At 31.2% G+C, this 535,659-nt stretch overlaps 25 protein-coding genes and 2 long non-coding RNA genes across 47 annotated transcripts; 15 read left to right on the forward strand and 12 right to left on the reverse strand.

Annotated features, from left to right (window-relative positions):
- Positions 1-73,030: 73,030 nt before the first annotated feature.
- On the reverse strand, positions 73,031-76,806 carry LOC130452899 (transcription factor Sox-3). The gene has a single exon (XM_056792403.1). It carries the CDS (start codon positions 76,697-76,699, stop codon positions 75,611-75,613), a length of 1,089 nt encoding a protein of 362 aa, XP_056648381.1. The 5' UTR covers positions 76,700-76,806; the 3' UTR covers positions 73,031-75,610.
- Positions 76,807-222,547: 145,741 nt separating this feature from the next.
- Positions 222,548-228,205, forward strand: LOC130453271 (uncharacterized). The gene is made up of 3 exons (XM_056792910.1): positions 222,548-222,813; positions 224,776-225,239; positions 226,145-228,205. The coding sequence occupies exons 2-3, from the start codon at positions 224,781-224,783 to the stop codon at positions 226,400-226,402; spliced, it is 717 nt and encodes a 238-aa protein (XP_056648888.1). The 5' UTR covers positions 222,548-222,813; positions 224,776-224,780; the 3' UTR covers positions 226,403-228,205.
- Positions 228,206-229,657: 1,452 nt separating this feature from the next.
- On the reverse strand, positions 229,658-248,635 carry LOC130440681 (SUN domain-containing ossification factor). Its single transcript, XM_056773946.1, has 7 exons — positions 248,384-248,635; positions 247,823-248,074; positions 246,983-247,317; positions 243,841-244,293; positions 237,998-238,299; positions 237,253-237,936; positions 229,658-230,479 (listed from the first exon to the last, which is right to left on the reverse strand). The coding sequence occupies exons 1-7, from the start codon at positions 248,440-248,442 to the stop codon at positions 229,751-229,753; spliced, it is 2,814 nt and encodes a 937-aa protein (XP_056629924.1). The 5' UTR covers positions 248,443-248,635; the 3' UTR covers positions 229,658-229,750.
- A 225-nt stretch (positions 248,636-248,860) lies between these two features.
- On the forward strand, positions 248,861-258,119 carry LOC130440682 (eukaryotic translation initiation factor 4E-binding protein Mextli). 6 transcript variants are annotated; one of them, XM_056773949.1, is made up of 11 exons: positions 248,864-248,992; positions 249,119-249,254; positions 249,312-249,424; positions 250,003-250,215; positions 250,279-250,468; positions 250,701-250,772; positions 251,406-251,466; positions 251,607-251,883; positions 253,119-253,299; positions 254,410-254,636; positions 257,252-258,119. In XM_056773949.1, exons 2-11 carry the CDS (start codon positions 249,137-249,139, stop codon positions 257,354-257,356), a joined length of 1,557 nt encoding a protein of 518 aa, XP_056629927.1. In that variant the 5' UTR covers positions 248,864-248,992; positions 249,119-249,136; the 3' UTR covers positions 257,357-258,119. The 6 variants fall into 6 exon arrangements, with proteins under 6 accessions (XP_056629930.1, XP_056629927.1, XP_056629928.1 ...); XM_056773950.1 differs by having other exon boundaries at positions 248,871-248,992; positions 249,125-249,254; XM_056773952.1 differs by lacking the exon at positions 250,701-250,772 and having other exon boundaries at positions 248,861-248,992.
- A 1,428-nt stretch (positions 258,120-259,547) lies between these two features.
- Positions 259,548-277,855, reverse strand: LOC130453085 (Golgi apparatus protein 1). Its single transcript, XM_056792677.1, has 9 exons — positions 277,030-277,855; positions 276,638-276,971; positions 275,873-276,017; positions 273,603-274,655; positions 262,031-262,219; positions 261,665-261,967; positions 260,152-260,395; positions 259,984-260,093; positions 259,548-259,821 (listed from the first exon to the last, which is right to left on the reverse strand). Exons 1-9 carry the CDS (start codon positions 277,730-277,732, stop codon positions 259,654-259,656), a joined length of 3,249 nt encoding a protein of 1,082 aa, XP_056648655.1. The 5' UTR covers positions 277,733-277,855; the 3' UTR covers positions 259,548-259,653.
- Positions 277,856-278,255: 400 nt separating this feature from the next.
- Positions 278,256-286,728, forward strand: LOC130452848 (carboxy-terminal domain RNA polymerase II polypeptide A small phosphatase 1). Its single transcript, XM_056792326.1, has 4 exons — positions 278,256-278,507; positions 280,025-280,311; positions 280,865-281,200; positions 281,260-286,728. The coding sequence occupies exons 1-4, from the start codon at positions 278,435-278,437 to the stop codon at positions 281,476-281,478; spliced, it is 915 nt and encodes a 304-aa protein (XP_056648304.1). The 5' UTR covers positions 278,256-278,434; the 3' UTR covers positions 281,479-286,728.
- A 574-nt stretch (positions 286,729-287,302) lies between these two features.
- Positions 287,303-293,176, reverse strand: LOC130453369 (myotubularin-related protein 9). Of its 2 annotated transcripts, XR_008911044.1 has the most exons (7): positions 292,748-293,136; positions 292,149-292,585; positions 291,808-292,094; positions 290,125-290,568; positions 289,871-290,066; positions 288,042-289,177; positions 287,308-287,549 (listed from the first exon to the last, which is right to left on the reverse strand). XR_008911044.1 is itself a non-coding variant. In XM_056793076.1 (6 exons), exons 1-6 carry the CDS (start codon positions 292,892-292,894, stop codon positions 289,012-289,014), a joined length of 1,677 nt encoding a protein of 558 aa, XP_056649054.1. In that variant the 5' UTR covers positions 292,895-293,176; the 3' UTR covers positions 287,303-289,011. The 2 variants fall into 2 exon arrangements, 1 of the variants encoding a protein (XP_056649054.1); XM_056793076.1 differs by having other exon boundaries at positions 287,303-289,177; positions 292,748-293,176.
- A 540-nt stretch (positions 293,177-293,716) lies between these two features.
- LOC130453052 (protein nessun dorma) lies at positions 293,717-296,145 on the forward strand. The gene is made up of 2 exons (XM_056792645.1): positions 293,717-295,278; positions 295,847-296,145. The coding sequence occupies exons 1-2, from the start codon at positions 293,801-293,803 to the stop codon at positions 296,007-296,009; spliced, it is 1,641 nt and encodes a 546-aa protein (XP_056648623.1). The 5' UTR covers positions 293,717-293,800; the 3' UTR covers positions 296,010-296,145.
- Positions 296,146-296,461: 316 nt separating this feature from the next.
- LOC130453054 (uncharacterized) lies at positions 296,462-300,047 on the forward strand. The gene is made up of 2 exons (XR_008911018.1): positions 296,462-298,660; positions 299,253-300,047. It is a non-coding gene; the product is annotated as an uncharacterized LOC130453054 (long non-coding RNA).
- On the reverse strand, positions 297,451-326,430 carry LOC130453053 (GTPase-activating protein). Its single transcript, XM_056792646.1, has 13 exons — positions 326,110-326,430; positions 319,761-319,881; positions 312,879-313,143; positions 312,480-312,808; positions 308,599-308,791; positions 308,389-308,534; positions 308,049-308,250; positions 304,448-304,666; positions 304,145-304,383; positions 301,772-301,878; positions 301,443-301,686; positions 301,071-301,370; positions 297,451-299,363 (listed from the first exon to the last, which is right to left on the reverse strand). Exons 1-13 carry the CDS (start codon positions 326,204-326,206, stop codon positions 299,258-299,260), a joined length of 2,568 nt encoding a protein of 855 aa, XP_056648624.1. The 5' UTR covers positions 326,207-326,430; the 3' UTR covers positions 297,451-299,257.
- Positions 326,431-328,079: 1,649 nt separating this feature from the next.
- LOC130453266 (protein slowmo) lies at positions 328,080-332,606 on the forward strand. Its single transcript, XM_056792905.1, has 3 exons — positions 328,080-328,342; positions 328,409-328,574; positions 329,945-332,606. Exons 1-3 carry the CDS (start codon positions 328,311-328,313, stop codon positions 330,401-330,403), a joined length of 657 nt encoding a protein of 218 aa, XP_056648883.1. The 5' UTR covers positions 328,080-328,310; the 3' UTR covers positions 330,404-332,606.
- A 345-nt stretch (positions 332,607-332,951) lies between these two features.
- LOC130453267 (protein-S-isoprenylcysteine O-methyltransferase) lies at positions 332,952-334,978 on the forward strand. Its single transcript, XM_056792906.1, has 5 exons — positions 332,952-333,463; positions 333,522-333,783; positions 333,837-333,946; positions 334,005-334,112; positions 334,174-334,978. Exons 1-5 carry the CDS (start codon positions 333,272-333,274, stop codon positions 334,348-334,350), a joined length of 849 nt encoding a protein of 282 aa, XP_056648884.1. The 5' UTR covers positions 332,952-333,271; the 3' UTR covers positions 334,351-334,978.
- Positions 334,979-335,549: 571 nt separating this feature from the next.
- LOC130440755 (uncharacterized) lies at positions 335,550-362,424 on the reverse strand. The gene is made up of 8 exons (XM_056774072.1): positions 362,309-362,424; positions 353,744-353,873; positions 341,347-341,461; positions 341,131-341,291; positions 339,632-339,780; positions 338,795-339,053; positions 338,260-338,586; positions 335,550-337,776 (listed from the first exon to the last, which is right to left on the reverse strand). The coding sequence occupies exons 1-8, from the start codon at positions 362,378-362,380 to the stop codon at positions 336,806-336,808; spliced, it is 2,184 nt and encodes a 727-aa protein (XP_056630050.1). The 5' UTR covers positions 362,381-362,424; the 3' UTR covers positions 335,550-336,805.
- Positions 341,688-387,298, forward strand: LOC130440756 (monocarboxylate transporter 12). 4 transcript variants are annotated; one of them, XM_056774076.1, is made up of 9 exons: positions 341,688-341,852; positions 372,201-372,330; positions 376,063-376,182; positions 376,237-376,746; positions 377,226-377,508; positions 379,293-379,413; positions 379,478-379,754; positions 379,810-380,010; positions 386,367-387,298. In XM_056774076.1, the coding sequence occupies exons 2-9, from the start codon at positions 372,213-372,215 to the stop codon at positions 386,519-386,521; spliced, it is 1,785 nt and encodes a 594-aa protein (XP_056630054.1). In that variant the 5' UTR covers positions 341,688-341,852; positions 372,201-372,212; the 3' UTR covers positions 386,522-387,298. The 4 variants fall into 4 exon arrangements, with proteins under 4 accessions (XP_056630054.1, XP_056630051.1, XP_056630053.1 ...); XM_056774073.1 differs by lacking the exon at positions 341,688-341,852 and adding an exon at positions 365,716-365,915; XM_056774075.1 differs by lacking the exon at positions 341,688-341,852 and adding an exon at positions 365,740-365,915 and having other exon boundaries at positions 376,237-376,728.
- LOC130440753 (nuclear valosin-containing protein-like) lies at positions 382,289-386,005 on the reverse strand. Of its 3 annotated transcripts, none has more exons than XM_056774069.1 (8): positions 385,888-386,005; positions 385,440-385,543; positions 384,831-385,359; positions 384,618-384,779; positions 384,251-384,567; positions 383,701-384,198; positions 383,137-383,635; positions 382,289-383,074 (listed from the first exon to the last, which is right to left on the reverse strand). In XM_056774069.1, exons 1-8 carry the CDS (start codon positions 385,988-385,990, stop codon positions 382,758-382,760), a joined length of 2,529 nt encoding a protein of 842 aa, XP_056630047.1. In that variant the 5' UTR covers positions 385,991-386,005; the 3' UTR covers positions 382,289-382,757. The 3 variants fall into 3 exon arrangements, with proteins under 3 accessions (XP_056630047.1, XP_056630049.1, XP_056630048.1); XM_056774070.1 differs by having other exon boundaries at positions 382,290-383,074; positions 385,787-385,983; XM_056774071.1 differs by lacking the exon at positions 385,888-386,005 and having other exon boundaries at positions 385,440-385,749.
- A 112-nt stretch (positions 387,299-387,410) lies between the features above and the next one.
- On the reverse strand, positions 387,411-392,645 carry LOC130440752 (fl(2)d-associated complex component-like). The gene is made up of 10 exons (XM_056774068.1): positions 392,294-392,645; positions 391,819-392,114; positions 391,534-391,765; positions 390,881-391,436; positions 390,546-390,814; positions 389,754-390,482; positions 389,399-389,688; positions 388,932-389,340; positions 388,477-388,717; positions 387,411-387,698 (listed from the first exon to the last, which is right to left on the reverse strand). Exons 1-10 carry the CDS (start codon positions 392,406-392,408, stop codon positions 387,503-387,505), a joined length of 3,333 nt encoding a protein of 1,110 aa, XP_056630046.1. The 5' UTR covers positions 392,409-392,645; the 3' UTR covers positions 387,411-387,502.
- A 586-nt stretch (positions 392,646-393,231) lies between these two features.
- Positions 393,232-400,063, forward strand: LOC130440770 (sodium-dependent phosphate transporter 1-A). Of its 2 annotated transcripts, XM_056774092.1 has the most exons (10): positions 393,232-393,312; positions 394,414-394,587; positions 394,644-394,769; positions 395,719-395,961; positions 396,037-396,396; positions 396,467-396,793; positions 396,848-396,980; positions 397,037-397,222; positions 398,419-398,571; positions 398,642-400,063. In XM_056774092.1, the coding sequence occupies exons 2-10, from the start codon at positions 394,518-394,520 to the stop codon at positions 398,742-398,744; spliced, it is 1,701 nt and encodes a 566-aa protein (XP_056630070.1). In that variant the 5' UTR covers positions 393,232-393,312; positions 394,414-394,517; the 3' UTR covers positions 398,745-400,063. The 2 variants fall into 2 exon arrangements, with proteins under 2 accessions (XP_056630070.1, XP_056630071.1); XM_056774093.1 differs by lacking the exons at positions 393,232-393,312; positions 394,414-394,587; positions 394,644-394,769 and adding exons at positions 395,120-395,363; positions 395,428-395,506.
- Positions 400,064-401,061: 998 nt separating this feature from the next.
- LOC130440772 (diacylglycerol O-acyltransferase 1) lies at positions 401,062-416,316 on the forward strand. Of its 4 annotated transcripts, none has more exons than XM_056774098.1 (9): positions 405,420-405,588; positions 413,637-413,748; positions 413,893-414,021; positions 414,075-414,169; positions 414,227-414,279; positions 414,334-414,439; positions 414,494-414,649; positions 414,701-415,002; positions 415,584-416,316. In XM_056774098.1, the coding sequence occupies exons 2-9, from the start codon at positions 413,642-413,644 to the stop codon at positions 416,088-416,090; spliced, it is 1,455 nt and encodes a 484-aa protein (XP_056630076.1). In that variant the 5' UTR covers positions 405,420-405,588; positions 413,637-413,641; the 3' UTR covers positions 416,091-416,316. The 4 variants fall into 4 exon arrangements, 3 of the variants coding, with proteins under 3 accessions (XP_056630076.1, XP_056630075.1, XP_056630077.1); XM_056774097.1 differs by lacking the exon at positions 405,420-405,588 and adding an exon at positions 412,904-413,038; XM_056774099.1 differs by lacking the exon at positions 405,420-405,588 and adding an exon at positions 413,235-413,462.
- LOC130440771 (cyclic nucleotide-gated cation channel beta-1) lies at positions 405,717-412,810 on the reverse strand. Of its 2 annotated transcripts, XM_056774096.1 has the most exons (11): positions 412,597-412,810; positions 412,139-412,393; positions 411,662-411,840; positions 411,357-411,607; positions 410,601-410,884; positions 410,213-410,537; positions 409,893-410,147; positions 408,100-408,329; positions 407,917-408,029; positions 406,581-406,794; positions 405,717-406,094 (listed from the first exon to the last, which is right to left on the reverse strand). In XM_056774096.1, exons 2-11 carry the CDS (start codon positions 412,163-412,165, stop codon positions 405,912-405,914), a joined length of 2,061 nt encoding a protein of 686 aa, XP_056630074.1. In that variant the 5' UTR covers positions 412,166-412,393; positions 412,597-412,810; the 3' UTR covers positions 405,717-405,911. The 2 variants fall into 2 exon arrangements, with proteins under 2 accessions (XP_056630074.1, XP_056630073.1); XM_056774095.1 differs by lacking the exon at positions 412,597-412,810 and having other exon boundaries at positions 405,719-406,094; positions 412,139-412,399.
- Positions 416,317-417,361: 1,045 nt separating the features above from the next.
- LOC130452843 (alpha-aspartyl dipeptidase) lies at positions 417,362-419,280 on the reverse strand. Its single transcript, XM_056792319.1, has 5 exons — positions 418,869-419,280; positions 418,304-418,395; positions 418,062-418,244; positions 417,576-417,861; positions 417,362-417,515 (listed from the first exon to the last, which is right to left on the reverse strand). The coding sequence occupies exons 1-5, from the start codon at positions 418,964-418,966 to the stop codon at positions 417,452-417,454; spliced, it is 723 nt and encodes a 240-aa protein (XP_056648297.1). The 5' UTR covers positions 418,967-419,280; the 3' UTR covers positions 417,362-417,451.
- A 1,045-nt stretch (positions 419,281-420,325) lies between these two features.
- LOC130453048 (mitoguardin) lies at positions 420,326-452,511 on the reverse strand. The gene is made up of 8 exons (XM_056792640.1): positions 452,177-452,511; positions 451,970-452,126; positions 451,720-451,914; positions 422,326-422,621; positions 421,923-422,226; positions 421,664-421,860; positions 421,232-421,423; positions 420,326-421,050 (listed from the first exon to the last, which is right to left on the reverse strand). The coding sequence occupies exons 1-8, from the start codon at positions 452,270-452,272 to the stop codon at positions 420,913-420,915; spliced, it is 1,575 nt and encodes a 524-aa protein (XP_056648618.1). The 5' UTR covers positions 452,273-452,511; the 3' UTR covers positions 420,326-420,912.
- Positions 428,821-448,247, forward strand: LOC130453049 (protein unzipped). The gene is made up of 6 exons (XM_056792641.1): positions 428,821-429,057; positions 443,616-443,812; positions 446,469-446,801; positions 446,882-447,290; positions 447,350-447,635; positions 447,700-448,247. The coding sequence occupies exons 2-6, from the start codon at positions 443,623-443,625 to the stop codon at positions 447,901-447,903; spliced, it is 1,422 nt and encodes a 473-aa protein (XP_056648619.1). The 5' UTR covers positions 428,821-429,057; positions 443,616-443,622; the 3' UTR covers positions 447,904-448,247.
- Positions 452,512-452,566: 55 nt separating the features above from the next.
- On the forward strand, positions 452,567-456,311 carry LOC130452617 (pre-mRNA-splicing factor syf1 homolog). The gene is made up of 11 exons (XM_056791964.1): positions 452,567-452,723; positions 452,801-453,261; positions 453,400-453,653; positions 453,711-454,052; positions 454,107-454,374; positions 454,442-454,684; positions 454,744-454,980; positions 455,031-455,212; positions 455,643-455,818; positions 455,876-456,073; positions 456,137-456,311. The coding sequence occupies exons 1-11, from the start codon at positions 452,676-452,678 to the stop codon at positions 456,278-456,280; spliced, it is 2,553 nt and encodes an 850-aa protein (XP_056647942.1). The 5' UTR covers positions 452,567-452,675; the 3' UTR covers positions 456,281-456,311.
- Positions 456,312-456,709: 398 nt separating this feature from the next.
- Positions 456,710-460,073, reverse strand: LOC130452618 (homeobox protein caupolican-like). Of its 2 annotated transcripts, none has more exons than XM_056791965.1 (7): positions 459,980-460,073; positions 459,487-459,594; positions 459,064-459,376; positions 458,383-458,679; positions 458,131-458,284; positions 457,692-458,072; positions 456,710-457,630 (listed from the first exon to the last, which is right to left on the reverse strand). In XM_056791965.1, exons 2-7 carry the CDS (start codon positions 459,521-459,523, stop codon positions 457,487-457,489), a joined length of 1,326 nt encoding a protein of 441 aa, XP_056647943.1. In that variant the 5' UTR covers positions 459,524-459,594; positions 459,980-460,073; the 3' UTR covers positions 456,710-457,486. The 2 variants fall into 2 exon arrangements, with proteins under 2 accessions (XP_056647943.1, XP_056647944.1); XM_056791966.1 differs by having other exon boundaries at positions 456,718-457,630; positions 458,131-458,281.
- Positions 460,074-461,055: 982 nt separating this feature from the next.
- On the forward strand, positions 461,056-465,271 carry LOC130452620 (MFS-type transporter SLC18B1-like). Its single transcript, XM_056791970.1, has 8 exons — positions 461,056-461,204; positions 461,386-461,555; positions 461,616-461,763; positions 462,183-462,369; positions 462,430-462,739; positions 462,799-462,894; positions 464,683-464,991; positions 465,057-465,271. Exons 1-8 carry the CDS (start codon positions 461,097-461,099, stop codon positions 465,178-465,180), a joined length of 1,452 nt encoding a protein of 483 aa, XP_056647948.1. The 5' UTR covers positions 461,056-461,096; the 3' UTR covers positions 465,181-465,271.
- A 338-nt stretch (positions 465,272-465,609) lies between these two features.
- On the forward strand, positions 465,610-485,373 carry LOC130452619 (uncharacterized). Of its 3 annotated transcripts, none has more exons than XM_056791968.1 (23): positions 465,610-465,876; positions 475,288-475,530; positions 475,675-475,909; positions 475,973-476,189; positions 476,544-476,665; positions 476,776-476,970; positions 477,071-477,260; positions 477,361-478,040; positions 478,104-478,289; positions 478,362-478,595; positions 478,654-478,995; positions 479,203-479,439; positions 479,499-480,241; positions 480,300-480,542; positions 480,653-480,991; positions 481,058-481,142; positions 481,245-481,487; positions 481,601-481,770; positions 481,856-482,111; positions 482,175-482,467; positions 482,574-482,736; positions 482,790-482,935; positions 483,009-485,373. In XM_056791968.1, exons 2-23 carry the CDS (start codon positions 475,291-475,293, stop codon positions 483,195-483,197), a joined length of 5,748 nt encoding a protein of 1,915 aa, XP_056647946.1. In that variant the 5' UTR covers positions 465,610-465,876; positions 475,288-475,290; the 3' UTR covers positions 483,198-485,373. The 3 variants fall into 3 exon arrangements, with proteins under 3 accessions (XP_056647946.1, XP_056647945.1, XP_056647947.1); XM_056791967.1 differs by having other exon boundaries at positions 465,616-468,125; XM_056791969.1 differs by lacking the exon at positions 465,610-465,876 and adding an exon at positions 475,144-475,201.
- Positions 485,374-497,845: 12,472 nt separating this feature from the next.
- On the forward strand, positions 497,846-506,630 carry LOC130453357 (uncharacterized). 2 transcript variants are annotated; one of them, XR_008911040.1, is made up of 3 exons: positions 497,846-498,128; positions 498,433-498,603; positions 505,717-506,630. It is a non-coding gene; the product is annotated as an uncharacterized LOC130453357 (long non-coding RNA). The 2 variants fall into 2 exon arrangements; XR_008911039.1 differs by having other exon boundaries at positions 497,846-498,000.
- The last annotated feature ends 29,029 nt before the right edge of the window (positions 506,631-535,659 follow it).

Below are 535,659 nucleotides of genomic sequence, written 5' to 3' on the forward strand. Positions count from 1 at the left end.
GACAAATATCCGTCGAAGGTTTGAAAATTTCTAGGATTATAACAAAAATTACTTCTAGATGTAAGTAAATGAAAATTTTGATTATTTTTCATGATAAATTCCGTATAAAAATGAAAAATTTACTTTATATAGACGTCTGATACTTTTAGACGCCCCCCTGTAATGTTAAATATCCAAAATTTTTGCGATAACAACGCCAAATGTTTCACAAAGCAAATAAATGAATATTAGAATGATTTTCAAGTAGATTAATCAATAAAAATGAAAAAAATGTTATAAAGTACGTTTAGACGAACCCCCGTAAGACAAATATCCGTCGAAGGTTTGAAAATTTCTAGGATTATAACAAAAATTACTTCTAGATGTAAGTAAATGAAAATTTTGATTATTTTTCATGATAAATTCCGTATAAAAATGAAAAATTTACTTTATATAGACGTCTGATACTTTTAGACGCCCCCCTGTAATGTTAAATATCCAAAATTTTTGCGATAACAACGACGAATGTTTCACAAAGCAAATAAATGAATATTAGAATGATTTTCAAGTAGATTAATCAATAAAAATGAAAAAAATGTTATAAAGTACGTTTAGACGAACCCCCGTAAGACAAATATCCGTCGAAGGTTTGAAAATTTCTAGGATTATAACAAAAATTACTTCTAGATGTAAGTAAATGAAAATTTTGATTATTTTTCATGATAAATTCCGTATAAAAATGAAAAATTTACTTTATATAGACGTCTGATACTTTTAGACGCCCCCCTGTAATGTTAAATATCCAAAATTTTTGCGATAACAACGCCAAATGTTTCACAAAGCAAATAAATGAATATTAGAATGATTTTCAAGTAGATTAATCAATAAAAATGAAAAAAATGTTATAAAGTACGTTTAGACGAACCCCCGTAAGACAAATATCCGTCGAAGGTTTGAAAATTTCTAGGATTATAACAAAAATTACTTCTAGATGTAAGTAAATGAAAATTTTGATTATTTTTCATGATAAATTCCGTATAAAAATGAAAAATTTACTTTATATAGACGTCTGATACTTTTAGACGCCCCCCTGTAATGTTAAATATCCAAAATTTTTGCGATAACAACGACAAATGTTTCACAAAGCAAATAAATGAATATTATGATATTTTTCAAGTAGATTTTGAAATCAAAATGGAGAATTCTCATTTTTGAATTAAAATGAATTTAAAAATACGTTTGAACGATCCCCTGTAACATTAACAGTCGTCCAAAGTTTGAATATTTCTAAAACTATAAATAGAATCACTTCTAGATGTAAATAAATGTGTATTTTGATGGTTTTTATGGTGATTTTATTATAAAAATGAAAAAATTTACATTTTGCAACGAAATGATACTTTTAAACGTCCCCTTGTAATGTTAATTTTTATACAAATATCCAAAATTTTTAAAATAACATCGACGAATGTTTTAAAAAGCAAATAAATGTTTATTAGAATGGTTTTCAAGTAGATTAATCAACAAAAATGCAAAAAAAGTTACAGAGTACGTTTGGACGAACCCCTGTAACACAAATATCCGTCGAGGGTTTGAAAATTTCTAGAATTATAATAAAAATTATTCCTAAATGTAAATAAATGCAAAAAAATTATTTTTTTCAATTTACATATAATTCTAATCGTGGGGTGAATTAATAAACACTATTTCTCACGTTCCTAATTTATTAACACACTTAACTTACACTAATTTATTTATTTACAAATATCATAATGAATAATTTCTGTTATTTTTACTAATTTATTATTTTTACAACGACTATTTATTTAAAACAAATCGTTTACATACTTAAATAAAATTCTATAAAGTTCTAGAAAAAAAATTAGATTTTTCTAGATATTTTTATTAAAAGAAATACTATAAATAAACCGCCTATTACTAAAAAAATTATATGCAAATAAACATCGAACGAATTTATAAAGACGCCGTTCGAAAAGCGCCGCGCGAATTCGCCCACTTTTCAAAATCCATCGTAGCTGGACAGAACCGGAGTAAGGACCCGTTTTTTGATCTTGTCAGCAACATTACGTGTTATTCATACTTTGTTCGATATAATTTCACCTCGACTCAAAAATCGCTTCCCAAAATTAACGAAAATTATGCGAGATGACTTATTATCATTTAATACAAGTTACCAACGTTGTCAGACTGGTCCTACCGGAATCCAAGATCGTAGATACGAATTTTTAAAGTATTTATTACACAATTATGAAGAATTAATTGAGCTGTCTCCTATTTTAATTGTTTGAATTAATTTGAAAGGCTTCTGTATACGACACGACTCGGTTTGGGCTAATTGGGTTCACGTTTTTTTTATATATACACGTATATATATTCGAATGAATTATTTTTGCGCAAATCTTTCGAAAACAGCGGCGATTCTTTATACAAAATGTCGCGTTTCGTGGAAATCTTTCTTAAATTGCTGTTTATATAGGACATACATCTCAATATTCAGTAAATAGACTACGAATTCATCAAGATTTTAGCTGTTTATTCAAGTTGTACTGACTGTGTGTTTATAGTTAGTTGTAGATCCGAATGTCTCAAACGTTTTAAAGAAATTTGGATTTTTAACAATGTTTTAAGCGTGTCCAAACCAGGTAACCAGGTTTCTGCATTTTGGTATGCTCGAAAATAAGTAATGAAAATATTTGTAGAGATTTTATCGCTTTGTTTCGAAAGTTAATTTATCTATCGTTAAGAATCGAGTTGAAAAAATGATAGAATTAAAAAGAAGAAGACTGAAAAGGAAGTAGAAGAAGTACCGCTCGTTGACCGAGGACCGGTCAATGATTAGCGAGTGTGTTGATGAGCGATGTGTGTATGGTCATCAACTCCATTTTGACAGTTACAAATCACTAAAATGCCATACCGTGTATATACATTTCGATGAATTTATATATAATCAACTATAGATGACAGAAACTGTTTTTTACATACGTGAAAGCGTACTAAACATTAACGGATTATAATTCACCATAATTTAATTATTATAAATGAAATTTGAATCGAAATATATAATTTTAATAAAGTTATTTGTGTAAAATTTGTACGCACGACACTGTACGTCTTATGTCATTATTGGGAAACATCGATCTATAAAAAAGAAGAATCAGAATTTTTATTTGACATTCACAAACTACGAAGCAATTACTAAAAGTTATGTATACGTACAAGGTGTACCAATAATACATTAAATGTCATTTTGTATATAGTCATCAACTCTATTTTGATAGTTACAAATCACTAAAATGCCATACCGTGTATATACATTTCGATGAATTTATATATAATCAACTATAGATGACAGAAACTGTTTTTTACATACGTGAAAGCGTACTAAACATTAACGGATTATAATTCACCATAATTTAATTATTATAAATGAAATTTGAATCGAAATATATAATTTTAATAAAGTTATTTGTGTAAAATTTGTACGCACGACACTGTACGTCTTATGTCATTATTGGGAAACATCGATCTATAAAAAAGAAGAATCAGATTTTTCATTTGACATTTACAGACTACGAAGCAGCCACTAAAAGTTATTTATACATACAAGGTGTACCAATATTACGATAAATGTCACTTTATATATAGTCATCAACTCCATTTTGATAGTTACAAATCACTAAAATACCGTACCGTGTGTATAAATTTCGCTGAATTTATATATAATCAACTATAGATGACAGAAACTGTTTTTTACATACGTGAAAACTTATTACACATTAAAGGATTATGTTTTATCATAATTTAATTATATTTTACCATAGTTTAATTAATATAAATGAAATTTGAATCGAAATACATAATTTTAATAAAGTTATTTGTGAAAAATTTGTACGCACGACACTGTACGTCTTATGTCATTATTGGGAAACATCGATCTATAAAAAAGAAGAATCAGATTTTTCATTTGACATTCACAAACTACGAAGCAATTACTAAAAATTATTTATACGTACAAGGTGTACCAATATTACGATAAATGTCACTTTATATATAGTCATCAACTCCATTTTGATAGTTACAAATCACTAAAATACCGTACCGTGTGTATAAATTTCGATGAATTTATATATAATCAACTATAGATGACAGAAACTGTTTTTTACATACGTGAAAGCGTACTAAACATTAACGGATTATAATTCACCATAATTTAATTATATTTTACCATAATTTAATTAATATAAATGAAATTTGAATCGAAATACATAATTTTAATAAAGTTATTTGTGAAAAATTTGTACGCACGACACTGTACGTCTTATGTCATTATTGGGAAACATCGATCTATAAAAAAGAAGAATCAGAATTTCTATTTGACATTCACAAACTATGAAGCAATTACTAAAAATTATGTATACGTACAAGGTGTACCAATAATACGTTAAATGTCATTTTGTATATAGTCATCAACTCTATTTTGATAGTTACAAATCACTAAAATGCCATACCGTGTATATACATTTCGATGAATTTATATATAATCAACTATAGATGACAGAAACTGTTTTTTACATACGTGAAAGCGTACTAAACATTAACGGATTATAATTCACCATAATTTAATTATTATAAATGAAATTTGAATCGAAATATATAATTTTAATAAAGTTATTTGTGTAAAATTTGTACGCACGACACTGTACGTCTTATGTCATTATTGGGAAACATCGATCTATAAAAAAGAAGAATCAGATTTTTCATTTGACATTTACAGACTACGAAGCAGCCACTAAAAGTTATTTATACATACAAGGTGTACCAATATTACGATAAATGTCACTACATGTCGAAAGTTAACATAACCTCAGTTTTTTTGGTTGGAAATGCATAAATAAGCTATCATATCACGAAATTAATCCCGTTTAAGGTATTTTCTACTTCTTATCACAATATTAATGCGTTACGGCTTGTTTGGATTCGAATTAAACTTCTATGACTTGGTTGTGATTAAAAACTATGTTTTCGAATCTTCTTTTTGAATTCTATGATTCATATCTATTAAGGATATTGATACGATGATAATGGGGAATGCGTAAAATAAAAATAAAGTCCATTCAATAGATCAAAAGTTTTGTCTGAGTAATATTGGCGTCCATTTGGAGCTTTAAGACTAATTCTAGTTCCATCAAAGAACAGAACCCGTTTCTAATCATTGATAAATCAAATTCTGATGTAGTTTTGCAAAAGTTAATCTCCAAACTTCGTTTTTGGACGGTTTTTTGGTAAGTTTTAGCTTCTTAGCTGATGATTCTTCTGTTTTTGAGGTTAAGTTGTCTCGGAAAGCGATCATCAATTCGATTAGTGCACGTTTTCGCCCCCTTGGTACCGACAAATTTCTTTGGGGGTTAATTTTTTTATTTGATATACTAATAAATTCGAACTACTATTCAAAACATGTTTATTCGTTTCTTATTGACCTTTTCACTTATTTGAAATTGCGTCTTTACATGCGTGGATATAAAAAAAAGTCACACGAGGCCACGTCTGGCGATTGGGGTGTAACTTTGTTAAAAACTGTAGAACCGAAAGGGCTGTTTGTGCGGGGGTATTTCCATGACAAAATATCGCCATTTTTAAACCATCAACGGTCTTGAATTTCTTCCGTAGCATCATAAAAATAAACTGCTATAAATTCCTCGATATAGGAAACCATAATTGTGAGATATAGTCCCATCTATCGGTGACGAATCGCAGGTAGATAAGCTTGTGATAATTTCCTGTGATTATCGTTGGTAATTAGAACACGGGAGGGGCCGAGATTTTGACCATGGAGACCGGAAATTGGGGGAAAACCACGTCGTTCGACTTCCCACCAGGAAGCGATGAGAAGTCGATTATCGCCAGTCGACTGTTTTCGATACAGGGCGAACTATTAAACCGAAAACTTATAATTCAACTACACATTTATCGACACGTATTTAAATACGGTGTTTCCGTTGACTAATACACTGAAAAATGTATTAAAAAGTATAGTTTTCACAAAAATTACTTGGTAAATTTGACTAAAAAATAGTTTTTCCTTAACAATATACTGTGATAGAAAACTGTTGTTAGTTTTTCATTAAAATAATGATAAATTTAATCATTTCCTGCGAGGTAGATGACCCAAATAACAAGCTTTACTTCTTGTCATTAGTTTACGTTTATTATATATTAATCACAACTTTTGGACTGTATTCTGTATAAATCGATATAGTTTTCACAAAAATTACTTCGTAAATTTGACTTAAAAACACTTTTTTTTCAACAATATACTGCGATAGAAAACTGTTGTTAGTTTTTCATTAAAATAATGATAAATTTAATCATTTCCTGCGAGGTAGATGACCCAAATAACAAGCTTTACTTCTTGTCATTAGTTTACGTTTATTATATATTAATCACAACTTTTGGACTGTATTCTGTATAAATCGATATAGTTTTCACAAAAATTACTTCGTAAATTTGACTTAAAAACACTTTTTTTTCAACAATATACTGCGATAGAAAACTGTTGTTAGTTTTTCATTAAAATAATGATAAATTTAATCATTTCCTGCGAGGTAGATGACCCAAATAACAAGCTTTACTTCTTGTCATTAGTTTACGTTTATTATATATTAATCACAACTTTTGGACTGTATTCTGTATAAATCGATATAGTTTTCACAAAAATTACTTCGTAAATTTGACTTAAAAACACTTTTTTTTCAACAATATACTGCGATAGAAAACTGTTGTTAGTTTTTCATTAAAATAATGATAAATTTAATCATTTCCTGCGAGGTAGATGACCCAAATAACAAGCTTTACTTCTTGTCATTAGCTTACGTTTATTAGATATTAATCACAACTTTTGTACCGTATTCTGTATAAATCGATATAGTTTTCACAAAAATTACTTCTCAAATTTGACTTAAAAACACTTTTTTTCAACAATATACTGCGATATAAAACTGTTGTTAGTTTTTCATTAAAATAATGATAAATTTAATCATTTCCTGCGAGGTAGATGACCCAAATAACAAGCTTCAGTACTTGTCATTAGTTTGCGTTTATTAGAAACTAAGTTTGTAGTAAACATTCGTAATTTATACAATAAATAAATAAAAATTTGTTAATACTTAAATAAAAAGTATGAATAGAGCCGCCTATGTATTAATTGTATAATTTCTATATATAATAAGTGATGGTTCTGATCTGAACATCGAATCTCGAATGAAGACGTCATTTGTCAATTAGAACTCGGTCTTTTTTATAATTACGTAACAGCGCATCGGTTAACGCACCTTGAAATTGGTAAATATGTTACGCTAAGTATCGATATGTAATATATACGAGGTAAAACGAAAATATTTAATAAAATATGATGATCATTAACAACTGTATGGGCCCTTAAGGTTATTTAAATGTGTTAAGGCGTTGCGTGTTCGTGCATTAACAACTTTGAAGATTGACGATTTGTGCTCGGTCGCCGGTGACTGATGACGACGTTAAAAAATATCTTTTCGAGAATCCGAAGCAACAACCGACCGTCACACAAGTCACTTTATTATAGAAACAAATAAAACTCTTAATGTATGTATAGACATTAAGTAAACTCGACTCGGGACCGTGTTGGCACACATCGTTTGAAATATTTTTTATGGTATTGAAAATATACAGGGGGATGACGAAATTATTTTTAAATTTTTAACCAAATTTCCGATCAACGGATACTATAAGATAAGAAAAATGAAAATAGGAGTCCAAAAATGTTATTATGCAATAAAAAACAGAAAATAAAAGATGGAAGAATAGATTTAAAACAAAATAAGATCGGAAACAAGAGACTAAAAGATAGAAGATGAAAAAGAAGAAAAAAAAATAATAAGATAAGAGATAGAAGAAACAAAATGAGACCGTAATCGTGAAATAAAAGATAAAAAAACAGATTAGAAGTAAAAAATAAAAAATACAAGCATCGAAATGGGAAACAAACCAAAAGATATAAGAATAAAATAAGAAAAGAGAAATGAAAACGAAACCAACGAGATAGAAGAGCAGAATAAAGACAGAAAACAAGAAGATGTAAGAAAAGAATGAGACCAAAATCGAGAAGATAAGAAAAATGAACAAAAAACAAACAATAGAAACAAAAAAAAGGAAACAGAAACCATGAAATGGAAGAGTAGGATGATAACGGATATAAAAGATAAAAGAAATGAAAACAGGAACCAAAAGATAGAATAAAAACGTGAAAATAGAAATAATAAGATAAAAGAAATTGAAATAAAAGATCAAAAGATAGAGAAACGAAATAAAGACAGAAATTTAAAGATAAACACCAAGAAGATGAGGAAAATGAACAAAAAACAAAAGATAGAGGCAAAAAGAAGGAAACAGAATCAAAGATATAGAATAAAAGTACGAAAACAGAAATAATAAGATGAAAGAAATAGAAATGAGAAATCGAAAGATAGGGAAACAAAATAGAGACAGAAATTTAGAGATAGAAATACAAAATAAAGACAGAATCCAAAAGAAATAAAAATAGAATGAGACAAAAACCAAGAAGACAAGGAAAATGAACAAAAAACAGAAGATAAAGACAAAAAATTGAGAACAGAAACAAATAGTTGGAAGAATTGATGAAAACAGATAAAAAAGATGGGAAAAATCAGAAGGGAAACCAAAAAATAGAACGACAGCACGAAAACAGAACGAGAGATGGAAATAAGAGTACAAAATATAGAAAAACAAATTAAAAACAGAAACAAGAAGATAGAAGAACAAAATAAAGACAGAAACCAAAAGAAATAAAAATAGAATGAGACAAACACCAAGAAGATAAAAAAAAAATAAGCAAAATAATGAGAACAGACATAAAATATGAAAGAATAGACATAATTGATAGATGAATTGAAAACAGAAACGAAAAAATAAAATGACAACATAAAAACAAGAAATAACAAGACAAGAGACATGGAAATAGACGAAAGAAGAATAGAGAGACAAAACGAAGACACAAATCAAAAGATATAAGAATAGAATGATAACAAAAGCGAGAAGATAAGAATAAAAAACAAAAGATAAAAGCAAAAAAGAAGGAAACAGAATCAAAGAATAGAATAAAAGCACGAAAACAGAAATAATAAGATGAAAGAAATAGAAATGAGAAAACGAAAGATAGGGAAACAAAATAGAGACTGAAATTTGGAGATAGAAATACAAAATAAAGACAGAAACCAAAAGAAATAAAAATAGAATGAGACAAACACCAAGAAGATAAAAAAAATAAGCAAAATAATGAAAACAGACATAAAATATGAAAGAATAGAACGAAAACAGACATAATTGATAGATGAATTGAAAACAGAAACGAAAAAATAAAATGACAACATAAAAACAAGAAATAACAAGACAAGAGACATGGAAATAGACGAAAGAAGAATAGAGAGACAAAACGAAGACAAAAATCAAAAGATAGAGGCAACAAGAAGGAAACAGAATCAAAGAATAGAATAAAAGCACGAAAACAGAAATAATAAGATGAAAGAAAAAGAAATGAGAAAACGAAAGATAGGGAAACAAAATAGAGACTGAAATTTGGAGATAGAAACACAAAAAAAAGACAGAAACCAAAAAAACAAAATGACAACATAAAAACAAGAAATAACAAGACAAGAGACATGGAAATAGACGAAAGAAGAATAAAGAGACAAAACGAAGACAAAAATCAAAAGATATAAGAATAGAATGATAACAAAAGCGAGAAGATAAGACCAACAAACAAAGGATAGAGGCAAAAAAGTGGAAAGAGAAACAAACCGATAGAAAAACGAAATGAAAACAGAAACGAGAAAATAGAATAATCAAATCAGAGATGTATAAACAGATGGTCGAGTTAAAAAAATAAAACGGGGATATACAGAGTGATTCGCGAACAACGTAGCTTCATTTGAAATATTGAACTAGAACGTAAAAATTTAACACATTAAATAAAATCGCACTGTGTGTGTATATGATAGCTTGGTTACCCTATAGAAATAGAATATTTATTTGCGTTTCTCTTTGATACAGGAAGTCGAGTTATTTTTCCCACCTCCCTTTTCTTTTGTACCCAAAGGTCCAGTTCGAATCCTGTTTTGGATTTTTTATCACCTATAGAAATTCGCAGCCCTGAACTTTGTACTATAGACGAAAAAACAAGTCTGATCGATAATTAAACACAAGTAAAAACAGGTTTCCCATATCTAAATATATACAACGTGATGTTTATTTAGTTGCCAATGATTTAATTTATAATTTATTAAAAAAGATTAACTGGTTTTAGTGTTGTAAAACAAAATTTGAGTACCTCAGGTACGGTTTAATAACTTTTTCTTTGAACATATCTTAGTACCGAATTCTGCTGAAATACTTGGTAAAATTCGTTATCTAGGATCTTTATCTTTAGGATTATTGACGTTATTTTTGAATTCTACGTAAATTCTTAGTCCTAGAATCGTTTAATCCTTAGTTTGAAAACGGTAAATTCGACAGGTTGTAAAAGGGGTTAGAAAATAGGAATGATTCTAAGGTAGACCTAAGATATTTGTGAAATGGGGAAGTAATTTTTCGAAATATTAATTCTGTTTGCTTTTTAATTTGTTTTTGTAGTATAAATGTCATTATATACGAAGAAAGTTAATTCGAAATAATTCGAAAATTTAAACCTACCCCGTATATTTATTTTTAGAAAAAACGGGAAACTAAGTTTTTTTCAACGAAAGAAACAACATCCAATTCTGTTCGAGAAAAAAATTTTATTAAAAAACAAATAACGGATATTTAATAATTATTTGAATTCACCTCGTATAATTAATTTCCTTCAGAAAAAGTTTGTGGGAATTTCTCCAATGAATAGAATGACGTTTTTCCTCATTTAAAATACGAAAATTTCAAATATTCATTATGTACGAGGAACGTTAATTTAAAAATTGGAAAAACGATACAAATATCATTTAAACCTACCCCGTATGTTTATTTTTTGAAAAATCGGGAAAGTAAGTTTTTTCAACGAAAGAAACAACATCCAATTCTGTTCGAGAAAAAAATTAGAAACGAAAATTTTATATAAATACAAATAACTGATATTTAATTATTATTTGAATTCACCTCGTATAATAAATTTCCTTCAGAAAAAGTTTGTGGGAATTTCTCCAATGAATAGAATGACGTTTTTCCTCATTTAAAATACGAAAATTTCAAATATTCATTATGTACGAGGAACGTTAATTTAAAAATTGGAAAAACGATACAAATATCATTTAAACCTACCCCGTATGTTTATTTTTAGAAAAAACGGGAAAATAAATGTTTTCAACGAAAGAAACAACATCCAATTCTGTTCGAGAAAAAAATTAGAAACGAAAATTTTATATAAATACAAATAACTGATATTTAATAATTATTTGAATTCACCTCGTATAATAAATTTCCTTCAGAAAAAGTTTGTGGGAATTTCTCCAATGAATAGAATGACGTTTTTCCTCATTTAAAATACGAAAATTTCAAATATTCATTATGTACGAGGAACGTTAATTTAAAAATTGGAAAAACGATACAAGTATCATTTAAACCTACCCTGTATGTTTATTTTTTGAAAAATCGGGAAAGTAAGTTTTTTCAACGAAAGAAACAACATCCAATTCTGTTCGAGAAAAAAATTTTATTAAAAAACAAATAACGGATATTTAATAATTATTTGAATTCACCTCGTATAATTAATTTCCTTCAGAAAAAGTTTGTGGGAATTTCTCCAATGAATAGAATGACGTTTTTCCTCATTTAAAATACGAAAATTTCAAATATTCATTATGTACGAGGAACGTTAATTTAAAAATTGGAAAAACGATACAAATATCATTTAAACCTACCCCGTATGTTTATTTTTTGAAAAATCGGGAAAGTAAGTTTTTTCAACGAAAGAAACAACATCCAATTCTGTTCGAGAAAAAAATTAGAAACGAAAATTTTATATAAATACAAATAACTGATATTTAATTATTATTTGAATTCACCTCGTATAATAAATTTCCTTCAGAAAAAGTTTGTGGGAATTTCTCCAATGAATATAATGACGTTTTTCCTCATTTAAAATACGAAAATTTCAAATATTCATTATGTACGAGGAACGTTAATTTAAAAATTGGAAAAACGATACAAATATCATTTAAACCTACCCCGTATGTTTATTTTTAGAAAAAACGGGAAAATAAATGTTTTCAACGAAAGAAACAACATCCAATTCTGTTCGAGAAAAAAATTAGAAACGAAAATTTTATATAAATACAAATAACTGATATTTAATAATTATTTGAATTCACCTCGTATAATTAATTTCCTTCAGAAAAAGTTTGTGGGAATTTCTCCAATGAATAGAATGACGTTTTTCCTCATTTAAAATACGAAAATTTCAAATATTCATTATGTACGAGGAACGTTAATTTAAAAATTGGAAAAACGATACAAATATCATTTAAACCTACCCCGTATGTTTATTTTTTGAAAAATCGGGAAAGTAAGTTTTTTCAACGAAAGAAACAACATCCAATTCTGTTCGAGAAAAAAATTAGAAACGAAAATTTTATATAAATACAAATAACTGATATTTAATTATTATTTGAATTCACCTCGTATAATAAATTTCCTTCAGAAAAAGTTTGTGGGAATTTCTCCAATGAATATAATGACGTTTTTCCTCATTTAAAATACGAAAATTTCAAATATTCATTATGTACGAGGAACGTTAATTTAAAAATTGGAAAAACGATACAAATATCATTTAAACCTACCCCGTATGTTTATTTTTAGAAAAAACGGGAAAATAAATGTTTTCAACGAAAGAAACAACATCCAATTCTGTTCGAGAAAAAAATTAGAAACGAAAATTTTATATAAATACAAATAACTGATATTTAATAATTATTTGAATTCACCTCGTATAATTAATTTCCTTCAGAAAAAGTTTGTGGGAATTTCTCCAATGAATAGAATGACGTTTTTCCTCATTTAAAATACGAAAATTTCAAATATTCATTATGTACGAGGAACGTTAATTTAAAAATTGGAAAAACGATACAAATATCATTTAAACCTACCCCGTATGTTTATTTTTTGAAAAATCGGGAAAGTAAGTTTTTTCAACGAAAGAAACAACATCCAATTCTGTTCGAGAAAAAAATTAGAAACGAAAATTTTATATAAATACAAATAACTGATATTTAATTATTATTTGAATTCACCTCGTATAATAAATTTCCTTCAGAAAAAGTTTGTGGGAATTTCTCCAATGAATATAATGACGTTTTTCCTCATTTAAAATACGAAAATTTCAAATATTCATTATGTACGAGGAACGTTAATTTAAAAATTGGAAAAACGATACAAATATCATTTAAACCTACCCCGTATGTTTATTTTTAGAAAAAACGGGAAAATAAATGTTTTCAACGAAAGAAACAACATCCAATTCTGTTCGAGAAAAAAATTAGAAACGAAAATTTTATATAAATACAAATAACTGATATTTAATAATTATTTGAATTCACCTCGTATAATAAATTTCCTTCAGAAAAAGTTTGTGGGAATTTCTCCAATGAATAGAATGACGTTTTTCCTCATTTAAAATACGAAAATTTCAAATATTCATTATGTACGAGGAACGTTAATTTAAAAATTGGAAAAACGATACAAGTATCATTTAAACCTACCCTGTATGTTTATTTTTTGAAAAATCGGGAAAGTAAGTTTTTTCAACGAAAGAAACAACATCCAATTCTGTTCGAGAAAAAAATTAGAAACGAAAATTTTATATTAATACAAATAACTGATATTTAATTATTATTTGAATTCACCTCGTATAATAAATTTCCTTCAGAAAAAGTTTGTGGGAATTTCTCCAATGAATAGAATGACGTTTTTCCTCATTTAAAATACGAAAATTTCAAATATTCATTATGTACGAGGAACGTTAATTTAAAAATTGGAAAAACGATACAAGTATCATTTAAACCTACCCTGTATGTTTATTTTTTGAAAAATCGGGAAAGTAAGTTTTTTCAACGAAAGAAACAACATCCAATTCTGTTCGAGAAAAAAATTAGAAACGAAAATTTTATATAAATACAAATAACTGATATTTAATTATTATTTGAATTCACCTCGTATAATAAATTTCCTTTAGGAAAAGTTTGTGGGAATTTCTCCAATGAATAGAATGACGTTTTTCCTCATTTAAAATACGAAAATTTCAAATATTCATTATGTACGAGGAACGTTAATTTAAAAATTGGAAAAACGATACAAATATCATTTAAACCTACCCCGTATGTTTATTTTTAGAAAAAAAACGGGAAAATAAGTTTTTTCAACGAAAGAAACAACATCCAATTCTGTTCGAGAAAAAAATTAGAAACGAAAATTTTATATAAATACAAATAACTGATATTTAATTATTATTTGAATTCACCTCGTATAATAAATTTCCTTCAGAAAAAGTTTGTGGGAATTTCTCCAATGAATAGAATGACGTTTTTCCTCATTTAAAATACGAAAATTTCAAATATTCATTATGTACGAGGAACGTTAATTTAAAAATTGGAAAAACGATACAAATATCATTTAAACCTACCCCGTATGTTTATTTTTAGAAAAAACGGGAAAGTAAGTTTTTTCAACGAAAGAAACAACATCCAATTCTGTTCGAGAAAAAAATTAGAAACGAAAATTTTATATAAATACAAATAACTGATATTTAATTATTATTTGAATTCACCTCGTATAATAAATTTCCTTTAGGAAAAGTTTGTGGGAATTTCTCCAATGAATAGAATGACGTTTTTCCTCATTTAAAATACGAAAATTTCAAATATTCATTATGTACGAGGAACGTTAATTTAAAAATTGGAAAAACGATACAAATATCATTTAAACCTACCCCGTATGTTTATTTTTAGAAAAAAAACGGGAAAATAAGTTTTTTCAACGAAAGAAACAACATCCAATTCTGTTCGAGAAAAAAATTAGAAACGAAAATTTTATATAAATACAAATAACTGATATTTAATTATTATTTGAATTCACCTCGTATAATAAATTTCCTTCAGAAAAAGTTTGTGGGAATTTCTCCAATGAATAGAATGACGTTTTTCCTCATTTAAAATACGAAAATTTCAAATATTCATTATGTACGAGGAACGTTAATTTAAAAATTGGAAAAACGATACAAATATCATTTAAACCTACCCCGTATGTTTATTTTTAGAAAAAACGGGAAAGTAAGTTTTTTCAACGAAAGAAACAACATCCAATTCTGTTCGAGAAAAAAATTAGAAACGAAAATTTTATATAAATACAAATAACTGATATTTAATAATTATTTGAATTCACCTCGTATAATTAATTTCCTTCAGAAAAAGTTTGTGGGAATTTCTCCAATGAATAGAATGACGTTTTTCCTCATTTAAAATACGAAAATTTCAAATATTCATTATGTACGAGGAACGTTAATTTAAAAATTGGAAAAACGATACAAATATCATTTAAACCTACCCCGTATGTTTATTTTTAGAAAAAACGGGAAAGTAAGTTTTTTCAACGAAAGAAACAACATCCAATTCTGTTCGAGAAAAAAATTAGAAACGAAAATTTTATATAAATACAAATAACTGATATTTAATTATTATTTGAATTCACCTCGTATAATAAATTTCCTTTAGGAAAAGTTTGTGGGAATTTCTCCAATGAATAGAATGACGTTTTTCCTCATTTAAAATACGAAAATTTCAAATATTCATTATGTACGAGGAACGTTAATTTAAAAATTGGAAAAACGATACAAATATCATTTAAACCTACCCCGTATGTTTATTTTTAGAAAAAACGGGAAAGTAAGTTTTTTCAACGAAAGAAATAACATTCACTTTTGTTCGAGAAAAAAATTAGAAACAAAAAGTGGTTTCTTTACTTTTTTTTTTTGGAAAACTCTTAAGCTTTCTGAATCGGTTCTAAATTTCCAAAATTTGATATTTATGAGTTTTTCATTACAAACTTTACAAAAATTCTACTGATTTCTATAAAAAATCAATACGTTTTTCCACGAGAAAAATATTAAAAATAAAGGAGAAAATCGAGAAATTTTTGAAACGTCCTCGTACTTTTCAAAATAACAATGTTAATTCTCTTTGAAAAAATCACTTCATATTTTGGAATCGGAAAATAAACGAATCTGTATTTTTTTTAATAAAAAAATATATTTTTATTGTAAAAAACATAGAAAATTCGAGAAAAATTCTATTCTGTGAAAAGAAAAAATTGATTTTTCAATTAAATTTAATACAAAAATCGCGTACAGTACATCAATAAATACAATAAATCCATGTGTCGCCTGTTGGTTCACGACCCCAACAATAATTTCCAAAAACACTGAACCGTGGTACCACTTATTTTGACATTTGTGTGCCAAATCACAACGAACCACCGCAATCAAGTGAACCAGATTAATTTTACGAAATTAAAGCAACAATCGAATATTAGTAGACCAGTTCAGGGTTCTCCGCACCATCGAGCAAGCGTAGTTCCCCGAACCAACAACCCACGCGTGCGGCACGGGGCGCGGGAACCAGGGGGCACCTGCCCGGAAACGGAAGCCGGGCCTGGTATTCTCGATTTCATCTCGCATTACCATGAGAAAAAACTCCGATATTCGCTAAAACTACTCAAATTCACTAACTACCCTACTAAAAAATTATTTCTAAATTACGTATTTACAGGGCAAACCAAATTTAACGTCGTACAATTCATTTGACAAACCGCATATTAACTTTCCCCCATATTATTTTGTATTGTGTGCTAATTTCATCTTTCCCATAAAAAAAAACTAAAAAATCATCGATTAAAGATTATATATATACACTACCACTCAAAAAAATCTACTTTAATTACCAAAAATCATCCATACGCTTCCAGGTGTAATGTTTCAGGTATTTATTGAATCTAGGGTGTCCCAGAAGAGTCTTCGTCCGTCTCAGCCCTTCTGGGTCTTCCTAATTATTAGTTTTGCTCATATCTACCTCCTTCTCCGATGCTCCTTCTATTGCTTTGTAGCTGATACCAGGAATCAGATCCCACGAAGAATATCTTAGCAAAAAACACCTCCAGGTCTAGAATCTCTAGGTATAAAGAGCAGAAGGAATATGTGGCTCTAAAATGTCTCTAATATATCCCTTCTACCCTTCTACGAAATTCTCCATTCTGAAGAGTACCCCAATTTTGAGTCTTTCAATAGTTAATTGAGGAACAAACCCTTTGGTGCCCTTAATTGAGCCTTAGCTAACTCTAATTTCTTGTTACGAGTCTCTATTATCTGCAGGTGCAGTTGAGGATTCAGAACTGATCTTCAATCATATCTTCTGGTCTCCAGAAGTCTTCCGGCCACTTGTTTTTGTATCTGCTAACGTTTTGGGTTGCTTCCAAGTCTCGGTGGACAAAGATGCAGCAAATGGTGGCGATGAAATGATTGTAGTTCAAAGAAGAATCTGATACTTAAATAGAGGACGACTCATAGCTCTAAACTAACTTTTGAAATGGTTGAACACAGTTCTTAACACTGGCGACGATTAGGGAAAAATAAGGATTCATCTTTGAAGGTAGAATCCATTCACGAGGTAGTCCAGATGGCCGTGGTTATGTCCATAGATATGAAGAAGAGTTCCAAAAGTTTTCTACGCTCCCAACTTCCAATTCAAGTAGTAGGAGGAGACGTTCATCCCGATTATGATTCACCAAGAGTCTAATTTTGTTAGATACATTGATTGAGATCATTTGGTCACGATTTGGAGCTGACTGCTTCGACGAAGATCAACAACAGTTTGTAAAGAAGCAAATTTTGTTGTGAGTTACGTATTTGATTTGGAAAATGATACTTTAGTCTTTGAAATTGATGTATTTTCAAAATTGAAACTTGATTCGTGATTTAAAACGAATTGATGTAATCCTTAATTTTTTTTTGACTATCCCAGTGACCGCTGCAACAGCAGAACGATCTTTCGGTGTCTTGAAGGAATTCCATGCTTCAATTTTTGGGAACCAACACCATCTAGCGTTGTTTTGAAGTAATTAGAAGACATGCATCATGTAAGATTAGATTACAAACACCAGTAGATGCAAAAACTATGAAATTTCAATGCCATCTTCAGTTAAAACCACAAAAAACTAGATAAACGCTTGGCAATAACCTGAAGAAGTAGAAAAAACGGGTTCAGTTCACGTCTGGTATCCTGTTTAAACCAAACGCCTTCACATACAGTTACGTTTTACTCGTCTATTTACGTTTTATAATTTATTATTCAAGTTAACGTGGTATAAATGATAAATTTATAAAATAAGATGTCTACGGCTATGATAGATCGAACAAAATCGTCGATAAGGGTTTTTTATGATCTGCAATTGATATTGGGTTGCGTAAAACAAACCGGAAGAGGTTTAAATATTTAGAAATGTAATTACACTAAACTTTCCCACAGATTTCTATGGAAAAAAGTCAGTTCCCATTTAATTACAAGTGTATGTGACGAAAAAATAAATCCCACATATTGGACATAACCTCAAAATATATTATTAACTTTGAGACCGCAAAATTGTATATCCTGTATAATATTTGAGTGTGTATTTACCATGTAAAACAATCTCGTCGAATATTTTCACACAGATTACGTGAAAATAATGTTTTTAATAGAGTTGGAAAACAATAATTGGAACTGTTATTTTTTTTTTTGGAATAACGATATAATATGTTGTGGAATTTCAAATTTTCTGGTTACTTTCGTTGTTTCGAAATAACCACCCATCTCATACTTTTCTACAGGTGTACGAATTCGCTTTCCCACGGTAAAATCACTACAGCGTTACCTACCCTCGGTGATTTAAGGGGGAAAACCTCCCCCTTGTTGTATAGTACGTAATTACCATATGCCATGTACCAAATCGCGGCTGCAAGACTTTTACGACCACTCGATGTGAGAAATCTGTACTATTTGAAATTTTTATAATTTCTGTATGTGAAGGATCGCGTGAGATATAATGGGGTTAAAATAAAAAAAAAAATAAATTGGGTTCATTATATTAGTTGTTCGGTCGATTTAGACATTCGAAGTTATATAAATTCCTATGCAAGCTGAAAATCGATAAAATTGTTTAAAATACAACTGAAAATAAGATTTTAATGTTCCACGAAATTTTATTCAAGGTCAAAAGTCAAAAAAATGAGTTTTTCGTCATTATTAGTTAAACGGTGAGTTTTATCATGAAAATACCTCAGACAAAAATTGTAGATCATGAAATTATCTACAAAAAACGTATTAATACTTTTTTTCCTACGAGTCATCCTTTCTGAGATATAACGATTCAAAAAAATGTAAGAGTTATAGTCCGGTCAATTTAGATATTCAAACTTATATAAATTCGAATCAAGCTGAAAATCAGTAAAATTGTTTAAAATACAATTGAACATAGAATTTGAATGTTTTCCATCATTTCCGTGTATGGAAAAATTTTTATTCAAGGTCAAAAGTCAAAAAAATGAGTTTTTCGCAATTTTCAGCGTAACGGTGAGTTTTATCATAAAAATACCTCAGACAATAATTGTAGATCATAAAATTATCTACAAAAAACGTATTTATACTTTTTTTCGTACGACCCATCGTTTCTGAGATATAACGGTTCAAAAAATTGTAAGAGTTATAGTCCGGTCAATTTAGACATTAGACATTAGTGACTTAAATTCCCATAAAGTTAAAAATCATTAAAATTGTTTAAAATACAATTGAAAATAAAATTTGAATGTTCTACATCATTTCTGTGTATGGAAAAAATTTTATTCAAGGTCAAAGGTAAAAAAATGAGTTTTTCGCGATTATTAGCAAAACGGTGAGTTTTATCATGAAAATACCTCAGAGAAAAATTGTGGACCATAAAATTATCTATAAAAAACGTATCTATAATTTTTTTCATCCAAGCCACGGTTTCTGAGATATAATGATTCAAAAAGTTGCAAAAGTTATAAACCGGTCAATTTAGACATTCGAGGTTTTCGAGGTTATATAAATTCGAATCAAGCTGAAAATCAATAAAATTGTTTAAAATATAATTGAACATAAAATTTGAATAATTTCCATCATTTCTGTGATTGGAAAAAATTTTATTCAAGAGGTCATAGGTCAAAAAAATGAGTTTTTCCCAATTTTCAGCGTAACGGTGAGTTTTATCGTAAAAATACTCTGAACAAAAATTGTAGATCATAGAAGTATCTACAAAAAACGTATCAATAATTGTTTTTCTACGAGCCACCGTTTCTGAGATATAACGATTCAAAAAGTTGTAAAAGTTATAATCCGGTCAATTTAGACATTAGACATTAGTGACTTGAATTTCGATCAAGTTAAAAATCACTTAAATTGTTTAAAACTCAATTGAACATAAAACGGTGGCTCGTAAATAAAAAAGTATCGATACATTTTTTGTAGGTAATTTTATGATCTACAATTTTTGTTTAAGGTATTTTCATGATAAATCTGACCGTTTCGCTGATAATCGCAAAAAACCAATTTTTTTGACCTTTGACCTTGAATAAAATTTTTGTCCACACACGGAAATGATGGGGGAACATTCAAATTCTATGTTCAATTGTACATTAAATAATTTTACTGATTTCCAGCTTGATGAGAATTTAAGTAGCTTTACTCTTTTTTTTTTGGTCTAATTTGACCGGACTAAAATGTTATTTTGAATTTATCTAAGAAAATTCTGATGAATATTCAAAAAAAGAAAAAAAAGACGATATCCATCCAGACGATTTTCGCTGGGTAAACATATTCAACGTAGTCCGGAACTACGTAAGCGCGCAGTACCAGACTTAAGAAATCAAGATGCAACCATCAACACATCCATAAATATTAAAAATGCGTTTAAAACACCATTGAATTAAAAAGCAAAGAATTAAATAATGGAAAACGCGATTTTAGAGTTAATTAATCTAAAATTTGCGAGATAATTTATAGTTTACATAAAATATAGAGAGTACATTACATTTCTAAATATTTAAACCTTTTCCGGTTTATTAATACACTTCCTTTTTGGACAACCCATTAAGCTTTCAATCAAAATGATTAAAACTATCAAAGAAACCCTCTAAATATGAAAATATGTCTATGGCGATAAGATATAATCCATCCAATATCAATTGCAGATCATAAAAACTAGTTCGAAACGCTATAAAAAAATTATACCTCGTTAACTTGCTACAACTGAATATTGAATTATAAAACGTAAATAGACGAGTAAAATCTGTCTGTAAGGGCGTTTGGTTTAAACAAGATACCAGACGTGACCTGATCATTGAATATTTTCCTTTTATAAATATTCGAATATATTTAAAACAACTTGCTGTGTTTGTATATATAAATATTTATTATTATATGTTATATATTATAAAAACGTCATATTTCAAATTATTTAAAGAAATTTATGAATTAAATGAATCTCACCAAGCGCCTGCCACTGCTTATCGCAGACTGTTTCGAAGAAATTGTGTACATACGCCTTCCGACAGCTTCGGCCAATAGAAACTCATTTATATTCACGATTCGATGTATTTATTGGTAAATAGTGAAGATGATAAGTCCGCGTGGACTGACGGTTTATATTTCTAGCCAATTGACCTATAGATTTTGACAGCTAGAATTTTAATAAATTCAATAGTTTCTTGATCTTTATAGCGTTTCCATATTCTGTTTTAATTAAAGTTTTTTATTGTTAATTTAGTCGGAAATTATTGACGTAAGCATAACGCATCTCCACCCAGGTAAACATTGCGCTGAAGCGTTTCAAAATAGCAAAAAAAAGAACCGTATTTATAATCTCTATCCTTCTCAAAGTTGAATCGACTTCTGAGAAAAGTCCATCCGCATTTTTCTGAAATGTGCTAGACATGGCGGCGCGTCCCTTCTCACTTTTAAAGTCTCTTTGCCCAGAAGTAATTCGGATAAACAGGTGTGCCAACTCGAAGAGCCGTTTTCTACTTCTCGGAAAGTGCAGTGACGGCGATTAAGATTATGACGTGGAAGAAAATTCAAAAATATATAATTCAATTGTAATTTTGACGTATGATATTCGATTAAAAAGTAGTTTAGTTATAATTAATATATATATGTATGGAAAAAATTTTATTCAAGGTCAAAAGTCAAAAAAATGAGTTTTTCGTCATTATTAGTTAAACCGTGAGTTTTATCATGAAAATACCTCAGACAAAAATTGTAGATCATAAAATTATCTACAAAAAACGTATTAATACTTTTTTCCCTACGTGTCATCGTTTCTGAGATATAACGATTCAAAAAATTGTAAGAGTTATAGTCCGGTTAATTTAGACATTCGATGTTATATAAATTCGAATCAAGTTGAAAATCAGTATAATTGTTTAAAATATTATTGAACATATAATTTGAATGTTCCCCATTGTTTCCGTGTATGGACAAAAATTTATTCAAGGTCAAAGGTCAAAAAATTGAGTTTTCCGCGATTATCAGCAAAACGGTAGGTTCTATCATAAAAATACACAGGACAAAAATTGTAGATCATAAAATTATCTACAAAAATGTACTGATACTTTTTTTCCTACGAGCCACCGTTTCTGAGATATAATGATTCGAAAAATTGTAAGAGTTATAGTCCGGTCAATTTAGATATTCAAAGTTATATAAACTCGAATCAAGCTGAAAATCAGTAAAATTGCTTAAAATACAATTGAACATAGAATTTGAATGTTTTCCATCATTTCCGTGTATGGAAAAAATTTTATTCAAGGTCAAAAGTCAAAAAAAATGAGTTTTTCGCAATTTTCAGCGTAACGGTGAATTTTATCATAAAAATACCTCAGACGAAAATTGTAGATCATAAAATTATCTACAAAAAACGTACGTACACTTTTTTTCTACGACCCATCGTTTCTGAGATATAATGATTCAAAAAGTTGTAAAAGTTATAATCCGGTCAATTTAGACATTAGACATTAGTGACTCAAATTCCCATCAAGCTAAAACTCAGTAAAATTGTTTAAAACACAATCAAAAATAAAATTTGAATGTTCAATATCATTTCCGTGAATTGAAAAAATTTTATTCAAGGTCAAACGTCATAAAAATGAGTTTTTCGTGATTATCAGCAAAACGGTGAGTTTTATCATAAAAATACCTCAGACAAAAATTGTAGACCATAAAATTATCTACAAAAAACGTACGTACACTTTTTTTCTACGACCCATCGTTTCTGAGATATAATGATTCAAAAAGTTGTAAAAGTTATAATCCGGTCAATTTATACATTAGACATTAGTGACTCAAATTCCCATCAAGTTAAAACTCAGTAAAATTGTTTAAAACACAATCAAAAATAAAATTTGAATGTTCAATATCATTTCCGTGTATTGAAAAAATTTTATTCAAGGTCAAACGTCATAAAAATGAGTTTTTCGTGATTATCAGCAAAACGGCGAGTTTTATCATAAAAATACCTCAGACAAAAATTGTAGACCATAAAATTATCTACAAAAAACGTGTTAATACTTTTTTTCCTACGAGCCACCGTTTCTGAGATATAACGATTCAAAAAGCTGTAAAATTCGTCATATTCAATTATTTCATCAATAACTTCTCTTACAACATTGAAATGAATCGAGACTTGTTGTTAGTATTTGTAAGAAATTTCTGTTGACTGGTAGAACACAAAAAACCGTCGTAATTTACCGGGATTCACCGTAAACCACCCCCATTCTGTTTTTTATAACTTAATTTGAGGCATGTCTCAAAACAAATTGCCTTATCTGCTCTAGCTGCTTGTCTTCTACGTCTCCATAACTGGTTTTGTCAATTCCATCCATCCAATGGGTTCTACTGATGATGATAATTGTCCAATATTATCTTCTGGTTGGACTGAGTTGTTGTTGCCACTCCAAAGGTCGGAAAAAAGGATTGAGGGGCTAGATTTAGCAGTCTGCCCCTAATAATTAGCTCAAAGTACTGGTAAAAGGCTTCGGATATGGACTAGATTGAGGGGTATTTTTAATAAGAAAGTTTTTCAAGTACGCCGCTGCTTTTTTAAGTACATAGAGAGATCCATTAAATGGAGGTACGATTTTAGCGAATCATCCTTTTGCTTTTCTGGAAAACGTAAAGTTCGGCATGCATCTATCTCTTTTTATTCCTTACCTGTCGAATATTCAGGTAAACATATTTGTTTTACTTCAATTAACACGAAAATTCTTCAGGTATTTTACATGGAAACGTAAAAATTTTTAGTATCAACAATATTATTAATTTTGTTATTATACAGTTATTTTTGTTCGTCCTTTTTAATCAACGTACTTCATACATTCAATAAACGGTTTAAAATATTCGATTTCACTAAATATTTAACGTACAGGGTGGACAACTTTACAACAATCAACGGTCAATTACTTACTCACTTTCGTAAGTGCTTATTTGGAAAATTTGCCCAATTAAGTGGAATTTTTTATAAGATAATCAAATTCTTCTATAAATTTTACGCATTTTTTATTCTAAAAGTTTTAATCTATCTCTTCAAATAAGAGCTAGGGGAGAGCGGGAATCTTTCCTACAGTAAAAATTTGGTGTTGTTCGTAAAAGCTTTTGTTTATAATACAAAATATGTGAATTTTGGAACTACATCAAACGGCTTGTATCATGAATCGTTTGTAAAACTATTCAGAAATATATATTTGAAATTTCAAGTCTAAATTCTTATTTGTTAAAAAGTTATAAACGATTTAGTAGGTTCGCGGTACAGCTGGTGCAAACCATTCAAAACATCCGAAACCTCCGCATCCCGACGTTCAAAAACAGATCAAATCTACGAGAATTTGTGCTAAAAAAAGTTTTGATTCAACTATTTAGCGCGTGGCTCTAAAATATTTGCATCGCGGTTTAAAAACCATAGAAATGAAAACGGTTCAAATATTTTATTAGTTATATACGACTGATCGATATATTCGGACCCCAGATGTTTATATCACGTCGGGGTCATCAATTATGGGTGCTAATCTTTCAAAATTAAGTGATAGATATTCGGTTTTAGTCCTATGTCATGCTGGGTTTTACCACTGGTACATTTCTAAACACCACAAGGACGAAAACGATGTTTTAAATTTTTTTTTTAATTCAGGAGTCTAGTTTCGTCTTTAGTTGAGAATCGTAGCGATAATTTTTGGTAAATCTTTATTCTAATACCATTTTGGTCCAACTTGAACCAACGAGGCACCCAATATACCGATAACTTCGTCAGTTAGTGTGTGGTCGGCCATTTCGTGATCTTGATGTATATATTGGAATTTAACATCAAGTTTAAGGCTTTTACTGCTTTGATTTATTTTTATTTTATGTTGAATTTTTGTAAATTCGATTATTTTCGTTCGTTTTTGACGTGAAAAAGCGACCAGAACGTGATTAATCTTGAACCAATCAAAAAAAAACGTGGACTGGACAAATTTTCGTCGTCATACACTTGTTTTGATAAATTTAAAGTTTCAGTTGCAGTTTTTATAAGTTTCATATGACGTTTTTGAAGTATCAACTGTCAAAAGTCTATGTGTCAAATGTCATGACATTTCGATAAGTCAGAATAAAGTGACAGCCGTTTAAGTGAAGTACTTTTGTTATTTTCAAAACAATTTAGAGAAATCATTATCTGAGTGGACTGCAGCGAACCACGTCTTCATTATACGTTAATTTCGTGTATTTACCTACTCCAGATCATAAATAATTGAGAAGCCACAATATATTGAGTCCTTTTTGACTCCTGGATATCGGAGAAACGTCCTACTATGACTATAATATCTAATGACTGTTTGAAACAATTTGGAATGACTTGTAACTAATAATTACTCAATAATTCGTGTCAAATGTCAAATCCATATGATGTTTTTGAAGTACCAACTGTCAAAAGTCTATGTGTCAAATGTCATGACATTTCGATAAGTCAGAATAAAGTGACAGCCGTTTAAGTGAAGCTACTTTTGTTATTTTCAAAACAATTTAGAGAAATCATTATCTGAGTGGACTGCAGCGAACCACGTCTTCATTATACGTTAATTTCGTGTATTTACCTACTCCAGATCATAAATAATTGAGAAGCCACAATATATTGAGTCCTTTTTGACTCCTGGATATCGGAGAAACGTCCTACTATGACTATAATATCTAATGACTGTTTGAAACAATTTGGAATGACTTGTAACTAATAATTACTCAATAATTCGTGTCAAATGTCAAATCCATATGATGTTTTTGAAGTACCAACTGTCAAAAGTCTATGTGTCAAATGTCATGACATTTCGATAAGTCAGAATAAAGTGACAGCCGTTTAAGTGAAGCTACTTTTGTTATTTTCAAAACAATTTAGAGAAATCATTATCTGAGTGGACTGCAGCGAACCACGTCTTCATTATACGTTAATTTCGTGTATTTACCTACTCCAGATCATAAATAATTGAGAAGCCACAATATATTGAGTCCTTTTTGACTCCTGGATATCGGAGAAACGTCCTACTATGACTATAATATCTAATGACTGTTTGAAACAATTTGGAATGACTTGTAACTAATAATTACTCAATAAGTCGTGTCATAAATGTCAAATCCATATGACGTTTATGAAGTACCAACTGTCAAAAGTCTATGTGTCAAATTTCATGACATTTCGATAAGTCAAAATAAAGTGACAGCCGTTTAAGTGAAGCTACTTTTGTTATTTTCAAAACAATTTAGAGAAATCATCATCTGAGTGGACTGCAGCGAACCACGTCCTTATTATACGTTAATTTCGTGTATTTACCTACTCAGGATCATAAATAATTGAGAAGCCACAATATATTGAGTCCTTTTTGACTCCTGGATATCGGAGAAACGTCCTGCTATGACTATAATATCGAATGACTGTTTGAAACAATTTAGAATGACTTGTAACTAATAATTACTCAATAAGTCGTGTCATAAATGTCAAATCCATATGACGTTTATGAAGTACCAACTGTCAAAAGTCTATGTGTCAAATTTCATGACATTTCGATAAGTCAAAATAAAGTGACAGCCGTTTAAGTGAAGCTACTTTTGTTATTTTCAAAACAATTTACAGAAATCATCATCTGAGTGGACTGCAGCGAACCACGTCCTTATTATACGTTAATTTCGTGTATTTACCTACTCCAGATCATAAATAATTTAGAATCCACAATATATTAAGGCCAGAAGCTGTAATTTCGATTATTTTCTTTCGTTTTTGACGTGATTAATCTTCAACATCATTTCGGCCATCTTGAAAACGCTTAAACCAATCAAAAACACGTGAACGCGACAAATTTTCGTCGTCATACCCTTTTCTTTTGATAAATTCAAAGTTTCGGTTGCAGTTTTTTAAATCTTAGTGTGAAAATTTTTACTGCAAAACAAAATAAAATTGTCCTTATTAAAACGAAGGTCGCAGCTACACTGGTTTGTCTACAGGCGCGGTAGATATCGCATTCGAAGCTAATTAATTAATTTTCTCGAAATAATTGTACAAAATGTAGTATATACAGGGTAGACAACATAATAAATTCAACTTTATATTTATAATTTTGAACACGTCGTATATTTTTTTATTTTATGTAAAATATCACGTGGTAATCATTGGGTTTGAAGGTTTTTTCTTTTTCTTTCTAAATAATCATTCGTTTAATATAAATATACCGTGTGGTATTGAAACACCTCTTCATTTATAATCGGTCGCAGTTGAAATCGACCCCAATTTTAATCTGGGTCCTACCATATGGCGTATTTTTCTCAACGGAATGTCGAATTATTGTCCTGGTATATTCTATGATCGTCGTATGTCAAATGATCGTTCTGTTGCGTAATTCACGCAGTGATTGTTTTGCTCGGGGGACTTAAATGGTGATTTAATAAGAGGGCGATTCGATAGCTACGAATTAAACCACCATTTAATCAACAAAAATTGATAATGGTCCATTTTCAACTGCGTTGTTTTTGAAAATGTATATTCGATTCAAAATAGGATCGTTTTTATATTTTGTGGCTTTAGTTGGTTTTATCCGGAACTTGCTGGACGTTTATAAAGCGATTCGTCGACCAAGAGTGTCCCGTATCCCAATTAACCTAACCAAACTTAATTAAACTAACGGGACTTGAACTAGAAGTAAGTTGGGTGTCCACCAAGAAATAATCCGATTATAATCAGTTGTTATTTGTATCTGGAGCTCAAAATATGGTTGTTGAAGACATCGAAGACGATATCCAACATTTTGGCTGATTGAACCGTTCAACGTAGACCAAATAGTGGGAATTCGACGAAGAACCTTCTTCCAAGACCACAGCACCACAATTTAATGGATAAACTTGTTTAAAGGTTACTACAATTAAAGATTTGGTCTTGGATTAGTTGATGGGAATATTTGAATATTGATTTTGTAAACAATAACTTTCTCTGCTACATTTACAATATTGAAAAGCTTTATTTCACATTTACTCTGTATAAAATCAGTCAAAAAGCATATGAAGTTTCTTCAAGTCCAAAATCTTTTCTTTAGTTTCTTTTTTCGCATCCCCATCATCAATTTCTTCTACAAGATCAAGGAATGCAATTTGGAATGACTTCTAACCAATAATCACTCAATAAGTCGTATCAGAAATGTCAAATCCATATGACGTTTATGAAGTACCAACTGTCAAAAGTCTATGTGTCAAATTTCATGACATTTCGATAAGTCAAAATAAAGTGACAGCCATTTAAGTGAAGTACTTTTGTTGTTTTCAAAACAATTTAGAGAAATCATCATCTGAGTGGACTGCAGCGAATCACGTCCTTATTATACGTTAATTTCGTGTATTTACCTACTCGGGATCATAAATAATTAAGAATCCACAATATATTGAGTCCTTTTTGACTCCTGGATATCGGAGAAATGTCCTGCTATGACTATAATATCTAATGACTGTTTGAAACAATTTGGAATGACTTGTAACTAATAATTACTCAATAAGTCGTGTCATAAATGTCAAATCCATATGACGTTTATGAAGTATCAACTGTCAAAAGTCTATGTGTCAAATGTCATGACATTTTGATAAGTCAGAATAAAGTGACAGCCGTTTAAGTGAAGTACTTTTGTTATTTTCAAAACAATTTAGAGAAATCATCATCTGAGTGGACTGCAGCGAATCACGTCCTTATTATACGTTAATTTCGTGTATTTACCTACTCGGGATCATAAATAATTAAGAATCCACAATATATTGAGTCCTTTTTGACTCCTGGATATCGGAGAAATGTCCTGCTATGACTATAATATCTAATGACTGTTTGAAACAATTTGGAATGACTTGTAACTAATAATTACTCAATAAGTCGTGTCATAAATGTCAAATCCATATGACGTTTATGAAGTATCAACTGTCAAAAGTCTATGTGTCAAATGTCATGACATTTTGATAAGTCAGAATAAAGTGACAGCCGTTTAAGTGAAGTACTTTTGTTATTTTCAAAACAATTTAGAGAAATCATCATCTGAGTGGACTGCAGCGAATCACGTCCTTATTATACGTTAATTTCGTGTATTTACCTACTCGGGATCATAAATAATTAAGAATCCACAATATATTGAGTCCTTTTTGACTCCTGGATATCGGAGAAATGTCCTGCTATGACTATAATATCTAATGACTGTTTGAAACAATTTGGAATGACTTGTAACTAATAATTACTCAATAAGTCGTGTCATAAATGTCAAATCCATATGACGTTTATGAAGTATCAACTGTCAAAAGTCTATGTGTCAAATGTCATGACATTTTGATAAGTCAGAATAAAGTGACAGCCATTTAAGTGAAGTACTTTTGTTGTTTTCAAAACAATTTAGAGAAATCATCATCTGAGTGGATTGCAGCGAACCACGTCTTCATTATACGGTAATTTTGAGTATTTACCTACTCCAGATCATAAATAATTGAGAAGCCACAATATATTGAGTCCTTTTTGACTCCTGGATATCGGAGAAACGTCCTGCTATGACTATAATATCTAATGACTGTTTGAAACAATTTGGAATGACTTGTAACTAATAATTACTCAATAAGTCGTGTCATAAATGTCAAATCCATATGACGTTTATGAAGTACCAACTGTCAAAAGTCTATGTGTCAAATTTCATGACATTTCGATAAGTCAAAATAAAGTGACAGCCGTTTAAGTGAAGCTACTTTTGTTATTTTCAAAACAATTTAGAGAAATCATCATCTGAGTGGACTGCAGCGAATCACGTCCTTATTATACGTTAATTTCGTGTATTTACCTACTCGGGATCATAAATAATTAAGAATCCACAATATATTGAGTCCTTTTTGACTCCTGGATATCGGAGAAATGTCCTGCTATGACTATAATATCTAATGACTGTTTGAAACAATTTAGAATGACTTGTAACTAATAATTACTCAATAAGTCGTGTCATAAATGTCAAATCCATATGACGTTTATGAAGTATCAACTGTCAAAAGTCTATGTGTCAAATGTCATGACATTTTGATAAGTCTGAATAAAGTGACAGCCATTTAAGTGAAGTACTTTTGTTGTTTTCAAAACAATTTAGAGAAATCATCATCTGAGTGGACTGCAGCGAACCACGTCCTTATTATACGTTAATTTCGTGTATTTACCTACTCAGGATCATAAATAATTGAGAAGCCACAATATATTGAGTCCTTTTTGACTCCTGGATATCGGAGAAACGTCCTGCTATGACTATAATATCTAATGACTGTTTGAAACAATTTGGAATGACTTGTAACTAATAATTACTCAATAAGTCGTGTCATAAATGTCAAATCCATATGACGTTTATGAAGTACCAACTGTCAAAAGTCATAACATTCCGATTAATCAGAAAAAAGTGACAGCCATTCGAATAAAGTTAATTTTGTTATTTTCAAAACAATTTAGAGATTAAAGAAATTGTTTGAATAAATAATTAAAATCTCAGTTTGTTTTATCATATTTTCGATATTGAAAAGAGAAAATTTTCTTGATCTAGTAGCTATTTTTCAATGGTAAATAGGAAAGGGTTAGTTGTTGGTTGGATTGGTCGTCCTTGTCCACCGAAGAGCAATTGCGGTATCTTTTTATGTTTCCGGTCAACCGGAAGTTCCGCTCGGATTCGGCTACCGGCAGAATATCCTCGTTCTATACAATATAGTCAAGTCAAATTTGGCACTAAATACATTTTTATTTAAAATATATTTCGTTTATACTAAAATAATTACTCGTATATGGGTTTTTCCTATAACAAAATTTTCCTAACCTCAATTTTTTTTCGAGATATCGACTGAATTTGAGATTTTCATTATTTCAATTTTTCAATACATTATACGGGGGTGACTTAACTGGAAAGTCTGTTATGCAAAATCTTTTCCTTATCGAATAGAAAATGTTTCTCCTGGACGATGTCGCCAACGATTGGTGGAGATTTGGAGAAAGACAGGCCATTTTGTATAGGGTTCCATTTGGGATACTCGTAAACGTAAAACTTTGACAGTTGACATCGTCAAAATGGCCGAAACTGTCTATAAAATCATCGTAGCGAAATCGTTTTTTTCTGTGTTCGTAATTTGACTGTACTAATTTATATATATAAACAAACTCATCTCATCTATATATCTACGTGCAATTGCAGATTAACTTCCTGTTTCCGGTGCCGACATCCATGTTTTAATGATAATAACTTTTTTGTGACCGTGTCAGGATACGGTTTTATTTTTTTTTTTTTTTTATTATTTGTAGATAAATACGAAAGGACTATTTTCCGATCTATTGGAGTGAAATTGAGTCTAGTTTTTCTTCGTTCTTTTCTAACCTCTACTATATATATCTTAACCGTAACCATAGACAAATAACAAAAAGAAACGGTCAGTTAACACAAAACAAATTAATAATTTCGAATATTTTCAATAGTAATGGAAATTTCCTAGCGGGAATTTCCATTAGTACGTCGCCACGTCTCCAAGTTAGGTCCGTCAACAATTATGTCATTTTCGTGTAATGTTGAGTGACTTGATAAGAATCGACGAGATGGAAAAGCTTCGATAAGTCACGAATCGTTCCACGTGTGAAAACACATGTTGCAACAGCGCTAATTCATTACGTGCGTGACAGATTCGAGAAGCGATAGCTACAGAGGGCGCTGCTTCTATCTATAACAAAGTGCTGACATCTGATTAACATCAAATATATAAGATATGTATCCAATTTTCTTATTAGTATAAGTACGATCGAAAAAATACCTGAAATAATTCCGAAAATATATTCTGTCGTTCTTCGATAGGGAAAACAACTACTTTCCTGGCTAATGCCTCGACGAATATTGAATTACAACAGTTACAAGTATGAGTTTGTTAGTACTGACTAGTTTCGACGTTATTACGTCTCATCAGAGCGGTTTAACAATCCTCATCAAGGCACTTTTAAATTAATATTGATTCTTGTGAAAAATCTTATAATCACTGATTTTAAAATTCAATATGACGTTTTATATAAATATTTATTGATTAAAGTTAGTTTAGAAATCGTTTTTTATTAGTTAGGTTATGAATGACGTTGAATTTTTAATTATTAGTTAGATAAAGTTAAGTTGTAGCGAATGATGTTGAATATCGATTAATTACTTTATAAATGACAATAAATTTTGTAGGTTAGGTTTTTATACGTGAAATTGAACATAGGTTAGGTTGTTAATGACGTTAATTTTTACAGAATTTGGTTTTTCGAAATCTAAAAGATAAGATTACAGATTATTTAAATCAATTTTCTTCTTAACGTATTTCTCAAAATATATAGTTTTTCTCAGTTGTCAAAACTTTGACAGATTCGTAATTCATATTATGTCATTCATTGTTGACATGTGTCACTTTTGCGAGAGGTTATCCGACTAGATAATAAAGAAGTTTTATTATAAATCAATTTTCTGTCAAAACAACTTTGACAGATTCGTAATTCATATTATGTCATTCATTGTTGACATGTGTCACTTTTGCGAGAGGTTATCCGACTAGATAATAAAGAAGTTTTATTATAAATCATTTTTCTGTCAAAACAACTTTGACAGATTCGTAATTCATATTATGTCATTCATTGTTGACATGTGTCACTTTTGCGAGAGGTTATCCGACTAGATAATAAAGAAGTTTTATTATAAATCAATTTTCTGTCAAAACAACTTTGACAGATTCGTAATTCATATTATGTCATTCATTGTTGACATGTGTCACTTTTGCGAGAGGTTATCCGACTAGATAATAAAGAAGTTTTATTATAAATCAATTTTCTGTCAAAACAACTTTGACAGATTCGTAATTCATATTATGTCATTCATTGTTGACATGTGTCACTTTTGCGAGAGGTTATCCGACTAGATAATAAAGAAGTTTTATTATAAATCAATTTTCTGTCAAAACTTTGACAGATTCGTAATTCATATTATATCATTCATTGTTGACATGTGTCACTTTTGCGAGAGGTTATCCGACTAGATAATAAAGAAGTTTTATTATAAATCAATTTTATGTCAAAACAACTTTGACAGATTCGTAATTCATATTATGTCATTCATTGTTGACATGTGTCACTTTTGCGAGAGGTTATCCGACTAGATAATAAAGAAGTTTTATTATAAATCCATTTTCTGTCAAAACTTTGACAGATTCGTAATTCATATTATATCATTCATTGTTGACATGTGTCACTTTTGCGAGAGGTTATCCGACTAGATAATAAAGAAGTTTTATTATAAATCAATTTTCTGTCAAAACAACTTTGACAGATTCGTAATTCATATTATGTCATTCATTGTTGACATGTGTCACTTTTGCGAGAGGTTATCCGACTAGATAATAAAGAAGTTTTATTATAAATCAATTTTCTGTCAAAACTTTGACAGATTCGTAATTCATATTATATCATTCATTGTTGACATGTGTCACTTTTGCGAGAGGTTATCCGACTAGATAATAAAGAAGTTTTATTATAAATCAATTTTCTGTCAAAACAACTTTGACAGATTCGTAATTCATATTATGTCATTCATTGTTGACATGTGTCACTTTTGCGAGAGGTTATCCGACTAGATAATAAAGAAGTTTTATTATAAATCAATTTTCTGTCAAAACAACTTTGACAGATTCGTAATTCATATTATGTCATTCATTATTGACATGTGTCACTTTTCATGTGTCACTTTTGCGAGAGGTTATCCGACTAGATAATAAAGAAGTTTTATTATAAATCCATTTTCTGTCAAAACTTTGACATATTCGTAATTCATATTATATCATTCATTGTTGACATGTGTCACTTTTGCGAGAGGTTATCCGACTAGATAATAAAGAAGTTTTATTATGAATCAATTTTCTGTCAAAACAACTTTGACAGATTCGTAATTCATATTATGTCATTCATTGTTGACATGTGTCACTTTTGCGAGAGGTTATCCGACTAGATAATAAAGAAGTTTTATTATAAATCAATTTTCTGTCAAAATAACTTTGACAGATTCGAAATTCATATTATGTCATTCATTGTTGACATGTGTCACTTTTCATGTGTCACTTTTGCGAGAGGTTATCCGACTAGATAATAAAGAAGTTTTATTATAAATCAATTTTCTGTCAAAATAACTTTGACAGATTCGAAATTCATATTATGTCATTCATTGTTGACATGTGTCACTTTTCATGTGTCACTTTTGCGAGAGGTTATCCGACTAGATAATAAAGAAGTTTTATTATAAATCAATTTTCTGTCAAAACTTTGACATATTCGTAATTCATATTATATCATTCATTGTTGACATGTGTCACTTTTGCGAGAGGTTATCCGACTAGATAATAAAGAAGTTTTATTATAAATCAATTTTCTGTCAAAACTTTGACATATTCGTAATTCATATTATATCATTCATTGTTGACATGTGTCACTTTTGCGAGAGGTTATCCGACTAGATAATAAAGAAGTTTTATTATAAATCAATTTTCTGTCAAAATAACTTTGACAGATTCGAAATTCATATTATGTCATTCATTGTTGACATGTGTCACTTTTCATGTGTCACTTTTGCGAGAGGTTATCCGACTAGATAATAAAGAAGTTTTATTATAAATCAATTTTCTGTCAAAACTTTGACATATTCGTAATTCATATTATATCATTCATTGTTGACATGTGTCACTTTTGCGAGAGGTTATCCGACTAGATAATAAAGAAGTTTTATTATAAATCAATTTTCTGTCAAAACTTTGACATATTCGTAATTCATATTATATCATTCATTGTTGACATGTGTCACTTTTGCGAGAGGTTATCCGACTAGATAATAAAGAAGTTTTATTATAAATCAATTTTCTGTCAAAACAACTTTGACAGATTCGTAATTCATATTATGTCATTCATTGTTGACATGTGTCACTTTTGCGAGAGGTTATCCGACTAGATAATAAAGAAGTTTTATTATAAATCAATTTTCTGTCAAAACAACTTTGACAGATTCGTAATTCATATTATGTCATTCATTGTTGACATGTGTCACTTTTCATGTGTCACTTTTGCGAGAGGTTATCCGACTAGATAATAAAGAAGTTTTATTATAAATCCATTTTCTGTCAAAACTTTGACATATTCGTAATTCATATTATATCATTCATTGTTGACATGTGTCACTTTTGCGAGAGGTTATCCGACTAGATAATAAAGAAGTTTTATTATAAATCAATTTTCTGTCAAAACAACTTTGACAGATTCGTAATTCATATTATGTCATTCATTGTTGACATGTGTCACTTTTGCGAGAGGTTATCCGACTAGATAATAAAGAAGTTTTATTATAAATCAATTTTCTGTCAAAATAACTTTGACAGATTCGAAATTCATATTATGTCATTCATTGTTGACATGTGTCACTTTTCATGTGTCACTTTTGCGAGAGGTTATCCGACTAGATAATAAAGAAGTTTTATTATAAATCAATTTTCTGTCAAAACAACTTTGACAGATTCGTAATTCATATTATGTCATTCATTGTTGACATGTGTCACTTTTCATGTGTCACTTTTGCGAGAGGTTATCCGACTAGATAATAAAGAAGTTTTATTATCCGAAAAATATGTGAAAATAAATTGAAAATATATCGAAAAATCTCATTTTTTTTTATTTATGACATTTCCGTGTTATGCAACATTTTGTGGTTAGAACGAGTTGAAACTTGTTAAAGAATTATAAAATGTCATTTATTGGGCGACACACCTCGTACGTCATGGTATAACCTAATTAGAAGCGAGTTAACACGCGACCCAACAACTATTTTATCGATTCAAAGATTTTTATCGTTTAACACGATTTTGATGAGTTTCGTTTCGTTTCGTTTCAATTCCGTTCGTTTATTTTTTCCATATTTGGTTTTGTTTGATTTTATCTATGGCCCGAATCGCTTAATAGACGATTTCAGATAATCGGAATTACGGATAAATTTACCATCGAACTAATTTTACAAATACAATGGCGGCTATTCGATTTTGGGGAATCGATTTTCGCGAATCGATTTTATATTGATAATAGTTAGATATAAGGAATATGTCAGTAGAATTATTGGGGGACCGTCCCTGGAAACGGCGGCTAGTGATGTGCTCCTGTTGGCGGTAGTAGTAGAGGCGGTAAAAGAGGTAGACAAACGGGAGGTGAAAAGAGGAAAGGGAAATGCATTAATCGTTCGTTTCTCTGTCATGATTTACAACAAACGATGCTACGAGCATTAACCACAGAGTCGGACTCTAATATTTAGAGCCCTACATACTGTAATTTGTTTTTCGAAAGGTACTGGTACTTAATTGGGTTCGAAATACACCTGTAAAGGTGAATCAAACTTAGAAAGGCAATTTTGTTCAAAATAAATTTAAAAAAGCCAATTTAAGATTAGGAAAATTTATTTTTTTGTCCAAATTGAATAGAGAAAAAAAGTTTTCGTTCAAATGAACTTCAGCACGGCCATTTTTAGTCCAAATTGTATTTGAAAAAGCGATTTTCAGACCAAATTAATTTTGTAAACATAATTTTCCACCATAAGATTAATTGGGAAAAGCCTTTTTGACAAAATTAAACGTGAAAAATCGCTGGTGTCCAATTTAAAGTGGAGAAAATTTATTTTGAGTCCAAATTAAACAAAAAAACGCTAAAAACGTCTAAATTGATTTTGGAAAATCAATTTTTGTATGAATTTGAATTTGACAAAACATTTTTGTAGCAGAAAAATCTGAAAAAGCCAATTTAAGATTGAGAAAAATAATTTTTTCGTCCAAATTAACTTCAACACGGCCATTTTTAGTCCAAATTATTTTGTAAACATAATTTTCCACCAAAAGATCAATTTGGAAAAGCCTTCTTGACAAAATTAAACGTGAAAAATCGCTGGTGTTCAATTTAAAGTGGAGAAAATTTATTTTGAGTCCAAATTAAACAAAAAAAAACACTAAAAACGTCAAAATTGATTTTGGAAAATCAATTTTTGGATGAATTTGAATTTGACAAAACATTTTTGTAGCAAAAAAATTTGAAAAAACCAACTTAAGCCTGAGAAAATTCGTTTTTTTTTTCCAAATTGGATGAGAAAAAGAAACTTTTGTCCAAATTAATTTCAACACGGCCATTTTTAGTCCAAATTATATTTGAAAAACCGAATTAGTTCTGCAAAAGCCGATTTTCACAAATCTAAACACAGACTTGCCCTTTTTTTTTCGATTTAAAATTTAGTTTTATGTACAATTTTTTTTTTATTTTTGGGGACGATATACTTTTTGTCCAAATTAGGTTTAGCAAGCCCTTTTTGGTTCAAATTGTATTAAATAAGCAATTTTCTGTCTAAATTTAATACAAAAATTTATTTTTCGTACAAATTAGTTTTGGAAAAACAAAATTCCTCGAAATCAAAATTCGGAAAGTCAATGTTGTAGAAAAAAACATGAATTATCCATTTTTGGTATTTTTATCAATTAAAAAATTGGAAAGATTCCATTTTTTTGTTCAAATAAAGCTGAGAAATGTCATTTTAGTCCAAATTGTATTCAAAAATGCAACTGTATATTCAAATTAATTTTGCAAAAGCATTTTTCGACTGAATCGTATTTTAGAAAGGTACTTGGTCAAAAAATAAATTTTAAAAAGCCTTTTTACAAAATTAAACATGTAATAATGGATTTTGTTCAATTTTCGAATGTTCCAAATTTTTATTTGTCCAACTGTTTCTGTCCAATTTTTTTGTCCAAATTAATTTTGGAAAAATGATTATTTACAGCAAACTATTTTTGTTCAATTCAAAATTTGTCTTTTCACTAAATTAAATTGAGAAAAGCCTTTTGAGTTGAAATTTTATTTAAAAAAAAATCAATTTTTGTCCACATTAAATACGTAAAATACATTTTTTGTCCAAATTAATTTTGGAAAAATGATTTTTTACAGAAAATTATTTTTGTTCAATTCAAAATTTGTCTTTTCACTAAATTAAATTGAGAAAAGCCTTTTGAGTTGAAATTTTATTTAAAAAAAAATCAATTTTTGTCCACATTAAATACGTAAAATACATTTTTTGTCCAAATTAATTTTGGAAAAATGATTTTTTACAGAAAATTATTTTTGTTCAATTCAAAATTTGTCTTTTCACTAAATTGAATTGAGAAAAGCCTTTTGAGTTGAAATTTTATTTAAAAAAAAATCAATTTTTGTCCACATTAAATACGTAAAATACATTTTTTGTCCAAATTAATTTTGGAAAAATGATTTTTTACAGAAAATTATTTTTGCTCAATTCAAAATTTGTCTTTTCACTAAATTAAATTGAGAAAAGCCTTTTCAGTTGAAATTTTATTTAAAAAAAAATCAATTTTTGTCCACATTAAATACGTAAAATACATTTTTTGTCCAAATTGATTTTGGAAAAATGATTTTTTACAGAAAACTATTTTTGTTCAATTCAAAATTTGTCTTTTCACTAAATTAAATTGAGAAAAGCCTTTTGAGTTGAAATTTTATTTAAAAAAAAATCAATTTTTGTCCACATTAAATACGTAAAATACATTTTTTGTCCAAATTAATTTTGGAAAAATGATTTTTTACAGAAAACTATTTTTGTTCAATTCAAAATTTGTCTTTTCACTAAATTAAATTGAGAAAAGCCTTTTAAGTTGAAATTTTATTTAAAAAAAATCAATTTTTGTCCACATTAAATACGTAAAATACATTTTTTGTCCAAATTAATTTTGGAAAAATGATTTTTTACAGAAAACTATTTTTGTTCAATTCAAAATTTGTCTTTTCACTAAATTAAATTGAGAAAAGCCTTTTGAGTTGAAATTTTATTTAAAAAAAAATCAATTTTTGTTCCATATTAAATACGTAAAATACATTTTTTGTCCAAATTAATTTTGGAAAAATGATTTTTTACAGAAAATTATTTTTGTTCAATTCAAAATTTGTCTTTTCACTAAATTAAATTGAGAAAAGCCTTTTGAGTTGAAATTTTATTTAAAAAAAAATCAATTTTTGTTCCATATTAAATACGTAAAATACATTGTTTGTCCAAATTAATTTTGGAAAAATGATTTTTTACAAAAAACTATTTTTGTTCAATTCAAAATTTGTCTTTTCACTAAATTAAATTGAGAAAAGCCTTTTGAGTTGAAATTTTATTTAAAAAAAAATCAATTTTTGTCCACATTAAATACGTAAAATACATTTTTTGTCCAAATTGATTTTGGAAAAATGATTTTTTACAGAAAACTATTTTTGTTCAATTCAAAATTTGTCTTTTCACTAAATTAAATTGAGAAAAGCCTTTTGAGTTGAAATTTTATTTAAAAAAAAATCAATTTTTGTTCCATATTAAATACGTAAAATACATTTTTTGTCCAAATTAATTTTGGAAAAATGATTTTTTACAGAAAATTATTTTTGTTCAATTCAAAATTTGTCTTTTCACTAAATTAAATTGAGAAAAGCCTTTTGAGTTGAAATTTTATTTAAAAAAAAATCAATTTTTGTTCCATATTAAATACGTAAAATACATTTTTTGTCCAAATTAATTTTGGAAAAATGATTTTTTACAGAAAATTATTTTTGTTCAATTCAAAATTTGTCTTTTCACTAAATTAAATTGAGAAAAGCCTTTTGAGTTGAAATTTTATTTAAAAAAAAATCAATTTTTGTTCCATATTAAATACGTAAAATACATTTTTTGTCCAAATTAATTTTGGAAAAATGATTTTTTACAGAAAATTATTTTTGTTCAATTCAAAATTTGTCTTTTCACTAAATTAAATTGAGAAAAGCCTTTTGAGTTGAAATTTTATTTAAAAAAAAATCAATTTTTGTTCCATATTAAATACGTAAAATACATTTTTTGTCCAAATTAATTTTGGAAAAATGATTTTTTACAGAAAATTATTTTTGTTCAATTCAAAATTTGTCTTTTCACTAAATTAAATTGAGAAAAGCCTTTTGAGTTGAAATTTTATTTAAAAAAAAATCAATTTTTGTTCCATATTAAATACGTAAAATACATTTTTTGTCCAAATTAATTTTGGAAAAATGATTTTTTACAGCAAACTATTTTTGTTCAATTCAAAATTTGTCTTTTCACTAAATTAAATTGAGAAAAGCCTTTTGAGTTGAAATTTTATTTAAAAAAAAATCAATTTTTGTTCCATATTAAATACGTAAAATACATTTTTTGTCCAAATTAATTTTGGAAAAATGATTTTTTACAAAAAACTATTTTTGTTCAATTCAAAATTTGTCTTTTCACTAAATTAAATTGAGAAAAGCCTTTTAAGTTGAAATTTTATTTAAAAAAAATCAATTTTTGTCCACATTAAATACGTAAAATACATTTTTTGTCCAAATTAATTTTGGAAAAATGATTTTTTACAGAAAACTATTTTTGTTCAATTCAAAATTTGTCTTTTCACTAAATTAAATTGAGAAAAGCCTTTTGAGTTGAAATTTTATTTAAAAAAAAATCAATTTTTGTCCACATTAAATACGTAAAATACATTTTTTGTCCAAATTAATTTTGGAAAAATGATTTTTTACAGAAAACTATTTTTGTTCAATTCAAAATTTGTCTTTTCACTAAATTAAATTGAGAAAAGCCTTTTAAGTTGAAATTTTATTTAAAAAAAATCAATTTTTGTCCACATTAAATACGTAAAATACATTTTTTGTCCAAATTAATTTTGGAAAAATGATTTTTTACAGAAAATTATTTTTGTTCAATTCAAAATTTGTCTTCTTACTAAATTAAGTTTAGAAACGCCATTTTAACACAGATTTTCTCTAAAAAAAAACAATTTTCTGTGTAGTTTAATATGAGAAATACATTTTTTATACAAAACAATTCGTAAAAGTCTTTTGGACACAATTAAATACAGATTAATGGACATTGTCCCTTTTTAAAATTTGTGTTTTGTCCAAATTAAATACTGAAAAAGCAATTTTTTCCCAAAGTAGCCACAAATAATGACATTATTTAAATTCAAATCGTCCTGAATCCGTTTCTGTGCTAACCGAACTCTATTTGTATCGCTCGTGACAGTCCAATCTCGACCCGAGACCTCCATCACCCTCAAGATTAATAATTCTAGTTGTTTTTGTAATATTTCACGTGTTAATTACCTACGTTGAAAAATTACGTGCCCGCTACGGCGGTTCTATAGCCACGACATTTGAATACAGATAACTTTGTTCTAATGTGTCTCACATTAGGAAAAACCGACCAAAAAACGAGGTATTCCTTAATAGACTTCTTCATCAGATTTAAAAAAAATTCTAACAAACTAAACAAGAAATTAATCAGCTATAATATCGTTTTATAGAAACGTCTATATAAAAAGTTATCTGTCTATTCTATAGTCTATTTTTATTAATGAGAGAGTAATAAAATGATAAAGTATTCGTTATATATAAGCGTAGTACTTCTAATTTTAACAAATCTTATAATACGTTTATGTAAACTTTAATAATTTAATATATAGTGTTTTCGGCCAGTCCAGACCTGCTTCTATTATTATATATTGCAATAAAATATCGGAAACTTTTATAATATTAACCATATCGAAGTTTTTGTATTAGAAATTAGTTTCTAGTATACAGAAACCTTTTTTAAAACTCACTGTATAGCGAATTACTTAAAAACTCATCATTTTTCCAAACATTCCGTATATATTTAGTTGAATATTATAAATTTATATCTTTCAAATGGATTTTTTAATTGCTTTTAGGTTATAATAGGTTAGGTTTTTCATTGAATTAATCACAATCGACGTTTATCAAATTAAAATCTGATTTCAGGTACTGCAGAATAATATAAAACGATGTCCTATCTTACGAAAACAATTTGTAGAATAAAGAAAAGTAATTTTATTTATATTATATACGAAAGATAAAGAATAAAACATCTAAAACTTGGAATTTATTTGTATTTTTCGACGTATACGCGATCTGTGTCGTTAATCGGAAGTTTGAGGTTAAGTAGCAGTGATTGACGTGATTTCTAAACTGCGATTTTCATAATATCGATCATATTTGTCATCGTAGAAAATAATGTTGAAGAAATAGATGGATGTCCGAGAGTAGGTTTCGAAATTTTATACGAAATATTAAATTACTCGTAAAACGATATTAAACGACAAAAAAAATTCACCGGACAGACACCGCCGCACAGGTGATACGCTCAAGTTAATTTGTCAAACGCCGCGGGTATGCAACCAACAACAAACACGTTTAATATATATACGAGGATGGTCTGAACAACGTTCGATAAGTTCGTTACCCTTTTTAAGATAAGAATCTTTGACTACCGACTCTGGGAACAGAAAATAATGCGAAGGGGACTAAATCTGGCGAATAAGGTGTATGAAGTAGCGATTCAAACTTTGATTAATCAATTTTGACTATTGAAATAACGATTTTCTAAGCTGGTGCATCCCAAAAAATTGACACCACGACCTTGCCTGCTTGTGGAACGATTTTTGGAGTTGTTTCTCCCTGTTCGGTCCATTATTTTGATTATTTTTTTGTTTCTGGTGTGAATTGATGAACCAACGTTTCGTACGTGGTTGTGGAATCGTTTTATATCTGTCAAACATTGTCAGAAAACGGTCTAAACAACATGGCGATTCCAAACTTTCAACTTGTGCTGTGTAGATGTTTGAAGCATCTACCGCCATCTGTAGGTGAGGCTCCAAACGTACTTACGAAGTACCACGAGTGAAAAAATATTAAGTAATTTATCAATATGTCAAGTATATAATTTAGATTTCGTAGCATTATTTCAAGAATTTATAAATGTAAATGATTAGACAAAAAATGTGGTTAGTTTGTTTGGTTTGTGAAAAAAATAATTTTACTGATGATTTAGCCCACCTTGCGACCCGGTCTGAACCACATTGATTCGCTTTTAAAAATAGGAGACGTGTAGACAGAATAATGAAGGAGTTTCTTTAGAGAAGGTAATTTTGAGATATAGAGCGTAGTATTTGTGGTAATAATGGAAATATTCACTCTATATTTGACGGAAGTTCTCAAAAAAGATTGATATACGAGGAAAAAAATCAAGAACTCACTAAAAACATTTATTTCCGAGATATAGAGAGTTAAAGTGAAGATACTTGAAATCAAAACTCGAAAATGAAGACCAACTTTGAGGTTATGTAACTTTGATAATATTAGGCATAAAGTAATGAAACTTTGCTTGTTTATAGACCATTTCTTTCTAAATCGATGGATATTTTGTAAAAGTTCTTATCAGTGATGGTTCGAGAAATATAAAACAAAGTATTCAGACGTGTTCAAAAAAAACATACTTTTATTTATAAAATGACATATCTCGAAATAATGGAAATTTTTGGTTCATATTTGGAAAAAATACTCAGAAAGGATCAATACATGAGAATAAAAAATAAGAATTTCCAAAAAACAAGTATTTCCGAGATATAGAGAATTAAAGTGAAGGTACTTGAAATCAAAACTCGAAAATGAAAACCAGCTTTGAGGATATGTAACGTTGTTAATATTAAGCATAAAGCAATGAAATTTTCCTTGTTTATAGACAAATTCTTTCTAAATCGAAGGATATTTTGTAAAAATTCTTATCACTGATGGTTCGGAAAATATAAAACAAAGTATTGAAACGTGTCCGAAAAAAACATACTTTTATTTATAAAATGATATATCTCGAAATAAGGAAAATTTTTGGTTCATATTTGGAAAAAAAACTCAAAAAGGGTCAATACATGAGAGAAGAAAAAAACAATTTTCAAAACACAAGTAATTGCGAGATATAGAAAGTTAAAGTGACGATACTTGAAATCAAAACTCGAAAATTAAGACCAACTTTAAGGTTATGTAACTTTGATAATATTAGAAATAATATAATGAAATTATGTTGGTTTATGGACGAATTCTTTCTAAATCGATGGATATTTTGTAAAAATTTTTATCATTGATGGTTCGAGAAATATAAAACAAAGTATTGAGGTATGTTCGAAAAAAACATACTTTTATTTATAAAATGACATATCTCGAAATAATGGAAATTTTTGGTTCATATTTGGAAAAAATACTCAGAAAGGATCAATACATGAGAATAAAAAATAAGAATTTCCAAAAAAACAAGTATTTCCGAGATATAGAGAATTAAAGTGAAGGTACTTGAAATTAAAAGCCGAAAATGAAGACCAACTTTGAGGTTATGTAACTTTGATAATATTAGGCATAAAGTAATGAAACTTTGCTTGTTTACAGACCATTTCTTTCTAAATCGATGGATATTTTGTAAAAATTCTTATCACTGATGGTTCGGAAAATATAAAACAAAGTATTGAAACGTGTCCGAAAAAAACATACTTTTATTTATAAAATGATATATCTCGAAATAAGGAAAATTTTTGGTTCATATTTGGAAAAAAAACTCAAAAAGGGTCAATACATGAGAGAAGAAAAAAACAATTTCCAAAACACAAGTAATTGCGAGATATAGAAAGTTAAAGTGACGATACTTGAAATCAAAACTCGAAAATTAAGACCAACTTTAAGGTTATGTAACTTTGATAATATTAGAAATAATATAATGAAATTATGTTGGTTTATGGACGAATTCTTTCTAAATCGATGGATATTTTGTAAAAATTTTTATCATTGATGGTTCGAGAAATATAAAACAAAGTATTGAGGCATGTTCGAAAAAAACATACTTTTATTTATAAAATGACATATCTCGAAATAATGGAAATTTTTGGTTCATATTTGGAAAAAATACTCAGAAAGGATCAATACATGAGAATAAAAAATAAGAATTTCCAAAAAAACAAGTATTTCCGAGATATAGAGAATTAAAGTGAAGGTACTTGAAATTAAAAGCCGAAAATGAAGACCAACTTTGAGGTTATGTAACTTTGATAATATTGGAAATAATATAATGAAATTTTGTTGGTTTATAGACCAATTCTTTCTAAATCGATGGATATTTTGTAAAAATTCTTATCACTGATGGTTCGAGAAATATAAAACAAAGTATTGAGGCATGTTCGAAAAAACATACTTTTATTTATAAAATGATATATCTCGAAATAAGGGGAATTTTTGGTTCATATTTGGAAAAAAGACTCAGAAATAGATCAATAGATGAGAGGAAAAAACAACAATTTCCAAAACACAAGTATTTCCGAGATAAAGAGAGTTAAAGTGAAGATTCTTGAAATCAAAAGTCAAAAATGAAGACCAGCTTTGAGGTTATGTAACTAAATATGTCCCAATCATTATTTTGAAATAATCAATAAATAATTTGATAACATCAATTGTTAAAATCGAAAGTTTCGTTATCTCTTTATTATATTATATTTTTGAAAGTCATAGATCTCGAGTCGGAAAAGAAGGAAACGTCATTTTCTATATCCTTTTGGATGTTGATTTTTTGGGGCATTAGTGCAATTGCGTGTGGAGCGAAAAGACATTAAATTTTCAGGATGATGAGCCGGGGGAAATGACGTGTGCCGCGGATCGCCCAAATTCACTTTTCCCTTGTCAAGCAACGAAACACCAACTAATAGATTTATTTATCATTTCTCTATGGTCTTTATCGTTAACAACGATTCATATTTAACAAAAACAAACTCGAATCGAATGTACCTCGCAATTTATTTCAGATAATTCTCTCATTCTTATTATTATTAATGTTTAGAGATGATAACCAGAAACGGAAAGGGCCCCGAAAGAAGACATTCTTGGAGATCCAACAGGAACTAGTAAAATAAAACTGGAACCAAATGAAAGAAAGATTCTAGCGATAAATAACGATTTATGGAAAGAAATAAGTCAAAGGAACCCAATAGACTACAGATCATATCTCCAGAGGGTTCTCCAAAGGCTAACAGAAACCTTTGGAGAAGCTACGATAGATCCAACAAAAACTGAAGAAGGAAAACTCAAACGACTGAAAATTGCAGAATTCTGCTGAATTGGGGAAATGTTGAATGAGTAGGTCACAAAAAACAAACGGAAAATACTACCAAAATCTTCCAAAATCTCGAATATTCTTCTAAAGAATTGAAAATCAAACGTTGAATTCTGTTTTTCGATGCTCGAGGTGAATTCGTATCTTTAGCATCTTTAAAATACTACCAAAACGTGTATTGGAGCTCCATGGTGCATAAAAAATTGAAGATCTTCGCTTTTTTGGCGTCAAATCTTCCAAAATCTCGAATAATCTTCTAAAGAATTGAAAATCAAACGTTGAATTCTGTTTTTCGATGCTCGAGGTGAATTCGTATCTTTAGCATCTTTAAAATACTACCAAAACGTGTATTGGAGCTCTATGGTGCATAAAAAATTGAAGATCTTCGCTTTTTTGGCGTCAAATCTTCCAAAATCTCGAATAATCTTCTAAAGAATTGAAAATCAAACGTTGAATTCTGTTTTTCGATGCTCGAGGCGAATTCGTATCTTTAGCATCTTTAAAATACTACCAAAACGTGTATTGGAGCTCTATGGTGCATAAAAAATTGAAGATCTTCGCTTTTTTGGCGTCAAATCTTCCAAAATCTCGAATATTCTTCTAAACAATTGAAAATCAAACGTTGAATTCTGTTTTTCGATGCTCGAGGCGAATTCGTATCTTTAGCATCTTTAAAATACTACCAAAACGTGTATTGGAGCTCTATGGTGCATAAAAAATTGAAGATCTTCGCTTTTTTGGCGTCAAATCTTCCAAAATCTCGAATAATCTTCTAAAGAATTGAAAATCAAACGTTGAATTCTGTTTTTCGATGCTCGAGGTGAATTCGTATCTTTAGCATCTTTAAAATACTACCAAAACGTGTATTGGAGCTCTATGGTGCATAAAAAATTGAAGATCTTCGCTTTTTTGGCGTCAAATCTTCCAAAATCTCGAATAATCTTCTAAAGAATTGAAAATCAAACGTTGAATTCTGTTTTTCGATGCTCGAGGTGAATTCGTATCTTTAGCATCTTTAAAATACTACCAAAACGTGTATTGGAGCTCTATGGTGCATAAAAAATTGAAGATCTTCGCTTTTTTGGCGTCAAATCTTCCAAAATCTCGAATAATCTTCTAAAGAATTGAAAATCAAACGTTGAATTCTGTTTTTCGATGCTCGAGGCGAATTCGTATCTTTAGCATCTTTAAAATACTACCAAAACGTGTATTGGAGCTCTATGGTGCATAAAAAATTGAAGATCTTCGCTTTTTTGGCGTCAAATCTTCCAAAATCTCGAATATTCTTCTAAACAATTGAAAATCAAACGTTGAATTCTGTTTTTCGATGCTCGAGGCGAATTCGTATCTTTAGCATCTTTAAAATACTACCAAAACGTGTATTGGAGCTCTATGGTGCATAAAAAATTGAAGATCTTCGCTTTTTTGGCGTCAAATCTTCCAAAATCTCGAATAATCTTCTAAAGAATTGAAAATCAAACGTTGAATTCGGTTTTTCGATGCTCGAGGCGAATTCGTATCTTCAGCATCTTTAAAATACTACCAAAACGTGTATTGGAGCTCTATGGTGCATAAAAAATTGAAGATCTTCGCTTTTTTGGCGTTAAATCTTCCAAAATCTCGAATAATCTTCTAAAGAATTGAAAATCAAACGTTGAATTCTGTTTTTCGATGCTCGAGGTGAATTCGTATCTTTAGTATCTTTAAAATACTACCAAAACGTGTATTGGAGCTCCATGGTGCATAAAAAATTGAAGATCTTCGCTTTTTTGGCGTTAAATCTTCCAAAATCTCGAATAATCTTCTAAAGAATTGAAAATCAAACGTTGAATTCTGTTTTTCGATGCTCGAGGTGAATTCGTATCTTTAGTATCTTTAAAATACTACCAAAACGTGTATTGGAGCTCCATGGTGCATAAAAAATTGAAGATCTTCGCTTTTTTGGCGTCAAATCTTCCAAAATCTCGAATAATCTTCTAAAGAATTGAAAATCAAACGTTGAATTCTGTCTTTCGATGCTCGAGGTGAATTCGTATCTTTAGCATCTTTAAAATACTACCAAAACGTGTATTGGAGCTCCATGGTGCATAAAAAATTGAAGATCTTCGCTTTTTTGGCGTTAAATCTTCCAAAATCTCGAATAATCTTCTAAAGAATTGAAAATCAAACGTTGAATTCTGTTTTTCGATGCTCGAGGTGAATTCGTATCTTTAGTATCTTTAAAATACTACCAAAACGTGTATTGGAGCTCCATGGTGCATAAAAAATTGAAGATCTTCGCTTTTTTGGCGTCAAATCTTCCAAAATCTCGAATAATCTTCTAAAGAATTGAAAATCAAACGTTGAATTCTGTCTTTCGATGCTCGAGGTGAATTCGTATCTTTAGCATCTTTAAAATACTACCAAAACGTGTATTGGAGCTCCATGGTGCATAAAAAATTGAAGATCTTCGCTTTTTTGGCGTTAAATCTTCCAAAATCTCGAATAATCTTCTAAAGAATTGAAAATCAAACGTTGAATTCTGTTTTTCGATGCTCGAGGTGAATTCGTATCTTTAGTATCTTTAAAATACTACCAAAACGTGTATTGGAGCTCCATGGTGCATAAAAAATTGAAGATCTTCGCTTTTTTGGCGTTAAATCTTCCAAAATCTCGAATAATCTTCTAAAGAATTGAAAATCAAACGTTGAATTCTGTCTTTCGATGCTCGAGGTGAATTCGTATCTTTAAATTACTACCAAACGTGCAGTGGAGCTCCACGGAACATAAAAAATTGAATCCAGGTACATACACCATTTAAATTTCCAGGTAGAATGTGATAAAATATCAATTAAACTTAAATTATAATAATAATTAATAACTTTATACTTTTCTATCTATCCTAGAAACGAGATTACCTTTTTTTTAAACACCCTTTATATTTATATGTGTATAAAGTCGAATACTACGTTTTTTTTTTTTCCGATCATATTTATATGAAACGAAATTCCCTCGTATAAGTAAGTAGGTTGAAAATATAGACCATTTTTCTTTTAGGGGAAAAGCCCGCTTTTCCGATTGAGGAAAGCAGTAAAATCGCGAAAAAATTTATATAACAGAGAGGAAAGCAAATCACCATAATGCGACAATAAAGCGACTTTAGTATTTATTAGTATTTCCTCATTTTTATTGCAAATATTTGGATTTTTCGCAAGAATTACGTCACAAATATAATTCATGATAATAAATGATGATAAAATAGAAGAAATAATATACTAAGTTCAGTAGAAAATACAATACGTCATATTCCCTAGAAAATCCAGGACGCTACACCTGGAAATTCATAAAAAGGAAGACAAGGATCATCAGCTGCAACCTGCCCAATAATGTAGGAGCGATCGACCGCGCGGAGCCGATTGAAAAACACCGCATCGACATCGATTTGTTACAAAAGGTTCTCTAAAAGTACCAACTGTAAACGAGGAAAACTGAGAAGAAGTTTGTTTTAATGGATTTCGTGCAAAAATCGGATTTGGTACGTAGAAACATCCAATTTAGCCCCTTCTGAATACTCGAAATGTCAAATATTGCTTCGGGGGGTACTTGGGGGGGATATAGAAGTACGTAGCAATATTATTAACAGTAAAAACGACGTCGGAAGAAATGCGTCTGGTTTCAGGAAGAGTATTTCGAAAAGGGGCTCTAATTTGATATTTTCATATAAAGGTAAATGTTTTACGTCCCTCGTAATAACAAAATTCATTAATCTAGCCAAATTTTATGCATATTAGAAATTTTCTCACACATCAAGCGTCGAACTATCATCATCGGACCAATCAAAATATGCATCGTCAAAATGATTAATTTTTCCTAGAACAATGAACTCTTCGGATAAATTTCTACCTGTAGGGCTTTCGGCTATCGTGGTACCGGGAACCATTAATATTTCTCTAATCTTTGAGAAAATTAAAGATCATTACGGTAGGTGTTGAGTGTGGCTAATGGCGATTCACATTCTTAATTTTCGAAGAGATTAATGGCCGTACGGAATCCGCTCAAACACCTGTGTTTCTCTCTACCCAAATGATGTACCGATACTAAATTTTATTTTTTTGTTATTACGAAATTTCGAAGGGTCGAATTTGACGTTGCGCCACAATCGAAACTCCGATAAACTTTCCCTTGGGGCCGTTCGGGGTGCGATTCCGGGGGGTAAATAGAGAAAATATTTGTGCCGAATGGAAAGTGGGTGTGGTACTTCCCGATCCGATTATTTCGCAATTTTTTATTCGTTTGAAAAATCAAAAATTTTCGCAGTTTCTTGGACGTCGTAATTTTCGTGAAAATATTTGACACGCCCAAACAAAAAGTCTTGTATTTACTGGAAACTGTTTTTTTTTTGGGCGAATATTGTAGAATGCTTATTCGGTCATGTTTATTAGACAAAGTTTTGGTGTACCATTTGTTCAAACCATCAACCCATTGGTATCGATGTCGTTTAATTAGAATATCTATCGGTTTTCTGATCTAGATCATTCCAAGTCGCTTTTTGACTATTCTCCTGAATAAAAAAACTTCGAACGACGTGATGTACAACATAAAATTGTAGTGGAACCATTAATGGGATTATCAGTTTGATGAAACAGTCACCGTTGGTACTTTTAACTCGTTTTCATCGCTTTACTCACTTTCACTAAGCACTAATTTATTATTTTAGCCTCGATGGACATAATTTACGCTGTTTGATGAAAATTTTACAAAAATACTGTCAAACTTCAGACAAAGGCGTTTTAATTCATCATAAACACTGTTTCGAAGCTCGAAATGAGCTGACACAGACAAAAACGTCTAATTTCATCGAATTAATCACAATTTTCCAAACTGTACTTTAAGGAATGATCATTAAAGTCATTTTCATTTGTACCTTCACTCTAATAACTTCCACTAAACACTAATTTATTATTTTCGTCTAAAAAAGCAAACATTTACGCTGTTGGATCAACATTTTACAAAATTACAGCCAAACTTTTTATAATACAAACTGTTTAGAGGCTCGAAATGAGCTGACACAGTCAAAGGCGTTTTAATTCATCATAAACACTGTTTGGAGGCTCGAAATGAACTGACACAGACAAAAACGTGTAATTTTATCGAATTATTCACAATTTTCCAAATTCTACTCTCAGGAATGATCATTAAAATCATTTTCATTTGTACCTTCACTCTAATAACTTCCACTAAACACTAATTTATTATTTTCGTCTTAAATTGCAAACATTTACGCTGTTGGATGAACATTTCACAAAATTACAGCCAAACTTTTTATAATACAAACTGTTTCATGGTTCGAAATGAGCTGACACAGACAAAAACGTGTAATTTTATCGAATTATTCACAATTTTCCAAATTGTACTCTTAGAAATGGTCATTAAAGTCATTTTCATTTGTACCTTCACTCTAATAACTTCCACTAAACACTAATTTATTATTTTCGTCTAAAAAAGCAAACATTCACGCTGTTGGATCAACATTTTACAAAATTACAGCCAAACTTTTTATAATACAAACTGTTTCATGGTTCGAAATGAGCTGACACAGACAAAGGCGTTTTAATTCATCGTAAACACTGTTTCGAAGCTCGAAATGAGCTGACACAGACAAAAACGTGTAATTTCATCGAATTATTCACAATTTTCCAAACTGTACTTTAAGGAATGATCATTAAAGTCATTTTCATTTGTACCTTCACTCTAATAACTTCCACTAAACACTAATTTATTATTTTCGTCTAAAAAAGCAAACATTCACGCTGTTGGATCAACATTTTACAAAATTACAGCCAAACTTTTTATAATACAAACTGTTTCATGGTTCGAAATGAGCTGACACAGACAAAGGCGTTTTAATTCATCGTAAACACTGTTTCGAAGCTCGAAATGAGCTGACACAGACAAAAACGTGTAATTTTATCGAATTATTCACAATTTTCCAAATTCTACTCTCAGGAATGATCATTAAAATCATTTTCATTTGTACCTTCACTCTAATAACTTCCACTAAACACTAATTTATTATTTTCGTCTTAAATTGCAAACATTTACGCTGTTGGATGAACATTTCACAAAATTACAGCCAAACTTTTTATAATACAAACTGTTTCATGGTTCGAAATGAGCTGACACAGACAAAAACGTGTAATTTTATCGAATTATTCACAATTTTCCAAATTGTACTCTTAGAAATGGTCATTAAAGTCATTTTCATTTGTACCTTCACTCTAATAACTTCCACTAAACACTAATTTATTATTTTCGTCTAAAAAAGCAAACATTCACGCTGTTGGATCAACATTTTACAAAATTACAGCCAAACTTTTTATAATACAAACTGTTTCATGGTTCGAAATGAGCTGACACAGACAAAGGCGTTTTAATTCATCGTAAACACTGTTTCGAAGCTCGAAATGAGCTGACACAGACAAAAACGTGTAATTTCATCGAATTATTCACAATTTTCCAAACTGTACTTTAAGGAATGATCATTAAAGTCATTTTCATTTGTACCTTCACTCTAATAACTTCCACTAAACACTAATTTATTATTTTCGTCCAAAAAAGCAAACATTTACGCTGTTGGATGAACATTTCACAAAATTACAGCCAAACTTTTTATAATACAAACTGTTTCATGGTTCGAAATGAGCTGACACAGACAAAGGCGTTTTAATTCATCGTAAACACTGTTTCGAAGCTCGAAATGAGCTGACACAGACAAAAACGTGTAATTTTATCGAATTATTCACAATTTTCCAAATTGTACTCTTAGAAATGTTCGTTGAAATCATTTTCATTTGTACCCTCGCTCTAATAACTTCCACTAAACACTAATTTATTATTTTCGTCCAAAAAACCAAACATTTACGCTGTTGGATGAACATTTTACAAAATTACAGCCAAACTTTTTATAATACAAGCTGTTTCATGGTTCGAAATAAGCTGACACAGTCAAAGGCGTTTTAATTCATCATAAACACTATTTCGAGGCTCGAAATGAACTGACACAGACAAAAACGTCTAATTTTATCATAAACGATGTTTCAAAGTTCGAAATGAACTGACACAGACTGTAAGATAGAGTCAGGTATAAATATAAGTGTTTTTTTTGTAACCCGGAGAACTAGTTCAGGAATCAAACGACCGATAATAGGAATTAACGCAGTCGCAGTTATAGACATGCACCAACTACACACTTACCTGGTAAATATTGAACAAAAAACAAAAAATAAAAAGAAAAAAATCACAAATGTTGAAAGAATTGTTTTTATATTACAATTTCGAGCTTCTTCTTTATATTTTTTCGACCCGCAGCAGCGCAGAGGATAAATCCTACATCGGGGTCGAATCCAATGAATCCTTACTACGAAAAAATTTCCTGATCCCACACAAAATGGATTCTTTTCAAATTCTATCACATTTGAAGGCTTAAATGTACGAAATTGTCTTTTGAGAAAGTATCTAATATGAATGATTATCCTTTGTTTTTTATATTGTCGCAGTTTATTATCCTTTAATCCTTAAAAAATTGAATTTTTTATTAAATACAATGTTTTACGTAGCGGGGTAGTTTATTTAAAAACGCTGTTCAACACTTATATCTCCGTTTAAATCGAAGAAACTGTTTTAACTTTCTATATAATTATTTGTCGAACCGTTTATTTTTGTTCGACGAGGTATGTAACACAAAAAGACATCCTTAACCTTACGGTTTATCGTACACGACCATCTGTGACCACAGTGAAGTAAAAACAAAAATGTTTATTCAGTTAAGACTCGAAGTCCTCGAAAAAATTCACCGCGTTCTGCATAATTCATTTCATTTTTTTCTCCGCACGAATCCTCATTTAAATTTCAAAATTTTCAACTCCGAACGAAAATCAAATATTTACCTGGATACCGAAAAAAAATTTCGGAGAATTCCAGTTGGATAGTAATAATCGGATGACACATCGAACCTTTCATCCCTTCATTGTCCTTTCGGAGGTTAGGGGTGCAGAAGGAACAGGATCTCGCACCTGGGCCGTTCTACAGCTGCACTTTCTGATCTCCGTCCCCCTCTAGCTCCGACGGACCGAAATCAAGGTATAAACGCCCTTAAGTTAACAAAACAGAAGGGCGTACCAATAAATCACCGAATTTTTTACGACGCGGTACCGTATAGGGCGTACGTCGACGATTTTATAAGGACGCGCAATTCATATTTATATCCCGAAGGATAATTCACCCCTTTTCTCGTATTCGGGATTGAAATAACAGGAAACGGGGCGACGGTAATCAAATTTCCCAAATTTTGGGGGTCCCGACGCCCCAATAACTCCCCTAATTTGTTAAAATTACTAAAAGGGCCATTACGCGCGCGTTTCCCTTCTGTCCCTACGATGATGAACTTCATGTAAGATTTCTAATTACTCCGAAGGGCGTCGAGAATCGCCTAATGCGCCGTTCGCGTGGAAAGAAACCTTCGGACCCTTCGCGAGGCACAAACAAACTTTTTGTGTGTTTTTCAAATAGGAATTATTCGTAGATACGAAGCGGCGATGCCAAATATACTTAAATATCCGGTAAACTGTGTTTGTGATTGTAGTTTAGTCCTGCGATGTATAAAACACGATGTGGGCTCGGTGGGGGCTTGGGGAGGTTTTGTAGTAAGGGTAAAATCGTGAAAATATATTAAAATATGATTTGGTAAGCGTTTAATCAAAAAAAAAGGATCCCAAGTATTTAAAACCGTGCGAAGATTATTTGAAAGAATTTGGAAAGGGTTGTATTGAAATTAATGATTTTACCGCCACCACAACCCCGTTTAGTTGTTGATAGTTCGATTTAAACATTCGAACTACTCGGAATATCTTGGAATAGAACTAAATAGACGATGTCTATGTTTGAGACATCCTGTATAACTAGAAATAAATAATAATGATATATATATATATATATATACAGAGTGTTTCTAAATTCGACATAATTCATCATAAACATTGTTTGGAGGCTCGAAATGAACTGACACAGACAAAAACGTGTAATTTTATCGAATTATTCACAATTTTCCAAATTTTACTCTCAGGAATGGTCGTTGAAATCATTTTCATTTGTACCCTCACTCTAATAACTTCTACTAAACACTAATTTATTATTTTCGCTTCAAAACACAAATATTCACGCTGTTTGATGAACAATTTACAAAAATACTGTCAAACTTTTTATAATACAAACTGTTTATAGGCTCGAAATGAGCTGACACAGTCAAAGGCGTTTTAATTCATCATAAACACTGTTTGGAGGCTCGAAATGAACTGACACAGACAAAAACGTGTAATTTTATCGAATTATTCACAATTTTCCAAATTTTACTCTCAGGAATGGTCGTTGAAATCATTTTCATTTGTACCCTCACTCTAATAACTTCTACTAAACACTAATTTATTATTTTCGCTTCAAAACACAAATATTCACGCTGTTTGATGAACAATTTACAAAAATACTGTCAAACTTTTTATAATACAAACTGTTTATAGGCTCGAAATGAGCTGACACAGTCAAAGGCGTTTTAATTCATCATAAACACTGTTTGGAGGCTCGAAATGAACTGACACAGACAAAAACGTGTAATTTTATCGAATTATTCACAATTTTCCAAATTTTACTCTCAGGAATGGTCGTTGAAATCATTTTCATTTGTACCCTCACTCTAATAACTTCTACTAAACACTAATTTATTATTTTCGCTTCAAAACACAAATATTCACGCTGTTTGATGAACAATTTACAAAAATACTGTCAAACTTTTTATAATACAAACTGTTTAGAGGCTCGAAATGAGCTGACACAGTCAAAGGCGTTTTAATTCATCATAAACACTGTTTGGAGGCTCGAAATGAACTGACACAGACAAAAACGTGTAATTTTATCGAATTATTCACAATTTTCCAAATTTTACTCTCAGGAATGGTCGTTGAAATCATTTTCATTTGTACCCTCACTCTAATAACTTCTACTAAACACTAATTTATTATTTTCGCTTCAAAACACAAATATTCACGCTGTTTGATGAACAATTTACAAAAATACTGTCAAACTTTTTATAATACAAACTGTTTAGAGGCTCGAAATGAGCTGACACAGTCAAAGGCGTTTTAATTCATCATAAACACTGTTTGGAGGCTCGAAATGAACTGACACAGACAAAAACGTGTAATTTTATCGAATTATTCACAATTTTCCAAATTTTACTCTCAGGAATGGTCGTTGAAATCATTTTCATTTGTACCCTCACTCTAATAACTTCTACTAAACACTAATTTATTATTTTCGCTTCAAAACACAAATATTCACGCTGTTTGATGAACAATTTACAAAAATACTGTCAAACTTTTTATAATACAAACTGTTTATAGGCTCGAAATGAGCTGACACAGTCAAAGGCGTTTTAATTCATCATAAACACTGTTTGGAGGCTCGAAATGAACTGACACAGACAAAAACGTGTAATTTTATCGAATTATTCACAATTTTCCAAATTTTACTCTCAGGAATGGTCGTTGAAATCATTTTCATTTGTACCCTCACTCTAATAACTTCTACTAAACACTAATTTATTATTTTCGCTTCAAAACACAAATATTCACGCTGTTTGATGAACAATTTACAAAAATACTGTCAAACTTTTTATAATACAAACTGTTTAGAGGCTCGAAATGAGCTGACACAGTCAAAGGCGTTTTAATTCATCATAAACACTGTTTGGAGGCTCGAAATGAACTGACACAGACAAAAACGTGTAATTTTATCGAATTATTCACAATTTTCCAAATTTTACTCTCAGGAATGGTCGTTGAAATCATTTTCATTTGTACCCTCACTCTAATAACTTCTACTAAACACTAATTTATTATTTTCGCTTCAAAACACAAATATTCACGCTGTTTGATGAACAATTTACAAAAATACTGTCAAACTTTTTATAATACAAACTGTTTAGAGGCTCGAAATGAGCTGACACAGTCAAAGGCGTTTTAATTCATCATAAACACTGTTTGGAGGCTCGAAATGAACTGACACAGACAAAAACGTGTAATTTTATCGAATTATTCACAATTTTCCAAATTTTACTCTCAGGAATGGTCGTTGAAATCATTTTCATTTGTACCCTCACTCTAATAACTTCTACTAAACACTAATTTATTATTTTCGCTTCAAAACACAAATATTCACGCTGTTTGATGAACAATTTACAAAAATACTGTCAAACTTTTTATAATACAAACTGTTTATAGGCTCGAAATGAGCTGACACAGTCAAAGGCGTTTTAATTCATCATAAACACTGTTTGGAGGCTCGAAATGAACTGACACAGACAAAAACGTGTAATTTTATCGAATTATTCACAATTTTCCAAATTTTACTCTCAGGAATGGTCGTTGAAATCATTTTCATTTGTACCCTCACTCTAATAACTTCTACTAAACACTAATTTATTATTTTCGCTTCAAAACACAAATATTCACGCTGTTTGATGAACAATTTACAAAAATACTGTCAAACTTTTTATAATACAAACTGTTTAGAGGCTCGAAATGAGCTGACACAGTCAAAGGCGTTTTAATTCATCATAAACACTGTTTGGAGGCTCGAAATGAACTGACACAGACAAAAACGTGTAATTTTATCGAATTATTCACAATTTTCCAAATTTTACTCTCAGGAATGGTCGTTGAAATCATTTTCATTTGTACCCTCACTCTAATAACTTCCACTAAACACTAATTTATTATTTTTGTCTCAACGAGCAAACATTTACGTTGTTTGATGAATATTTTACAAAAATACTGTCTAAGTTTTGATGTGAAATGAAGCGGGGGTTGTTAATTTCATATAATGTAACGAAAATATTAGTTAATGCACGAAAATTACAGAATTTTAAATTTCTAGCAGAACCGAAAATATGAAAACTCAATTTCAATCACCAATTTTTCGAGGGTAATATTTCGGAAAGGGGTGGGCTAGGGAAATGCTTATTCTTAGGGTAGTAGAAACGTAGGACCGCAGCTTTTCGATGTTTCCCAAACAAAAGTTTCCAGCTTTGGTTTTATTCGATGATATTTCAAAATTCGTTCGGCCGAATCGCGACATTTCCGAATCAACGAATCGATATTTATGTCTACAATTTCGTCATTATTTTTCCCTTTATAACTTTCGCTGACCATTAAACATTATTTCACGTGACAGAATATATTAAACAGGATGTCGCATCGGTCGAAATTAATTTTCTTGTATTTTCAATTGATACAAGAAAAAATCATAGAAAATCCGTACAAGGAGTTTGTATGAATATTAAAAAATCGTTTTTTTCCGTCACATACATCAAATTTTTTCATTCCCAATGATTGGAGTATACACTACACTCAATAAATCGTGTGACTGACTCAAAAATAACTTTTCGAAAATTGGGGATATCAAAATTTATTTCTTTATAAACAAAAATATTCGTCGACAAAAAAATCGCGATTTACTATTAAAAAAACTGCTCGTTTCTTGATGAAAAATACTATAAAAGCTCAATAATAATTTCCAAAGTATTATTCAAACTCTAATACATCGAAAAAGAAAAAAATTTTTTGATATTAAACGTGGTCTGTATGGACAACGATGATGATGAACGTTTTGGTTGTCCAATTGAAGCGGTTACTGCAAAAAACCTCAAAAAACTCCACGAATTATTCATATCTAATAGAAAATTGAAACTGCGTGAGATAGTTGATGTCATAAAGATATAAAAAGCAACGTTTTCATAATTAAACACGAATATTCAACCACGAAAAAGCTTTTTCCAAAAATAGATGCAGCGTTTACTTGCAGTCGATCAAAAGCGGCACGTTGATGATTCGGAGCAGTTTTTGACCATGTTTACAAGTAATAAATCAAATTTTCCGCATCGATATATGTTAATAGATCCATCACTTCATTTCGGAAAACAAAACAATCAAGATCTGAGTGGATTGCAGCTGGGAAACCACGTCCAGAATGTCCAATGGTACAAAAGTCAGTTATTATTTCAGTATTTTCGGTTACGCACTGTATATAATGCATCGACGATCTCCAAAAAGGAGATACAATCAATAAGGAATGTTACATAGAGTTTTGGATCGTTTAAATACGAAAATCAAGTAAAATCAGTCTCATAAATCGAAGTATAAATCAAGATTCATAAATCGATGGTTAAACTGAACGAATTACATTTCTACTCGATTCCAATCCACCGTATAATCCAGATCTCGCTCCTAGCTATTTGTTTATTTCAAAAACAACGTTCCCCGGTAAGGAATTTATCTCAAATGAAGAAGAAATTGTTAAAACTGAAGTTTATTTCGAAGAATAGACAAATCCTTCTACAAGTACGGTTTTAGAGATTAGAGAAGCGTTGGAACGATTTTTTGATAGAAAAATTGGTTCTTACGACTTATTGAATGATTGTTAACTCGACCAGGCAATTCCGTAACCAGCTTGGGACTTAATACATCACTTTAATCGTAGTTGTACTAACTGACAAGTAAATAATTTTCTATAAAGATCGAAATCTCTAAATTGAAAGAAAAAATGATGATAAACGAAATAAAAGTGCTGAAAAAGCGATGGTATATCATATGGGGGCATAATTTTGGAATTTATTTATGTATCATAACTTATATTTCTTTCTGGTTGTATCTACGACAATTATTTCAACTTTAGTACCAAAAAAACTTGTTTTTTTACGATATCTAAGTCAAAAATCAATTTTTCACTTTTTATAAAAAACCTTAGAACTGTATTTCGTTAAATATTTGACAAATTTCGTGGTCAAGTCGTAGAAATTCAAGTTTACTTCGCAAATATATACAAATTTCTTAAAAACGACATACCACCAAATTCTACGGGTACAAAATAGTAAAAATTTGAAATTTATGATCCACCCTCGTAATTTAAAAATCGAATAACCGTACAAAACCGAATGGAATGTTCTCGCAGTGTGTTTACATTGAAAAAACTCCAGAATGTTGTCGGGGATTATAATCAGGAGCGGATTAAGCTAGCGGCTTATGAGGGGCTATAGCCCCGGGCCCCAGGTCCAAGAGGGCCCCATCATTCTGTATTTTTTTATGTGTTGATACCACAAATCTAACGTATTGATATTATTTTGTGAATTTTTCCGGGCCCCGTCATTACTTCAGCCCCGGGCCTTATAAATCTTAATCCGGCCCTGATTATAATTATGGAAACACCTACTCGAATTGGTCAGCTGGTCTTCAACGTCCAGTAGCCCGTTATGAAGAGTCGTATCCAAACACTTCTTCCTTTACTCAACTCAACTACTGTGCAAATATTTTTCTTTTTTTTTTTTCGACTTCAACAAGTTTCGAAATCTCTTTCGTTTATTTGGAATTTTGGTTCAAATATAATTTCGGTCGGACGAAAATCGTTTTTTTTTTTTGTGCGTAAACCGAATCTCAAATAATCTGCATTTAGAACTATGTATTGTATGTACAGGGTGATGCAAAAGTTGTTTAATAAACGGTAAAACGAATAGGTTTGCATTTTAGAACAAAATGAAAGTGAAATGGTTGTTTTTGTTCAAAATAAAAACGTCAATCGAAAAATCTTGTCGCTAACTGAAGAAAATATAGTTTTTTATCAAAAAAAAAATCCTTGAAGCTGTCCTTGTAGAAGGATTTATTTATTCTTCGAAATAAATTTCAGTTTTAACAATTTCTTCTTCATTTGAGATAAATTCCTTACCGGGGAACGTTGTTTTTGAGGTAAACAAATAGCGAGGGTCGAGATCTGGGTTATACGGTGGATTGGAATCGATTAGAAATTTAATTCGTTCAATTTCACCATCGATTTATGAGACTGATTTTACTTGATTTTCGCATTTAAACGATTCAAAACTCTATGTAACATTCTTTATTGATTATATCTCCTTTTCGGAGATCGTCGATGTATTATATACAGTGCGTAACCGAAAATACTGAAATAATAACTGACTTTTGTACCATTGGACATTCTGGACGTGGTTTCCCAGCTGCAATCCACTCAGATCTTGATTGTTTTGTTTTCCGAAATGAAGTGATGGATCTATTAACATATATCGATGCGGAAAATTTGATTTATTACTTGTAAACATGGTCAAAAACTGCTCCGAATCATCAACGTGCCGCTTTTGATCGACTGCAAGTAAACGCTGCATCTATTTTTGGAAAAAGCTTTTTCGTGGTTGAATATTCGTGTTTAATTATGAAAACGTTGCTTTTTATATCTTTATGACATCAACTATCTCACGCAGTTTCAATTTTCTATTAGATATGAATAATTCGTGGAGTTTTTTGAGGTTTTTTGCAGTAACCGCTTCAATTGGACAACCAAAACGTTCATCATCATCGTTGTCCATACAGACCACGTTTAATATTAAATTTTTTTTTTCTTTTTCGATGTATTAGAGTCTGAATAATACTTTGAAAATTATTATTGAGCTTTTAGAGTATTTTTCATCAAGCAACGAGCAGTTTTTTTAATAGTAAATCGCGATTTTTTTGTCGACGTATATTTTTGTTTATAAAGAAATAAATTTTGATATCCCCAATTTTCGAAAAGTTATTTTTGTGTCAGTCACACGATTTATTGAGTGTAGTGTATACTCCAATCATTGGGAATGAAAAAATTTGATGTATGTGACGGAAAAAAACGATTTTTTAATATTCATACAAACTCCTTGTACGGATTTTCTATAATTTTTTCTTGTATCAATTGCACGTCACCTGAATCGATTTTTTCGACAATTTTTTAAAAAAAAAAACGAGTTTTAGTTGATGTTCTCAATTTTCGAAAAGCATGATCACAAATTTTTAAAAACTTTAAAAACGCGTGAAAATTTCCCTATAATCCCATAGTTTCGGAATTATATGGGAAAAACCGGAGAAAAAAACTCAATTTCTGTGAAATCTAATAAAGGAAAGGTAAATGAAAATACTTTCGAAACTTGTCAATTTCATATATTCACAATTTTCGTTCCACTGACTAATAACTTTTTATTAACACACTGTACATTCGAAAAAACGTAAAATTATATTTACAAAGCAGTGATATTTTTTGTTTTTATATTAAAAATTTTTGTTTTCTCCACATCACAGTTCAATCTGATTTTTAAACAAATCCGTTTACGCAAACGAACAACAAGTAAATCAACAAAAAAAAAACTTTTTTTTAGCGCAGATTTGTTTGAAAAACGATCCGTTTAAGAGAAATTTTCGAAATCATATAAAAAAATATTTTCATTGAGAACCAACAAATACTTTTCTCCGTCTAGATCAAAATTATAACCGAAACAATCCAAAAGTCCAAAAATTTTTACAAAATTTAACAAATTTGAATCGTTACGTAAAATACGAGGGAAGTTACTAAAGTTTTGAATCAAATACTATCAATAATCAAACTGCACGCAATTAGTTGTATTTTTACTAAAAAAAATCGCCATTATTCTCAGAAATTTAATGAAAAATAAAACCTTGATCCGTCCACGTCAGACTGACCGATATCTGACCCGAGAAATTCCAAATAACCTTCTCAATGTATGGTTATCATGACTTTGGAAAAACCCAGAAACCTTCTATCTGCTTTTTGGAAACGTCTCTATCTAAATTAAGTATTTTTGAGTATGTAGTATTTCGAAAGCCGTTTCTAGAGATTCGGCGCGCGCATTTAGGTTCTTTCGGGGACAGAAACGGTCAAAATAGTTGGGGAAAGACCGTCGAAAATAGTATGGATGAAAATTTGAGCATATCGTTGTCGTTATGCCCCAGATTTGGACACGAGTGATTATTTTTTTTATCTCAATTGTCGAAGCTTGAAGAAAGTATGGAAAGTTCGAGGAATATTTAATTTATTAAACAAAAAACGTTTATTGATGTATTTTTTTGATGTTTAATGATTCGTAAATCAATTTTTTTTTATCTAGAGGGTGGAAAGTACTTAATATCGTCCCCAATTCATTGCAAATGTGAATTAGATAGTCAAATAATACTTTAAAGTGTAATTTTCAGATATTTTTTGTGTTTTTTTCCGATAAATCAATAAATATATGCTTTTTTTTTAAATATACGTACAAAAAAATGTGTTAATCCGTATAAAAAAAAATTAAAATTGAGATTGAGACGACAGTCAACCTTCCCTATATACATATGTACAATTTTTTTTTCAATTATTTGGTACAACCGTTTTAATCAGGTATCTTTTCATTTATTTTTTGTTTTTGAGAGAAAAAATTTTAAATATATTGTGATTTGATACAGATTCACGAAAAAAATCGAATACTGGAGGGTTGATAACGCGTATTTATATACATTTATGATTTTTGAAAGGTACAGAGAGAATTTGAAGGTAATAAAATGTTTGTTTGACATGACAGAAACTTTTCGTTTTCATTTCGTAAGATCAGTAAAAATTCCTGGGAAAATAAGTTGAAAATACTTGGAAAAAGGGAGGAAAATTATATGAAAATGCACCAAAATGAAGAAAAACCATCAAAATTTCGTTCCAGATTGATCTGGTGATAATTCTAGTCGAAAAAATGATTCATTAGAGACTTTACGAAAGCTTTTGACTTTGTATCTGTGGAATTGACGTAAATTTATAAAGAAAAATGATAAAAAATCAAAATATGATGAAAATACTGACCAAAAGTGATGAAAATTATATGAAAATGAAGAAAAACCATCAAAATTTCGTTCCAGATTGATCTGGTGATAATTCTAGTCGAAAAAATGATTCATTAGAGACTTTACGAAAGCTTTTGACTTTGTATCTGTGGAATTGACGTAAATTTATAAAGAAAAATGATAAAAAATCAAAATATGATGAAAATACTGACCAAAAGTGATGAAAATTATATGAAAATGAAGAAAAACCATCAAAATTTCGTTCCAGATTGATCTGGTGATAATTCTAGTCGAAAAAATGATTCATTAGAGACTTTACGAAAGCTTTTGACTTTGTATCTGTGGAATTGACGTAAATTTATAAAGAAAAATGATGAAAAATCAAAATATGATGAAAATACTGACGAAAAAAGATGAAAATTATATGAAAATGCACCAAAATGAAGAAAAACCATCAAAATTTCGTTCCAAATTGATCTGGTGATAATTCTAGTCGAAAAAATGATTCATTAGAGACTTTACGAAAGCTTTTGACTTTGTATCTGTGGAATTGACGTAAATTTATAAAGAAAAATGATGAAAAATCAAAATATGATGAAAATACTGACCAAAAGTGATGAAAATTATATGAAAATGCACCAAAATGAAGAAAAACCATCAAAATTTCGTTCCAAATTGATCTGGTGATAATTCTAGTCGAAAAAATGATTTATTAGAGACTTTACGAAAGCTTTTGACTTTGTATCTGTGGAATTGACGTAAATTTATAAAGAAAAATGATGAAAAATCAAAATATGATGAAAATACTGACGAAAAAAGATGAAAATTATATGAAAATGCACCAAAATGAAGAAAAACCATCAAAATTTCGTTCCAAATTGATCTGGTGATAATTCTAGTCGAAAAAATGATTCATTAGAGACTTTACGAAAGCTTTTGACTTTGTATCTGTGGAATTGACGTAAATTTATAAAGAAAAATGATAAAAAATCAAAATATGATGAAAATACTGACCAAAAGTGATGAAAATTATATGAAAATGCACCAAAATGAAGAAAAACCATCAAAATTTCGTTCCAAATTGATCTGGTGATAATTCTAGTCGAAAAAATGATTCATTAGAGACTTTACGAAAGCTTTTGACTTTGTATCTGTGGAATTGACGTAAATTTATAAAGAAAAATGATAAAAAATCAAAATATGATGAAAATACTGACGAAAAAAGATGAAAATTATATGAAAATGCACCAAAATGAAGAAAAACCATCAAAATTTCGTTCCAAATTGATCTGGTGATAATTCTAGTCGAAAAAATGATTCATTAGAGACTTTACGAAAGCTTTTGACTTTGTATCTGTGGAATTGACGTAAATTTATAAAGAAAAATGATAAAAAATCAAAATATGATGAAAATACTGACCAAAAGTGATGAAAATTATATGAAAATTCACCAAAATGAAGAAAAACCATCAAAATTTCGTTCCAAATTGATCTGGTGATAATTCTAGTCGAAAAAATGATTCATTAGAGACTTTACGAAAGCTTTTGACTTTGTATCTGTGGAATTGACGTAAATTTATAAAGAAAAATGATAAAAAATCAAAATATGATGAAAATACTGACGAAAAAAGATGAAAATTATATGAAAATGCACCAAAATGAAGAAAAACCATCAAAATTTCGTTCCAAATTGATCTGGTGATAATTCTAGTCGAAAAAATGATTCATTAGAGACTTTACGAAAGCTTTTGACTTTGTATCTGTGGAATTGACGTAAATTTATAAAGAAAAATGATAAAAAATCAAAATATGATGAAAATACTGACGAAAAAAGATGAAAATTATATGAAAATGCACCAAAATGAAGAAAAACCATCAAAATTTCGTTCCAAATTGATCTGGTGATAATTCTAGTCGAAAAAATGATTCATTAGAGACTTTACGAAAGCTTTTGACTTTGTATCTGTGGAATTGACGTAAATTTATAAAGAAAAATGATAAAAAATCAAAATATGATGAAAATACTGACGAAAAAAGATGAAAATTATATGAAAATGCACCAAAATGAAGAAAAACCATCAAAATTTCGTTCCAAATTGATCTGGTGATAATTCTAGTCGAAAAAATGATTCATTAGAGACTTTACGAAAGCTTTTGACTTTGTATCTGTGGAATTGACGTAAATTTATAAAGAAAAATGATAAAAAATCAAAATATGATGAAAATACTGACGAAAAAAGATGAAAATTATATGAAAATGCACCAAAATGAAGAAAAACCATCAAAATTTCGTTCCAAATTGATCTGGTGATAATTCTAGTCGAAAAAATGATTCATTAGAGACTTTACGAAAGCTTTTGACTTTGTATCTGTGGAATTGACGTAAATTTATAAAGAAAAATGATAAAAAATCAAAATATGATGAAAATACTGACGAAAAAAGATGAAAATTATATGAAAATGCACCAAAATGAAGAAAAACCATCAAAATTTCGTTCCAAATTGATCTGGTGATAATTCTAGTCGAAAAAATGATTTATTAGAGACTTTACGAAAGCTTTTGACTTTGTATCTGTGGAATTGACGTGAATTTATAAAGAAAAATGATAAAACATCAGAATATGTGGAAATTTGGGAGGAATTATGTGAAAATTCCTCAAAACTATGAAAAATTAGAATAATTGCAACCGAAATTGATTAAGAAACAATTCTTAATCTTATAAGGGATTTTAATTTCATTTTTTGAAAATAATTGTTGTAGAAACCAAAGTCCAAAGCAAATTTTTCCATCAAAATCTTTTTACTGAAACTACATTATTCACGAAAGTTTCTGACTATATTTCCAAACAATCCGTTACGATATCAAAAGAAAATTCAAAACAACGAACCCAAATTTAAATTTCTAAAATTTCTAATGAAAATTGATGAAAAATATTTATAAAATCATATGTAAAACATTATCCGACCTCCAGTACGTTTTGATTTTATTTTATTTTCGTTTTTCGTGAACCCGCAAATTAAAATTTCGTAAATTATTTAGCGACAAGCTTTTTATAACAGATTTCCAAGAAAAAAATTAAAAAACCGAGGTTTCTATATAAAAATTATTCGCCGATAGAAGGTAACAAAAAAAAATACAGAATACAGAATTTAAATGGTTGTTTTCTTTCGAAATAATCCAGTTTCTGGTACTTCCGTATATACGGAGGGTATCAACTCGATATTCTTTAAAAGAATTCAAATTCAAACACGTAGAAATCGGCAAAAGGAATAATTAATTCAAGTATATATCCATTAAAACTCTGTATCCAAGTTATCACATTCGTTGGTTTCGCTACATGTTTAAAACAACCGACTATTAAGGATTTTTTCGTTACCAATCGGGAACCAATTTTGAAAAATTCAACTTCGTCAAAAACAAAGATTGTTGTTAACAACAAACGGTATGAAAAAAGTATAAACAAATACATTCGAATCGAAATTATTTCAGTTCGTTTTTCGGATCTAAGTTTTTAGCTCAAACTTTCAAAAATACGAAAATTTTTTTCAATAAAATCCCGTGAAAAACGTTGAATTTTCTACGTGGGTGTGTGTCGAATTTGAAATTATTTGCAGATTTATCTGTATTTGAGATAGTTTTGTAGCAAAAACTCAAATTTGAAAAAGAAACCTTGGAAATATATAACACTTAACTCTGGTCAAAAAACAGAGTAAGAAGTAGGCTTTTCTTAGCATAACAGGTATCACAAGTTGATTTAAACGAAAATATTTTAACGTATTCATGTTTATACACCTTTTTTAAATAAATATTTTTGATTAAAAAACCAATTTTTAGGTTATTAGTCCTCGATACATAATGAAAGTCGTGCGACTGACATATGTCATTGTCAAATCGATATGACGTTTATCAAATACCAACTATCACAAAACTAAATGTCAAATGTCATAACATTCCGATTAATCGTAAAAAAGTGACAGTCATTCGAATGAAGTTAATTTTGTTATTTTCGAAACGATTGATACAAAATTTGTTTTAACAAAAGACGGTTGGCAAATAATTATAAATATTTTAATTGTTTTCGAATAAATTGAATGCATAAACAATGTTTGAAGATGTTTCTTTTCATATTTTAATTTGTTTTTATTACAAATATATTCTAACTTGATATTTTTCAAAAAAATTAGCAAAATGGAAGCAGAAAATTGATTAATTGTGTGGAAATGATATTGAAATGAGTTAAATTACTATAATATCATCAAAAACTAGATTATAAAGAACTTTTTTTTCGAAAAAATGATGATTAAAGTTGTAATAAATGCTTATGATATATTTTTAAAAAAAAATTGTATCAATATTTAAAAATTTACTGAAAATAGAGGATAAAGTGATTAATAATTAGTAAAAATTGTTTAAAAACACGGAAACACCACTAGGAATTAATCTAGTGACGATATAATTAAAAAAATGATATATTAGGGGATTTGGAAGAGCTTTTGACATTGTCTCTTTCAAATAAATACAAAATTTTTGTTGGAGAATGTCTATTGTAATGTCTACGAAAATATAACGGCGTCTTATTGACTCGAAAAACAGAAAATCAAAATTGATTAATAATTTGTAGAAATACTTTTAAAATGCTCTAAAAATAGAAGAATTGATGTTAATAACAGGAAAAATCAGTATAGTGGAAATTTTTTCCAAAAAAATTGCCTGTAAGAGAATTTGAGAACGCTTTTGATATCAATAACGACTCAAAATATTGAAAATAGTACTTATACCAATTAAGAGATCCTTCAAAGGCTTCAGATTAATGTCAAAGGACGAAACATACAAAAAAGTGAGGTTAACGTATCAATATTTGAATGTAGAGGCTAAAATTGATTGATAATGTGTAAAAGTTGAGATAAAATGCTTCAAAAATGAGATAATTCCAATTTAGAGATCTTACAAAGGATTCAGAGTAATGTCAAAGGACGAAACATACAAAAAAAGTGAGGTTAACGTATCAATATTTGAATGTAGAGGCTAAAATTGATTGATAATGTGTAAAAGTTGAGATAAAATGCTTCAAAAATGAGATAATTCCAATTTAGAGATCTTACAAAGGATTCAGAGTAATGTCAAAGGACGAAACATACAAAAAAAGTGAGGTTAACGTATCAATATTTGAATGTAGAGGCTAAAATTAATTGATAATGTGTAAAAATTGAGATAAAATGCTTCAAAAATGAGATAATTCCAATTTAGAGATCTTACAAAGGATTCAGACTAATGTCAAAGGACGAAACATACAAAAAAAGTGAGGTTAACGTATCAATATTTGAATGTAGAGGCTAAAATTAATTGATAATGTGTAAAAATTGAGATAAAATGCTTCAAAAATGAGATAATTTCAATTTAGAGATCTTACAAAGGATTCAGAGTAATGTCAAAGGACGAAACATACAAAAAAAGTGAGGTTAACGTATCAATATTTGAATGTAGAGACTAAAATTAATTGATAATGTGTAAAAATTGAGATAAAATGCTTCAAAAATGAGATAATTCCAATTTAGAGATCTTACAAAGGATTCAGACTAATGTCAAAGGACGAAACATACAAAAAAGTGAGGTTAACGTATCAATATTTGAATGTAGAGGCTAAAATTAATTGATAATGTGTAAAAATTGAGATAAAATGCTTCAAAAATGAGATAATTCCAATTTAGAGATCTTACAAAGGATTCAGACTAATGTCAAAGGACGAAACATACAAAAAAGTGAGGTTAACGTATCAATATTTGAATGTAGAGGCTAAAATTAATTGATAATGTGTAAAAATTGAGATAAAATGCTTCAAAAATGAGATAATTCCAATTTAGAGATCTTACAAAGGATTCAGACTAATGTCAAAGGACGAAACATACAAAAAAGTGAGGTTAACGTATCAATATTTGAATGTAGAGGCTAAAATTAATTGATAATGTGTAAAAATTGAGATAAAATGCTTCAAAAATGAGATAATTCCAATTTAGAGATCTTACAAAGGATTCAGACTAATGTCAAAGGACGAAACATATAAAAAAGTGAGGTTAACGTATCAATATTTGAATGTAGACGCTAAAATTAATTGATAATGTATATAAATTGAATCATAATGCCTCAAAATCGAGATAATTGACAATAATTTAATCAGAAATTAGTCTGGTGGAAAGTTTATCATTGAAAATGATACTAATTACAATTTAGAGACGCTACAAAGGATTCAGACTAATGTCAAAGGACGAAACTACAAAAAAAGTGAGGTTAACATATCAATATTTGAATGTAGAGACAAAAATTAATTGATAATGTGTAAAAATTGAATCAAAATGCTTCAAAATCGAAATAATTGACAATAATTTAATCAGGAATTAGTCTGTTGGAAAGTTTATCATGAAAAAGAGATAATTCCATTTTAGAGACGCTACAAAGGCTTCCTACTAATGTCATAGAACGAAAATACAAAAAAAAATGAAGATAGAGATTAAAATTGATTAATAATTGAGTCAAAATGCTTCAAAAACGAAATAATTTCTATTTAGAGATCCTTCGAAGGCTTCAGATTAATGTCAAAGGACGAAACTACAAAAAAAGTGAGGTTAACGTATCAATATTCGAAAATAGAGACAAAAATTGATTGATAATGTATATAAATTTAATCAGAAATTAGTCTGGTGGAAAGTTTATCATTGAAAATGATACCAATTACAATTTAGAGACGCTACAAAGGATTCAGACTAATGTCAAAGGACGAAACATACAAAAAAGTGAGGTTAACATATCAATATTTGAATGTAGAGACAAAAATTGATTGATAATGTGTAGAAATTGAATCATAATGCCTCAAAATCGAGATAATTGACAATAATTTAATCAGAAATTAGTCTGGTGGAAAGTTTATCATTGAAAATGATACTAATTACAATTTAGAGACGCTACAAAGGATTCAGACTAAAGTTAAAGAACGAAACTACAAAAAAGTGAGGTTAGAGACTAAAATTGATTAATAATCTGTAGTAATTGAGTCAAAATGCTTCAAAAACGAGATAATTGTTTAGTAAAAATTCTTTACGAAGAAATTTATGAATTTGGTATCATAAAATTCCACCAAAAAAACGGTTTATCACGTAATTTGCAAAAACTTTCGACTTAATTTTCGTAATAAATAGCAACGATATTAAAAAATGAATTCAAAAACATAGATGGCCCCTAAATATCTCCGTTATTATGTTGGAAAACATTAACATCATATACAAGATGTCCCAAAATGCAATTTCCAAATCATATTTGTAAAAATGAAATTTGTCTACTCAAAATTTCAACTAATAAAATCATTCTAATTAAAAAATACACCGAAACTATATATTATGATCAGAGACGGACATAAATAGTGCTGTTTATGTCCCGCAAACAATAATTTTATGATTTATTCTTAGAAATAATCATCCGAAGTATTTACAACTTTCTAAAATATGTCTATAACGGTAGAAGGTCATAACAATGGGTAAAGACACTGTAAATCAATCCAAAGTGACGTTAGTGTGTCTGAAAATTTGAGTATTAGATCCCCGGGTCATTGTTCGAATGAACCCTTACATAAATCGGATATTTCGAACTACAGATTTGATTATTAAGTTTTTTTAAATTGATTATTCATTGTAGAAATACGGAAAATGGTGAAAAAAAGAAAATCGTGAAGTTATTTTAGGTTAGGAATCGATAAATTATCAAATCCTCGAAGGATTTAGAAAAAACGAAAGGAATACCAAATCAAATCCTGATTGTATTATTTGACTTTGTATTTTCGATGTTTTTGGCGACGAAATTATAGAATGTGTAATAAAAACTGAAAAATTGTTGACAGAAGTTACGTATACTGGAAAGGGGGGAAAATTTTAACGAATATGAAGTTTAGAAGTACGTGTTTTGAGAAATTTGGAAAAACTAAGAAATGATAAATATTATATTGGACAATCAAGTTTCATAGATTGTTTTTTGATGTAAATATGATGATTTTATGACCTTGAAAGTTATTTAGTTAGTTAAATATCCAAATAAATACGAGAAATTAGTTATTTTGGGGTTGTTTTATCGTTTATTATGCTTCTGATTGAAACATTTGTAATCATTGTACGTGAAAGTGAATTAATATTAATATTTTTTCGATTTTGTGAATAATCTTAATAAATTTGAATTGATTCATACCATTTTTAGGTTATGTTATAGTCCTGTAGTTCTAAGAATCGCTAACTAAGGGACTAGTGCTGATTTTTTTAATCTACATTCCATGCTACATTATTTGATAAAAAAATTGGAGAAATTTTTGAATTCCAGAAGAAAAAATGTCAATTTCTAGGCCATCGAACTATAATAAATTCAAACTACGATTTGATTCGAAAGATTTACAAATTTGATTTGTAAATTTACTTTTTTATATCTGATAACAAGGAAGATCGATTTTTAGAGGATTTAATGAATCATATTGCTGATAATAAAGCCCACAAAAACCTCATTGATATACAAAAATATCCCGTTAGATTAAATACAGTCACCTAAAGTTTTTTTCTTTTTTTTTTAGATTTTTGAGATTTGTGAGTTAATTATGATACCTACAGACGCCATTTTATGCTTAAATTGAAGACATTTTCATTAGCTACAACATTTTAAGTTATAATTTTTCTCATAAAACGATTATTTTCATGGAAATCAGCGTCGAAAGTTTATTTTTGTTTTAAAAAATTGTTTAGTTTTGATGTACCGTATCTCGGAAAGTATATAGTAGAAAAGGCTGATTTTGTAACATAATTACACCGATTTCAGTATCTTTTAGGAACGAAACTTTCAATGTACATAGTTTTTCTTTGAAAACTAACAAACTATTATGAATTAAGCAATATTTTTTCTTTTTTGTTTTTTAGATTTTCGAGATTTGGTAATTAACTATAAGGCCTACAGACGCCATTTTATGCTTAAATTGAAGACATTTTCATTAGCTACAAGTTTCTATCTCATATTTTTTTTCATAAAACGATTATTTTCATGAAAATCGCTATCGAAAGTTTATTTTTCTATTAAAAAATTGTTTAATTTTGATGTACCGTATCTCGGAAAGTATATAGTAAAAAAAGCTAATTTTATAACAGAATTACAACGATTTCAGTATCTTTTAGTAACTTTTAATGTACACAGTTTTTTTCAAAGACCAACAAACGATTATGAAAATTTCATTAATCAATTTTTTTGTTTTTTAGATTTTTGAACTTTGTGAGTTAACTATGAGGTTTAAAGGCGCCATTTTATACTTAAATTGAAGACATTTTCATTAGCTACAACATTTTAAGTTATAATTTTTCTCATAAAACGATTATTTTCATGGAAATCAGCGTCGAAAGTTTATTTTTGTTTCAAAAAATTGTTTAGTTTTGATGTACTGTATCTCGGAAAGTATATAGTAGAAAAGGCTGATTTTATAACAAAATTACACCGATTTCTGTATTCTTTGGGAGCTTGGGACCAACAAAAAATTATGAAATTTTATTTGACCAAAATTTTTTGTTTTTTTGATTTTCGAGATTTGGTAATTAACTATAAGGCCTACAGACGCCATTTTATGCTTAAATTGAAGACATTTTCATTAGCTACAAGTTTCTATCTCATATTTTTTCTCATAAAACGATTATTTTCATAGAAATTAGCGTCGAAAGTTTATTTTTCTATAAAAAAATTGTTTAATTTTGATGTACCGTATCTCGGAAAGTATATAGTAAAAAAAGCTAATTTTATAACAGAATTACAACGATTTCAGTATCTTTTAGTAACTTTTAATGTACACAGTTTTTTTCAAAGACCAACAAACGATTATGAAAGTTTAATTAATCAATTTTTTTTTTGTTTTTTTAGATTTTTGAAGTTTGTGAGTTAACTATAAGGCCTACAGACGCCATTTTATGCTTAAATTGAAGACATTTTCATTAGCTACAAGTTTCTATCTCATATTTTTTCTCATAAAACGATTATTTTCATAGAAATCGCTATCGAAAGTTTATTTTTCTATAAAAAAATTGTTTAATTTTGATGGGCTGTATCTCAGAAAGTACATAGTGAAAAAATTGATTTTAAAGCAAAAGTATACCGATTCCAGTATCTTTTAGGAACTTCCAATGTAAATCGTTCTTTAAAGACTAACAAACGATTATAAAATTTCAATTTTTGTATTTTACATTTTTGAGATTTGGTAATTAACTATAAGGCCTACAGACGCCATTTTATACTTGAATTGAAGACATTTTATCTTATAATTTTTTTCTTAAAACGATTATTTCTATGGAAATGAATGTCGAAAGTTTTCCGTTCTCTCGGAAAATTTTTTAATTTTGATAGACTGTATTTCGATAATCATAGAACTGAAAAAGCTGAATCCGGTGCAAAATATAGAGATTTCAGTATATTCTGAAAACTTGTAATGCATATAATTCTATAAAACTATTAAACTTTTGCGCAAATTTGATATTGAACATTTTTTTTTCATATTACAGAGATTTAAGATTTTTGAATCAACTTTAAAGCTTAAATTGAAGCTATTCCCATTTCCTACAATATTTTTTTTATAAATTTCCGTCTTGAAACGATTAATTTCATTAAAACGGAAGTTGAAAATATTTTTTTAGCGTCGAAAAATCGTCTAGTTTCGACAAGACCGCCACCTGGTAATTATTGAAGTTCGAAAGATGATTCTGATGTAAAATTGAAAAATAAACTCCGAAAATTTCAATTATTTGAAGAATACGAACTTAGTTTATTATTTCGAAGGTTTCAATTAGCGATTTCTAAGCTCGAAATTACCAGAAAAAACAAAGGTGTATAAACGAACGCGTTTTACGAACGCGGATATTCCAAAATATACTTTTTGATGAAAAAGAAAAAATAGAAAAAAATAAAAATAAAATATAAAAAAATCATCGTGTCATACCTGGATATCAGCCGAGAAACTTAATAACTGATACATTATAGTAAATAGTAGTTATCTATATAGTTTTATGTACACACATAAAGAGAAAAAAGAAATGAAAAAAGGACGAAAAAGAAAAAAAAAAAAGGAAAAATTCACAGTTGCGGCACATCAATGTCCTGCGCCACAAATAGCGGTTCTCACATGTGCGTCAGCGGAGCCAAAGGTCCTTGCACCATCGGATCCGGCGAGCCGCTATATTGGTGTTGCATGTGTTGGACACCTCCGTCGGTAGGCAGGTACATCGATATCATTTGGCGGAGATCCCCCTGTTGCGGTTGTCCCGAATATTCCCTTTTGATGCCGGCCGGCGTCGGCGTATGCAAACCCGAACTGGGACTCACCGGTTCCGATTTGATACTAGAACCCGATGGACTGTGCGACGATCCCGCCTGGTGCATCCCGTACGGCGAACCCGCACTATTCGGCACCGTGGTCGTGTACGAACCGTAACCGCCGTTCATGTAATTGTGCTGCATCTGCCCCATATCGTACCTGGGGTAGTTCGCGGTGGTGTATTGTTGTTGGTAGGCGGTCGGATCGTGCATCATGTACCCGTTCGGCATGTACCCGTTGGGCATTTGGTACATTTCGCGCGCCGCCGCTACTTGTTGTTGTACGGATGCGGGAGCGGTTCTACTCGGATCCGAATTCGATAATAATCCCGAACCGCCCAAAGGGTATTTGTCTTTTTTCAATAGGGTTTTTGTTTTGCGTCTCGGTCGGTATTTGTAATCGGGATGTTCCTTCATATGGACAGCTCGCAATCGTTTGGCCTCGTCTATGAACGGTCGTTTTTCCGATTCGCTCAATAATTTCCATTCGGCGCCCAATCTTTTCGATATTTCCGAATTGTGCATTTTCGGATTTTCCTGCGCCATTTTCCTCCTTTGTCCTCTCGACCACACCATAAAAGCGTTCATAGGTCTTTTCACTCTTTCCATATTTTGAGCTTTCGACGAATTATTATTATTATTTTGTGTCGGCTGTTGTTGTTGCTGTTGTTGTTGTTGTTGTTGTTGATGATGATGATTTTGCGTTTGGTGTTGATGTTGATGATGTATTTGCGGTCCTTGCGGTTGATGGTGTATCTGATGGGGGTGTTGGGTTAAACCGTGCATCGGAGCTTGACTTAAAGCACTCAAAGAACCGTAATTTTGTAACGAATGATGCGGGGGAATGTTCCCGTGCAAACTGCCTCCTTTGAGGTCCGTTTCCATCGTCAACATATCTTCCGTTGGCGCAAACAGTTTGCTGGTTGTCACTAAACACTTTTTTCAAACACACGAAAAACTCCGAAACGATCGCTCCGCACACGACAGCGGCACACTCTATTCTGAATGGCCAATGTGCTGCTGCGTATCCGCGTCCCCACCTAATCGCTTGATTGACAGAACCGCCTGCCATGTTTTGCGTGCGCCAATGATGCGCAAGTCCGCCCGATAGACACGCCTCCGAAGCGCTCCCACCGCCCGCTACGACTACCGCGCAACTGTCCAACTAATTACCGGCTATCGCTAATTATACCTAGAGGGTATTTTTACTGTAAGGAGTAATAATAATTAATTAATACGTTGCGCGCATCATTTCGAAATTCTCTAATTAATCGAGGTAACGGTGGATACGTACGAAAAGAAATTTAACTATTTCGTTTCTTTTTTCGATTATTTCAACGTTGAATTTAATTGGGGCGTGTTAATATTTATACAATAACCTACTAGATCTGAAATATCGCGACTATTTAACTCCGTATTAAAGAATTTACTACAACTAATCGTAATATAAACGTTACCAATACAATAAATTACGTATTAGAATTAATTTCGAATAATTATATACAGGGTGATGGTTGTTTAAAATGTAACGATCGTGTTGTTTGTCCCGCATGCGAGTTGTATATATGATTAGATCGAGTGGAGTCGCCAATTAGGGTGATCGCGGCGTGGAAAAGTGAAATTCCAGTTTATTTTCTTTTCGAGTAGATGGCATAAATGCGGAAAGGCGGCGTAGCGAATCGGTGAGTGCATATAAGCTCGGTGACAAGTCGACAAGTGGTAAGATAATGACCTACACGTGGGCAACCATCGTGAAAAAATCAAATGCTCTTCGCTTTACACACACGTACAAAAAAAAAAAAAATAAAGTCGAGATAGAGATACGGTTATATATACGACGACACGAAACGTTACGCCTTTTTGAACATATTTCTGGTAAAAAATCGCTTCAAGGATGTCGCCGTGATTAATTGCGACGTGACGTCAATTATCTACCCAACTTACCTATTAGTTTCGTCATCAATATTCGACAGAGCGTATATACGATGTCGATCAGAAATATCGCCTTTTCGAAATTGACGAAATAATAAAAATTAATTTTTCAAGATTTTGTTGGAATTTTCCTCGCCAGAGCTTTGTTTTGTTTAGATAAGATTATCCTCGAAAAGGATTTTTACCTTTACAAAACTCCCCCGATTCCCTTAGAAGTAGTAATAATTTGATTATATGATATTTCTTCGAAAATATTGAATTTGGAGAAAAAAGTTTCAAATAAAAATTGTAGATCTTAAAAAATACTACAACAAATATTTCATACATTTTTAACATAAAACTATTTTTTAAAGTGTTATCAGCTATTATATCTCGACAGGGGTTGAATTTATTAACCTAAATTAACCTAATATACTGGGTAGTTAATGATTTATGTGTATCAACATATTTTACATTTCGTCCTGTATAATCCTCCTAACCCAGCCTCATCTTCTACAAGTGTGCGAAAGGGCATTAAAGATCCCCCCACCGCCACTCTCCACGAAAAATTTTTTTTTGTCTTTTGTATCGGATTATTTTATGTCATAACAGCCGGAAAAACAAATTTACGTGAAAAACGTTAATGAACTTATTTGAAGATCTTTTCAAGAGCTTCAATTTTTATTTGAAACTTTTTTTTGTAAAATTGATATTTTCGAAGATATTTAGTTAAATTCGTACAACTACAAGTGGCGGAAATCTTTCCAGGAATTATCTTTCCCAATAAAAGACAAAAATTACAGCAAAATCGTCTGTGATGACAATTAGAAAGTTGTTATAATAATTTTCTGAGATCTAGGGATAAAATACGACATCTGTCAACGCAGCTTTTTATATTTTAGTTTATATTAACGCGGCATGTCCTGTGTTTTATGCCATAACAGCCGAAAAATCAAATTTACGTAAAAAACGTTGATATCCTTATTTGAAGACCTTTTCAAGAGCTTCATTTTTTATTTGAAACTTTTTTTTCTAAAATTAATATTTTCGAAGATATTTAGTAAAATTATTTTTTTTTGTTTTTTATATCGGATTATTTTATGCCATAACAGCCTAAAACATGAATTTACGTAAAAAACGTTATAAATCTTATTTGAAGATCTTTTTAAGAGCTTCATTTTTTATTTGAAACTTTTTTTTCTAAAATTAATATTTTCGAAGATATTTAGTAAAATTATTTTTTTTTGTTTTTTATATCGGATTATTTTATGCCATAACAGCCTAAAACATGAATTTACGTAAAAAACGTTATAAATCTTATTTGAAGATCTTTTTAAGAGCTTCAATTTTTATTTGAAACTTTTTTTTCTAAAATTAATATTTTCGAAGATATTTAGTAAAATTATTTTTTTTTGTTTTTTATATCGGATTATTTTATGCCATAACAGCCTAAAACATGAATTTACGTAAAAAACGTTATAAATCTTATTTGAAGATCTTTTTAAGAGCTTCAATTTTTATTTGAAACTTTTTTTTCTAAAATTAATATTTTCGAAGATATTTAGTAAAATTATTTTTTTTTGTTTTTTATATCGGATTATTTTATGCCATAACAGCCTAAAACATGAATTTACGTAAAGAACGTTGAAAATATTATTTGAAGATCTTTTTAAGAGCTTCATTTTTTATTTGAAACTTTTTTTTCTAAAATTAATATTTTCGAAGATATTTAGTAAAATTATTTTTTTTTGTTTTTTATATCGGATTATTTTATGCCATAACAGCCTAAAAAATGAATTTTCGTAAAAAACGTTATAAATCTTATTTGAAGATCTTTTCAAGAGCTTCAATTTTTATTTGAAACTTTTTTTTGTAAAATTGATATTTTCGAAGATATTCAGTTAAATTCGTACAACTTTAAATAGTGAAAATCTTTCCAGGAATTATTTTTCCCAATAAAAGACAAAAATTTCAGCAAAATCGTCTGTAATGACAATTAGACAGTTTTTTAATAATTTTCTGAGATCTAGGGATAAAATACGATATCTGTCAACGCGGCTTTTTATATTTTAGTTTGTATTAACGCGGCATGTTTTAGAAATTTGCATTGGGTTCAAAATATAGTAAATCCCTCGTATATATTTGCGTAGATGTGATTGAGCAAAATGTTTTTTCGCATAAAACTTCCTGAGGTATTTGTTTAATAAATGCAATACCTATAATCAGTTCCAACTGACAATTATCTTCAGGATCTTATTTTTTTTGGTAAATTAGATCAAAAAGTTATTTTCGTGTCCTGTATTTTATACTATAACAGCCGAAAAATCAAATTTACGTAAAAAACTTCAATAACCTTATTTGAAGATCTTTTCAAGAGCTTCATTTTTTATTTGAAACTTTTTTTTCTAAAATTAATATTTTCGAAGATATTTAGTAAAATTATTTTTTTTTGTTTTTTATATCGGATTATTTTATGCCATAACAGCCTAAAAAATGAATTTACGTAAAAAACGTTGAAAATCTTATTTGAAGACCTTTTTAAGAGCTTCATTTTTTATATGAAACTTTTTTTTCTAAAATTGATATTTTCGAAGATATTTAGTTAAATTCGTACAACTTTAAATAGTGAAAATCTTTCCAGGAAATATTTTTCCCAATAAATGACAAAAATTTCAGCAAAATCGTCTGTGATGACAATTAAAAAGTTATTTCAATAATTTTCTGAGATCTAGGGATAAAATACGATATCTGTCCACGCAGCTTTTTATATTTTAGTTTGTACTAACGCGGCATGTTTGGGTTAAAAATATAGCAAATCCCCCGTATATATACGCGTAGTTGGGGGTTCATTTTATTTCTAACAAATTACGTCCAATTTTACTTTATATTGAGTTTGATATTTCTCAGAATTACCAAAAACGTTTCCTCAAATTCCACAATATCTTTCGCTTGTCAAATTTCGACGTCCTTGACATATAAATATTTACAACGGGATTAAGACCTTTTTTCTGTTATTAGTTACCTGATTCGAAAATTACAAATCCCAAAAACTTTCTCTTTTCTATTTCAAAATAAACTTTTATCGAACAAAAATTACCAAAAACTATTCGATTATACGGTTTCAAATTACAAACTTTTCCGCCGATTTTATCTCGAAATAAAACGGATTTCGAATCAATTTCGGATCGGAATCCTGTCTCTTTCACTCTCCCCGACTAGCCAGGATAATATCGGTAGATAATCGGTCTTAATGCCACTTGATTACCTACTTTATCTCGGGGGAGACCAAACAGATTCTTACATGTGTTTCTAATCGTTAGAATGATCCACCTAAACCACTGATTTTTCCACGCCACATCCCGCAATCGCCACCTATTTTGTTTTAAGATAATTTTCCAGGTTTGGAGTTAACCTAGAAGCATTTTTCAACTTAAACAATAGTTGTTTCCTTAATTAAAAGATAATGGGTAAAAAAACTTCGTTTTCGACCGAAAACTAGCCTCTACGTTCACCAGATTTGACGCTATGTCATCTCTAACTTTGGAATTTCATCGGGGATCATTTTTAAGTTGGAAAACGTAAGAAAAAAAAATCATTTTTACAGTTTATCGTTTGTTACGGTTACTTTTGTTATTATTTACTATTCTTTTCAATTCCTGTAGTTTATCCTCGAGTTATCTTCCTTTATTTTCCTTCCTCTTTCTTCTTGGAATCCATTGAGTTATTTTTTTGATCATTTCTTCTCTGTCTTTCCTTTTGTATCTTCCTTTTTGTCGATTTCTGTTGTTACGTAATTACTGATCTATTTTTTTTTGGTTATGTTTTCGGTTCTTCCCTTTTATGCCAATTTTTTGACGATATTTTCTTTTTTTTATTTCGTCGACTGTTAGAATATTTGTATTAACAACGACTATGTACGTAACTTCTGTCGTTTCCGAAATTTACAAACGAGTACACGAGATGTTTACCTTCGGGGCCTACTTTGTTCCTTCTTTGTATTCTCGGAGAAATAAGAAGTGGAGTAGTTGTCGGTTTTACCTGGTTAAAACCGGACAGAGTCGTCGGGGTGCTCGGAAAAATAAATCGAAGCGACTACTCCGGACTTATCTGTGGACGCTACTGCGTTTCGAAAAATATTTCGAGTCGGCCGTGGGAGCGAACTCATTTTCGTAATTTTTTTTTTGTGCGTTTCATTTTTGTTTGCACGACGTATTAAGCGCTAGATCGGTTTTTTGATAAATTCGATGCGACAGAACGACGATTTTGAAATGGGATCTTTCTTTGTACCGTCTTTATATCGATTTTGGTTTGGTTTTTCCGTAATAATTACAGAAAATATGGAGATAGATGCAGAAATTGTTTACGACTCTATAATTTGGACTCACGGAATGCCGCAGCGATAAAAAACTGAAGGAATAGCTAAAGAATCGGACGAAGTTTTGCTGGACAAACTCTTCAGACCTAAGACAATCCAAAAGATTCAAAAATTCATTAGCTAACTTCTCGTGTTGACCGGAAACTGGAAGTCGATGTTCTGGTGGATCAAATACCATTTTAAGACGTTGAACTCGGCAAGAAACGACAGATTTTCCGGAAAAACCAAGGGAAATGCAAGGAATCTTCTTTACGAACGTCCTGTCCCTTTGGTTCGAAGATTTTAGTACTTTGAACACGCCACAAATGAAAAATTAGATGAAGAAACACTTCAAGCTTAAGATAAACCAAAAAAATCGAAACTACATTAACTAAAAAGTCTGAATAACTTCTCGTGTTGACCAGAAACTGGTAGTTGATATCCTGGTGGATCAAACACCATTTTAAGACGATGAATTCGGCAAGAAACGACAGATTTTCCGGAAAAACCAAGGGAAATGCAAGGAATCTTCTTTACGAACGTCCTGTCCCTTTGGTTCGAAGATTTTAGTACTTTGAACACGCCACAAATGAAAAATTAGATGAAGAAACACTTCAAGCTTAAGATAAACCAAAAAAATCGAAACCACATTAACTAAAAAGTCTGAATAACTTCTCGTGTTGACCAGAAACTGGTAGTTGATATCCTGGTGGATCAAACACCATTTTAAGACGATGAATTCGGCAAGAAACGACAGATTTTCAGGAAAAACCAAGGGAAATGCAAGGAATCTTCTTTACGAACGTCCTGTCCCTTTGGTTCGAAGATTTTAGTACTTTGAACACGCCACAAATGAAAAATTAGATGAAGAAACACTTCAAGCTTAAGATAAACCAAAAAAATCGAAACCACATTAACTAAAAAGTCTGAATAACTTCTCGTGTTGACCAGAAACTGGTAGTTGATATCCTGGTGGATCAAACACCATTTTAAGACGATGAATTCGGCAAGAAACGACAGATTTTCCGGGAAAACCAAGGGAAATGCAAGGAATCTTCTTTACGAACGTCCTGTCCCTTTGGTTCGAAGATTTTAGTACTTTGAACACGCCACAAATGAAAAATTAGATGAAGAAACACTTCAAGCTTAAGATAAACCAAAAAAATCGAAACCACATTAACTAAAAAGTCTGAATAACTTCTCGTGTTGACCAGAAACTGGTAGTCGATGTTCTGTTGGATCAAACACCATTTTAAGACGATGAATTCGGCAAGAAACGACAGATTTTCCGGGAAAACCAAGGGAAATGCAAGGAATCTTCTTTACGAACGTCCTGTCCCTTTGGTTCGAAGATTTTAGTACTTTGAACACGCCACAAATGAAAAATTAGATGAAGAAACACTTCAAGCTTAAGATAAACCAAAAAAATCGAAACCACATTAACTAAAAAGTCTGAATAACTTCTCGTGTTGACCAGAAACTGGTAGTCGATGTTCTGTTGGATCAAACACCATTTTAAGACGATGAATTCGGCAAGAAACGACAGATTTTCCGGAAAAACCAAGGGAAATGCAAGGAATCTTCTTTACGAACGTCCTGTCCCTTTGGTTCGAAGATTTTAGTACTTTGAACACGCCACAAATGAAAAATTAGATGAAGAAACACTTCAAGCTTGAAATAAACCAAAAGAATCGAAACCACATTAACTAAAAAGTCTGAATAACTTCTCGTGTTGACCAGAAACTGGTAGTTGATGTCCTGGTGGATCAAACACCATTTTAAAACGATGAATTCGGCAAGAAACGACAGATTTTCCGGAAAAACCAAGGGAAATCCAAAGAATCATCTTTACGAATGTCCTGTCCCTTTGGTTCGAAGATTTTAGTACTTTGAACACGCCACAAATGAAAAATCAGATGAAGAAACACTTCAGGCTTGAAATAAACCAAAAGAATCGAAACCACATTAACTAAAAAGTCTGAATAACTTCTCGTGTTGACCAGAAACTGGTAGTTGATGTCCTGGTGGATCAAACACCATTTTAAAACGATGAATTCGGCAAGAAACGACAGATTTTCCGGAAAAACCAAGGGAAATCCAAAGAATCTTCTTTACGAATGTCCTGTCCCTTTGGTTCGAAGATTTTAGTACTTTGAACACGCCACAAATGAAAAATCAGATGAAGAAACACTTCAGGCTTGAAATAAACCAAAAGAATCGAAACCACATTAACTAAAAAGTCTGAATAACTTCTCGTGTTGACCAGAAACTGGTAGTTGATGTCCTGGTGGATCAAACACCATTTTAAAACGATGAATTCGGCAAGAAACGACAGATTTTCCGGAAAAACCAAGGGAAATCCAGAGAATCTTCTTTACGAATGTCCTGTCCCTTTGGTTCGAAGATTTTAGTACTTTGAACACGCCACAAATGAAAAATCAGATGAAGAAACACTTCAGGCTTGAAATAAACCAAAAGAATCGAAACCACATTAACTAAAAAGTCTGAATAACTTCTCGTGTTGACCAGAAACTGGTAGTTGATGTCCTGGTGGATCAAACACCATTTTAAAACGATGAATTCGGCAAGAAACGACAGATTTTCCGGAAAAACCAAGGGAAATCCAAAGAATCTTCTTTACGAATGTCCTGTCCCTTTGGTTCGAAGATTTTAGTACTTTGAACACGCCACAAATGAAAAATCAGATGAAGAAACACTTCAGGCTTGAAATAAACCAAAAGAATCGAAACCACATTAACTAAAAAGTCTGAATAACTTCTCGTGTTGACCAGAAATTGGTAGTCGATGTTCTGGTGGATCAAATAACACCAAAACAATAAGATGTAGCGTTTTTTTGTATCATTTTATTAAATGAACGGTTGGGCTGATAAATTTTTCGTTTTTCTCCTTCTTATTTTCTATTATTGTACCACGGAAACGAAATAAAAAGTATACAACGTCTTTTTCACGATCCTAGTGGCTTATCTAGACAAACTAAGTGAAGTTGACAGCTTCATAGATGAAAAAAGTGGTTGAATTTCATTTTCTACTAGTTTTCAATCTGAATTTCGTTGCAAATTTGGTTTCTACAGCTAGATAGTAAAATAATAAAAGAAGAATATAACGCGACGTTAATTGATAAAAAATTACGAAAAATAAGAAGCTTTTTATAACATACCTCGTATTTACATGTCTTAATAACATTTCATTTTGTTTAAATCGAAATTCCATCCGACGAAAATGAAATACAAACTTTTCGCTCGACACCCGTATACTATTACATTATTTTGTACCCAATCGGATTCACAATCGGTGGATTGTGAAAAAAAGAGAAGAAGAGATAGATAAGATCACGAAAACAGAAGGGGTTTAGACCAATTACTCGAGATTGTATCCGGCTGATCCATAAATATAATAAAACAATAGAAGACGTCGACCCCCGCGGCCTCTTTCCGATCAGGTAGTTCGGCCACACTTTTTGTTTGTTCTACTATAGAAAATGGACGCGTGTGTCGATGATTTTGTGTGTAAAAAAGAAGAATTTGAATAAAAACGTATCGATGGAATTATTTTATTAATGATTATTATCGTTTTAAAATTAAATTAATAGTGATTATAAACGAAAAAAATATTAAAAGTTTGTGTATAAATTATTCTCGTATTTTGAGGTTAGTTTACGTACGAACCGGTAAAGTTCGGCCGTTAACCGGCCTCAGGTTAGTCAAACAATCCCCTCGTTCTGGGGCCTCTCGACGGAGCGCCCGCTTTAAAACTATGTCAACACGGCAAATTGTGCATGTGCCCTCATTGTTGGAGGGCTCATCAAAGTTGCATGGGCCCCAGGGCTTCGCTAGATTACTGCTGTTCGCTACGCCGTGTTTGATTTTAATACATTTTCAATGAGGGCGTCAAAGTACTTTTTTTTTTCGTATACATACTACGTATGTACATTCGCTGCACATGGCGCGGTTCTAGCAGGATCTCGTAAAATTTCGATTTTTCCGAAAGAAATTCCAGTTTAGACGGTTAGAGGTCGCTCGCAAGTCTAAGAAAAGTTCATTTTTGACGATTTGTGATAAAAAAGTTCGGTATTCATCAGGATATCCTTTTTCTTTTCTTCGTCCTCGAGTTCTCGCGATACTTTCGGACGAAACGTTTACAGGATATCTGGCGGAGCAGCTTCGAAAAATTCGCAATAAACATAAAACGCGATACATCTACACTGAGAAACTTGTTTAGTGGCCAAATTCAATCCCGTCTGTTTTGGTATTGAGCATCCACGTAGCGCACCAATCGTAGACGGTTTTCCTACAGACACCATCTTCATACCTTGGAGGTAACTCGACTAGAAGATTTAGTTTTGTTGGGGATCAGTTCCAAGACGATTCCTGACAATATCTTGGACATTGGGACTTTGTATAAGACATGGATTGATTCCTGATGAATCGGAGTAATATTAGTTTGTCTTTTTCAAACAGGAAACTGTCAACGTCGACGTTTTTCTATTTAAAGTGTATTTTCGTAAAGAAGAATTGCTTTTTTCGCGTGTAGATTTATGGGGTCACAAGTATGGAATACAATGAAGTTCGCGAGATAACGTCATATCCGGGGTCGAACTGTCAAAGTCAGGAAATAGTCCGGGTTGACGGCGTGGCTCTACCGGCACTTTACTGGCCCGATAAAAAATACAATGGGGCCCGACACACAACCAAACGATATATATAAAGTGATGTACGTGTGTAAGTTGAAGGTTTTGGAGGTCCAGAAGTTTCTATTTAAAGACATTTATAGATTAGATACGAAAAATTCTTAAAAATATGCATTTGAAAATAAAATTATGCATTAATATATTCGTCGGAGTTTCCTGGTAGCTAGTAAACGGTTTTTACGAGGTCCTAGTGGTGGACGAGTCCACAAATGTTAAAAATCCACGAAATTATTTTGAATGATCCTCGACACACTTATTAGACGTTCCAAAAAGTGCATATCAACTAAAAATTTGAACATGAGAAGCCACGGTCCATGACTACACACCCTAAGCAAAAAAAAACAATCGAAACAATGGATTTAGAAGAAGAAATCGGCTCCAAAGAAGACAAAACTGTTCCAACTACAGTTCCAACAACTTATTCCAAAGTTCGAACGAAGAAATCAAGCAATTTGGCTGAGAAGAATACACCAGTTCAAATAAACGTTATTTCAACGGCCAAAATTAATGAATTACTGTCTTATATACCTTTATTCGCCAGATTTAACCCTCTCGGATTATTTTCAGTTCCTAGGATTAAAAATGAATCGTCGATCAGAGATTTTCCAACAAAGAAATAGGTTATGTTATTAGAAAAACTGTCAAATTCTTTCTTGGGATAAATTGATGTGTTACCTCTCAAAATTCCCTTTCTAGAGCGCGAAATTCGAATTAAAACATAAAACTCATAAAACTGTAGCGAAAAGGAGATTCCGTTCCAAAATTTTTGTGTTTGGTCGAGGTACTTGTGGAACTCTCCTCGTAGTTTGTCCTCGCGGATTGTTTAATCGTTAAATTTAAATAACAATGGATGATTTTGTGGCCACGATCCTCAACGGTAAATACTGAGCTTCTGCACAAAAAAGAAGAAGATTCAAATCAATCAATTTACCACCGACGACTCAAAAGGTTTAAAGATTCGATTTTTGTTGGAATTAAATCAAAAATACCATCGAAAGACAATTAAATCCACGGATAATTATGGACACAGTGTCCTGAATATATGTATTCTAACCTTAAATTCAAATGAGTGATTGATTGAGGTTAGGATCTGAATATTCGTGATCATTATCACGTCAACTGTCATTTGTTTACTAAACGAAACGATTTTTATTCCAATAAACTTAATTACCTTTATATATTAATGATTTTTTTGGTTTCCAATACAAAAATAGCTGATTGGTATAAAAGTTTAGTGTTTCTTCTTCTTTACCTTATCTAGTTAGTTGTATTTCGTCAGCACAACAAAATTATGTCTTTTAATGTATTTTATTTTATTTCTTTTTGTCTTTTTTTATTGAATTTCGATAATTCTACGTTGGTAAAAAGGAATACGAAATATTATGAAGATTTTCAGTTATTTACAACGTCAATTTAAGCAAGACGCCAGTCTGTGAAGAATATTTAGAAAACATTAAAAAGTAGTACCATTTTTGTCCCGCTGAGTACCTTTCCACGAACCTAGACCATCATATTACAATCGTCAATTCCAAGTTGTAAACTTCGACCATAAATCTTTGTTTATTTTTGACAATTGACAGTTTTATTATTGGTCTGTTCTAATCGTAAAATTCGGATTTTCGAGAAATGTCGTTACGTACAGATTTTACCTAAATTAAAATAATTTAGTAGACCAGGTGGTGAAAAATATATTTTATAACCACAACAAATAAATGAACTCAAAATAAAACCAATTTTATCTAGTATTGACAGGAAATCATAATGAATAATATCCTACATTAGAAATTGTAGAAATCTGCATATACCGGGGTCGACAGATACATAAATATCGATCACTGGTATAAGAAATTAGAATGTATACGGAGGAAATTCATTAATATTCTAGCCTAGACTGGCACTTCATCTAAAGAAAAGTCCCTTTAGCAATCGGAAGGATATTTGGGAAAACTTTTGAACGGAATTTACAAAACCAAATGAGTGATATGAATGAATTGGTGTCATATTTTTTTGTAGAAAACACCCGATTGGTTTTATCTGTTTAAACAAAAAAGAAGAAGCAATTTTATAGTTGAAATCGCGAAATGGCATCAGTTTTTTCAACTAGAAACCGATTTTAACTACCATTTCGTGGTTTATATGGAAACCAAGCTGTTTACTAATATTCAGTTAATGGTTTTTTTCTCATTGTGCCTTGATGAAAGACCCTTCTTCTTCTTTTTCATCGTATAGGTCTGAGTTTGCTCCTGGTAGTCAAATTACGTCTTTCTGGTACCCTGATATTAATGACGCTATTTTTATTTGAGCTTTACAGGTCCGATTTTGCTCCTGGTAGTCAAATTACGTCTTTCTGGTACCCTGATATTAAAGTCGCTATTTTTATTTGAGCTTTACAGGTCTGATTTTGCTCCTGGTAGTCAAATTACGTCTTTCTGGTACCCTGATATTAAAGACGCTATTTCTATTTGAGCTTTACACATCTGATTTTGCTCCTGGTAGTCAAATTACATCTTTCTGGTACCCTGATATTAAAGTTGCTATTTTTATTTCAGCTTTACAGGTCCGATTTTGCTCCTGGTAGTCGAATTACGTCTTTCTGGTACACTGATATTAAAGACGCTATTTCTATTTGAGCTTTACACATCTGATTTTGCTCCTGGTAGTCAAATTACATCTTTCTGGTACCCTGATATTAAAGTCGCTATTTTTATTTCAGCTTTACAGATCCAATTTTGCTCCTGGTAGTCAAATTACATCTTTCTGGTACCCTGATATCAATGACGCTATTTCTATTTGAGCTTTACAGATCTGATTTTGCTCCTGGTGGTCAAATTACGTCTTTCTAGTACCCTGATATCAATGACGCTATTTTTATTTGAGATTTCACTTCGTTCTTTGTTATATATCTTCTCCCATAGTCCCTTCGGATTAGACAAGTTCCACAGATGACATAATACACAGAGATCGATTAAGAAATGACAACCCAGAGCTAAAATGAGGAAGATATCGATGAAAAACAAGAGATAGATGAATGGATATTACGGAAAAAAAGAAGAAGATTATTACCTTATCTGATATATGTCAAAACGTCATACAGTGTTTGTTTGTGGCACCAAATGCTTCTGAAGAAGCGTTCAAATCTCATTTTTTTGGAAATACCTTAATCAGAATGTTTCCACAATTAGTTTTTTCAAAATTACAGAGACTTTTCATACATAGAAAACCAAGAAATTTATTAATGATGAACTACTAAGATTCAAAATTTAAAACAAAACGTATGATTCAAAATATTATCCACGATATTAATTTTTTATTTAATTATGTACATTAAGTACATTAAATTAAACTCCTGCTTGTTTGTCCGATATAACCAAGATTGAAAATTTACTTTTGTATAACGTTTATAGGTAGAGTTTGTTTAATATGTAGACGGCGAGGTTCGGTACGGCTGGTTTGCTTACGTTTCCGGTAAATGGCGGCGGCGCTTTATCGGAATTTCAACGGGCACCGGAAGAAACGTCCGGAACAAGACGACACACGCCATTTCCGAAAGTGTCACTCCGTGGACGTAGTTACAACAACTACAACCGATAACAGCGTACATCACCTTTAAAACACCCGCCAATAGGGAGACAGATTATCGAAGTACACTAATAAAATTGTGTTTTTTAGGTTATGAATTTTTTTTGTTATTTAGATAATATAATATCGTGGCGAATGCGTGTGAACGTGGTTATTTAAAGATGTCGGTAACAGGAAGCCGATCCTCAGGTGAACCCACCCTTCGGATCCCTTACTACATCCTTTCGCCCTACCCGACTCTATCCAACGGGCTCTCGAGAGGAATTCCAAGGGCTCTCAAGTTATGAGTTATTAGCCGGGTTCGCACGTCGAAAAATTATCGAAATTTTATTTTTTTTTATTTCGTCTAAATACACACAGGAGGATTGATAAGACGTTTCAGCCGGAAAAATTAACTACGAGGGTTGTACGATAAATTTTCCATCTAAAATCTATCACCTGTAAAGGAAAATATCGCCGAAGGTTAAATCTGGTGAATACGATGGATGATTAGATTAATTCGTGAAAGCGATCCATTTTCCTAATGGAAAAGTACTTTTCTATACAGTTTTCACCTTAAACGTATCAAGGAATGATCACTTTATAAAGTCGGTACCACAGCAGAAGGATTTTCCTGCAGAGGACGACGCACCACCTCAACGACAGCAGCTGTAAGAACTTCGGCGTTCAAAGCGATTTTTCGTGAATAGTCATCACTGGAAAGAACTACTCCACGCACCCTCGTATTTAAAAAAACTTGATACAAGTATCCAGCAATTCAAAACTATCTTTTTTTTTGTCCAAAATCAATTTTATTACCAGGTAGGAAGAAACAATAAAAACCAAGGCAGTTATTTTCTGTTACAGGACAACGTAGCTACGCTGCTCTCAGAGATTCAGCACGCGCGACTTTATATATCCCTCGAATACAATTCGAATAATCCCATTCATAAAATTTTAAAAAAAAAAAATCAACCACCAAAAGTCAATGAAAACACTTTTCGATAAATAAAATAGAGTAAAACCCATTGTGACAAAACTGTCTTTAAACGCGAAATGTCAAAGTATATGAACGACGGTCCTTAATAGGGGGCGGGGCGATACACGTAGGAAATTTAAAACTGCTCAGAAATATCTTGTTCGCATACAATGGGACAACTAAAAAAAAAAAAAATAGCTCCAGTTCGTTCATTCAAGTCCTTTGAGTAAAAACTAGAAGCTTGACCCCCTACGGATCTTTTGTCGCAAAGGTGATGCACAGTGACGTAGACGACGTTTTGCTTAAACATTTCGAATATTTTTTTGTTCTAATTTTCGAGTTTTTGTTATTATATTCGAGATATTGGATAAAATCTCGGAATGTATTCTGAATCGTCCTCTAACTATTTAAAATTTAAATCAAAGTAAAATCCAACTATCAGAATAGAAATCCAACAGCTGGGAATCCAATTGGGGGGCTGTGACAGTTTTATTTTTAATATTTGAATAAATTCGTTTAATTTAATATTAATTGTTCGCCCCATATGAATACCAGTTTTAATTTGAAGCCGAATATCATTTTATAAGGCAGTTTCTTGTCGAGAAATTTAAGGTTATGTATAAAAGGAATTATTAGTTTTTTTTTTTTTTTAAATAAATATTACATTTTGAATATTCTTTATTTCATGTTCTACGATTCTTTATATTTATTTGTGTTAATTTTCGATTTTTTGAACAAATTAATCTGTTATCGACCTTCTACTATATTCGATAAAATCTCGGAATGTATTCTGAATCGTCCTCTAACTATCTAAAATTTAAATCAAAGTAAAATCCAACTATCAGAATAGAAATCCAACAGCTGGGAATCCAATTGGGGGGCTGTGACAGTTTTATTTTTAATATTTGAATAAATTCGTTTAATTTAATATTAATTGTTCGCCCCATATGAATACCAGTTTTAATTTGAAGCCGAATATCATTTTATAAGGCAGTTTCTTGTCGAGAAATTTAAGGTTATGTATAAAAGGAATTATTAGTTTTTTTTTTTTTTAAATAAATATTACATTTTGAATATTCTTTATTTCATGTTCTACGATTCTTTATATTTATTTGTGTTAATTTTCGATTTTTTGAACAAATTAATCTGTTATCGACCTTCTACTATATTCGATAAAATCTCGGAATGTATTCTGAATCGTCCTCTAACTATTTAAAATCTAAATCAAAGCGAATTTTGGTAAATTCGTGGTGATTTTTATTATTTATATTCTAAATATAAAATATCCAACTATCAGAATAGAAAATCCAACAAATGAGAATCCAATTGGGGGCTGCAACCATCCCGAATATCCATTTTTTGTCGAGGAGTTTAAAATTATATATAAAATGAATGATTAGATACTTTTAAATAAATAATATATTAAAAATAATAAAATATCATTAACCAAAAAATAAATTTCGTACAATCAATAGATAAAATCATTCAAAACATTATTTTTTTGGCTTCTTTATCGAAAATTTCGAGCGAAAAATAATTTTTTTATGTTAAAAGTATCCCTAGAAACATCTCATCCCATATTTCTCCCCCTAAATTTAAGGAAAAAAACCAAGTTTTCAACCCCGACAGTACTAGCGAGAAAATTTTTTAGTACGCCAATGGGGTACTTCTTTCTCACCAATCGTGAAGTATATCATTTCAGGTACGGATTTTTTAATGTGTGGTATGTGTGTGTGTAAGAGAATTTTTCCCATTTTGAAGGTATTTCAACCCCCTATTATGTGGAATTCAATATATATATATACATATATAGATCCCTGTTAATCCAGGTAGACACCCGCACCCTTATAGGCCGTTTCTACCCACTCTACAAAGGGATAATTGTTTTTCTAGGAACTCATATTTTTTTTTTCTATTTGTATGTGTGTGAATGTGTGCGAAAAAATTTATTTTTCGACTTAATCGATTGTACAATTGCAAGGTCGCACCAATAGAGGAAATACAGAATGGAAAAAAGATTTTAACATTCCGATTGCTCAATATCTTCAAGGCAACAGGCAACATAACCTAACTTAACTTAACCTAACCTAACTTAACCTAACCTAACCTAAATTAATCAACTAAAGTTTGCACTCAATTGAAGACGTTTTCAAATCAATTAATCTCTTGCTTTTCCCAAATTATTTCTTCTTACGGGGTTGTTTTTAAATGGTAATAAACTAAAAACTTTTTAATTTTGGATAATTTTCCGAAATTCTAAGAGCCAGGTGTTAGAAATCGGTTATAACCTCAAAATTCTAAACCAAATCCGTATTGCACACCTTATTTTATAGACGACCCTCGTAGTTTATCGGTTTGGGAGAAAGTAAAACAACTTTATATAAGTGAAAGCAATAAAAATAAGTTTGGTTCGACTTTTAAAACTTTAGATGTACCCCAAAAATGATAAATAAACGTTATAGTTTCGTTTTTGCAATTCAATAACTAACAAATTTTTATTTATTGGGTTTAATCGATTTTCGAGAAATTAAACTCAAGTCTAAGTACATCTTTTTCTCGATATTTTCCCTGAACAAAAACAAATTAGCGATTTCCGAATTTTTTTTTCCCGCAGTTTGATATATATATTTACTTTTTTCGAAACAAAATGTCGAGTTGTCGACGTACAAATCTCTCCCATTTCGTATGATGGATATGCGTATTTTTGCATAATAAACTACCACGGAGATATATATTCATCCCTCGACAAGAATAGCAAATTTACCGCCAACTGAAACATTTATATCTACACGACTTTTACCTTTATAACACTGATATCTATATATATATATATATATGTTTTTCTGAGACGTAAATACCTCTTTAGAAGGATCTTTCTAAAAGAACAAGTTTCAGTTATACGAGGGAATATCTTCGAAATCGAGTATCTACGTTTTTGAGTACTTAGTACACCAATTTATTTAGAAAATCGTATACCATCCAATTTTCGCCAATAACATTGTCATTTATAAATTTTATGACTCATTTCCATCAATAACATTGTCATTTAGACACTCTATGACCAATTTTCGCTTATAATATTGTCTTTTATAAACTTTGTGACCAATTTTTAACAATATTATTGTCATTTATCAACTTTATAACCCATTTCTATCAATAACATTGTCACTTAGACACTTTATGACCAATTTTCGCCAATAACATTGTCATTTATAAATTTTATGACTCATTTCCATCAATAACATTGTCATTTAGACACTCTATGACCAATTTTCGCTTATAACATTGTCTTTTATAAACTTTGTGACCAATTTTTAACAATATTATTGTCATTTATCAACTTTATAACCCATTTCTATCAATAACATTGTCACTTAGACACTTTATGACCAATTTTCGCCAATAACATTGTCATTTATAAATTTTATGACTCATTTCCATCAATAACATTGTCACTTAGACACTTTATGACCAATTTTCGCTTATAACATTGTCTTTTATAAACTTTGTGACCAATTTTTAACAATATTATTGTCATTTATCAACTTTATAACCCATTTCTATCAATAACATTGTCACTTAGACACTTTATGACCAATTTTCGCCAATAACATTGTCATTTATAAATTTTATGACTCATTTCCATCAATAACATTGTCATTTAGACACTCTATGACCAATTTTCGCTTATAACATTGTCTTTTATAAACTTTGTGACCAATTTTTAACAATATTATTGTCATTTATCAACTTTATAAACCATTTCCATCAATAATATTGTCACTTAGACACTTTATGACCAATTTTCGCCAATAACATTGTCATTTATAAATTGTATGACTCATTTCCATCAATAACATTGTCATTTAGACACTCTATGATCAATTTTCGCTTATAACATTGTCTTTTATAAACTTTGTGACCAATTTTTAACAATATTATTGTCATTTATCAACTTTATAACCCATTTCTATCAATAACATTGTCACTTAGACACTTTATGACCAATTTTCGCCAATAACATTGTCATTTATAAATTTTATGACTCATTTCCATCAATAACATTGTCATTTAGACACTCTATGACCAATTTTCGCTTATAATATTGTCTTTTATAAACTTTGTGACCAATTTTTAACAATATTATTGTCATTTATCAACTTTATAACCCATTTCTATCAATAACATTGTCACTTAGACACTTTATGACCAATTTTCGCCAATAACATTGTCATTTATAAATTTTATGACTCATTTCCATCAATAACATTGTCATTTAGACACTCTATGACCAATTTTCGCTTATAACATTGTCTTTTATAAACTTTGTGACCAATTTTTAACAATATTATTGTCATTTATCAACTTTATAAACCATTTCCATCAATAATATTGTCACTTAGACACTTTATGACCAATTTTCGCCAATAACATTGTCATTTATAAATTTTATGACTCATTTCCATCAATAACATTGTCATTTAGACACTCTATGACCAATTTTCGCTTATAATATTGTCTTTTATAAACTTTGTGACCAATTTTTAACAATATTATTGTCATTTATCAACTTTATAACCCATTTCTATCAATAACATTGTCACTTAGACACTTTATGACCAATTTTCGCCAATAACATGGTCATTTATAAATTTTATGACTCATTTCCATCAATAACATTGTCATTTAGACACTCTATGACCAATTTTCGCTTATAACATTGTCTTTTATAAACTTTGTGACCAATTTTTAACAATATTATTGTCATTTATCAACTTTATAAACCATTTCCATCAATAATATTGTCACTTAGACACTTTATGACCAATTTTCGCCAATAACATTGTCATTTATAAATTTTATGACTCATTTCCATCAATAACATTGTCATTTAGACACTCTATGACCAATTTTCGCTTATAATATTGTCTTTTATAAACTTTGTGACCAATTTTTAACAATATTATTGTCATTTATCAACTTTATAACCCATTTCTATCAATAACATTGTCACTTAGACACTTTATGACCAATTTTCGCCAATAACATGGTCATTTATAAATTTTATGACTCATTTCCATCAATAACATTGTCATTTAGACACTCTATGACCAATTTTCGCTTATAACATTGTCTTTTATAAACTTTGTGACCAATTTTTAACAATATTATTGTCATTTATCAACTTTATAAACCATTTCCATCAATAATATTGTCACTTAGACACTTTATGACCAATTTTCGCCAATAACATTGTCATTTATAAATTTTATGACTCATTTCCATCAATAACATTGTCATTTAGACACTCTATGACCAATTTTCGCTTATAATATTGTCTTTTATAAACTTTGTGACCAATTTTTAACAATATTATTGTCATTTATCAACTTTATAACCCATTTCTATCAATAACATTGTCACTTAGACACTTTATGACCAATTTTCGCCAATAACATGGTCATTTATAAATTTTATGACTCATTTCCATCAATAACATTGTCATTTAGACACTCTATGACCAATTTTCGCTTATAATATTGTCTTTTATAAACTTTGTGACCAATTTTTAACAATATTATTGTCATTTATTAACTTTATAACCCATTTCTATCAATAACATTGTCACTTAGACACTTTATGACCAATTTTCGCCAATAACATTGTCATTTATAAATTTTATGACTCATTTCCATCAATAACATTGTCATTTAGACACTCTATGACCAATTTTCGCTTATAATATTGTCTTTTATAAACTTTGTGACCAATTTTTAACAATATTATTGTCATTTATCAACTTTATAACCCATTTTTATCAATAATATTGTCACTTAGACACTTTATGACCAATTTTCGCCAATAACATTGTCATTTATAAATTTTATGACTCATTTCCATCAATAACATTGTCATTTAGACACTCTATGACCAATTTTCGCTTATAACATTGTCTTTTATAAACTTTGTGACCAATTTTTAACAATATTATTGTCATTTATCAACTTTATAACCCATTTTTATCAATAATATTGTCACTTAGACACTTTATGACCAATTTTTAATAATATTATTGTCATTTATCAACTTTATAACCCATTTCTATCAATAACATTGTCACTTAGACACTTTATGACCAATTTTCGCCAATAACATTGTCATTTATAAATTTTATGACTCATTTCCATCAATAACATTGTCATTTAGACAGTCTATGACCAATTTTCGCTTATAATATTGTCTTTTATAAACTTTGTGACCAATTTTAAGTATCTTTAAATAGCACTCGTTCTTAGTACGTTTACGATTAAAAATGTCAAATGTCAAATGTCAAATGTCAGATTTACATTTTCGCATATGCTAAAATAACAAAATAAGAATCGTAATTTCGATGAGAGACAGGGACGTTATGGGTTTCTAGTCGATCATGAGTTAGTTTTATATATAATATGTGCTATAAATTAAACGATTTATCAATTAACAACCGTTTCGTATATTATTAGTGAAGATCGCTTCGTCATCGACGTATGGAAGGTGGTGGTTATACATATAGAAAAGACAAGATTGCCAATATATATAAGAATCATTTATCATTCGATTCACCACGATAAGTTTGACGCGTACATTACAGCCAGGTCATTCAGTACGATGAGAAATCTAACGACCATTATTAGGTGTACATTCGAGATTTGTGATTTTTGATTTCTTTCGACTGGTCGAGACTGATGGAGGTAGAAAGAACCACCTCTTCCTTTCCATATCGATTTAACAATACTAATTTTTCTTACGCGTTAATTGCAGTCGGTGGTGGTTTACCGTAATTGAATTTATCCTTTTTTTTTTTTCATTCGTCAATCGTCAGAAATATTTTATCGTAGGTGTGTAGCTACCATATAATATCGAAGATACAGGATACATTCGGAAGTTTTAATAGGGAATTTTTAGAAATTACCAGATGTGTTGAAATGGGTTGAAATAATCTTTCGATTTAATATAGGGATACATAATTTTTTTATGTGAAAAACAAACGATTTTGCCGTATTATTCAAGGAACAAAGGGTTTTAATTTGACAGTAGTATTGTCCTTTGTAAACTTTATGACTCATTTCTATCAATAACATTGTCATTTATAAACTTTATGATCTATTTTTATCAATAACATTGTAATTTATTAAGTTTATGACTAATTTTCGTCACTAACATCGTCATTTATAAACTTTATGACTTATTATTATCAATATCAATGTCATTTATCAACTTTATGAACAATTTCTGTCAATAAAATTGTCATTTATAAACTTTAGGACCAAATTTGATCAATAACGTTGTCAATTATAAACTTTATGATCCATTTTTATCAATATTATTGTCATTTATAAACTTTATAACTAATTTTAGACACTAACATCGTCATTTATAAACTTTATAACTAATTTTAGACACTAAAATCGTCATTTATAAACTTTATAACTAATTTTAGACACTAACATCGTCATTTATAAATTTTATAACTAATTTTAGACACTAAAATCGTCACTTATAAACTTTATAACTAATTTTAGACGCTAACATCGTCATTTATAAATTTTATAACTAATTTTAGACACTAAAATCGTCATTTATAAACTTTATAACTAATTTTAGACGCTAACATCGTCATTTATAAATTTTATAACTAATTTTAGACACTAACATCGTCATTTATAAACTTTATAACTAATTTTAGACACTAAAATCGTCATTTATAAACTTTATAACTAATTTTAGACACTAAAATCGTCATTTATAAACTTTATAACTAATTTTAGACGCTAACATCGTCATTTATAAACTTTATAACTAATTTTAGACACTAAAATCGTCATTTATAAACTTTATAACTAATTTTAGACGCTAACATCGTCATTTATAAATTTTATAACTAATTTTAGACACTAAAATCGTCATTTATAAACTTTATAACTAATTTTAGACACTAAAATAGTCATTTATAAACTTTATAACTAATTTTAGACACTAAAATCGTCATTTATAAATTTTATAACTAATTTTAGACACTAACATCGTCATTTATAAACTTTATAACTAATTTTAGACACTAAAATCGTCATTTATAAACTTTATAACTAATTTTAGACACTAAAATCGTCATTTATAAACTTTATAACTAATTTTAGACACTAACATCGTCATTTATAAATTTTATAACTAATTTTAGACACTAAAATCGTCATTTATAAACTTTATAACTAATTTTAGACGCTAACATCGTCATTTATAAATTTTATAACTAATTTTAGACACTAAAATCGTCATTTATAAACTTTATTACATTACTTTTTTATGTGACAAAATTTTGTTAACCAATGTATATATGATAATTGGATACGCCTTTATTTTTTATTCAAAATATCAATAAAAAGAAATCATCGGGTGCCAAACGGCGGATGACCCCTTAATTCGATGTTTCCATTATTCGAGAACGTTTTTGTTTGAAATTGAAATTATGTATCTTGTAGCGAAGTATGACCTCGGTTGAATTCGGAAAACTCGATGAATATTTCAAGTATCTCTGAATAGCATTCGTATGACAGAACGTTCGCGATTAAAAATGTCAAATGTCAATGTCAGATTTGACATATTCACATCTAAAAACGTCATCATATTGAGTAGGTTTTACAGATACTGCTCTAATAAGTGATGGTATCTATAAAACAGACTATGTTTTTCTAAATACTCAATACAAATCGATTACCAAAACACTTTTTGGTTATTTTCCTTCTTTTTCTATAGTTTCGATTATATTTTTGTTTGTACGATAAGAATTTTAATCTATTCTATTGCAATAAGAAAAGAATTTTTAATTCGAACGATTTTTTGATCAGCATTAAGTATTCCCGGCACCTAATCTTTATATATATAAATCTGTTACTTAGTCACTACTAGTTTTTAATTTATCTTATCTTGATTAATAAACGGAACCTAACCTCAAACTTGTTGAAATGTTAATGATTTTTTAAAAAAAAATCACCCAGGCTAAAATAATTTGAATATCGAGCTGAAATAATAGAAAGTTGTTTTTGAAAGTTAGTTGTTTGTTGAAAAAATTCAAGATGATGGTAGGCATCACGGTATTGGGAATACGATGCTTTTAATTTGTCCAACAATCGAATATTTTATGTTTTTTTAATGATGGTAATTTGATTATCCCCGTATGGTAACTCAAATTCTTCTGCACTTCTAAAGTTTCCCCCTGAGGGTAAATCCTAAGCCCCGCGCCCATTCCTCTACCCCCTCGAATATTCCTTACCTATACGTAAGTACAAAAGAAGCAGAAATTTTAGGTCTGTCAAAGACTCGCCGAACTGTCAATCACAGTGCCACCCCGCTGTCTAATATCGCCCTTTTTCCCCCTTCCCTCTCTGGCAGCTTACCGGAGTAGTTTTTGAACACCTGGACGTTGTATATCGGCATGGGCACAGACGTATGGGATATAATTTTCATGGGCGAGAACAGGACAGGCCTCGAACGACATATTTTCAGTTTAAGACAATAAAATACCAAAAAAACTGCTCCTCGCATCGTTAATACATCGATTATTATATAAAAACTTCCAATGGCAAAAATTCATTTAAAATAATCAATTCTGTAATTTTTTTTTGTTTGTATCTTTTCTCGCAGTGTTCATGCCGAAAATAAAACTCCAATTATCATTGAAGATTTATAATTATGTAAATTTCAACTGTCATGTGTCATTTGTCAAAATAATTTCACCCGAATCAAGCTAAGACATGAGTTTAATTGCGATCAGATTCGAGATTGAAACTTCCAATGGCAAAAATTCATTTAAAATAATCAATTTTGTAATTTTTTTTTTGTTTGTATCTTTTCTCGCAGTGTTCATGCCGAAAATAAAACTCCAATTATCATTGAAGATTTATAATCATGTAAATTTCAACTGTCATGTGTCATTTGTCAAAATAATTTCACCCGAATCAAGCTAAGACATGAGTTTAATTACGATCAGATTCGAGATTGAAACTTCCAATGGCAAAAATTCATTTAAAATAATCAATTCTGTAAATTTTTTTGGTTTGTATCTTTTCTCGCAGTGTTCATGCCGAAAATAAAACTCCAATTATCATTGAAGATTTATAATTATGTAAATTTCAACTGTCATGTGTCATTTGTCAAAATAATTTCACCCGAATCAAGCTAAGACATGAGTTTAATTACGATCAGATTCGAGATTGAAACTTCCAATGGCAAAAATTCATTTAAAATAATCAATTCTGTAATTTTTTTTTGTTTGTATCTTTTCTCGCAGTGTTCATGCCGAAAATAAAACTCCAATTATCATTGAAGATTTATAATTATGTAAATTTCAACTGTCATGTGTCATTTGTCAAAATAATTTCACCCGAATCAAGCTAAGACATGAGTTTAATTGCGATCAGATTCGAGATTGAAACTTCCAATGGCAAAAATTCATTTAAAATAATCAATTTTGTAATTTTTTTTTTGTTTGTATCTTTTCTCGCAGTGTTCATGCCGAAAATAAAACTCCAATTATCATTGAAGATTTATAATCATGTAAATTTCAACTGTCATGTGTCATTTGTCAAAATAATTTCACCCGAATCAAGCTAAGACATGAGTTTAATTACGATCAGATTCGAGATTGAAACTTCCAATGGCAAAAATTCATTTAAAATAATCAATTCTGTAAATTTTTTTGGTTTGTATCTTTTCTCGCAGTGTTCATGCCGAAAATAAAACTCCAATTATCATTGAAGATTTATAATTATGTAAATTTCAACTGTCATGTGTCATTTGTCAAAATAATTTCACCCGAATCAAGCTAAGACATGAGTTTAATTACGATCAGATTCGAGATTGAAACTTCCAATGGCAAAAATTCATTTAAAATAATCAATTCTGTAATTTTTTTTTGTTTGTATCTTTTCTCGCAGTGTTCATGCCGAAAATAAAACTCCAATTATCATTGAAGATTTATAATTATGTAAATTTCAACTGTCATGTGTCATTTGTCAAAATAATTTCACCCGAATCAAGCTAAGACATGAGTTTAATTGCGATCAGATTCGAGATTGAAACTTCCAATGGCAAAAATTCATTTAAAATAATCAATTTTGTAATTTTTTTTTTGTTTGTATCTTTTCTCGCAGTGTTCATGCCGAAAATAAAACTCCAATTATCATTGAAGATTTATAATCATGTAAATTTCAACTGTCATGTGTCATTTGTCAAAATAATTTCACCCGAATCAAGCTAAGACATGAGTTTAATTACGATCAGATTCGAGATTGAAACTTCCAATGGCAAAAATTCATTTAAAATAATCAATTCTGTAAATTTTTTTGGTTTGTATCTTTTCTCGCAGTGTTCATGCCGAAAATAAAACTCCAATTATCATTGAAGATTTATAATTATGTAAATTTCAACTGTCATGTGTCATTTGTCAAAATAATTTCACCCGAATCAAGCTAAGACATGAGTTTAATTACGATCAGATTCGAGATTGAAACTTCCAATGGCAAAAATTCATTTAAAATAATCAATTCTGTAATTTTTTTTTGTTTGTATCTTTTCTCGCAGTGTTCATGCCGAAAATAAAACTCCAATTATCATTGAAGATTTATAATTATGTAAATTTCAACTGTCATGTGTCATTTGTCAAAATAATTTCACCCGAATCAAGCTAAGACATGAGTTTAATTGCGATCAGATTCGAGATTGAAACTTCCAATGGCAAAAATTCATTTAAAATAATCAATTTTGTAATTTTTTTTTTGTTTGTATCTTTTCTCGCAGTGTTCATGCCGAAAATAAAACTCCAATTATCATTGAAGATTTATAATTATGTAAATTTCAACTGTCATGTGTCATTTGTCAAAATAATTTCACCCGAATCAAGCTAAGACATGAGTTTAATTACGATTAGATTCAAGATTTAAACTTCCAACGGTTCTTTTATAAGTAAATTGACAGATTTTAACACATCAACACTCGTACTTATTGTTTTCCAACAATCATTTCAGTGTTTACTATGTTAAATTTTCAGCATGCGAATTTTTTGGTTTACTACACGTAATCTGCAGTTTTCATCATTTCATTCAAGCGATAATTCTTTTTATTTAGAACACACATCACATGGAAGCGTTCGTATTCATTTTGACAATTGACATTGACGGTAATGACATATTTTCATCGTACTAACGCCACGATCGGTAAACTAAATTTGTGTTAGCGAAATTTACAAACAACTTTACCTTGGCTACGTCTTTTCTGCTTGTTAGTTTCATGAATGATTTTAGTGTTGAAAAGTACGTTGCTAGTACATAGATGACGCTACTAGGATTAAATGTTTAGTTAGTCCTAACCTTCAAAAGATACGTGTATAAATTTGACAGCTGTCATACTGTTAGTTTGGAGGTTATATCATTTTTAGTTAAGTAGCTTGTGTTAGTACTAAAAAAAGAGAGAAATTAGGAATTTCGTGTACTATTGAAGCGATGATTGGACTTGATAAACATTTATTCGGACTCTACGAACAAGAAATGGTTTAAACGAGACGAATCAAGTATCAAATCCACTGGAAACTACTGAAGGAAACATTAAAAAGTCCATAAAATACGTAGATGACGCTACTAGGATTGAATCTGTATGATTTTTAGTTATTTCTAACCTTCAAAAGATACGTGTATAAATTTGACAGCTGTCATACTGTTAGTTTGGAGGTTATATCATTTTTAGTTAAGTAGCTTGTGTTAGTACTAAAAAAAAAGAGAAATTAGGAATTTCGTGTACTATTGAAGCGATGATTGGACTTGATAAACATTTATTCGGACTCTACGAACAAGAAATGGTTTAAACGAGACGAATCAAGTATCAAATCCACTGGAAACTACTGAAGGAAACATTAAAAAGTCCATAAAATACGTAGATGACGCTACTAGGATTGAATCTGTATGATTTTTAGTTATTTCTAACCTTCAAAAGATACATGTATAAATTTGACAGCTGTCATACTGTTAGTTTGGAGGTTATATCATTTTTAGTTAAGTAGCTTGTGTTAGTACTAAAAAAAGAGAGAAATTAGGAATTTCGTGTACTATTGAAGCGATGATTGGACTTGATAAACATTTATTCGGACTCTACGAACAAGAAATGGTTTAAACGAGACGAATCAAGTATCAAATCCACTGGAAACTACTGAAGGAAACATTAAAAAGTCCATAAAATACGTAGATGACGCTACTAGGATTGAATCTGTATGATTTTTAGTTATTTCTAACCTTCAAAAGATACATGTATAAATTTGACAGCTGTCATACTGTTAGTTTGGAGGTTATATCATTTTTAGTTAAGTAGCTTGTGTTAGTACTAAAAAAAGAGAGAAATTAGGAATTTCGTGTACTATTGAAGCGATGATTGGACTTGATAAACATTTATTCGGACTCTACGAACAAGAAATGGTTTAAACGAGACGAATCAAGTATCAAATCCACTGGAAACTACTGAAGGAAACATTAAAAAGTCCATAAAATACGTAGATGACGCTACTAGGATTGAATCTGTATGATTTTTAGTTATTTCTAACCTTCAAAAGATACATGTATAAATTTGACAGCTGTCATACTGTTAGTTTGGAGGTTATATCATTTTTAGTTAAGTAGCTTGTGTTAGTACTAAAAAAAGAGAGAAATTAGGAATTTCGTGTACTATTGAAGCGATGATTGGACTTGATAAACATTTATTCGGACTCTACGAACAAGAAATGGTTTAAACGAGACGAATCAAGTATCAAATCCATTGGAAACCACTGAAGGAAACCTAAAATCCGTATACTAATTTCGAATGACACATTTTTATCACACTAGCGCCACGTTTTGGTAAGTGACAGAACTAAAAGTTGTGTTGCCGAAATTTACATGCAAATTAACATTGTTATTGGTTATGTTTTGGTGGTGATAACCTACAAATAATAATTTTTGCTTCATTTTTATATAAAAGAAACGTTTCGTTATTAACCCCAGTAAGGTAAAAATCACCTGAAACTTGAACAAATCGTCAGCACGCGTCAGTTTACAATGATAATATCTCACAATGGGGTTTTTCTTATTGAACAAAACGTCGATTTTCACACTTAATACATCGAAAGAAAAAAAAAACGCCATTGAATTAAAATCTGTATAAAAGAAACCAAAATACACTAACACCTTACATTATTCATTGTGATAATGGGTCTTTCTATACCTACCTGTACAAAAAGTTTCGTACCCAACTTTGGATCAAGTGTACAATCCCTGGACAATAACATTTAAACATCATCATTATTATATCCAGAATATATTGGGGTTCCATTATTATCATTACCCTGTGCGTCATATACAAAAATTTCCACGTACATTAATACAGGATGTCCCAATTGTTTTTTCTTATTTATAGGTTATGTCAAAACGTTTATCGCTTAATAATTACGCGAATCGAATTGAAAAATGTTATATTTCGATTATAATTCAATAAAATATTGAATATAATACAGGGAGTAACGAAAATTACTATATTTTATTACAAATTCAATCGGAATCTAAATCAAACGATATTATAGTCCAATTAACATATTTTCTGGTCTTCTTCTTCATCTTTAATAGTATTATTAACTATATTTTGGTTTATCAAACTTAATTCCACGTAAAAACTTTTAATTAATCCGTAACGAGTTGTATTATATACTCAGAATACCTTTTCATTTACCTGAAATAATATAAGATCTTGTTTTTATTTGTCGTAGATCGATTTTTCAAATATAAAAACGGTGTACCTCAAGAATGTATATTAGGGGGTGTATTTCACCTTTGATATTCATAATTTTGTATAAAAAATAGTAAAAAATATCGAAATAAATTAAATTAATATTGATAACACCCTTATAACAAACAATATCCGGAAGCGAGTCAAAAATTGCCTGTTTAAAGCGTCGAGTCAAAGGGGTTTTTCGTAAACCGCCCGCTGGGGGCAGTCAGCCGCGGTGGTACGGGGGTGGCATTACGATGATGGATGTGAGGGATTTTGCCGGATGAGGGAGATGGACCAAGACTAGATCTAGCTGTCATCGAATGATGTACGACCTATCTCGTTTTACATTGCAAATGTCTGATGATCATCGTAGTGGAGCTGACGGTTTTTTTTTTTTCATCTCTAACCGCGCGATTTAACGAAAATAATACAAATAATAAATATTTCATTATAATAAAAAGATATATTCGAATATTAATACAAAATAAAATGAAGAATAGTTTTTAATCAATTATATATTTTCTCTTTTTGCTCAATCACCTTTCGCCGTCTTCATCAGCAAATAACTGAGCCAGGTCATTTGTGGAAGTTTGACCATGCAATTAACTCTGCAAACTTCGAAATAAATGATAATCAGATGGTGTCGGATTGGGGATGTGGCATCACTTCTGATCCGAGCTCCAATAGAGTCCAACGAGTTCCCGAAGATGTTTAAGGCCTTGTATTATCATTAAACTTTTCCGGTTTGATCATTCTGGTCATTTTTAATTGATTGCTTCATCTAGTTTCGTTAATGTTGATAGTAAACATCAGAATTGAACGTTTGGTTCATTGGAAGCAGCTCAAAAACCCACCAAACTGACACCATGAGCTTTTTTGTTATATTTTAGCTTTCAATGTGGTTTGTATTGGTTCCTAGTGGTTGCTCTATGATCTTTTTCGAACTATGGTACTGTCCAAGACCAATTTTTGATCACCAGTGATGATTCTTTTCAAAAAAAGGTCCTCATTAGTAAAAAACTGAACCAGGTTCCTTGGAAACAGCTCGAGAACCCACTAAACTGACACCATGGGCTTTTTTGTTATTTTTCTGCTTTCAATGTGGTTTGTACTGGTTCCTACTGGTTGCTCCTTGATCTTTTTCGAACTATGGTACTGTCCAAGACCAATTTTTGATCACCAGTGACGATTCTTTTCAAGAAATGGTCAATTTCATTTTGTTTAAGGTGCATATCGCAAATATTGAATCTTTGAGTTGAGTGAATTTTTTTTCCTTGAAGAATTTAGTATAAACTAAAGTTTGTTTAATATAATTCATTCAAAGTTGAAATCTATTAATATAATCGCTTCAAAATAACCAGACATCTCAATTTTTTTTTCGATGTTCTCGATTAAAAAATTTCATCTCCCAAATATTGAAAGAGGGGGAAAATATTTTCAAACTGTAAATTTTCAGCTTAAGAATGAAAATCGAGGTACATAAAAACGATAAAAATGATTTTATTCCATACAAATTGACCGTATCGTATATTCGAGCTTGTTTAGCAGCTAAAGTTAGTTTATAATAAAAAGTCGTGGTAAATATCACGAAATAAAAAAGTAAACGATAAAATTGAATAAATTATGAAAGTGTTGAATAGTTAATTATATTATTTAAATAATAATAATTCACCCCACCGTTGTAAAACAGCTTAAAACAATCTTTTTTATACTCCAAATTATTATAGTCATAAAATATTGTAATGAAATATATAAACGACTCAAAAATGTCATTAAATGACACTCTTCTAATAGAATATCGATTACAGCGACATAACAATGTGTCACACGATTTTATTTCTCATTTAAAATTTTCGAGGGGGTATTTATAATTCAGAATGGGTACTGTAGAGGGGGAAAATATTTTCAAACTGTAAATTTCCAGCTTAAGAATGAAAATCGAGGTACATAAAAACGATAAAAATGATTTTATTCCATTAAAATGGACCGTATCGTATATTCGAGCTTGTTTAGCAGCGAAAGTTAGTTTATAATAAAAAGTCGTGGTAAATATAACGAAATAAAAAAGTAAACGATGAATTTGAATAAATTATGAAAGTGTTGAATAGTTAATTATATTATTTAAATAATAATAATTCACCCCACCGTTGTAAAACAGTTTAAAACAATCTTTTTCATACTCCAAATTATAATAGTCATAAAATATTGTAATGAAATATATAAACGACCCAAAAATGTCATTAAATGGCACTCTTCTAATAGAATATCGATTACAGCGACATAACAATTTGTCACACGATTTTATTTCTCATTTAAAATTTTCGAGGGGGTATTTATAATTCAGAATGGGTACTGTAGAGGGGGAAAATATTTTCAAACTGTAAATTTTCAGCTTAAGAATGAAAATCGAGGTACATAAAAACGATAAAAATGATTTTATTCCATTAAAATGGACCGTATCGTATATTCGAGCTTGTTTAGCAGCGAAAGTTAGTTTATAATAAAAAGTCGTGGTAAATATAACGAAATAAAAAAGTAAACGATGAATTTGAATAAATTATGAAAGTGTTGAATAGTTAATTATATTATTTAAATAATAATAATTCACCCCACCGTTGTAAAACAGTTTAAAACAATCTTTTTCATACTCCAAATTATTATAGTCATAAAATATTGTAATGAAATATATAAACGACTCAAAAATGTCATTAAATGACACTCTTCTAATAGAATATCGATTACAGCGACATAACAATGTGTCACACGATTTTATTTCTCATTTAAAATTTTCGAGGGGGTATTTATAATTCAGAATGGGTACTGTAGAGGGGGAAAATATTTTCAAACTGTAAATTTCCAGCTTAAGAATGAAAATCGAGGTACATAAAAACGATAAAAATGATTTTATTCCATTAAAATGGACCGTATCGTATATTCGAGCTTGTTTAGCAGCGAAAGTTAGTTTATAATAAAAAGTCGTGGTAGATATAACGAAATAAAAAAGTAAACGATGAATTTGAATAAATAATAATAGTTAATTATTTATTTAAATAATAATAATTCACCCCACCGTTGTAAAACAGCTTAAAACAATCTTTTTCATACTCCAAATTATTATAGTCATAAAATATTGTAATGAAATATATAAACGACTCAAAAATGTCATTAAATGACACTCTTCTAATAGAATATCGATTACAGCGACATAACAATGTGTCACACGATTTTATTTCTCATTTAAAATTTTCGAGGGGGTATTTATAATTCAGAATGGGTACTGTAGAGGGGGAAAATATTTTCAAACTGTAAATTTCCAGCTTAAGAATGAAAATCGAGGTACATAAAAACGATAAAAATGATTTTATTCCATACAAATTGACCGTATCGTATATTCGAGCTTGTTTAGCAGCTAAAGTTAGTTTATAATAAAAAGTCGTGGTAAATATAACGAAATAAAAAAGTAAACGATGAATTTGAATAAATAATAATAGTTAATTATATTATTTAAATAATAATAATTCACCCCACCGTTGTAAAACAGTTTAAAACAATCTTTTTCATACTCCAAATTATTATAGTCATAATATATTGTAATGAAATATATAAACGACCCAAAAATGTCATTAAATGACACTCTTCTAATAGAATATCGATTACAGCGACATAACAATTTGTCACACGATTTTATTTCTCATTTAAAATTTTCGAGGGGGTATTTATAATTCAGAATGGGTACTGTAGAGGGGGAAAATATTTTCAAACTGTAAATTTTCAGCTTAAGAATGAAAATCGAGGTACATAAAAACGATAAAAATGATTTTATTCCATTAAAATGGACCGTATCGTATATTCGAGCTTGTTTAGCAGCGAAAGTTAGTTTATAATAAAAAGTCGTGGTAGATATAACGAAATAAAAGAGTAAACGATGAATTTGAATAAATAATAATAGTTAATTATTTATTTAAATAATAATAATTCACCCCACCGTTGTAAAACAGCTTAAAACAATCTTTTTTATACTCCAAATTATTATAGTCATAAAATATTGTAATGAAATATATAAACGACCCAAAAATGTCATTAAATGACACTCTTCTAATAGAATATCGATTACAGCGACATAACAATGTGTCACACGATTTTATTTCTCATTTAAAATTTTCGAGGGGGTATTTATAATTCAGAATGGGTACTGTAGAGGGGGAAAATATTTTCAAACTGTAAATTTCCAGCTTAAGAATGAAAATCGAGGTACATAAAAACGATAAAAATGATTTTATTCCATTAAAATGGACCGTATCGTATATTCGAGCTTGTTTAGCAGCGAAAGTTAGTTTATAATAAAAAGTCGTGGTAAATATAACGAAATAAAAAAGTAAACGATGAATTTGAATAAATTATGAAAGTGTTGAATAGTTAATTATATTATTTAAATAATAATAATTCACCCCACCGTTGTAAAACAGTTTAAAACAATCTTTTTCATACTCCAAATTATAATAGTCATAAAATATTGTAATGAAATATATAAACGACCCAAAAATGTCATTAAATGGCACTCTTCTAATAGAATATCGATTACAGCGACATAACAATTTGTCACACGATTTTATTTCTCATTTAAAATTTTCGAGGGGGTATTTATAATTCAGAATGGGTACTGTAGAGGGGGAAAATATTTTCAAACTGTAAATTTCCAGCTTAAGAATGAAAATCGAGGTACATAAAAACGATAAAAATGATTTTATTCCATACAAATTGACCGTATCGTATATTCGAGCTTGTTTAGCAGCTAAAGTTAGTTTATAATAAAAAGTCGTGGTAAATATCACGAAATAAAAAAGTAAACGATGAATTTGAATAAATAATAATAGTTAATTATATTATTTAAATAATAATAATTCACCCCACCGTTGTAAAACAGTTTAAAACAATCTTTTTCATACTCCAAATTATAATAGTCATAAAATGTTGTAATGAAATATATGAATGACCCAAAAATGTCATTAAATGACACTCTTCTAATAGAGTATCGATTACACCGACACTTGACTAGTGTTGGAAAAACAAACAAGCATCTCGTAACCTGTCAGCTTTCAACAGAAACAAAGACAAATGTCTCGTATTGACAATGTAACAGTAAACCATAAGCGTGTCGATGCCCTTCTAACTTATTAGGGTGGGAATTGACCCAAAAACACTCCCAGGAGTTCACGTAAATAAATCCCTTTTCGATGTTTGTTTTCGGAATATCCTATTTCCTAGAAAGAGGTCCTTTTCAACGACATATACGGTTAACTAATCATTATGATGATTCTGTTAAACGAAAACCTTTTTTTTTTTTTTTTCATTAAAATATTTGTCGTTTCGCGTCGAGAGATTCGTTCTCGTCATCTTTCATTTCTGCCCGTGTCCTCGCGTCGTATCCTGCGATCCTGTAAAGATAATTGAATTCTATGTTCATTGCTCACTATTGTACAAGCAAGAATACATTCTAATGATGCGGCCCCTAATGAGATCTACAAATATGATTTTTACCCAAACCTTATTAAACCCACGGACGCTCCGCCGACGGGTCCTTAAAGGCCGAACGTTATTTCATCATCGCCAACAGGAACGGCCCCGCATCAACGCTCAAATATAACAATCGATTTTTTAACGTCACTTGTCAACGTCAATTGTCAAAATCGGTTCGAAACACAATTAAATGTCGTCCATTCGGGATATTTTGACTTCCTTGTCGAAGTTTTCAAAGACAGATCCCTAGATTTAAATTTGCTACTTGTTTTGTGGGTTTTCTAACGTTTTATCCCATTACCAAACATCCCGGTAGGTACTATTTTGATTTTGACCAAACTAGTACGAGGTTCAACCGATAATTTTTGACTTTTACGCAAACGTAATTCAAATAAAGATTTGGTTGGTTTTTTGTGTATTAAAGGTTTAGATGGGACTAAACTACAATCATAATCGGACTTTTAACCGGTCGTTTATCGAATTTATACATTTCGATATGCTAAAGCCGTTTCTGTACTATTTTTTCCTTCTTCTCCTAATGACGTTATTAAATCATGTGTACCAAGACTCGAGATGCACTCCAATGAACGTTTGTGTATCTCTTTTGGCGAGAAGAAGAGAATGACTCTCTTTATAAATACGCAAATAACATTTGCGTATGTCATTAGGTCGGATTTCGAGCCCATTAGGTGTGTGTGTGTTTTTTTTTTGTTTCGTCGTATATTTTTTTATGTTTTGAATTCGTTGTGAGACGCGAAACATTTTAATTGAGCTTGATTTCAACACAAAATGAACGTCATTAGAAGTTTCGGTATTATCAATTAACAGAGTCGACGATTTCATATTTTTTTTTGTTTATATACGATCTCAAAACGACTTGAAAAACAATCTAACAACCAGGTTTGACATAGTTGAGTTTGTATAAAAGCTAAACTAGATTTTAATATTGGGTAGTAGTGTTCGAAAGAAGCCGTACGATTTGCAAGGACCGGCATCGCAGTGGTGGACGAGTCCAGAAATACTAAAAATCCACGAAATAATTTTGAATAATCGTCGATTGGAAGTGCGTCGGCTACTAGACGTAGTAGACGTTTCATATTAACTGAAAATTTAGTTTTGAGAAAACTGTGTACAAAATGGATGCCGAATTTGTTCATAGTGGAGTAAAAACATCGTTTCCATCGAGTGACGATGTTTTACGTGGATCCATGATACCGAAAAACAATCAAAACGATGGACTGATGAGGGAGGACCTGGTTTCGAAGATCGTTCCATCTGTAGGCGTGAATTTTTTGGGGTAATTTTCTAAAAACCGCATAATTCGGCTAAAAATAAAGCTTATAATACGTAGGATCTTTAAATTAATAAAAAAAAATCGTTTAAATCCATTAAAGTGACAAGTACAAGGCAAAAATGATGGATTCTTAAGCTCCAGTAGTGAAAATGATCGAAGCTCCTTTCCCTTGGATGTTAATATAACAAACGATAGTTTGATGTAGTAAATGATGTAAGGGTGAGACAATGACGATATCTCGGAAGAATGATGACAAGTAAGATCGCGATAGGAACGACGACGACAGGAGCGCCCAGCGTCGCGCCGAAAAAATTTTTTCCAAAAATGACGGACCCCCGCGGCACGTACAAATGATCGCCCTGTATACGTCGTTGATATAGTTATTGTGGGCAGGGTCGAATGCATATACATAACGGACCGCATCGTGGAACAACAAGAGCTTGTCAACGACAGAACAGTGGCGGGGGGTGGTCGCCCGCCAAGAGGTGAATATTAAATCAGACGTTGATTGCTGGCACGGACCCGCCCCACTGATTACGTCATGTGTGTGTGTGTGTGTGTGTCGGTGACAGCGACATAACAATGAAGGCGATGATTGAGAACGGGAGATACGGGTTAGTATCTAACATAACCTCACTTTGTTGGCCCGTCAGAGGTAGACTTGTCTTATTTCCTTCTCGGACGATAACGACGCGTTTCGTATTTCACTAAATAATATCGATAAATACGCCAAGGAATTTATATTTGATTTCAATACGAATTTACTACATTTATATGTCGAAATTTATCCGATTCAATAATGTAATGTTCTTGTTGCGATAAACGGGGAAAGTACGATTTCCGCCGTGACGAGATTTAGCTTAATTAGGTCGAAATAAATCGAAAATGAAGAATAAAATTTTTCGATATCTCGCTTCGTTTACGAGATATCGATACTCGAAGTTGTAATCAAAAATTAATTTTAAAATTTTCTTTATTCAATAGATGGCGTTCGGTATTTCGTTTCAAATGAATATTTAGTCACTTTAAATTCAATAAACAAAAGATTTTTCATCTAATTTTCATATTATTCAACCTAATAATCGAAAGCCCCCCACAAGAAAAAAAAATAAAAATAAAATAATCATCACACGAAAAAAAATTTTTTTGGATGTAAAAAATTCACGATTTTTTAAATTTTTACACTCAAAGTGCACCACGGGAAGGTTAGGTTAGGTTAGGTTAGGTTAGGTTAATTTAGGTTAGCTTAGGTTAGTTTAGGTTAGGTTAAGTTAAAGTTAGGTTAGGTTAGGTTAGGTTAGGTTAGGTTAAAGTTAGGTTAGGTTAGGTTAGGTTAGGTTAAAGTTAGGTTAGCTTAGGTTAGTTTAGGTTAGGTTAGGTTAAAGTTAGGTTAGCTTAGGGTAGTTTAGGTTAGGTTAGGTTAAAGTTAGGTTAGCTTAGGTTAGTTTAGGTTAGGTTAGGTTAAAGTTAGGTTAGGTTAGGTTAGTTTAGGTTAGGTTAGGTTAAAGTTAGGTTAGGTTAGGTTAGGTTAGGTTAGGTTAAAGTTAGGTTAGGTTAGGTTAGGTTAGGTTAAAGTTAGGTTAGCTTAGGTTAGTTTAGGTTAGGTTAGGTTAAAGTTAGGTTAGCTTAGGTTAGTTTAGGTTAGGTTAGGTTAAAGTTAGGTTAGGTTAGGTTAGTTTAGGTTAGGTTAGGTTAAAGTTAGGTTAGCTTAGGTTAGTTTAGGTTAGGTTAGGTTAAAGTTAGGTTAGCTTAGGTTAGTTTAGGTTAGGTTAGGTTAAAGTTAGGTTAGGTTAGGTTAGTTTAGGTTAGGTTAGGTTAAAGTTAGGTTAGGTTAGGTTAGGTTAGGTTAGGTTAAAGTTAGGTTAGGTTAGGTTAGGTTAGGTTAAAGTTAGGTTAGCTTAGGTTAGTTTAGGTTAGGTTAGGTTAAAGTTAGGTTAGGTTAGGTTAGGTTAGGTTAAAGTTAGGTTAGGTTAGGTTAGGTTAGGTTAAAGTTAGGTTAGCCTAGGTTAGTTTAGGTTAGGTTAGGTTAAAGTTAGGTTAGCCTAGGTTAGTTTAGGTTAGGTTAGGTTAAAGTTAGGTTAAGTTAGGTTAGGTTAGGTTAAAGTTAGGTTAGGTTAGGTTAGGTTAGGTTAGGTTAGGTTAGGTTAGGTTAAGTTAAGTTAGGTTAGGTTAGGTTAGGTTAGGTTAGATTAGGTTAGATCAGGTTAGGTTAAGTTAGGTTAGGTTAGGCTATGTTAAGTTAGGTTAGGTTAAGTTGATATATAAAAATATTAATTAAAAAATTTTTTTCCAACTTCAAGTATCGATATCTCGAAAACGAAGCGAGATATCGAAAAATTTTATTCTTCATTTTCGATTTATTTTGGGTCAATTTACAGAATAGCATAGTCAAATCGTAGTCGTACCCAATAAATTTGTTAATACGAGTAAAAAGCTTTTGCCCACGCCATAATCCAATTCATTGATAAAAAAATTAAAAACTTTTCGTTTATATTGTCAAACAATGTCTTACTAACCAAAAATAATAGTAAATACGAGTTAAAACTTTTACTTTAACTGTAAATTATTCCTTCGGTGTTTATGATTATAGTTTAGTCCTGGAACGTGCCGTGATTTATATTTTATGGACCGAAACATGTTCAACGGTGAAAAATAGATTGAACGAAGCCTTTTTAGTAAGGTGGTGGTGAAGAAGTTGTTTTTAAGACGTCAAAATGACATTGAGATGTTGCAGTGCGTCAAAATAAAATTAATACGAATTCAAATTGGTAAACGGTTTGATTTTGGAGGAAGTTCGTGATTCTTTTGGGGTGAAATTACTTTAGAAGCAAATATATATATATGTATGAGTAACCGGTGAGAAATTATAACCTCAATCTTCTGGAATTTCTATGTGATTAGGTTGACAGAAACTTTTCACATGCAGGGTGTTCCAAGACGAGTTAAAAATATCTGTATATGGCAAAATATCTATAGTAAAATCATGAAAATTTGTACATTTGGGTTTTCGAATACGATCTTTCTAACTAGTATATTTTCAAAGATGGCCGACTTCCGGTTCTACCGGAAATCGATTATAACTTTGTTATTTTAAATAGAACACCCTGTATATTAATACATTTTTGAAATTTGCGTAAAATTTTAGTGATTTTTTGTCTGAAAATTTCTCTTGCAAAATGTATACTTTTTGAGTTTTTTGTAAAAATTTGATCGTTGCAGAACCTTATAAATTATTTTTTTACGACGATACCCTTGAAGATACGAAAATGATTTCTGCTCGGTTATTTTTAGCATAGTCGGGCGTATTTGAATCTATGTCGAAAAATTTTTCGTTTTATACAGGGTGTAGTATAAAAACTGTTCAAAATTTAATTTCATATATATCAATTTTTTTATTTTTTTAAATAGAACCACCCGGTTTTTTTATGTTTTAATGCATCCAGGGGTAAAAAATAAGGCAAATTCATGTATACTTTCCTATATCTGAAGCGTTATCCAGATATTAAATGGTTTTTGTAAATTTTTAGAGATGTTACAGAAGTTAAACTTTGAACATTTTTTATACCACACCCTGTATAAAATGAAAAAGTTTTCAACATAGATTCAAATACGTCTAACCTTGTTTAAATCAACTCAATAGAAATCATTCTCATATCTTTAAGGATATTCTTATAAAAAAATAATTTATAAGGGTCGGTAAGGGAAAATTTTTTTACAAAAAACTCAATAACTCAAAAAGTATGCATTTTTGGAAAAAAGTTTTCAGACAAAAGTTTACTCAAATTTTACGTAAATTTCAAAAATGTATTAATATATAGGGTGATATATTTAAAATAACAAAGTTATAGTCTATTTCCGGTAGTACCGGAAGTCGGCCATCTTTGAAAATATTTTAGTTAAAAATATCGTGTCCGAAAACCCAAAAGTACAAATTTTCATGATTCTACTATAAGTATTTTGCCATATACAGACATTTTTAACTCGTCGAACTTTCAAACCCTCAAAACCAAATAAAAAGAGGAATTCCTACAACCGAATTCCCTCCAAATTAACACGATAAGGTTTCTGAAGATATTAACTCAAATTATAAAACGTCAACTTCAAAAGAACGCCACTTATTGTACGTGATACTCACCTTTGTTAACCAGCGCCAAATTTTTCGTCCAACCCTCGTAATACAACCGAATATAATTAAAGATAAACGTCGTATTCGTTGGTATATCGTATAAAAACGAACGTTTAGAAAAAATAGAATGAATATAGTAGTTAAAATATTAGGTTATGTCCATATCAAAAAATTTCGTTACAGAACGTTTATATATATATATATATATATATATATATATATATATATATATATATATATATATATATATATATATATATATATATATATCCGAAGCATTGATGACGTGTTCAAAATATTAAACGTCGGATTTTCGTTTCGTCCAACGCCTTTTGTTCATTTGATAGAAGAAAAAAAAAATTATCATCTTCCCAACTAATAATAATCTGATCGAGAGCGCCGGCACGTTATTACGACGGTACAGTGAATCGAGTAGGCTTGTTCCCGTCTTGCGAAGTGAGTCTCGTCCTTTTCGAGAGTGTTTCCGGTAACAGATGTTTTATTCCCACACGCGAACAAAAGACGGTCGCCGTTCTACGCCGTCCGCGACCCTCCAAATCAAATTATCTAATTCAATATATTATTGGGCAGTCGCGGTCTACTCCATACCTTCTTCCCAAGGATTTGTTTAATAGACCGCGCGTATATATACACACAAGACTCTACTATGTCTCATTCGTTATTAGATTAATTCTTATACAGTGTCGTTTGATATTAAGTCATTTACATATTTAATTATCTCTTAATCTAGTTTTTATCGTCTTTATAAGGATTCCTAATCCACCATTTTCTATTTATTCACTCAAATGTAGCTGTCAATTTACGACGATGATTCCTGAACTAATCTAGAGATGGCGTTAGTCACTGTAAATTTAAAAACATCGTAATGGTCGATCAAATGACGTGAAAACACCGGAAATATTGTAGAAAATCCACTGGATGATCGTCATAGATATACCAGGCATTCCAAAAACTACAGTATTTCGGATATTATTTGAAAATGTAGATATAAGAAAGGTGTGCGCGAAATGGATGCCGTGTTTGCTTACAATGAATCAAAACTATGGTTGTGAAAAGTATTTCGTAGAAAAAAACAATACATAAAGCTTGGATCTATTATTTTACACCTAAAACAAATGAAAACAATCAAAATAATGGACTGGAAAAGAGAAAAAATGCGAAAATTTTTGGCATCTGTTTGCAAAGTCATGCCGTAGGTTTTTTGAGATACGCGCGGTGTAATTTCCATTGATTATCTTAAAAAAAAAGGAAAAACTATCAATTTGAGCGAAAAAATCAAGCAAAAACTGCTATTTTGGCTAAGAAGATCATATTGGTTGTTGTACAAGTCAAAATTAATGAATTGAAGGTTGAATCGCTACCTCATTCGCCAGATTTAATCCCCTCTGATTATTTTCTATTCCCAGACCAGAAAATATGGTTCGGACGTCAAAAAGTTATCTATCTTCCACTAAAAATTACTCTGGAAGGTTAATATTTAAAAAAAACAAACTTTATTTTATCAATTTCGTTAGAAATATCATTAATTTCGTCAAAATTATCTTCTACGTTATTTCCTTCGTTGTTTTCTTCATCAGAATCATCGCCAATTCGTTTTTAAATATAGAATCTTGCACCGCTTGGTTTGATAATCATGGGACAAGGACCTAAAGGTTTCCGATAAAATATTTCGTGTCTTATACCGAAAGCAAAACGAAACGAGGTGGTTAATTTATGACGTACGCCTCTGGATGTTTAATCATACTCGACCAGTAAGAAGGTTGATTCGATAGCCGCCGGGCTGTTATCGAATCAAGAAGATTTCTTTTTAGAACTTGATGATCTAATTGGATGATTGCCGTTCGTTATTGTTTGTGTATCGTCGCTTTTAAGACGACCCCGTGTATCTGTGGGAATTTTTATACAGGTCCAAGACGTAAATTTTCGTCTGGTACCGCGAATTCGCCATGGCGGCTTCTTCAGGTGAACAAATCTTCTGGTACGCAGGATGATTCGTCGATTCCATGTTTTGATTGTTCAAAAACATTTTTTTTAACTTATATGCGAAAGCTCGATGTTTTTTGGAACCAAAGGGGCTAAACCAGGGGATCGGGTCGAAAGAAACTCACCCTTGAGAAAAAATATCGAGCTTAGAAAGAAAAATATTGTTCAAGGTAATGGATATTTATGGTTTAGGTATCAAATCAAATCGTTTACGAAGTAGAAAACACTTTCCAGTAAATAAAATAACGATTTTATTTCAATCGGCCAATGATTGTGCATTTTTTTGCATTGTAAAGTATCGAGCCGTTAACTAATTTTGAACGTGGAGCGTTTTTAAGTGGATAAACGTCTTTACGAATTAGACAAACGGATTCGAAGATGAATTAGGAATAAAGAGACAGAATTTTTAATCTTTTAAGCCCCTAAAGTGACATCTACAATTCTTATCAATATTTACGGTTCTTGGAGAGTCCTGGCTTGGAAAAAAAGTTGAAGGAACCCAATTTTGTAAACAATTCATCGGTATTTCGTCGACTTTGGGTACTTCCTTCGTTTCTTTTTTTGTCGATCAGATATATCGGATTCATTTTCTCGACCGGTCAACGCGTTATTTTCCATCTAATGGCTTTCTGATTGCCAGCGGGAGATTTCTCTTAATGTTCCGTTTTGATGAAAAATCTCGTAGCTAAACTACAATATCCATGAAGCTTTCCGATCGACAATAATATGGTAATTTTCAATACGTAAAATGTTTCGTCACTTTTGATTATTTCTTCTTCCGTTATCACGAGAATGTACCTGGTCTGACCTAGAGATGGCGGTAGTTGCTGTATTATAAAGTACATAACCTATATATTTCAAGTTAGAAGAAGAATATTTGATTGACAGCCATCAAAAGTTGAAGTTTACATTGAAATTGTAAACGTGGGTCGTCGTTGTGTGATAAAATACTTTTATTTGGCCAAACCAATGTAGAATTTGTACTAGATTTTACACTGGGTGAAACTGCTTCTTCGTTATCGACTGTAAGATAATTTAGACGAGACCGTACTATCTACGAAGACCAAAAAGAGTGGTCAAACAAAAACAACGTCTTGAAGTTGTTTCCATCGAGTGTTTTGCGATGTTTCAAAGAAATAAAGCTGTTCAGAGCTATGGACGAAGCTTGGATCCATCACTTTACAGTGAGGACTTAAAAGGGAGGACCTGGAACCTGGAACTGCGAGTATTATACAACGTTTCAGCGAAGAAATCAAAAAGAAAATGTTGTTTCGACAAAACAATGCACCAGTCCACAAAATCGTCATTGTAATAACCAAAATTAACGATATGAAGTTTGAATCGCTACCTCATTCGCCAGATTTAATCCCCTTTGATTATTTTCTATTCCCAGACTTAAAAAAGTGGCAGTTAATGACTATTTTGTGTAACTAAGGTGGAAAAACAGATTTTAATAGTCCGATAATTTTTCATCATCACTTCCTTATTTTTTTTTTTTAAACCAAGTCGTTTTTCCACGATTTTTTTTTCATAAAACGTTGTATAATAATCGACGTTCATTGTTTTAATTTAGTAATTTAGCGTATACGATAATATCGATGCTATAACTTAACCTAACCTAACTTTTACTATTTTCAACGCTCTGAAGTTAGTTAGTCACGTGTGTGTCTCATATAGACGCGAAAATTCGGGTTTGGTACGTTTAAACGGATCAAAACATAGCTCGGAATAATCACTTCATCATTAAGGCGCATTTCCGAGTATTTTACTGCCTCTTTGGGGCGTCCACTGCGTGCTGATACCATTTCTCAACAGTTGATTTTTGTAGGTTATGAATTCAATACTAGTATTGCCACCTATGTGTTAGAATACGAACTTTTGAGATTGTGGACCGAAATATTGAGATTTTATTATATTAAATCTGTTAATTTTAATCAATATTATGATATGCCAAAAATGACACATTTCCCAGTGACACTAGCGACTATTTACTTGTGTAACGACGACCTAACCACACGACCGTTGACGGATTTTTGTTATTTATTTCTTGTAGCATCATTTATACAAAACTAGCTGCCTCGTACTGCCTCCATCGATGAATAAATAAAATAAACTAAAAACAAACAAAAAAAAATATTTTTTTTAATTAAAACAATTAAAAAAATGCTTGATTACACTTAGAAAACAAAATTTTACTGTAATACTCCAAGTTGATTCTTCGATTAACCAACGACTAGCCTTGCGATTTATTTATGGTCATCGCAAAGTCCAGACGAACCGGAAATTGTAAACGCTTAAAATCGAGTGGCGGAATCATCGATATACGCGTAATTAAGACATCTTTAAACAAAATTGTTGCCTTAATGATATTATTCATCAACCAGTCTTGTTACATTACACAGTTGAGTTTGATAATGGCAACTTTTAATTACAAATTTCGAGGTTATATCTAGAAAATTCCGGTTTATAACGATGGCGATTGATTTGAAGGATTTTGAGTTTGTGATGTTAGCCAAATCGGCCCAGCCGTTCTCGAGTTTTTTAACTAGATTAACGTACAGAAATTCGTATATATATATATAGATAAAATTATGGGAAAAAAAATCCGCTATCACGCAATTTTTCGGTGCTACCACGTATTTCGTTATATTGTACAGAGATTAGAGACGAGAAAATCAGAATGCGATGTCCTATATCATCCATAACAGCCTCCCTGTGTGGCACGACAACATCACGTGTTCTCTCTCATATTAATCGAAATGATATCAAAAGTTGTACATTCGCATTCAAAAGTTCGGAATTTATATCTTCGCGAATGAATATCACGTCAACAAACATATTTTACGCGTTCTTCAAATATTAAAACGACATTCCTTTAGACTGATCATAATTAACAAAACCAGAACGCAAAAAATACAGTTTTTCGAAATATTTTTCATTTAGAACTTTTTTCGACCAATCGAAACGTCAACTATAGACTTTTGACAGTTGATACTTCATAAACGTCATATGGATTTGACAATGACAGCGTCATAGATACGTCAGTCACTTATTAATTTATTTTTATTAATTATAAAAGTTTTTAGCATCAAAACCAAGCGATTCCAATTTTTTTTTTGTTATTTTTTAATGTAATTACATTAGTATATAACCTCAAATTGTAGTTTTTCTGTTGTTTCATATTAAAAGTGACGTAAAATAATTTTTGACGTATTAAATTTATGGTTAGGTTCGGTATTTTTGATGTTGATTGTATTTCGAGCGGATTGCGTGTTTATATCAAGTCTGGTAGTATATTACGTAATTAATTCTAGGAGTATATCATATTAAATGATCGTTTGTTATTTGGCGTTAATGTTCATCGAAAATAAACACAGGGTATCATTTTTCCGTTGAATTATGGCGTTTCATGCACGCCAATGATGTGAATGGTAAAATCGGTTGGAACCGGACTCGATTTACAAAACATCGTCGCTAGTTTATTACAATTTAATAGCAATTTAGTTTAAGTGATACTTGAAATTCATTCACATCGGTATATGAATTTATTAAATTAGAAAAAATTTCATTGGTGTAATTTTCGAAATATCGTAAAATTTGTATGCTTTTCAGAGGTTTTTATATCAAATTTTGATAATTAGCTATACCGAATGCAGTTCATCAATTCACCATGAAGTATATTTCAAATAATATCAATTGCAGATTATAAAAACTAGTTCGAAACCTTCTTTCGACCATTTTGTTTGATCTACCATAGACGTAGATACCACATCATATAAATGATATCTTACAAGTGATTATTGAATCATAAAACGTAAATAGACGAGTAAAATGTAACTATATGTGAAGGCGTTTGGTTAAAACGGGATACCAGACGTTAACTGACCCCGTTTTGTACTCTATTCGTTTTTTTTTGTAGAAAACGATCGCGGAGACGTAGTTAGTCATTTAAACGATTATTTTTTCCAATTTTTTCTTTCATTATTTTTTTTTATAACCAACTAATGTCAATTTATCTTCTTTAACCCTGTTATTACAGACTTTATGAAGCAAAACATCAAAATAACGAAAAACTGTTCATATAAGATCGAAACAAAAGCGCGATTGGACGTTTTGAAGGTCACTGCTTCTCCCAATATCAATTGCAGATTATAAAAACTAGTTCGAAACCTTTTTTCGACCATTTTGTTTGATCTACCATAGACGTAGATACTACATCATATAAATGATATCTTACAACTGATTATTGAATCATAAAACGTAAATAGACGAGTCAAATGTAACTATATGTGAAGGCGTTTGGTTAAAACGGGATACCAGACGTTAACTGACCCCGTTTTGTACTCTATTCGTTTTTTTTTTGTAGAAAACGATCGCGGAGACGTAGTTAGTCATTTAAACGATTATTTTTTCCAATTTTTTCTTTCATTATTTTTTTTTATAACCAACTAATGTCAATTTATCTTCTTTAACCCTGTTATTACAGACTTTATGAAGCAAAACATCAAAATAACGAAAAACTGTTCATATAAGATCGAAACAAAAGCGCGATTGGACGTTTTGAAGGTCACTGCTTCTCCCAATATCAATTGCAGATTATAAAAACTAGTTCGAAACCTTTTTTCGACCATTTTGTTTGATCTACCATAGACGTAGATACTACATCATATAAATGATATCTTACAACTGATTATTGAATCATAAAACGTAAATAGACGAGTCAAATGTAACTATATGTGAAGGCGTTTGGTTAAAACGGGATACCAGACGTTAACTGACCCCGTTTTGTACTCTATTCGTTTTTTTTTGTAGAAAACGATCGCGGAGACGTAGTTAGTCATTTAAACGATTATTTTTTCCAATTTTTTCTTTCATTATTTTTTTTTATAACCAACTAATGTCAATTTATCTTCTTTAACCCTATTATTACAGACTTTAAGAAGCAAAACATCAAAATAACAAAAAACTGTTCATATAAGATCGAAACAAAAGCGCGATTGGACGTTTTAAAGGTCGCTACTTCTCCCAATATCAATTGCAGATCATAAAAACTAGTTCGAAACCTTTTTTCGACCATTTTGTTTGATCTACCATAGACGTAGATACCACATCATATAAATGATATCTTACAAGTGATTATTGAATCATAAAACGTAAATAGACGAGTCAAATGTAACTATATGTGAAGGCGTTTGGTTAAAACGGGATACCAGACGTTAACTGACCCCGTTTTGTACTCTATTCGTTTTTTTTTGTAGAAAACGATCGCGGAGACGTAGTTAGTCATTTAAACGATTATTTTTTCCAATTTTTTCTTTCATTATTTTTTTTTATAACCAACTAATGTCAATTTATCTTCTTTAACCCTATTATTACAGACTTTAAGAAGCAAAACATCAAAATAACAAAAAACTGTTCATATAAGATCGAAACAAAAGCGCGATTAGACGTTTTAAAGGTCGCTACTTCTCCCAATATCAATTGCAGATTATAAAAACTAGTTCGAAACCTTTTTTCGACCATTTTGTTTGATCTACCATAGACGTAGATACTACATCATATAAATGATATCTTACAACTGATTATTGAATCATAAAACGTAAATAGACGAGTAAAATGTAACTATATGTGAAGGCGTTTGGTTAAAACGGGATACCAGACGTTAACTGACCCCGTTTTGTACTCTATTCGTTTTTTTTTTGTAGAAAACGATCGCGGAGACGTAGTTAGTCATTTAAACGATTATTTTTTCCAATTTTTTCTTTCATTATTCTTTTTTATAACCAACTAATGTCAATTTATCTTCTTTAACCCTATTATTACAGACTTTAAGAAGCAAAACATCAAAATAACAAAAAACTGTTCATATAAGATCGAAACAAAAGCGCGATTAGACGTTTTAAAGGTCGCTACTTCTCCCAATATCAATTGCAGATCATAAAAACTGGTTCGAAACCTTTTTTCGACCATTTCGTTTGATCTACCATAGGCGTAGATACCACATCATATAAATGATATCTTACAACTGATTATTGAATCATAAAACGTGAATAGACGAGTCAAATGTAGCTGTGTTTGAAGGCGTTTGGTTAAAACGGGATACCAGACGCGAAATAAGCCCTACACGTTTTTTATTTTCTGTAAAACGAAATTTCAAATAAAAAAGCGAATGAAACAAAAGAAAAAAGAAACATTTCAATTCCAAAGTATCTTTACAAATAATAATGGTAGTTAAAATCGTCAGATATTGTGTACATACGCCTTCCGATAGCTTCGACTAATAGAAACGCATTTATATTTACGTAAACAATGAAGATGATAAGTCCGCGTGGACTGACGTTTTGTTTTTAAATAGCAATTTGATTTTAAATAGTACTTTCGTGAAAATCTTTATCGGTGACAAGTTTTAACAAGTTTCACATTTACTGCTTTGATCTATTTCATATTTTTCTTATTAAAATCTAATTCTGAACAATGTATTTGTTTCTGTGGATATTCTAGTTAATACAGAGGATCTAAATGAATCGAATTGATCCTTTCGGGATTAATTTGTTGATTTAATTCGATTTATCGATCATATCAACCGGAATCGTCCTTATTTTCATTTTTCGACGTCATTTCATTTTCCTAGTTCTCGAAAATGTGTCAACGCGATAGATTACCGCTCTTGTACAAATCGTTTCTTCTCCTTTTAATATGCCAACTGTAGCGGCTTTATAATTACTTTCTTTATCTCCCCCGTCGTCGCCGACTACCTCTCGTTCCTCCCATTTCCTCTTTTCCTTATCCCCAATCACCAGGGAGATTGTTGCTTTGCTCGGCTTTGCTTTTCTTAGTCCCGAACGTTTCCTGCCAGCCCCATTCCACCGAGGGTCGATCTAGAGAAAAGGTTAAGACACAACATCACCTCCATTTTGTCTACAAACAGAAGGATTCCGATCGATCCTGTCCACAAAATTGAGTGCTGAAACTATTGATCATCCTCATTCCATCCGTCGAACCAGAAAATTCCGCGACGGAAATCAAAACTCGATGCGTTTCGACGTTCGTCCGGAACGCGGCGCGTCGACAACAGAGCCCGTTTTCAAGAATTTTCTATACAATCGTATCGATTGTTTATTCTAAAATGTATCGACGAAAAAAATGTTTGACAAGCAACTTGTGACGGAATTAATGGTTGTCTTAACCTCGAATTCGCGCGAACCTCGTTGCGTCTTGGCGAATGCGCGAAAGACGAGAAATCTCGGAACACAGAAGTTATCGAGCACAGAACACGCATATCTGATAACCGGTTGTGTTCTATGGAGGGAAGCAATTAACGGTAACGCTCTTCCTCTGGCCCCACAAATCACGGGGCCAACGCGGCCCGGATCCGACATTCGTTATATTTAGACAAATTATAAGTAATTTTCACCGCCCCCGATATACTTTCACGGCACATTTGAGCGGCGGTATCTAGTACCGTTCCCCGTTTCGGCTTCGAGTTGATAGAAATTTCTATTGGACGTGGTTAATTGCCTGTACAGCGATATGTCGTTTTATAAAATTTATTTACTTAAAGGTAAATAATCGCCTTTTTTTTTTTTAAATGAATCACACGAAATTTCTATCGAGAATATTAACATATTTAATCATATGTATGTAAAATGTTAAACAACAAAACGTCAAACTTCACTTGCTAATATGACAGCTGTCAACAATAATTAATGTACCATGTCAACTAACTACGTATTGTATATTTTTCAATGAGAAATCAGTGCTTTACGCAGTTTTCTTTAAAATAAATAAAAAAAAAGTGTAACAAGATGTTAAATTTATTATATACGATGTCACAAAATAAATGCAAGATATAAATTTACCGCCATTTGTGCAATAAAATATAGACAACACCGCCAAACGAATTGACAGTTGACAGATCAGGAATAGAACAACGTACCTCCATTATTGAAGAATATTTTTTAAATAATGGCGGCGGCGGTTCGAAAATTTCATAAAATTTGATCGGGATGAGATTTTTAATCGCCGAAATTGCCTGTTTTGACGTTCCGAGAAACTACAAATGCGTCCACAACATGTCACATGACTGGAAGTACAATTAGATGCTTTTTTTCAAAATTGGCCTCCTATATCGTGTGATTTAACACCATTAGACTTTTTTTTATTGAATATACATTAAAAAGGAATTTGTTGTAGAAAGTTTCGATTTCAAAAGATTTGTTATACCATAAATAACAATTTTCTATGTACTCGATGATTCAATAGAAAAATTAAAATTATTTAATTCAAATTATGTGTTAATATTAAATACATTCAAGTTTTACGTTCAATCTAATAATCAGCTTCTCTGCTGTATTGTCATATGTCAACAGATATCTCGTTCTGTGTCAGCTGTCATTGTGAATAAGAATTGTCAAAATTGTCAATAAACAAACGGTTTTTTTAATATGTTTTTGTATAGTTTTCGTTATTTTTCGAAATTTTATTTCAAAAATGACTTTCGGAAACGTGGATTTGTCGTTTTTCCCTACTATACAGTGGAGAAAAATGACATATAGTCCGAAACGCAAATATTTTGGAAATTAGCATTATTCTAACTAAAGCTTTCTTTATCTATTAATATGACCTTCAAAAATACTAATTTATGTTTGAAAAACTACCCCAATTCCCTTAATTTGTTCACAAAATAAATACAAGTGTACTAAATTTTGCAAATTGTTCGTACGGTATACTTGCGCGAAAAAACTCAGTTTCAGCTGTATTATTTCTTCTAAAACACGTTTAGAAAGTATTATCTGAGCTTCATAAATCGTAAAAACAATACAAAACAACTTTCATCATCGGAAAAACAACCAAAAAAAAACGATACATACAAGAAAATCGATTGTTTATCCCACGTCCGCCATTATGACGTATAACGGTGCAAGGTTAATAGAGAATAGGTTACCTAAAACTAAATCTGTCAAAATATCTTCTGACGTCACAAATACAAACATAAAAATACTTATTTTAGTTATTTCTCTCGGATTTTCTTTAGAAAACAATTACATCCATTTTTCAATTCTACGATTGTTATGCCGTTTCAATAAGCGAGTTTCCCGTCCCTGAAATTTACCAATTTTCGAAATGGAACGACGTCCAGAGCCGCGACCCTCCATTCGACGAAGATCAAACGTCGTGACTAAAAAATATCGCAGCACAAAAAGAGAAAAATAATTTAGAAAAGTGAATCGGGCATTTGAATATTCAAAACTATTACAATTTCGCGGTTATGTTTCCAAAATCGATAAGCAACACAAAATTAATTCATTTATAGGTTATAATATTTCCAAAACGAATTAACACGATACTACGAGGTATCAGAAACTTGAAAAAACAAAATGAATGATTGAAATGTTTGTTGAATTGTCTCGGACCGATTTTCTTCTTCTTTTTTAGTACTAAAAGTCCAAATAATCTTCGATCACACCTCGTACCCTCTAATAAGTTTATCATGAGATTTTTTTCCGAGCATACGTCCCCGATGACGTCGTATGAGGGGGTAGTACACAAAGAGGGTGCTCAATTAACTTTCGTCAGATAAACCGTTCGCGTTTGTCGCTTGCCCGCTTCGAAGGAATGGCGATTATTTCGCGATTAGGGGAAAATATAAAGACACTTCGATCGATTCGTTCGAAAAATTAAAATTGATAACGTTAAATATGTAAAGTAAATTAATCGAAGTGCACCTGTACGTCGACGAAAAACCGTTCAGTCATCGCGAAATGTTGTAATTAATTATTACCCCGACGCCGGGTGTCGTTGCTACGTGAACGCCCTCTTTGTATCGCATAATGTAACTACTACACGGTGTTAATGATTCAAAACGGCAAAACGGAAAAATTTCGTTCGAATTTGCTGAAAATTCAGTCGGTGAAAAGTTTCTGATTAACCTCAAATATGACAAAACTTCTGATCCATCTGATGGCTTATTTATACTTTCTTTCAAATCATCTGGTGGGAAAAACTACAGAATCTTAGTTAGTTGTGTCCGGACGGACCCGTTGAATCAAGACTTTTGGTCAAAGGTCAGATTTTTCGGTACCAACTTTTGTCGTGTCTAATTCCTCTTGTAAAATTTTAACAGTTTCTTTATCGGTGTTTATATCATCGGCAATTATTCGATGAACTGCACGCACAATTTCGTTGATTTTGGTCACTGTTTTCGGAGCTGAAACAGTTACGGGGCAACCTGGGTGCTGGTCATCTTCAGCGGTCTCAAAAACACGCGCACAAGATAGAGAATTGTCCCAATAGGTTTCCGTCGAAAAAAAGAAACTTTTGTACCAAGAAAAACTAAATTCCAATCGTTTAATTTATCTATAAATAGTTTTTGTTTTGAATTTGAAGATATCTAGATACCCAACGCGTCTAGGACGCCCCGTAGACGCGCAGTCTCGTTATTTAATGACCAGACCTCGTATACGGATATCCATGTACCGACAACTTTTTGTTTGTGGCTAAGAATACGGTGATCAAAGACTAGAAGCTTTCGAAATGTGGAAAACTCCAAATTTTATAATTCGGGAAAAACGTTTTTAAAAAATGGAATCGTAGCGTATTGGAGACGACAAGTATTTACCATTACGTTTTTTTTTTTCGACACTAAGAATACGAAAAAAGCCCATACATCAACATCCGAACGTTTTTGCAGTGTTCTCGAGGTTTTTCTAATCAATCACTGGACTAGTTGATGAAAGTCCATTGAAAAGTGGCCAACCGAGTGGCGTGTATGGATGCGGAGATTCGATCCGGCCACCTCCTAGAACGGGAAGAAGAAAAAAATGTCCGAAGGCGATTAAAAACCGATTAGAGATTAAGGATAGTGACGAATTTCTTTTTCCTGTCATAAGATGACGTATTATGGTAATTTATGTTGAAAAAAACGTTTTTCCATCCGGAATAGCTCAATATTTTTAATAATTTCTCTTTCTAACGATCTTTTCATCAAAATTTGTCGACTTGTCACGCCACCAATCGCACCCGAAATCCTCCAAGGTACTTCAAGACCATTTTCGTATTTATACGTTACTAAAAATTAGACCTACCCCTGTATTTTAATCCCGTTAAGTTAGGTTATGTTTTGATCATGAAATTTCCCTCCATAGAAACGCATTAACTTTCCTGTAATAGTTGTAAACTTCGTCTTAATACAGCTGCAGGAAAACTAGTAAATTCCTGTTCAAAATTCAAAAATCTCGAGACCCGTTGGGTTTCCAAATTTATTTTTCGGTCTTTTCGAAAAGTGCAAACATTTTAGTACTTGAGTACTTCTCTCTCGCGGCTATAAACACACTAAAAAGTGAGGTTATGCGGTTCCGGATGTTCTCTAAGCTGACACGTCAATCTAATATCCGGTACAGTCTACGACAGTTAATTTTTCGCGCGTTTATTTAATTTAACTTTCCGGAAATAGTTGTAAACTTCATTTTCATCTACTGCTGCTGGAAAACTAGTAAATTCCTGTTCAAAATTCAAAAATCTCGAGACCCGTTGGGTTTCCAAATTTATTTTTCGGTCTTTTCGAAAAGTGCAAACATTTTAGTACTTGAGTACTTCTCTCTCGCGGCTATAAACACACTAAAAAGTGAGGTTATGCGGTTCCGGATGTTCTCTAAGCTGACAGGTCAATCTAATATCCGGTACAGTCTACGACAGTTAATTTTTCGCGCGTTTATTTAATTTAACTTTCCGGAAATGGTTGTAAACTTCATTTTCATCTACTGCTGCTGGAAAACTAGTAAATTCCTGTTCAAAATTCAAAAATCTCGAGACCCGTTGGGTTTCCAAATTTATTTTTCGGTCTTTTCGAAAAGTGCAAATATTTTAGTACTTGAGTACTTCTCTCTCGCGGCTATAAACACACTAAAAAGTGAGGTTATGCGGTTCCGGATGTTCTCTAAGCTGACACCGTCAATCTAATATCCGGTACAGTCTACGACAGTTAATTTTTCGCGCGTTTATTTAATTTAACTTTCCGGAAATGGTTGTAAACTTCATTTTCATCTACTGCTGCTGGAAAACTAGTAAATTCCTGTTCAAAATTCAAAAATCTCGAGACCCGTTGGGTTTCCAAATTTATTTTTCGGTCTTTTCGAAAAGTGCAAACATTTTAGTACCTGAGTACTTCTCTCTCACGGCTATAAACACACTAAAAGTGAGGTTATGCGGTTCCGGATGTTCTCTAAGCTGACACCGTCAATCTAATATCCGGTTCAGTCTACGACAGTTAATTTTTCGCGCGTTTATTTAATTTAACTTTCCGGAAATGGTTGTAAACTTCATTTTCATCTACTGCTGCTGGAAAACTAGTAAATTCCTGTTCAAAATTCAAAAATCTCGAGACCCGTTGGGTTTCCAAATTTATTTTTCGGTCTTTTCGAAAACTGCAAACATTTTAGTACTTGAGTACTTCTCTCTCACGGCTATAAACACACTAAAAAGTGAGGTTATGCGGTTCCGGATGTTCTCTAAGCTGACACCGTCAATCTAATATCCGGTTCAGTCTACGACAGTTAATTTTTCGCGCGTTTATTTAATTTAACTTTCCGGAAATGGTTGTAAACTTCATTTTCATCTACTGCTGCTGGAAAACTAGTAAATTCCTGTTCAAAATTCAAAAATCTCGAGACCCGTTGGGTTTCCAAATTTATTTTTCGGTCTTTTCGAAAAGTGCAAACATTTTAGTACCTGAGTACTTCTCTCTCACGGCTATAAACACACTAAAAAGTGAGGTTATGCGGTTTCGGATGTTCTCTAAGCTGACACGTCAATCTAATATCCGGTACAGTCTACGACAGTTAATTTTTCGCGCGTTTATTTAATTTAACTTTCCGGAAATGGTTGTAAACTTCATTTTCATCTACTGCTGCTGGAAAACTAGTAAATTCCTGTTCAAAATTCAAAAATCTCGAGACCCGTTGGGTTTCCAAATTTATTTTTCGGTCTTTTCGAAAACTGCAAACATTTTAGTACCTGAGTACTTCTCTCTCACGGCTATAAACACACTAAAAAGTGAGGTTATGCGGTTTCGGATGTTCTCTAAGCTGACACGTCAATCTAATATCCGGTTCAGTCTACGACAGTTAATTTTTCGCGCGTTTATTTAATTTAACTTTCCGGAAATGGTTGTAAACTTCATTTTCATCTACTGCTGCTGGAAAACTAGTAAATTCCTGTTCAAAATTCAAAAATCTCGAGACCCGTTGGGTTTCCAAATTTATTTTTCGGTCTTTTCGAAAACTGCAAACATTTTAGTACCTGAGTACTTCTCTCTCACGGCTATAAACACACTAAAAAGTGAGGTTATGCGGTTTCGGATGTTCTCTAAGCTGACACGTCAATCTAATATCCGGTACAGTCTACGACAGTTAATTTTTCGCGCGTTTATTTAATTTAACTTTCCGGAAATAGTTGTAAACTTCATTTTCATCTACTGCTGCTGGAAAACTAGTAAATTCCTGCTAAAAATTCAAACTTTTAAGCGTGACGGTTATAAATACACTAAAAAGTGAGGTTATGCAATACCGGATGTTCTTTACGGTAACACGTCAATCTAATATCCGGTACGGCTATTAAATTTTTCGCGCGTTTATTTGAAAAAAATTTGCGATTTATAATCGATCGTCGTCGTTCATTTTGTACGATTTATATTTTAATAAAGCCGTACAAAGATTGGAAAGAAAAGTGACAGATGTGGTTTACTTTGAAAGTAATAAAGCGGAATAGTAAAGTTTCTAATACAAAAGTGGACGTTGATAATCCGTAAATTACACACATGGCCCTTATTTTACTACAAATTACTCTCGTATCGGTGTAGTATACGAGGACTGGTTAATAATTAACAACATTAACCAATATTTTATCATATTTCATTTTAATGGTTTTTAATTCACTTAGGGTTATGGACTACCTTATTAAGTCTTCCAACAAATGTTTTTAGTCTTATAGAAATGATACATTGAAAGAAAAACGATTGGGAAGCAAGGTTTCAACTTTCCACGTTTCTATAACCGAATTATCGTCTTCGGAGACTGAAAATAAAATAAAAAATCATAAAAAAATTCAATACAATCCCTTCTAGATCACATATTCGTTAGTAGTGTACTTAATTTTGGTCGAATTATACAACAATCTGCGATACGAGTATTTAACTTCGAATCTTAGTCAAGAGATGATATTATTGGAATTCCTGGACCAGCATTTCTCTCACGCAATAATTAAATGTCACCCTCCAAGGGCCTACTACTGTGTGTTTGGATCCCCCGGAGCGCCTCGAAGCAGGATCGGTCTAGGGGAGGAGAAGTTCGGTGTGTTTTGGGTGTTAGCGACCTGCCGAGTGTCACATGCCATGTGATATATTGTGATGTATGAACTACGTAGGCCGGTATTTAAAACCTAAACGATAAACGTGTCAATTCGACCGTTTCTCGCTAAAAATCGACGCCGTGGCAGTTGAAACAGTCTTCGGATACTTCGTACCTGGTCCTCCCTCATCAGTCCATCGTTTTAATTGTTATTTTGATTCGTCTACTAGCTAGCGCGCTTCCAAAAACGACGATCATCCAGTGGATTTTTGGAATCGTCACATCATTTGGTCGACCACTGCGATGCCGGTCCTTGCAGGTCGTACAACCCAGATAATTTAGTTTCATTCAACTTAAGACGCCATCTCTCGGTCCATCTTAGTCAACGAACGTTTGTCTGATTATTATCTGGAGGTATTTAAATGCAAATTTGACGTCTTAAAATCGTTTATCTTCGGTTAATGATATCATATGTCAGCTAAATCAAAAAATTGATAATTTCTTATTTATGTTCAGCTCCTGGCCTATATTTCTATGTGCCAGTATTCGTTTTTGGTTCTGGTGTTTACTTCTGACGTTCTGTCGATGCTGCAGGATGTCAAATATCATTTTTATAGTCGTAAATAAATCCTGTATCCCGATTTCTAATAATCCGTACAAGTGTACGTCCGATTGGTTATTTATACAGCACCAACACCATTTATTGTTGTTCTAACACGTAAATTTCTTCGATCAAATCTGCCGATTTCAATTCTATCGTCAAATTTCGCCGGTTTCGGTTATCAAAAACGTTTTTTTATTTATTTTTTTTTTTTTTTCGTATGTATGTGTTAAAAAATAATCGATAGACCGTATCGAATCATCACTTTCGATACGGTGCGGCGGCGAATCGTGACGTGCTCCTCCGATATTATTCATGCATCATAACATACATCATAGTTGTCGGATCATGTTCATCAATTATAAATGTCCGAGGGGATTCAAAAGTTTACTATTAATTGATTAAATACGCGAGGGCTATCGCCAGACACTGAATTCTAGCATATTTCGTTTCGATAATTAACAATAAATCGATTTATTTATATCGGAAACTTTTTGACAGGTGACGTCGATAGATAAACTAAAACGATAGAGGTAAAACATATTCGATTAACGTGAAGTATGGTACAAAATAGATAAGAAGCAACGATTGTTGATATTATATTTAGTTTTAAATGGTGATTAGATAACTTCTAGGGCTTTATCAAAAACCGTAGGACGGTTAAGGATAAAAAGCATCAAAGATCATAAATCACCCGAAGTTAGTCCATTGCCGTTGCTCCCTTTCACTGTACTGATCGCTAATTAAGGATACAGGATGTTGACCTTCGTTGTTCTACAACGTAAAAAGTCCTGTATGAGTTATTAAGAGTTTATAATATACCGAAAGGATTTTATTGGTGAACTTGTGTTCACAGTTTCATGTTTCTTTGGTAACGAGACAAGGAATTAGTAAATGATTATTTTGTTTGATAATTAACGGTGATATTAATCGTCTTTAAATTAGAAATTAATAATTTTCCATTAAAGTAGATTTATAATACAAGACTCGCACGGTCGAGTAGCCACTCTCATTGTTTATTTTATTTTTTTAGTCTTCTTCTCTTTTTCTTTCTTTCTTTGTTGAGATGTCAAAATCGGTTCATTTGGCAAATTCGATGAATTTATTTGTGGCATGGGGTAAATTGTCTGTTTCAAATGGTGTTAAAATACGAAAAGAAGAAGAAAAAAGAAGACAATTTACATAAAAAGAATATATACACCCATTTGGAATGAATTAAAATCGACAATTGATTTTTATTGGTTGAGTTTTGTTATTGTAATTATCGTTATGTATCATAATTACGAGGACTATACGAAAAGTAAATTTACGAATAATAATTTAGTATATAGACTATTTTCAAAGTACTAGTGGAAGACTTCTTGTCGAAAAAAAAATAGAGACTATGTTGAAAGATACACAACATTGTGAGTTTCTTAACGATATATGAATAAATACAATGAAACAATTTAAAACATAAAAAAATGGTACAATCGTCGTATAACCTAACTTTGAAGACTTGATTTTGATCTGTCAACAATGTCAACGTCAAACGCCGTCTTAGAAACATGGACAAACGCAATAAAAGATCAAGATAATTGTGGATGGTTGAGAAAACTATTAAAATTATGGTTATATTTAGAAATATCAAAAAATTTTTGTTAATTTTTTGTAAGTTTCTCAATTATGTATGAATAAATACAATAAGACAATTTAAAACATGAAAAATATGGTATAATCGTCATATAACCTAACTTTGAAGACTTGATTTTGATCTGTCAACAATGTCAACGTCAAACGCCGTCTTGGAAACATAGACAAACGCAATAAAAGATCAAGATAATTGTGGATGGTTGAGAAAACTATTAAAATTATGGTTATATTTAGAAATATCAAAAAATTTTTGTTAATTTTTTGTAAGTTTCTCAATTATGTATGAATAAATACAATAAGACAATTTAAAACATGAAAAATATGGTATAATCGTCATATAACCTAACTTTGAAGACTTGATTTTGATCTGTCAACAATGTCAACGTCAAACGCCGTCTTGGAAACATAGACAAACGCAATAAAAGATCAAGATAATTGTGGATGGTTGAGAAAACTATTAAAATTATGGTTATATTTAGAAATATCAAAAAATTTTTGTTAATTTTTTGTAAGTTTCTCAATTATGTATGAATAAATACAATAAGACAATTTAAAACATGAAAAATATGGTATAATCGTCATATAACCTAACTTTGAAGACTTGATTTTGATCTGTCAACAATGTCAACGTCAAACGCCGTCTTGGAAACATAGACAAACGCAATAAAAGATCAAGATAATTGTGGATGGTTGAGAAAACTATTAAAATTATGGTTATATTTAGAAATATCAAAAAATTTTTGTTAATTTTTTGTAAGTTTCTCAATTATGTATGAATAAATACAATAAGACAATTTAAAACATGAAAAATATGGTATAATCGTCATATAACCTAACTTTGAAGACTTGATTTTGATCTGTCAACAATGTCAACGTCAAACGCCGTCTTAGAAACATAGACAAACGCAATAAAAGATCAAGATAATTGTGGATGGTTGAGAAAACTATTAAAATTATGGTTATATTTAGAAATATCAAAAACTTTTTGTTAATTTTTTGTAAGTTTCTCAATTATGTATGAATAAATACAATAAGACAATTTAAAACATAAAAAAATGGTACAATCGTCGTATAACCTAACTTTGAAGACTTGATTTTGATCTGTCAACAATGTCAACGTCAAACGCCGTCTTAGAAACATAAACAAACGCAATAAAAGATCAAGATAATTGTGGATGGTTGAGAAAACTATTAAAATTATGGTTATATTTAGAAATATCAAAAACTTTTTGTTAATTTTTTGTAAGTTTCTCAATTATGTATGAATAAATACAATAAGACAATTTAAAACATAAAAAAATGGTACAATCGTCGTATAACCTAACTTTGAAGACTTGATTTTGATCTGTCAACAATGTCAACGTCAAACGCCGTCTTAGAAACATAGACAAACGCAATAAAAGATCAAGATAATTGTGGATGGTTGAGAAAACTATTAAAATTATGGTTATATTTAGAAATATCAAAAAATTTTTGTTAATTTTTTGTAAGTTTCTCAATTATGTATGAATAAATACAATAAGACAATTTAAAACATAAAAAAATGGTACAATCGTCGTATAACCTAACTTTGAAGACTTGATTTTGATCTGTCAACAATGTCAACGTCAAACGCCGTCTTAGAAACATGGACAAACGCAATAAAAGATCAAGATAATTGTGGATGGTTGAGAAAACTATTAAAATTATGGTTATATTTAGAAATATCAAAAAATTTTTGTTAATTTTTTGTAAGTTTCTCAATTATGTATGAATAAATACAATAAGACAATTTAAAACATGAAAAATATGGTATAATCGTCATATAACCTAACTTTGAAGACTTGATTTTGATCTGTCAACAATGTCAACGTCAAACGCCGTCTTGGAAACATAGACAAACGCAATAAAAGATCAAGATAATTGTGGATGGTTGAGAAAACTATTAAAATTATGGTTATATTTAGAAATATCAAAAAATTTTTGTTAATTTTTTGTAAGTTTCTCAATTATGTATGAATAAATACAATAAGACAATTTAAAACATGAAAAATATGGTATAATCGTCATATAACCTAACTTTGAAGACTTGATTTTGATCTGTCAACAATGTCAACGTCAAACGCCGTCTTGGAAACATAGACAAACGCAATAAAAGATCAAGATAATTGTGGATGGTTGAGAAAACTATTAAAATTATGGTTATATTTAGAAATATCAAAAAATTTTTGTTAATTTTTTGTAAGTTTCTCAATTATGTATGAATAAATACAATAAGACAATTTAAAACATGAAAAATATGGTATAATCGTCATATAACCTAACTTTGAAGACTTGATTTTGATCTGTCAACAATGTCAACGTCAAACGCCGTCTTAGAAACATAGACAAACGCAATAAAAGATCAAGATAATTGTGGATGGTTGAGAAAACTATTAAAATTATGGTTATATTTAGAAATATCAAAAACTTTTTGTTAATTTTTTGTAAGTTTCTCAATTATGTATGAATAAATACAATAAGACAATTTAAAACATAAAAAAATGGTACAATCGTCGTATAACCTAACTTTGAAGACTTGATTTTGATCTGTCAACAATGTCAACGTCAAACGCCGTCTTAGAAACATGGACAAACGCAATAAAAGATCAAGATAATTGTGGATGGTTGAGAAAACTATTAAAATTATGGTTATATTTAGAAATATCAAAAAATTTTTGTTAATTTTTTGTAAGTTTCTCAATTATGTATGAATAAATACAATAAGACAATTTAAAACATGAAAAATATGGTATAATCGTCATATAACCTAACTTTGAAGACTTGATTTTGATCTGTCAACAATGTCAACGTCAAACGCCGTCTTGGAAACATAGACAAACGCAATAAAAGATCAAGATAATTGTGGATGGTTGAGAAAACTATTAAAATTATGGTTATATTTAGAAATATCAAAAAATTTTTGTTAATTTTTTGTAAGTTTCTCAATTATGTATGAATAAATACAATAAGACAATTTAAAACATGAAAAATATGGTATAATCGTCATATAACCTAACTTTGAAGACTTGATTTTGATCTGTCAACAATGTCAACGTCAAACGCCGTCTTGGAAACATAGACAAACGCAATAAAAGATCAAGATAATTGTGGATGGTTGAGAAAACTATTAAAATTATGGTTATATTTAGAAATATCAAAAAATTTTTGTTAATTTTTTGTAAGTTTCTCAATTATGTATGAATAAATACAATAAGACAATTTAAAACATGAAAAATATGGTATAATCGTCATATAACCTAACTTTGAAGACTTGATTTTGATCTGTCAACAATGTCAACGTCAAACGCCGTCTTGGAAACATAGACAAACGCAATAAAAGATCAAGATAATTGTGGATGGTTGAGAAAACTATTAAAATTATGGTTATATTTAGAAATATCAAAAAATTTTTGTTAATTTTTTGTAAGTTTCTCAATTATGTATGAATAAATACAATAAGACAATTTAAAACATGAAAAATATGGTATAATCGTCATATAACCTAACTTTGAAGACTTGATTTTGATCTGTCAACAATGTCAACGTCAAACGCCGTCTTAGAAACATAGACAAACGCAATAAAAGATCAAGATAATTGTGGATGGTTGAGAAAACTATTAAAATTATGGTTATATTTAGAAATATCAAAAACTTTTTGTTAATTTTTTGTAAGTTTCTCAATTATGTATGAATAAATACAATAAGACAATTTAAAACATAAAAAAATGGTACAATCGTCGTATAACCTAACTTTGAAGACTTGATTTTGATCTGTCAACAATGTCAACGTCAAACGCCGTCTTAGAAACATAAACAAACGCAATAAAAGATCAAGATAATTGTGGATGGTTGAGAAAACTATTAAAATTATGGTTATATTTAGAAATATCAAAAACTTTTTGTTAATTTTTTGTAAGTTTCTCAATTATGTATGAATAAATACAATAAGACAATTTAAAACATAAAAAAATGGTACAATCGTCGTATAACCTAACTTTGAAGACTTGATTTTGATCTGTCAACAATGTCAACGTCAAACGCCGTCTTAGAAACATAGACAAACGCAATAAAAGATCAAGATAATTGTGGATGGTTGAGAAAACTATTAAAATTATGGTTATATTTAGAAATATCAAAAAATTTTTGTTAATTTTTTGTAAGTTTCTCAATTATGTATGAATAAATACAATAAGACAATTTAAAACATAAAAAAATGGTACAATCGTCGTATAACCTAACTTTGAAGACTTGATTTTGATCTGTCAACAATGTCAACGTCAAACGCCGTCTTAGAAACATAGACAAACGCAATAAAAGATCAAGATAATTGTGGATGGTTGAGAAAACTATTAAAATTATGGTTATATTTAGAAATATCAAAAAACTTTTGTTAATTTTTTGTAAGTTTCTCAATTATGTATGAATAAATACAATAAGACAATTTAAAACATAAAAAAATGGTACAATCGTCGTATAACCTAACTTTGAAGACTTGATTTTGATCTGTCAACAATGTCAACGTCAAACGCCGTCTTAGAAACATAGACAAACGCAATAAAAGATCAAGATAATTGTGGATGGTTGAGAAAACTATTAAAATTATGGTTATATTTAGAAATATCAAAAAATTTTTGTTAATTTTTTGTAAGTTTCTCAATTATGTATGAATAAATACAATAAGACAATTTAAAACATGAAAAAATGGTACAATCGTCGTATAACCTAACTTTGAAGACTTGATTTTGATCTGTCAACAATGTCAACGTCAAACGCCGTCTTAGAAACATAGACAAACGCAATAAAAGATCAAGATAATTGTGGATGGTTGAGAAAACTATTAAAATTATGGTTATATTTAGAAATATCAAAAAATTTTTGTTAATTTTTTGTAAGTTTCTCAATTATGTATGAATAAATACAATAAGACAATTTAAAACATGAAAAAATGGTACAATCGTCGTATAACCTAACTTTGAAGACTTGATTTTGATCTGTCAACAATGTCAACGTCAAACGCCGTCTTAGAAACATAGACAAACGCAATAAAAGATCAAGATAATTGTGGATGGTTGAGAAAACTATTAAAATTATGGTTATATTTAGAAATATCAAAAAACTTTTGTTAATTTTTTGTAAGTTTCTCAATTATGTATGAATAAATACAATAAGACAATTTAAAACATGAAAAATATGGTATAATCGTCGTATAACCTAACTTTGAAGACTTGATTTTGATCTGTCAACAATGTCAACTTCAAACGCCGTCTTAGAAACATAGACAAACGCAATAAAAGATCAAGATAATTGTGGATGGTTGAGAAAACTATTAAAATTATGGTTATATTTAGAAATATCAAAAAACTTTTGTTAATTTTTTGTAAGTTTCTCAATTATGTATGAATAAATACAATAAGACAATTTAAAACATGAAAAATATGGTATAATCGTCGTATAACCTAACTTTGAAGACTTGATTTTGATCTGTCAACAATGTCAACTTCAAACGCCGTCTTAGAAACATAGACAAACGCAATAAAAGATCAAGATAATTGTGGATGGTTGAGAAAACTATTAAAATTATGGTTATATTTAGAAATATCAAAAACTTTTTGTTAATTTTTTGTAAGTTTCTCAATTATGTATGAATAAATACAATAAGACAATTTAAAACATAAAAAAATGGTACAATCGTCGTATAACCTAACTTTGAAGACTTGATTTTGATCTGTCAACAATGTCAACTTCAAACGCCGTCTTAGAAACATAGACAAACGCAATAAAAGATCAAGATAATTGTGGATGGTTGAGAAAACTATTAAAATTATGGTTATATTTAGAAATATCAAAAACTTTTTGTTAATTTTTTGTAAGTTTCTCAATTATGTATGAATAAATACAATAAGACAATTTAAAACATAAAAAAATGGTACAATCGTCGTATAACCTAACTTTGAAGACTTGATTTTGATCTGTCAACAATGTCAACGTCAAACGCCGTCTTAGAAACATAGACAAACGCAATAAAAGATCAAGATAATTGTGGATGGTTGAGAAAACTATTAAAATTATGGTTATATTTAGAAATATCAAAAAATTTTTGTTAATTTTTTGTAAGTTTCTCAATTATGTATGAATAAATACAATAAGACAATTTAAAACATAAAAAAATGGTACAATCGTCGTATAACCTAACTTTGAAGACTTGATTTTGATCTGTCAACAATGTCAACTTCAAACGCCGTCTTAGAAACATAGACAAACGCAATAAAAGATCAAGATAATTGTGGATGGTTGAGAAAACTATTAAAATTATGGTTATATTTAGAAATATCAAAAAATTTTTGTTAATTTTTTGTAAGTTTCTCAATTATGTATGAATAAATACAATAAGACAATTTAAAACATAAAAAAATGGTACAATCGTCGTATAACCTAACTTTGAAGACTTGATTTTGATCTGTCAACAATGTCAACGTCAAACGCCGTCTTAGAAACATAGACAAACGCAATAAAAGATCAAGATAATTGTGGATGGTTGAGAAAACTATTAAAATTATGGTTATATTTAGAAATATCAAAAAATTTTTGTTAATTTTTTGTAAGTTTCTCAATTATGTATGAATAAATACAATAAGACAATTTAAAACATAAAAAAATGGTACAATCGTCGTATAACCTAACTTTGAAGACTTGATTTTGATCTGTCAACAATGTCAACGTCAAACGCCGTCTTAGAAACATAGACAAACGCAATAAAAGATCAAGATAATTGTGGATGGTTGAGAAAACTATTAAAATTATGGTTATATTTAGAAATATCAAAAAATTTTTGTTAATTTTTTGTAAGTTTCTCAATTATGTATGAATAAATACAATAAGACAATTTAAAACATGAAAAAATGGTACAATCGTCGTATAACCTAACTTTGAAGACTTGATTTTGATCTGTCAACAATGTCAACGTCAAACGCCGTCTTAGAAACATGGACAAACGCAATAAAAGATCAAGATAATTGTGGATGGTTGAGAAAACTATTAAAATTATGGTTATATTTAGAAATATCAAAAAATTTTTGTTAATTTTTTGTAAGTTTCTCAATTATGTATGAATAAATACAATAAGACAATTTAAAACATGAAAAAATGGTACAATCGTCGTATAACCTAACTTTGAAGACTTGATTTTGATCTGTCAACAATGTCAACGTCAAACGCCGTCTTAGAAACATAGACAAACGCAATAAAAGATCAAGATAATTGTGGATGGTTGAGAAAACTATTAAAATTATGGTTATATTTAGAAATATCAAAAAACTTTTGTTAATTTTTTGTAAGTTTCTCAATTATGTATGAATAAATACAATAAGACAATTTAAAACATGAAAAAATGGTACAATCGTCGTATAACCTAACTTTGAAGACTTGATTTTGATCTGTCAACAATGTCAACGTCAAACGCCGTCTTAGAAACATAGACAAACGCAATAAAAGATCAAGATAATTGTGGATGGTTGAGAAAACTATTAAAATTATGGTTATATTTAGAAATATCAAAAACTTTTTGTTAATTTTTTGTAAGTTTCTCAATTATGTATGAATAAATACAATAAGACAATTTAAAACATAAAAAAATGGTACAATCGTCGTATAACCTAACTTTGAAGACTTGATTTTGATCTGTCAACAATGTCAACGTCAAACGCCGTCTTAGAAACATAGACAAACGCAATAAAAGATCAAGATAATTGTGGATGGTTGAGAAAACTATTAAAATTATGGTTATATTTAGAAATATCAAAAAATTTTTGTTAATTTTTTGTAAGTTTCTCAATTATGTATGAATAAATACAATAAGACAATTTAAAACATAAAAAAATGGTACAATCGTCGTATAACCTAACTTTGAAGACTTGATTTTGATCTGTCAACAATGTCAACGTCAAACGCCGTCTTAGAAACATAGACAAACGCAATAAAAGATCAAGATAATTGTGGATGGTTGAGAAAACTATTAAAATTATGGTTATATTTAGAAATATCAAAAAATTTTTGTTAATTTTTTGTAAGTTTCTCAATTATGTATGAATAAATACAATAAGACAATTTAAAACATGAAAAAATGGTACAATCGTCGTATAACCTAACTTTGAAGACTTGATTTTGATCTGTCAACAATGTCAACGTCAAACGCCGTCTTAGAAACATAGACAAACGCAATAAAAGATCAAGATAATTGTGGATGGTTGAGAAAACTATTAAAATTATGGTTATATTTAGAAATATCAAAAAATTTTTGTTAATTTTTTGTAAGTTTCTCAATTATGTATGAATAAATACAATAAGACAATTTAAAACATGAAAAAATGGTACAATCGTCGTATAACCTAACTTTGAAGACTTGATTTTGATCTGTCAACAATGTCAACGTCAAACGCCGTCTTAGAAACATAGACAAACGCAATAAAAGATCAAGATAATTGTGGATGGTTGAGAAAACTATTAAAATTATGGTTATATTTAGAAATATCAAAAAATTTTTGTTAATTTTTTGTAAGTTTCTCAATTATGTATGAATAAATACAATAAGACAATTTAAAACATAAAAAAATGGTACAATCGTCGTATAACCTAACTTTGAAGACTTGATTTTGATCTGTCAACAATGTCAACTTCAAACGCCGTCTTAGAAACATAGACAAACGCAATAAAAGATCAAGATAATTGTGGATGGTTGAGAAAACTATTAAAATTATGGTTATATTTAGAAATATCAAAAAATTTTTGTTAATTTTTTGTAAGTTTCTCAATTATGTATGAATAAATACAATAAGACAATTTAAAACATAAAAAAATGGTACAATCGTCGTATAACCTAACTTTGAAGACTTGATTTTGATCTGTCAACAATGTCAACGTCAAACGCCGTCTTAGAAACATAGACAAACGCAATAAAAGATCAAGATAATTGTGGATGGTTGAGAAAACTATTAAAATTATGGTTATATTTAGAAATATCAAAAAATTTTTGTTAATTTTTTGTAAGTTTCTCAATTATGTATGAATAAATACAATAAGACAATTTAAAACATGAAAAAATGGTACAATCGTCGTATAACCTAACTTTGAAGACTTGATTTTGATCTGTCAACAATGTCAACGTCAAACGCCGTCTTAGAAACATGGACAAACGCAATAAAAGATCAAGATAATTGTGGATGGTTGAGAAAACTATTAAAATTATGGTTATATTTAGAAATATCAAAAAATTTTTGTTAATTTTTTGTAAGTTTCTCAATTATGTATGAATAAATACAATAAGACAATTTAAAACATGAAAAAATGGTACAATCGTCGTATAACCTAACTTTGAAGACTTGATTTTGATCTGTCAACAATGTCAACGTCAAACGCCGTCTTAGAAACATAGACAAACGCAATAAAAGATCAAGATAATTGTGGATGGTTGAGAAAACTATTAAAATTATGGTTATATTTAGAAATATCAAAAAACTTTTGTTAATTTTTTGTAAGTTTCTCAATTATGTATGAATAAATACAATAAGACAATTTAAAACATGAAAAATATGGTATAATCGTCGTATAACCTAACTTTGAAGACTTGATTTTGATCTGTCAACAATGTCAACTTCAAACGCCGTCTTAGAAACATAGACAAACGCAATAAAAGATCAAGATAATTGTGGATGGTTGAGAAAACTATTAAAATTATGGTTATATTTAGAAATATCAAAAAACTTTTGTTAATTTTTTGTAAGTTTCTCAATTATGTATGAATAAATACAATAAGACAATTTAAAACATGAAAAATATGGTATAATCGTCGTATAACCTAACTTTGAAGACTTGATTTTGATCTGTCAACAATGTCAACGTCAAACGCCGTCTTAGAAACATAGACAAACGCAATAAAAGATCAAGATAATTGTGGATGGTTGAGAAAACTATTAAAATTATGGTTATATTTAGAAATATCAAAAAACTTTTGTTAATTTTTTGTAAGTTTCTCAATTATGTATGAATAAATACAATAAGACAATTTAAAACATGAAAAATATGGTATAATCGTCGTATAACCTAACTTTGAAGACTTGATTTTGATCTGTCAACAATGTCAACTTCAAACGCCGTCTTAGAAACATAGACAAACGCAATAAAAGATCAAGATAATTGTGGATGGTTGAGAAAACTATTAAAATTATGGTTATATTTAGAAATATCAAAAACTTTTTGTTAATTTTTTGTAAGTTTCTCAATTATGTATGAATAAATACAATAAGACAATTTAAAACATAAAAAAATGGTACAATCGTCGTATAACCTAACTTTGAAGACTTGATTTTGATCTGTCAACAATGTCAACGTCAAACGCCGTCTTAGAAACATAGACAAACGCAATAAAAGATCAAGATAATTGTGGATGGTTGAGAAAACTATTAAAATTATGGTTATATTTAGAAATATCAAAAAATTTTTGTTAATTTTTTGTAAGTTTCTCAATTATGTATGAATAAATACAATAAGACAATTTAAAACATAAAAAAATGGTACAATCGTCGTATAACCTAACTTTGAAGACTTGATTTTGATCTGTCAACAATGTCAACGTCAAACGCCGTCTTAGAAACATAGACAAACGCAATAAAAGATCAAGATAATTGTGGATGGTTGAGAAAACTATTAAAATTATGGTTATATTTAGAAATATCAAAAAACTTTTGTTAATTTTTTGTAAGTTTCTCAATTATGTATGAATAAATACAATAAGACAATTTAAAACATGAAAAATATGGTATAATCGTCGTATAACCTAACTTTGAAGACTTGATTTTGATCTGTCAACAATGTCAACGTCAAACGCCGTCTTAGAAACATAGACAAACGCAATAAAAGATCAAGATAATTGTGGATGGTTGAGAAAACTATTAAAATTATGGTTATATTTAGAAATATCAAAAAACTTTTGTTAATTTTTTGTAAGTTTCTCAATTATGTATGAATAAATACAATAAGACAATTTAAAACATGAAAAATATGGTATAATCGTCGTATAACCTAACTTTGAAGACTTGATTTTGATCTGTCAACAATGTCAACTTCAAACGCCGTCTTAGAAACATAGACAAACGCAATAAAAGATCAAGATAATTGTGGATGGTTGAGAAAACTATTAAAATTATGGTTATATTTAGAAATATCAAAAACTTTTTGTTAATTTTTTGTAAGTTTCTCAATTATGTATGAATAAATACAATAAGACAATTTAAAACATAAAAAAATGGTACAATCGTCGTATAACCTAACTTTGAAGACTTGATTTTGATCTGTCAACAATGTCAACGTCAAACGCCGTCTTAGAAACATAGACAAACGCAATAAAAGATCAAGATAATTGTGGATGGTTGAGAAAACTATTAAAATTATGGTTATATTTAGAAATATCAAAAAATTTTTGTTAATTTTTTGTAAGTTTCTCAATTATGTATGAATAAATACAATAAGACAATTTAAAACATAAAAAAATGGTACAATCGTCGTATAACCTAACTTTGAAGACTTGATTTTGATCTGTCAACAATGTCAACGTCAAACGCCGTCTTAGAAACATAGACAAACGCAATAAAAGATCAAGATAATTGTGGATGGTTGAGAAAACTATTAAAATTATGGTTATATTTAGAAATATCAAAAAACTTTTGTTAATTTTTTGTAAGTTTCTCAATTATGTATGAATAAATACAATAAGACAATTTAAAACATGAAAAATATGGTATAATCGTCGTATAACCTAACTTTGAAGACTTGATTTTGATCTGTCAACAATGTCAACGTCAAACGCCGTCTTAGAAACATAGACAAACGCAATAAAAGATCAAGATAATTGTGGATGGTTGAGAAAACTATTAAAATTATGGTTATATTTAGAAATATCAAAAAACTTTTGTTAATTTTTTGTAAGTTTCTCAATTATGTATGAATAAATACAATAAGACAATTTAAAACATGAAAAATATGGTATAATCGTCGTATAACCTAACTTTGAAGACTTGATTTTGATCTGTCAACAATGTCAACTTCAAACGCCGTCTTAGAAACATAGACAAACGCAATAAAAGATCAAGATAATTGTGGATGGTTGAGAAAACTATTAAAATTATGGTTATATTTAGAAATATCAAAAACTTTTTGTTAATTTTTTGTAAGTTTCTCAATTATGTATGAATAAATACAATAAGACAATTTAAAACATAAAAAAATGGTACAATCGTCGTATAACCTAACTTTGAAGACTTGATTTTGATCTGTCAACAATGTCAACGTCAAACGCCGTCTTAGAAACATAGACAAACGCAATAAAAGATCAAGATAATTGTGGATGGTTGAGAAAACTATTAAAATTATGGTTATATTTAGAAATATCAAAAAACTTTTGTTAATTTTTTGTAAGTTTCTCAATTATGTATGAATAAATACAATAAGACAATTTAAAACATAAAAAAATGGTACAATCGTCGTATAACCTAACTTTGAAGACTTGATTTTGATCTGTCAACAATGTCAACGTCAAACGCCGTCTTAGAAACATAGACAAACGCAATAAAAGATCAAGATAATTGTGGATGGTTGAGAAAACTATTAAAATTATGGTTATATTTAGAAATATCAAAAAATTTTTGTTAATTTTTTGTAAGTTTCTCAATTATGTATGAATAAATACAATAAGACAATTTAAAACATAAAAAAATGGTACAATCGTCATATAACCTAACTTTGAAGACTTGATTTTGATCTGTCAACAATGTCAACGTCAAAAGCAATAGAAGATTAAGTTAATTGTGGATTTGTAGAATGTTAATATTTAGAAATATCAAAAAAACTTGTGTTAGATTTCAACGTCGCCAATATCTAATAAAAATATATGAAGCATTACTTATTAACAAATTTCTTTAAAGTATAACGTTGTATTGGCGCATAGAAATATCGGAAGGGTTGAGTTTCCCCCAAGCAGGTCGTTGAAAGGGGTGTCGGGGAACATTGGGGAGCAAAGTGTAACCGATACAAAGCGGGCGCTAGATGGCTGTACTAGCGGTGGCTTGACAGGTGAGCAGCGAAGACAAATGATAGTGCCCCTGCGTTGCCGCCTTCGATGTGAAAAGAACTAGATGATAAATTGTGCTTTAGCCAATCTACTACCAACTTACGAATAGAGATGGGAAAAACTCCACGTTAAATTTCCTCAATACTAACGCAATTTTCGGTAATTTTCAGGTTATTTCGCATATCAAAAGTCGCAATAAACAATTTATTAAAAACTTAACCTTAAAATTCAAATTTACGTAACCTAACCTAACTAAAATGATTAAAATACTAAATAATTATAACCAGAATTGTAAATAGAAACATTCGGAATCCACATACGGTAAATAAACTTTAAAATACGCTACGTTGCCAATAATAAATTGTTCGAATGGATTTTGTAGCTACCAAGTGAATTAATAACTTATTATGAGGCTTTAGACCGTCTGAGATTAAAATCTACCCAAAAACAAAGTTGGTTTAGACCATAAACTTAATTTTCGATTTTACCACGACGACTAAATAATTAAAGACAACCAACATAAAAAAATTTATTAATCAAAATTGTTAAATGAAAAAGTTCAAACCTTGATTATGACAAAAGTTTTATAGATTTTTATCATCATCATTACCTCGTCAAGAACTAATGGAGGAGCTCATCAATGATGTAGTACAACGACTCTATAAAGGCACCATGAGCTCAATTTCGAGCAAAGTTTTTCGACGCTAATCACTCCAGGTGTCTTCTAAATAGTGGAGAAAAACAACCAAGTTCATTCTGAGACCCACGAGGAAGGCTCTACGTTCAAAATAAACGCTGGATACTTCTCTAATCTTCTAACATACGTGGAGCTTGCTTATAGATCGAAATGGAGAAGCATTTTATTTGCTTTTATTTTAAAACCAGATTCGAACCAAGTTTGGGAAACTCAGCCTTGGTACAACGATAATGGTCCAAACTTGGTTAAAGTCTGGGTAATCTGACCTCGGTCATCTTGGTAGAACAGTTTTGAGGTTATCTAGATCACCAAGAATGGTCCAGATTTGCAAAACAAGTGAGGGGCATCCCAGTTATCATTCCAGAGACGATATTCAAGATTCCTCATGTAGGAGTCCCCAGATTCGAACCAAGTTTGGGAAACTCAGCCTTGGTACAACGATAATGGTCCAAACTTGGTTAAAGTCTGGGTAATCCGACCTCGGCCATCTTGGTAGAACAGTTTTGAGGTTATCTAGACAACCGGGAATGGTCCAGATTTGCAAAACAAGCGAAGGGCGTCCCAGTTATCATTCCAGAGACGATATTCAAGATTCCTCATGTAGGAAGTCCCCAGATTCGAACCAAATTTGGGAAACTCAGCCTTGGTACAACGACAATGGTCCAAACTTGGTTAAAATCTGGGTAATCCGACCTCGGTCGTCTTGGTAGAACAGTTTTGAGGTTATCTAGACAACCGGGAATGGTCCAGATTTGCAAAACAAGCGAAGGGCGTCCCAGTTATCATTCCAGAGACGATATTCAAGATTCCTCATGTAGGAAGTCCCCAGATTCGAACCAAGTTTGGGAAACTCAGCCTTGGTACAACGACAATGGTCCAAACTTGGTTAAAATCTGGGTAATCCGACCTCGGTCGTCTTGGTAGAACAGTTTTGAGGTTATCTAGACAACCAAGAATGGTCCAGATTTGCAAAACAAGCGAAGGGCGTCCCAGTTATCATTCCAGAGTTCCACCAAGTATGAGCTAATAACTGATTCCAAGCTAGGGCCAGAGTTGTACATATTTGGGCCTACACCTATTTGAAACGTTTCGTATTTTGCGAAAATAACGCGCTTCCATCTCTATTCTACCGGACATAGCCGTATACTTTTCCCGAACAGTTTTCCGTGGAAAATTCGCTGCGGTGGAAAATTAGGCCGTGCCTGGTCGCCGGTGTCACCGAATTAATTCGTTTTTCTGAAATCTAATTTGCATTTTGTTAGTTACTTTTTGCTTTGGTGTTACCAGCTCATTTATAACATGACGCTGCCCGTCAAAAAGAGTGTCGGCGCTTTTTTTTTGTTAAAATAACCTCAATTTCGATTTTCTAATTTATTAAAAGTTAGATTCGCTTCGGGTTGTTTTTAGTTACCTAAATATTTATTTATTTCGTGAAAATAGGTCAAATTTCATCGTAAATCATTATTCGTATATAAAAATCAAGTTTAGAATAATTTGACGCGATAGAAATGAATTGTATACCCCTCGTATGCGAGTTAATTCGTTTATTTTAGTACGTCGTCGTACATAATGTACAAGGATAAACAAATAAAACTAAAAATACACATAAACATTTAATAGGAACGTCTCGTTGGAGATGTTGAGATATTTATTCTCAAATTTCGTAGTTGGCGAATAAGAAGCTGGTTGGTCGACACTCCCAAAACAAAAGGCGGTCGGCCACTTCCGTTTTCGTCTCTATCTTTTTAACGTTTTATCTCAGTCTTACGCACGCACTACTCGGTTAATTCAATAAACCTCTCATCAATCACGTTGGCTGTGTTCCACATCTTAGATGTGTACCCCCTCTCACTTGGGCTTCTCTCTTCTTCTTATCCTTCTTTACTAAGGGTTAAGTGTGTTTTTGTGTACAGGACGTCGTTAAGATGGCGGATATAAATTAATTATTCCAAAATTATTTATTTAAAAAAATATTTTTCCCTAGTTAACAAAACCATTAACCGATACCGATAAAATTCAAATATTATTATACGAGGAGCCGTTTTATTTCGATTAGACGCAATAATCATTTTTTAAATATTGATAAGTAAATTTCTTACGTCATCTGTCATAAATTTGACAGATATTTAAATCTGTGGGCGCTAATATTAATCGAGGATGAACAATGAGAAGGTAGAGGAATGTAGTTATATAGGTTTTTCCTAAAACGAGTAATTTACCGAATTTACTTGGAATTCACTGAAAGAAGGTAATTTGGAATTCCCTAGGTATAAATTTACCCTTTTTGACACGAGACTCAAGCTATTTATCGACCAATCGGCATTAACGCGCATAATTTCTCTTGTCATCTGTCATAAATTTGACAGATATCTAAATCTATGGGCGCTAATATTAATCGAGGATGGAACAATGGGAAGGTAGAAGAATGTAGTTATATAGGTTTTTCCTAAAACGAGTAATTTACCGAATTTACTTGGAATTCACTGAAAGAAGGTAATTTGAAATTCCCTAGATATAAATTTACCCTTTTAGACACGAGACTCAAGCTATTTATCGACCAATCGGCATTAACGCGCATAATTTCTCTTGTCATCTGTCATAAATTTGACAGATATCTAAATCTATGGGCGCTAATATTAATCGAGGATGGAACAATGGGAAGGTAGAGGAATGTAGTTATATAGGTTTTTCCTAAAACGAGTAATTTACCGAATTTACTTGGAATTCACTGAAAGAAGGTAATTTGGAATTCCCTAGGTATAAATTTACCCTTTTTGACACGAGACTCAAGCTATTTATCGACCAATCGGCATTAACGCGCATAATTTCTCTTGTCATCTGTCATAAATTTGACAGATATCTAAATCTATGGGCGCTAATATTAATCGAGGATGGAACAATGGGAAGGTAGAAGAATGTAGTTATATAGATTTTTCCTAAAACGTGTAATTTACAGAATTCACTTGGAATTCCCTAAAAGAAGGTAATTTGGAATTCCCTAGGTATAAATTTACCCTTTTTGACACGAGACTCAAGCTATTTATCGACCAATCGGCATTAACGCGCATAATTTCTCTTGTCATCTGTCATAAATTTGACAGATATTTAAATCTATAGGCGCTAATATTAATCGAGGATGGAACAATGGGAAGGTAGAAGAATGTAGTTATATAGGTTTTTCCTAAAACGTGTAATTTACAGAATTCACTTGGAATTCACTGAAAGAAGGTAATTTGGAATTCCCTAGGTATAAATTTACCCTTTTTGACACGAGACTCAAGCTATTTATCGACCAATCGGCATTAACGCGCATAATTTCTCTTGTCATCTGTCATAAATTTGACAGATATCTAAATCTATGGGCGCTAATATTAATCGAGGATGGAACAATGGGAAGGTAGAAGAATGTAGTTATATAGATTTTTCCTAAAACGTGTAATTTACAGAATTCACTTGGAATTCCCTAAAAGAAGGTAATTTGGAATTCCCTAGGTATAAATTTACCCTTTTTGACACGAGACTCAAGCTATTTATCGACCAATCGGCATTAACGCGCATAATTTCTCTTGTCATCTGTCATAAATTTGACAGATATTTAAATCTATAGGCGCTAATATTAATCGAGGATGGAACAATGGGAAGGTAGAAGAATGTAGTTATATAGGTTTTTCCTAAAACGTGTAATTTACAGAATTCACTTGGAATTCACTGAAAGAAGGTAATTTGGAATTCCCTAGGTATAAATTTACCCTTTTTGACACGAGACTCAAGCTATTTATCGACCAATCGGCATTAACGCGCATAATTTCTCTTGTCATCTGTCATAAATTTGACAGATATCTAAATCTATGGGCGCTAATATTAATCGAGGATGGAACAATGGGAAGGTAGAAGAATGTAGTTATATAGATTTTTCCTAAAACGTGTAATTTACAGAATTCACTTGGAATTCCCTAAAAGAAGGTAATTTGGAATTCCCTAGGTATAAATTTACCCTTTTTGACACGAGACTCAAGCTATTTATCGACCAATCGGCATTAACGCGCATAATTTCTCTTGTCATCTGTCATAAATTTGACAGATATTTAAATCTATAGGCGCTAATATTAATCGAGGATGGAACAATGGGAAGGTAGAAGAATGTAGTTATATAGGTTTTTCCTAAAACGTGTAATTTACAGAATTCACTTGGAATTCACTGAAAGAAGGTAATTTGGAATTCCCTAGGTATAAATTTACCCTTTTTGACACGAGACTCAAGCTATTTATCGACCAATCGGCATTAACGCGCATAATTTTTCTTGTCATCTGTCATAAATTTGACAGATATCTAAATCTATGGGCGCTAATATTAATCGAGGATGGAACAATGGGAAGGTAGAAGAATGTAGTTATATAGGTTTTTCCTAAAACGTGTAATTTACTTTGAATTCACTAAAAGGAGGTAATTTGGAATTTCCTGGGTCTAAATTTACCCCTTTTTGACACGAGACAGAACCAATAGGCATTAATGTTTCAATTTATTACCGATTTCGATAAAAAAAAACTAATTTCGAGTGTTAATCATATCGAATCATGTCTGTTTTCAATAGTTATCATTTCTAAAATATAAAAAACTTAAATACTAAACGCTGCCCTTGTATAATTGACTGATCAGTGTCCGGTGGTGTTGGAACACCCCTACGCAGATCAAAGTATTATCTAATATTTCGTTTGCAATCACTAGGAGATTAGCAGGGGTGTTCACTACTCCCTTATCGTCGACTATCTCCCCCGGGGAATCCCACTGTTACCCTATGTCGATCCTTATAATGCAAACGACACTGTCTTACAGGAGGTACCATATTTTACAAAAATGCGATAATAACGTGCTAAAATATATGGAATTTGAAGGTTATGTGAATTGTCGTGGAAAAAACTTTGTTTTTATCAAATTAGGTCGCTTCTTGGAAAGAGACAGAACTTTACCAAACATATTCTACTGACTGTTGTAAAAAAACTTGTTTTTTTAAGACAGTGATTAAATTTCAAGTCGAATCTCCAAAATATCGTCGAGAATTAGTAGTTTGGGGTCGGATATATCTTAAACAACCCTCGTATGTAGATTTTATTCATAAGAAACAGAAAATAATGCGAGGGGACTAAATCTGGCGAATATGATGCACGAAGTAGCGATTCAAACTTTAATTAATTGATTTTGGTTATTGAAATAACGATTTTGTAAGCTGGTGTGTATTTCAATACCTTCCTCGTAGCCAAATTCTTAATTTCTACGTTCAAACGTTGCGTAATACTCGTCGTTGATTGTTTTACCTGTTTCAAGGTAGTTAATGAAAAATTATACCACGTGCATCCCAAAAAATCGACACCAGCTGGTGGAACCAGGTCCTCCCTCGTCAGTCCATCGTTTTGATTGTTTTTTTTTTGGTTTCGAATGTAAAGTGTGTGAAACACTCGATGGAACGGATATATGGAGTTTGATTGTATGATTACGCGTATTTAGTATTGAAATCCCATGGAGAGAATCCATAAAAATAAAAGTGTAATTTCGTTTCCCCTTCGCCCTTTGCGATTCTCTAATGAATCTCTAATCCCTCGTTTCGGATTGAATACTAGTGCTTGATGATTCAAATTATGCAATTTTCAATATTGGCCACCCACTCCGTGGCACGTGTCCGCCCACGCACGTGTGTTTGACTCATTGCGGACCGCAAATTCACTCTAGTTAAGTTCAACATCTCGCCTCGATTATATACGATTTTTTTCTCGTCGTTTCTTCTTCTCTGCGCTTTTCGATTACTTTTTCTGAAGGCTTATGTCAAAAATTATACGATTTTATATTTAATATTGTTATACGAGGGCGTTTCATCTTGTTTTGAACGGTTCAAACAAAGTCCGGATTAAAGAGAGGATGTTTCAGTATCCAGTCCTAGTTTTGATCTAACGCGAAACGCGCTGCACTAGCTGTCGACGGTTCTCGATACTCACACTCAGATTTCGTAAATTTCGAAGCATTTTGACGCGCCATCTACAGCGTATAATAAAATTTTTCGTATTATTAAAACAAAACGCTTCCGATGAGTTCAACGACCCTCCGATGTATGTTGTGATTGAAAGAAACTTTTTTATTTTGTTTTTTAAGCGACCGTCATCTACAGGAACATATATATTGTCGTTTTTTTTTTCAATGACTCCTCGACACACCCCTTCAATTTCTTACCCTCGCTCCTCCTGCCCATGGGACTGTCATTATCAACATCCTTATTTTTCAAAGTCCAGACGCAGGCTGCCGATTTACAATGGGCCTAAACTTTAAAATAATACCCCCCAGTCTAATGTTTGATACTTATCGATACAAATACACTGTAAAAATTATTTGTATCGCTCAATTATTTGAATTCGAAGTGAAATTTGAGTGCGCTGAATCATATTGTATTGAGTATCTCAATATTTTGGAGGTTTTTGAGCGTCGATAAAGTCAATTTGATTGAGGTGATTAGTTATAGTTGCGAATTCGTTTGAATTTTATTGATTCGCTAAATATTTATTGCGCGAAAAGTTGAATGCGCTACGTAGTTTTAGTATAGTAAAGTCTTGGATTAAATGATTGATCCAACTCACAAACATTTGCTAGTATTTCGAAAACTCAAAATAATCTAAAAATAATACGCACATATATCCAAAGTTGAATGCGCTAATTTTAATATTTTAATGACTCAAACTGGTTCCAATACGCTCGTATATTGGAAATCACGTTCAATTAACAAATCTTTCGAACAATTTTGCAAATACAGAGTTGAAAGCGTTATAATAATAAAATTTGAATGCGCTAAATCATATTGAATGGAGTATCTCAATATTTTGGAGGTTTTTGAGCGTCGATATGGTCAATTTGATTGAGGTGATTAGTTATAGTTGCGAATTCGTTTGAATTTTATTGATTCGCTAAATATTTATTGCGCGAAAAGTTGAATGCGCTATGTAGTTTTAGTATCGTAGAGTCTTGAATTATATGATTGATCCAACTCACAAACATTTGCTAGTATTTCGAAAACTCAAAATAATCTAAAAATAATACGCACATATATCCAAAGTTGAATGCGCTAATTTTAATATTTTAATGACTCAAACTAGTTCCAATACGCTCGTATATTGGAAATCACGTTCAATTAACAAATCTTTCGAACAATTTTGCAAATACAGAGTTGAAAGCGTTATAATAATAAAATTTGAATGCGCTAAATCATATTGAATGGAGTATCTCAATATTTTGGAGGTTTTTGAGCGTCGATATGGTCAATTTGATTGAGGTGATTAGTTCTAATTGCGAATTCGTTTGAATTTTATTGATTCGCTAAATATTTATTGCGCGAAAAGTTGAATGCGCTACGTAGTTTTAGTATAGTAAAGTCTTGGATTAAATGATTGATCCAACTCACAAACATTTGCTAGTATTTCGAAAACTCAAAATAATCTAAAAATAATACGCACATATATCCAAAGTTGAATGCGCTAATTTTAATATTTTAATGACTCAAACTGGTTCCAATACGCTCGTATATTGGAAATCACGTTCAATTAACAAATCTTTCGAACAATTTTGCAAATACAGAGTTGAAAGCGTTATAATAATAAAATTTGAATGCGCTAAATCATATTGAATGGAGTACCTCAATATTTTGGAGGTTTTTGAGCGTCGATATGGTCAATTTGATTGAGGTGATTAGTTATAGTTGCGAATTCGTTTGAATTTTATTGATTCGCTAAATATTTATTGCGCGAAAAGTTGAATGCGCTATGTAGTTTTAGTATCGTAGAGTCTTGAATTATATGATTGATCCAACTCACAAACATTTGCTAGTATTTCGAAAACTCAAAATAATCTAAAAATAATACGCACATATATCCAAAGTTGAATGCGCTAATTTTAATATTTTAATGACTCAAACTGGTTCCAATACGCTCGTATATTGGAAATCCCGTTCAATTAACAAATATTTTGAACAATTTTGCAAATACAGAGCTGGAAGCGTTTTAATAATAAAATTTGAATGCGCTAAATCATATTGAATGGAGTATCTCAATATTTTGGAGGTTTTTGAGCGTCGATATGGTCAATTTAATTGAGGTGATTAGTTCTAATTGCGAATTCGTTTGAATTTTATTGATTCGCTAAATATTTATTGCGCGAAAAGTTGAATGCGCTACGTAGTTTTAGTATAGTAAAGTCTTGGATTAAATGATTGATCCAACTCACAAACATTTGCTAGTATTTCGAAAACTCAAAATAATCTAAAAATAATACGCACATATATCCAAAGTTGAATGCGCTAATTTTAATATTTTAATGACTCAAACTGGTTCCAATACGCTCGTATATTGGAAATCACGTTCAATTAACAAATCTTTCGAACAATTTTGCAAATACAGAGTTGAAAGCGTTATAATAATAAAATTTGAATGCGCTAAATCATATTGAATGGAGTACCTCAATATTTTGGAGGTTTTTGAGCGTCGATATGGTCAATTTGATTGAGGTGATTAGTTATAGTTGCGAATTCGTTTGAATTTTATTGATTCGCTAAATATTTATTGCGCGAAAAGTTGAATGCGCTATGTAGTTTTAGTATCGTAGAGTCTTGAATTATATGATTGATCCAACTCACAAACATTTGCTAGTATTTCGAAAACTCAAAATAATCTAAAAATAATACGCACATATATCCAAAGTTGAATGCGCTAATTTTAATATTTTAATGACTCAAACTGGTTCCAATACGCTCGTATATTGGAAATCCCGTTCAATTAACAAATATTTTGAACAATTTTGCAAATACAGAGCTGGAAGCGTTTTAATAATAAAATTTGAATGCGCTAAATCATATTGAATGGAGTATCTCAATATTTTGGAGGTTTTTGAGTGTCGATAAGGTCAATTTGAGTGAGATGATAGGTTATAATTGAATTTTATTGATTCGCTAAATAGTTATTGCACGAAAAGCTGAATGCGCTAGGTAGTTTTAGTATCGTAGATTCTTGAAATATATGATTGGTCTAACTCACAAATATTTCAATTAATGTCGAGAATTTGCTAATAATTTGAAAGCGAACCCTAACCAAAGTTGAATGCGCTAATTTCAATATTTTATTGACTCAAATTGGTTCCATTACGTTCATATATTAAAAAATGAATGCAAACAATTCAATAATCTAATTTAGCATAATTTGTAGACGTTCAATTATATTATATTATAATATATTATATTATATTATATTATATTATATTATATTATATTATATTATATTATATTATATCGATATTCGATTGCGCTTAGTCGTATTTTGATGCGCAAAATATATTAAAACGCTGAATTACATGTCAACTTACGAAATCACAATTCAATGCGCTACTAGACCAAATTTTAAGTGCGCTTGATTGTATTCCAATGCGCAAAATACATTAAAATGCGATAAATGACATTTGAACGTACATTATTACATTTTCATGCGCCAATTTATAATTTATACTGAAATATGATTGCGCTGAATCACATTTTAATGCGGAAAATACATTTTAATGCGCTGATTTACATGTTCACTTACAAAATTACAATTTAATGAGCTACTAGACCAAATTGTAAATGCGCTCAATCGTATTCCAATGCGCAAAATACATTAAAATGCAATAAATGACAGTTGAACGTACTATATCACATTTTCATGCGCTAATTTATAATTTATACTGAAATATGATTGCGCTGAATCGCATTTTAATGCGGAAAATACATGTTAATGCGCTGAATTACATGTTAACTTACACAATTACAATTTAATGAGCTACTAGACCAAATTGTAAATGCGCTTAATCGTATTCCAATGCGCAAAATACATTAAAATTCGATAAATGGCATTTGAACGTACATTATTACATTTTCATGCGCTAATTTATAATTTATACCGAAATGTGATTGCGCTGAATCGCATTTTAATGCGCAAAATACATTTTAATACGTCGATTCACGTCTTAACGTACTAAACTACATTTTTATGAGCTGTAATACAAAAATTCAATCCCAAATATTTCGATTACCGCCTTTGAACGAAAAATATTTTGAATTTTGTATTTAGCAAAAACCGAATACGACAACGCATAAAAATTTGGCGCCAAATCTATTCCGATTAAAAAAAAAATAATTTTGCGCAAATTAGGAAACGTTGAACGCGTCAATAAACATTTTAACGGTGTACATTCCACGTGTATATAATATGCGTACACGGGGAGATGGTTGGACGATAAGAAAACGCTGAGATGAAAAGAAAAAAAAAACACCGAGAGGAAGGCCATACCGAGGGTCCGTACCCTTGATCATACATACCACCACCGTTCCTTTATAGTTTACACTTTGGATTTACAACTGATTTATATGTATATCGATTATTCAGGATTATTTTCGGATCAAATTGTTTGTTTTTCGTATTAAAACTTCTTTTTTTTATATATATATATATATATATATATATATATATATAAAGTTTGACGTACGACACGCGGCGCGGGAAATATTTAATATTCAACTTAACTCGAACTTAACCTCAATTTTATCAAAATCTATCGATCGATACTTGAATTGAATCGTCGTTCAAATTGGCAACAAAATCAGAGTTAAGTATGCGCAAATTGATTGGGTATATCCCCGCAGGACAGATCACTGAGTCGGAGATAGCGAGAGAGCTCCGCGGAACCGCCCGCCGACTGATCGGGCGAGAGAGCATATGCTATTTAATATAATTGAATTCACAATGATGCGTGGGGTGGCAAATTCGATAAAGGGATTACTGTCAAATCGAATCGCATTAAAATGAAGTGCAATCTCGGTCGGCGTTTGTGCAACATTAGATCATACTCTATCTCTCTATATGTGAGAGAATAGAGTCTAATCCACGCTACACGCGGTCTATTACAGATATGCGGATTGTTTTCTTTCTCCAAATTGACGGGGATGAACTGATTTCAATATATACTCTGGAAAAAAAAACATTTTATTCAGAAACGAAGAAAAATTAATAACCAAACCTGGTACATTCGAGGCAAACTTCGCCTCGATAATAAACTGTGAAAATAAACGGAAAAAAAGATAAAATCGTCTTTTCCGAATGGTCTAGCTGCCATTAGAGCTCTAAGCTTCGATATCTTAGAATCCAAAATTTCAAAAGCGGAATCGTCGATGAAAAACCGCTACTAAATAATAACCAAACCTGGTACATCAGAGGCAAACTTCGCCTCGATAATAAACTGTAAAAATAAACGGAAAAAAAGATGAAATCTTATTTTCCGAATGGTCTAGCTGCCATTAGAGCTCTAAGCTTCGATATCTTAGAATCCAAAATTTCAAAAGCGGAATCGTCGATGAAAAACCGCTACTAAATAATAACCAAACCCTGTACATTCGAGGCAAACTTCGCCTCGATAATAAACTGTAAAAATAAACGGAAAAATAGATAAAATCGTCTTTTCCGAATGGTCTAGCTGCCATTAGAGCTCTAAGCTTCGATATCTTAGAATCCAAAATTTCAAAAGCGGAATCGTCGATGAAAAACCGCTACTAAATAATAACCAAACCCTGTACATTCGAGGCAAACTTCGCCTCGATAATAAACTGTAAAAATAAACGGAAAAATAGATAAAATCGTCTTTTCCGAATGGTCTAGCTGCCATTAGAGCTCTAAGCTTCGATATCTTAGAATCCAAAATTTCAAAAGCGGAATCGTCGATGAAAAACCGCTACTAAATAATAACCAAACCTGGTACATCAGAGGCAAACTTCGCCTCGATAATAAACTGTAAAAATAAACGGAAAAAAAGATAAAATCATATTTTCCGAATGGTCTAGCTGCCATTAGAGCTCTAAGCTTCGATATCTTAGAATCCAAAATTTCAAAATCGGAATCGTCGATGAAAAACCGCTACTAAATAATAACCAAACCTGGTACATCAGAGGCAAACTTCGCCTCGATAATAAACTGTAAAAATAAACGGAAAAATAGATAAAATCGTCTTTTCCGAATGGTCTAGCTGCCATTAGAGCTCTAAGCTTCGATATCTTAGAATCCAAAATTTCAAAAGCGGAATCGTCAATGAAAAACCGCTACTAAATCATAACCAAACCTGGTTCATCAGAGGCAAACTTCGCCTCGATAATAAACTTTAAAAATAAACGGAAAAATAGATAAAATCGTCTTTTCCGAATGGTCTAGCTGCCATTAGAGCTCTAAGCTTCGATATCTTAGAATCCAAAATTTCAAAAGCGGAATCGTCGATGAAAAACCGCTACTAAATAATAACCAAACCTGGTACATCAGAGGCAAACTTCGCCTCGATAATAAACTGTAAAAATAAACGGAAAAAAAGATGAAATCGTCTTTTCCGAATGGTCTAGCTGCCATTAGAGCTCTAAGCTTCGATATCTTAGAATCCAAAATTTCAAAATCGGAATCGTCGATGAAAAACCGCTACTAAATAATAACCAAACCCTGTACATTCGAGGCAAACTTCGCCTCGATAATAAACTGTAAAAATAAACGGAAAAATAGATAAAATCGTCTTTTCCGAATGGTCTAGCTGCCATTAGAGCTCTAAGCTTCGATATCTTAGAATCCAAAATTTCAAAATCGGAATCGTCGATGAAAAACCGCTACTAAATAATAACCAAACCTGGTACATCAGAGGCAAACTTCGCCTCGATAATAAACTGTAAAAATAAACGGAAAAATAGATAAAATCGTCTTTTCCGAATGGTCTAGCTGCCATTAGAGCTCTAAGCTTCGATATCTTAGAATCCAAACTTGCCTAGAAGAATTAAACCAGTTAGAAACCAGAAGCTTTATTTGGTGTCAACTCTAGAGCAATAGATAAAGCTTTGGATAAGAAAGGACGATCTAGAGGTGCTAGGACCCTTCTTGGAAACTATTTTGTTTTGTTTGAACTCACCTGGAATCTTATGAAATGGAAATGGAAGATCTCTGGTAAGTATCGTGGACTACAACGTGCAAATTAAACATCCACTAGGAGTTTTGGGATAGAAAAAACGTTTTAGGAGGTCTCACGGATCCAGATATAGCAGCTCAGCTCAATGATTAAGAGAAACTCGCTTTTTTGGTAAAATGGCAGTGAAAAAACTTATTCTAAGACTTCAAAATATAAATAAGAAGTTGTATTGGACTAAATAACCTAAAAATTAGATTAATGAAGAGTTTTTTTGGAATTATGAGTTGAAATTTGAGGTTTTTGGATCTGAGAAATAATAATAGGAAGTTTGGTGATGGTTTGGGAATGTCTTAGAATAAGAACTACCGAATAATAAGTGAAAATTGAAGGGATTTTAAAAAAAGATTGGCTTCTGGTCTGCGCTTGGACGGCAGAAGATTTATCTAACATTTTGACAACAAAGAACGTATTGAAAGTATCGATTCGGCAGCCAGATTCGCCCGATAGGAAAATCAAACTACGTCGCGCGTGCTGAATCTCTAGAAACGACGTAGATTCGATGATTTTTATGTCTACCACTACAGTTTGTTCAATATGAACATAACCAAAACGATTTCTGATATTCCAACTCAATTTTAAGTGAAAAAAAGTCCCATCTTCACTCAAAATTGGAGTAAAATTGTCTGTTTAAACGAGACTGTACGATCCGCGGAGTCCAGCAACCCATTGATCGACCAAATATTGAAGAAAATCGGTACTGGATGATCTGAACTGGAAGAGCGCCAACTAACAGACTTAGTAGACTCAAAATTTGTCTGTATTCGAGATTTATCGATTACGATTTTTCTAAATCCATCGACAACCAATATAAAAGCTCAACTAGATTTTACTCTGGATGAAACTGCTCTTCGTTAGCAACACTAAATATTGGGTAGCAAAGTTTAGACGAGACTGTACGATCTGCGGAGTCCAGCAACCCAATGATCGACCAAATATTGAAGAAAATCGGTAATGGATGATCTGAATTGAAAAAGCGTGAACTAACAGACTTAGTAGACTCAAAATTTGTCTGTATTCGAGATTTATCGATTACGATTTTTCTAAATCCATCGACAACCAATATAAAAGCTCAACTAGATTTTACTCCGGATGAAACTGCTCTTCGTTAGCAACACTAAATATTGGGTAGCAAAGTTTAGGCGAGACTGTACGATCCGCGGAGTCCAGCAACCCATTGATCGACCAAATATTGAAGAAAATCGGTACTGGATGATCTGAATTGAAAAAGCGTGAACTAACAGACTTAGTAGACTCAAAATTTGTCTGTATTCGAGATTTATCGATCACGATTTTTCTAAAACCATCGACAACCAATATAAAAGCTCAACTAGATTTTACTCTGGATGAAACTGCTCTTCGTTAGCAACACTAAATATTGGGTAGCAAAGTTTAGACGAGACTGTACGATCCGCGGAGTCCAGCAACCCATTGATCGACCAAATATTGAAGAAAATCGGTAATGGATGATCTGAATTGAAAAAGCATGAACTAACAGACTTAATAGACTCAAAATTGGTCTGTATTCGAGATTTATCGATTACGATTTTTCTAAAACCATCGACAACCAATATAAAAGCTCAACTAGATTTTACTTTGGATGAAACTGCTCTTCGTTAGCAACACTAAATATTGGGTAGCAAAGTTTAGACGAGACTGTACGATCCGCGGAGTCCAGCAACCCAATGATCGACCAAATATTGAAGAAAATCGGTAATGGATGATCTGAATTGAAAAAGCATGAACTAACAGACTTAATAGACTCAAAATTGGTCTGTATTCGAGATTTATCGATTACGATTTTTCTAAAACCATCGACAACCAATATAAAAGCTCAACTAGATTTTACTTTGGATGAAACTGCTCTTCGTTAGCAACACTAAATATTGGGTAGCAAAGTTTAGACGAGACTGTACGATCTGCGGAGTCTAGCAACCTAATGACCGACCAAATGTTGAAGGAAATCAATACTGGATGATCTGAACTGGAAGAGCACGAGCAAGCAGACTTAGTAGACTCAAAACAAGAGCCGATGCATAATTATACGCGAATTAAACGTAGTGAATGCAAACCAAGAACGAATTGAAATGGAGATGTAGCAAAAAATTAAACAAGAAACATCTATTTCAAAAGATATTGCGAATAATTTTGTTCATTCCTATTCTGAGTACAAATTGAGGGTTCAAAATTTCAATTTTTGACAAATCACTATTTATGTTTCTACCAATTTATGTAAAGTGGATTCCCTCGTTTGAATTCGGTTAAATTCATCAAGTAAGCGACATCCATAGAGAAACTGACTGAACAGGACGAAAGGGCAATGGGCAAGAGCGCGAATTGTCCGGGAAGCTCCCTCCTTCCACTTCGATGCATACATAGATATATATTCTCGTATGTACGTTGTCTATGACGTAGCGTATACATCATATCCGGAAGTGAACACGTTATTACACGCAAAAACCGAATTTTTCACTCGATTCTCGATTCGATCTACAAAATCAAAAAACCGACGCATTTCCATCACACATTGGACACTGTTGGACACACTCTAAAATCCCTCGAGTTCTACGGATCTATATAAATGAAAAAACTACCCCAAATGGTCTACAGATCTCTCCAATCGTCTTTCTAGGAAGATGACTGGAAACCACAAACTTAAACCCTCTTCAAAAGTACCTCCAAGGTACCGGAAGATTCCGGATCAAAAGATATCAGCTGATCATCGTTAGACATTGACATACGTCAAAATATTTGACAACTGACATCACTTAAGATAATCAATGACCAAGACGCAGATATTAAGAGGAATTTCCACGTTATTGTTCAATATATTTGTAGGATAAATTGGATATTTCTTCTTTTTATTTGGGGGTCTACAAACCAAGACTTTTGGACTGTAAACTTTCTAGAATGCATCTCAGAGTTGTATCCCATCGATTCAAGTCTCAATCTTTAGTAAATACGTTTGTTGTCCAGCTAAATCTACGATATGCGGTTTTTCCCTGGAGATGACATCCAGGTTAATTTGAAAAGCTCCAGATGCTGCATTTGGGTCTTGGTGGGCAGCGTCATGTCGCAGTAGATACAGAATTGATCCCAGTACGATTCCTCGTGGCCCAACTGAGATCACCACTGGTTTCGTAAATAAGAAAAGCCTTTGGAGGTTTTTTTTTTGATCTTCTATAGTTAAACATCATGTCAGACCACGTGCAAGGTTTCAAGCTTCTCCAATAGTAATTTTTCTGGTAGTTTGGGTTATAATAATTAAAAACTGATATGACTTCACTTGGATATTGGATTCCTGGTCGTGTCCAGGTGATTTTTTGGGTTTATCTTCGTTCTAATTGAGTTGTGGAGTTGTTTATCTTACCAGAATTACCAGAATATCCTTAAAATCTGCTTCAATTTCAAAATTAGTCACGGATAAATGAAGTTTGAAGATATCTGAGAGTTTATTAACTTTTTTCTCTTTCCTTTAACAGATTTCTTTAGTTTTGTGGTTGTCAAATAGATTTTTGAGCTATTTCGTTGTTTAAATCTAGTTTTATCCGGAAATTTAGTTCGAGTTTGATTCTTAAGTGTATCAGCTTCATGGATAGACGTTCGACAGTGTTGTCGACGTCAAATACGTTGCGGAACGCGTTCCAGTTAGTAAATTTGATATGTAAAGTTGGTACGATTGTTAATTCCCTAAAAAATTTTGACATATTCGGTCTGTTCTTTTTGTCGGTTTGAACCGAACGACTTTTTTTGAGTGTATTTCGTAGTAGCTGCACCACGTTCGGAAGTGAGCGTATGTATATGCATGAGAGTTGTGTTCCACTCCATCGGAGGCCGTGCGCTACCGGAAGTCCGTCTAATGCATCCGCAACAGAATGTCGAACTTGACGCCCGACGTCGCTATTCGCCATTGATTCAAAATGCATAGGGACGCCGATCGCTTTCATCTAACGTCACGACAATTTTTTTTCACGGTCGTCGTTGAAATTGACCGAAAAATCCCGTTCGAAATACTAACATAACAATGAATATTTATCGCTGGCACTACAAGAAAATCCAGGTGATGAAAACGACAAGGTAAATTCAACTACTAATTACTCAATTAGTTTGGAATATCCCGAGTTATTTGAGGGAGTTTAAGCAACGGCGCTAACGTAGCCCTTAAATATTTAATTATTTCCTCGGTTAAGTTAATTACTCGTAGATGGAAGCACTTTATATTTATTTCTAAAGTTGAACGTATTATCTTAAGCCTTATTGACTTCTCAAGATCTTTGAAATCGTTGTTATAACACGCTCGATTAGGGGAAAGGGAGTTTCTACTACAATGTGCGAAGAAAAAACTGAATCAAGATACATTCTTATGATTAACAATATTAATCAAAATCTCGCAATTGCACCATCCCTCTGGGTGGTTTGAGGCTCAAAATCTTTCGTAGTAACCTCGAAATCAGATTGAACTTGATTATAAAGTCATCAAAAATCTTTTCCGCCAACGCGGAGCCTATTTCAAACCATCGAGACATCAAAATGTCGAGGTAAATCCAAACTTTCTGGTGGAGCTTGAAGTCACATCTTTTTATCATCTCTCTGGGTGGTTTGAGGCTCAAAATCTTTCGTAGTAACTTCGAAACCAGATTGAACTTGATTATAAAGTCATCAAAAATCTTTTCCACCAACGCGCAGCTTGTTTCAGACCATCGAGACATCAAACTGTCGAGGTAACTCCAAACTTTCTGGTGGAGCTTGAAGTCGCATCTTTTTATCATCCCTCTGGGTGGTTTGAGGCTCAAAATCTTTCGTAGTAACTTCGAAACCAGATTGAATTTGATTATGGAGTCATCAAAAATCTTTTCCGCCAACGCGGAGCCTGTTTCAAACCATCGAGACATCAAAATGTCGAGGTAAATCCAAACTTTCTGGTGGAGCTTGAAGTCGCATCTTTTTATCATCTCTCTGGGTGGTTTGAGGCTCAAAATCTTTCGCAGTAACCTCGAAATCAGATCAAACTTGACTATGGAGTCATCAAAAATCTTTTCCGCCAACGCGGAGCCTGTTTCAGACCATCGAGACATCAAACTGTCGAGGTAACTCCAAACTTTCTGGTGGAGCTTGAAGTCGCATCTTTTTATCATCCCTCTGGGTGGTTTGAGGCTCAAAATCTTTCGTAGTAACTTCGAAACCAGATTGAATTTGATTATGGAGTCATCAAAAATCTTTTCCGCCAACACTGAGCCTGTTTCAGACCATCGAGACATCAAATTGTCGAGGTAAATCCAAACTTTCTGGTGGAGCTTGATGTCGCATCTTCGTACCATCTCTCTGGGTGGTTTGAGGCTCAAAATCTTTCGTAGTAACCTCGAAATCAGATTGAACTTGATTATAAAGTCATCAAAAATCTTTTCCGCCAACGCGGAGCCTGTTTCAAACCATCGAGACATCAAAATGTCGAGGTAAATCCAAACTTACTGGTGGAGCTTGATGTCACATCTTTTTATCATCTCTCTGGGTGGTTTGAGGCTCAAAATCTTTCGTAGTAACCTCGAAATCAGATCAAACTTGACTATGGAGTCATCAAAAATCTTTTCCGCCAACGCGGAGCCTGTTTCAGACCATCGAGACATCAAACTGTCGAGGTAAATCCAAACTTTCTGGTGGAGCTTGAAGTCGCATCTTTTTATCATCTCTCTGGGTGGTTTGAGACTCAAAATCTTTCGTAGTAACTTCGAAACCAGATTGAATTTGATTATGGAGTCATCAAAAATCTTTTCCGCCAACACTGAGCCTGTTTCAGACCATCGAGACATCAAATTGTCGAGGTAAATCCAAACTTTCTGGTGGAGCTTGATGTCGCATCTTCGTACCATCTCTCTGGGTGGTTTGAGGCTCAAAATCTTTCGTAGTAACCTCGAAATCAGATTGAACTTGATTATAAAGTCATCAAAAATCTTTTCCGCCAACGCGGAGCCTGTTTCAAACCATCGAGACATCAAAATGTCGAGGTAAATCCAAACTTACTGGTGGAGCTTGATGTCACATCTTTTTATCATCTCTCTGGGTGGTTTGAGGCTCAAAATCTTTCGTAGTAACCTCGAAATCAGATCAAACTTGACTATGGAGTCATCAAAAATCTTTTCCGCCAACGCGGAGCCTGTTTCAGACCATCGAGACATCAAACTGTCGAGGTAACTCCAAACTTTCTGGTGGAGCTTGAAGTCGCATCTTTTTATCATCCCTCTGGGTGGTTTGAGGCTCAAAATCTTTCGTAGTAACTTCGAAACCAGATTGAATTTGATTATGGAGTCATCAAAAATCTTTTCCGCCAACACTGAGCCTGTTTCAGACCATCGAGACATCAAATTGTCGAGGTAAATCCAAACTTTCTGGTGGAGCTTGATGTCGCATCTTCGTACCATCTCTCTGGGTGGTTTGAGGCTCAAAATCTTTCGTAGTAACCTCGAAACCAGATTGAACTTGATTATAAAGTCATCAAAAATCTTTTCCGCCAACGCGGAGCCTGTTTCAGACCATCGAGACATCAAACTGTCGAGGTAAATCCAAACTTTCTGGTGGAGCTTGAAGTCGCATCTTTTTATCATCTCTCTGGGTGGTTTGAGGCTCAAAATCTTTCGTAGTAACCTCGAAATCAGATTGAACTTGATTATAAAGTCATCAAAAATCTTTTCCGCCAACGCGGAGCCTGTTTCAAACCATCGAGACATCAAAATGTCGAGGTAAATCCAAACTTACTGGTGGAGCTTGATGTCACATCTTTTTATCATCTCTCTGGGTGGTTTGAGGCTCAAAATCTTTCGTAGTAACCTCGAAATCAGATTGAACTTGATTATAAAGTCATCAAAAATCTTTTCCGCCAACACTGAGCCTGTTTCAGACCATCGAGACATCAAAATGTCGAGGTAAATCCAAACTTACTGGTGGAGCTTGATGTCACATCTTTTTATCATCTCTCTGGGTGGTTTGAGGCTCAAAATCTTTCGTAGTAACTTCGAAATCAGATCAAACTTGACTATGGAGTCATCAAAAATCTTTTCCGCCAACGCGGAGCCTGTTTCAGACCATCGAGACATCAAACTGTCGAGGTAAATCCAAACTTTCTGGTGGAGCTTGAAGTCGCATCTTTTTATCATCTCTCTGGGTGGTTTGAGACTCAAAATCTTTCGTAGTAACTTCGAAACCAGATTGAATTTGATTATGGAGTCATCAAAAATCTTTTCCGCCAACGCGGAGCCTGTTTCAGACCATCGAGACATCAAACTGTCGAGGTAAATCCAAACTTTCTGGTGGAGCTTGAAGTCGCATCTTTTTATCATCTCTCTGGGTGGTTTGAGGCTCAAAATCTTTCGTAGTAACCTCGAAATCAGATTGAACTTGATTATAAAGTCATCAAAAATCTTTTCCGCCAACGCGGAGCCTGTTTCAAACCATCGAGACATCAAAATGTCGAGGTAAATCCAAACTTACTGGTGGAGCTTGATGTCACATCTTTTTATCATCTCTCTGGGTGGTTTGAGGCTCAAAATCTTTCGTAGTAACCTCGAAATCAGATCAAACTTGACTATGGAGTCATCAAAAATCTTTTCCGCCAACGCGGAGCCTGTTTCAGACCATCGAGACATCAAACTGTCGAGGTAAATCCAAACTTTCTGGTGGAGCTTGAAGTCGCATCTTTTTATCATCTCTCTGGGTGGTTTGAGGCTCAAAATCTTTCGTAGTAACCTCGAAATCAGATTGAACTTGATTATAAAGTCATCAAAAATCTTTTCCGCCAACGCGGAGCCTGTTTCAAACCATCGAGACATCAAAATGTCGAGGTAAATCCAAACTTTCTGGTGGAGCTTGAAGTCACATCTTTTTATCATCTCTCTGGGTGGTTTGAGGCTCAAAATCTTTCGTAGTAACTTCGAAACCAGATTGAATTTGATTATGGAGTCATCAAAAATCTTTTCCGCCAACGCGGAGCCTGTTTCAAACCATCGAGACATCAAAATGTCGAGGTAAATCCAAACTTTCTGGTGGAGCTTGAAGTCACATCTTTTTATCATCTCTCTGGGTGGTTTGAGGCTCAAAATCTTTCGTAGTAACTTCGAAACCAGATTGAACTTGATTATAAAGTCATCAAAAATCTTTTCCACCAACGCGGAGCCTGTTTCAAACCATCGAGACATCAAAATGTCGAGGTAAATCCAAACTTACTGGTGGAGCTTGATGTCACATCTTTTTATCATCTCTCTGGGTGGTTTGAGGCTCAAAATCTTTCGTAGTAACTTCGAAATCAGATCAAACTTGACTATGGAGTCATCAAAAATCTTTTCCGCCAACGCGGAGCCTGTTTCAGACCATCGAGACATCAAACTGTCGAGGTAAATCCAAACTTTCTGGTGGAGCTTGAAGTCGCATCTTTTTATCATCTCTCTGGGTGGTTTGAGACTCAAAATCTTTCGTAGTAACTTCGAAACCAGATTGAATTTGATTATGGAGTCATCAAAAATCTTTTCCGCCAACGCGGAGCCTGTTTCAGACCATCGAGACATCAAACTGTCGAGGTAAATCCAAACTTTCTGGTGGAGCTTGAAGTCGCATCTTTTTATCATCTCTCTGGGTGGTTTGAGGCTCAAAATCTTTCGTAGTAACCTCGAAATCAGATTGAACTTGATTATAAAGTCATCAAAAATCTTTTCCGCCAACGCGGAGCCTGTTTCAAACCATCGAGACATCAAAATGTCGAGGTAAATCCAAACTTACTGGTGGAGCTTGATGTCACATCTTTTTATCATCTCTCTGGGTGGTTTGAGGCTCAAAATCTTTCGTAGTAACCTCGAAATCAGATCAAACTTGACTATGGAGTCATCAAAAATCTTTTCCGCCAACGCGGAGCCTGTTTCAGACCATCGAGACATCAAACTGTCGAGGTAAATCCAAACTTTCTGGTGGAGCTTGAAGTCGCATCTTTTTATCATCTCTCTGGGTGGTTTGAGGCTCAAAATCTTTCGTAGTAACCTCGAAATCAGATTGAACTTGATTATAAAGTCATCAAAAATCTTTTCCGCCAACGCGGAGCCTGTTTCAAACCATCGAGACATCAAAATGTCGAGGTAAATCCAAACTTTCTGGTGGAGCTTGAAGTCACATCTTTTTATCATCTCTCTGGGTGGTTTGAGGCTCAAAATCTTTCGTAGTAACTTCGAAATCAGATCAAACTTGACTATGGAGTCATCAAAAATCTTTTCCGCCAACGCGGAGCCTGTTTCAGACCATCGAGACATCAAACTGTCGAAGAAACTTCCTCTCAACAAATTCTTTCAACAATTTTGATTATTATAGCTTCAAGTGGAGATTTTAGCTTCAATTGGAGCTTCCAGATGAAACCTCAGGCTTCTTTCTGGTATCTTCGATCTTTCCACGGTCAATTTTCTGCATCTTTTAGTGGTTTTGATATCAAAACTGATGGGCGCTGCCCTCTGTAGGTTGAAATGATAAATTTTCTATTGAATTTCCATAATTTATCTTTCAATAAATAATGAGAAATGGGATAACTCATCATCATCATCATCATCAAGTAGGGATTCGAATACGAATATAGCATATTCTCGTTTTTTCGTTATTGTTTTTCAAAAACAATGACGAATTCACGTGAGAAAATAAGCGTGAAAGCGAAACAAACGAAACGGCTGACAAATATTAGCCAGAGCGAGTCAAAATTAGCTTCGTCTAGGTACGTGACGAAGCTACGAGATTTCTAATTCGAATCTCGCATTTTCTTCGTCAACTTTTATTCATGTTTAGCAAGCCGATGATTTCCGTAAAAGCACAAAAGACTTTATTTGCAAGTCACACTCCTTTTCAACGATGTGCCCCGATGTAGGCCAGAATTTAAACGAAATTTATCAAAAAACGACCAAATATTCGAGTTTATCTTAATTTTAGCAACTGATTGGAATATTACACACTTTGGGGTCAAACTTATAGACGCAAGAGTCCCCCAAGGCAGTATCCATAGACCAAATCATACATCTGTGGATGTGTGGACAAAATTCACCAGATTTAACCCCATCGGATTATTTTCTATTCCCAGATATTGAAAAAAATAGTTCGATGATCAAAGATCGATCAAATATGTCGAATGTTTTGATTAACTTGACGATTTCTGTTGTAAAATCGGTGTCAAACTGTTTGAACATCGCTGGAAAAAATAAATGGATTTTTTACCAAATTTTTTTGTATTTCTGGATCAATTCTCGTTTACACTAATCGCTATGTAGCTTTCTATAGATATTTTCATATGAATGACACATTAAAAGAGTCCATTAGACGCAAATTGACATAACCACTTATGGAGACAAGTTATTAGAGCAAAAACAAGGCCAGAAACATGAAAAACGAAAAAACTCTTGAAGATTACAGAAATAAATGGATGCGATGGTTCTAATTACCGGAGATCTTCGTCTTCTATTTTATTCTACCCGAGGTGTAGTGCTCTGGAGCTCACACTTCGAGAGAATGTGGTCCTGTGCACAACAGAATGTGCACGTTGCATCGGGACGACTGATTATACACCTTCCCAGGTGTGTATATTCTTGTCTCGACCACGGAGATTGTCCCGATAACTGGGTTAATCCTATCTACTCCATTTTCTAATGTTTTCTCTATAGATTTGTAGCTGTTTTTTGAGATTTCCAGTTCTATATTAGATTTTGGATAATAGACATTTTGAATCTAGAGATTTTTGAACTGTTTTTGTTGATTTTTCTGCAAGCTTTTGATGGCTAAAACCTTGAGGTGGGTTTGTCAGCTTATTTGTTTATTTCTGGCTCATTATTGTTAGTATATCCCACCACTTTATAGTAAAAAACACGTTTTTAACCATATCGAACTAAAAATGTTTTCTCTGTAACTTCGGTAGCTGTTTTTTGAGATTTCCAGTTCTATATGAGATTTTGGATGATAGACATTTTGAATCTAGCGATTTTTGGACTGTTTTTGTTGATTTTTCTACAAGCTTTTGATGGCTAAAACCTTGAGGTGGGTTTGTCAGCTTATTTGTTTATTTCTGGCTCATTATTGTTAGTATATCCCACCACTTTAAAGTAAAAAACACGTTTTTAACCATATCGAACTAAAAATGTTTTCTCTGTAACTTCGGTAGCTGTTTTTTGAGATTTCCAGTTCTATATGAGATTTTGGATGATAGACATTTTGAATCTAGCGATTTTTGGACTGTTTTTGTCGATTTTTCTACAAGTTTTTGATGGCTAAAACCTTGAGGTGGGTTTGTGAGCTTATTTCTTAATTTCTGGGTCATAACTGTTAGTATATCCCACCACTTTAAAGTAAAAAACACGTTTTTAACCATATCGAACTAAAAATGTTTTCTCTGTAACTTCGGTAGCTGTTTTTTGAGATTTCCAGTTCTATATGAGATTTTGGATGATAGACATTTTGAATCTAGCGATTTTTGAACTGGTTTTGTTGATTTTTCTGCAAGCTTTTGATGGCTAAAACCTTGAGGTGGGTTTGTCAGCTTATTTGTTTATTTCTGGCTCATTATTGTTAGTATATCCCACCACTTTATAGTAAAAAACACGTTTTTAACCATATCGAACTAAAAATGTTTTCTCTGTAACTTCGGTAGCTGTTTTTTGAGATTTCCAGTTCTATATGAGATTTTGGATGATAGACATTTTGAATCTAGCGATTTTTGGACTGTTTTTGTCGATTTTTCTACAAGTTTTTGATGGCTAAAACCTTGAGGTGGGTTTGTCAGCTTATTTGTTTATTTCTGGCTCATTATTGTTAGTATATCCCACCACTTTATAGTAAAAAACACGTTTTTAACCATATCGGACTAAAAATGTTTTCTATGTAGCTTCGATAGCTGTTTTTTGAGATTTCCAGTTCTACATTAGGTTTTGGATAATAGACATTTTGAATTTATCGATTTTTGAACTGTTTTTGTTGATTTTTCAACAAACTTTTGATGGCTAAAACCTTGAGGTGGGTTTGTCAGCTTATTTGTTTATTTCTGGGTCATTACAGTTAGTATATCCCATCACTTTAATCTAAAAAACACCTCAAACTAAAAAACTAGAAATAATTTTTTTACAAGCGTGTTTTTTAAACTATATTTATCGTCTCTGGTCTGCAAATTCTTTTCGAATTCAATATTATATACATGAAACATGAGGTTTATAGGTAAGGTAGAATTCCAGACCACTAAACTTGGATGCGTTTGAAGTAGAAGAAGATTTTTGGTAATTGAAGCCATCCCACACTTCGCTATCGATTGATCAGCTGTAAAAACTGGGTGGTTCTCGAAGTCGAAGTCGAAATACCGAAATGGAAGGTGCATCGAACCGAGTTGAGACGCCAAAAATACGCGAATAGTTTATATATAACCGGAAAACAGCTATTGACAACGATATGACGAGATTCAAACGATGATTTAGACTAATTAAAAGTACTTAGCACCGTCGATACCTCGGTCTACAGAACGCGCGAATTTCTGTGCTTTTCCAAAATCGTATCCGACCGCGATGTAGCCGAAGCCGCGGCTCCAAGTCTATAATATGTATGCTGCATTCGCTGTAGTCGACGTTTCCAAGTAGTGGAGTGTTGTCAGGGAAACGACAGAAAAACCGTTGCTCGGCAACCGAAAATCGGCAGTTGAGAGAAAACGGGACGAAAGAGTATCTAATAGTCTGCGGGCCGAATCGCCACAAATTTCCTAAATGACGTAAGCGGAAATGCGTCTAAATAAACTAACATAACCTAAAATAACCTAAAAATAACCACGCGACATCTTTAAACGTATTCGTTGTTGTCTGTTGAAGTGTTGCAAGTGTAAATTTGAGGTTAGGAAACAGGAAAAAGTCGCCGGGGACTTGATCCGGTAAATAAAATGAGTAGTTACACAATTCGACGTTTTGGTGGTTCTAAATTTTATCTTCGATAAATATTTGATCGTGAAATTATTTATATTAACGTCTCCAGACCTTCTTATATAATTTTTTGATTAAAAGTCTTCATTTTCCACCTTTTTTATCAAATTAAAAAAAAATTGATATTAAAAATTCATATAATTAGAAATATTAGAAATAATAATAATTGATTTTTATAGTCGAATTAATTTTTTTTATCGTATTGATGAACTTTAAATCTATTTTCTGAATAGTGCGACGTCTGCCCAACGTAAACAGCGTCACAATCATCACGAAGCACTCGGATTTTGGGTGATTATTGATATTTATTGATCTATACACGGTAAAAATAATTTTTTTCGCGTCGGCTCATTTATCATTTTGTAATAAACCTGTGAAAACTGCGAATTTCGGAGAAATTAGTTGATGAGTTGCTTTTGAAAGAAAGGAGCCGGGTTGCAAATGAGTTACTGCTCATTCAATACCCGCCCTCGGCCGCCCGCGCCCGCCGGGTCGCCCTTCTAAACATCTCTCGCCCAAAACGCGCCAACCCAATTTCTCACTCAAGAAAAATCAATCTCGAAGACGTCGCATTCCCAAATTTTATTAATCAACTCCCACGTTGGAAATTCCTCGAGAAAAGGGCTTAATTTCGATCCGTACATATACAGGAATCACAAGAAATGAAGATTTCCTCGAAATATAACCTTCGAGACTCGTAATTTATCTTCTGAAAGATTACTGAAATGCTGAATCTTCGCTCTGTTGTTTTGGGGGTAAATCCTGTACCCTAAACGAAGAAACGGGCAAAAAATTGTAAAATATTTGATTCCTGAACCTTCCCTTAACTATTTTGCATCGTTGCTGATAGATTACTACGATGAAGGCCAGTATTAAAAAGAAGAAGATTTCCTATTGTTTTGGGAACAGTTTTATATGTGGACGTTAGTAAAAACAGACTAAACTTCCTTACAAGATTTGTTCCAGTTGAAATAACAAGCCGTTATACAATTATTTATACTAAATATCGTTATATTTGTCATTTAATCATTGAATCCAAAGTTTTTTGGGTGAGTGTATAACAGATTTCAACCTCCATTATCTTCTGTAAACCTGCGACTACGTCAAACGACGGTTGTTTCCTATTTCAACCGGAAGATGTCATGATTATAAATTGGGAAACGTGTTTACGCATGCGTTGAGATATTATTACTGAAATTTCAGCCATTTTGAACGTTTATTTTCTATTTGACAAGCTTTTTTCTGGAAATATCATCGAAAAATATTATCGAAGAGTATTAGACAATTGTCAGATTGAGGAGGTTATGTATATATATCAAAAGAACGCACTAATGATTGAAGTTAAGCTAACCGGATGTTGAGTGTCGCATTTTGAAACCAATATGGCGTCCGGAAATCTAGTTAAAAGCCTCCGCGTCAGAATAGGGTTCATGGGATGTTATGTAGGGTCAATACTCTTGTATGGAGCGGAAATTTGGACCTTGAAAGTTCAATTGATCAAAAAAACTTGAGAAATTCGAGATGTGAGTCCATAGAAGCATCCTGAAAAGACCCTGCACTTCCAGAATCACCAAGGACGAAGTAGTGAGACGCATTGGTCGAAAAAAAAGTTGTTGACAATTATTAAACAGGAATCTAAGCCTCCGCGTCAAAATAGGGTTCATGGGATGTTATGTAGGGTCAATACTCTTGTATGGAGCGGAAATTTGGACCTTGAAAGTTCAATTGATCAAAAAAACTTGAGAAATTCGAGATGTAGGTCCATAGAAGCATCCTGAAGATACCATGGACTTCCAGAATCACCAAGGACGAAGTACTGAGACGCATTGGTCGAAAAAAAAGTTGTTGACAATTATTAAACAGGAATCTAAGCCTCCGCGTCAAAATAGGGTTCATGGGATGTTATGTAGGGTCAATACTCTTGTATGGAGCGGAAATTTGGACCTTGAAAGCTCAATTGATCAAAAAAACTTGAGGAATTCGAGATATGAGTCCATAGATGCATCCTGAAGAGACCCTGGACTTCCAGAATCACCAAGGACGAAGTACTGAGACGCATTGGTCGAAAAAAAAGTTGTTGACAATTTTTAAACAGAAATCTAAGTGTCCACGTCAGAATAGGGTTCATGGGATGTTATGTGGGGTCAATACTCTTGTATGGAGCGGAAATTTGGACCTTGAAAGTTCAATTGATCAAAAAAACTTGAGGAATTCGAGATGTGAGTCCATAGATGCATCCTGAAGAGACCCTGGACTTCCAGAATCACCAAGGATGAAGTACTAAGACGGATTGGTGGCATAAGAAGAGATTGGACAAATCTCAGCATCTGAGAATTGTTTTATGTCACAAAAAGTATTTAAAACCGTTGTTGATAACGCGGCATTTACTTTCAGGACGTAAAGTCTTTTTCTACGAAGCCCAACTACTTGGTGATGTCTAAGGAGAAGCTTTCAGGTAGTTTTGTACAAACCCTCGTATATTAACTTTGTATTAGTTTATGTTTGTCGCGGAACCGTAAATAATTCGCCAGTAAAAACTTTTCGAAATGAGAACAAGCCTGCTGGCGGAGTCAGTTTTAAGCAAAACCGAAATTTCGGAAGTTGTTAAACTCTGCACAAACTCCCAACAGACGTTTAGCCGTTCGAGACGTACGTACAAACGGCCGTAGCGAGCTAGCGGGAGTTTTGTTTGCGAAGTTGTCGTTGTCGCTAATTGACAAAGTGCTGCTGTTTATTCTAAGGGCTAAGGGCCGAGTTCTGAAGGGCTACACATGCACTTTCAATCTACTTCGAGTGTGTTTACATCTGCAAGTGCCACGACGAAAATCCGTCGACGATTCATAATAAAAATATCAATGTTTAAATCGAGTTTAATCGTTCGAATAACCAATAAGCGAACGAACGTATAATTTCCAAAGTTTTATTTTGTAAAATAGAAAATGTCGAAGTAAAAACGGGGGAAAAGCAAGAAATTCTCTGTCGGTGTGAGATAGGGCTCCGCCATGCAGGATTTTCGCGAAAGCCGGGGCCGATTTCAAAAGACTCAAAATTACTTTCGGGATAAGAGGGATTAAGCCCCGAACGGTCGCTTGTCGCTTGTTTCTACGGGGACTTAACTCAGGGACGGTACCAGAAAGGAAAACTTCCATTTAAATACATTACATAAAATGTTGGCAAAGAAATCGATACCAAGAGGAAATTTTAAGAAAAAAAATCTTTGTTTGTTGATAAAAAGTTATCTACCTTACCCGCCACACTATAAGTTAGCCTCGAAACTGTGAAACAGCTATTGCATCGACGACAGCATAAATAACAAGTTACGAGAAGAAAAAGATTAAAATTAGTTATTTGAGTGAAATCTCATGTCGATTTCTGGTCGAAATAAACACGTGAGACAAGTTAAAGCTGAAAACTCAATTAACGGACCGAATAAATAAACTTCGTACTTGTAAAAATCAGTATTTAACCTAAAAATTGTGTATCTTTCAGTATCAGACTCACTGGCACAAAAAATTATCGTTTAGACAAGACTAGAGACAGCGAGAAGTGTCTGCTGTTTCCAGGACCTTCCCGCAGTTAGAAAAAAACTTAAAGCAGTTAACGTGGTGCTAAAAAAAAGCTAAATTAACCCCGAGCAATCCGTCTACGATTTACCAGAGAAGTTAATTGGATTCATCAACAATTTACCTCTCAAACGAAAGCAGATTGTGGCTGCTGCATGGTCTGGATGGAAGAGGACGAATTTACGGAAGATTTAAACGCGGGGAGTTGTATTTGGATGATATGGGAAGGTATTTTGATGGAAATAAAAACCTGGTTGGTTTTTAAACGAGGCCGTACGATCTCCGAAGACATCAGCATCGCAGTGGTCGACCAAATGAGATGACGACTCCAAAATTGTTGAAGAAAATCAACTGGATGATCGTCGATCGGAACTGCACAAGATTTAGTATCAAATCGAATCGCGTATTAATTGAAAATTTGGATACGAGAAAGCTGGTGTACAAGATGGATGCCACGTTTGCTTCTAGAAGATGTTTCCATCGATTTTACGTGGATCCGTGAAACCGAAGAACAATTAAAACGATGTTGTTGGTTTTTATTCGGGTGGATTAACTGCGAACGGATACATAGAAAGTATCAAAACTCATTGGTGTTCAGCATCAACGAGAAATAGTCTTGAGACACTCCAAAAGGTCCCAAATTGATCCTAGCTTCTTGATCGACCAGAAAATATTTCAAAACGTGCTTCGAAGAAGACAAAGATCGTTCCGTTTAAAGGAAAGATCGTGGGGTCAATTTTTCGGGATAATTTATTTCAAAAATGGAAAAACTATCAACGACAAGTTTTATGTAAACTTATTGCAACGTTTTAGTGAATAAATGGAATGGAATTAAAGTTTGAATCGCTACATCGTACGAAATTGAACTACTACGGATTATTTTCCGTTTCTAGATTTGAAAAAATATGTTGGTGGTCAAAGATTTTCCAACAAAGAAGAGGTTATGTCGAATGTTTTGATTAACTCGACGATTCTTATAAATAAAAATTGTATCGAACGCTGGTAGGAGTAACTGGGAGATAATAATTAGAATTTTTATCAAAAATTTTCGTGTTTTCTTTGTTTGGACTGTCATAGTACAAATGAAAACCGCGTTTCAAAAATGGAAATGATTTTCTGTTAAGAAATACGCAAATACAGAATAAACCGCTGAGTCCAAATTTGTCCCGAAACTTTTGATTCCTAACCAGTAAAAAAAAAAACAAATTGCAAGGATCGTAGATCAAAATTCGAAAAGTTAATTCAAAAATAAAGATCGTGGTTACGATTTTTGAAAACTTTTAGACAATTGTAGTATTTTGAAGATAATTTTCAGGCTTAGTTAGTAAGTTAGAAACCAAAACCAAAATTCTTTATTATCCTTTTTAATCGCTTCTAATTTTGGTCCTTATTACTTCTAATATATACAGGGTCATTAATGGGAACCGGATGTTTCTCAAAAAAATTTTATCGGTACAGAAAAACTTATTTACTTACGACAAATCATGTCCGGTAAGTAAAGTCCATTTTGTTGGATGGAAACTCGCCTCAATTCTTTGCAGTACACCAGACAGTCACCTTCGGACTATGAAGAAGTCACTCCGAAACCAATCAGATGAAAATGGGCTGCGTTACTCACTAACAATATAAGATTTTCACTTTCTACAAAATTGGTAAACATCCGTCGACTAAATCGTAATCGCTGCCGGGAATAGAGCGGCTCCTCTAACTCGTTCAATGCTCTAACAGTTTCCTCAATATTTAATCCACTTGTTCGAAGGTTATTTCGCCCAAAACCGTCGAGCGTCCACGGCTCCATCTCGATGACTGTAAAGTAAACTTCGAAAACATCCGGTTTCCGTGATCGACCCTGTAACTTGACGCCACTGTAGTTTCTCCATCGGCTTTTTAGGATTACTCCGCGGCCACGGAACGTACTACATAGAGCCCTTGATTCGATCAACTTTTTTTCTCTATTCTACGGGTTAATACTCGACTAAAATCGAGAGAAAATCAGGTGTTTCTATTCCGAAACAGAAAAACAAATTATTTGGTAAAGAAAACGCGATTTCGAATCAATTTTTCACACTCATACCGCGCGAATTGTGTCAATATCGGGAGGAAATTCGAACCGAAGACAATTTCGGTGTTTGTTCTTTTACAGAAACGCGATACGTCCATTATTTGTTAGGAATTAACAGTATCGAATGTGGACAAATATTATTTTTCAAAATATTGGATTACAATAAATTGATTTCAAAAGTAAATAGAACGTCGAGACGTTTCGTTCGTCGGCACGCTTTCGCGCAAAAAATCGGTTCGATTTAGTTTTTATTTTCTATTTTATAGTGAAATAAATAATATCGAACGAAGAAAACACTGCGCGAAGCTTCCTCCGGGTCTTCACCAGTCCACAAAACGTCTTCTATGATTGATCGGTAAGCTGGGATTAATTTGGGAGATTTTAGGGTTAAAATTAGGTGCTTCGAGGGTTTTTTTGACTGTCTTGCATTGATGTTGAACGCCAATAAGTGCTGACACTTTCTATGTATCTGTACCCATTAAAATTTTTAAAAAACATCCGGTTCCAAGCCTGAAAATTATCTTCAAAATACTACAATTGTCTAAAAGTTTTCAAAAATCGTAACCACGATCTTTATTTTTGAATTGACTTTTCGAATTTTGATCTACGATCCTTGCAATTTGTTTTTTTTTACTGGTTAGGAATCAAAAGTTTCGGGACAAATTTGGACTCAGCGGTTTATTCTGTGTTTGCGTATTTCTTAACAGAATCATTTCCATTTTTGAAACGCGGTTTTCATTTGTACTATGACAGTCCAAACAAAGAAAACACGAAAATTTTTGATAAAAATTCTAATTATTATCTCCCAGTTACTCCTACCAGCGTTCGATACAATTTTTATTTATAAGAATCGTCGAGTTAATCAAAACATTCGACATAACCTCTTCTTTGTTGGAAAATCTTTGACCACCAACATATTTTTTCAAATCTAGAAACGGAAAATAATCCGTAGTAGTTCAATTTCGTACGATGTAGCGATTCAAACTTTAATTCCATTCCATTTATTCACTAAAACGTTGCAATAAGTTTACATAAAACTTGTCGTTGATAGTTTTTCCATTTTTGAAATAAATTATCCCGAAAAATTGACCCCACGATCTTTCCTTTAAACGGAACGATCTTTGTCTTCTTCGAAGCACGTTTTGAAATATTTTCTGGTCGATCAAGAAGCTAGGATCAATTTGGGACCTTTTGGAGTGTCTCAAGACTATTTCTCGTTGATGCTGAACACCAATGAGTTTTGATACTTTCTATGTATCCGTTCGCAGTTAATCCACCCGAATAAAAACCAACAACATCGTTTTAATTGTTCTTCGGTTTCACGGATCCACGTAAAATCGATGGAAACATCTTCTAGAAGCAAACGTGGCATCCATCTTGTACACCAGCTTTCTCGTATCCAAATTTTCAATTAATACGCGATTCGATTTGATACTAAATCTTGTGCAGTTCCGATCGACGATCATCCAGTTGATTTTCTTCAACAATTTTGGAGTCGTCATCTCATTTGGTCGACCACTGCGATGCTGATGTCTTCGGAGATCGTACGGCCTCGTTTAAAAACCAACCAGGTTTTTATTTCCATCAAAATACCTTCCCATATCATCCAAATACAACTCCCCGCGTTTAAATCTTCCGTAAATTCGTCCTCTTCCATCCAGACCATGCAGCAGCCACAATCTGCTTTCGTTTGAGAGGTAAATTGTTGATGAATCCAATTAACTTCTCTGGTAAATCGTAGACGGATTGCTCGGGGTTAATTTAGCTTTTTTTTAGCACCACGTTAACTGCTTTAAGTTTTTTTCTAACTGCGGGAAGGTCCTGGAAACAGCAGACACTTCTCGCTGTCTCCAGTCTTGTCTAAACGATAACTTTTTGTGCCAGTGAGTCTGATGATACTGAAAGATACACATTTTTTAGGTTAAATACTGATTTTTACAAGTACGAAGTTTATTTATTCGGTCCGTTAATTGAGTTTTCAGCTTTAACTTGTCTCACGTGTTTATTTCGATCAGAAATCGACATGAGATTTCACTCAAATAACTAATTTAAATCTTTTTCTTCTCGTAACTTGTTATTTATGCTGTCGTCGATGCAATAGCTGTTTTGGTCATGTCTAGGACGCCCTCTGGACTCACAGTCTCGTTAATTAATAACCAGACCTCGTACAGCAATTTTTAACCCACAACAGTCAGATACGTGAACTGGAATTATAGTAAAAAATGTATTATAAACGATATAAATGTTTATATACTATACACTAATATTATATTTTGTTTTTTTTAGAAATTTATTCAGTTTTATAGACTTTCTGTTCATCAATTTTTGTAATGTTTCTCCATATTGTATTCTAATTATTTCATCGAATCATTTTGTCTGTTTTGCTACCGTCCTGTCGTCATATTCAGCGGAGCAACTGGTTGCTAATAAAATTATATGAAGAGTCTCATAAATCAATAATAATTTCGCTTAAAATTGAGTCTCCATTTTCTAAAACATCGACGTATTTCTACGTTCATTAGTACAGTCAAATATCGACAAATCAAAATAACTACTCGATATTTAGGTAAATGAACGCAGTTTTAATACTCGACCTTGAGAACGCAACTATAAAAACTGCTCTACAAAACGCTCATAACCTATTACACCACTTGAGATTGTAAAAAAACGTCACGATAATTTGGAACGTCAAATAGTGTTTATTTAAAATAATATACAACTTTAAACAATCAATTACCTAACAAAAATAAATACTTAATGTGAGGTGCAGCCACAGAACACATCCTGTCAACCAACATATGTCAAAAATGACGATTGACATTGACAGTAATGACAGATTGACCTTATTATTGTGTAAGTTTCATGGAAACTGTCATCTTTAAATATATATGTCTTCTAGGCTACGTCATTTGTGTTTATTAGTTTTATATAATTTTATATCATCGTTTTTTTGTTGAATTAGAATTAAATCCTCATGATTTTCTGTATGATGTATTATTGCATCCTAATGATCTTGATTTTAGGTCTGTTCCGTTTCAAAATTAGTTTTTTCAATAATATATTTGGAAGAAATATAAAATTTGACGTTTCGATTTTTTATAAAGACTTAAGGAAAAGTCGAAGCGTCAATTTTTCATCAATCTCTTAAAAATTATTAAGAAAACTAATTTTAAAACATAACAGACCTAAAATCAAGAACATTTGGATGTATCCATATGATTTTTAGTTAATCCTAACCTTCAAAAGATACGTATATAAATTTGACAGCTGTCAAACTGTTAGTTTGGAGGTTATATCATTTTTAGTTAAGTAGCTTGTGTTAGTACTAAAAAAAGAGAAAAATTAGGAATTTCGTGTACTATTGAAGCGATGATTGGACTTGATAAACATTTATTCGGACTCTACGAACAAGAAATGGTTTAAACGAGACGAATCAAGTATCAAATCCACTGGAAACTACTGAAGGAAACATTAAAAAGTCCATAAAATACGTAGATGACGCTACTAGGATTGAATCAATGTGATTTTTAGTTATTTCTAACCTTCAAAAGATACGTGTATAAATTTGACAGCTGTCATACTGTTAGTTTGGAGGTTATATCATTTTTAGTTAAGTAGCTTGTGTTATTACTAAAAAAAGAGAAAAATTAGGAATTTCGTGTACTATTGAAGCGATGATTGGACTTGATAAACATTTATTCGGACTCTACGAACAAGAAATGGTTTAAACGAGACGAATCAAGTATCAAATCCACTGGAAACTACTGAAGGAAACATTAAAAAGTCCATAAAATACGTAGATGACGCTACTAGGATTGAATCAATGTGATTTTTAGTTATTTCTAACCTTCAAAAGATACGTGTATAAATTTGACAGCTGTCATACTGTTAGTTTGGAGGTTATATCATTTTTAGTTAAGTAGCTTGTGTTATTACTAAAAAAAGAGAAAAATTAGGAATTTCGTGTACTATTGAAGCGATGATTGGACTTGATAAACATTTATTCGGACTCTACGAACAAGAAATGGTTTAAACGAGACGAATCAAGTATCAAATCCACTGGAAACTACTGAAGGAAACATTAAAAAGTCCATAAAATACGTAGATGACGCTACTAGGATTGAATCAATGTGATTTTTAGTTATTTCTAACCTTCAAAAGATACGTGTATAAATTTGACAGCTGTCATACTGTTAGTTTGGAGGTTATATCATTTTTAGTTAAGTAGCTTGTGTTATTACTAAAAAAAGAGAAAAATTAGGAATTTCGTGTACTATTGAAGCGATGATTGGACTTGATAAACATTTATTCGGACTCTACGAACAAGAAATGGTTTAAACGAGACGAATCAAGTATCAAATCCACTGGAAACTACTGAAGGAAACATTAAAAAGTCCATAAAATACGTAGATGACGCTACTAGGATTGAATCAATGTGATTTTTAGTTATTTCTAACCTTCAAAAGATACGTGTATAAATTTGACAGCTGTCATACTGTTAGTTTGGAGGTTATATCATTTTTAGTTAAGTAGCTTGTGTTATTACTAAAAAAAGAGAAAAATTAGGAATTTCGTGTACTATTGAAGCGATGATTGGACTTGATAAACATTTATTCGGACTCTACGAACAAGAAATGGTTTAAACGAGACGAATCAAGTATCAAATCCACTGGAAACTACTGAAGGAAACATTAAAAAGTCCATAAAATACGTAGATGACGCTACTAGGATTGAATCCATGTGATTTTTAGTTATTTCTAACCTTCAAAAGATACGTGTATAAATTTGACAGCTGTCATACTGTTAGTTTGGAGGTTATATCATTTTTAGTTAAGTAGCTTGTGTTAGTACTAAAAAAAGAGAAAAATTAGGAATTTCGTGTACTATTGAAGCGATGATTGGACTTGATAAACATTTATTCGGATTCTACGGAAACAAAACGTTAAAAAAGGGTTTAAACGAGGCGAATCAAGTTTCAAATCCACTGGAAACTACTGAAGGAAACATTAAAAAGTCCATAAAGTACGTAGATGACGCTACTAGGATTGAATCCATGTGATTTTTAGTTATTCCTAACCTTCAAAAGATACGTGTATAAATTTGACAGCTGTCATACTGTTGATTTGGAGGTTATATCATTTTTAGTTGAGCAGGAGAGACTCTAGGAGAAAGAAATAGTTTAAACGAGACGAATCAAGTATCAAATCCACTGAGGGTATAAATTTGACAGCTGTCATACTGTTAGTTTGGAGGTTATAGCAGTTTTACTTAAGTACCTTGAGTTAGTATGAAAAAAAAATGTAAAACAGGAATTTTGCGTACTATTAAAGCGATGGTTGGACTTGATAAACATTTATTCGGATTCTACGGAAACAAAACGTTAAAAAAATGGTTTAAACGAGGCGAATCAAGTATCAAAGTCACTGAAGGTATAAATTTGACAGCTGTCATACTGTTAGTTTGGAGGTTATAGTAATTTTAGTTAAGCAACTTTTGTTAGTGTGAAAAAAGTGGGAAAAATGGAATTTCCCGTAGCATTAAAGCTTGATAAACATTATTTGGACTCTGGAATCCAAGTGGGACGTTTTCCCCTATTTTTTTGGTTCAATAAAGTTGAATAGACTTACCATTATATGTTTTAAGATATTTTTCATGTTGTTTCCCAATTACTTAGAAAATTTAGTCAAAATATACGGAAAATAAGCGATTTTTGATTAATTCTAAACAGGTTCACAATTTTACTTTACTATAAGCCCGTTTCGACGTGCTCTTCTTCTTTTTTTCTCCAACGAATGATATCTCGCATCTTTATGCAAAGCAGTTTCCGATAATGACTCGCAAATATCGTCACAGACATTTTTTTTTTTTTTTTATTATTTATGACGCGCCATCGAAAATCGAAAACGATAATTTTACGATTCATTACTTTCAGCGGAATTGATAAGTCGTTTGATTTTTCCTTATTGAGTGTTTCCAAACCCCCGAAATCGCGGATTTCAAATTGAAAAACAGACGGAGATTAAGTGGTGTGTTTTTAGGGGTTGTTCTAGACGACATTATGTTGATTAGTTATTTGAATTTGCAACCGAAAATCTGCAATTTAGGATAATGATTAATAAAAAAAATATATTTCGATTTTGGTATATTTATATTTTGTATTATTACATATTTTAATGTTTGATTCATCGATTTTGACGTTCTCTGTACTAATTTCGTCTAATAATCGACCCCAAAAATGTTAAATTGGAAATAGGACCAATTTTTCATCGATCAAAATTTCGTTTTTTTTTTCATGACAATCTTTCTTCAAAATCCCTTCAATTTCAACCAGATTTCCAGTCGTTTTTCCTTCAAGACATCCTGCAAAGTATAACAGAACCTTCGGCATGTTTTCAATCGAGTTTTCAGATCCAAAAACCTCGAATTTTCCATAAAACTCTTTCCCATTTTCCGTGCGTCTAATTTTTTTCTTCTGATATCCGTTTCGACAAAAACTCTTGGTGGAAACGAATTTTCTTCACCTCGAGACATTAGGTTACTCAGGAAGTTCGTTTAAAAGATGTCTTGGTACAAAAAATATGAATCACAGGACGTTTTACAGGACTAAACTACGATCATAAACGCCATAACAGTTTTAGATAAAATATTGGTTCGCCCTCGTATATAAATAGTAAAAAAAATGATTGATAATATTATTTTTTATTTGAAATATACAGTTTCGACGGTCTATGGACCGTATTCGCTTTTATAGGTAGTATAAATAAAAAACAAACCTCGCAAATCGAAGTTTTTGAAATTCGCTCCGTATAAATGAGTAGTGGGTTAAATCGTTCGATTATAAAGTAAACAAATAATAAAAGTGGATATTCCCTGTTTTGCCCAAAACATATTAACCCTCTCTAACAATAAACCGCGTGTTTAAATTGATGTTTTGAAAAGGGTCCATCAACGCGCGACAATTGCATTGCGACCATGACGACCGAAATAAGAAGGGATTAATTAACCCCTTCGACCACCCCCTAGCCTATATGCTTATTAAAAGTTACACGCAAATGACTATGACTCATTTAACTATATCTCAAGTGGTTTTTTTTCCTCCTCCTCCTCCTTTATATAATGGAAGGGGACTTTCCACTCTGGAGGACCCAAGTTTTTATTGATGAGAATTATGAATATATTAAAGGGTGGATTTCAATATGTTACGGGCTGTAATTGCAACTGATGCATTTTCATTCGGCTCGAAGGACCAATTATTGGGGTTACATATTTTAAAAGTAAAAGAAAGAAAAAAATCGACAGTTTTGAGTCCGCGTCGATGTTATTTGTGTTGGAAAACTTATTAAAAGGTAAAAGTTGAAATTTTGTTTTATATTAAACACCAATTGAGATATTAAGTGATTAGACTTTTACATGGACAACCTGTACAATCTAAAGATAACAAAAATGACTTTTTCAATCGATTTTTTAACAAAAAATTACTGTTTGTTTAACGAGATGAAAGTTATGGTTGTACATTTCAAGAAAACCGTTCGCCGTAAAGAAACATCCTGAAAAAAATTGACATAAATTGTGATTATTTATTGGAAATACTTACAGGAGATATAATATAACCGATTTATGGAAAATTCTGTATTTCTGTACTATATAGACTAAATAGACATACGAATCAACCATTAAAAATTCATAATATTCGAATGTGTAATCTAGAAAATATATTTAAATATGAATTCAGATTTCGCAACTTTGAATGCCTATAACTCAGAAACGGAGTGTCGTATGACAATTTTTTCTATATCACAGCATAATTTACACTCTCGATTTTAGTTTTTCATCAAATACCGGAATTAACTTTATTATAATCCGGTCAATAATGAGCAATTCAATTTTAACCTAATATAATACATTTCGCAACTTTAATTACCTATAACTCAAAAACGAGATGTCGTATAAGAATTTTTTCCATGTCACAGCATTATTTAGACTCCAGATTTTAGTTTTTTATCAAATACCGGAATAAATTTCATTACAATCCGGTCAATAATGAGCAATTCAATTCTAACTTAATCTAATAGATTTCGCAACTTTGATTACCTATAACTCAGAAACTAGATGTCGTATAAGAATTTTTTCCATGTCACAGCATTATTTAGACTCCAGATTTTAGTTTTTCATCAAATACCGGAATAAATTTCATTACAATCCGGTCAATAATGAGCAATTCAATTCTAACTTAATCTAATAGATTTCGCAACTTTGATTACCTATAACTCAGAAACTAGATGTCGTATAAGAATTTTTTCCATGTCACAGCATTATTTAGACTCCAGATTTTAGTTTTTCATCAAATACCGGAATAAATTTCATTACAATCCGGTCAATAATGAGCAATTCAATTCTAACTTAATCTAATAGATTTCGCAACTTTGATTACCTATAACTCAGAAACGAGATGTCGTACGGGAATTTTTCTTATATCACAGCATTATTTACACTCTCTATTTTAGTTTTTCATCAAATACCAGAATAAATTTCATTACAGTCCGGTCAATAATGAGCAATTCAATTCTAACTTAATCTAATAGATTTCGCAACTTTGATTACCTATAACTCAGAAACTAGATGTCGTATAAGAATTTTTTCCATGTCACAGCATTATTTAGACTCCAGATTTTAGTTTTTTATCAAATACCGGAATAAATTTCATTACAATCCGGTCAATAATGAGCAATTCAATTCTAACTTAATCTAATAGATTTCGCAACTTTGATTACCTATAACTCAGAAACTAGATGTCGTATAAGAATTTTTTCCATGTCACAGCATTATTTAGACTCCAGATTTTAGTTTTTTATCAAATACCGGAATAAATTTCATTACAATCCGGTCAATAATGAGCAATTCAATTTTAACTTAATCTAATAGATGTCACAACTTTGATTACCTATAACTCAGAAACGAGATGTCGTACGGGAATTTTTCTTATATCACAGCATTATTTACACTCTCTATTTTAGTTTTTCATCAAATACCAGAATAAATTTCATTACAGTCCGGTCAATAATGAGCAATTCAATTCTAACTTAATCTAATAGATTTCGCAACTTTGATTACCTTTAATTCAGAAACGAGATGTCGTATGAGAATTTTTTTCTTGTCACAGCATAATTTACACTCCCGAATTTTGTTGTTCATCAAATACCGGAATGAATTCCATTACAATCCGGTCAATAATGAGCAATTCAATTCTAACTTAATCTAATAGATTTCGCAACTTTGATTACCTATAACTCAGAAACGAGATGTCGTACGGGAATTTTTCCTATATCACAGCATTATTTACACTCTCTATTTTAGTTTTTCATCAAATACCGGAATAAATTTCATTACAGTCCGGTCAATAATGAGCAATTCAATTCTAACTTAATCTAATAGATTTCGCAACTTTGATTACCTATAACTCAGAAACGAGATGTCGTATAAGAATTTTTTCCATGTCACAGCATAATTTACACTCCCGGTTTTAGTTTTTCATCAAATACCGGAATAAATTTCATTACAATCCGGTCAATAATGAGCAATTCAATTCTAACTTAATCTAATAGATTTCGCAACTTTGATTACCTATAACTCAGAAACTAGATGTCGTATAAGAATTTTTTCCATGTCACAGCATTATTTAGACTCCAGATTTTAGTTTTTTATCAAATACCGGAATAAATTTCATTACAATCCGGTCAATAATGAGCAATTCAATTTTAACTTAATCTAATAGATTTCGCAACTTTGATTACCTATAACTCAGAAACGAGATGTCGTATAAGAATTTTTTCCATGTCACAGCATAATTTACACTCCCGGTTTTAGTTTTTCATCAAATACCGGAATAAATTTCATTACAATCCGGTCAATAATGAGCAATTCAATTTAACTTAATCTAATTTCGAAATTTGAAACTTCCCTTAGTTTCTGTAAAAGAAATTGCACTAAAATTCAACGTGCAAATACAAGTTTTGCTTTTACATTCCAAACACTAAACTAACTCAAAAGGTTTGATTGTCTTCAGTCTTCCTCCTAGCCCAGTACCGTCAAAGATAGCCGCGATATTGACATAAGGATCGAATTAATCTTCTCGAATCTTCACCAATTTCTTAATGGCGATGTCTACAATGTACCAAAGGGCATTTACCATGTCCCTCGATGTTTTTTCTTAGAATCTTTGATCAATTGCTTTGGAGCTTGCTTATACTTGGATACCAGCAAGCTTTTGAAGCACAAACTTATGATGTAGTGCACCTAGTGGAGCTTCTTCAATCCAAGTTCTTCTTTTTTCTTCCCCATCGATCCTACGTGCGGTACAAAAGTTAATCGGGATCAAAGGTCAAAGTATTCTTCAACGTGTACCAATTACCAAGGTCAATATTGCTCTAATATCCAATTGAGAACAACGCAAGAAGATTTCTGTGATTTTAATGAAGTGACTGCAGATTCAACCACATTTAAACAATTTATGAACTTGCAGCAAGAAGAAAAAGAAGAAGAAATAGAAGAAGAGACGTGACTGTTGAAGTTGACTTTCAAATGATTTAATTATCTAAAGGAATTAAAACAATAGTTAATACAATAATCAATAACAATATCAATATCCAGAACTAAAGTGATTCTTAAAATCGCGATATCTCAAAAATGGTAACTCTTAGGAATAAAATTATATAAATCATTTTTGTAGAGAATTTTAAGATCTACAACTTTAGTTTGAAGTTTTTTTCGATAAAACTTACCGTTTTTGAGAAAAATCCAAAAAACCTCATGTTTCATGGGAATTGTTAAACCTTTTTTGGTAATGGTAAATTCCAATATTGGACTCTTCGGGAATTATTGTTATTTGACGCAATTAGCGCAAATATACTTGAATAAACAGGTTTTCATGTTAAAAACCAGTTTTAATAACGGATACACTTTTGCCGGCTGTTATTTCTGAAGAGATGTTAATATTTTGTGTTTTTATCATCGTAAGTGATAATTTCATCGTTAAACTCGACATCTTGTATCCAAAATAATGCAAATCGCGAATATAAATTGAATTAAAAAAAAAATTAAAGTTTTATTAATCGATCCCTCCGTAGTATCCCTTCAAAATATTATGTACAAACCCCGCGGGATTGAAATAAGTCAAATACAGATTCGGGATAAGTTTTCCCCAAGGAATCCCCTTCTAATAAATGCAAGTTTAATAGTGTAAATTGAATTGAAAATCAAGGCTGTGACTTGATGATGAGAATCGACAGTACTGACCTCAAATCCCTGCTAAGAGCCGTCGAGCAGTGGTGACTGTTTCCCCCTTCATTTTGCACCCTCCGTAAAGAGCATAGAGAGAAAGAGAGACGGAGAGAGAGAGAGAGAATAGCGAACGGGCGACGGTTGAATGCTGAAACTCTCCTTAGGGATACGATAATACCAGTGACGGTCTTAAAACATTTCTTTTTATATATATAAAACTTTCTCCTCCATAGATTTTCCTAATCGAATTTTCATTTTTAATACACAAACAGTCGTGTCTGTATAATGATAACCCGCCGTCACTTAATCCTTCGAAATTTGAGAAGACGTACCGGGAATTCTTAAAAACGGGCTCGGTCGTCGACGCGCCGCGATCTGGACGAACGGTATCGGTGAAAACTAACGAAAATATGGAAAAACTGACAGTTGAGCAGCCGAATCGATCTGTAGTGGAGCTTAACCTCACGAAAATGTTCTGGATCGCAAATTGGAATGCAGCAATCTATTTTGTAATCAAATGGAACAATCCTCAACCTGAACGGTACGGTCTGCATCTACTGGAACGACCAGAATCCTCCAGTCTTGATTGAAGAACTATTAAACATGTTTAAAGTGTGTTCGAGCAGATTTAGTGGATCCGTGGTTGTTTGAGAATCACGTGGCGGGCTCTGTTGTCGACGCGCTGCGTTTTGAACGATCGCTATCTGTAAAAATGAACGAAAATATAGAAAAATTGACGCTGGAGTTAATTGAGCAGCCGAATCGATCTGTAGTGGAGCTAAACCTCACGAAAATGTTATGGATCGCAGATTCGAATGTAGCGATCCATTTTATAATGGTATAGAGCAATCTTAAAGCTAAACTGTACGGTCTGCATCTACTGGAACGACCAGAATCCTCCAGTCTTGATTGAAGAACTATTAAACATGTTTAAAGTGTGTTCGCGCAGATTTAGTGGATCCGTAGTTGTTTGAGAATCACGTGGCGGGCTCTGTTGTCGACGCGCTGCGTTTTGAACGATCGCTATCTGTAAAAATGAACGAAAATATAGAAAAATTGACGCTGGAGTTAATTGAGCAGCCGAATCGATCTGTAGTGGAGCTAAACCTCACGAAAATGTTATGGATCGCAGATTCGAATGTAGCGATCCATTTTATAATGGTATAGAGCAATCTTGAAACTAAACTGTACGGTCTGCATCTACTGGAACGACCAGAATCCTCCAGTCTTGATTGAAGAACTATTAAACATGTTTAAAGTGTGTTCGAGCAGGTTTAGTGGATCCGTAGTTGTTTGAGAATCACGTGGCGGGCTCTGTTGTCGACGCGCTGCGTTTTGAACGGTCGCTATCTGTAAAAATGAACGAAAATATAGAAAAATTGACGCTGGAGTTAATTGAGCAGCCGAATCGATCTGTAGTGGAGCTAAACCTCTCGAAAATGTTATGGATCGCAGATTCGAATGTAGCGATCCATTTTATAATGGTATAGAGCAATCTTAAAGCTAAACTGTACGGTCTGCATCTACTGGAACGACCAGAATCCTCCAGTCTTGATTGAAGAACTATTAAACATGTTTAAAGTGTGTTCGCGCAGATTTAGTGGATCCGTGGTTGTTTGAGAATCACGTGGCGGGCTCTGTTGTCGACGCGCTGCGTTTTGAACGATCGCTATCTGTAAAAATGAACGAAAATATAGAAAAATTGACGCTGGAGTTAATTGAGCAGCCGAATCGATCTGTAGTGGAGCTAAACCTCACGAAAATGTTATGGATCGCAGATTCGAATGTAGCGATCCATTTTATAATGGTATAGAGCAATCTTGAAGCTAAACTGTACGGTCTGCATTTACTGGAACGACCAAAATCCTCCAGTCTTGATTGAAGAAGTATTAAACATGTTTAAAGTGTGTTCGAGCAGATTTAGTGGATCCGTGGTTGTTTGAGAATCACGTGGCGGGCTCTGTTGTCGACGCGCTGCGTTTTGAACGATCGCTATCTGTAAAAATGAACGAAAATATAGAAAAATTGACGCTGGAGTTAATTGAGCAGCCGAATCGATCTGTAGTGGAGCTAAACCTCTCGAAAATGTTATGGATCGCAGATTCGAATGTAGCGATCCATTTTATAATGGTATAGAGCAATCTTAAAGCTAAACTGTACGGTCTGCATCTACTGGAACGACCAGAATCCTCCAGTCTTGATTGAAGAACTATTAAACATGTTTAAAGTGTGTTCGCGCAGATTTAGTGGATCCGTGGTTGTTTGAGAATCACGTGGCGGGCTCTGTTGTCGACGCGCTGCGTTTTGAACGATCGCTATCTGTAAAAATGAACGAAAATATAGAAAAATTGACGCTGGAGTTAATTGAGCAGCCGAATCGATCTGTAGTGGAGCTAAACCTCACGAAAATGTTATGGATCGCAGATTCGAATGTAGCGATCCATTTTATAATGGTATAGAGCAATCTTAAAGCTAAACTGTACGGTCTGCATTTACTGGAACGACCAAAATCCTCCAGTCTTGATTGAAGAAGTATTAAACATGTTTAAAGTGTGTTCGAGCAGGTTTAGTGGATCCGTAGTTGTTTGAGAATCACGTGGCGGGCTCTGTTGTCGACGCGCTGCGTTTTGAACGATCGCTATCTGTAAAAATGAACGAAAATATAGAAAAATTGACGCTGGAGTTAATTGAGCAGCCGAATCGATCTGTAGTGGAGCTAAACCTCACGAAAATGTTATGGATCGCAGATTCGAATGTAGCGATCCATTTTATAATGGTATAGAGCAATCTTAAAGCTAAACTGTACGGTCTGCATCTACTGGAACGACCAAAATCCTCCAGTCTTGATTGAAGAACTATTAAACATGTTTAAATTGTGTTCGAGCAGATTTAGTGGATCCGTGGTTGTTTGAGAATCACGTGGCGGGCTCTGTTGTCGACGCGCTGCGTTTTGAACGATCGCTATCTGTAAAAATGAACGAAAATATAGAAAAATTGACGCTGGAGTTAATTGAGCAGCCGAATCGATCTGTAGTGGAGCTAAACCTCACGAAAATGTTATGGATCGCAGATTCGAATGTAGCGATCCATTTTATAATGGTATAGAGCAATCTTAAAGCTAAACTGTACGGTCTGCATCTACTGGAACGACCAGAATCCTCCAGTCTTGATTGAAGAACTATTAAACATGTTTAAAGTGTGTTCGCGCAGATTTAGTGGATCCGTAGTTGTTTGAGAATCACGTGGCGGGCTCTGTTGTCGACGCGCTGCGTTTTGAACGATCGCTATCTGTAAAAATGAACGAAAATATAGAAAAATTGACGCTGGAGTTAATTGAGCAGCCGAATCGATCTGTAGTGGAGCTAAACCTCACGAAAATGTTATGGATCGCAGATTCGAATGTAGCGATCCATTTTATAATGGTATAGAGCAATCTTGAAACTAAACTGTACGGTCTGCATCTACTGGAACGACCAGAATCCTCCAGTCTTGATTGAAGAACTATTAAACATGTTTAAAGTGTGTTCGAGCAGGTTTAGTGGATCCGTAGTTGTTTGAGAATCACGTGGCGGGCTCTGTTGTCGACGCGCTGCGTTTTGAACGGTCGCTATCTGTAAAAATGAACGAAAATATAGAAAAATTGACGCTGGAGTTAATTGAGCAGCCGAATCGATCTGTAGTGGAGCTAAACCTCACGAAAATGTTATGGATCGCAGATTCGAATGTAGCGATCCATTTTATAATGGTATAGAGCAATCTTAAAGCTAAATTGTACGGTCTGCATCTACTGGAACGACCAGAATCCTCCAGTCTTGATTGAAGAACTATTAAACATGTTTAAAGTGTGTTCGAGCAGATTTAGTGGATCCGTGGTTGTTTGAGAATCACGTGGCGGGCTCTGTTGTCGACGCGCTGCGTTTTGAACGACCGGTATCGGTAACAACTAACGAAAATATGCTAAAATCAACGCTATAGTCACAAGAATTAAAATCCCCTTCCAAACGACTTGATAATTGAAAACAATCCTGAAACCAACCCTGCCGATAGTCTCTCCCTCAGGATAGTAAGTTGAGTTCCATAGCCAACGCCGATGTTTACAATCGAATGGAATATTTATAACTCGACAGTTGACGAGCGTTGCAATATGGTGGTGATATTTAGGTGCTAGGCGTCCGAGTACGGTTTAGACAAGACCGGAGACCGTTCGTTCGTTCGTTAGTTAGTTAGTTGGAGGGCAAAACGACAATATTGATTCGATTAAAACTAATATTTGCGGGGGTAATCTTGTAAGTAATTTGAAAAGCAAATATGATCAGGAAGGCGCTACATCCATCCGTAATGCGGTTCATTACCGTGATTGTTTTTAAATAGATCATGATGGGGAACGGAATAAGAATCGTTGGGTAAATACCGGATATTGTTTGCTGTATAATTTAATCGAGTAGATAATTATATTTGTTCTACGACTACAAAATATTAATACAGTATCATTTGAACAGTCTTAATAATGTTTTAAATAAGAAATATTACGATGTAAAATTAGTTCGTCGATAATTTCCTTGGTGAGGAATCATTCCTGGCCACCGCGACGCTGAATCTGAGTCCAATTCCTCAGGGGACGAGTTTACTGGAAGAACCGAGCGGAATCAAATGCTTTGGTTGGAGATTTCAACGAGGAATCTTAAATTCTAAGAAATCACAAAGTTTCTTAGCACAAGGTACATTATTTTCGTGGTATATGATGGTGTTTTGTTGTTACGAAATATGCGGATCCTATTGGGGAAGATGCGGAGCACCCATTGGCGATTTGGAAGCCTCCAGCTTTTGTAATTGGATGAATAAAGCTCTGAATATAAAAATGGTGTCCAGAACGACGAGATTTTCGTACCTGGTATGAAAAATATCGTGTAAGAGAAGTGGATTGACCCTATGAAGAAGGCGTCTGCTCCAGGTATCAAAATCTAAACGGAGAATGACAAATGTTTGTATGTATTGATGGTGTAATCATTAAAATCGTTAATGCTATAATTTATTATCGAAAATTAAGTAGATAATTGAAGAAAAATATTTTTTTTAGCCCCCGAGGAACGTAAATTAATAAAAATTAGTCCAAAAAAGATACTTCCTGTTCCTCCCGTCGTTAACAATCAAATAAATCCCACATTAAGAAAAAATCTTTGTATTTCGATTTGGGGTAATTTTTTTTGTATATTTGATGAATGGTGAGTGTCGCCGTTTTGTCGTTTGTCATCCCCTATTAAATTCCTCAATCCCGTATTGTCATTTTATACCGATCGGGGCTTATTCGTGCCCGAGGTCAATTACATGTTTTCTTTTTTTTTTCGAAACGAAATAATTCAAATTACAAACGACAAACCCAAATAATTATTGACGAGGCTGCAGGATTGATTTAAACTTCTGTTAACGAAGATAACAACAGAAAAATTATTAAATGGTGTCTTCCAAAAGATAATAGAGCCTCTAAAATGTGGTAGGATTGAGTAGAACCAAAGAAAACCAATTTAAATCTTGTAGAATATTATCTTTTTCTTTTTTTAAGATATTTTGAAGTTGCTCTATCTAAATGAGCCACTTAACTATGTAAAAACATCTTCAAGCTCAATATCTAAGAAACGACATCCAAACAGGATCAAATCCTTCGTTGTATTGAGTAGAATCAAATATAAACCAATTTAAATCTTGTAGAAAGTTAAAAACTGTTGAAAAGTCAATATCGTTTTGTTTTTTTGAGATATTTTGAAGTTGCTCTATCTAAATGAGCCACTTAACTATGTCTGGACATCTTCAAGCTCAATATCTAATAAACGACATCCAAACAGGATCAAATCCTTCGCTTTATTGAGTAGAATCAAATATAAACCAATTTAAATCTTGTAGAAAGTTAAAAACTGTTGAAAAGTCAATATCGTTTTGTTTTTTTGAGATATTTTGAAGTTGCTCTATCTAAATGAGCCACTTAACTATGTCTGGACATCTTCAAGCTCAATATCTAATAAACGACATCCAAACAGGATCAAATCCTTCGCTGTATTAAGTAGAATCAAATATAAACCAATTTAAATCTTGTAGAAAGTTAAAAACTGTTGAAAAGTCAATATCGTTTTGTTTTTTTGAGATATTTTGAAGTTGCTCTATCTAAATGAGCCACTTAACTATGTCTGGACATCTTCAAGCTCAATATCTAATAAACGACATCCAAACAGGATCAAATCCTTCGCTTTATTGAGTAGAATCAAATATAAACCAATTTAAATCTTGTAGAAAGTTAAAAACTGTTGAAAAGTCAATATCTTTTTGTTTTTTTGACATATTTTGAAGTTGCTCTATCTAAATGAGCCACTTAACTATGTCTGGACATCTTCAAGCTCAATATCTAAGAAACGACATCCAAACAGGATCAAATCCTTCGTTGTATTGAGTAGAATCAAATATAAACCAATTTAAATCTTGTAGAAAGTTAAAAACTGTTGAAAAGTCAATATCTTTTTGTTTTTTTGAGATATTTTGAAGTTGCTCTATCTAAATGAGCCACTTAACTATGTCTGGACATCTTCAAGCTCAATATCTAAGAAACGACATCCAAACAGGATCAAATCCTTCGCTGTATTAAGTAGAATCAAATATAAACCAATTTAAATCTTGTAGAAAGTTAAAAACTGTTGAAAAGTCAATATCGTTTTGTTTTTTTGAGATATTTTGAAGTTGCTCTATCTAAATGAGCCACTTAACTATGTAAAAACATTTTCAAGCTCAATATCTAATAAACGACATCCAAACAGGATCAAATCCTTCGCTGTATTGAGTAGAATCAAATATAAACCAATTTAAATCTTGTAGAAAGTTAAAAACTGTTGAAAAGTCAATATCTTTTTGTTTTTTTGACATATTTTGAAGTTGCTCTATCTAAATGAGCCACTTAACTATGTCTGGACATCTTCAAGCTCAATATCTAAGAAACGACATCCAAACAGGATCAAATCCTTCGTTGTATTGAGTAGAATCAAATATAAACCAATTTAAATCTTGTAGAAAGTTAAAAACTGTTGAAAAGTCAATATCTTTTTGTTTTTTTGAGATATTTTGAAGTTGCTCTATCTAAATGAGCCACTTAACTATGTCTGGACATCTTCAAGCTCAATATCTAAGAAACGACATCCAAACAGGATCAAATCCTTCGTTGTATTGAGTAGAATCAAATATAAACCAATTTAAGTCTTGTAGAAAGTTAAAAACTGTTGAAAAGTCAATATCGTTTTGTTTTTTTGAGATATTTTGAAGTTGCTCTATCTAAATGAGCCACTTAACTATGTAAAAACATCTTCAAGCTCAATATCTAATAAACGACATCCAAACAGGATCAAATCCTTCGCTGTATTGAGTAGAATCAAATATAAACCAATTTAAATCTTGTAGAAAGTTAAAAACTGTTGAAAAGTCAATATCGTTTTGTTTTTTTGAGATATTTTGAAGTTGCTCTATCTAAATGAGCCACTTAACTATGTAAAAACATCTTCAAGCTCAATATCTAAGAAACGACATCCAAACAGGATCAAATCCTTCGTTGTATTGAGTAGAATCAAATATAAACCAATTTAAATCTTGTAGAAAGTTAAAAACTGTTGAAAAGTCAATATCTTTTTGTTTTTTTGAGATATTTTGAAGTTGCTCTATCTAAATGAGCCACTTAACTATGTCTGGACATCTTCAAGCTCAATATCTAAGAAACGACATCCAAACAGGATCAAATCCTTCGTTGTATTGAGTAGAATCAAATATAAACCAATTTAAGTCTTGTAGAAAGTTAAAAACTGTTGAAAAGTCAATATCGTTTTGTTTTTTTGAGATATTTTGAAGTTGCTCTATCTAAATGAGCCACTTAACTATGTAAAAACATCTTCAAGCTCAATATCTAATAAACGACATCCAAACAGGATCAAATCCTTCGCTGTATTGAGTAGAATCAAATATAAACCAATTTAAATCTTGTAGAAAGTTAAAAACTGTTGAAAAGTCAATATCGTTTTGTTTTTTTGAGATATTTTGAAGTTGCTCTATCTAAATGAGCCACTTAACTATGTAAAAACATCTTCAAGCTCAATATCTAATAAACGACATCCAAACAGGATCAAATCCTTCGCTGTATTGAGTAGAATCAAATATAAACCAATTTAAATCTTGTAGAAAGTTAAAAACTGTTGAAAAGTCAATATCTTTTTGTTTTTTTGACATATTTTGAAGTTGCTCTATCTAAATGAGCCACTTAACTATGTCTGGACATCTTCAGGCTCAATATCTAAGAAACGACATTCAAACAGGATCAAATCCTTCGCTGTATTGAGTAGAATCAAATATAAACCAATTTAAATCTTGTAGAAAGTTAAAAACTGTTGAAAAGTCAATATCTTTTTGTTTTTTTGAGATATTTTGAAGTTGCTCTATCTAAATGAGCCACTTAACTATGTCTGGACATCTTCAAGCTCAATATCTAATAAACGACATCCAAACAGGATCAAATCCTTCGCTGTATTGAGTAGAATCAAATATAAACCAATTTAAATCTTGTAGAAAGTTAAAAACTGTTGAAAAGTCAATATCTTTTTGTTTTTTTGAGATATTTTGAAGTTGCTCTATCTAAATGAGCCACTTAACTATGTCTGGACATCTTCAGGCTCAATATCTAAGAAACGACATCCAAACAGGATCAAATCCTTCGCTGTATTGAGTAGAATCAAATATAAACCAATTTAAATCTTGTAGAAAGTTAAAAACTGTTGAAAAGTCAATATCTTTTTGTTTTTTTGAGATATTTTGAAGTTGCTCTATCTAAATGAGCCACTTAACTATGTCTGGACATCTTCAAGCTCAATATCTAATAAACGACATCCAAACAGGATCAAATCCTTCGCTGTATTGAGTAGAATCAAATATAAACCAATTTAAATCTTGTAGAAAGTTAAAAACTGTTGAAAAGTCAATATCTTTTTGTTTTTTTGAGATATTTTGAAGTTGCTCTATCTAAATGAGTCACTTAACTATGTCTGGACATCTTCAAGCTCAATATCTAATAAACGACATCCAAACAGGATCAAATCCTTCGCTGTATTGAGTAGAATCAAATATAAACCAATTTAAATCTTGTAGAAAGTTAAAAACTGTTGAAAAGTCAATATCTTTTTGTTTTTTTGAGATATTTTCAAGCTGCTTTATCTAAATGATCCACTTAACTATGTCTGGACATCTTCAGGCTCAATATCTAAGAAACGACATCCAAACAGGATCAAATCCTTCGCTGTATTGAGTAGAATCAAATATAAACCAATTTAAATCTTGTAGAAAGTTAAAAACTGTTGAAAAGTCAATATCTTTTTGTTTTTTTGAGATATTTTGAAGTTGCTCTATCTAAATGAGCCACTTAACTATGTCTGGACATCTTCAAGCTCAATATCTAATAAACGACATCCAAACAGGATCAAATCCTTCGCTGTATTGAGTAGAATCAAATATAAACCAATTTAAATCTTGTAGAAAGTTAAAAACTGTTGAAAAGTCAATATCTTTTTGTTTTTTTGAGATATTTTCAAGCTGCTTTATCTAAATGATCCACTTAACTATGTCTGGACATCTTCAGGCTCAATATCTAAGAAACGACATCCAAACAGGATCAAATCCTTCGCTGTATTGAGTAGAATCAAATATAAACCAATTTAAATCTTGTAGAAAGTTAAAAACTGTTGAAAAGTCAATATCTTTTTGTTTTTTTGAGATATTTTGAAGTTGCTCTATCTAAATGAGCCACTTAACTATGTCTGGACATCTTCAAGCTCAATATCTAATAAACGACATCCAAACAGGATCAAATCCTTCGCTGTATTGAGTAGAATCAAATATAAACCAATTTAAGTCTTGTAGAAAGTTAAAAACTGTTGAAAAGTCAATATCTTTTTGTTTTTTTGAGATATTTTGAAGTTGCTCTATCTAAATGAGCCACTTAACTATGTCTGGACATCTTCAAGCTCAATATCTAATAAACGACATCCAAACAGGATCAAATCCTTCGTTGTATTGAGTAGAATCAAATATAAACCAATTTAAATCTTGTAGAAAGTTAAAAACTGTTGAAAAGTCAATATCGTTTTGTTTTTTTGAGATATTTTGAAGTTGCTCTATCTAAATGAGCCACTTAACTATGTCTGGACATCTTCAGGCTCAATATCTAAGAAACGACATCCAAACAGGATCAAATCCTTCGCTGTATTGAGTAGAATCAAATATAAACCAATTTAAGTCTTGTAGAAAGTTAAAAACTGTTGAAAAGTCAATATCTTTTTGTTTTTTTGAGATATTTTGAAGTTGCTCTATCTAAATGAGCTACTTAACTATGTAAAAACATCTTCAAGCTCAATATCTAAGAAACGACATCCAAACAGGATCAAATCCTTCGTTGTATTGAGTAGAATCAAATATAAACCAATTTAAATCTTGTAGAAAGTTAAAAACTGTTGAAAAGTCAATATCTTTTTGTTTTTTTGAGATATTTTGAAGTTGCTCTATCTAAATGAGCCACTTAACTATGTCTGGACATCTTCAAGCTCAATATCTAAGAAACGACATCCAAACAGGATCAAATCCTTCGTTGTATTGAGTAGAATCAAATATAAACCAATTTAAGTCTTGTAGAAAGTTAAAAACTGTTGAAAAGTCAATATCGTTTTGTTTTTTTGAGATATTTTGAAGTTGCTCTATCTAAATGAGCCACTTAACTATGTAAAAACATCTTCAAGCTCAATATCTAATAAACGACATCCAAACAGGATCAAATCCTTCGCTGTATTGAGTAGAATCAAATATAAACCAATTTAAATCTTGTAGAAAGTTAAAAACTGTTGAAAAGTCAATATCTTTTTGTTTTTTTGAGATATTTTCAAGCTGCTTTATCTAAATGAGCCACTTAACTATGTCTGGACATCTTCAAGCTCAATATCTAATAAACGACATCCAAACAGGATCAAATCCTTCGTTGTATTGAGTAGAATCAAATATAAACCAATTTAAATCTTGTAGAAAGTTAAAAACTGTTGAAAAGTCAATATCGTTTTGTTTTTTTGAGATATTTTGAAGTTGCTCTATCTAAATGAGCCACTTAACTATGTCTGGACATCTTCAGGCTCAATATCTAAGAAACGACATCCAAACAGGATCAAATCCTTCGCTGTATTGAGTAGAATCAAATATAAACCAATTTAAGTCTTGTAGAAAGTTAAAAACTGTTGAAAAGTCAATATCTTTTTGTTTTTTTGAGATATTTTGAAGTTGCTCTATCTAAATGAGCTACTTAACTATGTAAAAACATCTTCAAGCTCAATATCTAAGAAACGACATCCAAACAGGATCAAATCCTTCGTTGTATTGAGTAGAATCAAATATAAACCAATTTAAATCTTGTAGAAAGTTAAAAACTGTTGAAAAGTCAATATCTTTTTGTTTTTTTGAGATATTTTGAAGTTGCTCTATCTAAATGAGCCACTTAACTATGTCTGGACATCTTCAAGCTCAATATCTAAGAAACGACATCCAAACAGGATCAAATCCTTCGTTGTATTGAGTAGAATCAAATATAAACCAATTTAAGTTTTGTAGAAAGTTAAAAACTGTTGAAAAGTCAATATCGTTTTGTTTTTTTGAGATATTTTGAAGTTGCTCTATCTAAATGAGCCACTTAACTATGTAAAAACATCTTCAAGCTCAATATCTAATAAACGACATCCAAACAGGATCAAATCCTTCGCTGTATTGAGTAGAATCAAATATAAACCAATTTAAATCTTGTAGAAAGTTAAAAACTGTTGAAAAGTCAATATCTTTTTGTTTTTTTGACATATTTTGAAGTTGCTCTATCTAAATGAGCCACTTAACTATGTCTGGACATCTTCAGGCTCAATATCTAAGAAACGACATTCAAACAGGATCAAATCCTTCGCTGTATTGAGTAGAATCAAATATAAACCAATTTAAATCTTGTAGAAAGTTAAAAACTGTTGAAAAGTCAATATCTTTTTGTTTTTTTGAGATATTTTCAAGCTGCTTTATCTAAATGAGCCACTTAACTATGTCTGGACATCTTCAAGCTCAATATCTAATAAACGACATCCAAACAGGATCAAATCCTTCGTTGTATTGAGTAGAATCAAATATAAACCAATTTAAATCTTGTAGAAAGTTAAAAACTGTTGAAAAGTCAATATCGTTTTGTTTTTTTGAGATATTTTGAAGTTGCTCTATCTAAATGAGCTACTTAACTATGTCTGGACATCTTCAGGCTCAATATCTAAGAAACGACATCCAAACAGGATCAAATCCTTCGCTGTATTGAGTAGAATCAAATATAAACCAATTTAAGTCTTGTAGAAAGTTAAAAACTGTTGAAAAGTCAATATCGTTTTGTTTTTTTGAGATATTTTCAAGCTGCTTTATCTAAATGAGCCACTTAACTATGTCTGGACATCTTCAAGCTCAATATCTAAGAAACGACATCCAAACAGGATCAAATCCTTCGCTGCAATGCCTGCATCTCTGGGGGATGCACGTCAAATCTTTCTGAGGTATGTCAATCGATAGAGACTTGGATAGATCGCTCTTTGAGAAAGCTAATAAACGAATCGATGATTGAGGACGACAAATGATACGATCTCAATTTATTTAGAAGGTCATGCGTCAAAAACCTTCGATATACCCACTGCGATTGCTCCGGATTCCCTATATTCGTCTATAGCTTCAACCCATACCTTGGTGATTTAAACCATGAGATCCCAGGTTGATCTAAGTTAACTAAAACCTTATTGATATCAGCAGATTCAAAACTTTCTCGTCAACGACTTTAGGTTTGGTTTCTGGTGAACCTGAAGGTTTATCCATGCAACCTCGTGCTGTATATAGAGGCTTCCTTTTCGGAAACTGAGCAATGGTAAGAAAGGTCAACAAATTGCGAAGAAATTGTCTTTCCAATAAAATATTATCGTTCCTGATAGCGTTATAGAGATAAAATCGAGTTGATACTATTGACCTTGATAGGTACCGAAGGAAAACCTGACCTAGAAAAACGTCGAAAACTTTCTGTTGTTTATTTTCGGTAGCATCTCGCAAAAATCACGAATCCCGCGCGTCACTTCCTTTTATTCCGATCCGAAAACAAACGAAAGTGCGTGCGTTAGGCTCGCGACTTCCGGTCGTGGGGCGGCAATTTATACCAAGAGAAACGAACCGGGGGAGGAAGACGCGGGGAGAGGCGACCGGAGGCGGCATGCTATACCCCAACATTAGCAGTAACTACGTCACCAGCCCTCTCGCGAGCTAACTTGTCGACCAATCAGTGCTTAGAACAAAAGAATACATTTAGGGGGCAAAAGTTCCGATGCTGCGGTGGCGGTAACTCGGGGACGGGTTTTCGCCGTGAGGCGGGTAGGCGATGTCGAACACATTTTAGAGGGATCGAAATGTTTCTAAACTACTAATTAATCTTTATATTTTTCTCTTTTATTTTCATTTAAATATCGAATAAACTTGCAGGATTCTCAGGATATAACCGAACATCCAAATTTATTATTTTTTTACGAAAAATTTCGGCAATGATGCACAGGATATGGTCCTGTCAGGACATGAAATACCACCAGAATCGTAAAATCGCTTAGACGGATTGTATTTTCGGTGAAAATGATAGAGAATCCCCCTGTGAATCGCCAAGGAAAACCCCCAACAAACCTTCACCTTCCAAAGGATTTTTTAATATAATTCAAACGCCACCAAGACATGTTCGAATCAATAAAAAATAATCTTAATAACTTGAGTCATTCGAAATCGAAATAACAATCAAAACGATGGACTGATGAGGGAGGACCTGGTTCCACCAGCTGGTTTCCATTTTTTGGGATGTACGTGGTATAATTTTTATATAGAAAGGAAAAACTGTCAACGAGGAGTATTTTGTGATGTTATTGCAAAGTTTAAGCAAAAAAAATCGTACAAAAACGGTCGCATTTGGCTAAGAAGAAAGTTGTTTCGTCAAAACCATACACCAGCTCACAAAATCGTTATTTTAATGACAAAAATTAATGAAATATTGCTATTTTATGTTAGATTTAACCACCTTGGATTATTTTTTTGTTTCTACACTTGAAAAAATGTCGAAAAATCGATGGTACAAGCTAAAAAAATGATAAATAATTAAGTTTTATTTTTTGGACCAGGTACTTTTTGAATCATCCTCGTACATACGACGAAATATACGATTTTCTCATAGATTTTTCATTAATTCTCGATCTTAATTATAAAAATCTTAGAAACGGCGAAAAATAATCGAAATAATGTCCACGAAATCAAAATAACAATCAAAATTATGGACTGATGGGGGAGGACCTGGTTCCACCAGCTGGTGTCGATTTTTTGGGATGTACCTGGTATAATTTTTATATAGAAAGGAAAAACTGTCAACGAGGAGTATTTTGTAAAGTTATTGCAAAGTTTAAGCAAAAAAAATCGTACAAAAACGGTCGCATTTGGCTAAGAAGAAAGTTGTTTCGTCAAAACCATACACCAGCTCACAAAATCGTTATTTTAATGACAAAAATTAATGAAATATTGCTATTTTATGTTAGATTTAACCACCTTGGATTATTTTTTTGTTTCTACACTTGAAAAAATGTCGAAAAATCGATGGTACAAGCTAAAAAAATGATAAATAATTAAGTTTTATTTTTTGGACCAGGTACTTTTTGAATCATCCTCGTACATACGACGAAATATACGATTTTCTCATAGATTTTTCATTAATTCTCGATCTTAATTATAAAAATCTTAGAAACAGCGAAAAATAATCGAAATAATGTCCACGAAATCAAAATAACAATCAAAATTATGGACTGATGGGGGAGGACCTGGTTCCACCAGCTGGTGTCGATTTTTTGGGATGTACCTGGTATAATTTTTATATAGAAAGGAAAAACTGTCAACGAGGAGTATTTTGTAAAGTTATTGCAAAGTTTAAGCAAAAAAAATCGTACAAAAACGGTCGCATTTGGCTAAGAAGAAAGTTGTTTCGTCAAAACCATACACCAGCTCACAAAATCGTTATTTTAATGACAAAAATTAATGAAATATTGCTATTTTATGTTAGATTTAACCACCTTGGATTATTTTTTTGTTTCTACACTTGAAAAAATGTCGAAAAATCGATGGTACAAGCTAAAAAAATGATAAATAATTAAGTTTTATTTTTTGGACCAGGTACTTTTTGAATCATCCTCGTACATACGACGAAATATACGATTTTCTCATAGATTTTTCATTAATTCTCGATCTTAATTATAAAAATCTTAGAAACAGCGAAAAATAATCGAAATAATGTCCACGAAATCAAAATAACAATCAAAATTATGGACTGATGGGGGAGGACCTGGTTCCACCAGCTGGTTTCGATTTTTTGGGATGTACCTGGTATAATTTTTATATAGAAAGGAAAAACTGTCAACGAGGAGTATTTTGTGATGTTATTGCAAAGTTTAAGCAAAAAAAATCGTACAAAAACGGTCGCATTTGGCTAAGAAGAAAGTTGTTTCGTCAAAACCATACACCAGCTCACAAAATCGTTATTTTAATGACAAAAATTAATGAAATATTGCTATTTTATGTTAGATTTAACCACCTTGGATTATTTTTTTGTTTCTACACTTGAAAAAATGTCGAAAAATCGCTGGTATAAATTAAAAAAATGATAAATAATTAAGTTTTCTTTTTTGGACCAGGTACTTTTCGAATCATCCTCGTACATACGACGAAATATACGATTTTCTCATAGATTTTTCATTAATTCTCGATCTTAATTATAAAAATCTTAGAAACAGCGAAAAATAATCGAAATAATGTCCACGAAATCAAAATAATTGGTTTCAAGATTTTTGATTGGTTGTTAAATCAAAAGCGACTAGATTTTTTCCTAAAACTTAAATACGAGAAAGAAAAATAATATTTTTTTGATTATATAACACGTTTCTATTTTATCCTATTAAAAAAAAATATTCAAAAATTTGTAAGCGACATTATTTAGTAATACTCCTTCGGCAAATAGATTTCTGGCTGAATGCGGCTTTCGACTTCTTTAGGTATGTGAGCAATGCCAGGAAAGATTCCTCCATTCATTTTTACAAACATAAATCAAGGGGAATCGCTTTAATAAAACCGAGGACAAACAGCGGCGGACCGATACGAAAAAAATCCTTAAAATATCCCCCAAGAAAGTTAAACCAAAAAATCGTTTCTATAAGAAATATTCTAAATCATTTGGAATAGCAAATTCGAGATCTGAAACACCACCGCAAGTTCCTAGTTCGTAGATGTGGCTTCGAACAAGCCCCGGGTCACCAAAATTCGATGTTTTTTAAGAATCCGATCGAGAATTTTGACTTCAACTTTTAAAACCGCATCGACTAGGAAATCCTGCAGATTCTGTGGGAAAACCATGGACTAGTTTGTTTTTAACTATAAAAACGCGTTTTTTTTGTACTTTTTAACGTAAAATCGAGTCGAAAATTCCGAAAATTTCGACTTCAACTCAAATTTAACAAAAAAAATCCGATTTAAAACCGCATCGACTAGGAAATCCTGCAGATTCTGTGGGAAAACCATGGACTAGTTTGTTTTTAACTATAAAAACGCGTTTTTTTTGTACTTTTTAACGTAAAATCGAGTCGAAAATTCCGAAAATTTCGACTTCAACTCAAATTTAACAAAAAAAATCCGATTTAAAACCGCATCGACTAGGAAATCCTGCAGATTCTGTGGGAAAACCATGGACTAGTTTGTTTTTAACTATAAAAACGCGTTTTTTTTTGTACTTTTTAACGTAAAATCGAGTCGAAAATTCCGAAAATTTCGACTTCAACTCAAATTTAACAAAAAAAATCCGATTTAAAACCGCATCGACTAGGAAATCCTGCAGATTCTGTGGGAAAACCATGGACTAGTTTGTTTTTAACTATAAAAACGCGTTTTTTTTGTACTTTTCAACATAAAATCGAGTCGAAAATTCCGAGAATTTCGACTTCAACTCAAATTTAACAAAAAAAATCCGATTTAAAACCGCATCGACTAGGAAATCCTGCAGATTCTGTGGGAAAACCATGGACTAGTTTGTTTTTAACTATAAAAACGCGTTTTTTTTTGTACTTTTCAACATAAAATCGAGTCGAAAATTCCGAAAATTACGACTTCAACTCAAATTTAACAAAAAAAATCCGATTTAAAACCGCATCGACTAGGAAATCCTGCAGATTCTGTGGGAAAACCATGGACTAGTTTGTTTTTAACTATAAAAACGCGTTTTTTTTTGTACTTTTCAACATAAAATCGAGTCGAAAATTCCGAAAATTACGACTTCAACTCAAATTTAACAAAAAAAATCCGATTTAAAACCGCATCGACTAGGAAATCCTGCAGATTCTGTGGGAAAACCATGGACTAGTTTGTTTTTAACTATAAAAACGCGTTTTTTTTGTACTTTTTAACGTAAAATCGAGTCGAAAATTCCGAAAATTTCGACTTCAACTCAAATTTAACAAAAAAAATCCGATTTAAAACCGCATCGACTAGGAAATCCTGCAGATTCTGTGGGAAAACCATGGACTAGTTTGTTTTTAACTATAAAAACGCGTTTTTTTTTGTACTTTTCAACATAAAATCGAGTCGAAAATTCCGAAAATTACGACTTCAACTCAAATTTAACAAAAAAAATCCGATTTAAAACCGCATCGACTAGGAAATCCTGCAGATTCTGTGGGAAAACCATGGACTAGTTTGTTTTTAACTATAAAAACGCGTTTTTTTTTGTACTTTTCAACATAAAATCGAGTCGAAAATTCCGAAAATTACGACTTCAACTCAAATTTAACAAAAAAAATCCGATTTAAAACCGCATCGACTAGGAAATCCTGCAGATTCTGTGGGAAAACCATGGACTAGTTTGTTTTTAACTATAAAAACGCGTTTTTTTTTGTACTTTTCAACATAAAATCGAGTCGAAAATTCCGAAAATTACGACTTCAACTCAAATTTAACAAAAAAAATCCGATTTAAAACCGCATCGACTAGGAAATCCTGCAGATTCTGTGGGAAAACCATGGACTAGTTTGTTTTTAACTATAAAAACGCGTTTTTTTTGTACTTTTTAACGTAAAATCGAGTCGAAAATTCCGAAAATTTCGACTTCAACTCAAATTTAACAAAAAAAATCCGATTTAAAACCGCATCGACTAGGAAATCCTGCAGATTCTGTGGGAAAACCATGGACTAGTTTGTTTTTAACTATAAAAACGCGTTTTTTTTTGTACTTTTCAACATAAAATCGAGTCGAAAATTCCGAAAATTACGACTTCAACTCAAATTTAACAAAAAAAATCCGATTTAAAACCGCATCGACTAGGAAATCCTGCAGATTCTGTGGGAAAACCATGGACTAGTTTGTTTTTAACTATAAAAACGCGTTTTTTTTGTACTTTTTAACGTAAAATCGAGTCGAAAATTCCGAAAATTTCGACTTCAACTCAAATTTAACAAAAAAAATCCGATTTAAAACCGCATCGACTAGGAAATCCTGCAGATTCTGTGGGAAAACCATGGACTAGTTTGTTTTTAACTATAAAAACGCGTTTTTTTTTGTACTTTTCAACATAAAATCGAGTCGAAAATTCCGAAAATTACGACTTCAACTCAAATTTAACAAAAAAAATCCGATTTAAAACCGCATCGACTAGGAAATCCTGCAGATTCTGTGGGAAAACCATGGACTAGTTTGTTTTTAACTATAAAAACGCGTTTTTTTTTGTACTTTTCAACATAAAATCGAGTCGAAAATTCCGAAAATTACGACTTCAACTCAAATTTAACAAAAAAAATCCGATTTAAAACCGCATCGACTAGGAAATCCTGCAGATTCTGTGGGAAAACCATGGACTAGTTTGTTTTTAACTATAAAAACGCGTTTTTTTTTGTACTTTTCAACATAAAATCGAGTCGAAAATTCCGAAAATTACGACTTCAACTCAAATTTAACAAAAAAAATCCGATTTAAAACCGCATCGACTAGGAAATCCTGCAGATTCTGTGGGAAAACCATGGACTAGTTTGTTTTTAACTATAAAAACGCGTTTTTTTTGTACTTTTTAACGTAAAATCGAGTCGAAAATTCCGAAAATTTCGACTTCAACTCAAATTTAACAAAAAAAATCCGATTTAAAACCGCATCGACTAGGAAATCCTGCAGATTCTGTGGGAAAACCATGGACTAGTTTGTTTTTAACTATAAAAACGCGTTTTTTTTTGTACTTTTCAACATAAAATCGAGTCGAAAATTCCGAAAATTACGACTTCAACTCAAATTTAACAAAAAAAATCCGATTTAAAACCGCATCGACTAGGAAATCCTGCAGATTCTGTGGGAAAACCATGGACTAGTTTGTTTTTAACTATAAAAACGCGTTTTTTTTTGTACTTTTCAACATAAAATCGAGTCGAAAATTCCGAAAATTACGACTTCAACTCAAATTTAACAAAAAAAATCCGATTTAAAACCGCATCGACTAGGAAATCCTGCAGATTCTGTGGGAAAACCATGGACTAGTTTGTTTTTAACTATAAAAACGCGTTTTTTTTTGTACTTTTTAACGTAAAATCGAGTCGAAAATTCCGAAAATTTCGACTTCAACTCAAATTTAACAAAAAAAATCCGATTTAAAACCGCATCGACTAGGAAATCCTGCAGATTCTGTGGGAAAACCATGGACTAGTTTGTTTTTAACTATAAAAACGCGTTTTTTTTTGTACTTTTCAACATAAAATCGAGTCGAAAATTCCGAAAATTACGACTTCAACTCAAATTTAACAAAAAAAATCCGATTTAAAACCGCATCGACTAGGAAATCCTGCAGATTCTGTGGGAAAACCATGGACTAGTTTGTTTTTAACTATAAAAACGCGTTTTTTTTTGTACTTTTCAACATAAAATCGAGTCGAAAATTCCGAAAATTACGACTTCAACTCAAATTTAACAAAAAAAATCCGATTTAAAACCGCATCGACTAGGAAATCCTGCAGATTCTGTGGGAAAACCATGGACTAGTTTGTTTTTAACTATAAAAACGCGTTTTTTTTGTACTTTTCAACATAAAATCGAGTCGAAAATTCCGAGAATTTCGACTTCAACTCAAATTTAACAAAAAAAATCCGATTTAAAACCGCATCGACTAGGAAATCCTGCAGATTCTGTGGGAAAACCATGGACTAGTTTGTTTTTAACTATAAAAACGCGTTTTTTTTTGTACTTTTTAACGTAAAATCGAGTCGAAAATTCCGAAAATTTCGACTTCAACTCAAATTTAACAAAAAAAATCCGATTTAAAACCGCATCGACTAGGAAATCCTGCAGATTCTGTGGGAAAACCATGGACTAGTTTGTTTTTAACTATAAAAACGCGTTTTTTTTTGTACTTTTCAACATAAAATCGAGTCGAAAATTCCGAAAATTACGACTTCAACTCAAATTTAACAAAAAAAATCCGATTTAAAACCGCATCGACTAGGAAATCCTGCAGATTCTGTGGGAAAACCATGGACTAGTTTGTTTTTAACTATAAAAACGCGTTTTTTTTTTGTACTTTTCAACATAAAATCGAGTCGAAAATTCCGAAAATTACGACTTCAACTCAAATTTAACAAAAAAAATCCGATTTAAAACCGCATCGACTAGGAAATCCTGCAGATTCTGTGGGAAAACCATGGACTAGTTTGTTTTTAACTATAAAAACGCGTTTTTTTTGTACTTTTTAACGTAAAATCGAGTCGAAAATTCCGAAAATTTCGACTTCAACTCAAATTTAACAAAAAAAATCCGATTTAAAACCGCATCGACTAGGAAATCCTGCAGATTCTGTGGGAAAACCATGGACTAGTTTGTTTTTAACTATAAAAACGCGTTTTTTTTTGTACTTTTCAACATAAAATCGAGTCGAAAATTCCGAAAATTACGACTTCAACTCAAATTTAACAAAAAAAATCCGATTTAAAACCGCATCGACTAGGAAATCCTGCAGATTCTGTGGGAAAACCATGGACTAGTTTGTTTTTAACTATAAAAACGCGTTTTTTTTTTGTACTTTTCAACATAAAATCGAGTCGAAAATTCCGAAAATTACGACTTCAACTCAAATTTAACAAAAAAAATCCGATTTAAAACCGCATCGACTAGGAAATCCTGCAGATTCTGTGGGAAAACCATGGACTAGTTTGTTTTTAACTATAAAAACGCGTTTTTTTTGTACTTTTTAACGTAAAATCGAGTCGAAATTCCGAAAATTTCGACTTCAACTCAAATTTAACAAAAAAAAATCCGATTTAAAACCGCATCGACTAGGAAATCCTGCAGATTCTGTGGGAAAACCATGGACTAGTTTGTTTTTAACTATAAAAAACGCGTTTTTTTTTGTACTTTTCAACATAAAATCGAGTCGAAAATTCCGAGAATTTCGACTTCAACTCAAATTTAACAAAAAAAAATCCGATTTAAAACCGCATCGACTAGGAAATCCTGCAGATTCTGTGGGAAAACCATGGACTAGTTTGTTTTTAACTATAAAAACGCGTTTTTTTTTGTACTTTTCAACATAAAATCGAGTCGAAAATTCCGAAAATTACGACTTCAACTCAAATTTAACAAAAAAAAATCCGATTTAAAACCGCATCGACTAGGAAATCCTGCAGATTCTGTGGGAAAACCATGGACTAGTTTGTTTTTAACTATAAAAACGCGTTTTTTTTTGTACTTTTCAACATAAAATCGAGTCGAAAATGCCGAAAATTTCGACTTCAACTCAAATTTAACAAAAAAAATCCGATTTAAAACCGCATCGACTAGGAAATCCTGCAGATTCTGTGGGAAAACCATGGACTAGTTTGTTTTTAACTATAAAAACGCGTTTTTTTTGTACTTTTTAACGTAAAATCGAGTCGAAAATGCCGAAAATTTCGACTTCAACTCAAATTTAACAAAAAAAATCCGATTTAAAACCGCATCGACTAGGAAATCCTGCAGATTCTGTGGGAAAACCATGGACTAGTTTGTTTTTAACTATAAAAACGCGTTTTTTTTTGTTCTTTTTAACGTAAAATCGAGTCGAAAATTTCCGAATTTTCTTTTTATATTCGCGTACGCCACTGGAAATTCGAGTGGAACTTATATAACACACAGATTTGTCGTTGGAACACCAGCCATTTTCAAGCTCAAATATTTTTATACGTGTACTTTGTCTAAGGGGATGTGTTATATTTTTCATTAGATATTAGGTAGGATATGTATGAGGGTAAAAAAAAAAATGTCGCTGTCGACAAGCCGCAAACCGAGAACAATTTTGTGTAAAATCGTTTCGGGGCTTGTCTTTTTATAATTCGAACATTATATCATTCCAATACCGAATTTTATCATTATTATAAAATAAAAAAAAGTTATTTGGAACGTAGAATTTAGATTATGGCAGAACTAGATTTTCAAAATCGCGTCTTGGAGGTTCTGGAGGTATAACTGACGATATGAGAAAAAAAAAACGAAGAAAAACATATAAAAAGCAAGAAAAAATAAACAAAAACAAGAAAGAAAGATCTAAAATGACCTGGAGAGAAGATTCAAAGATAAAAAATGTATACTTTGGTTATTTACAAAGACACCAACAGCTGTTGATGATCCAAATTACTTACAACAGGAATTAACTGGGAAAAAATTCAAAAAAACGACTACAATTTTGTATAATTCAATGTTTTATACCAACTAATCCATAGAATTATCTTTTTTGATTCACTTTTGATTCACCCTGTATCACAATTAGTGAATATTAACGAAATAAATAGTTTACTCAACAAATCCTAAATACTTTTCAATTTACATCTTTTTAAAATACCCTGTATTTAAAAAACAAAGTAATTTTGTTATCGAACAACATTCCGGAATACCCCTGTAATATTACAAATGATTTTATAACGTGAAAATTAATTAATATCTGAAACGACGAAGAAATTACTAAAATTTACGATAATAATCAATCACCCCCTGTATATTTATCGATGTTTTGCGGGTTTCATAATTCACGTAAAATTATTTTAAAATGTTTACAACGATTTCTTCTTTTTTACTATTAAAAAAATATGTCTATTATTACTACTAATTTCAATATCACAAAATCGAAATTACAAGGTAGAAAAATAAAAAGTAAATACGTAGTATAAATGTATGTATTTAATAATAAAAACAAATATAAGTGTAAAATCGATACTGAATAATGTAAGAAGAAGAAGAAATTCAACTCGAACGTATAATTCGAGTTGGTCGGGCGAACGGAAAAGAAGAAACGCGAATTTATACACATATACACGTCTCACTCTAACATGGAACATGTTCCGCTATTATGGTAAAATATGTATAAGAATGACAATACTATTATGCTAATTCTATTAAGGATACGTCGACAATAGTGCCACCTGTTGACTATCCAATTCACGAACGTTTCATGGACAACAACTTTTTTTATTCGACTACAAAAATAGTACAAACGCCACGTACAAGGGATATTGACGAATGTACGGGAACGTGATAACCTTCATTGACGTTTATGACATCTGTCATCTTGTTTTTACTAAATTATACATTCAAACGAAGTTACCGAAATTTCAAGGTCAAATCAAATAGTTAATTATAAATTATTAGTATAAAATTATATAATAAATTCAATAAATACGAGGTACGTTCGGAAATTAAGATAAAATCTATAACTATGACAACATTGTCAATTCACAGACATGTCATAGAATGGTAGAGGGGTTCCAAAAGTATCACGTGGTTTATGGACGTTCTCTAATTTAAATTATATCGTCCTATTGCTTGTGGAAAGTCCTAATCACTAATTAATACGTTAGTGGATTAGTAAAACGTGTTTTGGGACGCGCATAGACAAGGTATCTAGATACCTAACTGCGATATATCATTCAAAACAATACTAGTAGAATAGAATATGTCATATGTCAAATGTCAAATCGTCACATTCCGTATACTTCTATTTTTCTGTGTTCCCTGTACAAAAACACCTGATTTTCGTCGAGGAAAATATGAATGTTGTACGTTGCATACTTCAAGGTCGTCGATTGGATTTTTTTTTCGTTCTTTGTGTTGCTCGTTTTTTACCTTTTTTTTTTTTTCTTCCACTTTCGATCTTTTGATGTTCTTTGACATCGTTACAGCTGGACGGATCTATTGTCATGGTATTCGCTGGAAAATCAATAAATGCCTTACAGAAGCGCGTAAAATAGATAGCCCATATCAATCTACAGGACGTTATTTATATATACGGGGTTACTTGAAAAGTTAAAATCATTTCTCGAACAAAGCACTTATATATTCAATAATTCTAAATGGAATTGAGCTTCCGAAACTATTGATATTGAAATAAACAAGAAGATAATAGGTTAGGAACGTTAAATCGACTAATTTGGTTGGAGAATTTTGACCGACTGGTCCAACTTTTGAACTTGACGGATTTCCAATTAATTTTACAGTCTTAATTAGTTTGATTGAAGATGTTTCGGCCTACTAGATACCCAGATGTAACAATAATGCTTTTTTTGTACGTAAAAAAGGTCTAGATAGGTCCTCAAGTCTTCTCAGTAACTGATTTAGACTTTTTTCAATACTATAATTTGGAAATCTTTGATATTATCGATTTCCCCCTGTATTTTTAACGTTTTTTCTTGCGTCGTAATGAAAAATTAAAAGTTTACGTACTCGAATGGAGTGTTTCTATCCAATTAAACGAGAAATCAATTTCGGAAATGCAACTTTTTGGTTAATAGAGCTCCGCTTTGATTGGGACCCCGGTAGATTTCGGCTAATAGAGAGAATGGTCGGATGGTTGTTGGATGGATGGACGTGGACGACGCCAAGGCGCTTATTGCTGGAAAACCAACCGGTGATTAAAATGGAGGCTGTTGCAGCGAGAGAAGGAGGAGGAATAACACAAAAAAGAAAAGGGTATTTGTAAAAGCGTCAGTACATGAGTTGGACTCCAGATTGGACACCAGGAACGGAATCAGATTAAATTTATCGACAATAAATCATTTTTATCCAGAAAATTCCATAGCTCCGAGAAGTACAATAAGTTTAATACACTTTTTATAATAATTTTTAACTACTGAGCTTTTTTATTTCAAGTCTGGGAACAAAAAATAATCCTGCACCTTCTTTTTAGCCAAATGCGGTCGTTTTTACTTGATTTATTCGATCAAACGTTGCAATTAGTTCGCTATCGATAGTTTTTTAGGATTTTTAAGATATTCAGTCCCGAAAAACTGACGCCATTACTTTGATTTCAAATGAAACGATCTTTGCTTTTTTTTTTTTGGAACCCGTTTTCATTATTATTTCTTTGAAACATCACAAAATACTCGACGGAAACATCTTCGCGACGCTTTTTTGTTCTATTCCAGTTTCTCGCATCCAAATTTCCAGGTTATGTACTGCACTTTTTGAAAACGGTCTCGTCCAAAGTAAAATCCAGTTCAGCTTTTTTATAAATCGGTTAATCCTTTCAAATAAAATAACGATGAACGTTTACAAATTTACTATAAACGTTCACTATTAATGGCTGTCAAATAAATACTAAATAAAATGGCGTCTTTAAACTTCATTGTGTACCGCCATCTCTAGATCGGGAGAGGTAATTCTGTGACAATCCACGTAAATATAAAATATCCCTATCTAAGTCAAATATAGTATGTACAGAACGTAAATTTCGTATCCTCTGGTATGTTTAGGGTTATGAATAATTGTCGTCAGTTCAATTTCAACTAAAAAATTACATGGGATGACAACATTTTTCGTTATATATCAAATTTGGAACGTACCGGGGCTTTTAAACAAACAAAAATTGACAAGTGACATATATAGTGACATAATAAAAAAAATCGACAACTTTGGGGCCTAATACGGAATGAATAATTATAATTTTTGACAATATTTGGCTACTGAAACATCTATTATAAGTTTCCAACAATAATCGGTTGGAATTTCAGTTTGAAAACGTTTTTTTCTCAAGAGAAACTTCTCGCTGTGTTTATCGTTGACATATTACAAAACATTTTCTATCGATTTTTTCCTGATCATTCAGCTTTCCCCTCGCATCTGTAAGCTGTCACTTGTCACCAATCGTCTTTCAAAAAATGATTTACGTCAATAACTAAAATAGAAATCGATTTTTTTTCTCATATTAGTCAAATTTCGATCCCGCTACGGCTGGATACGGTCCCGTATATGAGGGACCGAGGCCCCGGGGCTCCTGGATATTTAATATTTCACCGCCGTAAGCTGGAAACAGAAGTAATACGACATCGGAGTGCCTGTGAAACGAAAGAAAAACGATTGGAAAGGCGCTCACGTAACCGAAGCCAATATCCAAGTCTCCACTCTTTCCATTCTCTCCATTCCGAATCGCGTTCTCTATGTACGATAGCGCCATCTCTCTCTCTCTCTCTCTCTCTCTCTCTCTCTCTCTCTCTCTCTCTCCCTTTTCATCGATGTACAAGTCACCACCAGAACTTGGTTCGTGTGGCTTTTTTTATTTTCACATATTTCCCGCAGGGAAAATAATTCTAAAACGCAGATATGTAAATGACCGATTTAATGATGATACTCGGGGCGAAAAACCACTTTAAAACAAAATAAATTTGTTTATTTCGAACAATTTTAGTATCTACTTTAGTTTCGAGATACGGCAACACTGGTGTGGATATGTCAAATCTGTCTAAAAACGTTCGTCTTGGTTGTACGTTCCACGTGAATTTAACCAACATCAACAATCGATAAAATTATTTCACTAAAATTTTTTATAATCGAAATTTAGTATTATTTCGAGTGATTTTATCAATTTTTATTGGACTCACGCACGTCGTATTCGTAATATCTTAACGTAATAAAGGTCATCGCGAAGTTTTATCGGTGTCAGTGAGGGTTCTAGCGGCACACCTTAAAAGTGTCAAATCTCGACAAAAATCACCGAACGTTGATATACAACATTCGCCCTTGTTTCTACCACCCTCGAAACGATAACATAAAACTATAAATCACTTTTGTTTGGACCAAAAAAAAAAAAAAAAAGAGATGCCATCACGTGGACATGCCCTAACATTTATTCTAAGACTAACAGAACGCATTGGCGTAACGTATATCAAACAATTATTTCGTAATAATTACATATTTGTAGTAATAACTGCACTGAAATACAATCTTAATATCTACGACTTCATTAATAATCCAGAAAAGAAGTAGAAATCTTCTATATGTGATAAATAAACAAAAGATAATGTTATTTAATAACAACAGATGGCGCTGGTGAAGTCACGTAAACTTTATTTACATAAAATTTTATATTTCGTACTCCAATAAATATACATCGGTTAATTTTTTATACTTAAAAAGCATCAGTAAACACTTTTTAGTTATATTTTTGTTGTTAATGATAAATAACATATCCTAAATCTATCCAATCATAGACTGAATTACCTTGTCAGCCGAGGCCTTTCTAAATTATTAAAAGAAGAAGAATATTAGAATTAAACATCATGTATCTAATATTTATTTGGTTTAACTAAATAAAATACGTTTTAAAATAATAAAACTAACGAAAATGAATTTGATTTAGGTTTTATAAACGAAGTTTAAACTTTAAACGTCAGTTTAAATCACAGATTTTTTATACTATAATCAATTATGTGTATATGTGTATTTACATTGTTGTCATATGTTTCAGTTTGTAATTATAAAAATGGATTAATTGCGTTGTTTGATGTGTAGTTGAATCCCTTTGGGTACGTCATTGAATAATTTGATGTCCTAGACGTAGAGTGAGACAGGACGGCCGGGCCGGACGGAACCTCTGCCGCTAATATTTTTATGGTTGATCAGAGATAGCCATGGGTCACGGAGGAGGCGATCGTCGAATGTTATTTCCTCGTAATCGTTTCCGATACTCGTAATGGCCGAATGTTCGGCAATATTTGGACGAATTTGCGGAAGGGAAATTGCAATCGACATTAAATGCGGTCCGGCGGGGATAATTTTCAATTGGAATTTTATGTGTATGTATATTGTGCGTTCCGATTTGACGTTTCCAGGGGTATTCTTCTTCTTTTATTATGCGGAATAAGCAAATTTTACTTTAGAAAGGAAAATCGGCGTGTGGAAATTCAAATGGAAAAGGGGGTTTGTAGAAAAATTCGATAGTTCGAAATTTATGAATTGAAAATAATTTTTTTGGGCAGTGATGTAGTTCCAAAATATTTTCAAAATTCCAATTAATATCATTGACATTAATATAAATGATGAATCTGCGAAATTTGAGCTTACGTCACGTCTGAAGCAAACTTCATGCGTATCAGACGATTCTCGCACTAATGTAGCGTTGCCGGATCTATTTATTTTTCAGTAAATCTACTAATTTAAAATGTAAATTGCTGATTATACAGAAAAGCATTTTATTAACATTAAATTGGTTAATTACTTAATAATACGACATAATAAATAATGATATTGAATACGTAATGATAAAACACTTTATATTATATAACAAACTACTAAAGATCCTTTTTCGTATGAATTAATTCGTGAAGAAAAACGCTAAAATATTTCCAAATCCACTCACCCTTACCCAAGAACATCGACCCTATTAGAAAAATTTATTAGTACGTTAAATCGCCGCTAGAGCTGCGCCACCGCCACCAGTGAGGCGTGGTAAGTGTAACGATACCGCCCACGATGCGGTAGCGGGGCTGTAGGACGTCCTTTCTTCTACCACCGTTAGATTCTGTCACTTTTACTACCCCCACTACCGATCGCTGCCTACCGATCGAGTAATTCGTTGCAGTTGCTCTTCGATACTGTTTCTAAGCATCGGTAAATGCGGATTTATTTAAAAAAAGGATTCATTTAATTAAAATTTGGTTTACATAAATTTAGAAATAGAAACCGCAGCGATTTTAGATAGATATTCCATGATACAACAATAACTTACTAAATAATCCTGAATACTGATGTTGCACGTACTAATTTGCCTTATAACGGCAGTAAATCGGTTGATCACCTTGTATATATCAATGTATATAATATATAGTTTCAATTTTATAATATCTATTCGAATAGACAACGAAATTAAAAAGTTATTTCAATAAATTTCTTCGATTTTAATACTCTAGCGACCTCTATACGTTAATTTACAACTCATGAATACTGTCAATTGAAATATAAAAAAAAGAATCTGTAATTATGAAGTTTAGCTTCTAAGTAATAGATGGCGTTGTATATTTCAACAAAAAATCGCAAATTAATTAAGATTGTGAAAAATTGTTCGTTGGAAAAGAGATTTTTAAATAATCTTTGTTTAGTTTCAGCTCTACAGGATTTGGGAAATGTTTAATATATAAATAAATAAAATACTAGTTCTACATCTAGCGGAATTTTGTAGAACTACATAAATAAATAATAGTAGATATTTTAATGTTGGAGCCATAATGTTTCTATTGTAAAATAGATGGCGTTACTAAAACTAATGTTTGTTTATAATAAATAAATAATAATAGGTTAATATGTACTATGATATTTTATTAATATTATAATTTATTGTTTTTAGATAAAATACTTGTATTGAAAACAATTATAAACATTTTAGATATGACAAAAAGTTGCGTTCTAATTTGTGTTCGAAACGATTCAAATAGCATCACTTTTTTTAGTACTTACAGGATGAACTAAAATTGTTTAGAATTGAAAAGATTTTAACAGTTGTGAAATGAATATATTCCTGTTATTTTTAGTTAGATAAAGTGTGTAATTTTTAGTAGGTTATTAAACAATTAAAAATCTATAGTAGGTAAAAACATCGAATGTTACAATTAAAAAGGTGTTAAACTGATCAGAGAATAATTTTCGACCAAAACGAAAAAAAAAAATGAAATTTATTGCCCCCTTCAATACCGATTCGAAGTACCGTTAGGTTAAATACAACCGTATTGATTTCAAGATAGTACCTTCCAAAAGTTTGAATATTAAATTGTAAAAATTAGTGGCAACAAACTTAGCAAACCTTCCACTAGGGTATTCGCTTTGGGTATTTCAACCGATTATTATTTAAATAAACTCGTTAAGAAAATCAGTTGTGTATTGTCCGTCACTGGTAGTGTATCGATGTCCAGTGTTACAGTTTTTTGCTAAAATTAGCAACCAGTGTTTTGGCGGCTTTTTTTTATATCGAGCGATTTCTTCTTAAAAAAAAAAAAGGTGAGATTTAGTCAATTTTAACAACTATTAACTTGATAAATATTCAAAATAAGTCAATTTATATTTATAAAAACACACTTTTTTTATTTTTACTCTATTAGATTCGGAAAAAAAGACTTTTTTTGTATATTTCAACGTAATTTGTTATAATTTTATTGGTAATAATATTTTTATCGACAACGACATGTATTTAATTCGTTTTACTTCGATTTTTTGGAAAACAAAATTTCCATTGCCTTGTAAAAACCATCTGGCTGTATATCGACAAATCATAACAATACCTAACGGCTTAATACCCTTGTCAAATTATGACACGCACAAACAATTCGCTTAAAAATTGCAAAAGATTGCCTAGAAAGATATTACGAAGTGAAAATATTCCATAAAAATAACTTTTATTATCACAATTCTTCCAACTGTTTTTTTTTTTTATAAAGATATTTCATTATATTACAAATAATATACCGATGGAAATATTTCGTTTCTATCACTTAAAAGAGCTTTGAAATAAACGAGCTTTTTTACTATGCAATGACCTTGAAAAGTCCTCAGACGTCTACTACAGTTTTTAATTCATTTAGTTTCTTGTTAATTATGTATCCATAAAATATTAATGTAATAATAACAAAAATTACAAATAAATTATCATCTAATATGAATATTATCATTTAAAAGACATTGTAAACTAATTTATCGTTATAAGAAATATTTATTTTACGAATACGGCTACTTCTTCATTTATATAAATAAATATAACATGTTTATACAAAATATTTATCAATATTTCATTAATCTTTGTATACGCAATTTTCCTTTTCGTTTATACACAAGACAAAAAAATACTTCAACATCAAATTCCGTAATTACTATTTATCTATGTCTATATTTTTTTCTTTGTTTTTTATTTGTAATATTTCCGGTTTCCATCATATGTTTCGTTTATAGTTTAGTAGTTATATCATAGATGTCACGACAACTTTTTCGATTAACTGCATTTATCACGTAGGCAAATTAGTATTTATATCGAATATAATCTGATATTAAAATTATGAATCCATATTAAAAACATAATATTAAATTTATTCTATTATGATGTAGAATTTATAATTCGTCTACATTAAATGCGTATATACTTTCAGTTTTGCTTCATTGGTTACAACATAGATGTCGCTACGAAATCTGATTGGATTTATTATAAATTAAAAATATTGATATGAAAAGAACGTGAATGTTTGCGAACTAATTCTCACAGAGATTAACATATTCATATTTTTATATATGCATCGATCATCACGTAATGCTAACCTGTAGAATTTCGAAACAATTAGATGGAAAACGTTAAAACATTGAAAATATTATAGGGAAATACGTAGATGCCATTTTATAATAGTATAAATACGATAAAAATAATGGCGTTGGTGTATGACTTAAACAAGGCAGCATTATTTGGATACGAGTTGATATATTCAGTGTAGTGTAAGAGACAGAGATAGTACATTGTTAAATTCATGGTCGGAAGAGAGAAGGAGCGTTACTAATCGTTAAAATACATTAAATTATGCTAGTGACTTTGGAACTCGGGCTACGTTCGTTGTTTGAACGAACGATTGCGACGTTGTCACGTATTTGATTTTGTCGTCATGTAAAAGATTTTTATTTGGTTTCAATTTAAACCAAAAAAATTGTATTTAATTGCGTTACTATATAGTAAAGTGACGTTTCTATACTGGAAATATTTACTATGAAATCATAATTTAATAAAAAAATTACTCATTATATTTTAATTTTTTTTTCATTATAATCCTGTATTTGCCAACTTTTTTCTCAGTCTCCCCACTATTCTTTTTTATTATGCGTCTGCAAATCTTTCTTTTCAATTATTCTCGTTTCTCTTGTTCTTCTTCTTCTATGAATTATTTCCCACTAAAACAGAGTCTTAGCAAAATTTCTTTTTGATTCTAGATAAAATGGCTTTACCGACGGCAATCCTTTTATCTGGAATCGATACAACACAACTCGAAGAAATCGCCGACAAAATCGAAACGACCAACGACCTTCAACATGGACTCGACGATTTAAAAAAAGGAAAGGGTGTAACGGCGCTTCCTTTCGTAAAAACTCGTAATTCGGACAGTGGAATCGGCAGTTCGGATTCCGAAGTTTCTCGCACTCCTTCTCCTTATAATATTAACCTAATTAACGAAATTGAGGAGAAAAATAAAATCGATTTGGTAAATACTGTCGCGAAAAAAGAAGAAGGTGATAATAATGTGCTTAATGAAGATGATAACGCATCGGAAACTTCGTCTGATTATTGCCCGGACATCCCGATGGATTCGGTCGAATGGATGACAGCTATCAACAATTCCGCCGATAAATTGATTTATTGCATGAACGTCATTGACAGATTGGAAAGTAAATTCGCCGTAAGTCCCATTAGATTTAGTACAATCCAAGAAGAATATGACAAAAATAAATTCATACATATAGTGAAGTAAGCAACTGTGAAATTAGTAATTATTTCATCATAATTATGTTTTAAAAAAGACGAAAATATATTCTAATCACTCTAATGATTGCATTTGTCTATGGAAATCTGATGGTTCTTTCTTCTTTTTCATCGTCGTCCTATTTCAATATATCTATCCATCGACTACAAGCATTTTCTATCCCATTATTTGATTTTTTTTATAATTAAACCTATATAAACATCGATAATCGTTGTTTACAACTTTTTTTCTTTTCTTCATAATTCCTCGTATATCATTATTTTAACTCTAATTATTAATTTTTATTTTGCGAAGCATATAAAAAAGAAGACGAATGAACTGAGAAAATACGTTTAGAAGCTATAAATCTTGAAAAGTACGGATTTAGTCACTTCACTATATGTATGCACGTTTCTTTTTTAATTCAGTTTAACAATCAATTTTATTTCGATTCATCCTGATAATATTAAACATATTATTCACGTCATAGTCATTTGCAACATTGCCAGATTTTTCGTAATAATAATAATATTTGAACAGAGTAGATAATGTCAATCAAAATCTCAATTGGATATAAATATCTTATCATTAAAAACCGTTAGTAGTTTAATCTTTTTATTAAATCATTGCTCCACAATATATAATCCATAATAATCTTTGATATTAAGTAACAATTAAATTGTATTTACAATAAATCTAGCAACGCTGTAAATGTCTGTTTGATAACCGATTGAAAGCGCTGTTGCCGGTAGTAAAACAAAAGTTTTAGTATTCCAAATAGAATTATATTAGTTGAATTTACTCGATTTCGAAATAATGAGTGGTTTAAATTTTATTTTTAGATGTTTTCTCAATCTAATTGCCCTCAAGGACACATCTACAGCCCTCTGGATCCCAAAATTATTTACGATAACCGGGATATTTTAGATTTGGCATCTAACTTGCGACGTAACGTTTGGCAATCGCCATTAGCGCACGCGCAAGCCGATGCCACTACTAAATTTCAAAACGAACCAATTGCTAAGGAAATGGCGTCTCCGCGTACAACCGAAAAATGTAAAATCGAAGATTGCAACTACAACGAACCTATTTACGATTAACTTAATCAAATTTTGTTTAATTGCGCGTTTCGAAAGGAAAATTAATACAAAGTATATGCCGCAATAACACTGTGATAAAGCACATCGTCCTTATTTTATTTATACAGTTTACAAAACAGACTAATGTACTTAATGTAAGTACAAATTATTTGACGAGTTACTTTAATAATTCGAAATCGTTGAATTTTTTAATGAAATATGTGTTTTTATACTTAGTTTTAAATTCATTTTGATCGTTATTAATTGATTAAAAGGACAGTTGCGTTTTGTAAAAACGCAAATTAAATTTTCAAAATACTGAAATAACGGAAAATTACAATTACAGTGTTAACTAATTGACAATTACAAACTAAAACTGCACACCGAGAATACGAGAACGTTGCAAGAGAAAATTTCCAATTTATAGAAATCAGCTGTAACAACTAAACAATACAGCGTTGCCACGTATACTCACCATTTTATCCTGAAATTATAAACGTTTCTCTCCTCCATATATCTGGAATAATCTAGTTACCAGTTACTTCTTTTTTTAATTTATTTGGAGTATCAAATTAACAACAATTACCAGTTACAGATTCAATTTTAATTAATACCGGAACTGGTCTCGTCTCGCAATGACATATATTCAATTTTTGTTTAAAAATATTTTACAATTTTTATTTTGTATACTTTGTATTATTTTCTTTTATGTTTATATCAGTGACATTTCTATTTTTTATATTTCTTTATTCATAAAAATAAGAATAACTCAACTTTCTAACGATAAAAGAAACGATTGAGTTTTTCTAATGTTTTTTTTTTCTATTAATTTTTATATTATTACAAAGATGTTTATAGACATCATATTTTAAATAAATGTATTTTACTAACACGGATTTATTAATCGTATTAAACTACTGGGGTAGTACAAATATTATCAAGTACCTGAACTTCGTTATACTATAAAAAAGAAAACATAAAACTCTCAATAATTTACCAAAAACACATGACTTTACAAATGTTTACGTCACAAATTACAATTCCCAAACAATAGTATATGCAACCAATATAACATGGAGATGAACAGAATCGATGTCTGATATTTTGTTAATGAAAAATTATGTTGTCATAACAAAACGATTACTGTTTTTGTTTCTTATTTTATACTAAACCATGTTATATGTTGATTTCAAATAGTGGAATGGAGCTTCTTATTAGTTGAGCAAATTCAGAACAGTTTGAAATAATCTAGTCCAGTCCTGCGTATTAATGTGTTACACTGGTTGCCTATATCAATGTAATGCATTTAATATTAAAATGTTTTATACTAGAAATGTTCAATTGTGACATGTTTTTATTGGTGTTTTGAAGAGATATGCTAATTAGTTTATTCAATAAAATTTTATAGATACATTCACAAATCTGATGATTCATTTGTAGTAGCCCTGTATTTATTTATATATTGAATATACCTAACTATTTATTATTACTAATTCGTATGTATGTTTAAAATGTTTTTTAAAAAAATCAATATTTTCAATTAACTAGTAATTTGTATTTTAATATGTTTAATTATTATACTTATATTTTACTAGATGTCAAAAATTGCTGTTTTGCGCTGTTGCCGTTTTTGTCAATATATAATTCAGTAATGTTAGTTGCATACTAAGTAGTAACTAACATTGGTTTTAAAATCAAAATACTCAAAAAAATGTTAACTTATACTCAAATATATAAATCGTTCTGCTTATTTTTATTCATAATTACAATATAATATGTAATATTATTTCTACTTTAACAAATATAAATTATTATAGTGAAAAACATCGTTTCTTTTAAAACCTGTCCAAATCCGTGTGCTCGTGTTGTTGATTGATAATTCTAGTCTACTGTATAATTCTAGCTTGCGTATGCAGGTCACGGGTTCCTTTGTACACTCCCACAATCAAAATTAATTAGTCCAACTGGAGAGAATTTAGTTTGTAACTTTGAAAAGACGTGTCGAGCCGAAAACTTTCTAACGTTTAATTACCCGGAATAATTAGTAAGGAGCTGTTCGTGTTTCCAGACTTGTACTTTGTCTATTTATATAGACAAGTCTTTTTCATGGGCCTTATTGGTCATAAAAATATTGAAATCAAAGAAAAGTATGATTAAAATAACTGGTAGTTATTTATACAGCATAAATTTTATTTATAGGTAGAATGAGACATCCTGTAGGTAAAAATGTCGATACACGTACATAAATTAATGTTTGTGATCGTATAATGTTTTTGTAATTGATTTAATACTCAATTTAGACTTGCATGTGCTCAACAGACATTGTGCACGTATGTTTGGTTGCCTACCTAACGAACCGTGTATTATTAGTTGTCTACATAACCGGAATCACAGAATATAAATATTTTTAATGATTTATTCTATATAACCAGTTTTTTATATATTTCAAATGATCGGTGTAATACGGGTACTAATTACAAATACCTTAAATCAAATGTAAACATTGCTTATTCTTCGGAACGATTTCAACGAGTGACGTAACAACTTTCCTGTTTAGTCTGTCGCATCCATATTATTGGGCAACCTATCCTCTATCAACCTTGATACTGCGTTAGATTCTATTAACTCTGTTCGCTGCTAAGCTTGGAGTTAATTTAAATTCAGTTGATAACTAAATTAGAATCGATATAATGCGTGCGATTGTTTACAAATCCAGTATATACACTATTTATTGGATTATTTTAAATATGTGTCGTAATGTCTGTCGTATCCATGTTATTGGACAACCCATCCTATATCAACCTTGATGCTGCGTTAGATTCCGTTTCATATCATTCTAGTTTATGAAGAATTCCCATTCGATGGGTAATTGAATTAGAATCGGTATAATAAGTACTTTCGATTAGAAACCCCATAAATAATACGTAAACAATATGGATAATTTTCGATAAGTGACGCAATAGCTTCTTTCTTTAGTCCGTCGCATCCAATGTTATTGGGCAACCTATTCGCTATCAACCTTGACGTTGCGTTAGATTCGAGGTCAGTTTAGGATGGATATCGATGATAATCGAATTACGAACGGATATTTATTTATAGCGATTATGTAAATCGATGTATTTCAAGAACATAAAACTATTTTATTTAGTTTAGTTTAGAATTGATCGAATCGCATACGATAATTTCGTGATCGATCATTAGAATAATTCGAAATAAGAACTTCGAACAAAGAGATGCGTTCGTAGTTTACAGGGTGGGTGTAAAAAAGAAAAAAAAAACGATTCAAAAAAATTATATATTTAAATAAATTACAGTATAAGTAAACAATAAGTAACATACAGGGGGTTTGAGAGAAATAAAATGAAATAGTTAAAAAACTTTTTTCAACAGCCTTTTTAAGCTCTTCTTCTCTTTCTTAACGGGTTCATTAGAAATAATATTCGTATAATTCGTTAGATTACTCTCGATTTCAATCTGACTAGATTTGACATCGACTTCTTTCGATAATTTACAACCGTCCAATATGGAATTGTCGCTTTCGTCCAAAACCACCGGCACTTCTTCTATTTTATTAGTCGGCGTCGTTTCCTTCTCATCCTGCCATCTATTTTTCAATTTTATACTATCCAAAGATATCGACCGGTTATGACGAACTTTCTTCTTCTTTTTTCGTATTCTCTTCAATCGATCGTCTTCGTTTAACGAAGAATAACGAACGATCTTCAAAACTTGATCGCTCGGCCGACGTTTCTTCTCTTCTTTATGGGCGGTTTTCAATTCGTCGACAGACTTACGACGAGCAACCTCAACGCTTTTTTCGATGTCTCGCGAACAATCCGAGCGTTTGCCGCAAAAAAAACAAACGCAACAACAGGCAAAGCCGAGAAAAAGTAAACAGTACGCGATGGCGAGGAACGTCCTTCGTTCGGCCGTCATATTTTCAATGGTGGTCGTTAATTTGTGGAGACGTTCTTCGAGTTGTTTGTTGAGCTCGTCTCGCTTTTGGGTTTCTTCGCGCATCTCTTCCACTTGCTTTTTGTAACGTTTACTCAATTCCTCCAAGTACTGACTCGACAGCGACATGTTCCTTTCCAGCGCCTATTAAAAATCCCTAATATACCGGCCGGTTCGTTCCAAAAGAATCATAAGATTTAGAACAATTTCCGGTAGATTGCGGTTGTCGTCGAAAAAAATTTTTTCTGTTATTTAAAAATGGAGCGCGTTAAATTTGTTACGAAAATAAACGGTGTGTTAATTAATATATTAGTTTTGAAAATATGTATATACCTATGAAATCGGGCGATTCTTTTTGGAACGAACCCCGTATAATCAAATTTTTCCCAAGTTGTATCAAAATTTAGAAAATATTTGAATTTTGACGAATTTTTTTTTTCGTAAATAAATTCGTGGGATTTAGCATTGACTTGACAATAAATTATTTATTATTTTTTTATATACGAGAGTAGTACGAAAAGTCGTTGGATTTTTATTTTTTTTTTATTTTATTACGTTGAATCTTGAAATTCCATATAAATTTTTTTTTTCAATTTTTAACAAGAAATTTGTATCTGCAATGAAAAAAATACTAGATCCTGTCAAATCTGTCGATATTTGACGTTTATACGTATAATTTTGTATTTTTAGAATAAAAAGTTGGGAAAATTCGATAGAACTGTTTAAAAATTTGACGATGTTTATGGAAATTTCGAAGACGAACGATATTTTAACGAAAGTTATTAGTTAGAGGTGGACGAAAGCGATAAAAAATAACGATACATTCAAGAAAATAAAATATAACCCAAAAATAATTCCGTATAAAAAAACAATAAAATATTCGATGAAAATCTGTCACAATTTGACGTTTTTGTTAAGATCCGTTTGAAATCTGTCAAAATTTCAAAGATGGACGATATATCAACGAAAATATCAATTAGAGGTGGACGAAACCGATACAAAATAACGATACATTCAAAAAAATCAAAAATCTTAATCATTTTAGAGTTTTACGTTTAAATACGAGGGTCGTAAGAAAAGTTTAAGATACAAATATAATCCAAAAATAATTCCGTATAAAAAAACAATAAAATATTCGATGAAAATCCGTCACAATTTGACGATTTTATTAAGATCCGGTTGAAATGTGCCAAAATTACAAAGATGGACGATATTTCAACGAAAATTATTAGTTAGAGGTGGACGAAACCGATAAAAAATAACGATACACTCAAAAAAATACAAAAGTCGTAATCATTTGGTTAGTTTTACGTGTAAATACGAGGGTCGTTAGATAGATTCAGTGAAATTTCGAAGATGGACGATATTTTAACGAAAATTATTAGTTAGAGGTGGACGAAACCGATAAAAAATAACGATACACTCAAAAAAATAAAAAATCTTAATCATTTGAGCGTTTTACGTATAAATACGAGGGTCGTTAGAAAGATTCACTGAAATTTCGAAGATGGACGATATTTCAACGAAAATTATTAGTTAGAGGTGGACGAAACCGATAAAAAATAACGATACACTCAAAAAAATAAAAAATCTTAATCATTTGGTTAGTTTTACGTATAAATACGAGGGTCGTTAGAAAGATTCACTGAAATTTCGAAGATGGACGATATTTCAACGAAAATTATTAGTTAGAGGTGGACGAAACCGCTAAAAAATAACGATACACTCAAAAAAATACAAAAGTCGCAATCATTTGGTTAGTTTTACGTATAAATACGAGGGTCGTTGGATAAATTCATTGAAATTTCGAAGACGGACGATATTTCAACGAAAATTATTAATTAGAGGTGGACGAATCGAATATAAAATAACGATACACTCAAAAAAATAAAAAATCGTAATCATTTGGTTAGTTTTACGTATAAATACGAGGGTCGTTGGATAAATTCAGTGAAATTTCGAAGACGGACGATATTTTAACGAAAATTATTAGTTAGAGGTGGACGAAACCGATAAAAAATAACGATACACTCAAAAAAATAAAAAATCTTAATCATTTGGTTAGTTTTACGTATAAATACGAGGGTCGTTGGATAGATTCAGTGAAATTTCGAAGACAAACGATATTTTAACGAAAATTATTAGTGAGAGGTGGACGAAACCGATAAAAAATAACGATACACTCAAAAAAATAAAAAATCTTAATCATTTGAGCGTTTTACGTATAAATACGAGGGTCGTCAGACAAGTTTACTAAAATTTCGAAGACGAATGATATTTTAACGAAAATTATTAGTTAGAGGTGGACGAAACCGATAAAAAATAACGATACACTCAAAAAAATAAAAAATCTTAATCATTTGGTTAGTTTTACGTATAAATACGAGGGTCGTTGGATAAATTCAGTGAAATTTCGAAGACAAACGATATTTTAACGAAAATTATTAGTGAGAGGTGGACGAAACCGATAAAAAATAACGATACACTCAAAAAAATAAAAAATCTTAATCATTTGAGCGTTTTACGTATAAATACGAGGGTCGTCAGACAAGTTTACTAAAATTTCGAAGACGAATGATATTTTAACGAAAATTATTAGTTAGAGGTGGACGAAACCGATAAAAAATAACGATACACTCAAAAAAATAAAAAATCTTAATCATTTGGTTAGTTTTACGTATAAATACGAGGGTCGTTGGATAGATTCAGTGAAAATTCGAAGACGAACGATATTTTAACGAAAATTATTAGTTAGAGGTGGACGAAACCGATAAAAAATAACGATACACTCAAAAAAATAAAAAATCTTAATCATTTGGTTAGTTTTACGTATAAATACGAGGGTCGTTGGATAAATTCAGTGAAATTTCGAAGACAAACGATATTTTAACGAAAATTATTAGTGAGAGGTGGACGAAACCGATAAAAAATAACGATACACTCAAAAAAATAAAAAATCTTAATCATTTGAGCGTTTTACGTATAAATACGAGGGTCGTCAGACAAGTTTACTAAAATTTCGAAGACGAATGATATTTTAACGAAAATTATTAGTTAGAGGTGGACGAAACCGATAAAAAATAACGATACACTCAAAAAAATAAAAAATCTTAATCATTTGGTTAGTTTTACGTATAAATACGAGGGTCGTTGGATAGATTCAGTGAAATTTCGAAGACGGACGATATTTTAACGAAAATTATTAGTTAGAGGTGGACGAAACCGATAAAAAATAACGATACACTCAAAAAAATAAAAAATCTTAATCATTTGGTTAGTTTTACGTATAAATACGAGGGTCGTTGGATAGATTCAGTGAAATTTCGAAGACAAACGATATTTTAACGAAAATTATTAGTGAGAGGTGGACGAAACCGATAAAAAATAACGATACACTCAAAAAAATAAAAAATCTTAATCATTTGAGCGTTTTACGTATAAATACGAGGGTCGTCAGACAAGTTTACTAAAATTTCGAAGACGAATGATATTTTAACGAAAATTATTAGTTAGAGGTGGACGAAACCGATAAAAAATAACGATACACTCAAAAAAATAAAAAATCTTAATCATTTGGTTAGTTTTACGTATAAATACGAGGGTCGTTGGATAGATTCAGTGAAAATTCGAAGACGAACGATATTTTAACGAAAATTATTAGTTAGAGGTGGACGAAACCGATAAAAAATAACGATACACTCAAAAAAATAAAAAATCTTAATCATTTGGTTAGTTTTACGTATAAATACGAGGGTCGTTGGATAAATTCAGTGAAATTTCGAAGACAAACGATATTTTAACGAAAATTATTAGTGAGAGGTGGACGAAACCGATAAAAAATAACGATACACTCAAAAAAATAAAAAATCTTAATCATTTGAGCGTTTTACGTATAAATACGAGGGTCGTCAGACAAGTTTACTAAAATTTCGAAGACGAATGATATTTTAACGAAAATTATTAGTGAGAGGTGGACGAAACCGATAAAAAATAACGATACACTCAAAAAAATAAAAAATCTTAATCATTTGGTTAGTTTTACGTATAAATACGAGGGTCGTCAGACAAGTTTACTAAAATTTCGAAGACAAACGATATTTTAACGAAAATTATTAGTGAGAGGTGGACGAAACCGATAAAAAATAACGATACACTCAAAAAAATAAAAAATCTTAATCATTTGGTTAGTTTTACGTATAAATACGAGGGTCGTCAGACAAGTTTACTAAAATTTCGAAGACAAACGATATTTTAACGAAAATTATTAGTGAGAGGTGGACGAAACCGATAAAAAATAACGATACACTCAAAAAAATAAAAAATCTTAATCATTTGGTTAGTTTTACGTATAAATACGAGGGTCGTCAGACAAGTTTACTAAAATTTCGAAGACGAATGATATTTTAACGAAAATTATTAGTTAGAGGTGGACGAAACCGATAAAAAATAACGATACACTCAAAAAAATAAAAAATCTTAATCATTTGGTTAGTTTTACGTATAAATACGAGGGTCGTTGGATAAATTCAGTGAAATTTCGAAGACAAACGATATTTTAACGAAAATTATTAGTGAGAGGTGGACGAAACCGATAAAAAATAACGATACACTCAAAAAAATAAAAAATCTTAATCATTTGAGCGTTTTACGTATAAATACGAGGGTCGTCAGACAAGTTTACTAAAATTTCGAAGACGAATGATATTTTAACGAAAATTATTAGTTAGAGGTGGACGAAACCGATAAAAAATAACGATACACTCAAAAAAATAAAAAATCTTAATCATTTGGTTAGTTTTACGTATAAATACGAGGGTCGTTGGATAGATTCAGTGAAAATTCGAAGACGAACGATATTTTAACGAAAATTATTAGTTAGAGGTGGACGAAACCGATAAAAAATAACGATACACTCAAAAAAATAAAAAATCTTAATCATTTGGTTAGTTTTACGTATAAATACGAGGGTCGTTGGATAAATTCAGTGAAATTTCGAAGACAAACGATATTTTAACGAAAATTATTAGTGAGAGGTGGACGAAACCGATAAAAAATAACGATACACTCAAAAAAATAAAAAATCTTAATCATTTGAGCGTTTTACGTATAAATACGAGGGTCGTCAGACAAGTTTACTAAAATTTCGAAGACGAATGATATTTTAACGAAAATTATTAGTTAGAGGTGGACGAAACCGATAAAAAATAACGATACACTCAAAAAAATAAAAAATCTTAATCATTTGGTTAGTTTTACGTATAAATACGAGGGTCGTTGGATAGATTCAGTGAAATTTCGAAGACGGACGATATTTTAACGAAAATTATTAGTTAGAGGTGGACGAAACCGATAAAAAATAACGATACACTCAAAAAAATAAAAAATCTTAATCATTTGGTTAGTTTTACGTATAAATACGAGGGTCGTTGGATAGATTCAGTGAAATTTCGAAGACAAACGATATTTTAACGAAAATTATTAGTGAGAGGTGGACGAAACCGATAAAAAATAACGATACACTCAAAAAAATAAAAAATCTTAATCATTTGAGCGTTTTACGTATAAATACGAGGGTCGTCAGACAAGTTTACTAAAATTTCGAAGACGAATGATATTTTAACGAAAATTATTAGTTAGAGGTGGACGAAACCGATAAAAAATAACGATACACTCAAAAAAATAAAAAATCTTAATCATTTGGTTAGTTTTACGTATAAATACGAGGGTCGTTGGATAGATTCAGTGAAAATTCGAAGACGAACGATATTTTAACGAAAATTATTAGTTAGAGGTGGACGAAACCGATAAAAAATAACGATACACTCAAAAAAATAAAAAATCTTAATCATTTGGTTAGTTTTACGTATAAATACGAGGGTCGTTGGATAAATTCAGTGAAATTTCGAAGACAAACGATATTTTAACGAAAATTATTAGTGAGAGGTGGACGAAACCGATAAAAAATAACGATACACTCAAAAAAATAAAAAATCTTAATCATTTGAGCGTTTTACGTATAAATACGAGGGTCGTCAGACAAGTTTACTAAAATTTCGAAGACGAATGATATTTTAACGAAAATTATTAGTTAGAGGTGGACGAAACCGATAAAAAATAACGATACACTCAAAAAAATAAAAAATCTTAATCATTTGGTTAGTTTTACGTATAAATACGAGGGTCGTTGGATAGATTCAGTGAAATTTCGAAGACGGACGATATTTTAACGAAAATTATTAGTTAGAGGTGGACGAAACCGATAAAAAATAACGATACACTCAAAAAAATAAAAAATCTTAATCATTTGGTTAGTTTTACGTATAAATACGAGGGTCGTTGGATAGATTCAGTGAAATTTCGAAGACAAACGATATTTTAACGAAAATTATTAGTGAGAGGTGGACGAAACCGATAAAAAATAACGATACACTCAAAAAAATAAAAAATCTTAATCATTTGAGCGTTTTACGTATAAATACGAGGGTCGTCAGACAAGTTTACTAAAATTTCGAAGACGAATGATATTTTAACGAAAATTATTAGTTAGAGGTGGACGAAACCGATAAAAAATAACGATACACTCAAAAAAATAAAAAATCTTAATCATTTGGTTAGTTTTACGTATAAATACGAGGGTCGTTGGATAGATTCAGTGAAAATTCGAAGACGAACGATATTTTAACGAAAATTATTAGTTAGAGGTGGACGAAACCGATAAAAAATAACGATACACTCAAAAAAATAAAAAATCTTAATCATTTGAGCGTTTTACGTATAAATACGAGGGTCGTCAGACAAGTTTACTAAAATTTCGAAGACGAACGATATTTTAACGAAAATTATTAGTTAGAAGTGGACGAAACCGATAAAAAAAATAACAAAATTATCGAATAGACAAAAAAAAAAAAACAACTCACCTTGATCCGATTAAATAACCTCAAAAAAATGGATTCTTTCGCCGCTTGAGGACTATTAGCCGACGAGGAACTAACAAAATTTTGATTTTGACCTTCGGTCGTAAAATCCGATATAAACTGATCGTCCAAAACGTCGCTACTTTCCGTCGACATGTAACCGTCGTTAACGAATCCGCCGTCGCCAACGACACCCTCCGTATAAGTATCCGCAATTTCCGTATCCTTTTTCGTACCGTTTCCGTCGGGCGTATCTGTTTTGGTGACGTTCTCGTTTACCGTTAAAGTCTTGGTCGGTTTTATTTCGTCGGCCGGAAAATATTTCCACGTTTTATTTTCCGTATTATCGATAGATGTCGCCCGTTCCGTTATTACAACCTCCTCTCTGGTATCGGCGACGTCGACGATATTATCTCCCGGTATATTCGAGGTTACGTTCCGGAATAATTGACTGACGTTGACGACTCCGGTGTTTTCGACGATGGCCGCTTCGTTGCACATCGCCCCGACGTAATGTTCGGGAAAGAAGGTTTCGATATTTTTTATCAGATGGTTCCTTTCGGTGGAATTTTTGAAATCGTAGCCGAATTTTTTGCATATCGACGACGACGTCAGGGTGTCGTAGACGGAGGGTACGCCGACTAAACGTTTGATTTCCGACGATTTGCAGCTGAGTAATTCGTAGATCTGGAAAATTATTCGATTGTAAGTAGTTTTTATTTCGTTCGGATCGAATTTATTTATTTACTTTGCCGAATAGGGTTTCGTCGCAGGTTTCGCAACCGATTACGTGTCTCGGGGAACTGCAGGTGTTTATTAGGGCTCCTGCCGAAGCGGCGTTTTTCGTATTGGGCGTTTGTTCGTCCGTTTTTGTACCCAATATTTGGGCGGCTCTTTTTACTACGGACATTACGGCGTCCGTTGCTGAACTGAATAGATTTTTTTTGTCGTTTTGCGTTGGATTTAAGCCGTTTTCTTCGTCATCTTCGTCGTCGTCGTCGTCGTCTTCGTCCGGTCGGTTTACGTTGGCGGCATCTTCTTTTTGAAGAACTACGGTTTGGGATTGTTGCAGAAATTTTATTCAAAAAAATATGTTCAAAGGTTCGTTAAGGTGTAATTTTGATTGATATTTTTGGAAAAAACTGTCGCAAATATCGAATCTTGACAGATTTTTTTGTCAACGGTGAAGTAGGTAACAAATTTTACGAATCTTAGTGGATTTTCATTTTCGTTTTATATTTTATTTATTTAACTTTTGAATCTAATTCGCGAAATTGACGAAACTTTCATGTGTAGAAAAAATTTTATCGAAAAAATATCAAATTTATCTGGAAAATTCATAAAAAATGGTAAATTTTGATCTTGACAATTGTGCCCATTTTCAACCAATAATTTCAACGATCCGGTGAAAAAACTGTCAAAATTTGACATTTGCGCCAAATTTCGAAAAATAATTTCAGCGATACGGTGAAGACCTGTCAAAATTTGACGTTTATACCCATTTTTAACAAATAATTCAAAGGATTATGTGAAGACCTGTCAAAATTTGACGTTTATACCCATTTTTAACAAATAATTCAAAGGATTATGTGAAAACCTGTCAAAACTTGACAATTGTGCCCATTTTCAACCAATAATTTCAAAGATCCGGTGAAAAAACTGTCAAAATTTGACAATTGTGCCAAATTTCGAAAAATAATTTCAGCGATACGGTGAAGATCTGTCAAAATTTGACGTTTATACCCATTTTTAACAAATAATGCAAAGGATTATTTGAAAACCTGTCAATTGTGCCCATTTTCAACCAATAATTTCAACGATCCGGTGAAAAAACTGTCAAAATTTGACATTTGCGCCAAATTTCGAAAAATAATTTCAGCGATACGGTGAAGACCTGTCAAAATTTGACGTTTATACCCATTTTTAACAAATAATTCAAAGGATTATGTGAAAACCTGTCAAAACTTGACAATTGTGCCCATTTTCAACCAATAATTTCAACGATCCGGTGAAAAAACTGTCAAAATTTGACATTTGCGCCAAATTTCGAAAAATAATTTCAGCGATACGGTGAAGACCTGTCAAAATTTGACGTTTATACCCATTTTTAACAAATAATTCAAAGGATTATGTGAAAACCTGTCAAAACTTGACAATTGTGCCCATTTTCAACCAATAATTTCAACGATCCGGTGAAAAAACTGTCAAAATTTGACATTTGCGCCAAATTTCGAAAAATAATTTCAGCGATACGGTGAAGACCTGTCAAAATTTGACGTTTATACCCATTTTTAACAAATAATTCAAAGGATTATGTGAAAACCTGTCAAAACTTGACAATTGTGCCCATTTTCAACCAATAATTTCAACGATCCGGTGAAAAAACTGTCAAAATTTGACATTTGCGCCAAATTTCGAAAAATAATTTCAGCGATACGGTGAAGACCTGTCAAAATTTGACGTTTATACCCATTTTTAACAAATAATTCAAAGGATTATGTGAAAACCTGTCAAAACTTGACAATTGTGCCCATTTTCAACCAATAATTTCAACGATCCGGTGAAAAAACTGTCAAAATTTGACATTTGCGCCAAATTTCGAAAAATAATTTCAGCGATACGGTGAAGATCTGTCAAAATTTGACGTTTATACCCATTTTTAACAAATAATTCAAAGGATTATGTGAAAACCTGTCAAAACTTGACAATTGTGCCCATTTTCAACCAATAATTTCAACGATCCGGTGAAAAAACTGTCAAAATTTGACATTTGCGCCAAATTTCGAAAAATAATTTCAGCGATACGGTGAAGATCTGTCAAAATTTGACGTTTATACCCATTTTTAACAAATAATTCAAAGGATTATGTGAAAACCTGTCAAAACTTGACAATTGTGCCCATTTTCAACCAATAATTTCAACGATCCGGTGAAAAAACTGTCAAAATTTGACATTTGCGCCAAATTTCGAAAAATAATTTCAGCGATACGGTGAAGACCTGTCAAAATTTGACGTTTATACCCATTCATAACAAATAATTCAAAGGATTATGTGAAAACCTGTCAAAACTTGACAATTGTGCCCATTTTCAACCAATAATTTCAACGATCCGGTGAAAAAACTGTCAAAATTTGACATTTGCGCCAAATTTCGAAAAATAATTTCAGCGATACGGTGAAGATCTGTCAAAATTTGACGTTTATACCCATTTTTAACAAATAATTCAAAGGATTATGTGAAAACCTGTCAAAACTTGACAATTGTGCCCATTTTCAACCAATAATTTCAACGATCCGGTGAAAAAACTGACAAAATTTGACATTTGCGCCAAATTTCGAAAAATAATTTCAGCGATACGGTGAAGACCTGTCAAAATTTGACGTTTATACCCATTCATAACAAATAATTCAAAGGATTATGTGAAAACCTGTCAAAACTTGACAATTGTGCCCATTTTCAACCAATAATTTCAACGATCCGGTGAAAAAACTGTCAAAATTTGACATTTGCGCCAAATTTCGAAAAATAATTTCAGCGATACGGTGAAGATCTGTCAAAATTTGACGTTTATACCCATTTTTAACAAATAATTCAAAGGATTATGTGAAAACCTGTCAAAACTTGACAATTGTGCCCATTTTCAACCAATAATTTCAACGATCCGGTGAAAAAACTGTCAAAATTTGACATTTGCGCCAAATTTCGAAAAATAATTTCAGCGATACGGTGAAGATCTGTCAAAATTTGACGTTTATACCCATTTTTAACAAATAATTCAAAGGATTATGTGAAAACCTGTCAAAACTTGACAATTGTGCCCATTTTCAACCAATAATTTCAACGATCCGGTGAAAAAACTGTCAAAATTTGACATTTGCGCCAAATTTCGAAAAATAATTTCAGCGATACGGTGAAGATCTGTCAAAATTTGACGTTTATACCCATTTTTAACAAATAATTCAAAGGATTATGTGAAAACCTGTCAAAACTTGACAATTGTGCCCATTTTCAACCAATAATTTCAACGATCCGGTGAAAAAACTGTCAAAATTTGACATTTGCGCCAAATTTCGAAAAATAATTTCAGCGATACGGTGAAGATCTGTCAAAATTTGACGTTTATACCCATTTTTAACAAATAATTCAAAGGATTATGTGAAAACCTGTCAAAACTTGACAATTGTGCCCATTTTCAACCAATAATTTCAACGATCCGGTGAAAAAACTGACAAAATTTGACATTTGCGCCAAATTTCGAAAAATAATTTCAGCGATACGGTGAAGACCTGTCAAAATTTGACGTTTATACCCATTCATAACAAATAATTCAAAGGATTATGTGAAAACCTGTCAAAACTTGACAATTGTGCCCATTTTCAACCAATAATTTCAACGATCCGGTGAAAAAACTGTCAAAATTTGACATTTGCGCCAAATTTCGAAAAATAATTTCAGCGATACGGTGAAGACCTGTCAAAATTTGACGTTTATACCCATTTTTAACAAATAATTCAAAGGATTATGTGAAAACCTGTCAAAACTTGACAATTGTGCCCATTTTCAACCAATAATTTCAACGATCCGGTGAAAAAACTGTCAAAATTTGACATTTGCGCCAAATTTCGAAAAATAATTTCAGCGATACGGTGAAGACCTGTCAAAATTTGACGTTTATACCCATTTTTAACAAATAATTCAAAGGATTATGTGAAAACCTGTCAAAACTTGACAATTGTGCCCATTTTCAACCAATAATTTCAAAGATCCGGTGAAAAAACTGTCAAAATTTGACAATTGTGCCAAATTTCGAAAAATAATTTCAGCGATACGGTGAAGACCTGTCAAAATTTGACGTTTATACCCATTTTTAACAAATAATTCAAAGGATTATGTGAAAACCTGTCAAAACTTGACAATTGTGCCCATTTTCAACCAATAATTTCAACGATCCGGTGAAAAAACTGTCAAAATTTGACATTTGCGCCAAATTTCGAAAAACAATTTCAGCGATACGGTGAAGACCTGTCAAAATTTGACGTTTATACCCATTTTTAACAAATAATTCAAAGGATTATGTGAAAACCTGTCAAAACTTGACAATTGTGCCCATTTTCAACCAATAATTTCAAAGATCCGGTGAAAAAACTGTCAAAATTTGACAATTGTGCCAAATTTCGAAAAATAATTTCAGCGATACGGTGAAGATCTGTCAAAATTTGACGTTTATACCCATTTTTAACAAATAATGCAAAGGATTATTTGAAAACCTGTCAATTGTGCCCATTTTCAACCAATAATTTCAACGATCCGGTGAAAAAACTGTCAAAATTTGACATTTGCGCCAAATTTCGAAAAATAATTTCAGCGATACGGTGAAGACCTGTCAAAATTTGACGTTTATACCCATTTTTAACAAATAATTCAAAGGATTATGTGAAGACCTGTCAAAATTTGACGTTTATACCCATTTTTAACAAATAATTCAAAGGATTATGTGAAAACCTGTCAAAACTTGACAATTGTGCCCATTTTCAACCAATAATTTCAAAGATCCGGTGAAAAAACTGTCAAAATTTGACAATTGTGCCAAATTTCGAAAAATAATTTCAGCGATACGGTGAAGACCTGTCAAAATTTGACGTTTATACCCATTTTTAACAAACATTTTTCCCAATACCTCTCCAAGTTTCAATTTATTTTGAAATAAAATGTCCACATTTGACATTTGTGCAAAAATTTAACAGTTTTTGCAAAAAATTTCAAATATTCATTGAAAATCTGTCAAAAAACGAGACGCGTTCCGCAAAACTTTTCAATTTTTTACGATTACATCGCCAAAACTCCTTTTTTTCTAAACTTCTAACCGATCATTTTATTACACCTGTCAAAATTTGACATTTTCAACATTATTTCATCGAATCTTAGTAAAAAAAATTGATCGAAACAACGAAAATAAAAATTCCATTAAAAACTCCAACACATCTTAGAGAACCTGTCAAACTTTAACTCGTAGTAAACCGAAATTTGACGTTCGCGTCATTATTTTCCATTTTTAACAATTGCATTATCAAAATTCCACGAAATTGACATTCAAAACCTTTTCTTTTCAATTTCTAATCGATCATTTTTTCGCATTTTGTTACACCTGTCAAAACTTGACAATTGTGCCCGTTTTCAACAAATAATTTTAAAGATCCGGTGAAAAAACTGTCAAAATTTGACATTTGTACCAAATTTCGAAGAATAATTCCGATGATACCGTTAAAATATAACAAAGTTTGACGTTTATTCCCGTTTTCAACAAATAATTCAAACGATCAAGTAAAAACCTGTCAAAACTTGACAATTGTGTTACACCTGTCAAAATTTGACATTTACGGCATTATTTCATCAAATTTTGGTAAAAAAAATTGACCGAAACAGAGAAAATAAAAATATGACTGTCAAAAATCAATAATTCAGTGGGGATATTGTAAAATATAACAATATCCCGACATAAAAATAAAAATTGAGGGATTTTCAATCGTAAATTTGACAAATATCGAAACGATTCAATACGAAAAAAATAAAAAACACCTGCACTGCATTTACCTTCGAAAACCGAAGCTCCGTATGCCCGAAACAAGGAAATGGGACAATAATGCTCGGACCCGTAATGAGATTTGATCTCGACTTTAATATATTTTCCAAACAGTTCCGTATCTAAATCGAAACTTTGGATATCTCTTTCATCTTCGGCCGTAAATTTTCCAATTAGGGCCCAATCTCGAGTGGGAAATCTCTCGCTGACGGAAACCGTAAATTCTTTCGGCGACGACGAGAACAATTCGTAATTGGCGAGGTCGATTTTTTTGGCTTGTATAGCCTCGCACAGTTCTACGACGAACCAGATGCGACTCGTGCAAGGATTCAATTTGTATTCGTCGCTCGAAGGCGATAAAATCGCTCCTGGACTGACGGCTTCCGGATTCGCAGCCACCACTTTCGCTCCGCAATCTAACGAAGCGTAATTTTTCCAACGGAGTTTGGCGTTTTGAGCTTTCCCTTGAAAAATACACAAGATTAGGTTTCACTGCATAATTATAATATTCGATTTTTTGTCCATAAAAAACTCCAAAAACTAAGAATACCTCTAATTAAACATGATTTTTGAATAATTTCGTATTTTTTTTTCGAAAATTACTTAAAAAAACGAAAAATTTGAGAAAAAAAAACCATTGGATATGATTATTTTACGAATTATTAAAAAATTTTTAGGTTATGTTAGGTTAGGATTCTTATTAACGCTTTTTTTGTTGCGTGCATTTCACAATAATTTAATTAGAGAATGAAAATTTATTTCTTTTTAATATTACGATATGATTTCTATTTATTTTCTTTTATATAAACCAGAAAAGTTTTGAAATTTTCGTTTTCAAACTTTTGGTATGTCAATTTCTCGATTTTCTATCAATTAAGAGCGAAATTATAAATCAAAAGTCATAATAATTTGTTATTTAACTGTTTTTTTTTTCAAATTGTTATTTTTCCGAAAAGAAAAACAAAATTCTTCGAGAAAAAAACAATTTTCAAAAACATTTCGGGAAGTTTGAGTAGTTTTTGAATTTTTTTTGTCTAAAAAAATTGATTTTCAAACTTTTCATCTCAAATACAAACAAAAATTATTGAAAATATTGTTTTTTATAACCCTACATTTAGATACAATTTCATATTGACGTTGGAACGTCAAATGAGGTCACGTGGTATTGATGCAGCGTCAAATATGAGAACTTAAAAAATAATCTGTTAACTCTAAGCTACCTTCGAACGTCAACATGAAATTATACCATCAAAAACAATTTAATGCCAAAAGTATTTTTAAAAAACCTCGTATATACATAAAACGAATATTATAAAAGTTTCAACATTGAAGTAGAACACAATCAATTGTAAACATTTGTTTAAATAACTAATGGACTGATTTAATAATTCAAGGTCGAAATCATTAAATTGTCAATTATTTCTGTAGGGTTTTTATATCTTATATTGGTCATTAAATTTAAGTTTACAGTAAAATTAGCTTATGTTGATATTTCGTGTAAATTTCAACGTTTAATTTGGTAAAAATCGTCGTATAATATTCGGAATTCAATTCTGAATATTTGGTAAAACACCAGAAACTAAAATATATTTTTTTTTTCGTTATAACAACAAACTATATACAATTCGTATCCTTTTGATTAAAAACTAGTACCTTAACATTCAAGTATTTTTTTAATTACACATATCAATCGATAAAAATAATCTTATCGCATCGAAATATTTACTACGAAACAAATCAATATCTGAGTAAATAGACGAAATATGGAAACAAGCGGGACAAAATATTTACAACTAACCTTACCCAATCGTGAATCTGTAATCCATTAACACAAGTTGAAAATGTTACTCAAATTCCACACAAAAACACTAATATTTACTTTATATATTATAATTAAAATACGCGTAAACAAATTTCGATTTCACTGACTTAATTTGCCTTGTTTATTACGTAAATAAACATCCCGGTAAATGACTTTAGGAAATCGACGCCATAATGGATTGTTATCTCGTCGCCATGTTGTAAAAAAAAGTATAAAGCAGTGACTAATTCGTTTGAAATGTTCGATGAGATATTATCAAATATTTTGTAGTACTAATTATGAAAAAATGAAAATATTATAAAAAATAATATCGTAGAATAAAAATTACACAGTAACCACTGTTAATTAACGTAAATGTTAAACAAACCACTAATTGTCATTGACGTAAATTTCAAAACACCCCCCGTAATTTTTACCTGTCACTTTAATTGGATTTCATACATTATTTAAACATTCAAAAGTGTTGTATTATATCGAAGGTTTTGGTTTTAAATTAAATTTGAAGGTTAGTTTATTTAGATTAAAACTAAAATATTTTTGTTTGCAAATATCATTGTTTCTCTAATCCATATTAACGAATAATACGTTTAGTACATTTTTCAACTATTTTATTATCATAAAAACTGTATCAAATGTTTTTCAACACTTAATGAAAATATTTCTGCATCAACCACTTTTGTAAATCCCTTAATAGTGTTATTTCGAAACAATAAGGACTACACCCAATATGACAGACAAGTTATAACAATATACATGGGTGTCAAATACAAGGGCTTGTCGAAAATAACTCGAAAAATGAAATTACGTCATAATGAATCGAACATGGAGATAGTTTTTTTTCAGTCGAAAAATGGATTGAAGTCACTCTGAAATAAACAGACTTGCTGAAAATTACTGAAATAAATCATTCTATTCTATTTATTTATTGAATGAATTGTAATCAAGTCTTATTAATATCGTTTTAATTCGAAAATAACCTTAAATTCAGAAATAATTAATCAATAAATTATCTCGCCACTCCTAAAGGGAACCATTTGAATTTGTTAATCATACAGTTAAGTGATTCAAAGTGTCCCTAATTTATGATTAAACACTCAAATCCCATCAATGTATCATCTCCAATTACTTATTTTCATTTATAAATGTCCTTATCTACTGATTTTATGATTATTATTGTATATGATAAGATTTAGTATTTAAGGCAGTTTGTACACTAATGCGTTATAATACCATTTGTCTTTGTTTATATCAGAAATTGAAATAAAAATTGAATTTTTAGTAGAAATACGTCTACTACATTATTAGTTTTTAATTCATATTTAAAAACTTACCATTAGTGGTTTGATGACCTTTAGTCGAATTGACCTGTTCATTTTTTTCCACCTCTTCCAACCTTTTTTGCGCCCATTCAGAAAACGAGGGCATATCCTCAGATTTTACTTCAGTTTCATTTTTTTCTAGTTCGATGTTATTTTGAATTATATCAGTTTCTGTACCGTTAATGGAAATATTAATTGGAATGTTATCGTTTTCGTTTACTACTATCTTCTTCGAAGATATTTCTTCACTTTGACTAGTTATTACTACAGAAATGTCCGGGAGTTGATCCAACTCCACGGTCGAGCTTTCTGTTGACAACAAAACTGGCGTATCATCAGTAGAAACTCTAGAAAAAAATGAAAATTATCGTCTCCTATCTGGAGAACCTTAAGAGGTCAACGATTCTGCAGAAAATGATCATTTTCCAGCTGGAGGAACACAAAAGGTCTACAATTATGAAGAAAATGGTCAACTCCCAGCTGGAGAATCACAATAGGTTCAAATTCCTGCAGGAAATGATTGTCTACTAGCTGGGGAAACACAATCCTGCAGAAAATGATCATCTCCCATTTGAAGGAAGACAAAAGGTCAACAATTCTGTTTCCGAGCACGGAAGGTCAATAATTGTCATTTCCCAGCTGAAGAAACAAAAAAGGTCAAAAATTTTATGAAAATATATAAAATAGGTGATTAACGTGATGGAAAATTCGTAAACAAAACTAATTTTCGAAACTTTTAGGTTAGAATTAATAAAAAATAGAACAATACATTAGACGAATTGTTTAAAAGGTTAACCAATCATCTTAATATATATTTAACACTTTTTATATATATATTTTTGAAAAACTTACCTATTTGGTAAATCAGACTTGTCGTTTTCAGTATTGGGTCTACTTTGACCCTCGAGACTCTCAAAATCTATGGCAACTTTAACACTCTCTTCAATATTTACACTAGGTTCTAAAATAAGTTCAACAGCAGATGCTATGCTAGACGCATTTTCATCAGAATTATCATTTTTTTGATAAACTCCATTAGATATATTTAGAATAAGAGTATTAACAGAACTTAAAACAGTTTCATCATCTGTATTAGTATAAGGTCTATAAAAGATTAATTAATATGTATAGAAGGAATATATAACTTGTTCTTTTTTTTAATTTTTATTAATGCTAATTTTATGTTAAAAAAAATCTCATTAACATACATCCTGGTAACAAAATGATAAAAATGCGATATCAACAACGAAATATTTAAGTAAGAAAAAAATTCCTAATGAAAGTTATTGATTGTACTTAATCACGAAATGAAACGTAAAAATTAATAGAAATCAATTCAACTTTCACTATTTAAGAAAAATATTTATGAAAAAAACGTCACTATAAATCTGTTTTTTATTATTTCCTACTTACATTGTAAGAATAAAATATAAAATCAATTTAAATAGAATAGTCACTGTGTCGTTCTTCATGTTAAAACTTCTATATTATATTTAAGTTGTTTCTGTCGTGTTATTTTTATTAATATTAAATACATATTTTTTCATTCAGTCACTGAAGAACGACATAACCTCAACGTTCAAATAGGACAACTGTCTCTGTAGTTCCATATACGTTCACACCATCAAGTTTCTACCCACCAATCAAAAATAAGCACATAAAAAGTTTACGTGTTTTATTCCAGTTCGCCTAATGAAGTATAGATAGCGGTACTTATAAAACAAAATATTCAAATGATAAAATTCTTTCATATTATATCAATATTTCGAATAATATTATAAAAAAAAATATTTAACAAATTTTATAAATAGTAGTTTTTAGTTTTGTCGTAGTTTACCGTACGGTATTTGTAATTTTAGACACTTTAATCAGGTGATTACTAACAAGTACGACGCGCATCGGGATAAAATAGAACTAAATCGAAAGAAAACGAACACGAATACGAACGCGTTGCGAGTTGCGAATTTCATCTTTTAATAAAATTTACATTTGTTCAAAAAGTTAAACTATCCTGATTTCAAGGTAAGTTGATCATCCTATTCGATAAATCAAATATTTATCCGATTGATTACAATTCTTGGAGTAAGTGAGGTTAAAAGCAGATGTCAGTCTGGTGAGTCACGCAAAAATACTTTTGTATATTTTGAGATTTAGGGATAGCGAACGATGTCCTCGAGTCTTTCTGCGCGACTTAAACATCCCAAAAAGCACGAACTCTCGAAATCGCACAGTCAGGCACAACTTTTAGCGAATAAACTCCGCCAAGATGGGGTACTATCTACGGGTAATTAAATCATAAACTTATTTGTTTAGTATTTATTTATGATTTTTATTATTGCAGTGGAAGATGTTTTGCAAGCGGTTGATCAAGTCGCGGCATTATTGTCTTCGAATTTAGCAGACAGTCATCTTTCTTATAAAGAGAGTGTTATTAATTTATGCCAACATCTTAAGGTACGTACTGGCTCATATAATTTAATAATTTATTACGTTTTTAGTAAAGTCAATGTCATATAAAACCCACACTAAAAAAATATTAGTCATTGTTAAGAGAAAGTTTCAATTATCTTTATTTGGTTAGTTTTGTTGTTGATTCATTAAAAGTATTAATTAATAGAACACAAGGGATGTAGTTAACACAGACATTTGTGACACTAACAACAAACAATTTGATTATAGTAACGTTAATATATAGGAATCATTTTTGTTATTCCTGACGTTTAATTATTTTAACATAACCTAAAAATTTTCCAATAAAAATGCAAAAATGTCGTTTTTTCGGTGTTTCTGTTTGATTTACAGTAAAACGATAAATCCCATCACAAAATATGTTAAATAAAAGTTGTAGAGAATTAAAAAATCTGTAATTTACGCCATTTGTTTTTTATTCCTAACTTCAAATTCACTAAAATATTGATTTATAAAACAAAAGGGTTGTAGTTATGTTTTGATACTTGTTTTTGTCACACTAATAACCAAAAATTTGATAATGGTAATGTTGATGTGTAGGAATCATTTCCTAACATTTCCAGGTATACGGGGTGTATTTGGAAATATTATTTAAAGAGCAGCTCGATCACGCGTTCAAGATATTTCGTGATAAAGCTCAGGACGACATCCAAGTCGACGTGTTGTCTCGTCTCCATTTGTTGGAATTAATCGAATTGCGTGCTAAAGGATGGAAAGGCACCGAGGGAATGAATTCCTATTATAAAAAGAAAATTAACCAATTCGGTAGTTCACAGGTAGATACATATATAAACCTGTAACGCGGGAATTTTGTGATTTGTTTGTTTTATAATTTACAGGTAGATATGACCGAATCTATATCTAGTTTGAACGAATCTATTGGTACAACTTTGACTTCCTCGCCCCCGCCATTGTTGGGGCCGGGTGAAGTTTTGAAACCTTCGGGTAAATTTACCAAACCTACCAGAATACCTGGTAAGAAATATTGTAAAGACGAAGTTGTTATCAGGAATGCCGATTCTGGGAAAGGTGAGGATTTTTTTGATGGAAAAAAAATTGTCGAATTGAAAGATGGAAAAATAATGATCCGGGTGGGGGGTATGAATAATTTTAAATTTCGAATCTCCATTCTTATATGTATGACAAAAGTGTATTTGAAGTGTAAGTCGAATAGGATATTTGGCATGGGTATTATACATATAAGAGTCGAGATTCTTTTTTTATAATTTACTATTTTATTAGTATTATTTTGGTTTTGTAGTTATGGGTATCAAGGGAAGGCGAGTACATATGATAGAGGAATTGAGCGAAACTATAATTTCTTTTCAAAGAGGTAAACTTATCGTGTTCGTGACACTGCCTCTTCTTCTAACACACGCTTAATCATATAATGAATATTCACCATATAAAAAAAAAATGTTTCGTTTAATACTACTATTGCAAATTTATTTTTTTATACAGTGAGAGGTAAATTTGGGTGATTATTAATTAAAAATGTGTCCACGTCGCGACGGTTTGTGGTAGTTTTTGTCGACTTTGGCATCATCGCTAACCAAGCTTGCGTTTTAATGTTGTGTATGAGTTTCGATAAATTATTTGATATGTTTCTTGTTCTGTTTTTTTTTTGTGCGATAATTAAAGAAATCGAACAAGAGTGTTCGTATACAGGGTGAGTTAAAACTACTAAATTTTCATAATTCGATCATATTTACCATTCTAGATGTCGTTACCATCATCAATTGTATAAAAAATTGTAAATTAGTCTTAATCGGTGACAAATTTTCAAAATAGATATTTTTGTTTTAAATTCCCCTGTATATTTAAATAACTATTAACAAGAATCCCGCTTTATTTTCCTTTTTATACGATCCACGCACTGACAAAAATAAAAGCACATAATATAATATCGAATATCGATTTTTATCATCTGAAAATCTCGATATTGAAAAATTCAATATTTTTCTAGTTAATCCTGGAGCTAAAGAACGATTAGTTCAAATTACCGGCGCTAACGAAGAAAGCATCAAGTAAGTATCCACATTACTCGCCCTGTAATAATATTAACTATCGAAACGCACTCGTAAAATAAAATTTCCCGAATCCCCATATTTTTATTTCAAATCCGGCAACGCTGCGTTGGGAACAAACGTTTTTATTTTTTTAACAGTCACGCGAAACAGTTGATCGAAGATACGATACGGAGGAACGCTTCGCCTGTTAGAGATCCATCGATATCGACGAGCGTCGGTCCTCTGACGGGTTCCAGTTCGAGTATCAATTCCTCGGCATCGGATGATAGCGCGTTGCCGAATTCGGCGCGCGCATCCCGCGCGTTAATGCACAGCTTGAGCACCAACGACGCCAACTTGGGCGAATACAAGTACACGGTCATCGTCAACGGTTGCACCATTAAAATTACCGGGGATAATTTGGATCTGGTTAGGGTAAGTGATATTCAATTTTTTTTTTTTTTATTACAATATTATAATTGATAATTCGATATTTTTTTTAAGAATTAACGTATTTTATATTTCGACTTGAATATCTATTTTGAAACTATTAGGAAGTAGAATTAAACTTGGCAACATAGCGTATTCGTAATTTATAATTGAAAGTAAAACTTTTAATAATTTTTGTTTTTTGAATGTAGTACAAAATTATTTACGTAATTTCACAAAATACTAACTTAACCTATAAAATATTGTCATGTTTATGTTTATTTAAAGCTCTTCAGACAGTGTAATTGTGTAAACGTCATAACGATACCAGAAATTACAATTTAGTTGTTATGATTATAATTATATAAGTTGCAGCGTTGCCAAGTTTTACAATTTAGTCTTAAAAACTCTATGGAAATTCGTTGGATTTATAAAAGAATTTTCGCGTATAATCTGTGGGCGGGTATATGCCGATTCATTGTTGCCAACTACTAGAAATATTTCACACCCATTCTTTTTTTAAAAAACACTCGAACTACTATTTTAAAATTTATTACGTTTTTTGGACTTCCATAAATACTATCCCAAAATTGTTTTCTTTCAATAAAAATCTATTTTTTTAAAAAACAATTCTTCAAATTTCAGATAAATTCCCAATTCCCATCACTGAATATTATATACCATGTTTCTATGCGCGATTTTCATAGACACTAAAAATGTATTTATGCCTACATCCGATAATATTCTTTCTTAATTCTAATGCTAATTTTGGAAAAATATTGTTTTCACAACTTCCCCAAACGCTTCAAAATATTTATATATATATAATCAATTAAATTTGTGAAACGACAAAATAAACGTGGCAACGTTGCTAACGTCATGTGTACGAAATAGCGCGATCGGGAAAGTTAAAGAGGGGATCAGTCATCAGTTATATATCAAGATGGCCGTGAATTGTCAATATTATTTCGAAGTAAATGTGTGTTTGTTATAAATAAATAATAAGTAAATCAACGTAAGCAAATTTTTTGTAAATATAATGAAAATACCTTCGGACTGTACATTATTTGTGATAAAAATTTAGAGAACGATGTGAAAAAAGAGAGAATGTAAAGTTATGGTTCGAGATGTGGTTATTGTGATTGTGTCGTGGTGATATAAACGAAAAAAAAAAACAATCGACGATTTGAATAATGAATATATAAAATATAATTGTTGGTATATTCCCACCCCTATTTTAGACGAGTAAATTAGTATTGGATGAATATTTTTCTGGTGAACCAATCCACGACGTGGCACAATTTTACAGTTTTGACAGTTTACCGCAACCCATAATAACCGAGGAATTTCCAATCACGCCCCTATCGCCGCCGGAATCTCTACCTTCGCCGGAGGCGGTACACAACGGACAGACCGATGGAGGTAAATAAAATAAATGCACGTTTTTTTTTTTCGAATAATTTTTTATTGTGACGTGTATTTTATGCTTGAACCATTCCATAGTTTGATTATGAGAAAACTCCTAGAAAATATCGTAAGAGGGGTAGGAACTTGGTTTATATATATCGGTGTGGTTATACAGGATGTCTCAGTGATAGTGATATACTTAATTGAAATTTAAAAATGGATAAAATGTGATTGTTGTCATTTTCCTGGGACTTCCGGTATAGGTAAAATGGTTTTTAAGGGAACTAACATTTTAAAATATTGATTTTCGTTTATATTGGAGTCTTAATATTGAAAAAATATTTAATAAAACTAATTTTATATTAATTGAAGTAAATTTTAATAAAATCTGATTAAAACAGAAAAAAAAATTGTAACAAAAATCGATTGGATCAAGTTTTTCAAGTATTTATATCAAAAAAGTCTATTTGAATTTTAAATTTATTCATTTCGTGGAAGAACAGTTGTTTAAAATTATATTTTCGTTGTTTTTGGAAACATTAAATCAATTTTCTTTATTAAAGTCATACACAAGTCATAAAATGTGATTGTAATCATTTTTATGGGACGTCCGGTATAAGTAACATGGTTTTTAAGGGAACTAACATTTTAAAATATTGATTTTCGTTTATATTGGAGTCTTAATATTGAAAAAATATTTAATAAAACTAATTTTATATTAATTGAAGTAAATTTTAATGGAAAGTTGTTATTATTATATCAAGATTTGTCCGGAGAGGTGCATAGCTCGAAGTGCGATGATTTATTTTTTCGAAAAAAATAATAGAATAAAAAATTTCGAAAAATTCCATCTTTTTAGTAACTATATAAAAAAAGTCTACCTCAAATTCAAAGTTATGAATATTTACACAAAGAAAAATTGTTTAAAACGATATTTCCGTTGATTTTGTGAAAAATAATTTATTTTATAAAAGCGACTTCGTTATACAATTGATAAATGTAATATAATCATTTTTTTGGGACGTCCGGTATAGGTATATTCGATAAAATCCTTTTGATAAAATTAAACGATTTTTTTTGCGAACTCATTTTATATATAAATGAAAAAATATGATTTACCATCAGATAAAATCAAATTGCGAAAACCCCGACTCTCTATAGAAGAGATAATCAAGAATAAGGGTAACGCGAATGTCGAAAGAGAAAAAGAGAAAGAAAATACTCCGACGAAACCTTCGAATCTGACGTATTCAATTGAATTCTTGGCGAATTTAGCCATGTCTCCACTCTGTCTAACTCAACCGATAGAATGGGAAAGAATACGTAACGATTATCCTACTTTAGTGAGAAACGTAAGTATAATCTTCTTTTTTAATATGTGCGCGTGACTAACACGTGGTGATACCGTGTGTGTTTAAAATAATTTTTTCGCTGGTTTGGAAACATTTCTAGGAGTGGCTTTTTCGTGTTTGTTTGTATGGAATGGAAAAAAAAAATACTCGAAAACGTTGTTTTTCTTTTTTTAATCGGTGATTGGAAAAACGGTTGAACATATAAACATCGAATGTATGTCTATTGTGACGTCATATCGAATAGTCTTGGTAATTTTGGAAATCAAAAATTTTTTTTTATATAAACGTTCAAATGGAAAGTTTTTTTCTTATTTTCGTTTAATTTTCAAAGGTTTTAATGTTTATATACCCCCTCTCCCTATTCTACTAGTCGGGTTCGATGTAAAATGGCGTCGGGAAAATGGTGAAACAGAAAAGATTTCACGAAACTGAAATTTCGATTTGGAGAATCATACTACACATTAATTTAGCGTTTTCGAGGTCATATAATCCATTTATCGTGGTTGCAGAATTATTACTTCCGGTTTTGGGGGTTATTTAGGGGAAATGGGGGGATTGGTTGAAAAATTGAAAATTTCGTAAATCAACTTGAAAAATTCGAATGGGAAATCAAATAAATCATTTATTGATTCAAATACGAATTTTCTACATCGATAAATGGATCGAAAACGCCAAATTCTCGGTTATACCACATTTCTACCCACAGAAAAAAAAAATTGTAACTCGTAGATGCGGTTTTTAACCCTTTCGAACCTCTTCAGTATGAGGTATAATCGCAAAATGCCGTTTTTCCGATAATTGCGCGTTTTCGAAGTGGGATTGTGGCTAGATTAGACACCAAAGTGGGGAAATGGGGGGATTGGTTGGAAAATTGAAAATTTCGTAAATCCACTTGAAAAATTCGAATGGGAAATCAAATAAATCATTTATTGATTCAAATACGAATTTTCTACATCGATGAATGGATCGAAAACGCCAAATCCTCGGTTATACCACATTTCTACCCACAGAAAAAAATTGTAACTCGTAGATGCGGTTTTTAACCCTTTCGAACCTCTTCAGTATGAGGTATAATCGCAAAATGCCGTTTTTCCGATAATTGCGCGTTTTCGAAGTGAGATTGTGGCTAGATCAGACACCAAAGTGGGGAAATGGGGGGATTGGTTGGAAAATTGAAAATTTCGTAAATCCACTTGAAAAATTCAAATGGGAAATCAAATAAATCATTTATTGATTCAAATACGAATTTTCTACATCGATAAATGGATCGAAAACGCCAAATTCTCGGTTATACCACATTTCTACCCACAGAAAAAAAAATTGTAACTCGTAGATGCGGTTTTTAACCCTTTCGAACCTCTTCAGTATGAGGTATAATCGCAAAATGCCGTTTTTCCGAGAATTGCGCGTTTTCGAAGTGGGATTGTGGCTAGATTAGACACCAAAGTGGGGAAATGGGGGGATTGGTTGGAAAATTGAAAATTTCGTAAATCCACTTGAAAAATTCGAATGGGAAATCAAATAAATCATTTATTGATTCAAATACGAATTTTCTACATCGATAAATGGATCGAAAACGCCAAATCCTCGGTTATACCACATTTCTATCCACAGAAAAAAAATTGTAACTCGTAGATGCGGTTTTTAACCCTTTCGAACCTCTTCAGTATGAGGTATAATCGCAAAATGCCGTTTTTTCCGATAATTGCGCGTTTTCGAAGTGGGATTGTGGCTAGATTAGACACCAAAGTGGGGAAATGGGGGGATTGGTTGGAAAATTTCGTAAATCCACTTGAAAAATTCAAATGGGAAATCAAATAAATCATTTATTGATTCAAATACGAATTTTCTACATCGATGAATGGATCGAAAACGCCAAATCCTCGGTTATACCACATTTCTATCCACAGAAAAAAAATTGTAACTCGTAGATGCGGTTTTTAACCCTTTCGAACCTCTTCAGTATGAGGTATAATCGCAAAATGCCGTTTTTTCCGATAATTGCGCGTTTTCGAAGTGGGATTGTGGCTAGATTAGACACCAAAGTGGGGAAATGGGGGGATTGGTTGGAAAATTTCGTAAATCCACTTGAAAAATTCAAATGGGAAATCAAATAAATCATTTTTGATTCAACTACCAATTTTCCACATCGATAAATGGATCGAAAACGCCAAATCCTCGGTTATACCACATTTCTACCCACAGAAAAAAAATTGTAACTCGTAGATGCGGTTTTTAACCCTTTCGAACCTCTTCAGTATGAGGTATAATCGCAAAATGCCGTTTTTCCGATAATTGCGCGTTTTCGAAGTGGGATGTGGCTAGATTAGACAGCAAAGTGTACTAACTCTAATATATTTCCGAGTTATCGAATACTTATGTCTGTGAATTGATCAGTAAAGAATTGTGGCGTTTTAAATTTCGTCGTTTCTTTAAAAATATTCAAATTGACGGTTTATAGAAATATGAATCAATATTTGTATTCGAAAACTCGGAGATATATTGGAGTGCGTACACTTCGGTGTTTATTTTTCCACAATCCCACTACGAAAACGTTGATAATTTAGTTCCAATTAACGTGCCTGTAAATAATATGTTTATTGGAATTTTTCTAGGTCGTTGAATATTTCGACGCGAAGACGTATCTGTCGACGCGAACGACGGAGCCGACGGGCGTCCTGAGCGCCGACGACGTCGATCCTTTAGTTTTCGAAGTTTGACGTTGGAAACGTTCGAGCTCAATGAATATATGATTTTGTGTGGTAGGAAAATATTTTCCGGCGAATTTATATTTAGAAATATCGATATATGTTTATTGAGAAAGCGAAAAAAAAAAAAAAAAATTTGATATATTTGTATTTTATAAAATAATCCAGTGAAAATATGCTTTAGATTATTGTTGTCATCAATTTTTTTGTCTTCTTATATAATTGACTGATTTTTATTTATTTTTCTTTTTTTTTTATCCAAATAGTAGGATTTTTGAAAGCGGTGGTTTCGTAGCTTCCATATTGCGAACCGTCTAGTGTGAAACTACCTTAATAATTTTTTTCAAATAAATATATAGGTAACCACTGCTTTGTAGTGTCTCGACCGTAGATATTACTTAATTGTTTTTTTTTCTTTGTGATAATTGTGAAATATATTGGGTGTTCCTAAAAATTAGTTTTTTCTAATATTTTAATTTATATAATAGGGACAACCAGTATAGAAGAATTTTTGTTAACATTTAACATTTTTTTTTTGTTTCTAGTAGTTACTCATTTTAAATGAATTTTTTTTAAATATTTAGATATTGTGTTATGTATTGAGAATCTATTTTGTTTTTTACTTTTTATTCTTTTGTTTGTGAAAGTAGATTTGTGATTGTTTATTGTGAAATATTTGTTTTAATGAGTTGTTTTTCTTTTCTATATTTTTGTTTTTATGTGTTCGTCAATACTTTTAAATATATTTAACATATTAATAAAGTTTTTTTCTACATTTTCGTTTTTAATTTCATTTTTCACCTTTCAAAATTCTTCCCCAAAATTTTTTTTGTATTTTTGAACTTGAACTAGAGAAATATTATTAGTTGCAGATCACGTTGTTGAAAAACTTCAATTTCCATCAAATGTGAGGAAGTTTTTATACAAAATCGTATAAAAATCAAGGAATTTTGAAAATTACCTGCAGGGTTGCTGAACTTTTTCATCGGGATTAGGGAAATTGTCGATATGTTACTGTCTGGAAAATCATTTTTCCCTAAATCTAGGGAAATTTATAATCGAGACACTGAATGTGTTGCCAGAAGTAGGTTCTTCGAAATAAGTTTGATAATTAACTATGTTGTTGATTTTTTTAGTAACATTTACATTGCGGTGTTGCCAAACTTGCATTAATTTCCCTAGATCTAGGAAATTATGTCGATTTAAAACCAAAAAATGAATGGATGTATCTGATGACATAACAAATGAATCAATTGCGATGTTGTCAAATCTCGTTTTTATATAAATTTAGTGATTTTAGTATACAGGACAATTTGGAGATCTCGGTGTGTTGCCAATTTTCCTGAGGTTTGATGAAGTAGGTATGCAACGTTGTAATAACACATCTTAGTTTAAGGGAAATTTCAAAATTTGTTCAACAGAACGAACGAGAAGTTGCCGAACCTCATTTTCATCAAAATCTGGAGAAATTTCACTATTTACAAACCGACATTTTTAGGATGCGATGTTGCCAAATCTCAATTTCCTCTAAATATTAGGGAAATTTTACTACTAACGAAATAAATGACATTTTTAGGCAGCGATGTTGCCAAATATCATTTTCGTCAAAATCTAGGGAAATTTTACGACTTGCTGAATCAATGACATATTTTTAGGATGCGATGTTGCCAAATCTCAATTTCCTCTAAATCTTAGGGAAATTTTACTACTAACGAAATAAACGACATTTTTTATGTTGCGATGTTGCCATACTTCTTTTTTCCCAAAAATCTAGGGAAATGTGATGACCTGCTAAATAAAGACATATTTCTGTTTTACGATGTTGCCAAAGATGAAATTCGCTTAGCTTAAATCTAAGGACATTTTGTTAATATTTGTAGGATGCCATATTGCGAACCCCATTTTGTGTCAAATCCGGGAAATTCTCACGATTTGCTAAATAAATTACGTTTTTATTATGAGATGTTGCCAAATCTCCTTTTGTCTTCGATCTGAGGAAATTCTACGGCTTGCCGAATGAATATCGCGTATTTATAATTAGCGACGTTGTCGAAGAAGAGTGCGCGATTGCCGTACTTATTTTCTCCTTATATTTAGGGAAATTTTTCATAGATAAACGTACCTAACCAAAACTAGGAAAGTTTTCGATAATTTTTGTTGCTTCGAAACGCGCGACGCCTGCAGACAAAAATAAAACAACGAAGTTATTTCGACATTTTTTTATTTTTTCTAAAAAATATTTTTATATTACTCTGTTATAGTCATAACATAACGTAATCGCTCGATGGCACGAACCTAATCTTTTTACGTCATTTATTTTTAAGTAGCCTGTATTTCCTTTTGGAGAACCGACCGCAAAACACCCCCACGAAAAATATCGCCCCTATCATCATAAACAAAACAATCGCGAAATAATTCTTGGAAGGCGACACCGACACCGTCCTCACCAGACCTTTCAGATCCGAAGGAACCTCGATCTGAAAAACAGAACGTAAATAAATTAGTGTATTAAGTGTTAGTGAATAGTTTAGTGTGTTAAGTGTTTGTGAATAGTTTAGTGTGTTAAGTGTTTGTGAATAGTTTAGTGTATTAAGTGTTAGTGGATAGTTAAGTGTGTGTAAATTAATCCTAACACTCACCACTTGAGCCGCGTTTCGGTACATTTCCAACCTCTCTTTCAACTTCTCTTTACAATCTCGAGACAAATCTTGTTCCGCGTTCGACATTACGGTTTTCAAACAATTAATTTCTGAAATGTTAAACGAAATATAAGAATTAATCGGTGAATCGTGTTCCAGTCGACTCACTTCTGCCGTTGCCTTGTTCGATATCTTTGCAATGGGTTAAGAGATCGAGAGCGCACGCTCTTTGTAATAGAGGATCGGCTTGGATATCGGCTTCGGAACCTTCGATTAAAGCGGCTACTTCGACGCGACATTCCTGCGTCGGGATCTCTTTCGATATGAAAGCGTTCTTTAAACATTCCACCGTGGCGCCGGATTCGTCTTCGTCCGGTTTGCATATAGTTTCCAATTCGTTTTTACACATCAACTAAATCAAATCGAAAACATTTCCAACAGTGGTCATTCCGAGTAACGCGTATTTCAAACGTCGGCCATATTGTCGTGATATAGTGTTGACCGCGTCCGGTCTCGTCTCGTCGAAACGATACTCGGGACGGTATTCGAAAGTTTTCTTGCGGTACGAAACGAAACTTTTAAAATTCTCGTCTCAAACGAGAGTCTCGCAAAACAAGGTTTGTCCCCCGAGACAATATGGCGACTGGTTATGACGTCATTCGGAAATGACCTAAGCACGACGGATATTTTAATTGAGAAAGTGATAAAACAAAAAGTATAGGAGATCTGGAATTGAATTATCTTTTATATAATCAAAAATCGACGATAGACAATCGATTATCACAATCCATAATAAGTAATCGAATCGCTAAACGACAATAGACAATCAAGAATCGATTATAGACAAACGAGAATCGATAACAGATAATCGATTACCATCAATAGACAATCCATAATAAGTAATCGAATCGATAAACGACAATAGACAATCAAGAATCGATTATAGACAAACGAGAATCGATAACAGATAATCGATTATCATCAATAGACAATCCATAATAAGTAATCGAATCGATAAACGACAATAGACGATCAAGAATCGATTATAGACAATCGAGAATCGATTACCATCAATAGACAATCCATAATAAGTAATCGAATCGATAAACGACAATAGACAATCAAGAATCGATTATAGACAAACGAGAATCGATAACAGATAATCGATTATCATCAATAGACAATCCATAATAAGTAATCGAATCGATAAACGACAATAGACGATCAAGAATCGATTAGACAATCGAAAATCGACGATAGACAATCGAGTCTTGACAATAGATCATCGAGTATCGAAAAGCGTTTGGTGTTTGATTGCCACAGTCCCACAACAAAACATCTTAATTTTAGGTCGTTTGTAATTGAAAATTAGTTTTTAAAACGTGATAAAAATTGACGTTTCGACCTATTTTGGTATGTATCAAAATATAAAACAAAAATAGATCGAAAAACTAATTGAAAACTAATTTTCAATAAAAAGCGACCCAAAATTGAGAAACATATAAAAAAAAGGATAAATAATTAGAAAAGATGATTTTTTGTTACTATTAGGTCGAAATCTTTTCGCATAACCCTCGTAGAACGAGGAAAATCCAAAATAAAACATTATGTTTTATATATAAATATTAATTTAATTGGTTGGCGTTTGTTTTATCACTTTTTCGACTGTATAGTAATTTACCTTTAAAAGGGGATCCATTTGGACGTTTAACGCCATCTCGCGTAATATTTCCGCAATCTCCTGTTCGCAATTATTCGACAACTTCGATAACTTGAACTGATTTTTCAAACATTTAATCACCAAATCTTCTGGTCTCTTATCGTTCCTAACGCCGATTAATTCTTTTTTACAATAACTGTTTATATCCGATTGGCAATTTTTTTGCAACGACGGATTCAATAGCGAATTCGAAGTTTGTTCCATGAGTCGATGCGTCACTATCAAACGACATTTTTTACTGAATCCCTTTTCTTCTTTGTTCAACTTACGAATAAAAATAATCGATATTCAAATAAGATAAATCGAAACGCTTATTATTAAACTTACTTTTAAACAATCGAAAACGTTTTCTTTTTTCGCTCTAGGACAAAATTGATCTATGGATTCGGCGCAATTGGTTAATAAAGCGTAATCGACGCTATTATCGAATACTTCGAGTTTTTGGATTTTGAAAACTTTTTTTCCGCACATCGGACTTAATTGTTCGTGCGGTACCATCTGCAGACATTCCAATACCTAAAGAACCGTTTCGAATATCATCAGATACATTTTAAAAAATCAGTATTGCGATCAGTGACGTTAATTTGTCAATGTCAATCTTACTGGTTAAAACTGGTAGTGGGTAGTTACACCGCACAGAGTACTCCGAGCAAATAAAAAGTGAAACAAGTATTTGAATATACGGGGATTAATCAATATAAGAAAGAAAATTCTACAATTCTAATTTATACGAGGATCAATCGATATGGAAAAGGACGTTTGCAAATTATATACGAGGATTAATCAATATAATACAGGACATTTTATAATTTCAAAAATATGTACGAGGATCAATCGATATAAAAAAGGGCATTTTCAAATTATATACGAGGATAAAATAATGTAAAACTAAAATTTGACAAGATTTTTAATATACGGGGATTAATCAAAATTAGAAAAAAAATTCTACAATTCTAATTTATACGAAAATCAGTCGATATGGAACAGGACGTTTGCAAATTATATACGAGGATTAATCAATATAATACAGGACATTTTATAATTTCAAAAATATGTACGAGGATCAATCGATATAAAAAAGGGCATTTTCAAATTATATACGAGGATAAAATAATGTAAAACTAAAATTTGATAAGATTTTTAATATACGGGGATTAATCAAAATGAGAAAGAAAATTCTAGAATTCTAATTTATACGAGGATCAATCGATATGGAAAAGGACGTTTGCTAATTATATTCGAGGATTAATCAATATAATACAGGACATTTTATAATTTCAAAAATATGTACGAGGATCAATCGATATAAAAAAGGTCATTTTCAAATTATATACGAGGATAAAACAATACAAAACTAATAATTTTGAATATACAGGGACTAATCAATATGATCGAGGACCAAAAAAACAAGAGTTCAGTAGAATATGTAATATACGAGGATTAATGAATAAAAAAATGGATACAATAAAAGCAGTTATTGTATATAAGGATGAAACATGGCATTTTATATACGAGGATAAATCAATATAAAAAAAAAACAAAAATCCTGTTGAATTTGGAAGATACGAGGTTTATCCAATATGTAATCGTATACAAGGGTCAATCGATGAAGAAACGGGACTTTTTTCAAATTATATACGAGGACGAATCAAAATATGATAGTACATTCGATAATTTTAAAAATATATACGAGGATCAATCAATATAAAATAAGAGACAAAATTCTGTTGAATTTGGAAAATACGAGGTTCGACGGATATAAAAAGAGACGTAGTTAATTTTATGATTATCTACGAGGATCAATCAATATAAAACGAAACATTTTGAAGATTGTAAACGACGAAAAATGAATATAAATCAAAATTTTGTAAGTTACAAATATACGAGGACCTTTCAATAATGATATACGAAAACCGAATAAAAGTTCCAATATACGAGGATCGATCAATATAAAAAAACCTTTTGAATTCGGAAGATACGAGGTTTATCTAATATATAAATATATACAAGGATCAATCGATAGAAAATGGGACTTTTTTCAAATTACATACGAGGATCAATCGATATAGAAAACAACCATATAGAATTTTTAATATACGAGGATGAAACAATTAATATAAGACGAAACGCTCCAAAATTTCGAAATTTTATACGAGGATCAATCAATATAAAATAAAAAACGGGGCGTTGATAATTTGGCGATTATATACGAGGATAAATCATTATAAAACGAAACATTTTGAAAATTGTATACGACGAAAAATGAATATAAATCAAAATTTTATATGTTACAAATATACGAGGACCCTTCAATAATGATATACGAAAATAGAATAAAAGTTTTAATATACGAGGATCAATCAATATAAAAAAACCTTTCGAATTTGGAAGATACGAGGTTTATCCAATATATAAATATATACAAGGACCAATCGATAGAAAATGGGACTTTTATCAAATTATATACGAGGACGAATCAAAATATGATTAGTACATTCGACAATTTCGAAAATATATACGAGGATCAATCGATATAAAAAAAAAAACAAAATTCTGTTGAATTTGGAAAATACGAGGTTTATCCAATATGTAATCGTATACAAGGGTCAATCGATGAAGAAACGGGACTTTTTTCAAATTATATACGAGGACGAATCAAAATATGATTAGTACATTCGACAATTTCGAAAATATATACGAGGATCAATCGATATAAAAAAAAAACAAAAATCTGTTGAATTTGGAAAATACGAGGTTCGACGAATATAAAACGAAACATTTTGAAAATTGTAAACGACGAAAAATGAACATAAATCAAAATTTTGTAAGTTACAAATATACGAGGACCTTTCAATAATGATATAAAAAAACCGAATGAAAGTTTTAATATACGAGGATCAATCAATATAAAATAAGAAACAAAATTCTGTTGAATTTGGAAAATACGAGGTTCGACGAATATAAAACGAAACATTTTGAAAATTGTAAACGACGAAAAATGAACATAAATCAAAATTTTGTAAGTTACAAATATACGAGGACCTTTCAATAATGATATAAAAAAACCGAATGAAAGTTTTAATATAAGAGGATCAATCAATATAAAATAAGAAACAAAATTCTGTTGAATTTGGAAAATACGAGGTTCGACGAATATAAAACGAAACATTTTGAAAATTGTAAACGACGAAAAATGAACATAAATCAAAATTTTGTAAGTTACAAATATACGAGGACCTTTCAATAATGATATAAAAAAACCGAATGAAAGTTTTAATATACGAGGATCAATCAATATAAAATAAGAAACAAAATTCTGTTGAATTTGGAAAATACGAGGTTCGACGAATATAAAACGAAACATTTTGAAAATTGTAAACGACGAAAAATGAACATAAATCAAAATTTTGTAAGTTACAAATATACGAGGACCTTTCAATAATGATATAAAAAAACCGAATGAAAGTTTTAATATACGAGGATCAATCAATATAAAATAAGAAACAAAATTCTGTTGAATTTGGAAAATACGAGGTTCGACGAATATAAAACGAAACATTTTGAAAATTGTAAACGACGAAAAATGAACATAAATCAAAATTTTGTAAGTTACAAATATACGAGGACCTTTCAATAATGATATAAAAAAACCGAATGAAAGTTTTAATATACGAGGATCAATCAATATAAAATAAGAAACAAAATTCTGTTGAATTTGGAAAATACGAGGTTCGACGAATATAAAACGAAACATTTTGAAAATTGTAAACGACGAAAAATGAACATAAATCAAAATTTTGTAAGTTACAAATATACGAGGACCTTTCAATAATGATATAAAAAAACCGAATGAAAGTTTTAATATACGAGGATCAATCAATATAAAATAAGAAACAAAATTCTGTTGAATTTGGAAAATACGAGGTTCGACGAATATAAAACGAAACATTTTGAAAATTGTAAACGACGAAAAATGAACATAAATCAAAATTTTGTAAGTTACAAATATACGAGGACCTTTCAATAATGATATAAAAAAACCGAATGAAAGTTTTAATATACAAGGATCAATCAATATAAAATAAGAAACAAAATTCTGTTGAATTTGGAAAATACGAGGTTCGACGAATATAAAACGAAACATTTTGAAAATTGTAAACGACGAAAAATGAACATAAATCAAAATTTTGTAAGTTACAAATATACGAGGACCTTTCAATAATGATATAAAAAAACCGAATGAAAGTTTTAATATACGAGGATCAATCAATATAAAATAAGAAACAAAATTCTGTTGAATTTGGAAAATACGAGGTTCGACGAATATAAAACGAAACATTTTGAAAATTGTAAACGACGAAAAATGAACATAAATCAAAATTTTGTAAGTTACAAATATACGAGGACCTTTCAATAATGATATAAAAAAACCGAATGAAAGTTTTAATATACGAGGATCAATCAATATAAAATAAGAAACAAAATTCTGTTGAATTTGGAAAATACGAGGTTCGACGAATATAAAACGAAACATTTTGAAAATTGTAAACGACGAAAAATGAACATAAATCAAAATTTTGTAAGTTACAAATATACGAGGACCTTTCAATAATGATATAAAAAAACCGAATGAAAGTTTTAATATACGAGGATCAATCAATATAAAATAAGAAACAAAATTCTGTTGAATTTGGAAAATACGAGGTTCGACGAATATAAAACGAAACATTTTGAAAATTGTAAACGACGAAAAATGAACATAAATCAAAATTTTGTAAGTTACAAATATACGAGGACCTTTCAATAATGATATAAAAAAACCGAATGAAAGTTTTAATATACGAGGATCAATCAATATAAAATAAGAAACAAAATTCTGTTGAATTTGGAAAATACGAGGTTCGACGAATATAAAACGAAACATTTTGAAAATTGTAAACGACGAAAAATGAACATAAATCAAAATTTTGTAAGTTACAAATATACGAGGACCTTTCAATAATGATATAAAAAAACCGAATGAAAGTTTTAATATAAGAGGATCAATCAATATAAAATAAGAAACAAAATTCTGTTGAATTTGGAAAATACGAGGTTCGACGAATATAAAACGAAACATTTTGAAAATTGTAAACGACGAAAAATGAACATAAATCAAAATTTTGTAAGTTACAAATATACGAGGACCTTTCAATAATGATATAAAAAAACCGAATGAAAGTTTTAATATACGAGGATCAATCAATATAAAATAAGAAACAAAATTCTGTTGAATTTGGAAAATACGAGGTTCGACGAATATAAAACGAAACATTTTGAAAATTGTAAACGACGAAAAATGAACATAAATCAAAATTTTGTAAGTTACAAATATACGAGGACCTTTCAATAATGATATAAAAAAACCGAATGAAAGTTTTAATATACGAGGATCAATCAATATAAAATAAGAAACAAAATTCTGTTGAATTTGGAAAATACGAGGTTCGACGAATATAAAACGAAACATTTTGAAAATTGTAAACGACGAAAAATGAACATAAATCAAAATTTTGTAAGTTACAAATATACGAGGACCTTTCAATAATGATATAAAAAAACCGAATGAAAGTTTTAATATACGAGGATCAATCAATATAAAATAAGAAACAAAATTCTGTTGAATTTGGAAAATACGAGGTTCGACGAATATAAAACGAAACATTTTGAAAATTGTAAACGACGAAAAATGAACATAAATCAAAATTTTGTAAGTTACAAATATACGAGGACCTTTCAATAATGATATAAAAAAACCGAATGAAAGTTTTAATATACGAGGATCAATCAATATAAAATAAGAAACAAAATTCTGTTGAATTTGGAAAATACGAGGTTCGACGAATATAAAAAAGGACGTAGTTAATTTCGCGATTATATACGGGGATAAATTATTATAAAACGAAACATTTTGAAAATTGTAAACGACGAAAAATGAACATAAATCAAAATTTTGTAAGTTACAAATATACGAGGACCTTTCAATAATGATATAAAAAAACCGAATGAAAGTTTTAATATACGAGGATCAATCAATATAAAATAAGAAACAAAATTCTGTTGAATTTGGAAAATACGAGGTTCGACGAATATAAAACGAAACATTTTGAAAATTGTAAACGACGAAAAATGAACATAAATCAAAATTTTGTAAGTTACAAATATACGAGGACCTTTCAATAATGATATAAAAAAACCGAATGAAAGTTTTAATATACGAGGATCAATCAATATAAAATAAGAAACAAAATTCTGTTGAATTTGGAAAATACGAGGTTCGACGAATATAAAACGAAACATTTTGAAAATTGTAAACGACGAAAAATGAACATAAATCAAAATTTTGTAAGTTACAAATATACGAGGACCTTTCAATAATGATATAAAAAAACCGAATGAAAGTTTTAATATACGAGGATCAATCAATATAAAATAAGAAACAAAATTCTGTTGAATTTGGAAAATACGAGGTTCGACGAATATAAAACGAAACATTTTGAAAATTGTAAACGACGAAAAATGAACATAAATCAAAATTTTGTAAGTTACAAATATACGAGGACCTTTCAATAATGATATAAAAAAACCGAATGAAAGTTTTAATATACGAGGATCAATCAATATAAAATAAGAAACAAAATTCTGTTGAATTTGGAAAATACGAGGTTCGACGAATATAAAACGAAACATTTTGAAAATTGTAAACGACGAAAAATGAACATAAATCAAAATTTTGTAAGTTACAAATATACGAGGACCTTTCAATAATGATATAAAAAAACCGAATGAAAGTTTTAATATACGAGGATCAATCAATATAAAATAAGAAACAAAATTCTGTTGAATTTGGAAAATACGAGGTTCGACGAATATAAAAAAGGACGTAGTTAATTTCGCGATTATATACGGGGATAAATTATTATAAAACGAAACATTTTGAAAATTGTAAACGACGAAAAATGAACATAAATCAAAATTTTGTAAGTTACAAATATACGAGGACCTTTCAATAATGATATAAAAAAACCGAATGAAAGTTTTAATATACGAGGATCAATCAATATAAAATAAGAAACAAAATTCTGTTGAATTTGGAAAATACGAGGTTCGACGAATATAAAAAAGGACGTAGTTAATTTCGCGATTATATACGGGGATAAATTATTATAAAACGAAACATTTTGAAAATTGTAAACGACGAAAAATGAATATAAATCAAAATTTTGTAAGTTACAAATATACGAGGACCTTTCAATAATGATATAAAAAAACCGAATGAAAGTTTTAATATACGAGGATCAATCAATATAAAATAAGAAACAAAATTCTGTTGAATTTGGAAAATACGAGGTTCGACGAATATAAAAAAGGACGTAGTTAATTTCGCGATTATATACGGGGATAAATTATTATAAAACGAAACATTTTGAAAATTGTAAACGACGAAAAATGAACATAAATCAAAATTTTGTAAGTTACAAATATACGAGGACCTTTCAATAATGATATAAAAAAACCGAATGAAAGTTTTAATATACGAGGATCAATCAATATAAAATAAGAAACAAAATTCTGTTGAATTTGGAAAATACGAGGTTCGACGAATATAAAACGAAACATTTTGAAAATTGTAAACGACGAAAAATGAACATAAATCAAAATTTTGTAAGTTACAAATATACGAGGACCTTTCAATAATGATATAAAAAAACCGAATGAAAGTTTTAATATACGAGGATCAATCAATATAAAATAAGAAACAAAATTCTGTTGAATTTGGAAAATACGAGGTTCGACGAATATAAAACGAAACATTTTGAAAATTGTAAACGACGAAAAATGAACATAAATCAAAATTTTGTAAGTTACAAATATACGAGGACCTTTCAATAATGATATAAAAAAACCGAATGAAAGTTTTAATATACGAGGATCAATCAATATAAAATAAGAAACAAAATTCTGTTGAATTTGGAAAATACGAGGTTCGACGAATATAAAACGAAACATTTTGAAAATTGTAAACGACGAAAAATGAACATAAATCAAAATTTTGTAAGTTACAAATATACGAGGACCTTTCAATAATGATATAAAAAAACCGAATGAAAGTTTTAATATACGAGGATCAATCAATATAAAATAAGAAACAAAATTCTGTTGAATTTGGAAAATACGAGGTTCGACGAATATAAAACGAAACATTTTGAAAATTGTAAACGACGAAAAATGAACATAAATCAAAATTTTGTAAGTTACAAATATACGAGGACCTTTCAATAATGATATAAAAAAACCGAATGAAAGTTTTAATATAAGAGGATCAATCAATATAAAATAAGAAACAAAATTCTGTTGAATTTGGAAAATACGAGGTTCGACGAATATAAAACGAAACATTTTGAAAATTGTAAACGACGAAAAATGAACATAAATCAAAATTTTGTAAGTTACAAATATACGAGGACCTTTCAATAATGATATAAAAAAACCGAATGAAAGTTTTAATATACGAGGATCAATCAATATAAAATAAGAAACAAAATTCTGTTGAATTTGGAAAATACGAGGTTCGACGAATATAAAACGAAACATTTTGAAAATTGTAAACGACGAAAAATGAACATAAATCAAAATTTTGTAAGTTACAAATATACGAGGACCTTTCAATAATGATATAAAAAAACCGAATGAAAGTTTTAATATACGAGGATCAATCAATATAAAATAAGAAACAAAATTCTGTTGAATTTGGAAAATACGAGGTTCGACGAATATAAAACGAAACATTTTGAAAATTGTAAACGACGAAAAATGAACATAAATCAAAATTTTGTAAGTTACAAATATACGAGGACCTTTCAATAATGATATAAAAAAACCGAATGAAAGTTTTAATATACGAGGATCAATCAATATAAAATAAGAAACAAAATTCTGTTGAATTTGGAAAATACGAGGTTCGACGAATATAAAACGAAACATTTTGAAAATTGTAAACGACGAAAAATGAACATAAATCAAAATTTTGTAAGTTACAAATATACGAGGACCTTTCAATAATGATATAAAAAAACCGAATGAAAGTTTTAATATACGAGGATCAATCAATATAAAATAAGAAACAAAATTCTGTTGAATTTGGAAAATACGAGGTTCGACGAATATAAAAAAGGACGTAGTTAATTTCGCGATTATATACGGGGATAAATTATTATAAAACGAAACATTTTGAAAATTGTAAACGACGAAAAATGAACATAAATCAAAATTTTGTAAGTTACAAATATACGAGGACCTTTCAATAATGATATAAAAAAACCGAATGAAAGTTTTAATATACGAGGATCAATCAATATAAAATAAGAAACAAAATTCTGTTGAATTTGGAAAATACGAGGTTCGACGAATATAAAACGAAACATTTTGAAAATTGTAAACGACGAAAAATGAACATAAATCAAAATTTTGTAAGTTACAAATATACGAGGACCTTTCAATAATGATATAAAAAAACCGAATGAAAGTTTTAATATACGAGGATCAATCAATATAAAATAAGAAACAAAATTCTGTTGAATTTGGAAAATACGAGGTTCGACGAATATAAAACGAAACATTTTGAAAATTGTAAACGACGAAAAATGAACATAAATCAAAATTTTGTAAGTTACAAATATACGAGGACCTTTCAATAATGATATAAAAAAACCGAATGAAAGTTTTAATATACGAGGATCAATCAATATAAAATAAGAAACAAAATTCTGTTGAATTTGGAAAATACGAGGTTCGACGAATATAAAACGAAACATTTTGAAAATTGTAAACGACGAAAAATGAACATAAATCAAAATTTTGTAAGTTACAAATATACGAGGACCTTTCAATAATGATATAAAAAAACCGAATGAAAGTTTTAATATACGAGGATCAATCAATATAAAATAAGAAACAAAATTCTGTTGAATTTGGAAAATACGAGGTTCGACGAATATAAAACGAAACATTTTGAAAATTGTAAACGACGAAAAATGAACATAAATCAAAATTTTGTAAGTTACAAATATACGAGGACCTTTCAATAATGATATAAAAAAACCGAATGAAAGTTTTAATATACGAGGATCAATCAATATAAAATAAGAAACAAAATTCTGTTGAATTTGGAAAATACGAGGTTCGACGAATATAAAACGAAACATTTTGAAAATTGTAAACGACGAAAAATGAACATAAATCAAAATTTTGTAAGTTACAAATATACGAGGACCTTTCAATAATGATATAAAAAAACCGAATGAAAGTTTTAATATACGAGGATCAATCAATATAAAATAAGAAACAAAATTCTGTTGAATTTGGAAAATACGAGGTTCGACGAATATAAAAAAGGACGTAGTTAATTTCGCGATTATATACGGGGATAAATTATTATAAAACGAAACATTTTGAAAATTGTAAACGACGAAAAATGAACATAAATCAAAATTTTGTAAGTTACAAATATACGAGGACCTTTCAATAATGATATAAAAAAACCGAATGAAAGTTTTAATATACGAGGATCAATCAATATAAAATAAGAAACAAAATTCTGTTGAATTTGGAAAATACGAGGTTCGACGAATATAAAACGAAACATTTTGAAAATTGTAAACGACGAAAAATGAACATAAATCAAAATTTTGTAAGTTACAAATATACGAGGACCTTTCAATAATGATATAAAAAAACCGAATGAAAGTTTTAATATACGAGGATCAATCAATATAAAATAAGAAACAAAATTCTGTTGAATTTGGAAAATACGAGGTTCGACGAATATAAAACGAAACATTTTGAAAATTGTAAACGACGAAAAATGAACATAAATCAAAATTTTGTAAGTTACAAATATACGAGGACCTTTCAATAATGATATAAAAAAACCGAATGAAAGTTTTAATATACGAGGATCAATCAATATAAAATAAGAAACAAAATTCTGTTGAATTTGGAAAATACGAGGTTCGACGAATATAAAACGAAACATTTTGAAAATTGTAAACGACGAAAAATGAACATAAATCAAAATTTTGTAAGTTACAAATATACGAGGACCTTTCAATAATGATATAAAAAAACCGAATGAAAGTTTTAATATACGAGGATCAATCAATATAAAATAAGAAACAAAATTCTGTTGAATTTGGAAAATACGAGGTTCGACGAATATAAAACGAAACATTTTGAAAATTGTAAACGACGAAAAATGAACATAAATCAAAATTTTGTAAGTTACAAATATACGAGGACCTTTCAATAATGATATAAAAAAACCGAATGAAAGTTTTAATATACGAGGATCAATCAATATAAAATAAGAAACAAAATTCTGTTGAATTTGGAAAATACGAGGTTCGACGAATATAAAAAAGGACGTAGTTAATTTCGCGATTATATACGGGGATAAATTATTATAAAACGAAACATTTTGAAAATTGTAAACGACGAAAAATGAATATAAATCAAAATTTTGTAAGTTACAAATATACGAGGACCTTTCAATAATGATATAAAAAAACCGAATGAAAGTTTTAATATACGAGGATCAATCAATATAAAATAAGAAACAAAATTCTGTTGAATTTGGAAAATACGAGGTTCGACGAATATAAAAAAGGACGTAGTTAATTTCGCGATTATATACGGGGATAAATTATTATAAAACGAAACATTTTGAAAATTGTAAACGACGAAAAATGAACATAAATCAAAATTTTGTAAGTTACAAATATACGAGGACCTTTCAATAATGATATAAAAAAACCGAATAAAAATATTCGATATACGGGGGACGAGTTAATATAAAACTGACCTTGGCTTCTCCGGATTGGACGTTTTTGCAAAATTTCCTGATGTCCATCAAACAAAATTTCTTCAATTGCGGATCGTAATCGATATTTTCCCTCTGCTGGAATATCTGCGCCTTCAATTGTTGTTTACATTCTTTGGGTATGAAACCTTTGTCGCCGTTTATGGTGGCGTTCAAAACGTGCTCGCTCAAACATTCGATAACGTCGCTTTTCGTCGTCGACGCGCCGCAAAATCTCTTCGCGTACGGTTTACAAGCCACTTTGAATTTATATGTGAATCTGTAATCTTTCAACGATATTAATTGAAAATGTTCGACGCTCGCCCGGCAATTCGGCGTCGATTTCACTTGCGGATTATTCTTATTGCCGATCAAACATTCCACGATATCGTCCTCGTCGGCGCACAAATCGTCGATTATTTTACCGCAATATTTCGATATGTACGGATTCAATTCGACGCGTTGCGATTCGATTTCCGTGAAAGATTCCACCGTATCTCGACATTTATCCTGCAGCTCTTCCAGATGCTCTTGCAGACACATCATTTCCTCGCCCTTCTTCAATTTATCCTGGCAATAGAAACTCAGATCTTTAACGCAGGCCTCCTCGATTTCCGGTTGGAGATGGACGCTCAAAGCGCGTTGTCGCATCACGCGCTGCACTTGTTCGAGGCACTGTTTGTCCAATTTCATCGATTCGTCGGTTAGATACGCGTATCTGTAAAGACAAGGTAGAACTTGTCGCGAATAACTCGGTGCCGAGCTGTCGGTATCGAAATGGCAACGTTTCGTCGCGTCCGCGCTGCAAGATCTGTACAATTGGGGATCCAAGGCGAAATCTCTCGCCACGAAATATTGGATTTCCAAAAGGGCGTTTTCGCAATCCACCGTCATTATTTCCGATCGCATATTATCCATCAGACAAGACATAACTCTGCCGTTTCCGCCTCTGACGTTCCGACACGCCACTTTTACTACGGCGTCGCAAGCTTGACGTAAAACCGGATCCACGTTCCAATTTTCGCCGGGATCCACTTGGTGCATCAAATCTTCCAGCTGTTGTTCGAAAATTAACCGACAATTGGTATGTTGCAAATGGACGGTGACGATCGGTCGTAAAACGTTTTTTTTTTTGAAATTTTGTACAAAATATACCATCAAATCGGATTCGTTAACACATACGAGGGCGGCGAGATAAGTTTTCACCGAGTCAAATTCGTAAATTTATTTCGACCGCGGATTTGACAAAAAAAAAAAATGAAAAAATGACAATATCTGTCGGATTTTTTTGATAACAAATCATGGAATATTTGTACAGTGACCATTTTACATCGATGGAAACCGTCAAAAACTGATTAAACCTTTTCCAAAGTAGTCGCACGTCCTAGTGCCTGGAAAGCGGTTACAACGATGGATAACGTGGCGAAAATCCAAAATATCGTTTCCTTCGAGAACCAGGACCTTCTCAACAATCCTTTCCCGTCCTGAACACGGTGTCTACAACGTCGAAACTGGATCAGATTCGCCTCGACGTGCTCCGACGAGCGAAGGCGCGGTTTTCCTCTCAGTCGCCGTCCTCCAGGCACCGTATCGATCAGAAGGTATCCTAGCCACCTCAGACGCGCCCCCGGATGAACGACTCGTAGGATATTACGTTACCAAACAGTACAAAATCCTCCCAATTGTCATCGTCATAGTCCGTGTCTCGCGTTCTCGACTTCGGAGCAATGTTTGATGTAATTTAAATTAATTTCCGTGTCGTTTCGTAACAAAAAACCACTAGTATTCGCAAGAAACCAAGAAATAGTCAATTTCACCCGGTTAACATACTCTAAAGATTGCCCCATCGGTTGGAAACGTGGTGGACACTGTTTTCTCGAAATGGGACTTATATATATTATTTGTGGGACGATTTCACGCAAAAAACGCCATTTTTACGAAAAAAATTGTACTTTTCAATCATGACAACGCACTAGATTCCATTTACGACCTCGCGATAACCAAATTAAACCAAAAACTATTATCCGTCCACTGTATTCTCCAGATTAGGTCCCGTGCGAATTATATGGTTTCAAAACTTGAAAAAATCACTAGTTGCGTAGAAATTTAAGTGAAATGAGTTTTATTATACGTATTTTTGACTGAAACATCGAGAAAACTCAATTTTATACCTCCAATTTTTGTATATTTTTGTCGTAGATTAAATATTAAACGTTTTCCCTACATACAACCGATCGTCACTATTTATAAATCACCCTGTATATAATACTCACGGCTCTCATACAAGACGGTCCTAATCTAGCTGCTATATTCCTAGCGTGACCCATCAAACAATGCAAAGTTTTACCTCCGATACCGTATTCTTGACAAAACATGGCCGTCTCATTTTTACAATTATTCACAACTTCGGGAGACAACCTATACAATAAGAAAATAATTGTATAAAAAAAATCAATTTGCCAGTGCTTATATTGCATCCCTTACCCCAAAAACCCCAAGAAAAAGTCGCTTCCACCCCTTTTCGGGTACTAGAAATAATCTAACATGATTCACAATTATTAATTGGTCTTTCTTGGCTAAAAATTGGAGCTCAGAGCTCTAATTACTGCTTGGTTATCAGATAAAATGATAATCTTGACCAGGATTTTTAGTTTCGGTTGTTTTGTAACCATCCTAATACCATTTGAAGGCAAAATCAATGATTAATAGAGGTTATAAAGTGGTATTTTTTTATCCCACCTCGTATATATAATAAATAACAAAACAAATGTAATCGAATCGAAGTATAGCAGAGGGAAGGAATCCTACATCAGGACCGACCAAATCAACTAGATTCTCATAAAATAGGAGCTCAGAGCTCTAATTACTGCTTGCTTATCAGATAAAATGATAATCTTGACCAGGATTTCATGGTTTTTAGTTTCAGTTGTTTTGTAACAATCCGGGTTCAATTTGAAGACGAAATTGGTAGATAATAGCAGTTATAGAATGATATTTTTTTACCACACCTTGTATATATAAAAATTGACAAAACTTACCTGTAATCCTCCATCAACATTCGCCTATGTTCTGTAAGTTCGCTATCACATTCAGAACTGATGTAAACGCTGGGATTATTGGAATCTTTTCTAACATAATCTTCCAAACACAATAAAATCTGAGCTAATCTGACGGATTTATCGCTAGACAAATTTTTTTTACAACGCGTCTTTTTAATATCCTCTTTACAAGCCCTTAGTAATCCCTTGCTAACTCTAAACTCTTGAGAAATCAATTTTTCCCTACGTCTCAAATGCTGTCGGCATTTGGTGGCCAAAGTCGAATCGTCCAAGTGTAATTGGTGTATTAAGCAAGGAAAAACTCTACCAGATCCTTAAATTACACCACAACTAACTTAGATATTGAACAAATTTTAATTTCATTGACTAACCTTCCAAAAATTTTCCGCAGTATCTTTGGTAATCTTCTCTGCATTCTAAATAAAGCTGGGCGTCTAATTTTATATTATTAGATTGTAATTCCGATAAATGGAACACTTCTTTCCTACATTTATCTCCGACTTCCAAAATTCTATTTTGTAGACACGAAACTGATTTAATTTGAGAAAAATTATCTCCGTCTATAACGCCACATTGAAATTTTTTTATATCCTCATTGCACTGATCTAAAAAGTCCGATATCCACTTGTAATCGGTAAAAGCGATACTCTCCAGGCGATTAATTCCTCTATAACAATCTTGATTTTCGATATTATTCACTTTATCTACTAAACATTTTAAATAATTATCTCTTTGGCACTCGGTTTTTTTTAATTCTTGTCCGCAGAACGGCGAAAGGTACTGTTGTACCCCGTCGTATGCGGTAATGTTTCGTACTCTACCCCAAATTATATTCTGGCATTCCCTATTTAAACGATTCAGTTGCTGTGGATTGGACGCTAATAAACACTCCAATATAAGAACGTCGTCTTTTTCGCTTAAATTGTGGCATATAATGCCTACGTCTTGGCACGCTGGTTCGTCCACTATAGACTTCGTTGATATGTTACGGCCAATTGGATCGGATAATATTAATAAAAAATATAGATGAAGTAATAAGATTACTGAAAAATTGTGCATTGTTTTGTTATACATTTTCTTAATAGATTTTTTAATTACTTATAACTAATTTTTAAAAAAATGCAATATAAACACTACATGTCATTTATTTTCACTTATCGGTTTTATTGTGCATGACCTAACTTCATTATAATAAATGACAGTATAAAAATAAAAACGATAAAACCGTAGACTTTTAAACAATTAATACTACATTGTGATAAAGTATAGAATCCACAAAAAATTTTTATTAAAACATTTTATAAAAAATCTATTTGAATTTTAAGATTTTAAGTTTAAAATGGGAATAAGTTATAACGACAGTTGGCACGCGAAAATTGAAAAAAAAGAAGAAGAATACTCAACTGACAGTTTTCATTCCTAATAATAATTTCCTAATTTATATATCTTAAATATTAAATAGAATTTTCTTTAATTATTAAAAATCTTATTTAAATAGTGAAATATAGTTTTCCTTAATAATTTTATGATTTAAAATCTTGTTTTATTTTGAATTTAAATGGCCACTTCGATTTTAAACTTCCCGCTGTGAAAATTTGACATATACTGTTAAAACATTTTAATGGGTATGTTGATTGTTGTTTAGATCTGCGAAGTATACGAAAAAAGTAGTAAAATAATCGTTAAAGTGCATCGGTATAGTTCCTATATAATCTCGAAAATGTGGTAAATGTGCAGATAAATAAAAAAAACAAGTGGTGATAAGCAAATGTTTAAATGGAAGCATCCTCCATCATTACCCAGGTGTCAAGAGACGAGGAACATCTGAATAATTATGCTACAGAAAAAGGTAAATATTCTCATAGATATCAAATAGATTTTAATCGTGTAAGAAGCGTTTTTAATATAAAATTGATACAAAATTAATAGGGAAATATAACTTTGATAACATAGTAGGCGTGTGAGGTGTAAACAGAGAAGTGAGATAAACACTTAAAATCAAGATTCTGATTTTTAATCAAGGTCTTCTATTCTACAACTTATTATTTAAGCTGGAAAATCAACATTGTTGTCAATACGAAATATAGACGTCTCGAATCTTGTAATTTGATTGTTCAATTAAGCAAAGGTGGGACTGGTCATTTAAATATGTAAATTGTCCACATTCCTTTTCCAACTCTATGACCTCTTTAAGAAGAAACCGTAGATATATTATACTTTCACATTAATAAACGATTAACTATAACCCCCGAAATATCTAAATTACATTATGATTTTTACGTAAATATTTAACAAGTGCGTATTGCGTACAGGGTCACCCAAAAATAAATCACATTCATCATTATTCCTATCCAAAAATAAACGTCCATTTCCAAAAATAGGTTGGTATCAATGATTCTAGGTTTAGCGACGTCACGTCTCGCACGTGATACCACGAAAAAAACGTCAACTTTAGTTAAATTTATTCAATTATATTTTGTTTGTTATAAAAAATATTCTTCATTTAAGTTATACGTTTTATTTTACTTGATAATAATTTAAAAATTTGCTAGTACTGTACTCAATTATTTTTAATAAACTTAGGGATGAACTTGCTGGATTCCCCCAACGGTTTTCTCATGAATATTTCTACTAATAAAAACCACATGAAAATACAATCAGTAGTTTTTGATTTTATTGAAAATATACAGGTGAAATGAAAAAAATTTTTTTTATAATACGGGGGATACTCGTAAAGATACATTTTGAAATAAAAAACAATTAGTACTGATATGGTATATTGCTATATTAGGAGTAAAGTAGTAAAATAATTTTTTTATAATACGAGGGGTTCTCATAAAGTTACATCCATTTTGATATAAAGAACAATTAGTACTGATATGGCAATTCGTCATAGTATAGTAGAAGCACTAATAGCGAGGTCGAATATTTCGCTTTATAATACGAGGGATTCTCGTAAAGTTAGATCCATTTTGGAATAAAAAACAATCAGTATTGATAGTGTATATTGCCATAACGTGGTAGAAGCACTAAGGGCTAAGACAGGATTGTACTGAGTAAAAACGTTATAGTTCATTGTTTTTCAATGAATTTCATATTTAGCAATCGATTTTCACGATAAACAGGATTTCTCAATCAATTTAACCATTTTAAACAACTGTTTTGATGTATAAATGATCTTAATTTAAAAATATATCTTGCTCGTATTTATAATTTGTTTTCAATTTATAGATAAACCTATTACATCATATATTACGTTTTTTAAAATGTAATAATTGAACTAATGACATTAATATCTCGAAATTAAATTGTTTTTTGCGTTTGATTGTACAAATAATCAGTAACAGCGGGTGATTGTTTTCAAAGGCTCTTTATCTACACAAGATGGCGGTAACGAACAACTCGCTCAACTTCAACCATCGTCGTCGACGGCGACGAAGAAGAGTTCCACGAAGAGTTTCTTTCGTTCCTTATTCTGTTGTCTCCGACCGAAAAAATCGAAACCTCCCACATCGGAACAATGTTTGGACGGTACTCAATGCGTCGATCACACTAGATGCAGTTATCTACTCAGTCCTCCTAGAGCGGAGGATACAAACAAAAAATGTATGGTTATAGATTTGGACGAAACTCTAGTACACAGCAGCTTCAAGGTATGTAACAATAAACGACAAGCGAGTTATTATCATTGAGTTTGGGTTTATTTTTTATTCAATTTTGGTACATTTTCGCTTTTGGAAAAGCTTATAGTTCCTTAGTATCTTGGTGGAATAGTTTATCTTCACATTTCTGGAAGTTTCTGCAAACTAGTCGAATTGGGAATGAAGAAAAAGTACTGAAATGCCGTTTGATTCATTCTTTTGACTGAAAATTTCTCTACGATCTATTTAAAGGCAACTTAGTCATCTATTTGAGTCATTGTCAACGTTGTAGTGATTTGTGAATCAATCATAAATGTTGAGTGTGTTCCTAGAGACCTTGAAATTTTGTATTTAAGTATTTGTAACAATTTTCATCTCTCTGATGTGATTTTACGGATTATTTCATCAATTTCAAATTAGTTTGAGCTGGAAATGAATAAAATTGGGTAGATAACAAGTAATTTTTGTTTTATAATGTTCATTTAATTTAGAATTTTCATTAACCATCCGAAACAATATTTTTATAGCAGATTTCTGTATAAAAAAAATAAAATTTCAATTTCAGCCAATCAATAACGCCGATTTCGTGGTACCTGTCGAGATAGACGGTACTTTACATCAAGTGTACGTTTTGAAAAGGCCGCACGTCGACGAATTCCTCCAAAGAATGGGGGAATTGTACGAATGCGTCCTTTTTACGGCGTCTCTAGCCAAATACGCCGATCCAGTGGCGGATCTACTAGATAAATGGGACGTATTCAAAGCTAGATTATTTCGAGATAGTTGCGTCTTCTACAGAGGTAACTACGTCAAAGACTTGAACAAATTAGGACGAGAATTACAACAGATCGTTATCGTTGATAATTCGCCCGCTTCTTACATATTCCATCCAGATAATGCTGTAAGTGATATCGACGGCGTTTTACGAAGGTTGTTTTTGAAATTTTTTTATTTTATTAGGTGCCGGTAGCGTCTTGGTTCGACGATATGAACGATTCCGAACTGTTAGATCTTATACCGTTCTTCGAAAAACTCAGTAACATGGACAATGTATACACAGTGTTGTGCAACTCCAATCACCCCTACAACAATTCTACTCCTTCTCAACTCAACGGGCCGCAGAATTTGAACCACGTCATAGGCTCCGTTCAGAACAATCATTCACCTGCCAAGACGTAGCGATCGCTATTCGTCTTTCAGTTGATGATTTGTTATTGATTTTTATTATTATTAATATTTTTTTTTTAATTTGCGACACTGTAAGGAGTAGAAAATGGTATCGATGTAAAGAATTGATTCATATGTACACAGGGTTTTCCGAAAATTTTGCAAAAAAATCAATAAATTTATTATTATTTTTATCACCCTATATATATACATACCGATTTTGAATCTATATATAATTTAATTAAATAAGTGGATATTAAAAGTATAATATTTAATAAATTTAAACTTGTGACCTTTTGGCTTAGTCCGTATCTGGTTTTTTTTTAAATTTTGCGACTTTAGCACGATGTAATTCGTAAATTTCATAAATAAACGTATAAGAAGGATTTTTATGATATTAAACACCCTGTATAACTTCAAATTATTCGATTTTATTTTATGTATATAATTGAGAAATATACGGTTAGAAAATGTTCGATATTCGTTAGGGGGGATGGGGGTTTTTTTTAAATATCTTGAAAAAAATTTTGGAAAAAAAATGGATTTTTTTATATAAGATTTTGACGTAAAGAAATCGAGATAATTAAAAATAACTGTAGAATTAAAAAATTATTAAAAATAATACACTAAATTTGAAAAAAAATTAAATTTAAATTTTATAATTTTTTAAATATTTAATAAATTCATATTAATATGAAATGTTGATTTAAAACATTGCCCCCTTTTAGTATTTAAAAAAAAATGAAAAATGTCCATCCAAAATTGAATATTTAATTTTTTTAAATTCAAATTAAATTAAAAAAAATCATAAAAATATTAAATTAAATAAAATTTTATCGAAAAAATAGAAATTTTAAACTTTTTCAAATTTTTCAATCATTAATTTTCCATAAGACATAGATTTGAAATACTTTTTTATTAATTATGAAAATTTTAAAAATATAAAAATTCCAAAAAAATATCAATTAGTCGACTTTTTCATGTTTTTCATTATATTTAGAAAAATTAACTTTAAAGATAAATAAAGATTCCAAAATTTACATGTTTTTTGAATATTTATACTGCAGTAAATTCGAAAAAAAAATTAAACTCAAATTTTATAATTTTTTAAATATTTAATAAATTCATATTAATATGAAATGTTGATTTAAAACATTGCCCCTTTTTAGTATTTAAAAAAAAATTAAAAATGTCTATCCAAAATTAAATATTTAATTTTTTTAAATTCAAATTAAATTAAAAAAAATCATAAAAATATTAAATTAAATAAAATTTTATCGAAAAAATAGAAATTTTAAACTTTTTCAAATTTTTCAATCATTAATTTTCCATAAGACATAGATTTGAAATACTTTTTTATTAATTATGAAAATTTTAAAAATATAAAAATTCCAAAAAAATATCAATTAGTCGACTTTTTCATGTTTTTCATTATATTTAGAAAAATTAACTTTAAAGATAAATAAAGATTCCAGAATTTACATTTTTTTTGAATATTTATACTGCAGTAAATTCGAAAAAAAATTAAATTCAAATTTTATAATTTTTTAAATATTTAATAAATTCATATTAATATGAAATGTTGATTTAAAACATTGCCCCTTTTTAGTATTTAAAAAAAAATTAAAAATGTCTATCCAAAATTAAATATTTAATTTTTTTAAATTCAAATTAAATTTAAAAAAATCACAAAAATATTAAATTAAATAAAATTTTATGGAAAAAATAGAAATTTTAAACTTTTTCAAATTTTTCAATCATTAATTTTCCATAAGACATAGATTTGAAATACTTTTTTATTAATTATGAAAATTTTAAAAATATAAAAATTCCAAAAAAATATCAATTAGTCGACTTTTTCATGTTTTTCATTATATTTAGAAAAATTAACTTTAAAGATAAATAAAGATTCCAAAATTTACATGTTTTTTGAATATTTATACTGCACTAAATTCGAAAAAAAAAATTAAATTGAAATTTGATAATTTTTTAAATATTTAATAAATTCATATTAATATGAAATGTTGATTTAAAACATTGCCCCTTTTTAGTATTTAAAAAAAAATTAAAAATGTCTATCCAAAATTAAATATTTAATTTTTTTAAATTCAAATTAAATTTAAAAAAATCACAAAAATATTAAATTAAATAAAATTTTATGGAAAAAATAGAAATTTTAAACTTTTTCAAATTTTTCAATCATTAATTTTCCATAAGACATAGATTTGAAATACTTTTTTATTAATTATGAAAATTTTAAAAATATAAAAATTCCAAAAAAATATCAATTAGTCGACTTTTTCATGTTTTTCATTATATTTAGAAAAATTAACTTTAAAGATAAATAAAGATTCCAGAATTTACATTTTTTTTGAATATTTATACTGCAGTAAATTCGAAAAAAAATTAAATTCAAATTTTATAATTTTTTAAATATTTAATAAATTCATATTAATATGAAATGTTGATTTTGAAAATTGCCCCACTTTTAGGAAATTCAGAAAAAAATGTCCATTTCAGAGATATTTTATAAGAAATTATTATTTAAAACTTTTTTTTCATATTTTCAAGATATTTCGTAAAAAAAATAATTTTTAATCTTTCTAGATGAAATTCGACATTTTTTTATATAAATATTTGAATATATACTAAAAAAATTAAACCTCAAATAATACCCTTTAAATATTAATAAAACTTGAAAAAATATTTTTCGACTACCCCCTATATTATAAACAGTATTAAATATACAATAAAATCTATTTTTTTTTTTTAAATATTCTATATGAATAAATGTGCCAATTTGTTTTTTCGCGAATTTTATCTTTCCGACTATATACGAGGACTAGTCAAAAATTCTTGTATAAAAACTAATTATTACTTTTTTTTTAATTTTTTTTTTTATATTCAATTAATTCTGTATATTATGTAAATATTACGGAAAAGAAAAAAAAATATTTTTGTATGTACCCATACCATTTTTGTCTCCTAAAAATAATGATTTTATAGAGTGTAAAAAAAAATAATTAATTTTTTATTTTTTTATATACATATATACATAACAAAATTTGCGTGTGCGGATGTGTATAACAATCATTTTCGATTAAAGGAGAAAAAATTTTATAAAATCCCCACATAATTACATATTACCACGTGACAATTACACGTGATCGAATTTATATTCCGAATTTCGCGATAATCATAGTAAACAAAATAATTTATTATTTAATCGATTTTTTTTTTAATTTTAAATAATTTAAAAATTATTCAAATATATTATAATTTTATAAGGGGGTAAAAGCAAAATTTAAAAAAAATCTAAATTATTTTTTTTATACATAATTTATTTTGAATTAAAAAAAATTTGATAAATCGGATGTTTTTCAATGTTTTCTTTTTTTCATTATTTCTTTTTTGTAATAAAACTATTCCACCCATGACAAAAATATCCATATATACGAGGCGTATTCGAAAATAAATCGTAATCCAATTATTTCGTTGTATATTTAAAAATTAATTAAAGGAAAACATCCAAATGAACTGTCTGTTGTCAAAACAAATATATCAATAATATTCAACGTGGACTGAAATACGTTTAAGTAAAACTTTTGGGCGCGACTTAATCCCGCGTTTTATAAAATCTAGTACCAATTAAAAATGTAAAATTAGTGGCCTTTTGTGTTGTAAAAACGCTAATAATTGTAATATTCAATTTTATACGAGTTTTTTCCGATAGGTGGCGCCACGACGTATAACCTTAGTGGCGCCATCTGGCGACATATCAATTCAAACAATTTTGATACTCTATTGAAAGATGAAAATAATCGCGACGATGATTGGTTGGTGTTGGTTTTTTTTTTATTTTATTTTATTTTATTTTCTATCGACGAGAATGTTAACGTAGTTTGTGTTCATAGTAGTTTCTTAATCGTCTGCAAATATTTTTTTGTACAAGGTGATATTTTCTTATCTTGTATTTACGAGGGTTGTCTAAAACAAAGGATTCTACTCTTTTCTATATTTTTTACTTTATTCACCCGTTTCATAAAGAAAAAAAAACAAATTTTTAGGTTAGGAAACGTGTAAGGATCAAATCTGGTAAAATATTCGTTCAAATCGCAATAATATCGCGGTTTTTCATTATAAGGGTGATTTATTTTACTTTTATAATCAATTTCCACTTTCCCAATCGATATTTTCTTCGCCCTTTCTTCTAATCACTAGTTCGATGAAGAAAAAACCAAATTTATAGGTTACGAATAGTGAAAAAATCACTGGGGATCGAATTTGATGAAATATTAGATCGAATCAAAGTGAAATTGTGAATCTTAGTTGTGATGGTGACTTAATAGTGAACAGGTGAATTATTTTGAGAAAAATTCAATAGGTCTCCCCCCCCCCCCCCAAAATTGCATTTTTCTCATTCGATCCACTTTTCCAGCATCAATTTCTGGTTTTTATGTTTTTTTAATATTAGAATCTCGACAAAATTATTGGATGTTTCTAATCTATTACCACAGTGACTTTTATCGTTAATTGTATCTGTTTTTAACCTTCCGGAACCCCCATATCTTAATCGAACTGGATATAAATGTATCTACAAAAAATTTCGCGAAAGCAATGATGCACTTTGATTAGAAATTTCTGTTATTCGAAAACTTTTTAGACAAACCTCGTAACAATATTTTCAGAAAAACTATTTTTCAAATTTCCTTTTGTTTTTATACTAGTTTCCAAAACGAATCGTCTGGGTTAACAAAAAAATAACCCGTATTGTAATTTTTCTTATTGTTTTAATACGTCGACATTAATTATACGAGGTGTAAAAGATAAGTTGTATTATTTTATTGTACGACGAAGTATCACCCTTAAGTAGTCGAGGTTTGTTCGATTTTTTAGTTGAAAAGACCCTTAGGTGTCACGGAATGTGAGAAAAATCACCCCAAATTAATAATTGCATTTAATTTGTTTTCCTATTTTGTAAATTTCCTGTTTTTATCAAATGTACGTAATAATCTACTACGTAGTAGTTGAAATAATTTATTTTTGTTGTGTTTTTGGGGCGGTTTCTCCTATTATTCACTATATTAGTCAATTCACGAGACAAGACATATTTAAATTATTCTAATTAAGTTTTGCTGAAAAGTTAACAAAACATGCTGTAAACTAATGAAATTATGTATTGTATATATAAATATTATTGTATTATTATATATTAACTATGTATAACTACAGCTGTAAATACACAGAAATTTATTTATAATTGTTTTATTTTATTTTAACCTAAAAAAAATCATCAAAACTGAAAAAAAAACAGGATTTATAGTATTGTTACTATCTAAAGATGAAATTTAAATTTTACCGCCATTTTACCGTGTTACATTAACAATTTGTTAGTTACCTGTATATCTATAATAGTAAAAGACCAAAAAAAAGAAGATTACATGATGGTGTTTACAATTCCAGTTCGCCAAACAAATTTTGTGGATCAAAGAAAAAATAAGTTTCTATCAAATTACTTTATCTATGGTATTGGGTTGATATTTCGATAGGAACGTATGTCGTAGCTCTAGACGTCGACGTTGCCAAATTCAATCGAGTTTTCTTAATATTTTAAGCATTTGTTTGATTTTTTAAGATAAATACTTCAAAATTATAATTAATACTCGAGGTTTAAAAAAATGAGAAATTACAGGTTAAAATTTTATTGTGGTAGATATATTCTAATTTATAAGTAAAATAATAAATATTCGCAATTCATGTAATATTGTTTTATTAATTTTTTTTGGATTTTTGTCCAAGAATAAGGAAATACATAATAAAAACTACAAAAAATATTGTCCATATTGTTTTATTCAACAAAAAAAAAAATACAAATTGTTTTAATATATTAAAAACTATATAAATTCAAATTTTTGAATATTTTTCTTTACCAGAATCGATATTCAATTGACTTATTTTCATTTTAATATACGTATCGTATCGTTATTTACTTTTCGAGTTATCCATATCCAAAAAAGTTACTTTTCTCTCAACCCAAAACTAAATAAAATTTTATAGATAAAACATTATAGAGTAGATTATTCCTACAAAACATAATAAACAATACACTTTTTGAGATATGATAAACATGTTAAATATCACACTAGTAGATTCATTAATGACTAGCACTGATTATATAATATAGAAATACTTTTTATATACAAAATCAATTGACTTAAAGGTCATTCTATATCAAATCAATACAGAATTTTATGAAATTTGCTGTAAACAATGTTAAATTCATATTTTGAAAACACCTAATTGAGAAACTCATTTCACTTAGTTTTAAATTCCCTTTCTTTTGATAAGCAACACAATAAATTTTGTTATAAAAATTATTGTTTAAAATCAATTTTTTTCCGAAAATTCAAAGTTAGTAGACTATCGAGTTATAATTAATAATAATTGAGTGCTTCATAGGTTATTATTATTATATTTAAGTATGTACTTAACCCAATATCCAACAAAATTTAAAAAACAAGCTAACAATCACTTGATGAAAGTAATAAAACGTCTAAATATTTAAATTCTATTACCTTCCAATAATACTGTTGACGAATTTATAAAATTTCCTTTATTTTTTCACTGTTCGAATGTCACAAATTCTACTTTAACCTAGTTTTCGCAATTTTTAGTTTCCCTGCTAATATCATTTAGATAATAGATTATTCCCAGTATCGAAAGATACCAGTGAATAGCTTTGTTCGCGTGTCAAATTCCGAATAAGTTTAGGATCCATTGCATACGTTCAAGAGTCTATATTCAGTCCCCAGAATCAACAATTTTAACAATGCGAATGCGATCCGTCCTAAACTGATAAGGAATTTGACCCCCGAACAAAGCTAATATCTACAATCCCAATCAGTCGTAATTACACCACACTACACATCCCAGTATTAACTTTTAAACCAACTGTCATTTTTGAGATTCGTTAACAATTACCTTTATATCTATAATAATAAAAGATCGAGGAAAAAGAAGATTAAATGACAGCAATTGCAATTCCAATCAGTCAGACAAGTCTTGCAAAACAGAGATAATCAGTTTCTATTGAATTATTTTATCTATGATCTTTCGATATGAACGTATGTCGTACACATCGACGTTGCCAAATTGCTTTGAAATGATTGAGGTTTACAAAAAATATTAGTTAAAAATTGTTGTTAATGATGACAATTTAGATCTGTTGGTTGATAATTTTGTTGTTTGGAAAGAAAAGACTTTTATTCTTGAATAAATAAGTGTTGTAGCTCACGATACCATGTAAATGATAAAATTTTTAGCTTTCAAGCTTTCCGTATTTCGACTATATTCCAGGTTGAAGAAATTATAGCAACAAAATACAATGTTGCTCAAAAAGGCAGATTCCGAGATATATAAGAATTTTTTTTTTTTAGTTGATTTCATATGGAATAACCCTATATATAAGTGATATGGAATTTATATTTGTTATTTTTTCAAAGAGATTCTTAGGTTACTTTTTTGTAAAAAAATAATTAACAGGACTCAATCTTCTTCTTTCAATTCTTCTTGCATACATTGAAATTCTTTGATTTTATCAAACAATTGTTTCCTCAATTTCCCGGCAGTATTTCTGAGATCTTTGCTTTGTTGAATCAAATTTTGTATTTTAATTAAGGCCTTTTTTTGTTGTTCTTGGTCTATTAACCACCTACATATCGAAAAATTATTTTACAGTATATCGAAATCCCCTTGTAATTTTCAGTATGGAAAATCGAAAAATCTTCTGATTTCAATTAAATTTTTTCTTAAATCTTAATTTTTATAGCGGAATTATAGAAAAAAAATAAGAAAAATATTTCGTGTGAGTTTAAATGGGGCACTTTTTTCAATATAATTTTTTTGTAAAACATCAAATTGTGGTTATGCATTTTATTTGTTAATCTACACATAAAATGAACATTTTTAACAAAAAAATCATATAAAAAAATGTTTGTTTAGTAAATTTTTACAACTGAAATAGAATTAAAATCAACTTTTTTTTCGATAAGTCCTATATAATATTTCAGCTATAAAAACATTCAAAAACAAAAATTTTGTACAAGATTTTTTGAATTAATATGTTTTTTGTATAGATTCAGTAAAATGAACCAAGAAAAAGTCATTTGATTACTTATAAAATAGTTATTAACAATAATATGTGATTTATTACAGTTACTTCAACATTTCAACCCCTAAAACTAATATAACAACAATTTTTATTATACCCATGATTATTTTCATAAATTCTACATAAAAACAAGAATTTCTGGATGATTTTTCGATTTTCTATAACAAAAAACGAAGTAACCACTCATAGTATGAACTAATTTAAAAATAATAAATAAATATAAATGAAACTCACCTAAAATAGAGATCAGACCAAACAACTATACTAACAGGGGCTACACTAGGCCAAATCGGCGATTTATTAGGCTCGTAACTGGGATTTAAAACAGAAGTCAAAACATCAGGTCGATTTAAATAAGACCACAAACTTGTAGTTTTTTTAAATAAATCAACATTGTTCCTTTCGCATTTTGAATTACATAAAAACGTACCTAAAACATATCACTTATTAATAAACAAACTCATTTTTCAATATAATAATTTTCTTACCGAATTGACTGAAATAAGAATGTTCGAATATTAAAATCAACATGTCAGTCTTATATTCGAAACTATTCGGAAATTGGTAATGCAATTGTTGAACACAATCGAGAAATATTAAAAAACTAGGTTGAATTCCTTTGGTTTTCGTACCGGAAAAACAGAATTTCTGATGTCTGGTATGAAACGGATGACCGGATTGCAACCATTCTCTTTCAATTAGAGCTTGAAGACCTCTAATCGTCCTACAATCCGGATTTAAGATAACTTGAGTTAAAGAGGTAACGATTAATGTACTATCTTGCCCGTTGGTGCCGTGCACAAGCACCGAAGCACCGTCTTTATCTAAACATTGGGCTACAAGGCAAGCCACATTTAAAGAATTTTGTATGTGTCCTAACCAATTACTACTTTTAGATATCCATTTTTCTGATGATCCTATATCGTAACAAGCTAAAAAAACACAAATATTTATTTATTTTAAGGACAATTACTTTCACGTAAAAATCATTAAAATTTCTAATGTAATTATTGACGTTAAAAAAATTATTTACGTAGCAATATTATGTTAAAAATATGCGCAAACTTTCTTTTTTTATTAAAAATGATTCACTCATCATCAAAAATAAATTCTCGTCTATCAAAATTGATTTCTAAATCCTCTGTTATATAATGATAATAATCAACTAAAATTAAAAAAAGAAGAAGACTTTATTATGGGCACATTCTTTTGACGTTAATTTTTATAAGGTGTTGCCGGAATTTAAAAATTTATTTTGAACTAAAAGATGTACCAATTAAGGTTAAGATGATTTCATACCAGTTTGAGTGATTTCAAAACAAAATTTTTAATAATTATTATTTATTTTTATTGTAACTAATTAATTAGTTGCATCAAAATGAATACAAAACGCCAGCATCCATTTATAAGTGAAATTATTTTTAATCAAAATTTTCGTTCAAATACATAATTCCTAACTCTTAAGATTTAGGATATTGCACAGCTAAAATGATGTTTTTTATGTGATTTATACAACTAATTAATTTTTCTATCCCAATAAAACTTATCAAAATATTCATTAATTAAACAAAATAGTTGAAAATCTTTACAACGGAGAAAATTTTTCAATTCTGGCAACACCGTATGTAACAAAATGACGCAAATTCTTCTTTTTTTAAATTTAATTTATCTCATTTGACCTACGATTTTTCTATGGTCAACGGAGGATACGGAAACTAGTTTTGACAAACAAGAAATGAATTTTGATTATAAACCGGAGTCGTGAATAAAATTTTAAATGAATATGTTTTTAGTGAAATATATCGACTAAAATGTGATTTATCAACAAAATATTTCTATGATTTTAAATATAAACATAACCTCATAATTTTTTACATTTTTTTCAAATCCATACCAAACAAACGTGACAAGAAAGTATAAACAAAATATTGGTAAAGCATCTAGAAAGGAGAAAAAATGGGAAATGAAAATAACAAAAAAAATTAAAATAATGACAGAGGGCCACTAAAAGTTTTCAAAAAATCACTATTATGAAGAATTTTTTTTCAAAAATTAATATTTTGATTAAATTTGGAAGGAAATCAACAACTGTTGTATGAAATTAAATCTTAATTCAAATAAAGTACCGATATCAGATGAATTATAATAAAAATCAATTTCCAACAACTTACCATCAATAAATTTTGATAAATGTTCCAAAACAGAACCATCACATTTAGAAATTTTATCCATAGGCCTAAAAACTTTTTTCCATTGATTGTAATAACCATCCGGCTCTGTACCACCCCCTTTTCCTTTACAATAATTAATATAAGCAGTACTCCTTAAATCTATAATATACCCCTTTTTATAAGGACCTAAAATTGAATTTAAGATCCTTTCGTCGGCTTTGCACCTTCGGTTCGAATTATTTAACATTGGTTGACTACTTCTAAGTAACACCGTGCCATTTTCATGCCTTAAAACTCGATTTTATTAATATTTCCCAGATAATTATCTCACATTTTAATACCTATAACTTAAACAAGGGAAACGCCCGCCATCTCGAAAATTAGCTGATGCTACAATTGTTTCATCATCTATACTCTTTGGTACAATTAAAGTACTACCGTAAGTACCACAAACGTTGAAGTTTCTGTTAACATGTGAGACTCTCCATTCATCCCCAGCAATTAATTTAGTGAATTCTATTTCCAAGTCGAAAAGTGTATGACCGTCTTCTAATATACTATACATAGGTCTATAAAAGAATGGATACAGAAGTTCGGGTTTTTCCAGATTAGACAAACGTTGGATGGAGATTAAAACGTTTTGGAAATCTTCTGGATAAGGTATGTCTAGTTGTAAAATTCGAAAATCTTTACATTTTAGTAATATTGAGCCCCCATATTGAGCGGTGTTGTTACCAGAAACTTTTTTTTCTACAGAATCTATACTTTGATGCAACAACTGAAAAATTCGTATCCTGATAACAAGAATTTGAATTTGAAATCTCAACAATTTGAATTGGAAAACAAATAAAAATGCCCAAAAGAGAAAACAGAATAATGGTATTATAGATTACGAAATAAAAGCAAAAAATAATAAGTTTGAGGGTAACTTTAAACATACCCACAATTCCTGAGCGTCCTCTTTTTTAGATGAAATTATCAAATGGTGTCCTGTTATACATAATCTACAATCTATTGGGCTTTCCAAAGGGCTATGTAAAATTACACCGTCTAATTTTGGGGTTTTTATCATTTCGATAAATTCCATTATAAAAAATTGTTGCCATCACTTATTTTTATTATACATTATAAATAGGGAGGGTGTTTTAAATTTCAAAAACGTCATCAACACAAAATTATGATTAATAGATAACGACGTTGTAATTGTTGCATTTTTGTAACTAACTTGTTTAATAGTAAAAATACGAATAATGTAAATTATATCAATTAAAATTTGAACATATCGCGATTAATAAAAAAAAATATTTATTTAGCACCAAAAACGTTTCGTCACTACACGTCACTTCTTCTTTTTGGTATCAAGTTTAAATCATTTAAAATAAACAATTCCGTTGGCTGCTGCTAATCATACGATTATCGTACAATTAAAACGATTATTCTTCAAAACACTTTTATTTGTTTACCTCGAATATCATAAAATTGATCTTTCGTATATTTCTCATTATTTTATGAGTATGTTATCGAACAAAAATAAATTATTCATACAATAATCGTTTAAATTAAAACAAAAGCAATTATCCGGGTTATACGTGAATAGACACTACCTTTTTCATATGCGAAAACAAATAAATGATAAAAGAAGAAGATGTAAGCTTATACGTAAAGGTATGATTACAGAGAATAGACAAAGAGTAATAGCGACAATCAATTTCTTAATTTCCATTACCATCAATATAAATTTAACTTTAATATATATTTTAAACTCATAATTTTTAATATTATGATGTAGATTCAAACAGTTATTGTCTATATCGTAATGCGGATACCGCTTTTATTCTGCGGGATAGGGTTTCAAAGAATAGTACTGATTGGCTGTTTCTTTTTCGAAAGTTCTATGTAACTGCAGCTTAAGTACTTGAAAAGAAAAAATGACATCTGCCAAATTTAAAAGTTAACGTTTTAAAAATTTCTATTCTATGCGGTTGCAATAATAATGGATTCAATAATAACATTCGATAAAAGTTATCAACAACGTTTTATAGAGTTTGATGAAGTATTGTCAGATTATAACGTTGTGCCGTCTTCTCAATTAAAAAAGCAGTGGGGATTTTTTATCGACCTTACAGTAGATAAAATAGGCTGGCAGGCTATTTGGAAGATTCCCAGGTTAAAATGTGAAGCCTTAAATATCCCCTTTCCATCAGTGGTTCTCGTTTTAATTCTAACTATAAACACTGAACAATTGAAAGCTTTAGTGAGGGTGTTGGCTATACAAGGTGATATTAATATTCCGGAAAAAAATTGGGTACCTCTTACTCAACTTTGGCCTACTGAAGAACAAGATAAGAGCATCGCTATAGATTTGAATCAAACGGCAAATTCCATGGATATGTTGAGATTTTTTTATTTGTATTTATATATGCCTTGGGATAGAGAGGAAGACGACAGCGTTGATTGGAAAGAAACCCATTTGGAAAGTAGATTAAGATTTTATTACGATTTGAAAAATGGTAAAATTCCACGAGCTGTTGCCGAACATATTCATTGTTTATTAACTGAAGCTAGAAGGTTACAAAATAAACGAGATTTAATAGAAGAACAGTTGAGTAAAGAAGAAGACGAAGTTGGGGATAAAAATAGAGATAGTTTCGATAAAAAAACAAAGTGTTTGATGGAAATTCACGTGCGTTTATTACAAATTCGTCCAGATATCGAGATTGCCGAAAATCCACTACTTCGTAATGTAATTATAGAAAAATATTCTCATTTAGATCAGATTTCTAAAAACGTAGACGCTCAAATTTGGTTGATATTTGATGAAGGTACTGCCGAGCAGCATGTTAAGTACTTGAAAGAAGTGGAATCTTTATATCCGAAAGAAAATTTGAAATTTTCCACGAATTTAGCGGCGAAATTAGAAACAGGTAATCCCAAGGATATTTATGTTTTAAACGAAACTAATCACAAGATTATAACGACTGGTGCTTTAGAAAAAGGCGGAACTTTGCGAGGAATCGGGGCCAGAGATAAAGTGGTTATCACGTCAAATATCGAAGATGTGATGTTAGATTTTAAGGGAAACGAAGTGAATTTGGTGAATTTAACTATAGATGCCAAAACGGCACAATGCGCCATACTAGTTAGACAAGGCAAATGCGTTTTGAAAAATTGCAAGATAATTGGTAGAGGCAATTCTTCGATTTATCAGGGAATTATAGTTTTGAAAGGGGCTCGATTGGAATTGGAAAATTGTGAAATTACGGGATTTTCAACAGCTATTATCGGAAATTCGGGATCGTTTTTAAGTGTTAAAAATTGTGATGTGCACCATTCCGATGCCGGTTTTAAAATATTTGATGAATGCGAAGTTAAATTAGAAGAAACCTTGATTAGGGAATGTATGGAATTTGGGTTTATTCTAGAAACCAATAAAGAGAATAACCAAATCGGAGATTTCGGTAAATTAAAAGAGTGAGTAGATTTTTTTTTTAATTAAAACTTAACCTTTTCACTTCACCCTAGGTGTAAAAAAATCATTAAAAAAAATCAACAGTTGTCTAGTACAAAATATTTTATTAGCTCTAATCTTTTGTGATCTCCCATTCCTTTTACTTTACAGTGTTGTCTTGTATACGTATTTTTTATAAATTCTATTTTTCTATACTACATTCAATGACAGTGTAATCTTTAAATCAGTTTCACTTTACAGCGTTGCCCTACTTACGTATTTTTTATAAATTCTACGTCTATTAACTACATTTCATGATTGTGCAACCTTCAGTTTGACAGTCTTGCCCTGTATACATATTTTTGCCTATACTTCTACCAGCTACATTTGATGACTGTGTAATCATATTAGGCAAAGGCCGACTTACAAGAAAAAGAAGAATAACATATCTTGTTATGAAAATCAGTATTTTTATCAGTTAAAGGATGCTTATAATATAAAATACAATATATAACCCGAATTCCCAGTGTTGGAAAAAACTACAGGATGTTTTAATCTAGGTCTTTACCATAATTTGTATTTTGGTTGCAGTTTACCATTTATTGAATCCAGTGGCGTAACTGGTGTTAACAATGAAAGAGGGGACGTGGCAATTTTACAAAAACCCAAATTAAAACCTGTTGAAGATTTATTTTCGAATCCTGACCACGACCCCACCATTATAGAATCGGATGATGAAGAAATGTTGCTTTAACTTTTTTTAAATCAAATGTATTTTTTTCATCTTTCTGGTTATTGTTTAATTTTTTCTTTCGTTATTTTCAGTGCTCACTGTATTTAAAGCTATTTTTCTGTTATTAACAATTTAATAAATATATTTAACATATTTTGTGTATTTTTTTAAATATTATCCTCACTGTATTGGAAAATTTACAATCGATAATTGAGAAATGATTGAGTTATAATTACGAGGGCTGTACAAAAATTATCGACATTTCTTTTATGTATATTTCCACATAATCGTTTAAATCATAATTGGTTTACAGTACAAATATCAAAATCAGCTGATTTTGACATTAACTTGACATCGTGTTGAAATGACATATTGATTTTAAGGTTAGGTTTTAATTACTTCGTCGTGGCCTTGGTTACCTTTCATCCATTATTATAAATGAGTGACGGAAAAAAAAAAAAACTCAGTCGCTTTTGAAAATATTTATTAAAACTTTGTTTTTTAAAAAACAACATTAATATTACACAAAAATTTACAAAAAAGTTAATAAGTTAATTTGAGAGAACAAAACAATTATATTAAATTAAAAAAAAATCTATAAAATCAGTGCAAATAAAAATATACAATAAGAATTATACATACATATAAAACGGTATGTAGAAGCAAGAATTTTTTTTTCAAAAAAATTAATCACCCAATCGCATCAACAATTCTATTTTTGAAATCGCCCAACGTTTCTAAACATACGAGGAGTGTAAAAAAATTCCTTTGACACAGAATACGAAACGTATTATCAATTTTTTGTTTTTAATTAAAAAATATAACCAGATCTAAGATATCAAAATTGTTTTTCGTATGAAGATAACGGAAAAAAAAATTTGATAAATTTAAAAATGGAATTTTTGATATCACCAGATGAAATATTTGAATTGGCACTTTTAGTGTCGATAACATGAACGAAGGAAGCAGACAGCTGTATATTAAATGCCCATTTTCCTAAACATCTCTTCGAAAAAATATCTACACTATACAGTAAGTAACAATTTGGGTCTTGAAATATACATTAAATAATTAATATAAATTTAGGGACTTTATAAAACGTATAACAATATTCAAAAATTTATATAAAGTACGAAAGTACACATCATGAATGGTCATTTTAGAAAAAAAATATCGAGTAGCTGGACTCAGGCGAAATTGTATTTTTTTTTCAAGTAAAATTTTGAAGCTAATTGTACAAGCTTCAAAATGATATTAAATTTTCTTCAATTTTTCTCGCTCCAACAGCCCAACAACTTATTTAAGCTTGTTCACTAACCTAACCTAACTTTATAATAGTGCTGATTAGGGATAACTGAACCTTATAAAACGTTATTAACCTTAACCGATACACATTCCCGTTAAACAACAGACAAGAATTCAAACTGAATTTTTCGAAAAAAAATGATTCTTTCATGATATGTACCCATTTCTACGCATTTAAGGAAGCCATTTTTAATTACTACTTATTAGGAAAAATTGCTAACAATCGGAAGATACGGGGTGGCGTTTAAAAATAATTGCATATGAAGCAAAGTGCAAAATGTACGAAATATAAAGGACGTCATTTTTATAATAATATATACAAATATTTGTGCTACTATATAAGAGCTACCGATATTTATGGAACACCCCGTTTATATCTAAAAAATATAGATACTATATATATAGATCATTAATATAGTAATTTTTCAAAATACTTTCAACTATATTGCCATATTTTTATTTATATAATTTTATCCGTACGTATATAATCTGGTCAAAAAATATACCTCCCAACTCCAACACGTATTATTGCTTGTTTACTAATAAAAAAAAAAGAAAATATTTTTTACCCTGACGCGATACTCGACGATCGCCCTAATTTGTACTCCACACACAACCGCAGGGGATAATAAAATATTTCCAAATGAAAACTTTACGTATACCCCCGGTAGTTGACGTATTATTTATTTTGTATAGGGAAGTATTAAGGGTAATATTGATTGTCTTACAGAACTATAATTAACATTAAAATCTAGTATTTAGAGATATCTAAAATCAAACAGTGAAATATAAAACCCCGACGAATTTTAAAGTAATTCAGTATTTAGAATGAAATGCCTTAATAACTAAATCGATATTAATCCACTGATTTATAGAATTCTATACTTTGTTAAGTGATTAAAAAACGTATTCTGCAGTTATTTGTAATATGCGTAAAAGTAAGGTTATTACTTTTCTTCTTCTTCTTTGTGGTGATGGGCTCAACCCTTAGACTATCCACCCAGACTAAGTTAAGATTCCATAAGATTTGATCTAACTGTCTAGAAATGCGAATATTATCGCGTCTGACTCATAGTCATCACTCCTTCCAGCCATCTGAAGGTTATTACTTTTCTTATATCACATCAATAAGAATCGAAACAAAAAAGAAGAGCTACAATCACATGCTTAATAAAAAGTTGCCGAAAGTTCTGTTTTATCGAAAATTATTACATTAGGAAAAAGAAGAAATAAAATGTTGACAGTTCCTTGTAAATATAATGTTTACATGTGGATATCACGGTACGATAAATAATTAAACAAAAGTAGTTATAGTGAGGTTATGATAATTGTTAAGTTGATATTGGATTTAAATCAATTTTTATAAGGTTAGTATATCAATTTATTGCTGCGGGATGTTGTATATTTCACCACGATTTTCTATATAATAACAAGATCAATATAAATGTAAATAACAAAACATTTGAAACGTCTTTTAATTTCATAGAATTAAATGAAAATTTTGTTGATATGTTTCAACTTTTTATGTATGTAAACACTTTTAAAAGACGATTTAAACGTTAATTAAAACAAAATACACAACCCTTTAATCTTTATGTATTCACTGGTAGTGACGTTATTCGTTTTATATTTTCTTAACTTTATAGAACAGTCTTTGAATTGAGAATCTTTGCATAAAACTATTCTTTCCATATTCCTTTACTCATTTTTTTTTCTTAAAATAAGAATTACCATTTTGAGATTTAAATTTGACGAAAGGTAAAGGAAAAATGAAATAGAAGGCACAGTTCGACATTTTTAGCACCCTATATAAAAAATATATATATAAGCTCTTAATTGGACGATTTTTTTTTTCAAAATACGGATAAATGTGGACGAACAAAGTTAAAAACTCAAAATGTCATTGTTCTTATGGTGAACAAGTAATTCTTTGGCTAATTTTGTTTTTAACACATTTAGATACGTCAGGGACATGAAGTCGGTTCACTGGAAGCGCACCGCCTTATTATAGAGGGATCGACATTTAAACGCGACGCTAATAAATAATTATCGTCGCCTATAGGTGCAGCTCTGCAAGAAAAAAAAATAACAAATTGTATTTATTAAAAAAACTATGAAACATTTAAAAATTAATTATTAAAATTGAAAAAATAAATTCGATTTTAAACAAAAAGTGTATCAAAACGAAATTATTAATCTCCTTTATCTATGAAGAAATCTTAGTGTACATTTTGACCACAATGGCGCTAGTGTATCAAACATCGAAGTAGTAATAGACGAATGATTGTATAAGAATCGATTAATCGATATTTTCAACCTTGTGTCAAAATATTCGAACGTGTATTTAAAACTTTACATAACCTAAAATTAACTACTGAATATTAATAGTGAATTTTTGCAAGTTTTTTGTGAAGTGTTTGTTCAACAAAATAAAAAAATTTGTTTAGTGACAAGTTATAATAGTGAAAGCAAAACGAAGAGCAATTCAATTGATAAACTTTATCTTTCTTTCGGGTATGTAAATGCAAATTAGAGGTAAACAAACAATTTCTTCGTGAATTTAGGAATTTTAAGGAAAATTTTGAAAAAATATTTGGACATTGAATTGAAACCTACTATAAAAAATGAATAATCAACTTTTATCGAAAGAATATTGATATAAGTGTTATTAAAATAATAGATGTAAAATTTGGAAACAAAAATTAGATATATACAGGGTGGTTAATTTAAAGTAAATCATTTAAATATTAAAAAACGCTATATTATTGATTATACTTCTGAATCTGTCTAATTTAGAATAGTCTTGATAAAAAGACTTTAGTTTAAAGTTTTCGAGGTTATAAAATCGATTTATCTCAGTTCTAAAATGAGTATTTCCAATTTTATCATTGCATTGTTCGACAATTATCTACAATATTCAACTGTACTATGACCTACTGCCCTATATAAGCTCTAGCAATAATTCTAGAACATTGTAGAACTTGTGTATAGTTACAGCTAATTCTTTTTATAAAATTTTGGAATAATAGTACAATAACTACTTTTCCCGTATATTTTTTAATAAAGTCAAAGATTTTTTCCAATAGTCACCTGATCCCTGCGTTTTTTTTAGAATGTTATTAGGTTTTAGTCTACCTTCAGCGCCTGAAGACGATAACTTGATTATGGAAACGCGCCTCAGACAGTATAATCGTGACTTTTGGTGTATAGCTATCTCAAAAGTAGACCCAAATTCGTGGGCACCACCTACAGTGTGCAGACTATACAAACAAGGATCCTCGCGGCTTTGCTTAAACCCTGAACCGGTCATGAAGTCATCATAGTTCTTAGTAGCATTGTAGACGGTTGAGCACATAGAGCTTTAGAAAGGCCTCACTTGTATATCCTTTTAGAAATCGACAGGCGTTTCGGTTCGAATCCTTTGATGTCATAAGACAAGTTGTGAGGCTTATCCAAGTGTTGAGTATTTCATAGATGATTTGTTCTGCAGTTTTATCATCATGACCAAGTCTGGTTATCGTGTTTTAGACCAAATAAATTTGAGGTTGTTTCATGGAGATTTCCCGGTTTCTTCAACGGTATCGAGACCTGTTAGTACCAGAAGGAAGGAAGACAAACGGATGATGATGATGGTAGGTCAATAAGGTTACCTCGAGGGAAAATAAAGAAACTGATTCTAGAGATGGAAGTTTAGTCCATGGTTGTCTTCATTAGGAAATTTGACAAAATTAACAAAAAATAAAAATATTAAATGTAAATGATTAAGTTGAAACTTACAGACTGCCGTATTTGGTGTTCCTGTCGATGGTCCTCTTGTATAATCTGTGTTTTTGTTCGATTTGGTAAACAACTTCTCTCAATTTCCGTAAGATGTCGTATACGGTGGCCGCTTCGGTATCGCCTCCTCGTTGTTTGTTGGCGCATATTCCGATGAAAGTTTCCAATGTATCCATTTGGGATATGACCAGAGAATGTACTCGTTGCAAATCTCGTTCGGGATCTAAATTCATTCGAAAGTTACTGTCTGATCGGGATACTTCGCTACAACCTGGCGCCAATTCGTTGGGGGATTTACAGCTGGGGATAAATAAATAACGGAATGTATGATAAAAGGGGGACCGATCGAGGGGATTTATTTGTATCGCTTACCACATCCATTGGCCGTTGATGAACGCCGAAGGGTGGTATTTTTTCAATCTGTTCGCGTTCGTTTGACATATTTTCGTCAATAGATCGACCCATTCTTTTTCTTCGACGCAATTTGTTGCTTGGACGTACAACGCCCTTTCCGGTTGGACTATTTGAAACATGTTTTTCATTTTGAACGACGTTTCGGCCAATCTTTCCACCGCCAAGATATTCGTTAAAGGGATTCGACATAAAGCTTCTTTTCCTGAAAAATTATTATAACAATAACAACGAATTTTTCTTGTAACATCGTATAATATTATCGATATTTTATGGTAAGTAGGACTCACCTCTACTTTTGGAATAACTGAGATCGTGTGTGGTGAGTTTGAAATAACGCTGTTTGAAATTTTTCCTACCGAATCTCTTCCTCCCTTGAGCCCTTTTTATCATAAGTCTGTAACATAGTTTTTTTTTTTTCAAATAACCCTTTTTTATTTTAACTCGCGACGTAAAGTGAAAGTGAAGATTGTGAAACGGTATAGAACAAAAAAAATCATGAAGAAATAGTGAAAAGAATTGAAATAGAGAAAAAAATGAAGTGAAAAACTACAAAATAGTGTAGTGTTTAGTGAGTAGTTAAGTTTTAATGGATAATTTAGTGAATAGTGTAGTGTTTAGCGAGTAGTTAAGTTTTAATGAATAATTTAGTTAAGTTTTACTGAATAATTTAGTAAATAGTGTAGTGTTTAGCGAGTAGTTAAGTTTTAATGAATAATTTAGTGAATAGTGTAGTGTTTAGTGAGTAGTTAAGTTTTAATGAATAATTTAGTGAATAGTGTAGTGTTTAGTGAGTACTTAAGTTTTAATGAATAATTTAGTGAATAGTGTAGTGTTTAGTGAGTACTTAAGTTTTACTGAATAGAGTAGTGTTTAGTGAGTAGTTAAGTTTTAATGAATAATTTAGTGAATAGTGTAGTGTTTAGTGAGTACTTAAGTTTTACTGAATAATTTAGTGAATAGTGTAGTGTTTAGTGAGTACTTAAGTTTTACTGAATAATTTTAGTGAATAGTGTAGCGTTTAGTGAGTAGTTAAGTTTTAATGAATAATTTAGTGAATAGTGTAGTGTTTAGTGAGTACTTAAGTTTTACTGAATAGTGTAGTGTTTAGTGAGTAGTTAAGTTTTACTGAATAATTTAGTAAATAGTGTAGTGTTTAGCGAGTAGTTAAGTTTTAATGAATAATTTAGTGAATAGTGTAGTGTTTAGTGAGTAGTTAAGTTTTAATGAATAATTTAGTGAATAGTGTAGTGTTTAGTGAGTAGTTAAGTTTTAATGAATAATTTAGTGAATAGTGTAGTGTTTAGTGAGTAGTTAAGTTTTACTGAATAATTTATTAAATAGTGTAGTGTTTAGCGAGTAGTTAAGTTTTAATGAATAATTTAGTGAATAGTGTAGTGTTTAGTGAGTAGTTAAGTTTTAATGAATAATTTAGTGAATAGTGTAGTGTTTAGTGAGTAGTTAAGTTTTAATGAATAATTTAGTGAATAGTGTAGTGTTTAGTGAGTAGTTAAGTTTTAATGAATAATTTAGTGAATAGTGTAGTGTTTAGTGAGTACTTAAGTTTTACTGAATAATTTAGTGAATAGTGTAGTGTTTAGTGAGTACTAAGTTTTACTGAATAATTTAGTGAATAGTGTAGTGTTTAGTGAGTAGTTAAGTTTTACTGAATAATTTATTAAATAGTGTAGTGTTTAGCGAGTAGTTAAGTTTTAATGAATAATTTAGTGAATAGTGTAGTGTTTAGTGAGTAGTTAAGTTTTAATGAATAATTTAGTGAATAGTGTAGTGTTTAGTGAGTAGTTAAGTTTTAATGAATAATTTAGTGAATAGTGTAGTGTTTAGTGAGTACTTAAGTTTTACTGAATAATTTAGTGAATAGTGTAGTGTTTAGTGAGTACTAAGTTTTACTGAATAATTTAGTGAATAGTGTAGTGTTTAGTGAGTAGTTAAGTTTTACTGAATAATTTATTAAATAGTGTAGTGTTTAGCGAGTAGTTAAGTTTTAATGAATAATTTAGTGAATAGTGTAGTGTTTAGTGAGTAGTTAAGTTTTAATGAATAATTTAGTGAATAGTGTAGTGTTTAGTGAGTAGTTAAGTTTTAATGAATAATTTAGTGAATAGTGTAGTGTTTAGTGAGTACTTAAGTTTTACTGAATAATTTAGTGAATAGTGTAGTGTTTAGTGAGTACTAAGTTTTACTGAATAATTTAGTGAATAGTGTAGTGTTTAGTGAGTACTAAGTTTTACTGAATAATTTAGTAAATAGTGTAGTGTTTAGCGAGTAGTTAAGTTTTAATGAATAATTTAGTGAATAGTGTAGTGTTTAGTGAGTAGTTAAGTTTTAATGAATAATTTAGTGAATAGTGTAGTGTTTAGTGAGTACTAAGTTTTACTGAATAATTTAGTGAATAGTGTAGTGTTTAGTGAGTAGTTAAGTTTTAGTGAATAGTGTAGTGTTTATTGCATATTTTGGTGAATTTATTTTTGGTGTATAAATAGAATTAGCAATTTTACAATAAAATAGAATGTAAAATACATAATAAAAAATATTCATACCTCGTAATCAATCTGCCGCAAAAACAAAACAATAAATTATCGAATTTGTTTTTAACGAAAAATGAAAAAAAGAAAAGAAAAGTAAAATGAAATTCGACTCACCCTTCTTTCAGCATCACCGGCAAATCATTTTCGATGACTTGTTGACTAGAAGTATTCGCGGAGATGATTTCCAAAAATTGCCTAACGGCCGTCATGTGAGTCTCCGTATAAAACTCTTTATATAACCCCTCCATGTATTCTTCTTTGCACACCTGCTGCGTCGACCTGCAACTAACTAAGTTACCCAGCGATTGTATGGTCTTCGAAATCAACGTTAAAGTTCGGTTCGTTTGACAATCCTATACAAAAAAAGAAGAAGAATAATAATACCAACAAAAACAATCGACGAGATTATCGACTTACCAGAGGTTGGGTTGTGAGATCGAATAGTTTCGGTCCTAATATGGCCGGAGCGAAAAATCTGAGAAATATAAAACCGGATATGACCGAATAGCGCACCCCTTTGTTTTCCGGAAATTGTTTCATGGCGCATTCTTTCAAATTGTAAAATATCTGGCACATCAATGCGGGACAATGGACGGCGCTTTGCGTTATTGCCTCGAATATTTTTTGTATATAGCACTGGAATAGAAAATATACTTCCGTCATTGAAAAAAAAAAAGAAGAGGAGATAAAAATTCGGCCGTTTTCAAATGCAAAAGCCCATTTATAAACAATTATGAACTTTCGCTGTAAATTATTTCGAAATCGGCGGAATAAATTGTTGGATAAAGTGAAAAGTTAAAACATATTTTGTGTCGGGACATATGAAATAGTGAAAAGAGGAGTGAAATAGTGAAAAAGCTAAGAAAAATAGAGAACTTTGTGGTTTTGAAGGGTTTTTTATGAGGAACAACAAAAAACAGTGAATACAATATTAATTAGGTGAAAAAACTTTGCATTATTAAGACTGAAGATAATGAAAGTCTATCTAAAATAGTGAAAAATTAATGTAAAAAGTAAAAATATTCTGCACATTTTTAAAGTGCCACATAAAATATTGAAAAAAGTTTGAAATAAGTGAAATATTGGAAAACTTTGCATTTGTTTCAGAAACATATATAATGAACCACACAAAATAGTGAAAACAATATAAATTAGGTGAAAAGACTTTGCTTTAAGACCGAAGTTAATGGAAATCTATCTAAGATAGTGAAAAAGTAATAAAATAAGTAAAAGTGCTACATAAAATAGTGAAAAATGTACAAAATAAGTGAAATTTTAAGCAACTTTCCATTTTTTCATAAACATGTATAATTAACCACGTAAAATAGTGAAAACAATATTATTCAGGTGAAAAAATTTTCATTATCAAGACTGAAAATAATGAAAATCTATCTAAAATAGTGAAAAATGAATGTAAAGAGTAAAAATATTCTGTACATTTTTAAAGTGCCACATAAAATAGTGAAAAACGTTTGGAATTGGTGATATTTTGAAAAACTTTGCATTTTTTTTCAGAAACATGTATAATGAACCACGTAAAATAGTGAAAACAATATAAATTAGGTGAAAAGACTCTGTTTTAAGACCGAAGTTAATGGAAATCTATCTAAAATAGTGAAAAAGTAATGAAATAAGTAAAAGTGCTACATAAAATAGTGAAAAAGGTATAAAATAAGTGAAATTTTAAGCAACTTTTCATTTTGTCATAAACATGTATAATTAACCACGTAAAATAGTGAAAACAATATAAATTAGGTGAAAAGACTCTGTTTTAAGACCGAAGTTAATGGAAATCTATCTAAAATAGTGAAAAAGTAATGAAATAAGTAAAAGTGCTACATAAAATAGTGAAAAAGGTATAAAATAAGTGAAATTTTAAGCAACTTTTCATTTTGTCATAAACATGTATAATTAACCACGTAAAATAGTGAAAACAATATAAATTAGGTGAAAAGACTTTGCTTTAAGACCGAGGTTAATGGAAATCTATCTAAAATAGTGAAAAAGTAATGAAATAAGTAAAAGTGCTACATAAAATAGTGAAAAATGTACAAAATAAGTGAAATTTTAAGCAACCTTTCATTTTTTCATAAACATGTATAATTAACCACGTAAAATAGTGAAAACAATATAAATTAGGTGAAAAGACTCTGTTTTAAGACCGAAGTTAATGGAAATCTATCTAAAATAGTGAAAAAGTAATGAAATAAGTAAAAGTGCTACATAAAATAGTGAAAAAGTATAAAATAAGTGGAATTTTAAGCAACTTTTCATTTTTTCAGAAACATGTATAATTAACCACGTAAAATAGTGAAAACAATATAAATTAGGTGAAAAGACTCTGTTTTAAGACCGAAGTTAATGGAAATCTATCTAAAATAGTGAAAAAGTAATGAAATAAGTAAAAGTGCTACATAAAATAGTGAAAAAGGTATAAAATAAGTGAAATTTTAAGCAACTTTTCATTTTTTCAGAAACATGTATAATTAACCACGTAAAATAGTGAAAACAATATAAATTAGGTGAAAAGACTCTGTTTTAAGACCGAAGTTAATGGAAATCTATCTAAAATAGTGAAAAAGTAATGAAATAAGTAAAAGTGCTACATAAAATAGTGAAAAAGTATAAAATAAGTGGAATTTTAAGCAACTTTTCATTTTTTCAGAAACATGTATAATTAACCACGTAAAATAGTGAAAACAATATAAATTAGGTGAAAAGACTCTGTTTTAAGACCGAAGTTAATGGAAATCTATCTAAAATAGTGAAAAAGTAATGAAATAAGTAAAAGTGCTACATAAAATAGTGAAAAAGGTATAAAATAAGTGAAATTTTAAGCAACTTTTCATTTTTTCAGAAACATGTATAATGAACCACGTAAAATAGTGAAAACAATATAAATTAGGTGAAAAGACTCTGTTTTAAGACCGAAGTTAATGGAAATCTATCTAAAATAGTGAAAAAGTAATGAAATAAGTAAAAGTGCTACATAAAATAGTGAAAAAGGTATAAAATAAGGGAAATTTTAAGCAACTTTGCATTTTTTCATAAACATGTATAATTAAACACGTAAAATAGTGAAAACAATATAAATTAGGTGAAAAGACTTTGCTTTAAGACCGAAGTTAATGAAAATCTATCTAAAATAGTGAAAAATGAATGTAAAGAGCAAAAATATTCTGCACATTTTTAAAGTGCCACATAAAATAGTGAAAAACGTTTGGAATTGGTGATATTTTGAAAAACTTTGCATTTTTTTTCAGAAACATGTATAATGAACCACGTAAAATAGTGAAAACAATATAAATTAGGTGAAAAGACTCTGTTTTAAGACCGAAGTTAATGGAAATCTATCTAAAATAGTGAAAAAGTAATGAAATAAGTAAAAGTGCTACATAAAATAGTGAAAAAGGTATAAAATAAGTGAAATTTTAAGCAACTTTTCATGGTTTCATAAACATGTATAATTAACCACGTAAAATGAAAATTATTCATTATGAAAATAATGAAAATCTATCTAAAATAGTGAAAAATGAATGTAAAGAGTAAAAGTGCTACATAAAATAGTGAAAAGGGCATGGAATGAGTGAAAAGCTCAAGTATCAAGACTTGGAGAGACCTTTATGAAGGATCACATTACATAAAATAGTGAAAAGGATTTATATCAAAACAAAAATTTATTAAGGATCCACTTTAAAACAGTGAAAAAGCGATAAATATAAATAAAAATATCAAGTGAAGAAATTTTTTAAGCTCCACATGGAATAGTGAAAAGCTAAAATGTTGAAACTTCGTATTAGGAGAGACATTTTATCAAAAATCAATAATTTTTCTCAAATTAAAGTTCATAATTGTTACGAATGACAAATTAATAATACGTCAACTGTCAAATTTATACACGCGTCTTTTGAAGGTTAGGATCAATTTAAAATAATACGGATTCAAGCGCCATCTACTAACAAACTGAACAATTGACTGTTTCTTTTTTGCCCTATTAAAAAATTTTAGGGGAACATACCTTTAAGTTGACTAAATTAGCCGCGACCGTCGTAGCGTCCCTAACGCGCGTCTGATCGATCTCGCACGGTTTCCTTTCGTTGATGATAAGTTCTAGAGTCGGTCGTAGGGTTTTGTGCAGGTACTGTAGGCCTATAAGACGCATCGTATCGTCCATCATTTTCGAAACTAGAGTATTACCCCGAAAAATTGTAGTCGGATCTCTGAAACGACGAAGAAAAACAAACAGTGAAGCCGGTCCTGTACTAAAGCTCAGTCGGAGTTCGTCAACAATAAAAAGCGCAATTAAATAAATTAGTGTTAGTGAATTTAGATGAAATATTATTTCGATAAATACTCACGTTACTTTGGAAATCTCGACGTTAGCTAATGATTTAATCATCGGTACGATTTTATCGTAATGCAAAAATATTCGAACCAGGGGTTGAGCTATGTCCATTTTATTGATAATCTCGCCCAAAAGGTATACTGAAGTAGCTGTTATCGGCTGCGGACAAAACGGATCGTTTAAATTAATCGCGAAGTTTTCAAAATATTTCCGAAAAACTCACTTGTATATTTGTACTTTCTAATAGAAGTTTCTTTAAACCGTCATACACGGAAGCTGGAAATACTCTGTCTTCCGTATATTGGATTTGAAGTCTTAAAGAACCTAAGGTATTGTCGCTGGATAATCGAGTTCCTGGAGGAGTCGAATGTGTTAAAAACGGTCGTTTATTAGCCGATCGAGGCTGAAGGTAATACCTGAAAATCGATAATGTCACATACAATGTGTCCCAGAATAGTCGAAACCATTCAGTCCAGCTTTTGATCGAACATTTAGTAGGATAAGTTTTATTACGAGTCAACGTCTCGTCGAAACGAATCTAATCGCTATATCTCGCGACGAAGGAACAAACTAAGTTTGTTAAGGATGCGTTTTTGAAAAACTGACGCAGAACAATCAACCACAAAGGACTCCTCGAGCAGTGCCGAGTGTTCTTGATAACAAAATCGCTTTTTCCATCCAGATTTTGACCCCAGGAGCTCGGAGGTTACCGCAATCTTGTGGTATGGAACTAAATTCGACTATATTCAATCCAGGTCCATTGGGTTGTCAAGATTCTCTTCTATCTAGCCCTTAACGCACAATTTTCCGTACTTATATAAACCAGATGACTAATTAAGCGCTTAAATCACGTGACGAGTTTAATTCTGCTTCAATGAAGACGCGTGAGGATTCTGATCGATCCGGCTGGAGTGCTGGAACTGCGGATCGTCCGGATCGACTGTATCCGAGGTGCACGCCGTTTCCGGATACCGTTCGTTTAGATCGCGGCGCGTCGACAACGGAGCCCGTTTTTAACAATTTCTGGTACTTGGTAGCGTAGATTTTGATTTTCGTTTTGTTATTTTCCATTAATTAACGAACAAAATGGCCGCGCAAAGGAACAAATACCGATCCGTTCGGATCTATCAGAAATTGTTAACGAATACAACGATATCGAACAATGGATGTATTCAGTTACGGGGCCGTTCTCGTCCGACATCTATAATTATCATTTATTTATTGGATGTTTTAATTTTATAGCGAAAAATTACGATTGAGGTCACGTTTTAATGTTTATTTATTTAGAATGCGACGACAAAGTCGATTTCAAACGCGCGCTCGCTGTTATTGTCTGGCGGGATTCGTAAAATCGTACAAAATAAAAATAAAAATGAAAAAAATAAAGAATGTTTAAAACAATTAGTCGTTAATTTGTATTCAGGCACGTCTACCTACGCCAATGAGTTACCGATTGAGTAAGAGAGGGGAGGATCGTTTCAACTTAAAAACCGCTCATTAATAATTCATTAATTAATAATTTTATCGCCAATTGTACGGTAAATAGCATCGTTTATAGTCCAGGAATATTCGTAGCCTATTTAATCGACCTCGCGACGCAATCGAAAATAAAAACGAAATCGATGTTCTAATTACGAACAATAGACAATAGATAAATAGTTTAGAAACTGAATTATCCATTCTAAACGTCAATGTAATAAATAATTTGTTAGTAGACGAACAACAGAATGGTGGAATCCGTAATTTTTTTACCACTTACGCGATGCGATTTTCTTTTGTTCGTAAGATGGCGGCGAATTAATCGTGAGAACTTTTTTATTTAGAAATCTCGAGATCTAGTTTCAATTGTATTCATATAAGCGAAAATTAATTATAGGTAATTATATTCGTTCGTTCGGCGAAGCACGTCAAGTTTTCCGCGGACAGTTTCAATTTTGATCTTCAATTACAAAAAAGCGATCCTCGAGAAAGCCCAACAGGTAGAAATCGTCACCGTTCAGGTGGCGCGTCGACAACAGAGCCCTTTTTTAATACTGCAACTGCGGATCCTTCGGTCAACTCGATGCGCCGCAGATTCGTTCGGTCGATCAACTAAAATCGGCGCCACTGTTTCCGTATTTTCGTTAGTTGTCGTAGATCCGATCGTCCGGGATGCGACGCGTCGACAACAGAGCCCTTTTTTAATACTGCAACTGCGGATCCTTCGGTCAACTCGATGCGCCGCAGATTCGTTCGGTCGATCAACTAAAATCGGCGCCACTGTTTCCGTATTTTCGTTAGTTGTCGTAGATCCGATCGTCCGGGATGCGACGCGTCGACAACAGAGCCCTTTTTTAATACTGCAACTGCGGATCCTTCGGTCAACTCGATGCGCCGCAGATTCGTTCGGTCGATCAACTAAAATCGGCGCCACTGTTTCCGTATTTTCGTTAGTTGTCGTAGATCCGATCGTCCGGGATGCGACGCGTCGACAACAGAGCCCTTTTTTAATACTCCAACTGCGGATCCTTCGGTCAACTCGATGCGCCGCAGATTCGTTCGGTCGATCAACTAAAATCGGCGCCACTGTTTCCGTATTTTCGTTAGTTATTATAGATCCGATCGTCCGGGATGCGACGCGTCGACAACAGAGCCCTTTTTTAATACTCCAACTGCGGATCCTTCGGTCAACTCGATGCGCCGCAGATTCGTTCGGTCGATCAACTAAAATCGGCGCCACTGTTTCCGTATTTTCGTTAGTTATTATAGATCCGATCGTCCGGGATGCGACGCGTCGACAACAGAGCCCTTTTTTAATACTGCAACTGCGGATCCTTCGGTCAACTCGATGCGCCGCAGATTCGTTCGGTCGATCAACTAAAATCGGCGCCACTGTTTCCGTATTTTCGTTAGTTATTATAGATCCGATCGTCCGGGATGCGACGCGTCGACAACAGAGCCCTTTTTTAATACTCCAACTGCGGATCCTTCGGTCAACTCGATGCGCCGCAGATTCGTTCGGTCGATCAACTAAAATCGGCGCCACTGTTTCCGTATTTTCGTTAGTTATTATAGATCCGATCGTCCGGGATGCGACGCGTCGACAACAGAGCCCTTTTTTAATACTGCAACTGCGGATCCTTCGGTCAACTCGATGCGCCGCAGATTCGTTCGGTCGATCAACTAAAATCGGCGCCACTGTTTCCGTATTTTCGTTAGTTATTATAGATCCGATCGTCCGGGATGCGACGCGTCGACAACAGAGCCCTTTTTTAATACTGCAACTGCGGATCCTTCGGTCAACTCGATGCGCCGCAGATTCGTTCGGTCGATCAACTAAAATCGGCGCCACTGTTTCCGTATTTTCGTTAGTTGTCGTAGATCCGATCGTCCGGGATGCGACGCGTCGACAACAGAGCCCTTTTTTAATACTCCAACTGCGGATCCTTCGGTCAACTCGATGCGCCGCAGATTCGTTCGGTCGATCAACTAAAATCGGCGCCACTGTTTCCGTATTTTCGTTAGTTGTCGTAGATCCGATCGTCCGGGATGCGACGCGTCGACAACAGAGCCCTTTTTTAATACTCCAACTGCGGATCCTTCGGTCAACTCGATGCGCCGCAGATTCGTTCGGTCGATCAACTAAAATCGGCGCCACTGTTTCCGTATTTTCGTTAGTTGTCGTAGATCCGATCGTCCGGGATGCGACGCGTCGACAACAGAGCCCTTTTTTAATACTCCAACTGCGGATCCTTCGGTCAACTCGATGCGCCGCAGATTCGTTCGGTCGATCAACTAAAATCGGCGCCACTGTTTCCGTATTTTCGTTAGTTATTATAGATCCGATCGTCCGGGATGCGACGCGTCGACAACAGAGCCCTTTTTTAAGTATTTTCGACGAGAACTCGTATCGGTTAAAATGACACATACAATATATTATTACTTGGTTAAAATCGTCCTTAAGGACTATAAAGTCGCCGAAAAAATCTATTTACTCGGCATCTATCGATCGTATTACGCGTTTCGTCGGACTGTGGTGATTAAGGTCATGTAAAGAGCGCGCAGAGCATAACAATTTTTTTTATCGAAAAAACAAGGATAAAGATGAAATAAAATGATATTTACCAAGCATTCCGATGCGCCGAATTCTGTTGTTGCATCCCTTTGAGTTGCACCTTGATTTCGCCTAGAAAGACGTCGTCGCTTATACCGGGCGTATCGTGCCACATCGACACGTGCAATTCGCATATTTCGGCGTCGCCGTCGCACATCGAATCCTTGCCGCCGCCGTCGAAATTCGAAAAGGCGAACACGTCGTCGAATTGGGGGCTGGTAGTTTTTTTGCGAACCTTCGTTTTTTTCGATACACTTTTACCGTTCGTATACGATACACACACTAACGCGTACGGATCGCAGGAACCGTTTTTTAATGTTAAATCTAAACAACGCACTATCTGCAATTCAAAACAATGTATAAGATATATATCAGTTCGATTATGGGGTATGGTACTACTCTACTATTACCTGTACTAACAGCCTTCTTTTGCTTGATTCCGTATCGAATTTTATTTCTATATTGGCCTTTCCCTGTACTTCGGAATCGGCGTCGACGGCCTTTATGGGGAACCAATGATCCTTATTGTTATAGGAAGACAGCTGTTCCCTTCTTATGGCTACTTTACCGAGAATTTTGTCCTGTTTCAAATGTCGATCTCGATCCGAAACGTATATCGAAATGAAACGAAAATTACGCGGCACCTCGAATTGGAATTCTTCCCCGAAGAAAGGACTACAACAATATTTTTATAATAAATACGTAATATAGTTCTAAAAACGTTTTATTCATTATTCGTTTACTAATTTTCTTATAAATATCGTTCAATCCTCGTACAATACTATTTTTTCAATATTTAAATAAAAAAAAAATACAATGCGCACATAATATTGTTCGGTCCTCGTATATCGTTTGATACAATTTTTCTCAGTATTCAAGTAAAAAAATATCGTTCGATCCTCGTATAATACTATTTATACAATATTCAAAATAAAAAAAATCCGATACGTACATATTATTATTCGGTCCTCGTATATTATCAATCGTTTGATACATTTTATATCAGTAAAAAGTAAAAAAAAATGTTAGGCCCTCGTATAATACTATTTTTTTAATATTTAAATAAAAAATACAATTCGTAGATAATATTGTTCGGTCCTCGTATATCGTTTGATACAATTTTTCTCAGTATTCAAGTAAAAAAATATCGTTCGATCCTCGTATAATACTATTTATACAATATTCAAAATAAAAAAAAAACCGATACGTACATATTATTGTTCGGTCCTCGTATATTATCAATCGTTTGATACATTTTATCTCAGTAAAAAGTAAAAAAAAATGTTAGGCCCTCGTATAATACTATTTTTTTAATATTTAAATAAAAAATACAATTCGTAGATAATATTGTTCGGTCCTCGTATATCGTTTGATACAATTTTTCTCAGTATTCAAGTAAAAAAATATCGTTCGATCCTCGTATAATACTATTTTATAAATAATCAAGTAAATGATTATGATACATGCAAAATATCGTTCGATCTTCGTATAATATCCAATATTCAAATATAAAAAAAAATAATAATCGACTTCGACGGTAATATTTTTCCAAAATATAAATAACAAATAAGATAAATATCATGCAACCTTGGTATAATTGAAAATCCAAGTTGAAAAACACGATACGTACATAATACCAGGTCGCCCTCGTATAATGCATTTATGGACTGTGAAAAATACGATCGTATAAAATAATAAATAGATCAACCCTCGTATTAAACTTTCGTCTAATAATTTTTTTGTGTTTTCTATTTCATGAATGGATATCAGTTGCATAACATTTGGTCTCGATAAACGGAAATGAAAGATACCGTTTTTTCGTCATTTTTTTTATCAGTAAAAGAATGTGGAAATATCTTTGCATAATCGCGTATAATTTATTAAATTTATTACGTTCATTTTGATAATACCGTCGTACGGAACAAACATAAGGTGTGTAGTGTAAATATATGAGTTTACGGAAACAAAATATATTTGAATGAACATAAAAAAACACGTAACTCATTTTCATAAACTCAATGAGCTGTTTAATACAGGTAGGTTAACTTACATAGTGTTCCTGTGAAATAATTTATGTAAAAATTTAAATACTTTCACTAATAATAGACTAAAATTTAGAATTACACATAACCTAAATAACATACTTCATGAATATAAATCTATTGTGATGTTGTCAGTTGTGATTAATATATGAAAATAGTTGCATATCCTTTTGAACAGAATTAATCTATCTACGTTTAATTTCACGAAAATACCTTCCCTTACTTTGCAAAATTTAACGTAAAGTAATAAAAGCATCAAAAATACATGAAACTAATACTTTTTTATTAATATTTGTGGTTTTTAAAATAAAATTATGATAAATGTGATGTTATTTCGAATGGAATGTAATGTAAACATGGCAACGCTGTGTAAATTCGACATAAATTTATCTTCGACCGTCTGACTGATTGGCAATGGGCGCGAAAAGGGAATTTATTAAAGATAATTATTACTTCAAATAAAAAAAATCGATGATACTCGTTATAAATAAATAAATGAATATTATTTAAATTAATTGGATTATTAGAAACCTACGGGAATGCATATATTCCAGGGACAGTTGTGTCAGTAAATTGACAGATTCTATTGGGAAGACATTTTGTTTTGTGATGTTCGGAGATGTATACAGTGAAAGTTAATATACTGAATGTTTTATGAAAGGTAAGTGATCATTTAATCTGTTAATTTCAACGATTGAAGCGATTTTGAGATTGATTGAGTGAAGGTTACATATAGAATCGGACCAGATAGGTGGCATTGTGATCGAATTCATTTTGACACACCATTCAGGAGTAAATTAGTTTTTTTTTATTCAGAACCATTGTCAATTAAAAGTTTATTAATTTATTACGAATAAATTATCAATCAATTTACATTATTATATTTTATTTACGTGATACCACGATTATTTTTTACTTGGATCATTAATATACGTCATTTCCGTGTACGGGGTGATTCATATTGGTAGACTAATACTTCTCGGTGGTAGATTTTCATTTAATTCACGTATTCTCTCTTTAATTACGCAACTGTCTTAAAATATGTAGTTGTGATTCATAAAAAATCTTTTTTTATAACGAAAAAAAGTGATTCACTTTGACGAAGGACACTATAATTTATATACAATTCACAATCGATATTTTTTGAGGTTAAAACAGATTTAATTCATATTGAAAACGCTTTAAGTGTCGTGTAACATTAATCAACTTTGCAGTGTTGCCGTACTTAATATTTTTCTGTGGTTTTATATATATTTAGAAGGTATTTATTCGGAAATTAATTCTAACCTCAAAATAATGTATTTTGAATTACGCCATAAATGATTAACGATTATCGACATAAATCTTGATTCTAACAAGAGATAAAGCGATGAAAAATAATAATAACAATTAAGGTATGTACTTAAAACATGTATATAGATAAACGGTCGCATTCATTAACATCCATATCCATCGATTACAAAAAACGAATGTAAACCAATTGCTATTTTTAGACGTTCATTCATAAAAATTTATAACTGTCCGTAATATTTAATAAATGTTACAACTTTAAAGGTCAAATAATATGTACAGGATCTAGTTTCGTTGATTATTTATCGTCCTTTAACGTGTAATTTCAAGTGAAATCATTATACGAGGGGAAAACGTAAAGTCTACATTTATTGATTTATATTTGAACGCTGCGGAAAACCCAGGGCCGTAGCAAGGCGAAATTTGTTTCTAAAATACCTTAAAAATTCAATTGCACCTGTATTGAATCGTATTTTCGAATTGCGAAGATGTCGAATCATCCTCAGATGGTTAATTTACAAAAAAAAAATTGGATCTCGTAGAATCAACATGTACAGGGGTGATTTCGGGTGAATTATTTATTTATTTATAATGAAAAAAAATTGAAAGCGTATTTTAAACTCATTTATTTTTCTCCTGAATCATCCTCAGATATTTATGTATTGGAAAAATTATATTTCGAATGATGTTGAGTGTGCGGTAGCTGTTTATCAAAAAAAAAATCATCTTTTTATTTCGTAACAGCCCCTGTACGTATTGATTTGATTAGAACTGATGTTTTTCGATAAATAAATGCCTTTTATTTGTATGACGCCCCTAAAGGACTTATTAAAGTCAAATAACTGCCGACGATCAGATCGAAAACTTTTCGATTAAACCCCGTATAGTGTTTTCGTAAGTTGAGCGTTTTTTTGTGTTTTGTTTCCGAAGTATACGTAAATATTGTAGAAATGGAATCGAAATATGATAAAATGTCGTAGCGCCACTTGAGACGTTTTCATTTCCGAAAGGAAAAAAAATTTTTTTTTTTCATTCGTCTATTTTCATTTTCTCATACACTTCCTATGTTTATCGTGTGAAAATAGAACGCGCGGTTTATTTTTCAAAATGTTATTTTATTTTTCGTAAGAAAACGTAGTTTACATATTTTTCCACTAATAGTACGGGAAAATAAACAGTTACAGGGTAATCGAAAATTAACTGCAGTAGTTTCTATCGAGATCTACGCAGTTTTTTGAAAATTCTCGATGTCAAGATTGAACATCATCGTTACCTTACACTTTTTAATGAAATTTTTCGCCTTCCACGTACTTTTTACTGAATTTTTTTTGTCCCCAACCCTTTTTATATGATTTTTTTGTTTTGTTTCCTAGAGACATTTGATTAAAAATCTCTTTCGTTGGACACATTTAAATCAAATCTTCCTTTTCTGGACACTTTTTCAGCATGTTTTTTAGTTGATAGCCACTTTTTAATGATTTTTTCGGTTCCCAGACACATTTTAATTGAATATTATTCACCTGGACACTTTTTCGTGATGGTTTTATCTGCCAGACACATTTCAATTCCATTTTTTGTGGCTTCTAAACCCTTTTTTGGGATTTTTTTGTTTTCTAGACACATTTAATTCAAAATCTCTTTTCTTGGACACATTTAAATGAAATTTCTCTCTCCTGGACACTTCTTCAGTATGTTTTTTATTTGATAGCCACTTTTTAATGTTTTTTTCGGTTACCAGACACATTTTTAATTGAATATTCTTTTCCTGAACACTTTTTTGTGATGGTTTTATGTGCCAGACACATTTCAATTCGATTTTTTGTGGCTTCTAAACCCTTTTTTGGGATTTTTTTGTTTTCTAGACACATTTAATTAAAAATCTCTTATCTTGGACACATTTAAATAAAATCTGTGTCTTCTGGACACTTTTTCAGCTTGTTTTTTATTTGGTAGCCACTTTTAAATGATTTTTTCGTTTACCAGACCTTTTTCGTGATGGTTTTATCTGCCAGACACATTTCAATTCGATTTTTTGTGGCTTCTAAACCCTTTTTTGGGATTTTTTTGTTTTCTAGACACATTTAATTCAAAATCTCTTTTCTTGGACACATTTAAATAAAATCTGTGTCTCCTAGACACTTTTTCAGAATGATTTTTATTTGATAGCCACTTTTTAATGATTTTTTCGTTTACCACACCTTTTTCGTGATGGTTTTATCTGCCAGACACATTTCAATTCGATTTTTTGTGGCTTCTAAACCCTTTTTTACGATTTTTTTGTTTCCTAGACACATTTAATTAAAAATCTCTTTTCTTGGACACATTTAAATGAAATTTCTCTCTTCTGGACACTTTTTCAGCTTGTTTTTTATTTGATAGCCACTTTTAAATGATTTTTTCGTTTACCAGACCTTTTTCGTGATGGTTTTATCTGCCAGACACATTTCAATTCGATTTTTTGTGGCTTCTAAACCCTTTTTTACGATTTTTTTGTTTTCTAGACACATTTAATTAAAAATCTCTTTTCTTGGACACATTTAAATGAAATTTCTCTCTTCTGGACACTTTTTCAGCTTGTTTTTTATTTGGTAGCCACTTTTAAATGATTTTTTCGTTTACCAGACCTTTTTCGTGATGGTTTTATCTGCCAGACACATTTCAATTCGATTTTTTGTGGCTTCTAAACCCTTTTTTGGGATTTTTTTGTTTTCTAGACACATTTAATTCAAAATCTCTTTTCTTGGACACATTTAAATAAAATCTGTGTCTCCTAGACACTTTTTCAGAATGATTTTTATTTGATAGCCACTTTTTAATGATTTTTTCGTTTACCAGACCTTTTTCGTGATGGTTTTATCTGCCAGACACATTTCAATTCGATTTTTTGTGGCTTCTAAACCCTTTTTTACGATTTTTTTGTTTCCTAGACACATTTAATTAAAAATCTCTTTCGTTGGACACATTTAAATAAAATCTCTGTCTTCTGGACACTTTTTCAGCTTGTTTTTTATTTGGTAGCCACTTTTTAATGTTTTTTTCGGTTCCCAGACACATTTTTAATTGAATATTATTCACCTGGACACTTTTTCGTGGTGTTTTTATCTGCCAGACACATTTCAATTCGATTTTTTGTGGCTTCTAAACCCTTTTTCTACGATTTTTTTGTTTTCTAGACACATTTAATTAAAAATCTCTTTTCTTGAACACATTTAAATGAAATTTCTCTCTCCTGGACACTTCTTCAGTATGTTTTTTATTTGATAGCCACTTTTTAATGTTTTTTTCGGTTACCAGACACATTTTTAATTGAATATTATTCACCTGGACACTTTTTCGTGATGTTTTCATCTGCCAGACTCATTTCAGTGCAGTTTGTTTGGCTCAGAAACCATCTTTTTTACGATTTTTTCATTTACCAGACACATTTCAATTGAATCTTCTTCACCTGGACACTTTTCAATGGTTTTTCTCGTTTCATAGGCACATTCCAAATGAATTTTCTCCTCCTAGACACTTTTAAATTACGTTTCCATTCGCCAGACCCTTTTTTTATGCGAGGTTTCGCCTCCCAAACACTTTCTAATATAATTTCTTTGAAAATTTCGAAGTAATATAAAAATTGTGGGACTTTTAGGAACACATACTGTATATTACAAAATTAATTAACAAAGTGACGCATGAGAATGTTGTTAACAAGACGTTAATCCAATAAAACAAAACGCGAATACGTAAAATTACTTTCTATCGAGTTTCTCACGCCATTTTTTTACTTAAAATTTGTATGGTCGTAGAAAAAATATAGTACGCAATAGGTAGGGAAAATTACTTTTTTCACTAATGTGCAAAAATCGTCGTTTTCGTGAATTGTCGACAGTAATTGCAATATTTTTTCAATTTTAGTCGATTATATCAAATATTTCAATGAAATTTTGTTATTAATTAATTATTACAAAAACTAACCTCAAACTTTGTTGTATTGTGCTCGTTCTAAATATTTCTTCTTGATCTAGAGACAACGTACAATAAACGTCTCTTAAAGTAGTCGAACCATGTATTCTGGAAGGTAAATTTTTAGCCTCACCTGAAATATTTAAACGATTTCGTAAAATAATCGATTTAATCGAATGTTATTCGTTACAAAAATTACAATACCCCGACAGAGAAACGAAACCCCAAAAGTCGACGTGTTTATTTAAAGGAATACCATTTGCAGCAGGGGTTGATTGTTAAATGTTAAAATGTGATCAAACACAATCGTAAACAGGATATCCGGAATGTATCGGAAGTAAGCTGATAGTAAATGGCTATCGGAATAACAAAAACATCTTTACGACCCCCATAAACTATTTCGGAATTCTAGAAACGAATTTCCAAATATTTCCGATTGTTAAATCACGTTTCCTTCAGAAATACTTTGTATATTTAATAAATTGAACTACCCGTATTTGTACGTATCTGCTTGACAAGTTTTCAACCGAAATTTGACTGATTTCTACACAGACACATTTTTTATTGAATATTATTCACCTGGACACTTTTTCGTGGTGTTTTTATCTGCCAGACACATTTCAATTCGATTTTTTGTGGCTTCTAAACCCTTTTTTTAGGATTTTTTTGTTTTCTAGACACATTTAATCCAAAATATCTTTTCTTGGACACATTTAAATGAAATCTCTCTCTCCTGGACACTTCTTCAGTATGTTTTTTATTTGGTAGCCACTTTTTAATGTTTTTTTCGGTTCCCAGACACATTTTTTATTGAATATTATTCACCTGGACACTTTTTCGTGGTGTTTTTATCTGCCAGACACATTTCAATTCGATTTTTTGTGGCTTCTAAACCCTTTTTTGGGATTTTTTTGTTTCCTAGACACATTTAATTAAAAATCTCTTATCTTGGACACATTTAAATGAAATCTCTCTCACCTGGACACTTTTTAACGATGTTTTTTGTTTGGTAGCCACTTTTTAATGATTTTTTCGTTTACCAGACATATTTTTAATTGAAAATTCTTCACCTGGACACTTTTTCGTGGTGTTTTTATCTGCCAGACACATTTCAATTCGATTTTTTGTGGCTTCTAAACCCTTTTTTGGGATTTTTTTGTTTCCTAGACACATTTAATTAAAAATCTCTTATCTTGAACACATTTAAATGAAATCTCTCTCTCCTGGACACTTTTTAACGATGTTTTTTGTTTGGTAGCCACTTTTTAATGATTTTTTTCGTTTACCAGACATATTTTTAATTGAAAATTCTTCACCTGGACACTTTTTCGAGATGTTTTTATCTGCCAGACACATTTCAATTCGATTTTTTGTGGCTTCCAAACCCCTTTTTACAATTTTTTTGTTTTCTAGACACATTTAATTAAAAATCTCTTATCTTGGACACATTTAAATAAAATCTCTGCCTTCTGGACACTTTTTCAGCATGTTTTTTATTTGATAGCCACTTTTTAATGATTTTTTCGTTTAACAGACACATTTTTAATTGAAAATTCTTCTCCTGGACACTTTTTCGAGATGTTTTTATCTGCCAGACACATTTCAATTCGATTTTTTGTGGCTTCTAAACCCTTTTTTATGATTTTTTTGTTTCCTAGACACATTTAATTAAAAATCTCTTTTCTTGGACACATTTAAATAAAATCTCTGTCTCCTAGACACTTTTTCAGAATTATTTTTATTTGATAGCCACTTTTTAATGATTTTTTCGGTTACCAGACACATTTTAATTGAATATTATTCACCTGGACACTTTTTCGTGGTGTTTTTATCTGCCAGACACATTTCAATTCGATTTTTTGTGGCTTCTAAACCCTTTTTTTAGGATTTTTTTGTTTTCTAGACACATTTAATCCAAAATATCTTTTCTTGGACACATTTAAATGAAATCTCTCTCTCCTGGACACTTTTTAACGATGTTTTTTGTTTGGTAGCCACTTTTTAATGATTTTTTCGTTTACCAGACACATTTTTAATTGAATATTATTCACCTGGACACTTTTTCGTGGTGTTTTTATCTGCCAGACACATTTCAATTCGATTTTTTGTGGCTTCTAAACCCTTTTTTTAGGATTTTTTTGTTTTCTAGACACATTTAATCCAAAATATCTTTTCTTGGACACATTTAAATGAAATCTCTCTCTCCTGGACACTTCTTCAGTATGTTTTTTATTTGGTAGCCACTTTTTAATGTTTTTTTCGGTTCCCAGACACATTTTTTATTGAATATTATTCACCTGGACACTTTTTCGTGGTGTTTTTATCTGCCAGACACATTTCAATTCGATTTTTTGTGGCTTCTAAACCCTTTTTTATGATTTTTTTGTTTCCTAGACACATTTAATTAAAAATCTCTTATCTTGGACACATTTAAATGAAATCTCTCTCACCTGGACACTTTTTAACGATGTTTTTTGTTTGGTAGCCACTTTTTAATGATTTTTTCGTTTACCAGACACATTTTTAATTGAAAATTCTTCTCCTGGACACTTTTTCGTGGTGTTTTTATCTGCCAGACACATTTCAATTCGATTTTTTGTGGCTTCTAAACCCTTTTTTGGGATTTTTTTGTTTCCTAGACACATTTAATTAAAAATCTCTTATCTTGAACACATTTAAATGAAATCTCTCTCTCCTGGACACTTTTTAACGATGTTTTTTGTTTGGTAGCCACTTTTTAATGATTTTTTCGTTTATCAGACATATTTTTAATTGAAAATTCTTCACCTGGACACTTTTTCGAGATGTTTTTATCTGCCAGACACATTTCAATTCGATTTTTTGTGGCTTCCAAACCCCTTTTTACAATTTTTTTGTTTTCTAGACACATTTAATTAAAAATCTCTTATCTTGGACACATTTAAATAAAATCTCTGCCTTCTGGACACTTTTTCAGCATGTTTTTTATTTGATAGCCACTTTTTAATGATTTTTTCGTTTAACAGACACATTTTTAATTGAAAATTCTTCTCCTGGACACTTTTTCGAGATGTTTTTATCTGCCAGACACATTTCAATTCGATTTTTTGTGGCTTCTAAACCCTTTTTTATGATTTTTTTGTTTCCTAGACACATTTAATTAAAAATCTCTTTTCTTGGACACATTTAAATAAAATCTCTGTCTCCTAGACACTTTTTCAGAATTATTTTTATTTGATAGCCACTTTTTAATGATTTTTTCGGTTACCAGACACATTTTAATTGAATATTATTCACCTGGACACTTTTTCGTGGTGTTTTTATCTGCCAGACACATTTCAATTCGATTTTTTGTGGCTTCTAAACCCTTTTTTTAGGATTTTTTTGTTTTCTAGACACATTTAATCCAAAATATCTTTTTTTGGACACATTTAAATGAAATCTCTCTCTCCTGGACACTTCTTCAGTATGTTTTTTATTTGGTAGCCACTTTTTAATGTTTTTTTTCGGTTCCCAGACACATTTTTTATTGAATATTATTCACCTGGACACTTTTTCGTGGTGTTTTTATCTGCCAGACACATTTCAATTCGATTTTTTGTGGCTTCTAAACCCTTTTTTGGGATTTTTTTGTTTCCTAGACACATTTAATTAAAAATCTCTTATCTTGAACACATTTAAATGAAATCTCTCTCTCCTGGACACTTTTTAACGATGTTTTTTGTTTGGTAGCCACTTTTTAATGATTTTTTCGTTTAACAGACACATTTTTAATTGAAAATTCTTCACCTGGACACTTTTTCGAGATGTTTTTATCTGCCAGACACATTTCAATTCGATTTTTTGTGGCTTCTAAACCCTTTTTTATGATTTTTTTGTTTCCTAGACACATTTAATTAAAAATCTCTTATCTTGGACACATTTAAATAAAATCTCTGCCTTCTGGACACTTTTTCAGCATGTTTTTTATTTGATAGCCACTTTTTAATGATTTTTTCGTTTAACAGACACATTTTTAATTGAATATTATTCACCTGTACACCTTTTCGTGATGTTTTTATCTGCCAGATACATTTCAATTCGATTTTTTGTGGCTTCTAAACCCTTTTTGTGGGATTTTTTTGTTTCCTAGACACATTTAATCCAAAATCTCTTTTCTTGGACACATTTAAATGAAATCTCTCTCTCCTGGACACTTCTTCAGTATGTTTTTTATTTGGTAGCCACTTTTTAATGTTTTTTTCGGTTACCAGACACATTTTTAATTGAAAATTCTTCTCCTGGACACTTTTTCGAGATGTTTTTATCTGCCAGACACATTTCAATTCGATTTTTTGTGGCTTCTAAACCCTTTTTTATGATTTTTTTGTTTCCTAGACACATTTAATTAAAAATCTCTTATCTTGGACACATTTAAATGAAATCTCTCTCACCTGGACACTTTTTAACGATGTTTTTTGTTTGGTAGCCACTTTTTAATGATTTTTTCGTTTAACAGACACATTTTTAATTGAATATTATTCACCTGTACACCTTTTCGTGATGTTTTTATCTGCCAGACACATTTCAATTCGATTTTTTGTGGCTTCTAAACCCTTTTTTATGATTTTTTTGTTTCCTAGACACATTTAATTAAAAATCTCTTATCTTGGACACATTTAAATGAAATCTCTCTCACCTGGACACTTTTTAACGATGTTTTTTGTTTGGTAGCCACTTTTTAATGATTTTTTCGTTTACCAGACACATTTTTAATTGAAAATTCTTCTCCTGGACACTTTTTCGAGATGTTTTTATCTGCCAGACACATTTCAATTCGATTTTTTGTGGCTTCTAAACCCTTTTTTATGATTTTTTTGTTTCCTAGACACATTTAATTAAAAATCTCTTATCTTGGACACATTTAAATAAAATCTCTGTCTCCTAGACACTTTTTCAGAATTATTTTTATTTGATAGCCACTTTTTAATGATTTTTTCGGTTACCAGACACATTTTAATTGAATATTATTCACCTGGACACTTTTTCGAGATGTTTTTATCTGCCAGACACATTACAATTCGATTTTTTGTGGATTCTAAACCCTTTTTTATGATTTTTTTGTTTCCTAGACACATTTAATTCAAAATCTCTTTTTTTGGACACATTTAAATAAAATCTCTGTGTCCTGGACACTTTTTCAGCATGTTTTTCATTTGGTAGCCACTTTTTAATCATTTTTTCGTTTACCAGACACATTTTTAATTGAATATTATTCACCTGGACACTTTTTCGTGATGTTTTTATCTGCCAGACACATTTCAATTCGATTTTTTCTAGCTTCCAAACCTTTTTTACGATTTTTTTGTTTTCTAGACACATTTAAAAATCTCTTATCTTGGACACATTTAAATAAAATCTCTGTCTTCTGGATACTTTTTCGCTTCGTACACTGCGGTTATTACGAGGATTTCTACGAGTCCCAGTTCTAGTTTTCTGGAGCTTATCTAAGCATCATCGAAACGACACTTTGGGAAACGTTTAATCGATTTGTAATATTCGTAACCGTTAAATCAAATAATTTCAGAAAATACTTCGATAATTTATTTTATCGAAAAACTTTGCACGACCCAAATGGTGCCTTCAAGGTCAATAATAGATAGCTCAGTCAAAAAATTGAAAATCAATTCTTTACGGTTGTCAAATATCAAGTTTTTAAGATATTTCGTGACTGGAGTTTATTCCTTTTTATTTTCCGAATCAAATATAATAACTGTACTCCCCGTTTATAATTATAAATATACCGAAAGCCACTACGAATAAAATAAAATTATTAAATGACTCACTAGTTTGGATAATTAAAAGTTTTATACAAAGAAAAATCTTTTTTGTTATCATTCTATATGTATATCTATATAAAAGAAGTAACTATGTAATTTGTTTATCATCTAAATTATAAATAATCATATTTATTACTTATATAAAGTAAATTTATATTTAACGTGTTTTTTTTTCACGAAACGAATACCCATTCATAGATTTCATTCATAAAAATTTCTAAATTTATCCAGTTTACACTATTTTATTTAATTAATCCAAATATAATCAAACACAGGAAGTAAAATATTTTTTAGAAAACCTATATTGAAATTTCTCGTAATAATCTAATAAAATTACCAAAACCCAAACTTTTAAAACGTCAAAAACGCATAATAAAAGTTATACAATTATTTGCAAGGACTTTTCGTGCCCAAATTTAAAGTTCTTCAGACACCTGGAAAGATGACCACTTCCTCCTAACACCCACGCGAATTTCAATACCATCAAGACATTAAATTCTAACCAATTTACATCGTACAAATTTAATTAGTTATAGATACGAATATAAATAAACGCTACTTACCGATCTTTATTTTGAGTCGTTCTTCCAGACGAACTTTAAATTCGTCAGCCATGTTATTTAGTTCTATAAATTGGAGTGTGTTTGACATAAGCACCATTAAGTTGTATGCACTAAACGCGGTGTCTGGTTGTTGATCGTCGTTATAACAATACGCGGACACTTTTCACATTTAAACATTATTTAAATTAGTAAAAACAAAGATCGTACGGTAGGGTGCTTTTGGTTTACGTTTGTCATACCCTCCAATGAACCAAAATTATGAATGAAACTAAATTCAAGGCTACAATCTACAATGCGTATACATCCCATTCGATTCGCTATGTTGCCAAGTTGATTTAAAAAAAAAAAGAGTTTCTTCCACACGTTATAAAATGTGAATATTTAGTTGTTTATTTCATCGTTTTATCTTCCACACGTTATAAGATGTGAATATTTAATACTTTATTTCATTATTCAATCCATATAAATCAAGATATTATAATAATTAAATAGAAAAAAATTGTAATTTCGGTAAAAGAAGCTGAAAAGATGTTTTGAGAATTTTTTTTGCATTTGCTCCGAAGAATACAACGAAGAAAATATATAAATAAATTCGAGTAAAATACAAAGAATCGACATATTATAAAACATATTAAATATTAGAATTCCACATACATGAATTCGGAAATAGAAATGTTATTTTGACCTTGAAAAAATTAGATTAATTATAATTTCAACATTGATTCACAATTACGAACAACTTTAATTGAAATTTTCGAAATAAAAATTCCTGTTTTCAGGAATTTATTATTTTTGCGTAAAATCTGTGAGGTCCGACAACGCAGCATTTCACACTTCATATTTCTGGTGTTGGTATCGTTTGCTCCGAATCGGTTCCGACAAAGAACGACTACGGAGTGTAAAGGAATCGAACATATTTTATCTCCTTTCTTTTATTGGATATCGGCTTGATAAAATACCAATAGAACGGTGTTTTATAAGAGAAAATTAGATCTAATGTATAAGTAATATAGAGTCGAGTTTGAATGTATACTTTGTATATTTTCGACATTAGCGTATTTTTTTATGAATGGGAAATTCTCACGCTCATAATAATTATTATACTTTTTCAATGATAGTTATTGTATTTATTATGAATTTCACATGATATCCCTTGGATCAATAGAGAAATTCAGTTTATCTACAAAAGTAGAACGTTCAATTCATAATTATATTCTTTATCTGCGTATATCAATATTTACTCTTTTCAGATATATTACTGCTTTTAAAAATAGCTTCACGACTTCCGGTGTTGCTTTTCATTGTATTTTTACTACTTTCTTCGTTAGAATCATGTTTTTAATCACAAAGATGATTATTCTGAATTCAAACATGTACCGAGTGAGTTCGAAAAATATATTATCATTTAAATAGTTTATTTTTCTCGTCATATTTATAATCAAATATACAAAATTCAAAATTAAAAATGAATTTTAATGGAATCGGTTTTATTTTATATGCTCATTAAGTGGATTCTTTATATTAAAAGATTTTTAAAAACTAAAGGTTAGATAACCAGTAATACCTAAAAATGAGGTGTAATGATTGTTGCCTACTAATTTAAAAAATTACTCTATCTATTAACAAATTTGTATAAAAGTATATTAAATTTTGGTTAATAAAACTGAGTGATTTCGAGTCCCATATTTCTCGAAAATTAATTTTTATTTTAATAAATACAATACAAAAAAAATAGTGCATGAGTGTAACGTATATTGCCTATCTTAACATATTAATGATTTTTATACAAATACTAAATGTTTCCCAGTTTTTTGTAATATATCATGATGTTCTAATATGAATTTCGTATTATTTTATTTTGTTTTCGATGTAGAACTACCATAGTTTAATACGTCTAAAACGATTGCTTCTAGCTTATCTATGGATATATCTGACAGATGTCAGTTATTGTTACTTCATAAACGAATGACGTCATTATATATTGGGTATTCATCATGTGGAATTTATCAATTTCGTCACAGTAAATTATTAGACTTTGAATTGTTTGAATTACGTTTTAAGTTACAATACCTAAAATCTTTCTTTTAGTGTTCTGTCACTCGTAACGAACGGTTCGAGACGTCACTCACTGTTCACGCTCAGCTGTTTGATGCTTGTCTAAAATTTAGATTTTACATAAAAACTTTAGTAATAAAACAACAATGAAAATTTGGACAAGTGAACACACTTTCAAGTAAGAATACCTTATATTAATTTAATAGATACGTATATATTTATTAATTATTTTTGTTCATTTTAGCCACCCTTGGGAAAAGGTTGCAACAGCAGCTTGGAGAAAATATCCAAATCCTCATAATACTGCCGTTATAGGTACGGATGTCGTCGAAAGGAAAGTAGTAGATGGAGTATTACATACGCATAGATTAGTTAGTTCTATTTGGTACTTTCCTAAATGGGCACAAGCGGTAAGTACATTTCATACTTTAACATATATATAGGGTTGTGAAATTAATAATATTACGAAAATTACGAAAAAGTTTTATTTTTTTTTTCTATTTAAAAACAGGAAGTAATTTTTAATTCTATATAAATTGAATGTGTGTGACCTTGATTTACATTTAGTGACAATGAGATACTGCATTTTAAGGTTATTGTAACTTAATATGTTTTATTTATTTAAATTATCGTTTGAAAATATTTGGAAATCATTTTTTTCGACATGCACGGGGTGTTTTTTCCATTAATTCTTTTGTTTCTTTACATTTTATTACTAATTTAAGCAATTAAAGTTAATGAATACGTTTTGGTAATAACAAAGGTTAATTTACGTGTTTTTATATTTATTTGTGCTAAATGGAAAATTTTTTATCAGGAAAAAATGTTTAGTTTTTTCGTCATGTTTTTGTATCATTTATTCTGCTTATGTCAAATATGAACTATGGAAAATAAATGATGTCTTATCAATATTTGTTTGATGTTAAAAGTGAGGTTATGTAAGTTTTCTTTTTCGCCTGTCAGTGTACGATTTTACATCTTTGGCACAACTTCAAAAAAACTGTTAAGCAATAGCGCGTGTATGTATGAATTTTAGAAAAAACATTTAAACATCCATAGTTGCCAAATCGACACATCCCACACGTTATATTTCATGTGATCAATTAAAAAAGTCTCATAGATGATTCAATCAAATTTGAGGCAGATTCAAACGTTTATTCTACTTTTAGATTTAATATTTCTAGTATAAAACATCGTTAGATAGTTAGATATTCGTTTTTTTACACAGATAAGACCTAGATAAGGGATTTTAATATTAATGGTTAATAATAATATTACTGATATACCAAGTTGATAATAAAAATAATCAATTATCAACAATATCAAGATTATTGTGTCTCAAATGGAAAAAATTATTCGTCTATATCAAGGTATTGAATTTTATTACTTTTTTTAGTAAATATCACATCGAACAATATACGAGAGCTGTTGTATAAGTCATAAAAATTCCACCTTAATTAAAGGAAAGTTCCTCATAATCTCCATTTCACTGTAGAAGTACTCAGATACAGATCACGTTTATTGATCAATACAAAACGTTTATCTTCAGTGATTAAGGTTTTTCCGATGCCGCTTTAAACGTTTTCTATCGAATATATGAACTTTACAAAAAGATGTTTTGGTCCAAAAAGTATAAATTTGGACTAAACTACAATCATAAACACTGAAGAAATAATTAAGAAATAAACCGGTACTAGCAAGTTTTAACTTGATTTGTTGATTTGTGTATTATTTTGAAAAGTCTGTGATTGTTTTTATTAGGTATAATTTTGTATTTCAGCTCATAGGCTCGGCTAAGATCTGCTACGCCAGTGAACAGTCAGAAGTGAATCCCTCATTGCGTTTAATGGTATTAAAAACGATAAATCTGACATTTTGTAGACACATAGCCGTAAACGAAACTCTCAAATACGTTCCGCATCCTTCGGATCCTTCCAAAACACTTTTGAAACAAGAAGCAGTGGTAACTGTGAAAGGAGTACCTCTAACAAATTATATGGAAGATTTGCTGACGACGAAAATATCAAATAACGCGGGAAAGGGTAGACAGGCTATGGAATGGGTGATAAATAAATTGAACGACGAAGTGAAGGATTTAACGAGAAGTACGGACGAAATTTTCAGCCAGACCAAAAGATCCTTAGACGATATAGCCACGAGTGCGAAAAAGTCGATGGGGGACATCTCTCAAAAAGCAAAAAAGAGTCTGGACGATATGCAGACAATGAATCTTAGTTAATTTATCATTAGCACGTGTACGTCTTTGTTTTTTTTTTATTACAACAAGAGGAAACCGATTGTTGGTAGAATGAGGAGTGTAGTAACTGATTTTATGTCCTAAATCTCTAAAACTTATTACGAATTACGTAAATTAATAAAAAAATTTAAACGAAATTTGGTAATATCATCTCCTCTTCGCCATTTCGATATGAAAATCTCACTATTTTCTACTACTAACCATCTATAATCGCTGTTACATTATTTGGTCCTTCGAGCCGTATACGTACGCGGCTCGAAGGACCAAATAATGTATTAGCGAGTGTTTGAGTGTTCTGAATAATTTATTTTATAATATATTTGGAAAATAGTTACCGTTATTTCATTCTACGACTTAGGGGTGAGTTTTTAGTACGGCAACTATTTATCTATCCAAATCCAAATTTAGATAAATATAGTCACAAATAATTAATCGAATACAGTGTGAGGCAAAATTAAAAAATACTATTTGCCGATTTGTATTTAATTTTTTTTTGTGTAATTTAATATTTGAACATATTTATCGAGTTATTACGGCATTATATATATTTTTATTTATTTTTCATGTACAGAGTGTTATTTATATAACGGTACCTATAAAAAAAAATCGCCAAAAACTCGTCCTGCTGTAAATGTTGCCGATTCGAGAGAGGAATTTAGCGAAATATTCACGATTAAAAATATTTCCGTATCTGTTTTCGGTAAAAAAACGCGCCGATTTAGCGTTTTCGAAATCGCACGATCCATTTATCGAGGTCCCACTTGTCGGAAATCGATACTTCCGGTTTTATAAATAATGGAATTGATGGATTTCCGTTTCGGTTTTTTGAACTAAATTTATAAATAACAGCAATTCTTCTTCGAAGGTAAAGTCAACTTAACCTATTCTAATCGAAGCTAAAGTCAACTTAACCTATTCTAATCGGAGCTAAAGTTAACTTAACCTATTCTAATCGGAGCTAAAGTCAACTTAACCTATTCTAATCCGAGCTAAAGTCAACTTAACCTATTCTAATCGAAGCTAAAGTCAACTTAACCTATTCTAATCCGAGCTAAAGTCAACTTAACCTATTCTAATCGGAGCTAAAATAAACTTAACTTACTCTAATCAAAGCTAAAGTCAACTTAGCCTATTTTAATCGAAGCTAAAGTCAACCTAACCTATTCTAATCGAAGCTAAAGTCCACTTATCCTATTCTAATCGAAGCTAAAGTCAACTTAGCCTATTCTAATCGAAGCTAAAGTCAACTTAGCCTATTCTAATCGAAACTAAAGTCCACTTATCCTATTCTAATCGAAGCTAAAGTCAACTTAGCCTATTCTAATCGAAGCTAAAGTCCACTTATCCTATTCTAATCGAAGCTAAAGTCAACTTAGCCTATTCTAATCGAAGCTTAAGTCAACTTAACCTATTCTAATCGAAGCTAAAGTCAACTTAGCCTATTCTAATCGAAGCTTAAGTCAACTTAAACCTAACCTAACCAGAATATGGCTCTGTTCCTCGGTCTGCTCAACAACATCGTGAGACAGTTCCAAATTCGAAAATATTTAAAAGTTGATTTAAGAAAACATGAAAAAAATTATTTTTGACTTTTCTTCCCCCTCTTCGGCCAATTTTTCTTATAGATAGGTCCGACAAAATTGAGCATTTCGTTTAATTCATAAATCCAGTTTGAGAAAGCCAAACAGGAGGTAACAGAATCTAATTATGAGACCTCGATAAATGGATTTTACGTTTCAGAAAACGCTAAATTAATGTGATTCAACTATATTTTTTGGCCGGGCAGATACGAAGGTAAAGCGCCTGTTGACAAGTATTAGCATTTATCAAAATAATCATGATTGTTGCTTGGTAATTGATTTTTTATTCATTTCTGACGATCGTTATTGAAAGGAAAAAGAAGTTTGAGTGTCATCGAAGAATTTTATAGTACCAGATTATGTCGGACAAAGATATTTTACGAATTATCCAGTTTACACTGACTTTGGCGTGTTTTTTCGATATCTACCAACTTACTGTGGCTCTAAAATTATGAAAATGTTTAAAAAAAAATTGTAGATCGTCGGAATGGATTTTTAGGAAATTTTTTGTAAATAAATTCATTTTTAAGGTTCCTCATGTGAATTATCAAACATTCCTTCTAATGAATGTTTTTTTTTGTTAAATAAAAACTATAAAAAACAATGTTTTGTCGACTTTTTCATTTTCCAATCGTCCTTTTATACCTCTCGACTAATGGTAAGTAGATATATTTTCTTTTTGTTATCTTATCAATTTAATTTTATTTATATTTTGGTACACCTCGTAACAACACTTTCTAATTTTTATTCCTTTTGACTACACCTCGTATCACCAGCTCTGTTCATTTCATTTGATTCGAACACTAAAACGTCATAGAATAATGGGTCGTCTATCGTTTTAACCATTTTGACAAATGACTTACACCATTAATATCTAATAATCGTATTTATTGCTAGTTAATTTGAACAAAATGAACATTTTAAATAAAATTATTTATTAAAAAGTACTAATCAGTGTAATATATCCCAAAGAAATGTAAATTATTTCGTTTGAACTACTCCTGGCTGAATAACTTCGAGGAAAAGTACTTGACATTTGACGTAAACGTCAGTGAGTTATTTGTTTGTGTATCATTTCTTATTTTAGTTACCCATAATGTTTACCTAATGGCGCAATCATTCAATAAATATCGTTTTAAAAACAACTCTAATCAAAAATAGCACGAAATCAATGTGATTTACCACTACAGTATAATATTCCAGTATCCAGAGGCTTCCTTTCTGCAGATATATTAAATTCAAAGCTATTTTTTTATGTAAATACGTAACTATGATCTGCATTCAAGTTCAAATAGGTCTCAAAGCTTTCTTTTTATCATTAGTTTTGGCAGGACTAGTCGGATTTATACAGATATACTATAATTTAATAAATATTTGGATCAATGGGTTAGTGTTTTCATCCACTGCTGTAATACTTAGCATTATCGTTAAAGTATTCTTTAAAGGATATTTTCCATTTCAGGTGAGGTATAAATTGAAATTCGAACATATTAGTTTGATATGTGTAAATTTATTTTTAGATTGCTGTTAGAGCAAGCTTCTTAGGATATTTATTTGCCTTAGGAGTGTTTGTAAGGCTAGTTGCCCCTCCTCATATCAAAATATTTGGGGGTTATATGTGTGTGATGGCGTTCTTCCATTTTAGCGAGTTTATTGCTATAGGTTTAGTCCAACCGAAATTTGTATCTACCGATTCCTTTGTCCTCAACCACAGTCCTCAATATATAGCAGCTGCACTTTCTTCTTGGCTAGAATTTTTCCTCCAGTGTTACTTTTTTCCAGGTTAGTACTCGATTTTTTTTCAATAGTTTAGTGGGATTTTATGAATTTTTTAGGGTTGAAGCAAATTTATTGGTTATCAAATATTGGTTTGGGTATATGCGTTCTGGGGGAATTACTAAGAAAAACTGCAATGTTGACTGCTGGATCAAACTTCAATCATTTGGTAGTAGATTTTTTTTCTTTAGAAAATCATTGAAAAATTTATATTTTTTATTATACAGGTGCAATGTGAAAAGTTTAGTAACCATACTTTAGTTACGTATGGAGTTTATAGTTGGTTTAGACATCCTAGTTATGTGGGGTGGTTTTATTGGTCGATTGGTACCCAGGTTTGTGTTTTTAATGACCATTTGAGTTATGGAAATGTTTGAATTGGATGTTTTTTTATAGATTTTACTTTTGAATCCGGTTTGTACACCGGTTTACGCTCTGGTAAGCTGGTACTTCTTCAAATCAAGGATAGAAATAGAAGAAATAACTTTATTGAATTTCTTTGGGCAAAATTACTGTGATTATCAAGAAAAAGTCGGTACCGGTATACCTTTTATACAAGGTTATAAAATATAGTCGATAATTTATCTCAGTGATGCGACGGTTTCATGAAAATTGTTTTTTTAATTAAATCAAAGTTTTAAATTGTAACTTTTATGTTTGGAATTTGAGGAAAAAAATTGAAATCATGTGTCGAAAAATCGACAAAATGAGAATAAAAATAAGTTTTGATCTTATGACATTTATTTACTTTTAATTCAAATAAAATTACTATCGAAATCCCCCCGTATTTTGGCTTTAGAGAATTACCCAAATTATTAACTGGGGTAATTCTACAAGCCTTGTTTGGACCTAAATCGTCGATCTTCATACTTAAATTTACTTTTACATGAATCCTTTAGTATTACAAGGGGATAAAGAAAAGTTTCAGTATACTTTGCATTAGATTTATACTGACAGTGTTGTGCTTAAAATATATAATTATTTTTCCATATTCTCCATTTACAAATCACCCTGTAGACACGCCAATTATGTATTAAAATATATTCAGTGTGCATACGATAAGTAATTTTTATCATTGAAATATGAAATTTTAAAACTGCAGAACGTACCTACTACTATATATTTTTGTATTTCGATTTATTTATTTTTGTTCTACGTCTAGTCTTATTGTTATTTTTATGTAATAAAATTTCTAAAAACATCTTGTTTTTTTTTCTATTCTACCTTTCCCCATGTAAACGATTTTATTGATTAGATAACACACATCACAATTTTTTAGTATTCTTACAATGTTGCCACGTTCGCTCCAATGAAGAAATTTGTAGTGTTTTCCAAATTTTATCTATCCTTAACAAAGCTTTGTGATGTAAATTTTAATAAAACCACGTTTGATATTAATTGAAAATAAACCACAATAAAGTAATCAGACAGACAAATTCAACAATTATTTTTCCTTTGCAATATATTAATTTCGAATCTATAACACAAAATACCGATAAAAACTTGGCAACGTTGCCTTTTTAATTAACAAATTTTGTGACCGTGGTTGTCTAGATGCATACAATGGAATTTGTTCCTACTATTAACCAGTATATTTTCAACCAATCAGGGATCACCTCGATCATAGATAAACTTAATAGAAATAGAGGTATTTTCTTTGTGATTATTAGTTAATCACATTGGTATATATGATTTTTGTGCATCAAAATGAATAGAGCAATCAGGAATAACGCTCAAAATAATTTTTATAGGATAGTTTGAAATGAAAGAAATTTTTTTTTTTAATAATGTATTTAGCACATTAGAGAACATATATTTACAATTATATTATCTATAATAATTGTGCTCGAACGTATATAAAATTTTGAGCTAAACTGGCTCTAATTATATTCATTTGTTTCATTCGAAAATTCGTTTCATTTGACATTTCCAAGTATTTATTTCATTTGAGCCTTATTTAGCTATACCAAATATCACCAGTCATAATATACAGGGTGTTTAGTGATAAAACGATTTGAGTAATACAAGTATATTTAATTGTTGACACCCAGTATATTATTTACGAAATAGGACGGTTAATAAAGCAGGACGGTGCTCGTGCATTAGCTTAGTTCTGTGTAGTGTATATATAAAAAAACAAGTTTATTACTATATCGATGGAAATACTTAATATTATTAGATGTTAAAGTTCGGCACTTTCAAATTGCGAATTATTTATGCTATATATTGTTGTAGTAAATAAATTGTTTCAGGATATTCGAAACATCGAAATAATATTTTTCTACTAATACCTTGTAAACTAAACGATAAAATTTAATCAGTTCCATTTGGAAATTTGAAAACAGCTTACACCTACATCTACGAAATACTACTAACGTGATATTTTTATTACGTACGTGAAAAATATAAATCCGATTAAGCAATACCAAACAACTTATTATCTTTGGGTAACATTTCAACTACTATTCAAATATTACTACTACTAGATTTAACTAAATCTGCTTTTCGAACTTTCTTCTTCTGTTTTCAATGTGTGCTATAAAACCTACGATATTATCTAATCTCCGAAAAACGTTAACAAAATCTCTTCTTCTTTTTTACATAACATGAAGCTTAAAATCTATATTAATCTAGACACGCTCATTTTACTACAACTAAAATCATAATCTATAAAACGTAATAGACTCAAAAATTCACAATTTTATAGTTTCGGCGACGTAATTACAAATATTACGAGGGGATATCTGAAGGTTTTGTTTTTAGTACTGATATATACGAGATGTTTCTCGAATATCGTATTAATAGTATTTAAAAAAAAAACGTAATTATTTTATTTATAACTATATTGATGAAATAACTGGAAATATTGATACTTTGACTTTTAGGACGTTAAATATATAGCATTTTGTGATAAAAATAGTTTTTTTTCATGTTATATTGTGAATAAATCTTGTCTATTTCGTCTTCTTTTTTATCCAAAATCAACAAACATCCTCGTGGACAACTTCTAATTAACATTTTTCGTAGTTCATCCCAAAACCCTGCTAAAAAAATTCGGATAAAACGATCTACCGTGCGGCCTCGTCAATTGCCTCTGTCTATTCGGTCTCGGTCTTTCGCCGATTTCCTCGACTGCAATTACCGGTACGGTAGTTGTCGATTCCTCTTTTTCCACTGATACGTTCTTCTTTTGCAATAATTTCGGAAGGAGTTGCTTCTTTAAAATCTCTATAATTTCGCTCTCATTATTCTTGGTGATGTTTTTATTGAGTAAATAAATATTCGGATCGATTTTAGTTTCGTTTTCCGGTGCGAATTCGTCTATATCCATTAGTTCGAGTTTGTTTTCGCCGTTGATCGGCTCGAACGGAGGCTCGTCCGCCATCATCGGCAGTTCTTTTCTGAAGGTTCTGTTCAAATGCGGCGATTTGTCGTTCACCAACGGAAATATTTCGATTTCCTTATTCAGATCCATTTCCTCCATGCTTTCCTTGTTTTCCATTTCTCGATCCAAGTTTATCTGCGTTTGTATGCCGTCTTCTTTCGATAGGTTCGTTTCTATATCTTCTTTTCGATCCGGTTGTATTGTTTGTTTCAACGGAATTATTTCTACTTGTTTATTCAAATCCAATTCTTCTTTACTTGCAACTTCTTCTTTTTTATCTTCTGTTCGTTCGTCCGGAATTGCTTCTAACGTTTTTAATGCCGATCTTTTAACATTGAAGTTAGTTTCATTTTTCTTCCTTTCTTCATTAGGTACGACAATTTGATCCTTTTTATCTTCTATTATCTTTTGATTATTCTTTTTCTTCGGATCGGAATTTTTGTAAATTTCCTTCTTGGTGGCAACTTTGCCTTTCGAATCCGCGTTCTTCGTTTTCTTTTCGTCTAATTGTTGGAGTTTCGTCGACGGTTTTGAAGTTTTTGTCTCCGCAATTGAAGTAGTTTGTTGTTGAAACAATTTCGTGTCGTTTAATTCGATTATATCGAACATGGTGCCTGCAAACAAATTCGATAAATAAGATGAAATGCTAATATTAAGTTTATTTAAACAAGTGATAAAAAAATAAATGTATCTTTTAGTATTTCTTCATTTGTCTCGCTTTTTATTTATTATATTATTAAATTTATCACATTTAAATCGACATATTTCTATTATTATTACTCTATTATCAAACTTTGTCTATGCACATAATTGTAACGTTGATCTGTGATGACTCTTCTACGATTTAAGTTTATCTATGAGGTAAATTAAACGTATATCTATGATTTTTACTCTATGTTTTACATTTATCTATGAGTCAAATCAAACGTATGTCTGTGATAGTAGGTTCTCTACGTTTTACGTTTATCTATCAGTTAAATCGAACGTATGTCTATGATCACTTTCTACGTTTGATATTTTTCTATGTGTTGAATAATGGCGTACGTCTTTGATTACTTCTCTATCAATAATAATTACCTATAATAAACAATGCTTACCGTTTTCTATGATACTAAACAATTGTCCTTGACTAATGGCGCTGGGGTATTCAATGACGATATCCTTTTCGTCATTTTCAGTGGTAGTTTTAACCGGTTTCGATTCGGAACTGGCAGTAACGGTTGTATAGGTATGTACTGCTTCGATTATAGGAGTGATTTGTTCAGTTGTACCGGACGTAGAAGAAATAGTACTCGTTTTGGCGATAGTTTTAGCAGATGTTGTACTGATTGGAGTTGTAGTTTGAATAAAAGGAGTACTGGATATTACAGTTGACGCAGCGGGAATTGGATTTGACGTCACTTCCGTATCATAATTCGTGGCAACTATAAATTAAATAAACTGTAATATTAAAACAACGCCATCTTCAGTTTCAACTACGAACGCAAAAGTTCGTTTGTCTAGACGTATCATAAAAAACAGTAAAAATTATGTGTGTAGAGGTGGGAGTTTTTATTTACATTTATTACAGTTTGAAAATAACCGTTTCTTATACTTATAATGAATTCGAATAGGTTTAGAATACTAATTTACCTGTGAAACTTTGAGTTGTTGTGATTTTCTCGGTGCTATCCGTCGAAGAAGCGCTCAAAGTATCTTCGGTTTCTCTTCGATGTCTCGTAGGTATGCCGTAATCGACGTCGATGGTATTAGACGTCCAAATCTTGGTTATTTTGTTGTCACTTTGCGTGTAGGAAACTGTAGATGCTAGTATTGAGGATTTCGTGGATTTATCTTCGAAATCTTCGTTAGAAATAGCGCAAGTTAATTGTTTTAAGATTTCCTCACGATCCTGTATGAAAATATTGAATATTCCAGTACAATTATAATTCAATAATATATTTTACTTGAAAAGAGAAATGAATAATAAATAATAGCAATATATAGTATTATTATTATTTATGAAAAGAATAAAAAACTCAAATAACTGTATTAGGTCGAGATTTTCCCAACTCTATCGTTTCCTTGACAACTCAAAGAACACACTACAATCACTTGTCTTCTAGAGTTAACGCTTTCTTTTTTTATCTCTCATTCAACAACATCTTACGTCTTTATTTCTTCGTCGTTACGTATGGTTATTGTTTTTTTTTATAAGGACAACACTGACGAGACTATTTTTTGTACAATATTATACGATTGACTTTCGTTTTAATATATTTACAGTATTTATTTCGATAGTTACATAATATCGGCATTTTTTAATTTAATATTTAATATTGAGACGCGAGTTTAACTCATCTTTAGTTTATTCGTAGTATACGAGGGAAAGTCGATAAATATGTACCGATATTTCGTACGACTGGGATTAAATTTGTAAACGCTCAGGGTTATGCAGGAGTTTATGAAATTGCGAATAAGGAATCTTACCGCATTCCCTTTGCAAGCTATTCTCTTGGTCCCGTCAAGACCGCAGTCGGACGTCATCTCCAGGGAGGACTGTTCGGGTATGTAGAGGACGGTCAACGAAGGTAATTCAGTCAATAGACATCCTTTGGGACCCATCGCCCAAGAAGGTACTGCAATAGGAAAATTAATAACAACGAGAAACCGATGAAAAGAAAAATTGAAAAAAACTTTTTATTCAAAACTCTTGTTGGGGGAATTTAGGAAAAAAACTTTTTATAAAACTGGAAAAGTATCTCATATTTTCTCATTAATTCAGAACGTTTTTCAGTTATTTAAAACCTTTACTACGTAAAATTTCATTTGCGTAATTTCTTGAATTTCTTGAAACTTTTCGTTTTTCCACTTTTTAACAGAAAGCAGAGGAGGATTAAATTAATGTCACAACTACTTTGCAACTTCTTTTTTCAGTTGAAAAGTTTTCGGTGCAGTATCTTTTCATAATATTTGATAAATAAATGCTTGTTAAATTTAATTATATAAAATTCTAATTAATACAGCATAAATCACTACACACCAATTAAAATGTCCCTCACATAGTTAATCTAATAATCAAAACTGGAGAATAGAAAAAATGTTTTATTAAAAGCGAGCAAAATTAAACGCCAATATGTCCTTCGACTCTATTAGCAAGTCAAAGTTTATTTAATTTGGGACTAGTTCAAAATTTCAGTGGCTACAATTCGTCCAAACGGTAATCGAAATAAAAATTTCAGAGTTACATTGAAGTAATAACAAAAGATCGTATCCCATACCGTGATATTCATTAATACACACTTTTATAATATTTTGTTTTATTGAAATACGTTTTTCATACAAATATCGATCACAAACAAATTTAACTTAAATAAATGATGTCAAATTATTGTTGACAGATGTCTTGGTCGGCTCATAGACAAATAATTAATCGATTGAATGTCAAACGTTATCACTGGAACTATATTGGTCAATGTGGAGAAACTAGTAAAAGACCACAATGCAAAAAAAAAGAAGATTCTCTTTTCGTTTAATATATAAAAATATACAGGATGTTTATTTAAAAAAAAAAAACGATAGTATTAACTACGGGTATGATCGAAAGTATAAAATTATTCTAATTGGACCCAACACAAGCTTTCCCATACAAATTTCTCCTTAATTCGTCCATTATCTTGACTAAAGTACATAATTTATACCAAACTACCCTCTATTCACCCTCATCATGTTGGATTAAATATAATACTCGCAGATTTCCTTTAGTTGTGAGTAAACAACGTCGACAAACAACTACCCAAATTTATACTCACGACTTTTTTATTTATCTATGCGTGAAAATTCATTAATGACCTTCCGTAGTCCTTGACAGTCTATTTAAAAAAGAAGAATACACACAGACAGTCCATATAAACGATAAATAAAAAAGGAAACGGAATTTTGTACATTATAAATACTAGTTATTTTATATATTTTAATTTTTTTCTTACTTGGCATTTCGCATATGAATGAAGCTACATCAGGTCCTCCGCAGGTTAAAGTTTCCCATAGAAAATCTTTGGAGGAATCAGTTGCGATACATTGGGAATTTTTCGATGGAGGAATCGCTTCCTGCCAATGCCCTTCCCCCGACAACGGTTGCAAACTGTTCCTGTGAATACAATTTTTTTACGTATAATAAAATATATATTTATATAGCAGCTTACGTCCATGTAAAGTTTGGTTTATCTGCATTTTTCGACAATCCTATCCAAACGGTATCTGTGATGTCTAATTCTTTGAGATATGCCCTTATAGCGTCGTATTGCGAAGTACTGTCAGCTGAAAACAAAATAAATTGTATCACCCCGTATATAGAAATTAATTATTTCAAATCGTATGAATAAACTTTTAAAAATGCCGCTTGAACATACTTTCTAAATATCCTTAATGAAGAAATTTAAGTTGATTATACTGTTCATGTGGTAGCACTGATCGAATGACATCTACCCTTAAAGGCGCCAATTGCTAAATTATTCCAATGTTTCTTCTACTATAATCGTTATACGTCAAGTTAAAATGACAATATGTCTGTTCGAACGCGCAAACTAACCGTTTCAATATTTTTCTTCGAGTAAATAGTTCTAGCGATTTAGTAAAACATTGTTGGTGAGATGTGAGGTTAAAAAAATTGTGTGTTAACATTGAAATGGTTTGATGCTGATATGACTCTGTAAGTTTTATCTATTTAATTTTCAATATGGCGACGAACTCGTATAGAAAATAACTTCTGCTTCTGTTTACTTGTTTTTGTAAACTTTTCGAAATTCATATACAAATATCCGTTATTGTGAAAAACGATAACAAAGGAATTTTTATTTTGTGTTTAAATGAATCGCTAGATGGTGTGTGTGTATAAATACATATTTGTCTTATAATCGGTAAAAACATTCTAAATTTATATTGTATGAAACGCTACGAAAATGTTTGGTAATATTTTGACATCTCAGCCGAAATTAAACTCACTAAACATTTGCTGCCGTTATTAAATAGCTTAGGGACGATGCAATTTGAACATAGAAACTAGAATATTACGAAATAGGTCAGGCAATTATTTCACTGAACGGTAATAAGCGTTTTAATAATAAGTCAGTTTCTCGTTTTCTTACGAAACGTTATCAACTGTACAGATACGGACTAGGTTCCGGCTGATCTTTTTTTAAGAAATTAGAATTTTTCCAATCCTTTTTCATTTTGTTATCTTTGCTTTCTTTTGCTTTTAGATTTACCTTTACACAAACATATAATAAACATAAGTGCCGCGTATTATTCTTGATAAGCTGGAAAATATTTGTTTTTGGCGTGTATACGCCGTTTTAAACGTATTTTTTTATTGTTATGTCGACTATAAAAAAAAAAAAGAAAATATTTTTCTCCGTTTCTACAGAGAATTGTTTTTGCCTCGAAAGCGCGGTGCTCACGGAAGGCTGAAATTCTGACTATGTTAATCTAATTACCGTGTATATGACAGCGAAAATGGAAAACTTGTTTTTCATCGTGCAATATACGCAGATTTGATTGATATTGGCGTTATCACAATATATGTAATATTATACAGTTTGTGCTACGAATTAATTTTGGATTTTTCGTTCTCTATACAAAAATGTTAATGTTTTCAAATTTATGATAATAATTGAAATAGTATATAATAAAATGTGCGCTGAAATTCGCTATACAACGTAGGTCAATAAACTGCGAATGACTTGGCCACATCCTAATCTTAGATACGAAATCGTCCTCGACATAGAGCGTGAAGCCGTTCCTGTTCGGTTATAGGAATACTGTTTTTTTATCATATTTAACACATAATCGACCTAATTCCAAAGGTTATTCATTCATTTAAACACACTGTATATGTATATAAGCGTTTGATCGTTTTTCCAAGTCTATTGAAACTTTTTGATCTTATTTATAGCATTAAAACGTCGTATTTATACAATATTTTTCAAATATTGAAAAAGAGGGTTGATTATGGTAAAAAAAACCCTCGAAGCCGAAATCCAATAAAGGAGCAAACATAATACTGAAAACAAAATTCGATAATGTGATATCTGCCCTGTGAAAAAAAAAAGGGGTTTTAGAGGGGCAATTAACGAGCACACGGTCGCGCTTAAATGACAAATTGATTTTGACGACAATGAAAAAATGTGTCGACAAAAATTTTATTAATTTTTTTTTTTTTAAGCGAGCGCGCTTCGGTGATTGACGCGCGTTATATACACGATAATATTTTCATCGAATAACGAGTTTTCACTTCGGGATTAATCTTTGACACGTTTTTTTTTGTGTTTTTAAATTTCCGGTTAATAGTTTCGACGAGATTGAAACTAATTTTTGTTGTAAGTCTGTTTTCTGCGGGTCTGTCGAGTTATAAACAAATAAATACTGACTAGCCGAAAAACTACCCTTATTTTCCCGTAATTAGCGATCCATCTACCTTCTACGTGTGTGGCGCGCCTCTGATATGGTAATGGGCTGAAATAACTTTCTGTTTCTCCATTTAACGAGGGTTGTAGCAAAAGTATGGCCTCTCCTCGATTCCAAACGCCTCGCCTGGGAGGCTGTAGAAGGTAGAAGGTGTTGGTTTTTTCCTAGATCAGGTATATTGAGAAGGTTACTGGTATCGGTCAGGTATGGACGGATTTTCATTCCCATTGATTCAAATTACCTTTAGACTGTCCAATTCGATATTAATTAATGTCTTAATTAATCAAATTTCCAGCATTTCGTACTTTTTTCAATAGTTTATTATATAAAAAGGTCCTTTATCTGTTCCTGCAGGCTTGTAAGACAAAATTTGAAGTAGTAATTTTGCTCTACCACAAAAATGGCCTTTTCCAGAGCCCAGTCAACTTATCGGGTTTTTTATTGGACCCTTTCCATTATCATAATCGCAAGGCGCCGGTTTAATTAATTGGATAAATCCTTAGAAAAGTGATAAATTGATACGAGGGGTTGCTATTTATATATTGTAAAACATCTATTCAAATCAAACTAAAGTTGTTTGCACATCAAAGCAAATGGAGGAATGTCGATGAAAAGACGAATCAACGTGACTCTAAAAGCTCTAACCGCTCTAACTTGAACCAGCTAAAAGATCGAGTTGATTTATATGATTGGTCAACATTTTTAGACATCGAGAACCGTTCAAAAGTGAGGTTAAGAAATCAATATTCGGTATACGAGGTCTGGTTATTAAATAACGTCACTATTATAGCGTTTGTGAGGTTTGAAACGAACAGGACAAAGTATCAATCGCAAATTCCTCGTTAAATTAAAAAAAAAAAAAACTCGCACCGAATGGTATAAATCGATTCAAGGAGCTTATTGGGACAATTTTCTATCTTGTGCGCGTGTTTTTGAGACCGCTGAAGATGACCAGCGTCCAGGTCGTTCTGTGATTGTTTCGACTCTTCAAACGGTGACCAAAATCAACCGAATTGAGCATCCAGATGATTACCGAGTCTGTTAGACAAACGATTAATGACACATGACAAGAATCTGTACGAAGTTGGTGCAAATTCCTTACCGAAAGATGTTGCGTCGACGGGTCTGTTCGGATTTCCTTGAAAGGGTAGGAATAGGGACCCGATTTGAGTCGATGGAAGCGGTAAAGCAGATCCTCACCAAAGAAGACTTCCAGCACTGGTTAGATCGATGGTAGAAACGTATGGAAAGTTGTGTGGCAAGGGCCACACCTCGATTGACGAGATCGACGGGCTGAATAGAACATTTTCGAAAATACCGTTGGAAAAACAGTTTTTCTTTCGATGGAAAACCGATGTTAATATAAAATATTCGACGCCCATGTACGCGTAAAGGAAATCCGAGATGAGATACCTTGTTATGCAAACTTTCTTCTGCGAGAAAAAAAAAAGGTTTACCTTGGAAATTGAGTTTCCGCTTTCCACATACATGGAGAATTTGTCGCGGTTGTAGAACCGATACACACAGTTCCCGGACGTAACGTGGTGGTTATCAACTAATTATCTCCCCCCATGCATCAAAATTTAATGTTGAAATACTGAAAAGCAGACAGACCGCAAACCTCAGTAATTTAAGGTGAATAAACGACTTTTGGAGTTTAAAAAAAACCATGAAACAACCCTTCAATTGATCTCATTCCCCCATCGGTCAACTACGACTCGATTAAGTCAATCAGTTTCCTAACAACGATGAACGCGATCCGTTTTAGTCCCTCTGTATATAACATGTCAAGTTGTCCGCGAAAACTTTTCAAATTCCTCTTCGATTGCGGTTCGGAGGTCGTGGTACTCTTACAAAAACGCGGTGCTTGCGAAAGCTCGGCAAAAATGAACTTTAAGGAACTTCCGGTCCTCCGGAACCCGGCGCGTCGGCAACAGAGCCCGTTTTTAAGAATTTCTGGTACGTTTTCTACGCCATTGGACGATTTTGTAGCAATCTGCGGTCGAAATCGTTCGCGTGAAGTGCGCGGAGGAGACGCCGACGATAAACTCGATAATGCACGCGTAGAGAACGATTGAGTATTTAAAATTCTCCCGATAGATTAATTCGATCGTACAAATAAAGCCAGCGACGCTGTTTCCATATTTTCGTTGGATATTACAGATACCGGTCTTCAAGAACTCGGCGCGTCGGCAACAGAGCCCGTTTTTGAGAATTTCTGTTACTTCATTCGACCACAACGCGGAACGCTTGAATTACGGATACGTTCCATCAACTTATGACGGTGGAAAATATTATTTGTTATTCTGTATCGGAACGTGAGAAATTTGAGAAAAAAAAATACGGTTGTTTTTGAGCAGGGCGCGTTTATGGAATCTTCTAGAACTTTGTTTGTCCCGGAGGAAATGAAATCCGGTTTAGACGTATGTGTAAAGCCGCGTATTAGCATACTCCGCCGGAACATAACCTCTTCTTTTCGTTATACCTTCCGGCGGGATTGTTTTTTTCAAACCAAGGGCTCGGCAGAATTAAAACGCATGAATAAAACGCGGAAACAAACAGATTTGCCAGAAACAACATCGTTTAGGATAATAGAGAAACATAGAGAAACGTCGTTTTGTTTTTATAAAGATCGTATCGAAAATAAAATCTGTATGTCAGTCGGCGATCAGCCGTCACAATGTAAGCAACTTGAGACGTTTTCGAATTTAATTATATGAGCGTCAATTTTGAGAAGTGGTTCGTCGGCATGAAAAATTGAATATGACGTTGGTTCAAAGGACCAAAACTATACCAGATTTGAACCAAAAAGAAAGCAAAAACGGACAGTTTTGTTGGTTTGTTGCGCGAAAAATTACGCCAAAAGATTTTGGAGTTGTTGAAACTTGGTTGGGAATAGAGGTCAGCGATTTAGAACAGTCCAAATTAGGATTAAGGAATAAAAACAGTCGAAGGACATTGGAAAAGAAGAATAAGATGATTCAAGGCCTAATAAAAGGATATCGGTATATAGATTACCAAAAAGGAAAATAGAAGAAGAGGAAGAGGCTAATAAACGGTTAATGAGGATATTAGAGAAGTGTGGGAAAGCCTCAATCCGAAGGATCGTAGCAGTGATTACAGGTTACTGCACAGTAGGCTCTAGACTCAGAACCGACGTTCTCTGTGCCTAATGTGTCACTGCGAAGCATTAGCGTCGAAACGACTACAATGCATGGGGCAAAAGTTTGGAAGAAGCATCGAAGCTGACCTGGAAACTGGAAAAGCTCGAGAAGGGGACAAGGATCTGGTAACGGAAGACACAATCCAACTTAAAGAAGTAGAACCAAAATACAGAATCACAAAAACTTCGCTATCCCAAATCGAATCGCCGAGAAACTGATTAATCCAACTTTGGAGTTGAGTGCCGATTGTGTTTTTGGCGGGATATCCAAAATCCAAAATGTTAAACCGAATTAAAAACAAGTTTATACACATCGCCGGAATCCGAATCGCGAACAATTAGAATCACCCGCCCCTTTCCAGAAGACATCCCGAAAGTCGATTATAAATCCCACGGTTTCGAATAGTAGACACAGTGAAAACGGACGCATATATATAGGGTAGTATAAACCCTACGAATACTCTTTCGACCCTATTCACGAGGCGAACCGCAATAGCGAAAGACACAGCAATGGCGGATTCGAAGGGATAAATATTTGGGTCCGTCGACGTAGAGTTATGGTCCTTCGAGCCGGATGGGATTTTCGGCGAACGCGCCGATAACTGAAAAAGGTTTCGAAAGAAAAACAGAGATTGGGTTACAAAGAGATGGCGATCTATCTAAAAAGGATTTTTTTTCATCTATTTGATGAAAAACATGTTTGACTGTAGTTTGACTGGAAGGTATTTTCGTTTTTGTATCGATTATTGATTAGTACTACAAATAAATACGCGCACGATTCTAAATTTTCTCGGAAAATAATAATAATTATTATTATACAACAACTTTTCGTAAAAATTGAGTTTCATCGCTTCGTATTTACAAGTTTCCGATAATCTTGTGCCTGGATTCCTCTTTGATGTTGATGGAGAGGCGCGGACGACTTTTTCGGATTGCGATTCTGTATTTTCGATCTCCGATTCGATTTTTTCTTTGCTCTACTCCTTCCCCTTTCTCAATTGCCCTCTTTACAAATCATTTGCCGTTTATGGTACCATTGGATCTCCTTGCAACCTGACACAAACTCTGCTGTCGATTTCATCCGTGATCTGATCCGCGGTTCCTTTCTCGAAACCTCTTTGGTATTCTCCGACTACTATTTCTTGGTACTCGTTGAGTCTGTTCCTCTCAATTTGAGCCAAAACTTGGTACGCCACATCAAGAAGACTTCGCTCCATAATTAGCTCTCTTATTTTGAGTATTTGAGCACCTCTATAACTGTCGGTGAAAAAATTCGAAATTATTAGTAGTTCGTGTCTAATTTTTCGCTATTCTCCGCTACTGTTTACCCACCAATATCTTGGAAAGTTTTTGAAAAGTGTTCGGAGCTTCAATTCATCGGGTAGTCGGGAAATGGGTGGATATAAATTAGGAACGAAACGGGCCGTTTTATAAATTGCGAAGGTTTTGTTCGGATAAATCGGTATTTTTGATTAAACGTTTTTTTGTTTAAGAAGGAAAATTTTAATTGAGATAACGATCAAAGTAGTTGGGAAATGTTTAATACAAATTCGACATCTAGACATATCACCGAAAATTGGAGCATTTTAAAAACCCCGATTTGATGAGTAGTAATTTTTTTTTTTTGCTTTATAGTTTGTATTAAACAGTACACGGTTGGTCGATGAAATTTAATAATAAATTGTTTGATATCCCCTAGCGAATTTCGTAACGTTTTCAAATTAGTTTTATATTCCCCGGCGATTTAAAAATACACTAAAAATTCACCCATAACGGCAGACCACAATATCAAATTAAGTAACTAATCCCATTCCGTGCAGTATTTATTTATACGTGAATAATTTTGTGCGGAAATCGATTGATATTTAAAGAGACAATGCGTCGAGGTTTATGCTACGTTCACACGTTTAATAAAACCCGCGAACGTGTAAACTTTATGTAAGATCTGCGTATCGCCATCCAAAGATTCTTTCTAAAATAGATCGATTTTTAAATCGATTTAAATCGATGTCTAAAAGATCGATTTTTATTTCTTTTATTCTTCGTTTAAGCTTGTATCAAGGTTATTCATAAATCGAATAAAATCCCATTAAAAAAATACCCCTGTCTCCCCCAATAAATAAATCACAACGAACCTCTCTCTTTCTCTCTCTCTCTCTCTAGAGGTCTATCTCGTTTTTATACATGGTGTTCCACGACGAGTTAAAAACTATCTGTATATGGTAAAATATTTATAGTAAAATCATGAAAATTTCTACGTTTGGGTTTTCGGATACGATCTTTTTAACTAAAATATTTTCAAAGATGGCCGATTTCCGGTTCTACCGGAAGTCGACTGTAACTTTGTTATTTTAAATGGAACACCCTGTATATTAATACATTTTTGAAATCTACGTATAATTTAAGTAAACTTTTGTTTGAAAACTTTTTTCCAAAAATGCCTACTTTTTGAGCTATTAACTTTTTTGTAAAAAATTTGACCCTTATAAATTATTTTTTTACGATTATACCCTTAAAGATATGAAAATGGTTTTTATTCGGTTGCTTTAAACTAATTCGGACGTATTTGAATCTATTTTGAAAAATTTTTCATTTTATACAGGGTGTGTGTAAAAAGTGTTCAAAATTTCACTTAATAAATATCAGATTTCTTTATATTTTTAAATATAACCACCCGGTTTTTTCTATTTTAATACATTTAGGGGTAAAAAATAAGACAAATTCATCAAAACTTTCCTATACCTAAACCTTATCGTTATCCAGATATCCACACCTGCATCTCTAAAAATTTGCACATTTAATATCTGGATAACGTTAAGGTTTAGATATAGGAAAGTATACATGAATTTGCCTTATTTTTTACCCCTGAATGCATTAAAATAGAAAAAACCAGGTGGTTATATTAAAAAAAATGGAGAAATTTGAAATTTATGAAGTTAAACTTTGAACACATTTCAGACGCACCCTGTATAAAATGAAAACTTTTTCAACATAGATTCAAATACGTCCGAACTAGTTTAAAGCAACCGAATAAAAACCATTTTCATATCTTTAAAGGTATCCTCGTAAAAAAATAATTTATAAAGGTCAAATTTTTCACAAAAAAATTAATAACACGAAAATTATACATTTTTCGAAAAAAGTTTTTAGACAAAAGTGTACTAAAATTTTACGTTGATTTCAAAAATGTATTAATATACAGGATGTTTTATTTAAAATAACAAAGTTACAGTCGACTTCCGGTAGAATCGGAAGTCGGCCATCTTGGCAAATATTTTAGTTAAAAAGATCATAACCGAAAACACAAACGTAGAAATTTTCATGATTTTACTATAAGTATTTAGCCATATATATATATATATATATATATATATATATATATATATATATATATATATATATATATATATATATATATATATACAGATAGTCGTGGGACACACCCTGTATAATTAATTGAAACTAAAATGGTCGATTTTTTGGGACAAACTGTATAAAAATGTTACGTTACCTATCGGAGAAATTCGGTTCGATAGATTATTGAATAAAGCATCGATGCGAATTAATATTTAGCCACATGTTCGTGGCCAATTTGAGGGGTAACATGACGGAAATGAATGTACTACACCCTTCCGCTTTCCTATTTACACCACCGTTTATAATACTCCAGATCCGATACGTGTATCTATAATAAACGTTAACCGAACCAAATTCAAGGCACATGTTTCATTAACTAACTTATTTTCGTATGCGTATATACCGCTCGGGGGTTCTTTTAGGGTGAACAGCGATTTTTTTTTTATAACGCGCTAAAATCAATATCCAACATGGATTCGTTCGTTAATTAATTCATATCACTAACAGTACGTTATATTATAGAACTTTGATTAACGAAATTTGATTCGTTATTTATACCGGGTGTCTAATGTCGGGTTTTAAGGGGTTGTAGTAACGGTGTTACCATCTAGAGATGGGCGTAGGTGGAGTAGTAATGAAAATTTTGATATAATGTATGTAGTATTGAGATTATTGCTCTACTCCATCCTACAGCCACGCACGAAACACGAGTTCTCTTCAGCAGCCTAAATCCGACAATAACAGTCGGAAGTAAGACGTAGACGGTAGAGGTCACGCTACTAAGACGTGATCAAAACCGTCTCCCGCTCATTTATCGTATAAATACACGGAATATTTTAACTATTAACTTCAATTCTTTTATTTTAATTGTACAAAAGTGAAGTGTTTCCATTGTTTAAATTATATAATAAAAGTGTTTTACTTCTAATCGGCGTTTTGAAAAGAAATATATAATATAAATATATAGCCTAAAATCGGCGAGTACGTTGTACAGTGTTTTACCATCCATCGATCGATATTATACACTAATAAGTGTACAAAATGGCTGAAATTTGAGTAGGTATATCTCAACGCGTGCGTACAAATCTTTCTTTCGATGTGTAACGATATATTTAGTTTATTATAAACAACTAAAATATCACTCGTTTGACAACACGTTCTGAATACGTTCACCATTAAAAACGTCAATTGTCAATGTCAGATATATTCACATCAGCGTTGCCATATCTAAAATCTTGCTATTTATGAATAAAAATCTTTATTCTTTCGAGAAAAAGATTTTCGATACAATATTTTGATAGAGTTTTCCTATAAACATCCTTTCGGATTTATCCTAAAGATGAGATGGCGGGTTTCTTTATTTTTTTTATTCGGAAACTTGATTTAAAAATATTCCAAAAGATTTCGTGAGACATTATCTGATTTGTGTGTCACATAAATCTTTTACGTATATTAAGTACGCGATACCGCTCTATGACAACATTCCCTAAAATCTCATAAACGTTATTGTAAATAAGAGGGATATTGGAAAATATGCTTTCCGATATAAAAAGGATGTATGACAAAAATGCGAGGAATGATCTGTCGAAGAAATTCAGTTTCGGAGACAATTTTCAAAAAAAAAAAGGAAAGAGATTGTTAGTAGTCCGGTCAAAATAGACCAAAAAATAAAAGTGAAGCTACTTAAATTTCCATCGAGCTGAAAATTGTTTAATGTACAATTGAAAATAAAATTTGAATGTTTCCGTGTATGGACAAAAATTTATTCAAGGTCAAAGGTCAAAAAAATGAGTTTTTCGCGATTATCGGCAAAACGGTAAGTTTTATCATAAAAATTCCTAAGACAAAAATTGTAGATCATAAAATTATCTACAAAAAACGTATTTACACTTTTTTTCCTACGACCCATCGTTTCTGAGATATAAAGGTTCAAAAAATTGTAAGAGTTATAATCCGGTCAATTTAGACATTCGAAGTTATATGAATTCGAATCAAGCTGAAAATCAGTAAAATTGTTTAAAATACAATTGAATATAGAATTTGAATGTTTTCCATCATTTCCGTGTATGGAAAAATTTTTATTCAAGGTCAAAAGTCAAAAAAATGAGTTTTTCTCAGTTTTCAGCGTAACGGTGAGTTTTATCATAAAAATACCTCAGATAAAAATTGTAGATCATAAAATTATCTACAAAAAACGTATCAATACTTTTTTTTGTACGACCCATCGTTTCTGAGATATAACGATTCAAAAAGTTGTAAAAGTTATAATCCGGTCAATTTAGACATTCGAAGTTATATAGATTCGAAACAAGCTGAAAATCAGTAAAATTGCTTAAAATACAATTCAACATAAGAATTAAATGTTTTCCATCATTTCCGTGTATGGAAAAAATTTTATTCAAGGTCAAAAGTCAAAAAAATGAGTTTTTCTCAATTTTCAACGTAACGGTGAGTTTTATCATAAAAATACCTCAGATAAAAATTGTAGATCATAAAATTATCTACAAAAAACGTATTAATACTTTTTTTCCTACGAGACACCGTTTCTGAGATATAACGATTCAAAAAGTTTTAAAAGTAAATCTTCAATCTCTGAAGATGATAAATTGGTTATCGAAACATCGCGTCAGACAGTATAATGATGAGTGTTGGGTCCATAGTCCAGTGATCACAGCTCCCGACCCACGAAAATTAAGTTTAGTGGAATTTTAGCATTTTAAAGGTTTTTGTAGGTTAGGAAAAATCATATTTGAGCTTCTTCGGAGGTAATTTCCTGCTCGGCAGTTTTTTTTTTCTAAATTTCAAGTCTTTTTTTGAGTTATCCGCAAAAAATGCACCGTTGAAAAAATCCGGTAACCACGAAATTCGATTTTTGTACGATTAATTTTGGGATTAGTAAAAAATCACAGGAAACCTCTTTTGTATAAAATTTTTTGTACTACATTTTTGATCCTTTCACTTTTTTCGAAAATCCGCATAGATTCCGAGTAATTTGCAAAATTCGAAATTTTCAAAATTTAAACAAAAATATATCGCTTATCGTCCAAAATTTTGATGTCAATTTTCACTGTATCGATAAAACACCCCGAAAACTAGGTAAACCCAAAAAATCAGCGACATAATTAATTTTCGCGGGTTTCGGTTCTAAATTGGACTCCACTCACTGGACTATCAGAAATTCTAATTTAATCGTTCGCAGGTGTTGACCTTGATGACTAGTATCTATCCGATCTATAACGAGATGAAAAGATGAAAAGAAATGTGACAACAAATTAAAATATTTCAGTGCTAAAAACCTTTTTTTTTTTTTTCTATTTATATACGAAAATTTCACGAATATTTTCAGATTTATATCGTGTGTGTTCGATGCGGTCTGGTTTTCGGTATTGTCTATTTGGTCTGTGTGATAACTAACTACACTAAAAGCTATCGATCGGCATCGTCGGCGGCGGTAGCTATTTACCGACTGCCGTCATTGGCAACGGGGACGGCGACAGCGACATCGCGACACACACACAATCTGGAAAAATTGCATTCTAGATAATAGATATTTTGTTTTTTCATCGGTAATTCAATTTTGGATTGAATTTCATCGAATTATTTATGGAAGTACTTACCGGTTACTAAATAACTGTGATGGAATTGACAGACGGCGTCTGCTTCGTACCAAGAGATACGATCTCGGAAATAGCGGTAGAATACAGGAAATCCTTCTTCGGGGAGCACCCATGCGTTACTGATGTTCACCTGAACGAAAAATATGTCAGTAAGAATGTTTTGGAAGAAAAACGCCGACGGGGGATTTTATAATTTTCGCTGTCCCCTCGTATTTTGGATATGGAATATCGAAAAATCGGCCGATTTCGATGAAATTGTGTTTTTAAATCTCCGTTTTTACGACGGATTTATGAAAAAAATTATGGGGATAAAAAAATGGGGGCTTATATTGGTTTCGGGGGGCTTTAAATAATTATGGAAATGTACTCGGTCAAGTATAATTGTTGATAACTTTTTTCCGAATAAACAAATGAAGTTTTTATATTTTTTTTCGTAATCTACACAAAAAAACGAACAAATTGGAAAAAAAATTTGTGCAAAAATGTTGATTTTTCATGTATTTAGAAATGAAAACTCATGTTGGTTTCAGAGATTTAAATGTTTATGAAAATGTACTCGGTCACGTATAATTGTTGATAACTTTTTTCCAAATAAACAAATGAAGTTTTTATATTTTTTTTCGTAATCTACACAAAAAAACGAACAAATTGAAAAAAAAATTTGTAGAAAAATGTTGATTTTTCATGTATTTCGAAATGAAAACTCATGTTGGTTTCAGATATTTAAATGTTTATGGAAATGTACTCGGTCACCTATAATTGTTGATAACTTTTTTCCGAATAAACAAATGAAGTTTTTATATTTTTTTCCGTAATCTACACAAAAAAAACGAACAAATTGAAAAAAAAATTTGTAGAAAAATGTTGATTTTTCATGTATTTCGAAATGAAAACTCATGTTGGTTTCAGATATTTAAATGTTTATGGAAATGTACTCGGTCACCTATAATTGTTGATAACTTTTTTCCGAATAAACAAATGAAGTTTTTATATTTTTTTCCGTAATCTACACAAAAAAACGAACAAATTGAAAAAAAAATTTGTAGAAATCGGATGATTTTTCGATTTTCTAGCGCCAAAAAATTATCGTCGCTGTATCGTTGTAACAATGTTTTTACTACACCCTGTATACGTTGACTTTTCGCAATAAATTGAGACGAAATATAAAAAAAATGAAACAGATTGTTAGCAGCACTGGGACGGGGTGTGATTTTTCATGTTTTTTTTATATTCAACATTCCATTCTAATATAAATCTTTCTTCGTGACAGTTCTGTGAAATGTTTTCGAAATTTGAATGTAAATAGCAAACTCAAACTTTATATCTGTTTATTCGAACTAATTCATTCGTTTTAAATCCGAAATCGTTTCATTAGGCTCGTGAAAAGTACGGAAAATTAATAATATGTTAAGATTAGATAAGAAAACATTTTTCCTTGATTTTTTTCTTCATTTTTGTAACAGTCATCGACAATATTCAAAAATACTGAAGCCCTAACCTCCCCAGCTGACTGTTGTGTCTTTGAACCTGGTTCACCGACTGCAGTCCACTCATATCATGATCGTTTTGATTCCGGAATGAAATGATGGATCCATTATCACATATCGAAGCAAAAAAATCGATTTATTGAATGTAAACATAGTCAAAAACTCCCAATCATCAATTCGTGGACTTTTTTGATGTCTTCTGTAGTAACCGCTTCAATTTGACGACCAGAACGTTTAAACCATCAAACCAATCAAAAATAAACACATAAAATCGTTTTAAACATAACAAAATTAACTCCAATCGAATAGCTGTCACTTTTTAATGACTAATCGAAATGTTATGACGACATTTGACACATAGTCTTTTGACAGTTGGCACGTCATCAATGTCATACGGATTTGACAATATCAGTGCCATCTGTGTGACGAATTTTCGATCAAATTAACTATAGTCAAGACATATCCCATTATTTTATAGACAAAGTGGATTTTCACGATTTCTACAGTTATTTTTATTGATTTCCAAAAGGACTATGACACGATCGGGATTTTGATAGGAATAAGTTTTTTTTTTTCATCTTTACGTTAATTTGAACTCGACCGATTTTTTTCTCTTTGTATGTTTTTGCTTTAGACGCTCCGAAAATCGAAACTTCGAGTCGACTATTAAAGAAAATCTCTTGGAGTGTGAAGTCTCGTGGGATTTTCTCCATCTCGGTCAATTATAATCGAATTTTCTCGATGTTCCGTCGATTCAGGATATTCTCCACCCGGTTTCGATTTACTCCTAACGCCACGAAATTATTTTACAGAGAAACAGTTTTTTTCTGTTCTGTAAAATACGCGTACCGGGTGGACAACTGAAAAAATATCGTCGGACGTGTTTCGCGAAAGGATTATATTACAAAAAAAAATTATTTTCACAGTAATTTAAGTTTAGAGTGCGTGTTTTAACAAATTCTGCGCATTTTTCATGTTACAAGGTTAAGTCTATGTCTTGGAATAAGACGTAGGGGAGAGTGGGAAATTTTGTAAGTCCGGTTCTGTTAAACCGGACCTTGTCGGGAGTTTTTTCGTGTAACTCGCACTGGTTCGCCAATAGGGGGCGTTAAAGCACAGTTTAAACTTTATATTTAAATTGTAACTATTTAAAATCCATATTTAGAGCTCAAATTTGCCAAAATTTGAAAGTGCTGGTCTATCTAAATGATCCTCGTATTCAGATTTATGAAAATTGTAGTAAAGTTTATACAGATTTGCAGAATCTAGTTTAAATTCCATGTATTTTAAGAGATACGGCAACACTGATGTGAATATGCCAAATCTGACATTGACATTTGACATTTTTAACACCGAGGAAAGAAAATAAGTAATAGAGAATTATAAACATTTTATTTATTGAACAATATAATGTACTATAATGTTATTTGCAAAAAGTAATGTTGATTGTACCTCCAGGACAATTATTAATATTTATTGGAATGGATCATCGAACTGAAACTGTCGACTGTCAATATTGAAGTGACTAGAGTCATTCCATAGCGTTTTGCAGTACGGAACTGTCACTTTCACTACATGGAACACTCGAAACGCAACTTCCCGTATTTAAATGATTACGGAACGAAAAACTTTCAGATTGCGTCGTCTAATGATATTGGAAGATTGTGATTGCGTGATTGACACATACTTGGGTATGTGTTTTTTAGACAATTATTCATGTCGATAGCGAAATTTTACACGAAATACAAAAGCTGCCACCTTGTATGCAACCACTCAAACAGCTAGCAATTTTCATTTAAGTGGATTGACGGTAGATGAAAATTTTTTTATTCTCGACCAGCCAACCACATCTTAATTCTACTCTGGTTCGTCTTTACGGGTGTTCTCGCGCGTGACTATGTTCATTAACTACGAAAAAAAATAGTTGGAATTGAAAAGAAAAAAAAAATCGTAAAAAATACATTCGGAGAAAACGGCGAGAAGCCACTACAGACCGTACGAATGCATCCGGCTCTAGTTACGGGAAATGCGGTCGTAAAAACGAAAAAATTTCGCAAGATCGCTAAACAGAATTAGTCCGGTCGCTTTAGGCAAAAAAATCGGAAAATCGCCAAACAGAATTAGTCCGGTCGCTTTAGGTGGATTTAGGCAAAAATTTTCGGAAAATCGATATACCCAGGTATAAAATCGTTTAAAGTTGTTCATTTGACGTCCTAAAACTTCTCTAAAAACTCATTTATAATTCGATGTGAGCAACTTTAAAAATCGGGGGTTAAAAGTGAAAAAAAATCAATTTTTTTCAAATAACTCGTTTGCTATGGGTTTTACGCTATTTGTGTTTCTTATCAATATTGTAGAATATTAAATTTTCTACAACTTTTGTTTGAAGAATTTTTTCATACGGTGAATCGTTTCTGAGATATAGGGCTATAAATAGAAAGGAAAATGTAAAAAATGTAAAAAAAATCAATTTTTTGCAAATAACTCGTTTACTATTGGTTTTACGCTATTTGTATTGATTATCAATATTGTAGAATATTAAATTTTCTACAACTTTTGTTTGAAGAATTTTTTTATACGATGAATCGTTTCTGAGATATAGGGCTATAAATAGAAAGGAAAATGTAATTTAGCAATAATTGATTACTAGTTGATTTCAAACGGGATACTAACCGCCCTATATCTCAGAAACGATGCACCGTATGAAAAAATTCTTCAAACAAAAGTTATAGAAAATTTAATATTCTACAATATTGATAATGAATACGAATAGCGTAAAACCCATAGTAAACGAGTTATTTGCAAAAAATTGATTTTTTTTACATTTTTTACATTTTCCTTTCTATTTATAGCCCTATATCTCAGAAACGATTCACCGTATGAAAAAATTCTTCAAACAAAAGTTGTAGATAATTTGATGCTCTACAATATTGATACGATATGTAAATAGCGTAAAACCCATAGGAAGCGAGTTATTTGCAAAAAATATGTAAAAAAAATCGATTATTTGCCTGATTTTGAGTTTTCGTATACATTATCGAAATATTTCACTAAACTAAAATATAAAACATCCAAAAACAAAAGAAATAACATTATTAATAACAAATACAAATGATTGTGAGGTTATTTACGTAGGACAAACATCCCAGTTTTTGGAAAATAGACGATTAAGCATTTCATTGATATCAAAAATTGTCTCGGAGAGAGAAACTACAAAAAATGTTTACAAATAAACTATAAATGGGAAACAGATGGTTAGATTAGTTGGTTTAACTTCCTTTTCAAAGGATTCTTCATGTTTTTGGGTGAACCGTGACGTATCTACGTCGATATCGCTCGTACTAACCTAAAAAATTTTATTAGTCCATTTGAGAAGGTTAACCAAGGTTACCAACTGCAGTTCGACGTGGAAACAGTATTTTGCATTGTGGTACACCCCTGAAATAGATTTTTTGCTTTACCAATCATCAAACCTGTTCGAAATAGGCTTTATTTTGATTGGCCAATGGAAACGTCAAACGTCAAGGTTGGAATTCACCACTATTACACTATTTTGTTATATTTTGAGATTTACTCGCTTAAGTAGCTAAAACAATTATTTTGTAAGAATTGTTGGACACACATCTCCACAATCCTTTTCTCTTCATCTAAATCTGCACTTCTTTGGAAAGATTTATCGGTTGTTTCTAAATTGTATTGCCAAAATTACTTTGTCTTTTTGTTTTGACATCATTAATCACTACCCTCTGTTTTTATTTCAAATACATCGTATTAACCCCAACGAAATCTCGTAGTCGTTTTTGTTTTTTTTGTTTCACCTTTTGTCGAAAAAAAGTTAATTTCTTCAAATATCGACCAATAAGTATGATTCATTGGAATTACCAACAAGGATCAGGTAAAAACCGGGTGGTTCTATTTGAAAAAATAAAAAAATTTGATATGTAAATTTTGAATATTTTTCATACGCACCCTGTATAAAATGGAAAATTTTTCGAAATAGATTCAAATACGTCCGAACTAGCTTAAAGTAACCGAATAAAAACCTTTTTTATATTTTTAAGGGTATAATGGTAAAAAAATCATTTATGAGGGTGAAATTTTTTACAAAAAAATTAATAACTCGAAAATTATGCATTTTTCGAAAAATGTTTTTATACAAAATTATATTGAAATTTGACGTAGATTTCAAAAATGTATTAATATACATGGTATTCTATTTAAAAAAATAAAGAAATTTTATATGTATGAAGTTAAATTTTGAATATTTTTCATACGCACCCTGTATAAAATGGAAAATTTTTCGAAATAGATTCAAATACGTCCGAACTAGCTTAAAGTAACCGAATAAAAACCTTTTTTATATTTTTAAGGGTATAATGGTAAAAAAATCATTTATGAGGGTGAAATTTTTTACAAAAAAATTAATAACTCGAAAATTATGCATTTTTCGAAAAATGTTTTTATACAAAATTATATTGAAATTTGACGTAGATTTCAAAAATGTATTAATATACATGGTATTCTATTTAAAAAAATAAAGAAATTTTATATGTATGAAGTTAAATTTTGAATATTTTTCATACGCACCCTGTATAAAATGGAAAATTTTTCGAAATAGATTCAAATACGTCCGAACTAGCTTAAAGTAACCGAATAAAAACCTTTTTTATATTTTTAAGGGTATAATGGTAAAAAAATCATTTATGAGGGTGAAATTTTTTACAAAAAAATTAATGACTCTAAAATTATGCATTTTTCGAAAAACGTTTTTTGACACAATTATATTGAAATTTTACGTAGATTTCAAAAATGTATTAATATACATGGTATTCTAGTTAAAAACATAAAGAAATTTGATATGTATGAAGTTAAATTTTGAATATTTTTCATACGCACCCTGTATAAAATGGAAAATTTTTCGAAATACATTCAAATACATCAGAACTAGCTTGAAGTAACCGAATAAAAACCTTTTTTATATTTTTAAGGGTATAATGGTAAAAAAATAATTTATGAGGGTGAAATTTGTTACAAAAAAATTAATAACTCTAAAATTATGCATTTTTCGAAAAACGTTTTTTGACACAATTATATTGAAATTTTACGTAGATTTCAAAAATGTATTAATATACATGGTATTCTAGTTAAAAACATAAAGAAATTTGATATGTATGAAGTTAAATTTTGAATATTTTTCATACGCACCCTGTATAAAATGGAAAATTTTTCGAAATACATTCAAATACATCAGAACTAGCTTGAAGTAACCGAATAAAAACCTTTTTTATATTTTTAAGGGTATAATGGTAAAAAAATAATTTATGAGGGTGAAATTTGTTACAAAAAAATTAATAACTCTAAAATTATGCATTTTTCGAAAAACGTTTTTAGACAAAATTATATTGAAATTTTACGTAGATTTCAAAAATGTATTAATATATAGGGTGTTCCATATAAAATAACAAAGTTACAATCGACTTTCGGTATAACCGGAAGTCGTCCATCTTTGAAAATATTTTATTTAAAAAGATCGTATCCGAAAACCCAAACGTAGAAATTTTCATGATTCTACTATAAGTATTTTGTCATATATATACAGATAGTTTTAACTCGTCGTGGACAACCTGTATATATATATATATATATATATATATATATATATATATATATATATATATATATATATATATTTCTCGTTCAGCGTGAAAAACTGTACAACATATTAAAATTTCAAGGTAATCGGAGATGAGGGGGTTAAACCGCATAATTACGAAAAATATTTCGATCTACTTTAATATTTTTGAATACAACCCTGCTTTTTCAATAAATCGAATTTTTGACTACATTTCAGTACGTTTCATACGACGAAAAGTTAACATTTAGATCAATACCCCAAATCTCATAATCATCGGTCAAATACAATTCATGAACACCCTGTGGTGATAATTCGAATCCATCACAAAGTACTGTATGTGACATTTTTGACAGGTTCACTTTTAAACCGACAACAAAGACTTAAAATTGTTTTTTTTTTTTTTTTATTTTTAACTTTCTAACAACGAAAGCAACGGAATGGAAAAAATATAAAAAGAAGCGTCAAGTTATTTTAAGTAAACAAGCGAACTAACCTCCGGAACGGAGTCGGTGGTTGAGTTTTTTTCCAGACTGAAAACGTAATTGCACAACCGTGGAAAGTAGCCCGTTTTTTTTTTATTCTCAGTTTTCATCTTTATTTAATATTAATCAGTTCCTTGTCGAGTTAATTTTTCGAAAGAAACTATTTAATACATAAAACACGGCGGCTCTGTCACTTGTCAACGTCATTTATTTCGAACGCAAGTACTGTGCGCAAATCGATTTATCTGAACGATCCAGATCGAAAACAACACGATACGTGACGTAGAAGAAGAATAGGAGTAATAAACAAACCGGATTTGTATCGAAACAAAAGTTTGACGTACGTCAATGGATAAACCATCGACTTACAACTGATTGTGGATCATAGATTTTGATGACAGTTTACGAAACGTCAAATTTACAACCTGATCTACAAGAACTTTTGATTTTTATCACTTTTTCGTGAGTTATATAATAGATATTAAATGTTTTATAATTATAATGAAATTCCGAAAAGTATAAAAAGGAAACGTGTCCAATTTCAATTGAAGATTGGTGATTTTGAGTAGACGGTTCAAATTTCGATATGGAATCTAAGATTTGGGCTCCGGCTCCAAATTTATCGGAGAATAGGGCGTCGACTAGTACACGGAGACAAAAAAAAAATATCATGAATGCCTAAACGCAGCTTCGAACTTTCGAAATTCGAAATTTTTCGTAGATGTGATAAACAACTTTACCTTCCAACCCCGTATTATAAAAACCGCACCGTTCTAACCCCATCGGTTTATCACGTCGACCGATCCCCCAATATTTACCTCCCATCAATAAATTATGAGGAAAATTCTCCCTTTCTCTTTGTTTAACCTTCTTTTATATATATAAAAAAAATATTTCGGGTTTTGTCCCAATTCATCTGTAATAAGCGAAGCTGAAATATTTTTTTTAATTTTTTACTCACCGCTCTGGCTGTTGAAAAATGTACAAAGCTCGCCAAGACGTGGAGAACGAGGAGGGCCCTTCGGAGGGCCATTTTGCGTGTCGTTGTAGTGCCGCGATCTCGAACGACTGAAAGCTGAAAGCTGCCGCAGCTTTTCAGAGTTCGCGTTTAGCGCAGGAAAATAACCGAAGCCAGAGGGCACCACCTCGCGGGGGATATAAAAGGGGTAAAATAGGGAACGATGATTAAGGGGTTCGGAACTTGGATGCGCATTTAGGTAGTTACGACTTTAATATATATATGACGGTAATATTTCAGTTTTACATCGGCCTACAGGGACGCCGTTACGTAGAAATGAGATCAGATTCATTTTATTTATAATTTTCAATTATTTATCACTCACACACGTACGTATACGTTAAAAACTTGATATTGTTATTAATAAACACTCTTACACTTAACTAATTTATTTATATCTACGCAAATTCTCTTTATATCCCAAAAGAAATTCTCGAAAGTTCTAGAAAATAGAGAAACGAAACAAATAAACCGCCTGCTATCACTCGGGCGACAAAGACGACGTCGAAGCGGATTCAATCGCCAGAGTGGGATCGGCGAACCCACCAATGGACGCCCGGAACCCATCCTTCATTCATCTAACCGGACACTGCCATCTAAGTCGTCACATTCATGCCGCTGGTGCATGGAGGAGAACGAAACATCGAACTAATTCCGAGTATAATCAACGTATATCGAAGATGTCGCGTTTTCGCCAAATTTTAGAATTCCGTTACCATCGGACAGGACCGGCTCCTTTACGAATAATTTGAGCGAATGTTCGATGTACAAAAGAGAGCTGTTAGATATTTATTCGGAGTATAAACAACAGGGGGGCTTATTTAAATGATTCGAGAAATTCTGGCTGCTCTTTCCCTAAACGTTTTTGCTTAAGTCCTATTCACGTTTCTTCAATTCAAACGCGGAGCACGATCTCTATATAACCACTCCACGTTCAGAATTAGTTAATGGCTCGATACTTTACAATACAAAAAAAAATGCACAATCATTTGCCGATTGATATCGAATCGTTATTATTTCGCAATAATTTGAGGGTTTATTTACTGGAAAGTGCCTTCTACTGTGTAAACTTACATACTGATTCAATTTTTGCTATACTGATTGTGATTTTTTTTTCTGTATATTGAAATTTTATTTTATTTTTAACGAGCTTTTGTCGTTTGACAACAAAGCATTTCTTTCTCTCTCTCTCTCTCTCTCTCTGTACCGTTGAAAGACTTTGGGGTCTTAAAAGTCACTAGGAGCAAAGTCCGGGGTGCAGCTAATAGACATAAAAGCAAAACTTGAATTGTGGATATACCTCGTAGTATGCAATTAAACTTTCTCACACACTAGTACGTGAAAAAGTGTGTTATTAAGGTCGTGGTTAGTTTACGAAGCTCATATGCGGGTGGTCCCAGGTTCAAAGTCGCGTTGATGCCATTTTTTTTTATTTTTCTACTTTCAAATTTTGATTAAGATGTTCAAACTATTAATAAATATATTTAAACTTGTGTATATTAATAAAATGTTCGTTAGTAGAAAAAATATTGTATGCAATTCGTGTGTAGAGGCCTTTTTTTGTGTACGAAATTTTCCTCTTATAAAAATTTCATATATTATGTTGATCTATATCAAGTTTAAATGAAATATTTATGGAAAAAATCATATTTTAATCAATATCCACTGATTATTAATGGTAAAAACGCTATAATATTTACGAATTTTTACATCCCCATCGAAAAACTGATTCTCTAACGCCTTTTGCCTGATTTCTATTACAAAATTTGCTTTAAAATCACATAAACGGATTTACGTCATTCCTCGCCCTCATCTAATTGAGAAAACTAATAACGCCATCTCTTATTGAACGACTAAACTTACAGAATAGCCGGTAATCAATCATAAAGATTTCGACTTTTAAATTTGAAACCAAACTAATCATTTTCGACTTGTTTGTGTGGAATTTTTAATTCATCCTGTATACATTTCTTTTAGCATGAAAATGGCTAACAACTTTTTTTAATTTTGTTCCTACGACCATTTTGTTGTTCGTTTGTTCATAATGTCCTACCTCGTATTATAAGTCTATTACTATTGAAAAATAAGCAAACTATCGATAATAGCGAGTCCTTGTAAATCCTCACGGTAAAAAGTTATAAGGACATCATGAAAATAGAGTCGTTTTTGTCGAGTCGATTGGATCTCGATACGATTTTTCAGAAAATTGAGCACATCCAGTATCGCTTAAACGGAAATATTGTATGATAAATTGGGAACGTAACGCGCCTGCGCATCATAACGTTCACTAACATCAGCTGTTATTCCAAATTGATGTTTAGATAGAGAAAGAACATACAGATGCGCACACCGATTCCGTAATTAGTATGGGAGATTGATACGTTTTTTTTTTAATTATCGAAATTTTAAAATAAAATGAAATGAAAATGAAACATTTATTTAATTTCATTAAAATAAATAATTTTAGTTACTGGCATTGTCGAATTCTATAATAATTTCTTCCTGGTTTTGCCCAGCAAACGAAATCCAGAACATTTTGAAAAGTTTTACTGGTATTTTTGAAGCAAAATTTATTTTAGAAGGAAATTTTCTCCAATGTCAGGAGATCGAGAATCAATTTGAAACCAAAAATTTATTCTCCTATAGGTTCCGAGGCACAACTCATCGCGGTTTAATAATTGATAATACCGATAATATCGAGAAATGGCTTTACAAAAAATCGTGTATATCGCAAAAAAATAGAAGGAAAAAACACATTACAACTTTTTATGGGCTAATACAAAAGCAGATACTCTCTCCCCACTTTCAGTCAAGGCTTACAAAGGTCGAATGCTTATAAAAACTGCAAAGATGAAAGAAGAAATTTGTGATTGGCCAATTGAAGACAGATCTCTAGAGGTTACCAGCGATTTCGTTGTTAAAAAAACCAACGATGACTCACAAATCAGAAATATGACCTCAAATCTTCATATTTGATTTTTTTTCCTATTTTAAACTCATTTAAAGTAATTTTACTATTTGTTAATTGGATTTCAAACATTGTCTTAGAATAAAAATAAAAATTTTCCTTGAAATTTTATCTCTTTATAGTGTAAAATTTTTATTCGTGTTGTAAATTGAATTATTTTACATGTTGACATTTTTTAAAAAATATTTCAAATAAAATATAACATTTTTTTTTTGTTTACTTTCTTGAACTCACGCCCGTTTAAAAAAAAACGATTCAATTATTTATATTTTAAAGTAGTTTCCGATATTGCGAAAACGTCCGCTTTGCCTCCGTACTAATGTTTATATTAGAAGACCTGGCCGCGAGTTGTTGAGATTTTCCGTATAAACACACACTTGCCAAATTAACCTGTATTTTGAATACCAGACGGATGAAAGATAGCAAAATCATACGTGTTAATAAAAGAAATACCGTTTTTCTGTTGTGGTGTCGTTCACGTATAAATTTTGTATACCACGATGAGTGCTGTGTGGAAAACGGATAGGAGACTTTTGATCGTTGACGTTTTTAAAATAGATTTTTAATTTTATGCGTTTAGAGGTAAGGGAACTTTGTTATTCACGAAAAGAGTAAACAGTTTGACCTATTTAATCGTTGTTATCTCGCGTGAAAAAAAAACCAGGAATATCGAAAATATAACAATTAATAAATTTAATTATCGATTAGATATATTTCATATTATTATGATTATAAAGAAGGGTGATTATCAGATTACATTTAAACTAAACCCTTGTCGAAACAAGTCACCTGTCAAGTGATTTTTGTATCTGATTAATGATTAAATGAAGTAGTAATTACAAAATGTATTACAAATCAAAAATTTTAAAAATTTACAATATTAATTATAATTTTTTAGCGTTTTATCAAAGTAATGATTGGTGCGTGATCATCACGTGAACATCCCGGGAGAAACGTGTCGTTATTGGTCTAGATCAGTGGCGCCATATTATACCGCGTGGGAGGGGCGAACGCCATATCGCTTTGTTAAAGCAGTTAGATGAGGTGTAGTACAGGGACGGCATCGTATTATCGTACTGCATTTAAATTGTTTATATTTGTATGTTGCGTAATTCTGTATCCATCAAGAAAAAATTAACAATTCAATCGATGATTTCGATTTTCAATTTTTTGTTTCAAAATATGTTACCTACAGCGGATAAAGTGCTAAAAGTAGTTAATGAAAATATCAACATTTTATAATTTATGGAAAAAATGAGAAAGAAATAGTTTATTATTGGAAAAAGCGTAAATAGTTGTGTGAAGACAGGAGTACCTTAGAAAAATTGAGAAATTTCGCGAGGAAAATAGAAAAAATATTATTATTACCTGGTTTTCAAATGAGTGTGTTCCATATTTTGACCGTCCACTTTTTATCTATTCCAAACTTTGCTGTATGAAACCGCAAATTATTCCTTAAGTGCGAAGTGCGGTCCTGTTACATGCTCGGCTTCGATCACGTGCACTATGCGTGAATATGTTTTACTATTTGTCGTCTTCGATAAATAGATTTTAAAAGAATTGTGTTAAATCTCGTAAATTTTTAGGACTATACACATGTCTTACTTTAATTTTTTCACATTTCTACTCTTTTTTTGCATGATATTTGTCGAAACTTCTCATATATACATTTTGCCCTGTCTCCATCACTTAACTTAACGTCATAGCAATCCAATCAGAATAGAGTAGACACAGTGATACGTAGATGGTTGTCAGAGTTACCAACTTAGTGATTTTCCCCCAAAATTTAGGAGGGGGATGTGGGATGGAACGTTTTTCGTGGTGTATCTACAAATTGACTTTGTCATTCGTAATTAACGGTATTGAAAATAGTTTTGTTTTTATAAAATCTCTATAATATAAATAAAAACTCAACTCAACATCAATGTAACTTGAAGAGTAAATAAATTTCAAAATGTATGTGAATATAAACGTTTAGCTTGTCATCAAATATTTATTCCAACCGTATCGTGAAAGACAAGATAATTTCTTATCTATATAAATGGGTATAAAATCTTGATTTAAATAACTTGGTAAACAAAGACGATTTTTGTTATTCAAGTAAATAAATGATTACGATGTTTATTAAGTCCATAGTTCTTTACAGAAGATACGTAAACAAAAATAACCCAAGGTCGTTAAATATACAGCGTGTGGTAAATTTTTTATATGTCGTAGGTTATTTATTGGTTATTGTCTTAGATTTTGGTACATATTTCAAGCCGATTCATTAACTTGACTTCCCGTTGCCGTTCGCCGATGACGTTCGACGTTCGTAACAAATTCTACGCCTTATTTATTAACTTGACGTTACTGTTTTTTGTTTTCGTAATATTTTTGTTCGTAATCCGTTTATTTATTGACGATATTACGGAAAATAACGAAGAGAATACAAGGAAATGCAAAAAATTACTATAAACAAACAAATAATAAAAAAAATAACCTAACGTCACATGTCAAAATCGCGTGACAAACGCAAACGGATGTGACTCTTTTCTATAGCTACGAACGGCAGACGTAATAGATCATATTGGAGGGAAAATATGAAAAAGAAGAACTCAAATGGTACGTCAGTTGGAATCATCATTTTTTTTTAATATGACGAATAGTAGAATAAGTATTGAAAAAAAAACTAAAGAATCGACGGTACGAAGTGATTGAACTCGAAATAGCAGATAATAAAACGCAGTTTTTATCGATTAAATCCGTTTCAATCGCTTTTTTTTATATTAACCTCTAAAATAACAATTATAGAACGTAAAAATAGGCTACATTTTCCACATTCTATTTTAAACATAATGCAAGGTTAAATTCAATAGTTCCTTGACTTTTATGACACGATTACCTTCGGTTGTTGATGATTTTCTAAACATTCCCATTTTGTAATTGTCAAAATGTTTCTCCCCGAAGTCTATGGAAACTAAAATATTCATCTAAATTACATTTTAGAATGTATTGTTAATAAACTGTATATTTTGTATAGTAAAAATATAAAGAAATATTTTAATTTCGTTAAATCTAGAGATTTATAATACAATCCGGCAACTGCGCTTAGTGGTATTCAACGATTTTAAGGAAACGACGGGACGTAAAAATGACCCTAGAGGTATGCTTATTGCCATGGTACATTCTATTTAAAAATAAAATGGTTAATTCTTCCTTATTTTGATACAAGTATAGTCATAAATAAGAATATTCGTTAGATAATACTATTTTAAATGTTACGGTCTCAAAAAGTGGTTTTAGTATGTTAGTAAGTGAAGGTTAGCCAGGTCATTGTTTATCTGATGTATAATGACGTAATTCATTGTCGTTTTATTTTAACTTTGAACGTCCATTCTTAACACAAAATTATAAAAAATACAAAACGACATATTTCTTGATACAGTTGACTAAATATGCGGTGGGGATAAATTAGTCTCTTATCTATAGAAAATTGTACATAATCTTAAAACAATATTAATTCTGTTTGCCAAAGTTCTCGTCGCTGTCGCACCACGCGTTTTCGAAAAGTGGACAGTCGGATTTGTTTCAGTGTCGAAGTACACTCGGCGTAATTCACTACGGGTTATTTTAAAACACATCTCTTTATTCCCACGTGTGTATATCGTACTGGGAATTTGTGTTTAGAATATATATTTATAGTTGTATTCGGTTTTGGTGTTTTTATGATTGTTTTGTTTTGTTTTTTGTTTTACGAAGTGTACTTACCTCGTGTTTATTGTTGATTGTGATATTTCCGTATTAATGCTCTTATTTTAAACTTTTATTTCATTTATTGAGGTTAGTATTTATTTTTTATTTATAATTTATATAACTTATATGAATGTCTGTTATAAACATGAACAAAAAGTTTTTTTAGTTCACATAAAAAGGGGCCATAAACGAAAATATGTAGCTTGGTAGATAAATAAATTTTTATAGGACGTGTAGACATGTGTTTCGCAGGTGGTATTAGAAAAAGTTCAACGGTTATTTGCAATCAAAGATTTCGAAGAAGTTTTGAGAATATACTTTATGGTTAAAATAAAAAAAATTTGATAAAAGTTTTTTGGTACGTAGATATTTAAAAAACACGTTTGGAAACAATTTTCTTCGTCTTCTTTTTTTTTATCTTTTTACGAAATTGGTGTGGGCAATCTCATTTTAATTAATATTAATAAAAAATTTGAGGTTAGGAATTTGTTTATTATAGCTAAGATAATTTGTACTTTCACTGTTTTCAATGGCGGAATTGAGTTGTGAGCTGTACAAAATTTAGTTTTCCGTTTTACGTCAATCATTCTCCTGTCAACTGTCATTCGGAAAATGGACGAAATTATCAGCATTTCCTTGTCAAATTATTAACTGTTACGACGATTTTTAAAAATGAATCCGGACTCGTCGTTTGGTTCATAATCGTTGGATAAACTGTGTAGTTGATTAATCACATATTTTCACTTGCACTTTCGTTACGAACCGTTTTAAATTCAAGGTCATTTTGCTTCTTGAAATAATTTATCAACAAACCGTTGCTAAGCTTGAAATAGACACTGTGCGATTTTGAAAATTCGTTTTTTTTTGCGTAAGGATAGGTCATGGTATTTAAACTTTTAATCGGGTGATTAAGCATATTCATTTATATTAGGAAATTTGTTTTTTGTAGAATATATTTCGATTTCTCTTATAATAATGGCTCCTATAGAGCTGCTTGTTTAAAATCACGTTATTGCACCAACAAATTGGCTGTGTTTTTGTAAAAAGTCCCACGCGACATTCAGCTTACTATTTTAATCCTCGTTTATCATCAGCTTCACGTGGAATACAATTTTTTTTTATATTTCAAATCTATTTATCTATATTTATAGTACTTATTGATAAAACGAAATCAAAATAATCTAAACTTAATTTGTCTCATTAAAATCTGATTTTCTGATGACAAAATTATCATATTCTGTTTCCGATATCAACAAAACGTAATGACATAACCTCACAATTCGAAAGTATCCTACATCTGACGATCAGACAGCAACGCAAGGCCGTGACTACGTAAATTATTTTTGGAATGCAACGGTATTTGAATTAAAAATTCCAAACTCGTATTAACAATCATTTATTGACAAATAAATTATGATTTTAATGAAAAAATATGTTTTATAATACACGGTGGCGCAAAAATATTTCGAAACGCATTAATTTATGGAATATATAACATTAAAACAATCATTTTGTAAATTGGATATCATGAATTTCAATTTTTTCAAATTGTCTTATGATATATCGTATATTTCCTTCGAGTCGCATGGCGATAGATCCGGCGAGCGTGCAGGCTAATGGAGATCAATGAAACGTGAACTTACGTAACAGGAAACGCTTTTTTGAAAGTAAATGTGACAGTTCACAAGATTAAACGATACCAATTCTTTAGAATGCATTGTACAGGGTGTCTCACGACGAGTTGAAAAACTATCTGTATATATATGGCTAAATACTTATAGGAAAATTATGAAAATTTCTACGTTTGGGTTTTAGGATACGATCTTTTTAACTAAAATATTTTCAAACATGGCCGACTTCCGGTTCTACTGTAACTTTGTTATTTTGAATAGAACACCCTGTATATTAATACATTTTTAAAATCTACGTAAAATTTGAGTAAACTTTTGTCTGGAAACTTTTTTCCAAAAATGCATACTTTTTGAGTTATTAATTTTTTTGTAAAAAAATTTAACCGTTGCAGACCCTTATAAATTATTTTTTTACGAAGATACCCTCAAAGATATGAAAATGGTTTTTATTCGGTTGTTTTGATCAAGGTCAGACATATTAGAATCTATGTTGAAAAGTTTTTCATTTTATACGGGGTGTGTATAAAAAGTGTTCAAAGTTTAACTTCATAAATATGAAATTTTTTTATTTTTTTCAAATAGAACCACCCGGTTTTTTGTATTTTAATGCATTCGGAACTAAAAAATTCGTATATACTTTCCTATATCTAAACCTCACCGTTATCCAGATATTAAATTTTTAGAGATGCAGGTGGCATTTCGCCACATATACAGATAGTTTTAACTCTCGTGGGACACCCCGTATACCGTACCCTTTGTGCAGTTGTTTTTGCTACAATTCGTGTAGTTCTCGTTTACAGATTCGTTCTAATGAAAATCGTTATTCTCACTAGTCAGTCAATGATTGATTCAATGATATTACGAGGACGTTTCCAGAAATACCCCGGTACAACAAAGACAACACAAAAATTTTGAAACAACGTAATCTCCTTTTAGCTCCAGTAACTTTTCCCAAAAATGTTCGATAATCCTCGATACGGGGTACCACGTTTATTTCGGTTAATTATAAATATACTTCGCGAACAACGGTTTCCATTTTGTGACAGTATTGAAACTAATATGGCTGCTTGACATATGGTGTTAACGTGAAGCTTTTATTATTCATATTAGCTCCGATATCATCAAAAATTTTCGAACAACCAGTCTATTTATTCTCATGAACGATTATATTAAACGAAATAAATAATACCAAATAACCAAATTAGTAATAAAACTAGACACTACAAGATGTCGTCTCTGAACGGTTTTTGACAGTTGTTCTGCGTTTTTGCATCCACCCTGTATGTAATAACACAATATATATACTATTATCAATTGCACTTTCGCTCAATTTTTACAAAAACATCGAAAACTAATAAAAAAAAAGCTTTAGTAATGCAATTTTTATATTTCTTTGTTTATTATGAACCTTCAACATATCAAGGTTACCGATATATCGAGTCGTCACGTGATATATACAACGTAAACAAAAAAAAATTATTATTATTATTTTTCTTTACAGTGGGATTATAATATGTCTATTCATTCTTCAAAACGGAGAGATGAAGACGAAGACAGTGAATTGCCACCTCCTCCCGACGGCGGTTGGGGATGGGTGGTCGTTTTTGGATCATTCATGATACACGTAGTCAGTAAGTGTCGTAATTTTCACCAAATAATTTCGGCAGATCGAATCCATTCATTTTTGAATCGTTCGTAACAATTATACGAGGGTCGTTCCTCAAGTTTTTGAATCGTCGAAGTATTTTTTTCGATTTCGATTGACCTCCAAGCATCAATTGCTTCTTGAAATATAGATCTGCGGGAATAAGTTGCACAAACGTGTTCTGAACGCTCTTTCCATAACTTAATATGACGTAATCGCGGCGATCTAAAACGGTGGGGGGGTTATTTAACTGAAGTTCGTAGCTATTGTCTACACTAACACTAATATGTAAAATTCGCCTCTGTTTTTACACTAAACACTTGAATAACTAACTCAAAAGGTTTCGTGCTCTTCAGTCTTCTCTTTAGGTTCGTGTTGTCGAGGAGCTGGATGCACCATGGGGCATAAACGATCCTCCTAGGGAATCTATTCCTTATATTACCCCAAATTATTCCTAGAAACCGATAAAATCCTTTCTTTTATCATCTTCTTGATGTCCTAATAGCACGCAATTAAATCAATCCTCCCAAATATACCAGATACACGTTTTAGGAAAAACCAATACGTTTAGACGAACCCGGGCGATGCGTTTTGAATCCTAGTGTCTCGCAGCAACGAACGCTCAGATCTCAGGCGAGCTACGTAGCTTCTAGAGATCTGGCACGCGCGATTTAGTTTAGTTTTTCGTTTCGTTTATTATTTTTTGTGTATTGTTTTGTTTGGTATTTGTGTCTATGTGGTAAGTTTGATTAATTATCGCATTTTTATCGTTTTGTTACCTCGATTCTAGAATAAACGCCCTTTAGACCACGTTTTAGGAAAAACCAATACGTTTAGACGAACCCGGGCGATGCGTTTTGAATCCTAGTGTCTCGGAGCAACGAACGCTCAGATCTCAGGCGAGCTACGCAGCTTCTAGAGAGTCGACACGCGCGGTTTAGTCCAGTTTTTCGTTTCGTTTATTATTTTCTGTGTATTGTTTTGTTTGGTATTTGTGTCTATGTGGTAAGTTTGATTAATTATCGCATTTTTATCGTTTTGTTACCTCGATCCTAGAATAAACGCCCTTTAGACCACGTTTTAGGAAAAACCAATACGTTTAAACGAACCCGGGCGATGCGTTTTGAATCCTAGTGTCTCGGAGCAACGAACGCTCAGATCTCAGGCGAGCTACGAAGCTTCTAGAGAGTCGACACGCGCGGTTTAGTTCAGTTTTTCGTTTCGTTTATTATTTTCTGTGTATTGTTTTGTTTGGTATTTGTGTCTATGTAGTAAATTTTAGTAGTTATCGCATTTTTATCATTACGTTACCTCGATCCTAGAATAAACGCCCTTTAGACCACGTTTTAGGAAAAACCAATACGTTTACACGAACCCGGGCGATGCGTTTTGAATCCTAGTGTCTCGGAGCAACGAACGCTCAGATCTCAGGCGAGCTACGTAGCTTCTAGAGATCCGGCACGCGCGATTTAGTTTAGTTTCAGTCGACAAAACCTTCTACGAGGTTAGTTTGTTTGGAAAAATTGCCAAAAACCATAAAATTTTTTACAACGTGTTGCTACAGCCATAGACAAAGTTTAATATTTCTCTTTATGCCTTTTTTGAAAATATTTTTGTTATTAAACTAATATTTATTGATAATAACCAAAAATATCGATGAACTATGTACTCTTATGGGATTTGGTCAATCGATTGATTTATTCCTCGGTGGTATTTATAAACAAAATTTTTTATCGACTCGACGTGACAAATTTTCTCAAATAAATTAAAAGTTCCGCTTAAGATATCAATTGAATTATCTCGTGAGTAATGAATAAGTATTTTAAATTAGGTCGTAATTTACTAAACATCTAATTCGATAATACGCATTGTTATTTTTTTTTAACCAATTCAACCGTAATTAAATTAGAACAAGTGCAACACATAAAAAAGATCGAGTTCAAGTACATTTAATCACCGAATACTAAATAACCGGAATCGTCGGATTAATAACAAGAAGCCGCCTCGACGAATTTATCATAGTTGAACATTGAATTTGCGCCAATTGCAATAATCATTATCAATGAACTTTTCATCTACGCCGGCCGGGTTCGATTAATTACATTTAGAAAACGAATTTTTTCCGAAATACTCCCAAGTAAACGTTCGACGATCGGCCTTGCGATTTATTTATAGTCATCGCAAAGTCCAGACGAACCGGAAATTGTAAACGTTCAAAAGGCCCGCGTTCTAATTTGTGACGTGTGTATTTGTATTTAATTCCGAGCGTTTTCATATTTATTAAACGTTTAAATCTTCTCTGGACTTGAACCCCGAATAATTCGAGTCCAAAATTAACCAAATCGGTCCGGCCGTTCTCGACTTTTAGCGATTCGTTTATCTTACAATAGAATAATGTTGGAATTGAAAAAACAAAATCGTGAATCATCGTTCGACGATAAAAAGAACTGGCGACAAAGACTGAATCGTTCCACGACATTTCTACGCTGTTGTCAGATCTTCCACCGGGTTTTTAGACAATTTTAGTATTTCTAACCGATTTGTAATTATTTTAAATCATTAGAATTCACTGGCACGGCGGCTTGGGATAAAAATCTGTGATATATCGACTAACTCGATATTCATTTAGAGTTGCATCTAATGACGCAATCATAAATACGAATTTCGATGTTTTCGTCAACAAAATATAAACAAACTAACGCATATTCTTGTTACAACTGACATTTGACATGAATTCGATGGTTTAGTTGCGAGATATGTCGAATGTGACATTGACATTTGACATTTTTAATGGTGAACGTACTCGATGAGTTGAACGTTTCATTAGAGGAACGTAGAACGTTTTTGAATAGTCATAACATCGAATCGATGAGTCATTGGCCTTGCTACCCGATGATTTCTGTTTATTTTTGTTGTTTATACAGGGATTTTCTTCAATTAAATTCAATTATAACGAAGTTTATCGTAGATAATGAAAAGAGCGCGCAGAACACTAATACGGCGTTCATTCAAAGCCGCCCCTGATTAAACTTATCGTTTCGTCGTATTTTTCGAAATTGAATAGTTTCGAAAACGTTTATTTATCTAAACTTGTGTAATTTTATATTGGAAAATATTGCAAAACCGATACGTAATTTAATAATAACATACGTTAACAGTAGTTCGAATTGAATATTTGATAAGAGTGTGGAAACACCCACGATTGTATATAACAAATATGTCATACTCGCTTATATAGAAGTGGCAACGCTTTTCGTTCGTTCTATCTAAGTTTTATCTAGTTTTCGCTTTTTTACCGATAAGATTTGAATAAATTATTATTAACGTATAAATAATCTGTTGCTTTGTTCTCCGTTTACGTCTATTTATAAAATTTTCTAAAATTAAATTCGAATTATTCAGGTCATGGCGACCATGATGCCAAGCGAATATAAAAAAAATGGTGATGACGATTTCGATAATTTTGAAATAAAAAAACAATGTCAAATGTCAATGTCAGTGTCAAATGTCAGTGTCAAATGTCAGTGTCAAATGTCAGTGTCAAATGTCAGTGTCAAATGTCAAATGTCAATGTCAAATGTCAATGCCAAATGTCAATGTCAAATGTGTCATATTCACGTCAGTGTCGCCATATCTCAACCCACGACTAGCTGTGGCGGTGGGGTATATGGAGAAATTTGATTTGAGGAGATTTTATTAAAATTTTTTGTTGTTACAGCGGACGGCGTTACTTACTCGTTTGGAATATTTTACGACGAATTTTTAGAATATTTTAAAGAAGGAAAAGGTCTCACATCGTGGATTCTCTCAATTCTAGTCGGCGTAACGCTCGGATCCGGTAATTTTTACATACGATTCGATTATCCATCAATATATCGAATTATTTTTCCAGGTCCGTTATCTAGTTACTTCGTTAACCGATACGGGTGTCGAGCAGTCACGATAGCCGGTTCTATATTAGGAGCGGCTTGTTTAGTGGCATCTTTTTACGCTGAAAACGTACTTACGTTATGTATAACGATCGGCATCGGTACCGGAACTGGTTTCGGTCTCATCTATCTTCCGGCCATCGTCAGCGTCACCACTTATTTCGAAAAGAAACGATCCCTAGCTACCGGAATAGCCGTGTGCGGTTCCGGTTTGGGAACCTTCCTTTTCGCTCCGATCATCTCGAAATTATTATCGGAATACGGTTGGAGGGGATCCATTCTAATCATCGGCGGAATTGTTTTGGAATGTATATTGTTCGGAGCGTTGTTCAGACCTTTGGAAAATAATAATGGAGATAAAGGAAAGAAATTGAAATCGTCGGAAGCCAAAGTTGATTTACACATTTCGGATCACGATTTTGATGAAATTACCAGTAGAGTACCGCATCATAACGGTCAGTATGGAGGGTATGGTAGGTTTTGAAAGTTTGGAATCGGTAACGTATTTTTACGGGATATAATACGAGGTGTGTAAATTGAGTTAACGCTTCCTAGAGATGCCTTAAAGGCGTTCCACAATGTCTGCGATCGAATTGTACTACAATTGGGCGAACTTGTCCCTTAACATCTTCCGTGCTTGTCATTTTCGATTTTTATCTTTGTATATATCTGTTTCGATGTCTTACACGTATGGTAAATGATGAAAATTCAAGTCCCGACACGTACACGCGAATTCGCGATGTCTGTCTACTCGTTCCACGCGATTTTGGCCGACTATGAACGAAGTTTATCGATTGAATTAAAAAAAAAAAATCTCATTACTTCGCTTACACACCTCGTATACAAAATTCGACTCATTACGTGAGGCATAACGAAAAAACGCAATTCGAATTATTATTATTATTTTTTGTATAGATTGGGAGACGTTGTTATATATAATATGAAATTATAGGTACGATAAATGGTAATATGCATCGACCGCACAGCGTTGCCCATTTTACGTTACCGAAAAATACGAAAACCGAACTTAACGGTAACGTACCTTCGTCCCAAAAACATTTACAAAGTGATATAAATAGATTGGCCCTTAGTCAACCGATGTTAACGCAATCGGAAGGAAAATATAGGCAATATTATCATTTCGGTAGTCAAAATTGGAGAAAACACGGACCTCTCGATAGACCCGATATATTTTATCAAGGGAGCTTGATGAATATACCGTCGTATAGATCCAAGTAAGTTTCGAAAATTTTCGTACGCCACTCGTATATATTCGATATTTTTATTTATCGAATTAACCTCGTATACTTGACTATTCTCGTCTCTATTGCTAATAAACAGATAAATTGTTTTTTAAAGGAATTTTCCTCTTCTAAATCTTTTGATAAGTATATATATATATCAGATTATTTTATTAAAAATACATAATATCAAGTTCAGTATTAAAACTTTGACTTTTTGTATCGTTAATTTGAATTAAATAAACTCCTTGTATATAAAAGTCTGAATACGAGCTATAAAATCCGCGTGTAAGAGAGAGAAAGAATTATGCGTCATTTTCTATTGGCTCCTTTGAAGAAATTAATGGCGGTCCTTCCTGTCATATGGTATCGCGAATGTAAACAAAACGTACGAAATTTGCATTTGAGTCGTCATTATTTGTAATTTCGTTATTTATGTCTAGCAATTTTATTACTTTCATGAAACTTTTATAGTTTGAATATACATATATCTCAATAGTCAATAATATTGTGCAATCATTTCAACAGGCCACGTGTTTCTCTTATTTGAGCCGCCATTAATTCTTAGCCAATAGCGTGAACTGCTCGTATCCAGACTCCCTATACAGGGATTTTTAAATGAAATACCTCACGGCTCCACCTTCTATTGACCAGAAGAACTACAAAATTAATTTATTAGGGAAGGTCACGACGACGTACGAGTATCAACCTCGAACTAATAACGGATTTTTTTAACGATATATAGACCATTATTAGAAAATGGATTTGAAAGCTGTAATTTCTAACATACTTATTGAATATTTATTATTCAGACCTCGTATAACAAACATTTTTTTCGTAAATTCCTTACTTCTCTGGGGTTTTTGAAAAAATCTTTTTTAAAAAAGTTTTTTCGCATTAAAACAAAATCTCACCTCTAAATTTGAACACCCTATATATACATGGTTTGCGTAAACAAGTATTTGAATTTATTCGAAATTAAAAATTTTCCTGTACTTAAATATAATGAAAATAATGATTTTTTTTCCTGACGTATTATTTTTGTATAATTGCAGTTGCCCCATATGGGTTTCTTGCGTATCATTATTAGTAGCGTGTTTGCGTTCGTTAACTAAAACTAGATTATCAATTATGGGGTAAGCTAACGTCGTATTTTCCACCGTATCATGTCTTCTATTTCAATATTGTATCTTTGACTTACATTTTTCATTGCATGGTTTTATTTTGCAGTAATTTAACAAGCGAGTCCATGAATAACGTGATTGTTCATTTAAAACCCCTCCATTTACGAATTACAAAGTTTTTCTAAACTTTCGATACCTTTTTTGCATTTTTTACGTACAAACAACATTCGTGAACTCCCTGTATAGAAAAGTCTAGACGCGAACTATAATACCCATGTGTAAGAGAGAGAACTCTGCGTCCTTTTCTACTCCCTATTTTAAAGAAATTAATGGCGGTCTTTCCTGTCATGTGGTATCGCGAATGTAAACAAAACATATCAAATTTGAATTTGCTTACGTTCTATTTTACTTAAACATCGTCTCTTATCGTAATTTCATTTTTTCCTTCATAAATTTTTTTATAATTTTAATTCATATCTCAATAACATTGTTGGATCATTTCGCGCGCTTGTCTCATTGGAGCCGCCATTAATTTCTAAGCTCGAGGCTATTAACCAATCGCGTCAACGACTTTCCAATACAGGAATTTGAAACATTCGACATTAGCGACGCCATCTATGTATCGATGGTTGACTTATTATTATTATCGTATAGATTGAGTTTAAGAAGAGGTGAAGAAGGTGAATTTATGGAACGTCCCTCGTCGGCAACGTATAGCAAACATAACGAAATCGAATCCCGAAAATTGTGCGGTTGTATTCCGTGTAGTGACGAGGTAAATAATTTAATTTGACAATTTTCCATTATCGATTTTCGATCAAGGAGAAAATTATTTTCAGGTACGGGAAATGTTGAATTGTTCACTTATGCGCGATGTAATATTCTTATTGTTTTCTTTGAGTAATTTATTGACCAGTATAGGTTTCAACGTACCTTACGTATACCTCGTACCGAAAGCTAAAGAATTGAAAATGACTATCGACGAAGCCGGTATGCTAATTTCGATAATAGGTGGCGCCAATACCGTAGGTAGGATCGTATTGGGATATATTTCGGATAAACCGTGGATCAACAGGCTGTACATATATAATTGGAGCCTCACCATATGTGGGGCTGGTAAGTTTTTTAACGTTTTTAATGTCGATTAAAAAATTTATATTTTCGATTTCAGCCACTCTAGCTAGTGCCTTTTGTAGTACTTTTTATACTCTAGCGATTTACAGCGCCGTATTCGGTTTTACGGCGGGCGCTTACGTCGGTCTTACTTCGGTTATTCTTGTCGATCTATTGGGTATCGAAAGTCTAACCAACGCTTTCGGTTTGTTGTTACTTTTCCAAGGAATCGCTTCTCTTGTCGGACCACCCATTGCAGGTAAGTCGAAAAAAAGAAAACGAGTAAACAGTATATTATTTCAGTGTAAAAATTCAAAATGCGCAACCTTTTTTTTTTCAAAGAAACTCAACATTATTCTTCGAATTAATTGTGTTATAGATGAATTCTCGAGAATATGACGAACAATTCGTGAAATGCGGTACCTTTTAATTATTTTAATACAGAAACTGGTAATTTTTTTTTTTGGTTTGACATAAAATTCGATGAATTCTTTCCAAAAAACAAACAAAATTTCAATATTTTGAAAAAACGAGTAAACTATTATTTCGGCGTAAAAATTCAAAATGCGCAACCTTTTTTTTTGAAAGAAAATTAATTAACATGATTCTCCTAATTGATAAATGCGCTACCTTTAATTGTGTTATAGATGAATTCTCGAGAATATGACGAACAATTCGTGAAATGCGGTACCCTTTAATTATTTTAATACAGAAACCGATGAATTTTTTTTGGTTTAACATAAAATTAGATGAATTCTTTCCAAAAAACAAACAAAATTTCAATATTTTGAAAAAAACGAGTAAACTATTATTTCGGCGTAAAAATTCAAAATTCGTAACCTTTTTTTTTAAAGAAAATTAATTAACATGATTCTCCTAATTGATAAATGCGCTACCTTTAATTGTGTTATAGATTAATTCTCGAGAATATGACGAACAATTCGTGAAATGCGGTACCCTTTAATTATTTTAATACAGAAACCGATGAATTTTTTTTGGTTTAACATAAAATTAGATGAATTCTTTCCAAAAACATGAAAAATTTCAATATTTTGAAAAAAACGAGTATACTGTATATTAAAAGAATTCAAAACGCGTAACCTTTATTTTCAAAGAAACTTATCTAACGTTATTTTTCTAATTGACAATGCGCTACCTTTAATTGTGTTATAGATGAACTCACGATTTTTTTATACAACAGATAATATGATGAACAATTCGTGAAATGCGGTACCCTTTAATTATTTTATATATACAGAAACCGATGAATTTTTTTTTGGTATTACATGAAATTCGATGTATTATTTCCAAAAAACTGTCAAAATTTCAATATTTTGAAAAGAAAACGAGTATACAGTATTCTATTTCGGCGTAAAAATTCAAAATGCGCAACCTTTATTATTCAAAGTAACCTATTTGACGCAGCAGGAAAATTTAAGTTTAAATTGAAATTAATAAAAAAAATCGTAAATTGTGAATATTTTGCGTATATTATTCTGGTATCAAAAATGACATGTCTTCATAAAATTGCACATTTCTATAGAAACTATTTTTTATACAGCAAGAAATTTTACATGTGCTGTGAGACTAAAAAAAAGGGGAATATATTGATTATTTTGCGTAAATAAACACTCCGTATATTTTTCTAATATCAAATATTACAATTCTGTTTTCATAAAAATCAAATTGCGTTACCTTTAAATGTGTAATACACAAACTAATGAATTATTTTTGGATCAAATATAAAAATTAATGAGTTGGTACGAAAACAAATTTCTTTAAGTATGAATTAACTGAAAAATTAACACTCCGTATATTGTTTTGATATCAAAATTAGCGTTATTCTTCTAATTGAAAATGCGCTACCTTAAATTGTGTTATAGATGAAATAACGATTTTTTTCTTAAACGACAAATAATATGATGAATTTGTCGAAATTAACACTCTGTATATTGTTTCGACATAAAACCAAATTATTTTCCCTAAAATTTAAAACGAGTTACCTCGATTTATGTTGCCAAAAAATTTTTAGGTTAATTATTTAAAATGATACGATTTTGAATAAATAAATGCTCGATTAATTAATGCACTTGCATAAAAATAAATTACCGGTTATTGCCAATAAAATATCGACCACAATGCAGTTACACAAACCATTTTTGCAATTCTTTTTTATTGCCAATAATTTAGTTGGCAGTTATGGCAACTGTTGTAAAATAAGAATCGGTTTTATTTTCACCGGCATAATTAAAATGGCTTTTATAATTAAATTTATTACAGCTCGTTAATACCTCATTTTTATTGATTACGTCAATTTATAATTACCCAATCGCGTTGTGCAAAAATATTAATGTTATTTCATAATTATCGCTAATTATTGCAGAAAAAAACATTTCTCAATCATTTATTTACACATCATCCTTCAATCATTATTATTTCAATCATAGATTCAATTAAAGATTAACTATTAAAATTAAATTAAGTTGGACTAAATATGGCGAAAATTTTTACCGCCATCTATCATACAGTAGCTAATTTAACTGTTTGTTGGAAACTTTACGGCGAATGTATCAAACGTCAAATTGTGAGTTTATTAATAAAAGACATACGTTTGTATTATAACAGCGCCTTTAGTGGCAAATTTAAAAGCAGTGGCGTTCGTTAGGGATTTAGTCTATTATTTGTAGGTTTGTTTGGTAGATTTGGTAAAGGGTAAAATAAAACAAAAATTTCACCTAAAGTTATTATATTTCAAAAAAATAGGTACATTTTGTTGATAATTCGATTGAATAACCTAACAATCATTTCTAAATAATAAACAAATAATTTGGCGAAAAGTTGAAAATTAATTTAAAACAATTCGATTAAAACGTCACTGATTGATTGTAAGAGATTTTAAAATAAACTTTTATTATCGAATTTAAAACAACAATATCATTATATTACCACCGCATAATATTGTATACAATGAAAATCTTAAAAAATATAAAATGAAAAATTTATAACTTAGGATAATTCCATTTCTTCGACTTCACTATCCTTCCTATCCGAAGAAAAAGTCCTTCGCATACTTTCATAGTAATTTCTATCTTTCTCGCTTACCGATCCTCTAATTTTCCTAAACGCTTTGTTGAAATGATCCAAAGTCACCGCCAACGGACCTTCCCGGTCCACTTGTTGCGTTAAACACAATAAATCTTTCAAAGCGGCGACGCTGGCCTCGCGTACCAAAGCTGCTAGATCGGCTCCTGTAAATCCTTCGCATTCTTTACGTTCCGCTATATCCAACAGGGACACGTCCGACGCTAAAAGGGGAGATGTACCTGAAATTCGAAAATCGAATTATATTAAATCGAATATAACGATTATTTTGTTTTGTTACTACCATTTTTCGTAATCGCTTTCAAAATATCCGCTCTATCCGCCGCGTTCGGTAGCCCAACGTACAGAACTTTATCTAATCTACCCGGTCTTAATACGGCCGGATCTATTATATCTACTCGATTTGTCGCCGCCAATAGGAACACTCCTTTCCTTCCCGATATACCGTCCATTTCCGTTAGCAGTTGATTTACCACTCTCGATGTACCGCTGTTGTCCGAATGGCTTCTTTTCGGACATAAAGCGTCTAATTCGTCGAAAAATATGACGCACGGCGCGCTGTTTCTCGCTCTTTCGAAACAGACTCTTACCGCTCTTTCGCTTTCACCAACGTACATGTTGAGTAATTCGGGTCCTTTGACGCTTATGAAATTTATGGCTGCTTCGTTGGCTATCGCTTTAGCCAAAAGAGTTTTACCACATCCCGGTGGACCGAATAATAATACGCCCGCCGGAACTGTTATACCCAACGATTCGAACTGTTTCGAATGACGTACCGGAGCCTACGGAAAAATTTACTCAAATTATTTATTCCTTTCCTTTATCTATAAAGTTTGATTCGACTTACCACTATCGATAATTGCAATTCTTCTCTGATGGTGTTTAGCGATCCGACGTCATCCCAAGTTGTGTCCGGTACAGTAACAAATCCTTCCCTCTTTGCCGAAGGTTGGACTGATTTTAAGGCGGCTTTAAAGTCTTGTATGGTGACTCTAAGTGATTCCAATTCTTCGTCCGATAGAGGTAACTGATCATGTAACCAGAATAATATTTCATCCAGAGCGCTTATATTTTGAGTTATTCCTAATTTCTTTGTTGTCGTGGGTTTAGTTTGATTTTCGTCATCTATGAGAATTATAGGTTCTGACAGATTATCTGAAGGGGCGGTAGGTGCTGATGCCGGTTTTTCGGGCGTGTCATCGACTATTATATCTGGATCCTCTTTTTCTTCATTTTCTACATTCGAAATAGGAGGAGGAGATGTAGCTGTAACTACGATTGGATCTTTTTCTACAGTTTTCCCAGCTTTCACTATAACGGGTTCGTTTTCTTCTTCTTCCTCTATCTACAAATAAAATTTATGAATAATTATTTCTATAAGGTATTTACCGTTGAACCTTTTTCTCGATTTCTTTCATTTCTCTTATCATCCTATCAACTGCAACCATAGCTGCTTCCCTTGTTAATGCCAATAAATCAGCTCCAACATATCCGGGTGTTAATGAAGAGAGAAGTTCAAAATCGAAGTTTGATTCGAGTTTCAACTTTCTAGTAACAATTTTCAATATCGAGATGCGGCTTTCTTTATTTGGAATTCCCAAGCAAATTTCTCTATCGAAACGACCAGATCTTCTTAACGCTGGATCGATCGATTCAGGTCTATTTGTAGCTCCTATTACAAGAACTCTACTGCCTTGTTCTGATTTATTCAATTCTGAAAATAACGTTTTAATAACAATTTGGATAGTTTAACTGTATACTTACCATCCAGGCAACTTAATAGTTGTGCCACCATTCTTTTTTCCATATCTTTTTGCGCATTTTGTCTACTTTGTGTAATGGCATCTATTTCGTCTATAAATAATATGCACGGAGAATTTATAAAAGCCCTTTGAAATAGATTCCTGATTCTTTGTTCGCTTTCACCTGCCAAAACGAAAAATTAACTATGTATAAAATTAAATACGTAATTCTTACCCGAAACTCCAGCAACTAACTCTGGAGCAGTTACCTTGAACAACTGTATGTTTAATTCTCCAGCTATAGCATGAGCTAATAAAGTTTTACCACAACCAGGAGGTCCGTGTAACAGAAAACCCCTTGGAGGTGTTATTCCTATAGTTCTATATATTTCTGGATGGTTAATGTGCAATAATAATTTTGCTACTTCTTCGAGTGTCTTTTCCAAACCTCCGACATGGGAAAAATTTATCTCTCCATCTCTAAGTTCGTTAGCAGAAGATACGTACTTCCTTTTCTTATTCTGTTGTTGACCAATTACGTTTGTTATGGTGGCGTAACTGTTTTTGCGTTTCTTATTTTTCTCATTTTCATGTATCGGTTGTATACCATTTTTATCTACATTTATAGAATGTACTCTAACGTCTTTGCTTATGTGAGTTGGTACGGATGACGGAGGTGCCTCTGTTTCATCATCACTACTTATATCTATAAGTTCATTTTCATCCATATTTTTAATTGGTGCGGGTTTTTTGTAGAGATCGACCTAATAAGAAGAAAATTCTTAACCATTAAATTGCTATTATTAAAAATTATTTAATACAAATTCGATTTTTACCTACTTACCAATTGATTGTTCATGGAATCGTTTTCGGGAGTATAGTCGTTTAAATCGATGCTACTCTCGTCACTGTTTCCGGGTGTATTATCCGAATCGAGTCCGTAACGAGCTAAAACAATAGTATAAGCTTTTTTAACTGAGGCTCTGAAAGCGCTTCGCTTTCGTTTTGCGTATTCTCTATATTGAGATTGCAGTTCGTCAGCTATTTCGTTTATATCAACGTAAGTTTTATCAGTGTTTCGTTCTAGGTACTTTTGTACCCTCGCGATAATTGTAGGATCAGACATATACGGCATCAGCGATAGTTTTCTTATCGAAAAAGTTGAATAATTTTCTAGTCAAAAAGACTTACTCATGAGAAGATACGATAAAACGGATGAGTTTATTTTACTAATCGAAAATACTTCAGTTCAACATGTATCAGAAATAAAATTATATATTTCAATTTCTTACATCGATTGCACACGAATTTAGAATAAAAACACTGTATAATGCGTATTTGCTTGGCGTTCTCGATGAAAATTAGGTTAGCTTTACTTGGAGGGACGAATGACATATTCGAATGAATCCGTGGCGCTGATTTGTCGACGAATCGATATTATATTCGATTCATATTATTTTTAAAAATGTAATAATGACTATTATTACGTAATTTAAATTCAATTAAACCTAATTGCACTTGTAATATTAATATATACTGAAAATAATCAAATAATCAGCTTAATTTATTTATCGATTATCGTAATCGATTATTAACGAAATAGTATGTCGGAACTTATTTCGTATGGTAATTGTACGTCAAACATTATCTACTTTCAAATATTTAAATAATGTTATCTAAACGACGTTTTCAGCTATACTATTTTTATCAGTAAAAATTTGAAAAATTATGACGAAAAGATCTATATACATATATTTTTTTTTAATTTCAGGAAGCCTTTTTGACTTGACGGCTTCTTACAATCCCGGATTTGTACTTGCAGGTGTGGCAATTGGAATAAGTGGATTAATTCTATTTACGATTCCTCCAATTCAAAGGTGGCAATTGAAAAAAGCTCAATCCAAACAGATAAACATCGCTTTATAACGGAGTTTATAAAGTCGGTTAGGTTTTAAAATTTCAAAACATATCATTTTTTTTGCTATATAGGGTGTATCAAAAATTTGTTTATGAAAACTATTTCTTCAATAAAGAAGTGTTTTATTAGTTGTAAATGATGTTGATATACTCTATAATGTAAACTTTTCTATATTTTGCACAGTGTCTGTCATAATTTTGTAATCGGAATTAAGACATATATAGTGTGTATAGATCTATGGGGTGCCATAATTCTGTCAGGGTATTAGATGTCTTTTCCATCCCAGAAAGACGAGTATAGTTTTTTTACTACGAAACCTTTAAAATTTCCATCCATATTTAAAACAACAACTTTTTATATATTTGTATTCCTTGCACGTAAGTAAATTAGTTGGGATTACGCCAAAGAAACTTTATACAAATTTTTTGTTCGTTATCTTTATACAACAAAATTATTTTTGATGTTTGTAAATGTTGTAACACATAAGGAGCATTTATTTATATTACGTTTCAATAATTTAAATACTACGGGGTAACTTCACAATATTGAATAAATAAAAACGTCATTTATATGTACAGGGTGATGTCGTTAATTGTTACATAACAACATTTTATTTTTGGAATTACCTTGTATATTAGATATTACGTTTTATTGGTATCGAATTTATTTGCATGTTTAAAATAAAATTGATGTAGGTACTTTTGAATTATAATCACATTTTTGTAAACAAAGAAAATTTTATCGTACTCTTTATTTTCTGTAATAAATTTTTTTTAATTAAATTTGTTGTTTACATTTTATTTTGTCGCCAATTACCCCCCAAACCAAAGTGACTTGAATATCATTACAACGAGGCTTCTCTTTTTCCTTATAACTCGATCTCTTCCTATATGATTATGCAGTTAACAACTATCCTGGAGTGTTCTATATTTTAAATACAAATTTCAGGTTTAAATAAATGTTACATCGGTTTATTATTTTAATATAAATTACAAACTTCTTTCTAATAATTGCGAAGCCAATTGAAATAAATCTGGATCGTATCTTTTAGGTACTTCTACGTGCTTATCGGTGATCGGTAAATTACACAAATGTCTCCTGATTGTTAAATCCCTTCTAGCTGCTAACGCTCTCCTATGAGGTCCGACATTAGTAAAGAGACTCTTCCGGATCGCCGATCTTTCCCTAAAATAAAAATAACAATGTCGTTTCAATAATAAATCAGATACAAATTGGATCCGTGCACGTCGCCTATGAGGATGATGTCGACATCACGTTACGAACTATTTCGGCTCTTTCAACTAGCTGAAGCAATAAATAAACGGAAAATCAATTAGATGAGAATCTCGATGAGAACCCCGACCTTCCAAATCGGGGACCATCGTTTCCCAGTGTGCCACAAATTCAAATATCTAGGGACTTTGATAACTGAGGATAATGACGTGACAACAAGAGTTGCTGGGAAGTCCAAATAGCGCTCAAGGTCAAAGCTTACTACAAGACGATAATCCGTCCCGTAGTCACTTACGGATACGGGACGAGGAACTATGACGACGTTAAGTGAGCGGATTTTGAACTGCTGGGAACATAAGATCCTGCTGAAGATGTTTGGGTGGGGGAATACTAAGCTGAGACAGATGAACGACGAACCAGATTTGGTGGCGTACAACCGAGGGGCTAGGATACCTTCTGATCGATACAGTTCCTGGAGGACGGCGACTGAGAGGAAAACCGCGCCTTCTCTGGTTGACAGTCGATTATTGAGAAGACCCTGCGATGGTACTTGACAACATATTGAAAAGATTAGGTTTTCGAAATAATCTAAAATAAAAAGTTTATAATGCGAATCATTATAAAAAATAAACTAAATTCGAACGAGACTTGTCCATTTTTGTTTTCAAATTATACTTGTACATCTCACAATTAATAAAACGAATAAAAATATTGTGCAATTTCAACCAACCTATCGGCTACTTGAATGGCCGCCAGAGATTCGGGGACGTTAATATCCTCCATATTTGTAGGCTCAATTTTCACTTCCGGATTTTCAATCTTAACATTCGCCTCTACGCCGTTCGTAATCGATTCATCAGGTTCTATTTTTACCTTAACATTTACCATCTCCGATTTTACGACTTCTTTATTTTGATGAGCCATTTTTGCGTCGGCGTGTTCTTTCAGGATCAACTTTACTAAATCTTCGCCTAAAAAATTGTTTTATCAAAATGATATTGATTATGGGGAATTTTTAATTTCCTTTGATGTAAGTTTATTATTTACCGGCGTGCCGATCTTGCGGTTTTACATTCAGTCTCTGAAGATGATAACTTAGTTAAAGAAACGCGCTTCAGACTATGTAATTGTGAGCGTTTCATTGTATAAATATCACCGACGGATTAAAGAAATTTTATTGATTACCTGCCAACTGTACGGAAACCCCCAAGTTGACTAAAACGTTATGAGCTTCCCATTTAATTTTGGCGCTACTACTCGGTTTAGTTCTAGGTTTCGATTCGGCTACCAAACTAGACCAATCGACGCCCAAAGCATCGACTAAACCTTTCATCTTCGATTCTTCTTCCAATTCATCTTCTGATATTTCTTCGAAATCTAATTCCATGTGATCATCGTCGATCGATCCTCCTTTATTATTAGTAGCTGCGGCGGTTGCAGGTGATTGCGGACGAGATTGTTCGCCCGGAGGAGTTTGTGACGATTTTTGTGAAGCTACGGAAGTTTGTTCCGTCGTTGTAGCTGCATTCGGACCGCTAGGTTCGGACGTTCCTTGCGTTTCAGTAGATTCTTCTATATTAGTTTCGGGTATGTCCTAAATGTAAAAGAGGGATTATTGGGGTTATCAAAATATTCGGTAATAAAAAATTTACTTCGTCTCTATTCAAAATATCGTCAGCGTCGTCGCTTATTTCGCTGAGATCGTCTTCCAAAGCTGGTTGCATTATATCGGATTTGACGCAAAGTTTTTTCGAACTTCCGGGACTATCTAAAGATTCATCTATTGGACGTTTTTGAGACGCGGGTGTCGATCTATTGGCATCTTCTTCGCCGGCGACAATATCCAATTTAACTTGCGACGATTCTTCCGTGGATTGCGCCACTACGACCGATACTTCCTTTTTACGGTTCGATTCTAAATTAGAATCTTCGGATGGTGGAACTATAAATTAAAAAAAAAAAAAAAAAAAGTGAGGAAAACTATAAACATTGAAATATATTATTTACCGCTCATAGTTTCTACATGATGATGCGACGCGGCACTTCTGGGTCTAGAGCGTTCCCTCCAATCCTGCTGCTGCCATCTGCGCCTATCTTCATTATTCCAAGCTTCCATGGATCTATTATAGTGCCTCCATTCTTCTTCCAGACATCCACCGGCGGCGACCTGTTTATGACTATCCCAATTATCTCTGGTATCCCAATCGGGGTTCAAAGCTCGTCGATTATTTCTATCCCAATCGTGTTCTGGATAATCAGAATGTTGATGATCGATCCAATCACCGGCTCTGTTCGATTTCAAATCGTCTCTCTGTCCTCCGTATCTCAATCTATGATCCATTTCGACGTCCGCCATATCGTCCCACATATCTCTCCGGCTTCTTCTATCTTCCAAACTGTTTCCGTACATTCTGTCGTCGTAATGATCTACGTCTACGTCGAGGTATCGTCTATCGTCGTGTTGACGACCTCGATCGTAAGGACTGTCGTAATCTTTGTCTCTGTGCACCGAAACGTAATCCCTTTCGTGGCCTCTATCGTACGATCGATCTTTATTCATATCGTTTCCTCCGCGTCTATCGGGAGATTTGCGCGTTAACGATCGATCTGGGGTACGATCACGTCCGCGACCATCCCCCCTACCTCTATCTCGATCCCCCCTTTCGCTCGAATGACCTTTTCGAGATGGCGGTACGCGTTCTTCCAAAGGAGGAAGGAGACGTTCGACACGATCGCCTGACAAAAATTTATTTATTTATTTATTTATTATAACAATAACGAATAAATAAAATTATATACCTGACGGTTTATCCAATCCCCTATCTTCTCTTCTCGTCCTATCTCTCCTTCTTTGTTCCTCCTCCTTTTTTAAACGTTCACGTTCTCTCTGTCTCTCTTGACATCTAGCCAACGCTTCTTCTCGTTCTTTTTCTCTGGCTTCTTCTCTTTCTCTCGCTAAACGTCTTTCTTTTTCTCTGTCGCGCTCTCTATCCCTATCTCTAGAATCGTGTTTGATGTCTTTACGAGTCAAGCTTCTATCTGATAATCGAGCGTCTTTACCTCTAGATCTACAATTAAAAAAATTAATAATAATAATAAGAGTTTGTAAGATAATAATTTTGTCTCTGTTTTACCTATCTCTATCATCTCTCCTATCGCTTCTTCTATCATCCTTAAGAGGACTCTTGTGATCCTTTCTGATATTTCCTTTTCCTCTACCCGGTGATGGTTTCCTTTCCTTGGTATGTACCGGATCCGGTGTATCTCTCTTATTACGTACGTCCTTTCCGGATCTATTATCCCTTTTCGGCGATCTATTCGATTCCTTCTTTTTATGTTCCTTCTCTTTTTCTCGTTCTCTTTCCTTTGCTCGTTCTTTGGCGCGCTCTCGTTCCTTTTCCTTTTCTCTTTCTCTCTCTTTTTCCTTTTCTCGTTCGCGTTCTTTTTCTCTTTCTTTTTCCCGTTCGCGTTCTCTTTCTCTTTCACGTTCTTTTTCGCGTTCTTTGTCTTTCGGTTTAGGTGAAGGCGTGCGGTGTTTTTCTTTGTTGCTCGATCGACTTTGGGGTCGTGGAGATTTTTCGGAACTCAATTTTTTTGTAACCGACGCTTTAGATTTTATCGGGGGTGTTTCGGATTTTTTTCTTTGTCTCGTCGGCGAGACGGATTTGGTTTTGACCGCTTTGCTACTTACTGAAAATACATAATTCTATTAATCACTCAATGCAATAAATATTTCACTTGCACCGCACCTTTTAATACCTACATTAAATAAATAAATTTTCATTACCTTTTTTTCCCTTTTCCCTTATTAATGATTTTGAAGATCTCTTAGTCTTAGATTTGTGTTTAATCCTTCCCCGTTCTTCAGACGAAGTAGAACTGGACCTCTTAGTTTTGGTTTTCTTCAATTTTCTTTTCTTCGCATCTGCAGAACTTGTACTAGACGAACTAGAATCATCGCTTGAAGTAGTAGAATCTGTGGTAGAACTAGAAGTCTCGCTACTTTGACTACTTTCTTTCTAAAAAATTCTAAACACTTTAAATACCTAGAATACATTTAAAACAATTTTACCTTTTTATCTTTTTTCTTGGCTTTACTTTCCATTTTCATTTGTAGTTCGAGTTCTCTCTGTAATTCTTGTCTCTTTCTCTCTAAATCGTCAGGATCTGCATCTTCCAATTCCTCAGGATCCCACTGATCCCATTCTTCTTGTTGTACTCTCTTATGACCATCTTTTATATGACGCCTTTGGGTTTTAGCGGCCCTTTGTTTAGAAGGGCTTATAAGGGTATGAGTACTTGAATATTTACAACCTTTGCCATAAGGACATGAACCACTTTGAGCCCAATGGTGACAATATTCTTTCCCTATCAATAAATATATCGTTGATACAAATGCAAAATAACTATTATTAAATGAAAATTTGTAACTTTATTCACAATTCTAAAGCAATAGTTATATATCGAAAACGAACAAAATTTGTTATTTCAACATTAAATATTTGAAATTTATACCGATAATATCATATAGAAATCTGAAATCTTACCTGTATTCGTGGCTTTGGTACCGAGTCTTTCGAAAACACTAGGACGAGTTTTGGGAATGCTCCCTTTACCTTTAGTGCTTAAATTAACTGTTATTTTTCGTTTTATTTTAGACATTGTCACTATAAGTTATGGTATTAAAGTTTCTTACGTCACTTGCTGCAAACATATTTACAAAATATTATAAAGATTTTTATAGAAAAATCATTTATAACACAAAAAAATCAGAGCATGCGAAATTATTATTGTATTATTATTATATTACGAATAAACACGATTTGAGGATAAGCTATGAGGTTAGTAAATTTCAGGATTAGTTGGAAAATTTCGCTGTCAACTGTCAAACTTATCTGTAGTATGGGTGCCATTATTTATTTTTTTTTTTAATGAAAATCTAGGCTTTCATATCTGCTTTTTTTATATATTAAATCATTAGAAACGGAAATCATAAATAAATTGAGATGTAATACAAAAAAAAAAGATATTTATTAACAGTAGAAGACTTATTTTCATTGATAAATAATATTCATAATTTCGTGAATTATTCCCGTAGAAAAAAAAATTATATGGTTATTGATCAGTGACGTGCAGATTTCAAGGGATATGAAATATACTTCAGATCGCGGTTTCCATACGAACACGAGGGTTGATTGTAGGCCAATCTCATAAAACATAATTTAATGCATACCTAGCGTATACGATTGTTTTATTTTTACACGCAAAAAATATTTGCGTAGCATTAAATTATTTTATCTATAAACTTTCAATATTTTTCGAACTAACTTGTTTAATGTACGCCTTTGGCTAAAAAAATCGGTTATATTCCCTCTTCTCAACCAACAGGTATAGAATTTTCCATTTATTGTCCCCCCTACCGTCCTTTTTCCATCCTCAATGTAATCCTTTTCGTGATCCCGACCGGCTGAAAAGATACGATTCTGCGCACGGGACATTAGTTTGTGAACCGCACTTTCTGTAACATGGCGTTATGAAATAATCTGGAAAATCCAACGTCCAAAATGTAAATATATCAATTAGATGTGACGTTTTGTATAGCACAAATTTGTAGAAAATAGTTATAGGTGCATGAAGTAGATTGCTTGCTGGAATCTTTGTTTAGACGAGTAGATTTTTTCCACGTGGGTTATCACCCGGTACAGATCGATAGGAATATTGTAACATAATTTCACAATTTTTTGGAAATTTGTTTGCTAAAATATCGTTTATTAAATTAAATACGATTTAGAGTTGAATTTGGAGCTTGAACATTTTAAGATTGTCTCTACCAGACGCTTATTATTAGGACAATTTCGTAATTTACAAAATAAAATCAATTTCTCCTAATTATTGTTTCAAATTAAAAAAAAAATCGAGTAGAATAATTTAAAATAAGTAATAAGGGTTGAAATTGCAGATTTTGGATTATTTTCAGTTTGTAGATTGACAGTAACAGATTGACGATATAGAAAGTTAGATATTTGGGCTTTTTCTTAAAGAAACATCATTTTATTGTGGTAACCAATGGGAGGTATCTCAAATAACCTCAACGGGTTTCATTCATTAAAATCAAAAACAAAATTGGTTGCGTTATTGCCAAACGGAGCTTTATTCAAATGTAGATAATGCAACATATGACTGTTGCTGTGTTATAAGTTATAAGTTTTTCGCCGAATCTAGGGAAATTTAATAAGTTACTAAATCGGAATATATGCCCTGTTATCACAAACCAAATTCCATGACTTAATTACAGAAAATTATGTCGCGGGGTTGCCAAGTGTAGTTTTCAACGCAGAATTGCTGAAATCTATTGAGTTGTACGTAGAAACTCCGGATGAATGAAATGAATGTAGTATTTTTTTAAAGTTTGGAGAAACTAGTAACATGCTAAATGCAGTTTTTTCTACATCCAAAAATATTTTATGAGATTACTCACAGTAAAATAACAAATTAGATAATATCGAACGTCATCAAAAATATTTGGCATTGTTGCCGAATGTAACTTTATCCTAGATACGGGGAAACACAGTTAATTTTGTTTTCGTACGTTTTAAAGATAACCCATTCGATACATTGAATTAATTAAATTTAAATGATTAGAAATAACGATAATTTTCTGTTTCAGATACCTAAACAAACACAAAACTCCTTTTCTTCAAAATGGCTGTTCTTTAATACACTCTTCCAAAACATTTTATTTCGCATTTTTTTCAACACTAGATACAAATTATGTTGGAACCATATAATTCAGATGACATATGGCTTGTTGTTTTAGGTTTTCTCATAGCGTTTGTTTTGGGTGAGTTTTGAAAAATTTTCATGTTCGTTCCGAAATTCACTGGGTTTTTTTTCCAGCTTTCGGTATAGGGGCAAACGACGTAGCAAATTCGTTTGGAACGAGTGTAGGATCGAAAGTATTGACAATATTTCAAGCTTGTTGTTTGGCTACAATTTTCGAAATTTCGGGAGCTATATTAATCGGTAAACATCACTTGGTACGAGGGTGGTCCTACAAGTACCTCAGTCCATTTTTCAAGTTTGAAAACAGATAATAATCCGAGGGAATTAGCTTTGGCAATATCAAATTTTGATTCATTAATTTTGTCCATTACAATAACTGTTTTATGAGCTGGTGCGTTATCTTTATGAAATAACTTTAACTGAAACGTTACAATAAATTGAAGACAAAATGGTTTTCACTAACTTTTTTTCTCTGGTATAATCTAACAAACGCAGTACGAGAGGCTGCTACTTAAGTTTTGAGATATGGCAACGATGATGTGAATCTGTCAAATCTGACATTGACATTTTTAATGGTGAACGTACTCAAAACGTGTTGTTTATAAATACTTTTAGATAATTTTGCATAAACATTTTGCTGTAAAAAAGATTTGTTCGCGTTGTATCCAACGAAAGTTGTACGCACACGAAGTCCTTCGAAGAAAATGGCATTTGTTAAGAGTGATCTTCCGTACAGTCCTTGTTTGGCACACTTGAAGAAGCGGTTGAAAATCACGCGTTTCGGAAGAAAGAATACTTCGACAAGTGATTCAAACCCATGCAAAAGTAGCACACCGATTTCTCGGATCAAAATCCAAAATTTTATCGTTTAAAACGTGCATTTTCAGTCGACAATAATCTAAGACCGCTTTGTGGATTTTCTTCACTAATTACGGCGTTTTCGCCTGATTTGATGGATTTCTAGGATGCTTGTCTTGGTATATCTTTTACTGTTTTATATTTAGTGAAAAATTTCGCTATTGATTTCTGTAAACAATCACTAAACAACATGATGTCTTCAAATCAATACCATATGCAAACTATTTGAATCTTTAAGTCATCCAGTACTTATGGGACCACTCATTTAATATCAAATTTGTTTTCCAGATCATCGTTTATTAATTTTGGAATACTTTTTAAAATGTTATAGGTTATAAAGTATCGGATACGATGCGCAAAGGTATTTTGGACGTGAATATGTACAAAGATGCTGAAAAAGAACTGATGTTGGGCTCGATAAGCGCCTTAACTGCTAGCGCAATCTGGTTGATAGTCGCTACATTTTTCAAGCTTCCCATTTCCGGAACTCACAGTATTGTAGGAGCTACAGTCGGCTATAGCGTAATTTTAAGGGGTACCCAAGGTGTTCAATGGAAAACTTTAGGAAAAATTGGTATGTAACAAAAATAAATACACGTTTCATTTAAAATTTACATATATATATATATTAATACAATTTATTTTTCAGTTGGTTCTTGGTTTATCTCTCCAGTTTTTAGCGGTATTACATCCTGTTGTTTGTTGTGGGTAATAAAAAGATTCATATTATCCCGCCCGGATCCGTTAGAAGCCGGTCTAATGTCATTACCGCTATTTTACAGTTTCACGATACTCATAAATCTTTTTTCCATTATCCATGATGGTCCTAAGCTACTCCATATGGATAACATCCCGTTATGGATGGCTACTACCATAAGCGTCAGTATATCTCTTTTCTTCATGGTAGTTATATGGTTGTTCGTAGTACCCTGGCAACGAAGGATCATTAAAAAAAAGGAAATCGAAGATAAGAAAGCTGCAGTTAATTTTAATATAGGAGAAAGTTCGGGTAAGCATGGAGAATTTAATAAATTATTTAAAGTGTGTAACCCCATTAACGAATTAATTCTATTTGTTAGATACTTCGCCCGAAGGAAGTCCGAATCGTAAACCGAATCGCAATTCCGCTTGCTTCGATCGTCAATTAACCGTCATATCCGAAAATACAGAACTACAAGCTCTCGATCAAAACCGCATAACGGCGGCTAAATATATATTTCCAGTTCAAACCAGCGATAAGCCGGTTTTTACAGCAGGTACGAAAGATACAGACGTTCACAAATACGTTAGACCCACGGAACTTAAACTAGTAGAGAGTACGACAAGTGTCAATCCCGCTTTATCTCCAAGCTCAAGCGGCGTTCCGTTGATTATAAATAGGAATTCCGCTGGTCACTGTGATCAAGGTACGATAAATATTAAATTTAACAAAGATACAATTTTATTTTTCGAATTTTTAGCGATACCAGTTCGTGATATTGAAAAAAACGGCGATTTATTTGTTGAAAATAAAAGTGTATCGAAATTGTTTAGTTTTTTACAAGCCCTAACAGCTACGTTCGGTAGTTTTGCGCACGGGGGTAACGATGTGAGGTAATAATCATTCAATTCGATGATAATTGTAAATCTACTTCGTTTGTTATTTTAAGTAACGCTATCGGACCGTTAATAACTCTATGGTTAATCTATTCAGAAGGCAGTGTTCAACAAAAAGCAGAAACTCCCTTATTCATACTTTTGTATGGTGGTTTTGGTATTTCTGTGGGTCTTTGGTTGTGGGGAAGGAGAGTTATTGAAACAATAGGAGAGGATTTGACTACAATCACACCATCGACGTAAGTATCTACTTGTCATAACGAAACCATGTTGCCAAATTTATAAAATAGTTTGTTAAAAAGTGAAATTTATTAATAATTTCTTATAATGATGGATTTGTACGTGTTTCGCAGTTATTATTATAAATAATAGACCAGGGTAGGAGATTTTAGAAGTTTACGGACGATTTGAGGTCGGGAAGGGGTAAGGGGTGAGTTTTTAAGGGTAAAAAAATTGTTTATCTCGATTTATGGTTAAACTACAGGTTATATGGAAAAAAATCAAATAGAAAAGTTTTAGGTTATAAAAAGATCTACAACTTTTGTATTCACACTTTTTTCGCATAACCTCAAAATTCATGTGGAATTTTTAAAAAACCAAGTTTTTGGTTTCCTACTTTTCTTACTCAAAAAAAAAAAAATATTTTTTCACGAAATTTGACGAAAGGTTGATAGTTTATTTGAAATTTATCTGTTCACCCTTATTTTGACTTAATATCGAAAACGCACCCTAATTTTAAAACGAAAATTCCAGCTTTTTTGGAATAGTTTTTGAGTTTTTTTGTAAATCTCTACTTTCTGATGGTTTAAATAAATATTACCACTACCGTGGTGAAACAAAAGATAAAAATAAAAATTTTTTTAAAATTCCACATAAATTTTGAGGTTATGTGAAAAAAGTACAAATACAAAATTTGTACATCTTTTTATAACCTACAACTTTTCTATTTAATTTTTTTCCATATAACTTGTAATTTTGCCGGAAATCGAGATAAACCGTTTTTTACCCTTAAAAACTCACCCTCCTCCACGTCCCGATCTCAAATCGCCCTTTAATTACTTTTCCTTTTATTTTAATTATATTCTCCTATTCCAATGAGTTTAATCTTACTATTATTTTTTTTTAAATTATCCACCCTGGTTAGGGCCGGATTAAACTAATGGCTTGGGGGGGTTATAACCCCAGGCCCAATCATTTGGAATAATTTATTTTACTAAAAATTCTTTTTCCAGCTTTCCGAAATCCCTTAAGGGAATTATTTTATCCTGGGCCTTATAAATCTTAATCCGGCCCTGTCCATGTTCTATAACTACACTTTCTATCTCTCCAATCGGAACAAATCGTCAATTATTTATATCTAGAAGATATATGGCAACGTTGCTCGTAATATATATTCTGTTAGGCAACTTCGTGAATATTTTTTAAATGTTTTTAGTGGATTTACCATAGAAGTCGGTTCGGCGTTCACAGTATTGTTAGCTAGTAAGATCGGCATACCTATTTCTACTACGCATTGCAAAGTTGGGTCTGTTGTTTTTGTCGGATATTTTAGTTCGTCGAAAAGGGGAGTTGATTGGAGTCTATTTAGGTAAATAGATAAAAAAAAAAAACTCCAAACAACGGGTATCGAATCAATTAAATGCGTCTTATTGTTACAGAAATATAATTTCTGCATGGGTGGTAACGGTTCCGGTAGCAGCTCTTCTTTCAGCCGGCACTATGTTGTTATTAAGTTATATAGTTTTATCAAAAGTTCAGTAGAAATGTTGTTATCGTATTTATTTTTTCCTTTTATTTTATTAAATTATCTTATTCGTAAGACTAGATCCAAACCACTCTAGTATTACTGCGTTGTAACTAATAATTCTTTCAATAACAACAAAACTGACGTAACTTCGAAATTTTTTTTAACACTTATATAGAGAACGCAAGCGCCGTTACACGAAACCTCCTTCCGCTCCGTTACGTACAGTGTTGCCACTTGATGATTTTTTTCAGGAACTAAAATTTACTCGTAAAGTATAACACCGCAGAATAATAATACAGTTTCTTTATAAAATATTATTATTATTATTCTACAACGAACACATGATCGATAATAATAATAATAATAAAATGCTTTTAATAGTTATTCGATTAAAATATCTACGCAGACATCAGCACTTAATCCCGATTATCGACTTGTATTTGTAGATTACGAAATATATGTGGCAACGCTGGAATAATATGCTCATTCGAGTTGACTCGTTCGCGTTCGTATTTTTACGTGTAGTATAAACTGAAATGTGTCATTTTTATTTGCAGGTTATTTAAAAATGTTTTAAAATACTATTTATATATGAAAGAATTATTTCAGATTATATATTTAGAATCGTCGAATCTTATATTAGAAATTTAATTCGGTAATTTTTATAAACGTTTTACGACAGTTTAAATCAGTAATTTTTGTTTGTGGATTTAACCATAGACTGTGGCTGTAATGATATTAGAAAAATGTTACTGTTTTTTGTGTCTCAGCTCTGCTACTTAAAAGTAATAAACTGTAGGTTTTCGAAAACCTTTTAGATATATTGTGACACTTTTTTTCAGTAAAAAGGCATATATAGATCACTCGAATAAATTAGAACGTCGTTTCCTAATACCTGTTTCGTTTAAACCGTCAATAATAATGAGAAAAACCCCCACGATTATTAGAATAGAAAGAAAATCGTGCTAAGAAGGAGTCTGTAATTTATTTTACATTTCACCTACACTGCAAAAAATGATTTCATCATCATATAATTTTATTTTTTGTAATTATGTATCGAGTAATATACTATATTTTTTCTACGACTATTTAATAATAAGTTATGCAAGAATTCATAAATTACCCCACTAAATTGTAGACTTTTTCTTATTATATAAACGTTTGGATCTTTTTTCGTTTACTTTTTTTGATTTTTTTTTTTAATTTTTTATGAACCGTTAAATGTATATTTTTGATAAATATAAAAAGCTTAAATTTCATGAAATATTACAAAATCTATTGTATGTTGAAACTTTTTTATTGATCCCAATAAATTTCTTTTGTTTTTTTAATACTACGTCTTTTTTTTTTTTCACTACCTACTTCTTCCAATTCGGTATTTATATTTAGTCCAGAAAGGTAAATATAGTTTGTTGTAATCTAAAAATATATTTTATGAAACACGTTTAACGAAAAAATAAAACCGGTTTACTTATACCTATAGAAAACAGGACCGGATTCATTCGAAAATATTATTAACGAAAATAAACGTATTTTCAATCAACATCGTAATATAATATTTTTTATTGTGACAAGTTGAACGTCCTCGATATCAACATAAACGAGAAAAACTGAAAAAAAAAATGTTTAATTATGAAAAAAACTTGAAAAACCTGAAAAATTAGGTTTAGCAACACCGCAATTTCCCAATAGAATCATTATATATATACAAAATGATGCTACATGATAATTTCTCCCCTTCCTCTAATCTAATAATTAGAACTGAACTATTTGTTATTATTAATTGATTAATGTTTCAAGTATTTGTAAACAATTGTAATAGCACTCGTATAACAGTACTTTCTGAGTACGTTTACCGCTAAAAAATGTAAAACTTCATTATGTCAATGTCAGATTTGACATATTCACATCAGTGTTGCCATATCTCAAAACTCAGTAGTAACTACACTCCCATAACAATAGGTCACGTGACGTTAATTGTGCTAGAGTTGATTTGATTCTTGACCAACATATTGCAAGGAAAATTTCCACTTCAATGGTTTTCTTTTTTTCTGAACGTTAAATTCTTCCTTTTCCCTAGTCCTATCCTGATCATAGACGCGATGACGTCATGTTCATTTACGTCAAATCAAATATCGAATCGTAATTATAATGAATAAAAAAAGTAACGACAATTTTTTATCAAATTTATACGAAAAATCCGTATCTGTTTAACTCACTTTTATTTTTTACAAACGATTTCCAACACTTCATCAATCATCAGTAGTAAATTTAATATTATTCAATTTTCGACTTTACGCTTAATTGCATCCAATAACTCACGTTGCTAAACTGTTTTTTTTTTCGTTGTCACGTCTGTTAAAAATAGAAAAGACTTGACGGGGCCGTGTAATTAACAATACTAAATAATTAACATACCACTTTAAAACAATTAACGATCTTTTTTTGTCGACGATTGGATCAAGTGAAAAGTGCGGTTAAGATAAAGAGGTAAGTAACAAATTAATTTAGTAAACCACTAAATACATAAAACTATTAATTATAATAGATTATTTTTATCTACGAAATAACGTAACTTTCTTATCGAAATATATATAGTGACGTAATGAATCAGACGCTATATTTAATGGTGAGAAAAGTCCATAATATATAACCCCATACATGCTATATACTAAATGAATATTCCGCCGCGTAAAGAAGCAACGTATCATTACAATCTGTAACAACATGGGTTAAATGGTATAGACACATTGTATAAAGTCAACGAACTCTATTACATTCCTTTGGATATATTTCAATTTCAAACATGGCGTTGACATTTGTATATGACGTTAACGTTCTATCCATAATAACTAATAATTCTTTCAATAACAACAAAACTGACGTAACTTCGAATTTTTTTTTCAACACTTATATAGAGAACGTTACACCCGATCCGTTACATACAGTGTTGCCACTTGATGATTTTTTTCAGGAACTAAAATTGACTCTTAAAGTATAACACCACAGAATTATAATACAGTTTCTTTATAAAATATTATTATTATTCTACAACGAACACATGATCGATAATAATAATAATAAAATGCTTTTAATAGTTATTCGATTAAAATATCTACGCAGACATCAGCACTTAATCCCGATTATCGACTTGTATTTGTAGATTACGAAATATATGTGGCAACGCTGGAATAATATGCTCATTCGAGTTGACTCGTTCGCGTTCGTATTTTAAGTTTTTACGTGTAGTATAAACATTTTTATTTGCAGGTTATTTAAAAATGTTTTAAAATACTATTTATATATGAAAGAATTATTTCAGATTATATATTTAGAATCAGAATCAGACGCTATATTTAATTGTGAGAAAAGTCCATAATATATAACCCCATACATGCTATATACTAAATGAATATTCCGCCGCGTAAAAAAGCAACGTATTATCATCATTACAATCTGTACCAATATGAGTTAAATGGTATAGACACATTGTATAAAGTCAACGAACTCTATTACATTCCTTTGGATATATTTCAATTTCAAACATGGCGTTGACATTTGTATATGACGTTAACGTTCTATCCACAATAAGTTAACAATATGGCGTCAATTCATAACGTAATTACTAAAAATCAACTAGAGTATACCCTGTATAACTTCAACAATCCATTTGTTTATTATTAAGGATTAATTTAATTTGTCTGGATTAACAGCTATATTTTAAATATGTTTATACTTCTCAAATAAATACTAGTACGTTTGAAAATAAATTTATATAAAAGAATGTTCGATACGAAAAAGTTTTATAATTTAATCGTAGTATACTTTTTACAAATGGGTATCGTCCGAAATGAAGTACATTTAAATACAATTATTCAAGAATATCTTAAAAGAAAATCTTGTTATATAGAAGATAAGTTGTGGATGATAAAAAAATCGTCACTTGGAGGATTCGGTATATTCGCAGAAAGAGATATACAAGCGGGAGAAATAATATTTATAGATTCACCTGTACTACTCGGGCCACGATGTGTACCAGATATTCCTACACAATGTACGATATGCTATAGGTAAATAATACGAGTTTGACATTTACAATGTTGCCAAATCGATTATTAGTTTTACTTTAGAATTTCCATGTTGTTATGTAGCGATTGTCATTTGTTGAAATATAATTATTGTTTTTTTTTCATATTACAGGAAGATTAATTTAATTACGTGTAATAAAAATTGTCATTTGACAATATGTAATTCTTGCGTCGATTCCGATATACATTCTAAAGAATGCAATTTAATTAGAAAGTTGAAAACCGATAAAGATTTTAAAGAGGGGGACAAAGAAAAGCTTACGAAATGTTTAACGCCTCTAAGGTCTCTAATTTTGAACGAAGAAGATTTGAAAGTAGTGAGTATTTTAAAATCTCACAGAGGCGATCAACATGGAAAAGAAGTGGATATATTGACGGAACAATTGGGATTAAATATAACAGAAGAAGAGAAAACATTTATGTATTTCGTATGTACGGTATTAGACGCTAATGCATTCGAAGTTTTGACCGACGTCGAAGATAATATGAACAGCGTAAGAGGTAGAATTTTGTTGATTTAAATAAAGTGCAAAATAACAATTTTTTTTTGTTTGTTTCAGGTTTATATCCTTTGGGAAGTTTGGCCAACCACAGCTGTTACCCTAACGCTTTTCACGTATTTGGCGAAAAACATAAAATGATCGTCAGGGCTGGGGTTTTTATACCGAAAAATTCAGAGATTTTTCACGCTTATACAAGACTTTTATGGGGCACAATAACCAGAAAGTTTCATTTGAAAAATTCGAAACATTTCATCTGCAAATGCGAAAGGTAAAAATTCTCAACTTCCTAACACCCCCCGTATGTTATGAAGAACACTATTCAGTCAATCTTTTCATATATCTAAATCGATCGCTGGAGTATTTAAATTTTTGAAAAAAAAAAATCACAATAAATCTGAACTACCCTGTATATACGTATTATACACGTTTTAGATCAATCTTTTCATATATCTAAATCGATCGCTGGAGTATTTAATTTTTCGAAAAAAAAATCACAATAAATCTGAACTACCCTGTATATACGTATTATACACGTTTTAGATCAATCTTTTCACATATCTAAATCGATCGTTGGAGTATTTAATTTTTCGAAAAAAAAATCACAATAAATCCGAACGACCCTGTATATACGTATTATACACGTTTTAGATGTATGGATCCGACTGAATTCGGTACGTACATGACCGCCATCTATTGCGAAAAATGTAAGGGAAATTTGTTACCGCAAAAAACGTCTAGTTGGCAATGCGAAATTTGCAATTCCAAACAAAATGTCGGTAGAATTTTAACCATGATCGGGTCTGTCTTAAACGGTTTCGAAGCCGACGATTTCGATCGTATGCATACGTTTTTAAATAAGAAGCTGCCGTTATATATGCCGCAAACGAACCAAGTGGCCGTTGAACTTAAATATAAGATTATTTGGATTTTGGGATACAGAAGCGGATATTTATGGGAAAGTAATTATTCTTTGTATCCCTTATAAGTAATTTGGATGTATTTGTAGACGATTTGTTTGATTGTAGACTTGCCTTCTCGTTTGATACTTCTTAAAAAGCGGTATTGTCAAGATATCTTGGAATTAATAAAAACATTACGAATTGGTAAATGTAAAATCAGAGGGTTATTATGTTACGAGTTATATTTGTGCAACAAAGAATTAAAATCCAGAGATGATACTGAAGGTTGGGTACGTATTTAAATAAAAATAATTCTTTCATTTATTTACCTTTACTTCTACATGACTTCGTGTGTTTACTAGTACAGTTTTCGATTAATCATAATTATATCAGGAAAATATATTCAGTTTGGCAACGCCGTGTAGTTCATTAAGAATTGGTGTCTACTCAACAAAACAATACGATAATCGATTATTTTTAAAATCAGGATTTATTTCATTTATAAATCAACAAATTGCGAAAATAGTTATTTCTATGTGACACAATGATTATCAATTTAGTGAGATCTGAAAATTTCTTTTGTTTTGAATTCAAAAATCATTTGAAATTAACGAAAATCGATCGCTTTTTTACTCAGTAATCGATTATAGACATCGTTAAAAAAGTATAAGGTTGTGTAGTGTAGGCCAGTTCATGAGTGTATAGAATTAGTTCGATCGGATACAAAGAACGATTTGTCGATTGTTGTATTTGAGGTTAATTGATGTGATTCGGGTCTTGTAGTATTCACAATAATAGAAAACGATTTTGTACTTTATGTAGTGCCACCGTTTCCAGATTACACTTATTGCACAGTCTTAACTCTAGATAACGCTTTAGTGTACAATAGCTCTACCAGTGTAACTATTAAGAACAAACCTATAAATTCTTTGGTAATGAGAACTGTCAATTTATGTAATGCGTAATTGTTCGGTTATATATTTAAAATTTCGAAATTGATTACGATACTTGTCACTTTTTTAAACTTCTCGCGACGATTTTAAACTGCTGAACAAGAATATTATAAACTAGAAAATCAAAATTTGTCACAAATCACTAAAATCTTACTATAACCTAACGTCATTATTTCTCGTGTTCAAATAAGGTAAATATTCACAATAATTATGAAATTAACTAATGTTTAGTTGTATTATTTTATAGGATGGTGAAAATATAACGGAAACTTACTTGATGGAAGCTGTGGATATTTTAAAATACGATATAGGTGCTCCGGATCTTATTAAAGAAAAAAAAGCACAACTAAATGGTTATTAGTTACCACGTAACAAATATTTGCAATTCATTTTAGGTACGAGGGTCGTTTGAAAGGTTAGTTATAATTTTTTTTTTATATCAAAAAAATTCCGTTACATACTTACTTATTTAGTTAATAATAATTTGAGATATATTGTGTATATTTAACTTGGTATTATTGGATAATAAATAAAAAAAAAAAATAAAACTTTTCTAATATTTATTTTATATCATACTGTCTTATAATATATTTAATTATTATTTACATTAAATAATCCATCTTGTATCACATTTTAACCTTTATATACTTCTGTATATCTATGCCGTTTTAAAATTTCGACATTCTGCTGATAAAATGAGGTAATTGAACGTAAATTTCTTTATATATTTAAAAATGTTCATGTCGTGGTCCGGTGAACGATTACGTTACCTTCGAAATGATTTTCAAGGTTTTCATTAGGGCTTCTTATTATCGGTAAACTATTTCTGTATTTGAATTTGTCGTATTCGGGATTCGTGCTCGGTTTTCCTCGACTACCGAATCGGAGAAGTCTGTTTGTCCCCGAATCAGGTGGTAAAACCTACAAAACATTCTACGTCCATTTTTAAAGGCAATGACATTTGGAATTTACATTGGTAAACTTATTCTTTTGTTGGTTTTTAGACCTTATTATTCTTATTTTGGTTCCGAAATGGTTTCCTACAGAGTTGCTACTTTGGGAAGTATGAAATTTCCTGGCGATTCTCATAATTTAAGAACAAAATATAAGTATTGTGATTTTGGAAAATTCTTGAAAGCTTACTAAGAAAACTGCAAAAAACTCTTCTAAAACTGTATCAGTATCAACCAAACTACCGGTAAACACCAAGAAAAACTCAGAGTAGTACATATGAGAAAATCGATTGTTTACCCCACGGCCGCCATTTTGAAGTGAATCAGCTGTTTTCTTAGATTGCCTGATTCGAGGAAGAAATAGAAGAAGAAAGTTATACAACATAAATAAATTATATTATACAGGGTGTATAACCTAACCAACAGTTTTATTCTTTATTAAAAACGAACTTACTTGTAAAACTGTATTCAAGAATTTCGTCTGTTTTTCCGGAGATACCGGATTATTTATAACAATCATTGCTTTGTGTTTCCTTTCTAAATCTGCGTTTTTTCTCATGAGCACTTTCGCTTTTTTATTGAGCAATTCTTGAGCTTCGGGATAATGAGACAGAGCCGCATTCAGATCGGCTTTACTCAATACGAATAAATTTGAATAACCTTGAGACCTACGAATATAATAAAAATTGATTCCGTTGATATCAATAATGTGTCATGTGTCATTTTCGTGAGAAACGGGGTATTTTATCGTGACATGTGAGGTTTGACGTGACAAGTCACGTTTTACGTGCCATATTACGTTTTAATGTGACATATATGATCAATCTAAATTTGTACACGAAGCTCGAAAATAGAACTTGATATTTGAATACATAGTTTGACAGTAAAACTGTTAAATTTCATAACATTTCAACTCGCTAATCAAAGAAACGCGATATGTAACTTTTTACATGTCAGTGTAATAATATTTTAACTCGTTAATAAAAGGAACTCGATATGTGACTTTTTAACGTACCATACCACATTTTAAACTGTCATGTGACATTTTGTTGTGACATGTGTCATTTTAACGCAAAATGAAACGTTTCGGAATGATACGTGTCATTTTCATGAGACACGGGGCGTTTTATCATGACATGTGACACTTTGAAGTGACGTTTGAAGTGACAATTGGCGTTTTTACGTGTCAGTGTAATAATATTTCAACTCGTTAATAAAAGGAACTCGATATGTGACTTTTTAACGTACCGTGCCACATTTTAACTTGTCACGTGACATTTTGTTGTGACACGTGTCAATTTAACGCAAAATGAAACGTTTAGGAATGATACGTGTCATTTTCATGAGACACGGGGCGTTTTATCATGACATGTGACACTTTGAAGTGACAATTGGCGTTTTTACATGTCAGTGTAATAATATTTTAACTCGTTAATAAAAGGAACTCGATATGTGACTTTTTAACGTACCATACCACATTTTAAACTGTCATGTGACATGTGTCATTTTAACGCAAAATGAAACATTTCGGAATGATACGTCTCATTTTCATGAGACACGGGGCGTTTTATCATGACATGTGACACTTTGAAGTGATGTTTGACGTGACATGTGATACTTTGAAGTGACGTTTGACGTGACAATTGGCGTTTTTACGTGACATATAATTGGATATTTGAAGTTTTGGATGAATTGAAAGAAAGAAAAAGATTAGAATGTAATAAAAAGACGATGAATTGATACGAACATGTTGAAGAAAATATAGTGTGTAATTTATAACGGAATATTACCTCACATCGGCGGTTCTTCTATTCATCCCAGGTATCCCCAAAAGACTTATTTCCCCAAATACGGAACCTTCGGATAAAGTGGCAAGAACTTGTTTTTCGTCTGGTCCTATGACCTAGAATAGGTACAAATACATATTTTTTTTAATAGTTTTATTCCCGATGTATAAATATTTAGGTAAATACCTGAACTTTTCCCGATTGAATTATGTACATTTCTTTACCGACATCCCCTTTTCTACATATTATATCGTCGGGTAAATATATTACCGATTTTAATTGCAAAACCAGTTCTCTTAAAAGAGCTTCGTCGCAATCGGCGAATAATTTAACTTTGCTCAATGTTTGTATATGGACGTTTATGGCGATATCGGTTTTCATTTTGTGCGGCAGACAATCCATAATAATATTTTCATCTACGATAAATAAATATTCCAACGTCAATGTATATTTAAAAAATTATCAACTTATCAAATCACCCTCGTAGCTACGTTACATTCAACTTATCAAACCACCCTCGTAGCTACGTTACATTCAACTGCACGTTAATGTTTAAATAAAATTCGGTGATTCATGTGGATAAATTAGCGAAGAAAATTATCCAAAAGTATTGAATAAACTTGAGAAGTGGCAGTTTGGGCAATTTTGTCATTTTGGATACAATAAAACTTGTCAAAATTTATAGATATCAAATTTAGTATAATTTTTCTGGCAAATGTGGCATTGTTGATGATCCATGTGGATAAATTAGATAAAAAAATGTCCACAACATAGAATGAACTTGAAAACTACCATTTTGAATCATTTTGACACTTTTGCGATTGTCAATCGAACCTGTCAAAATCTGTAGATAGCAAATTTTTTGGTAACGTCAAAATATCGGTGATTCATGTGGATGAACTCAACAAAAAATCGTCCAAAACATCGAAATCGTTAGATATACAGGGTGTTTCAAAAAAAAAGGTGATTTCGTCTCTAGGGTAGATAGAAAACTGAAAAATATTTGGAGTTTACACAGTAAAAAAGTTTCGTAACGCCATCCGTATTCCAGATAAACTGCTTTGAAGAAAAATACACATTTTTTACGATTTTGCCGCAACTATTGGCAACATTGTATTTAAATTTTATACGAATAGTGTGTAAAATTTAATTATGTAAATTTAACTTAATAAATCTAATATTGAAAAAGTTATGTTCAATATAAGAACCGTTTAACTAGCGCCCTCTATTAGAGTCAGATATAAAAACAAATTCATCGAATGTATCAATACGGTGTTGCCAGTAGTTGCGGCGAAATCGCACAGTTTTCTATCTATCCTAGAGATGTAATCATCTTTTTTTTGAAACACCCTGTACAGAGACGAAATACTAAACTGTTTTTAAAGATATATATATATTTTTTTAATTAAATATTATCTTGTATTTCCTATGTAATTAAATATGTAACTTTAACATAAAAATCATCATAAAACTCGGCAATGCTGCAATTTTTTCTATACGACAGCTAAATAGTATCGTTGCCAAATGTAATTTTAATTCAAAGACGTTCGAAAATAGGGAAATATTTGGTATATTACACCAATCGTTAAGTTCGACCACCATTAGTAGTTTTTATATTTTACAATTGGCAACGCTAACCGACAATCGGCTAACTTCACTACACACCGGCCATTTTGGATTTCTAATAACACAGGTCCGGCTGATAATCATCAACGTAAAACGAATTTCGTTGTTTTTAATGTGAATTTCGGTGTTTTTTTTGCCAGTGGTGTAATTTAGGGTAAAGGTAAGCTGGTATATATTTTAATTAACGATTAAGTAGTGATAAACATACAGACGACTTAGATAGGTTATTTTTTTGCCAAATTAGAAGATCTACAAAACGCTATACCTAAATATTATTAAAAAAGAAGAATTCTTATGAAATGTTTCGTAATATCGTAATTTCCAAACAATTAAAAACAAAAAATTCGATTTACCTAATGTCCTTTGAGTTTCCCAAGTGTAGTTGAACCATAATTGTACCCTGCGCTGCATATCTTGCGGTAAATTCAATCTGCGCATATATTCCAACGTTTCGTTGACTAATTTTCGATACTCAGTCTTGCATCTGTTGGCCGTCGATATGATATCGCGTATTTGACCGATGAGAAGCGCGAAAACGAATACGCCCATCAACCAAGAGAAAGTCATAAACATGTATTCGATTTCTTGGGTCGGTTTAGGGTTTTTACCTTAAATGACAAACGTACATTACCCCCCAATTGCCAAAATAAATAAAACGTTTAATTCAACTAACCTATAGAAGTTGCTGTCTTTGTGGCGAAATAGAAACATTTTATGTAGGCGTTTCCTTTTCCGTTATAGACGAAATTATTGCTACCTATGCCTCCCCAAGCGGAAAACGAATAATACGCGCACGCGTTTAAATGTATCAGGTACATCATGTACATCAAAGTCCTCGAGATGCGTATGACGTAAGGATTCGATAACAATTTGTCCACCAAACTGAAACATTCCCAAAACGTGTGACATTTAAAAAATCTCGGAAAACGTAATATCACGAATTCCGGTCCCCAAACAATATAGAGAAAATCCAACGGCAACAGCGACAACAAATCCAGCTAAAAAAAAACCAAATAATACAATTGTATATAGAACGATAAAATTAATATCGAGCAGTTTACCTTGAATCTTTTACTTTTAATATAATTGGCCCTTAGTAATTTGATATCGGTAACCCAAAACCCTTCGTTCAAATATTTAACTCGCGGTTGTACGAAAACCATATCGATTAAATAAATCAAATCGGCGAAATAATCGAAGGTCATCCAGATCGGACGATTGTCCTTCGTTTGATACGGAAACGTACTTCTTAAAGGAATCACCCACGCGTTGTAGAAAACTGATACGGCGGCTACGCACATCCATATTATGTAAAAATGGCCGTTCGGATCGATTATTTTCTTATCTGTCGAATGAAATATCTAGTTATTAATCAAGTTTCGTGATATGGCAACACCGATTCGTTTATGTCAAATCATCTAACACTCACAAATTAATAAACGTTGTAAATACCAATTATTTTTATTTCTAAAAATTACGGTAAGTGATATTCAACTTTACGAATTTTACCTACGAGACTTGTGAAATATTAATAACCAAAAAGAAAAAAACTCACTTTTTAAGGTAATTATTCGGTTCTGCGCACTCTCAATCATGCGCAGTATAGATATAGAAAATGGAGGACGTTGTTTCCCGTACCGACGTTTGATATGGCAACACCGATTCGTTTATGTTAGATCATCTGACGTTGACATTTGACATTTTTAATGGTGATCGTGAACTCAAATTGTTTCAAGTGTTTTCGTATTTATAATATACGTAGATGGTTTGACACAAATATTTGTATATTTATATTAGAATTGGAAGAATCCGCTTACCGAAATGTCTGAAAAAATCCGATCTTCCGTTATTTATTTCGGTATAATCTTCGACGTATTTATCTGAAAAGGAAATACTTAATTTTGGTTTTATCGAAACCGTAGTTTGTTGATCGACGACGGTTTCTCTGCTGCTTATCGAAGAAGGAGTAGCGGGAGTTACTATACTTTCTCGAGCGGCCTGAGTTCTGGTAGAAAAAGCGTCCACCAAATGTCTTATACGGTCTTGAATGAATTGCCTGTTGGCCGTACTAAAATTAAATTTCCATATGCGATTTTAAATTTTTTTTATAAATATTACTCACTTTTGATGAATTCCACCATTTTTATATGAACTTTCATCGTATTTATCTTTAATAGAATCGTCTCGAACAAAAATATTATTGCTATTTTTTTCTAGCGGTTCGCTACACCACGAAGAAGCGTTTTGAACGTTTTTATTGACGACTTGGTCTAAAATTAATTGTTCAGGATACACCATTCTCTAAAAATTTATAAATAACTATTTTCATCGACACCCTCGTAATTAACGTGCAAAATCGTACCGCGACGTACGATATAAACAAACACAATTTTATGAATAAATATCTTTCTTCGAGTAAAACTTGACTGAATTAAAACGTTCGAACACATAGACAAGATTAATAAAAACATGTAAAGGTATAATAGCTAAAAACATCATGCCGTACGCCATTCAAATAGCCTACTTAATCTAATTGATTTCGACTATCAAGCAATCAAGGCGAAGTGCCTGCCTACTTCGATTATATTTATTAGATTACCTTTTTGAATATGTGAATGTTTTCCATTTCTGGACAACGCCAATCGCGGTGTCGTTTGTCGTGTCATTCAGCTGAGGTGCTTTGGATATTGATAGCGGGAATCGCGTTTCTATGGTTACTTCGTTTATCGATTCGAATAAAATATATATTATAACTCGCATCGTCGAATTTTCCTTCTTTTTGTTTTACTAAGCAAATTGTTAATGTAAATATTATTCAAATATAATATCGAAGGTTTCGTGCGTCATTAAATATCTAAAAGAGGATGGAGTAATTAAAAAAAAAAAAAAAGAACGTCAGGTTGAATAAATGATGAAACGTATTCAAATTATTTAAAAATTTTCGTTTCAAGGACAAAATATCAATTATTATATTCCATTTTTATAATTATTTTAGTGAATAACACTCACAAATTAATAAAAGTTGTAAATACGTTATACGAATTTATTAATAATTACCTTAAAAAGTGAATTTTTTTCTTTTTGGTTATTAATATTTCACAAGTCTCGTTGGTAAAGTTCGGTTCTGCGCAGTCTCAATCATGCGCAGTATAGATATAGAAAATGAAGGACGACCCATAAATTACTTAAAATAAAACAAAAACATATAACATAGAATTTAAATTATTTATTATTTCGTAAAATGAAAATAGTACTTGGCATGAAATACTAAATAAACTGAAAAGGAATAAAACAATTATGGTTTTATCATTAACTTTCTGATAACAATAACTAATTTTAGTTTTTGCTATAAAGGTTTTTTTATATATTTACAACGGTGTAAACATTGTAGGTATAATTACAGAGTTGTAAATCTTGTTTTTAATAATTTCAAGAATCTTTTAAACAAAAACGTTTTTCTACAAATAGTAAATTCATATCGTGAATGCTGTTGTTTAGCGTACGTTATTTTTGAAATATATTATTTGCATTGATACTAATATATCGTTGTTTATAATAATTATAAACATCGATTAACATAAACATTAAATGTGTCGATAAATTTTCATAACAGGAAATTTTATATAAAGAACCGATGTTGTCATATATCACGAATTATCACTATATCTAACAATTAAGTTATTAATCTTTTTTACAATTGAAATAAAATAAAAATGTTATGTTTATTTATATTCGATCTAAATATAATAAGACGCTTTTACTTTACGTTCCTTCAAAATTATGATATTTACGTAAAGTGTTTTTAAATCGAACTTTTATTATTTAAATTCGAAAACTTTGGTAGTAGTTAACTTGGCATCATATATATAATTATTATAACCAAGAAATAGGTTATGTTCTGTCTAAAGTTAAAATATAAAGAGGTGCGTCAGGAAATCTATATCTAAATAATTACAAGTTGTCTACTAAGATAAGCAATGATAAAATTGTTAAAGGTCATAAGCCAACGAATCGACAAGTTATTAGTTAATTCCACACGAGGAGATTTTATTAAATTCAATCTGTTGCAACGAAAACAATTCGATATTTTTTTTTAGAAATTATGTCTGAACAGGTAGAAAGAATGCATCGAAGAACGAAAAGTGTTACAAGAGCCGAAGAAATACAAGCTGAAGAACAGAAAGCTAGAAAAAATCAACCTGATAAACCGTAAGGAAATGATTTGTGTATTAAATACACTTTTTTTTTATATACTATAAATAAATGTTATTGTGGAAGTATTTCTCGATTATTTCATAGAATAAGTTTCGAGATATTTGAGGAATTTATTGTTATTATGAGTATATATTTTAGGTGTCATAAACCAAGAGATTCTTTGTTTTCTTGGAATTCGGGCTTTGATAATTTCACGGGTTTTGTAAATTGGGCATTTCTATTACTTTCCATAGGAGGTATAAGACTGTTACTGGAAAATTTTATCAAGTAGGTACTCATCTCAAATAATAACATATATTCCGAGAAAAATTTCATTACAGATACGGTATAAGAATAGATCCAATCCAATGGTTGTATATATTAACTGGTCAAGATGATTCTGGATCCGAACATCCGTCTATCGTTTTAATAATGTGTAAATAATCAAATTTTGAAGATTTTTATTTTCTTACTATGTATATTATTTCCGTAGATTCTTGTGTGCCTGTAATGTTGTGCCTTTTAACTGAAAAAGGTTTGGCTGTGGTAAGTTTCTTATGCTAGGGAACAATTAATTTCGGTTAAAATCGATTTTTTTAGGAAATTATTCCCAATCACGTCGGTATGTTTGTTCACGTAGTAAATCTCATAGCATTAAATTTACTTCCGATGGCTGTTATACACGTTAAAGACGGTTTTAGTTTAGGTAATTTAAAAGTTACAAATCAAAATTATTATAAATTTTATAATTTCGTCGTAGTTGGTGCTTCTACAGTAACTACATTATACAGTATCTTATTTTTAAAATTATGGTCGTACGTTCAGGTGAACATGTGGTGTAGACTCGCCAGGTTGAACAACAAAAGTAGTTTAAGGAGACAGTCGATGTCTTATAACAATTTAAGGAAAAGGAAAAGTATGTAAAAGGATTAAGTATCGAATAATATTCATCGAGTTATATTTCTAGATAGTGATGGTAGAGAAGATTCTTTAGAAGATCTAAAATTAGTGCAATATCCCGATAATTTGAATCTTAAAGATATTTATTATTTTCTATTGGCGCCTACGCTTTGTTACGAATTGAATTTTCCTAAAACTGAAAGGATTAGAAAGAGATTTTTGATTAAAAGGATAATTGAAGTAGTATTAGGGACGCAATTGATTTTTTGCGTTATACAACAGTACATGATTCCGTCTGTAAAAAATTCCCTCATTCCGTTTAGCAACATGGATTATACGAAAGCAACGGAAAGACTATTGAAATTGGCGGTAAGTAGAAATTACTCTTCTTTAAATCTCTTCCATTACTTTCTCAATTTTCGTGTTTTTCTTTTTTATTAATCCTACTTCTTATTATCTTGTGTTTCCACACTTATTTGGTGTTTTTGAGTTTGTGGACGGTTTATTGGAATTTAGTACTTGCTATTTCGCTTTTGGAACTGGTTTTTTGAATTACAAAAACTAGCAATTCTTTTCGATTATATAAACTAAGAAATTATAATAGAAGTTGTATATAAACTATTCAAAACTATTTTTTTCTCAAACCATGCAAATATCATATACTGTAGAGGTTAAGTAATTCTTCTTATTTTAGTGTGTTAATTATCCAAATCAATTTGAAGACATTTAGAGACACTTTTTTTATGAAAAATGATAGCAATTAATTTGAAAAATGTCTACAAAAGTCTAGTCGATTTAATTCCAATAACCTACACTGTTGCCACATTTAGTCTCATTTATTACTTATAAAGATTTTTCGACATATCGATATTATTTGTAAATTCTTTTGTGTTTTGTGAAAATTCCACCAGTGGCGGGTGGTTTTATTACCTTTTTGAATTGTATTGTAGATTCCCAACCACCTCGCGTGGTTGTGTATGTTTTACATCATGTTCCATTCGTGGTTGAATCTATTGGGTGAAATTTTACATTTTGCCGATAGAAGTTTCTACGGTGATTGGTGGAATTGCAACAACATAGATAGTTTTTGGAGGAATTGGAACTTACCCGTCCATAGGTGGGCGTTGAGACATTTATATTTTCCGTTAATTGAAATGGGTTACGGTAAATCGCTAGCTAGTCTCGCGGTGTTTTTCATCAGCGCATTTTTTCACGAATATATGGTTAGTGTACCTTTGAAAACTTATAAAATATGGGCGTTTATGGGTATGATGGCTCAAGTACCGCTATCCCATTTTTCTAAAGCTATCGAAAAGGCTTACGGACCACGCTTTGGTAATTTAGTATTTTGGGCTTCAATTATATTGGGACAACCGCTTTGTATTATGATGTATTATCACGATTATATCGTCGTTAGATATGGGGAATCGTTATTGGAGGATTATTCCCATATTTGAATGCAAAAATTTCGGTTAATACTACTATTTAAAACAACTCCATACTTTTTTTTTTATATGAATAGAAATTTTTACAAGTTCCTATTTTATAATTTTATTTATATAAATGTTACGATCAACGCCATTATCAATAAGCTATTTTTAATATTTGTTTAATATATAAATACAACGATGTATATACATTTTTTTCAGTGTCAGTTATATAATAAATAATATATTTTGCAAATTTTTGAATATTATTACTGGAACCATAAACCCTGTTATGCAGAACGGATTAACCAAGATTTTTATGAATTTCTTGAAACAATTTCAGTTTTGAATTTGTTAGATACAAAATCATATTGTTTCGGCTTTGCTAAAAAAAAGCGTTACGTCCCTGGATAAAAACAAATTTGAAGTATTGACGTTAACATAATTAGGTGTCTCTTTCTATATACGTATACATCCCGATTAAGAAAGAAGAAACTTGAGACACATTTAAAATATTCAAAAATTTCCGTTTAGCTATAACGTTCGAGGCATTATGTGATTTCAAAAAAGAAGAAACAAGTTAGAAGTAAAATTATTTACAATGTTGTAAGAATAGGTGGATTTTCTTAAATATGAGAGGTTTTCGAAATAAAATTGAGTCAAAGGACCCCGCACAATCATTATGGAAATTGAGTTTTGATTAGGAATTTTTCTGAAACTTGGCACAATGATCGTTTGAAGAAAGTTGATTAAAAGTCTTAATTACCACGAAACCCCCAACCCCTGAATTTCCAAAGGTACTCTAGGAGGAATTACTGGGGTAATTATCGACAAACGTACACAATCAATATATACCCTTAGATCAATATGCAATTCCAGATTTTCCTCAACTCACATTAGAAATCATAGAGAACCTTAAAGATATAGAATCATAAAATTGACCGAAACCAGTCCTCTTTTTTGGGGTTTTGGAATTTCGTGCTCATTGAGACTTTTAGTTAAATGTCATTTTGTCAAGTTTCAGAATAATTGGTCAAAATCAAATTCCCTTCATCCTGAGGTACCTTCGGATTCTTCGGGAGTAGTTTTAAGGGACTTGTGGGTTTCCAAAAGGGGTCCTTTGTATTTGAATATAATAGGAAACACCACTGGTGCATTTTACAGGTAGGCTGTCTTAGTTTTCATTCTTATGAAAAAATGTTCAAATTATAATTTTTATACAAATATATACTATTACACCCACTGAGTCCACTAACTACTATTTTGAACAATTTTTGTTACTCATTGGTGAAGACAAGTAATTTATTTGTTATCCCATGAAATTTTATTTAAAAAAATATCGTCAATTCTATATAAAATATTCATATATAAATATATATAATCACTTCCTATTAATCTTGTTGAAATAAATCATTCAAATAGGACCCAACTTTAATTTGTACGGGATCTTTTTCCCTAAAACAAACATCAATATTATATTAGGTTTCTAGTAATTTCAACAAATATAAAACTGACTTTTGAAATAATGTAGCGCCTGCCAAACCCTTCACTTCAAGTATAGTATCTCGTATAGATAAGATGCATCCTTCTCTTATACCGAGAACAGTTTTAGAATGTTTCTCTTCAAGGTACTGTTTGATTCTTTGTTCTCTAGTTTCTCCTTGGAAAGTAGAATTAGGATCGGCGTCCAAATAATGGGGATTTATATTGAAAGGAACTAATCCTAGTGCTTCGAATGTTGGAGGGTATACTATAGGCATGTCGTTTGTTGTATGAATACTAACCGTTGCAATATTTGAACCTTATAAACAATAATAACAAAAATTTGTTACTTCCTAGACCCCTTTTTTATGAAATCTTGACGTTTCGATCTGTTTGACCAAAGTAGTTTGAAACGTCAAGATTTTATGCTTTAAAACGAAATTTTCATAAAAGAAAACTAAAATTAAGATAATTTATGAACAATTATAATCATAAATAAATATAGCAATAGTGTAGTACCTGCACTGGCTCCGATGTAAGGTACCGCATTTTCCAATACCCGTTTTTTTATACGTTTAACTAAATCCAAATCATAAAGAGTTTTCAAAAGACGAAAAGTATTTCCTCCCCCAACGAAAAAGGCTTGCGCTTGATCAACAGCATCGATAGGATTCTGAGTATGAATACTACTTATTTGGAAACCTAAAATTTATCAGTATAATCACACAGTTATAATTCATTTGCAAGACTAGTTAATTTACCCCATTTTTTAAAAGGTACTTCAACTGTAAGAAAATATTCATCATGGTTTTTCAAAGCATAAGGAATGAAAAGAATATTTTCTATTCGGAGTCTAAAAAAGGGAAATTCATTTTATTTACGACTTATACAAGGTAGTTTACTATTATAGTACACAAAAAAATAAGGGTATTTTTAAAGGAGCCAATTGAGAACTTCATTTCATGAAAAATGTACTAAACAGTTTATGTTAATTAATTTCATGTTACCACCTATCCCATATAAATACAAAGGTCGGCATAAGTCAGGCAATAGATTTGCGTCAAGAGAAAAAAATACAGCTCCAAAATGAATTTAAAAAAAATACAAAAGGGGTTCGAAAAAGAGTTACTGTAAGTTTACCAATTGATGCCCATCTTGATCAATACATTTACGGCAACGTTTCTTAACTGAGGCAAGTCCGACGATACATGTCAGTCTCTCTATGAAGAGTTTCGAATTATTCTTCAATTGAAGATTTTTTAGAAAAAAATGTACATGGAGAAGTACTTGAAGTTGATTAAACAAAACTCCTAATGTGTCACTTACTCTGTTAATAATCCGCAAATTTCGTTTTCGGCGTATTCCAAAAAATTGTGTCCGTGTAATTTTGAACTCGATAGAAGTAACAAATTCCTTTTGGCCATTTTACGAAATACTGTATTTCTCAAGTTCAGCCGTCTATTTACTTTTTGATATCAAAACCAGATATAGGATATGTGAAATTATATATCAAAACAAATAAAAACTCTGATAAAAAATAGATAATGAAATATTTACAAATTCACTCTGTTGTAGATATTAAATTACAAGCAATCACGGTTGTCAATGTAAAAACTTGAAATTTACTTTTTTTACGGTATTTATACGCATTTGAATAAATTTTAGTATACACAAAACTTTTTAAGACATAACCTCCAAATAAATATATCTATTCTTATAGGAGGTTAAAATAATAATCTATTACATAGATTACACAAAATACACCAATGTATTGTTGTACGTATCTTTTGTATAGTTAATTGCATAGTATTAAGGGGTTTAAAGAACAGATCCGCATTTGAATTATTTTCATCGTCGAATAATAAATAAATCAAAATTTCTTCGAGATTTTAATTTTCATAAATACGTAAATGAATATATTGTAGTCGACACAAAGTTTTAAAGACATAGCTTCCAAATAAATCATTGTTTCTATTATAAGAGGTCGAAATAATAATCTACTACGTAGATAACACCAAATACATGAAAGTATAGTTGTACGTATTTGTTGTATAGTTGGTTGCATACTATTCAGTGTTTTAAAAAACAGGTCCGCATTCGAGTTATTTTCATATCGAATAAATTATCATTTCTCCAAAATATTCATTTTCATAGACATGAAAATATAAGTAAATATATTTTTAAAACTTTTCGAGATATAAACTCCAAAAAAATGAATTTTTGTTTCTATTAAAAAGAGGTTAAAATAATCTACTATATAGATTACACAAAATACATCAACGTATTGATGTACGTATCTTTTGTATAGTTGGTTGCATAGTATTAAGTGGTTTAAAGAACAGATCCGCATTCGAATTATTTTCATCGTCGAATAATAAATAAATCAAAATTTCTTCGAGATTTTAATTTTCATAAATACTTCCAAATAAATCATTGTTTCTATTATAAGAGGTCGAAATAATAATCTACTACGTAGATAACACAAAATACATGAAAGTATAGTTGTACGTATTTGTTGTATAGTTGGTTGCATACTATTCAGTGTTTTAAAAAACAGGTCCGCATTCGAGTTATTTTCATATCGAATAAATTATCATTTCTCCAAAATATTCATTTTCATAGATATGAAAATATAAGTAAATATATTTTTAAAACTTTTCGAGATATAAACTCCAAATAAATAAATTTTTGTTTCTATTAAAAGAGGTTAAAATAATCTATTACATAGATTACACAAAATACATCAACGTATTGATGTACGTATCTTTTGTATAGTTGGTTGCATAGTATTAAGGGGTTTAAAGAACAGATCCGCATTCGAATTATTTTCAATATAAATAAAGCAAAATTTCTTCGAGATTTTTATTTTCGTAAATATAACAAAACAGTATCCCATTATATAGTTTAAGTGAAACTTCTTGTACATTCAATTATATACAAACGACAACTATTAACAGGAATGTCAATGGCTCTTTTATCTTAAAGACTAGCATAGTACAATAAATCGTTATTAAAACAATTAGTTTTTGATGGTTCTATTTAAAATAATCTTCAATAAATAATTAAAATAAATCATTAGAAGCGCGATAAAATTTGTTTTAACAATATTTTAAAATTTGGTCTAAAAATTGTTACTAATATTTTAAATCGTGATATAATGAAGTTTAATCAACTATTTGACTAACGATTATTATTCATACTTTTGTATTATCATTACACATAGTTATGCACTTTAAACTACGACTAATGAATTCTTCTCATTATGAAAATACTACGAGGTGTTGAGAAAAAGTACGAATTTGTCACATTGGATTTTCGAATACTTTTTTCGTGATTCTAGATCGAAGACAAGTCATTTTAACGTCTTTTCTTAAGATTGTACACTTAACCTTTGACAAATATTTTCTACTCTAGTCCCTAGATGGGTGAAAACGTCCTTAGATAAATCTTCCACGGTGGTATATTTAGATTTATGAAAATTGAATATATCTATTAGAAATTCTATGACCTAAAAATATAAAAACATCGATAAGTAGGTAATTTTTTTTTATACCGGTAGACATCCAAAAGTTCTTGTCTATAAATAAATAAATTACCGTCGAAAAAGGTGACGATATACATTTTTCGTGTTAATAATTTTGAAAAAGACAATAAACTGTCGAATGTCCTTGGTAATATCATCAACTAACCTGGTCTTTGAAATAAACGCAAGTTTCTCTGAGCATTTCGTCGGAACCTAAGAAACCCCAAGCCAATAGAGGCGATAATTGTTCGGAAATTGTATAGAAATGAGACATAAAACCGTCAGGAAATCGTAATCTTCTTCTTTTCGCTTTCAATACCGACCAAACTGCAGTAGTGAGAGCGGTCTCTTTGAAACCCTAAAAGTACACCAACGGTTTCTCAGATTTGTTAAATATCGAAAGGAGTAATAAATAGTAAGAAATATGAATAAGAGGGAAGGGAACGAACGAAAAAACAAAATCGAATATAATAGCAAGGATTAGAAATGAGTGAAAGGTACGGGTACTAGAGGATATCCGGAATCGTCTTCCAACACCTGAAAAGGTAAGTAAAAGGTGTTTGTTTTCGTCACTTATTGCCGAAGGTTATTTACTAACCTTGGACAACCATCGGTTTTGTATGACAGCCGTGACGGATGACGGGGGATTGTTTAGATCTTCGAAAGCGTCCATCAGAATATAATCTAAAACTATGTCGTAAAAAGTTAGAGCTTTAATTCCTCTAGCGCTCAACTCTTCCTCGAGATCTCGCCAATTTTGAGGATCTTGACTATATTTAATCATCTGTTCGTAACCTAAGAAATTTACAAAACGGTAAAAACGTTTCGACGAGACCAAATGAGTTTGACGAGTTTACCTATTAAAAAATCTTTAGGATCCTTATCGGCGTACAATAAAAGATCGGCTAAAATTTGCCTTCCGGCGTCGGTGAACCAATTATACGTCATTCTATCTCTTAGCAAATGTTGAAACGCCAATCTAAGACAATGCAACTTCGCCAAATATTCAACATCCGAACCGCACTTGACGATTTCAGTTCGAAGAGTTCGATAAGGTATTCCGCCATTTTCAACTTGTCGCAAAGCGCTCTGATACAACGGATATTTTTCCAAATCGGGAAAATACTCTGAGAATTCCTCAAATTCCCTCAAATCTGCTACCTACGTACACATAATTCATTTAAATATTCACAAGACATCGAAATTGTTAGATATTATTATATAATTATTAAGGTAAAATAAAAATTGAATATTACTTACCATATCTTGCGCCGAAGCGAAACTTTCTCCCTCCGATAAATTTACATCTTTACCCGGAGCTGTATCCTTATTTCCACTTTCCGATCTGAACAATATCGACATTTCGTCCAAGAAAAGCATCTCCGAGTTCTCCTGCAATTCGATGGCGTACTCCAAGAGTTGCTGAAGATCTTTACAAAAAGCCGTTTCTTCTGGCCCTAAGACGGGCAAATTAGTCGTGCCATCATCTATGTTATTTCTATAAGCCGATAACGCATCTTCCCAATAAGCTATGCACGTTACTAACGCTTCCATACCTATTTTCCATAAATAAAAAAATAATAAATGACATCGAAATAAGTCCGAGGATAATGATGCCAATCACGTTTTGAGATATGGCAACACTGAATGTGAATATCTGTGAAATCTGACATTGACATATGACGTTTTTAATGGCGGTGACAGGCGACGGACGAATCGTGGATCTATGTAGATGAACCTTAAACTAAACTATCATCGATTGTATGGGTCTTTCAAAACGAGCCAAATCCAACCAACAAGTTTTTTCGGAATAACTGAATATGACACCATCGTAGATCTGTCAATTCTGAATGGTACACCACTATTTGTTTGTCGGAAGTGTTCGAAAATATCGGGGAACTAATCGTAGAAGACAATGCGCGCTGTCAAATAACAGTTCAAAGGAAACCGTTTTTGAACAGTCGATACATCGAATTGATGAGTCATCTGCTACACAGTCTCCGTTTATCGCTAGATGATTTCTTTTTATTTCCGTAGATCAAAAATAAATTGCGGTTTCCTACTACGGACAACGCGGTTAAGGTACTCCAACCGGAATGGAAAATTGATTAAAATCCTACGATTGTTAATCAAAACAAGTATCATTTCTTCATCATTTAACAACAAAGAATGCATCTAAATGATTAGACAACAGTACTGAATACTAAGAGTAAAAATAAATACATACAAATCATTAAGCTTAAATAGACGATCTAGTTAAGTGTTTTGTAAAAGTAACAAGTGACGGCGATTTGAATTAACGTACAATTGTCGTCTTCCTATTGGCTCTATTTATAAATCTTAGTAACCTCGACACTGCCCACAATAAATATAAAGTTTCAACACGTAAATTTATCGAGAAAATAACCCCTAAAATTTCGGACGAAGCTTTTCAACACTAAACTCGAAGTACTTCTTTGAAAATGTATTTGTCTCGTGATATTTTTCATTCTTGAAATGTGTTTGAGATTGAGATTTTGATTGTATTAAATAAGAAAAGTACAGAAATCTGTAATGTGATAAAACGATTGATGATGATGATGATGATATTACGGATCTGTATATAAATGTTTTGTTCTGTTAGAAATAACGGAATGACGGACAAAACTTATAGGTATATCCATTTACATCTCGCGTTTAGAGAATGAAAAAAAAAACCAATAATAAAATCGTGAATCGTTTTCCACTTTGTTGCGCATAATTTATCTTAAAGATTCGTTATTATTATTGCTATTAGGCCCCCGTTTGGCTCGATGCGATGACCCTAATAAAACCTGATTCATACGAAGAAAACAAAACATTTTGTTATAATAATAAACTTTTTCCAAAAACAAAAACACACACGATGGTTTTTTATTTTTCTTATATTATTTATAATTACTTAAGGGGGTATCCTGGTGTAGATGGCACAAAAAATCGATTTTTTTTTGTGTATAATTCGAAACAATAACGTTTCAAAAATATGTTGTGAAAATTTTAGAGTAAAATTCGGAGCGGCATTGATTTTATCGCTATTTTTGTAAAAGTCGCGCTGAGCAGGTAGGCAGGTACACGCTCCGATACAAAAGACCCCCGTCGAGTAGGGTCAAGGGTCAAAGGACGATTTGTTTACTGGGTGTTTGGGCGGTTACACACAAAACGCCAATGATAGTTTCAAGTTTCAATTCCGTTCTTTGGCGTTTGCACAGTGGCCCAAAAACTGTTGAAATTACCGCTTACATCTCGAGTGTGGCTTTCGACGGATGGTTTCAAAGTTCAAAGATCGTAGACAAAGTGTGCGTAAAGCGGCAGGATGCTCGAACCGAAAGTTACACGGACTGCGAAAAGAAGAAAATTAGCCGAAGAAAATGAAGCTTTTGAGGTCTTTATGCTCAAGGAATAGCCGACTAACTGAAAAAAAAATTATGTTACACGTAAGTCTAAAGTCAAAACTTATTTTAATGTATCGCAAACTTTAAACGCGTTTTTTGTCGAAAACAGTTTTTTTTTTCAATTTTCCCATTTTGCGCCATGAATCATTCAGCGAGTTTTGGTCGCATTTTGAAGGAAATTTAATTATCTAATCCGTGAACTAAAAAGATTTTGCGAAAAAAATTTGTTCAACTATTTTTTTACTATAATTTTGATTTCTTTTTTCAAAATTTGTTCAAAAGACTGCCGTTTTTTTTGCAAAACATTTATATAATGTTGAATTTAGTTTATGGACGAGATTTCGATGTGACAATATCAAAACAAATTTGATTTTTTTGTTTCAAATACGAAAAAAAAAATGATTGTCGTAAAGTAGTTTCAGTTTTTTAATTATTTATATTATTTGTGAGCATATGTCCAAATTTCAAATAAAAATATTAAATAGTTTTTGGGAAAAAAATTCCCAAAGTTTCCGTCAATTATTCGCCATTTATACACATATAGGAAATATACCCCCTCAAATAGAAATATTTTGAAACAATATAAAGACGTGTTTCCTTTCAGACGAAACAAAAAAATAAAGATGAAATTTAAGTCTGGACGTAATTTAAAAGGTCAACGGATATTCGAGGTATTACAATAGTAATAATTGATATTGTACCGTGAATTTAAATAGTATCAAGTTCGTGGAAAAATAAGTCATTGTTGCAAGAATGTTGTTTACGCATTGGTAAAACCAGTTGAAGAATAACGGTAAAATCAAGGTCTAGATGAAATCAAAATTTTAACCTACATTCTTTTCTGGAATCTATAAATCTAAAATTAATGACGCATCATATGATTTTAGCTTTTGTTTCGACGTAACATTCAACGTTTGACGTGCTTAGAATCAAAAACCGCCAAAGCCGTATTTTTTCGAAACTGAATTTGATAGATTTCAGTACAACTGTTATTTTGTAACAAATACCCGCCACATCCTACTGTATTTTGAGATCAGAGTTGCTTACTTCTATTTCGGATTGTTTGAGAAAGATTTGAAAGAGAAGAACTAGAAGAATATGAAGAAGTTATGTGGAAACGTGGAACCGTTCATCGGGTTGGAGTCACCGTCCTGGTTAAAGACCGGAAGTCTGATTCTTAAAAATTGTTTGTGGTACTTCAAGTTCAGTTCATCAAAAAGGATTATGCTACAAAAGAACAAGAAAAAAAATAACGTTCTGGTCGAGGATGAAGTCTTTTATAGAAGTGAAACTTGTCAAGCGAAATCCGTCACAAAACCAAAGTTTAAAGTGTTTGACAAGAGTCCAAATGTATCAACGAAGGATTTAACCTTGAAGCTGCAAAAATAAAGGATGTTGCGTAACTACTAACAAAATATTCTAGACAAGGGTGGAGGAATAACGAGACACTAAAATTTTATCGAGAATTTGGAAAATCAAGAAGGTATCAACAATGAAAACATTATTGTCGATGAGAAAATTGATACAGATACTGTTTGATGGAAAATTAATGTTAGTTTAGCTTTTATACCTCAACACCTTTACAGCTTAAGCATATTTTTGTTTTAAATCCCCCCAAGTCCAACTGATTTTCAATTTTTCTACATATTTGTGAAACTGGGGATCTCTATCATATATAATATCTTTGTTATAAAGTAAAAATGGTAAAAAAAATTAATAATTCCTCATGGTTGGTCTATTTGTGATAGTTTTTCAGAAGAAAATTTCTCGAGACGAACTTGGCGGATTTCGATTTTGATCATTTATTTGGACATTGTTGTAGGGGTTGCGTATAATACCCACTTTTTTTCCTACGTCAAAGATAAATTAATTAAAGACAATGAAAAATTTATGATTTCAAAGCAAAAAGGTGTCTGTTCGTAAATTATTATCAACAAATAATTTTGACCTTTAGCGAAAGGTTTGCGTTTGGCATTTGCAGTGAATCTTGTTTATATAATCAGGGTCGGCAACCCGCGTTCAGACTAAATAAACGTTTAAGTAAACGTCTTAAGCGATACGCATCGAAAATATAATGCTACACTTCGAGTTTGGTATTTTCCTTTGTGTTTTTCATCGCAACTCAGTCAATTCGAAGCGAAAGATAAAAAATATAACATATTAAAGCTGCGGTCCAAACAGAATTCCATATTCCTTAGGGTACATCGAAATATGTAGTTTTTATTGGTTATTTATTATAATCTGGGTGGTTTTTTGTCACATTTTCGGAAACAATTAGATTTCCATTTTCCTTTGCAGCACGAATATAGTTTTGACTGGGATACGTATTTGCGTTTTTCTACTCTTATTTTTTGGTACCGACTTTTGCTTGGCGTATAAACAAAACTTTTTTTATCCTGGAAACCTTCTTCGGAGTAGTATTTTCCTTCTGATCTTAAACCTATTTGAACTGCGTCCGATTTGTCCCTAACAAATTTGGTTTTTTTTCTTTGAGTTCTCTCGCTACTAACCTCAAAAGTGTCGTCTCAAGTTATTGAGAATTTTGTTCCGAAAACTTTGTTTTTATTCTATTAGAGATTTGCCACTTTTTCGAAAAAAAAACCAGTTTCTTCACAATGCCCTTTAGATATTAAATGATTCCGTATTATTTTCACCCTTTTATCATTAAAATTACGATATTTTCAATTGATTGATTTTCAATAGTTGATGTTTAAAATAGTTATTTACTTATTTGTGATTTATGGTATCAAAAACGAAGAATTATTTTCTATTTATTTTAACGGGACATTTTGTATACTAAACATTCACAGTGACGCTCGTAGAAAGTAAAAAAAAACTAGTTTTTGCCACTCCAAAGGTTTAAGCCAAAGCGCCTGATCGAGTTTTGGTTAGATGTGTCAAATGTCAAGTGTCAAATGGAACACGACGAGCCTATCTGAAGGCCTACGTGCTTAACGGCTTCACAGCCACCTACAACTACGATTTAGCACTCTAACTAAAAACTATAATTCCCTTGAGAATTTTTTTAGATATAGAAATCGAACGTAAACAAGTAATTAACTATGAATTACAGATTTTATTAATGGGTATTCCTCAAATACCTTGTTGTTTAGCAAGGATATTAAGCGATCGTGATTTTATGGTTTCGTCATTTAAAAACGCCTATTTCTGGTAGTTGGTACGCCACTGATTATACTTGAAATATCTGCATAAAGTTCATTCCCATCGAATGTACGTAAAAGTAAAAAAATTCCAATTGTAATTTATTAAAAACGAAAATTTTGAATACGCTAATACCCACATTGCCCTCAATATTATTTCGAGGTACATTGCATATCGCTTGCACCGCGATAAAACGTAGTATTGAACCTGAGCTTAACACACCTGACTGACTCGTAGAAGATTACAACGATTAGCGATGTTATGTTAATTAAAACGAATGTTTTATTCATTAAACAATCGTATTATATATGTCACAAAACAATCACTATAACCAACGATAAAACTTTATAGAAATATTATATTTGATACGTTTCGTGTTTTGAATTTTTCTCCCTTGGTTATGTCCTTGAGCGTCTCGACTATCAGCGTCGATGAATCGACCGGAGCAGCAACGATAGTTCTTCGTCGTGACGCGATGACGTCGTCACTTTTTCCGGGCTCCAATCCGGATCAACGAAATATACCCCACTTCCTTACAATGCCCGGTCACTATGTTCTCGGTTCATGTTTTATGTAATGCGCTGTTGCCACGCTCCGTAAGATGTAACTAATGTTCAACGCGTTCCGATTCAAATTAAAAAGTAATTGACGAGTAAGAGACATTATAAAGAGATTAATTAGTGGTTTGAATTGGTCTAAATTGATTAAACAATATTATACAAGATATTTGATTACAAATATCGGTATCTGTAGATAAATTATTTTCTTAAATGCGAACTAGATTATCGAACATCTAAAACCAGAATATTTCATTTTATTGCCGTTATTCCTAATTCAAGGAAATATAATTATATCGTAAAAATTAATGCTTCTTTATTTTCTTCATTTTAGGTTAATTATGTTTTAATATTAGTTTTTTCTTAATAATTTTTGTTAGATTAATAAAAAATTTCGACGTTTCGACTTAACTAATTTTGATAAAGACTGAAATTAAGTGGAAACGTCATTTTTTTATCAATCAAACAAAAATTATTAAAAAGAAAACTAATTTTAAAACAGAATTGAGAATATATCAAAAGTTCTAAGAAATTTATTGTGAAAATTTAGGGTTATAACAGTAACAGTAAACTTGGCAACGCCGCTTTAATTCACAACCGGCGAAACGCATTGGAGTCGTCCCGCCATTAGTTCAGCAGTTGTTCTTTATCCGCACTGTTGGATCTTTGAATCGATAGTGTATCTCAACCCCCTCATATCTAACATAAAATAAGAAGGAAAAGTCTTTTCGTTATAATAATTTATTGAAATATAATAAAATTATTTTTGTGTGTGTTACTAGTGAGATATCTAATAATATTTTATTAGTGATAAGTTTTCTCGTCTATGGAAGGATATTAAAACGTATTAGAAGATCTAAAAGGTAGGTTATGTTTCAGAAAAATAATCATTATTTTTTAATAACGTACGAATTTATAAGAAAGATATTTTTAAAAATGACTAATGATCGAATGTAATAAATTAACGTTATCTGCGGTGTCAGAAGGTCATCAAATTGTACCTCGCAATTAGTCTAAATTATAAGATGATTGTAAACATGGATATATAATATATGAACGTTAAGGAAGGTTGTGTCCGTTAGGGTAAACATTTGACAATAACGGGGTTTCGGATTGTACCTAATGCCCCAGTCACCTTGATATTATGTTTTATGTAAATCGTAAATGAGGCTCTAACATTGAAATAAGTTATCACAATCGTAAAACTTTGTATTTATTAATAAATACAATCTATATTTTGATTTTTAATATATGTGTAGATAATAAATTGCCTGTTGTATACAGCTTATTCACTTTTATTAATTATTTATCAAAATACAGAAACCACGAGTTTAAATAAGTTTTTGAAAATTTGGGCAGCTAAAAAATGATGTATACAAAGTATATTTCGCTGAACTGAACTAGATATTGAATAAACTTGTTTATACGTCATCACATTTTTTGCTTCCTTTTTTTTTAAAAAAAAATTATTTTCGCTTTTTTTGCAAACAACAAATAAAATGTGTACGAGGTTTATATATTGGTGAAATGTAGGGACGTAAGATTGTACTGTATCCTTATACACTATATTTTCACACAAAAACATATGTTTTTGTTTGGAAAAGTCCTCGTATATATATATACAGTGTGTCCACGCAAGTTGACGACATATGGAATCCTTTGTTATTATCGATTTTATGAAAAAAAGTTATTCTTTATAAAAAGTTTTGCGTGGTCCAAAACCTAAAATTCAATCATCGGATGTTGAATTTTTTCAGTCGTATACGAGGTTTGTCAAAAAATGTGTAAAGTACCTTTCTTTTTGACAACATCGAATATTGTTATAAAGAAAAGATGTTTAGAATTAAAAATATCTTTCAAATATTTAAAATTGTTTATGCCGGTGCATCCTAGATTAATTATGCATTAAAGTGCAAACTTAAATTTCCAACGTAATCGCAGAAAAAATGTAGAAAAAAAATATTTGTTTAATGTAAATGAACAATTTTGAATATTTGAAAGCTATTTTTAATTCTAAACATCTTTTCTTTACAACAATTTTCGATATCGTTTACTCTAGATCCGAAATTACATTTTTCGACAAACCTCGTATACGACTGAAAAAATTTAACATCTGATGATCGAATTTTAGGTTTTGAACCACGCAGAATTTTTTATAATAAATAACTTTTTTTCGTAAAATTGATAATAAAAAAGTTACGTCCCATATGCCGCCAACTTCGTGGACAAACTGTATAATAAACTGTTTTGTTATTGTGATAAATATCTAAACGATGCGTTTTATAGGTCGTCCTATAACTAACTAGTCTTGAATTGAGTGTGTTCATCTTTCAACTAGGTTAAACATTTCCTTATTTAACTAGAAAACGTGGTTAATGGTATTTTAACAGAAATGGTCGTTATTTATGTTTAACTTCTCTGTTTCGTGACAGATTCACGATCGCCATTATGATAAAAACGATGCGTGTGTATCATTAAAGGAGGTTTAGCTCATTGTTCCAAACGGCAACAAAATATCCGCGATTATTACCAATACTACTCGAATCGGTGGTGTTTCGAACGATTCCAATACATGATAAACTTTTGATCAATATAGAGGTTGTCCTTCTATAACAATCATCGAATTCGAGGTTGGTTAATTTTATTAATGATATTAATATTGCACCCAACTTCATCCAAAAGGCGAAACCAAACAGCCTGGATCTTTGCTTTGCAATAAAGTCAATCGGATTAATTTCACTCCGCTTCAGAATGTTTGTAAAATCGGTATTTGAACGACGACGTGCGCGTCCCAGTGTTGAACTTAAACCTTCCTGAGGTATGTCCATCGATCGGTCTTTAAGAAAACTACTAGACCAGCCGACGACAAACAGTACGAACTCAATTTATTTAGTAGATCGACATGCCGAAATCTGTTGAAAGCTTTCGATACGTCTCCATAGCTTCAGTCCATACGTCGGTTGAAAACAGTTTGAATTGAACCCGATCAAATTTCCAATCTGCGAGGAGAAGAATTTGTATAGCAGAGTTGTTAGTTCAGTGTTTCTTCGAGACTTTTGCCACATTTCCATTGACCCATCATCTTCAGTCGATTCACATACATAACCTCTTTTGTTATAGTCGAGAAATATTGAAAAAGCAAACAAACAAAAGTTTAAAATGTATAAACTCATATTTCATCGTGAATATTCTTGTTTAGAATAAAAGAAAAACAGGAAATAATACGTTTCTAACAATATCTAATTACAAATAAGGTCCGTCTGACAAATTCTTTATAAAAACTGAAACACGTTATAACGCAATGTTTAGACGTATCAATTTCCTTATTCGAATTGTGACTATAATGAATTTTGACCGTAATCGGAATGTAATTAGTCGAATAAGACGATTAAGTAGTACGGGTACGTTATTTCCCACAAGATTGCAATTCGAGAATGGTTCATGGTCAAGGTTGATTTATACAGTGGCTCGCAAATAGGTCTTTACAGGGATAAAGAAAAAATACATTATTTAACTAAAATTTAATCAGTAAAGTTTTATTTTAAAAGATATTTCAAGTTATTGTTTGTCTACTAAAAATTCCGTTGACGCGCGATGGTTTTACTAGAAATATTTCATATTAGCTAATCTACATTTGAATATTTTTATTTAGTCCAAGGTTATAACAATAATATTCCCTTTTGTCGCTTGATTGTTATTATGCAACGAAATTGGTTTGCGTTTAATTCTGTTCGGGTTAATATTTTTTAATATTAATTAATACTTTTCAATTTAAAAACGAAATCAATTATCATAATCCGTTCATAATTTTAACCTATACGTGTGTCGTATTATTTGCTCGCAACGTTGCCAGATTTCATATAAAAAGAAATAACGTACGAAAATTGTTTTGTTTTCGAATTGATTAATATATTTATGAGGGTTGCTACTCAAGATTTCAAACAAATAAAAACATAATTGGATAATCTTCTGGCGATTTTTTCACCAAAATGGCGACTCAAAAACCCAAAAACGTCAAACTTTATGGTGGTGACGTCACATTTGACAAATTCACGTCGGTGTTGCCATTTTTTTTCTGAAAACATTACGTGATAAAGTGAAGGTCGATTTCGATTTTTATCGGAATGATTTTTAAGAAACGAAATCTAGCTTAACTCGAGAGGATCAAAAAATATTTATGACGTTATGTAATTTTATTTATGCAAATGTTATTTGATAATAAATTAGAATAAGATTTTTTTATACCGGCAAGTTTTTCGAAGAGAATTGAAACTGTTACGAAATAATATTTGTTCTAAAGGTCGTTGTATTGGTGAGAACAGGTTATTTTATAGAAGATGAACGCTATAAATATACCATAGAAAATAATAATTATCACAATTTTTATAACAATTCTATTTCCACTCTGTACGTTTACTCGTATTATCGACAATTTTGTATATTCCTTTCAGCACACAAACAAACATTTATTCATCACCATTTCTCAAATAACGGTACGTGTTCCCGTCGTTCTAATTTCGCCCAAGGGATCCATTTTGATGACACGTGCATCGGCGTAGAAACAGATTTCGATCCGGTCCTGCCCTCTTTTCCTTCACTTCAATTGCATGCATTTTGATTTTATTACTATATCCGAGCGGAAAAGAAAATCCCTAGTAAAGGTATTGCTCTCCCCATGATTTGGGGATGGAAAAGTTAATCCTCGGTGCATACGGAAGAACGTCAGGGGCGTTCTTTTAGTGAAAATTAAACGAAAATGATGAGGATCTCTACATTATCGGCTACAATTTCGCCATGTTTGATTCTTCTCACTAATAAACAATAACGGCGTGTACCTCCAAATTATTGTCCGTAATCTTTATTTGTAAAATTATTAATTCTATTATTTTCACTTTTTTATGAATAATAAAGTGAATCTACGCTACTGAATCTATTTTCAATAGAATCGTTGCTATGCCAACGCCCTTGAATCGTTCGTACCTTAAGGTCTGTTTAAACTATCTTCATTTCGGGGTACAGACCTTTTTCAATCAACTCAAAACGTTTTATTCATGTAAAATTTATGTCGTCTCTGTTCGTTCAATCAAAATCTTCATGTCATATATTTAAAAATTTTATTATTATTTGTATGTAACGATTGTATGGAAAAATTTTTCCTTTCGTCCATTGTTTGATAGATATTTTTATGGCTTTGCGCAATTTTTTAGGTGCGACGGACTATTCTTTATCCACTTGTTCGATGTTGTTTTTTTTTTAATATTATGCAAATAGAATCACTATATCTTAGTTGTTTGATCGTGTCGATGATGTCAGAGCGAAACGTATATTTAGTTTTAGTCAATTAACCACGAAGGCATAAAACACGTCGAGTTTCATCAAAATATACAATTCGTTAAACAAATACATCGCTTCACTATCATTTGATTTGATTTAATTATAAATATTAGTGAAAAAACAAGAAGCGGACTTTCAAAAGTAAGATTTTCTCATTTAGTCGAGGAAAATTATTTCAAAAGAGGTCAATTTAGACATTCGAAGTTATATAAATTCCCGTCAAGCTGAAAATCAGTAAAATTGAACATAAAATTTGAATGTTCCCCATCATTTCCGTGTATGGACAAAAATTTATTCCAGGTCAAAGGTCAAACGAGTTTTTCGCGATTATCAGCAAAACGGTGAGTTTTATCATAAAAATACCTTAGACGAAAATTGTAGATCATAAAATTATCTACAAAAAACGTATCAATACTTTTTTTCCTACGAGACACCGTTTCTGAGATATAACGTTTCAAAAAGTTGTAAAAGTTATAATGTTCCAGATATATGTAATATATTGGTGAAATCATTAAATACGAGAACTTTTTGAATCATTATATCTCAGAAACGGTTGCTCTTGGGAAAAAAAGTATTGATACGTTTTTTGTAGATAATTTTATGGTCTACAATTTTCGTCTAAGGTATTTTTATGATAAAACTCACCGTTTTGCTTATAATGATGGGAAACATTCAAATTTTATTTTTAATTATATTTTAAACAATTTTACTGATTTTCAGCTTAATGGGAATTTATATAGCTTCACAATTATTTTTTGGTCTAATTTCACCGGACTAATATTCAATAGAGAATTTCAAAATTTCATTCTTAAAAAAGGTCAATTAAATTAATCAAGATTTTGTCTACATTTAAAAGTAGCATTTCTTTTTTTTTTATTATTAGTATTGACATATAGTTGTTTGATGAAAAAAAAAAATTTCGTATTTAAATAGAAAAATATACATATATTATTACGCTCGTGTTATTCTTATGCATAATAAAGTAATTACGTTAACAAATAATAAATAAAATCTGACTCAGTCTTGCACTTTCATAAAAACGTAATCGGTGTCTAGGATATCGACGACAGAAAGCCTGCATTAACAATTTATTATCGATCGTAATTTGAATAGAATACAATCTTGCCCTTATTCATTTATGTACATCGTCACATTTCATTCCGAACGACACGAAAACATCGTAAAATGAGAACGTTTCTCGACATGAAAACGTCTCGCATATATAACAAATAAGATTTTAACCCAGTCACGTTAAAAGTACGAGGGCCCGAGGGCCGTTTTCGGTCCCCCGGGCCGTATCAATAAGGCCCGCTATCGCAATGGGTCACAGAAAGATGAATCGTGTTTTTTAGAGCTTTTAGACTAGATATGAATAAAGTTACAGGCCAATCAGGTAAAAAATCAAATTTTGAATCATTTCCTTCATTTAAAATCGTCGGGCACAGTGAACCAAAAAAAATTGGATGAATATTATCAACTTCAACGATCGTTTTAAAGACTTTTTCACAAAATGAATGAAATGAAATCCAAAATTTTCGACGATCCATTCAATTTTGAAGGTTCACAGGTACCAGTTCATTTGCAAATGGAGTTGATCCTACGATCTTTAACAACCCTATATAACATACTTATAAAATTGTGAATTTTTGTCGATAAAACATTTTTTTCTCTTTCTATTTCTTTTTAGATGTGTGTGTGTATATAGAATTTGTCTGGTCATGATAAAACGGCGACAACAAAGTTGAATCGTATGAATAAGACTAATGAACATCTCGTCAGTTTGGTCTTGGTAACAATTAACGCGTTTAAGAGTCAAAGCACTTCGTATAAGGGCGAGCAAACAATTTTATTTAATTGTACGAAACGTTTTTTTTTTTAATTTATTCGTTTTATATTTGCCGTTTGGATCCATTTAAGCTTCTATAATCATAAATATACAAGTCTCATATTCGAAAGTAGATTTCATATTTAAAATAACTAAGCGGTTTTTGAAGATCTACCGAAATGGGACACACATTATTTGACCGCAAGGATATCCAGGATTTAGTGAGATGTGCTAAAGACCACCTACGAAATTTAGTCTTCATCATCCCATCGATGCAAACACATAATTTCCAGATATAAAATATACAAATATTTGTTTAAATCTTCGTCGGCCCAATATCAAGATTGATCATCCGGATGCTATAAATATAGATACATATTATATATGTATCCAATTATTTATAACCGTAACAAAGTATATTATCGGAATTCTTTACAATTAGGGTAATGGTATTTATCAGCAAAGCGTAAAGATTCGTGATTTGATTCTGATTTACTTGCAGCACTATTAGGTACTGATATTTCTTATAGTTCGATCTAATCGTACAAATACCTGTTTGATTTTATTTTGTTTCTAAAGTAGCGATGATTAAAAGAAGAAAAAAAAATTCGAATCTACCGTTACTATACACTTTTAATTGCCTTTCTTCGTTTTCGAATCGTGATTCGTGGTATCGCCAATTCTCGTTGTTCATTCCGACGAATTAACTTTGGTTCGAAAAACGTTAGAAAATCGATTATTTCGAAGCCAAAACCTCGTTTTAAGTAAAAAAAAAACCGAATCGAACTAGTCGATGGATTCGATTAAAAAAAACTCTAGATTTTTCTTTTAGTAAGTCTTATTTCATTTTCAATTAATTCGTTTTAATTGACTTTTCCTTTTTATTTTACACAATCTATATAAACAGTTATGTACTGTTGAATCTGGAATTTGTTCAAAATTATTTTAATTCACGTGATCCGTTTCAATTTTGCCAGAAAGCTCGTATAATGGTCTTCAGTTAAAACACATTCCTAAATTTCTGAATAAACGGAATATTCAACTCTGCAAAAGCTTCTACAACGTCCTTTGCGTAACGAACGGTTGCCATACATACAAATTTTCCTTCAGGATCTCATAGAGGAAAGTTCCAAGGGCACAAGCTTGGTCCAACCATGTAGAACTCTGGGTCAAGCTTCTAAGCCACACTCTGGAGTGATAACGATGGCCCGAGCTTGAATTATCATTGGTATGGCCAAGGCTGGGTCAATCAACCTTTGCCCGAGCCTGAGTTGGCGATCAATGGCAAGGTTGGGATACCCAGGCTTGGTCCCTTTGTCAACTCTGGGGTTTCCTGTATGGGATGCTTTTTCTTTATGAAATGCAATGTTTCTCGAAGAAAAACCACGAGAATGTATCGCTGACCATACCTAGTTTATTTTTTGTGTTTTTCGAAATACACCTCTGATTTAATTCCTCGCCTTTCTGACAATAATGACTTGTATGTATGAATATTTGGGTATCGTATACACTGAAACTCGAAGGATCTATTGCTGAGGGATTGGAGAATCCAATGCTTACAGCTGATCTGTTAATCCCAAGTCTAGAATGATCTAGATGGTTGTTATTGCCAGAGATTTTGGTTTGCCAGAGGTTGGCTATTCCCTTACTTAAAAAGCGATTAATCCTTTACGATTTCTTCAAATCTTGATTTTGTTCATAAAATTTGGCAATTATTTTACGACCTTTAGAATAGAAGAATTACCTCGAACTATATAAAAGTAAAGTTTCTATCGTAATTATCTTTTCAAATACTACACGTTACAATGTACTTTTATAACTGGTTTGTGGATTGGATGAAATAATATGTTATCCTTGAAACTTTCTCTACATTTTTTTTTTTGTTAAAAAACCGTAGATCAACGTAGATATAAAGTCGAAAATAAAGAACGGCTCTCGTTGAAGATAAACATCGCATTGTTGAATTAGTTTAGATGCTCGAGTACGTTAATAAAGGATCATATTTTTTAATAACGCGTTTTTTTTTCGAAAACATATTCGTCTATTTATAAATTTTTCCCGATTAATTTGTTTCAATTGCGTAAATAATACCTATTTACATAGTTACATCATTATAAATTTGAAAAAATAAAATTGCCCACCGGAGACTACCTAATAAAAAATGAATTTACGTCAAGGATTTATATTTATGGTGATTTCACTGACTCTCTCAATGTCACTTAATTATTAGTGACCGCATTGTATTAAGAACTATGCGTATACTATAAATAAATTTACGACATTATTAATTTGATGATGATGATGGATCATCCTAATTGATAAGTTTTATTATTTAAATTTTATCTACAGTTTGTTATAAATGATCTTGAGAGAGAGAGAGAGAGAGAGAAAATATATATATATGTATATATCTAAATCGTTTCTAGTGATTCGAAATACTTTTGAAGGATGTGTCGAATGAGTCTTATCCGGTGAGAAAAGATATTGTCGAAATAGCCTCGTTTACAATCTATATTACCAGTTGTTACATCATTAAGATTCCTCCTGAACTACTTACGTATACATATATCGTTCACGTGACCGACTATAACATCCCATAAGAAAGAATTATTGAAAGTTGTCATATAGTTAGAAAAACGTTGTTCAAATATTTATCTTTTTGGACGGACGACGACGTACTAATAATAAATACAATCGATACGAGGGAAACTATATTGACATTGAGTATTCTTTGAGGTTCACAGTGAGTCGATGAGGCACTACTTTAACCCTTTGTAATCATTAGGCAAGTTGTGAGGCTTAACCAAGTGTTGCTTGACGTTCACAGATAACTTTGGAGCTGATGTTTGGTGTGAAACTAACATGCGTGCCTTTGTCTGGTGTCTCCATCCATCGTTGTCGATCCTTTTTAGTTACACCAAGGATGGACTCCAGCTTTAACCTAGAGAACACCTCTTCCCGTAGCGTAGATTGATAAGATTCCCTTATTTTGCGACCAAGGTATATTTCCTGGAGCCGTCTGTAGACCGGGTGGTTCCATTTTTCGAAACCTTGTTGTTAACGGTCTTGGAAGTCATTTGGTCGATGCCCATCGAAATGATTGGGCATTAACCTGTAGCCTGCGTCCAGATTTTTGCATGGCTAATTGATCCGACCTAAAGTTCTTTGTCCACATGGATCGTATCGCTAGATCCAAGGGTGGAAGGACTTCTTTGAGGTTAAAATCGACGATATACAAAAAGCTTGATCTAGTAATTGCGTGATTTAATTTTTTTAATATCACATTCGTTTATTTCTGTATACACGTAAACATTTCTTATAAACATTTCATATTTCAAGACCAAAACGTAAAGACTTTACCCTCGATAGCACTTAATATAGTTGTTAGAAAATAGGGAGAAAAGTTAATATAAGGGAAATGCCGTCGTCTGCACGCTACAAAATCGGTTGTTTTTGAAAATAATGTGAAACGTCTAAAGTTTAGACGGTAGGGAAAAAAAAAAGAAAGATGTGTATTCAGTAGAATTGCTACTGATTATAACGTGTGTGTTGTTTTGTATCGATTTTTGAAATTCACGGGAAATTTTAATGCTTACGAGGGGACTTTTTTCTTAACCGCGCACAATTTGTCGTATTAAATCAATTGAAATAAATATTTTTATGTATTCGTTAGAAATATCTTAATTCGTTATATATCACGTCATTTCGAATAATAATAACATGTAGTGTTTATAAATAAATTTAAACAGAAATGTCACCAAATTGTATAACGAGGCAATAAATTTCTGTTATTATCCAACCATAAATTTAACGTCGTCGTTAAAAATCTAATTTCGAAGGAATAATCATACAATTCTAGCCAAAATGATCGGATTTTTAAAAATGTTTAAAACATTTTCTTCCTGTGCTGTGTCGATGACGCCATAATATTTGTCGAAAATTATGTCCAATGATTATTAAATGTCTTTAATTTCACAGGAAACTGAAAAATGGCGGACTATTGGAATAAAAATGGCGCAGCCATGTGGCTCTTACATATATGGGCTATTAACGAACAGATGGCACTACGTGTATTAATAATGGCGCTGCATTCTGTGACGTAACGAGACCTTGCGTCGCTATGACGTCACGCTCTCCTTCTCCCACTCATTGATTTCGTTATCTGTCTCTTTCGGACTCATTGTTTTCCCAATACTCTAGTGGTCGTACCCGTTTAGTATATCTACTCATTGGTAGACACTGTATAACTTTTTATTCTATTTAATTATATCACAAACGTAGAAATCATAGAAATTCCATCGTTTGTTTATTGTTTTCGTCTCCGTACTGTTTTTATATTTTTCTATTACATGTATATATACCATTATCTGGTTTGAAATTAAAGGTCAACAAATACGATGAAAGTTTTTTCGAGATAATCTACTAGACTTTTGCGTGCGAACGGTTTTAAGTTTTTGTTAATAATAAAATAATATTTAAGTTGTAATCCGGTTTAATACAAATTCGGCTATTGGGCTTTTATCGTCTTATTACAAAAAAGTTAAATCAATGTATTCGTATTAAATATTACGTCGATACCCGCAATTTTAATAAAAAAAATCGCTTCAATGGTGCATTGTTAAAGGTGTTACTCATTCATGAAAATAATGTACCGTGTCTGAATTTGCTGATCGTAAATCTTCCTGTTATTATTACAATGAGGATCACGTTGAAAAAATTACAAATGTAAATTTGTGTGCAGAACAATCTCTAATTATTATACATTAGCATATCGCATACCGAGCAGTTTATACAGGGCGGCGATGAAATGTTTATAAAAATAAACTAGCAGTAAATTAAATTCAAACTAAAAAGTATTGTGTTCTACAACATTCTATTTCTTCTTCTCATTACGTGATATTTCTACTTTTTTTTCGTATAGAAACGTTTGTCGTTGATATCTACATGTGACTGAAAGAAACTTTCTGTTATCGGTAGAATATTTTTGGGTCAAGTACGTAACAATATTTTTTTGGTAAAGTGATTTTAAATACGATCTTCCCGAAAACGTTATCAAGGCTAATGGTGGCCATTTTGAATTCTTCTATAGAGTAAAATATGAGAGAATAATATATTTCTATAAATTAAAATCCAAATTCGTAATATTTAATAAGTAAAACCATTTATATAATCACAATAAACAAATTCAAATAAATAAAATGAATCACTCTGTGGAATAAATCTATTATTAAATGGGGTTCGTGGTTTACATACTATATCAATCCGCGTGATTGTAATTGTAAATGGAAAATCTATTTCGCTTTAATTTTTATTGTCTACGCGTTCGCCTTTATACCGTGGGAGTAGGAATACTGTTAAGGCAATACGTATAAACCCGTATACATACATAAGAAATAACTAGACGCTTAAATATGTAACCGCATTTAGTATTAAAATAAATTATTAATTCTTATTTCCATTTTTACATTTATATCGTTGAAATTCTTTACGTTTACGCTGCACCTCGTAATTAATTCCGATTTTGCGGCTTGTCAGTTTCTATTAACAGCAATCATACCTTGACATATACCTCACTTGAAATACGGAACATTTCTGTATAAAAAAAATGAAAGAACAGTTACACTGGAGAATAAGTTATTTTAAAACCAGTATTTCGTATATTTATGATTCTTTTTTGATACACTACAAATACGTAGCGGTCTCCAAATGTTGTTTCGTTTTGACGTTTGTGTCCTTGAGGTTATTTAAAAGTTCGTTCCAACATGCTAGTCTCGACCGCGTTCTTAAAAGCGTTTTTTTTAATGATATTTGGAACGCAAAACAGAATCGTCCAAATAACTGTAACTGAACGGTTGGAACACGTAATTTCTATTGCGCAGAAACGTCGCCGTACAAGGGACGGTTTTTTGATGGATTGAAACTTATACGTTCTAAGGATTTTATAGATTGAATCACGTCATTTCCAAGTTGGTTCAAATAAAATTACCACGAATATTGAAATATTTTTAAAGTTATGAAATGTGATAGCGACTGAAATTCTATAAAATCTCGGTCACGCCAATCCAATACTTCCAAGGTGACCTTCACGATATTCAACACTATTATCACTTTGAAATATGTTTAATTCGTTTTGTTGATAGGCAGTTTTACCAACCGATAGAAAAAAATCACTAAATAAACACCAGAAGTTGTTTTGGAATCAAATAATTGTATTTATTTATTATGTATATATATATATTTAGTAACAATATTTAAGTAGTTCAGTAATTATTAACAAAATAACACTCCCATCTCTAGACTCCTACTGCTTTTTTAAAATAAAAATTATTTCGTTGCTAAGCACGGTTACTATCCGACAAAAAAGTTGTTTTTCTATGTTCTCGGTAACAAGTAATTCTCGATCATTATATCAAAATCAATTTTATAGGGTTAGGTCAGTAATTATTATCAATGAACTGATTTCCGAAGAAATAATAATTGGTTATTATAGAAATTAGAGATGGAAACAACGATATAAAGATACTAAAAAGTCATTTGCATAACAAATTCATACGTAAATCGTTACAAATATATCGTTATGCTGCTAATAGTTATAAGAATCGTATAATCCATTTTCAATTTTACATTTTCACCGTGTTTACATGAAAGTATATCATTATAATACTTTTATTTTCTTATAATTTGTAGTTAATTTTGTTAAATAATTTGTTTTCTTGGGACATTTCGATTATAATTCGAAAATTTCTATTTCCAGAGAATATATATATATATATATATATTTTTTTCTGTTTATGGAATGTTTTTAAAAATTAAATAACCGAATGCAAATGAAAAGAGTGGGCCAAGTGGTGTAGGTCGACCAAAATAACGAACTTGAACTTGCGCAGAGGTAAATCTGTTTTTAAATGCGTGGTTGCGTGTGTAAAATACAAGAAGAAGACGGAACCCGGTGGAAAACTAAAAGGAAATGAACGAAGAGATATAGTGGGCGTAAAGAAACTGATAATACTGCCTGTACTTTTGAATAAAAACTCCCACGACGTTTTTAATATTTTATATTTGTTAATTTCATAAAATACAAACATAAAATGAATAACTGTTAGACGTATGGGAAATGAAAAGACAAGTTAAAAGCGGTTATGAGGTTTTAACGACGATTTATGGGCCTTTGTCTTACCAATTAAAAATTATTTCACGGACATTCTTAAATTTAACTGTTCTAGAATCAATTGTAGCTGAATATTGAAGAAAGTGATTTAGTTTCGGACGAAATTACATTTCCGACGTCTCGAAATGTTTAATATAATAAGTCAATAATTATAAACTACGAATTCATATAAACTGACACACCTCATTCACGTATTCATCAAAGTTTTTCTAACGATCATTTACATGCAAATTAAATACGAACGTATCAATCATGATTAGTTTTGATATACGGGTCGACAAGGTATCGAGACAAAAATCGATCAAAATAAAACTCAATCACGATTTATCTAAATAAATTTAATAGAAACGTTTCATACAAAGACAACAATTATAAATTCAAATCGCCAATCATATACAGGGTGTCCAGAAACCGTCAATTTCTCACTACGTATAGATATATTTAAATCCGCGCAATTTCTGTATTGATTGAGGAATTTTTAAGAGCCAGAAATCCGTAAAACGACTCGTAAATAACCTTTTTCCATTAAATACAACGTTATATATACAGTATTTGGTGATAATACGTCTAGAATTGATTGGAAATCATGTTTAAAGATTACTCATAAATTCAATTGAACTTCTACCTATATACGTATTAAAACCAATTAACAAATTATGTCGTAAAGCGATCGATTCAACATTTTATTATTAATCGTATGTAATAATTAATAAAATCCCCACGTGTATTATCGATTCAGAATGACCAAACTTAAGCCGGTACCACACGTCCGACGTTAGACGCATCGTGTTGTCATTCGACGAATGTTTTGCCATGGAAAATCGGCTTTAACGTTGGAACGAAACCCGCGTGTTTGCCGGGGGTATCATCCAGTTTAAAAAACTTAGTATCTGTTGTATGCTATTCATAAGTTTTTATTTCTTTAGGTAAAATTCCAGCCTTCGCCCAACGTTCAGTCGTACGTCGTCGGACGCATCGTGTAGTACTAGCATACTCAATTTTTATTTATTTATTTAATGTTTATGACAAAAATGATTATTTATTGAAATGGTATCGATTTGGAAGTGAATTTTTGCTTTTCTATTATATTCTAGCCGAACCATGAAGTATATCAAGTGGACGTTGATGTTAACATCATTTTGGTTTGTTTTCGTTAAAGCAGAACCGTCGGTACATATTCTTGCCGAAAATCTAGAACAATTCATCACGTCGACGACGTTAGAATGGATCCCGTACAACGATAAAATTTCTTTAAGGAATGCCGTCGTAGCAGCATATCAAATTGTTGAAGGTGAGTCACTATTCAAATATAAAATCAGAAGATAATCTATTAATTTATTGAAGACGATTGTTTTCTATTAATTTATCGTCTTCGGACAACGAAGGTTAATTTATAAAATTTCGATTATAGTAGGCGATGAACTTGAAATTTGACAGCTGTCGTTGACGTACGATAGTGATTAATCGATAACATAGAAAAACTTTCGTGACAAATTTTACAATTCACTTTACGAACTATTATTAGATACGGTTCTGTTTGCGAGAATATCTTGTCATTGATATATATATATATATAAAAAAACCGTTGGATTCTTCCGGTTCTTCGTCTGCCGAGATTGTTACACTCGTCAAACACTCATTGTTTGTACAACGGTTTCGGAATTAGTTTCACTCCATAAAAATACCGCAAAAAGTGTACACTGTCGATGATTTACAAATAGAAGAATGAAATTTGTAACAGATAACGGTAATTTTATACATCTAAGAGTGTAATTTAAATTGGGCTTTACTGTCATTAAATAAACAAGTAGGTTTATGAATCAAATGAAAAAAAAAACCGTTAAGAATTTCATTTCTCGTAAAAATAGTTTCTCTGTTTCGGTATTCGACAATGTTTGGTAATTTTGTGTAGTGGGTTGGTGCCCCTGAATACTAGTTTCGTTTTGACAACCGATGGGACGTTGTATTATTCGGTCATGCGTGAGGTTATTTCAATTTTAAGATATTATTTACAATAAATAAGTTTTTAAACAAAGTAAATATGGTAATGAAATATGGACAAGACAATTATTATGTGTCACTCTCTAAAGAGGTAAATTATTTATAGCGGTACGCAATTTTTGTGGTGTAAATTGAAAATCCGATTAAGCAAACTTTTTAATTAAAATAATATTTCGAAAGTCAACTGTCAAACGTGAATCGGTGCTACCAACCGACCGTCTACGTTACGGTGTAATTTCCCTGATGCATATTTACAACAATTTATTCGCGGTGTTGCCAAACGGTCATAGATTCACATTAACAAAAACTTTCTGATTCCGATTACGTAATTTTTTTTATTACTAACATTATTATTATTATTATTGCAGTTTTAGTAAACATTTTGTACAGTTGTGTAAATAAAATAAATTGAAATTATAATATTATGTCACAAAATAAATTCAAACAATAATAGAAATAACATAAGTGAATTGATTATTACTTTATACTATTTATATTTATATTGATGATGTTTAAAGCTACTGATTTTTGAGTCATTTTATGTTTTTATTTACGGTTTTTTTTTTATTAATATTAGTGTATAGTAATAGAAATTGAATCAAACAAAAATTCCACATAATAAAATCAGTTTATTTTTTTCAAACGAAGTGAAATTATAATTATAGGATCGACCTTGAAACATAGTTAATTGAATTGTAATCAAGTGTGCAAAGTGTGTTACTTAAATTTGTTGTACTTTTCGTTCCATACAATAATTAACTATATACAGTTAAAAACTGTGTAGTAATACAAATAAACAGAATAGTATATAAATAAAAGCGAGTTTCCTCGTAATTACTAGAAAAAAATAGTAAAATACGGACGTTTTATGTTCCGTACAAGTAAATTTAGTTGAAGAGAAAGTCATAAAAGTATTCTTCCTATTAGTTATGCAACCGTTTTAAAACGAAACTGCCTTAAGCGAGAATTTCGAATTTCCCTACAAGTTATTAAGTAACGACAAATAAAAATACCAAATCTAACAATTATACTAAACACACTGTAATTTGTTCCTTCCAAACGAATTCAACTATTTCATTATATCAAAAGTGAATCTAAATAGAAAAATGAAATTTTTGTTTGTAATACTGTAAGGAATACGGAATATGCAAGTATTTTTTTATAATTTAAATTCACTCTTTAGATAGCTATAAATAAATAAAAAATATATATTCCTGCCAAAAAAATCAAAATAACGTTTAAAATCGTAATTAAATTTGGTAAAATTTGAATTATTTTGAACGCCGTTATTTTTCGCGCGCTTTGAAAGATGTCAATTGCCACGTCAAATATTTGTTTACTTTAAGTGGACGGTTACTTTATAGGTTATAATATCGATAAAAGTCATTTAAAAAGATCGTTCTATCGGTATTGTATTGTACCTGAGTGTAAAAACACTATTAGAAGGAAAGTTCAGAGACATTAGAAAACAAGAATGAAATGTTTGTTATGTTGCAAAGATCATTTTAATGCTTTTACTCCTTTGAACTCAGTCAATGAGATGCAAAACATGCAGTTATGATGAATGCCAGAATCTCAAAAGGATAATCAGAATATAAAAACGCTTCGGAAACACAAAGTGAACAAGATTTTAGTTCCAAACACAACCAACACTCTGTTTGGATTTCAATAAATCCAAGACGTGTCATTTAACGTCTCGAACAATGATGAGCCGTTCATTTCGCACTTTTTATACAACTGAGAACGAATTATATAAAGAAGTAATGATTTTATGATAATATTGGGACTGTAATGTATTTCGTATGTTTTTTTTTTTAGTTGTGATTGTCTTATTTTTTATTGTTTATAGTAATTCTACGAGTGGTATTATCAAATAAAAACGTCTATTTAGGCAAAATGTAATGTGACTGCGTACAAAAATTGATTCTATCATTATTTTTCTTCAGAACCTAAAAATAACGAAGCTGAACTATCCGAAAATGAAACAGGAGAGGACGATCTAACGAAACGACCAGTTTACGTCTGTCGTGCCAAAATTAATAGCGTTTGGGTATCGGGTCAATTGAGACCCACTAAAAATGTTTGTGTAGTTTCACTTTATGGGAAAGTTACCGATTATAAGGAATTTGATGTATTGATAAGTATAGAAGACAGCGCCAAATTGAGTTGGGTTCATAAAGATAAATACACGCTTATTTCACAAGGAGCTGTTACCAACGGTGAAAATGTTTTGAGGAGTTTTGTTGCAAGAAGAGCCGCCAATAGCCACGATAAGGAAGGTAATAATATTTTATAGTGAAATATCGATCTGTTTCGTTATATCAAAGTATTAATAGTGAATATTATGAATTTTTTTCAGGTTCTTTATCGCATTATATAGGTAAATTCACGCCGTCTGAAAATTTAGGTATGTTTTACGTCGTAGATCAAAATAACATAGAAATTCCATACGAAGATGGTGAACTTCTTATCGAAACCGAACCCATATCTTACGAATTGAAAAATATCAAATTCGCCCGGATTAACAAACACCATCCCAAGAAACAACAAGTATTGGGACACGCGATATTAAAAAACGAAGAAAATACTTTTCAAAGAGTCGAATCCGTCATCAATTACAGTTACGATTACAATCTATTTTGGGGAAAAGGACATGGACTTTTAACGGGATTGCCTCTAAAAGTTAATTTACCTTCTGGTAATCAAATCAACGGATCTTGGGCTTTGCATTACGTAGCGCCTCAAGTTGAATTAGTTCCGGTGGAAAGGTGAGATTAAATCCTCTTCATACGATATAATTTATTTTGGATAATTTTGAATTTTCAAGGTTTTTGGAAGCCGGTACCGCTGTCAATGTGACGCTTCTCGGTAACTACACCGAATTGGAAATACCGTACACGGCGACAATTGTCCAAAATTATAAAGACGGCGAAAAAAGGGAAATAATTATACGAGATACTAAAAGAGAAAACAAAATGATGGAAATTATAGCCGAATACACACCCGCCTATTATTTACATAATAATTCTCTTGTTCCTACAACAACAACAACTTCGACTACCACCACTACCACCATAAGTACCACAACGAAGCTCACGACGACTACACAAGAAGTAATATAAATTGTAATTTAAAAACGAATTTTATGTAATTTCTTTTTTGTTTTTTTAATTTTAGGTCGTTCCAATAGCTTCTCCGGAATCGATAAATAACAAGCAAGCCGATAATTTGCAATCGAGTGAGAAGAAAGTAGACGAAGAACAAAATTCCACAATGGGAGAAACGCGAGAAAGCAAATCGAATAGTTCGAATGTATCGGTTACAAATAGTATAATTACTTGTTTAACAGTATTACTCTTCCTTCTGTTTGGACACGCGTAAAGAGATTTTTTAAATATTTGAAGAAACAAATAAAAAAGTTGGCGAATATTTCGAAAGTGAAAATTGATCAAGTCAACTTCACACCATTAGATAAATATACACCTCAGATATCAATATTTACATAATAATTCGTTATTGTATATTTCAGTTACATAATTGAGCAAAAAAATATCGCAATTAAATTACAGGGACGTAGTTAGGGTATACGGCGCACTTGGCGAATTGTACTGGTCCCTCTAGGTAAAAGGGGGGATATTTTTGCAATTTTAGGTGCAAAATGTTGAGCTTTTCGTACTTGTCGAAAGTTTTAATCGAATATTTAGGTAACATAGCTGCCAATTTAACGACCTTGAAAAAGTCAATTCGCTTAAGGGATTCGTTTCGGTCATAATTTTCGAAAAATTAATTTTTTTCACATGTTTCAAATTTCTACTTTCAAAAAAAGTTCATAATCTGCGCTCTACCATAATCCCAATCCTGCAGAGCAGCAATTCCTATATCAGGACCCACTCCAATAAACCCTCATCCTATCAAAATTTTTTCCAGCGAATCAGCGCTCCGAGTTATTACTTGTAACCAATCGACAGATTTTTTAAATTCTTTCTGCCTTTTATTTGATTTGTTGGAATTTACCAGAAAATTCTTTTTACATTTTTTGCAAGCGCCATTTCGTTTTGTTTTTCCAATTTTTTCATTAAAAGTTGATAAACTACGATAAAAACTACCTTCCTCTTTAAAGAGCTTTTCGAATTTTTTGTTTCATTTTTACCAAATTCGAGATTGTCTCGGCGCAGTGGGAGCCTTTAAAAAATTATGTTGAAGAAGAAAAAATTAATTTGTTATCAAAAAATAATAAACAAAAAGTTTTTTTGAAATCATGATAAAGAAAACGAGAAAAAAATTCAATTAATCGTTACTTTTTACCCTTATAACCGGTACTAGTCCCTTAAGAAAAAATTGAAATATAACCGAAAGGCTATTTGCGTAATGTACTGTAATTGAACTGGTATGACAGAGCTTAATAATTTAATAATAGCTTAACTTAAAGCTTTAATAATATAATGGACAATAGTAGACGAGAATTGAAAACTTATGTTCCCAGTTTTGATTGGTAGCAAATTCTAAAATTATGTCATCGAAGTTTAGTTAGGAAGCAGCTTCATATTCTATTAAAAGAATCGCCAAATTTGTGTTTGGACTGTCCTAAATCTCGATATTTGGATACGCTTACGGATAGTTAATAAGCATGTATAGCTTTTAGAACATCCAAACGTGAAGCTAATTCAATGTCTTCAATGAGCTACATCATCTCAAATTTGAAGATACCGGTTTTTTTCTACAGTTCGTATCCACATCTTGATTATACTTCATTAAATTAAAAGTTTTCTGCACAATTTTCCAAAACAGAAATTATCGGCAACTTTCTCATATGGATTTCATCAATTCTTTTGGATTAATGAATTATGTTTGTTCTTTCACTTCGTTAAAGTTTATTGCATACAACTTGTAAAAGTGTTTATTTTCACTCTAATACTTTTGTTATGAATTCATCGATTTTTTTGGGTTTTACTCGCCCTAGCTACGTCCCTGTTAAATCATCATGAGTGCTTTTAAACGATACACAGATTGAACGCTAACTTAACGCTGGTTCGCTAGTTAACATAACCTTAAAAGTGCATTTGTATAAATAAATTTGAACGGGGATTAACTATTTTGAATTATTTATGTTAACTTCGACGTCAAGTGTGTGTTATCACAGTTTCCCAATAAGTTGAACTATCTTTGACATTTATGAACGTTTAATGTCCTTTCATTCTGTGTACCGCTTTAATGTGTGTCGAGAAATTGATGTTTGATTAAATTATTAATATAATTTGTCTAAATAAACAAACTTTTTATTTATACTTGCCATCAAGTGAGATAAATATTAATTATGAAAAGTTATGTGAAGTTGTCTTGTGAAATGATTAATTATCATAAAAAGAAATGTTTTTTTTTCTGTTGTTATTTATATAATCTGCTAAATTTTCTTCATCATAATCATTCCTTCCAATTATTCTTTTTTTTTTTATTAGATTTAAATGTATATAGATGTTGTATATAGGCGGGAAGTGATAAGGACGAGTAGTAGAAATGCCGGATATTGGTGATAATTGCTACAACACGTCCAATAAAGTATGATGAATGAAATGTACTATCAAAAAATTCAATATGTAATAAACATTCTGTATAAAATGTATACGTTTGTAAATGTTTTATTTGTATGTAATTTTTAATCATATTAATATTATACTATTATCAATTTTTTGATTGTACAAATAGAGATCTCGAATAATGTTAGGATTATTTTTGGTAATAAGAGAAAAATGATCAATTATTCCATTAATAAAAATAAATGTCTACAAATAAAATTTCACTCAACAGAAGAATGTGATTAAATTTAAATGTGTCAATATAAAATAAATAGTTTGAATAAATATTTTAATAATGGAATAAATCGTTTGTCGGGATATTGAAGACTTGAATTTTGTTGTAAAACAGTTTTTAGCATGAAGATATATATTTTGCAAAAAATGGTAGAATTAGTACGTGCATATATTTTTGCTAAAAATAAATCGTGTTATAATTATTCAGTATTTTCGAAAGGGGTACAAAATTTGTTAGCAACCTATATTAACAATTACAAATTAAAATTTGTGTAGGTATACACCCAACATTTTATGGCCAAAAAATCATTTATTATATCAAGAATTCTCTATTCAATATCATAATGAATTTCATATAGCAGCTAAGTGTTTTAATTAATAATTAATATTTTCAATCACATGAAAATTCACTTCGTTATCAAGAACAAAATAGTTTTGTTTCAATTTCAATAAATAATAATCATTAATATAAGCAAAAAAAGTCACTAATGAAAAAAATTGTGTAAATAGATCTAAGACATAATGAAGTTGTTAAAAAAAATATTCCATATCTTCAAATAACAAAGTCGGATAATAGATGATAAGAACATTTTATTAACGACTTTGTTTTTATTGTTCAATAAAGCTTGTTCCAAAATATCATGCAATCTTCTCAATTCAAATGCTATATTATATGTATTCAAGTTCTACTTGTGCTTTTTCTATAAATTCATAGTGACAATATCTTTATAAAAGATAAAACAACAGCTACCGTTCTTTGTGATTCGATTATTGGACTGAAAACATGTTTGATGTAAAGATATATTTGTTTTTTAATTATTATTGTACATTCCTGTATTGTGTAGATATTCATTATTAAACAAATTAAAGTAAACTGACTATTTCATTAATTAAAGCCCACAAAAGGACATTAAAAAAATAGAATACATTAAAAGCTTTATATGAGTGATTAAGAAAAAAATTACAACATCTAAAGACACAAAATTTTATAAATGAGGAAAATACGTCATAATATTGTATTATGAAAAAAAAAACAACTGGATGGACAATACTATCAAAAACCAACAAATACTGACATCTGGAAAAGTTAAATTATTGCACAATCCTCAAAATTGGCTCAGACACTGACCATTTTATGGAGCAATCGAAATTCATATAATTGATATGTAATAAACAGGATAACAAATGAAAAAAATTCAATGGAATTTATGAATTATATAATATAGAAAGAAGACGAAAATTGAATATTTCTACGTTTTTCTTAAATTTTCACCTCAAACTATCATGAATATTTGCAAAGAATTCATTTTAGACTATTTTATTTCTAAATTAGTTTGTCTCTAGTAAAATGATATCAAAATTAAAGGAATTTTGTTTAAAAAGAACTCACCCATTACTCCAAGTTGTTGCGGGGTCAAATTAGAAGTATTTAAACCTTCTGGTATGGGTAAACCATTGCTGACGATACTTCCTGAAGCTACAGATGCTTTACCACTAGTCACAATTGAACCTTGTTTATTTAACCTGTCTGTCATTGCATTATAATTTGCACTGCGTCTTCCACTACTAGCAACACTACCCAAATCTAAGAGATAATTTATAAATTATTCATTTTAGAATGATAATTAGAAATTAGTTACCTGGGTATGGACTTCTCATACCAGATATTCTAGAAAGTTTGCCATTAAATATATTTCTAGGTAGTTTGGAGGGATCTACAACTTTCTTTTTGCGTCGTAGGAGCCTCGCTAGGACGCCAATAAATACTACACTAGTGGAAATAGACACTATTACAATCTAAAAGAAAATAATGTCAATTATGTTACTAAAATATTTAATTTCCTTACCTTTTGGGTAGTTGACAACTGTATATTTCTTGGTAAAAGTTGTTTGATAGTATTTAGATATTGCTTACCATTTACCGAATTTAATAGAACGGACATAATCACAATTATAAATAAAATTTGCTCAATAAAGAGGTTATGTCACGAACTCTATTTTATATATTTTTGCTAATTAATCGAACATTTTATTTAAATTTAAATTAAATATAGGCGCATCGACTTTAAAATTTATGTAAAATAGAGAAATTTCGAATTTTAATTAAAAAAATTGTTCAAAATATGGAAACATTTAAACTATTCAACATTTGAACTAAATTTCTTCTTTTTTAATATGTCTCTTCGAACTAATCTTCTTTTTTCGTAAAATTTTACTATTGGTCTTTTTCTATGAGCATAATAACGTTAAATATATAAAAGTTGGGTTATCTATTATAAAAATATGATCGATTTTTATTTGTTTACGTTTTGATTTAATTTTTTAAAACATTTTTATTAAATAAAAATGCATATAAAAAAAGGAAATATATCGGAAACAATGGAAATTGTCTTTGTGAGTTCAAATTATAAAATTTTGTAACCTTTACTTTTTATTTCTATGATAAACTTTCCATATTATTTATATTTTAGAACGATGACGATTTGCCATACGAAGAAGAAATTTTAAGGAATCCGTATTCGGTAAAACATTGGTTAAGATATATCGATCATAAAAAATTGGCTCCGAATAACGCAGTTAACATAATTTTTGAAAGAGCCTTGAAAGAACTACCAGGATCATATAAATTATGGTACAATTATTTAAGAACCAGAAGAAATCAAATAAAAAGCAAATGCATAACAGATCCAGGATACGAGGAAGTGAATAATGCTTTTGAAAGGTCTCTAGTTTTCATGCACAAGATGCCTCGTATTTGGATGGATTATTGTTTATTTTTAACTGACCAATGTAAAATTACAAGAACTAGGAAAGTGTTTGATAGGGCGCTGAGGGCATTACCAGTTACTCAGCATAATAGAATTTGGCCTCTATATTTGAAATTTGTTCAACAACATGATATACCAGAAACTGCAGTTAGAGTGTTTAGGAGGTGAGAGAAATCTTGCTATAGCTTAGATTTATATATATATATATATATATATATATATATATATATATATATATATATATATATATATATATATATATAATATATATATATTTAATATATACATACTTTTCCATATAGATATATGAAATTGTGTCCAGAAAATGCTGAAGAATACATTACATATTTAACCAATATTGATAGATTAGATGAAGCAGCACAGCTTATGGCGAATATAGTGAATGATGAAAATTTCATTTCTCAACAAGGAAAATCTAAACATCAATTGTGGAATGAATTGTGCGAATTGATTTCTAAGAATCCCGAAAAAGTACATTCTTTAAATGTAGATGCTATCATTAGAGGGGGCTTAAGAAGGTACACCGATCAGTTAGGTATGTTAATGATCAATTTTTTTCTATGTAATTATCTTCTAATTTCATATAATTTAGGTCATCTTTGGAACTCCCTGGCGAATTATTATGTTCGCAGTGGTTTATTTGAAAGGGCTCGTGATATATATGAAGAAGCTATTCAAACAGTTACAACTGTAAGAGATTTTACACAAATTTTTGATGCCTACGCCCAGTTTGAAGAATTAAGTTTAAGTAAAAGAATGGAAGAAGTGGCCAATAAACCGAATCCTACTGAAGATGATGAAACTGAATTGGAATTAAGACTTGCAAGATACGAATATTTGATGGAAAGGAGGTTACTCCTTTTAAATTCTGTTCTGTTGCGACAAAATCCTCATAATGTACAAGAATGGCATAAAAGAGTACAACTTTATGAAGGTAATTGTTATAATTTTTTTTTGTCAGTATGTAAAATATTTTTTTATATTATAGGTAAACCAGTGGATATTATTAACACTTATACTGAAGCTGTACAAACAGTTGATCCAAAGCTAGCTGTAGGAAAACTTCACACCCTATGGGTAGATTTTGCTAAATTTTATGCCAAAAATGGTCAAATTGATGATGCTAGATTGATTTTTGAAAAGGCTTCACAAGTAGCTTATGTTAAAGTAGATGATCTGGCAACAATTTGGTGTGAATGGGCTGAAATGGAAATTGGAAATGAAAATTATGACGAGGCGTTAAGACTGATGCACAGGTAGTTTCTTATATAAAATGAGAGGATTGCCAGAATGTGTGTATAACAATTTCTATGTGTTTTTTAGGGCAACTGTAATGCCTAATCGTAAAGTAGCTTATCATGATGACACCGAAACTGTTCAAAACCGTCTTTACAAATCTCTCAAAGTTTGGTCAATGTATGCAGATTTGGAAGAGAGTTTTGGTACTTTTAAATCGTGCAAAGCCATTTATGACAGAATTATCGACTTGAAAATAGCCACACCTCAAATAATTATCAATTATGGGGTATTTTTGGAAGAAAATAATTATTTTGAAGAGGCTTTTCGGTAAATTATGAACGATAATTTTATTTATTATTGTTTTGATTGATATTTTTATATTATAGGGCGTATGAAAAAGGGATATCTTTGTTTAAATGGCCAAACGTTTATGATATCTGGAACACATATTTAACGAAATTCCTCAAACGTTATCAAGGAACAAAATTAGAACGCGCTAGAGATTTATTCGAACAATGTTTAGATGGTTGTCCTCCTCAATTCGCCAAACATCTCTATCTACTTTATGCGAAATTAGAAGAAGAGCACGGCATGGCCAGGCATGCTATGGCAGTTTACGAAAGGTTACTAAATTATATATTAACTAATCCTCATCTAATTTTTCATCATTTAGGGCTACTAAAGCAGTTCCGGAACAAGAAATGTTTGATATATTTAATATTTACATTAAAAGAGCTGCTGAAATTTATGGTATTCCAAAGACAAGGCAAATTTATGAAAAAGCAATCGAGGTACTTCCAGAAGAAAAGACTAGAGAGATGTGTCTTAGATTTGCCGATATGGAAACAAAATTAGGTGAGTTCTATTTTTATAAATTTTTGAAAATTATACAACACAGAGGAGAATATTAGTAGCGGAGTAAAAGCAATTAAGGAAAATAGTAAGAAAAACAAAGATTGATGGGATAAAAAAGGAGGTATTCATAGAAAACCTGAAAGAGAAATCAATGGGAAACAAAATAGAGGATGTTTAAACTAGTATAGACACATAAAGAAAGGAACACCACTGAGGATAATAAGAAAAGTGACATAAGCAAAAAGATTAGTATAGGAAGAAGGAAAACAAGGGAAAACAATATGGCAGATGAATGAAATAGCAAAGGATCTCAAAAATTAGATAAAAGGAGAACTAAAATATCAATACTCTGATGCTCGAAAGGGCGTAAAGAGTTGTAGAGTGAAAATTGTACGAAAATAATGTGTTATTTTGATTTAAAATGTTCCAGGGGAAATTGATAGAGCGAGGGCGATTTATGCGCATTGTAGTCAGATTTGCGATCCGCGTATCACGGCAGACTTTTGGCAATTATGGAAAGAATTCGAAGTACGTCACGGTAACGAAGATACCATGAGAGAAATGTTGAGAATTAAACGTAGCGTTCAAGCTGTATATAATACGCAGGTATGTAAAACAAATTTTTATCTATTCATAATATTTGTTACAATTTAAATTTTGTAGGTGAACATGATGTCAGCACAAATGTTAAGTTCGGCTGGTAGTATGAGTGGAACCGTGGCAGATTTAGCGCCGGGTGTTAAAGACGGTATGCGACTTTTAGAAGCTAAAGCCGTCGAAATGGCTGGTACCTCTCAAGGAAATAAACCTACAGGAATTATGTTTGTTAGAGGAGAAACTCAAGGAGCTGGCAAAGACAAAGTATTAATAACGTTTCAAAGTCATTTTCAGTTTGTTTTCCAATTTTTTTTTTTTAATCAATAGGTGGTGAATCCCGACGAAATCGATATAGATAGTGAAAACTCCGAGGAAGAAGAAGAAGACGAGGAAGTACCAGTGGAAAAACAAAGTGTTCCTTCGGAAGTTTTTGGAAGTCTTAATAAGAATAATGAGAATGAAGAAGATTAAATAGAATAGGAATAAATGTAACGTTTACTAATTTTGTAGTTTTTTTTTAATTAATACCAAAAAGTTGTTGGGCATAATCACTATCAGTTTTTCCAGCCTAATACAAAAAAGTACATTTAATAAAAATTTTACTCTTGGTTGAAAATAAGTATGGTAAGTTTTATATGCCAGACAATCCATAAATAGGAGCTCGGAAAATATTTGGAAAAATTTGTTTCAAAATTGCGAAGCATAACAAAATACACCGAGAGGGCAATTTTGAATCAAACATTCATCATATTAAAACTACTCGTTACCCTTAATAACCAAAATCTTAACATACAAAAGTTAAAGAACTCAATTTACTAACTTGGTCACGGTAATTTGCCAATATGAAAATTCATGATGGGTAGTAAATATGGGTATGAACAATTAAGAAACAAATACGTAAATGTGATGATAAGCCAAATAACTTTATTCTGTTTGTATGCTAACAATAAAAGAGACAATTAAAATTAATATTTAAGAAATTTAAATAAATAGAAAACTTAAAATTCTATCCAGCCCGTGTTTAACAATTAAATACAGAAGAATCATGCTATATCTACAATATTATTTTAAAAACTGTACAATACACGGTCTTCTGAAAATCACAAACAATTTTCGTGTAGAGAAAGGTGATATTGTAACATCCGATAGCTCCTAGAAATTTCAGCCACAAAATTAAATACATCTATTTTACTATACAAAAAGTGAAACAAGAAATTTATCATTTCTTCAATGTAAAATGATTTTTATATTAAAACAATTTTTCCTCTTCATATTGATTAGAATGTACACGTCCTATATGCCTAATGTTGTTTCACATACAAAAAATTGTAGTTATCATAAACAACCGTTTATTTATACCGATTAAATCTGTGTATATAATCGAGTGGACTAAATATAACCTGAAAACATAATAAAACAGTTCATTTATGTAAAAAGCATCACAGATGCTATCTTTTTGAAAGAAACTATACAACCAATTTATCAACTCGTAGTTTCACATTAAATTCATTTTATTTTTGTTACTACAACAAATTAATAAAAATCAAAACTGGATTAAATAATAAATATCCATACACGATACAACTGCAGCTTACCGATAATGAAAATCAATTTAAAACAAGAGATAACTCAAAAAAAAAATACAACTAACACTATTTTTTACTAAAAAATCCCAATTCAAATTTCTTGTTTCACTATAACCGTTTCTATTTCCTGTTTAACATTTTCATCTGCATCATATTCTTCTTCTTCTTCTTCCAACATAACTTCGTTTACATTTTCTTCCAGTGTTACTTCGTTCACTTCTTCTTCCAATGTCACCTTTTTATAATATGAATCGTTAATAATTATCATTATTAGCAATTATAATAATCATACTTACTTCGTTTACAAAAACTTCTTCAACATCCTCTTCTGGTACAAACAATTGGTCGTCTTCTTCAACGGTTACCATTTCAGATTCCACATAAGTTTCACCTTCATCTTCTACAATAGTTTCAATTTCATCTACTCCCTCCGTTTCTAATCCTTCTACATATTCAGTGTCAACTCCCTCGACTGTTTCAATTCCATCAACTTCCGTGTCTTCTTCAACAAAAGCTTCTTCTTCTTCAATTACAGTTTGTTCTTCATCTCCTCCACCCATTTCGTGCTCTTCGATAGAAATTTGATCTTCAAGAGGCACTTCATTTACTACTTCAACTAGTGGGGCTACCACAGGTGAAACAGATTTCTTTGTCTTCAACAAATATTGTTTTGGAATCTGCAAAGACATTTAATTAATTGTGATAAATATTGGAAAGTGTCAGATTTTTATTTACCTCTGTAGATTGAGATATAACCTTTAGGACAATGTTCTTCCCCGAAGCAGTCTTTACAACTACCAAATTAGATGGGAAAGGATTCGATGTAGTTGTCTGATTAGAAGTCTGGATCACTTGCTGTGGTTGGACATATTGAACTGTCTCAGGTCTGCTAAATAAACAATCGATGGGCATTGTTAATTTGAAACAATAATCAAGATAAATTCTAACTAATTTATAACTTCAATGATAAATCCATTGTGGAATTACCTTCTTTCTGCTGAACTGACAGTTAATCCATAGTGTACATCAGGGTTCCAAGGGTTGAACTTTCTACTACCAGTCGGTACAGCCATTTCCACCTGCTGTGTTGGTGTTGTCTCAACGAAACCATTAGCATCAACTTCATATTCTGTATCACTATCGACCCTATCAACTCTCAACATCTTTTTACCCTTTTTGTAGTAAATTCCACTAACTGGAACCGCCGTACTACCATCAGTGGAATTTCTTGGGGAAGTAGATGCTCTTCTTCTTCTAGTAATTGTGTAATGGACCGAGTCATAGCTGGAATAAACCAAAGGGGGTTTTTCTGTGAATCAGATGTCTTTCCATGGTCACGTATTTTTTAAAAACTCCTTTAACATATATTTTGACATAAATTGTTACTAATACATGAGATGCAAATTTAATAAGTTCTTATTGATTTTTTGATAATGACTGAAACATTTAATTTACACACAAAATCGATTCGATACAGTTTTATCACATTTTTGGATAATAATAATGTTTATTAATGAACAATAGTGATATAAACATGAATGAAAAATAAATGTAAACATTTACCTTAAACTTTAAGATACACCATGGAAACAAGACCCAATTTAGAGAAAAAACCCCAAAATAACATGACCCAATTTATACAAAAAACATAATTTATGATAAACTTACCCTTCTCTTCTCATCATTTCTGGAAGATATCGTCTTCTTGCATTTATGAACCAATTGCTAATTTGTAGTACTGTTAAATTTGTTTCTTGCGATAAAATATGTTTTTCGATTTCTGTGGGATATGCATTAAATCTATGTTCGTAAAGCCAAGTTTTCAAAATTTTCACCGCATCTTTGGGAAGGTGACCACGTCTTTTTACTGTGCGTTCTAATGGTCCCACCATCTCGTATTGATACATGACTGGTACTTGCTCTTCATCAGAAGCCGTGTCATTTTCATCATCTGCACTACTCACAGAATGAAACTGGTGATCTGGTAACAAAGATTTAATGGTAAGAGACTAATATTTTAATTATCTACTAGGCGTAAAAAAAGCACTGTAACGTACGTACAAAATATGAAAAATAATTAGGTTTACTTACCGACTACTTCTCTAATAGTATACTGATTAGCAGACATTTTGATGTGTAATTATCGTTTCAAAGTCGATCCTTTTTCTTTAAATATTCTCGATGAGCGATATCTGGTAACTGAAATATCAAAAATAATTTGAAAAAAAACGATATTTCGGGGAGGCTTTGTGGTTGATTAGCTGTGATATTTTTGATAGAGGAAAAGGTGATGACGTCATCATGGAAGAAGCAGATGGGCGTGTGGAGTTTTATATAACTTTTTATTATAGATTATAATAAAATAATAGTCCTGCCTGTTGTTTTTATGGAAGAAATATGTTTATAAATGTCTTTTGGCGTTTGATATGACAATTTTTTGACAAAATGTCAATATTGTCAATAAAATGTCACTGTCTATAAAATACGGGCACGAATTTCAAATATAAATTAATAAAAATTTCCAAATTTTCATAATAATTTATATAAACCTATTACAGATAATATAGATATAAAAAAATATTACTTGCAGAGCTTTCTTCTCGAGGCGTCACTTTCTCACAAATTCGCCATAACTTGTTTGAAAAGGTTTGTTTATTTCACTTGCAAGACTACTCGACTTTACGATCGGTGTGATATTAATGTACACCGACTCCTCAAAAAATAATAACTATACTTCGTTTTAAACTTTTTCAATTCATAAGCAATAGAATATTGATATTCTTGAGTATGTAATAAAATAAATGTCAATGGATACATAAATAAGAAAAAAATATTTAGATAAGTTCAGTCAAAACGAACGTAACGTTTCAAAGGTTACTGTACAAAATTACGGAAGCTTGCTCGGTAAGGCAGTTTCCTCCATAGATGGCATCATATTTGTTGCCTTGCCATCTAACAGCGAAAATCCAAACGAAGTAAATTTTCAAATTTGTTCTAAAACTTATTGAATATATGAAACTACATCAATATTAAACTTTTTATATTCTTGAGTATGTAATGAAAAAAATGTCAATGAATACATAAATAAGAAAAACATATTTAGGTAAGTTCAGTCAAAACGAAGGTAACGTTTCGAAGGCTACTGTACAAAATTACGGAAGCTTTCTCGGTAAGATAGTTTCCTCCATAGATGGCATCATATTTGTTGTCTTGCCATCTACCAGCGAAAATCCAAACGAAGTAAATTTTCAAATTTGTTCTAAAACTTATCGAATATATAAAACTACAATCATATTAAATTTTTTGATTATTTATTCAATAATAATATCTTATTCAACTATCAAATTTTCTTTTCCTTATTATGAATGTATTAGACATTTTTAGATATCCTCAAATAACATTTTCCAAATTACGAATTGACGAGAATTAGGTGAAACCCTTATAACTACGTCGCTGTAAGGGCTTTATCAATGTTTGGTTTGATATTACAAATTATTTATTCAATAATGTAAATTGGTTTTTCACGTTCTTAAATATTGGTACACAAACTTCGGATACATTTTATCATCTGTCTGTTTTAAAACTCTAAATATGGTAGTTGAACGGCACCAAACTCTTCCATTCAGTCTAGTTAAAAGTTAATAGCTTAGACGTAAACCATAAAGTTATCAAAATAGTATTTAAACTGTAGAAGATACAAAATGGTTAATTTCACAAAGAAACAATGGTCTACGTTGATAGTTATAGGCATAGCGGATTTTTGTAATGCTATTTGTGTCTCATTACAAGCGCCGTTTTATCCGCAAGTGGTACGTATTATTAAATTAATGTTTGAAATATCAAACTTTAACCTATCCTATAATAACCACCATCTTGTTTCAAATATGTGTTTAATGTATCGAATCATAAGAAACTAATTTATGTGTTTGAGTGTTAAATTTCAATTAAATTCGTTTTGTTGATGAAAAAAATACAATTTTTGTTATTTAGGCCGAAAGTAAAAAATGCACAGCAACAGAATACGGATTAGTATTTGGAGTTTTTGAATTTGTCGTTTTTTTGGTGAGTCCATTTTTTGGACGGCACATAAATAAAATCGGACCGAAGCGAATGTTCATTGCGGGATTATATACTATTGGTATTTGTGCCATTCTTTTTGGGTAAATCACATTAAAATATATAGTTGGCGAATAAAAAAAAGTTGGTTGTTATTTTTACAGTACTTTGGATAAAATCGAAAACAGATATTATTTTATTATATCGAGTTTTCTAATAAGGATAGCAGAAGCTGTGGGTAATGCAGCTTTTTTGACAGCTAGTTTCGCTATAATAGCCATAGAATTCCCGGAACATATAGCCACAACGTTCGTAAGTATAAAAAAACAATGTTGTTTATCTGCTTGAGCGCATTAAAAAAGTGTGAAAATCAATCGAGATGATTATTTTGAAAGGATATGAATGAAATAAGTTTTTGTCTAGTGTTATATCAATTTATGATTATTCAAACTAAAAAAAAATATTTTTTAATTATAATCGGGGTTCGGCGTACGATTTGATCGTGTATATTTCGTCACAAATGTATTTAAATCTGAAAAGCTATACGTTTGGGATATGACATGATTAGGTTAGGTTAGGATTCTCAATTCATTATAGAAAAAATATCAAATTGGAATGAATTTAAGGTGTCATAATTTCTATAAGGGGTTACGTTTTCCTTCTAATATCGATAATAAATTTGAAATATCCTAATTCTACAATAATGATTGAAGAAATGTTTATTTAATAAGGCTTGTTTGGAAACGTTTTTCGGATTGGGATTAATAGTCGGACCTACGGTAGGTGGAGCCCTATATCAAGCTGGTGGTTACACTCTACCATTTGCTATAATGGGATGTTCGCTATGTTTAGCATCGTTTTTTACCACATTCGTATTATCTATTAATCTTGATCACTGCGATGGAATAGTGTCCGAAAGTGAGTAATAATTTTTTATTAACTATCTACTGCCAAATAAAATTTTAATATTTTTTTTAGGATCGATACTGACAGTCTTAAAAATTCCCAGCGTGTTTTTAGCAATAATTAGCGTGATAGTAACGAGTATGTCTATCGGTTTTTTGCAGGCAACTTTAGAACCTCATTTACGCGATTTTCATTTAACCCCCGTAGTTGTCGGTTTAATGTTTGTCATCAATGGAGGTATTTATGCTATAACGACACCCGTGTTCGGTTTTTTCTGCGATAAATTACTAATTCATCCAAAAAAAATTACAATTTTAGGATGCGCATTTGTAGCAATAGGATTTACATTGATCGGTCCATTGCCAATAATACCAGTTAAAAAGTAAATATATTTAATATACTTTTAATACCTAATAATTGACATTGGGAATTAACTTTAAGGAGTATTGGATTGATCATAGGAGGATTAATACTACACGGATTTGGTATGGGTGCTCAACTGGTTGCTTCTTTTTCAGATGCGTTGAGAACGAGCGTGTGAGTAATTAAGATATTTTCTTATCAATAGTTTTTTTAAATATATGCTAAAAAACCAAATTTTTATAATCTATTCATGTAATTCGAATCGTTAGAATATGTTTAAGTTTATTTTCTAAACAATTATTTGTAAGATATTGACTCAATTAATTGCGCTTTCGATCATTGTTTTTAAATTATATAGTTTTTAAATATTGACAATGATGAAGTTGTTATCTTATCTTGAAAAGAAAATATTCAAAATATTATTCGTCATCAACATTACTTTGTTCTAAGTCATTTTCGTATAGTTTTATTTTCATATGTTTTAAATGTTGCTAAAATTGATGATAAAAAGATATTTTAATCGCGCTTTTTATATTCTTATGAACCTGTATAATGAAAATTCTAATTTTATCCCATATCTATGGATGTCCGTACTCTAGAATCGAACAGTTGATAAATGTTTAAAGAGAACACTCAGTATATCCGCGCTATCGTTTTTGTATATTTGAAAATCGCTCTATAAGTCATTTTCTATGGAGAAACTAAGGTATAAGTATAAAAAAATTGCAAGATTTTTACAATAGATCTCGATGAAAGTACCTATCAATTGAAATTGAGCAAAATAATAGAATCAATTTTCTTGATTTCACATTATATAAAATCAACAATAACATAAGAACAGAATGGTATACGAAACCAACTTGGTCCTCAAGATGATTAAACTTCTATGTCACAAAAAAAATCAGTGATAATAAGTTTGGTTGATAGATGGTAGATAGATCAGATCCTGAATACAGATGCTTTTAACTTTTCAAACAGCAAAAACTGCATTAAAAGAAAATAATTATCCGGAAAAAATGATAAATAACATATTCCAGAAAAGGATAAACAGATATCATAATCAATTTAAAAACAAAACTGAAACGAAACATCAAAACTTAGAATATTTTTCCTTAGCATATGTACAAGGACTTTCCCAACAATTATCGAATTATTTCAATAAATATGATGTTAGTATAAGTCATAAAGGACACAATACATTATCCAAATATTTCACTAAATTAAAATTTAAAGCGCCAAAAAACAAAAGAAGTAATATTACATATCAAGTGTCTTGTACTAATTGTAGCGTTGTCTACATAGGACAAGCATCTCAATATTTAGAAGAGGATAAAAAAATAAAACCATTAGATATCAAAAAAAAAAAAAAAAAATTCAAATATAAAGATTCAAAAAGGAATTTTTAGAAATGGTTCGCATTCATAAGAACGGAAAAGCTATAAATGATAAAAAAGATCTAAATAATTTAAGTAATATTCATAGCTCAATTTTGTAAATTCTAATAAATTTAATATATTTGAGATGTGGAAACCAAGGAAAAGTTCCAAGTTGATTTTATCCTTATATTGATATTCATGATTAAAGTGATCTATTAATCAATATAAATAAGCAAATCGTCAGTGTCAATATCATATTTTGATAAAGACTTGAAGAAAAATCGAAACGTCAAAATTTCTTTTAAAAATTATCAAAAAAAAATAGTTTTTAAAATATCATAAAATCAATTAGTACATTAAAATACTATAATTATTAATATGACAAAAAAAGTTGACAAGTTACCATTGAAATTTTTTTACTTATACATAAATTTTCTTTTGTCTTCCAACATTTTTATGATCCGTATCTGAATTAGTTGCAAGTAATATTTATTTTATTTATAAATGTAATAACATAATCAAAATTCGTTTCCAATACAATGAATTAATTTTGAAAAATTAGACATGTTGTGGTTTATCTTTACAGTGCACACGGTTTTCCCGATAACGTAGATACATATGGTCTAATATCCGGACTTTGGACGAGTAGTTTCGCTCTCGGAGCCTCTATAGGTCCATCGATAAGTGGTATTCTTTATGATATTATCAATTTTTCCAACGCTTCCATATTCGTAATAATAGTACATATCTTCGTTGGAATTATTGTATTCCTCTATTTGTGCTACGTTAAACCGCGAGCCAAATATATCGAGATCAGGGACGATATACACCACGTAGATAAAGAGAGTTATAACTCACTTTCCAGACTAAACAGTATCACTGAAAGTATGCAAAGGTATATATTCTATCGAAAGTCTTAATTATCCTATCAAATTTAATTTTGTATATTAATGTTTTTAGCGGTCACACCGTTATCAATGGCATTTCTATAGAAAAAAGCAGACCGCCAGCGATGAATGGTTTGATAGCTTGCAATAGTTATTTCGCCAAGTTTGGCAAAGTCACAGATATACTTTCAATTTAAATTTCGCATTTTGTAGTAGTTATACTACCAATAGCCGATTCTCGTTAAATAAATGAACGAAAATATATGATTTTTTTGTCGAATTATTATATTACAACTGTTTTATTTTTGCGCTTTATATCAAATAACTCGCAACTTACCGAGATACGTTTGTATGTAATAGAAAATTTACAAAGAATAACATCAAAAGGTAAGTCTTCCCTTTTACTTACTTTATGTGTTTTTTTTTAGTATTTTAGGTATTTAATATTTAATATTACGTGTACCTGATAATTTTAGAATTTAATAAATTAGTAAAATTCCCATTTTGAATATAAATTACTTGATATTTGAAACGTTTTCCGTCCCGCGTTCCAACGAACTGGATACGTCACTGGCAATTGCATGAATCAAACAGGTGAAGTACTTTTGCCTATACAAACTTCAGGTAGACAGAGAGGGAGCGAGAAAAAGGTAGTGAAAAATAAAAGAGATGGAAATAGAGTCGCAGCCTCCGGTTCACTTCGTTTTGGTGTAGACCGCTCCCGCTTACCTTACCACCAGAAAGGTGCAAAACATTCTTTATTGAAGAGTTAAAACGTTCGTGAACATTTTTATTTTATTTTTTTATTTTAATAAAGTGTACTCGTACGTGACAATTAGGTGTGTTACATTTATTGGATATTATTTATATGGGGACCATTTTTTAATTAACTGGTAAGCCTTTTGTTTCTTTAGCTTTCGTCGATATAAAAAACGAATGTTTTTCGCTCTGGCCTCCACGGTACACCTACCTACCTACCTAAGCTCCGCGTCTAAGAACACATTTTTCGTTCGACGTGACGTAACTCATATTTTATTAATTATAGAGAAAAAAAAACGAAAGTGTTTTTTTAACGCGCTATTTAATCGGAATTTGATAACAATTTTCGAAAATATGTTTCGTAAATAAATTAACCCAACTTAATGGGAAATTCGTAAAACATCGCGTGTTTCGTATAATATTAAGAAAGGATTTCGATAATTGTTGAAAGCACTTATGTTTATTTTGAAAATATTTTTGACGAAAAAACTAAAAATCACATGATTGTACGAATCAAGTATGTAACTGCCAGCGAAAGGAATTTCCGATTTGTAGGTGGGGAGCAATAAAAACTTACTCTTACATTCCATAGTGCAACGACATATCTATCTGTTAATTAAAATATGAATAGTTGTGAAATATTTAATTTTTCTATCAACTTTAAAATTTTGGGTATTCGACAATATGTGTAAAAATAATCAATCTAAATAAGTTTACAGTTGTACCGGAAAGTTTCTCATTCTTTTTTTTTTTATTATTCGCTTCAGTATGTCAAAGAAAATCTGGATCTGAATATAAGGTAGTGAAATTATGAACACGTTTTATGTTATTAATGAAAAGAGTGTAGTCCAGATATCCTAGTAAAAAATTACAACCGAACAAATATTCCAAAGTATTTTTTTAATAATCACCCGTTAATTTACAATTAGTAACTTCAATCTCATAATACCATTATAGCTTTTAATCGTACTATTTTGAATTTCTCATGGTAGTTCGTATAATTATTATTTTACTATTATCTATGAAATACTTAATCACTCAACACCGTTGCAAAGTTTGTGCGAAAGTTCAACGTAACTGAAATACGAACATTTGAATAGTACAATATATTCTATAAAATGGAAAAACTGAGTTCACATGGTAGGTAATTATGTATATATAACATTACGCTATGCAGTTTTTATTTCTAATCCATATTCGATTACGATCACGTCTGTATATTATTGCAGTTTGGATTTCAAAAATAATACGTATGCTTATATAATATTTATTTTATTTGATGTTTATTTCAGTTTTTCGTATTGACAATGAAAAGGAAGTTCAATTATTGGAAATTATCTAGTTCTAATTGATCAATTATTATTAATTCTAATGAGATTTTTTTTATACGAAAAGCAATGAACTTGTCACAAAATTCGATTGTCTGAATTCGCTGATCCGAAAAGGACGAAACTAAATTAATTTTCGAGATCGTGTATCTAAGCTGAGATACATTAAATATTAACAAATAAGAACAGTTCAAATCAAAACAAAAATCGTTGGCAATATTTTACAATTGAGCAATGAATTCCATACTTTTTTGTTTCGTTAGCCGTTTCCCGGTATTTTCTTGATATAGCAGTATATTAACAATCCATCGATTCCACTGATTAGACAAGAAATAAAAAAAAAGCAGAATCATCACTAGCCAGTCTTGCGGAACTAATCGTATATTGACTCCGTGGTAGACGCACTTGTTGTTTCATTCAATATTTTCAAATAATCAAAATGTTTTTAATAATTACATACAAAGTTGTCTCTCTTTCATATCAAACAACTTCCACATCTATACAAACAAATGTTTTTACTACGACTGAATGTCCTTAGAAATCAATAAATTTCACTTGTGTACAAATTTCAGCACACGTGTAAGTTAAAAAATAAACATGGATATTCACATTTTTTATATATCAGGAAATAAGTGTAAGCCACTTTGAGTTTCTAGGAGAATAGGCTAGTTGACAAAGTTTGGGAATTAGTTTGAAATTGTAGCTTAGCGTCTATTTCAGACCCAAAAATATATTATTTTAAGAAAAACAGGTTTTTTACGTTAGTATTTTAAATTTTTGAGAAAGGAAATTCAAATTGACCGCGAAAAGGCCAAGACTGTCATGGCGTCTTGTATGACTTCCCATTTCGCTAAACAGCTGTGTTTGTTTCTGACGGTCAATTGTGTGTTTTAATAAATAATGAATTCCTCGTATTATAAATATTGTATAGTGCCCCAATGTGAAAATACAACGATAAAAACCCCAGATAAATTATTTATATATGTTCCAAACAATAAAGAAATACGAAAAAAAAAAAAAAATTCCACAAATTATTTCCGTGAGGATCATTTTGTGTAAGTATGAAAAAATATTCGATGTATATATTTATAAATGTGTAGTAAAAGGAATGAAGTTTGCAAAATCTATCATAATATACCAAACATAACATATATAAAATTTTATCTCTTAATTAAGTTAAAGTTATTGAAACTTTGCATTCGCTAACCTAAAAATCAGTTAAATATTTTCATTCTACAGTGGGGGTATGTGCGACTCTCTGACTGCTAACTGCTAATTAAATAAGACTTTGTTTATTCTTCAAATTTTAACACTGCCGGTTTTCGATAAACAAAAGTACGTGTTCATTGGAAAAAATTTGTCAAGCATGACTGCGTCAATTTTGGGTAAATTACTGCAGTTTGCTTTGTTAAATCCTGATTCCATGGCAAATTATAGCCAAAATAATTTTTCGTACATGCGGGGACAAAAAGTTTAAACCCATTTTTCGCAAATTTTATCAGTATGTGTGGGAAACAAGATGTAAGTAACTCAATAGAAGGTAACTTTCCAAAATTCCCACGTTGTTTTATTCGACTGACTTCACACATATAAAATTTGTTATTCTCTTCTTTCGTTATATAAAATACTATTTGATCAATTTATTGCATTATTGTTAATATTATTCTATTGAAGAACAAAAAATTTGATATGGATCGACGCTATGATCCTAAAATAAATGTGCTTGTGTTAAATTTGTAATTAATTATTTCTCTTTGCTAAAACGTAGTAAAACTTTTTCGTATATCAGAAAATATGGCCGCAAGCGAGACTGGTCTCATGTAAGAGTTTTATTGTCACTTTTACTTGACCTACCTATACTTGCATTACGACGGAATGCTTGCAGATTACGTCGATGTACGAATTCGTCGAATTATATTTATTTAGTTAGAAAACATAATTACTGCAAATTAAAATCTTCAAAACTAAAAAAAATAGATGATTTAAACAATGAGACACTTTTAGCTTTGGTTGTATTTGTTTTTTCTTGTATATTCTTTTGATAAGTATCGACGAATTTGTATATTCATTATATACATTTATCAGTTGGCACGCGTAGAAACATTCACTAATAAATACAACAAATTATTGCAAACTTTCAATTGAAAACTTTCTAAAATTCGTTGTTTCGTGAATTTAAGACGGAATTTTTGGAAATATTTAAATATAGTTGAAAATATAGCAATATACCAAATCGTATACTAGGTTCGTGTGTATGTTTTATATCGGAAAGGTTTCATTCTTTTACTATTTAGTTGCTAATTCCCATGATTTTTCGTAAAAAAGCTGTATCAGTTTTTTGTAGATCGAACAGTAAATATGCCCAGTCTAAATTTATTGAACCGTTCAACCGCAATAATTATGATTACGGTTCAGTTTATTCATCCCATATTTTTTATGAAAGTAATTTACTCGATATTATTGTTTTTAGTTTGTATAATTGAAATGATTACTCCATTTTAATTGGAAGTTATGCGCGTTACACATAACTTAATATTTCTTACGTTGGCCGTAGTTTCGTTTATGTAACGCCAATCAACGGAAAAGAAATGTTTATTTACATCTGCCAAGGAAAAACTGTATCAAAAATGAAAGTGATTCAATGGGAAGCAGCGTGGATCGTATACTTTCATTTATGAAATCAATGATTAATTTATAGTGTATTTTGTGTATTATGTTGGATATCCAGGAATTTTTTGGTACATAGTACAATTGAATTTTTCTTGATAATTCGTCTTGATTATAGTTCACTTTTAATAGAAAATTTATTACAACAAACAAGTACAAATTGACGTCAAGACTTATTTTGATCTTTAGCAAAATATGACATATATTAATCAATAGATCACCTACAACATGAATATCACATAAAAATCTATTTTAATTACAATCATTTCTCCCCAATTGTCATGTATCGAATATAAGAAGTAGCCATCAATTAAATTATTCATAGTTGCATTGAAATTCATAGAATATAATTATAAATTTTACTTAAATTCTTTAAATGTGTGTGTGTATATATAATAGTAAAGTAATAGTAAAGATTGTTTTGGAGATGGATTATTTCTAAATGTGCTGGATCCTACTATTTCGATAAAAAAAAAACGTTGTAAAATATCCCCTTGAGCGGAACTAGTCGTCATCGGTATGACGGCAGGTATTATAGAAGTTAGTTCTTTCGAGAAATAACCACGGTACCACGAATGACCGTTAAAAAAAAGCCACTTTCAGAGCATACAAGTCTGTATTGTAATTTATTTCTGTATTTAATTTAAGCACGTCTGTCGCTTTCGTCTGGTGTTTCTGGCAGTGACGGCTTGAAACATGTAAAGAAGGGTCTTCTATAAAACCTAAGGGTTTCAATTAGTGGAAATTAAGTTGAATTAAAAAATCATTTCGTTCGATAGAAATGTTGAACTTGCTTCATATGGTGGGTGTCGTTTATAAAATGTAAATATTCATTAAAATCTGACGACTATCTATGCGCCTTCTATAAACACGTGTTCATTTGAAAAAATATCCATTCTAAATACCTTAAATTCCATTGCAATGACGCTTTCTTTGTGTGTTAACCCAACAAAAATTATCGCAAATTATGAATTAAAAATATCCTAAAATGATGTTTTTGTTTTGTGAACGAACTACTGAAGGCAATTAAACACGAGGTACAAAAATCTTAATACCATTGAATTGTACTAATTTCTCGGAACCGATTATGTCTTTCTAGTATTGGAAAAATATTTCGGAATACGTGATATTTTTCCATTATGGAAGTTGATGATTTATTACTTGAACTTTTTATTATTGCACCAAACTAGGGATTCCATATCTATTTACCTCTACCTGTTTCTTTGACTATTCAAACATTGTACCTGACTTCCGTCTAGACGGATCCAAATACATTGTCGTCGGTAACTAAAAGTAACTATGAATCGAAAGGGTGACTGACACACCTGCATACAACAGACGTTCATTTACAATCTCAAGTTTCGGTTTTTCCAACAAATATTGAATTGCGTTTTTAATATCATTCCAAAAATTCGATTCTCATCATGGTTTATTCCATCTTCGGTAAAGGGTTATCTTAAGTTATATTTCTATTTTGTTTGCATTTTTGGAAAAGCGACCTGAATTATTTATTAATTGAATAATTTTTGTTTAGTTACACCTATATGTTTTTGAAAATTATTTTTACATTACATAATATTTTTTAAGCTTGAATCATGTTGATGAGGTGTTTTATAGACTTATTCATGAATTTTATGTTGATGCGAATAAAAATATTTTCGTTGACGATTAACGATGGAATTCCAAAATAAAACATTCTTTAATGCTTAATCGCTCATCAATTTAATTATTTTCCTATTTTTTAATTGACTCACAGGATGTTGCCAACAAATTCCATACTTAGTCTTATCGCAATTAACATTGTTTTGTTAAATTTAAGGTGGTAAATAAATTAATAGATTCATACTTTTCTACACGCATACACCAACTTTATACAGTTGCTAAATATGATGGTGTCAGTGCAAGTCAAGGTAATTCGTTTATAATTACTGTTTTGTTTTTTATACAAAATGTAATTAAATTAATGAATATGTACTTTTAAATAGATGAATTAACATTAAATTTAATTTGTAGCTATTTATATTATTGTAATTTATAGTTCGAATTCTAGATTTATACTTGTTTTAGTAGACGTAATCCTACTGATTTTGTTACTAGTTTTTACATTTTTTTCACATATATTCGTGGATTTTTTGGTAAATATTATAAAACTGAGTCGATAGTAAACGGTTAAGATGTCAAAAAATCATTTCAAATAAGGTTTCATCTTATACGATATTCACAAGTGATATTAACGAAATGTTTCAAACAGAAATTGATTCACTTCACAGTTATCATTAATTGATATTGGTTTTTAGGTTAACAATAATTTGAAGTTTCAACATATTTGTTATCGAATATTGAATCTAACTTGCAAAATTTTTTGATCAAAAAAATTTAGAATATATTGATAATTGTGCAATTTGATAAAAAACTTTTATTTATATCTTATTACCACAAATTGGCGTGATTATAATTTGAGAAGAAACAAGAAAAATTCCACATTTTATGCTCCGACTAAGCTCATCATGTTAATGTGTGTTGTCGGGGTTCGTTGCAAGATTTTGTTGTGTTTAAGGGGTATACAAATTTTGTATGCTTTCAATTTCCCACTCAATTTTTTTAACCTAAATTGAGAAAGGTATAGAAATAGGTTGAGGTATCTTTAGGAATAAAGCTGCTTGTTGAAAATAAAATACAATGATCTATATTTGAAATTCGAAATTATATTAAAAAAAATTACCCGCAAAATTCATGAGTTTTTGGTTTACAGAAAATAATGAAGTAAATTTTATATCTGACCTTTAGCAACACATGAGGCTCCCTACTTGTCAGGACCATATCCGTGAAATGCTATTAGGAATTAAAGAAGTTCATTCAGTTAATTGTCCAGGACTAGATAGTCAAAGTTTGACGTTAATTCCAAATTAAGGTCGTCTAAGTTTTAAATCCCAAGAAAGGTCCTATGTCCAAAATTAGTTCTCTAATTAAATTAAAACGAAAAATGTACAAAATACAATCTGTGAAAAATTTCGCCAATTTATAAACCACTAAAAGAAATAATTTATAACTTAGTTTTTTAACATTTCTTGAATTCAATAAAAAAGGTAGTCTATAATTTGAAGCCAAACCTAGTTTATAAGACAGTAATTAGAACTATTTCTGCTTTTGCAAAAAAAGATCTTACCTACCTTTTTAACGAAGGGAACTTATATCTACTTCTTCTTGGATGTCAATTAACAATTTAATATTCCAGAATTTTCGAAATCGGCGGAAAGCTTTTCAAAAATCTCTGGAGAAATTGATCTTAACGTTACCACCAAAGAACAAGGTAACTACCTCCCCAATCGTCAAATTCTCATTCGGAAAATATCACGACTTCCGCAAATATAAAATTTGGAGTCAAATTTAAAAATTTATAATCAAATCCATAATGAAAAATTCCACATCGGTTGACATTCAAAAGGAAAATATGAATGAAGTTAGCAGCAGACTTCTTGAGCAAAATCGGGTCACACGTCATGACGACAATCCAGCCAGGTGCAACAATAACTCAATTTCAAAAACACCAGATAACAAATCATTCATCAATGAACTGAACAACGAATATCCGCAAAATTTACAAAATACTGCACGAATAACTTAATTCGTGAACAGTTAACTAGATGTTGCTCGAACCTTCTAAGAGGAAGCAACTTTGCTTTTACAAGCAATATAATTCTGCAACCAGTTATACCCCGTCCGGCAAATTTCGAATAATCCTCGCCTCCTTTAGACCAAGACTTAACCTCAAAAGAAAATAAACCAAATATTCATTTTGTTTATATAAAAATAGTTCAACAAAAGGATAAATTAAACTGTGCTAAATAACTTAAATTCCAGAAACCCAGTATGTCACCAACAAGTACATACAAAAATTACAAAAGAGGTATGAAATATAATATGTAAATATTTCTACTCAGTGATAATATGACAAAATATCTTATAAAGAAAATTATTTACAAAAAGGAGTTGGTAGGTTTATATCGTATATATGTTTATAACAAAAGTAACGTCAAGCTGTGAGCAATGAAAACGTTACAATATCACGAGTTTGAATGATAATTAATTTTAAATTGGATGAACCGGTCTTTTATTCTGTATGTATTATGTATAAAGTAACGATTTTAGCAAGGTTATCTGCTCTTTTATAACCGAAAAGTGAATAAGAAAGTTATAATTTTCACTAAATCAAAGAAAATTCACGATTATTTGAAGTGTAGATATATTTCTCTCCGCCCAAAAAAAAAATGATATCAAAACGGATACTACTTGACGCAAATTAGAGTTTTATACTCGAAATATTCGCATAAAATATCAATTAATCAGCTTCGAATCGAAGAATGTCGTCTTCCGAGTCGGGAACTTTCAGTTGAAACAGATGGTCTTTGATTAGATTAATATATTATACAGAGATATATCATAAATTAACAAATAGTTAATAACGAGTCCAAAATGTAACCTAGTTTTATTGTATAGAGGTCAGTTATTATTTTGAAAACATTAAGTTTCCAAATTGATATCAGAGAAAAGTTTATATTGAAAGAGAGAGAGAGAGTATGCATTATTCTTAGTATGTTTGAAACTCGCCTCGGGTTATTATATTGAAAAAGAATTCGGTTATTGAACAGATTGTACAAACAATTTAAAAAGTAAAATAATTCTTGAATGTAACACCTTTTTCCTTTAACAGCATCTCTCGTCGTTTTATATTATATGTGTAAATGTATAGGTACTAGAAAATATTTAGCCACGAAACGTTTAGAAAAACTTTTATTTTTTATAAAAAAGTTTCAAATATTTCTATTTCGTGTGATATTCGATAGTGATTTGATTTATTTTCCGCTAGTAAATTATTCACAAATAGGTCATGGAACTATAATTATTGTTATCGGTATAAAATAAGAGAAAACAATATTTTTATGTAGCGAACGGAACCGTCGTCGACCCGAATGAAAAACTAACAACACAATTTCGAATGATTCAATAAATGACCTCTGTAACAACATTTTTTTTTCTCTCCAACGACCTTGTCGTTACCATTACTAAGTAGAGGTTTTATCCACCTAAATAAAATCCCGTGCATTGCTTTCGTTTTTCACATGATTAGATAGGTACTACTACTCTTACCGTAACCAATGGATATATCTTGATTGCAAAATGTGCCTCTCTTGCAGTGACGTGTCTCTTATAGTTAACAATGAATATTTTATAGTTGCTGTTATGGAACGGTCAACAAATATTCGAAGGACAACTTCTATTCTATTTATTATTACTTTACTTTCTGTTTAACTCCGTTTATCGACATTAGCCGCACCGTAAATATGACATTTTTTTTATGAACAAACTGCAAATAATTTTAACGTTGGAAATACAAAAAGTAGTTGAAATATCTAAGATTTTTTTTATTTAAAATTTCTAAAATTCGTTACAATTATATAATTCTGTGAGTTATAAGTTTGTTTAAATAATGAAATAACGTTATGTAAATGAATATTTAATATAAATGTTGAACTACGTTTAAAATTGTAGGTTATGGACGCCGACAGCAGTTATGGCGGTAGCGATACTGCACAAGATTCGCATTCCTCGTTAGATAATTCGCATAGTTCCCATAACATTAGCAAACACGACAATAACGAAGATACGGTGACTACGGCAGTACACGTCATGTCCAATACTACGGATGAAATTCAAACGCCTGTGAACCATTACTATCATAAAAACGAAATCACGCTCCCTGTCAATTTAGACGATACGGATTTCCAAAAAAATGTGAGAAATATTATGTTATCTATATAAGTATATACATAGAGATCATTCGGAAATGATCCATTCTCTCTCATATTATTTGTGACATTGTCTGTATTAATTGTATCAATTGAGAAAGAGGATTGAAAAACCGTCATTATGTTTTAGAACGATTCAAAATTACATTATTTGGCCACAGCCAATTTGAACATCAACGAATCTTTAGAGCATCATAACAATTTAGACGAAATGAGTAAAAATTACAAAAGTCAACATAACTTGCAAGAAAGTTTTTCAAAAAAAACCAAGCATTCTCCACCACCGACTGGTATTGATAATCCTGCGTTCGTTGAGGACGTCAAAAGTACTTTCAACAATGACATGCCTTACAGTAACGGATTGAGTAAGATATTTTTTTATTTTTATATTTAATACATATTTAAATATATAAATATATTCTATCCAGCACCCGATCCTTCGAAAAAGAATAATCACGAACCTGTAACGGAAGCCGTTAATTTAGAATTAATAAATATGAAGCCCGGAGGAGCAATTCACAACGGTCTCAAAGGGTATGAAAGTTCCGGTATGACGACTATTCCTTTAAAAAAAGAAGAAGAGGATATGCGAAGTCCATATGACGAATATTTTGTACCGGTAAATGAACATAGGAAGTATATGAGGTTAGTAATTATAAATACTTTTAAACTAAGTTACTGAATTGGAATTTCTTAAAGTTTTTGTGACACGCATACTAAACACGCACACATACACACACGGTTTACTGCCAATATTCTTTATAATACCGAAGGTAATAACAATGATAGACAAGTTACAGGTAAACAATTTATTTTCAATCTCTGTTATTGTAACTTTTGGTACAGTGGCAGAGTGTTCAGTCAGTAAATTATTGTTAATAGTTTCTACAGATCGTTAGTAATATTTCTAAGATTGAAATGTTTTGACCGAATCTCAATTATTAATGGTTCTCATAATAAATTAAGAATAAAATAATTCAATAATTTTTTTTGTTGTAGAGGAGAAAAACTATATGTTACAAAAGATAATAGAATAGAAAAAAGTAAAGGTAAATGCATTTGCTGGACTATTTGCATCGCCCTTGCAACTATTGCAGTGGTAGTTGGTATATTAGCAGCAGGCGAGTAAAATTTCATTTAATTGTATATATACGTTATATAGAACCAAATTCAATACGCATCTTTTTATTTTATTCTAACAATAAATATAAAATCGTGTTTTGTACCTTAGCTGGATTATTAGGATCCCAACCGCCAATGCCACAAGCCATAGAAGCAAGTGGAAGAAGCTTGGACAATGATACACCAATTAGAAAAGGGGGTATAAGTTTACCGACTATTGGTCACAAATATCCGCTTACCCCAGAACCTCCAATAAGTACGGTTAGCTCAATAATTCCTTCGACGGATGAATCTCAAATTCACGGTAGGTAAATTTGTTTATCCATGGGATACAGAAAAGTGTCTTATTATGAAAGAATGTTTGGAACTCATTTTGATTCATAATAAATTTGTTTTATTTTCAGTTCCTAGACTCATAGAATCTGAATTAAAAATTGATAACCTAGAATTTAACACTGCGTTATTAGATAAGGATAGTTTGGAATACAAAGCACTTTCTGAAGAAATAGAAAACCAGATAAAAGAAGTTCTTTTATTAAATAAGGAACTCAGAAATGGAACTATGGATTTTGATATTAAAGTTATGGAAATACTGTAAGTATTTTTACACGATATAGGAATTGGGAGCGTTAAGGACATATCGATATTGTTTTGAGCTTAAAAATACCCTAACGGCAAAAATATCTATTTTCAGACCCGGCAGTGTAGTGACAAAATATCGTGTAACATGGAAACCTAAAGATGAATATAAGTCGCTGGAAGATAACAATATGGATCCAATTAATGAAGTGTCTCTGAATAAAATACTCATAGACTACCTAAAAAGACATAGAGACTTAATGGGTGAATTTCACATACAAGAGAATTCCATTAGATCCCAAAGAGTTCTGGATCTTTGCAAAGTACAAAATAATGGCTGTGAACATTTCTGTGTTTTCGATTATACTAAATTAAATTTCGCATGTCTTTGCCCCGAAGGTCAACGTTTGAGCTCCAATCAAAAACTCTGTAAAATCGACATTATGTCCAAAACAGTACCAGATTACATAATGTCAAAATCAAAGGCGGAATCCACTACTATACGAGAACTTATCGGAAAGTCTGAACCTGAAGTAGTACCAGAATCTGAAACTACTTCAAAAGTAACAACTGATGCCGTAACCACATCACCAGAACCAAAGGTAGGGCGTACATCAATATCCGAATACGTTACAGACGAAATATCGGGCTTCAACATAAAAACATCCTCAACTAATCAACCCAGTACGAAGGATTACTCTATGGACTTCAATTTGGCTACTCAAGATGTTGGGACTTCAATGGGAGATTATAGAGAACCAACAACCGTAAAATTGCCCTCTTCAATATTTTCAGGTAGGTAAAAAACTATTTGTCCGTTGATAATACTAAAGCTGTTTTATTTCCTTTCGTTTCCAGCTATCCCTGTAGAGTTTCCGACAGAAAAATATGTTGATGAGATTGAAGTTTCATCAGATGAAAATAAGGATCGACACACGTTCTATTTCGATCCAATATTATCCGGTCCACCAATAGAAAAGACTACGGAAATACCCTCAGTACATGTTACTGAAAACGATATTACCTACATACCAAACTTAACAGGTACAAATTACAAATGTAGATATTTTTTATTATAATTAATTGATGTGTTGTAACTATATATTTTTTTAACAGTTCATCCTGTCGAAAATTGGAATAAAACTGAAACTGAACACAAAATGGAAACCATTAGTACTGAGAAGCCAACAACAGGATTTGTAGCAGATGCAGAATTCAGTTTCGGTAATGTATATACACCACCAGCTGAAGTACATTTTGATGTAACTACGAAAAAGAGCAGCATGTACATGATACAAGTATTGAAACCTCTAATACACAAAGAAAAATTCAGGGAACCCAAAATACAAGGTAAATAATTTATAATCGCTAAATATTTAAAAGAAAACTAATTTATTATGCACTGCAGAGCTACACATGTCATCTACAAACTCATCCCAGATGGAAAACAATAACACGACGAATCAATATATCGACGACGCTATGGATAATTCCGAACAGAATCATGACGAATACATGTCTCCTTTTTTACCAGAATTTGATAACGATACTTTCGTGAACTCCCTACATTCCGAAGAACACTTTGCAGAACATGAGAATCATGATAACGTTTCGACTATCAAGTCTCCGTCGGAGGAAACTTCTACAAACAGATCTGCTATAGGAGCAGAGGAAAATAATTCGGTTGCCGCAGTATCAAAAAGCAATAACGAAGATAATTTGACTGATTTATCACCCTTAATTGTAGAAGGTAACCTGTTTGTGAATATTTTAATTCCATAATTGTTTCCAATATTACATATACAGTTATGTAACTTGAAATTATCATTTAAAAATAACATTTGTATCCGGATGTCAAAGATTTGTTGGTTCTAGTGGTTCAGGTATTCACTAAAATTGAATCCCTATCAATTGAATTGGTAATGATTATTATTCATTGTTATAATTTCTATTTTAGTAACTACTAAGCCTCCATCTTTAGAATTAGATCAAATTAACACTACGAATCCTTTTGATAATGATACATCGGATGCTACGAATTTACAAAGGAACGAACAGTTTATTACTAAAGATTTGGAAATAGAACCCATAAAACCCGAGGTTATGATAATAATTTCCGATAAAAATGATATGACAACTGAAATTGTTACTACTACTGAGAACTCAAACGTATTTGATACTACTACTGCCGAAGGTATTTTCTTCAGTAAAAAACGACAATAAGTATACGAGGTAATTTTTATTTATTTCCAGCTATCGCTACTACACTCTATAACATTAATGTCGACGAAGAAAATGTTACTACTGATAACTCTTACATCGAAAATATAAATATAATAAAAGAGAATGTTAATAATGACGAAGGTGCTAATTTTTACTATACATCGACAATCAAAACAGAAGCAGATGAAAGCAACATTAATATAATGGAACACACCTCAACTACGGAAATGTATGAAAGCGTTACAGAAAATTTCATAACGACCGAAAATATTCAAGATAAATCAAAAAATATTACAGTAAATGAAGACATTAATAATACCACCACTACTGATAACCTTGAAATCAATACAACAGAACTAACGACATATAATACGACAAAAGATATAGAATCAACCGACATCGGTACAAATATTTTAACCTCAACAGAAAATTCATCTATTAATAACACAAATAATGAAAATATGCTAGATGGTCTTACTGAAACTACTACAAGTATAAATGAATATACGACAGATATCTCAATAACTGTATCAGATTTGAAAGAACATACCACAGACGAAACAACCATGCCGTCATCACATAATAATGATATTGACGAAACGACAATGGCTTTGGATAAAATTGAATCTGAAACAGTGGCGGCAGCATCCTTCCCAGAAAATTCTACAAACATAAAGAATTTTAACGATATATCGTCGAGTACTGAAGATCTCATCGCTTTAGAGACTACAACCAACACTGAGGGAAGCACTATTCCCATAGTATTGGCGAGTGTAAGTTGACAGTTTATATATTAATTTGTATATAATTCTAAAACTATTTCGGTTGTAGCAATATGAAGTAAATATTGGATCGAACGATGTTACCACTGAAGTTACGGAAACCACAACACCCGTTTCAAATAATATCGAAGCAAATGATGAAAATAAAGAAGATAATGAAATTTCCACTCAAACTATTCAAATAACAACGGCGAACTTTAATAAGGAATATCAAGTTAAAGAAAATGTTCCCGATATTACTACAACTGAAAAATTGTTTGTAACTCACAAAACCACCACCGAAATATTGAAGGTAGAAAATAATATTCACTATATATTTTCATTGATGTTTATTTCATTACTTTTAACACGTATATACAATTTTTAATTATTATTTCTTAATTATATTATAAAATACATTAGGTGGAAGAAGATTCGACTGAAAATTTAAGCATAATACCGTTAGGCGAGGATCAAACAGAAGCAAATATAGCAAAGAAAGAAACTGAAAAGAACATAGAGGTGACACAGAATGAAATAATCATGTTGACAAAAAACGAAGAGAAGCCTATCACAGAAAATTTTCTATTGCCGAAAGCTTCGCGATGTTCTCCGGATCAATTCCAATGTTTTAACGGAACATCCGTGAAAGGTGGAAACTTTTGCATATCAATAGTTGATAGATGCGATTCTGTATTGGATTGTACAGACGGTTCGGATGAGCTTAATTGTATAGAGGAAGGATGTCCAAATAATTTCCAGGTTAGTTTCTCTATTATATAAAGTACTTACTATATATTCTTTAACATGTTTATTTTTTAAAAACAGTGTGCAAGTAAAGAATGCCTAAAAAGACATCTTGTTTGTGATGGTATCTTCAATTGCCATGACGGAAGCGATGAAACTAATTGTGGTGAGTAGCGTAAATAATTTTATGGATTAATCATTCCATCTTGTATTATTGTGAATACAATGAATCCAAGGAAATTTCGTAAGATTTTTTTTCAATTATTAGATTCCTGGAGTTGTAATCCAAACGAAATATCTTGTGGTATATCAAATCGTTGTATACCTGTATCGTGGAAATGTGATGGTAGGAAAAATTGTCCTGATGGATCGGACGAAGAAGGATGTACACATATTGGATCTTGTCCGGCTCAATCTTTCAGGTGTACAGAAGAAAGCAGTTGCATGCCGAATTCCTGGAAATGCGATGGTGAAGTTGATTGTTTAGGAGGAGAAGACGAATCGTCATGTCGTAAGTATAAAAATGAATAAACGTATACCAGATTCCAGATAATATTGAATTTATTAGCTTATACTGTGTTAATAATATTTCCGTATATTATATAATCGGCTTTTTGATTACAGTTTGTACTGAAGAGGAGTTCAAATGTAGTACAGGTGGGGGATGTATAGCCAATTCGGATCGTTGTGATGGTATTGCCCAATGCTTGGACAAATCTGATGAATGGGATTGTCTGAAACTCGACAAATTGTTTCTCAATTTAACGGATATCAATGATAAAGAAATTTTGCAGGTACAATTATTTATACGAATAATTTCGTTACTTCAACATTCTGTTTTCTATTGTTCATTCGGCGTATTCATTTCATAATTTTTAGCTCCAGATCAAAAATAACACCTGGTTTCCTATATGTATGGACTGGACTTTATGGAACACTACGTTTGCTGATTTGGTATGTCAAAAATTGGGTTATTCGGCATCGTCTGCGTTGGAATCAGTTCCGAATAACAAAAATTCAACGTCGCAAATTAGTTATGTTTTATCTATGAACGATCGACGGGCGGCTTTAAATTTCGTGGAAAATAATGATCGAGATTGTGATCAATACGTTTCAATTAGTTGTCAGGAGTACGGTAAATTTTATTTTTTTAGAATATTGTTCTCTAGTAATCATATTATAAAATCGTATCTTTTAGTTTGCGGTAATCCAGCCGGTGTAGATCCGCTTTCAGCTCGGATGGTAGCGGGAGATAAAGCAGAACCGGCTCGATGGTCTAGTTTGGCATTAGTCTTTAATAAAAAACACAACACATACTGTACTTCAACCCTTGTTACACCACTTTGGGCGGTAACTAGTTATTCTTGCATAGCAGGACGTACTTCGCAACCTATTAATGAAGAAGATTGGTTTCTATATGCCGGAGGTACGAACAAAGGCGATGTCTCAAGTCAAGTTAGGAAATTGAGCGAAATCGTCATTCATCCACAAGTGAGTATGAATTGTTACAATTATTATGATCAGATATATCCTACATTCACTCCGCCAGTTTGGTAAGTTGTGCTGGTGAGTGTAACGAGATTTTTATTTATTGTAGACAAAATTTTCCAACTTTGGATTCAAGAATGACGTAGTACTGCTTAAGATGAAAAAACCTGTGAACATAGATGTGAACGTGAGTGCGGTATGTTTGCCGAGTAATAAAATAGAACCTCATCAATTGTGTGTAGTCGCCGGATGGGGCGTTGACAAACCAGGAGGTAAAAAATTTGAATAGTTGGAATAATTTGACTTTTAATTGAAAAATTTTTAGAACCCGTCATGCAACAGTACATGCACTATTTGCCGGTACCTCTAATAGATACCGACGACTGTAATTCGACAAAACATTATAATGGAAAAATAACGCCAGATAAAATTTGTGCGGGATATACGGATTCCGATACAACGCAATGTTTAGTAAGTGGAATCAAGAAAAATTTCAAGTTTACATATAATCTAAGTAAGACTATACAAATTGTTTATATTACAGAGTGATGAAGGAGCCCCTTTGATGTGTTTCTCTGACAAAACGAAAACCTGGGAGCTCCAAGGACTTCTAAGTCATCCCAGCTATTGCGGTAGTTCTAATAAACATCCTGCCATATATACAGCGATTGACACCACTTTAAGGACATGGATGAGCCATATTATTGGTAGACAAGCTCTTGCGACTTCGTAAATGAGAAATGAAAATGTCGAATGAACGCTTCGTGTAGAGATGTAAATATTTTTAGAAAAATAGTATGTTTTTTACTGCAAATTTTATTTATTATTACAATCACTAAATTTTCCTATTTCACTTGTGAAGTTACATAAAAGAAATATACTAAGAGATGATTTTTCCCGTTATATATTGCAAGGAAATGTAAATATCTTTTACAATATTATTTAAACATTTTCGGAACATAAAAATATTATGTCGAATGATTGAGACTCGAATATACAAAATTATTAAGTTTAATGTGATCTAAAAATGTTTTGTAAATAATAAAATTTTATTATTATCTTCATAGCCCTCGGCTTCTGCTCCTTTGTTATTTTCTGTAAGACTTCTATGTGAAATCACCAATATCAATTTTATATCAATGTTCGAGTGAAAATTTGTTCTGGATATTTATTCTTATAATAATTTTTCACTCTCCATCACGCAATTTTTTCATTATTTACAATAAATATTTATAATTGATAAGTACTTTCCAATTTTTCTGATAAATATTATTTTTCCAGTTTCTCGGTTAAAAATATTTGAGAGAAACTAATAATTAATCGTTTTCTCAAATGTTTTGTGTTTCAAATGTATAAGTGCAATATTTACATAATCCGTAAGAAATTTTAATATAGATATATTTTTCCGTAATTATTGATACATTTTATTACGAATGTTATATAATACGAAAAAAAAAACAATAACAAAAAATAAACACATTTTTTACTTGATTGGGGATCAAAACTATACAAATATACAATGAAATTTTTTCAAGTCCATTTATAGGAGATTTTAAAACTGGGATAAGTTGAACTGTCAAAAATCGATAGAGAATGTGCTGATTGCAAATTGCCATTTGTTAAAAACCAATACGTTTTTTTTTTTTAAAAAAAGTGCTGCTCAAACTTATTTTTGATCGATTTAATTATTATGTTATAAAAATCGATTGTAGGTTGGAAACTAGTCAAAAATTGTGAGAGATATAAACACGAGGTGTGTAAGATGGTAAAATCTAAAACTAAATTTATTTATACAGGGTAATTGGGAAATGTAAACATTGGATCATTTAGACGAATCTGGTTTGATCCAACATTGCTATACAGAACCAATTCAGTGATAGATTATTAACGTAACTCCGTTTCACGAATAATACAAATGTAATTTTATAGTTACCATTGGTATGTTTAAGTTAATAAAATAACTTGTCGATCATTATTCAATTGTGTTGCGCAGTGTTAATTTTATGTCTCAAACACAATTAATTCTCAGTTTATCTATAATGTTTGAACTCTAATAAATTTGTAATACACGCATACATACATTTTTCTACATTGTAAATCATCGATCAATAAGTTAACTAAATTTTTATTTACTTGTGACGTGGTACATTGTTTTTCGAGTAAAACAAGTTTTTTTAACTGTAATTGGAAATGTTTCAATTTTACCTGTTGTTTGAAAAATGGATACTTCAATATAAAAACGTGATTTGTACGATAACTACTCGCCGTCAGGTCGAGAACTTATTCATCGATGATATATTATTCCATTTAATGTCTTTCTGTTTGTCTATACACACTTACTATGTGAAAATTTAGAGACTTAATTTACTATTGATTAAAATATAAATAATATTGCTTATTAGTATGAGTAAATGTAAATAAAATGTATAATATTGAGATTTGCCACAAAAATGATGTTATTTTTCAATGAGCCAATAGATCCATTAGGTCGCAGTATATACGATACGACTAAATAAGATTGATAAGAAAGATACTTATTACAATATTGGTTGTTTTTTGTCTCATTTTTTAAATGGTTTGTTCCAAAATTATATTTTTGAATTCTAGTTTGAAATATATAAAATTTTTTAAAAGAAACGTCCACGAAACAATATATTTTTAATATAAATATTAAATTTAACAAATATAATGCCGTCCAATTAATAATGTGATATATGAGAGTAACATAGTAAAATGTCGATCTAAATAGGATGTTTAAACTAGTCTTTATTTACAATGTATAAGCTAACAGTATTCTGTTTTATTTTCTTAATCCGTGGCAGTTAGAATACATATAAATTGACAAAATTATTTGTATGTGTGCCTTTGTAAACTATATATTTACCCAAATAAAGTTTCTATTAAATTTACTCTTATTTTTTACTTGAAAAATAATCCCGAATTTTCAATTTATGTTCGCTACAATACAATAAATTAGATTATACGAATATATACGATTCTCATAGGAAAATAATAAATTTAATTTGAAAAAATGGCATACTTCGAAAGTATCAAAAAAAAACGCGTGGTTACATGTATTTTCTCATGGCGATTCCGAAAATCACATCAGTTTTCCAATTTGAACAAAGATTTTCGTGAAAATTCAATTTTCTCCTCTTGATTCACCTACCGTCATCTGCCCCAATAAGACAAACTTTTCTCTCTACTATACAGTGAGAACTGTGATGAGAGTGTGGCTCGGACATTCAGGCACGGAGGACGCACGTGTTTTGTAGCGTCTGTGATATCCGCGACCCGTTATACGACTCATAGAAAAAATAATAAATTTTTTTTAAATGAAACCTCAATATTTTCGTCTGTTGTCTTATTATTAGACGTTTCATACGTTACGAGGCTTTTTAAACTCGTTTAATAAACCATCTTCTTCTTCCATTCAAATCCAATTTAGAGAAAATCGTTGATTATATTATTACAGCTTTGTCTCAAAGTGGGTGTACTCGTTTTGGTGGAAATAGAGATCATTTTTTTAATAACCATCATCATTTTGTATTAGTGTGGAATCAATTATTTGTACACACTTTTGATTTACAGAAAACAATGACTATTCAATTAAACAGTTATTGTTAAAAATTATCTCTTCATTTAATAAACTTTTTGTCATCACCCCCTTATTTATTTAGAATCAATTTTCACATTTTATACACAAAAAATTATTTTCTCTTCTTATCAATCGAATAACTAAAGTATTTTTCAACAAAGTTGATTGTTATTTTCATTTCATTTAATCGACATCGTAGTATTTATTCTCCAAAGTGCTTAAATGTGCTTATTCTAACAAGTACATAGAGAATTCCGAATGCAGATCGATAGTAATAGGAAAAAGAATATAAAAGCCAACCAAGTTCGATAACTACAAAACATTACTTTTGAAGAAACTGTACCAAAGAAAACTTCAGGGTTCCAAATATTTTAATTCTGGTATGTTTATGTTAGAAATATTTATGAACCATTATTAGACCCTTTTTTTTTTGTTAAAAGTATCCTTCATTTATTTTTCTATATTGGTTATCGAGAATTTACTAGAGGTATGATATATTTGAAAAACAACACGTGCGGTGCAGTTTAGGAACCTTTTTTATCAGTTTGTAGAATAGTTTGTTTACATTATATCGAGGATTTAATACCGATAACAAAAAATGACCGTGCAGACACTTCTTCGATGCCTTTGTCTTTGTTCGAAGAATTTCTTGTTTACCACACATTTGGAATATATTTTTTTTATATATATGTATGAAATAACGTTCGGCAGAGATAAGGATCACCCTACACTATGAGAAACTTTAAAATCACAATATTCTAGATACACACTCGTAATAATACCAAAATAACTATACATGTTGAGGGTTTAATACCGATAACGAAAATTGACCGTGCAGCCCCTTTTTAGACGCCTTCATCTTTGTTGGTAGAATTTCTTATTTACTCCACACTTCGAATTTATTTTTTATATTCATGAAAAAAATAACGTTTAATAGAATATTTTCTGATATCGTTTGTCTAATTTGGTGATGAAGACCACCCTACATTATGGAAATTTTAAAATCACAGAATTCTCGATATCAAGATAACAAAAATGTTTTAATTTGTACTTTATACATATGCAGCTAATTTTTTGGAACTTGGAATAAATTTCAGTAACATTGTTTCAAATTCTACGATCCTTAATTAATATAAAAATTTTCATGTACCTGTAATCACTAATGAAAGTACTAATTGGAAAAACGAAGTTATGTCGTAAAACATTAAATGTATACAGATTCCCAAAAGGAAATTACTATTATTTGCTGCCCATAACCTCTACTTATATAGTCATTTAATAATATTAAGTTATTGTGAATTGTAATAATTAAATCTATGCCATATTTTATTGTATGTATTATATCTATTATCACTAATTATTTAAAATTTTCTTAGAAATATTATTAAAAATATATCTTGCTTCATATTGCTTTATTTATTTTATGTTTGAAAACACTATTTTATTCAATATGGAAATTATATAACAAAATATGTAATATTTAATTATTTATTATTTAATAAATCAAAACTTTTCATCTTCTCAGTTCATTGACCCCTTTCGAATTCTTTGCGAATGTCTAGACTTATTTTTGACATGCGCACTGTGAATGTTGAAGTCACAAGCTTTAAACAATGCGTTTAATTATTTAGATAATAAAACTTTGACAGAATTACAAATTCGGGCAGACATATTTGATACTAAATTTCGTGTAATTTTGTTTTCGATGGTGCAGTGAAAACTATTTTCTTATTGATATAGGTAAGATATCATTCTCTTTATGTAAAAATTAACGAGATTTGTCCAATTAAAGTTTCCAGGAAAATGAACGAATTCAGTGTATTACATTTTATCGAAAGCTTAGGTTTTATTAATTTAATATTTTCAAAGTAATTAAAATTAAGCATTTTCTTCAGATAATTTGAAATTGTGTGAATTATTGATTTACTTATAAACATTAAACAAACGATAATCTAAAATATAGCATCAAAAAGTTCTTTTATCCTTGTCTGTCTGGACAGCATGTCGGCCATCTTTGTAGGTCGACACAATTATTGGTCACGTCAAATCTTTTCAACTGTAATGTGTTTTTCCATATAAAAATATATATATTGATATTAATATTAAAATACCTTATTTCGATTGTGGTACAAAATAGTTATTATTAGATAAATAAAATACAGAGATACCGGATCTGTTTAATAACGACAAAAAAATCTTTCGATTTCTAGTTTCAAAAATGTTACTAATGTTGAAAATTTTTATTGGAAACTTTTGAAATTTTCAGTATATCGATAGAAAATAGTTTTTATTTTAAAATTTTCGTGAAACGGATTGAAAATAAACATTAAAAGTGATTTGATTTTCTTTGATGTTCGTATTCGTGGCGTGGCGTGGCTTTGTTTTTGACTACCAATGTTGACATCAATAAATTTAAACAATGCATTTAATTATTTAAATAGTGAAATTTTGACATTGTTATTAATTCGGGCAGACATGTAAATTTTCTATTAGTCAAATTTCGTGTAATTTCATTTTTGGTTGTTAAGTAAAAACTATTTTCTTATTGATATAGGTAAGATATAATTCTCTTTATGTAAAATCAACAAGAATTATCCATCTAAAGTTTGTGTGAATTCAGTTAATTACATTTTATCGAAAGCTACGATTTTATTGATTAATTTTTTATATATAATAATAATTTATGCTTGGAGTAACAGTTTAGAAATATGACTTTAATATAATTATTTGTGGAAAATAAATATAGGTTAGAAAAGGTTAGTGTAACATGGTTATAGCGTATGATATTAGAATAAATTAAAAAATATGTCGGTTATTTGGATTTACAGGGCGACGAGAAATTTTGGAATGGTTGAAAATAATGAATGTTATTTGTACTAGAAGTAATCTCGAAACAAAAATTCTTGTATATTGCAGCATTCAACTTCTAATTATTGTTCACACAAGAACACTCTGTATTCAAAGAGTGGTGAATTTCGGTTTCATTTATATTTAATCGAAATATCTTTTTCTTTTGAGTATATTCAAAATTATAAAACAAGTTGTCGCAAGTATCAAGACATGGCAATATCAAAATTCATTTTTGTTAAAATTCGTAAATAAATTAGTTTATATTTCATATTAATAATTTGTAAAAAATGTTGTAGGCTTCTATAGTTATAGTCCATTACATCGTTTCCGAAAAATATTCTCACATCTGTGAACCAGATGTTTTATTGCTGTAGTAGTAGGTAAAGATATGGATTTTTCCAATAAGACCCATTCAAAATGTACAGATAACAAAATAATAAAGTAATAAATATTATGGGTTCGGACCCTTTTACATTTTGTACAGAGCTGACCAAAAGAAAATAGTTCACTATCATATTTGGCAAGCTTGATTATCAAATTTTGAGAAAATGCTGATATTTTTACCGTCTCTCCAAAATAATATAAGTCTCAAAAATTCTTCTATAATTTATAATTGTTTTCTTGGTAAACACAAACTTGGAAAAACAATATAATAATTAATCAAGTTTCGAGGATTCACAAACTGGAGATCTTTTGAGTTGTTTAATAAAGCATCTTCTTCTTCCATTCAAATCCAATTTAGAGAAAATCCTTGATTATATTATTGCAGCTATGTTACAAAGTGGGGGTGTTTATTTTGGAGGAAATAGAGATCATTTTTTTAATAACCATCATCATTTTGTATCAGTGCGGAATCAATTATTTGCACATACTTTTCATTTACATAAAACAATATGGAAATAATCTCAAATCATTCTGTGAGATAAATACACGGAGAAAATATGACTTTTCAATGGAACAGTTACTGTTAGAAATTATCTCTTCATTTAATAAACTTTTTGTCATCACCCCTTCATTTGTTTAGAATCGCCTTTCACATTTTATACACAAAAAATTCTTTTCTCTTCTTATTAATCGAATAACCAAAGCATTTTTCTTCATATTTGTATTAAAGTTGATTGATTCTAAAATAATAATTTAATTTTCTTACGAATTTTCAACAAAGTTGAATGTTATTTAATCGACATCGCAGTATTTATTCTCCAAAGTGCTTAAATGTGCAAATTCTAACAAGTTTATAAAGAATTTCTAATGCAGATCGATAGTAATAGGAAAAAGAATATAAAAGCCAACCAAGTTCGATAACTACAAAACATTACTTTTGAATAAACTGTACCAAAAAAAAAACTTCAGGGTTCCAAATATTTTAATTCTGGTATGTTTATGTTAGAAATCTTTTACGGATCATTATTAGACCCTTTTTTGTTGTTGAAAGTATCCTTTATTTATTTTTCTACATTGGTTATCGAGAATTTACAAGAGGTATAAAATATTTGAAAAACAACACGTGCGGTGCAGTTCTAGAACACTTTTTATCAGTTTGTAGAATAGTTTGTTTACATTATATGAGGATTTAATACCGATAACAAAAAATGACCCTTCTTGGATGCTTTTGTCTTTGTTCGAAGAATTTCTTGTTTACCTAACATTTGGAATATATTTTTTTTATAAATATGAAATAACGTTCGACAGAATCCTACGTGAATGTTTGTCTAATTTGGGTATGAGGACCACTCCAAATATGGGAAATTTTAAAATCACATTATTCTAGATACATACTCGTAATAATACCAAAATAAATATACATGTTGAGGGTTTAATACTGATAACGAAAATTGACCGTGCAGCCTCTCTTTAGACGACTTCATCTTTGTCGGAAGAATTTCTTAATTACTTCACATTTCGAATTTATTTTTGATATTCATAGGAAATATATTTGGGGATGAGGACCACCCTACACTATAGGAACTGAAAATTTTAAAATCACAGAATTCTCGATATCAAGATAACAAAAATATTTCGTTTTGTACTTTATACATATGCAGCTATTTTTTTGGAACTTGAAATAAATCTTAATAACATTGTTTTAAATTCTACGTTCTTCAATGAATAAACACTTTCATAAGCCTACCAATAATCAATAATAAAATTACTAGGGTTCACACCAGCAATGAAAATTTAGTGGTCCAAAAGGACCACCTAAGTTATGATTTAGTGGTCCAAAAATATAACGTGGTAGACAAAAGTAAAAAAATTAACATATGCATGCTACACACACTTTTATACATATTTTTACGGCATATATAAATTCTTTTATGCAAAAACAGTACAGTAAATATAAAACATGTTTTTTTTTAAATATTTTGGGCGACAAATTTGTCGTCGATGTGTATGATTTTGGCGACAATTGTCGCTATGTCGCCATGCTGGCGTGAATCCTAAAAATTACTAATTCAAAAACGTAGATATGGCGTATGGAAAAATAACATTCACTACGATTCTCTCTAATTGTTTTATTTAATTTGGAGTTAAGGACCACCTTACACTATAATAAATTTCCAGTATTCTCGATAATTAATTAAAATAATACAATATATATTGAGGGTTTATTACTGGAAATTCCGAAAAATTACACGTGCTGGTCCTTCTTACTTGCCTTTGTCTTTGTTTGAAAATTTCTTATTTACTCCACATTTCGAATTTATTTTTGATATTCATGAGAAAAATAACGATTAATAGAATATTTTTTGATATCGTTTGTCTAATTTGGGGATGAGGACCACCCTACATTATGGGAAGTTTTAAAATCACAGAATTCTCGATATCAAGATAACAAAAATGTTTTGATTTGTACTTTATACATATGCAGCTAATTTTTTGGAACTTGGAATAAATTTCAGTAACATTGTTTCAAATTCTACGATCCTTAATTAATATAAAAATTTTCATGTTCCTGTAATCACTAATGAAAGTACTAATTCGAAAAACGAAGTTATGTCGTAAAACATTAAATGTATACAGATTCCCAAAAGGAAATTACTATTATTTGCTGCCCATAAAATCTACTTATATAGTCATTTAATAATATTAAGTTATTGTGAATTCTAATAATGCCATATTTTATTGTATGTATTATATCTCAATCAATAATTATTTAAAACTTTCTTAGAAATATTATTAAAAATATATCTTTCTTTATATTGCTTTATTTATTTTATCTTTGAAAACACTATTTTATACAATATGGAAATTATATAACAAAATATGTAATATTTAATTACTTATTATTTAATAAATAAAAACTTTACCATCTTCTCAGTTCATTGACCCCTTTCGAATTCTTTGCGAATGTCTAGACTTGTTTTTGACTTGCGCATTGTGAATGTCGAAGTCACAAGCTTTAAACAATGCATTTAATTATTTAGATAATGAAACTTTGAGAGTATTAAAAATTCGGGCAGACATATTTGATGCTAAATTTTCTATTCGTAAAATTTCGTGTAATTTTGTTTTCGATTGTGAAGTAAAAACTATTTTCTTATTGATGTAGGTAAGATATCATTCTCTTTATGTAAAAATTAACGAGATTTGTCCAATTAAAGTTTCCAGGAAAATGAACGAATTCAGTGTATTACATTTTATCGAAAGCTTAGGTTTTATTAATTTTTTTTAATATTTTCAAAGTAATTAAAATTAAGCATTTTCTTCAGATAATTTAAATTGTGTGAATCATTAATTTACTTATAAACATTAAACAAACGATAATCTAAAATATAGCATCAAAAAGTTCGTTTATCCTTGTCTGTCTGGACAGCATGTCGGCCATCTTTGTAGGTCGACGCAATTATTGTTCACGTCAAATCTTTTCAACTGTAATGTGTTTTTTCATATAAAAAATATATATAGATATCAATATTAAAATACCTTATTTTATTTTAAAATTTTCGTGAAACGGATTGAAAATAAACATTAAAAGTGATTTGTTTTTCTTTGATGTTCGTATTCGTGGCGTGTTTACAATAATCCGATAAAGAATTTCCCGTGTTTTAATACAATATTGTGTTGTGAAAATTATGGATACCCGGAAAATTCTCAACTACCAAGATGGTGATTTCCTCATTTGTGAATTGATGAGTGATTTTTTTGTCTTATTCATTTGATTTTAAATTTACTACCTAAAATATTTCTTGTCATTTTGTCTCAGATTATAGAGTGAAAACTATTTTCTTTTATATATCGGTAATACTTAATTACTTATTATTTAATAAATCAAACTTTACATCTTCAAGGTCATTGACTCCTTTCGAATTCTTTGCGAATGTCTAGACTTATTTTTGACATGCGCACTGTGAATGTTGAAGTCAGAAGCTTTAAACAATGCATTTAATTATTTAGAAAATAAAACTTTGACAGTATTACAAATTCGGGCAGATATATTTGATGCTAAATTTTTTATTCGTAAAATTTCGTGTAATTTTGTTTTCGATGGTGAAGTGAAAACTATTTTCTTGTTGATATAGGTAAGATATAATTCTCTTTATGTAAAAATTAACAAGATTTGTCCAATTAAAGTTTCCAGGAAAATGAACGATTTCAATGTGTTACATTTTATGGAAAGCTTAGGTTTTATTAATTTTTTTTAATATTTTCAAAGTAATAAAAATTAAGCATTTTCTTCAGATAATTTAAATTGTGTGAATCATTAATTTACTTATAAACATTAAACAAACGATAATTAAAATATAGCATCAAAAAGTTCGTTTATCCTTGTCTGTCTGGACAGCATGTCGACCATCTTTGTAGGTCGACGCAATTATTGTTCACGCCAAATCTTTTCAATTGTAATGTGTTTTTTCATATAAAAATATATATAGATATTAATATTAAAATACCTTATTTCGATTGTAGTACAAAATAGTTATTATTAGATAAATAAAATACAGAGTTACCGGATCTGTTTAATAAGGACAAAAAAATCTTTCGATTTCTAATTTTAAAAATGTGACTAATGTTGAAAATTTTTATTGGAAACTTTGGAAATTTTCAGTATATCGATAGAGAATAGTTTTTATTTTAAAATTTTCGTGAAAAGGATTGATGTTCGTATTCGTGGCGTGTTTACAATAATTGGATAAAGAATTTTTCGTGTTTTAATACAATATTGTGTTGTGAAAATTATGGATACCCGGAACATTCTTAACTACCAAGATGGTCATTTCCTCATTTGTGAACTGGTGAGTGATTTTTTGTCTTATTAATTTGATTTTAAATTTACTACCTAAAATATTTCTTGTCATTTGGTCTCAGATTATGGAGTAAAAACTTTTTTTTTTATATCGGTATTATGCGGCCATTCTTTTGGAACTTTGATATTTCAAGCGCATTAAACTGGGGATCTTTTAATAAAAAAAACTTAATCTAATCGTTTTTCACATTTTTTTTTTGATTGATAGATACTCAATACATAATTAGCTAAAGGGTTGTTACTAAACTAATAATTGAGTTTTATGTTTCATAGAAAACTTTCCAAGTGAGTTTTTGCTTCTACTTATAGGTTCATTCAATTCCTTACTTGATGACTCTTGAGTGTGTATTTCCTGATTTTGAATATCAGATGACATCCCAGTACTGGTAGGAGCAGTGCTATTACTGGCTGATTGGCCCTCCATGTCTGCAACTTCAACATCGGAAGGTATAAGTATATTATTATCTTCAGTATACTTCTCAATAAAAGTTATGTCTCTACTTTCTACTATTTTATGTGTTAAAGGATTTATTAATCGATATCCTTTGGAATTTTCACAATAACCTACCATCAACATTTTCTCAGATTTTTTATCCCATTTTTGACATTTTTCTTTTGGTACATGTACCATAGCAACAGAACCAAAAATCTTTAAATGAGATAAATTGGGTTTTTTACCTTTCCACAGTTCATAAGGTGTTTTACCTTCCGAAGCCTTTGTAGGAGATCTATTTACAATATACACAGCAGTTGCCAAAGCTTCAGCCCATAGTTTCTTCTCCAGGTTGGCATAAAACAACATACACCTTGCTCGCTCCACTAGTGTTCTGTTCATTCGTTCTGCCAAGCCATTGTGCTCTGGAGTGTACGGAGTAGATGTCTTATGAATTATACTATGATTAGTTAAAAATTTCTCAAAATTTCTGTGCATTATCTGTGCATAACTTTTTAATTTTACAATTCAATTCATTCTCTACTTTTGACTTGAAATCTTTGAACGTATCAGGTACACTCATTTTATCTTTAAGAAAGTACACATGTACCATTCGTGTGTAGTCATCAATGAAAGTTATAAAATATTTCTTACCTCCATATGAAATATTTTCCTTAGGGCCACATAAATCAATGTATTAGTACAAGTGGTCTTACAGCTCTTGAAACTACATTTTTAAATGGCAACTGAGCATGTTTTCCCTCGCAACAATAAATACATGTGATCACATTACCTTTGTTTGAAGTCAAAGACACACCTTCAACACAATTTGGCAGTTTCTTAATATCTGAAAAATTCAAGTGTCCCATTCACAGATGCAAAGTGTCATTAGAATTCACAGCACTTGAAATCAGATGAACCTCTTCTCCACTTATGTTCATAACATATAGGTTATTTTTTTAATACTGCCTTACAGATTACCTCTCCTTTAGCATTCTAGATGTCACATTCCTTGTCATAAAATATAACATTATGCCCATTCTTCACGATTGTGCTGACTGAAAGGAGATTGGGAGCTAAACCAGGAACAAACAGTACATTTTTAACTTTTATTTTAACTTTCTGATTTAGTTGAATGTCCACACATCCAACTCCTTTTACAGTTAATGGCTCTATGTTTGCCACATTTACACTTTTCACAGTTGGCTCAGTGACATTATACAACCAGTCATCTCTGCAAGTCATTGCTCATGAGTCTATTAGCCATTTATCACTCACATTTTGTTTAACAGTTACTGGGAAAGCAGCTACAAAACTTGAACCTTCTACTTTATTCTCTAACTTCTTTGGTTATTTACATAGTTTAGCAAAATGACCATATTTATTGCAATTATAGCATCTTGGTCCTCTGTTTTTAACTTGCTGAGTATTATTTCTGGATTTATTATAATTTGTATAAAAGACTGTTGACTTTGATGTACTAATTTATTGTATTAGCTTAGACTTAACTGAATCAGCACTTATTTTAATGCCTGAGCTCTCAAGCCCCATAATCAATGGGCTTGTATTCATCTGGTAAGCCTGCCAGCATCAAAGTACCAAGCCATTCATCGTTTATGTCAAAATCAATGTTACGCAGCTTGTGAGCAGTATTCATGATCTTGCTCACATATTCTTAAACACTATTACTAAATTCCAATGTAGTATTTATCAAGTCTTTTAGTAAGCCAACTCTTCGCGTGAGCCCTTTATCATCAAAAGCTTGTTGTAAACATTCCCATACCTCTTTTGCAGTTAAACAATCTTGAACATGAACATAATTTTGAGGATCCGGAAGCAAAATCAACTTGTCTTTGGCCTTCACATCCTTACTTGCTTCAATTGGTTTGTTATCAGACGGTTCGATACAACACCACAAATACTCATGCTGTAAATATGTTTTCATAGTGAATTTCCAAGTGGTAAAAGTTTCTCCCGATTAGTTTTTCCAAATTAAACAAATTTGAACCCATTTTGAAGATGAATTTTGACGAGAATTATAACTTCCAAATTACTTAACTCAATTTTAACAGTTGTATAATCACTTCCTTCAGTCTTCTGTTATTTCCACAGAACCACGCTCTGCTACCATAAAGGAAAATTACGTGGTTTGAAAATAATAACTGATATGATTTTCAGTACAAACAATTTATTGTAATTTCAGTCTTACACATAAAAGAACAAGATTGATTAGATCTATTGACAGACGTCAACTTACATTAACAACATTTGACAGTTAAATAAAAATTGGTTGCGTTCCATATATTCTAACAGTGTGTAATGAAAATGTTTGTCTTTTTCTATGATGATGATGTTTATATTGTACTTATTGTCAAAAAATAATGGGGACGAAATTATTGAAATTTCTCTTGTTTACTTTTTCTTGGAAATTTCCTTTCGGTGTGCAAGAGTGCGACGAATTTTTCACTTATTTTAAACAGTAGGATGATAAATGAAATTATTTTATAAATTCAAAAGATGTCAGATTTGAAGACTAGGACGGTTATTCGTATTATGCTTTTGGAATACCAAAGTTTGCTTTGCAGTTTTCATACCCTTAACTTTTGACGGTTTATTTTTAAAAATTTTGCATTTGAAGTTCTTCAAATAAAAAAAAGTTCAAAAAATTGAGATATGGAAATTTCTGTGGTGACTTCCTTCTACGTATCTATTTATCGAGTAACGAAATCAATAGTATTTACTAGGGACATAAATTAGCAAATTGCGTCACTTATTCTATTTACAAAAACTCCAAAACGTGAATTTGATTTAGATTTTTAGTACTAACAGCGCTATCTATGTACAAAAGCTCATACTGAACTCATTTCAATATTAGTTTCTACTATTTCGTATGTCTCAGCTCTTGACTTTTTGTCACCTATTTATAAAACTGAAAGGAAGGTGGCGTCCGTTATTTTCACACCAATTTATTTTTTTATTAAGACCAAAGTTGTGTTAGAGTGAAGAAACATATTTTTATTGAATAATGTGTCCACCATCACGGAAATATGAATGGAAACTTCTAAAAAATTGAATCCCATACTCTACGAACAGTGGTTGATGGTCGAATGCCCAATAGTGACATCTCTTATTGAATAGCTCGGTTCCATAAATTTTGAGTATTAATTTCATTAGGAAACATTATTTATTAAATGTTTAGTTCTCTTTGTTTCCACTATAAAAATTATATTTATATTTTATATAATAATTTTATATAATTTTATTTAAAAATATCGTTTTAGTGAGAATGATTATGTATAATTTTGATTTGAGAATCGCAAATTTAGTGAAAAAGTAATTTTCCGTGAGAAATTTTTGTTTTGTTTAACTTGAAAACCACGAAGGCGAATTCGACAAATTTGATTACTTGGGTGATTTTTTACTTTTTTGCTTGCAACACGGATATTTTTTGTGAAGTTCATTTTGAAAATTTGATTTTATTGATATAATTTTCATTTATAACTAACTCACTCAAGTCGACTAAATTACAACATCTTGGGTAATATAATTTTGAATTTATAATACCGGGTACCATCTAAAAATTGTGGGCTTGATATTTACGAGGGGGAAAATTTTAGTGGTTGACAGATTTAAAAAGTAATAAAAGTTTTTTTCTGAATATATTGTTACATAATTTTCTTTTATTATACATACAGGGGTAATCTGTTTATAAATATAGTGTTTGATTGACTGGTTTGACGTAAATAAATAAAGGGAACACAATCTGTTTGCATAATTTTTTTGTACTTTTTTAATTGCAAGTGTATTTAGAAAAAATATTACAATTCATGTTTTTGTTTCAGGTGTTGGTGCGCGATTCTACGCGAAATTTTAACCCGTTAACGAAACGAAAGGTAAATGTAGTGCACGTTCCATAATGCGGTTTGCCAAAAAGTAGTTGATTGTGGGATAAATAACAAAAAAAAAATGATTTTCCATTCTTCATGGGGTCTTTCCTATGTGGACAAAGTTATGTGAGTACAAATCATTTTACGTATCATATTAACTTCCTAACTCTAAATTATAAACTTAAATAATATTTGCATAGTAAGTCAAATTACTAATTTTTTTTTATAATTTTACCATCTTCAAACATTATTGAAAAGTAGTGAACGCTCTGTATAATTAGTATCCAAGCAAGATTTATACTCAAAGATCGTAAAATTAAACCTCATTTTGAAAAATTTTCTCACTTGTTTCAAAAAATTGTTTCAAAGGATTTTTATAATCGTAGTGAATTCCTTCTTACTGATTAGTAATTTTAGCCATCATATGTTCAGAAAAACAATGGTTATTCTATAAGAAATTCTTAAGGTGTAGGTAGATTGTTTAGAATTCAATGTTTTTAATGGTTTACTACTATGGAGTCTGGTATGTTTATTTTAGATATATTTTAGGGATCATCATAACACCCTTTTTTTTTTTTTGTTAAAAGTATCCTTTATTTATTTTTCTACATTGGTTATCGAGAATTTACAAGAGGTATAATATATTTGAAAAACAACACGTGCGGTGCAATTTAGGAACCCTTTTTATCAGTTTGTAGAATAGTTTGTTTACATTATATCGAGGGTTTAATACCTATAACGAAAAATGACCGTGCAGCCCCTTCTTGGATGTCTTTGTCTTTGTTCGAAGAATTGTGTGTTTACATTTCTATCTTATTTTTGGCATTTATGAGATTACGTTCAAAAAAATTCTTAGAGAGATAAGGACCACCCTACACTATGAGAAATTTTGAAATCACTGTATTCTAGATAAATCTAAAGTAATACCAAAATAACTATACATGTTGAGGGTTTATTACTGATAACGAAAATTGACCGTGCAGCCCCTTTTTAGATGCATTTATCTTTGTTGGAAGAATTTCGTATTTATTCCACATTTCGAATTTATTTTTGATATTCATAGGAAATATAACGTTCAACAGAATCTTTTCTGATATTTGGGGATGAGGATCACCCTACACCAAGATAAGACAAATGTTTTGATTCATATGCAGATAAATTTCAGTAACATTGTTCTAAATTCTGCGTTTTTTAATTAAGAAATATTTTCTGTACCTGTCATCACTCATGAAATTACTAATTCGAAAAACGAAGATATATCGTGGAAAAATTAAAAGTATATAGATAGTGTCTTAAGAAGAAATTACTATTCTTTGCTGCTCAAAACATTTGTAGAGCCATTTAATAATATAAATAATTATAAATTGTAATAATTAAATACATGTCACTTACTGAAATATTTTATCATTCTTATTATCACTAATTATTTAAAACGTCGTTTGAAATATTATTCAAGAAATCTCTTGCTTTATATTGTTTTATTAATGATTTTTTTGGATACAATGACAATTAGAATATGTATCGGTTATTTAGATTTATAGGGTGACGATAAACTTTGGAATAGTTGAAAATAATGATTTTTATTTGTACTAGAAGTAATCTCGAAACAAAAATTCTTGTATATTGCAGCATTTAACTTCTAATTATTGTTCATACAAGGACACTCTGTATTCAAAGAGTGGTGCATTTCTCTCAATTGAATTTCAGTTTCATCTTTATTTAATCAAATTATCTTTTTCTATCGAGTATTTTCAAAATCCATGTAAGATATAGCAATTTCAAATTTCATTTTGCTTGTAATTCAAAAAGAAATTAGTTTATATTTCATATTAATAGTTTGCAAAAAAGGTCATAGGCTTCTATTCCATTACGCCGTTTCGAAAAAATATTCTCACATCTGTGAACCAGATGTTTTATTGCTGTAGTAGTAGGTAAAGATATTGATTTTTCAAATAAGACCCTTTCAAAATGTACAGATAACAAAATAATAAAGTAATAAATATTATGGGTTCGGACCCTTTTACATTTTGTACAGAGCTGACCAAAAGAAAATAGTTCACTATCATATTTGGCAGGATTGATTATCAAATTTTGAGGAAATGCTGATATTTTTACCGTCTCTCCAAAATAATATAAGTCTCAGCACCTCTTAAAAATTGAATTCTTTTCTAATTTATAATTGTTCTCTTGTTAAACTCGAAGTTTGTTTAAACATGGAAAAACTATATGATAAATAATCTCAAATCATTCTGTGAGATAAATACACGGAGAAAATATGACTTTTCAATGGAACAGTTACTGTTAGAAATTATCTCTTCATTTAATAAACTTTTTGTCATCACCCCTTCATTTGTTTATAATCGCCTTTCACATTTTATACACTAAAAACTCTTTTCTCTTCTTATTAATCGAATAACTAAAGCATTTTTCTTCATATTTGTATAAAAATTGATTGATTCTAAAATAATAATTTAATTTTCTTACGAATTTTCAACAAAGTTGAGAAGATAACAAAAATATTTTGTTTTATACTTTATAAATATGCAGCTATTTTTTTGAACTTGAAATAAATCTTAATAACATTGTTTTAAATTCTACGTTCTTCAATTGATAAACATTTTCATATGCCTACCTGTAATCAATAATAAAATAACATTCACTACGATTCTCTCTAATTGTTTTATTTAATTTGGAGTTAAGGACCACTTTACACTATGAGAAATTTCCAGTATTCTCGATAATTAATTAAAATAATACAATATATATTGAGGGTTTATTACTTGAAACTCCGAAAAATCACACGTGCTGGTCCTTCTTACTTGCCTTTGTCTTTGTTTAAAGAATTTTTTATTTACTTTACATTTGGAATTGATTTTTGATATTCATAGGAAATATAACGTTCAATAGGATGAGGACCACCCTACATTATGGGAAGTTTTAAAATCACAGATTTCTCGATATCAAGATAACAAAAATGTTTTCATTTGGTCTTTATACATATTCAGCTAATTATTTGGAACTTGAGATAAATTTCAGTAACATTGTTTCAAATTCTACGATCCTTAATTAATATAAAAATTTTCATGTACCTGTAATCACTAATGAAAGTACTAATTCGAAAAACGAAGGTATGTCGTAAAACATTAAAAGTATACAGATTCCCAAAAGGAATAAAATAATAATTTAATAAAAAGTTATTGTTAATTGTAATAATTAAATCTATGCCATATTTTATTGTATGTATTATGTCTATTATCATTAATTATTTAAAAAGTCGTTTGAAATATTTGAAATATTAAGAAATCTCTTGCTTTATATTGTTTTATTAATGATTTTTTCCATATATTGATAATAAAGATATACAGGGAGTATCGATTGAGAGATATGACTTATTTACAACAAGGATAACTTGGTTATACGATATTAGAGTAAATTAGAAAAACAAAAATTCTTGTATATTGCAGCATTGAACTTCTAATTATACAAGGACAGTTTGTATTCAAAGAGTGGAGCATATCAGCTAAACAACTATTCGAATATTTCTATTAATGAAAATTCGGTTTCATCACACCTCGTTTCTTTCTTGTTTCCTTCACGAGATCCACAATGTTCTTCATGTTCCATTCAAAATTCCTTCAAAGTATTTAGCCCATCTTTTAATTTTTCTTGTGAATCAATTGAGGACTCTTCTCTCGTTGTCTCTGATATAAGTTACTCTGTAATTAACTGTGTCCTCTCGTGATTTTTTTGTTATATTGGTAAGAAGTTCTTAATTCTTTGTTTTTAAACTTGATGGTAAATGAAACTTTTCTCAGAGTTGACTTTAGTTTCCGTGTAAAATTCAAAAATGTGATTCATATGTTTCATTTGTCCAACTAATTTTGGTATACACCGTATTATGAATAAACTCTGAATTTGTGCACTAGAAACAACTGAATTATAACATGTAACTCACTCTATACATATGATCTGCTGTCCAAAATGTCCATATCAAATCAAATTAATTGTCAATAAATCAATAATAAAAGTATTCTTATTACGATCAAGTAATGGTATTTCTTAATAGTCCTTAATAAAAGTCTTGTACATTTTTTTCAAAAATACACGTTTTAAAGTTTGCAAAAATACCCAAAATTATTTTTAGTATACCCATAGGTTCGTTCTATCGATGTCGGTATTTAGTTAAAAGATTTTAATATTTTATGATGGACTTCCTTTTTATTATTTTGAGGGATTGCAGCTTTATTATACTTTTATTGGTGCCGAAATGTAAAATTATTTATTTTCGAGGAACATCACGTTCAATGGAACCTTTTTTGATCCTTTCATGTTTATTATTTTACAAAATTTCATATTCAAAAATACACGTTTTAGAGTTTGCAAAAATACCCAAAATTATTTTTAGTATACGGGTAGGTTCGTTCTATGGATGTCGGTATTTAGTTAAAAGAATTTAATATTTTATGATGGGCTTCCTTTTTCTTATTTGAGAGATTGCAGCTTTTTTATATTTTTATTGTTGCCGAAATATAAAATTATATATTTTCTAGAAACATCACGTTCAATGGAACCTTTTTTGATTCTTTTATGTTTATTATTTTACAAAATTTTATATCCTCTCAATGGTTATTTAAGAACGATAACCGCCCGATACCTTTATGATCGTTGGGAAATTTCAAATTCATTGTATCAACATTCCATTGTCTTTTTTCTATTTTCTAATATTATCGATAAACATTCAAAATTAGCACAAGATGACAAAAAATTTTTGCTTTGTTATATATGTTTTAAAAATTCCCAAAATTATGCACTTGATTCAGTTTTTCACAACATCATTTTTCGTTCTTTTCATAAATTCCCAGCTATGTTTGTTCGAACTTTTCGATAAATTCAAGTGTAATGTGTCTAAATTCTACGTTCACCAAGCAAATAATATCTTTATTTGAAATTACTTGTAATCATTAATTGAAAATAAGGCTTTAAAACAAAGTAGTAGGAAAAACTAAGATATGAAAGTACAAACAATACCGATAAAGTTTGATATAAAGTGGGGTTTCCTCAAATTTCCCGAATAATTATGGAGGTGTATCTTTATATGAAAAATAACCATTTTCTTCTGTATAATTTGAATGTAAATTTACTTATAAAAACTGAAACACATTATGATGTTTCAAATACGGGGTAGAGCGAAAAACAAATTTGGTGTAATCTTAGTGGTAATCAACTAAAACGAGCTTCACGGAAAATTCCCGTTTATGAATATTCCGAAAATTGTTACAGATAGTTTCCAATATACGTGTCCATACTTTATTTTCGTAAGTTTTTGAAAGAAAAATGATGCGAAAACTTTTTTTTTTGATACTAAGATAGGAACGAGGACCACATGATATTTTTGAATAATTTTCAAATCACAGCATAAACATTATTCTTTTACTATTATGTTTTGAAATATAATTGCTAATCATCCTGTATATACGGCAACACCAATGTTGCTCTTCGTGTTCCATTCTATCAATTTTTTCAAAAAATCACTGTATTATTGTAATATGAAATCCTATTCACTGATTAGTAATTTTAGCCAATAGGTATATGTTCAGAAAAACAATGGTTATTCTATAAGAAATTCTTATGGTGAAGTTAAATTATTTCAAATATTCAAGATTCCTTCCGACAATTTCAAATATCATTTAATTCTATAACTCTATTTGGATTGCAACAACATTCTTTTATGTAAAACTTTCATACGAACTTTCTGCAGTAGCTTTCATATTTTCAATGTTAGTGAAAGCGTTATCATTTGAAAAATACAGTAAAAAAATTTCATTTGCAATAGAATACCAAGAAAGGATTTAAATATTTATAATCTCTTCACCAAATTAAATTGTTATACCTATATTATAAAGGCAATATAAAAATTTGAGATACCCATCCCATCAACAGTTTGACAAAAATTAAATTTTGGGAAATGAAAGTTCAGTTAGATTTGTAGTTTTCATTGAAATGATTTCATTTGTGTTACTTATGTTTATGATTATGATGTTTATATTGTATCCAGGATTTTCTTATTGTAATAACCAAGAAGCAATAATTTTTCTTGTTTTATTTATCATGGAAATTTCCTTTCGGCGAGCGAGCAAAAACGGGACGAATTTTTCACTTATTTTAAACTACACGGTGATAAATGAAATTATATTATAATTTCATAAGATTCAAAAGATGCCAGATCTGAAGGCTAGGAAGGTTATTCGTATTATGCTTTTGGAATACAAAGTTTGCTTTCCAGCTTCCACAGCTTTAAGTTTTGACGGTTTATTTTTCAAAATTTTGGATTTTCTTAATTTAATAACCACAAACCAATTACTTATTGTGAGAAGTTTAAAGAAATAATTTTTGGTTTAGATTTTTAGCACTAGCAACGCCATCTTTACAGAGAAGCTCATACTGAGCTTATTTTAATATTAATTTCTACTATTTCGTATGTCTCGGCTCTCGACTTTTTGTCACCTATTTACAAAGGAAGATGGCGTCCGCTATTTTCACACTAATTTATTTTTTCATTAAAACTAAAGTTGTAGCGGAGTGTAGAAACATATTTTTTATTGAGTTAATAAGTTAATTATGGAGAAAATATAAATAGGAAAGTCTAAAAATTGAAAAACACACTCTTCGAACTGTTGATGATGGTCGAATACCCAATGGCGCCACCTCTTATTGAAAAGTTGTATTTCATTACTTTTCAGTAATAATTTCAGTAGAAAACATTTTTTTAAGTGCCCACGTCTCTGTATCCGATATAAAATTATATTGATATACAGGGTGTACCAATGCTACTAAAAAGTTGAATATTAGGGGTTCATTTTAAAATGTATCAAAATCATTTTTTATTAGATGTCTTTGAGGTCCATAATTTGAAATTATTTCAAACAAGCGAAACATAATTTTAAAAACATGAGGATGAGGTTTTTTTTAGTTCTTTCAGAGGTGTGGGTAAATTTATATGATAATCGTCGGTAAATAAAAGAACGCTCTGTACTTAATTCAACTGGACATTACAACAAAAACTTTAATGACAAAAAGTAATGTCCATCGAAATAGATTAAATAAATTGCTTAACGGAAATTTTGAAAAAAAAACATAATATGTATGTATTATAATTATTTGATTTTGTATTAACGTTCAGGTTATTTTTCAAACAATTTTAAAAAATGGAAGATTTGAATTTATTTTTTTTTGTTACAGGTGCTTGTGCGCGATTCGACGCGAAATTTTAACCCGTTAACGAAACGAAAAATATATAGTGTGCGAATCGATAAAGCAGGTTTGCCAAAAGGTAGGTGATTGTTGAATAAATAACAAAAAAACATGTTTCAATTCTTCAATGCTTCAATTTTTATAACAATTATGTATTTCAAACTACAAATATATGTGTTTCTAAAATGGAAATGCTGCTGCATCAGGAATATATAAATACATGTAAAATTCTATTTTCTATTATCGTTTTTCTGTGTCACGTTTCTTTCCAAAACTTAACCTGTCTGAAAAAAATTGAATTTTTTATGTAATAAATTTTTTATAAATTAAATTTACAAATATAAAAAAAATTATAGATATCTGGAGAATAATATTCGTATGAATTTATCTTTTTAAGTTTGGTATTTTCAGTTAAGTAAATTGAAAGTATGTGTGTGATAATTATTGTATCTTGTATGCGTGTGTAAAAATTCCGTTTTGCAATCTTCATATCGATGGCTACTTCATTTGTTATAAATTTTCGTTTTTCTTTTCCAAACTGGACCTGAAATTTAAAAATATAAAATGTTGTAAACTTCGAATATGTGAATTACTTTGATAATAATTGAATGATAAAATTATGATACACTATTTTGTTCTTATACAGAACTTAATAAAATTGAATTTTTCGAAATGAAAATTACATTTTTTTAATAATAATTCGAAAACATATTTTCTGGACATTTTATTTTATAACCGACTGTGAACAATTTATTCAAACGTTAATTGTTTCTAAGTTATATCAACCCTTAAAAAAAGAAAACTGAATCTGTTTCTTTTTTAATTTTGAATGTTTTCTGCTCAAGTTAGTTGAATGTATATGTGTAATAATATATTTTGCAAAATAAAAGATTTTCTCAAGAGTTTATCGAATATTGATAGCTACTTCATTTGTTATAAATTTTCATCATTCCTACCCATTTTCGATTTGAAATTTGAAAAGATAAAATGCAATAACTATCTAAGGTAAACTTCGAATTTTACTTAGGCAATTGAATAATAAATTCATCATATATCGTTTTCTCTAATGCAGAACTTTACATAATTAAATTTTTCGAAACTGAAATTCCATTTTACCAATAATCATTTGTGAAAAAAAACATCTTCTGGACTATTTTATTATAGAATTGACTTGGAAAATTTTTTCAAACGTATATTATTTCTAATAGATATCAATCATTTAAAAAAAAACACTGAATCTTTTTATTTTTAATATTCTCTGATCAAGTTAATAGAAGAAAGTATGTATCTAATAATGATATATACCTTTTACGGAATGGAAATTTTCCAAAGTCCATCAAATAGGAAGCAAACTTGTGTGAAAAATCAACTTTTCCAATCTTCATATCGACAGTTATTTCATTTGTTATAAATTTTCGTCTTTCTTTCCCAAACTGGACCTGAAATTTAAAAATATAAAATATTGTAAAATTCGGATCTGTGGATTACTTTGATAATTTATTGATAAAATTATTATACACTGCTTTGTTCTTATGCAGAAACTGAAAATTGAATTTTTCGAAACTAAAATTCCATGTTTTTAATAATCATTTGAAAAAAAAATCATTTTCTGGACTATTTTATTATATAAGCGACTTGGAAAATTTTTTCAAATTTATTATACATCTTTTTTTTCTAAAACAAATTTTTATAAAATTGAATTTTTCGAAACTAAAATTCCATGTTTTTAATAATCATTTGAAAAAAAATCATTTTCTGGATTATTTTATCATGTAAGCGACTTGGAAAAATTTTTCAAAGTTATTATACATCGTTTTTTTCTAAAACGAATTTTTATAAAATTGAATTTTTCGAAACTAAAATTCCATGTTTTTAATAATCATTTGGAAAAAAAAATTATTTTCTGAACTATTTTATTAATTGAGCCACTTGGAAAAAATTTTCAAACGTAAATTATTTCTAATATATATCAATCATTTAAAAAAAACACTGAATCTATTCATTTTTAATATTCTCTGGTGAAGTAAACTGAAGAAAGTATGTATCTAATAATACCTTTCGCGAAATGAAAATTTTCCAAAGTCCATCAAATAGGAAGCTAACTTGTGTGAAAAATTAAGTTTCCCAATCTTCATATCGACAGATACTTCATTTGTATAAATTTTCATCCTTCTTTTCCATTATCGACTTGAAAACTTGAAATTTGAAGATTTAAAATCATATGATAAATATCGGATTCTCCGAAATATTTAATTGAATGATAAAATTATTATACACTGTTTTTTTCAATTCTTGAAAGCTAGAATTTTAATATTCTCTATTAATTTTTGGGACAAACGGTCTTGGTGTTCAGAATTTTGAACCTTTCACCACAAAAATACTAAGAAGAATGAAAAATACCCCACCCCACATGTTCTGATCGCTTTGTTGGGATTGGCTACATCTTTCGAACCCTTGTTTCGATTGGCCGAGAACAAAGTTGGGTGAAGGAAGAAGGGCCTCTCTTATAAATACGTCGTTTCTCTCAGTTAAAGGTCATACCATTTTAGATTTTCGCGGCGCTTAAGCTTACGTTGTAACTTATTATTCAAAATACTTTTGAATATTATTGTGAATTGTGAAGTGCATCATTTACAAATGTAAGTAATTTCTGTCTTTTCTATTTTCATTTTTGTATTATTGATGTTTAATATTTTTGTGAATATAAAATTTATTTATTTTTATTTTTGAATTTATTTTTCAAATTATATTCTGGGTATATTTTATCTTTTGGGACTTATTTCATTTTTTATTTCTGGAATTGTGATATTTTAAAATTGTTTTTTTCTTCTTTAATTTTTTTTTCAATCTTGAATTATTTTCTTATATTTTAAATTTCAATTGTAATTTTGTGGATAAATGTTAAATTTTCACTGTATAATTATTCCAGATTTTCAATTGTTACTCTGAAATTAGTTATTCGTTGTTACTGTATTCTTGCATAAATTTTATTTTCCCGTAGAAGATCTTGTCATCTTCGTTTTGAGTTCTTACAATTTTTTTCATTATAATATTTGTATGAAATTTCTTAAGAATACTCTAAACCATCATTCGAATTTATTAAAATTTATTATTTTCTTGTATCCAAATCCAGAAGTAAATTCATAAATTCAAAATTTTCTCGTAATTCAGTAATTGTCTCATACCGCATGTTTCATATCTTGTTTTTTTATTTTTGAGAGGTGGTTGTTATAGAAACGTTCAATTTGAAAAATTGTAAAAAAATTCCCTATATTGAGTTTAATTTCTATAGTTTCTATTTTTTCTACTAATGTTTAAAATTTATCTGAATATGAATAATTAGAATGGTCGACAAAAAAAAATGTTTTTGTAGTAACACAAGAATGAATAGCATATTGTGATAAAATGAAAAATATGAAAAAAAATAAATAATAGTAACACTTAAGTTTTTAAGTTACATTTTCAGAATCATATTCATTTATTGAAAAAAATAATTTCACGTTTTTTAAATCTTATATATTTTCACCATAAATGAACTGCGGCGCGTTTGACTCGACACTTTCGTCTTTATATTCACTTTTTGCATTAGGAACAGAAGAGAACCGCTTACTAAGAAACTAATTTTTAATGTTATTTTTATGTTTATTATTCTGAATAATAGAGTTCAGGTACTTTTTCGGCTATAAAATGTACCGATTTTATCCGCTCCTTTATAAAATTACCTACCTGCTAGCCAATAAAAATAGGGATAATTAAACTATTGAAAAGTCCTAGGTATTAGGAATTAATGAATATTTTTTTTATTATTAGACTGGTATTTCCATTTTAAAAATTAATGTCTCACTAATGTGTTATGAAATTCTTGTCGACCATTTTTATTATACATAAAAAATTTAGGGATATATCATAAAATATTGGGGTGCAGTAAGTTTTATTTTTATATAAATGAATGAATTAATTAAAAGGTTAGATAATGACGATAAATAGCGGCTTGTGATAAATTCATCCGAGAATTAACTTTGGACGAAATATGACGGATCGCAGTAAAAACAACCATCTATCGTTAAAAAAAAACTGAACTTGTTATTCAAATATTGGAGAAAAAATAGCGACATCTTGTGGAGGGGCTGGTGCATCATACTCTGCAAAAAAGTTCATTGACTGCGTTTCTTTACTGACAGGCCGTTCTGGATTTTGAGCTGCTGGTGCTGGTACTTGTTTGATTTTTAGTTGCATAGTCGGGTAATTGTGTCTAGTGACGTCTCGTTTCGACGGTTAGCAGTTTTTAGCCGGTCTATGGTTTCCATTTTTCTATTGTGCGGACTTGAAGTTTTTTATCATCATTTTTTGTAACATTTATCGTAGGGCATAGTATGTGAAACGAGTTTTTTATCATGTCGTGGCGTAAAAACGTGACTAGGATCTTGGAATAAAAACTGGAAAACGGTCGAAGGATGAAAAATGTCGTGAATGAGGGAGGGCGTACCTGTTTAATGCATTTTTACGCGAATTTTCATATAAATGAGGATAATGAATTAAGATTAGATAAAAACGATAAATAGCGGCTTGTGATAAATAAATACGAGAATAGCTTTGGACGAAATATGGCGGATCGCAGAAGAAACCTAACCAACTATCGCTGACATAGCTGAAGTTGTTATTCAAATATTGGAGAAATTTGGGATTTATATTAGACAGATTAAATTTCTATCAACAATTAACCTCTCAAATTATGTTGAAATAAATTTGAAAATTTGTTTTATATTCACAAAGTTCATAAATGATGCACGTCCTATTTTTTTATGCACGCATTGTATTTATAATTGCGACAGAGTAATAATTGTTAGCGTTGTTCCTTGCAAAACTAATACATGTTTAACAACTTGGCAAGTTAGTAATTTGCTTTTGGTGATAAATAATCATCTCACTAATTTTCCAATCAAGACTTTGATTCGGCTAGAGAATAAATCGTGGGGTGCATGAAATTTCTATCAACAATCCAACCGCTCGTATTAGGTCATATCGGTATTTTTTACACAGTACACACAGATTTCTTTAGGACCTACTATTTCGTTAATATTGATTATTTATCAAAATTATCTTTTTCAAGAGATTTGGCAAATTTAATCTTTCATTTCTAATTTTCAAAACTTTTATTATTATTCACACAACCATTAATTGATGGAATTTGAATATATACTCAGAAGGCATTAGGATCTGTCTCTGAAGCAACCAATGGCAAAACTATACAGTTATGATAATTAATTACAATATTCAATTTGAGGCCTCAATAACTGCATACATATATATATATATATTAAATAAATATGCACTATCTTACGGTTTAGTCAAATCAAGGGTTAAATTTCGACCATTTACTTAGGACCTAGCTAATTATTTTTCAACCTCGATATGTTTCTTACATAATTCTTAAATAATTCAAATCATTTTATTCAGGTCTTTAAGATTCGTCCACAAGACATTCACCGAAAAATAATTAGTTAGATGCTAGATATCGAACTAAACACACTATGGAAAATTTCGCAGCTAAGAAATTATAAATAAATAAAAAGATTTTTATAAAGAACTATTTCTTGACTTGAACAGATTTATTAATGCTCTGTCGCATTTATGAGTAACTTACTGTATCTACATTCTATTCAATTATTATCTGGCTTTCATCACATTTTTTACATCATGATTATTTTTTTATTTTCAATGGAACTTTTCAGTTTTTCCTTATATTTTCAAGGCTTGGAAATGTGATCGATTAGTAAATTTTTGTAATGAATCGTACACACATCTTAGAGTAAAATCACATTATCAATAGTATTAGACTTGGGGCGCGTGAAATTTCTATTCATATTTATTCAATTTGGTCCATTATATCCCTCTTTTAAATAGAAATGCTCAATTTTTAAGGTTTCTATCTTTATCTATTCCAATACCCAGAATCCATAAAGCAAGCAAACCTCTCTATTTGACAACATCCAAGATAAAGTCAATCTAATTGTGTCTCTCGATAAATAAAATTTTATTCGTTCACCTCACAATAAATAATCAATTTCTTTTATTCGCGTTGATTTAATTGGATAATATTAATCGGTTATACAAATTATCACAATACTCCTCATCAATTTAGGGTATTTATTAGACTAAAATGGGGTGGGGTGCGTGAAATTAATATTAATACTCTATCGCTCGTATATATTAACTGCTATTTACATAAAACATATCAAATTATTCTTAATTAATAATAATTAGTTGTTATTATTGTAGATTGTACCTTTTCAATCTATCAGCAACTCTATGAAAAACATCATTTTCGTTTATTATTTGTGCTGAAAATCCATAATAAAGACTTTTTCATATTTTAATCTAATCAATATCCTAGATTGATGAGGAGTGATGAGATAAGTGATAACGAATAATAAACTATTATCTTTCTACATGATTCTTTTAAAGAGAGAGCCGCTCAATTCAACTTTTTTCCCAACTACTTTTTATAATTTTCTTACATATTGGAAATATTCTGCTCTATCACAACAGAATTTCTTTGGAAAATATCCATCATCATTCTAGTGCATGAATAAAGGCAAAAAATTGAATCGTGGGGTACACCATTTTATCAGTCAGATTAGGAATTAGTAACAATGGACCAATAATATAATTATTGATATTTAGTCTTCTCTATTCATGTCTTATTAGGTTGAGTTAGGTTTTTAATTAGCTACACATGGATACACAAACATTTAATACTTCTATAAAAACTTGACATTTAATCTTTCGATGTGGGAAATAAATTCAGGTAAAAACTGATACCAAGGTTGGAGTATTTTCACTATTTTTCAGTTGATAAAGTTAACAAACATATTTTTCTGTTGATTCGGGATAAAAAATTTTTCTTGAAAATTTGTACACGAAATCCAAATCGATCACTTTTCCAAGATGTAATAAAATTGGATATGAACATTTAACTTATTTAACATACATAAATTGAAAGCTTGATTATCATTGAGGAGATATGATAAAGTAGATACCAACATAATTTATGTAAAATTGGAAAACAAAATAATAAGTTACAACCCGCGTACCGGTCTTGATTCATTCACATTCGAGTGAATGAGTAATCGAACAAAGTGTTGTGCCGCGAACACTATCGTGATCAACATGTCTCAGTAGGAATATCAATGGCGTTTATTAGCAGCCCGGTCAAAAGGTAAGTTTTTTTGAGTTATCCGCATGATTATGAAAAAATGTATAAAGTCATCTAAAAAGTATTTTGCCCTTCTCGATTAAAGTTTGTTGAAATATTTGTTTCCTAAAATCTATGTAAGTACACATAGGCGCTTTCATTTCTTATCTTGGATATTTGTGGACATTATATTTTTATATCATTGACGGAGTGGGAATAAATTTGAGGTCATGATTTTCGCGAGTTTTTATTTTGTACATTGAGGCTTTTGTCAGACTTTGCAGTATCATGGCTGTACGATTTGATACGATACGACGCAACAAATGATTAATTATGGAACTACGGAAGCTCTAGTCAGTATAGTAACCAATGGACCATTGTACCAGACCAATGCCTACGGGCAGTAGTCAGTCTGTTTTCATTTATCAAAATTCCTACGTTACAATTTTTAAATAACACTCTTTGTTTATTGGCGATTTTATACTTAAAGATCGATCGGATCGCGCTCAGGTTGTACACTTGCGTGGAATATTCTGGTTATAAGAGAAGCAGGAGAAAATTAATTTAGAATCGGGTTCCTTTAGGCCTTCTGAAGATATCATATATCGTCATTTGAAATAATTGGCTAGGATCTATGAAAGTTATGGGATAATGCTACAGGTATAACCGATATTCAAGCAAAACTTCGAATAGATGTGTATAAACAGCTCCTTATCTTGGCAAAAGATGATCGATTATTTAGACACATTGCTCTTGCGAATGAAAATGTATTTTATCGAAACAACCAAAACGTGAAAATCAGTGGTTAGACCATAGAGTAGGTACGATTGGCTCTAATTTTGAATATTAAGGCTTTCTTTTAGTATGATTTATTAACAAACGAAATGAATATTGGAAACGGACATTATTTATGATACATCAATATTTTCTCTATCGTATTGAGAAATTGCTCCTTTCCCTTTGCTTCTCAATACCGCATCCTCTTTGTAAAACGGGAAAATACTTTTTAGGTAACTTTATAAATTTTTTATGAATAAAATAGAATCATACATTGTTGTTTATGAGACTGGTACTTGAATGCTAGCTAATTATTTTCCAACGTCCGTACATTATCTACATAATGATTGTCATATTTTCAATAGATTTGACACTTTCTTATATTTTCAAGTTTAACCTTATCCAATCATTGATATTCAATTTGGTATTTTCTTTTAAAAATTTATACGCAGTTTATTACGGTTTGACTCTGTTTGTATCTCTGAGTAATTGCATCATTGTACCACTCAATCCAAGACATCAATTAGACTTGAAATAATTCGTTGGGTGCGTGAAATTTCTATCAATAATCAAACTGGATAGGAAGAAGACTACGGACGCGGCTCGTGAATATCGAGCTCGTCTGCAGACGCCCGGAACTTTGGAATTTAACGGAACTCCTTTCTTTGGAGAAGTGCAAGCCTGAGGAATCAGCTACTAAGGCACGTTTTTCCGAACAATACAATTTACATTAAAATTCAAACCAGTATCAGCTTTACAAGACAGTCGCGCACCACACTCGGAACTACTCGAGTGTAATGGGGTTTATCCTCTTGTGCTTGATTTTTACATGAAAGGAAAAAAACGCTCATATCAAATTAACTGCTATTTACATTTTTTTGCTTTAGATTCAAATTTCAATGTCATTTTATTTTTTGTCCAATCAATGCTTTAGATTGACGTGGTATGATCAGTAGGTACCTAGAAGATAATCAAGTATATTCTGACTTGAAATTCATTCTTTTTATTAAATTTTATTATATTATATATTATTTTATTATATTCTTTTCACCTGTTAATTTTAATAGTTTTTTATTAGAAAGCATAGCATATTTCTTAAATATGTAGATGAATATTATTAGTGAATATTTATTCGCTCAAAAACGTTAAGAAATAACTAGATCTAGCTACTTTATATCAAAAACAAAACTCAACCGACTTGTCCTGTTAAAAATAGCTCCAATAGTTAAAACTTTGAAATTACGAACACTTACATATATTACTAAATTTAAAAGTTGGAAAATGATTAGGTAAATCTTAGGTATCAGTCATAACAACACCTCCCAAGCTCCAGCCATACCATAATCGTAGGTAATAGGTAGATATCTACCAATTATTTTCGGGGTCGGGGTAGCGTGAAATTCCTATTAAGAATTAATGTCTCATATTCATTTAATTTGGTGCATTATGTCCTTCTTTTATATAGAAAAGTTTCAATTTTTTGGGTTTCTTTTCTTATCTATCTCTATGCTCATATATAGCAAGGACAACTCTCTATCTGATAGTTTCCAAGACAAAAGCCAATATAAATAATTTTTTTTGTCGTGTATCTTAAAATGAATAAATAATTTCTTTTATTCGCGACCATTAATTTGGATAATATTAATCGGTTATACGTTATATCACAATACTCCTCATCAATTTAGGGTATTTATTAGACTAAAATGGGGTGGGGTGCGTGAAATTAATATCAATACTCTATCGCTCGTATATATTAACTGCTATTTACATAAAACATATCAAATTATTCTTAATTAATAATAATTAGTTGTTATTATTGTAGATTGTACCTTTTCAATCTATCAGCAACTCTATGAAAAACATCATTTTCGTTTATTATTTGTGCTGAAAATCCATAATAAAGACTTTTTCATATTTTAATCTAATCAATATCCTAGATTGATGAGGAGTGATGAGATAAGTGATAACGAATAATAAACTATTATCTTTCTACATGATTCTTTTAAAGAGAGAGCCGCTCAATTCAATTTTTTCTCCCAACTAATTTTTATAGTTTTCTTTTTACATACAACCAAACAATACCCATACACACAACTTACGATTAAGAAAATATTCTTGGAAATATTTAGCTCTATCAACAAAATTTCTTTGGAAAATACCCATCATCATTCCAATGCATTAATAAGGGCAACAAATTAAATCGTGGGAAATTCTATCAACTATCAAACGGTCATATATACTTTTTATTTTTTTCTCGAATTTATCACATTATTCTATAGATACTTTTTGTCTTGCTTTTCAATTAGAATCCTCCGCTTTGTTTTTGCTAATTTTATTTACAGAAATTATTTATTTTCCTCCATCATATATTCGTTGGACTACAAGTAGTTTTCTTTTACTTTCTCCTGAAAAAAAAATGCTAACGTGCAATTAGTTATACCAATTAAATAAAAAATGAAAACTTTGTGTTATCAGAAATTGGCTGAACTTGGGAGATTAGCTAAATCCTAGTTATTAGTAATCTTACAATCGGCATCTATCAGAAAGAAATCGCGGTGTGCGAATCCACACATATAAAATCATATATATACATATCAACAGTATTTAAGAATTATTATCACACATGATACGAATTTTTAGTTTAGATTTTAAGATTAATGGTCACTGGTAGCTAGGATTAAATTACTTTCTGGCTTTTAAAATATTATTGACAGGTTTCCAATATTATTAATCAACTTTAACATCATGTTCAATAATCTTCTGTTGTGCGCATTTTTCAGTTTTAACCATTGTATTCTGATAATTTCTTATGAAAACAAAATATCAATCTTCATAAAAATTAATTAATCCAAAATCTCTTGAACGATTTTTTATAAAATGAAAATTGAATCGACATCCTACTTTCTATTCAATAAAATTAACTCTTATAATTTTCTCTATTTTTAAACTTTTAATTGTTGGTTTAGTTGAAAATTTACGTCTATGTAATGTAACACATTTTCTCTTGACAATAATTTGAATACAGATGTTAATAGCATCCAATGACAAGCCTAAAATTTAAAAGCTGGGAGGTAATTAGTAGATATTTTAAGTAGTTTAGTGGCATTAACAGTGAGAAAAACAAGGAAACACCAGCAGGAACAACAAGAAAAACATGAAAGCACCAGAGGTATATCATCGAAAGGTAGGGGATTGTATTTAATCATTCATAACAATCATCGTTTCGATCAGACTAAAAATTAAACTCTAGAGTCACGTGATATTCTATTAAAATATTAGCCGATATACATTAGTATTAGTATTAAAAATAATTTGGATGGTAGTGGCGAAGAAGAACGACTTGCAAAAATTTTGGATTTCATATTCTAATCAAATTTCCTAAATTAGTCATGCCATTAGTACTCACGTAGAGTTTACCCAACTATTATCTTTTTGCTCGATAAAATTATTTTTCTTCTCAATAGAAAACTGTTTTGAATTATCAAATTTTTGTACAGTCGAAAAAAAAAATTTTTTCTACATCTCCATCTCTCTAAGTCAACAACCAATAAAATAATTTCTATCAAAGTTTTAGCTAGCCCCTTATGTTCATTTTTTTCTTCAAAAACTTATCTAATATCTAACTAATCTTGATAGATATTCTATTCTAAGTTATCACAATACTCGTAATCAATTTGGGGTATCGATTAGACTGGGGTGGGGTGCGTGAAATTAATATCAATATTTTATGGCTCATATATATTAACTGCTATTTACGTAATACTCATATTTCATTATTTATTTCAACCAATTCATATTTTGGTCTAATCAATACCCTAAATTGATGTTGAGTGGTATGATAACCGGTAGGTAGGTACCCACTCGGGACCTAGGGAATATCTTTGTTCAATTACTCTATTTTAAAAAAAATGAACTATTTCAAGTTATTTTTTTATGCATTAGATAACAATATCCACGGAATTTCACTTAATTTTCAGTTATTATATTTTGAAAATTCATATGGACCTCTCGATTTGAATAACGACATTTCAGACAATATCAATGGATTCGGCATTTTATGCCTAAAAATGTCATTAACAAATTCATCACAACATGAAATTTTTCTTCATGAAATTCGAAAGCTAGCAAATACGTAATTATTTAAATTTCAGTGAATAGTCTACTACAAATACCATATAAAAAATATTCAATTATTAATTTGAGGGTAAAATATACTTGATTATTATTATCACAGCAATTCTTTGAAATATATGGATGATTGATGATTGTAGTAATGTCAATAAACATGTATACAAAATAATTTAAATACTAAGTACTAGGGTTTAAGAATAATGACTTGGAATTTTATTATATATTGTATGTAATCAAATTTTCAAAATTGGTAGGTAGAATCTACAGAACTAATTACTCAATAAAATGATTTTTCTTCTTAATAGAAATGCGTCGTCATTTCACTTGAAATTATTGGAAAACTACCAGGTAATTTTTTAATGTATATGCAATAAAGACAAGCAATATGTATGGGTAGTTAGTCCTTTGTACTACTCTTCAATATTTTTTTCACCACTAAGGCTTACGATAAAATGAAAAATGATTTACTCATATTATGAGCGGTCAGAATGATGAAATTATAACGCGCCAAAAGACAAATTTTTAGTCTGATCAAACGGATTTGTTTATCTTTCAACTTTTATTTATTTGAAATTTCCTGCTTCAACTTTATTATTTGTATATGTACAGTAATTGAATTGTCAAAAATAAGGAATCAAACTACTGATAATTCAGGGTCTCACATTGTAAACTTTTTTTTTCGACTCCTCTTTTGTGTCCTCTATGAGTGATTTCATTTCTCATTAATCTACGCAGTCAACTAAGGGTTGTAGTTCTCCCTCCTTTTCTCATACTTAAAATACAAGTTTTTCTTCATTATATTGAAACCAATTGTTGGCGGGTCACCTCAAATCATCTTTGACATTAGTTTCCAATACGTAAATCCCAAAGTTTTCTCCATTATATTCACGTTGATTGTTTTTATCGGGAATACGGATTGGTGATTCGTGTAGGATTGATGTAACAAAAGCAATATGGGTAATTGGACCTAGGTACTATTCTTCACACTTCTTTCCATCAATCAAGGATTTTGAAAAGACTAAAAATGAAAATCGCCATAAAATACAAAATAGCAGTTAATATATATGAGCGGAAGAGATTGTTGATAGAAATTTCACGCGCCCCACGACTCATTTTTTAGTCTGATCAAAAGAACTAGGTTGATGAGATAGTTTCGTGAGGCTTAGTACCTGGGGTTTCACCGATTATACCTGCTTTTCATCCATCACCTGCACTACATCTTTCCTCTCGATTAAACATTCAGCTGAATATTTTTCTTTTCACTTCAATTAATTCAAACTTTCCTGTTGCGATAGGCCTTCTGTGTCCTTTAGGAGCGATTAAATTTCTCATTCATCTTCGAAGTCAATTTAGGGTTGTTGTTCTCTCTCATTGTTTCTCGTTTTGATTCGTCTTTTGTGTCCCCGAGGAGTGAACCCAGACATCTTCTATATTCACGTTGAACGTTTCCATCGGGATAAAGGATTGGTGATTCGTGTAGGATTGATGTAACAAAAGCAATATGGGTAATTGGTCCTAGGTATTATGTTATGTACACTTCTCTTTCATCGATCTTAGAGCCTTTTGAAAAGACTAAAAATGAAATTAGGCGTAAAATAAAAAAATAGCAGTTAATATATATGAGCGGAAGGGATTGTTGATAGAAATTTCACGCGCCCCACGATTCATTTTTTAGTCTGATCAAAAGAACTCGATTGATGAGATAGTTTTGTGAGGCTTAGTACTTGGGGTTTCACCGATTATACTTGCTTTTCATCCATCACCTGCACTACATCTTTCCTCTCGATCAGACAATCAGCTGAATAATTTTCCTATTTCCCCTTCAATTAATTCAAACATTCCTGTTTCGATCCCTCTTTTGTGTCGTCTAGGAGTGATTCCATTCTCATTCATCTACGCAGTCAACTAAGGGTGTTGTTTGTTTCTCGCTTTGATTCGTCATTTGTGTCCCTAGGAGTGGTTCAATTTCTTATTCACTTACGTAGTTAATTAAGGTTTGTTTTTCTCTCTTTTTTTCTCGTGCGGAAAACACAAGATTTCCTCTATTATATTGAAACCAATTGTGTTGGTGGGTCACCTCAAATCATCTTTGACATTCGTTTCCAGTACGTAAATCCCAAAATTTTTTCCTTTATTTTCACGTTGATTGTTTTTATCGGGAATACGGATTGGTGCTTCGTGTAGGATTGATGTAACAAAAGCAATATGGGTAATTGGTCCTAGGTATTATGTTTCACACTTCTTTCCATCAATCAAGGATTTTGAAAAGACTAAAAATGAAATTCGGCGTAAAATAAAAAATAGCAGTTAATATATATGAGCGGAAGAGATTGTTGATAGAAATTTCACGCGCCCCACGACTCATTTTTTAGTCTGATCAAAAGAACTCGATTGATGAGATAGTTTTGTGAGGCTTAGTACCTGGGGTTTCACCGATAATACCTGCTTTTCATCCATCACCTGCACTACATCTTTCCTCTCGATCAAACATTCAGCTGAATAATTTTTCTTTTCACATTAATTAATTCAAACTTTCCTGTTGCGATTGACCTTCTGTGCCCTCTAGGAGTGATTAAATTTCTCATTCATCCTCGTAGTCAATTTAGGGTTGTTGTTCTTCCTGCTTTTCTCGTGCAGAAAACATAAGATTTTCTCTTTTATATTTACGTTGATTGTTTTTATCGGGAATACGGATTGGTGATTCGTGTAGGATTGATGTAACAAAAGCAATATGGGTAATTGGTCTTAGGTACTATTCTTCACACTTCTTTCCATCAATCAAGGATTTTGAAAAGACTAAAAATGAAATTCGGCGTAAATTAAAAAATAGCAGTTAATATATATGAGCGAAAGGGATTGTTGATAGAAATTTCACGCGCCCCACGACTCATTTTTTAGTCTGATCAAAAGAACTTGATTGATGAGATAGTTTTGTGAGGCTTAGTACTTGGGGTTTCACCGATTATACCTGCTTTTCATCCATCACCTGCACTACATCTTTCCTCTCGATCAGACAATCAGCTGAATAATTTTCCTATTTCCCCTTCAATTAATTCAAACATTCCTGTTTCGATCCCTCTTTTGTGTCGTCTAGGAGTGATTCCATTCTCATTCATCTACGCAGTCAACTAAGGGTGTTGTTTGTTTCTCGCTTTGATTCGTCATTTGTGTCCCTAGGAGTGGTTCAATTTCTTATTCACTTACGTAGTTAATTAAGGTTTGTTTTTCTCTCTTTTTTTCTCGTGCGGAAAACACAAGATTTCCTGTATTATATTGAAACCAATTGTGTTGGTGGGTCACCTCAAATCATCTTTGACATTCGTTTCCAGTACGTAAATCCCAAAATTTTTTCCTTTATATTCACGTTGATTGTTTTTATCGGGAATACGGATTGGTGATTCGTGTAGGATTGATGTAACAAAAGCAATATGGGTAATTGGTCCTAGGTATTATGTTTTACACTTCTTTCCATCAATCAAGGATTTTGAAAAGACTAAAAATGAGATTCGGCGTAAAATAAAAAATAGCAGTTAATATATATGAGCGGAAGAGATTGTTGATAGAAATTTCACGCGCCCCACGACTCATTTTTTAGTCTGATCAAAAGAACTCGATTGATGAGATAGTTTTGTGAGGCTTAGTACCTGGGGTTTCACCGATTATAACTGTTTTTCATCCATCACCTGCACTACATCTTTCCTCTCGATCAAACAATCAGCTGAATAATTTCTCTATTCACATTAATTAATTCAAACTTTCCTGTCTCGATTCGTTTTTTGTGTCCTCTGGGTGTGATTCCATTTCTCATTAATCTGCGCAGTCAACTAAGGGTGTTGTTCTCTCTCATTGTTTCTCGTTTTGATTCGTCATTTGTGTTCTTAAGGAGTGGTTCAATTTCTTATTCACCTATGTAGTTAATTAAGGGTTGTTTTTCTCTCTGCTTTTCTCGTGCGGAAAACACAAGATTTCCTGTATTATATTGAAACCAATTGTGTTGGTGGGTCACCCCAAATCATCTTTGACATTCGTTCCCAGTACGTAAATCCCAAAATTTTCTCCATTATATTCACGTTGATTGTTTTTATCGGGAATACGGATTGGTGATTCGTGTAGGATTGATGTAACAAAAGCAATATGGGTAATTGGTCCTAGGTACTATTTTCACACTTCTTTCCATCAATCAAGGCTTTTGAAAAGACTAAAAATGAAATTCGGCGTAAAATAAAAAAAATAGCAGTTAATATATATGAGCGGAAGGGATTGTTGATAGAAATTTCACGCGCCCCACGATTCATTTTTTAGTCTGATCAAAAGAACTCGATTGATGAGATAGTTTTGTGAGGCTTAGTACATGGGATTTCACCGATTATACCTGCTTTTCATCCATCACCTGCTCTACATCTTTCCTCTCGATCAAACATTCAGCTGAATAATTTTTCTATTCACATTAGTTAATTCAAACTTTCCTGTTGCGATAGGCCTTCTGTGTCCTTTAGGAGCGATTCCATTTCTCATTCATCTTCGAAGTCAATTTAGGGTTGTTGTTCTCTCTAATTGTTTCTCGTTTTGATTCGTCTTTTGTGTCCCCGAGGAGTGAACTCAAAACATCTTCTATATTCACGTTGAACGTTTCCATCGGGATAAAGGATTGGTGATTCGTGTAGGATTGATGTAACAAAAGCAATAATGGGTAATTGGTCCTAGGTACTATTCTTCACACTTCTTTCCATCAATCAAGGCTTTTGAAAAGAGTAAAAATGAAATTCGGCGTAAAATAAAAAATAGCAGTTAATATATATGAGCGGAAGGGATTGTTGATAGAAATTTCACGCGCCCCACGATTCATTTTTTAGTCTGATCAAAAGAACTCGATTGATGAGATAGTTTTGTGAGCCTTAGTACCTGGGGTTTTACCGATTATAACTGTTTTTCATCCATCACCTGCACTACATCTTTCCTCTCGATTAAACATTCAGCTGAATATTTTTCTTTTCACTTCAATTAATTTCAAACTTTCCTGTTGCGATAGGCCTTCTGTGTCCTTTAGGAGTGATTAAATTTCTCATTCATCTTCGAAGTCAATTTAGGGTTGTTGTTCTCTCTCATTGTTTCTCGTTTTGATTCGTCTTTTGTGTCCCCGAGGAGTGAACTCAAAACATCTTCTATATTCACGTTGAACGTTTCCATCGGGATAAAGGATTGGTGATTCGTGTAGGATTGATGTAACAAAAGCAATATGGGTAATTGGTCCTAGGTATTATGTTTAACACTTCTCTTTCATCAATCAAGGCTTTTGAAAAGACTAAAAATGAAATTCGGCGTAAAATAAAAAATAGCAGTTAATATATATGAGCGGAAGGGATTGTTGATAGAAATTTCACGCGCCCCACGACTCATTTTTTAGTCTGATCAAAAGAACTCGATTGATGAGATAGTTTTGTGAGCCTTAGTACCTGGGGTTTTACCGATTATACCTGTTTTTCATCCATCACCTGCACTACATCTTTCCTCTCGATCAGACATTCAGCTGAATAATTTTCTTATTTCCTCTTCAATTAATTCAAACATTCCTGTTTCGATCCCTCTTTTGTGTCGTCTAGGAGTGATTCCATTTCTCATTAATCTAGGCAGTCAACTAAGGGTGTTGTTCTCTCTCATTGTTACTCGTTTTGATTCGTCATTTGTGTCCCCAAGGAGTGGTTTAATTCCTCATTCATCTACATTAATCATTGGTATCTAATTTCTAGCTACACCCTGTATTATTTTAATTTCTTGTCCTTCGCATACACTCCGTACCGAAATGTGGTCTACACTTTCGTATACACTCCGTACAGGATAGGTGAGACTAGTTAGGGGAAAACGATTGCCACTTTGGTTGTTTTATGTCAGTAGAATAGAATAGAGTAGAAATAAGTAGAGTAGAGTAGATTTATGATTCTCGGTATTTCTTATTATTTGTTCCATCATTCCAGAGATTATTATATACCGATAAATCGAGGGATTTAATGTCAAAAAACATTCATTCACTGTTGTGTATTATATAATTGGTAAAACTGAAGAGAAAGGATTTTCTAATTAAACACAAAAATATCACATATAATAAATAATTTCATAAAAACAGATTTACGAACGCAAACCGTAGATAACCATTTTTTTTTCTGTGCTGCAAACAAAAAATTCTCTTTATTATTCATTCATGTTTTCAGGATATCATATAAATTGTCATATTTCGAAATTTCCAATTTTCTACCATTATTTCCTTTTCATCCTCCATTGATGTGGTAGATGTGACCCACTCGCATCGCCCGGTGAAATACCACCGCATCGGATCGAGGCAACGTGAATTGGACTAATGGTTTCCAATTTCGTCGCTGTGCCGATGCGTCCGGTTTCCAAAATGGGAGTAAATAATTCTATTGTTTTGCCAATTTTCCAAAATTGTTGGTCATACACATAGTCCCGTTTTTTGTTTCTTGTTTTCTGTGCTGCGAAATACTCGAAATGTATTATTTTTAAACTAATCGAATTCATTTAGGGCTTCGAATCTTTCCGAAATTCTCGATTCCAGAGTTCTTCAGTTCAGTCTAATTATCTCGTAAACGTAAAACTCAAAATATCTGCTTATTTCATCATATTGAACATTTTCATGGGACATACGTATTGTTTATACTTATATATATTTGTTTTCAAAATAATCTTGATACTACTGGGGTTAAAGAACTACTTACATTTTCATTTCATAATTTAATCATATCTTCGAAATTGGTCATGATATTTTATTGCCGTTCTCTATTTTACATAACTTGATATTTTCTTCAGTTCAATCTCTATTTAACAACAAATGAAAAATATCTATGAACGTTTTAGAGAACTCATTTTGATCATTTCACATTTCACTCTTCAAAAACATTTATCTTGATCGAATTTCCATGTGCCTACAAATCATCATGATATTCGTCATCAGTTAGAGGTATCGATTAGACTAAAATCGTGGGGTGCGTGAAATTAATATCAATACTCTATCGCTCATATATATTAACTGCCATTAATATAATATACAGATTTCATTTTTCATTTTAGCAAATACATATTTTAGTCTAATCGATACCCCAGATTGATGATGAATGTTATGATAACCGGTAGGTACTTGGGATCTAAGCATTAACTCTCTTAAATTTAGATCAATTATTCCATTTCGGGAAGAATGGGGCACATCTTAATTTATTTCTTCATGTTCTGGATTCCAAAATTTAATCAATTTTAAACAATTCTCAATTATCATGTACCAATTGAAATGTTTAACCTCAAAATACTCCTTATTTTGATTTTATTTGGAAGATAAATAAAAGTAGTTTATTGAAGACAAAAAATGTCCCTATAAAACTTTTGACTGAACTGAAGAATGGGTTTTTCTTTTCTTTTCACTTTTATCAATTGAAAATTTCCTGGTTTAATTCAAATTTTGTATCCCCCCGTGAAGTAGGTAATTTTATTTCCTTCTGAAATTAGAATCGTTGGACTTGCTTTAGGCTCTCGTTATCTTATCCTTGCCATCGTCCCAATATTCTCGGTAATCTACGTAGTCGATATAGAGTTGTTCTTTCACAATAAATCATATACCCCAAAATTTCTCTATTTTATAAAATCAAAACTAATTGGTTGAGGGTCTCAAATCATCATTGACATTTACATAAATTGTCCTTTTCCTTTTCAGTTTCATTTCCTGGGCTATAAACCCAAAAAAACTTCTATATTCCGTTGAACGTTTCCGTCGAGAATAAGGATTGGTGATTCGTGTAGGATTGATGTAACAAAAGCGATATGGGTAATTGGTCCTAGGTACTATTCTTCACACATCTTTCCATCAATCAAGGATTTTGAAAAGACTAAGAATGAAGTTAGGCGTAAAATAAAAAAAATAGCAGTTAATATATATGAGCGAAAGGGATTGTTGATAGAAATTTCACGCGCCTAACGACTCATTTTTTAGTCTGATCAAAAGAACTCTGATAGATGAGATAGTTTTGTGAGGCTTAGTACCTGGGGTTTCACCGATTATTCCTGCTTTTCATCCATCACCTGCACTACATCTTTCCTCTCGATTAAACATTCAGCTGAATATTTTCCTTTTCACTTCAATTAATTCAAACTTTCCTGTTGCGATTGGCCTTCTGTGTCCTCTAGGAGTGATTAAATTTCTCATTCATCTTCGAAGTCAATTTAGGGTTGTTGTTCTCTCTCATTGTTTCTCGTTTTGATTCGTCTTTTGTGTCCCCGAGGAGTGAACCCAGACATCTTCTATATTCACGTTGAACGTTTCCATCGGGATAAAGGATTGGTGGTGTAGGATTGATGTAACAAAAGCAATATGGGTAATTGGTCCTAGGTATTATGTTTAACACTTCTCTTTCATCGATCTTATAGCCTTTTGAAAAGACTAAAAATGAAATTCGGCGTAAAATAAAAAAAATAGCAGTTAATATATATGAGCGGAAGGGATTGTTGATAGAAATTTCACGCGCCCCACGATTCATTTTTTAGTCTGATCAAAAGAACTTGATTGATGAGATAGTTTTGTGAGGCTTATAGTACTTGGGGTTTCACCGATTATACCTGCTTTTCATCCATCACCTGCACTACATCTTTCCTCTCGATCAGACAATCAGCTGAATAATTTTCCTATTTCCCCTTCAATTAATTCAAACATTCCTGTTTCGATCCCTCTTTTGTGTCGTCTAGGAGTGATTCCATTCTCATTCATCTACGCAGTCAACTAAGGGTGTTGTTTGTTTCTCGCTTTGATTCGTCATTTGTGTCCCTAGGAGTGGTTCAATTTCTTATTCACTTACGTAGTTAATTAAGGTTTGTTTTTCTCTCTTTTTTTCTCGTGCGGAAAACACAAGATTTCCTCTATTATATTGAAACCAATTGTGTTGGTGGGTCACCTCAAATCATCTTTGACATTCGTTTCCAGTACGTAAATCCCAAAATTTTTTCCTTTATTTTCACGTTGATTGTTTTTATCGGGAATACGGATTGGTGCTTCGTGTAGGATTGATGTAACAAAAGCAATATGGGTAATTGGTCCTAGGTATTATGTTTCACACTTCTTTCCATCAATCAAGGATTTTGAAAAGACTAAAAATGAAATTCGGCGTAAAATAAAAAATAGCAGTTAATATATATGAGCGGAAGAGATTGTTGATAGAAATTTCACGCGCCCCACGACTCATTTTTTAGTCTGATCAAAAGAACTCGATTGATGAGATAGTTTTGTGAGGCTTAGTACCTGGGGTTTCACCGATAATACCTGCTTTTCATCCATCACCTGCACTACATCTTTCCTCTCGATCAAACATTCAGCTGAATAATTTTTCTTTTCACATTAATTAATTCAAACTTTCCTGTTGCGATTGACCTTCTGTGCCCTCTAGGAGTGATTAAATTTCTCATTCATCCTCGTAGTCAATTTAGGGTTGTTGTTCTTCCTGCTTTTCTCGTGCAGAAAACATAAGATTTTCTCTTTTATATTTACGTTGATTGTTTTTATCGGGAATACGGATTGGTGATTCGTGTAGGATTGATGTAACAAAAGCAATATGGGTAATTGGTCTTAGGTACTATTCTTCACACTTCTTTCCATCAATCAAGGATTTTGAAAAGACTAAAAATGAAATTCGGCGTAAATTAAAAAATAGCAGTTAATATATATGAGCGAAAGGGATTGTTGATAGAAATTTCACGCGCCCCACGACTCATTTTTTAGTCTGATCAAAAGAACTCGATTGATGAGATAGTTTTGTGACGCTTAGTATCTGGGGTTTTACCGATTATACCTGCTTTTCATCCATCACCTGCACTACATCTTTCCTCTCGATCAAACATTCAGCTGAATAATTTTTCTTTTCACATCAATTAATTCAAACATTCCTGTTTCGATCCCTCTTTTGTGTCCACTAGGAGTGATTCCATCCTCATTCTGTCAACTGAGAATGTTCTCTCTCATTGTTTCTCGTTTTGCTTCATTTGTGTTCCCTAGGAGTGGTTCAATTTCTTATTCACGTTCGTAGTTAATTGAGGGTTGTTTTTCTCTCTGCTTTTCGGGTGCGGAAAACAAAAGATCTCCTCTATTATATTGGAACCAATTGTTGGTGTGTCTCTTCAAATCATCTGTGACATTCTTTTCCAGTAAGAAAATCTCAAAATTTTGTCTATTATATTCACGTTGATTGTTTTTATCGGGAATACGAATTGGTGATTCGTGTAGGACTGATGTAACAAAAGCAATATGGGCAATTGGTCCTTGGTATTATGTTTTACACTTCTCTCTCATCGATCTTAGAGCCTTTTGAAAAGACTAAAAATGAAAATCGCCATAAAATACAAAATAGCAGTTAATATATATGAGCGGAAGAGATTGTTGATAGAAATTTCACGCGCCCCACGACTCATTTTTTAGTCTGATCAAAAGAACTAGGTTGATGAGATAGTTTCGTGAGGCTTAGTACCTGGGGTTTCACCGATTATACCTGCTTTTCATCCATCACCTGCACTACATCTTTCCTCTCGATCAAACATTCAGCTGAATAATTTTCCTATTCACATTAATTAATTCAAACTTTCCTGTCTCGATTCGTTTTTTGTGTCTTCTAGGAGTGATTCCATTTCTCATTCAGTCAACTGAGAATGTTCTCTCTCATTGTTTTTCGTTTTGCTTTATTTGTGTTCCAATTTTTCTATTTGCTAAAGAGAATCTAAATTCTAAGGACTGAAGAATATCTAAAAATTCTAAAGACTAAACAAAATCTAAAAATTCTATTTGCTAAGAGAATCTAAGAATTCTATTTGCTAAAGAGATGCTAATAACAATCCAAGACTAAAAACAACATGCTCAAGTCAAAGAAAATATCAAAATTCAAGAATATCAAAGAAAAATGTAAATATCAAATCTATTTCGTCAACTTTAAGGTAAGAACTTGTTGCAACAAATTATAACTATTGAGAGTTGAGTGTTTTAATGTTTTTGATTTTATCTTTCCATTTAATTCTTCACCATTCTGTACGAAAACCAACTACTAACTACTAATTTTTAACGTAAAGTTACTAAAGTGTTGTGTTTAATTTGAAGGTAAGTGTTTACTTGAACAATTTTATGGACAAAAGATTAATTAGGAAATGGAATAAATTTTATTAGCTTTATTTGAAGAGTTGTATTAATTTTTGTTTGTTTTAGCGTCCCGGAAGTTTGTGTAATGGCTAAGGAGGCAGCAGGAGTTGAAGTGAAGTGTTGTTATATTTATGTTGTTATGTGATGTATTTTTTTTTTTAGTTTTATTGTAAGAGATAGGAAATTGACTTTAATGATTTGTAAATATGTTTATAGTTAGTTTATTAAATGTAAGCTTAGGTTAGGTCCACTCCTGGGAGCTGTAAGACCTTGAAGTTGGTGGAGCGGCTCAGTAACTTGCTACTCTTTCGAACCTCTAGGACGGGAGAGTAGAAGCGAAGCTAACAAACAGCTCACTGTTGAAATAAATTTTAATAAAAAATACGTTGAGACTTTAATTTATTCCCAATTTGTCAAATATTTGTTTTGGTTTTATTATTTGGTTTTTTTTCGCACAGAAAAAATGGAAACTGAAAAATATTTATTTAGTATTTGAGAGAAGTTGACACTTTTCAGGAAGTTGGTTGTAGAAAATAAATAAAATGGTACACGAGGTTGCGTCTCTATTGAAACTATTCCATCTATTTTAGTTAACTACACTTTATTTAACATAACATATTTGATTGATACAAAATATTAGTTTTAGTAAATAGAATGCGAGTTGGATGAAGTTCTGAATGAAATCAGTGTGGTGTCGTGCTTTTTGTGTCTTGTGTTGCTTTTATTTTCATAATTGATTCGATATAATTCCGGTTTATTTTGAAAATTGAAACATTTGACAAAATTCATTTTATTTATATAGAAAGATGAATTTTGTTGACTAAATAGTTGAGATTCAAAAACATTTGTAAAAAAGATAGTTGTTTCTTTTTGAGAATTTTTATTTTCTTAAATTTTTGATCGAAAATCACCTAACCTAATTTATAAATGAACATGTATACAATTTTTTGATATTTACATTTACAGGTTAGGTTAGGTTAGGTTAGGTTAGGTTAGGTTAGGTTAGGTTAGGTTAGGTTAGGTTAGGTTAGGTTAGGTTAGGTTAGGTTAGGTTAGGTTAGGTTAGGTTAGGTTAGGTTAGGTTAGGTTAGGTTAGGTTAGGTTAGGTTAGGTTAGGTTAGGTTAGGTTAGGTTAGGTTAGGTTAGGTTAGGTTAGGTTAGGTTAGGTTAGGTTAGGTTAGGTTAGGTTAGGTTAGGTTAGGTTAGGTTAGGTTAGGTTAGGTTAGGTTAGGTTAGGTTAGGTTAGGTTAGGTTAGGTTAGGTTAGGTTAGGTTAGGTTAGGTTAGGTTAGGTTAGGTTAGGTTAGGTTAGGTTAGGTTAGGTTAGGTTAGGTTAGGTTAGGTTAGGTTAGGTTAGGTTAGGTTAGGTTAGGTTAGGTTAGGTTAGGTTAGGTTAGGTTCCACTCCTAAGAGCTGTAAGACCTTGACGTTGGTGGAGTGGCTCAGTAACTTCCTCTCTTCTCGGGCCGTCTCGGCGGACGGGTGGAGGGGAGTGAAGCTAAGAAACAGCTCAAAAAAAACAGGAGTAAACCTGGAGAAAAAATCCGCAATCCTACGCTGTTAGCCACCGTGGCAACGGGATGAATGGCTGCGCGAAGTCAGCCTCGAACGGTGCCTCTGGGATACCAGGCGACCTCCCAGAGAACCTAGCCTTAGCGAGGTAAGGGCGCACTGCCTCGCCGGACCTTTATTTCGTCCCCACTCGTGGGAATCGTATGGATTCAATTAAAAAATTAAACAAAAAACGTCGCAGGAGAGGGAATACTTCGTCGGAGACAGAGGCATCTCTGTCTCACGATAGAAAAAAACAAATTATTGATGAGGAATGTACGTCGTCTTCTGGCGAAGATGAAAACAAAAAATTTGATGAGGAAGAAAACACGGTCGAGGATGACCTCGCCCGGGAGCTCTTCGAGCAGGAGCTAATACAGAAACACAGGGAAATGGTAAACAAATCCTTCGCATCGGTCAGACAATCGACCATGATGGAGGAGGAAGTTGATGAGGAGAAGGAGTCAAGCGAAGAGTTTGACTTCAGAAAGACTGACCTATTCTCGATCCTACTCGGTATCGAGAAAAAGGTCACCACACCCTATTGGTGCCAAAGCACCAATAAAGAAGAAAAGAAAGCGAAAAAAAAATCCTGGAGGGAGGAAAACTCCAGGAAAGAAGAAACAGCCCCAGAGGCGATCAAACGAAAGATCAGCGAGGTCGAACAGATCCTCGCGAGCCTTAATATCGAAAACGACGATATTAAAAGGAGGATGGGGGAAATGAGAACCCTCACGAAAAGATTAAATAAGGGTACGGATGGAAAAAATACATCCGATAATACATTAACCGGCATTAAATGTAACGAATGCCGGAAAGAAGCCGAAAAGCTTCGAAAAGCGGAGGCTACCAAAAAAATCGCGGCAGCCTTGGAAAAGGGAGGTTCCTTCAAAGATTTTGAGGGAATCAAAGACAAATTTTGGGAGGACAAAGTGTTCTCTAAAACCAAGATCCTCCCTATGAGGATCCAAGACGCGCTAGATAGAAAGGACTGTATGGTCCTAATAAATCCAAGCACGGAAAAGGAGCTAGAGAATATGACTCCTGAAATCAGGGAGCTAGCGGAAGCCCTTAATCTCGGGGAATTCGAGGTTATCGAGAATTCGGTAACCTCCCTGAAAACAAAAAAAGCCTGGAGGCATTATGTCGCCAGACTGAATGGAGAACCCGGCAAGGATTTTAAAATGATTGGTGCCATGGTCGGGGAGAACCTGGGCGAGGACACGAATGTCCTCATACTCGGCGGGGAGATAACTCCCGCGAGGAAAATTATAGAATTCACTGCTAAAAGCGGTGGATTATACAACATGATTACACACCCGGGAGCCTCCAGAGATAGGAGGTCGGAGGAAGGGGAATCTGTCCTGGTCAGGACAGGAGACAGGCCCTTCGCCGAGGTACTAAAAAGCATGCAGGAGAAAGTTGACGTTGCGAGCCTCAACGTCAACATTAACAAAGTTAAAAAAACAAATGGCGGCGACATTGTCATCCGCCTCAAAGGCAGGGGTCAGGCGCAGACCCTAAAAAACGCAATAATTAATAAAATGGAGGAGGTCAGTGTAACGACCAGAAATAGGGGGACGGTCTTTAGCGTCACTGACCTTGACCCGGCGGTCACCGCTGAGGAGGTGAAAGCGGAGATCGAGAAACAGACCGGCCTAGCAGGCCTGGTCGAAATTAAATTGTTTAGGAAAACAAAATTCGGAGGGCAGATGTGTCTTCTCTCCGTACCGAACAACAAAGCCGGCAAGCTAAGGGAGATAGGAACCATCAAAATAGGATGGTCGGCCTGTAGGGTGAGGGAGCGAATAGCCCCTCTGAGGTGTTACAGATGTCTGGAATACGGACATAGTCGGACCTCCTGCAAGGGGGAGGATAGAAGTAAACAATGCCTCAATTGTGGCGGGCTCAACCATAGAGCCCAGGACTGTAAGGCCGTAGCGAAATGTATGGCCTGCAAAATAGAAGGACATAGGATGGACACCATGAGATGTCCAGAATATAGGAAATTAGTCCTTGGGAACTCGGACTAAAAAAAAAAAAAAAAAAAAAAAAGGTCTAAAACTATAAAATGGACAGAAGGCCCTTTTACAACCTCTTTGTCCAGGATCTAGACCCCAAATATTTTAATATTATGTTAATATTATTATTCGTCATTGTTGTTCCAAGGTTCCGGCAATATACACCGGAGGCCTATTTTAGAATGTTGTCATCGGTTGATCCCTATACCATCAACATGACGACAACAAAGGTTTTATTTATTTTTTATTTATATGAATATATTTATTTTATATTTATTTATTTATTTATTTATTTCATTTTAACTAATTTTAATCTAGATTTTAGTAGAGCATATCCCGACCATTATTGCAAAATCCCAACTGGGATACCTTCGGTTGTTCATGAGATTAATATTAAAATAAAGTCACTATATGATAGCCCGGGGTCACGTATCTTGCTGCACAGCGTGGTGACAATGTGGGCCCGATACAAGCAAAATGGCTAACGATAAAAAAACAGGCAAAAACCAGATAAACGTACTGCAAGTGAACTTGGGGAGGTCCAAGATAGCGCACGATATCGCCTTTGACGAAGCAAACAAACATCACATCGACGTCATGATAATATCCGAGCCAAATAAAAACATTGCAAGAAAAAAAGGATGGCTCGTCGATAAGAATGCAGGAGTGGCGATAGCCATCATAAATAAAAACTTGGAAATAGATAAGACGCTTCGAGGTGATAACTGCGTACAAATAGAAACCAAGGGCACCATTATGACGGCCGTTTATATCTCACCGAATATCAACGATAGAGAATACCAAAAGGCCATAGATAAAACCTTTGAAACGGCTACCAATAACAACGGAAGACGACTATCCATAATGGCCGGAGATATAAACGCGAAATCCGCAATATGGGGATCTCCTATGTCTGATATAAAAGGACAAATGGCAGAGGAGTGGTTGGCCCAAACAGGATGGGTAGCAATCAATAACGGCCATCACACCTTTGAAAGAGGTAACTCCAAAACACATATAGATGTTACTCTCTGTCATACCAGTCATTATAATAAGATCACCAACTGGGGTATAGAATATGTCAATCCCTACACACACCATGGACATATTCGATATCAGATAAAAACGAAAGGAGCAATAAAAAAGATGAGCCCTAACAACAGGAAAAGGACATACTTGAACACCGAAAAGTACGTAGAAATACTAAAAAAAAGCAATGGAACATACGAGGAAATACTGAAGGCATATAAAGATGCCTCCAGTAATAATAACGACGCAAATACCTCGATGCAACCATTCTGGTGGAATCCTGAAATCGAGAATGCCAGAAATGAATATAATAAACAAAGACGTAAATACACCCGAGAAAAACTCCCACATTTAAAACAAAAGTGGGAAGACGGTATGAACTTACAAGGCAAAGTACTAAAAAGACTAATTACACAAGCCAAAAAGAGATGTTGGGACGACCTCATGAAAGACCTTGAAAACGACATATGGGGCCAGGGCTACAGGATAGTGACGGGCAAACTGGCTAATAAAACACAAGGCCAACTCAGCGCGAAAAGGAGAAAAAATATCCTCCGCACCCTCTTCCCGACAACAAGAGGGAGAATAACAAACGACGACGATAACGAACCCGCACTACATGAGGTACCAAACAGTTTCACCAGCGACGAGCTCGATATAGCGATTAGAGATATTAAAAACGGCAAGGCACCAGGACCAGACGGCCTGCCAAACGAAGCTCTAAAAATCGCGGTGAAAACTAAACCGTTGCAAGTTCTAAACTATCTAAACGAACTCTTGAAGCAACAACGGTTTCCCGACTGCTGGAAAACAGCCAGAGTCGTTCTACTTCCGAAGGAGGGTAAAGACCCAAACGAGGCAGGCAGCTATCGCCCTATATGCCTGATCAACTCTTTCGGAAAATTACTAGAACGTATGATTACAAACAGATTGGCTGATGAGATCGAGAATAAGAACCTCCTATCTCCGCACCAGCATGGCTTCCGACCCAAAAGATCAACGGTGTCGGCAATAAACGAACTAAAAGAAATAGTAGGTAAAAACAGCCACAAATGGGGTGTATTTGTGGCTGTTGATATAAAGAACGCCTTCAATACCGCGAAATGGCATAAAATAGTCACGGCTTGTAAAGATAACGGAATTAGCCCTTACTTAACGAACTACATAAAGAACTACCTGAGCGACAGGAGGGTGACCTCCGGCATCATTTCACATAGATGCACGATGGGTGTTCCGCAGGGCTCCGTCCTTGGACCGGTTCTGTGGAACATCATGTATAACGGTATCCTAGTGTTGGATTATGGCCCAAAAGTTTCCACTATCGCGTACGCTGATGACCTCGTCTTCTACATCGTAGGAGACAAAGAAAACGAGGTCAGGAATAGAGCAGAGAATACTGTAGCTCTAGCGGTCCGTTGGATCACAAGAAACGGACTAAAAATTGCTCCTCAGAAAACGGAGATAGTGACGGTGAAGGGACCACGGAAAACAAATGGCCCCTTCAAAATGGTAGTGGAAAGACAAAGAGTCGAGGCCAAAAAGAAAATAAAATATCTGGGAGTAATAATAACAAAAAACCTTAACTTCCTGGAACATATAAAATACACGGTCGAAAAAGCCGATAAAAAGACCTCACAACTACGGAGACTGATGCCGAATGTGGGAGGGCCCGGTTATTGCAAGCGCAGGGTTCTGTGCCAAGTAATGCACAGCGTCCTCCTGTATGCGGCGCCAGCCTGGCGCGAAGCCATTAAGATACAAGCATACAAGGAAAGATTAATGGCCGCGCAAAGAAAAGGCTTACTGATGGTCGCCGCTGCCTACAGGACCGTATCGGCCGAGGCAGTCCAGGTTATAGCAGGTTTCCCACCGATTGATCTTATGATAGCAGAGAGATGTTTCCTATATAAAATAGGAGGCAGGTTAGCCGGCAATAGACGAATGGCAAGAGAAAGAACATATAAAAAGTGGCAGGAGAGGTGGGACAGTCTGAAGACGAAGGCCCAGTGGACAAAAACTTTGATTAAAGACATAAGAAGCTGGGTCATGTGCAAACACCGA

Source organism: Diorhabda sublineata, chromosome 2 (assembly GCF_026230105.1).
Source record: "Diorhabda sublineata isolate icDioSubl1.1 chromosome 2, icDioSubl1.1, whole genome shotgun sequence".
NCBI classification, from domain to species: domain Eukaryota; kingdom Metazoa; phylum Arthropoda; class Insecta; order Coleoptera; family Chrysomelidae; genus Diorhabda; species Diorhabda sublineata.

Excerpts from the sequence above, each read along its gene's own strand:
- LOC130452899 (XM_056792403.1), bottom strand. The coding sequence starts at position 76,699 with ATGTTGACGATGGAAACGGACCTCAAAGGAGGCAGTTTGCACGGGAAC.
- LOC130453271 (XM_056792910.1), top strand. The coding sequence starts at position 224,781 with ATGGCTTTACCGACGGCAATCCTTTTATCTGGAATCGATACAACACAA. Across the intron at positions 225,240-226,144 it reads GATTGGAAAGTAAATTCGCC|ATGTTTTCTCAATCTAATTG; the intron begins GTAAGTCCCATT and ends TTTTATTTTTAG.
- LOC130440681 (XM_056773946.1), bottom strand. The coding sequence starts at position 248,442 with ATGAAGAACGACACAGTGACTATTCTATTTAAATTGATTTTATATTTT. Across the intron at positions 244,294-246,982 it reads AGGTCATCAAACCACTAATG|GGAAAGCTCAAAACGCCAAA; the intron begins GTAAGTTTTTAA and ends GTATTTTTCAAG. Across the intron at positions 237,937-237,997 it reads ACGAAACCCTATTCGGCAAA|ATCTACGAATTACTCAGCTG; the intron begins GTAAATAAATAA and ends ATAATTTTCCAG.
- LOC130440682 (XM_056773949.1), top strand. The coding sequence starts at position 249,137 with ATGTCCTCGAGTCTTTCTGCGCGACTTAAACATCCCAAAAAGCACGAA. Across the intron at positions 249,425-250,002 it reads ATTTATGCCAACATCTTAAG|GTATACGGGGTGTATTTGGA; the intron begins GTACGTACTGGC and ends TAACATTTCCAG. Across the intron at positions 251,884-253,118 it reads ATAATTTGGATCTGGTTAGG|ACGAGTAAATTAGTATTGGA; the intron begins GTAAGTGATATT and ends CCCCTATTTTAG.
- LOC130453085 (XM_056792677.1), bottom strand. The coding sequence starts at position 277,732 with ATGTATAACAAAACAATGCACAATTTTTCAGTAATCTTATTACTTCAT. Across the intron at positions 274,656-275,872 it reads GACCGTCTTGTATGAGAGCC|CTGGAAGATTTGATGCACCA; the intron begins GTGAGTATTATA and ends TTCGAACAACAG. Across the intron at positions 262,220-273,602 it reads TCCAATCCGGAGAAGCCAAG|GTATTGGAATGTCTGCAGAT; the intron begins GTCAGTTTTATA and ends ACGGTTCTTTAG.
- LOC130452848 (XM_056792326.1), top strand. The coding sequence starts at position 278,435 with ATGGAAGCATCCTCCATCATTACCCAGGTGTCAAGAGACGAGGAACAT. Across the intron at positions 278,508-280,024 it reads TAATTATGCTACAGAAAAAG|GCTCTTTATCTACACAAGAT; the intron begins GTAAATATTCTC and ends TTGTTTTCAAAG. Across the intron at positions 281,201-281,259 it reads TATTCCATCCAGATAATGCT|GTGCCGGTAGCGTCTTGGTT; the intron begins GTAAGTGATATC and ends TTATTTTATTAG.
- LOC130453369 (XM_056793076.1), bottom strand. The coding sequence starts at position 292,894 with ATGGAATTTATCGAAATGATAAAAACCCCAAAATTAGACGGTGTAATT. Across the intron at positions 292,586-292,747 it reads AGGACGCTCAGGAATTGTGG|TTGTTGCATCAAAGTATAGA; the intron begins GTATGTTTAAAG and ends CGAATTTTTCAG. Across the intron at positions 289,178-289,870 it reads TGGTCTGATCTCTATTTTAG|GTGGTTAATAGACCAAGAAC; the intron begins GTGAGTTTCATT and ends TTCGATATGTAG.
- LOC130453052 (XM_056792645.1), top strand. The coding sequence starts at position 293,801 with ATGGATTCAATAATAACATTCGATAAAAGTTATCAACAACGTTTTATA. Across the intron at positions 295,279-295,846 it reads GATTTCGGTAAATTAAAAGA|TTTACCATTTATTGAATCCA; the intron begins GTGAGTAGATTT and ends TTTTGGTTGCAG.
- LOC130453053 (XM_056792646.1), bottom strand. The coding sequence starts at position 326,206 with ATGGTGCTTATGTCAAACACACTCCAATTTATAGAACTAAATAACATG. Across the intron at positions 308,792-312,479 it reads TCGGCGCATCGGAATGCTTG|GTATTACCTTCAGCCTCGAT; the intron begins GTAAATATCATT and ends ATCGATTTTCAG. Across the intron at positions 304,384-304,447 it reads ATCTCACAACCCAACCTCTG|GATTGTCAAACGAACCGAAC; the intron begins GTAAGTCGATAA and ends TTTTTTGTATAG.
- LOC130453266 (XM_056792905.1), top strand. The coding sequence starts at position 328,311 with ATGAAAATTTGGACAAGTGAACACACTTTCAA. Across the intron at positions 328,343-328,408 it reads ACAAGTGAACACACTTTCAA|CCACCCTTGGGAAAAGGTTG; the intron begins GTAAGAATACCT and ends TGTTCATTTTAG. Across the intron at positions 328,575-329,944 it reads TTCCTAAATGGGCACAAGCG|CTCATAGGCTCGGCTAAGAT; the intron begins GTAAGTACATTT and ends TTTGTATTTCAG.
- LOC130453267 (XM_056792906.1), top strand. The coding sequence starts at position 333,272 with ATGATCTGCATTCAAGTTCAAATAGGTCTCAAAGCTTTCTTTTTATCA. Across the intron at positions 333,784-333,836 it reads CCAGTGTTACTTTTTTCCAG|GGTTGAAGCAAATTTATTGG; the intron begins GTTAGTACTCGA and ends TGAATTTTTTAG. Across the intron at positions 333,947-334,004 it reads GATCAAACTTCAATCATTTG|GTGCAATGTGAAAAGTTTAG; the intron begins GTAGTAGATTTT and ends TTTATTATACAG.
- LOC130440755 (XM_056774072.1), bottom strand. The coding sequence starts at position 362,380 with ATGGCCCTCCGAAGGGCCCTCCTCGTTCTCCACGTCTTGGCGAGCTTT. Across the intron at positions 339,781-341,130 it reads ATTCATATGCGAAATGCCAA|TACCTTCTTGGGCGATGGGT; the intron begins GTAAGAAAAAAA and ends TTCCTATTGCAG. Across the intron at positions 337,777-338,259 it reads GTTTAGTATCATAGAAAACG|GCACCATGTTCGATATAATC; the intron begins GTAAGCATTGTT and ends ATTTGTTTGCAG.
- LOC130440756 (XM_056774073.1), top strand. Across the intron at positions 372,331-376,062 it reads ATTCATGATACACGTAGTCA|CGGACGGCGTTACTTACTCG; the intron begins GTAAGTGTCGTA and ends TTGTTGTTACAG. Across the intron at positions 380,011-386,366 it reads TGTCGGACCACCCATTGCAG|GAAGCCTTTTTGACTTGACG; the intron begins GTAAGTCGAAAA and ends TTTTAATTTCAG.
- LOC130440753 (XM_056774071.1), bottom strand. The coding sequence starts at position 385,730 with ATGCCGTATATGTCTGATCCTACAATTATCGCGAGGGTACAAAAGTAC. Across the intron at positions 384,568-384,617 it reads ACTATTAAGTTGCCTGGATG|AATTGAATAAATCAGAACAA; the intron begins GTAAGTATACAG and ends CGTTATTTTCAG. Across the intron at positions 384,199-384,250 it reads TGAAAGAAATCGAGAAAAAG|ATAGAGGAAGAAGAAGAAAA; the intron begins GTTCAACGGTAA and ends TTTTATTTGTAG.
- LOC130440752 (XM_056774068.1), bottom strand. The coding sequence starts at position 392,408 with ATGTCTAAAATAAAACGAAAAATAACAGTTAATTTAAGCACTAAAGGT. Across the intron at positions 391,766-391,818 it reads CCAAGAAAAAAGATAAAAAG|AAAGAAAGTAGTCAAAGTAG; the intron begins GTAAAATTGTTT and ends AGAATTTTTTAG. Across the intron at positions 388,718-388,931 it reads GGTTTCCGTACAGTTGGCAG|GCGAAGATTTAGTAAAGTTG; the intron begins GTAATCAATAAA and ends ACAATTTTTTAG.
- LOC130440770 (XM_056774092.1), top strand. The coding sequence starts at position 394,518 with ATGTTGGAACCATATAATTCAGATGACATATGGCTTGTTGTTTTAGGT. Across the intron at positions 394,588-394,643 it reads TCTCATAGCGTTTGTTTTGG|CTTTCGGTATAGGGGCAAAC; the intron begins GTGAGTTTTGAA and ends TTTTTTTTCCAG. Across the intron at positions 396,981-397,036 it reads CACGGGGGTAACGATGTGAG|TAACGCTATCGGACCGTTAA; the intron begins GTAATAATCATT and ends TGTTATTTTAAG.
- LOC130440771 (XM_056774096.1), bottom strand. The coding sequence starts at position 412,165 with ATGGAAAACATTCACATATTCAAAAAG. Across the intron at positions 411,608-411,661 it reads AATGGTGGAATTCATCAAAA|TACGGCCAACAGGCAATTCA; the intron begins GTGAGTAATATT and ends ATTTAATTTTAG. Across the intron at positions 406,795-407,916 it reads AGAAGAACCGCCGATGTGAG|GTCTCAAGGTTATTCAAATT; the intron begins GTAATATTCCGT and ends TTATATTCGTAG.
- LOC130440772 (XM_056774098.1), top strand. The coding sequence starts at position 413,642 with ATGTCTGAACAGGTAGAAAGAATGCATCGAAGAACGAAAAGTGTTACA. Across the intron at positions 414,022-414,074 it reads TTACTGGAAAATTTTATCAA|ATACGGTATAAGAATAGATC; the intron begins GTAGGTACTCAT and ends ATTTCATTACAG. Across the intron at positions 414,170-414,226 it reads GTCTATCGTTTTAATAATGT|ATTCTTGTGTGCCTGTAATG; the intron begins GTAAATAATCAA and ends TTATTTCCGTAG.
- LOC130452843 (XM_056792319.1), bottom strand. The coding sequence starts at position 418,966 with ATGGCCAAAAGGAATTTGTTACTTCTATCGAGTTCAAAATTACACGGA. Across the intron at positions 418,245-418,303 it reads AGTACCTTTTAAAAAATGGG|GTTTCCAAATAAGTAGTATT; the intron begins GTAAATTAACTA and ends GATAAATTTTAG. Across the intron at positions 417,862-418,061 it reads TTACATCGGAGCCAGTGCAG|GTTCAAATATTGCAACGGTT; the intron begins GTACTACACTAT and ends ATTGTTTATAAG.
- LOC130453049 (XM_056792641.1), top strand. The coding sequence starts at position 443,623 with ATGAAGTATATCAAGTGGACGTTGATGTTAACATCATTTTGGTTTGTT. Across the intron at positions 443,813-446,468 it reads AGCATATCAAATTGTTGAAG|AACCTAAAAATAACGAAGCT; the intron begins GTGAGTCACTAT and ends ATTTTTCTTCAG. Across the intron at positions 447,636-447,699 it reads TCACGACGACTACACAAGAA|GTCGTTCCAATAGCTTCTCC; the intron begins GTAATATAAATT and ends TTTTAATTTTAG.
- LOC130453048 (XM_056792640.1), bottom strand. The coding sequence starts at position 452,272 with ATGTCCGTTCTATTAAATTCGGTAAATGGTAAGCAATATCTAAATACT. Across the intron at positions 422,227-422,325 it reads TCGCTTCGGCGCAAGATATG|GTAGCAGATTTGAGGGAATT; the intron begins GTAAGTAATATT and ends ATGTGTACGTAG. Across the intron at positions 421,861-421,922 it reads TCCTAAAGATTTTTTAATAG|GTTACGAACAGATGATTAAA; the intron begins GTAAACTCGTCA and ends TAAATTTCTTAG.
- LOC130452617 (XM_056791964.1), top strand. The coding sequence starts at position 452,676 with ATGCATATAAAAAAAGGAAATATATCGGAAACAATGGAAATTGTCTTT. Across the intron at positions 453,654-453,710 it reads AAGGTACACCGATCAGTTAG|GTCATCTTTGGAACTCCCTG; the intron begins GTATGTTAATGA and ends CATATAATTTAG. Across the intron at positions 454,685-454,743 it reads TATTTTGAAGAGGCTTTTCG|GGCGTATGAAAAAGGGATAT; the intron begins GTAAATTATGAA and ends TTTATATTATAG.
- LOC130452618 (XM_056791965.1), bottom strand. The coding sequence starts at position 459,523 with ATGTCTGCTAATCAGTATACTATTAGAGAAGTAGTCG. Across the intron at positions 459,377-459,486 it reads TACTATTAGAGAAGTAGTCG|ATCACCAGTTTCATTCTGTG; the intron begins GTAAGTAAACCT and ends CTTTGTTACCAG. Across the intron at positions 457,631-457,691 it reads AAGAAGTTTTTGTAAACGAA|GTGACATTGGAAGAAGAAGT; the intron begins GTAAGTATGATT and ends TATTATAAAAAG.
- LOC130452620 (XM_056791970.1), top strand. The coding sequence starts at position 461,097 with ATGGTTAATTTCACAAAGAAACAATGGTCTACGTTGATAGTTATAGGC. Across the intron at positions 462,370-462,429 it reads CGATGGAATAGTGTCCGAAA|GATCGATACTGACAGTCTTA; the intron begins GTGAGTAATAAT and ends TATTTTTTTTAG. Across the intron at positions 464,992-465,056 it reads ATCACTGAAAGTATGCAAAG|CGGTCACACCGTTATCAATG; the intron begins GTATATATTCTA and ends TAATGTTTTTAG.
- LOC130452619 (XM_056791968.1), top strand. The coding sequence starts at position 475,291 with ATGGACGCCGACAGCAGTTATGGCGGTAGCGATACTGCACAAGATTCG. Across the intron at positions 476,666-476,775 it reads AGTTGGTATATTAGCAGCAG|CTGGATTATTAGGATCCCAA; the intron begins GCGAGTAAAATT and ends TTTGTACCTTAG. Across the intron at positions 478,290-478,361 it reads CTACATACCAAACTTAACAG|TTCATCCTGTCGAAAATTGG; the intron begins GTACAAATTACA and ends TTTTTTTAACAG.